Genomic DNA, 517,272 nt, shown 5'->3' with positions numbered 1-517,272 from the left:
TGTGTGAGAGAGAGACTGCCTGAGTCTGTGTGTGTATGAGAGAGACTGCTTGAGTCTGTGTGCATGAGACTGCCTGAGTCTGTGTGTGAGATGCTGCCTGTGTGTGTGTGAGAGAGAGACTGCCTGAGTCCGTGTGTGTGCGTGTGAGACTGCCTGAGTCTGTGTGTGTGCGAGAGAGGGACTGCCTGAGTCTGTGTGTGTGCGAGAGAGGGACTGCCTGTGTGTGTGTGTGTGAAAGAGAGAGAGGCTGCCTGAGTCTGTGTGTGTGAGAGGGAGAAAGACTGCCTGTGTGTGTGAGAGAGGGAGAAAGACTGCCTGAGTCTGTCTGTGTGTATGAGAGAGACTGCCTGAGTCTGTCTGTGTGTATGAGAGAGAGAGACTGCCTGAGTCTGTGTGTGTATGAGAAAGAGACTGCCTGAGTCTGTGTGCGTGAGAGAGAGACTGCCTGAGTCTGTGTGTGTGTGTGAGAGACTGCCTCCATCTGTGTGTGAGAGAGACTGCCTCAATCTGTGTCAGAGAGTGAGACTGCCTCAATCTGTGTCAGAGAGTGAGACTGCCTCAATCTGTGTGTGTGTGAGAGACTGCCTGTGTCTTTGTGTCTGTGTGTGTGTAAGAGAGACTGCCTGTGTGTGTGTGTGAGAGACTGCCAGAGTCTGTCTGTGTGTGAGAGAGACTGCCTGTGTCTTTGTGTCTGTGTAAGAGAGACTGCCTGTGTGTGTGTGTGTGTGTGTGTGAGAGAGAGACTGCCTGGGTCTGTGCATGTGTGTATGAGAGAGACTGCCTGAGTCTGTGTGTGCGAATGTGTGAGAGAGACTGCCCGAACCTGTGTGTGCGAGAGAGTGTGCCTGAGTCTGTCTGTCTGTTTGTGTGTGTGTGAGAGATAGACTCCCTGAGTCCGTCTGTGTGTGTGTGTGAGTGGGACTGCCTAAGAGAGAGAGTGTGTGTGTGTGATTGGGCCTCCTGAGTCTGTAAAACTCAGTGTAAAACCTACGTTCGCAGCGCAGCATGGGAAGGCTGTGTCTTCAATAAAAGTTTCCCCGCTGCGTGTTATGTCTGTGTGGCGGCATCTATGAAGAAGAAAGACAGGCAGCCAGAGAAGGAGCAGCTTTACTTTACAAGTTTTATATTTAACCCCTTAATGACAATTGCCGGTTCTGGCACGCCTTTAAACGGGTGCAGAAAGCGATCTACGTTCGCTTTCTGCACCCAAACGGCGTTGCTGTAATGCCTCGACCTCGAGGCATTCAGCAACGCCACGATTGGCACCAGGGGCCATGTCTGGCCCCTCCCCGGGGCGTCAACAACCGCCATACATTGTATGGCGGCGGACGCCCGTTTTAATAGCGTTTAGGAGGCGATCAACGATCACCTCCTAAACTTAAATGGTGTCGCTGGAATGCCTCGATCAGGAGGCATCCAGCGACACCAAACACTTACCTTTGGATGGACTGTGACCGCTCCGGAGAGCGGTCACAGCCGCAGCTGCCGGTGATCTTCGCCATCTACAAGATGGCGGCGGCCCGGGAAAAAAAACAATAAAAGGTGAAAAAGTTCGCTAGACGGTCTCCTGACCCTCTAGAGAACTCTGGCTCCACTTGCAGGTTGAATACAGGTACTGCATTCAACCATGCAAGTCAATGGAGCCTAGCTTTCTAATCACAGTGTGAGTAGTAAAAATAAATTAAAAAATAAAATAAAATTAATAATAATTAGAAAAAAATAGTAAAAAAACAGTAAAATGTAAAAATAATTTCCCACTGATGTCACTATCAGGGGAACCTTCAAGTTGAAAAAAAATTTTACATTTTTTTTAAAAAAAGGCAAAAAAAATAAAATATATATATAAAAAAATATATTTTTGTGAGCAAGTCCTAAAATTAGCACATTAGCTTAAAACAATTCTCGCATGGAAAGAGTTAAAATACTGGCATATTAAATGCCCATGGGGTGTCTACTTTTAAAAAATTTATGATTTGATGGGGTAAATTGAATTGGCCGGGTTCAACAATGTCCCAAATAACACGGGGGGAAGAATGGCCACACATCTAATTTCCAATTAGAAAAATGCACACGTACCAAATGTGGCCTTTTAGTTCCCCCAAAAAATGACAAACCCATGCATGTGGGGTATCACTGTACTCAGGAGATGTTGCTGAACACATATTGGGGTGTCATGTGACAGCGGCATAAACCAGGAGCTGCAAATTCATACATAAAGTAGGTGTGTGGGGGAAAAATACACACAAAAAAATACTACTGCAAACTTTGAAAAAATTCTGGTGGTAAAATGTGGGCATGCAAAGAGTTAAAATACCAGCATTTAAAATACCCTGGGGTGTCTAGTTTTCAAAAATATATGGCTTTATTGGCCACACTGAAATGGCCCGGCTCAAAGATGTACCAAATAGGGCATGGGCAGTGGATCCCCAAATGCCAAAGTTCAACATTGAAAAATGCGCATGCCCCAAATGTGGCCCTTTTGCCCCCAAACAACCAGTAAAAATCATTCATGTGAGGTATCGCTGTACTCAGGAGATGTTGCTAAACACATATTGGGGTGTTTTATGATAGTGACATATACCAGAACCTGTTTCTTCATACCTAAAGTAAAATGTGTGTGAAAAAACAAATGCAAAAAAAATTACTACCATAAAGTTTGACAAAGGCTGATGGTAGAATTAGTGCTTGAAAAGGGTTAAAATACTAGCATTTGGAATACCCTGGGCTGTCTAGTTTTCAAAAATATATGACTTGATGGGGTAAATTGCATCCCCGAAACCGATACCCGAAATGGCACATGGGGGGAAGAATTACCAGATTTGGAAAAAATGGCTTTGAAATAGCAAAACGCTACCTGTACATATTGCCCCATAATGTGTAGAAAAAAGCAAAAAAACATAAAAACATTGGGTATTTCTAAACTCAGGACAAATAGTAGAATCTATTTTTTTCATTACCTTTTATAGATGAGTAAAAGATTTTTCAACTAAAAGTTAGAAACAGTCATTTTTTTCAAAATTTTTCACCATATTTTATACTTTTTTTAATAGTAAATAATACAATCAAAACAATGTCATCTAAAGAAACCCCTTCTTGTCCTGAAAAAAACAATATATAATGTGTGTGGGTTCAGTAAACGGGAAAGAAGAAAATTACAGCTAAACACGAGCAGCGCAGAAATGTTAAAACGGCCATTGTCACGAAGGGTACAAAAAGTAAAATCAGCCTTTGTCACGAAGGGGTTAAACACAGCCAGGTATGGAGTGCCGTGGAGTATTATAAAGCCAATTAGGATTTCAGCCTTTGTCACGAAGGGGTTAAACACAGCCAGGTATGGAGTGCTGTGGAGTATTATAAAGCCAATTAGGATTTTTATGCCGTTGAATCTAATGATTCATGAATAGTTGATGAAGTCTAACTTCCAGATATTTTTCTCCCCTCAGTATGTATCCCTGTCAGTAAGGTATTATACTCAAGTGCCTGCTAGTTGGCCTTCCTAGCCTAGTAAAGTAGACATCTCAACTGTATAATTAGCCATGTCTTATGATTTACAATTACCGTATTTGCTCGATTATAAGACGAGGCTTATAATCGAGGTCGTCTTCTAATCAGACCTCAAAATGTCCGCTGGGGCCATGCTGCTTACCGTGCTTTGGTCGCGAGCAGCAGGAGAACTGGAAGCTAGAAGAGTGTCACATAACTCTGCCTCTCCCCTCCTTCCTCTGGGGGCTGGGCCAGAGAAGTTGCTCGCACAGTCGGGCCCCTGCAGAAGTCTTCGAGTGAGAGATCTGCAGTTCAGGTAAGTGGGTGGGGGAGGGTTTTTTGTGATTAATGTGTGAAGTATGTGTAATGGAATGAATATTTAAATGTTTGTGAATGAGTGTGTGTTAGTATGGATGTGTAAGGGGGATGGTGGTGGTAGCATGGCATAGGGAGGCTGTACTCACACTCCTATCATCCCCAGGTTCCAGCATGTACTGGCTGCCTTGGCTTGATAGGAGTGTGATTGCTGTTAGCAGTTATATATATATACCTCCAGAAATGCCTTTTAACCCCCTATATGCCACTCTGCCCCATGATATGCCTTTTAACCACTCTGGCATATAGGGGATTAAAAGGCATACCATGGGGCAGAGTGGCATATAGGAGGGTATAAGACATTTCTGGAGGCAGAGTGGCATAAAGAGGGTTAAAAGGCACATCATGGGGCAGAGTGGCAAATAGGGAGTATAAGGCATTTCTGGGGGCAGAGTGGCAACCCTGGGGGCAGATGTGCATAACTGGGGGGGCAGGTTGGCAAATAAAAGGAAATAAAAAAAATATATATATTTTTCTCAATCATAGCTTTTATTAAATATGAAAATAGTTTACATGAATTCATATTTACTAGTAAAACTTTTTTTCCTATAGGGTAGTCTTATATTCAGGCTTTTTGGGTTTTTCCTAAATTAATATTTAGATTTTGGGGGGGTCGTCTTATAATCGGGGTCATCTTATAATCGAGCAAATACAGTAATTTATGATTAAGGGTTATTTGTTTCACTTCAGTTACCCAGGAGATTATTGCAGTACTGTAGATTGGACACTCCATTGTGATGCCACCCTTCTTACTTTATATATACAGTCACCCTAAAAGTTTGCAAATATTACAGCCTCAATCCAGATATTCCATTGTATTATAAATGTTAAATAACTACACTTTTGTATATTCCTTTTTTGCTATTAAAGGGCATTTTAAATATGAGACTGTAAAAAAGAAAAAAAGGTTATCACTTTTGAAATGTTATGTTTCCCACCAAAAATTGTTTTTCAAATACTTTACAATAATTTTACCAATTAGAAGTGGGCACAATTTTATGTGCTTTTTATGGATGGAAAGACAACCAGGAAAGTTGCAAATATATTTAATTATATTTTAAATCTAATAATAATAGAAGTAAAATGCACAATAAATGTAATCCACTTGAACTGAACCCTAAACACCCCACCCCTGGGCCATGGAAAACGGTCTTCCACAAAACTGGTACCTGGTGCCAAAAGGGTTGGGGACCGCTGATATAGAGTATATGTGTTAAATAAAATATGTAAATTAAATAAACAAAAGACAGACAACAGAATTTAAGAAATATGAAGTGCAAAATGAGAATTAACACATTCCAGCACAGGATCACCAAAATATTTTATTTTATATTTTAATCATTAAACACTAGGATTCTGGGCAACCATCTCTTCTACCCATATTAAAACCATCCCTACAAAGCTCCAGCAAAAAAAAACTTGTCGAGTCTCAACAGTTAAGAGTACCTATGCTGTCTTTAAACGCCCTAATGCCAGAAAAGGCACCTCTTATTGAATCAAAAAATACAAGAAATTTTATCAATCCAACATCAGAGAGGAAAGAAGAAAAATAATTAAAAAAATATATATAATGCACATGCGTCCTTCTGTGAAGGAACTTTTTTTTTTTTTGTATTAAGTAACAGTAACTGGCACTATGATGAGAATTTGTACATAAGCACAAGAAATAAAAGGCACTTAAACAATGAACTATAATTTTGTTCAGTAAGTGGAAATGACTCTACTAGGGGGTCCAGGTGTTTTCACTGTCCATCTCTTACCACCATCACGGTGTATTCTTAAAAATATAAATGGTTATCTTTAGATAGTTAGCCTTCTGTGCACAGTACAAGAATGAAATACGAGAATAATTACTCAAGAGAAGCAAATTAAAAATCAACAAATAGTAGTTACTACTTACAATTGCAGTATTGATGGTAAAACACTTACTAATGCCCTTGATAAGCCAGGAATCAGCAAGGATTTAAATTATATTAAATCTATTGTACTACAGCAAAGAGGAAAAAAAAAAAGAGAAAAATATCACACCTATAGCAGCAATGTATGAAAGCACCCTTTTGTCCAAAATTAGATACTGCGGTTCTCCAATACACAAGTTCCTTTGCCGCCACCGCAGAATAATAGAAACTACCTCCAGACCTTATCCTGCCTACTTCTGCTTGACTGGCTATAAGATATAGATATTCCACAAAATACAAAGCTATATCATGACTTATATTCTATTCACAGGAATCATTATTGCTTCATGATTTCAGAAACACATATGGGTTTGACAGTTCACTTGTGATTCCAAAAATTGAGTCTCATACGACGAAGGTAACTGAAAAAGTTGAATATTTTAATTTTAAGATACCTAAAGTCCAGTGGCTTTTATTTCACTCTATAACAATAAAGGAAACTGACAGACCACAAATGGCAGTTTTTACACTTGAGGCAGATCTATCCCTCAATAAAAACAAAGAAATTCAAACTTTATTGCAAATAAATTAAACTCCGGTCAGAATGGATGAAAAGCAGTCTAAATAGAAGGACACACTTGCAACGTATTTTTCACAAGTACTGAAGGACCCATCATAGTCTGTTATATGCACCAATTTAGGGTATTGATAAACAGTAAAAAGAATGCTTATTCGAATTATTGTAAGCAGGCACTATAGATCACTACATCCATTATAAATGACAAGCTTGCATTGAAGTGTTGCTTTCCGTTTTTTTTTTTAAAACCCAAATACTTCTAATTTGTGCTGTTTCAACAGAGCTATAAAGAGTATAATACAAAAAGATGATAATGAACCACCAAAGTTTTAGTTCCTACGTTGTTTACTTAACATATGTCTTTCATAGGTATGCCAACATTATGTCTGAAAGCAAGATATTTGGATATGCTTTACCAAATGAGTACATTTTACTACAGCAACTCATTATACAACTTTCTCAAAAACGGAACTCCAAATGTTAGTGTGTTTAATAGCTACTAATCTTTATGCAGCTGTGTTCTCTTGCATCAGTTTGCAAATAACTGGGGAACTAAAACTCCTGTTGCAATACATTGTTAATGTGCTATTTTTCTTAAGAGCCATTGCTCGATCGGTACTTTTTGATACAAGGTACTACAGACTGTAGAAGCAAATGGAAACCTACATTAGTTGAGTGATTAGCTAATTTAATTCTAAACTGAAAAATAAGATATTTCTGTATAACTTTTTGAGTTTATTTTTTTGTTGTCTGACAATCTTGTGCTGCATTTTTCTACATAAATGGTACAGAAATAGTTACACCGCATGATGTTTAGTTCTTGTAATAATAGATCAAGAAAAATAAATATTAATTGCATGATCAAACTAGTAATTAATTTTGTTTGCAGAGAGTGGACATGTGCCCCACTTTTTGCCATAAACGGGTCATTTCTGGTTTGGTAGCACCATCTTATAGCCAGTCATGCAAAAGACCAGTCTCCTGTAATAATCTTCTTGCCTTGATCACGTTAAGTGTTCTCCACAGTGATTGGGATCAGAGTAATGTAAACATAGACAGCATATGGTGCCTTTACAGCCAGTTAAGTACTTTCTGACAGGACAACTCATTGCCAATCAGAAAAGACAAACATGACAGATCTTCCTCCAATCCATTTTCTTGTTCAGAAGTCACTGGCTTTTTCGCTGTAGTTTGGAATCTCCTTTACTTTGGCCTCCATCTAAGAAAAGTAAAAAAGCTTTCTTATTAACCATTTACAAATAACCAATGTAAAATGATCCTGTAAGACATTTAAATACTGCAAGGTACAGAATGATGCAGACTAGATAAGCTGCTAGGTTACCCTGCTAGGGCACCAGTCTGCATTTACTTTGCCTTAAAAACTAGTTAAAATATGATGCATCTTTATGGTATTTTGTAAATCCATTTAATTACAGTGCTCGCAAACATAATAGTTTTTCACTACAAAACAAAAGCAAAAAAAAATTGCTGAGTAGCTGCCAACTGCTGATATCTTCCAGTAGTTGCATTACCAAAATATTTGACCCTATATTAACCTCCTTAATCCTAATACCCAAATAACTGTGACCTTCAAACAAATGTGCAGAGCAAACATTCCAGATATACAGCATCCAATGAGCTGTATAAAAAAAAATGCATTACTGTAATTAATATGATGATATCCTACAGTTTAAAAACACTATCTTTCGATCAAAGCAGTTTTATGTAGGTGGAATGCTCAGGCTCACAAACTTCCAGTCCCATGTTGTGCTCCAAAGTTAATTAATGTAAACTATGTGAACACATTTTTTTTAATAAAAGCTATGATTGAGAAAAATATTTTGTTTTTATTTCCTTTTTTTCAACCTGCCCCCCCCACTCTGCCCCAGAAATGCCTTATATCCCCTATATGCCACTGTGCCCCATGATATGCCTTTTGACCCCCCTATGTGCCGCTCTGCCTCCAGAATTGCCTTATACCCCTATATGCCACTCTGGCTAACCAGCCGGGAGGAGGTGCGGTTAGCAGCGGGGGTTGTCTGCGTCCATCGCGCAGGCCTTCCCCGGCTGTCAGAGATCATGGGGAACTCTGATCTCTGACAGCCGGGGAAGGTCTCCGGGCTGCAGCGGAAGTTGTGTACACGAATCGCGTAGAGCTATACACGCTGCCCGAACTAAGCACCGGGTACTCAGTAAGTTGGGGGGGGGGGGAGACAGGAGGATCCAGGTCCCCTGCATCGCTGCGAGGGATCTGGATCTTAGTCTCATAGTCAGACCTAGTTGAGGTCTGATTATAAGACAACCCCGATTATAAGACGAGGGATATTTTTCAGAGCATTTGCTCTGAGAAAAACCTTGTCTTATAATCGAGCAAATACGGTACGTCCCTAGTTCCATAAGAAATTGAATGTGCTTGCTATCTTTACATCTATAAACAGATCTTATCGGTCTTGTAAGTTTTATTTTTCAAAAGAAGTAGTAGTTTACATGCAGTATGTTTACAAATGAATTCCCCCTTTCACTACAAGGTCTGTGCAAATAGCCATCTTGCCACATGCTACTGTAGGATAGAAACGTATTTAATCATATTTGGACTACTCTACCACACCTGGTATCCAGTTTAATTCATGTTTATTTTTATTACGCATGATTAACTGTATATGTACCAAATATATATTTGGGGGCCAATGTTTATTATTTGGCCAAATGTTGTTTAAGTTCCTTTTTATACCCTCATTTTGAACCCCTTAACCCCTTCAAGTCCCCTACGGACGTGTACCGGTACGTCCAAAAAACACATCCCAAGAATCCCCTATGGACATACCCGTACGATCTGCCCTTCTTGCAGCAGCAGGGACACATCCCTGCCGCTGCACGGGAGATTAGGCTGTCGTTTGACAGCCTGGACTCCCCCCTGACAGCAGAAGCCAGCATCGCTGCCCGATCTCATGTAACAGATTCCGTCACGAAAGCCGGAAAACTGTTACATTTTAAAAGGCACAATCGCGCATTCCCTTCCAGGTCGCGTCACTGCTGACGTCACCCGGAAGGTCATCGGAGGACAAGATCTGACTTTTATTAAAATATTTTACTCGTCTACAAAAGCGAATGAAAAACCTGCTAAAAAGATTCTAATATTTGTCCTGCGTCCGCCATCAAGCCATATATTTTTGAGACATGCACAATTTAGTTTTTCAATTAAGAATTTTGACATTTGGTCAGTCAGGTCCTATGTCCCATTTAGCCAATCAAACCATACATTTTTGAAAACTAGACACCCCGTGCTAATATTTTAACTCTTTTCATAGCAGGATTTTCTGTGAAGATACACTACTAATTTTAGTTGCTCATAAGAAATTATTTTTTGTTTTTATATTTTTTGACTTTTTTACATTTTGTTGGAACTTGATGGATCCCCTGATTGTAACATCACAGAATAATTATTTTTACACGTTACCACATTACTATTTTGTATTATTTATTTTACTAATCACATTGTGATTATTGGGATGTGATATTGTGAACGTTGTGGGAACGTTTGTCGTCACTGATCACACTGCGATCAGCAAGAAGAAAAAATACCTACAAACTTTAGCTCTTCAGCTGCCCTACTTCACCTCTGCGGTTCAATTATTTGTGCTACTGACTGGCTGCTTGAAGCCACATATTCACATGGGGGCAAAAACCATCAGTGTTCCCTGAGCCAATGCTGGAGCAGACAAGAGGCTGGGAGCAGGGACAAATGCACATGGGGAGGAGTCTTCCAAAAAATATAAAGGTCTCATGCAGCTTTTATATGAATTAAAATGCAAAGGATTTAAATACAAAGCGGTACAGAGAAACAATGTAATAAAGAAATGGAATACAGGATGGATACGTTTAGATCTAATTACATATCCACATATACACTGTAAATAATTTTGTAATGTTATAGTCAGAGGACTGTTGAGCACTCCTTACCTGCAAATGTTTGCTGTACATGAGGAGGCAAACTGGGGTGAGAGATGGTGGGGGTTTGTGGAGAGGGTGTCTGTAACCCTTTCAGTATATCTAAATAAAATGGAAACAGAAAAAGTGACTACAGAACCATGTAGCACCCGGAGTAAGTACAAAGACGTGGCAAGTGATTGAGAGTGTTCTTGAAAGCAATGAGATCCCAGAGCTAAAGAATACACACTTTAGTTTAATTGCACTGTGAATATTCCCTTTGTCTTGAAATTCCAGAAAAGGAGGTATAAAAAATAATATTAGTTTATACTCATGCTTAATTAGATTAAATAAGTAAGTGACCTTTTGAATATATATATATATATATATATATATATATATATATATATATATATATATATATATATATATATATATATATATATATATATATATATATATATATATATATATTAGGGGTAATAAAAACAATTCTAAGTAGTGACTTCCAGAAGTGACAAAAACTGGTTACTTATATATATTGTGACAGGGAACAGGGCATTGTGGTGGATAACATGTACATTTCCCACAAAATACTGCAGTGCAATGTATTCGATAACCCCAGGGAGAATGTTTTGTTACCAGCAAAGTAATGGTAATGTTGTAGTTATGTTTGGGTCCCTGGGGTGGAGCATTTGGAGAGAAGGGAGGGCCAGTGCTCCACTCCACAATTTACTTGCAGCAGGTGATGCAGCCAGTCCAGGAGTTCTGGTTCAGAGATTTACTCACCTGTTACCAATGAGCAGCAGGGGGCTGCTACAAAAAGGAGCCCTGTAAGTTAGTCAGGTGAGAAGCATACAAGCAGTGAGTGAGACTGCATTTTCTCCTAAACAAATCTGCTGAAAGGTTCCTAAACGAAAAAGGTCTGTGCTAAATGTTTTTTTGTTGGTAGCGGGTAAGCCGTCCAACGATAGTTAGTTTGTTTGTCAGTAAGTGCTCAGAGAGCAAGGCTTTTCTTTTTGTTTGTTTTATTTATGTTTGTTTACAGACCTTTTAATAAAAAGGACTACAATTCTAAAAATAATTCAGCCTTATGTGGTATTTCAAACCTTAAGACTGTGTGGTTACATGATCCCAGCTCACAATATATATATATATATATATATATATATATATATATATATATATATATATAAGTAACCAGTTTTTGTCACTTCTGGAAGTCACTACTTAGAATTGTTTTTATTACCCCTAATATATATATATATATATATATATATATATATATATATATATATTAGGGGTAATAAAAACAATTCTAAGTAGTGACTTCCAGAAGTAACAAAAACTGGATTTGGGCTCCACCAGTCTGCGGAAGGCAGCTTCCTGTTGCAAAATTACTGTAACCCTGAGCATAAAGCAAGGTCAATAATTTCAGGCAATAATTCAATAAGGTCAGGCATAATTTGAGGTGTGGGGAAACTCGAGTTGAGTTTAGGGTTAAGGCCCCGAGCACGCATTAACCCCTTTTTGGATGAATTGGAATGCCGACTGGGAGCCACTCCATATAAATGCCCATGGTTTTTTAAATGGATCTCCAACAAGTTGTTATGCTGTAGGTGTAATGGTCAGGTGTCAACATACAGTGTATCATATGGTGTGTATCCCCTTATCAATATACAGAACTATTTCCTTATGAGTGGTTTTCATAATTTAACTTCCACAATGTAAGTACTTTCTCACAGACCTTGTAGTTTAGTCTGGAGATTTTTATTGAGCAATAAACCACACAGGTATGATTTATGTCTGCACCCAATCAGTGCATTCACTAAGCAGACCTTATTGTAAAATGATCTGCATTTTTTTTGTTATGTCTGGACTTACATTGTGAAGATTAATTAATGATGCACTGTTTATTATTTAGGGAATTAATTAAAATGGACTAATCATGCACTAAAGAAAACAATATATATCCAATAGGATGTGATTTTGGAAAAATAAAATTTTAGAGAGGATAATGGAGTCTAACTTCTACTCATTTATTTTTATAATTTCCTCTTTTCTGGAACATTTTAAAACTATGCTACAGTGTGTGCTATTCCAGCTAGCCAATACACAAGTATTAATTATTAAACTTTGAGTAAAAAAACCACAGTATCAAGCATTAAGACAACCAACAGGTTATTTTGTCAATCAGTATAATTTGGAAATAGGTATTTTAAAAGCACCTAAAAAGGAGCAGAGTTTAATTGGCAACCTGAGCAGAGCTAGCGTTATAATTTCCTGTCCTAAATGTTATTCCCGTCTCCTTACTCCACTATTCAATGTTATATACAATAGGCGGCTGTTAATACAACCACGTCTTTATATAATCTTTAACACACTATTACATGGCAGCGACAAATCTGCTTTAATTCAGCATTACAGAGTAGATGCTTAATGACAAAACGTTCTATATAGCACTTTGTATTGCTTTGGTTAAATAGCTTTTTATACTTCCCATAGATTACATACCTCACTTGCAATAAAAAGAATCATTAAAAAACCCATTAATAATAATTCTTACTTTGAGTGAGGTTGTGGTGGAAAGCAGTTGAGGTAGAACCCTGGGACGTAACCACGCTGGCCGTGTCACTCCCGAAGCCAAGCAACTCAAGTGGGAACTGGAACGGCATATTGACTGGGACCAGCCCGCCTAGCATTCCAAATGGGCCAAGTGAAGAAGTTGTCACATTTGGGTTTGTTGCGGACAGCTGTGATGTCATGAGGGTCAGCGGTGAAGTGCTGGCAAGAATAGAGGCTGTTCCAGTAGACTGCGTAAAATAATATATTAGTGTGCTTAAAAATTATTTACATATAAACAGAAATATTTATATGATGTTACATGTTCATTTATCTAGACGTGTATGATCCATACCTGGCTTAAGATATAAGATCTATTACATTTGCAACTTTAAACAGATGAGACATATCTATGTAGTTTTTTATAACTCATCAGTAGTCGGCAGTATAAAGTATTTTGGCCTTTAAAGTGCTGCCTTAAGACACAGTCTTCACACATGTTGCCTATTTTTAACCCCTTAAGGACTATATATATATATATATATATATATATATATATATATATATATATTAGATAGACAGATATTAAAAAAAAGCTCTCAAATGGGGTTTTTTTGGTTTTCTTTACACTCTAGCCATCTTTCACCTGTCATTTAACCACACAGAAAGAGACAGATTTTTTATTTATTTTTTTATGGAAAATGTACTCACCCTAGCTGTGATTGTGAGGCAGCGGTCATTGCCAAGGTCAATGTTTAAAGACATTGCTGTTGGCAGCATGCATGTCATTGGCTCCTCAGCAATTGCATGTATGAAAGTGCCTTCTATTAGCTGCTACTGATCTGCCTGGGACTCAGGCAGTCAGAAGCAGCCCTGCCACAAGATGTAGCAGCAATTAGCAGAGAGCATAATATGTTCTCCAGTTTAACTGTTATGTGGGGCATAATAATACATCATCAGTCCTTAAGGAGTTAATTTTGGCATGAGAGTCTGCATGGATTTCGTGTTTGCGTGTTACAACATACCAAGACTTTAATTAGTTTTTTTTTGTGATCATTTGAGGGCTCACCAAGTGATTTCAATAGCGTACAAGCTCATATTTTAATGCTGACAAGTAACCAATTACAGAATATTTTTAAGGTTTTTTTGCGTTAAACATATGATTTACAGGGGGTGGTGGTATTATAGCCCCCCCCCAACATGTTTTTGCCAGAGTTGACTATTACGGTACAGGCCAACTGCATTTTTTGCAATGTTGTATGAAACTTTGAAGGCCAAGGCATCTATCAAATGGTTTAAAACGGTTACCAATATTTGCAAGTAGTAACCATTCCCATGAATACATTACTTAATTTATTCTACAAACATTTGGCTGTGAAATACTTTTCCAGATAGAAGCAAAATAATATTTAAGAAATAACATGTACCCACGACACACACATGTTGAAAGAGCTATGCAAGCATATCCAGTGCCAGTGTCTGTAGCAAATACACAATAAGGTGTTGTCATTTAAGCAATGTTAACAACTGCTCTTAATTGACTCACCTGTACAGGGGGAACTCCAACTGGGGAACCTGAGGCAGATAGTCTATGATGAACTGGCGGTTTGCTAGCCCCCAAAGCGCCACTTGATGTACTTCCAGAAATATTAGTCCTACTTGTTGTAAAACTAGGGTTGGCCCTGGGTATGGTTACATTAATGGCAGAGTTAGTTGTTGCAATTATAATAGGTCCAGGGGTTGTAGGAGTCTGTGGCTTTGGAGAAGGGGTGGATGTTTTTGGAGACGGACTGGGTTGCCTGATATTAGGAGTATTTGTTTTAGGGGAAGATCCTGTGATCTTGGGGAGCACTGAAGGATTCTTTGTCCCCTGGGTGCCTCCAAACCCCCGGCCAGCAGACAACGGGCTAGCTGTAGGTGAGGGACGTCCAATACTTGAACTTGACAGCTTGTGAGTGGTATTACTCAGGGAGACAGAAGTAGATGAACTGGAAGAACTAAGAGTAGGGGAGGGCTTGGGGGATGGGGCCATGGTGTATGGGGATTTGAAGCCAGAACTTGAACCTTGTACACCAATATTTTTTGCTAAGAGGTTGCTGGAGGTAGAAGAGGCAACTGTTCGAGATACTGAAGTATGATGGCTGCTACTAGGTGAGGGTAAAGAGGGTGGCCGGTAAATTGTAAGTTTTTCAGGTGTCTTTACAATAGGTGACGTGGAAGAGATCTGGGGACTGCTGGTCAGTCGCACAACAGGGTTAGTATGAGATTTACTGATGGTTGCTTGTAATGGTGTTACATAAGTTTGCTGAAGGTTCTGGTGCTGATGGACCTTGGCAACATGTAACGAAGAAGCGTTTTGAACTTGTGAAGAAAGGGAGGTTACATGGGCTTGCGAAGAGGATACCAAATACACTGATGAGGAGGAGGAAGGGGTAGAAGATGATGAGGAAGCACAAGCTGCTTTGGTTTGTGTAGCTGAAGAAGCCTTGACCTTAGGAGGTGTAGACGAAGACACCTCAGCCTGAGATCTCTGGATTCCTTGCTGAAGCAGCTTTGTAGGTAGTGCCTCAAGTGACACTTTTGGGTTTTGTATTGAAGATCCTGCAATGAGCCCAGAGACCACTGTGGGAAGGGCTGGTGCCAGATCTTGGGCTTTCTTTGGTTGAGAGGCTGAATGGCCAGCAATAAGGCTGGACGTATGATGAGGAGGTTCGGTTTTTTTAGGACCCCCCAATGGCAATTTGCTCATGATTGAGGCAAGTTTTTCCTCTCTCAAGGCAGTCCTTGGCCTAGAGGTAGGAGTGTCTATGTTGCACATGGATGTTGGGGTATTTGCTCCATTATTAAGCACAGCAAGTGCCTCAGAAATAGAATCCAATGAAGGAGGTTTGAAAGAAAGATCTTCATCCAAAGAGTCATCTAGACATATAGTCTCTGAAGAGAACGTACAACTTGAGCTGGTTGGACCACCTATTGGTGTAACTGCATTCAAAGAAGGTGCACGGACTACTGTGGGGAGAGGAGTTGATGTCTTTTGTTCCTTTTTTGGACTAGACTCCTAAATGGGAACATGAAATGAAATTGTTAGTATAATAAACTCTAAATTATAGGAGGATAAAAAAACAAACAGAAAAACAAAAAAACTATATAACTGAACCTTGAACAATGACTGGTGAATTTAAATAATAAATCTCACATATAGATGAACATCTAGAAGATGTTTGTCTAGGAAGAAAAATGGGTGCATTAAATGTAAAATCTCAAAAACTTGCCTTGACTTTTGGCTTAGGGGCCAGAATAACTTTTTTCTTAGCTCTGTGGGTTGAAAAAGATGATCAAGTAAAATACAAGCAAACACACAGTAATACAGCTACAAGCAAGCGCTTACAAATTATGTAATGTTTCCTTTTCAAGCTACTGTTTACACACATAAACCCAAGGCAAATCTTCATTCATAAGAATTTAAGCAAGTCTCACCTGGGGTTGAAACAACTAATCGACTAAATCGATAATCAATAATGAAAATAATTATTGATTGCTTCATCTGGGTACAGTATGCGCAATTAGTCTAACTTACTTCAGACGGATGCTACTTTAGAGATCAGTGGAGAAGACGTGTCAGAGAGCAATGAGGTATTACCTCCCTCCCACCCTTCGGTCTGATCCGGTCTCCAGTCTCTCTCTCTTTTCCCCTCATTAGCTCCCCCCACCCTCTGATCTGCAAAGTAAATAAACCCTCCCCTACCTTTTGGCCTGATCTGGTCCCCAGTTCCCATCATTAACCTTCTAGGCCTCCTCAATAAATTATTTTAAACAAACAAAAACATGTTTTTTTCTTTTGTATTTCATTAATTGAATAAATAGTGGGCCAAATAATCAATTAGCCACAGTCTCACCCCATGTTTCCACCAAAGATTGCCCTATTTGATTAAAGTTTATACTCACGGAGCAGAGGTGAGATGATTGTGTACACTGCGGCTTTCCTTAAACAGCATCCTAATAAGAAAGATTCACAATTAAACCCTGCATTTAATGACACACTGCATTTTCTATCGATTCATCATATTTTCAGTTGCAATTGCTTACTAGTTCCTATTTCTAAATAGCATTTTACAAACAGAGTAATACCTCTGAGTAACACAAAGCAGCTGTTTTAGAATGACATTCCTGGTTCTACTCAGATACAACTACCTGGGTGAACAGAATTATTTTTGCTATTGAAACCAGCAAATAAGAGTTCAATCGGCATTTATTAAATATACTTTAAAAAATGAGCGCATTAACTAAAATACTGTTCTTGCAGCATTAGTCTTGACATGATTTCATCACTACTGCCCCATTCAATTATTCCAGAGTTAATACACACATATATAACAAACACACACTTTTTTCCTTTTTTGGTCCAGAATTAACATTCTTACCTTAACTGCATCCAGCCTTTGGGCCATAACGGTTTAATCTCTGTCTCCATAAACGCCTTTAAATAGTCTTCTGCTGACTGGGTTTTATTAGGTTCAAGTTCATAGCATCCCAGCTTTATTCTCACTAAGTTACAAAGCAAATTCCTACATAAAAAAAGCGCAGTTAACTGTAATTAGTATTTAAAAAATAAATAGTAAAAGGACTAAAAAAAGACTGTAAAAGGATGATGCTTATGCTATCCACCACATTTCAATGTATCACCAGGAAGTCTGAAGACTGAACTTTTGATCATCTATTCATTATAACATTATTATTTAAAAACTCACCATATTCACAGACACCACAATGTAAAATGTACAATTATGCACAAACAGAAAAAAAACAGATGTTCCACTAGAACTCCAAATCAAAATGAATTCCAATTGGGTGGGCTATGTTCATGTCACCCATCACTTCCCAACTGCTTTGCCATAATCATATACACTGAAAATGTGTTTCAATATTGTGATATCATATCACGCAAAAAGTTACCTTATACGATCATCCCAACAAAACTTCTTCCGTGGACCCATCACCCTTTTGCCAGGCTTCTCGTCATCCTCTTCCTCAGAAGGATTTTTATCACGATCCTCCTCTCCCTGGTGCCTAGAGTTGCATAGTAAATTCAGATTATTAAAATTGCCCACTTATACTGTTAAGGGGGCACTATTTCTTGCACTTACTGGCGGTCATACAACATGGGGCATAAAGCACCACTACGGAACTATATTAAAGATATAAAATTCCATTCTCGCAGGTTTTCTTAAATATACCTTAAAACGACCAGGTAAAATTAATACACCATGCTTTTTTGACTTCCTAAACTAAGGGGTCAGAGTTAGGCAAAACTAATCTAAATAATGATAAATCAACCAATCTGGTGATTTAATTTTCGTATAAAGATAATTAATATATCACAGGACCAAAGGGTAACCCCCCTAATAAGCAGGATAAAATTACCTTTTTTAAATCTAGCGGACTATTTCATTCATTTGTTGATTTATAACTTGCAACAAGCAAGGCTTTTGAAATCTTATTCTCGTTATTAGACAATAATGACATGATTAAAAAAAACTAATCAAATAAACTAGGCAGAATAGTAAATGCTACTTAGGGCAAGGTAGGATTACCTGCAAGTGATAGGTAGATGACACACATGAAAACAAAATATAAATTAATAGATATCCCAGTTAATTACCAAATACAATGTTGTATCGCCATTGATCATAGCATTAGAAGATAAAAACAGACTTTTCTCCATGTATAATTACAGGGACCAACTCCTGCCATGGCTAAAAAGTTCAGACTTCAGTTCATGGCTGCCCTCATGATTAGACAATGTGAATACAGTGAAACTACAAAACAAACTGTGTGATCAAACAGATTTGTCCAAGAACACAAGGAAGGTAACATGGGGGAAGGTGCTCCATCCAAGAACAGATTAATCTACCATCTATCTGTATCATTGGCAACATCAGAGAGACTGAAATAGAGCCACGAGACAAGGCCTGAATATATGAATACCATGACTTTCAAACAACAAAATGTAATGAGGTCACTCTTGTCCCAAATAATTTATGATGTCTGACCACTGAAATTTTTTTTTAAAGACAGGCGTGGGAGTGAGTGAATTATCAATCAAATACCTACTTGGCATTTTTGGCCTGGTTGCGTGCTTCACAGTCTACTTGGTATCTGTTTAATTGGTCAGGCATTACACTACTAATAGCCATTTTTAGTCTCTGCAAAGGCTCTCTCAATTGATCATCCTGTAACATAAGAATAAGTACATATGTAAAATATACCCAGTAACAGTAATTACATCTGTAAAGAACAGCTACTATAGATAATGGCAACTAGTTCATTAACATTGGTGAAAGGACTATTGACACTAAAACTATAAAAATATAGGATTTGTACTGAAAATGCTATATTTATCCCAGAAATAAAAATGTTTGCAGTGCAGGGTCACTTGCACCTTACCTGTATGTGAAGATGAAGTTTTTTTAGGCGCTTGACAAGTGTCTCCTTGTTGCAAGGAACAAAAGCCTCTATATAACCGTAAACAACATTTCTATTGCTTGGGCTCAGTGCCTGCAGCTGTAACTCAATGCTGTCAAATAAAAAAAACTATGATTCAAATTAATGAATTTCTGCACAATTACATACACCAGATCATACAAAAATACAGTACATTAAATATAGTTGTGTGCACCTAAGCTCAACATAAAATATCTTGATGGGGCATACATATCTTGCCCAGAACAAAAGGAACTAAAGATTACGTATACTGCATAAGACTTCAATTGTTCAAATAGGTGCCAACCACAGCCCCTTGAGTAAAATCTTCCCAGAACAGAGATTACGCACACACTTTCTTCTCATAAAACACACAAATTAACAAACACCCTTTAAGTAATGACTTCCTTCAAAGACCATGAAAATGTTATTGGATTCAACAGAGTAAAGTGTGGAAGCAACGACAAGAAGCAATGCAGAAATTGAGGGTAATACTAAAACAAAATCAACAGCCAAATGTACAGTTGTAGTCTATTCTTTAACCTGAAAGAAAAAAGCATTTCTGTAAACATTTTTCTGTAATATCTTTTTGTAAGAAAAACTAATGCACCCAAAGCTATAAAGTACAAAAATCAATGTCTAAAACCAAATAAAGGGCATGAAATATACAAAAATGCTCTAATCTGGCTACAATAAATTCCTTAATGAATACAGTATCATTGCACGGACTAACCTAACCGTATACCAATTTACTGTACCCAAAAATAATGCTATCCCAAATTAACTTCAAACAATATTATTCTAACTAATGCTCATTTCAAGGTTAGTACAAGCCTTCGAATATGCCACAAGCACCCTGCTCCAACACACGTCACTTTTGTGGCTTCGCTAGAGGGACCTGGAAACAGGAAGTTCTACTTACCGAGAGCTTCTTTTCCCTGTCAATCCCTGGTGACACTAAGGATAGACCCCTCCTCCGTACCCGATAGGGCAGGACTCAAAACTTTAAAAGGGCCCTCCCCTCCTACTAACACCAGTGAATACCAAAGACCACACAGGCAAAGCAATCTGATGCAACAAAATTTATTGAAAAGAAGGGAGGGAACAAAAACATGTCACCAGGGATTGACAGGGAAAAGAAGCTCTCGGTAAGTAGAACTTCCTGTTTCCCTGCCATCCCAGGTGACACTAAGGATAGATTTACCAAAGAAGAAGGGTGGGCAAACTAAGGAGACAAAACAGCCTCAAGGACCTTCCGACCGAAAAGAGAGTCCTCCTGAGCCATCTGGTCGAGACGGTAATGCTGCACAAAGGCGTGGAGAGTCCGCCAAGTAGCCGCCTTGCAGATCTGGTCGGGCGAAAGACAACATCTTTCAGCCCAGGAAGTGGAGACTGCCCTAGTAGAGTGGGCACGGATCCCCACAGGAGCAGGTTGGCCGGCTGCAGAATATGCCAAGTTGATGGATGCAACAATCCACTTAGCGATGGAAGACTTGGAGATACTGATGCCCCTGTTGGGCCCTGAAGAGGTCACGAATAAACGAGAGGACTTACGCAGGGGTAGAGTCCGTTCCAAATAGATGGTGAGGCATCTCTTCAGATCCAGAGTGTGAAGAACTTCTTCTTCAGCCGAGCCAGGAGCAGGAAAAAAGGTAGGCAACACGATCCCCTGGTTCTTGTAGAAAGCCGACTGAACCTTGGGTGCGAACTCTGGCGGCAGAGAGAGAACCACCTTATCCGGGAAAAAACGGAGAAACGGTTCCTTCATAGACAAAGCCTGGAGCTCACAAATCCGACGAGCGGACGTAATCGCTACTAAGAAGGTCGTCTTCAGCGATAATAGATACAGAGAAACCGACTGAAGAGGCTCAAAAGGAGGTAGCGTGAGTCTTCGAAGGACAAGATTCAGGTCCCACGGAACCATCCTGGTGACCGAACGAGGACGTATCCTGACGATGGCCTTGGCAAAACGTCTGATCACAGGCAGAGATATAAGCTCGAACCCGAGGAGAGCACTGATGGCAGAAATCTGCACCCGGATCGTAGAAGGCTGAAGTCCACAGTCGAATCCTTCCTGGAGGAAATCCAGAACAGAGGCAGAGGATCAGGAAGTTGGCAAAATCCCCTTGGAAGAACACCAACTGTGAAATCTCTTCCAGATCTTAATGTATCGCAGAGAGGTAACCTTCTTTCTACTCTGCAGAAGAGTCTCAGCCACATGACAAGAAAAACCTTGAGCTCTCAGCAGTCCGCGTTCAATCTCCAGGCCGTCAGGTGGAACACGGCAGGGTTTGGGTGTAGGAATGGACCCTGATGTAGAAGGTCTTTCCAAGCTGGGTGCTTCAGAGGGGGAGAGAGACCTAGAGTGATCAAGTCGGAATACCAGACTCGCTTCGGCAAGTCTGGTGCTATCAGGATCACGGAGGCATGGTCCTTCTTGATCTTCTGTAGGACCCTGGAGATTAGGGCAAACGGAGGGAAAACGTATGCGAGACGGAAATTCCATTCCTGTGAGAAGGCATCTATTGCCAAGGGATGATCCTGAGGCCTGAGGGAAAAGAAGACCGGAATCTGAGCATTGTCTCTGGATGCCATCAGGTCGATCTCGGGCAAGCCCCACCGTTGGACGATTAGATTGAAGGCTATCGGATGCAGAGCCCACTCGCCGCTTAGCACAGGAGTTCTGCTCAGGAAATCTGCTTGAGAATTCAAAGTTCCTCTGAGGTGAATGGCGGACAGAGTCATGTGATGGGACTCTGCCCAAAAGGAAATCCTGAGCGATATACGGAGAAGCCGAGGACTTCTTGTGCCCCCTTGTCTGTTGACATAGGCTACCACTGCTTGATTGTCGGAACGAAGCAAAATGTCCTTGCCGGCGAGCAGATGCTCCCAGTGATGCAGAGCTTTTTCTACTGCAAGTAACTCCAGACAGTTCGAGGGAAGAAGTTTCGTAGCTGGAGACCAGAGATCCTGCACAAACAGGTCTTGATACGTAGCTCCCCATCCCTTGACGCTGGCGTCGGTGGTGAGAAGTACCTTGGAGACAAGAGACCATCTTCTCCCTGCGGCAAGGACGTTCTGTTGGAGCCACCAGGAGAGGGAAGCTCTGACCTGCGGAGGAAGACAGACACGCCTGTCCAGAGCCAATGGGTTGTCTTCCAGATGGTTGAGGACAAATCCCTGAAGTATTCTCATGTGGGCCAGAGCCCAGGGCACTGCATAATTTGCAGAGACCATCTTGCCCAGCAGGGACATACATAACCGTAAGGAGCTGCGGTGCGCAGAGCGAATCCTGCGTACTAGGAATCGAATCCCCTCTATTCTGGCAGTCGGAAGGAAAGCTTTCCCGGAGCAGGAATCCAGACGAAGACCCAGGAACACTAGATGTTGAGAGGGAACGGTGCAGGATTTGTCCCAGTTCAGAATCCAGCCGAGATCTTGTAATGTGTTGACCACCGTGGAAAGATGAACTCGAAGAATCTGCGCCGACCGGGCATGGATAAGCCAATCGTCCAGATAAGGAATGACTGAGATTCCCTGGACACGGAGATGGGCCGCCACGACTGCCAAAAGTTTTGTTAAGACTCTTGGTGCTGCCGACAATCTGAATAGAAGGGCTTGAAACTGGAAATGCTGGACAGTTGAACCCCGAGGAATCGCCACTCTCAGGAAACGATGAGACGGATGGATGGGAACGTGGAAATATGCATCCTTTAGGTCTAATGAAGCCATGAAGTCGTTGAGGCATAAGGTGTCGAGGGTGGATCTTACGGTTTCCATCCTGAACCTGATGAACTGGAGGTGACTGTTCAAAAAACGGAAGTCTATGATTAAGCGAAGACCACCCGGTCTTTTGGGGACCAGAAAAACCAGAGAATAAACCCCTTGGCCCAATTCTGGCCAGGGGACAGGAACCAGGACTCTCAGGTCTGACAACTGCTGAATGGTGGATAACAGGACCGACCGCCTTGCCTGGTCTGGAGGAAGGTGGGAGATCAAAAAACGGTCTGAAGGTCTGGTCCGGAATTGAAGTTGATAGCCGTGCGATACAATGGCTCTCACCCAGGGGTCTCGGGTGAGTGAGAACCAACTGTCGGTGAAAAAACGGAGCCTTCCTCCCACCGGAATGGAGGAGGCGTCATGCAGCGTTCTTGGGGTCTTGAAACACTTTGGGGAAGGCGATCCTGTCAAATCTCCCCCTTCCACGAGGGAATCTGCCTCGAAAGTTTTGTTCTCTAGACGAGGGGTTGAATCTAGAACTATGGCCTCTAGATTGTCCCAGGAAAAAAGGCCGAAAGGACTGCCGTCTTTTCGAAGGAGGCTTTCGTTGAGGCATCCAATGCTTGTCCCCTGTGGTCTTCTCCAAAAGGGACTCCAGCTCTTCCCCAAATAAAGTCTTGCCCTTAAAAGGGATATTAAGAAGCTTGTTGTTAGAGGAATTATCCGCCGCCCAGGCCTTAAGCCACAAGGCTCTTCTAGCTGCCACCGAAAGCGCCGAAGCTCTGGCCGTCATTCTGATGTTTTCAATTGAGGCATCACAGAGAAAATCCACGGCCAATCTCACGGCAGCAACATTCTTGAGGATAGTCTCCCGGGAGGTTTTGGCAGCAATATCCTCCTCGATCTGGGAGAGCCAAATCTTGACAGCTCTGGAAACTGAGGCAGAAGCAATTCCAGGTTTAAAGGTCACAGCTGAAGCCTCGAAAGATTTCTTAACTGCAGCTTCGGCTTTCTTTTCCATATGGTCAGAAAAATGAGAGCCATCCTCAAGCGGCAGAGTAGTCTTCCTGGAGACCTTCATAACAGCAGTATCCACCAGCGGGGTAGCACAAAAATCAGCAAAGTTCTCATCAAAGGGAAACATGCGTTTAACCCGTCTGGACAGGTTAACCCTCCTTTCCGGGTGGTTCCATTCCTGCTTGATAATGTCAGAAAGCGCAGGATGAACAGGAAACGAGGCAGACTGCTTGGAGAAGTTGGCACCAAAGAAAGAGTCATTTTTCTGGGTGGAGGCCTCCTCCAAATGCATAGCTGACCTAAAGTCTCAATTTCCTCCACCGGGAACAAAAAAGAACTTTCCTCCCGGATCTCTCCTTCCTCTGAGGAACCTTCCTCTACCTCAGGATAATCAAACTCAGAGTCTGAGAACAAAGGCTGACGCCCCAGGAGAGCAGGGTCTTGTACCGCGGGAAGGTGATGATAGGCAGGAACAGGAACCGTCTGACGGAAGGCAGAGAAGGTAGACTGCATCTCCTCTTTAAGCCAGACCAAAAATTCCCTACCCCCAGACGGCTCAGAATCCGCTACAGATCTCAGGCAAGCGGAGCAGAGTTTCTTCCTTGAATCCTGCAAAGCCTTGTGACACCCGGAGCATTGGGCATGTTTAGACTTCATAACAGCTTTCTTAGGCTTGTCCTCAACAGAGGGCGGCTCAGAATTATCAGGGGCCGACATGATGAAAGATGCAACAGCACCTGACCAAAAGAAAACAGCAGGAACACACACAGCATCCAAATCACTTACCTTCTATATATACAGTGAAAAGGAGCTGAAATTAGGCTGGAATCTGGAACAGTAGAGAGTTTGGCGCCAAAATTTTAAATTCTGACCAAAACGAGGCTTGGAACGCACAACCAGAAGTGCAGAAGCCCGAACCGGAAGACATCAGACGCCATATTGGCCGAAGCCAGTAAGCCGCAACAGCGGCATCTGGCCGCTGAATAGCCAGACCGGCAGGCGTCCCCGGCTATAGGAGGTGCCGGCAACCCGCCGGCATCTCCGTAAACACGGCCGGTGGAGCTACCGCGCTAACCGCCAGGACGGCGGCCACGATCACCGCCGGTGGCGGTGCAGCCGAACACCGCCGGGACGCCGGTGCCACCGCGGCCCGATTACCGCCGGGACAAGCGTTGGGCGACGCAGCACCAGCCATCAGGCTGAGGTGCAAGGTATCCCCCAGGAAACGGCTCAACCTAGAGCCTAGAAAAATAATAAAAGGTAAACGAGTCCCCTACCTGGTAGGGCAGGAAAAAAACACTGGTGTTAGTAGGAGGGGAGGGCCCTTTTAAAGTTTTGAGTCCTGCCCTATCAGGTACGGAGGAGGAGTCTATCCTTAGTGTCACCTGGGATGGCAGGGAAACATACTACCCATTTTCTTAGTTTTTAAAGTCTCTGGAAGCCACTCCTTGGTGCATCCAACTAGGGCTGCAACAACTAATCGATAAAATCGATAATAATAGATAATGAAATTCGTTGCCAACGAATTTCATTATCGATTAGTTGAATCGATTATTATCGATTATAAAATGAGGGTTTTTTCAGAGCAAACGCTCTGAAAAATACCCCTCATTATATAATCCGTTTAGTCTGACTCACAGCAGCAGCAGCTCCTACTTACCAGTCCCTCCCTGTAATCACTGTGACAACTGGCCCCGCCCCCTTCCTTCTCCCAGAAGGCCAGAACCACATGGCTGTGACACTCATCTAACTGTAAGTATAAAATTAATATTTGGGCTGCTGAAAGTTAGGGGAGGTGGGGGTTAATTTAGGGGCAGTTATGGTTAATGGGGTGTTTAGGGTTAATTTAGGGGCAGCTATGGTTAATGGGGTGTTTAGGGTTAATTTAGGGTAGTTGTTTTAAAGGGGTATTTAGAGTTAATTTAGGAGCAGCTATGGTTAATGGGGTGTTTAGGGTTAATTTAATGATGAGGACTGAGGGTTAATTTGATTAATTTAATAAAGTTAACTTAAGGTGCAGTTAGAGATAAAGGGGGGGCAAACTAAGGGGAATCTAAATCCTGGGGGCAGTGAAGATTAACCCAGTACTTATTTAAAAAAGTATGGTGTCAGTGTGATGCGAACAGGTCTGTGACTCTATGAGGGGACAATGAGATATCTGGGGGGTATAAGGCATATCAGGGGAGGACGGAGTGACATATCTGGGGGTATAAGGCATATACATTAAATAAGGCATATGTGGGGAGGGCAGTGTGGCATGTCTGGGGAGGACGGAGTGGTGTATCAGGGTGTATAAGGCATATCTGGGGCCACAGTGGCATATCTGGGGGTAGACTGGAGTGGCATATGTGGGGAGGGCAGCGTGGCATGTCTGGGAGGCAGTGTGGCATGTCTGGGGAGGATGGAGTGGTGTATTAGGGGGTATAAGGCGTATCAGGCACAGTGGCATATGTGGGGGTGGAGTGGCATATGTGGGAGGCAGCGTGGAGTGGCATATGTGGGAGGCAGCGTGGAGTGGTATATGTGGGAGGCAGCGTGGAATGGTATATGTGGGGGGCAGCGTGGAGTGGTATATGTGGGAGGCAGCGTGGAGTGGTATATGTGGGAGGCAGCGTGGAGTGGTATATGTGGGAGGCAGCGGGGAGTGGCATATGTGGGAGGCAGCGTGGAATGGCATATGTGGGAGGCAGCGTGGAATGGCATATGTGGGAGGCAGTGTGGAGTGGTATATGTGGGGGGCAGCGTGGAGTGGTATATGTGGGGGGCAGCGTGGAGTGGTATATGTGGGAGGCAGCGTGGAGTGGCATATGTGGGGGGCAGCGTGGGGTGGTATATGTGGGAGACAGCGTGGAGTGGCATATGTGGGGGGCAGCGTGGAGTGGCATATGTGGGGGGCAGCGTGGAGTGGTATGTGTGGGAGGCAGCGTGGCAAGCCTGGGCTCAAATGTGCATAAATTGGGGGGGGCTGGTTGGGAAATAAAGACAAGAAATGTATTTTATCAAAGTTTTTTTTTATTCTGCTGTTTGTATTTAACATCATTTGTTTATTAAATTATTTTAAATAAATGAAAAATTATCGGCCAACTAATCGATTATGAAAATAATCGTTAGTTGCAGCCCTACATCCAACTATATTCCAATAAGAGGTAACTGGTTTTACAGATGTTGCTAACATTTGAAATAGCTGGTGTAAATATAGTTATCTACTGTTGCAATCAAAATTATTCAGCCCCTATTGCAAATCAGGTTAATTGTCACAATGTACAGACTTTGTTTGCAATACAAATCAAACAAAAGCAATTGAAATAGCTCAACACAACGAGTGTCTCAAGTGGGCTCCCCAAAACACAACTAATGTCTTCTCCAGTCTCAAAATTATTCAGAGTTCATCAGCTTTCACAAACGAGGAACCGGATACAAAAAGATAGCGAAAGACAATGTATGTTCCAAGAGACACTGTTGGAAGGTGCATAGCAAATGCAGAAAATTTGAAACAACTCCAAGACGTATACCACTACTGACCCCCCCAAAAACAAGAAAAGTTGGCTCCAATGTGCTTAAAATCATATAAATAAGCCACAGGACTTTTGGGATTCTGTTCTGAGGAGAAATGAAACAAACCTGGAACTTTGTGACTTAATGGATCAGCGGTATGTCTTGAGTAAAAATAATGAAGTATATGCTGAAAAGAACACTGCTTACAGTTAAGCATGGTGGTGGCTTGGGGCTGCGTTGCATCCTCCGGAGCTGGAAACCTGCAGCATGCAGAAGGTAAGATGGAAGTATCAGGAAATCCTAGCATAAAACGTCATGCCGTCTTGTGAGGAAGCTGAAGCTTGGGTGTCATTGGACCTTCCAACAGTACAATGATCCCAAACATACCTCAAATTCTACCAAGGCTTGCTTGCAAAAGTAGTCCTGGAAGATTCTACACTGGCCAGTCACCTGACTTGAACCCCATAGAAAATCAGGTGGGATTTGAAGATAGTTGTAGCATGCAAACCCAAGAGTATTACTTCTCATAAATGAATGGGCTAAGATTCTTCTCTGCTGGAAGCTGGTGTCTGGCTATGCATCCAGTTTGGAGCAAGTCAGAAAAACAAAAGGGTGCTCTGCTAAGTGCTAAAGATGCTTGCCACGAAGGGGTTGAATAATTTTGAGACTAGAGAAGTCACTAAGTTTGATTTGTCCATTGCAAACAGTTAAAAGTCTGTAAATTTTGACAAAAAACTAATTTGCAATGGAGGTTAAATAATTTTGATTGCAAATGTACAGTCATGGCCAAAAGTTGTGAGAATGACAGTATTGGTCTTCACAAAGTTTGCTGATTCCGTGTTCTTAGATATTTGTGTCAGATGTTACTATGGTATTGTGAAGTATAATTACAAGCATTCCATAAGTGTCAAAGGCTTTTTATTGACAATTACATTAAATTTATGCAGAGTCAGTATATGCTGTGTTGACCCCTCTTTTGCAATCCATCCTGACATGCTGTCAATTAACATCTGGGCGACACCCTGACTGATGGCAGCCCATTCTTGCATAAGGAATGCTTGACGTTTGAAGTTCTCAATGGGATTAAGGTCTGGGGAGTTTCCTGGCCATGGACCCAAAATCTTGATGTTTTGCTCCCCGAGCCACTTGGTTATCACTTTTGCCTCATGGCTGGAAAGGGCATTGTTCGTCAAACTGTTGGATGGTTGGAAGAAGTTGCTCTTGAAGGATGTGTTGGCATCATTCTTTATTCATGGCTGTGTTCTTAGGAAAAATTGTGAGCGAGCCTGTTCCCTTGGCTGAGAAGCAACCCCACACATGGGGTCACTGATAGTAATGCTCACCTTGTCTTCCCCGGATAAGCTTTTTTCCGGATGCCCCAATCAGAAAGGGGATCCATCAGAGGAAATTACTTTACCCCAACATCAGCACAAGCACCGTGGGTCAGGAGCTTCATGAAATGGGTCTCCATGGCCGAACAGCTGCACAAAAGCCAAAGAGATTGTGCAACGGCAAGCGCTGGCTGGAGTGGTGTAAAACACACTGCCGCTAGACTAGGGTTGACGAATCGCACTTCACTTCCTGAAGGCCTGATGGAGGAATCTGGGATTGGCAGATGCCAGGAGAACTCTACATTAGGCACTATGCAGTACCATAGGTAACGTTTGGTGGAAGAGGGATATAAGGTCAGGGTTTCAGAAAGGTCTCGTTAGTTGCAGTGAAGGGTAATGTTAATGCTACAGCATACAAATACATTTTAGACAAATGTATGTTTCTAACTTTGTGGCACCAGTTTGGGAAACACCCTTTCTTGTTCCAGCATACCTTTGCATTTGCAAAAGTTAATGCCTATTCAGGTTTTCTACCAGGTAATGGTTGCTATGTCCTGAACAGAAGAAGATACTCCATGCTTCAGATACTTTTGTTTAGCAAAAGTTATTTTTATTTGGGCAACATATGAAGCCTTAAGTACATAAAACATTACATTTTTGTGTACTATTTTATAAAAAGTGCCAAAATGCCGTTTTATTAGGTACACCTTGTTAGTACCCGGGTTGGACTCGCTTTTGCCTTCATTCTTCGTGGCACAGTTTCTACAAGGTGCTGGAAACATTCATCAGAGATCTTGGTCTATACAGACATGATGGTACCATGCAGTTGTTGCAGATTGTCAGCGGCACATGATGCAAATCTCCCGTTCCACCACATCACATAGGTGCTCTATTGGATTATGATCTGGTGACTGTGACCATTGGAGTACAGTGAACTCATTGTCATGTTCAAGAAACCAGTTTGAGATGATGTGAGCCTTTTGACATCCTTCTGGAAGTAGCCATCAGAAGATGTGGTAATAAAGGGATGTCAGCAACAATACTCAGGTAGGCTGTTGTGTTTAAACAATGCTCAATTGGTACTTAGGGGCCCAAAGTGTGCCAAGAAAATGTCCCCCACACCATTACCCCACCACCAGCAGCCTGAACTGTTGATACAAGGCAGGATGGATCCATGCTTTCATGTTGTTTACGCCAAGGTCTGACCCTGCAATACGAATGTCGTATTTTGTCTCATTTTGATGCGCCTGTGCGAATTCTAGCCTCAGATTCCTCTTCTTAGCTGACAGGAAAATCCCAGTAGATCAGCAGTTTGGCACCAACCACCATGCCACATTCAAAGCCACTTAAATCCCCTTTCTTCCCCATTCTGATGCTCGGTTTGAACTTTGGCAAGTTGTCTTGACCACATCGACATGCATAAATGCATTGAGTGAGATTTTAAACTGCAACTGCATATATTTTCTTGAATATGTGTAGAATTAAGTATATTTTTTGTAAATGTATACTTATATTTTGTAATAACAAAAAACATTTTATTAAAAAAAGGGTACAAAAGGTTCTCTAAATTCCATGGTAAAACTGGTATAAAGCATAAAAACTACCCCTAAACACTATATTACAGTATACTGAGTGTTTTTTTTCCTTCTGTCTTTTCACATTTGATGAACACTACACACTAGAGTCTTTTCTTTTTTCCTTCCACACATGGCATTATTTTTGCCCCAGTTCCATCCCTGGGCTTGGGGGCATTTTTGTTGTGGTGTCTCAAAGCAACTAGCGTAAATAATTAACAGAACAGCTTACTGAAAGCGATCAATGATCACTGACCTAAAGTGTCACTAATCAGTAATTGGATATTAACAATGTAATATAAAAAGAAATGATAAAGTTTATTTCTTTATCACTCCTTCAGGCCAAGGGTTTTTATAGCTAAATGACAAAATAGTTTGTCATGTTTACCATGCTCCGATTCCCCTTTCCATATTTAATGAACCTGCACAAAAATTATACATTTTGTTCAGGAGCGGTAGGACCTTCTTTTAAAAACATAGAAATACAAAAAATATACTATTACAATTTTCTTCTACACTGTACAACGAACGAAATTTTTTTTTTAATTTTTTTTTTTTATTATTTATAGTGGAAAGGCTAAGGGGCACATTTTGGGGAAAAAAATATATTGCTTATTTTATTAATTTCCCCCACTGTTCCCAGTGCAGTTCGGCTTGAGATTCCTTTGGGAATTTTTGATGCCAGTGATGTCATGACATCACTTGGCTCCAACCAAATTATATATTTTATTTTTATACATATTTCATTCTATTCCCCTTAAAGAACTACAGTGCTATGTGAGGGAATAACTTCCCTCTACACAGGACCGTATTTTCAGCGGCTAAAAGCCAGTGATCGGGCTGGGAGAAGGAAAAAGTGCCGCTACGTAGTTGGCCGTCGAGGTCTATTTTTCCAGCTGAGTACAATATATGCAACTGGCATTCTAATCGTTCAACATTCCTATATGATACTATGTGAAATAACCAGGAATTCAAAAAATATTGTATTGATAGAGAGATAAAATCACCCATGTAAATTTTATAGAGCATGAATGTTTGTTGATTTCAATACTTCAACGTATTCTTTCCAATGAACTATTGGAAGGGTTTAATTTATTCTATAGTTTAATGCAATATTATTGCAATATCAAGGTCTTACTAGAAAATACACACAGTAAAAAATTAAGTGCATATTAATGTATATTGGGAAACAAATCCTCTGAACTTCACAATTTATTATTTTGCATATGACATGAATGGGAAACCTTAGCTATTTAGAAAGGCTTGAGAAGTTGAATTTGTTTAAATTAGAAAAACGCATCTTAGAGGGCATATGATAGCATTATACAAATACATACAGGGATAATTTTGGTCGCTCTTTGCTGAAAGTAAGAACAATAAAGATGCAGCATTCACTACCCACAGATGTGCTATTAAATTCAATAGGTACTATGAAATATCGGCGAAATGATTTTTATAATATACAGGGTGTAAAAAGTTTTAGCTCTTTGATCCAGTTAGAAATTTTGAAGGTCAAGAAGGATTTTTTTCCCCCTTTTTCCATAGGGAAATCGGTAAAAAAATTTTGGATCAACAACAAGGCTGAACTTGATGGACCTATAACACGAAAGACATGCTATAAAGAACTTCATTATAAAGGTTTAAGGGACACTGATGTCATCATATGCACTTTAATGCAAAAGATAGTTAAAACTCCCCTTTAGGTCTGCATGGCGTCCCTCTCGCCCCTTAGCTAGTTTCTGTATAGCAGATGTACTACAGTGCTGGCCTGGGAACGCTGCAGGCAGGGTTGCATTTAGACATGCTCAGAAAGCGCTTCTATGCATCTAATGCATCTATTGAATGAGCGTTCCTGCTGCCAAATGTCTAATTTAAGTAGCCAATCGATGGCAAGAATCTCCAGGAAGAGGGGGGGGCAGCTGCAGCCTCTACCTCTTGTAAGTGGTTTAATATTTAAAATGAATGTCTCTTAAATAAAAAAAAAATGTAAAAGTACTTTTACCATAGCTGTCAGGGACATTAGACTGTCCCTTAAAACAAGAAAGAAAAAAGTGGGAACCTTTCAGTAGGTATAGGAACAAAATGAAATTAAGCAATGCATAAAACATTCTAGCCCTTTTATAAAAACAATTTCGGTTCTATTGGAGTAGCAGCTGTTACAAACCTGAGCTGCCCTGTGTTTGAAATCAATTAAATGTACATCATACTACAAAAACAAAGGAATATAGATTTACATACTCTAATAAAATGTTATTCATTTCTTGAGTAAAGAACTTTTTTCGACCTTCTTCGTCAAACATTTTTGCAGCCTAGTGGGGGGAAAAAAGAGAAATAGGTAATAATGTAATAGCAAATGTGCTCTTCTTCTACAACACAGATATCTGAAAAGAGTGCTACTTACCACTCGCAAATCCTCAATGCGTTTCTCCAGCCGCGATGGAAGACCATCAGGAATAGGGGGTACTTGCTTGGGTGCCTGAACCTGGGAAATATTCACAGACTGGCCAGTAGTACCATTTTCTCCATGATCAGAATCTCCAGGGCTGTCAGATGCAGAATCTAAAAGTTTGTCAAAATCAAAGTCACCAAGCATTTCCAAAGCACTCTCTGCCTCCTGCAGGAGCTCACTGCCACCACCAAAGATGGCAAGCATCGGATCAGCACCAAGCGTTAGATCTGATAAATCACTAGCAGCAGCGGCAGTAGTAGTGACAGGCCTAGGTGGAGCAGTAACTACTTTCACAGTGGGTGGATTCGTCATGGATTGCTTTTTTCTTATGGCGTCTTTTTCCTTCTGAAATTTTCGCAGCATGGCAGCAAGGGATGGTGAGTCTTTGTAATGCTTTTTCTTTTTCTTGTCAGGTTTGTGAGAGTTGAAGGTCACAACACTAAAAAGTTAAGAAAAATAAATCCAATATTAAATGCTACTGAGGGATGCAAGACATTACTTTTTAAAAAGTAGTCTTATATATTTTTTATTGAGAACATTTTTTATTCACATATACCTACCCAATTTGTTTGGAAACTTTAAGTTTTCTTGGTGGCTTTTCTTTCTCTGTACTCTCTTCTTTCCTTTTGCGTTTCTTTATCAAACGATCATCTTCTTTCAACTTAGACACCTTAGTAGAAACAAATATTACTATTATTTTATTCCTTTATCTTGATGAATTTTAAATTAGAAAAGCTTGTTTTAGTTTTTTTTCCAATAATGTTGAGGTTAGCTGTACCCTTTTTAATACATGGAATAAAAAAAGTTGCTATATGCATCAAGATAAAAGAGGTCTGAGATAGATTCTTGTATTACTATTATCACAAACACCTTAAAACTTTGTGTAAACCTTCCGTGTGCCCTTTCAATAAGGAAATGAATAAAGCAATACAGGCCCAAGAGAAGATGACGTCTTTAGTTAAGAGTAGGGCTGCAACTAACGATTATTTTAATAATCGATTAGTTGGCCGATTATTTTTTCGATTAATCGATTAATCGGATAAAAAAAAAAAACAATATGCAAATTTTTCGTTTCTTTAAAATAATTTAATGAACTGGATGTTAAAAAACTTAAAATTTACATTAACATTCTTATTTTGTTATGATGTAATAAAAAAACAATATTTTCAAAGTACAAAAACCCAAACACAATATTTATGAAACAAAATAACCCCAAACATTCTGAAAAGAGGTGGACTATTACTGTTCAAGAAACTTTGCCCCAGCCCTGGCACTTTGCACCCAGCACTTTGCACCCAGCACTTTGCACCCAGCACTTTGCACCCAGCACTTTGCACCCAGCACTGGCACTTTGCACCCAGCACTGGCACTTTGCACCCAGCACTTTGCACCCAGCCCTGGCACTTTGCACCCAGCCCTGGCACTTTGCACCCAGCCCTGGCACTTTGCACCCAGCCCTGGCACTTTGCACCCAGCCCTGGCACTTTGCACTGTGCCCCTGCACCCAGCCCTGCCCCCACATTCTGCCCTGCCCCCACACTCACACCCTGCCCTGCATCCCCACCCCCACCCTGCCCTGCACCCAGTCTCCCATTCTGCCCTGCACCCACACTCACACCCTGCATCCCCACCCCCACTCTGCCCTGCACCCAGTCTCCTGCCCTGCCCCCACACTCACACCCTGCCCTGCATCCCCACCCCCACTCTGCCCTGCATCCCCTGAAACCCCACCCCCACCCCCGCGAATTGCTCTGTGCGAATGGAGCCACTCGCACAGAGCGAATCACACAGAGCCACTCGCACAGAGCGAACCGCTCTGTGCGAATGGAGCCACTCGCACAGAGCGATTCGCACAGACATGAAGAATACTTACCTCCGGAACGCGTCACATCCGTCACGCAATTAAAAGAAGGCGGAGACTGCAGAGCGTGTAGCAGAAGCGGGGAACGCTCGCGGAGGTAAGTAAAAGGAGCCGAGTGCTCCAACAACGAATCGATCACTCGATTAATCGATAACGGAAATCGTCGACAACGATTTCAGTTATCGATTATCGATTTTATCGATTCGTTGTTTCAGCCCTAGTTAAGAGCAATATCTGTTATTGGGCCAACAGAAAATTACAAACTTTTGGGAATTGATAGCTTTTACTCCATCTGAAGAAGAGACCACTGAAGTAAACAAATTTATACAGTAAATTACATGACAAAGGCAAATTATACAATGTGGGCAATTTTGTCACAGCACAGTAACAATCATGCAAGGAAATTACATCTGAGAATATCTCATTTAGGGCTGAAACAACTAATCGATAAAATCGATAATGAAAATCATTGTCAACGATTTTCATTATCGATTAATCGAATCGATTTTTATCGATTATAAAAAGGTTTTTTTCAGAGCAAATGCTCTGAAAAACTCCTCTCCTTTATATAATCCGACCTCAAACAGAGATCGGATTATAACACTAGAATCCAGATCCCCCGCAACGCTGCAGGGGACCTGGATTCCCCTCACTGTCGGCCGGTCTCTCACTTCCGTCTCTCTCTCCCCTCACCATACACCCCTCTGACTCCTCCCCCCTCCCATACATCACTCTGCCTCTCTCCCGACTCCGTTACTGACAAGCACTTTCACTACAGCTTCATAGAAGCCTCAGCGTAAGTGAAGGGCAGTAACAGAGGCTGTCTGTGCGCATCGCGCAGACCCCCACCGGCTGACAGAGAATCATCCTCTCTGTCAGCCGGTGGGGATCTGCATCGCACAGACAGCCTCCGTTACTCACCTTCACTTACGCTGAGGCTTCTATGAAGCTGCAGTGAAAGTGCCTGTCAGCAACGGACCCGGGCAGAGGGGCAGACCGGTGTATGGGAGGGGGGGGGGGAGTCAGAGGGGTGTATGGGAGCTACCCTCCCATACACCACTCTGGCTCCTCCCCCTCCCATACGCCACTCTGCCTCTATACCCGGCTCCCTGGTGTCTTGTGAACCTCCGTTGCTGACAGGAGGCAGAGTGGAGTATGGGAGGGGGGAGGAGGCAGAGTGGAGTATGGGAGGTGGGAGGAGGCAGAGTGGAGTATGGGGGGGGGAGGCAAAGTGGTGTATGGGAGGGGGAGGAGGCAAAGTGATGTATGGGAGGGGGAGGAGCCAGAGTGGTGCCTGGGAGGGGGGAGGAGCCAGAGTGGTGCCTGGGAGGGGGGAGGAGCCAGAGTGGTGTATGGGTGAGTTATAGTGGTGTATGGGGGATATTATGAATTTCAAGGCATACAGGGGGTATAAGGCATATCGATATTAGGCATATCAGGGGGGCATAAAACATATCTGGGGGTAAAAGGTATATCAGGGGGCTCAGTTGCATATCACTGGCATATAAGGAGTATAAGGCATATCAGGGGCACAGTGGCATATCAGGGGGCACAGTGGAATCTGGCATATAAGAGGTATAAGGCATATATGGGGGCAGAGTGGCAAGCTGGGGGCCAGATGTGCATAACCGGGGGCAGTTTGGTAAATAAAAGAAAATTTAAACAAGGCTTTTTTCTCAGTTTTTATTAAATATGAAAAATAGTTAACATATGAATTAATATTTACTAATAACTTTGTATTAAGACCTAGTTTGAGAAACACTGTTTGGGTTCTTGTAGCTCTTATTATTATGTCAGTAAAATAAGAAGGTGAATAGAGAGAGGCCATTGCAATAAAGAGATGAAAGTGTAAATTGTACGTTTTTTATTACATTACCTTAAATTGAAAAAAAATTGCATTTTTTTATCCGATTAATCGAAAAAATAATCAGCCAACTAATCGATTATTAAAATAATCGTTAGTTGCAGCCCTAATCTCATTGAAACATATATAATATGCTCTAACGCTCTAATCACAAGCAATGGAAATCAGAGTAGTAGGGAAAAGAAGAAAGAATTTAAAAAAAAAAAAGTAAAAAAAGGTGAACACAAGACTAAAGGTTATTTTTTTATATTTGCTTGTGTATTAATTAGACATAAAACTAGATAAACTAAAAATAAAATTAGAAGATGTAAAATCAAGGTAAGTTAAATATATTTTTTGGTATTTTTTACTATTACTTTACATAGCACCCTCACATTTTTGTAAATATCCTATTTTATCCTATTTTCATGTGACAACACTGAAGAAATGTCACTCCTCTACAATGTAAAGTAGTGAGTGTACAGCCTGTATAATTTGCTGTCCCCTCAACACACAGCCATTAATGTCCAAACCTTGGCAACAAAAGTGAGTACACCCCTAAGCGGAAATAAGATCAGTAATAAGAGGCCAACTGATTAAAGCAGAACATCAACTGAAACAGACAAGGGGCCTATCTTTAGCAGAATTTTATAACTCTATGCATGAAATATCTAGGGCTGAAACAACGAATCGATAAAATCGATAATAATCGATAACGGAAATCGTTGTCGAAGATTTCCGTTATCGATTAATCGAGTGATCGATTCGTTGTTGGAGCACTCGGCTCCTTTTACTTACCTCCGCGAGCGTTCCCCGCTTCCGCTACACGCGCCTTCTTTTAGTTGCGGTTCGCTCTGTGCGAGTGGCTCCGTTCGCACAGAGCGGTTCGCTCTGTGCGAGTGGCTCCGTTCGCACAGAGCGATTCGCTCTGTGCGAGTGGCTCCGTTCGCACAGAGCGAACCGCTCTGTGCGAGTGGCTCCGTTCGCACAGAGCGAACCGCTCTGTGCGAGTGGCTCCATTCGCACAGAGCGAACCGCTCTGTGCGAGTGGCTCCATTCGCACAGAGCGAACCGCTCTGTGCGAGTGGCTCCATTCGCACACAGCGATTCGCGGGGGTGGGGGTGGGGGGGCAGGCCAGGGTAGGAGACTGAGTGCAGGGCAGGGTGGGGGTGGGGATGCAGGGCAGGGTGTGAGTGTGGGGGCAGGGCAGGAGACTGGGTGCAGGGCAGAGTGGGGGTGGGGGTGCAGGGCAGAGTTGGAGACTGGGTGCAGGGCAGAGTGTGAGTGCAGAGCAGAGTGGGTGCAGGGTGTGAGTGTGGGGGCAGGGCAGAATGTGGGGGCAGGGCTGGGTGCAGGGCAGAGTTGGAGACTGGGTGCAGGGGCACAGTGCAAAGTGCCAGGGCTGGGTGCAAAGTGCCAGAGCTGGGTGCAAAGTGCCAGGGCTGGGTGCAAAGTGCTGGGTGCAAAGTGCCAGGGCTGGGTGCAAAGTGCCGGGTGCAAAGTGCCGGGTGCAAAGTGCCGGGTGCAAAGTGCCGGGTGCAAAGTGCCAGGGCTGGGTGCAAAGTGCCAGGGCTGGGTGCAAAGTGCCAGGGCTGGGTGCAAAGTTCTGGGTGCAAAGTGCCAGGGCTGGGTGCAAAGTGCTGGGTGCAAAGTGCCAGGGCTGGGTGCAAAGTGCCGGGTGCAAAGTGCTGGGTGCAAAGTGCCAGGGCTGGGTGCAAAGTGCCAGGGCTGGGTGCAAAGTGCCAGGGCTGGGTGCAAAGTTCTGGGTGCAAAGTGCCAGGGCTGGGTGCAAAGTGCTGGGTGCAAAGTGCCAGGGCTGGGGCAAAGTGCCGGGTGCAAAGTGCCGGGTGCAAAGTGCCGGGTGCAAAGTGCCGGGTGCAAAGTGCCGGGTGCAAAGTGCCGGGTGCAAAGTGCCGGGTGCAAAGTTTCTTGAACAGTAATAGTCCACCTCTTTTCAGAATGTTTGGGGTTATTTTGTTTCATAAATATTGTGTTTGGGTTTTTGTACTTTGAAAATATTGTTTTTTATTACATCATAACAAAATAAGAATGTTAATGTAAATTTTGAGTTGTTTTTTAACATCCAGTTCATTAAATTATTTTAAATAAACAAAAAATTTGCATATTGTTTTTTTTATCCGATTAATCGATTAATCGAAAAAAATAATCGGCCAACTAATCGATTATTAAAATAATCGTTAGTTGCAGCCCTAGAAATATCTAGTCAAAATAAGAACACCCTCTAAGGAGCTATCAGAGAAATTAACACAAATCAAGGGAAAAAAAATAAAATTATTAGAGAAAACAATTAGAGCAAACGAGTAAACAAATATTTAAAGTCAAAATTCTACTATTTTGGTAATCGAGCTGATACGCTTCTCTCCAAGAGAGTAAATAGGAAGAATGATAGACATTCTGGATTTGGTTTCCAAACAAAAGTCCGCCCTTCTAACCCTGTCGCCTGATGCTGAAAAAGCATTCCACTGGGTCAGATGGGAGTTTATGGAACATTCCCTTAGGGCTTTTGGAGATTTGTACCTAAGGGCCATTATGGTGTTGTACTCCATACAAACTGCCAGAACTATTGGAGCAGGAAATATTTGGAGTGGTTCCAAATATTTAATGGCACGAGGCAAGGATGTCCTTTGTCACCATAATTATATGTCCTGTCAATAGAGCCTTTGGAAAAGAAAAAATGACGGTGCGCTAAACTAGTCTGCAAATACAGTGTATTACCTGTACAACGTATACAAAAAACAAACTAAAGATGGTCCAGTCCTCATTCTCAAAATATATATGGTTAGGTAAAAAAAACTAGGATAGGCTTTGATACATTATCAAAACCAAGAAAGCAGGACTAGGAATGCCCAACATTAAAAAATATCATGATATTAATTATCTGATCAGGAAGACTGGTACAAAACTGAATCACTTTTAGTAGATACAACAGATGTAAGCAATCTTCTTTGGGTTAAGAGAGGAAAACAGAAGATAGATAGTATGGTAATCTCACATAGTCTAACTTATTGTGATAAGTTAAAATTCCGCCTTGAGCTACAAAACAAAATACTACCATTAACAAAATTAAAGGTATTAAGTAAGAACGTGCAAGAGTTAGACCTACGAGAGTGGGAAAAGGGAGGCATATTTCACCTAGTAATAGAAAACTCGTGTAAACCATTTTGGCAATTAAAAGATGAATATTCCTTAAATGATAGAGAGAGATTTACCTAATTAAGGATAAGAGGTTATATAAGATGCACTGCCAAAAAAATATTCAGAACATATGATAAGAATAAAGAATTTAATGGAGAAACCTCCCCTTCCTCCAATATGAGGAGTTTATATCAAGTCTGAACATAGACAGAAGTTCCCTGGTTATAATAAGGAAACACATACACTGCTTAAATATTTTAGAAACCTTTGGTGGAATTGTGAAAATTAATCTTCTACCAGAAGTAATATTAACCCAGATGAAGTGGTCTGAACTGTCACAGGAACATGATAAGATAACAACTAGGGCTGCAACTAACGATTATTTTAATAATCGATTAGTTGGCCGATTATTTTTTCGATTAATCGGATAAAAAAAACAATATGCAAATTTTTTGTTTATTTAAAATAATTTAATGAACTGGATGTTAAAAAACAACTTAAAATTTACATTAACATTCTTATTTTGTTATGATGTAATAAAAAAACAATATTTTCAAAGTACAAAAACCCAAACACAATATTTATGAAACAAAATAACCCCAAACATTCTGAAAAGAGGTGGACTATTACTGTTCAAGAAACTTTGCACCCAGCACTTTGCACCCGGCACTTTGCACCCAGCCCTGGCACTTTGCACCCAGCACTTTGCCCCACCCCTGGCACTTTGCACCCGGCACTTTGCCCCAGCCCTGGCACTTTGCACCCAGAACTTTGCACCCAGCACTTTGCACTCAGCCCTGGCACTTTGCACCCAGAACTTTGCACCCAGCCCTGGCACTTTGCACCCGGCCCTGGCACTTTGCACCCGGCCCTGGCACTTTGCACCCGGCCCTGGCACTTTGCACCCGGCACTTTGCACCCAGCCCTGGCACTTTGCACCCAGCACTTTGCACCCAGCCCTGGCACTTTGCACCCAGCCCTGGCACTTTGCACCCAGCCCTGGCACTTTGCACCCAGCACTTTGCACCCAGCCCTGGCACTTTGCACCCAGCCCTGGCACTTTGCACCCAGCCCTGGCACTTTGCACTGTGCCCCTGCACCCAGTCTCCAACTCTGCCCTGCACCCAGCCCTGCCCCCACATTCTGCCCTGCCCCCACACTCACACTCTGCCCTGCACCCAGTCTCCAACTCTGCCCTGCACCCAGTCTCCTGCCCTGCCCCCACACTCACACCCTGCCCTGCATCCCCACCCCCACCCTGCCCTGCACTCAGTCTCCTACCCTGGCCTGCCCCCCCACCCCCACTCTGCCCTGCATCCCCTGAAACCCCACCCCCACGAATCGCTCTGTGCGAACGGAGCCACTCGCACAGAGCGGTTCGCTCTGTGCGAACGGAGCCACTCGCACAGAGCGGTTCGCTCTGTGCGAACGGAGCCACTCGCACAGAGCGCATCGCTCTGTGCGAACGGAGCCACTCGCACAGAGCGCATCGCTCTGTGCGAACGGAGCCACTCGCACAGAGCGCATCGCTCTGTGCGAACGGAGCCACTCGCACAGAGCGCATCGCTCTGTGCGAACGGAGCCACTCGCACAGAGCGAACCGCAACTAAAAGAAGGCGCGTGTAGCGGAAGCGGGGAACGCTCGCGGAGGTAAGTAAAAGGAGCCGAGTGCTCCAACAACGAATCGATCACTCGATTAATCGATAACGGAAATCGTCGACAACGATTTCCGTTATCGATTATTATCGATTTTATCGATTCGTTGTTTCAGCCCTAATAACAACACATATCATAATGGCATCTTTACTAGTAATAGCAAGAAATTGGAACACCATAAACACTTCAGATTGGGGAATGATAAAGCAACAAGCTATCTGGCAACTGAGGATGGAAAAGGGAATAGATAGTTGGATAAAAAACAATCTGGAACAATATAATGAACATTGAAGTTGAATATGAAAATATACCAAGTTTACCAACATATAGCTTTATGTTTTGTTTTTTTGTTTTTTGATTTTATGTCTTGTTGTGATTTGTTTTTATTGTAATCCTCTGGACCGTTTTATGGAACAGAAACTGAACTGATAAGTTATTTATTGGTTTTGTATGTTTATAAATAAATACATTTAACCCCTTCGTGACAAAGGCTGATTTTACTTTTTGTACCCTTATTACATTTCTGCGCTGCTCGTGTTCAGCTGTAATTTTCTTCTTTCCCGTTTACTGAACCCACACAAGTTATATATTGGGGGGTTTTTTTCAGGACAAGAAGGGCTTTCTTTAGATGACATTGTTTTGATTGTATCATATTATTTACTATTAAAAAAAGTATAAAATATGGTGAAAAATTTAGAAAAAAATGACTGTTTCTAACTTTTAGTTGAAAAATCTTTTACTCATCTATAAAACGTAAAGGAAAAAACCTGCTTTTTCTACACGTTATGGGACAATAAGTACAGGTAGCGTTTTGCTATTTCAAAGCCATTTTTTCCAAATCTGGTAATTCTTCCCCCCATGTGCCATTTCGGGTATCTTTGAAGCCGGCCAATGCAATTTTTCCCCATCAAATCATATATTTTTGAAAACTAGACACCCCAGGGTATTTCAAATACTAGTATTTTAACTCTTTCCATGCAACATATCTACCACCAGTCTTTGTCAAACTTTGTGGTAGTCATTTTTTTGCGTTTTCTTTTTCCCCACACACATTTTACTTCAGGTATGAATTAAAAGGTTCTGGTATATGTCACTATCATAAAACACCCCAATATGTGTTCAGCAACATCTCCTGAGTACAGCGATACCTCACATGAATGATTTTGCCTGGCTGTTTGGGGGCAAAAGGGTCACATTTGGGGCATGCGCATTTTTCAATGTTGAACTTTGGTGTTTGGCGATCGACTGCCCATGCCCTATTTGGTACATCTTTGAGCCGGGCCATTTCAGTGTGCCCAATAAAGCCATATATTTTTGAAAACTAGACACCCCAGGGTATTTTAAATCCTGGTATTTTAACTCTTTGCATGCACACATTTTACCATCAGCATTTTTTCAAAGTTTGCAGTAGTATTTTTTTTGTGTGTATTTTTCCCCCCACACACCTACTTTTGTATGAATTTACAGCCCCTGGTATATGCCGCTGTCACACGACACCCCAATATGTGTTCAGCAACATCTCCTGAGTACAGTGATACCCCACATGCATGGGTTTGTCATTTTTTGGGGGAACTAAAAGGCCACATTTGGGACATCAGTGGGTAATTGTTTTTACATTTTACTGTTTTGTTTTTTTTTAACTATTTTTTTTCTAATTATTATTTTTATTTTATTTTTACTAATCACACTGTGATTAGAAAGCTGGGCTCCATTGACTTGCATGGTTGAATGCAGTACCTGTCTGATTCTAGCTATCTGATTCTGTTTTATCCATATACCTGTTATAAGGGGCTTTTTGAAGGAAGAGTCCTTGGGGAAGCTACCACATATGTGTTCCGAGGAATGAATAGAGGGTTAAAAAGCTAAGTACCCTGTTTTTATATTTTTTCATTCTTGTAGAACACAGTTACAACTGTACTGTATTCAACCTGCAAGTGGAGCCAGAGTTCTCTAGAGGGTCTGGAGACCATCTAGCGAACTTTTTAAACTTGCTTTTTTTTTTTTTTTTTTTTTTTTTTACAGGGCAGATCACTTGCAGAGGCGACTGGGGTAAGTATTTGGTGCCGCTGAATGCCTCCTGATCGAGGCATTCCAGCGACACCATTTAAAGTTTAGAAGGTGATCGTTGATCGCCTCCTAAGCGCTTTTAAAACGGGAGTCCGCCGCCATACAATGTATGGCGGATGTGGACGCCCCAGGCAGGGACCACACGTGGCCCCTAGTGCCGATCGTGGCGTTGCTGAATGCCTCGATGTCGAGGCATTACAGCAACACCGTTTGAGTGCAGAAAGCGAACGTAGATCGCTTTCTGCACCCGTTTAAAGTCATGACGGTCCCAGGACGTGCCAGGACCGGCAATTGTCATTAAGGGGTTTAAAAAAAATTGATTCAACTAATCGATAATGAAAAACGTTGACAACAATTTTCATTATCCATTATTATCGATTAGTTGTTGCAGCCCTACACTTGTTACATTTTCACCATAGGAAATACTGTTCACAACAAACGCCACATACTCACTTTAGAGGTTTTGTGTTTTTTAGACTCAACAAAATCTTCATTTTCTGAATCTGATGCCGGACGAAACTGCAGCGTCCCAGTGTTGATGTAAAATCCCCCATATTTGGTTGTCAGGGATGCTGGAACCAATTCATCATACTAGAGAGCGCAGATAAGGAAAGTATATTAATAAATACTACGTATACACTATATGGACAAAAGTATAAGGACACACCTCTTAATTATTGAATTCAGGCGTTCCAATAAAATCAAGCATCTAGCCATGAAGTGAGCATTTACAAACATTTGGGATAAAATGGGTTGTTCTGAAGAGCTCAGTGAATTCAAGTGTGGTACTGTGATAAGATGCCACCTTTGCAATAAGTCAGTTCATGAAATGTTATCCCAGATAGATATTCCACGGTCATCTGTTTGCGGATTCTGGTGGGCTCATCATTGGGGGGGGGGGGGCACACTAAAGTTGCAAGCCTGTCTGATTAATTAGGATCTATTCATGATGTCCTATCAAGTGACATCCATGTAAAAGAAGTTACACAGTTTCAACCAAAGTTAATAATGCTCCTGATGTTCAAGTGTTAATACTACTAACCGCCTCAGAGTTATCAATAAATGGGTCCGTCTCATCGTAACCATAACCAATATCGATGAGATCCTGCATACGATCCTTCCGGTGTTTGTGGACTTTACCTCCCTTTTAAAAAAACAAAATAAAGCAAATTACCATGCAGGCATTTTTGTTAATTTCTGTGCCCCTCTCCAATTACAAAAAAAAATGTAAAGAATGGCTCACCAGCATTCACAGATAATGATGCTGCATGTGGCAAAAATAATACTTACATATTTGGCCTCAAATTTCTTGGCCAGACTTTCCACTTCCATTCTCTCTCGTTCGTCATCATTAAAGGGATCGTTCTTTGGCAAAAAAAACAAAACCAAATTACTTAACTCTCCCGTTTCAATATATATCATACAATTGACATATATATATACACACCATGATTTTTTACCATGTTTGCACTAAATGATCAAAGCATTATTTTGGGCTTTTGCTATGATATTATTCAACATTGATCACACACACACCATAATCTAGTAATAAAAATGTGGGGAAAAATTAGAACAATTTTCACAGTTTCACCTATAAAAACTATACATAACCAGTGAAAATGGAATAGTATATTTAGGTATTTGACCTTTTTTGGAAACACCACATATGCCTGGTATTTTCACTTATTTTGGCACTTACAGGGTTAAATTTGAATGACACGCATCACTGTTTCTAAACAAGATTTTCTTAAAATGTGGTATGCTGGGACTTGTGCCCCAATAGTGGCACAAACTGCTAAACAAAAGTATATATTATATAAAGTCGATATCCCAAAGTACTTTACTAGGGGCATTTTAACACTTTTGGTTTAAACCATTTTAGTGTCAGTCTGTCCTAAGTATTGCAGTACATTTTTTTTCATTTTCAACAAATCCATTCTATCCAAACACAGTATTTTAGTATAAAAAAACAAATGTAAAAGTAAAAAAAAAAAAAATTGCCTGGGTACATGAAATTACTGAAACAACTTGTTTCAGCCCCCCGAGTTAGGGCATGTCTCTTTGGCACTGCCGGTTCAAAATTGGAACATGCGCATTTCCGTTTTCAAACATGGGATTTTGACAGATCAGTTTAATGGGTCCAGGTCTCCTTTGAGACACGGTAGATGTCCCATATTTCATTTATACCCCTAAAACTATATATTTTCAAAAACTAGACAGCTCAGGGAATCTAGTAAGGGGCATATTGGCCCGTCTCATGCAGCTGATTCCACACCAGCGATTTTTTTAAAATTCACATCCACTTTGCAGTTTCACAATGGTTATGGATGTGTGAAACACACCTGATTTGTGTTTGGTAACAGCCTACCCCCCCCCCTCCATTTCAAGTTTAGGCTACTGACATTGATCAGGGAGACCGATCAATAATCAGTGACTTTAAATATCTTAAACTGATCATGTAGTAATTATGTATTATTTTTTTATTCATAATTTGTGGGTTTTTTTCATTATTACCTTAGATGACCCTTCTCTCTTTCTAGGACAAGGTCATCCAGGGGCTGCCTTAATGATCAGTTCACTCCTATTGGCCAGGAGTGATCTGATCCATATCTGCCCACTTTTGATTGGTTTTAACTGCTGCAGATACTTAACTCACAGCAATTGACCTGGAAGCACCCTTGACTTTCAGGTCAGTGCTGGGTTGTTGTTTTTTTTGTTTTTTCTTTACTTTTTTTTTTTAATACTGATGCTCCATAGGAGCACATCATTGACTGATATTTAGTCCCCACAAGCTTGTGGGGGCAGATATTAACCCCTGCAATGCCGCGATGGTGTCATACACAATTGCAGCATTGCAGGGGTTAACACTGTCCGATAGCTCTTAATGGAGCGATCGGGCAGCAGGGGAGGGTTGGGGCTGGTCTCCACACTTATGCGGAGACAGAAGAAACCTTTCTCCCTGTCCCTGAAGCTGTCTCTGATGCACTACAGGCTAGGCATCTTTTAAATCCACAAGAATCATCCACATCTCGACAGAAATTGGCCTGCTGCAAAAACAGATTCCATATTCAAATCTTGCTTCATGAATTTGTAAGGTCTACAATAGGATGGAAAGAACCATTTGGTTTTGGAACCAGGAATAAGTCCTGTAAACTCTTTGTTGCATGGGCAACTCTAATGTTTTGTCCCAATCACTCTAATACTTACTATGAACCCTTACATGTTTTTATGCTTTTATTTTCCCCTTTACAACCCCTAACCAGTCCAAACCTTTCCCTCCATTTTGCCATCGCTCTACCTTAACTCAGATGCCATTCTCTTTCCTCATACCACCACTAACCACACGCAGGTGAAGGCATCCCATCCCCAAAAATCTAAATTTTCCAAACTTCCCATTTGTTATCTCTCTGCTCTCAAAAAACCCACTTCTTTTCAAGAAGCATACAACCTTTCTTCCTAACACTCTCAGCCATCATCAAGCTATCTGAACGATCAACTACCAAGATCATCCGGCCCTTATCAAGTCATCCCTATCCAAACAGTCCTCTCCTACTGTCTCACTTCCCCCTCAACCAATGACTATATTGTAAGCTCACAAGAGCAGGGCCCACTACTCCTTTTGTACTGTGTTATTGTGTGTGATTTTAAGTTATTTTGGATTGTAACCGAGCTACGGAATATGCTGGAGCTATATAAATCATGTTCTATCACCTCTTTTTGCACAAAAAAATAATTTATATATACCTACATACGCAGATATATACTGCCATATTAGAGATCTGGTTGTGGATACAAAAAAGATCTTTGAAGAGGACTTGACTTTAGGTCTAAAGAATAACCTTGTTCAACAATGCTCAACATCCAATGGTCTGTAGCAACGTCCCACCATTGTGCAAGAAAAGGCCAGTTGTCCTCCAACCGGGTGTTGAGACTGCCTGGCGTCAACAGGGGGTTTCCTTTTACCTTCAGCCAATTGTCCATTGGCTGAAGACTTCCGTCTGGCAAAACTGCTCCTATAGACCCCCGCTCATTCAACCATCAGGGTGGATAAAATGGCCTCACTCTGTGCCCCATAAATAGACATGTCACATAGTGGTTTCTGCTTTTCTGTTCAACCCTGCCCAAGCAGACAACTTTACGAGGATAATCCAGGAATGCCTGATCTTTTTCATCACAAATAAACAGACTTAAATCTGTCTGACACATAAGTTTTCTTCTCAGGATTTTTCCACTCTTGCAACTATTTTTTTTCTTAAATACAAAATAATGAAAAAAAAAAGAACATTGTCTTTTAGGGCAGCCTCAAAAAATCATGCTGAGAGATATCATCCCCAGATTCCTCAGGCTGAAAAACTGTTAGGTGTTCCTGGTCCTCTTCCTTATCAGAAGTACACAATAAACACATTATCAGAACTAGGAACGGATGCCAAATAGTCCTTAAGTTGTTTATACATGAAAGAGGCCAGTGGAACAACATTAGACATGGCTTCTTGTGAAGTTTTAGAGACACTACCTTGAAGCAAGATAGAATTATTTTTCACTTCAGTTTCCCTTTTGGTGGCCTACAATTTGCACAGATTTTGTTCTATTTATCTAGCATCACCGGGTCACATAGTTGACACCAAAAAATGCTTAGTACAGTCCCCCCTTTGCTCTGTATTACTGGGTAAAGGTTCTTTTTGGTTTTCTGAAAAAAATGGTGAGAAAAATAAGGAGCCTGTCAGGGCAATCGATAACAACCTGGGAACAAAGCTTGACAATATAAATCCTACTTGAAAGCCACTCTTCAGTGGCAAGCCACAGAACTTATAAATCAGGAATCAGCAAAGAGAATGAAGTCTAAAACCTTTTTTTTAATAGAAAAGGCAGCAGATATTCCGGCTCCTGCTGCCACGTGGATGCCGGAGAAAAATGATTTGCTCACTTACCAAAAATAATCAAAACGTTACCGCTGAACAAAAGCAAATGTCAATTAAATTCCTTAATTGTTCTTCAGCATAAAATTTATACAAATGTAAAAAAAAAAACAAAAAAAACCAAAAACCTTCAGATTGGAGTAATTGTAATCAACGAAAAACATTTGTACTGGCATTTCAAGTACACTGCCCATACCAGCACGGTGATTTTTTTTTTGGGGGGGGGCTCCAAATATCAGTTCTGCATCATGTAAACAGAGGTGAAATATGCCAATGTCTTTTTCTACTTAAAGATCGGTATCCTGTCAAAAAGTTTATTGAAATACTACAGTTTCTTAGAAACAGTTCTGTCATCCCACCAAAGCCCTCCTTTATGCATTATATTGCAGCAGTCTGACCTCCTCCAAGCACTCCCACCTGCCATTCATGATACATAGTGAAAGACACTGCCAGAGGAAGTTTCCCAGGTAGCGGTATCTTATTAAAACACATGGGCACCAACATATCTCGTTACAATCAAACATATTTTAAGAAAAAAAAGAAAACCTCAACACAAGCATACCAGCAGCACCTTAACAAACAATAGTTAGAGGCTGCTAGAACACCTGAACCCTTTCAGTGCCTGAGTTCAAGTTATTATATTGTTTCATTTTAAAGAATAAGTTTAACATTTACACCTTAGTAACACCAACCAGAGTTAAGTTTCTCCAGTAAACAATGGGTTAGGTTAAACCTCATTACTAGCACTTTCGTCCTGTATCATCATATACATCAGTCTTCGCACCACACCCAGTAAATTAGCTTTCTTGCCCAGCCACAATCCTACCAGTTAAACATATTTCCAGTTATTAAGATATATAATTAAGGGTTGTTACTTAAAGGGACACATCAGCCAACATATGCACTTTAAAGCATATGACAGCTGTGTAGTACCTTTAAATTTTCATGGTATCCCCATGACAATTGCAGAAACCCCGATATACCTTTGCCCCTTTCCTGCAGCTATTTTATTTCTACTTCAGTATGCCTTTTTTCTTTAGAAGGGGTGTCAAAATAGCAAACTGACCCTTTAAGTATAAAAAAATACTTTAAACATAAGTTTTATAGTGACTTTCAGCTTTCCGTTATACAGGAAAAAGTAGCATAAAATAGGCAAAGCAAGACCTGTCAAAAGATCAGACGGCCATTTATTTAGGAAAAACATGGGGAAAGAAACTATTAGATTTGTTTGTTTACGTTAAACAAGATATTTTAAAAATAACGAAATGGTAAAAAAAAAAAGTTAAAACTTCTTACATTCTTTCGCCTCACGTCCCCCTTACAAAGACAACAAAACAGAATCCCTCCATATGCATTTGCCACTTTCCAGGTGATGTGTTTGGCCAAATACATCTCCTGCTGCTGGTGCCCACACAGTGTACCCTAGCTATGCATATGAGCAGAAACTGCTGCCACTTTTCTATAACTGATTAACTACTAGTAGGGCAGGTTGAAAAAACTCATATTAAAGAACATAATCAATGTGCTTTAATATGCATTCATCTATAATGAGGCTGCATTGAACAATAGTGTCTCAATAATATTATTTTGCTAGTACCATTCTTTGAGCTAAACAATGTAATTATTGAATTTGCATGACTTTTCTTTCCTGGAAAAACAAAACTGTCACTTTTGATACTGAGGCTCTATGGTATATGTTAGACATGGCTGGTACCAGTACTGTTGACAACCTGCTTTTCCCACCAGGACAAAGGAAAGGCACACGGTGGGACGTGATCAGCAGTACTTTTGCTTTTTCATAAACCGCTAGATACCATTTGTACAAACACTTCCTTTAGAAGTAAGGTTACGATTGAAGAGTAAAAAGAAAGTTCCCTAGAATGAAAAAAGACATATTCCCAAAGCAATTACATAATTTAAAAAATGTAAAGCCTTCAACCTTTATAAACCAGTCTAGATAATGCTGAGCTCAGACAAAAGAGGGACAAGCATTGCCAGAACGCCTAGAAACACATACTAGTGGTTGAGTACACTTAAGACTCACCTAGTTTGTACACATAACATGTTGCATCAACAGGATGGTGGATGGCAAGCAACAGTGTATTGTGGGTACGTTTCTCACTGAGGGTGACAGTTTCGCGACACCATAATGTATAACAGTTTACTGCATCTCACCTGTGTCCGTTCCTCTTTCACTGATCCAACAGTAACAACTCGCCTTCGCTTTAACTCATTTTGTAGTAGCTCCGGATAACTAAACTCAGGAGAGCCTTCTTCCGTAGCTTCAGACAAAGGCCACTCAAGTCTCACTGTAACCCGAGGTTTTTGCAAACAGTGCCCGTCAGCTTTCACAGCATCGACATCTTTTGCTACAGTAGACAAAGTATGTGTTTCGCGTGGCGATCTATGCATGGTCAGCTGCTGCGGGGGAGGCCTTTGCGGTTGCACGGCCGTCTGAATTGGCCTCGGCTGCGGCGGCCTTTGCGACATTTGAGCCGAATGCTGCATATTTTGAGGGGATCGCTGATGATGGTGTTCTACTACCAGGCTTCCGCCGGCCTCGCGTGACTTCATGGGTGACAAGCTCACAAATGGCACTCTACGCGGCTCCGCCATTCCTTGTTCAGATACTTTTAGTAGGTGCACTTCAGAACCCGTGCCTTATGGACTCTCCTTGCTTAATGTTATCCCCAATCCCAGTTATACAATGTAAACAACCACCACTCCAGCTGCTGTCAGCCTCACTCCTGTGTCTTTTTCGCCAGCACTAGCTCCATCACCTCAACCATCCTGTATGTCGTAGCCATCTTGAATACTACATACAAAAAAGAGTAGGGTCGCTTTTTCCAGACGCATGCGTCAAGAGGTCACTGAGTATGGGCGGAGTTAAAGTATTATTCAAGTCGCCCGAACAGGTATTGTTATTTTTTTTTTCTAACAAGCCTCGAGGTTCTACATTCTAAAGAAACTACCACACTCACACGTGTTCTAAAACAACATAAGTCTTGTGTTCACGTGCTTATGACTTCTGCAAAGTTATCCACAACAACTCCTCAAACTTGCCGATGACTTGCAACACAACGCGTCTCATGAAGGAGAATGATACAAAAACACTGACTTGTCTCTCTTTTGTCTACAACTCCTTTCGAACGCCTCGTATTGTCTCACGTGACTTAGGACCTTCCGCTAACTTCGGTTGTCAGGGTAACAAGGACGCTGTTGATACTCCTACTGTACGAGGCACAACAAATCGCTAACATTAATCACAATATTAAATTGCTAGTGGGTCTTTGAAGTAATATTTTTCTCGAGGAGAGACCAGAATTTCATTTCACAGCCAGGAATTTAACCCTGCTGGTACAAAACCTCCATGAGGTTGGGGACCCGTCCACGATCTACAAATTGTTTATGGCCTACTGAAACGCCGTTCATTATATGAATGTAGTAGGGCATAACAGAGGTTCACTGCAAGCATAGCAAGGTACGCTGGCCACTAGGCAAAAATCTATGCTCTTTTCATTGCTAAAACAGCCTACAAGAGGCCTTTTTTCTGGCACCAGATTTGGAGAGAGACATCGAAAAGCACAGTACTGGAGATGCTTTGTGCCTTCATGACTGTGATGCATGTGCCACTGACATATCTGTACAGTCACCGCCCTGCCCTCACCCTCCCTCTGACTATGGGCCCTCCTACCCACTGACCTTTTCTCCGTTCACTTCATTACATCAATTCTCCGCTGTCACTGAAGAGGAGGTACGTTCTCTTCTTCTTTCCTCTTGTCCAACCACATGCCCTCTTGACCCAATCCCTTCCCACCTCACCCAGTCTCTTTCATCTACTCTTGTCCCTACTCTAGCTCACATCTTCAACCTCTCCCACCTCTACCTCACTACTGGATCTGTCCCATCCTCCTTCAAGCATGCTGGATTATTGCAACTCCCTACTAACCGGTCTCCCCCTCTCCCCCCTTTCACCGCTTCAATCCATCCTCAACACTGCAGCTAGATTAATTTTTCTCTGCCGCCGTTCTTCATCCGCTGCTCCACTATGCCAATCACTTAATTGGCTCCCCATACCCTTCAGAATCACATTTAAACTTCTGACCCTGACCTACAGAACCCTTAACAACTCAGCACCACCCTAAATCTCTATCCTCCTATCCAAATACGCCCCTACCCGCCATCTTCGCTTGTCTCACGACCTGCGGCTTTCTTCTACTGTTGTTGCCTCTTCCCACTCCCGTATTCAGGATTTCACAGCGCCGCTCCCCTCCTGTGGAATTCCCTTCCCCGTTCTGTCAGATGTTCTGCCAGGTATGCGACTTTCAAAACCTCTCTGAAAACCCACTTGTTCAGGGAAGCGTACAACATTCCTTTACAGTGCTCCCAACCATCATCCTAATCAAGCTATCTGAACAAACAGCTTCAACACATCATCGCAACCAGATCAACTCATTTCCATCAAAGCAGTCCTCTCCTATTGTCTCACTCCCCTCAACCACTGACTAGATTGTAAGCTCGCAAGAGCAAGGCCCTCTTCTCCTTTGCGCCAGTTTGTTATTGTATGTGTTTATAAATTGTTCTAATAAATGTAACAGCGCTGCAAAATCGGCCTTTATAAATAAATGTAATGTAATGTACCATTACTCCAATCTTAAAAAAGCCCCCCTTGACCCAACTGATCTGTCCAATTACCGTCCCATCTCTCTACTTCCTCTCACCTCTAAGCTTCTTGAAATAATTGTTTATACCCAATTAACTAGGTTTCTTGACTCCAACTCCCTACTTGACCCTCTTCAATTTGGTTTTCGCCCTTGACACTCTACTGAGACCGCCCTTACTAAAGTTACAAATGACCTACTAAATGCCAAATCCAAGGGCCACTACTACATGCTAATCCTACTGGACCTCTTTGCTGCTTTTGACAATGTGGACCGCCCTCTTCTCCTTCAAACTCTTCACGCTCTTGGTCTCTGTGACACTGCTCTCTCCTGGTTTACTTCCTACCTCTCTGATCGTACCTTCACCGTCTCTGTCTCCAGTAACACTTCCCCTCCCCTTCTCAGTGGGGGTACCCCAAGGCTCAGTTCTAGGACTTCCTTACTTCCTCACTTGGCACACTGATCGCATCCTTTGGCTTTCAATACCACCTGTATGCTGATGACACCCAGATCTATCGATCCTCTCCTGATCTCTCTCCTTCTGTCTTAGATCGTGTAACTAACTGTCTCGCCTCTGTCTCTACCTGGATGTCTGCACGTTTCCTGAAACTCAATCTCTCCCAAACCGAACTTCTCATCTTCCCTCCCTCCAACGCTGAGATTCCCCCATCAGTTTCCCTCAATGTTAATGGTGCTATCATCTCCCTGTCTCCTCATGCACGCTGTCTTGGTGTCACCCTTGATCTTTCATTTACCCCCCACATTCAGTCTGTCTCTAAAATCTGCTGTCTCTATCTTAAAAACATTGTCCACATCCGTCCCTTCCTAACACAGGATGCCACTAAGGCTCTCGTCCATGCCCTTATTATCTCCCGCCTTGATTATTGTTACTCTGTCTTAGCTGGTCTCCCTCTTAACTGTCTCACCTCTCTACAATCCACCATGAATGCTGCTGCCAGACTTATCTTCCTCTCCCATCGCTTCACTAACACATCTCTGTCATGGTCAGGACTACTTGCCAAGCCGTGACTGTGTGGAGGGCGTGGGCATGAAGGGGTTAATAGCACCAGGCCTCTGGATTTACTAACTTCACCCCTTAACAAGGCATAAATTACACCAAATTAACCCCCAAATCCTGCCTGTATCCCCCCAGGTAGTCTGCCACCACTCACGATTTTGATACCGGATTCGTGAGAAATCCGAATTAGAACCTTTATCTCTCTCTCTCTCTCTCTCTATATATATATATATCAACCCACCCCGGGCAACCAACATATATATATATATATCCTGTAAAACGTAATAACAATATGGTAACACGTTAACTTCTCTTAGGGTTTGTGGATATCGATACTAGAGCCCAAAGACAGACTTGGATTATGAATATTTTAATAACGAAAAGACAAAGATTACACAGTGCCAGAATTACAAAAAACAAGACATACAAAAGAAAAATAAAACAGCAAACAGTTCTTAAAACAATAGGACTTAAACACAGGACCCTCACTCACAAGTTTCTCCAATAAGTAGGCCTGTGGGAACTCCTTAAATCCAGATGGTTTCTCATGATGTTGTTCTGATCACAGAATATCGTGGAGTTCAAGAAAACACCCCTCTGACCACATGACCGATTATATGACACCATCCCCAAGAATTGGGTCCCATCTTTGATGTGCCAATAAGTTATGGTGGGGTAAAGGTGATGGAAACCCCTCCACTTAAGATAGGAATGGAATTCCTATAACTCAGGGTCCTTATCTGTTAGGCCATGAATCACCACAGGGGTCCTTTGGGAAGATGACACCTCTTGCCAGAACAGATACAGAGGGCATTCACAAAGAAACACATTTAAATCAACCTCAGATTAACTCATTGAATGCTTAAACAAAGAAACTAACCACCTCTGTTGGGTTACCCTTCCATGCATCCACTACATTATATGAGTTACTCATGACACTCTCCCCTCTGTCAGTCTCTTCACTGGCTGCCTGTGTGCTTCAGGATTCATTTCAAAATCCTTACTCTTACTTTCAAAGCCCTTCACAGCAGTTCCCCTTCATACATCTCCTCACTCATCTCTAAATACACCCCTAACAGTCTTTCCGCGCATCCAATGATCTCCTTCTATCCTCTCCCTTGATTTCTTGCTCTCATGCACACTTACAAGATTTCTCAAGGGCTGCCCCTATCCTCGGGAATACTCTCCCCCGGTCTAACAGCCTTTGTCCTTTATTCCTTCAAAAAAAAATCCTCAAGACCCACTTCTTTAAGGATGCTTACAACATAGCACATTAACGCCCTCCCATATTCCTTTAGCTCACCTTTCCTAGTCCCTCTCTTGCAATACTTTTACAAATTGTTATGTTACATACTACTTGTTGTGTCCTGTCCACCCATTGTACAGTGCTACGGAATTTCTAAAACAACAGCTGATGTATCCATTTGTTATGGTGTGTGCTATACAGTATGTCTGCTAAAAATACTACTTCTAAAACTGATTTGCTTTTGGCTGGCACCTCTCATGATAATGAAGTGTTTTCTGAGGAATATTTACAGTCTATATTGGATGACACTGTAATTAAATCAGTGTCAAATAAATCTGCTGAAGGGTCAGATCGCAATCTAGCCAAGGGCATGAGGAAGTCTGGGAAGGCCACCCAGAAAAGGAAGCATTGCTTCCAAGATATGCCCGATTTACCTAAGTGTGTTAAAAGCTGCTTACCTGGGAAAGAAAATGAATCTGAAGTGCGCTTATCATGCAGTACTGAAAGGTGTTCTACCCAAACACCATACAGACCCTCTACCCGTGAGGAAGAAAAACAGGCTCAGAAGGCCATATACAGAAGGAAACCAGCTTCCTTCCATACTTCCTCAAGTGAATTGGATTCAGATCCAGATTTTAAGGTCTTCTAATACTGCTTCAGGAAAACAAATCCTTAGAAATTTCTGACACCGAAACCGCTGAACCAGTCATCTTGGATGCTTCAGGTAATCCATTTTCCATCCTGATCAGATTAAACACCCTCAATCAGCACGAGTGGGTACCTGCTTCTAATATTAGCAAGTTTTTTGAGCTATGGATGAGGAAACCCTTGTATTCCGCAGCTCATAATAAATTGCGGGCTCAATGACCGAGACCCATCATACATAAAAAGGTATTACAGACCCCAGATTTAGATCCTACCATAGTAAAAATGTTATCTAAATCTGGGAAGAACCCAAACAAAAGAAAGGATAGATCCATGAAGCCATGTCAAGAATTTTGGATGTAACAGGTGCCCTAGCAAAGATGAGTTAGTAGAAGAGGCTAAGGAAAAGGGCGAGTCAGTTGATATTTTAAGCGGCTGGATACATATGCTTTTTGGCCAATGCTAATATCTGCGGAACACAGACTATCAGTACTCATGAAACTAGACTTGCAGCTTATGCATATAGCAAATTCTGAACCTGGCCCTGCTGCGGAAAATACATTAATATTTTTTTCTTTCTTAAATAAAGAGCAAATATTTTGGGAGGGCTTGAAAAGGTCGGTGTAAGGTTTGTGGGGTTGGAGCACGGCGCAGAAAGACACCAGGTGAAGCAGTAGACACGAAACCAGTAGATAATGCAACAGCAATGGTTTATTCACTGAAGCAAAAGGAATAGGCAAAAAGCAGTACCATAAAGCAATCCGTGGTCAGGGGTAGAGAGAATCAGCAAAGTCCGTATAATCAAGCCAAGGTCAAAGTCCGTAGAATCCAAAAAACAAGTGTCCAGCAATAAGGTAAAGGGATATAGCAGGTAACCAGAACAATCAAGTAATGAATGTATAGGGCTGCAGTTTTAAATAGCCCGCCAAAGTCTGACTCCTCCCATAAGCCCCCCTTCCCCCTTTATACCATATTTATGATGTCAGTCACCGCTTTGTACCGCCTCCCTGCGAGGGCGAGGACACACGCGGACAGCGGGGGTGAACGGTAAGTTCCTGACAGGAGCCCCCCCCCCGTAGCCGCGACCTCAGGGGGTGTGCAGGATGTGGTTTGCCAGGGTGTTTCCTGTGAAAAGCATGTATCTTAAGGGGTGCATGGAAGTTAGATGCTGGTTCCCAAGTATGTTCTTCTGGACTGTATCCCTTCCTATTCACCAAGTACTCCAGCCTTCCATACTATAGACGTGAGTCCAATATATCTTCTACTTCGAATTCCTCTGATCCCTGCACAGTGATGGGAGGAGGAGGAGGTGTTTGTGGCTTCCGATGGTGAGGATCTGGAGTCCATCGTTTCAGAAGGGATACATGGAAAGTCGGATGGATTCGCCAGGTGTCAGGGAGGTCTAGACGAACCACAGTTGTACCGTATACAGCTGTGATAAGGAAAGGACCAAGGAACTTGGGATTCAGTTTCTTTGTTGGTCCGGGAAGATTTATATGAGCTGAAGACAGCCACACCTTGTCACCTACTTGATATTGTGGTGCAGGTTCTCTACTTTTGTCTGCAAATCATTTATAGTTGTGCCTTTTGTAAGTGGTTCTGTAGGGTGTGGAATCCCTGTTGAGTTGGAGCCGATTGACAGGAACCGTAGAAGAACAAGGCAAGTCAGTGTGGAACTTCAGGTCATAGCCATAATTGGCCTTAAAATTAGTCATCCGAATAGAACTCTGTAACTGATTATTGTAAGTGAATTCAGCCAATGGTAAGATCTGATACCAGTCATCCTGAAGGTGTGAAATATAGCAACAGAGATTCTGTTCCAGTATTTGATTGGTTCTCTCGGTTTGCCCGTTGGTTTGTGGATGATAAGCGGAGGACAACAACCTTTTGCGTTGTAAACCTCTGCAAAAGGCGGCCCAGAATCGAGACGTAAATTGTACCCCTTGTGGTGACATAAGTATTGTGGTCAATGTTTTAGCCAGTTGAACTCTTCCTGTATTACATGTCTTTTGATATGTTAACGAGGGCACACCTACAGTGATTCAATATGCCTGTTGAATGCAAAATCTTAGTTCAGTTTCTCTCTGCCCACCATCCTGCATGGATGGGGTAATCGGTGGTGTGCTGGGTTATGTTGGACCTTTAGGTTGCAGGTTAGTCTTGTAAAGTGTTGCATTGTATGTTGGGCTGTCACTCATTTATTGTATGTTACTGTGTTTTTGTCTCTTATTAAATATCTGTTAAAGTAGACGAACCTTTGTGTTATATTTTTATATTTGGTTTAAACACCACATTTGGCGACCACGAATATCAGACTTCTACAGCAGATATTTATGAGGCCAGTGACTAAATCGCATTTTTAGTGCACAGCGCAACTGCAGTGCAGCATTTTCACAAGACAGGGGTGTAATTACTGATTTTAATATATATTGTGCATAATCTTGTTGATGTTTTGTTTGTTTGAAATATTGGCCTGATTTGTGTATGAGGCCTGGTGATAGTAAGACACTATCCCTCACTGTGGAGATATCTTCAACATCTTTATTGCAAATGGTGTCTTATTCCGTTCTTACATTTGTGCATAATTTTAGTAGCAATTTTATTTGTAATTTTTTTCTTTATACACCAGTTTTAATATCTTTGCCATTGATGGTGGGGTAGGCCTGGTGCATGTGTGAGGCCTAGTTGAATACAAAAACCCTTTGCCTCATGGTGAATTGAATTGTGTGTGGGGGGTTTTGTTTGGTTTTCTCACCATTTTCTTTGTTTCTCATTTCAGGAAAGGAACTTTTCTGTATTCACCTTAGTTAACATATAAGCATTGTTACCATTGTCTGCACTATTTAAAGAAGGTTTCATTTGAATTTGTTTTTGAGAATTAACAGTTTTTTACTGTACAATGACATTCCCAGGTGCTAACTATTTTTCTGTAGAAGTGCACAATTATTTTAGAAATTATATTCAAAAGCATAATGGTCCATACATGCTCCCAGAACCAATAGATTCAAACTGTGGGGAATATGAAGGATTTATGGATGTTTTAACAAACATTATTAAAGCAAAGCTAAGTGCTAAGAAAAGAAAAAGTTTAATTGCACAATCTGTACTGTCTACAATTGGAGGTTTGGCAGACATGGTACAGAAATTAAAAAAAGAGAATAGGGAATTAGCAGGCAAAATGGAGGAAGCACAAAATAAAAAGGACTGCATTATGCTAGCTGCCTTAAAGACCACCACTATCGTGGATAACTTACAAAAGGAATTAAAAGACATAGAGGAACAGAGGGATACATATTTGGTTAAAATCACTGAACTCCAGAACATGGTAATGGAGTATAAAAATAAAATAAAACCTGAAAACGCAAGGGAAGATTTACATAATAGCCCAAAACTTAATCTTCCACAAGCCCCAATAATTATCTCAGAAAATTTCAATGTGCAACAAATGCCAATAGGTTTTTCTACTCAGACACATCCTTTGTCTATGGCTGAGAAGGATAGTTTCCAAAAATGGTGGGGAAACATGCCAACCAATGATTTTAACAATTTTATACATTGGTTTCAGAGGGGAGCTGAGAAAGCTAGAAAAGGAGGCCTTAAATTAGAGGAATGGACAGAGCTGTTAGAGTATGCTATGGGACCCATAGCTAGTATTTTACTGGGATTTAATGACAGTGTGTCTAAACAGGCAGGAAGAATTGCAGCAAAGCAATTCTATTTACTCAGTGTAGAGAAAGAATTAGCCGGCATTACAATGAAACGAACAGATGGTCCTAGAGAAGTAGCTCATCGAATATTATTCTGGTCTACACTACGCCAGCCACAGCAGCCAATGGTGTTGGGTTCACCAGCACATATATCCAGAGTGTTGGATGCTCTACCCCATGAATGTCAGGAGTTTGTGAGGCTGTTTGACCAAAGGCCCACAGACCTAGAACTGCTGCTAACTAGAGCAGACAAGTGGTGGATTGATCATCTTCACACTGAATATGCGTTTGTTGTCTCAGCAGTGAGACGGTTTCAAAGAGAACCTAGAGATATGAAATGCAAGGAGAATAATTGGAGAAATCGGCAACGGGAGGAGCTTCAGGGAAATAGACATAGATTTAGTCAGAATTGGAGGAGGAAAGAAGGAAATAATTGGAGAAACCAGAGATTTGGAGACTGTAATAATAATGGAAGAAACAGGGAGACTGGTAACTGGAGGAGAAATGAAAAGGAAGATAAGTTTAAAAATCTGAGATGGGAGGAGCCAGAGAAAGACAATAGATACTGGGGGAGTAATAATTGGAATACCAGAAGGATAGGTAATAATTTGGGGAAACAGAGATGGGATGAGCCACAAAGGTACAACTACTACTGGCAAGATAATAACTGGGAAATTAAAAGAGAGAGAGAGGGTTACTGGAGAAATCAGAGATGGGGGAATCCTCAGAGAAATGGCACAAGGCAAAATAATAATTGGAGGAGGAAAGAAGGGGTCAGTAACTATAGGGAACCAAGACAACAAACTGAGAGAATGAGGGGTGGTGTAGAAACATTGGGAAAACAGGCTAGGGAGTTAAAAAGGGGGATCAAGAAAGAGGAAGAAGAGCATAAGAAGTCAGAATTATTGGCAGTGCCTGCATCTGATTTAGATGATGGATTATCTGATTGTTCCTTCAGCTCAGGGTCACAAAGTTATATGAGCGAAGTATTGCCTGGTTGTGAAGAATATTCTGAACAACAATCTCCACAACACAGAACAAACCTAGCAGATCAACTTCTCTTTGGGTCTCAACCTAGACACTAACCCTGCCATCAACCCCACCCTACCCCACAACAATTATTTTTTGATCTTACAGGACATCTCAGAGCTTAAGAGACAGTGGTGATGGACCAATGGATAAGTATACACTGTATCAAATTGTATTATTGTAAAGGGAAGAAAATCATGGTTTAGGTTAAATGTTAAAAGTTTTTTTTAAAGGGGGCGAGTGGGATGCTGAAATACATGTTCATCCCAACATAAAGTAATTAGTTACTGGCAAAACTGAGGAGAATGTGTTCTGGCAATAGTTTATTTTGATGGCCAAAAGAGGGATTGCCAAAAAGACAATATAACTTTTTGATTTTAATATTTATTTTATTCTTTTAAATCCATAGAACCATGAAAGAGTTTACAGTTATAATCCTGGACCACCACTTCATTACCATCACTTCATTTAATTTATGCCTATGCTTTGTATAATAAATGTACTGTAATTTGTGGGTCACGGGTATTGTAAAATACATTGCAGGAAAACTCATGTCGCTGAGGGAATTTATTCCGGAGGGACGGTGGGCTGAATTTTTACCTATAAGGTTTTTTTGCTCCCACTGGGTTTTCTTGCATTTGGGTAGGGGGGAGTATTTAAGATTGTAATGTAAATATGTTGATATATGCATGCTTTAATGTAAAGTGACAGTCCTAGGTCAATTGCAGAAAGACTTACGTCGCTGAGGGAATTTATTCCGGAGGGACGGTGGGCTGAATTTTTACCCAAAGGGTTTTTCGCTCCCACTAGGCTTTCTGCATTAGAGGGGGGATACTTAGAAAATGTGCAACACAAGAGAAAATAAAGTGGGGGAATGTGGTGACATAAGTATTGTGGTCAATGTTTTAGCCAGTTGAACTCTTCCTGTATTACATGTCTTTTGATATGTTAACGAGGGCACACCTACAGTGATTCAACATGCCTGTTGAATGCAAAATCTTAGTTCAGTTTCTCTCTGCCCACCATCCTGCATGGATGGGGTAATCGGTGGTGTGCTGGGTTATGTTGGACCTTTAGGTTGCAGGTTAGTCTTGTAAAGTGTTGCATTGTATGTTGGGCTGTCACTCATTTATTGTATGTTACTGTGTTTTTGTCTCTTATTAAATATCTGTTAAAGTAGACGAACCTTTGTGTTATATTTTTATATTTGGTTTAAACACCACACCCCTCTGTCAGATAGAATGGACCTTGGAATACCATGAAGGTGAAAGACATGACATATGAATAGATCAGCTGTTTCCATAGCGGTTGGTAAGTGGCGAACAGGAATGAAGTGGGCCATGTTAGTGAGACAATCAACCACTACCATGATGGTGTTTTGTTGTTTGGATACAGGCAGATCGGCTATGAAATCAACTGTAACTTCCTCCCATGGCCGTGTTGGTATGGCCAGAGGTTGCAAGAGACCAGTGGTTTTGGCCGTCTGTGTTTTTGCTCTGGCACAGGTATCACAGGATTTGACGTATGAGATGACATCTTGTCTCATCTTAGGCCACCAGAAAGACCTACTGGCGAGTTTATGGGTCTTTCTCACTCCTCCATGTCCGGCTAGCGGGTGGTCGTGTACCGCATTGAGAACATCGGTTTTGACCTGAACGGGAACATAAATCAGATCGTCTTTATAAAGGAGTCCATTCTCAGAACGGAGGGAAATGTTTGGTATAGAAGGAGATAAAGCGTCACTGTGGTTCTGGATATCCCTGAGGAGAGATGTCTGTACCACAAGGAAATGACCAGCAGGAAGGATAGTGTCTCTTGTCTTTGTAGAGCCTAGATAAAGCATCTGCCTTACCGTTGCGGTTGCCTGGCCGGTATGTAATGTGTAATAGGAAGCGAGTGAAGAAAAGGGCCCAACGAGCCTGCCTGGGACACAATCATCGCGCTGTTCGGAGATATTCCAGATTACGATGATCTGTGAACACTGTTATAGGGTGTTGAGCTCCTGTTTAAAGCATCAGCTGACAGGTTATTACAGTTGGCGTCCGGACCCAGAAGCTTTCCTACAAAATTGATCCAAGGGAGTCAACTATGCTTTCCCTCCTTTCGCGATGATCGCTCGATCACTACTACACACTTGGTCATAGAAAGCGACAATAATCCTTGTTGTTCCATTGCAACCCTGGTTCCCTCAATTACTGAGCATGCTGGTAGATTTTCTGAGGATTTTTCCAAACAAACAAGATATTCTCTGAGACCCATTGAACAACTTTCATCCTCGGATACAGTCCGGACCGTTAGTTCTAGTGGCATGTCTGATCTCGGGGAATTCGGAATTGAAACAGAACTGTCAGAGGCCTGGGCTCCAGGTACCAGAGCTAATTACGCATCAGCCTGGAAACTTTGGTTACTTTGGTGGATGGAACGGGAAACAGATCCCGTACATTCAGATGTAACCAATGTAGTGAATTTGCTTTCTTTCTAGTTTGATTCAGGCAAAGCTTACTGTACCATTAATGGGTACAGATCTGCTATTTCAGTTAAACATGCTTACGTTGATGTAATTCCTATAGGTAAACACCCTTTGATTTGCAAGCTTTTGAGAGGAATATGTTTCAAACGCCCTCCCTGCCCCAAATACCATCACACGTTTTTTGGTTCTTAGATCTTGGAGTGATAATGATTCTTTGTCTTTAAAATTGTTATCTTTCAAACTTACTGTTTTACTGTCTTTGATATAGTTTAAAGGTGTATCTGATGTTAAGGCTTTAGATTTAAATCTTAGACAGTTTCTTCCTAATGGTGTCTGCTTTAAAATCCATAGACATACTAAAACTGATATTCAATCTGTCCTCTATGGTTCCTTTCCGGACCATTTCTTTCAGAAATCTAAATTTTTCCCATTTACTTATTTCTTTCCGGAAATCTTTCCTTCCTGTATCTTCTCCTAATTTAGCCAAGTGGCTCAGATTGACCATGTCTATGGCAGGTATTCACATTCCTCCAGAAGTGCTATGTCAACAAAGGGGTTTTTAAAGCTGGAGGCTCTGTGGCTGAGATACGCAAAACTGCAGACTGGTCCTCTGATTCTACCCTGAAGACATTTTATTTTAAACCTGACGTACATGTATCTAGACTGATGTTATAGTTATATTTCATAATCAATACAGAGCTTTTAATATGCATAATACGAGCCTCCTGTCTGAGATAAAAGTTAGGATTTTCCTAGCCTTCTGCAACAGAAAGTACAGATTTTATTAAAGACAGGAGACAAATAGTATCCCACCAATTTTAACCCACTCATATTCTTTTTGTTTCAAATTGAATTATTTCTTCTACTGTTATACTTCAGAGTTTTTGTCTTGGTTATATTTCTTCATTCATTTCATTGGAGTCGCAGCACAAAAGAGGAAGATTAACCCCTTGACTGCTAACAATCACATGGTGCCGTCGCTAGCAGTACCAGTCAGGTGCTAAGGACGGCACCATGCCGTCACTAGCACTACCCTACCTTGATGGCGATCTGCCCCTCACACTGAAGGGCATCAGCGGGGCCACCCGATCCACTCGGTGATGTCACGAGCAATGACGCGATGATGTCACCGTGCAACTTTATTAACAACTAACAATTGTCAGGTAAAAAATAAAAAATATTAAGTAAAAAAGTAAAAAAAATTATTTGGCAGATAAATAAAGATCAAAATTGCCTAGAGATCCCCAAATTAAATTATCTAAACATAAACTAGTTTAACTTTAAAAAACAAACAAAAGTATTCTAGAGAAATGATCAGTGTGGTAGCCAATGTTACCACAGCCATCATATAGCTATGAAAGTCACATTCCCTTTTTAAAAATGGCCGATTCTTTTGATCATGGGGTTAAATTTAGCCAATGGTAGAGGGAGGCAATTTTTGAAATCCTGATGAACTGTAAATGAACTGCAAATATTATTAAAATCAGCCATTTAGCCTACGTGGTAGGTGAGTAACCATCTCATCCCCGGAGCTCCTTGCATTTTTACTGCAAAACTTATTTTTGCTGTAAAAGTGATTTTTTTCTCCCTTTACCATAGTTTCTTTGGGATTGTAAGGGGAAAGAATGGTGTGTGTTTCTGTGAGTGAATGTATGGAAAGTATGGTGTGTGCTTCTGCAAGCGAATGGAGATATGAAAGGCATGTGAATGACATTTACAAAAACTACACCCCTTGACGCATCAAATGAGGGGCTGCATGTGTTTCTAGTACAAACCTGGAGTGCGCAAGACACAAATGAACATGTCGCTATGGTTAGAAAAAAAAATTTCTAGGCAAAGCGACATATTCCATCATTATTTGTGCACTCAACTTTTGTCCTAGAAATACATGTAGCCCCTCATTTGAAGCTCCAAGGGGTGTAGTTTCCTGAAATGTGTACTTTATGTACCCTAATTTTCCCAGATGTATAGACCACTTTAACTTCAGATATGGCAGATTTGAAAATCTTGTTAAAAAATTGTCTTAAAACATTAAGGGGTGATGCCTGCAATTAGATAGCTCTAGACAGCTGGGAAGTTAAATTATGGTACATAAAGTATACATTTGCAGAAACTACACCCTTGGCACATCAAATGAGGGGCTGCATGTATTAGTAGCACAAGACTGGAGTGTAAGACATAAATGAACTTGTCGCTTTTAATTTTTTTAATAAGTGATATTCACTTATTTGTTGTGCACGTCAGATTTGTGATACAAATAAGACCTCATTTGCTGCAGCTCGGGGTGTAGTTTCTAAAAATATATATACATATTTTAACATCCCAGGCAGCTAGAGCTGTTTAATTGACAGCAACCATGCATTAAATTTAAAGATGTCTTTTGTGATAGTCTAGTAAATTGAACTTTTAGCAATAAAATATTAGAAAAACAAAGTCTACTGTCAATTTCTGTTTATTTTAGACCGGTTACCTGCTACAAATATTTAGCAACACAGGTTTTGATATTAGAGTTTACAAAAATAAAATTACAAACTAGTTTTTATTGAGTCGGAAGGCTTTATTTTGCAAACCTAATGAGACATACATATATAAAAATGGTATATTTGGAATCTGCTGGGTGTGCTGAAAAAAACAATATATGGTTTGTATAGTTTATTCCCAAGAAATTTACTTCTAAACGCCTTTAAACGTGAGATGCACCAAAATGCCGAAAACCAGCTTAGCACCCAGGTGGGAAATGGCTTAGCAGCCAAGGGGTTCATTGGCTGACTGCTAGGATATAGACTGTGCCCTTGTTTAAATATCTTTATTCATATTTGCTGCTGGAGTAGTAAAGAGAGAATTAAATGCATAATACTCGCCTCCTGTCTTTAATAAAATCTATCAGTCGCTAGAGGCTGGGAAAATCCAAAATTTTCTAACACCCATTCTAACTAACCCTTCCATCACCCCCCACCTGATCCTGATATATGAGACGTGCACGGCGAGCAAAATCACTTCAGACAAAACTTAAGTTTTTATTCAGAATTACATTTGGGAGGCGTTCCAAAATGGGGGAAGTCCCTGACACCTTTTGGACTCACCTTTCATTATGATTTTTTTTTTAAATGTTCCCCCAGAGGGAAGGACGGTAAAACAGGCACAGTAGCAGTAGAGCGTTGGGCCAGGGCAGACAGACACTGGCACATCATAGGCACATGCATCCCTGTGGAGCAGGACTTGAACTTCCCCAAAGTTATATATTATATCATATATTATGATATGGTAGAAAGATAATACAAAAATGACATCCCGCTCTATTGCTCCATTCTGGAATGCACTACAACTCTATATTACTAATGCTCTGGGGATTCAGTTTTCTATTTCTGTGGACTGGGCAATTTTTGGTGTATTTCCTGACCAATGTCCCCTCCCGTCCACGGGAGTACGCTCTCTCCTGCTTACTCTCCCGGCGGTTGAAAAGCGGGCGATACTGTCGCAATGGATATCTCCTCAGCCGCCAGTGTTGGCTACGGTCCTATCCCATTTATATTTTTTATTCCATGTGGATTGGATTGACTCTGTTCTACATAAGGAGAGCAAAGCCAAATATTTTTTCAACCGCTGGGCTCCTTATGTTGCGACTTTAAATAGAAACACCAGGTTGCAGATATTTCAAGTATTTCACATCACAGTGTGGTATTGTCTTCAGGTTTTAAAGGGCAATAAACCAGTTTTGGGACTTTAATGTATTTATGTCATCTCTGTGCTACTGTTGCTGATATGAATGTAATACTGTCCTTTCCTAATCCATGGAGCATTTTTATCTACTTTCTGACTAGTGTTATCGCCCTCATTTGTGGATTGCTGTATTTGTGACTTATCTGTTGGTGACTGCGCCCACCCTATTGGTATGTCGTTATGTTACCTTGCTATTTTCTTATATGTCGATGTCTCAACTGAGTTATTATCTAAATCACCAAGTGACCTAGAAAGACGGGCTCGTATTGGTGAGCAGGATGCAGGATTCAGCAAATCGGCCACACGATACATGTAGTTCTGAAGGACAATAAAGAGGTTGAGGGTCAGGAGAGTCATGAGCAAAAGGCAAGTCCGAAAGACAAGGTCAAGTCAGGCCAAGAGATCAGCAACTGAGGTCAAGCAGCAAAGGCGCAAACCAGAAGTGAAAGTTCAATAAAATGGCCAAGGTAGTATCAATGATAAGTTGGGGAACATAGCCAGGAAAATAGACAATAAGGTAGGTAGAGTAGCAAGGTAGGAAAAACAGGTTCAGGCAGAATAAACTGCTTACACTAGAGCAGACACACAATACAACTGAGCACCTGTCCGCAGTTTTTCAAGGCTTAAATAGGGTGGCACTTGCCTTTGGGTGTGGTCCTACTGGAATTGGGTTGTGAAGCCTTTAAGAACCCCGCCATGGGCAGGTCGCATGATGCAGTGAAGCTGAGGACAGCACACTGCTTCCTGCTGTGGAGAGGGCCTGGAGACCCTGACCCTAGGCCTCCCTCCACGCTACAGAGTAGCATGATGCGGAATTGAAACTAGGCTTGTTGCGTGTAGCCAAACACCAGTCACAGAGGTATGTTGGGGATGTTACAGTACCCACTACCTCGTGCATGATCAGGAGTATGTATAGATGGATGAGATTGGTGAAGCAATTTTGCTAACTCAGGGGCATGTATATTCTTGGCTGGTTAACAGGAACATTCTTCTGGACCATAACCTTTCCTGTCCACTGCATATTCCAGATGACCCCTCTTGATTCCGGAGTCCAGGATCGCTTCAACCTAAATTCTTTTGAAACCATCAATAACATTATGAGCTAGTAAAACCAGACAATGAGAAGTGTAAAGATTGGGTAACCAAGGTTTCAGACCTCATTCCGAAATACAGAGTGCACCCAGTAGAAGTAGCCTGCTGGTTGGAGGTGATTATCTTTACCGTGAGAGCAGACAGGACAAGAGACAACATAATTTGACAGTTGGGGCCAGCAGAACAGATAAGAGTCTAATTCATTGGTCTTGCAAATTCCACCTGCCAATCATGATTTGTAGCAAAACTGAAAGGAGGGGGCTACGAAAATCTTGTGCTCTTCTGCTGACATCACTCTCACAACCCTCCCTGTTTGTCACACGCAAATGTACCTGCTGCCACTATTTACTAGCAGCGCGTGAGTCCAGCAGAGAGAGCGCTCATGGGAGAGGATCCCTTGCCCGCTGCTTTTCTCTTACCCCAATGTGAGGTAAGTGTAGCGGGGACCCGGGGACCTCGGGAGTGGGATGGAAGAACCAAGAAAGAGACATTTGATCAGCCATTTGCAAATTTGGCTGTAAAAGGCAGTTGGCTGCCTTGCTGAAGACATCCTCAAACTCATTATACTGAGAGGGGATTTCGCTGTCATCAGGGCAGGGGTCAAAAATGGAGGATGCTAGAAGTGCAGGTATTCCGCGAATATTCGCCTGTTCCTGTCTTCTATTCGGGCGAATATTCGTGGACATTCTTCGTGTTCGTTTTTTCTTCGTTTTTTCCAGTTAAGGGGTTAATTCGGGGTTAACGCGTACCGCAGCAGCTCTGGCGCCAGGAGTTTAAATGTCCGTATGAGCAACTCTATTGGTCGTCAGCAGGGAGCCCCCTGCTGGCGACCAATAGGGTCGCTCGTACAGACTGTTAAACTCCTGGTGCTGTAACTTACCCTGCAGATCCCACTGGTCTCCCTGTTCTATCAGTTAAATGTCTGTACGAACGACCAATAAAGTCGCTCGTACGGACATTTAACTGATAGAACAGGGAGACCAGTGGGATCTGCAGGGTAAGTTGCAGCATTGGGGCTTTAAAAGTCTGTACGAGCGACTCTGTTGGTCGCTCGTACAGACTTTTAGGCTCCTGGTGCACTTGTTGCACCTTAAGGGGTTAAGGGGCCGTGCGAGTGAGCCTATTGGACGCTTGCACGGCCCTTTAACCTACGGATTTCCGCTCCCGTTATCTAACGCAGCATCGAAGGGGTTAACGGGAGCGGAAATCCATAGGTTCGCTGTCAGGAGTTACAAAGGCCGTGTGAGTGAGCCTATTGGTCACCTGCAGGGTCCAATTGGTTGATGCCAGAGGAGGTCCTTGTAGGCGACCAATAGGCTCATTCGCACTCCCCTGTAACCAGTGACGGCGAACCTGCGGATTTCCACTTCCGTGAACTGCCGCGATGCCAAGGTAAGTTAGAAGGGGGGGAGACTGGTAGACGAAGACGATCACTGTAAGGTTTGTGGGGTTGGAGCACAGCGCAGAAAGACACCAGGTGAAGCAGCAGACACAAAACCAGTAGATAATGCAACAGCAATGATTTATTTACTGAAGCAAAAAGGAATAGGCAAAAAGCAGTACCGTTAAGCAATCCGCAGTCAGGGGTAGAGAGAATCAGCAAAGTCCGTATAATCAAGCCAAGGTCAAAGTCCGTAGAATCCAATAAACAAGTGTCCAGCAATAAGGGAGAGGGCTATAGCAGGTAACCAGAACAATCAAGTAATGAATGTACAGGGCTGCAGGTTTAAATAGCCCGCTAAAGACTGACTCCTCCCATAAGCCCTCCTTCCCCAATATACCATATTAATGGTGACTGTCCGTCACCTCTTTGTCCCGCCTCTCTGCCTGCCCACCTGCGTCACTGGACCGCAGGACACGCCTCCCCGCTGTCAATCTCCTTCTGGCGTCCGCCCTACACGGCATGCGCCGTAGGAGAGGTCGGGGATGCGGCCTATCCTCCATGGATGCGGTCCGCAGCCGCGTGGTATGCGACCGCGTGGGCCGCGGACGAAGACACCGGAGTCCAGCGATGTCCCCGCCGGGCGAGGACACACGCGGACGAAGATGCCGACGGCCAACGAGGTCCCCGCCAGGCGAGGACACACGCGGACGGCGGGGGTGAACGGTAAGTTCCTGACAATCACGAAGATCTTCGTGGTGTGTGTCTTCGTCTTCGCCTACGTTTTACCGCCGCTGTCTTCTCTTCGGCGTGTCTTCGGAACGAACACGAAAACGCACTCTTCGTGTTCGTTTTCATGTTCGCCCCGAAGACGAATGCACAAGTCTAATAACCAGTTCATCGTGGGTTATGGAGGCATAGCCACTGGATACCCAGGATATGTCGAAATAATGGAGAACAGACCTGTCAGACCCCACTAGCCTTTACTTGGCATGGTCAGGTGCCCCCTCTGCCTGCCCCCACTGCACAGCTCTGTTGTGTACGCTGTGATCAATGAGTAAGCCAAAGCTGCGGAGTAAAGTTACAGACCCCCTCTTTTTCAAGTCAAGTGCTGGGAGTGGCTGTTTGTACCTGTGGAGGAGAAGGAGATCCAATGGCATGTACTCAAACTAGCAGAGGGTATGTATTTTGGAAACATAGCCCTCTGTCATCTAATCTAATAAGGACTTCAAGATAGGGGAGAAGTGTATACCTGTAGCACTATAAAAAAAAAAACCCACAGACCTCTTTCTTATTGGCCAGTGGTCCAGAGCTTTGGTCCCTGTGTGTCTTTGGACTTCAGTCTCCAGATCTATCCTCCATGCTGTGCTACAGTGTCTCCTTTGGATTGATCTCTTGGATTATCCCGTTTGCCTTAGCCTTTGACCTCTGCTTGACATTCTCTTTTTCAATTAAATGCTACCTGCCTTGGCTTTTCCTGATTATGTCTCAACCCTTATTTTGCACCCTTGTGTTTCAGGCTCTCTGCTTATCTGCTACTGCAGACCACCTGATGCCTGGCAAGAAATAGCCCTCCCGTTCTATGTTCCTACTTCAACCCTGAAAATATAGTAAAGCCATAATTGAGCTAGCAGGGATGCAGGTTGATGCTATCACTACTTTACCCAACAACTTGTCTTATTATCACAGTCCATGCAAGGCATACAAGACAAAGAAACATAGAAAGTGACGGAACAGGTGATTCCATACACATGGGAAGATATTCATATATAACAAAGTAACAAAGTGATACAATTGCAGCAGTATTATTTTATAATATATAAGAATAAGTGATTCTTATTGTGCAAAGTAACAAATGATACAGAGTTTACCTAAAAAATAAAGTGCAGTACACATTTAAAAGTCGCTTTCAGAGATAGGAACCCATATATATATATATATATATATATATACATGCCAACAAACATTTCCTACAATATCTAAAATATATATTGTTTCTTTATATATCATAAAATAATACTGCTGCAATTGTATTACTTTGTTATGAATTAATATCTTCCCGTGTGTATGGAATCACCTGTTTTAATCTGATGTTTGCATTGTCACTTTAAATTGCACACATGGTTAATGACTGTTGTGAGTAACCTGTTTTTTGCTATATAAACTCACTACATTCACATGTTTGCCATGGCTCAATAAAGACCGTAAGGACGAAACGTTGCCCGTGTTGCTGAATTAAATATACCTCACTGAACTACTGGAGTGCTGAGCGACTTTATTTGTGATATTTTGTGGTGCTGGTGGAGCTCAGTTCAAGAACCAGAAATATTGGAGTGCTGTTCTGCTGTTTATACATTGGTATATACCTCAGTATATAGTGATAGGTGTTATGCTGTACTACCGTCAATGTTTTCCTCAGTATATAGTGATAGGTGTTATGCTGTACCACCGTCAGTGCGTGCCTCAGTATATAGTGATAGGTGTTATGCTGTACCACCCTCAATGTGTGCCTTAGTATATAGTGGTAGGTGTTATGCTGTACCTCCGTCAGTATTTGCCTCAGTATATAGTGATAGGTGTTATGCTGTACCACTGTCAGTGCATGCCTCAGTATATAACGATAACAGTTATGCTGTACCACCGTCAATGTTTTCCTCAGTATATAATGATAACAGTTATCCTATACTACCGTCAATGTTTGCCTCCGTATATAACGATAGCAGTTATGCAATACCACCGCCAATGTTTGCCTCAGTATATAATAAGTTATACTGTACAACTGTCAATTTTTGCCTCAGTATATAATGATAGCAGTTATATAGTGATAGGTGTTATACTGTACCCCTGTCAATGTCTGCCTCAGTATATAATGTCAATGTTTGCCTAACGATAGAAGCTATGCAGTTTTAAAGTGTGTGTGGGTGCCACATACAGGATCCACCCCAGGTGCCAAATACTCTAGGTACGCCCCTGGCCCCAAGAAATGGATGCCGCAGCCAGCAGCAAGCTATTATTAGCTTGCCTGCGGACCTAATGCACGCTGCACAGAGCGTCTTCTCCTCCGTGATTGGAGGTCAGCTCTTGCGTGGCAGCATGAGTTTCCTGGAGAGCGTGGTGATATCAGGTGTCGCGTCAGCACTCACTCAGAGTGAATCCTGGAGCTGACACCAATTACAGCGGCGGGCAGCAGTGACACTGTGACAGATATTTGATCCGTGATCTCCGTGGGTGAGCTCTCACTCTATGAAAATAATATTTTATTATTATATTATTTCATCGAGTTGGGTTAATTGGGGGGGGGGCAGCATTTCACACTTCGCCCCAGGCAACACAATGTCTTTGGCCGGCCCTGGTCTCAACCATACATCTTGCAGGGGAGCCCAGGCATTTTTGTTATGCCACTGAGAAGAAAGGCAGTGGTACTGCAGCTTGCACAGAAAGTGCAAAGCTGCATGGGAGACACGACTCTGCAAGGTAAAAGGGGGAATAGTGTGTGTATGTGTACTGCCTTTTCAGCATCCAAACGCCACAAGACCGAGAGTGCATATAGAGTATGTTCTGTTTTATAAACAGTAATATCACACATCAACCATCCAGATCTGAGAAGCCAGAAAAGTGGACAATATCTGGCTATGGTTTGTTTATATAAATTGCCTCCACCCTTTTTTTGTTGTGATGCCTGTGTGCAGGAATGTATAATGGCAGGCCCTGTGCAGGTTTAACTTCTGGGCCACCATGCCCCTCCCATTAGCCTGCGATATGTGTACCCCATTGTAGCACCCACTGCTCCACCCATCACTCTGCGTTAAGATCCAACGATAAGCCCACCATATAAGAACAGGCAAGCCTAGGGTTAGTGATGCCTCACTGCAGTACTTGTTCAGGACCCCCTATAACTAACATACATATTAATGCAAATTCCCTCACCCACTCACTCTACCACCATACACTTACACACATACAGTCATCCTAACACCATACAGTAAAAGACACACACATGCAAACATCATATGCTCACAAGCGCTAACATAGTACAATAACACACACATTTACGCTAACCCCATACACCAATATACATGCTGTAACACTACATTTATTATTATTTATTGTTTTATATAGCGCCATCAAATTCCATAGCGCTGTACAATGGCTAGACAATGGCTAGGCATAACAAGTAGTATGTAATATAACAAATTGACTTACAGAGACAACAGGTGAGGAGGACCCTGCTCAAACGAGCTTACAATCTCATGCTAGTGCCATACAATAGCACATACAACACCATACACGCACACTAAAACCACTCAATCAACATACACTCACAGACTCAATATATACATGTAGTGTTGTAGTGTTATAGTGTTAGTGTATGTGGATGTACACTTTACAAACATACTGCCTAATACAACACCACATTGATTCTTTAGGGACAAAATTGGCAAAAATCTCACAGGCTCGATTAACCCCTTCGTGACAATGGCTGATTTTTTTTTTTACTCTTCGTGACAATGGCTATTTTAACATTTCTGCAGTGCTCGTGTTTAGCTGTAATTTTCTTCTTTGTCGTTTACTCAACCCACACAAGTTATATATTGTTTTTTTTCAGAACAAAAAGGGCTTTCTTTCGATGTCATTATTGTGATTGTATCATATTATTTACCATAAAAAATCATTTTTCTGACTTTTACTTGAAAAATCTTTTATTCATCTATAAAAGCTAATGAAAAAATCTGCTAAATATATTCTACTATTTGTCCTGAGTTTTAGAAATACCCAATGTTTTTTTGCTTTTTTCTGCACATTATGGGGCAAAAAATACAAGTAGCGTTTTGCTATTTCAAAACCATTTTTTCCAAATTCCTCCCCATGTGCCATTTTGGGTATCTGTGAAGCTGGCCAATGCAATTTACCCCATCAAACCATATATTTTTTTTGAAGACTAGGCACCCCAGGGTATTTCAAATGCTAGTATTTTAACTATTTCCATGCACTAATTCTACCACCAGTCTTTGTCAAACTTTGTGGTAGTCATTTGTTTTCACACACATTTTACTTCATGTATTAATTAACAGGTCATGGTATATGTCACTGTCACACAACACCCAAATATATGTTCAGCAACATCTCCCGATTACTTTTGCATGCACACATTTTACCACCAGCCTTTGTCAAATTTGCAGTAGTATTTTTTTGTGTGTATTTTTCCCACACACTATAAGTACGAATTTACAGCTCCTGGTATATCTGACTTTCACACAACACCTCAATATGTGTTCAGCAACATCTCCTGACTACAGTGATATCCCACATGCATCAGTTTGTCGGATTGTTTGGGGGCTAAAAAGCCACATTTGCGACGTGAGCAATTTGAAATTAGACATCCTTCACCGTGTGTTAATTGGGATATTGTTGAACCCGGCCAATTCAATTTACCCCATCAAATCATTCATTTCTTAAAAGTAGACAACCGATGGGCATTTAACATGCCAGTATTTCCATGTAAGAAAATAATGCGCTAATTTTAAGACTTGCTCATAAAAATATTTATATATATATTTAATATTTTTGGCCTTTTTTTAAAACATTTTTTGGAGCTGGAAGGTTCCCCTGATGGTGACATCGGTGGGAAATAATTTTTACATGTTACCATTTTTAAAAATTTGTTTTTAACTATTTATTTTACTAATCACATTGTGATTAGAAAGCTGGGCTCCATTGACTTGCATGGTTGAATGCAGTCCCTGTATTCAATCTGCAAGGGGAGCCAGATTTCTCAGGAGGGTCTGGAGAGACCCCCTTGAGAACTCTTTTCAACACCTTTATTTTTTTTTTTAAAGGATGCACCGCCATCTTGCGAGTGGCGGTTGTGACCGCTCTCCGGAGTGGTCACAGCGTATCCTGGGGTGGGTGTTCGGTGTCCAAACCGTTGAAGTTTTAAAAACAGGTGTCCGCCACCATGCAGTGTATGGCGGACGTTGATGCCCGGGGAGGGGGCAGACATGGCCCCTGATGCCGATCTTGGTGTTGCTGAATGCCTTGACGTCGAGGCATTACAGTAACACCGTTTGGGTGCAGAAAGCGAATGAAAGTAGATCGCTTTCTTCACCCATTTTAAGTCATGACGGTCCTGGCACGTCAGTTGTCGTAAACCGTCTGTTTTTATGTTATGTGCCCGGACCGTCATCAAGGGGTTAAATATTTCCCCAATAATCTAGAAAGTCGGGGCCAAATTAAAATCATATAACTCCCTGCATTTAACATTGCTTTGCAAAAAATGTTTCCTCCTGAATTTATCTCTGGTGCTTAAACCATCATATGATAAACTAAATTCCATCCTTTATGTGGTAGAAAAATATTTAACTAAATTACAACAAACCAAGCATAGATTGGGTATCAATTTGATGGACCTCTGGGATTATAATGTAGTGTCCCTAATTTGGCACATGATTGATTAGATTACAACAAATTATACATTTACATATGTGAAGTTACCCACCATTGTGAGTAGTAACCCTCTCTTGTATACAAGAGATTTTATATGCTGTGATCTGCAGTGTGATCTGCAAGTTATTTCTTAAAAAGTGGCAGTGATATGTAAATAGCTCAGACCCTGATATCAAGTAATTGATCAATAACACATTTCAGCACACTTCCTGGTTTTGTAACCAAGTGCTCCAGGGAATGAATCTCATTGCCCTACCCTGATTATTTTTGGGTATTTTATGGGATAGACTAATGGGGAGACACTGGATGGACAAGGTGCTTCATGTGGGCAGGGGTGATGTGGAGTGATGTTTTAATTCTTATCCAAGTATAGAGGTTTGGATTTGTGGCAAAATGGTATCTATATTGTGAGTCACAAAAAGTTAAAATTGATTTGTTTTCTTTGTGTTTCCTTGCGGAATGATAATTCATTCCAGAAGTCACCTATGTACCCTTTTATTTAGCTATGTACCTTTTTAGCTATTAGTTTATCTTGAAATGGGATTCCTGTGAACCCTCATTAGAACCTGAAATTGTTCTGTGATATTGTGTCTGGCAATGTCAATATTGGAAAAAATAATAAAAAACATGTTTTTCATGAAAATGAATCTACTCACCTGAACAGGAATGAGACATGTTTCATTATACAACTATTTAATTAATCTGTTTTATAGTCACCATTAAACAATATTCATAGCTAACGTAACTGTCAACTTCCATAAAGTGTGAGGTAGAAATTTGTTTGTGAAAAGAATGCATAATCAACAATTGCAGACCTTTAAAAATAAACACATAAAAGGCTAAGCCCCCTTAAAGTCATATTACATCTTTAGACATAGATTTAGAAACATTTTATATTTTATTTCATTGTCTGAACCTGCAATAACATACTACACTTGGAATAATTTATCTTATGGTCCTATATTAGTTTAAGGTGTACAAAATATGACAATTCCTATTGGACATTACTTAACGTAATGGTTTTTCTAGAAAATATATACACATTTTTTTTTAAAAAGTGCAAAAGTTAACATCCATAGAACAAATGCTTATGAACAGCAGCTGATGGTTATTCAGACTGGAACACGATTATCTTTGCCCCATTTCTTTAGGATCCGGATAATATACTCTACTTGTGTACTGCCTGTACTCCGTAGCAAATGGAGCACCTCCCTTAAAGTTTCTCTGGAAAACAAAATGAAAATAACAAATTCACGAAATCTGACACAGATTGTGTGCAAATGTTGCAGTATATTTTTTTTGTCATTGGATTGCATTTAACCTAAAGTCATTATGTTGCGGGGGTGTTTTGTGTACAGAGAAATTTTGTAAAAATCCCAAATCTCCTTTATTTACTTCACAGTAGCCAGTGACAAAAATGAAAAAAAAATTAAAATAATTGTATTAAGCACTGGCTAAATAATGGCCATAACTGTCACGACACAGTGTACAGAGGAGACACCGTAGTCAGGTAGGACTGGCAAAGGATGGTCCAGAGAGCCGAGGTCAGGATACCGGAGAGTAGGATAAACGAGGAGCAAGCCGAGGTCAGGATACCAGAGATCAGGATACTCGAGGAGCAAGCCGAGGTCAGGATACCAGAGATCAGAATAGTCGAGGAGCAAGCCGAGGTCAATAACAGGAACAAGCAGGAAATAACGCGTACTGGGAAGGCACTACCGAGATAGGCACGACCATCAGAAGGCAAGGTCAGAGTGTTAGAGCGTCTCTTAAATAGTCCCAGGAGTTATGGTACAATTAAGGATCTCCCGCCAAATATTCAAACTGCCGATACGTCACTTCCTGCGCGGCCATCTTGTGAATGGCGTTCACGTAATCTCCCAATATAAGTCGATGTAGTTTCCGCCGGCGCCACTAGGTGGCGTGAAGAACAACGTGTCCGGACACCAGAGCTGGACCTGTGCTCCGGCTGAAGCTGCTGGGAACGCGGCGTGGATGAGGTAAGTCCTCCTTCAAGCTGCAGCGGCTGCCTCCGCTGTGCAGAAGCGGGGGGTCTCCCCCTTCTCCGTGGCGGCTGCGTCTGCTGTGCAGAAGCGGGGGTCTCCCCCTTCTCTGCGGCGGCTGCGTCTGCTGTGCAGAAGCGGGGGGTCTCCCCTACCTCGCGGCGGCTGCTGCTGCCGTTCAGAAGCAGGGGGTCTCCCTCTTCTTCGCGGCAGCTCCGGCTGCCGGACCGAAGCGGGGGGTCTCCCCCTACCTCGCGGCGGTTGCTGCTGCCGGCCGGGGAACCCGGAGGATCTCTCTGCCGGTAGCGTGACAATAACCTCAACAATAGTGTATGTTTTTTCCCATTTACATATGTTGCAGTTGTCCATTACATAAGGTAAACAGCAGAACTTTAACATGCACAAATTACCATCCGTAACCATCTCAAGCTCTCAGGGAACAGAACAGAGATCATGGACTTGATTCAATGTCTATTTTCCAGATTATTGCAGGTAACATAGTAACATAGTTCATAAGGTTGAAAAAAGACCAAAGTCCATCAAGTTCAACCTATATACATATTGTGTCCCTACTGTGTTGATCCAGAGGAAGGCAAAAAAACCTTTATGAAGCAGATGCCAATTGCCCCATACCAGGGGGGAAATTCCTTCCCGACTCCAAATATGGCAATCAGAATAAATCCCTGGATCAACGTTCTGTCCCTATTAATCTAATATCCATAACTTGTAATATTATTGCTTTCAAGAAACACGTCCAGGCTCCTTTTGAACTCTTTTATTGAGTTTGCCATAACCACTTCCTCTGGCAGAGAGTTCCATAATCTCACCGCTCTTACTGTAAAGAACCCCCGTCTGTGCTGGTGTAGAAACCTTCTTTCCTCCAACCGTAGAGGATGTCCCCTTGTTATAGATACAGTCCTGGGTATAAATAGGTCCTGGGAGTGATCTCTGTACTGTCCCCTTATATATTTATACATAGTTATTAAATCCCCCCTAAACCGTCTTTTTTCCAAACTAAATAACCCTAATTCTGATAATCTTTCTGGGTACTGTAGTCCTCCCATTCCCCTTATTACTCTGGTTGCCCGTCTTTGAACCCTCTCCAGCTCCACTATATCTTTCTTGTACACTGGTGCCCAGTACTGTACACAGTATTCCATGTGTGGTCTGACTAGTGACTTGTACAGTGGTAGAATTATTTCCTTGTCGTGGGCATCTATGCCCCTTTTGATGCACCCCATGATTTTATTTGCCTTAGCAGCAGCTGCCTGACACTGGTCGCTACAGGTAAATTTACTGTTAACTAAAACTCCTAAGTCCTTTTCCATGTCAGTCGTCCCCAGTGTTTTCCCATTTAATACATATTCCCAGCCTGGATTTTTCTTCCCCATGTGCATAACCTTACATTTATCTGTGTTGAACCTCATCTGCCACATCCCAGCCCAAGCCTCCAACCTATGCAGATCCATTTGTAATCGTGCACTGTCCTCTATTGTGTTAACCACGTTACAGAGCTTAGTATCGTCTGCAAAGATTGATACTTTACTATACAATCCCTCTACAAGGTCATTAATAAATATATTAAAAAGAATAGGACCCAAAACTGACCCCTGTGGTACCCCACTAGCAACAGTAACCCACTCAGAGTATGTACCATTAATAACCACCCTCTGTTTCCTATCACTGAGCCAGTTACTTACCCACATACACACATTCTCCCCCAGCCCAAGCATTCTCATTTTATGTACCAGCCTTTTATGTGGCACCGTATCAAATGCTTTGGAAAAATCAAGATATACGACATCCAGCGATTCACCCCGATCCAGTCTTGAGCTCACCTCCTCATAAAAGCTGATCAGGTTAGTTTGACAGGACCGATCCCTTGTAAACCCATGCTGATATGGAGTCATACACTTATTTTCATTGAGATACTCCAAAATAGCATCTCTTAGGAAACCCTCAAACAGTTTACACACAACAGAAGTTAAACTAACAGGCCTATAATTCCCCGGGTCACTTTTTGTCCCCTTTTTGAATATTGGCACAACATTTGCTATGCGCCAGTCCTGGGGAACAGACCCTGTCACTATAGAGTCCTTGAATATTAGAAATAGGGGTCTGTCTATTACATTACTTAACTCCCTTAGAACGCGGGGGTGAATGCCATCTGGACCTGGTGATTTGTCTATTTTGATTTTTTTTTAGGCGGCACTGCACTTCTTCCTGGGTTAGACAGGCGACATGTACTGGGGCAGTTATCTCATCCTGCTGTACATTACCTGGCATTTCATTTTCCTCTGTGAATACAGCAGAGAAGAATATATTTAATAGATTAGCTTTTTCCTGATCCCCGTCTATAACTTCTCCCTCATTACTTTTTAAGGGGCCAACGCTTTCATTTTTAACCTTTTTACTATTTATATAGTTAAAGAACATTTTGGGGTTTGTCTTACTCTCTTTGGCAATGAGTCTTTCTGTCTCCACTTTTGCTGCTTTTATCTGATTTTTACATATTTTATTTTTTTCCCGATAGCTTTTTAGTGCTTCCTCACTGCCTTCCTGTTTTAGTAGCTTAAATGCCTTTTTTTTGCCATTTATTACCCCCTTTACATTTTTATTTATCCACATTGGTTTTCTCTTGTTCCTGACTCTTTTATTCCCATACGGTATGTACCTTTCACAGTGAGAATTTAAGATATCCTTAAAAATCTCCCAATGAGTGTCTGTACTCTTGTTTTTGAGGACATTTTCCCAATTTGCAGTGTTAAGGGCTTCTCTTAGTTGATCAAACTTTGCCTTCCTAAAGTTCATGGTTCTTGTGGCTCCTCTAAGAGTTCCCTTATTGAAGGACAAGTTATAATGTATCATATTGTGATCACTATTTCCTAGATGCCCCCTGACCTGCACATTAGTTACTCTGTCAGGTCTGTTGGTTAATATTAAGTCCAGTAGGGCGCCCCCTCTGGTCGGGTCCTGTACCATTTGGGACAGATAATAGTCAGAAACCGGTTTCCTTTATTTATTATTATTATCCTTTATTTATATAGCGCCAACAGTTTACGCAGCGCTTAATACAATACATAAATTCAAGGGATATGACAAGACAAGAATTGACAGACTAAGACAAACCGATACATTTGGTGGAGAGAGCCCTGCTCGCAAGCTTACAATCTAGAGGGAAATGGGGTGACAAACATAAGGCATAGAGAAAGGGTGAGAGGTATTGTGGGGGTTGTATCGATGACAAGGAAGTTCTAGCAGCTAAGATGGTATGCTTCTCTGAAGAAGTGGGTTTTTAGATGTTTCTTGAATGTTGGGAGGGAGGGAGAATGCTGAAGGTTCCTTGGGAGAAGATTCCAGAGATATGGGGCAGCTCGAGTGAAATCTTGTAGACGGGAAAAGGAAGAGGTGATGAGTGAGGAGGAGAGCCTTAGCCCATGGGAGGAACGTAGGGATCGAGTAGGAGAGTATTTGCTAATGAGGTCAGAAATGTACGGAGGAGCAGTATTATGGATGGCCTTATATGTCAGTACCAGGATCTTAAATTTAATTCTAAAGGTAATTGGGAGCCAGTGGAGGGTTTCACAGAGGGGGGAAGCAGAAGAGGAGCGACGTGCAAGGAAGATGAGCCTAGCAGCCGCATTAAGGATAGACTGTAGAGGAGAGAGTCGAGACAGTGGAGTGCCAACCAGAAGAGTGTTGCAGTAGTCAAGACGGGAAATGATAAGGGAATGAACCAGGGTTTTTGTGGATTCTTGGGTGAGGAATGGGCGGATACGAGAGATGTTTTTTAGGTGCAAGCGGCAGGATCTGGCGAGGGACTGAATGTGAGGGATGAAGGAGAGGTTTGAGTCAAGGATGACCCCAAGGCATCGGGCCTGGTTAGTAGGAGAGATAGTTGTGTTGTTAATGGTGATAGAGAATTCAGGTAGTGGAGTGGAGATCGAGGGAGGGAAGATAATGAGTTCAGTTTTAGAAAGATTAAGTTTCAGGTAGTGTTGTGACATCCATGAAGAAATAACAGACAAGCAATTGGTAATACGGGACAGGAGAGATGGAGAGAGATCAGGAGAAGACAGGTAGATTTGGATCATCTGCATATAGGTGATACTGGAGGCCAAATGAGTTGATTAGTTTGCCAAGAGATGAAGTATAAAGAGAGAACAGCAGAGGGCCAAGGACTGAACCTTGGGGGACACCAACCGAAAGTGGAAGGGGCGATGATGTCTTGCCAGAGAAGTTGACAGAGAAGGAACGGTTAGACAGATATGAGGAGATCCAGGAGAGAGCTGTATCTCGAATGCCTATAGAAGCAAGTGAGTCTAGAAGAAGGTGGTGATCAACAGTATCGAAAGCAGCAGAGAGATCCAGTAGAATTAGAATAGAGTAGTGACCTTTTGCTTTGGCAGAGAGCAAGTCATTGGAGACTTTTGTTAGAGCTGTTTCAGTAGAGTGAAGGGGTTTGAAACCAGACTGTAGAGGGTCAAGGAGGGAATTAGAGGAGAGGAAGTTAATGAGGCGGTTGTACACAATCCGTTCAAGCAGCTTAGAGGTAAAAGGAAGCAGAGAGATAGGGCGGTAGTTAGACAAACAGACGGGATCTGAGGAAGGATTCTTTAGAATTGGTGTGATTAGCGCATGCTTGAAGGCAGATGGTACAGTTCCAGATGATAGAGAAAGATTAAATAGGTGGGTAAGTGATGGACCAAGGGATGGATATAGAGACTTTGTAAGGTGTGAAGGGATGGGGTCAAGGGGACAGGTTGTTGGGTGAGAGGAAGAAAGAAGAGTGGCTATCTCTTCTTCGGTTGTAGGGGAAAAGGCAGTTAGTATAGTAGGAGTGGAGAGAGTGGTGTTGAGTGGTGTAGGAGGGAGTTGTAAGGAAGAGATTATGAGATTCACAGGTCTCTGTTTCCCAGTTTATGTTGGGATAGTTAAAGTCCCCCATAATAACCACCTCATTGTGATTTGCTGCCTTGTTTATTTGCTTTAATAATTGATCTTCTGCTGCTTCCATTATATTTGGTGGCTTATAGCAAACCCTGATCAGTATTTTATTATTTTTCTTTCCATATATTTCTACCCATAATGACTCCACATTATCATTTCCCTCACATATATTCTCCCGCAGTGTGGCCTTTAGGCTGGACTTTACATAAAGGCAAACTCCTCCCCCTTTTCGTTTTTTTCGATCCTTCCTGAATAGACTATAACCCTGTATGTTAACCGCCCAGTCATAGCTATCATCCAACCATGTCTCTGTTATACCCACTATGTCATAGTTTTCTTCAGACATTATTAACTCCAGTTCGTCAGTTTTATTGGTCAGACTTCTGGCATTAGTAAGCATACAATTTAGAGGTGTATGGTTTTTTTCCCTATGAAGCCTATCCCTATTGACTATTCTAACCCCTCCCTCCGCTCCACCCCCAGGTACATTTATAAGCCCCAGCTTTCTATCTACACTATCTTCCCCTTCTATATTGTAGTTTCCCTCCCCCCTTTACCTAGTTTAAACACTCCTCCACCCTTCTGGCCATCTTCTCCCCGAGCACAGCTGCACCCTCCCCATTGAGGTGCAGCCCGTCCCTACCGTAGAGCCTGTATCCGACAGAGAAGTCGGCCCAGTTCCCCATGAACCCAAACCCCTCCTTCCTACACCAGCTTCTGAGCCACTTGTTTAGCTCCCTAATCTCCCGCTGCCTCTCTGGTGTGGCACGTGGTACAGGTAATATTTCAGAAAATACTACCTTGGAGGTCCTTGCCTTAAGCTTGCTACCTAAGTCCCTCAAATCATTTTTAAGGACACTCCGCCTACCTCTCACTTTGTCATTGGTGCCAATGTGCACCATGACTGCTGGGTCTTCTCCAGCCCCCCCCAGTAATCTGTCAACCCGATCCGCGATGTGCCGAACGCGAGGTAAACGAGATGTTACAACATAGTCAGCAATTCAGCTCCCTGTGTACAGTTAAGCAACATGCACTAATTGTTCAAGTGCACATATGTTACATATGTGACCTTGTAAACAATTTGTCATGGTCACAGGCAGCACACTGCATTTAACCCCTTAAGGACAATAGGGGTTATTACTCGTAGTATATTGCGGGACAATGGCTCTTTTAAAATTTTTCAATGTTGCTGATTAGCTGTGATTTTCTTCTTTCTCATTTTGTGCTCTCACATATTATATATTGTTTTTTTCAGGACAAAAGGGCTTTCTTTAGATACCATTAATTTTATCATATCATCTAATTTACTATAAAAAAAATGATAAAATATGAGAATTTTTTGTTAAAAAATTACTTTTTCTCACTTTTTAAACAAAAATTTTTTACTCATCTGCAAAAACGAATGAAAAAAACTGCTAAATAGATTCTACTATTTGTCCTGAGTTTAGAAATACCCAATGATTTTATGCTTTTTTCTGCACGTTATGGGGCAATAAGTACAGGTAGCATTTTGCTATTTAAAAAAAAGTTTGATGTATTTTTTTGTGTGTATTTTTCCCCACACACATAATTTAGGTATGAATTTACAGCTCCTGGTATGTGTCGCTGTCACACAACCCCCAATATGTGTTTAGCAACATCTTCTGAGTACAGTGATACCCCACATGCATGAGTTGTTGGGTTTTTGGGGGGCTAAAAGGCCACATTTGGGATAGGTGCATTTTTCTAATTGGAAATTAGACGTGTAGTCATCCTTCATCCTGTGTTAATTGGGTCATTGTTGAACCCGGCCAATTCAATTTACCCCATTAAATCATAAATTTTTTTAAAGTAAACACTCCAAGGGCATTTAACATGCTAGTATTTTAACTCTTTCCATGCAAGAATATTTTTAAGCTAAAGCGCTAATTTTAGGACTTGCTCATAAAAATGGGAGTTCGGTGTCCCTGAATGCCTCATGAACAAGGCATTTCAACAACACCATTAAAGTTTAGGAGGTGATTGTTGATCGCCTCCTAAACTCTTTTAAAATGGGCGTCCGCCGTTGACGCCCCGGAAGAGGGGCCAGACATGGCCCCTGATACCGATCATGGTGTTGCTAAATGCCTCGACGTCGACTTTATTTAACTTTCAGTGCCAATCTGTGCCAAAAATTGCAGTAGAATCTTCTTTTCCTATTTTAACAAACAAATTATATACAAGACTGTATTTCAGTACGTTTCTTTCTAAGAGTACAACAAATTACTGAAACAACTTATTTGTATTCAGCAATACCCCAGAGGCATAGGTACATCATGTTTCTCTGACATTGTGGGATCAAAATTGGAACATGTACATTTCAGTTTTTAAAAATTGAATTTTGACAGACCACCTTTCTGGGCCAATGTCTCATTTTGAGACACAATAGGTCCCATATTCCAAATAAATGAAAATAAAGCAGAGAGCTCTGAATTTCCGATTGCAGGACATGAGAAGTGTTTCGAACCCCTCTTTCATATCCATGAGAACAGAGTATTTTTTTAAGAAAAAGATCAAAAAGTAAAAAAATTTTCATAGCATTCTTTGCTCATATTTACCAAGGGGTAATATTAGTAGAAAGCACTGTAAGTTAGGGACTGTATATATACCGTATTTGCTCGATTATAAGACGACCCTGATTAATAAATAAACAACCCCCCCAAAATTTAATAAAAACTATGATTGAGAAAATGTATTTTTGTTTTTATTTCCTTTTTATTTGCCAGCCTGCCCCACAGTTATGCACATCTGCCCCATGGCTTGCTACTCTACCCCCCAAATATGCATTATACATTATACCCCCTATATGCCACTATACCCACCTGATATGCCTTATACCCCCTATATGCCACTCTGCCTCCCTGATATGAAACTCTGCCACCCTGATATGCCACTCTGACACCCTAGACTTACTGCATCCCTACACTTGTCCCCGTGCTCCAGACTCCCTGGTGTCCAATGGAGGCAGCCGGTGCTACCCGGGACTTCCGCCAGGGATTCTATGACTGAGCACTGGAAAGGTCACGTCACACTTCGTCATAGGAGCCCCTGCGGAAGTGTTGGGTAGCAGCGGAGGTTGTCTGCGTGTATGGCACAGATGTTCACTGGCTGCCAGAGAGTGGATTTGTGGCAAAATGGTATGCAGGGAATCGGGATCTTAGTCTTATATTTGTTCTTAAAAAAAATCTGCCTTATAATTGAGCAAATATAGTACTTAAAAAGTAATTAAGTGCAAAAATAGCATTAGTCCTTAAGGGGTTAAAATTTAAACTTACTCCTAATATTCCTGCAAAACAAAGCTTAACCTTGACTAGGCATGTTAGCAGGGTTGATGTATAGAACATACACAATACATATGTTTTAAAAAGGTGCAAATTTAGAACAGTAAAAACCTTGGTATATTTTATGTGACAGCATCCAAAACAAGATCTATTTTATCGTAATTCAGTTAGGGTACTTACTTGGGTTCACGACCTGCCAAAATCATTTGAAAAATCCCAACACAAGCTCCTCTCTTTCCTTCCCAGTACTCGGGACTGGGATCTAGTCTCTCTAGCACATCAAAGGCCTTGGCAGAGTAATAGAATTGACCCATCTATTTAAAGACAGATTATTAAAACAACAATTGTATTATACAAACCATAATGTGGTTACATATAAGATTATATATATATACCATATTTGCTCGATTATAAGACGAGGTTTTTTTCAGACCTCAAATAGGCCTGACTATGAGACGACTAAGATCCAGATCCTCCGCAGCTGCAGGGGACCTGGATCCTCCTGCCCCCCCCCCCGCCCCACTTACCGGTACTTCTGAGTCCCCGGCGATCGCAGACAACCCCCGCTGCTAGCCACGCCTCCTTCCGGCTGCAGTGTAAGTGCGTGGGATCTACACGCGGCCCCGGCTACATGACAGGGAAGTCAGAAGCACCGGTAAGTTTGGGGGGGGGGGGGGGAGTGTTAAATGGGGGGCATAAGGCATTTCTGGAGGCAGAGTGCTCTGTGAAATGCCTTTTAACCCCCTTAATGCCACTTTGCCTCCAGAAATGCTTTTTTAACCCTCTATACGCCACTCTGCCTCCTGAATGCCTTAAACCTCCCTATATGCCACTCTTCCCCATAATATGCCTTTTAACCCTCTAAATGCCAGAGTGGCATTTAGGGGTATAAGGCATTTCTGGGGCAGATGTGCATAACTGGGGGGCAGGTTGGAAAATAGAAGGGAAATAAAACCAAAATATTTTTCTCAATCATAGCTTTTATTAAAAAAAAATAGTTTAGATGAATTAACATTTACTGGTAAAACTTTTTCCCTATAGGGTCGTCTTGTATTCAGGCTTTTTCTTTTTTTCCTAAATTAATATTCAGATATAGGGGTCGTCCTATAGTCAGGTATATATATATATATATATATAACATCCATAAAGAAAGTAGGAGCACTCGCAGGACTTCATATTAAAGTACAAAAATGTTTATTAATTTAGGTCATATCATATAACCTAAATTAATAAACATTTTTGCAACAACTAATTGATAAAATAGATAATCAACAATGAAAATCATTGCCAACGATTGATTTTATCGATTATAATTCAGTTCATTCAATGTCACTTACAGCAGTTACTATTGCTATCACACTGACGATTGACCCCGCCCCCTTTTGCTTCCCAGTCCCTCCCTGCAGTCTCACTGATGATTGACCCCGCCCCTTTCCTTATAGCGTCCACACTGCTCAGCAACTCATCTAACAGTAAGTATAAAATTAATATTTGGGCTGCTGAAAGTTAGGGGAGTTGGGGGTTTATTTAGGAGCGGTTATGGTTAATGGGATGTTTAGGGTTAATTTAGGGGCAGTTATGGTTAATGGGGTGTTTAGGGTTAATTTAATGCTGAGGACTGAGAGTTAATTTAATTAATTCAATAAGGTTAACTGAAGGTGCAATTAGAGGTAAAGGGGTGCAAACCAAAGATAATCTAAATCCTGTGGGCAGTGAAGATTAATCCTGTATTTATTTATAAAGTATTGTGTCAGTGTGCTGTATATGAGTCTGTGAACGAGTCTGTGAATCTATGAGGGCACTATGGCATATCTGGGGGTATAAGGCATACTGTGGTATAAGGTATATCAGGGGGCAGAGTGGCATATCAGGGGGTATAAGTCATATAGGGTATATAAGGCATGTGTGGGGAGGGCGGAGTGGCATATCTGGGAGGCATGTGGAATATCTGGGAGGCAGTGTGGCAAGCCTGGGCTCAAATGTGCATAACTGGGGGGGGGGGGCAGGTTGGAAAATAAAAACAAGAAATGCATTTTTTAAAGTTTTTTTTATTCTGCTGTTTGTTTTTAACATCCTGTTTGTTTATTAAATTATTTTAAATAAATGAACAATTTACATTTATTTTTTTATCCGATTAATCGAAAAAAATAATTGGCCAACTAATCGATTATGAAAATATGGATTAGAGTGTGCCTTCCATTCTTTGGAGATATATATATATATATATATATACACACATACATATACACACACTATATGGACAAAAGTATTGGGACAGCTGGCCATTATACCAACAGGGACTTTTATGACATCACACTCTAAGTACAGCTACAGCAGCTATAACAGCTTCCCCTCTTCTGGGAAGGCTTTCCACACGATTTTGAAATGTTCCTATGGGACTTTTTGCCACTTATCCATTAGAGCATATGTGAGGTCAGGCACTGATGTTGGATGAGATGGCCTGGTTTGCAATCTTCGTTCCAGTTCATTCCAAAGGTGTTCTTTTTGGACAACCCTAAGGCTAGGTTTCCACTTGGGTTTTTGTCCTGCGTTTTTTTTCTTGATGAAAAACGCCAAGAAAACTGCCACTGCATTTTCCTGCGTTTCGGCGTTTTTTTCTGGAGTTTTTTCTGGCGTTTTAGCCTTTCTGTAGAAATTGCTTTTTTTGACCTTAGGCAGTTTTTCCAGCCTTTACAAGTTAGAAGTTTCACCCAGCTAAAAGGGATTAGGATAAATGGCAAGTATCTGCCCCCGATGTCATTTACTTGGTAGACCCCTTTGTCTCTTTTCTGTGGTTTGTAAGGCATGCTTTATTCCGAATGTCTGCTCCTCTAGGAAGATTGGCCCCAAATGATGGTGCAAATTGTTTGCTGTTGCTTTTGGCAGGCAGGATCCCGTTGGTTTGTTTGTAATGGCATGTTTGTTCCAAATGGTGTAAAATTCAATTGACCAGTCCAGGACTTTGTTTTGTGTGAAACTGTTTGTTTTCAGCCTATTTCTCGTAGGACACACAGATACTGGGTCCATCCTCTGCATTGTAACTGTGGAAAAAACGCCATAAAAAACGCCAAGGCAATAAACCCACATGGCTTTTTCATGGCGTTTTTTCTCTCCCATAGACTTCTATTGGAGAAAAACGCCAAGATTTCCTTGAAAAAACATGTGAACATGCTGCGATTTTGAAAAACTGCCACAGAGCCCAAAAAAGCAGAAAAACGCCAAAGAGGACTGAAAAAACGCCAGACAGAAAAACGCCAAGTGGAAATGGCATTTTGCGATTTCCTATTGAAAAACAGCTAACATCTGGCTGCTGCGTTTTTCCACTAAAAAAACGCCAGGTGGCGCTATTGGCGTTTTTATGGGCGTTTTTAGCATTAAAAAACCAAGTGGAAACCTAGCCTGATACTTCCAACTTTGGGGGAACAGTTTGGGAAATGCCCTTTTTTACCACGGGGGAAGGCCACGACTGTGCCCCAACCTTCCCAGAAGAGTAGAAGCTGTTATAGCTGCAACGGGCGTACCAACCACATATTAATGTCTATGTATTTAGAATGCAATACCATCAAAGTCCCTGTTGGTCAGGTGTCCCAATATAGTGTGTGTGTCGACTTTAATAGAACATTTACACAGTACCAAATCAATATTTCATGGCTTATCAAAAACATTAACTTACATATAATATATTGAAACACGAAGTTTAATTGTGTTTCCTATATTTTTATTTTCTTACATTTCCCTGATGTACCTGGGAACTATCAAGGTAGTAGTAAGTGAAAACATTCTGAGTTACTTGTCTGTTGGGCCCAATTTAAGTTTATCTAACCAATACTTACTTTATAGCAATCGTTGGCTATCAGCTGTAGAAGACTAAATGACTCCCCGGATGTTTCCATCTTTAAATATAACTCCCAAGCCATCCTTGGATTCTTGTTCATTATATCTTGAAATATATATTATTTAAGAAAAACGGAATTAGTTGCTGCACTCATAAATACATATAGCTGAGTTAATTGCATTAAGGGATATTCTAGCTGTTTACAAATGAACACAATGAAGCATCATTATGCCTGCAGTTTCTCTGGTTCACCAACGTACACAGGGGTTTGCAAGGGCATTGAAAAACAATGGAAGAAAGCAAATATGCTCCAAATACATTACACATAATATACCGTATTGGCTCGAATATAGGCCGCACTTTTCCCCCCCACTTTAAGTCTTTAAAGTGGGGGTGCGGCCTATATTCGGGGTCTAGCGCCCGACGCCCGGGACATGCAGTCCTGGGCGCCGGGCAGGGTTACGATACAGATCCCCCGCAGCGGTGCAGGGGACCTGCATCCTACTCCCCGATACGCTTAGACAGCCTCCCCTGCCAGCACTTTCCACGGGGGGGGGGGGTGCCGGCATGGGAGGTTGTCTAAGCGCATCGTGCGGATGGTCACCGGCTGCAGAGGTTGTTGTTTACCCGCATCGCCGCAGCCGGTGACCGTCTGCACGATGCGTTTTACCTCTGCCCCCAAGACTTACCAGAGGAGACTCCCGGGTGTCTTGGGGGCCGGCGGGGGACATCTACGCAATACGCGTATACAACTTCCGGTGCCGGCACATCAGCTGAGTGCTGGCACCGGAAGTTGTGTACGCGTATTGCGTAGATGTCCCCCGCCGGCCCCGCAAGACACCCGGGAGTCTCCTCTGGTAAATCGGGGGGGGGCAGAGTGGCAGCATATCTCTGGGGGGGGGGGGGGACAGTGGCAGCATATCTCGGGGGGGGAGGAGGAGGACAGTGGCAGCATATCTCGAGGGGGGAGGAGGACAGTGGCAGCATATCTCGGGGGGGGACAGAGTGGCAGCATGTTTTTTGGTGCTTTTTTAAAGAAAAAAACTTTTTCTTTAAAAAAGCACCAAACTTTTAGGGTGCGGCCTATATACGGGGGCGGCCTATATCCGAGCCAATACGGTATATATCTCAATATGCAACCATGATAGCAACTGTATCAAGAGAAGGATATTCCTGCTATACAGTATGCACACATCTAGGAAACTATGATGACTCCCGCAAACTACATACAAAAAAATTTACCGTATTTTTTCGCTCTATAAGACGCACCTGCTGATAAGACGCACCTAGATTTTAGAGGAGAAAAAAAAGGAAAAAATATTTTGAGCTAAAAAATGGGCTATAAAAAAAGGACATCATCCTCCCGTCATGCCTGCACAGAAAAAAGCTGGTCAGACATGATGGGAAGTGTAGTTGGACTACAAGCGCCGTACTGCGCATGCGCCGGCGCCATACGTGACACGGCGCTTGCGTCAAATCCCCCCGTCCTCTCCATCCAGTCCGCCCTTAGCCGTCGCAACGGACCAGAGAAGAGGAGAGGCGGCGGTCTCCAGATGAAGACCTCCCCTGGACGGCGAAGCGAGACAGAGACTGTCCGGGACACTTTTGGTGAGTACCGTATTGGCTCGGATATAGGCCGCCCCCGTATATAGGCCGCACCCTAAAAGTTTGGTGCTTTTTTAAAGAAAAAGTTTTTTTCTTTAAAAAAGCACCAAAAAACATACTGCCACTCTGCCCCCCCCCGCCCCCCGAGATATGCTACCACTGTCCTCCCTCCCCGAGATACGCTGCCACTGTCCTCCCTCCCCGAGATACGCTGCCACTGTCCTCCCTCCCCGAGATACGCTGCCACTGTCCTCCCTCCCCGAGATATGCTACCACTGTCCTCCCTCCCCGAGATACGCTGCCACTGTCCCCCTCTGCCCCCCCCCTCCCCAACTTACCGGAGCAGACTCCCGGGTGTCTTGCGGGGCCGCCGACCCCGCAAGACACCCGGGAGTCTGCTCCGGTAAGTCCGCGGGGGGTGCAGAGGTAAAACGCATCCGCACGATGCGCTTAGACAACCTCCCGTGCCGGCACCCCCCCCCCGTGGGAAGTGCTGGCAGGGGAGGCTGTCTGAGCGTATCGGGGAGTAGGATGCAGGTCCCCTGCAACGCTGCGGGGGATCTGTATCCTAACCCCGCTGCCTGCCCGGCGCCCGGGACTGCATGTCCCGGGCGTCGGGCGCTAGACCCCGAATATAGGCCGCACCCCCACTTTAAAGTCTTAAAGTGGGGGAAAAAAGTGCGGCCTATATTCGAGCCAATACGGTATATCGTTGCCCCCCCCCCCCCTCCCTGCCTGCATCTTCGCTCCATAAGACGCGGCTGATTTTTCATCCTACTTTGGGAGGAAAAAAACTGCGTCTTATGGAGCGAAAAATACGGTAAATTGTCCATTTTGCTTTTAAACTGCATAACGACAGTTTCAAATGTTTTAGTACATTTCAGCAACAATAAAGAGCCTCTGGGTTTTACAATGTTTACAATTAGTAAACATTATTTGCATAACTACTATGTGCTGCAACAAATGTTATTACTTATCTACTCTTCTTAGTTATCTTAAAACAGTGCTAATTTACTTTATCTTAATCAATTTGATTCTGTATATGGAAAGGCACACAATGTGAGATGTATAAACATTGGAATGCATATTTTTATGCATACTTAAATTCCAGAATGTGACCAGAGTGGTTCATTATGGCACATTTTCAAAGAACACTTATCTCACTCATTTACTTCAAGCTAGAGCTTAACAGAGACATATTGTATAAAAAGACATAAATGTGCGGAAGGTGAACAACTAGTAGAAGGTAGCTGGTAGTTTTCCCATATGTACCCGCAAAATACTGTGAAAAAAGTAGTAAATTGTTTTTCAACATTCACAGGCAGAGACTTAAGGAGAGATAGAGGACTTTCCTATGAAACATACCTTTTGTGACCCAACAACAGTCACAGGAATCCAACCGATGCGTAGGATTAATTAATATGCTATAATAAATCTTATTATGAAAAAGTTTTATGTAAATCAATAGTACTACTTACAACAACGGGCAAGCCAGCTAAGGTAAACATAGTCATTTTTTATCTTCTCATTTTGAATTAACAGAAATGCCTAAAAAATAAATAAATAAGTTAAGCAAAAAAAAAAATGGTCAAACAGATCAAGTTCATACAATTTTATGGCCGTATACGCTTTCAGATAATATAATATACAACACTAGCAGATACATAACACAATACATTCTTGAACACTAAACTTATCCTTCCAAAATGACGGTCACTTATTTATCACAATGTTAAAAAAAAATCAAAATCACCCTTCTGGTCACTCTGTAACAAATTCATTTTTTATTTCACTATATAATACAACCAGACTCACCTCCTCTGCCTCCTTATAGTTTCCAGTTGCTGCTTTGGCTTGAGCATAGTTAAAGTTAAATGTGTCATCATTGTAGAAGTAACTCTAAATAAGAATAGACTCATTAATAAATGATTCAACAATTTGGTAATTTATTTAAAATAGTATGTTCAAGTGTTACTTTTTGAAATTAAATAAATTAGCATGCATTCAATGAAATGTAGTTTACTATACATACAGTACAATATAATTTGGAATGGTAATGGTGAATCTATAGTTTGTTTTGTCAATTATATGACTACTGATCAGGTGAACCTTAAATGTACTACCTTTTCCTACAGTGACAAATTACTCAGATTTGAACACATCAATTGATTCTTACTCTGGACCTTTTGTATAATACATTATATGGATCTGGCATTAAAATGTGCTTTAAACTGTTAAAACAAAATAGATGTGGCTTTCTTGTAGGAGCATGTATAAATGTAGTGGTAGGTGTTGTGAATTTGTCCTACAATGTCAAAGCTTTAACTCATTAGTAACCCAGATGCAATATAAAATGAAAAATGATATTTATTACAATACTGTAAATATATTATATACAATACTGTGTCTTCCGTGTTACATACATAGGCAAAACAAAATATTTTTTTTTTATTAAGTATATTAGATTTTTTTTTTTTTAATTTTTGGACGTTGGTTACATATGATCTGGAATCATTATTCCTTTTAGGGTAAATTAATGTTTATTGGAGTTTTTGAAATATGTGGGATACAGAAAAGAAAAGGGAGGGGAGCAAAAACCGTGACATCCAAGTTGGTACACATCAAAACAATGTCACCCTGACAACCCTCCCCCCGACAATCGCCCGCACAAATAACATCAGGAGACCCTTGACAGACACATGGCCTGAGTAGCACGCCAAATAAAGGGAGCGAGGTGCCTCAAAGGTTGCCGACTTCAGCGCTGCAACGAAGGGCGCGAGAGAACGGCCGGAGAGTGGCATTAAGTGCTAAATGAGCGTGTGACGGAAGCCTCCATCACTGGGGCCACTGGAGAAGCCTGACTGCCAGCCTCCTCCCTATTGACTATGGGCCCTGGGTTTGTAAAGACTTCTGTGGCTACCCCCAGCAGTATCATCTCATCACTAGCTGAGGGGATTATCTCCAGCAGACAGCCAGGATCTGCCACCAGGGAGAGGCCGCCATTGTTTAAGTTTAATGTTATATAAATCAGTCTCCCCCCCATTGTATTGTTAATCCCGTTACCGCCCCTGTTGTCTCTGAGAGGCAGATTAAGGGGGCGGTTTGTGTCCCAATATCTTGTTTTATGTTAATGTGTGTTTTGCTGGATATATCCAGCTCTGTGTGTCTAAAATAAATCAGTCTTCGTTTGGTTTTACCCTACACTGAGTCTCGGCGAGTGACTGGGGAACCGGGGAAAGTGTGTTGTCCCAGGCTAAGGGAGCACAAGACAGCGGAGGCAGTCGGTCGGACTAGCCAGCTCCGTGACAGAGCGCAACTACCGGCTAAAAGGCGCCAGTAACGGAGCAGCCTGACAAGGGGAATCCCTGCACGGGCACTCGGCCCACATAACAGCAGAGAAGAGAACGGGGGGTCGAACGGGTAGAGTCAAGAGTGGCGTGTGATGGAAGGCAGGCCACGGGGGAAGAGAAAGAGGGGGAGAAACAAGGGAAAGAAAAAGGAAAAAAAAATAAAAGGGTGGGGAGGGGTGTTGGGGCCAGAGGAAGGGAGAGGACTGGGGGTGTGGACCAGGGCGCTACATCATGGTCGGGCAGGGGTACAGGACGTAAGAGCTGTAAGTTAGTCCGAAGACGCCTGGGACAGTAGTGAACGGGCGAGGGGACCAGAAGCATAGGCCAGCCAGTGGTACCAGGTGTGTTGATATCTCTCAACCGCATCTGAAGCCGACAGGGCCAATTCCTCCAAGGAGCGCTTGTTGTCCACCCGGAGGAACCATTCCCTAAAGGAGGGAGGGGTCACCCCAGTGTAGAGGTATGAGGGCCTTAGCGGCCGTGATCAGGTGCCTAACAACCGTCTTTTTGTGCCAGGAGAAGGAGAATGTCATGTGTTGTAGGAGGTAGAACTCCGGGGTGAAGGGGAGGACCTTGTCAGTGAGGGACTGAGCACAAGCGTGCACGGCGGACCAGAAGGGAGCAATACGGGGGCAGTTCCACCAGAGATGGAGGAGAGAGCCCGGGGACCCTCCGCACCTCGAGCACTCGTCCGTTGACCCAGGCCGGTAGCGTGACAACACCGAAGGTGGTCGGTACCAATGAGCTAGCAGTTTATAAGACATCTCCTGGTCTTTAGCGCTGAGGGAGCATCGATGTGTGAAGATACATATCTTGCTCCACTGTTCCTCAGTAAGGACGACCTGCAGCGCCGTCTCCCACCTCCCCATGAATGCAGGGGGTGAGGGGGTCAGGGCGGACAGGAGAAGCCTGTATAGTTTGGAGATACCGTGGGATAGAGGGGCATCCGCAGCACGTTATGCTTCCGCGCCAAAGAGCGGTAAACGTTTCGCAGTTGCAGGTAGCGAAGCCTGTCCATCAGGGAGGCCGTCCCCTGGCCGACAAGGCGATCCAAGGGCTTGAGCCCCGTAGGGGTTACAAAAGATCGAAATCTCGGGATACCCTCCGGAGTCGCAGCGGGAAAAAGATTGAGTCCCAACCCAGGCGGAAAGTCGGGGTTATCTCTGAGCGGGGTGAGTGAGGAAGGGACAGAAGAAAGCCGTGTAGTGCGGAGCAGGGAGTGCCAGACCCGTAGCGTAGCGCACAGAAAGGGGTGAGGGGAGGCAAGATGACGCGCCGTAGGCACAGCTAGCCAGGGTAGGGAGGAGATCGACTCTCGACTCCCACCCACTGCTTGTGGGCCGGAGAGCGGGTCTACTCCACGATGCGCAGCAAATGACAGGTGCGGTAATATGTTCACGGGCAGGGAAGGGCGAGGCCACTCCTAGATTAAGGGAGGATCAGCGTAGCAAAACCGATGCGTCGTGATCTAGGGCCCCACAGGAAACGGAGAAAGGCGGAACGGACAGAGGAAAATAAAGAGGGCGGGACGGAGATCAGCAAGGTTTGAAACAGGTAGAGAAGGCGAGGCATGACATTCATTTTGATGGTATTAACCCTACCCAACCAGGAGACCTTAAGTCTCGACCACTTGAGCAGGTCAGATTGAATCGATGTCAAGAGGGGAGGGAAGTTAAGGCTAAAGAGGCGAGAGAAGTCATCTGTCAGCCAAACACCCAGATATCTCAGCTTGGAAGGGCACCACGTAAAAGGGAAGGAAGCAGTCAGGGAGTCCCTGTCCGCTGGGGGTAAGTTGACATTGAGAATCTAAAATCAGCATAGCCCAAGACCTTGTGGCCTGACCCCCCTGCCGTCAGACCCTGTATGTTCGGGTTTAACCGAATGGCCTGGAGCAGGGGTTCCAAGGAGAGCACAAACAGCAGAGGCGACAGGGGGCACCCCTGCCTCGTGCTGTTAGATATAGGAAAAGGGTCCGAGAGAGATCCGTTGATACAAAGGCGAGCCGTAGGAGATGCGTAGAGTGACTGGATCCAAGTCAACAGGCCGGGGCCAAAGCCCATACGCCGGAGGGTAGCTAACATGAAGGTTCAGTCTACCCTATCAAAGGCCTTCTCGGCGTCTGTGGAGAGGAGGATAGTGGGTAGGTTTGAACGTTTGGCAAAATGGAGGAGGTTCACAGCGCGAATGGTGCTGTCCCTAGCCTCACGACCCGAGACGAACCCCGTCTGGTCAGGGTGCACAAGCTTCGGCATATAAGGTTTGAGTTGGTTGGCTAGAATTTTGGCAAAAAGCTTGAGGTCCGAGTTGAGGAGGGAAATCGGCCGGTAGCTCCCACAGTTCTCGGGGTCCTTACCGGCTTTGGGGATAAGAGTGACAGAGGCGGACAGGGTGTGGGCATGGATGCGACCACCCCGTAGTAGAGAGTTTAAGGCCTCAACATACCCTGGGCCCAGTTGGTCGCGGAATAATATTTAAGGGGAAACCCATCAGGGCCGGGGCATTTCCCGGTCGGAGACGACTGGATGGCTAAAAGTAACTCCAGGAGGGTGATAGGGGGGTCTAGCCCCGCCACGTCCTCAGCAGAGATGCGCACACGGATTGTGCGTTGCAAATAGTCAGCAATTTGCGATTCCCGGTCCCCAGTGGAGTGGGGGCCTACCGGAGGAGCGATGTTATACAGTTTTGTGAAGAACTGAACAAAACCATCGGAGATGTCGGAGTGAAGAAGACACACCCTGCCGCCGTCGGAGCGGATTTTAGGGATGTAGGTCAGAGTACGAGAGGCCCGGAGGCCCCTCGCCAAATATTTCCCTGGCTTATCTCCATGTTCATGGAACAACGCCCTGGAGCGTTGGTAGGCACGTTGGTGTTTGGCGTTCAAGATCGAAGCCAGTTCCCCCCACAAAGACACAAGCAGCTGCAGGTCGTCCCCCGAGAGAGTCCTTGTGGGCCCTCTCTGTGTCCGCAATGCGCAGGCAGAGAGAGGCTATCTTCTCTGCGTCGAGTTTCTTGCGCTGCGAGCAAATGCGGATAAAGTGACCCCGAAGCACACTCTTGTGGGCCTCCCATACCGTAAGGCTGCGAACGCCACCCGTAAGGTTCTCGTCAAAATAACTGGTGATAGCCTGGATCGTGTCGGCACACACCAAATCGTCAGATAGCAGAGATTCATTGAGGCGTCAAGAGCGCCGAGAAGGCCGGGCAAGAGACGAGTCAATCGATAGGAGCACCGGGGCATGGTCCAACCAAGTGGTGATGCCGATGAGGACACGACGAACGAGCGGAGGAAAAAATAGTCGATACGGGAGTAGGAGCCGTGCGGTGTTGAGAAAAATGTGTAGTCTCTAGTGGTGGGGTGGAAGGCTCACCAGCAGTCTACCAGGCGGTGTGAGGACAGCAAGGAAGAGATTTTTCCCAGTATATGTCGAGGGATACGGGAAAGTCCCGTAGAGGTGTCAAGAGCAGGGTGTAGAGGGACGTTAAAGTCCCCGCCTAGGACCAGGATGCCCTCCTGAAAGTCTTGTAGTTTAGAAAGCACCTGTCGGAGGAGAACGTGTTGTCGCCTGTTGGGGAGGTATAGGTTAGCGAAAGTGTATTTTTGATTGGCGATAACCCCTTTTAACAGAAGGTAATGCCCCTCGGGGTCGGAACAGACGCCAACCTCCGAGAAGGGAAGATATTTGGAGAGGAGAATAGCCACGCCCCTAGTTTTGGTGGAGGGATTGCTGCTGAAATAGCCGGTAGGGTAGAAGCGATCTGAGAGCCTGGGGGACCTGCCGGAGAGGAAGTGGGTCTCTTGAAGGAACGCTACGTCAACTCTGTCGCGACGCGTAATAAAGGCAAAGTAAGCAACAATGCAGCCTAGAACAAAATCACCGGGGAGGGCGAATGGATTACAGAGAGATTGCAATAGATAAGGCGAAAAATATATAGATCCATAGACACACAAAAAAAAAAAAAAAAAAATTATAACAAAAAAAAAATGATAAACCCAGGCCCAGGCACCGTGGCGTCGCTTTGGTATGGAACATACATAGAAGGCAGATACCCCTGGCACCGTAGGCTCATAGCGGGAAGGAGCGACCAAGGCACAGTTAGCAACAATGCAACCTAGGACAGAATCACCGGGGAGGGCGAATGGATTACAGAGACATTGCAATAGAGAAGGCAAACAGTATATAGATCAATAGACAGAAAAAAAAATATATACATTTGTTAAAAACAAACCCCGGGCCCAGGTACCATGGCGTCGCGTGAACAGATGTATGGTATGGAACACATATAGAGGGCAGATACACCCGGTACCGCAGGTTCAAAGCGGGGAGGAGCATGTAGCCCCTGGACGCGCAACAAAGGCAAAGTTAGCAACAATGCAACCTAGGACAGAATCACCGGGGAGGGCGAATGGAGTGCAAAGACATTGCAATAGATAAGGCGAACAATATACAGGGACATATAGGTATACAATTAGACCTGCAGACGTGGAGTCCATGGAGGAGTATGGCGATGGATGGAGCCCCGCAGGGGTGATAAAAAAATAACAAAAAAAATAATTGTGAGAGGTCGCATATGCGGAATGTAGCGTGGGGGTCCCAGGAACCGCTGGCACAGAGCCAGAAGGGGCTGCGACGGAGGCACACCCCAGGCCCGCAGGTGAAGGGGCATGGCGGCGGAGCAGAGTCACACAGTCAGGCATTCGGCATGGGACATTAGGCCACGGTGGGACCCAGGAGTCGGTGGAGCGGAGCCAGAGAGCTTCGATGGTAGACGTGTTGAAAAAAAAATAAAATAAAAATAAATAAATTATAATAATGTGTACAATTCCGTAGAGTGGCGGTGTGAGCATCGTGGGTGGTGGCCAACAGGGGCGTAGGGGGTGATCACTCCTCAATCTCCTGGCGGCGTAAGAAAGGTTGTGGTGCTGGCGGTTCGCGCCGGGCAGGCTGCTCAGGCAATCCCTGCCTGGTGCGCCAAGGGAGTGGCTGCCTCACCTGCCCGTCATCTGCATCAAGGCCAGACAAAGCCCAGTCGGCCACGGACAAGTCAGGGAGACCCAGGACACTCAGCAAGCGGGGGAGTTCGTGGTGGTGCCGCAGCATCAGTGACGTGTTGTTGTGCTGGATAAAGAGCGCAAACGGATGACCCCAGCGATAGGGGATATGAAGGCGCTGAAGCTCCAGGGTCAGGGGCCTCAGGGCGCGACGGGCCTGCAGGGTGAAGCCAGAGAGGTCATGGAACAGGGTGACAACCGCGCCATTAAGCGCCCACGTGCGCACCTCCCGCGCGCGGGAAATTATGGCCTCTTTGAGGCGTAAGTCCGTCAGGTGACAGATTATGTCCCTGGGAGGACTAGATGGGTCACCACGGGGCCTCAGGGCACGGTGCACCCTGTCCACCACCGCCGAGGCGTCCACAGCCCTGCCCAGGAGGCCGGAGAACAGGGCAGTGAGAAGGGCCAGCAGGTCTTCAGAGGCCTCGTATTCAGGGACGCCCCGGATTCTAATATTTTGTCTGCGTCCCCTGTTGTCCAGGTCCTCTAGCCATCTCCTCACAGCACGGAGGCAGGGCAGGTGGTGCTCAGCAGACCGCGTCACAGCATGGCCTACCTTATGCTGCGAGGCCGAGGCCTCCTCTAGGGGTGACTACCCAGTGTTCCAGTGAGGAGAGGTCGGTACGGAGAGTCGCCACTTCGTCCCGGACCACTTGCCGGAGCTCCGCGATGAGTGTGGAGAAGTCCAAGCGCCAAGGCGCCGAAAAAAAGAGCTGGAGCACCTCAGGCGAGTGGCGAGGCAGCGTGGGAGCAGGAACGGACGTCGCCTCCTCTAGGGAGGATGAGCTGGCTGGTAAGTCTGCCGCGTGGTCCACCGAGGCCTGCAAGGCCAAGTCCGCAGGTGTCCTGAAATACTCCCGGAGGTCTCTCTGGAGCGACCGCTCGGGGTGGGGGGTTCGGCGGGAGCTTTTTTATTTCGCCCCATCACGTCGGGGAGCAGGATGAGAGCAGATTAAAGTGCGGGCGGCAGCGGAGCACAGATCTCAGGCGTCCATCTTCCCTCATTATTCCTTTTAATGGCTGTCAGACCCAAAGGGGTTTGTCCAGAGACAGTCTAGATGCAGGTTTGGAATCTGATGAAGGGTTCTGAGCAGGGTGACCTGTCGATTTCAGGTGTCGAGTCCCTAGCTTTGATTAGCCATGTGCAGATGCCTTTCTAGGGGCGCCGAACGCTTGCTAGGTGCCCCTCTCGCTCCTCCGCATCCAAAAAAAAAAAAGACAGCATTTAAAAGCCGCTCACTAGTGCCCGCTGCTTCACTGCTGAGCTCCGAAATAGGACGTCATATTCCGGCGCTCAGCATGAAATACAGGCTCCCCTAACTGTAGGTCTGTCCCACAAAAACTAAAAAACTGACTGCTTTTCTCGACTGTTTCCACCCTGCAAGATTAACTTTGGAATGCTAAACCCAGGGCCTGGAATTTTTATACCTGATTTCCCAGGAGCCTTGTTTTGTGACTCAGCATTTTTCTAGTCGGCACTGGGGCCCAACTTCCACTGTGTCACATCTTTTAAAAAAAAATCTAGTTTGGAAACACATTTGGATGATCAGCGATGAACATTATTCATATTTCTGTCTTGTACTTACTAAAATATGTCAAAACACAAGGCATATGAGGTCTTTCTAAAATCATAGACAAATTCTTAAATATTTTGTTTTACGTTTGCACTGGCTTTGTATAGTTTGTATCGGTGAAACCATAAAACATTTGGCTTTTTTTCTTCATTTTTTTCCACTTTGGTAGATTTTTTTTCCTTACTAAAGAATGGTTTATTAAAACAAAATACACACATATTATATATATATATATATATATATATATACACACACACACACCCTGTAATGTGTAATGGTCATGTCTCCCAATACTTTTGTCCATAAGGTGTGGGAATTCACAGTTGAAAAAAGACAAAGCAAAAACAAAAATTAAATATATTAAATTAAGTCACAAAAACAAATGCTGGTGAAGTGCCTAAACCAGTGGCGTCGCTACAGGGGGGCAAGGAGGGGCAATTGCCCCCCCTAGGTTATTCCTTGCCCCCCCGCCGAATTTGTAACCACCCAGGACAGTCCCAGTCAGGTGCTAACGACGGCACCTTGCCGTCAGTAGCACTACCTTACCTTAATGGAGGTCTGTGGACCTCAATCACCACCTACCCCGGCGATCTGCCCCTCAAACTGAAGGGCATCACCGGGGCCACCTGATCCGCCCGGTGCCGTCTCGCGCAATGACGCGATGACATCACCGCGCAACTTTATTAACAACTGACAATTGTCAGTTAAAGAGGTATGGGGGCATGCTGCTTAGATGCCTGTATCTCAGGCATCTAAGCAGCTACATACCCCCAACATATACCGTTGGAAAGGTAATCGCCTCACCTTTTCAACGGTATATAGATTGTAAAAGAATAACAAATATTAAGTTAAAAAAATTAAAATGTAAAAAAAATGGATTTGGGGGTCTCTAAAGGCAGATAAAAAAAGATCAAAATTGCCTAGAGACCCCCAAATGAAATTATTTTAACATAAAATAGTTTAACTTTAAAAAAAAAATGTTTAAGTATTCTAGCTAAATGATCACGGTGGTAGCCAATGTTACCACAGTGATCATATAGCTATAAAAAGTTACATTCCCTTTTTAAAAATGGCCAATACTAATTTTAAATCCTATTATGCCTTTGATCATGGGGTTAAATTTAGCCAACGGTAGAGGGAGGCAATTTTTGAAATCCTGATGAACTGCAAATATTATTAAAATCAGCCATTTAGCCCGTGCGGTACGTGAGTAACCATCTCATCCCTGGAGCGCCTTGCATTTTTACTGCAAAACTTATTTTTGCTGTAAAAGTGATTTTTTTTTTCTCCCTTTACCATCATTTCTTTGGGATTGTAACGGGAAAGAATGGTGTGTGCTTCTGCGTGTGAATGGAGATATGAAAGGCGTGTGAATGGTCAGTAATTAGGGTTAAAGCCTTGACGTGGCATTACTGCTCACGTAGGAAGTAAAATTATGGCACAAAAAGTACACATTTGCAAAAACGACATCCCTTGGCGCATCAAATGAGGGGCTGCAACCTGGAGTGCGCAAGACAAAAATGAACATGTCGCTATGGTTAGAAAAAACATATTTTCTAGCCAAAGCGACATATTCCATCATTATTTGTGCACTCAACTTTTGTCCTAGAAATACATGTAGCCCCTCATTTGAAGCTCCAAGGGGTGTAGTTTCTTAAAATGGATGAATTGCCTGAATGAGGGAGAACATGAGTTAATATGTGGATGATTTGTCTGAATGAGGGAGAGCATGAGTTAATGTGTTTGTGTGTATCATAGATGTATAATTGTGTAAGGGCAAAGATGGCACTAGAAGGATGTTTGAGCCTTGGGGACCAAGATGGCACAGGCAGGGTTTATAGGGGACAAAGATGGCAAATCTTATGTGTGTTATCTGGGTGCTGACCAGGTTCTATGTGGGCAGCGTGGTTGGGGTGTGCAACCTGTGATCTATTTTAAATATACCTTTAATGCCGTGTTTTTATGTGAATTCCAATTGATCTGTACCTGCAAAGCTGGGTTTGTGTGTTCTTCTGTAGATCCATATCTGCTATGCTATGTTTCCATACATTATTTATGTATACCTGCAAATACAGGGTTTGTATGTCTGATTCAGTTTATTTGATATATACCTTCAGTGCTGAGATCACAAGTGAATTTCAATTGATCTATACATGCAAAGCTGGGTTTGTGTGTTAATGTGTTGATCTATACCTGCTATCGGCAGCAGGGTCTAATATTTATATATATATCTGCAGCAGGGACTAATATTAATATATATATTGGCAACTGGGGCTAATATTAATATATATGGGCAGCAGGGGCTAATATATATATATATATATATATATATATATATATATATATCAGCAGCAGGATCTAATATTTATATATATCAGCAGCAGGATCTAATATTAGGCCCTGAAATCATTTAGTGCAAAAGTTAAGGTATTGTGTTGTTTAAAGGATTTCAAGGATTAGTCTTACTAAATTGTGGCTTCGGGCTTCCCATGTTGAATGTACAAGTATTGTATTGGCCAATAACAAAAGTATCATTCCATAGCACATTACTTTTTTTACTGTTTTTTCAGTGGTATGATTTAATGGTGGAAATTATTAATGCCCCCCCAGTTTGACTGTGGTATCTTGTGTGCCCCCCCTATATATTGTTTCTAGAGTCGCCACTGGCCTAAACATATCATACTTTACAACCACATTTTGTTACACTGACCTTAATAGAGTTAAGGTAGATCAGAACATCTTCAAACTGACGTAGAAGAAAGAAGCATGAAGCCATACATTGCCTTCCAGGTATAGTATCTGTATATCAAGAAAATAATCATATTGTATATTCCTGCAGTATATGCACTATATAATCAATTATACACACACATATATTTATAAACATATGTGGACTCTCTTCCTATTTATTGAGTTTGAGTGTTTCAGCCACACCAATTGCTAGCAGGAGTATAAAATCAGGCACATAGGAATTCCATCACTGGACGTAGATCTGGGTTTGGCAGATGCCAGGAGAACGCTATCTACCAGAATGCATAGCGCCTATGGTAGAGATTGGTGGAGGAGGGTTAATGGTCTGGGGCTATTTTTCAGTTTTAGGCCCCTTGGTTCCAGCGAAGGATAATGTAAATGCTACAGCATAAAAAGATTTTAGACAATTGTATGCTCTCAACTTTGTTGCACCAGTTTAGGGAAGGTCCTTTCATGTTCCAGCACGACCATGTGCAGAGTTACATGTATGAGGTTTAGAATTAATAATTTGGCATATTTCTTTTTATAGCACCGAAATTCAGGCGTTCATACAAAATACCCCTTCTGCTATTGTATGACAATGATCTTGCCACAGGGATTTACTAAAAAATATATTTGGAGAAAAACATAATTTCTTAACTCAATGTATTAAAGAAAAATAACAATTACTACATCTTTGAGTATTTTGATACCATAACCATTTTTTGTTGATATAGGTTCCAAACTTTAAATTAGTAGATATTAAAGCTAGGACATGCAAACCACTGTAAAGGCAGCCAAGCCTCTCTTAAAAGCACAAACCAAGGGAACTCACAAAAAACAACAGTTAAAATGTTAACTCTGAATTGTTAAATTAGAACATTCTAAGAGAAATAATATGTTCACTTACCACATTCACTGGCTGAGCCACCAACAAGCTGGAAGAACTGTTGGGCAATTTTTAGATGGTCCCTCTACAATTAAAGTAGACACCAAATTAAATTAACGACCATATACAAAAATATATATCTAAAAATACATTGAGGCATACCATGGCTGATGGCTCAACTGAGATAAAAACCAGATTAAAAAAAAAAGGAAAACATGCTTGGAGACAAGGATGGTTGAAATATAATGATAATCTTAGAAAAATAGACCCAGGATTAAAAGGTTAGAAGAAAGACAGTGTAGCATAGGTATGGCACAGAAATGCCATCTAGTGCTCTCCATTCAATATAAAATGACAAACATTTATGTTTCCAAAATGCCCAATTTTTGGGAAAAGGAAATAATTAACAAAAAAGATTTATGTGCATCATCATATTCTGCAGTGTTGCTTAATGGGTTACAATTTGGACTTACACAAACAAGAGGTGAGAAAGATCTTGCTCAAATGAACATACAATCAAGATATTTTTTATCTTACCAGTTCTATTTTAAAAATACCCATAACATATTCTGCAAATACTGTCTGTCATAATATAAACTAAACAGTGTTCTAATATATACATGTATACATAGAACTGTAAAATGTAGTACTTTTATATACTTTAAGGACTAGGTGTATAAAGATGGCTGCTCCCACAAAACACACACATTATATATATATATATATATATATATATATATATATATATATATATATATATATATATATATATACATACACACTATTTAGTGAAGTGTAGTCACTGTTGCAATTTAAAATTGACATATCATATGCCCAATGTGTCAATTATACCATCAGATATCACACAATAAACAAACAACCTGAAATAATAAAGAAACTGCATCAGGTAACTTACCGAGCCTAGTTCATGACCCAAAGCTGCATTTACAACACCTTTAAGAATGTATTCCTATTGGATAGCAGAAAAAAATATTGCGCTTATTCTCATGTTCCTGAGCACAACAGTACATTTCTTATATTATATTTACAAAACTGTGATTAACCCCTTGATGACAATTGCCGGTCCGGGCACGTCACGGAATTTCAAGTCGATAACGACAAATGACGTGCCAGGACCGGCACGACATTAAACGGGTGCAGAAAGCGATCTATTTTCGCTTTCTGCACCGAAACAGCGTTGCTGTAATGCCTCGACCTCGAGGCATTCAGCAACGCCATTATCGGCACAAAGGGGCCATCTCTGGCCCCTCCCCAGGGCGTCAACATCCGCCATACTTTGTATGGCGGCGGACACCCGTTTTAAAAGCGTTTAGGAGGCGATCAACGATCGCCTCCTAAACTTAAATGGTGTCGCTGGAATGCCTCGATCAGGAGGCATCCAGCGACACCAAACACTTACCTGGGGATGGACTGTGACCACTCCGGAGAGCGGTCACAGCCGCAGCTGAGCCGGTGAGCTGGCGGTCCGGGAAAATTCAATAAAGAAAAACAATAAAGTCTAAAAAGTTCGCTAGACGGTCTCCAGACCCTCTAGAGAACTCTGGCTCCACTTGCAGGTTGAATATAGGTACTGCATTCAACCATGCAAGTCAATGGAGCTCAGCTTTCTAATCACAGTGTGATTAGAAAAAATAAATGAAAAATAAAATAAAATTAATAATAATAAAAAAAAAAATAGTAAAAAAACAGTAAAATGTAAAAATAATTTCCCACTGATGTCACTATCAGGGGAACCTTCAAGTTGAAAAAAAATGTTAAAAAAATAAAAAAAAAGGCAAAAAAAATATATATATATATAAAAAATATATTTTTGTGAGCAAGTCCTAAAATTAGCATATTAGCTTAAAACAATTCTCGCATGGAAAGAGTTAAAATACTGGCATATTAAATGCCCATGGGGTGTCTACTTTTAAAAAATGTATGATTTGATGGGGTAAATTGAATTGGCCGGGTTCAACAAGGTCCCAATTAACACGGGGGAAGGATGGCCACACATCTAATTTCCAATTAGAAAAATGCACACGTACCAAATGTGGCCTTTTAGTTCCCCCCAAAAATGACAAACCCATGCATGTGGGGTATCACTGTACTCAGGAGATGTTGCTGAACACATATTGGGGTGTCGTGTGACAGCGGCATATACCAGGAGCTGTAAATTCATACATAAAGTAGGTGTGTGTGGGAAAAATACACACACAAAAATACTACTGCAAACTTTGAAAAAATGCTGGTGGTAAAATGTGTGCATGCAAAGAGTTAAAATACCAGCATTTAAAATACCCTGGGGTGTCTAGTTTTCAAAAATATATGGTTTTGTTGGGCACACTGAAATGGCCCGGTTCAAAGATGTACCAAATAGGGCACGGGCAGTGGATCCCCAAATGCCAAAGTTCAACATTGAAAAATGTGCATGCCCCAAATGTGGCCCTTTTGCCCCCGAACAGCCAGGCAAAATCATTCATGTGGGGTATCACTGCGCTCAGGAGATGTTGCTGAACACATATTGGGGTTGTGATAGTGACATATACCAGAACCTGTTTATTTATACCTAAAGTAAAATGTGTGTGAAAAAACAAATGCAAAAAAATTACTACCATAAAGTTTGACAAAGGCTGATGGTAGAATAAGGGTTAAAATACCAGCATTTGGAATACCCTGGGCTGTCTAGTTTTCAAAAATATATGATTTGATGGGGTAAATTGCATTGGCCGGCTTCAAAGATACCCGAAATGGCACATGGGGGGAAGAATTACCAGATTTGGAAAAAATGGCTTTGAAATAGCAAAACGCTACCTGTACTTATTGCTCCATAACGTGCAGAAAAAAGCAAAAAAACATAAAAACATTGGGTATTTCTAAACTCAGGACAAATAGTAGAATCTATTTAGCAGGTTTTTTTATTACCTTTTATAGATGAGTAAAAGATTTTTCAACTAAAAGTTAGAAACAGTCATTTTTTTCTAAATTTTTCACCATATTTTATACTTTTTTTAATAGTAAACAATATGATACAATCAAAACAATGTCATCTAAAGAAAGCCCTTCTTGTCCTGAAAAAAACAATATCTAATGTGTGTTGGTTTAGTAAACGGGAAAGAAGAAAATTACAGCTAAACACGAGCAGCGCAGAAATGTTAAAACGGCCATTGTCACGAAGGGTACAAAAAGTAAAATCAGCCTTTGTCACGAAGGGGTTAAAAAAAATGGCTGATTCATCAGTCCACTGAGGATGCAGGAATAGTGCGCAGCTCCACCTTATTTACACACAAACCACACAGCTAAGGTATCATAAACATGTATGTATAATGTGCATTATGTGTTCTGTTTATACCGTATTTAAGATTATAAGACAACCCTGATTATAAGATGGCCCCCCCAAAGTTTGAATATTAATTTAGAAAAAAAAGAAAGCCTGAATATAAGACTACCCTATAGGAAAAAAGTTTTATAAGTAAATATGAATTCACATTTAAACAATTTTTTCTTATGTAATAGAAAAAGTATTTTTTGTTTTTATTTCCTTTTATTTGCCAACCTGCCCCCCCACCCAGTTATGCACATCTGCCCCACAGCTTGCTACTCTGCCCCCCATATGTGCCTTATACCCCCCCCTGATATGGCTTATACCCCCTATTTACCACTCTGCCCCCGAGATATTCCTTATTCCCCCCTATTTGCCAATCTGCCCCCCTGATATGCCTTATACCCCCTAGACTTACTGCATCCTTAGACTTGTCCCCCGTGCTCTAGACTCCCCGGTGTCCCCCAGGACTTCCGCCGGGGCTTCTATGACTGAGCACCGGAAGGTCACGCCGGTGCTCCATCATAGAAGCCCCGGCGGAAGTGTTGGGTAGCAGCGGAGGTTGTCTGCATGTATGGTGCACACTTCACAGGCTGCCAGAGAGGAGGATCCAGGTCTCTTGCAACGCTGCGGGGGATCCTCCTCTCTGGCAGCTGGTGAACGTCTGCATGATGCGTGTAGACAACCTCTGTTGCTGCTGGCTGGTACTTCCACCGGGGCTTCTATGGTGGAGCACCGGAAGGTCATGTCACGCCGGCGCTCCGTCATAGAAGCCCGGCAGTAGGGAAGGCTGTCTGCACGCATCGTGCATATGTTCACCGGCTGTCAGAAAGGAGGGGATCTGGATCTTAGTCTTGTAGTCAGACCTCTATTTGAGGTCTGATTATAAGATGACCTCGCATATAAGACGAGGGATGTCTTATAATCAAACAAATACAGTAATATGGCATTTATGTTCATTGACAGTATCTTTACAGACAATTATTTAACTAGCACCAGTGTCAACAAGTGCTTACAATTTCTGTGGACTTATATTTCTTCATGCACTCAGCAGAACAAATATCATGTTCTACATCATATGAGACAATGTTAAAATAAACCCTAGTGGAATGCCATTGATGTATAAATATATTCTTAATGCACACTCCAGCCATTTTAATGCATATGATAGCTGAGAGGTCCTTTTACATTTACGTGGTGTTCCTCTTGTAAAAGCATGTTGGGATTCTGTAGAGTTACCCCTTCAGGATTTGCCCCACTCAGCTATTTTGCGTGCCGAAGATGTGTTCAGCTGAACACATCTTCTTTGTACGTCATATACTTCTCGCCAGCCAGCCTCAGTGCTGGCCTAACAAACACTGGAGGCATTCTATGAGCAAGTGTGGCAATCCCTCCCACTGATTTCCATAAAAGCGCTTTCCTAGTTACAAATGTTTTAAAAATGGTACTTTAAAATCAACTGTGTTGATTTTGTAAACAGTTCAGTTTGTATGCTATAAAGTATCTACCTGAGGAGTCGAGGGTTCCAGGTCTTTGATCAAGTTGAAAGCTTCTTGTACATCATCTATGATTAATAATTAGAGTATTAATATCAAATGAAGTGCTCTATCCATAAAAAAAAAATCCAGTGTGAGGCCACTTACTGTAATTTCTGTTTTATTTGCAAAAAACAAGGTAGTATTGTGAGATAATTCAAAGGGGTAGTAATTCCCAAATATGTTTTGTAGGTCTCTGTGAGGCAAACAGTGTTCTCCTAAATAAACAATTGTTAACTGACTGACAGCTAATACCCTCTGCCTGGCAGGCAGCACTGTCAGACATACTGCACATGTATTCTCGGGTATTAAGGGAGTGTAAAGCCATAATGCAATTTATGCAATGGTACCCCAACTAGAGCATTTTGTGTAGAAGCATTATAATATTTCTGGAAACTAGTATATGAAACTAGTACATTTTTGTTTTCTCCCTTCAAAGGCAGTATGCCCGTTCAGCAGTGAAGTGATGTTTTATGTACATAGGGACAAAGATGTCCCAAAAAGGTCTCCCACAGGTTTTTAAAACCCTGAACCCCCCCTGAGCCTTCGATCACTCCCACTGAGGGATTCTGTAGGTAAACCGACAATCGCGTTTTCAGCTGCCACAGGCAGATTCAGGGAAGTGTGGGGACCTGCCACAACATTCCCCTGCTGCCTGATCGCTCCATAAGAGCGATAGTGCAGCGTTAGCCCCTTAAATGCCGCGGCATTTTAGGGGTTAATACCCGTTTTGTATGGGGCTCTGCTGCTGCCCCCACAAGACTTTTGATCACTCCTACGGGAGTGTACTGCATTTTAAAAGATGGAATTTGGGACAGAAATTAGTTAAGAGCGTTACCTTGTCTTAGGTAATATATCACCAAGTTTAGACGCGCTTCAGGAATAACATCAACTAATGGTGGTAGGACCTGTAGGGCCCCCTCTCCAGCTCTAAACACAACCTGATAATACACAAGAGAAGGCATACAATAAGGACTACAAGTTATATTAGATAATACAGACATGTACAGACACTAGATTAGACTATTAGCTACTGTAAAGACTCGCAGAAAAACAATACAATTACAGGGCACAGACTGAAAACTTACAAGGTTGTGTTTTATGAGTTCTTTGGCAAAGTCAAATGAAGATGAAGCACTGTCCATCAAACTTTTCAGCTCTGCCTGCAACACAAAATGGAAGACTTAGTATCCTTTAAAAAAGTCTACTTTGTTGACCAATAGATTTAATAACTAAAGCAGAGGTTTACAAAGGAGTTGCAGTTTCATTAAAGCAACATTATTATGCATTATTAAAGGGATACTATACTCAAAATAGCAATATATATATATATATATATATATATATATATATATATATATATATATATATATATATATATATATACACACACACACCATATTTTTTCAGAGCAAATGCCTCTATAGCCACTGAAAAGACACGTTTCCTTACCAGTAACAAAGGACCTACGTTCCCCCTAAATAGCAGGATGCCATCTAGGGCAAAGTAGCACAGGCCAATGTCAAATTATAAGGACAGGCAAACAAATACAAGGTCAAATATACAGTATTCTGGGTCAGCAATTAATAGCTCATATGAGGGCACAGCCATGTAAAGGGTAAGGGGATAAAACAAGACCTGGTGTAAACAGCAAATGGGACCAGGAAACCACATCAATAGAGTTGTTAGTAGAGACTAGGTCATCTACATGACATTCTTTGAACCATTAAAATTAAATGCAAATTAACTATTTTATGCAAAGTTTATTGAAAACGGCATACTTTTCATTTTGTGACTTGGATGACAAATCTATGTCAGGTCCATGCAAGAATACATAACTGGCAATCTGTGCTACACTTCCAGGACAGATAAGAAGCAACAGTTGAAGGCATAAACATACATTTTGGAGAGTGCCAAATCACATGACAGAATCATCAAACTCATATATCTATGGGATATTTCTTAATGCACCAAGTTAACAAAATGCATATTTCAGTTTCACAATACATTATCTCACACAATGCAGTGATGTGACATTTAAGAAAGTTAAGAGGATGTGAAGGATAAGCTAGCAAGCATTGAATAAGAATCAGTGTTAAATTCAGCTGTGTCCTTACCTCAGCTGCCTTCCCATCATAAAGCCGGAAATGATTGCATGCCTTGAGATTCAGAGCAATGGCACTGTCAGGAACTTGCTGCAAATACACAGCAAGAACCTCCTGGGATACATCATAGTAATCAAGTTTATAATAGCACAGTGCCACATAGACATTTAGAGCCAGGAACTCCCTGCACAAAAGAGAAGGAATCATTGATATAACCAAAAGAGAGTACAACAAATAAACAGAGAGATGGCTGCTCTAAAACATGAATACCTGTTTTCCAACAGTATCCTCTTGTAGATATCTATGGCCTCTTGATAGTGTGATCTCATATAGTGGATGGATGCAAGGCTTAACTGATCTTCAATAATATCTTGCAGGTTTTGGTGAAAGACCATGAGTTTCTTCTCGTCATTGAACTATTAATTTAAGGAAAGAGTGGTGTTAGTATCATGTATCTAGTTCACTAATTGTATTAAAACTAGAGATGGCAAAAATTTACATATTATTTATCATTGTAAAAGAAGATGTTCCACACTCCATTTGTTCCGAAAAAAACGGCTTTGGAAAAAACAGAAAATTGGGGAAAAAACTGCCCCCCCTCCCATTTTTCCGTTTTTTCCCAAAGACACCCCCCCGAAAAATTGACACAAAATGGAGTGTGGAATATCTTCTTTTACAATGATAAATACATTGTTTATGACATGGCATTCAAACTATATTACATGAAGACCTTTATGAAAGCTGCACTGTGTCTACATCCGACTGGCACAAATAATGCCAGTTACTTAACTTTCCCATTTGCAATCGGTGCTAAGGTGCAAAATCTGATTGGGCGGTTGCTCTCCCTGTCCAATTCATGTAGGGGGATTAGAGGTGATCTTTTTTGTTGATGGTTTCTTCATTTATTTTGTTGCATTTGAGGGAAAGGTTCTTCAAAAGTTTACCCTTGTCAGGAACCACTTTTTCGCTGCCTGAACCATGGCTTTTTCATACCTGTGGCATTTAAATCTGCTACCACTAGTGGCCACCCTCTGCCCTCTGGAGCACTCAGAACTCTATTACTAGGATCAGGTGTGCCTTGTTACCTGGGTTGAGCCCTAGTCAACACATCCAGCTGGGCCTTGTTACCTGGAGTACTCTGCCTTTATGAACCTGCCCTGCCCTTCAGTCAGGGCCTTTGTATTAAAGTCTATGGACCTTCATGCTGTGCACCTGCAACCCCTACTTTGTGTCCTTCCAAGTGGACTCCCTGCCTTTCGTGCCCTTCCAAGCGGGCTGTGTGCCCTTCCAAGCGGGCTGTGTGCCCTTCCAAGCGGGCTGTGTGCCCTTCCAAGCGGGCTGTGTGCCCTTCCAAGCGGGCTGTGTGCCCTTCCAAGCGGGCTGTGTGCCTTTCGTGCCCTTCCAAGCGGGCTGTGTGCCTTTCGTGCCCTTCCAAGCGGGCTGTGTGCCTTTCGTGCCCTTCCAAGTGGGCTGTGTGCCTTTCGTGCCCTTCCAAGTGGGCTCCCTGCCAAAAGACTTATTGCTGGTATTTTATTTTGCTATATGTTTCTTGCTTAGACTGTATTACCCTTATTTGCTGGTCCTGTTATATACATAAAATACACTGCATTACCTGGATTTCTGCTTGTGGTGTCTTTGTTTGCATAATCATGCACCGTGGGTTACAGACTGAACCCCAAGTATCCCCTGCGCATGGGCTCCTACCCGACCTGATCACCCGAGTCCTGACAACCCTTCTGATAAAACTGTGATAAATTTGAATTAACTATTAACATACTTTTCTAGATTGATCTTTTTTAAGATTAATAGGTTTATCCATGACCTCCAGACTGGTAAAATAAAACAAACCTGTAGCTTGCATGGATGACTTGCTGCTAGCAGTGACACAGCCTATGATTTACTTCCAAAATTTGTTGCAGGTGAACAATATCCAAATGTCACAAGCCTCCAATAATGTGGAAACTGTAAATATCTACCCCAGATTCTTTGTTTTCCTAGATAATACCTATTACTGCCCTACAAATGTGTTATGGACTTAAAGCAGCAGCTACAATTTATTTATATATATATATATGATTCACTTGAGTGAAATTTTGCACCCTTTTAGTCAATACTTTGTGCTAACTCCCTTTGCCAAGAAAACAGCTCTGAGTCTTCTCATAAAATGCCAGATGAGGTTGGAGTATACATGAAAGTATGCAAGAGATCTGAGATCATTCCTCCACACAATTAATCTTTCAAATTTCAATGACAACGCTTGTAAACTCTCCTCTTCAGACCACTCCACAGGTTTTCTGGGATGGACATGGTAGGACCTTGATTTTGTGGTTAGTAAACAATTTTTGTGTTGTTTGTTTTGGATCATTGTCGTGCTAGAAAATGTCCATGGCCCATTTTAAGCTTTCTGACAGAGGCAGTCAGGTGTTCAGTTAATATTTGCTGATATTGAAAAGTCCAGGTCCTCTGGCAGAAAAACAGCCCCAAAAATTAAAGATCCACCACCATATTTAACTGTCAGCATGAAGTAGTTTTCCACATGTCTAGCTCTGTGTGTTGATTCATAACATTTCCAGTTGTTTGGAACTTCTTAATTAGTACGCTGATGGTGGAAATGGGCATTTTCAATGCTTTTGCTATTTTCTTATAGCGGCTTACCATTTTGGGCATTTCAACAATGTTTTCCCACACATCAGTTATATTCCATTGTTTTACCCATTGTGATGAATGAGAAAAGGAGGTTTGGCCTATGTGTTACCTAATATTTATACCCATGTGAAATAATAAGTCATGGCTGAACAATTTCCTGTTCCTAGTCACCGAGGCATACTAAGAAAATGTAAACTATAAATGGGAATATACTTCAAATACATTTTTCTCATATGAATTCATAATTGTCCCACACATGTATTTAACATTTTTTACAAACCTGCAATTGTTTGATATCCATGAGGGAAAAGTATTTTTGTGTATTTTTTATGAAAAAAAATCAAAGGATTAAACAATTAAGACGATTTCCCAGCATTCATTGCATATGTTTACCAAGGGTGCCAACATTAGTGGAGGACACTGTAATTACATGTATAATGTTTAACAGTGTATATATATATCATACATATACCACCATATATAGATAGAATACATTTCCATTTTAGTTAACCTTCAATAAAAGTTAAGTATTACCTAGGGTTTATTGTCATTTAGTTGCAAGCAAAGCATCAACCAATAGTGGGGATGAAAAGTTTGGAACATTTTACAAGTGGAATCTTTTTCATTGTTAGAGGTAGTTATATCTGCTGTTCCTCAACTATGTTCCTCATATCTATGTCACAGAGGATTATAGCTATATGATACCTGTTTATAACAATAACTGTTCACTACAGCCATAAACCGCATACACTTATAATGGAATAGCATTTTTTTATATAAAGTACATTTTAAAGGATTGTTTTCATACCTTATGAGCCAAATGAAAAAGCAATCGATTCTGCAAACGACTTTTGGGAGCTATAAAATAAGTTCACAAACAGTAAATTAGAATAAACTGTTAAAGTAGAAATGCACATACCTTACAGATGAAAGTGACAGATTTCTTCACTGGAAGGAGATATACTATTTCCCTGGTTAACAGTTACTTATTTTCTTATTCCTGGGGTTTATTATATTGTTAGATTGAATACTCTTGTTAGAGGAATTAAAATCATTCCATTTTGTTTATTTTAGTTTTATTGTGTATTAAATCACTTAAGATTTAAAACACTAACTAAATGCGGATTAGACCATTCTCTTCGATAGATCTGATTAGGTCATCTACTCCATTAATAAAGATGATTATTTCAGAGACAAAAAAATAAAAGCTTCCTACCAGGAGTATTTTGCGGTCGCTTTGTTTAAGACAGAAGTGCTTGTGTAAAAATGCTTTAAAAGAGCAGAATGTTTAGGGGATACTTCATTATTTGTGTGCATGCCATGATATTAGATTAGTTAGTATCTCTATTGTAACTTTACAAAACGTACGTATATCGGCATATCAGTTACATATCATATACCTGTCACCTACTTGTAAAACTACATGCCTTTTTAGAATATGGCACATAGGACCACTAGCCACTCATCCACATAGTCTACAGAAGTAAAATGGTCTCTAATATTTATAAAAAAATGTTACAAAACAAGGTATTACATAAACATGTAATAACTAAAAGGTACAAATCAGCACATATGAATACCTTTGTTAGCAGCCTCTTCAGCCTCCTTATACATTCCCAAAAAGAAGTAGGTACAAGCCAGATTTACCCAGACATCAGGGTTACTACTTTCCTTTTGGCTTGCAGTCTGAAAAACCTAAAATGATGATATTTAATTTTTTTGTTGCTGGATGATTAAAAATTGTAAAACTGGATTCGGCAAGATGGAAAAAAAAAAAGTAAATAAATCTAAGTAAATAAGGCAGACTTGTAATTGGGTGCCAGTTCACACACCACACCATTTACGGAAGCGCTAATGAAGTCATGCTTGTCCATTGAAATATTTTCATGAAATATATTTTCACTTGTCAGTTTACCAGACGGTATAAGGAGCCAAAACACATACAAATAGCTCATATGCAGCTGTCTGAAAACATTATATGATGTAAAACCCTGAACTGTTTTGAAAAAAAAAACCATAAAAAAACCCCATAATATTGATTTAAACTCATTTTAATGTGATATGTGTAATACAATTTTTGGTGAGAGTTCCCCTATAAAGATATATTCCAACCCTCATATGTGCTTTAATGCATATGATGGCTGAGTGTTACCTTGGAAATAACTTTTTTGATGTAAATGCATAGGATTTCTCAGAAGCCTTTGTATACACGTGTCATGCCTCCCAATCCCTTGGAGAAGATGCGTTTTGCTGAATTGGTGGCATTCATACAAGGTGGTAAAAAAAATATAGAGCTCTGTTAAATGCTCCCCTAGCCACTTTCCAGTGTGCATCACCATGTTATGACATTATATCCTGGAGCTTTGCTTATTGCAAGTAATAGAAAAGAAAACAGAACATTGCCTCCTTGTGCGTGATGTCTACAGGCAACCTGCAACCCCTCTTCTCATGTTGCCTTCATAGGCCTAAACGTGGCATTTTTATGTCACCATTATTTCAGGACATCAGCAAAATATAAAACTAGTTAAATAATGTTTTACCTCTAAAGATTTTTTGTAGTCTCCAAGATGAAACGAGCAGTATCCAATCCACATGTCCGAGTCTTCTTCATTCTCCCCAACTTGGCGCTTAAACTGTGAAGAAACCCAAAATGGCTATTTAATCCAATGTTGGAGACAATTCATCTCGTTTACCGTATTTGCTCGATTATAAGACGACCCTTATTATAAGACGACCCCCCAAATCTGAATATTAATTTAGGAAAAAAAAGAAAAAGCCTGAATATAAGACGACCCTATAGGAAAAAAGTTTTACCAGTAAATGTTAATTCATCTAAACTATTTTTTTTTTAAATAAAAGCTATGATTGAGAAAAATATTTTGGTTTTATTTCCTTCTATTTTCCAACCTGCCCCCCAGTTATGCACATCTGCCCCAGAAATGCCTTATACCCCCTATATGCGACTGTGCCCCATTATACGCCTTTTAACCCTCTAAATGCCACTGTGCCCCATGATATGCCTTTTAACCCTATATGCCACTGTGCCCCATGATATGCCTTTTGACCCCCTATGTGCCGCTCTGCCTCCAGAAATGCCTTATACCCCTATATGCCACTCTGGCATTTAGAGGGTTAAAAGGCATATTATGGGGAAGAGTGGCATATAGGGAGGTTTAAGGCATTCAGGAGGCAGAGTGGCGTATAGAGGGTTAAAAAGGCATTTCTGGAGGCAGAGTGGCATTAACGGGGTTAAAAGGCATTTCACAGAGCACTCTGCCTCCAGAAATGCCTTATGCCCCCCATTTAACACTCCCCCGGCACCCCCCCCCCCCCAACTTACCGGTGCTTCTGACTTCCCTGTCATGTAGCCGGGGCAGCGTGTAGATCCCACGCACTTACGCTGTAGCCGGAAGGAGGTGTGGCTAGCAGCGGGGGTTGTCTGCGTCCATCGCAGTGACGGTGCGGGGAACTCTGATCTCTGACAGCCGGGGAACGTCTGCGCGATGGACGCAGACAACCCCCGCTGCTAGCCACACCTCCTTCCGGCTGCAGCGGAAGTTGTCAACGTGAATCGCGTAGACATCTACACGCTGCCCCAGCTACACACCGGGGACTCAGAAGTACCGGTAAGTGGGGTGGGGGGGACAGGAGGATCCAGGTCCCCTGCAGCTGCGGGGGATCTGGATCTTAGTCGTCTCATAGTCAGACCTATTTGAGGTCTAATTATAAGACAACCCCGTACTCCCTAACCCACTAAGATCAATGTCACAATCATTGTTTGGAAGCTGGACTACTGTTCATGTTACCGAACTAATTGTACCAGATTAATGTGGTGTACCTCAAGCAACGTTATTGCTCCAGTAAAGTCTCGCAGTGCCAATAGTTCATCCAATTTGGGTACTTTCTTTCCTTTTTTCTTTCTTTTATCCACCTGCTGTAGCTCACTGCCTACAGCAGGCTTGGCCCGTGAAAGCATCTGAAAAGACATCATATTTAGACTCATGCAATATTGTGGAAAGGAAATTGAACTGGTAATATATTTAACATGCCATGAGGCAAATATTTGTACGTTTTATTCAACAATAGGGAAATTCTTAAAAACAAATAACAGGTAAATATACAGTATGTATACTACTATTGAAATGTTTTCTAATAACTTTTGCAAAGCTGTATTAACGTCTGCGTCCATTTTTGCTTTTTACTACATTGTTTTCTAGGTATTGACTAGATTGAGATTCTCGTGGCATCAGCCTGTCAAAAAAACATAACCTAGAAAAGATGAGCAGCTGTTATAGACCTTGTTATATGCAACACAATATGAATAGTACCTCGTAAAAACATTTAACTGCTGTAGCGAGCGACAGAAATCACCCACAAATAAACTAGACTACACTAGAATTTAACTTATGGGCTGAAAAACATTGTGCTTGAGTTAAATATCTAGATCCACAGATCCCCAGTGTTTTACTTTTCTATACAACATAGCTAAAAAATGTACTTGTTGAAAAGGATATTATTGCCAGAGACTGGAAACCCGGCTTGACCCATAAAGTCTTGGCGACAGTGCATGTATGACAAACTACTATTAAATCTAATCTAAGGCATCGGCAACTAACAATTCACGACTTATTAACGTAAACTTCAACATAAGAACACGCATTACGTCTAATGAAACGGCTGTACTCTCATCACAACAGTATATACATGTACTCACCATCTTCCTCCGGTGACGTGCCACTAAACAAATGGAAAATATATATTCGTCAATGCAGCGTTGTCACCCTTTACAACAACATCCAACGGACTCGGTTACCCTGACAACGAGCTTTCCCAATTCTAATACGCATGTGCAGCTTGCGTAACCATGTGACTAAGTACGGCTGAGACGTAACCATATCTCTTCATGGGTTTTAAATAGAGACCTGGAACGCAATTCGTCTGTAGCTTATACCCGGAAGTTGAGGCAATGCGGTAGTCAGCACGGGCAGCATTGTATTAATGAGAAGCTCGGTAATACCGTTGAGTGATATAAGGCATATATAACATAGTAATGTATAACTAATTTCAAAAATATTGCAAAGGATGTCCAAGCGAGCGACTGTTCATATTTTTATTGGAGCCCCCAAAGCATTTTTGTCTGATGGGATGGAAGAATATCAATCAGTAAGTGCTAAACATATTTGGAAAGAGACGCGTTGTGTTTATAAAGACAAAGTTTTATCTTTGCACAATAGCTATCATCAGAATTCAAGTACCAAGCACAATCAAGGAGACGTTGACTGTATACTAGAGAGAAAATATCCGAAATTCACCAGCGTTTCCAATTTTGCGTCCAGCACAATAGGTTGTCGGATAAATCCGAATTTTCAAGAACGTGTGGGCTACTTAAGTGGAATTCTTCACGATTGCCCGGATCCATCTTTTCCTACAAAGCCACAGCAACCTTCAGAGAACAAATCTGAAAGAAGCTGCTCATTGACAGCTAACACTGAATTTATTAATGTTTTCACATCTAGCCAGGTTGCCCTGCATGGTCCTGGTGGGTTTTATGGGCAAACTGGACCCCCTGTTCAAACAGAAATAAGTAACTGTGTGTTTCAGTTGAGGTTACCGGAATGTGTTGATGGTTCTCTAGAAGGTATTTCAAAATCTGATAAAATTCACATCAGCCAAACCCAAGCAGTCAACCAAATCACAGACACTGTGGAAAAAAGCAGAGGCTTAGAAGGATTACCTTGGCATCTTGAAGGATTCAAATATATTAATCACAATTGTACGAATTGTGCATCTAAACGGCCAAGAGTTTTAAAAGAATTTACATCTTCCGCCAGATCACTACCACAGCGGAAAGCTAAAAAACATAAGCCATCAAGCTCACTGTTAAACACAGAAACAAATATGTGTGAAGAGATAGGGCAAATTGTCCTTAAATGGTGTAGTTCTTTGGTTCTTCTTAAGTACTGTACAGATAAAACAAAAACATATAATATTTTAGCTACTGTGTTGCACCCTAGTCATCTAAAGGAAGTTACTGTACGAAGTGGACCAGATGCTGGCTCATCAGTTCCATTGGCGACGATTGTTGTCTTGGATCAATCAGATATAGAATGTAAAGTAGTTATGTGGAGGTCGGCTGCATTTTGGACGGTGGCATTGTTTCCTGGGGATATAGTGATGCTTACATACTTAACAGTTTGTGAAGACAAATGGAATGAAGGGACCTTGCTTCAGTCCACTGCAAAGAGCCATTTGTTGAATCTTGGGAGCTCTTCTGTACTGTGCAAGGATAGTCCAAATGTAGAGTGTACAGCTCTTCGAGAGCTATTGGAACATGTATCTTCCAAACATCAGTATCTAAGAGATATTCCTCCACGGCAGCCACAAAAACTGGACCAAATACCATATGTAAGACTAGCACATCTTCGAGCAGACACATTAGTGCATTCAATTCTGAAGGTTCAAAATATTTCATTGTTAATAGAGTGCACATACAACTACAAAGGACAAAAGCAAAATAAAATTGTGTTGACTGTAGAAGAAGCCAAGGGGAATAATGGCACTTTGGTTCTGTGGGGAGCTATCGTATCTTGGTGTGATCAAATCAGACTAAAAAAAGACCACGTTTGGGAATTTAGATATCTGTTGACTCACAAGAACTCAGTTTCTGGAGACATAGAGTTGCACACCACACCATGGTCATCATGTGAATGTTTGTTTGATGATGACAGAAGGTCTAGTGATTTTAAAAAGTTGTATTTCCAAAATGAGATACTGAAAGTAAAGCAAATGGATCTTGATGTTGTTTTAGAAGAAAGATACTCAGGTGAGGTTCTTGTGAATGCAAGAATTAAAGAGTTAAAATTTCTTACTTCATTACATCAGCATATCACAATGGATCACAAAACATGTCTTACAGATATACTCATATCTTTGCCAGATATCACATACACGGGATGTGCAAAATGCCAAAGAGAACTAAAAGCTGATGCAAACGACATTTACCTGCAGTGCTTATTCTGTCTCCCATTCAACCAAGTTAAACTGTTTTATAGGCCAGCACAAATAACCATTACACATGGGGAAATTGGGGTCAGTATTAATGTACCCCCAGACATTCTTCAGAGAATCTTTCTTAATATTTCTCCTAATTTACTAGATAAAGTTGTTTTATGCAGTAACAATGTGACATATGGAATGATTGTATCAGATCTGTGCTACTCTCTATTAGCAGAAACTGGTGAATCTTTTATTTTTAATATAAGAAGCAACTTCGTCCTTGATGAAAACAGCATCCCATTACAACAGGAGTTTAATCTATTAGAGTTCCATCTCAAACTTTAAATCAATAGATGCCACATCCAAAATACAAACTAGCGTTTCTATCTCCTTACAGAATATGTTACTAGTTTATGATAGTGTTAGGAGCTGTTCCTCAAGAACTTTACTTGGTAACTAAATGAAGCTTACTGTTGTATGTTTAAACCTTTCCCAGGAAGAATTATTTCATCTAGTAAAATGTTGCCATATTTTTGGTGCCAGGAAAGCTAAAACATGCAGGAATATGGTTTATGTGCTACTTACTATAACTATGTCTTGTTTACCCATTGTACAGTGTTGTGAAATATAATGGCACTATGTTAAGTAATAGCTATAAGCACAAAATGTAGATATAAAATACATATTACAACAAATGAGACCCCTTTGTGCCTCTGGTGCACTCACAGCTGGTTCTATGACTCATCAACCATCTGGCTAATTGTTCAAACAAGCTGAGGTACCAATTCTTGTAATTTAAAAAGAAAAAGTAAATATATTTTTTTTTATAAATGCATATATGTCTGTTGAATGATTTATTTGGTGTGTGGTAGCATTTATTTTGTTACAAAATCCAATCTTCACATGTAAACGGATCCGAAACTACTTGCTGCGCATGAGCATTGCTAGTATTCAACTAGAATAGATGTTTAGTCGCTGGCCAGGTCAGCAACACTCAACTTCTCCACATTGTGGAAAATATAAAGTCTTTATGTAATCAAACATTGCAAGACAGGGGTTGGGCCAACAGGCAAGTGCCATTGATCTGCTGCATTATTGGTCCATACCTGCAATACAATACCTATAAAAAAAATAATTTTAGTAATCAGATCCAAGAGTGCCAGCCACACGAGATACATAGATATAATTTAATCCTTTTTTGTTAACCATGCCTCTCATATGTTGTGGGCGTTCTAAGTGTCAAAGGATCCTACCTTTTTAACAAATACTGAAGTGGCATGTTTAACCCCTTGATGACAATTGCCGGTCCGGCAAATATATGGCTTTATTGGGCATACTGAAATGGCCTGGCTCAAAGATGTACCAAATAGGGCATGGGCAGTGGATCCCCAAATGCCAAAGTTCAACATTGAAAATGCGCATGCCCCAAATGTGGCCCTTTTGCCCCCAAACAGCCAGGCAAAATCATTAATGTGCTGAACACATATTGGGGTGTTTTATGATAGTGACATATACCAGAACCTGTTTATTCATACCTATAGTAAAATGTGTGTGAAAAAACAAATGCTACCATAAAGTTTGACAAAGGCTGATGGTAGAATTAGTGCTTGGAAAGGGTTAAAATACTAGCATTTGGAATACCCTGGGCTGTCTAGTTTTCAAAAATATATAACTTGATGGGGTAAATTGCATTGGCCGGGTTCAAAGATACCCGAAATGGCACATGGGGGGAAGAATTACCAGATTTTGAAGAAATGGCTTTGAAATAGCAAAACGCTACCTGTACTTATTGCCCCATAATGTGTAGAAAAAAGCAAAAAAACATAAAAACATTGGGTATTTCTAAACTCAGGACAAATAGTAGAATCTATTTAGCAGGTTTTTTCATTACCTTTTATAGATGAGTAAAAGATTTTTCAACTAAGTTAGAAACAGTAACTTTTTTTAATAGTAAATAATGATACAGTCAACACAATGTCATCTAAAGAAAGCCCTTGTCCTGAAAAAACAATATCTAATGTGTGTGGGTTCAGTAAACGGGAAAGAAGAAAATTACAGCTAAACACGAGCAGCGCAGAAATGTTAAAACGGCCATTGTCACGAAGGGTACAAAAAGTAAAATCAGCCTTTGTCTCGAAGGGGTTAAACATGCTTATTATTTAGGACAGCGAGCAAGAATGTACTAACCTAAAAAAAAAATAACTTTAGAGAGTTAAACCAAGCTCCCTAAATTTAACATTATGTTCTGATATTAGAAATAACTAGTCTAGAGCTGATCTATTCTTAAGCACCACAATGAGAGCTGCTCAGATCAAGCTTAGAATACACTTCTGCTATTCTGAGGTATGGTAAAATAACGGTATTTTGAAGGCATTCATTTCTCTGTAGTTTATACAGGAATATAGACCACTATCTTGGTGATGCCCACATTGGAAAATGGAGGTTTAGGTAATTCATATGACATTTTCATCAATATAGTCCTTAAGAACTCATGATTAAGTTTCTTAAACATAATGAACCTTCGTGCCACATAGTAAATCATTTGAGCAATCACATAATCTATGAGATGGTAATTTATTTGTGGGTTTCTTTAATAACACATATTGTATATTAGCTGTGAATATGTGTGGTATGGTATATGTCATAGCCAAACAACACCCCAGTATGTGTTCAGCAACATCTCCTGAGTATGTTGATACCACACTTGAACAAAGATAGGCTCAGAAAGTAAACATTCTCATAACTCAGAGAAGTACTGAAACCCTAACTCATGGGACAGAACACTGGAAAAATAGAATCCGGTTTATAAATTAAAATTTTAATTTTAGTCACTGCTAATCTAAGAGATTTCTATATATAACTACAGGGGGTCCCAAAAAAAGCGAGCACAAAATCAAGATTATCCCAAAAAACAGCCCTGGTAATGACAATAGTTAAAACAGCAGAGCTAACTACAAGTAACTGTATCCTGGTTCCTCTATGCTGCAGCTATAAGCTCAGTTCAACACACCCAGGTGCCTCTAGGAGCAGGATGCCTTCCATTGACAAAACTTCCTCACCTTCATAAATCACACAGCTGTCTAAAAACTAGAAACGCATAAAGCTGACACGTATTTGAACACAACATTGGCTGCGTATCGTCGGGGGATTCTTCTATGCATAGGTTTATCAGGTCTTTTGGGGGCTAAAAGGCCACATTTGGGAGGTGTGCATTTTTTTTCTCTTTTCATTTTGACATCGTTATTTTGCGCTCATCTTTGGACCAGGCCAATTCAATTTACCCCATGAAACCCTACATTTTTTTAAACTAGATACCCCATCGGTATTTCAGATGCTAGTATTTTAACTCTTTCCATGCCAGGATTTTTTTTGGGGGAGAGATACAGCGCTAATTGAATTTTTATATATATATATATATTTGGACTTTTTTATTTATTCATTTATTTATTTACTTTTTGTTGGAACTGAACAGTACCTTGATGGTGACATCACTGCATCGAAACTCCAACAGTGATGGGTCATATATTACCCAATATTATAGTTTAGTGTAATGAAACCTCAAAACAAACAAACAAATACAATACCATAGTGCAATATGTTAATAAAAACAGACATGTATGAAATAATATATCCCCCCTTTCAGAGTGTAACTCACAAAAGGGAGCATTGGCGCTCTTAGTTTAAAAAGCAGTTGATTGTAGTATTCATGCTTCTCTCCGGTATTGTCAATAATTAATCTGTGGTATCTGTTACAAATGGACAGGAACACAGGACAGAACTTTGGTACAAACAAATTAATTGTTGATTAAAAAGGCTTAATATTAAAATGGTGAGATAGTAGTGACTCTACATCTCGCAACCTCACAAAATTGAAAGAGTACCAATACAAGCACTAAATACACCTTTGAGCTATCGAAACATAGAAAGTGACGGCAGATAAAAAAACATTCGACCCACCCAGTCTACACAACCTCTGAACATATTCCTTAGTCCCTGGTCATATCTTATATCTAGCTAAGCCTTATGCGTATCCCATGCTTGTATTAACATCTACCACTTCTGCTGAAGGCTATTCCATGCATCCACTACCCTTAGTAAAGTACCGTAATATTTCTTGGTGTTTCTTTTAAACCTTTGCCCCCTCTAGCTTAAGACCTGTTGTTGTGGTAGTATTTCTCCTTTTTAATAAACTCTCTTCCTTTATCATGTTGATTCCCTTTAAGTATTTAAATCATATGCCCCTGTCACGTCTTTCTTCCAGGCTATATATGTTAAGATCTTTTAACCTTTCCTGTTAAGTTTTATCCTGCTATCTATGAACCATGTTAGTAGTCCTTCTTTGAACTTTCTCCAACGTACTTATATCCTTTTGGAGATACGGTCTCCAGTACCATTTACACAATACTCCAATTGAGGTCTCACCAGTGCTCTGTAAAACGGCACAAGGACTTCCCTCTACTGCTACTACTAATAACTCTCCCTATAAAACCAAGCATTCTGCTAACCTTTTCTGCTGCTCTATTGCATAATCCCTTACTGTATAAAGTGGATATAGAGGCAAAGGTGATAATTGTTAACCTTATTTGCATGTGCCTACCCAGAATCCCTTGTGGTTGTGGCAGCATCAAGAGATTTCTGAGGGAAAAACAAGCCTTCTGGCTTGTCTAATGTCTGTAGATGAGTGTTTAATAATATTTCTACTATGCACAGTATATATCTATACTATACTATAACACTTTAAGGTGCGGCCTATAATCGGGGTTTAGCAAAGGGATGCGCAATTCGTATTGCCCGACGCCTGGGACATGCAGTTCTGGGCACTAGGCAGGTGTTTTTTTTATTTTCTTCTTCGTGTAGCCCTGCCGCGGGCAAGCAGCACGCTGGATCCTCCTCTCTGGCAGCTGGTGGACATCTGCGCGATGCAGACAACCCCTGCTGCTGCTGGCACTTCCGCCGGGGCTTCTATGAAGAAGCGCCGGGGTTACATGACCTTCCGGTGCTCCACCATAGAAGCCCCAGCGGAAGTACCAGCCAGCAGCAGCAGAGTTTGTCTGAGCGCAGACATTCATAGGCTGCCAGAGATGAGGATCCCCTGCAGCTCTACAGGGGACCTGTATCCTCCTCTCTGTCAGCCGGTGGACGCCTGCACGATGCGGACAACCCCCGCTGCTGCCGGAACTTCATATCTGGGTGGCAGAGTGGCATATTTGGGAGCAGAGTGGCATATCTGGGGAGCAAAGTGGCATATCTGGGGGGCAGAGGGGCACATCAATACGTAAGGTGAATTATTAATTAAGGGGGGGACCTTAAAATGGCTATTGGTTTTCCAAATTTCTATTTGTGTATAACCTATGCTGACTAACTGCATAATAGATACCAAAAATGTTACAACACATGTATTCATGTTCATTAGATAAAATACTGTGTATTTTTTCTTTAAAAATAAATTTTTCTTTAAAATAGCACCAAACTTTAAGGGTGCGGCCTATAATCGAGCCAGTTCGGTATAACAAAACGCTACTTGTACTTGTTGCCCTATAACTTGCCGAAAAAAGCAAAAAAACATTAACACATTGGATGAACAGTAGAATCTATTTAGCAGGTTTTTTCATTAGGTTTTGCAGATAAGTAAAAGATTTTTCAAATGAAAGTGAGAAAAAGTATTTTTTTTAAAAAATATATATATTTTTTTATAGTAAACAAGATAAAAGATAAAAATAATGGTACTGTATCTAAAGAATAATTTAATGTGCATTTTGATTCGGTGTCTATGGCGGATATAGGTGAATGATGTTATGCACTGAGGTAGATACTAACATTTAAACTAAAAGATGCCACAGTGAATGTATGCAGAATAACCTGTTGGGATATTTATGTTTATAACCTTTATGTACAGGAAAAATGTTATAAATCTTTAAAAATAAAAGGTATAAAAAATGGTATAACCTTTTGAAATTTCCCATCCACACACAAAAATATTCTCATAGTGTCAAGACCCAATGACCAACATAAATAGACCTCACATTAATTCGCTTGGTACCATTAACGCTATTAAAATTTCACCTAGCTACATTACTTGTTCAAATAATTCAGAATTTGATACATATCACTAAGATTATCCTACACCGTCCTACAGGTATATGTGTAATGGCACAAAGTTGAATATCTCTTATGTGTAGCTCATATTTCCTAAAATAAAGGATGATCATCATCTTTCACTTTAACTGGCATGGGTATTTGGGTATTTGTCCCTTTGCAAATACTATGGATCAGTCTCAGGATAAGTGCGTTGTTATTGTCAAGCATATTCTGTTTTGGGGTCCTGACCATAGTATGCATCTGGACTGGAGCCACCAGAAAAGCAAGGTTGGGTAGGCCAAAAGTCACAGTATTCTGTCGTCACTGATGGTCACGTAGGTAGAGGGTCTGCCGCAGCTGAACACAGAAGGCACAGAAATAAATGAGGAAGGCATAGATGCTGCATTTTATGTATAAATGTAAATAATGTGACTCTCTGCATACATAAAATGGCATTTGTCCATGTTCGTGCAAGGTCTAGCGAGGGTCACACACAACGTGATGCATGCAGCAAACACCCACATCCATACCACAGTAAAGAAAGTGTAAAGTCTGGGTATGTGAGTGATGCTGTATCCTGCTGAGAGGGGAGAGTCTTGGGTGTCAGGAGACAGCTTGCTCTCCTGTGCATTGTCAGGGAGATCTTCCCAGCAAAGTAAAAACTGCTACATACACATTACATCACATACTAAGGGTCATCATGACACATTTTTTAAATATGTCCATAAAGTTGTGAAGAGGAAGCTGTTCTAAAGCACATCATCTTACTTTCTTTTACAGTGTTCTCACAGTGATAGGGCTAAAGAGGAAGTTTTTTTATCACATTAATGAGGAAGTTTACAGAGCAACCTTGCTTTAAAAAAAACAAAAACTATTTGAACACAAATTTTGGTCAAAGTTCAATTATTGCATTGTATTCAACTGTATACCAAAAAATACAATTCAAATTGTATTTTTCTAGGTGGGACAACTTGGGCAAATAATCAAAATAATCAAAAACAAATGAAACAAAATTAACCCCAGGGGTTTTTGGTACCTCAAGTCCCAGAGCAATTTTGCCATTTTTGCGGTATGTCGGTTTAGCGATTATTCTCCTTTCCTGTGAACAGTGTACCCATGTGAACTATATATTGTTTTTTCAAGGAGAGATAGAGCTTTCTTTTGATACCATAGTTGGATGGTTAGCTGAAAATTTAGAATGAGAAATTTAGTAAAAACTAGCGAAAATTAGAAAAAAAACCTAATATATTTTAAATTTTCCCTCTGAATCCTCACAAAATTAGGTAAAGTGATGGAAAATCCCCTCCAAGTTTATCAATTCAGGTGTCCTGATTTCAGAAATACCTAATTTTATATAGATTTTCCAGACTTTCCCAGCACCAGGGAGCATACTATAAGGTGTACATTTTTGGTATAATTTTAACGGGTTTGGGGGTTGTGAACGGGGGCAGGAGGGTTATACTGGCTAGATGTTCTGCTAGGGCAATGGGATGTAAGGTTTTTTAAATTTTTAATGATAATGATCTTTTTTTATATATATATATTTTTTTATATATATATTTTTTTTTACACAAAAATGGTTAGAGGTCCTCTTAGGGACCTCTTGAACATCCCAGTGATGTCACAATGACAGCCTGATCTCCCGTGCAGCAGCAGGGATGTGTCCCTGATGCTGCAAGAAGGGCTGGACGTACCGGTACTTCCATAGGGGTTTCTTAAGAGGCGTTTTTTGGAAGTCCCGGTACGTTCATAGGGGATTGAAGGGGTTAATGTATTCCCTGGAAGCCTTGGTGTATACTTTAATTCTAGAAAACAAACTGTTTAGTAAAAAAAAGAAATGTGTAATTGCTGGTTTTCTGAATTTCCAATTGTCGGCGGGCATCACTGTGGGTTCCTAGCTGCCGTACAGTTCCATGAATTTGCAGCTAGCTCCCGGTCCAGTGCATCAAGCGTTTCCTAGCTTGTAGAGCCCCCATAGCCGGCTAGTTCATGGGAGTCTGGTTCCAGCAGACGAGACGGGGTTTCCCAGTCACCCTGTGCCCCCCAATGAGCACAGGATTATTTAGACATAAGAGGGGACCAGGCAGGTAAGGAGTCTCCCCAGGAATCTCCCAAACTCGAACATACCCCATGAGTCCTCAGCCTTAAAGGCTTTTCGTGACTTTAAGGTACAAAGAGGAAGAGAGGAACAGGAAAAAGGACAGTGTTGTGGCCCTGCATACTACAATCCCCTTACCCTCTGCAAAGTGATCCTCGCGGTAACTCAAAGAAGAGCAAATTCTTCTTGAAGGTATCATCATGGTGGTTCTTAGCTGCCTGTCCTTGATTTAGTACAGACGGTTTCATGAAGTACTGGTGATCTGTATTACAAAAGCAAACAGGTAAATAATGGCTAGCTAACTCAAAGGGGTGAGTTTGGGCACAGTGGAATATAGGGGGGTATAAGACATATCTAGGGGCAGATGTGCATAACTGGAGGGCAGGTTGGCAAATAAAAGGAAATAAAAACAAGAAAATATTTTTTTGGGGGGTCATCTTATAATCAGGGTAGATTCAGATACAGATGCAGTAGTTGTAGGGGGCTGTGTCAGTTCTAGGGGGCTGTGTCAGTTCAGACTGGCCTGAAAAAATGGATAAGACTCAGGTTAAGAGTTCTCTTCAGAGCCAGCTTAAAAAAGGCACAAACACCATTGGTTATAAACAGGCTTAAGGAATGGCTTAAATTTTACTCAGACAGGAAAAATACATCTTTTCGTTGAATAGTTTTGAGTTTGGCTTTGGGATCCTAGTTGTAAATAATGTCAGTGGCACAAGGAGGTTCAGAAATGTAACCCCTTAAGGACAAGGCTGTTTTTTTATTTTTGGTGACCAAAATTGTCTCCTCCCCTATTTAGTGTACCCACACAAGTTATATATTAGTTTTTTTATGACAAGAAGGGCTTTATTCTTTTTAATAGCACCCTTTTTTACTTGTATTTGAAAAATCTTATACTTATCTAAGGAAGCTAAAAACCTGCTAAATAGATTCTACTATTTGTCCTGAGTTTAGAAATAGTTTTTTGTGTGCAAATTATAGGGGAAGTACAAATAGCGTTTTGCTATTTCAAAACAATTTTTGTTCCAGCCAGGCCACTTACCTGTGGGATGGTCTTCTGTACTGCATAGAGGAAGCGGAACCTAGCAGAGTTCACGTGACATCACATGACTCTTCTCCAGTCTGTGCAGTACCAGAGAACGCAGAGGGAGGCCGCGCCCTCTGCTGAAGTCTGTGAGCGGCATCGAGGAGCTGCAGTGCAGGTAAGGGGGTGGGGAGGGTGTTTGAATGAGTATGCGTGATTGAGGGAATTAATCTGTGAATGAATGAATGAGTGTGTGTGTGATAGCATGGGTGTGTAAGTGCTGGAACCTAGGCATGATGGGACTGTGATTGCTGTTAGCAATCACACCCCTATCATGCCAAGTCAGCCAGTACATGCTGAAACCTAGCTAGCTGCCCCCCTTGTGTATTGATGCTGCCAGCAGTATGGGGTCTGCACATCACTTACAGCCACCCTGTACCAGCATGTACTAGCTGACTTGGCATGATAGGAGTGTAATTGCTAACAGCAATCACAGTCCCATCATGCCTAGGTTCCAGCATTTACTGGTTGGATGTGTAAGTGCTGGAACCTAGGCATGATGGGACTTTGATTGATGTTAGCAATCACACTCCTATCATGCAAAGTCAGCCAGTACATGCTGAAACCTAGCTAGCTGCCCCCCTTGTGTATTGATGCTGCCAGCAGTATGGGGTCTACACATCACTTACAGCCACCCTGTACCAGCATGTACTGGCTGACCTGGCATGATAGGAGTGTGATTGCTAACAGCAATCACAGTCCCATCATGCCTAGGTACCAGCATTTACTGATTCCCGCACCGGGGCCCTGAGGCTTCTAGTTACGCCCCTGCTAAGGGATCTCTTGATAGATGGTGGTGAAGCCAATTGGTTAGTCTAAGAACAAAATAAGGGGTTCTGTTATCCGTGCGGTTAATTTAAAGCCTGCAAAAAGGTAATTGACCTAGGATATTATTCAAGGTTAAGGGACACATCATTTTTCACTCTAAAATTGTTACTTAAGCCCTTCAAATCCGATGTTTAACATATCACGTGGATGTGACAGCCACTTCTCAGAAGCACATAGAACCCTGGTGGGGGCCTAACAACCTGGGGGTCCTGAAATTATAGATTAATTCCAGTTGAGAGAATTAAAACATTTTGCAGTGTGTCTGAACAAGACTTGGGCGCCAGACAAGTCTTTGTTCGGAAGGAAAAGAAAACCCTTCATATTCCACGTTTATTTGCCTGTTCCCGTGTTTGTTTCGGGCGAATATTCGTGTACGTTCTTCATGTATGTTTTTCTCTTAGTTTTCTGCCGGTTTTCTAGCAGAGGTTAACACGGGGTTAACGTGGTAACAGCAGCAGCTTCTGCACCAGGGGGCTCCTCTAGCATCAACCAATGAAGAGCAGCTGCTCTTCATTGGTTGATGCCAGAGGAGGACCATGCCGCTGACCAATAGAGTCACTTTAAGTCCTGGCGCGATCCTACAGATTCCTGTTCCCGTTAACCCCTGCTATGCTACAAAGACTTAAGGTAGGCTAGAGACAGTGACTTGTATAAGGGGAAGGGACCGGGGAGATAAGCTAGGGGATATTTACCAAAACAGTCATGCAGAGATAAGGATTTATGTTTTACTTCTTCGTCTTTGTGTACGTTTACCCACCGCCATATTAGTTTATTCGGTATTCGGTTTGAACAACGCAAATGCAACATATTCTCTCAAATATGAGTGCACAAGTCTAGTCTTAACCTATAGTACTTAGATTCTAGTCTTAGCTGAATTTTTAATATTCATTGTCTGTATCTAAATATACATTTTGTAGTTAGTGGTGGAATCTGTGGGTTTCAAATAAATATTATGATCAATGCGCATTTATTTATTCTGGGTACATACAAGCTTAATTTACTGGTTGACGTTTCCTTTAAAATCAAATGTTTTGTGAATCATCAAGAACCTGAATATTTAGTAAATAGTATTTTTTGAGTTGCTAACCTTTTGTTCATTCCTCTCATATATTGATACTGCAGGGGTTCATTTGTTGTGTGTTGCTTCATAGGGAGGGGCAGCTATTTAATGTGCATTTTGTGAACTACCTTCACAATGGATGACACCTGCATTCAGGTGAATAGCGCGTTTGTGGGTTTTTTTGTTGCACACTCTGCACACACCCTTTACTTTGCATTATTTTTGGAATTGGAGTCATTTTATTATGCCTTTATGGAGTTAATGCAGTTCGGTGTTTTGTCTTCATAGAGGTGGATACTTAATAATAAGTGCTGACACTGAGACAGATTGGTAATATTGTAGCACGCAGGGATGGCACAAGAAATTGTGCTGGCTGGGTCCAAGAATGAAATGCTGCCCCCTCACCAAAATGACTCCCACCAAAACCATGCCCACAACCATTATATGACACCCACACTAACACACACATTTACATGCACACACACACACACACTAACAAACACAGACATACAAGCAGATACACATTAACATACGCAGACACGCTAACATGCACACACTGACATTATCCGAACTGGACACACAGATTAACACAGGCACTCAATCACAGACACCCACATTAACATGAGTTATATGGTACTGCATTGATGGTATTTCCAGTAGTACCAATACCTGTGGTATCTTGCTGGAGGACCCCTGCTATCTTTGAGGATTCATTACTTGGATGTCATTACCTCCATTGCTTGCTTTTGACATATTTTCTACCTAAACCTGTTTTATAAACAGTCATATACTACTAGTTTGGTGCAGTGACTTTAACTAATTCAATTCCTAGCTGAGTATTTTAAGTATGTCCACATATGTGCAATGTTGTATTGTGTGTGTCTTTCTTACATGTAATCTTTAATGTATGCTTTATTGTAGTGTAATATTGGATAATGTGGATCAAAAGAGGTTTGCTGGTACTGTAAAAGTGTAACTTAAATTCAAGTCAGGAACAGTATTTCAAGAACAAAAACACACTGCACACATTCACAGTCTAGTAATATATATACCATATTTGCTCGTTTATAAGACGAGGTTTTTTCCAGAGCAAATGCTCTGAAAAATACCCCTCGTCTTATAATCGAGGTCGTCTTCTAATCAGACCTCATTCTGCTGGGGCCAGGCTGCTTACCGTGCTTTGGTCGTGAGCAGCGCTCCTACTAGCTGCAGGAGAACAGGAAGCTAGCACAGTCCTCACATAACTCTGCCTCCCCCTCCTTCCTCTGGGGGCGGGGCCAGAGAAGTTGCTCGCACAGCCGGGCCCCTGCAGAAGTCTACGAGTGGGAGATCTGTAGTTCAGGTAAGGGGGTGGGGAGGGTTTTTCAGATTAATGTGTGAAGTATGTGTGATTAATGGAATGAATGAGTATTTAAATGTTTGTGAATGAGTGTGTGTGTGATAGCATGGATGTGTAAGGGGGGTGGTGGTGGTAGCATGGCATAGGGAGGCTGTAATCACACTACTATCATCCCCAGGTTCCAGCATGTACTGGCTGCCTTGGCTTGATAGGAGTGTGATTGCTGTTAGCAGTTATATATATATATACCTCCAGAAATGCATTTTAACCCCCTATATGCCACTCAGCCCCATGATATGCATTTTAACCCCCTATATGCCACTCAGCCCCATGATATGCCTTTTAACCCCCTATATGCCAGAGTGGCATATAGGGGTATAAGGCATATCATGGGGCAGAGGGGCATATAGGGGTTAAAAGGCCTATCATGGGGCACAGTGGCATATAGGAGGGTAGAAGACATTTCTGGAGGCAGAGTGGCATATAGAGGGTTAAAAGGCACATTAAGGGGCAGAGTGGCAAATAGGGGAGTATAAGGCATTTCAGGGGGCAGAGTGGCAAACCTGGGGGCAGATGTGCATAACTGGGGGGGGCAGGTTGGCAAATAAAAGGAAATAAAAAATATATATTTTTCTCAATCATAGCTTTTATTAAATATGAAAAAATAGTTTACATTAATTAATATTTACTAGTAAAACGTTTTTCCTATAGGGTAGTCTTATATTCAGGCTTTTTGTTTTTTTCCTAAATTAATATTTTGATTTTGGGGGGTTGTCTTATAATCAGGGTCGTCTTATAATCGAGCAAATACGGTATATTTTTTAGAAGTTTTACGTATGTAAATGTGTATACTATATATCATCTTTTAAGTCCACATTTCTTTATAACCCTACATAACTCTCTTTGGCACGGTAATTAAATGTGACACTTTTATTGTATGATGTGCTGTTTTTTTTACCAGACTTAACAGCTCTGACCTTTCTGTGCGCAAACAATCAGTTGGTAACAGAGACAACCTTTGAGTTATCTGTAGATGTTAATAGTTGACCAGACAATTTTGAAGTGGGAGGTGAAGGAAATGACAGGTGATCAGTAAAGCCTCAGTAGTTGCTATTATTGCTTGAGCATCTTTTCTATAACACAAAGCCTTTGTGAAAGAGACATGTCATGGCAAATGATGCAGGCAACAAATTTGTTGCATGTTCTCTTTTTGCTATTGCTACCATCACAAATAGATGCAAGCTGCAGAAATGGAAATTTCACTCTAAATGTGATAATGTTGAATGATTCAATGACAGAATGGAATCTTGAAGCTATCAAACCAGCTGTGGAACTTGGATTAAAAGTTGTAACTAGAGAATTACAAAATGAAGGTATGGTTTATTTCCAGTTATTTGTAAATGCACATGTACACACATTTTTTTTTCTGGGAGATGTTTGGTTAAATGATTATCTGTTGTTGGGCAATACCTATTTGGCATCACCAAAAAGCTGCCCAGATACTAACCAACGACTGTATTTGAAACTAATTGGACGTCTTAGGGGTTGTTGTTAATTAGTGAAATATTCCCTGTAAAATATATAAAATAAACTACCCAGCCATGTTCTACTCTATTTCTTGGTTAAAGTAGGAGTATACGATGGGTAATTATCTCAAATCAAGATAAGCTCTAAAACTGTAATTACATGACTTAGATTTAGAGTAAATTAATCTATTTTAAGAAAATAAATGCCATTGAAACTTAGGCACACTTCTCTTAACCTGTTAAATGAAGCACATAATAGTAACTTCTGCATTTAAAGTCTTAGATTAACAACACCTTTATGCCTATTCCATGCATAGCACTTCTGCTGGGAGACTATTCCATTTATAAATCACCCTCCCTTACTTTACATCTAAGACTCTTATAATTTTTAATATGACCTTTCATTCTAACATTTCTCCTCCTTTCAAATAAGCTTCTGTCTTGTACTTTGTTAAATCCCTTTAAGTAATTAAAAATGTATTTTACGTCTTCACTCTCGCTTCCTTCATCCAAGCTATACATATTGAGATCCTTTAACTTCTTCTATCATTTTTAACCTGTAAACCACTTACCATTTTTGTAGCCCTCCTTTGAACTATCTCCAATATGTCAATATCCTTCTGGAGTTTGGGTTTCCAGACCTATACACCTGACCAGAGATGTGTAAAGTGGCATAACCATATCCCCATTCCTGCCACTAATGTCTCTCATTGTATTGTACAATCCAACTTGGCTTGCCTTTTCAGGTGCTCATGGGAAATATTTATTCCTAAATCCCTCTGACTGACAGAACAGTGCACCCAATACTATATTCTGCCTTGGGACTACATTATTTTACCCATGTTAAACTGTGGCTGCCATGCTGTATTTGTCTACTCTCTTGCAGATCTTTGTATCATCTGCAACAAAACATACCTTACCATTAAGATATTCTGTAATATCATTAATAAAAATATTAAAAAGTACAGGTTTCAAAGACTGTGATTTGTTTATGAGTGTTATATGGAGGACAGTGTCAAATGCCTTGCTGAAGTCCAGTCAGGTTATTTAAAATGCTCCTCTCTGGTTCTACTCCTGCCAAAAAGACCTTCAAGTGGATGTAAGCCTGAATGGTTGAAAGCTCCAATAAAAGGGAGGTTACTAGAAAGGTCATAATGAGATCAGGGCCGGCCCAAGACATTGTGCTGCCTGGGGCGAAGTGTGAAATGCTGCCCCCCGTATGTGTGGTGTACAGCCCCCTCTATAATGAAATCAGCAATTGTCTATCCCAAACCCCCGAAGAACCAATTTAAGTTTCCTTTTTCATAATATATTCAGATTGAAATAGAGTAAATAACACGATACCTTCACTTTTCTTCACACTGATTTTGTCCTTTGAAGTGACTAGAAATTCAGGAAGGCGTTTTATCTCTGGATAAATAAAAATTACAAAGTTCTATTTATCCCTACAGTAAGTAGAGTGCCAGGAAACAGATAACCAAATACACACCAGGACAGGCTCTGCCACACTGACACCCAAACACACACACACTAGGACAGGCTCTGCAACACTGACACCCAGACAAACACACCAGGACAGACTCTGCTATACTGACACCCAGACACACACAACAGGACAGGCTCTGCCACACCGACCCCGAAACACACACACCAGGACAGGCTCAGCCACATCAGGACGGGATAAGCTACTAAGAGCATAAAAAAATGCTTTCCACATTGCTGCTTGTTGTGTGTTTGCCACCTTTGTGTATCTGTGCCCCCAGCCAGGCCCCTGTGTGCATTTTGCCACAACACACCTCTGTCTATTGATTTATTTGATGCCCCCAGCCAGCCCCCCACCCTTGTGTTTTGACCCCCCCCTTTTGTACTGGTTAATTGTAATGCCCCCCATACCCATGTGTATTACCCCCTCCCCTTTGTGTATAGATTGTCCTAATCACCCTGTTGTGTACCCTCTAGGGGCATGAATATGTCCTCCATGACTCCATCCCTCCATCTATCACCTCAGTTATTTTTTTTTTTAATACAAGATATCTCTGTTGGAGCAATGGCAATGCATCCTCCAAAATTACAAGAAATCTTAGAACCTGTTGATTTTTAAAGGCCTTTTACAATGCCCACAACCACCCTAATAAGTTTAACACTGTGTTAAACCTATGGTTGCAAAATATAAGGGAAAGAACCAAATATAATTCAGTGTTAGATGTTAACAATCTTTTAGTCGGATAACTTTCAGGTGATACAAAATATGCTTGGTGTGTATCTAATTCTGCCCTCGTCCCACCACCCAGCCTTTAATTTTTTTGTAATGTCAAATTTGATATTTAGTGAATATGTTGCATTCCAGTTATGTTATACTTTTGGATACGTTTGGGAACACAGGATGACAACTAACACTATTAATGATACCAACCATTATTTGTTTGAAATGTATTATATATAAATACTAATAAAGATATCTATATGTCTCTACTTGGCTGACCCAGCTGTTTGTTTTTTCCAGCCTACGTTAGTGAGGTTAAAGTCATCCATGATGATGACTCCATAACCTCACCTTTCATTGACATCTTCATTATTTCTTTAATTAGCAGATGATCACCCATATGTTTACAACTGCTTTGTTGGCAAGTTCTAAAGTTACCCAAACTGTCTCTAGGTTCCTTTCTTACCTTGTATAAGGTTAGGCTTTAAACTATTTCTCACATAAAGGCCAACTCCTCCTGCTTTTCTGCCTTCTCTGTCCTTTCTATATAACATGTAGCTTGGCATGGCACCATCCCAATCATTTTGCTCATTTTACAAGGTCTCATTAACCACCACTTAATCCACACCAATTTTTACACATCACTGTAACTATTTTCTAACTTGTGTGTCACCAAATGTTGTGGTTTAGCTATTTCAGCATCAATACTGATCCCACCATGCCATTCACAATTTCCCAAATCCCTGCCCTGAACCTACTCTAGCTACCCCTTTAATGATTTCTCCCACACACACTCACTATAGTTTAAAATCTCCTCCAACCCTCTAACCATCTTTTCTCTCAGAACAGCACCCCCCTCATTATTGAGGTGCAGACCATCCCTGCCATAGAGCCTATTAAGTCCTGCTGCTTTACTGATGTAGCATAATATTCCTGCACACATTGATACTGATGAGTGAACGGTATGGGCATGGGTGACAAACTAAGGATAAGGACCTCTTACATTTCTCTTTTCTTCTGACAGGATCATGCATCTCATTTTACCCCAAAACAGGACGTTTGCATGTATGTCTATTGTACACTACACTTTATATCAGACCTGCATACTGAAAATATTTTTTTGTTATTTCTTATAAATATTGATTAAAATAGTGATAAAGGCACAAACAACAATTATTACAAAGAATTATCCAGTTTACTCCTAAACACATTTAAGGGACATTCCAGTCATTATATTCACTGTAATGCATACGATAGATGTGTGTTCTTTTTGAATTTCATGTTGTCCCTTTGCAAATGTATGGGGGGAGGGGTACAGAATCCCCCCACGTATGCATTTGCTCCTTTCCCTAACCCCAGCTTTGCCTTGCAGGAAATATGTTCCACTAAACATGGACTGGATATAATTACTGACAGTCAGCTCGTGCACTAACTTGGTGTACAATGTGGGTTAGGGTCCTTTCAGACTCCTGTGTGCATGCGTGAATCTACCCTCTCCCTACCCCCCTCAATATCTACCCTCTCCCTACCCACTTCTCACTATCTACCCTCTCCCTACCCCTCCTCTCACTATCTACCCTCTCCCTACCCCCCTTTTCACTATCTACCCTCTCCCTACCCTCCTTCTCACTATCTATCCTCTCCCTACCCCCTTCTCACCATCTACAGTCTCCCTACCCCCTTCTCACTATCTACCCTCTCCCTACCCCCCTTCTCACTATCTACCCTCTCTCTACCCCCCTTCTCACTATCTACCCTCTCCCTACCCCCCTTTGTAGGTCACTTACCGTGCAGTCCTGTGGTGGGGGCGCGAGGCCTCTGTCTCACTACTCTGGGAAGCTCCGGCACCCGAGACAGACTCCTCACGCTCCCACCACTGCAGTCGGGCAGCGCTGAGGCAGGCGGCGGCAGAGGAGACAGAAGGTTGCTGAAAACGACCGCTCGGCACCCCTTGGGCCCCCCTGACTGACAGAACTCCAGGGCCCGGGCACAGTCACGACCCCTGCGACCCCGGTAGTTCCGCCACTGGTGTTAGTGTAAAAAAGTTTCCAGGAATTCTTGAAACATTAGACACTTATTTTTAACCATCAAGTTAAAGTGCCCAGCAAAAATGATAAATAGATAAGCCACTTATCTTAGTTTCTTCCAATGACCTCAAGAAAAGAGAAAAAAAGTGTAGTGTATGAAATATAACACCGGACATACACTCACTGGCCACTTTATTAGGTACACCTTGCTAGTACCGCGTTAGACCCCCTTTTGTCCCAGAACTGCCTTCATTCTTCGTGCCATACTTTCTACAAGGTGCTGGAAACATTCCTCAGAGATTTTGGTCCATATGGACATGATGGAATCACGCAGTTACTGCAGATTTGTCGACTGAACATCCATGATGCGAATCTACCATTTGACCACATCCCAAAGGTGCTCTATTGGATTGAGAACTGGTGACTGTCGATGCCATTGGAGTACAGTGAACTCTTTTTCATGTTCAAGAAACCAGTTTGAGATGATGTGAGCTTTGTGACAGGGTCCATTATCCTGCTGGAAGTAGCCATCAGAAGATGGGTACACTGTGGTCATAAAGAGATGGACATGGTCAACAACAATACTCAGGTAGGCTGTCACGTTTAAAGGATGCTGAATTGCTACCAAGGGTCCCAAAGTGTGCCAGGAAAATGCTCCCCGCAACATTACACCACCAACAACCTAGAAGACAGGATGGATCCATGCTTTCATGTTGTTTACGCCAAAATCTGACCCTGCCACCTGAATGTCGCAGTTGGAATCGAGACTCATCAGACTAGACAACGTTCTTCCAGTCTTCCATTGTCCGATTTTGGTGAGCCTGTGTGAATTGTAGCCTCAGTTTCCTGTTCTTAGCTGGCAGGAGTGGTACCCGGTGTGGTCTTCTGTTGCTGTAGCCCATCTGCTTCAAGGTTTGACTTGTTGTGCGTTCAGAGATGTATTATACATACCTTGGGTATAACAAGTGGTTATTTTAGTTACTGTTGCCTTTCTGTCAACTCAAATCAGTCTGCCTATTCTCCTCTGACCTCAACAAGGCATTTTCATCCACATAAATGCAGCTCACTGGAAATTTTCTCTTTTTCAGACCATTCTCTGTCAACCCTAAAGACAGTTGTGCATGAAAATCCCAGTAGATGAGGGCGTGGTTTGACAGAGGGCGTGGTTTGACAGAGGGCGTGGTTTGACAGCCGACCAACATGGACGCTTGACTTGCTGGCTCCGCTGGCCCACTGCATTAATTAGCTCCAAACGGCGCTTCTCTACTGAAAATGGGGAAACACTCGAAGGCTACCGCGACCCCTAAGCCTGCCCCGCCGAAGGGTCGACCGCTACCTACCTCCGTGAAGTCCTTCTTTCACAATTTGCCGGACGCGGAGTCCCGTGATTCTCTGGAGAAGGCCTCGCCACCTGGCAGTCCTTGTAGCGTGGCCTCGGATCTGCCGTCTGAATCCAGCCAGGATCCGCCGCATCTGCGGACGAATCGAGATGGTGACGGTTGGCGTGACACCCTGAAAGATCTACCTACCAAAGCAGATCTTATTTCTATTATTCGAGACACTCATGCACCGCTGAAAGCAGACCTCGCGGAAATCAAGCGGGACCTCCAAAGCATGGGCGACAGAGTCACTACCCTTGAAAGTGATGCGGTCGCTACTCGCTCGGCAGTGGATGCCGCTTCGGAGCAACTTCATCTACAGGCTGAGACTATTGCCCGACTGATGCAAAAGGTCGAAGACCTTGACAACCGGGGCCGTCGCTCTAACCTGCGAGTATGCGGAATTCCGGAGTCTGTTGCTGGGCCTGATATTACTACGGTGACCTGTGCCCTTTTTAACCGCCTGCTCCAACAACCGGATGACACGGTAATTAAATTTGACCGGATTCACCGGGCACTTCGCCCTAGACAGCCTGATGGTCGCCCGCCGAGGGATATAGTGTGCTGTCTCACGGAATACGCTGTGAAGGACGCTATACTTGCCGCGTGTCGCAAGGCCGGCTCTTTGGATTGGGATGGTCACGCTATACAAATCTTTCCCGACCTGTCTCCCATCACCCTTCAGTATCGTCGGATGCTCAGGCCTCTTACATCTGCCCTCCGGGATGCTGCCATCCCCTACCAGTGGGGCTTCCCGTTCTCCCTGATGGTTCGCAAGGGACCGGACCGCTTTATCGTCCGTCGAGCTGAGGATGTACCGGACCTCCTTGAGAAGCTGGGCCTACCTGCTGTACCTATTCCTGATTGGGAATTTTCTTTTCCTCTCCCACCCAAATTGAGCGACTCCTCGCGTGACTGGACGGTCAGACCCCCAGAGGCGCCGTAAATCCAGACCGGAATGATGCTCTCCATGATTACGCTGTAAGCTTACCTTGCTGTTCTTCACGGGACTTTTTCCTGGGCTGCTGCTGTGGTGCCTTTTTCTGGTGCTTCCCTGGACTCCTTCACGTCTTCTGATCGCCCGGCTTCGCTTTGAGGGTTGACCTCTGGCTGCACATCGCCGCTCCCTATCGTCCTGGATGACTTTCGGCTCTTCTGCGGTTGGCTGCCGCTCATGGACTACCCGTGTGTTCCCTCTCTCTCCTTGCGGACGTCGTTGGTACCGGCTTGTCCGGTACTTGCACTGTTTGCCGGGTTCATGCGAGGGTTGACCCTTCCTTTTGTTTATCTTTGCTTTGGCTTCTTTTTTTTCATTTTATTATTATTATTGTTTGGTGTTTTTATTTGCCGTGTACCTGGTCTTGCCTCGCAAGGCACCTGCTTACCGGGACTCGGTGTGTAGTATTGGGGGTTCCTCGCCTTTACGGCTACCCTATCGTTTTCCGCTTCTGGTAGCTTTTATTTTGCTTTTCGTCCCTGCTGTGTTCTTTCTCCTCCTTTGGGGGTCTTTTCTTTACCTAGTCATGACGATCGGGACGCCTTTTTCTTTTCCTTTCTTTTCGCAGCCGATCTCTGTCATGGCTCCCTCTTTACTTTGAGGACCTTCCTGGGTGGCGGGTTGTGAGTTTTACCTGCAGCGCTTCCCTTGGTCACCTGTTTCCGGGTTGGCCCGTGCCCGAATGCACTCTTCCGCACCCCTGTTAGCCCTTTTTGAGTTGTCAGTCTTTGTTGCACCCTTTCTCCTCCTTCGGGAGTCTTTTTCCTGCCTAGCCACTACGGTCAGGAAGCCTTTTCCTTTTTTCTTTCTGCTACCGACTCCTGTAGTGGCTTTCTCTTTCCTCTACAACCTTTGCCAGGGCAGTAGGCTGTGAGCCATGCTAGTTAGTTGTGCCAGGCTACTTTGTGGTCCTGGGCTATTTGATTGTTTGCCTCGCACACACTTACCCGCTTTAGCGCTTCTGTTCGTTAGCCCTCCGTGTCTGTTTGTCTTTTCTGTTGCACCCTTCTCCTCCTTCGGGAGTCGTTTTTCTTTCTAGCCATGGCGGTCGGGAAGCCTTTCCCTTCTCCTTTCTTTTTGCTCCCGGCTCCTGTCATGGTTTCTCTTTTGCTAGTGTAGCGCTCACCTGCCAGTGGCGGGTTGGGTGTCTGTTGCACACGATTGTGCATTTCACGGTCCCTGGTGGCCACACACACCTCTACACACTTATTTGTTTTATCCCCATTTATTTGCCTATTTTTGCCTATTTTTACGCCGTTTTGGTTTCTTTTGTCCCTTGTCATATTTCTGGTATGCGGTGGGCCACGGTGCCTGCTATAATTTCCTTTTTTTATTGGTTTGTAATTGTTTATTTTTCTCTCTGTGTTGTTTCTGCTGTCTCTGCTCCCTGAGCTGACCATCCTGGTTCCTTGTGTACCAGGCTTTTGGTTTTGTCCATTGTTTGGACATTATGGCTCTCCTGTTGCTAGGCACTCTTTGTGTTGGTGCCTGCCTCGTGGCTTGTCCACGCTTTATGTTTTATGGTTCTTGTGTTTATATTTGTATGGATTTTGTTGTCTTGATGGCGCGTGTCCTCTGCTCACTCTTCTACTGTCTCTCTAGGTGTCGCACTCATGCAATCAGTGGCGACTCTAGAAACAATATATAGGGGGGGCACACAAGATACCACAGTCAAACTGGGGGGGCATTAATAATTTCCACCATTAAATCATACCACTGAAAAAACATATATATATATATATATATATTGTGGCAAGGTTATACTGTGGACTATTCAAAGCTACAATAAACCACATCTTGCTTTTATTCTGCTGGTGTTCGGAGTTTCTTGTTTTGATCGGGCCGTCCTGCCACAAGTGGTGTCAGAAGTGGGATATTGCGTGTTTGAACCCTGTATCAACATGGAGGATGTTTTAAAGGCCCTCCTGCATGCTACTACAGTGCAACAGGAAACCAACCGGCTGATAACTGCTCAGATGGGAGCTATGATGGAAGCACAGCAAGAGGACAGGATTGTCCTAAAAGAGATTGTACAGCAGCTCTCAAAAACTACCACAGATGAACAGAGCAGCAGTCCAAAACCAATCCATGCAAATCAGTATCTGCAAAAGATGACGCCGCAAGATGATGTGGAGGCCTATCTAACAGCTTTTGAGCGAACTGCCATCAGAGAGCAATGGCCTCGCACTCAATGGGCTGGTATAGTTGCACCTTTTTTGCTTGGTGAAGCTCAAAAAGCCTATTTTGACCTAGAGGAAGAGGCGGCTGCTAGTTATGATATTCTTAAAGCAGAGATTCTTGCAAGGACTGGCGTGACTCCAGTGATCCGTGCCCAACGGTTCTATAATTGGAAATACCAGGAACAGAAGGCACCAAGATCACAAATGTTTGATTTGATTCATCTGGCCAGGAGATGGTTAAAACCAGAGAGTTCAACGCCTGCTCAAATAATCGAGACCTTGGTTTTGGATCGTTTTTTGCGAGGATTACCCCAAGGCCTACGAGAGTGGGCAGGGCAGGGAAGCCCTACCACTTATGATGCAATGGTGGCACTGGTTGAACAATATACAGCAGTGAGAGAGTTAAAATCTACATCACAGACTAAAATGCAGCAGAACCAAAGACTGCTCACAAGCTCAAGGCCCTGGAACTATGGGAAAAATCAAGTTGTGATCCGAACTGGAGGCCCTGAAGTTTCTCCGGATGGAAGCCAGGACTATAAACCCTCAAAAGGATGGCAACCCAGGAAACCTCCAATTACTTGCTTTGAGTGTGGGGAGCTAGGTCACATAAAAGCTGTATGTCCTCATTTGCAGGAACCTATGGAATGTGGGTATAATTCTATAAATGACTTTTGTGGACTAATCTGTTTGGTTGGGAAACAGACCGAAAAATGTGTATTTGATAAATCTGTTTTGTTAAATGGGAAGGAAACCGTAGCTCTTGTGGACTCTGGGATCGATATTTCCTTAGTAACAAGCAGTCTCATTCAGCCGTCTCAGTTGCTCCCAGGTAAGAAGGTTGGGATACTCTGTGTACATGGCTGTACTGTATCATACCCTACTACCTCTGTAAACATAGGCTATGGGGGCCAAACATTTCTAGTAGTGGCTGCAGTGGTACCTAAATTACCCCATCCCCTTATTCTTGGACGTAATTTCCCGGCGTTTCAAAGCCTGATTCAAACCCCGTGGGAGTCTGTAGAGGAGAACCCCAGGGCCAAACCCAAGAACAGGCTAATATTGTGGATTTGGAAATTGGTTTAAATCAGTTTGGAAGGGAACAAGTCAATGATTTAACATTGCAAAATGCCCGTAACCAAATTGTAGAAGTTAATGGGACCATGGTTGATGGGCAATCCAGAGACAGGTATCCTCATTTCATTCTTAGAAATGACCTACTTTATAGAGTGATCAGAGAGGAGGGGCAAGAACTTGAACAGCTCTTAGTACCAAGGTCCTTCAGGAGGAAGGTGTTGGAATTGGCCCATTCTCATTTGTTTGGGGGACACTTGGGGGTAGAAAAAACTCAGGAAAGGGTTTTAAGGCGATTCTTTTGGCCTGGGGTATATGAAGAGGTAAAGCGGTACTGTGCCTCATGCCCAGACTGCCAGCTAGCGACCCCAAAACCTCGTCTAAGAGCACCGCTAATCCCATTGCCAATTATTGAAACCCCTTTTGAGCGAATTGCTATGGATTTGGTGGGACCAATAGAAAAATCGGCTAAGGGTAATCAATATATTTTGGTCATATTGGATTATGCTACACGCTACCCAGAAGCTATTCCCCTCCGAAATACTGCCTCCAAAACCATAGCGAAAGAATTGCTTCAAGTATTTTCTCGTGTAGGGTTACCAAAAGAAATTTTAACTGACCAAGGTACCCCTTTTATGTCCAGACTAATGAAAGAGTTGTGTAATTTGTTACAAATAAAAGCTTTGAGGACATCTGTGTACCATCCTCAAACAGATGGGTTAGTTGAAAGATTCAATAGGACCCTGAAACACATGTTACGTAAAGTTGTTGATAGAGATGGGAAAAATTGGGACACTCTCCTACCGTACTTACTGTTTGCTATTCGGGAGGTTCCCCAATCTTCTGTAGGGTTTTCACCTTTTGAGCTCCTTTATGGTAGGCATCCAAGAGGTTTATTAGATATAGCGAAGGAGGAGTGGGAAGAACAAACGGTACCAGGACAGAATGTCATTCAATATGTGGAGCAACTCAAGGGGCGCATTACACAAATTTCTCCCATAGTCAGACAATATCTGGAGGAAGCTCAAAGAAGCCAACAGGTTATTTACAACCGTCAGGCAGCAGTACGTTCTTTCCAACCTGGGGACCGAGTGATGGTCCTTGTTCCCACTGCCGAAAGCAAACTCTTGTCTCATTGGCAGGGCCCATATGAGATTATTGAACAAGTAGGCCCTGTAAACTATAAAGTTCGACAGCCTGATCGTAGGAAAGTTGAACAGATTTACCATATAAACCTGCTAAAACCCTGGAAGGATAGAGAAAGTAGTATGGTTGCTATAGATAAATCCCCAGACCCAGATGTTAAAATATCTGCTCATCTCACCCCTGAACAGCAAAAGGAAGTTAAAGAAATGATATCAAGACATAAAGATGTCTTTTCTAGTATTCCTGGCAGAACTAGTGAAATCTGCCATGATATTATCACAGAACCAGGAGTTACAGTAAAAGTAAAGCCCTATAGAATTCCTGAGGCAAAAAGGAGTGCAATACAAACAGAAGTAGCAAAAATGTTAGAACTGGGAGTCATTGAGGAATCACATAGCCAATGGTCTAGCCCCATAGTTCTAGTACCTAAGCCAGATGGGTCAGTTCGTTTTTGCAATGATTTTAGAAAGCTTAATGAATGCTCTAAATTTGATGCATATCCCATGCCTCGGGTTGATGAACTCATTGAGAAACTGGCACAGGCCAGATTCCTAAGTGTGTTAGACCTTACAAAGGGTTATTGGCAGATCCCGTTGACGGAAACCGCTAAAGAAAAAACTGCATTTGTGACCCCTGAAGGTCTGTACCAATATACAGTTTTGCCATTTGGGCTTCATGGAGCCCCAGCAACCTTTCAGAGGTTAATGAATAAACTTCTGAGACCTCACTCCAGTTATGCTTCTGCATACTTAGATGATGTAGTCGTCTATAGCCGAGACTGGGACTCCCATTTGGGAAAGGTAGAAGCGGTTTTAAATAGTATTCGGAAAGCTGGTCTTACTGCTAATCCTGCCAAATGTTCTATTGGATGTATGGAAGCCAAATATCTTGGTTATACTGTAGGGAGAGGTCTGGTAAAACCTCAACTCACTAAGGCTGAGGCTATTGAACATTGGCCACGCCCTCTAAGAAAGAAACAGGTCAAAGCTTTCCTAGGAATAGTTGGCTATTATAGACGCTTCATACCCCACTTTGCCACTCGAGCTGCACCTCTCACTGATTTGATTAAAGCAAAGGCACCAGATACAGTGAGATGGAATGATGATGCAGAAAAAGCTTTTGCAGACTTGCGCACAGCTTTATGCAGGCACCCTGTTTTAGTAGCCCCGGATTTTAAGGAACATTTCTTTTTGCAAACTGATGCTTCTGATGTGGGCCTGGGGGCAGTATTATCTCAGATGATAGGAGAGGAAGAACATCCTGTGTTGTTTTTAAGTCGTAAGTTGTTGCCAAGGGAGCAGAAGTATGCTACTGTAGAGAAGGAATGTTTGGCCATTAAGTGGGCAACTGAAACATTGAAATATTATTTGTTGGGCAGATCTTTCACCCTCATCACCGACCATGCTCCACTACAGTGGATGCAGAACAACAAAGACAAGAATACTAAAGTCACACGTTGGTTCCTCTCTTTGCAACAGTTTAAATTTGTTGTGAAGCATAGGGCTGGGCTATTGCATGCCAATGCAGATGCATTGTCTAGGGCAGGGGTGGGCAATTAATTTTCCCATGGGGCCACATGAGAAATTGGAATGGTTTTAGAGGGCCAGACCTCTACAAACTACAAACTCCGAAGCCTTGTCCATTTTGTTAACTTATGTGCTGTTTAATAAAGTTATTCAAGCCTACGTCATTGGTAGAGGTGCTTGAATAAGTAAGGCCTGAATAACTATTAGCACAGCACAGAAGTGAACAAAATGAACAAGGCTTCGGAGTGCATACCGTATTTTTCGCTCTATAAGACGCACCTGCTGATAAGACGCACCTAGATTTTAGAGGAGAAAAAAAAGGAAAAAATATTTTGAGCTAAAAAATGGGCTAAAATATTTATTACAATAACTGAATAAGCTATGAACACAGTAAGACACACGCAGTAAGACACACTAAGACACACACAGACACAGTAAGACACACACAGACACAGTGAGACACACACAGACACAGTAAGACACACACAGACACAGTAAGACACACACAGACACAGTAAGACACACACAGACACAGTGAGACACACACAGACACAGTAAGATACACACAGACACAGTGAGACACACACAGACACAGTAAGACACACACAGACACAGTAAGACACACACAGACACAGTGAGACACACACAGACACAGTAAGACACACACAGACACAGTAAGACACACACAGACACAGTGAGACACACACAGACACAGTAAGACAGACACAGACACAGTAAGACACACACAGACACAGTAAGACACACACAGACACAGTGAGACACACACAGACACAGTGAGACACACACAGACACAGTGAGACACACACAGACACAGTAAGATACACACACACACAGTAAGACACACACACACAAACACAGTAAGACACACACACACACAGTAAGACCTCCCTCCCTAACCCCCCTTCTCAGTATCTCCCCTCTAACTCCCTAACCCCCCCTTCTCAGTATCTCCCCTCTAACTCCCTAACCCCCCCTTCTCAGGATCTCCCCCCCCCGCCCCGGTCACTTACCTTAAACTCCTGTGTTGGAAGCGTGAGGCGTTTGTCTCGGGTGCCGGCGCTTCACTGCTGATCGCCGGCGTCTGACGTCATATGCCGGCGCCCAGCGTAAAGCGCCGGCACCCGAGACAAACGCTTCCAACACAGGAGTTTAAGGTAAGTGACCGGGGCGGGGGGGGGACACCGGACTCATTGGTGAGTCACCAGGACACTCTTTGCGGGCCGGTCCGAGCTATTCAGCGGGCCGGATGTGGCCCGCGGGCCGTGCTTTGCCCAGGTCTGGTCTAGGGTGCACAGTTTCTTGTCGAAGGCCGCTTCACACACCTGTGTTAAGCTGAGGGGGAGGGTATGTGGCAAGGTTATGGAGTCTGTCTACATAAGTGGCAGATTGGAACGCTCATTATTCCCAGCATGAGGGGGTTAATTGCTGGAGGTCAGCAAGGTGGAGCCAATTAACCTGCACTCAGGTGCTTAAAGGGCGGCCGTTAGAGGCATTAGGGGTCTGGAAACAGGGAGAGAGGCAGTCAAGCCAGAGTCCCTCAGACTTTATCAAAAGGATTTGTTTTTGTTTTGGTTTATTTACACTATGAAGTGCAATACTGTGGACTATTCAAAGCTACAATAAACCACATCTTGCTTTTATTCTGCTGGTGTTCGGAGTTTCTTGTTTTGATCGGGCCGTCCTGCCACAATATATATATATATATATATATATTGCCAAAAGTAATGTGCTATGGAATGATACTTTTGTTATTGGACAATACAATACTTGATCATTCAACATGGGAAGCCTGAAGCCACAATTTAGTACGACTAATCCTTGAAATCCTTTAAACAACACAATACCTTAACTTTTGCACTAAATGATTTCAGGGCCTAATATTAGATCCTGCTACTGATATATATATATTAGCCCCTGCTGCCCATATATATTAATATTAGTCCCTGCTGCCGATATATATATATATATATATATATATATATATATATATATATATATATATATAAATATTATATCCTGCTGCTGATAGGAGGTATAGATCAACACATTAACACACAAACCCAGCTTTGCATGTATAGATCAATTGAAATTCACTTGTGATCTCAGCACTGAAGGTATATATCAAATAAACAGAATCAGACATACAAATCCTGTATTTGCAGGTATACAATAATAATATATGAAACGTAGCATTGCAGGTATAGATCAAATAAATACATGGAAACAGCATTGCAGGTATTAATCAACTGAACAAGACATACAAACCCTGTATTTGCAGGTATACATAAATAATGTATGGAAACATAGCATAGCAGATATGGATCTACAGAATAACACAGAAACCCAGCTTTGTAGGTGCAGATCAATTGGAATTAACATAAAAACACGGCATTAAAGGTATATTTAAAACCCCCTAATTTACAGGGATAGATCACAGGTTGCACACCCCAACCACGCTGCCCACATAGAACCTGGCCAGCACCTAGATAACACACATAAGATTTGGCATCTTTGTCCCATATACACCCTGCCTGTGCCATCTCGGTCCCCAAGGCTCAAACATCCTGCTAGTGCCATCTTTTCCCTTCCACAATTATACATCTATGATACACACAAACACATTAACTCATGCTCTCCCTCATTCAGACAATTCATCCACACATTAACTCATGCTCTCCCTCATTCAGACAATTAATCCACACATTAACTCATGCTCTCCCTCATTCAGACAATTCATCCACATATTAACTCATGCTCTCCCTCATTCGGACAATTCATCCATTTTGAGAAACTACGCCCCTTGGAGCTTCAAATGAGGGGCTACATGTATTTCTAGGACAAAAGTTGAGTGCACAAATAATGATGGAATATGTCGCTTTGGCTAGAAAATATGTTTTTTCTGTCCATAGCGACATGTTCATTTGTGTCTTGTGCACTCCAGGTTTGTACTAGAAACACATACAGCCCCTCATTTGATGAGCCAAGGGGTGTAGTTCTTGCAAATGTGTACTTTTTGTGCCATAATTTAACTTCCTACATGAGCAGTAATGCCACGTCAAGGCTTCAACCCTAATTACTGACCGCTCACACGCCTTTCATATCTCCATTCACTCGCAGAAGCACACACCATACTTTACATACATTCACTCACAGAAGCACACACCATTCTTTCCCCTTACAATCCCAAAGAAATTATGGTAAAGGGAGAAAAAAAAATCACTTTTACAGCAAAAATAAGTTTTGCAGTAAAAATGCAAGGCGCTCCAGGGATGAGATGGTTACTCACGTACCGCACAGGCTAAATGGCTGATTTTAATAATATTTGCAGTTCATCAGGATTTCAAAAATTGCCTCCCTCTACCATTGACTAAATTTAACCTCATGAACAAAGGGATCATGGGATTAAAAATTAGTATCGGCCATTTTTAAAAAGGGAATGTGACTTTTTATAGCTATATCATCACTGTGGTAACATTGGCTACCACAGTGATCATTTAGCTAGAATACTTAAACTTTATTGATTTTTTTTAAATTAAACTACTTTATGCTTAAATAATTTCATTTGGGGGTCTCTAGGCAATTTTGATCTTTTTTTTATCTGCCTTTAGAGACCCCCAAATCATTTTTTTTTACATTTTTATTTTTTTAACTTAAGATTTTTTTATTCTTTTACAAGTTATATACCGTTGGAAAGGTGAGGTGGGGGTCTGTAGCTGCTTAGATGCTTGAGATACAGGCATCTAAGCAGCATGCCCCCATACCGCTTTAACTGACAATTGTCAGTTATTAATAAAGTTGCGCGGTGACGTCATCGCGTCATTGCGCGTGCCGTCACCGGCCGGATCGGGTGGCCCCGGTGATGCCCTTCAGTGTGAGGGGCAGATCGCCGGGGCAGGTGGTGATGGGGGTCCACAGACCTCCATCAAGGTAAGATACTGCTAGCGACGGCACCATGCCGTCGTTAGCAGTCAAGGGGACTGTCCTGTGTGGCTCCAAAATCGGCGGGGGGGCAACAGGGGGGGCAAGGAATATCCTAGGGGGGGCAATTGCCCCCCCTTGCCCCCCCTGTAGCGACGCCACTGCATGCAATCGAATAAAGTGAGATTTACTACCCTTAATGTTCGGGGCCTTAATAAGCCGGAACGTCGTTCTCAACTGATTCACTTCTTGCGGTCTGCTAAATCTAAGGTCGCCTTTATTCAGGAGACCCACTTCAGGGCCGGGAGGGAACCCAAATTATATTCTCAACACTTTCCTCTCCTCTACACGTCTAGCTCCCCGGATTCCAAAACTAAGGGGGTCGCTATATTACTCCATAAATCCCTGCCGTTTCAGCATGTTGACACCTGGAGGGATCAGGAGGGTAGATGCCTCTTCATTAAAGGTTTCGTTGCCACCCAAATGGTCACCCTGGCCTGTGTTTATGCCCCCAAACGCGGTTTCTGGTTTCTGCCCTCCACAAATTAGCTGATTTTCAGGAGGGGATCTCCTTGTTGGGTGGTGACTTTAATATGACGATGGACCCGCGACTGGACAGCTCCTCGGGACGGTCGTGCATCTCCTATTCGCGCATCGCCCGGGTTAAACTGGCCCTCCACGCTATACAGTTAGTGGACACGTGGCGTGTCCAACATCCCTCTACTAGGTATTACACGTATTTTTCCCCTTTTACATTCTCGTTATACGAGAATTGATACTATTTTCGTGTCTCACCATCATTTACCTATGCTGTCCTCCTCCAGTGTGGGTCCCATCACTATAAGTGACCATGCCCCGGTCCATGTTACTCTCTCTTTTAAATGTCTCCCTCCCCGCTCCTGGTGTTGGAGGCTTAATGAGTCCTTGCTTTCCACGCCTGCCCATGTTCAAATTCTTGATAAGGACCTCAAACAATATTTTTCGGAGAATGTTTCTGCCCATCTGCCCTTTTCCACTGTTTGGGAGGCCCATAAGTCGGTGATACGGGGGCGGCTAATTCAAATGGGGGCTACTGTTAAGCGCATCCGTTTGGGTGAAATCATGCGTCTTACTAATGAGATAGCTCATTTGGAATCTAGGCATAAACTCACCTTAGACCCTGACCTCCTGGTCCAGTTGGTTGCTCTGCGAGAGAGGTTGGCGTCCCTGGTGGATAGTCAGTCTAGGCGACTTTATCTCCTAACCCGTAGTCACTTCTATGAATCTGGGGACAAGGCGGGTAGATTGCTTGCTAGGGCCCTTCGTGCCAAGCGGGCTTAGTCCTTTATACCGAAGGTCCGGGATCGCTCCGGTGCCACCCGTCACTCCACGCCTGACATAGCAGCTTGCTTCCGCGATTTTTATGCATCCCTGTACAACCTGCCTCCAGCTCCGGGCTTGGCGCCGTCCTTTCGGGATTCCCTGCGGCAGTATTTGGCTAAATATTTAACGAAACATATTTCCCCGTCGGATGCTGCGCTTTTGGATACCCCGATTGACCTTGCTGAGGTGGTGGCGGCCATTAAATCTCTCCCTAATGGCAAGAGTCCTGGTCCTGACGGACTTACGAAAGCATATTATAAACAGTTTGTTGCCACTTTAGCCCCCCATTTGGTTACCTTGTTTAATGGCATGGCTGATGGGGACCACTTTGACCCGCATACCAACACTGCCCACATTACTGTTATACTGAAGCCGGGTAAGGCGGCTGACCTTTGCGAAAGCTATCGTCCCATCTCATTGCTCAACACTGACATAAAATTATTGGCCAAGATTCTTGCTACTCGTTTGGGGCCCCTTGTACCGTCGCTCATCCATCTGGACCAGGTTGGTTTTGTCCCGGGGCGGGAGGCGAGGGATAACACCACCAGAGTCCTTGACGTTCTTGACCGGGCTGGGCGCCTTCATACGCTGAGAAGGCGTTCGATAGGGTCTCGTGGCCCTATCTCTTCCAAGTGTTGCGCAGCTTGGGCCTGGGTGCGACTTTTTGTAACTGGGTCTCGGTACTCTATTTTAACCCCTCTGCCAGGGTCAAGATTAATGGCTTTCTTTCGGACCCGTTTTTCTTGGCCAATGGTACTCGTCAGGGTTGTCCACTGTCCCCCCTCCTGTTCGCGCTTAGCATGGAACCTCTGGCCAATGCCATTAGAGCCAATCCTGGTATCTCTGGAATGTTAGTTTCGGGGGTGGAGCATAAACCGGCCTTATTCGCGGATGATATGTTGGGGATCCTGTCTGCTCCCCTTACATCCCTGCCCTATTTTCTCCAGGAACTGGAGACGTACCAAGCATTTTCTAATTACAAGATAAACTTGGGTAAGTCGGAGATATTGGGGGTCCACCTGGCGGACTCTACTAAGCTCGTCCCTTCGATTCTTGGGCCTCCAACTCCCTGCGGATCTCTCCCTGCTATTCTCATTGAATTTTGTCCCCATCCTGCAGCGGGTCTCTCAGGACCTGTGTAAGTGGGCCTTCCCACATGTTTTGTGGTTCGGGAGGATTGCCGTCGTTAAGATGAACATCTTGCCACGGTTCTTGTACCTCTTTCATGCCCTACCGATTTTTATTCCCAGGGATTATTTTAAGCAATGCCACCGAGTCTTTTTGAAGTACATTTGGTCGTCTGGACACCATTGCCTCGCTTTTTCCCATCTGGTTCGTCCTAAGCTCCTGGGAGGCCTGGGTGTCCCACACTTGGAGCTGTATTACCATGCGGCTCATCTGCGTCGTGTGGTTGAGTGGACTATTAGGGCTCCTAAGCAGTGGGTGGCACTGGAGGAGGACGCACTCCCGCACCCCATACACTCTTATCTGTGGTTACCCACCCCCGACCGGCCCACCGCTCGCCTTAAACATTGCACCATTTCCCCAACTATGCGTGTCCTCCGGAAATACATGTCCAAGGGTTCTTTGACGTCCTCCACTAGCCCTCTCTTCCCCATCTCTGACAATCCTGCCTTTGCCCCTGGCTACAGAACAGGCAGGACTAGACCGTTTTCTCCTTTAGTTTCCGGTATTTTGCGTTTCTATCATATTTCTGACTCGGACTCAGTCAAACCGCTGCAGACTCTTAGGGGCGTCTCGGCCGCGCCCGAAAGACACCTTTTTTTATGCCCAAATGCGCCACTTTATTGCTTCTTTACCGTGCTTGATGGGTTACCGCAGACCTCTGACGGAATTTGAACGCCTGTGCACCTCTAAGTCTGAGCCGCCCCAGCTGGTTTCCACGCTGTACTCCATTCTCCTTACTCTCGAGTGCTCCTCTAAGCCGTATTTCCTGGCCTTTTGGGAACGGGATCTCCCGGCTCTCTCCGGGGATGAGGTATGGGATAAGATTATTCAGTTGGTTCATAAGGGCGCTATCTCAAGTAGAATCCAGGAAACCTCCTACAAGTTATTGATTCGGTGGTATCGCACCCCACATGCTTTACATCAATTCCTCCCGGATGTCCCGGACCGTTGTTGGAGGTGTGAGACGGGCCCTGGCACTATTTTACATATTTGGTGGACTTGCCCCTTGGTTACCCCCTTTTGGAAGCTAGTGGAAGGGGTGATTCGGGAAGTAAATGACCCTCACTATGTGCTGAACCCTGAGGCGGCTCTCTTGCACCATACATCGCTCCCGGTCGCTGTTTATAGACACTCAGTGACGTACCATATATTAAGTGCGGCCAAAGCTGTCATCCCCCGTTTTTGGAGAAGCCGTGACACTCCGCCGATCCAGGCTTGGGTCAGCAGGATTAACTTTATTGCCCACATGGAGGAGTTGGTGTGGGCCTCCAGGGGCAAGGAATATTTGTTCATCAGGCGCTGGTTCTGGTGGAAGGAGCTCACTTCTTCCCCGCGCTTTCCTGCTCTTTTACAGTCCGCCTGAGGAGCCCCTTCGGTCGTGTGGGTTTGCCACCCCTGGGTCCGCTTGCGCGGCTCACCCTTCCCTGCTCTGGGTGTTCCCCTCTCTTTGTGCCCCTCGACTGCTTCTCTAGCACTTAGGTGTTATGTGGTTGTAGTGACACGCGCCATCTGACTCTGATTTTTATGTTGTGTTCATGATTTTGTTTTGTTTGTTTTTGTTTGCTCTCTCCGTACTGACATCTCCGTGTGCTTACGTACGTGCCTTTTTACCATACGCATTGTGTTGAGGGGGTCTTTGTTGGACACCGCTCTCCTATTATATACCCTGTTTATTGAGCACCTCTGCTCCACACTATGTACTTTTATGTACTTCTCCCTTTCGTTCCGTGACATGATGATCTCTGTCATGCATGATTATCGCCCTGTGAACCGATATGTCGTTTGCCTATGACCATTGATTCATCGTGATTTATTTTGCAGTGCATTGTGCTTCTGTACTATACATGTGCCTTTTGGTATGTTTTCGGATGTAACACATTGTTGTATACCTGATCTTTTATTAAACGGAGACTTGAAAAAAAAAAAAAAAATCCCAGTAGATCAGCAGTTTCTGAAATACTCAGACCAGCCCATCTGGCACCAACAACCATGCCATGCTCAAAGTCACTTAAATCCCCTTTCTTCCCCATTCAGTTGCTCGATTTGAACTTCAGCAAGTTGTCTTGACCACTTCTACATGCCTAAATGCATTGAGTTGCTGCCATGTGATTGGTTGATTAGCTATTTGTGTTAACACGCAATTGAACAGGTGTACCTAATAAAGTGGCCAGCGAGTGTATATTGAGTCAACCCCCCCCTTTGTAGCCAAACTCACAGGTAAGGAGCTAAAAAGCAGGCTCTTAATTAGTCGCAATTATAATTATCTGTGGCGATGTTGCAATGCCAGAATTCACTCACAGACCATGCCTGGAGAAGATATGGAGTGCCTCTGAACTACGTGTTATTATCTTTTTTTTATCTGTATGACCTTATAAAGTGGTAGTAAAGACCAATCTTTTTTGTTTCTTTTTTTTTTTGAAGAAAAGAACGTAACCTTCAATGCTGATTATCACGTGTTTAATACAGATCTCTACTCAACCCCAGGCTGTGTATCAAGTGGCTGCGAAGGTGTAGAAAAACTCAAGTATCTTCATGTAAGTCATACATAACCATTAGAATAACTAAGAGGACCCACTCCCCCCAAAAAATAATTTCAATTTAGCTTTATTATTTTGGCAGACACATGGAATACTTGGCTGTGCTATCTTGGGACCAACTTGTACATACGCCACTTACCAGATGCTTTCGTAAGTATTAAGCAAGGGGAATTTATGTAGCTGACACCCTCTATTTACAGAATGCTGGTCATTCTTCTTTCCTGTCCCACTGATAGTTTGGCATCACTGATTTCCACATCAATTGACAGTTTAGTACTGCTTTCTCAAGCAAATATGCTTTGTTTTTACAGTACCAAGCAAAATGTAGCATTTCTATTAATTTGTTTATTTGGTTTATAATTTGTATTTATGTTTTATCTGTAAAAATGTATTTCACACAAATAAAATCTTTTATTCATGTGTGCTGCCATTTTTGGATATTTGGCAATATGGCAGTAAAGCACTTCTACCTCATCTTTGTATTTCTAAGTAGCTGTGAATAAATCATTTAGCATTGTGTGAGTAATACTACTGATAGCTAGGACACAAGGCATATGTAGGCCCACAAGAAAGTGAAGGAAGTGGATACAAGGAATACTTAGGGTGACCACATGTCCTAGATTGCTCAGAACAGTTCCTTGATGAAGCTGACACATGTCTTCAGCAACCCTCTTCTGTGCCCATGTCATGTCCCTGGAATTTAATAAAGAAAGTGCACGATGTGCATTCCAACCTACATCTGCATCCAGTAAGCGGGAGAAGAGGTATAGTAAGTGACACCGACATCAGTAAATCACGTTGGCAGACCCAGGAGGGGCAATGGGGCAATTAACCCCCCCTCGCCCGAAATAGACACTGGCATGCTTTAGGGGTAGGGATAAAGAGGTAAATCCTGACAACTGTGTGACCCCTGCAGGAGTAGCGAGGTAGCTCATCAGGCGAACTGTCTCTTTGTCTGGTATTGTTAGTGTGTATCTGGTTTTGTGAGTATGTGTGTGGGGGGTATGTGTGAACATTTTGGGTAACATTTTGGGTATCTCTGTGCGAATGTGTGTTTTTATCTGAGTATGTTTGTGTGTGTGTGCGTATGATATTGTCCTTGTCTGGGTATGTGTATTTTCTTGGAATGTTAGTGTGTGAACATGTGTCTTTGATTATGTTAGAGTGTGTCTTGGTATGTTAATGTGTGTGTTAGTGTTGAATGTCTAGTTGTGTTGGTGAGAGTGTCTGTGTGTGTTGTCTGGATGTGTGTTTGTAATTGTGAGTGTCTGGATGTGTGTGTTTGTATGGGTGGGTGCTAGTGTGGGTCTTGAATCCACCCCTGGTAAATCAGTGAAGATTCCACTGTGTTGTGAGCTGATGTGATGAGTGGGCACATTGTTTAGACTGTGCCATCAAATTCACAAATATTTGCAATCCAGAATTGAGGTGGTTAAATGCACACAGAAGTTTCACACTTTTGCTCTGGCAAATATGGACGTTTTGCACTTCACACACAAGTTTATTAAAAAGGCAGATATTTGTGCATAGTCAGTTAGCTGTGCACAATGTTACAATGTATCAGTTGCATGTTTACATTGTATGTGTCTGCCCCTGTATTCTTTTTAAAGGGATACTCCATGCACCATATGCACTTTAATGCAGTCTGAGGGATCTTTTTAAAAGTATGATTTATCCCTTTTGCAAATGCATGTGTGATTTTTCAGCCCTCCCCATACTTATTTACCAGTTTTCCCATCCCCTGAAATTTTCCATTAGTTGAACGCCAGTCAACTCCAGCTCTGGTTTGGTAAATGCTACAGGTGGGGGTCTACTCAGACCCCTTTGCACATGCATAGAAAATGTTCACATTGATTTCAAAGGCAGCATGTTCTTGCCACTGCTTGTAAGGCTTTAACAAATACATGAACTATGTAAATTTAGTTCATCGTTTCCAAGATATGCCTGATAACTGGAAAAACAGAACAAATTCTGCGGATACAGCTTTAAAAGTACTCTGTAAAAAGAAGTACAGCCCCCACTAGTTGTGCCACACTCACAAGATTGTAGTAGGTACTGCGCCTTTAAGATAACCTGTATCTTAGGAATCCTGGAGGTTTGCTGGAACTTTTAAAACCACCTCAACGTTTTTAAAACCGGTCATCTGCTGGATACAAACGAAAGGCAGGCAGTACAATAGCCCATTAAAAACACTTAATGCTTTAAGAAACTAAGTCCAACACGTTTCGTCATATACTGACTTCATCAGGGACTAGTTATAATGCATCAAGAAACATAAGCCAACAAAAAATAAAAGGTTTATTTTTTGTTAGCTTATGTTTCTTAATGCATCAGAGACTAGTTATAATGCATCAAGAAACATAAGCTAATAAAGGTTTATTTTGTGTTAGCTTATGTTTCATTATGCATTATAACTAGTCCCTGATGAAGTCAGTATATGACGAAATGCGTTGGACTTAGTTTCTTAAAGCATTAAGTGTTTTTAATGGGCTATTGTAAATAAATAACTTTTGGAAGATACCCTGCCTGCCATTCGTTTGTATCCAGCAGATGACCGGTTTTTAAAACTTTCTAGGATTCCTAAGATACAGGTTATCTTAAAGGCGCAGTACCTACTACAATCTTGTGAGTGTGGCACAACTAGCGGGGGCTGTTTTAAACCTTTCAAACGTTATCGCACCATTTGTGTTTTTATTCTTTTTACAGAGTACTTTACAGAGTACTTTACAGAGTACTTTTAAAGCTGTATCCCCAAAATGTGTTTTGTTTTTCCATATATCTGTTGTAAGGGGCTTTTTGAAGGAAGAGTCCTTGGGGAAGATACCACATATGTGTTTCGATGAATGAATAGAAGGGTTAAAAAGCTAAGTACCCTGTTTTTATATTATCTTTCATTCTTACAATTTTATTGTATGCCTAATAACTCTCTGGGTGAAGGCAACAAAAGAGACCAATTCATCACTCCATGGGAACAACTTTTAAGTAACTATGTGTAACTTTGAATCCAAGAAGCAATCCAGATTTTTCTTAGCTTCTAGAGTACTTGCCCCCACCACCATCATGTAGGGTATTCCATGGTTTTATGACCCTTGCTGTCAGGGACGTAACTAGAAACTACCGGGCCCTGGTATCCTTCTACCTAGCCTTCGAAGCTACTCTTATTCCAAAAGAAGGCAAAAGCCCAATTAAGCTACTTCGAATTATGCCATCAGGGGGAAAAAATCCTTCTTGACTCCAAAAGGCAATCGGGTTTCTCCTTGGATCACGAAGCTCTAAAATATACATTTTATTTATATCCCTGTATTTCATGCCTTTCCAAAAAAAAAACCAGACCCCTTTTGAAGGCATCTAATGTTTTTGATAACACCACCTCCCTTGGCAGTGAATTCCATATCTTTATTGTCGTTACTGTAAAGGATCCCTTCTTTTGTTGTCTATGAAATATCCGCTCTTCCAGTCTCAGAGGATGACCTCTTGTTCTTTGTACATTTCTGCCCATGAACAGGTCATTGAAGAGCTCTTTATATTGGCCCTGTATATATTTATATAATGTTATCATAACCCCTCTAAGACGCCGTTCTTCCACTGTATATAATTTTAACTTTTTTTGTCTTTCTTCATAACTAGTATATTCCAATCCCCTTATTAATTTTGTAGCCCTCTGTGACGGGACCGACCTGTACCCCGACTGGGTACTCCCGCCAAACGTTGCTTCCTCCTGCCGGGACACCAACAATTAACCCCTTCAGCGCCAGGCAGAACCAGTGTTGTAGAAAGAAGGGGGGGACGTCGCAGCTACCTTGGCACTGTGGCTAGCCGAAGCTTAGCTACGCAGCGTGGTTATTGTCCTGAAAAGGACAATAAAGGATCATAGCAGCCCACCCCAAGCATCAGGCAACACTCATGTTGAGGTGAAAACAGGACTCTCTTTATTTGGGAACACAGGGGTATTTAAACAGTACAAGGGATTGAGTTACGTCCAATAGACACACAAGGGAATTGCGTCCAATAGACACAAGGGAATTGCGTCCAATAGACACAAGGGAATTACATCCTGCCCTCCTTTGCATATGACTATTATATGAGTATTAGCACTCTATTGTAGTCTCTGTAAGGAGGAGGGGGGCAGGACATGTGGTACCTGGACAGGGTAGCAAACAAGGGGAGCAAAAGTACACACCATAATTACAACATATACTGGGAAATGCAGGTATCACAAACAAGAACTATCACAGACGGCACCGATTAACCCGGGGCCGTCACACCCTCCTTTGCACTTTTTCTAGTTCCATAATGGCCTTTTAAAGGACCGGTGCCCAAAATTGTACCGCATATTGAAGGTGAGGTCTTACCATTGACCTCTAAAAAGGAAACATGATATGCTCCTCTCATGAATCATTACCTTGTTTATGCATGCCAAAACCTTATTGGCTCTTGCAGCTGCTTGCTGGCATTGCACACTGTTGACAAGTCTATTGTCTACCATTTTTCCTAAGTCCTTCTCATTGGTAGTTTTACCCAGGGATATTCCATTCATAGTATAGGTTTTTATTATTTTTACCATAATACATAACTTTGCATTTATGTATGTTGAACCTCGTCTGCCACTTGCACGCCTAGTCCCCAACTCTGTCTAAATCCTCCTGCAAAGAAACATCAACATTAGTCTGAATTACTTGCCTAATTTTGTGTCATCAGCAAAAACTGTGACCTGGCTCTCAATGCAGTTTGGGAGATCATTTATAATCAAATTAAAAAAAGAGGACCCAGGACAGACCCATTCACAACAACTCTCTGCATTCTATCTTTTAGCCAATTGTCGATAGAAATATAGACATTTGCTCCTAAGCTTATTTCTGTTAAGAAGGTAGAGTAACCTTTTATGTGGTACCGTATCAAATGCCTTAACAAAGTCCAGATAAATCACATGTACAGCCACACCCAGGTCTATAATTTTATTAATTTCTTCATAGAATGCTAATAAGTTGGTTTAACTTTTTTCCATTTACATACAAACATTTCTTGGGATTAGTTTTACTCTCCTTGGCAATTAGTTTCTCATTTTTCAATTTAGCCATTTTAATGGCCTTTTTGCAGGCTTTGTTGGCATCTTTGTATGCCATGATACTGTTGATCCCTCGCTTTTATAATACTTAAATGCCATTGGTTTATTTCTTATTTCCTGTTTTACTGTCCTGGTAAGGTTTTGATTTGCTTCTTTTGTATTTGTTTCCCATAGGTATTTATTGGGATGTGTCATTTTGCAATGTGTGCTTAAAGGTATTCCATTTGTCCTCTGTGTTTAGTCCAGAGAACAATCCATCCATACAATCCATAGTTTACCTTAGCTCGTCAAAGGTTGCCCTTCTGAAATTGAGTGTTTTGGTATAGTAGGTACCCATTTGCTTTCTGGAATTAATCTCAAATGAAACCATGTTATGTTCAAAATTCCCCAAGTGTTCTCTTACTTTGATGTTTAAGAAAAGTCCCTCATTGTTAGTTACCAGTCCAGACTGGTTGGGGTCTCTACTAATTGTGACATAAATTGGTGTTTAGCGTACTGATGTATTCCCATCACATAAGATTCTATCTTGTATTATCTGCCTAGCACTGATGTCATCTTTATCCAGTACACATGGATGCCAAGGAGTTAAAATTCTGTCTATTTTATTTGTTTCCATAAAAAGGCCCACCAAAATCCTTGGCACCTGGCCCATGATGCCCTTAATCCGACCCTGGGAGAGGTATTAGCAGTAGAGCGAGGAAAGTGTTCATGCTGTTGTACAGAGCCCTGGTGAGACCTCAATTGGAGTATTATATACAGTACTAGAGACCATATGTCCAGAAGGATATAGATATGTTGGAGAAAGTTCAGTGAAGGGCTACTAAAACGGTTCCTGGATTACAGGATAAAACTCACTAGGAAAGGTTAAAGGATCTTAACATCTATAGCCTGGAAGAAAGACGTGATGGGGGGGATATGATAGAAACATTTAACCCCTTAATGACCAATGACATGCCAGACGCTACAAGCAAAAACAGTCAGTTAACGACCAATGACGTGCCTGGCACGTTATGGTATTAAACAGGCTTAGAAAGCGTTCTGTGATAACTTTATTTGCTTAAGCGGTGTTGCTGTAATGCCTCAATGAGGAGGCATTTAGCAACACCAAGATCAGGAAAACCGTGTGACCCCTCCTCGGGGCGTCAACGTCCACCGCACACTGGCAGCGGACACCTGTTTTAAAAACACTAGTGTCGCTGAAGTGCCTCGATATTGTGAAGGCATTTAACTAGCATGGGATAGGCATAAGGATAAGCTAGATATAACATAAGGCCTAGATGGGTTGAATGGATCTTATCTGCTGTCACTTTCTATGTTTCTATGTCTACATTATTCAAAATCACAAAGTAAACTGGGCCATATGCTTGGTTGGTTTCATCACCACTTGAGGCATATTGTTAGATTTTATGTGTCATTGATTATAATAGAGGTTTCCAACAATTGTTAACAAATTTTATGCTTACTTTTTTTTTTAGCCTGAAAAGTACTTTTGGTGTGCCACTGATTTCAGCTGGGAGCTTTGGTCTTTCATGTGACTACAAAAAATATCTGACCCGCATTTTACTTCCAGCCAGGAAAATTACATATTTCTTTTACGAATTTTGGAAATTTAAGGCATCCCCGATCAAATCAGACAAGTGGCAGTCTGTCTACATCTACAAAAAGGATAACAACACAGAATCCTGTTACTGGTAAACATGCCTGAAAGCTACATAACATTATTACAATAGGGGAGAGTATTGTACAAATTAACATAAAATATACAATATTTACCATAACATTGACACATATTATGACCTACAGGTACAGATGGAGAAGAAGACCCCACTCTAGCTTACAGACTGTTAGGAGGTTGTAGGGAAATAAGATATAAGCTAACAGCCATTTGGGGAACAGATGGTTTCTTTCAAAAGTTAGGTTGTGGGTATAAAAAGGATACTTTACTATTCTGAACAGATGAGTTTTTAGTCAGTGCTTAAAGTTAGAATAAGTAAGGGGATTATTCAGAGCAAAGGTAGAAGAGGCACTGTATTGTTAAATGCTCGGTAAGTAGGGATCAGGCGTTTTTTTATTTTTTATTTAATTCTAGAGGCTATGGGGAACCAGTGGAAAGACTGGCATAAAGAGACAAAAGATATAGAGTGATGAGATAAAAAAAATCATCTGGCAGAGGCGTTTTAAATAGATTGGAATCATGAAAGGTAAGAAACAAAGGACAAATTAGAGAGCTTTTTTGGCAGGTCTTGATGAGTGACTGGATATAAGGGGTGAAGAAGAGAGCAAAAACTTCTTCAGTGAAGTTCTCAGCAATGATGGAGATATCAGGAAGTAGGAATATAGGATATGGGTCAATACGCAGAAGCTCAGTCTTGGAGATGTTCAACTTTATGCAATCCAGGCAGGTTGGTAAAGTCATGAGGGTAAAGGTAGATTATGTGTCATCAGCATAGAGATAGTGCTGTTATCGATAAGAACAAGCTAGCTTTCCAAGATAGAAGATGTAGATTTGTAAAGGACAAACAAATAAGACGTGCAGCGCTCCAACAAAAAAGCTATAGGGGATATAAGTGCCAGAGACAGAGATACTAAAGGCACAATTAGACAGGTAGGGTTTGAGCCAGTAAAGAGGATACTATAATAATTAATAATTTGCAGTGTAATTATGTGGTTCACAGTGTATGGTTGTATTGTGCTGTTGCAAAATCGGGACAGGAAGAGGTATAAATGTTGCAATAGGAGAGGTAGAAGTGTATTGTAGTTGGTCAAGGTCACTAAGGACTATAGGTTCATGGAGGTCTTTAAGGTGGCTGAGGTGTTAGTGTTACAGTAAGGTTGCAAGTTTGGAGGTGGTCAATTTTGTGAATATCACAATATGTGGGGAAGATGGTCCAATGTTAAAGATCAAAGGAGGTGGTGAGAGATAACAGTTTGGAAGTAGCAGGGGCATAACGTATTGTTAATAGGTATATTAAATGTCACCCAGGATAAGTGTGGTGATGGTCACACTAGAGAAAATTCCAGTAATTGTGATTAACAGTAAAGCGAGGAAGAAATTAGGATTTAGGACACATACATGGCAAGTGTACAGCGCTATGGATTATGATGATGCAAAATAAATCAATACATGATAAAAGGAAAAGAGAGAGAGGAATTAGGTTGCAAACACTGATAGGCGTGGGAAGAGATAATACCAACAATCTGTCTTTAGGTCTGCGAGTAAAGCTGAAATGTAGGCCACCATAAGAAAGAGCAGCCGGTAGTATCAGCAAAATGAAAGCCAGGTTCAGTAATAGCAAGGAGGTTGAGATACCACAAATTATCCATGATCAATGCACAAATAAAGCAAATATGAAAACATTTAGTTCAAACTAGAAGCAGGGAATTTATGTATGTGTATATTTTAAACTAATATCAAGTTACCCTTATGGTATGCATTCAATAATCAGTGCAAAGCTAGCATATTTTACTATTGCATTAATTTAATAAATCTGTCTTTTTAGAACAGTATTGTGTTCATTTGCATTTTAGTAATCGCCTTTGCCTTTTGTGGACTTGCTCTATGACCATTATGTATAATTTTGTCTGATTTGTCTGCAAGGTATATTAATGCACTGGATTCCAGTGTCTCCCACTTCAATACAATTCTGAATTTCAAAGAAGTCCTCAGAACAGAAGGTGACATTCAGAAGTTTTTACATGAACAGAGCCGAAAAAGTAATGGTATGAACACACCTTAAATATGACTGCCCACCTCTTTTTTTGTTTTGTCTCATGATGTCCTTGTCTTTACTGGCTTATCCTCATGTCCCCTAAATAATAATTTTTGTTTTGTCTCATGATGTCCTTGTCTTTACTGGCTTGTCCACTTGTCCCCTAAATAATAATTAGGGTGTTATATTTAATAGTTTAAGTCAGGGGAGGGCTGGCATCTTCTAGACCGGAGGACAGGTAAAGCCAAATGGCCTCATTGGCCCCTTGCCCCACCAGTAGCTAACATACTCACTCGCACAAATATAGACTTACTATAGACAAAGTTACACTAATATACACATTTACACATACTTACTTTCACACTAGCTTACACTCTAACACACATTTACACATCTGTGATAGCATGCACACATACACAGTCATGGTGGCACACACTGTACATACATACTTTCATGCACACTTTCACATACACACTTATGCTAACACACACAGATATACACACTCATGCTTACACATACACACTCCTAACATACATAGATACATACGTACATACTCCCTTCCTCCCTTACCCTCTCTCTCTCTCTCTTGCTCTCTCTTTCTTCGTGCCTCCCTTACCCCCTCAGTCCCTTACCCCTTTTACCTTGTTTATAGCTGCTCGCACATTCTGTTTGAGCAGCCTCGATTTTATTGCGGAGTCAAAGTGTTTTCAGTTTATATGACACCAACCTATCACTGCCTGCTTTTATGTCACATAGCAAGTGCTCACAGGAAAAATTATGAATGAGACAAACTTTTACTTGATTTAACCCCTTAAGGACAACGGGTTCTCCTTAAACCCATTAAGGACAATGCAGTGTAAGCCTGTACATGTATGCTCTTTGTCATGAAGGGGTTAATAATTATTTTTGGGAAGAGTTTGGGCAGTCAACAGTACTAGGACTGATGATAAGTATGTCAAACAGAATCTTTCTGAAAAAATTTTTTTTAATATGCAGGTTGGTCAAAGTATTATATGCTAGTGCCTCATTATATCTGAATCTAATATTTAAAATGTCATTATTTTGTCTAGTTTTCCTTATATGCGGATCACCCAGTGATGTTCAGATGCTACGGGAAAAAATTCCTTCAGACATGATCATCATACTTATTGATATATTTAAGTAAGTGTTTATTGCATCTGATTTTCATTTTTTTTTATTAGTAACTTAGACGCATAGAATTGACAGAAAATAAAAAACATTTTCATTTCATTTTTGGGGCATTGATTTTCAGATAATAAATTTAGTTTCCTGCCCTTTCAGTTGGGATGAAATTCAGAGAGTCTCTCTCCTACTCAGTTCTGTGTCTTAATATGGGAATCCGTCTATGACTTATGTGAGCTGGTGTTTGTATCACCATACTGGGTAACAGGCATTATTTTCCCGCAGGCTTCCCTGTCACCATCTACACCAAGTGAATATATACTCCCTGTTTCTACTGCCGCTCATTTACCCTCCTTCCAGGGTCTTAAAGCATTTAGATATTCAACCCAATGGGGCTAGCAACCTATACAACAAAAACAACATAGGTTTGTTGTTTGATACAGCTTTTTAACTTAAGGTCCAACTTGCGCTTACAACTTTGCAAGCTACTAATGAGTTAAAAAATATACAAGTGGTTTAAAATTTCAGCTACTAATGTTAGGAAGTTTTACCAAAAGGGTGGTAGATAAGTGGAACAGCCTCGCATCAGAGGTAGTAGATGCTGTTACAGCGAGGGAATTTAAACATGCATGGGAAAGGCATGAAGCTAACCTGAATTTAAGACTTGGCTGGCCCGCAATTTTTTATAGTCCTTTTTTGTAACATTAAAGTACACCATACTGATAACTCCATTCATTATCAACTTTGTTATTTACTGATCAAACTCCTTAGCTTTACCAGAGGAAACAATCAAGGGCACGTATATGAGTGACCATTTTATACCCATTTACTGCATTTACTCAAAACCCCTCTGTGCTGTTTTTAATCCTGTTGATCACCACCTTCTTCCTGACTCGCTTTCTTCTATGGCAATACAAGATACAACTCACTCCTGGATCTCGTAATTTATTTATCTTTCTTGTCAGCTTCTCTGGGAAGACATTTTCATCTCTTCCACTTTCTTTTTGGCTTCCCTCAATGATTAGTCCTTGGCCCTCTGCTCTTTTTTCTTTACATGTGTAAGGCTTACTAGGAGAAGAAGTCCAAAATGCAGTAAGGCTGGTTGCAAGGTACCAGGGGAGGATACAATCTCGTATTCAAGCAAGCAAAAGGTCAAGGCAGGTGTCAAAGTACCACATTTTATTTCTGCCATTATGGGACACACTAAGAAGTGCATGAGGTGTGTGTATATATATATACACACATATATACACACACACTGATTCACATATACACAACATCACATATATTTGCTACACTGACCACAAACTAAGGGAAGACTGTGAGAGTCGGTGCAGTCTTCCCTCCTTCGGACTCTACCGTGACATTGAGAGGTCCTCTCCCCCCCGTAATCATCCCCAGAGTTCCTTTGTCCCCTAATTTACTAACCCATACCTATCTTTTACTTACTCTCTGTAGTTCATGTATAGATCAACTGAATAAGACATACAAACCATATATTTGCAGGTATACATAAATAATGTATGGAAACATAGCATAGCAGTTATAGATCAACACATTAACACACAAACCCAGCTCTGCATGTACAGATCAACTGAAATTCACATGTGAACTCAGCACTGATGGTATAGATCAAATAAACAGAATCACACATACAAATCCTGTATTTGCAGGTATACAATAATAATATATGGAAACATAGCATTGCAGGTATAGATCAACTGGAAATCACATGTAAACTCAGCACGGAGGGTATAAAGGGTATATTTCACACAAATCATTTACACATATTCATTAATGCATTCTCACAAATTCATTAATTCTCTCACTCATTCACACAATTCATCCACACATTAATTCGTACTCTCACTCCTTCAGACAATTCATACACAGATTAATTCTTTAATTCTCTCACTCATTCTCACTTTTTATTTATTTGAATATTCTTTCCACCTGTCACGTTCTGCCCAGGCTGCGGAGCTGCATATCTGTCTTGCTTCAGTTTCCCTGTTTTGCTTCGATCCATTCCTGGATTTCCTTTTGCTCTGTTCTGATCTTCCATTCCTTGCTTCTGCTTCAGCTCTTTGCTTCAGCTCTGTTTCCTTTATAAGGTGTGCCCCACCTGTGTGTTCTGTTTGTCTCAGTCTGCAGTCTAAGGTATGTCTCAGTGCTATGTGTTTTGATTACATGTTTGGTTTGTTTCGTACCACTGTCAGCAGGGATTAGCGTTAGGACTCAGCGTCATTGGAGTACTTTGGCGTAGTGGTGGGCTAAGCATACTATGGCCATATGATGTGACGGAATCTCCAATTGTTATCATATAGTTCTAGGCTAGTTTCTGTATTCATGTTTGTTTGTCTCTTATGTACCTTTGCCCTTCTTCCTTGTATCATCTGAGGATAGGGCGTTAGTGTGCTATGTTGTAAGCATCCTTAAAGAAGTGGGTTGAGGGATTTTTTGAAGGAATAAAGGCAGGGGGAGAGACGGATAGACCGGGTTGAGAGCATTCCAGAGGATAGGGGCAGCCCTTGAGAAATCTTGTAAGCGGGCATGAGAGCTAGAAATCAGAGGAAAGGATAGAAGGAGATCATTGGATGAGCGGAGAGACCGGTTAGGAGTGTATTTAGAGATGAGTGAGGAGCTGTAGGGAGGGGAACCGTTGTGAAGTGCTTTGAAAGTAAGAGTGAGGATTATGAAATGAATCCTGAAGCGCACAGGCAGCCAGTAAAGAGATTTAGCCCTTGCCTTCATCCCTCACATTTAATCCTACACCAGATCCTGCCACTTGCACTTAAAAAAATCTCACATCTGCCTATTCTTCACCCAAGGAGCCACAAAACCTTTATTCCATTATCTCCTGCCTCGACTATTGCACAAATGTTTTGGTTGGCATCCCTATATCTCAACTTTCTCCTCTGCAATCTATCCAAAATGCTGCTGCTCCAGACATCGCATTTTGTTTCTCCGCTCTGTGAAGCCCTCCACTGGCTCCTTATTAACTAGACTTGTTAACACACGATTTAGACCAATTTTTCATTTTGTTTTGGGTCTATTTGTTGTCCGACAACAAATGTCCTGCCATTTTGTTTCTGAAGGGCTTTTTACATTAGGAAATTAAATTCATCGTCACTAACCATTATTCACTTAAGGGAGAGTGAGAGAGCATGAGTAAGAGAGATTGAGAGTAAAAAAAAAAATCTAAATGCAAAGAAAATTCAGAGCTCTCTGCTTAATTTTCATTTGTTTTGTTGGAGTTCCTCCTCATTTTTGGACATTCTTAGAAATTAAAGAAATTGGTAAATTGTGTGAAAATTACAGATCCTATGAACCCGGATGCAAAAGTCTGTTATTAACATAAGAATTAAATTTAAAATCCTTATACTAATATATAAAGCCTTACATAAAACCGATCCCTCATACATTTCTGCCCTTATAACAAAATCATTTCCTACTTAATCCTTACATTATTCCCATGTGCTGAGGTTTTCCTTCTTGCTTTTCAATTCCTCCTTTACCTGCTTACAAGCCTTAATTCATGCTGTCCCATACCTATGGAACTCACCTCCACCATACCTTTAGCTTTCGCCTTCCTTCTCAACATTCAAGACAAATCTCAAAACCTGCTTTTTCAGAGAGGTGGACATTATTTGCAGCTAGAAATTATTTGTCACCAATACATCTCCCACATCTATTTAAGGCACTATCTCTCCCTTTCCTCAATACCTTAGGTTTCTCTATACCACATTCCATCTAGAATGTGAGCTTGAAAGCAGAACCCACAATTCTAATTTTGTGATATCCTTTGAAAATATGTATTGTAAGAGGCGATACATACATTGTTGGTGCTATATCCATAAAAGGTAATACAAATAATAATAATAATAATAATATGTTCTCTTCCAATTTTATTGAATTGAGAACAACATATCACTATTACTGCTGAGACATGGCAAGTTGTACACTTGTTTACATCAATTTTTTGACTTGGCATTTTTCATCTTATGTGCTCTTTTTACAATACTGCTCTCTCCCTTCATGCTTAATTTAATAATTTTAATCAGTTTTTTTATATAAAGGGCAACTCTATTGCTTTTTCTATATTTTATGTTTAGAGAATACCTTCATATTACATTTTAGTTATTTGTTTTTATTGTATCTGGTATGCCCAGACTGGCCATCTGACACACTGGGCAAGTGCCCAAGTGCCCAGGGGACCAGTGGCCGATAGGACTGGATACCTGTGGCTGCATGCTACCTGAGAATAAAATTGTAACGTGCAGGTGCACATATGCAGCAGGCAGCTGCACTTACATTATATGGCAGCAGGTGGCGTTAAAGTGTGGGGCCATTTAGTCATCCCCAGTTAGTGTATGGTGTCAGGTCTCTGTAATTACCACTAAATCAATGACCTTACTTGTTATAATTGCAATAAGATCAGGGGTTGTATTCCCTAAACAGCAATCGTTTGTGTACACGGCTCTAAACACGTCACATATATATAACTTTCCAAACACGCACACATCAGGACAGGCTCTGCCACAACGGCACCCAAACACACACACACCAGGACAGGCTATGCCACACCGACACCCAAACACCCACATCCAGATGGGCTAAGCTACAACAATAATATTAAAAAAGTATTTTTCACACTGCTTTGTTATTTACCCCCTATTGTGTTTTTGCCCCCTTGTGTGTCTCCCCAGCCAGCACTATGTGTATTTATGCACCCATCCTGCCCATCCCTTTAGTATTGATTTATTCAATGGCCCCACTGCCCCCCCTTGTGTATTGATGCCGCCAGCACAGATAAAATGCTGCCCTGCAGTATGGGGGATGTATATCTGACAGCATTTTATATGTGCTGGTCAGCAATATATAAAAGTTATACATGTTCTGGAAAACATGGCCGATGTGGTCACCCGAATGACCCCACACCCTTGTGTATTGCCTCAGCTAGCCCAACATTGTAAATTTATCCCACCACCACCCCCTTTAGTATTGACTTATGTGATGCTCCCAGCCAGCACCCTTGCATTTTGCCCCCCCCTTTACTATCATGTCAGCTCTGGCACCCAGATTGCATGCACAGGACCTGCCTAACACCCAGATTAGAAGGACAGGACTTGCCACCCAAACAGCCTGCCTTTGGCATCCTAGCCTCAAACAGTCTCCATGTGTCATGCCCCCCACCACTAGTTACACATCCATGCTATTACACACATAATTTACATATTAACAAACATTCATTCACTCATTCATATACTAATTTACAGATACTCATTCATTCTCAGATACAACATTCCCTCATTCACAAATATTCATTCCCTCAATCACGCATACTCGGTCATACACCCCTCTCCACCCCCTTACCTGAACTGCAGATCTCTCGTGCCGCTCGCAGACTTTCGCAGAGGCGGCTGCTTCCCTCTCTGTTGCTCGAAACTCTGTGCGAACAACTTCTCTTGTACCGCCCAGGGGAAGCAGGAAATGGAGCAGAGTCATGTGATGTGACGTAAATTGACCCGACTCCACTGGTTTCCTGCTTACCCTGGGCGCTTGAAGAGAAGTTTTTCGCACACAGAGGGAAGCAGCGGCCCCTGCGGAAGTCAAGGTTAATCTGGCCCTGCATCCGGGGACATGTCTGGGGACATATTTTTTCCAGGGACAGTGTTCTCAATCCAGGGACTGTCCCGGAAACAGGGGACATCTGGTCACCCTAGTTTTGGGGAATCTACTAGTGATAAAATAACAAACCTGTGAGTCATTAAAATTCCTCCACTTCTACACCAAATCCTGTAAACCTGTTAATCTTTTATGCACCCACCAGATCATGTTTATAGAAAAATCCTGCATATTCAACATAATTAATAACTTACTAAAATAGAAAAAAAAGATAATTCTGATTACTGCTATACAATGTATGTATATAATAACATATCATGCTTAGTTTTTTTATTTATCGACATAGTCCTTACAGAAATTAATAATACTAGCTACTGCTTTATGTAAAACTGCTTTTAACTAACAAAACTAAATTCACTTATTCCCACAGCCCTGTGTATTATGAGAATAGCTATGCTGAAGAGTACATGCAAAATGTACTGGTGCTGACATTACCTCCGTCCAATTTCAGCAGAATATCTAACAACTCACAAACAACCCAACTAGTAAGTTATCATCTAACACTGTATGAAATGCTACTAAATAGTGAAAATTAAATGTTACAACTGGGTATTATGACATTCTGTGGACTATGCACAGGGCTGGATTAAGATCATAATGGGCCTGGTGCTGAGGATTTTGGTGGGCATTTTTATGGAAATAAATAAAATAGGCAGAATCATAACTCCTCGCCCTTGTGCCCACATGCCACACTATCTAAGCCAGATGTATGAGATAGACTTTTATGTGATGGGATTGGGAGTACATCCATACACTAAAAAGGTCATGATACACCTGAAGCCACAATTTAGTGTCACTAATCCTTTTCAATAAAATATGCAGATTGAAATAGAGTAAATAACACAAAACCTTTACTTTTCCTCTAACTGATTTCTGGGCCTAGAAAGTTTTGTCCTCTGAAGTGACTACAAATTCAGAAGCGTGGTTTATCTCTGGATAAGTAAAAATTTAATAATTCTTTGTAAGTAAAGTGCCAGGAAACAGATGACCAAACACACACACACCAGGACAGGCTCTGCCAAACCGACCCCCAAATATACACACACCAGGACAGGCTCTGCCACACAGACACACCAAACACACACACACACACACCAGGAAAGGCTCTGCCACACTAACCCTCAAACACACACACACCAGGACAGGCTCTGTCACACACGCACACACACACCAGGACAGGCTATGCCACATTGACGCCCAAACACACACACCAGGACAGGCTGTACCACACTGAAGCATTAAAAAAATATATTTTCTACACTGCTTTGTCATTGACTGCCCCTTTTGTATTTTTTCCCCTTGTGTATTGATGCCCCAGACAGGCCCCCTTTACTATTGATTAATGTGTCCCCCCCACAACCTTGTGTTTTGCCCCCCTTTGTGCATTTATGCCCCCACACCCTTGTGTATTGATTTATGTGATGACCCCACTGCCATGTGTATTACCCCCAGCCAGGTGTGTACCTAAAGTATGTGGGACCTGGGGCAGATCCTGTATGTGGCACCCACACACACACTTTAAAACTGCATAGCTTCTATCATTAGAGGCAGACATTGACAGGGGTACAATATAACTGTTATCATTATATACTGAGGCAGACATCGATGGGGGTACAGCATAACCGCTATCATTATATACTGAAGCAAACATTGACAGTGGTACAGCATAACTGCTATCATTATATACTGAGACAAACACTGACGGTGGTACAGCATAACTGCTATCATTATATACTGAGGAAAACATTGACGGTGGTACAGCATAACTGTTATCATTATATACTGAGGCAAACATTGATGGTGGTACAGCATAACTGTTATCATTATATACTGAGGCAGACATTGTGTCACGAACCGAGGACACAGGTAGATAAGGAGCCCAGGTGCAGGGCATACGAGGGGCTCTGTCTGTACCCCACGATGCATGATGGCTTGGGGTTGGTACAGACAGGCGCAGGAAATAACTCAAGGACAGAAGATGCGGATTAAGAGTTGTATTGCATATGATGGTACAATATATATACACAAAGAAAGTCACTTGGCAGGAAGCCCTCTGGTTGGGGCACACACGGCAGGAAGCCCTCGGGTTGGGGCACACACGGCAGGAAGCCCACGAGATGGGGCACACTCGGCAGGAAGCCCACGGGATGGGGCACACTCGGCAGGAAGCCCACGGGATGGGGCACACTCGGCAGGAAGCCCACGGGATGGGGCACACTCGGCAGGAAGCCCACGGGATGGGGCACACTCGGCAGGAAGCCCTCTTGCAGGGCACACAGCACGACTATAAGCCCTCTTGCAGGGCACACGACTAGAAGCCGTCTTCCAGGGCACATGGCACGGCTAGAAGCCCTCTTCCAGGGCACACAGCAGGTTGCCCACTTACAGGGCACTCGACTTGGGAGTCCACTTAGTGGGGCGCTGGCCTCAACTCAGGAACAAATCAGGAACCAAAGCAGGAACAAATCAGGAACCAAAGCAGGAACAAATCAGGAACCAAAGCAGGAACAAATCAGGAACCAAAGCAGGAACAGATCAGGAACCAAACAGGTAGTCCTCAAACTTCAATGTCAAGGCCCAGACTGCAGGGCTGGGCAGGTTTATAAAGGCTGACTTGATCAGGTAAGCAACTGCAGCTGGACCTGATAATTAGTCTGAGTGGTTCTAAATGGCAAGGGCGGCCACTAGTGGCTGGAAACATGAAATGAATGGCACAAAGTTTAACCAAGTCCATACAGCAAAGGGTGAACGTTACACATTGACAGGGGTACAATATAACTGTTATCATTATATACTGAGGCAAACATTGACGGGGGTACAGCATAACACCTGTCACTATATACTGAGGCACACATTGACAGGGGTACAGCATAACACCTATCACTATATACTGAGGCACGCACTGACGGTGGTACAGCATAACACCTATCACTATATACTGAGGCAAACATTGACGGGGGTACAGCATAACACCTGTCACTATATACTGAGGCACACATTGACGGTGGTACAGCCTAACACCTATCACTATATACTGAGGCACACATTGACAGGGGTACAGCATAACACCTATCACTATATACTGAGGCAAACACTGACAGTGGTACAGCATAACACCTATCACTATATACTGAGAAAACATTGACGGGGTACAGCATTACACCTATCACTATATACAGAGGCACACATTGACGGTGGTACAGCATAACAGCTTTCACTATATACAGAGGCACACATTGACGGTGGTACAGCATAATCCCTGTCACTATATACTAAGCCAAACAGTGATATAGTGTAGGCCTATTACGTCAGTGTCTTGCTTAGTATATAGGGATGCACCGAAATGAAAATTCTGGACCGAACCAAAAATTCAGCATTCACTTGGCCGAAACCGAAAATAATCCCCCCAACCTTTAAAAAAAAAAACCACTTATTTAAAGTAACTCACCAAAATTAGACAAAACTAATTTTGTTAACAGCAAGCACAATCCTATTATGCCCAAGCATACCCAGATTCCAGCATGTACTGGCTGACTTAGCATTATAGGAGTGTGATTGCTGACAGCAATCACACTAATATCATGCCCAGGTTCTAGCATGTACTGGTTGCCTGGGCATGATAGGAGTGTGATTGCTGTTGGCATATATATTTTTATTTTTCTATCACATTGGGTGAATTTATTACATTTGTTCAACCAGGGCCGGCCCTGCCACGGAGCAGAGTGGGGCAATTAGCCCAGGCGGTACTTTTGAAGAGGCGCTTTGCCGCCCCAAGCGGTTTTTTGGGGGTTTTTTTTAAGCAGAGGAGAGAGAGGGGCACAGCTCGGTGCCCTTCTCTCTCCTCTGTGCGCCCTCTAGCTTGGTCTCGGTGCTGACTTGTAATGCTGAGCGCCAAAATATGACGTCATTTCCGGCGCTCAGCAATGAAGAAGTGCGCGCCGCAGCAGAGTAGGGAGCACTTGCCAGGACAACGGGAGGAGGCTTCAAGCAGTGGGTGCACAGCTACCTGGGTAACTATAGATCTTAACTCTGTAATTCTGATTGAGTGTTTCTTGGGCAAGCACCTGCCTCCCATATAATGGCCCACCCTCCTAATCAGCCACCCACCAAATAATTGTAATAAATGAAATAAAATCTTCCATTTCCCTAAAAGCAGTCAGCACTTAAATTGCTAAACTAACATATTTCCTAACTAAACATACTTTTTTGTTTTTTCCCCTTTGTTTTGCTTTTTATTTCTAAGCACTGGACAACACACATAAACCAGCACTAGCTCTAATAAAGTAAACAATCACCTACCAAAGATTGTTAATTAATAAAATTCACTTAATTTCATATAATCCCCCAAATACTATCAGTGAGTAAACTAAAATTACTCACACTTAATGTCCACCAATCATGTAAAAAAAAAAAAGTTAACGAACATTTAAATTCCCCAAAACTTAGGCTAATGACTCCCAAATCACCCACACAATTTAGCAGCTAAAAAAAGGTAACCCTAAAATTCCCCACTCAATAACCTTAACACTAAAATTCCCTAAGTAACCCTAACCCTAAATTCAGTACATGATTTTCCCTGAAAGTAATTCCAACCCCAATTAATAAAATTATTTAAAAATGTAAAACATTAAAAAAGTGAGATAGGTATAAGGTATTTTGTGTGATGGGGTGATGTGTGATACGTGTGAGGTGTTTTGTATAAGAGGTGTGAGGGATTGAGGTGTTTTGTGTGATGGGAGTAATGTATGATAGGTGTGAGGGTCTGAGTTGTTTTGTGAGATAAATATGAAGGAATGAGGTCCGTTTAACCCCTTCGTTCTCCTATAGAGGTACCGGGACGTCCAAAAAACGCCCACAAAGAAACCCCTATGGACGTCCCGGTACGTCCAGCCCTTCATGCAGCGTCAGGAACACATCCCTGCCGCTGCACGGGAGACCAGGCTGTCGTTTGACAGCCTGGACCCCCCACTGACAGCAGAAGCCGGCTTTGCTGGCTTTCTGCTGTCCGATCGCCTGTTACCGGCATGAAAGCCGGTAAGCTGTTACACTGTAAACTGCCCGATCACTGCTGACGTAACCCGGAAGGTCATCGGACCTGCGGGGATATCCTGCCCTCCGATAAGGCACAGAGACGCTACGATCTCTATGCAGGTCTGTGAGGACCTGCATAGAGATCACAGTGTGATCGGTGCAGGGGGATCGCGGGGAGGGGAGTGAGAAACCATCTCTCTCACTCCCCCTCCCGTCCTGAAAGAGAAAAGCTGAAAAAAACCAAACCGGTTAGTGATTTAAAAATAATATTAAATAAATCATTAAAATAATAATATAAATAATACTAAAAAAAATTATAATGTGAGCTGTGATGTCATTGTGACATCACTGGCATGTTCAGGAGGTCCCTAGGAGGACCTCTTACCATTACTGTGTACAAAAAAAAATATATAAAAAATACAAAAAAATTAAAATAAAAAAATAAAAAAAAAATATAAAAAAAGCTAATAAAAAAATTCTTAAAAAAACCTTACTTCCCATTGCCCTAGCATAACATCTAGCCAGTATAACCCTCCTGCCCCCGTTCACAACCCCGAAACCCGTTAAGCCATAGGCATAAAAATGATACAAAATTGTACACCTAATAGTATGCTCCCTGGTGCTGGGAAAGTCGGGAAAATCTATATAAATTAGGTATTTCTGAAATCAGGACACCTGAATTGATAAACTTGGAGGGGATTTTCCATCACTAAACAAAGAAATAAAGTGCTGCGCAAAGTTTACAAACGACACCACAATATGTGCGGAAATTAAATAATACTTAAATTCATTAAAATGGATTCTTCAATAGGTTCCTCTGTTGAGAAGCCCATAGAGTCCCTTCTGGGGAATGGAGTTTCTTCTTTGTACCGGTGTACCAGAAAAGACCGGAGGAGAAGGAGTTAAAAAAGTAGTAACTTTAATATAAATAAAAAAATATAGTATCTTACATATAAGAACACTTTAATGCTCCCGTGGGAAGGACCGGAATAACGCTGTGTTATAGCAGGAACAGCTTGGTTCTCTCAGGATTCCTCTGTGTCCACTTCCTCAATGGGCGTATTCAGCACAACGCGTTTCACCAATCGGCTTCCTCAGGTGCATAGTCTCTCCACCTCCAGTCTTCCCATTTATAGAGCCATTAACCTCTTCTCTACCAATCACTTGATTAATTGAGTCCATTAACCCCTTCTTTACAAAGTCACTCAATTACCATAAAAATATAGTTAATAGATAAAACACATAAGAACACATAAAAAATACCAGTGTTCTAAATGAGGTAGTTACATATAAAATAGCCACAAATATATCATAATAATATGAGTTCCTGCTATAACACAGCATTATTCCGGTCCTTCCCACGGGAGCGTTAAAGTGTTCTTATATGTAAGATACTATATTTTTTTATTTATATTAAAGTTACTACTTTTTTAACTCCTTCTCCTCCGGTCTTTTCTGGTACACCGGTACAAAGAAGAAACTCCATTCCCCAGAAGGGGCTCTATGGGCTTCTCAACAGAGGAACCTATTGAAGAATCCATTTTAATGAATTTAAGTATTATTTAATTTCCGCACATATTGTGGTGTCGTTTGTAAACTTTGCGCAGCACTTTATTTCTTTGTTTTGTGTATTATCCTTTACACACTTGTGGTCAGTGTGTTGGTTCTGCAGCACCAAGGTATTATACTTGTTTAAGTTGTGTCATTACACCAGATATCTGGCATTTTCATTTTAAGCGCTGAGTATCACTTTTTCCTTTTCACTTTGGATTTTCCATCACTACCTAATTTTGTGAGGATTCAGAGGGAAAATGTAAAAAAAAATTAGTTTATTTTTCTAATCTTCGCTAGTTTTTACTAAATTTCTCATTCTAAATTTTCAGCTAATCATCCAACTATGGTATCAAAAGAAAGCTCTATCTCTCCTTGAAAAAACAATATATAGTTTACATGGGTACACTATTCACAGGAAAAGAGAATAATCGCTAAACCGACATACCCCAAAAATGGCAAAATTGCTCTGGGCTTTGAGGTACCAAAAACCCCTGGGATTTAAGGGGTTAAACTAGAAGACCTTAAAGCTAACATCCTTTCTGTAATGTCAGAGATGGGCAGGTTGAGCAGTGCAGACAGGAATAGGAGGCTCTGCTGAAATGTGGATGTATTTTTTATTTTTTTTTTAAAGTGTTTAAAATAATACTCCACAATGCAAGTGGTAATGCGTAGCACTGAGATTGCTGATTGTAAAAGCAGTATTCAGAAATGCTTTGTGAAACACATCTCCATTTACAGGATATATTTACCGCTAGACAGCTCTAGCACTGGCTCTGTGCACACTCTGTATCACACAGCATGCAGCAATATATGTATAATTAAACCACATAGGTACCTGTTGTCTTCACCCACTAGGTTGACTCCATCTATTGATGTTTTCTGAATAATATCTGTCTTCATTTTAGCTGAAGAATGATTATGCTGCAGGATACTTGGATGGTGTTCTTCTATTTGGGCATGTCCTTAAGAAATTTCTTACATCTCCAGAAATTAAGGAGCCCTATTCCTTTATTGATCAGTTTCGGAATGTTTCTATGACAGGTTAGCCAATAAAAAATTCTATTTACTGAAAAACCTTTCTTTCTTATAAGTAGATATTTCCTATTTTGTATATGATTCTGAAGCAGTGTGTATTTATTGATGACAATTACATAATTCTACTGTATATAAAAAAACATATTTTGCCTTCCTTGCTTCCGTTTGGCAAACTGATGGTGAGATGGTTGTTATTCTATTCTATTACAGGTATTCTATTACCTGTAATTGATTTATCTCCGATATATATTTCAAATAGAAGATCAATATCTTCTGCTTCTTGAAACGTGCAAGAGGATAGTTGCATAACAAGTTTGCACGTACAAAACAGGAGACAGTAGCAAACGCTCAAGACAAAAATGAAATTTCTTTGGAGCTATAAGACAGGGTGGGTAGTTTTCTATTCTCAGCAATCAAATTCCATAGAGTACAATGGTTTTGCAGTGATTCACCGGTAGGCCTGGGTACTAGTGGATGAAAGGAGATTTAGTTTTGACATATTTCAGTAAACAATGCAGTCTGTGTAAAAGCTATTTACCAAATCATTGCATTGTATGCCATCTGATTGTCTGATGACAACTTGTTTGTACCATCCCAACTCATAATCACTGAGGTGCAGAATTTTTATGAAAGGTTGCCTTTCATCAAATGAGACGGACACTTAAATGTATGATCATTTTCTCGTTAATATCCATCCTGTCGCTCGTGTATCACTAGAGGTACTCACCGCAGGAGTTATTCTGCCCAGAAAACTGCTGAATAGGGAGAAGCCCCAACAGTGGTAATCCAGGACTTAGATGATCCCAACAGTGAGACACTCTCCGTGAATACAGGTAGCAGGTAAGTACTGAGTATGGCAAACAGGTACAGGTGAGAATGTCAGACAAGCCAGGTAGGTACACAGGAGCAGGTTAGCAGACAAGCCGGGTCGGTACACAGGAGCAGGTTAGCAGACAAGGCCAGGTCGGTACACAGGAGCAGGTTAGCAGGCAAGCCGGGTCGGTACACAGGAGCAGGTTAGCAGACAAGGCCAGGTCGGTACACAGGAGCAGGTTAGCAGACTAGGCCGGGTCGGTACACAGGAGCAGGTTAGCAGGCAAGCCGGGTCGGTACACAGGAGCAGGTTAGCAGACAAGGCCAGGTCGGTACACAGGAGCAGGTTAGCAGGCAAGCCGGGTCGGTACACAGGAGCAGGTTAGCAGACAAGGCCGGGTCGGTACACAGGAGCAGGTTAGCAGGCAAGCCGGGTCGGTACACAGGAGCAGGTAAGCAGAGGTACAAAATCACAAAGGCAAAAGGGAGGTCAAGCAGGCAAGGGTCCAAAAACAAAGATCAGCAGCAAAACTCAGAGTCACAGGCAAAGACCACAACAGGGTGCCTGTGAAAGGACAGCAAGGATTTTAAATCTGGCGCCAAACAGAAGATCCCGCCCCGAGCAGAGTCAAGGCCAAGCCTCCAGACGTCCATCACGTCCACGGCACCAGCCAGAAGGAGTAGCTGCGCCCCTAGTGGACGGACCGGCGGCCGGACAGCAGTTAAGGGAACCCCTCTGGGAACTCCTGCATAGACGGGCAGCCTTAGATCTGCTCGTCGAGGAGTTCCCGGATCCGACCCTCCTTCTCCCGTGTCGGCGGTCGGTCTGTTCGCCGCCGGCACGGAGAGAACGTGTACGTCCCTCGGGTGCCCGTGCACCGCGAGCGGTAGTCCGCTCGCCAACCACGGGTCCGGAGAGAGAAGTATCGGGTCCCCGTGATCTGCGAGCAGACCCCCGCCCGCGGCTAACAGGACCCGAGGACGTGACAGTGACACATCCTTTATATAAGAAGTTGAAATTTGTGTGGCGGTGTTATGTACGGAAGTATAATTTATCATTACATACTTATAAGTAGATACATTTATTAGGTGAGCTATTATAATAAATTACAAATTATCCAAAATTAAATGAAGCGATGCATTTTTAATATGTCTGTACGTGGTTATGTATTAGGCACACTAGGTATGTGCCTCTTAGAATTAGGACGAATTGCAAATGTACAGAATTTTTGCAAATTTGGGGATTCATTTATAAAAAAAAAACAAGGCCAGACCCATTAAGCGGACAAAAACAAAGCAAAAAGCTCAGAATTTATGTCCAAAATTCATGGGCTCTTTCCCTTACACTCATTGTGGTGCACTCTCTCTCTCTAAGTGTTTCCCTACCTTCTCTACCGACCACTTCTGCTTCTGCTGAACACCTTCTGCATCTTCTTGTTCTGTATCTTCCATCTTCATCCTGATCCCTGCAGACATAACCTGGCACGAACCTCCATTTAAATGGTGGTGTTTCCAGTGACTCCCTCTCCCTCGATACTCCCGTTTTGCCCTTCCGCATAAATTGCATCACTTTGATGCGATTGGAAGATCCAGGGAGAGGATGTCAGCGTAAGAAGCAACATTTTGGTGGAAGTTCACCTTAGGGCAAAATCGTTCCTGCCACGTTATGTCCATGGAGATGTGAATGAAGATAAAAGTTAAAGGAGAAAAGATGAAAGACAGAAAGTAGAACATGAAGAACAAGAAGATACGGTTAACAAAGAAGGTAGGGAAACATTGTGAGAGAGTCTGAGAGAGTGAATAAAAAATGCCCCCTCGATTTTCATCTAAACCAAATGGGCGGGAAACAAAACTTGTTGCCTGAAAATGAATGGGCCAAAAAAAACCCCAAAAAATTGTCCGAATCGTTGGCATATTTTCACATGTCTAGTGTCTCTGCGTGGGGGGGGTGTTTTTTAATGGATAATTCAGCTATCACATCACCACCTGCCAATATAATTACTTAAATCAGACTAATTAAAACAGATAAATGTGTAAACATCACTGCTTTGTCTTTTAAGAGATGAATCTGCAGGTCTGGGACATGCCTTTTAAAGAGAAAGCCCAATGGAAAAACAAATATTTTTCTTTATGCATTATAGTGCCATATGCACATACCTTCCGGTTCTCCGGGTCAAGACCAGAATCCTCCGGGTCTCGACACCCCCCGCTCCCCGCCCATTTTCCCTTTAAATGGGGGTGTTTCCGCTGACGTCAGCGGGAACTCCCACCGATGTCAGCGGGACCGCCCACCCACATAAACGGGACCGCCCACTGAAGTCGGTGGGCAGTCCTGGCCGCGTCCCGCAAGGGAAGGCTCCGGGTAGCCGGAGTGAAGATGTTCTCAGGTATGCATATGCATTAATGTTTTCAATAAAAATTGATTTCAATAAAAATTTATTAATGTATGCCTGAGTGTTCGGATGTTAATATAATTACCCAACTATTTAAATTCAAATAAGAAATTATATTATAACCATCCCATATCAAAAAAAATATTGTCTGTATAACAGCAATAGGTTACCAGGTTCATCTCCCAGTTATGTTTGGAAAACACAAAAAACAGTTCCCAATATGCCATAAATAAATTGGCATAACTGGGAGCGAACCTAGTATCTATCACCATTCTTCTCTGATGTAAAACCAAAAATAATTGTTATTCAGGATTCAATCAATTTCGTCTAAGATGGACTTCTTTTGAATACATTGAAACCCACCAGATCTTTTAAAATTAAAACGAAACTGCCTCCAATTCCTTAAAGTGTTTGTACATACATACATACATACATAATATAAGGTATGGTGGAAAGCACCGCAGAACATAAACAGTAACAGCTGTATCAAATATGAACATGCATTACATGTGTACTGTAAATAAAAATAGTATATCTTAAATGACAAAACACTCTCAAAAATGTTGAAGTACAATACTATGTCGAAGCAATCATTCACACATGGATGTGAAACATAGTATAAAGAAGCAACAGTAATCAGAACAGCAGCAAAAACAGTAAAAAGTTCAAGAGGCACAAAAAAGTAGTAGTATTATGGCAAGAATGACACATGGGGATGAAGTATGGGTAGGTGGAAAAGCATATCACAATAATCCTGGGGTTGAGGTTGCCAAGAGAGAGGTGGTGTTTGATGACAGGGGTAGCCTCGACTCTCGGGCTATGTCATCCCAAATAACCCCCCAAATGAAACACAGACACCAAATGTTTATTAACATCATTGCCACGCAACCTGTGAACATAAAAGGTGTATTAACATGGCAATGACCCAAATACAACAGAACACTGCTAAGCTTGCCAGGACCGAACCATAATCATCACCTTATGGGAGGGCATCCCATGATGCCCCACCCGAGGTTCCAGCAACACGCCCAGCCAGAAACCTCCCACCGACACTTTAACACCAGTGGCAATAACCACATAACACCCCCTGGCAACCTACTGCCCCCGGCTGTGACAAAATCCTAGAACAAAATTAAGAATAAATAGGGTAAGCTGGCACAACAAAAAACCCAGAACCCCCCTATGCCCCAACCTCACTTCCTCCTCACTTCCCCTCACTTCCTCCTCCTCCCACTGAACTTTCTTTGACCACCTGACCTAGCCCTGCTCTGCATCCCTATCAAGGCCCCCTCTATTCTATTCAGACTCCTTGGGCATCATCAGCCTGTGATAGTCTCAGACAGTGACCTATTCAATAGTCAGGATCAGGTGAGTAAACCTGTGCCAAACGATGGAGACAGTGGGCAGTGTGTATATCTGCACAGCCCCTTAGCATGCATTAATGTCATTAGTGGGAGGCCATCCATGCATTGTCTTTGTGTCTATTGATCAGCTTACTTGATTCCATAGTCTACAGATGTAAAACAGTCTCTTATATGTTATAAATTATATAGACAAAGTATTACAAACACATGTGATAGTTAAATTGTACAAATGAGCACCTGTGCATGCAATAGTCTGTTGACATACAAGCCAGAATAACCCAGACATCACAGTTACGCTCTTTAAAACTATTATAATAATATTTATTTTTGTGTTGCTGAATGATTGAATATTCTAAAACAAAACTTGGCAGAATGAGATTAAATGATGTATAGAGTATTGTAATTTATTGCGGCAGAAACCTTAAGTTTATTTAATTTTGTTCTAATAAGCTTCCTTTATCTGCAGACCTGAAGGCTGCCATTGTAGGTAGGCATGATATAGGTGATTTTCCTGTTCAAACACCACATTGAGCTGATTATGCTAAGGAACTACAGTTTGTCTAATTAGAAATTCTCTAGACTCTCATTAGTAAAAGTGTCAGTGTCTGGATGATTTATAACTGAGACACTCTATGGTTACTACAAGGCCATATGATCTGTTGTTTGTCTAGTGGATTGGACTAGGACAATCGAGCTGGAACCTATACAAATAAGCAACTGTCTAAAACATTATATTATGTAAAACTAGAACAGTCTTTTTTTAAAAAAACCACCACACTATACAGCTTGTGCTGAAAAAAACAATATATAAAATGTGTGGGCAGGGGAGGGCTGGCATACAAAATTGAAAAAACAATAGGTAAAAGTGTACATGCGCTACAACACTCTGTGGGAATCCCACTCTTCCACACTTCAACAAGATAAAAGACAGATATTGGTGGTGCAACCCACCAACAGTGAGCGGAGCGAGAGAAGTAAATATAAACGTAACTTACCCCAATGGGTTATGTAGAATAAATGACATAAAAAAAAATGACAAGAAAAAAAAAAAAGATAATAGTGCACTCTGTATGATAAAATATAGCAATTTTTGTAAAAAAAATTTATAAAAAAACTCACATTCTGATGAGTCAGACAAAGACTGACTCAAATCATCAACGCCTGGTGTGATTAGGGATCACACACCCTACTGTACTTGAATGGAGATATCTACAAATGGATAAAATCATATAGAGCAGTATAGCAACACATCAGAAATGGAACAGAAAAAGGTGGCTACAGTTAGCGTCTCACCTTGCCTAGAGCCTGTAACCTGGCTCCAGGGATAAAGAACACTGTACTGATTTAGGGCAGTACTCCCCCTTTAAGGTGATGGACAGCAGAGTGGATCCAGCAGAGTGTATGGAGTATATGTATATAAATATAATATAAAAAGTGATGTAAAATGTAGAATAAATACTTTATTACATAAATTACAATACTATTATAAAATATACTCAATTTAAGTGTCTCTGTGAATCCTCCGATACGTGTTTCGTCCGTGGGCTTCCTCAAGTTGGCTCAATGACTACAAATTCAGGAGGGTGTTAAATAGTTACATTTATTTCTACAGAAAGTAAAGTGCCAGGAAACAGATGGCCAAATACACACCAGGACAGGCTCTGCCACACCGACAGCCAAACACATACACCAGGATAGGCTCTGCCACACCGACAGCGAAGCCCACACACACCAGGACAAACTCTGCCACACCGACAACCAAACACACACACCAGGACAGGCTCTGCCACACCGGCACACCAAACACACACACTAGGACAGGCTCTGCAACACCGACACACCAAACACACACACTAGGACAAACTCTGCCACACCGGCACACCAAACACACACACCAGTACAGGCTCTGCAACACCGACACACCAAACACACACCAGGACAGGCTCTGCCACACCAACACCCCAACACACACACACCAGGACAGGCTCTGCCACACTGACAGCCAAACACACATACCAGGACAGGCTCTGCCACACCGACAGCCAAGCACACACACCAGGACAGGCTCTGCCACACCGACAACCAAACACACGCACACCAGGACAGGCTCTGCCACACCGGCACACCAAACACACACACACACACTAGGACAGGCTCTGCCACAACGACACACCAAACACACACACCAGTACAGGCTCTGCCACACCGACACACACACACCAGGACAGGTACCGCCACACTGACAACCAAACACACACACCAGGACAGGCTCTGCCACACCGACACACCTAACACACACACCTAACACACACACCAATACAGGCTCTGCCACACCGACACCCACATCAGTACGGGTTATTCTACACAAAGCATAAAAAAATGCTTTCCACACTGGTTTGTTTTTGGTGTGTTTAGCCCCTTGTGTATTGATGCCGCAGCCAGGCCCCCCATTGGTTTTAATGTATTACCCCCACAACCTTGTGTATTGCCCCATGTGCATTTGTGCCCCCAGCCAGTCCCCTTTGTGTATTTATGCCACAACACCCTTATGTATTGATTTATGTGATGTCCCCAGCCAGCCCCCCTGCCTTGTGTATTGATGACCCCTTTTGTACTGGTTAATGTAACCTTGTGTATTGCCCCAGCCACCCACCCCCCTTTGTGTATTGATTTATGTGATGCCCCAACCACTGTTGTGTACCCCCTTTTTGTATTTAATTGTTGTGCAGCCCCCCTTTTAATATGGGTCCCCTTCCACTTATCACCCCAACTATTTTTTTTTTTTAATACTTACTTTTTTTCTGCCTTCCTTCTGTGCAGACTGCTCTCCTCCGTCGTGTTCTTCTCCCTGTCACGAGGAGCTGTTCCGTGTGAGCCCGCTCCCTTGAGCGGCACGTCGCGTCTACAAAGGGACAAAGTTTCACTGAGCCACCGGGCGGCATGGTGCAGACACGTCTTACCGCAGCTTTAAAACTCGCAGCCGCATCGGCTGCAATAGCATCTCGTCGTGTCGGCCCATGGATTTAGATTCTGTGTGTGGGTGCACTAAACGAGTTAGTGGGGAATCAGTTGAATAAAGACATATCAAAAGCACAAAAACTGCTCTGGTCATTTAGTGCAAACATGGTGAAAAAAAAAACCCTGGTCCTGAAGGGGTTAAGATGTTCACACATAATGTATGATTTTAGTGGCCCTAAGTGACATTATCTTTCTTTTATAGGTTCCTCAGGTCCAATTATACTGGATGATATTGGTGATCGTGATCTAAACCTTACTCTGCTCTACACCTCAGTGATCACTAATAAGGTAAGCAAATTCTATCAGCACAATATACATATAGAAAATTAATTAGTGAGGGGACATGGCTAGCAGAGAACAATGTGTAGACTTAATCCTGAGCTCCATCTAAAAAAGGCAACCTTGCAACGGGCATTCATTGGGAAAACTTAACTAACACTGCACAAGTAACGACATAAAAGCCAAGGAGAACGTCAGAAAAGATGTGTCTAAGTGAGGCTTGCATGTAAAGTAGATCATGCAATATCAGGTAATGGAAGAAGAGCTGACTGTACTGCGAGGGACGATGGCAGAGAAATACCTGGTAAGGAGCTTGTGAGAGGATGACATGTACCCCGGCTTGGTACTCCCGCCAAGCTGTGCTTCCTTCCACCGAGGCACCAGCGGTTAAACCCTTCAGCGCCAGATAGAGCCAGCGTTGTAGAGAAGAAGGGGATGAAGCTGCGTTGGCGCTGTAGCTAGTTGTAGCTTAGCAGCCCACCCCAAACATCAGACAAAACCAATGTTGAGGTGAGAATAAAACTGACTTTATTAGACACATATATAGGCATTTATACACAGTAAATGTAACCAACATACAATGGAACAGAAAAATACACAAAGTACTCCTTCAGGTTCAGCAAGGGGAATGCACAAACAAACAAAACATTGGGATAGGATTATCCCCTGGCACCTGACTATTGGACCCCCAGGGGAACATTAAACACGCCACCCTTCTCAAGGGGGCTCACCCACAACCAGCATGTCATTCGATACCTCAGGTCCCCCACTGTCTCTAGTCCAAATATGGTCCTAATGGGGTGTTAGGGCCCCAAATAACACCCCTTTAAAGATTTACAGGGTGCAGATGGAAAAGCACCCAGCGAGGAGCTCCAGGGAGATTGAACCCATTTCCCTGTGAAGCTCGGTGTCACCGGAAAGCTCTGGGCTCCCTCTGTTAACTTTCTAAAAAGCGCCGTGATCCGGCAAAGGAGCTTCCAGCTACACCTGTTAAGTTCCAGCAGGTTTTGGCAAAGTTCAAATCCACTTGGGAGTTCCACAGAGTCTATATGTTTGTCTTGGTCAGGTCCATGAAGCTTTTCCAGCCATGTAGAGCCCCCGTAGCCTGAGCACAGGGTGACTTAGACATAAGAGGGGACTGAGCAAGCATGCAAGGAGTCTCCCCATGAATTAGTCACAGCCCCCTCCCAAACTCAAACCTACCACCATATGTCTTCAGCCTTAAGGGCTTACTGTGGAGGCCTATCTTGTGGAGCTGTTACAATGCTTTGCATTGTCGAGATGAGATGGGATAAGAGATGGGATAATGTATCAATATTTTCAATTGCAGAGAGCAAAGGAAATAGCAGATGAGAAACCCCAGGATGTTATTCTCTGATTTATTTATTTTTTTATCATAAAGATCTAGCTATAGGGTTGTTAGATCCCAGAAATATTAGGGACACCAAGATTCCACAACCCACAGTTCTTCTAAGACCTATAAAGCTACACAATGTAAAATAGGAGAGAGTTTTGTTAAGTAAAAGCTATGCTCCAAAGGCATGGAATATCATAAGTGAATGGGGATTCCCAGTTAGTTTGATCATTTTAAGAAACAGCACAACAAGATCCATAGCAACTCTCGAAGATGACTTACAGCTTGTATGCCAGTAGGGCCTACTTAAAGAGGTCTCTACTTTTGGAGGACTGGGTACAGATATGCCTCCTCTCAGGAAAAAGTGGAGAACAGTAATCATGGACATCTGGACAAGGAAAACAGTGGAATCAGAAGACACACTTAAGATATCTACATATTTTAAAAATTAAACATGGAGAGGGTGCTATATTATCCATATCCAAGGATGAAGCTTGTGAGATGTGACTAGAGTAGTGACGGAATCATTGCATGAGCACACTGTCATGGATAGGCCTATATCACTCTCCCTCAGAAGAAGTCTGAATAGGATCTTGTCTATGTACAAAGACTTTGACATATATATTTGCCTTCAGTTGTGTAGGCTCTTGCTTCCGTTGTGCAAACGTTGGACTGTTTAAAGGTATAAAAGTTCCCAACATAGAGATAAACCTCAGGGGATGACCCGAATCACTATAATAGAATACTAAATATAGTATTCCCCAAAAAAGATAAAAAAACTTTTAATAACAAATACTTGAATCACAAAATCAAAACCGTAATAATAATAAAACTAGAGACTCTGGAAGAGACCCTTCCAATGCCTCCAGGATAAAGTCTCACAGAACAAACCTATGGAGGTGATGTTACCCTTCCCCTAAAGCATCACATAATCAACGGTCATCTCATCCTCCAGGAGTGATACTGATCTTCGTGCCGATAAGCCCTAACTCCTAGATTCCAGATCTGCTGGTATAACTAAGAAACATGCACCAGACCAGTCTATACACATTGGCCTAGCAATGGGCAAACTGCATCTGCCACTACCTAAGAAATGTAAATTGTGTAAGTGCTCTGCCATCAAATAGGTGTACCCTTCCATTCTCTGTTGAACTCTTTAAATTAAATACATTACCATTGAAATTGAGAAGATCAATATAGAACAGATAGGTCCCCCTAGAAACATATAACTTACCGTATTTGCTCGATTATAAGACGAGGTTTTTTCCAGAGCAAATGCTCTGAAAAATACCCCTCGTCTTATAATCGAGGTCGTCTTCTAATTAGACCTCATTCTGCTGGGGCCAGGCTGCTTACCGGGCTTTGGTCGCGAGCAGCGTCGCTCCTACTAGCTGCAGGAGAACAGGAAGCTAGCACAGTCCTCACATAACTCTGCCTCCCCCCTCCTTCCTCTGGGGGCGGGGCCAGAGAAGTTGCTCGCACAGCTGGGCCCCTGCAGAAGTCTGCGAGTGGGAGATCTGCAGTTCAGGTAAGGGGGTGGGGAGGGTTTTTGTGATTAATGTGTGAAGTATGTGTGATTAATGGAATGAATAAGTATTTAAATGTTTGTGAATGAGTGTGTGTGATAGCATGGATGTGTTAGGGGGGTGGTGGTGGTAGCATGGCATAGGGAGGCTGTAATCACACTACTATCATCCCCAGGTTCCAGCATGTACTGGCTGCCTTGGCTTGATAGGAGTGTGATTGCTGTTAGCAGTTATATATATACCTCCAGAAATGCATTTTAACCCCCTATATGCCACTCAGCCCCATGATATGCATTTTAACCCCCTATATGCCACTCAGCCCCATGATATGCCTTTTAACCCCCTATATGCCAGAGTGGCATATAGGGGTATAAGGCATATCATGGGGCAGAGGGGCATATAGGGGGTTAAAAGGCATATCATGGGGCACAGTGGCATATAGGAGGGTAGAAGACATTTCTGGAGGCAGAGTGGCATATAGAGGGTTAAAAGGCACATTAAGGGGCAGAGTGGCAAATAGGGGGGTATAAGGCATTTCTAGGGGCAGAGTGGCAAGCCTGGGGGCAGATGTGCATAACTGGGGGGGGCAGGTTGGCAAATAAAAGGAAATAAAAAATATATATTTTTCTCAATCATAGCTTTTATTAAATATGAAAAAATAGTTTACATTAACTAATATTTACTAGTAAAACGTTTTTCCTATAGGGTAGTGTTATATTCAGGCTTTTTGTTTTTTCCTAAATTAATATTTTGATTTTGGGGGGTCGTCTTATAATCAGGGTCATCTTATAATCGAGCAAATACGGTATTATGCTACTCAATGTATCTTACCAACAGAGGGCAGCATTGTGTCCGAAGTTATAATAAGTTATTATGCTAATGTAACTCTTTTTTTACCTTGCTCCGCTGCCAGGCTGGTAGTTACATATTTCAGTGACGCTGGTGAAAGGAAACCTGATCCTCCGCAATTGCTGGGAGATCGGGACATCTTCCTTCTTTACACAGTGCCTCCACTCAGTGATTTGTACTATGCTGAGTAGGGGAACCCACCCACTGAGAAATGGCCCCTTTCACACAAGAAAATAATACACGCAACTGAAATGCAAATTATTTATAAAATATATTGAAATAAACAGGTATTAAAATATAAGGACCCAGCTGCTGTGCCTATGCAGTTCAGTTGTAGCAGTGGGTGCACAGTCCTGAGAATATATATATATATAACACAGATAACTGCCAACACCAGCTCCCCCACCCAGAATGTAGGTGTTCTTCCCACCCAGATGTCCCAGTGTTGGTGCACTGTTGGGGCCCTTGATGTAGGTAGCGCTACCCGGGGAGACAAGGATATATTTATGTTGATATATATATATATATATATATATATATATATATATATCTCTTAGTGAAGTACCTCTCTTTAGTGTCTTCAGGCAACTCTGGGATGCTGCCCCTTTAACCTCCTGGCTGAGAGTAATAACTATCTTCCCACACAGATGTCTGTCTGCAGCTCTGCTTTCACCTCACTGGTACAGGATGTAGTGATGTCCGGATCATAAACGAATCGTTCATTTGATCCGGTTCTTTTTAGTGATCCGGATGAATCGGTTCAGTAGACTGAACGATTCGTAGCGGTTCAGTCTGTGAATCATTCAGCTGTAACCTGATCCTAGAGCTGTGAGTCATCTGCAGAGCACTCAGACACAGACTCTGGGGTCAGGTTGCAGCTCATTAATTCACAGAGGAACGATGACTCATAGAGTCAGAGACTCGTTCAATGATTCGAATGATCCGAAGACTCGAATGATCCGAAGACTCGAATGATTCAATGATTCAAATGATTAGAATCTTACAGGGATCCGGATCTTACAAGGATCCGTATCTTACAGAGATTCGAATCTTACAGAGAATATTACTGATACCATACTTTTATAAATAAATACATTAATAATGTTCACACTGCCCCCAGGATTTAGATTCCCCTAAGTTTGCCCCCCTTTACCTATAAGTGCACCTACAGTTAACTTTATTAAATTAATTAAATTAACCCTCAGTCATCAGCATAAAATTAACCCTTATACCCCATCAACCATAACTGCCCCTGAAATTAACCGTAAAGATCCCATTAACCATAACAGCCCCTGAAATTAACCCTAAAGACCCCATTAACCATAACGGCCCCTGAAATTAACCCTAAATACTCCATTAACCATAACTGCCTCTAAATTAATTGCATGTACTCCAGATAAATTATCTAATAAATTGGTATGGTTGATGGGGTCTTTAGTGTTAATTTAGGGGCAGTTATGCTTAATGGGGTGTTTAGGGTTAATTTAGGGGCAGTTATGCTTAATGGGGTCTTTAGTGTTAATTTAGGGGCAGTTATGCTTAATGAGGTGTTTAGGGTTAATTTGGGGGCAGTTATGCTTAATGGGGTCTTTAGTGTTAATTTAGGGGCAGTTATGCTTAATGAGGTGTTTAGGGTTAATTTGGGGGCAGTTATGCTTAATGGGGTGTTTAGGGTTAATTTAGGGGCAGCTATGCTTAATGGGGTCTTTAGTGTTAATTTAGGGGCAGTTATGCTTAATGGGGTGTTTAGGGTTAATTTGGGGCAGTTATGCTTAATGGGGTGTTAAGGGTTAATTTTAGGGGCAGTCATGGTTGATGGGGTGTTTAGGGTTAATTTAATGGTGAGGGTTAATTTAATTAATTTAATAAAGTTAGCTTAAGGTGCAGTTGCAGGTAAAGGGGAATGTAAATCCTGGGGGCAGTGATTATTAATGTATTATTTATAACAGTATGGTAATATTATCTGACTGATTCGAATCCCAATGAAGGCAGAGAGTCGTTCAAAGATCCGGATCTTACAGTGATCCGGATCTTACAGTGATCCGGATCCCTGTAAGATTCGGATCTTTGAACGACTCTCTGCCTTCATTGACATCACTGGAGGCAGGGGGGAGGATTCATAATGAAAGGGGCGGGGCCAATCATTAGTGTGCCTGCACGGAGTTACTGGAAAACAGTAACTCCTGTGAGTCACACTGAGTGATCCGAAGATTCGGATCATGAATCGGATCATTTCAGTGAACGAATCGAAATGATCCGATTCACTTTAATGATCCGAACTTCCCATCACTAACAGGATGCAGCACTTGGACGCTCTGGGTACTTGCAGTCTCTCACACTCACTCAGGAACATACAGCACAATGCTGTATTCTCTGCACATTTCTACTTTAACTTCAGTGTACTGCTTGGATGTCAGCAGCACACACACTAAAGGCAACAGGTTTACTTCAGGCCTGCTTACAGGGAGGGCAGTCTGTGTCTCTTCCTTCTTCACTCCCCTGCTTAGCTCTACTCTTCCAGAAGTTTCTTTCTAGATCCTCTCCTCTGATAGGCTGAGAAACATTTCCCTAGCTCAGGAAAACTGACATATGTCCCATAGAGATACTGATTGGCTCAAAGGAGACAAGTGACCTGGTGCTGGAAGGAAAGGTCAGTATCCATGACAACCCAGCAGCAATGTTATTAGACAGAATAACTGCACTGGGTTACACTAAGTTTAATGTCTGTACCAGCGACTTTGTTGGTCGCTGCCATGGACATTTAACTAACACAACGGGGAGACCAGCGGTGTCCCCGCTGTGTCAGTTAAATGTCAGTACCAGCGACTTTTAACTGTTGCAGCAGGGTCCCAGGTTTTTGTTTTTTTTCCTGCATAGCAACTAGTGGTAAGGGGCCGTGCGAGTGAGCCTATTGGTCGCTTGCACTGCCCTTTAACCTACGGATTTCTGCTCCCATTATCCAACGCAGCATCGCAGGGGTTAACGGGAGCGGAAATCAGGAGTTAAAAAGGCTGTGCGAGTGAGCCTATTGGTCACCTGCAGGGACTTCCTCTGGCATCAACCAACTGGTAACCCCCGACGGCGAATCTGCGGATTTCCGCTTCAATCAACTCCTGCAATGCCATGAAGATAAGGTAGGCTAGATGGGGAAGGGACCGGGGAGATTAGTAGACGAAGACGATCACGAAGATTCTTCATGTGTGTGTCTTCGTCTTCGCCTACGTTTTACCTGTATGTAGGTAGTGTGTATCGTGCATTGTAAACCCAATCCCAGTTTAACCCACCAAATAACGACACGGAGACCGAAATTGGATAAAGCAGGCCACAGCACAATTTTATTATAAAACCATAAAACACTGTGTTGGCCCAAAACACCATAAACCAATAAGAATAATATACAATACCGATAAATAATAAATACAAATATACAAATATACATAACACATTACCGTAACATATTCAAAACATAACCAACACAGGAACCGAATTAACCCCGTCCTTGCCGGCCTCTCACACTGCACAATCCAGACCACAGGTACTCACCTCCCCCCTCGTCCAAACAAAATTGACAGCTACCTTTCGCTGTCCCACCACCAATGCTAACCACCAGCCGTCCAACAAGCTCGGTGGGCACGTCCAATAAAACACCAGAGGTTAGGGGAGGATTGAGCCTTCCATTACACCAGCATCCAAACTCCATCACTTACCAAAACCAGACCGGCAAGGACACACAAACCGCCAGCTGTGACAAAAGAAAGAAAGTTAGTACACAAGAAATAGGGAGGGAGGGTGGGTGGGAAGCAGGTAAGACTGTTGGCCGTGTCTGTAAAAAAGGACAGTGACCGGGGTCACCCAGAGGGCACCTTATATCACCTAGGGTCTCCCACCCCTCAATTAACATCCCCCAATCAAAACACGGACATGCCCTGAGCATGCACTAACCCACACACATACATGCTCCCTGTCCATTTAGCTACGCTGATTCCCAGGGGCCTGGCACTGTATTCTCTTCTACGTTTGTTCGTTTTCATGTTCGCCCAAAGACGAATGCACAAGTCTACCTATAACACACTCTTTCATGGACACTCCACCTACTCCACAGTATACTGCACAGAGAAATGACCCCCCTCCCCTCACTCTCCCCTTTCTTTCTGTCAGCGTGTTCTCTGCAGATGCACAGAAAGATCAAAGGGCAACAGATATGATGGAGATAGTGAGTTTAACAGGGAGGGGGGAGAAGGATGATGTGGGGAACATGCACAAAGAGGACTAGAGGGACAAGGACAGGGGCACAGAGTGAGATAGCAGGGAAATAGACTAGATCGGAGGACAGGAAAGTGGGCACAAATGAAAAAAACCCTCTGAATTTTGTCCGAACCGAAGGGGGAGGAAACAATGTGTTGTCCAAAATGATTTTGAGCCTCGTGCACAAGTCAACTTTTCTATAGTAACATTGCACATTATGCAATTTAAAGGTCTTGCTACCTTTTAGAACATGATGGTGTTTTTCCTAAGGCTTATGTAATTTTTTTTTATGGATCTACTGGGTATTGTTTACCAGCCAATATTTTTACCAAATTAGAGAACAGCAATGTTCACAAAGTTTACATGAATTACCATTTACTGGTACAACTTTTTTCCTATAGGGTCATCTTATATTCAGGCTTTTTCTTTTTTTCATAAACTAATATTCAGATTTTGGGGGGTCGTCTTATAATCAGGGTCATCTTATAATTGAGCAAATACGGTATATATGTATGTGTAGACTAAGGAGACTAAGGACAGGGATTACTGGGTCCAATGAGACCAAGATAAACTTATTTGGTTCAGAGGGTGTCAAGCGTGTAGTTTTGCAGCAGTTGAGGCTAACATTTGGTAATCAAAGTGATGTTTCTCATGGTTTTCAACGTCTCAGCTTTTAACAAAGCACCTTTCGGCGTGAAACAAGTTAAGCAGGTTCAGTTCATTGCGGTATCAGCGGTTTCCACCGTCTGGTATGTTTATTATTGTGTTTTTGGAATTTGTATCACTACCGAACTACAGACCTGAATATTGATCTATAACAACTTTTGATGAAATACCACTTGTTCATCACTTCTTTGAAGGAGTGCCAGCGCCACATTTCACGCTTGAAGTTTATCTCTTTAATGTATGGCTGGCTCACCAAGTGGTGTTAAGAAACTTTAAGTGTATCTGTCTAAGGGACTCCAGAGAAACCATGGTGTATTTAAGTGCTTACTCATAAAATGATGAGGTCTTATGAGTAAACTACAGATTAAGGGGCAAAAGGGTAAATCTTGTGCTTGTTTGGCGCCCATTACTTTGTTCCTGTACGGGCTTTTGCACTATTGATGTTCCCACTGTTGGATTGCAAATAAAAATTACGAGGAATTAAAGAGTGCCTGTCGTATGCCTTTTTTGGCAGATTCATTACAAGCAAATTGTGCAGGCAAATAGAGCAAAGGTATCATGTATTATAATTAACAGTGGGCAAAAAAGTAATGATTCCTAGAGATATCTCCAATGCTTTCGCAGATTACTATAGTAAATTATATAATTTAAGACAGGGGTGTCCAAGTTTTTTTTTCTACAGTGGGCCACTTCATCAGAATTGTATACGTGCGAGGGCCGCACTCATTTTTCACTTGAAGAAAATATGGCCTTTAATAACATATGCAGATTAAAATAAAGTAAATGACACAAAACCTTTACTTTTCCTCTCACTGATTTCTGGGCCTAGAAAGTTTTGTGACTACAAATTCAGGATTCTGGATAAGCAAAAATTAAATAGCAATCATACTCCTATCATACCCAGGCAACCAGTAAATGCTGGAACCTGTTAGCAATCACGCTCCTAACTGTAACGGCCGGGAATGGTCAGGATCAGTAACTGAGGATCCACAGTGCAGAACCCAGACACGAACCAGAACAGGCGTCTGGGACACGGGTATAGCAGTCCACAAACAAAGCCGAGGTCGAGGATTGGAGAAGTCAGGATAGCCATGAGACGTAGCCGAGGTCAGAACCAGAACAAACAGGATAACTGAGAAGCACGAGCAGAGCCCAGAGAACAAGCAATGAATCTCTTTGACAGGCAGCCAGTGGACAGCTAAGGAGCCCTAAAATAGGCCCCAGGCAGATAATCCCGCCCCAAGCCAAGTGCACAAATAGATGGAGAAATGGCCTGCACATGCATATACTGCCACAGGAGTAAATGGTCGGCTATCATTGGAGTGGCCTGCGCATGCGCAGGGTCCGACGGCATCTGCGGGAGGTTGCCGTAGCCATAGGTAAGGTGGTTACACTATCATGCCAAGTCAGCCACTACATGCTGAAACCTGGCTAGCTGCCCCCCCTTGTGTATTGATGCTGCCAGCAGTATGGGGTCTGCACATCACTTACAGCCACCCTGTACCATGCCCCCCCGACTTACAAATCCATGCTATCACACACACACACTCATTCATATACCCATTCATTCACAGATTCATTCCCTCAATCACACATACTCATTCAAACAAAAATATATGGCAGTTATCACAAATGTTTGATTACATTTGTTGGTGCCAAAGGTGGTACTATCAGTTATTAGGTTTAAGGGGGCAATTTAAGTTTTAATTAGCTCTTTAACTTTAATAAATGAAATGATCATTTAAAAGCTGAATTTTGTGTTTACTCATGTTGTCTCATATTTAGATTATTTGGACATTTAAATATTGCAAATAAGAAAAAATAGAAGAAATTGGGAAGGGGCAAATATTTTTTAAAAACCCTGTATAAAGTAAGCCCACTGATACCTTCAGTATTTGGACAGAGGAAGAAATCAAAGATAGGAAGGTGTGGTGTAGCAATGGGGTATTTGGTCCAGGATCCCTACTGGCAGTGTAATTTATGCATTTGCTTACACTGCACAACATCAATTCAGTACCAGTTTTGCTGGGTGATGTACATGCCTGGGAACTTTCTAAATGAGCTGATCCTGAGATCTTAAGATATTAACATTTTAATAGCCCAGCATGAAGACTGAATGTAGTAACTTGCCAAATGTGTTAACCAAATTACTCTAATACTAGTCTTCATGGAAACCTTGACATTATATAGAAACACTTAAATCAGTTACCTGCATTCAATCAAAGATATCAATCATAACATACCCTGGGAATCTGCCCCTGAGACACTATAGTTGGGACAGAAACCCTGAGAGTTCCCAGGTTTAATAATGTTGGGGCCCATATGGGGGTCCTCTTGATATAAGGGACACTTCTGATGTCGCAGGGATATTTGTAGAGACACGTGTATGTATTTATGTGACTATGCCTATTAAACATATCTGTGTATGTCAATGTGTATGCATGTATGTGTAACAATTCAAGGATAGGAGCAGCTTCAATGAAAAATGTAAATATGTTATATTGTCTCATATTATGGGTACTTGTTACATCCATGCTCACACACATTTACAAATATTCATCCATGCTTATGTACATCCATGGTCACCCACAAACATGTACACATCCATGTTCACACACTTGCACATACAAATCCATGCTCAGACATACACACCTATACTCACACACACACATGTTTACGTTTGGACATTCAGTCGCCATTTTCCTGGGCATGATACTGCCTGGAGTTTTCCAATCAGGGAGTGAATTGTGCTGTTCTACATTCCAGAATTGTAGAAAAGAAACGTAGTGATCCAACTGAGCAGGCAATGACTTGCTAATATACTGTGTATCTATCTATTCCAAAATGTTATATATTTTTGACCATGCAGTATTCAGAGCTACTTATGTTTGACACAAGCACCAACAGCACAACAGTGATAGACAGCAGCCCTTCTTTCATCTGGAAAAACCACAAACTTCCCAGTGATGTTCCTGGCAGTGGTGAGTCTCACAGTTCTCATGTATTTTGAAATGCATATTCAACGTGTTCACTTACATTGTTCCTTTGTAGAACAATTTTGCAGCTCAATACAGAAGTTTTCAGTTGCTTAAGGCAATCTGCAAAAACATTTGTAGAATACCAGTACATAGAAAATATCTTAATATTTAAATTCCACTTTTATTTTTTTAATAACTAAATCCATTTTTCCTTCTTTCCTGTTTCTGGTAAACGCCATTTAGACCTATAAAGCTACACAATGTAAAAGAGGAGAGAGATTTGTTAAGTAAAAGACCCATAGGATTCCCTCTTATAGTTATGTTGCTTTATGGTTTAACTTAACAGGTATCGGTTTGTCATAGTCTGTTAATTCTAGTCTTGTCATACACCTTGAATATATGCATTGTAAGAAGTGCTACATAAATTGTTGGCGCTATGTAGATAAAAGATAATAATATTATTATTATTATTATTATTATTAACAGGTCTATAATTTGCAGACTGAGAAAGTACTGTATATTATACTGTATAATATAATAGTTCATCTGATCAAAGGGATTTATAATATTTTGCATTTCCTTTTGTGCATCTTTGTACACATTTTCACATTTCACATTTTCACATTTTGTATAGTTGTCATGCTGTGTTTTATTAAAGTTAATGTAAATATATTATGGTTGGACATTCATGTATCACCAGCAGCACAGGTGACCCTGGTACTGATTGAGAAATTATTGCAGTGTATCCTTTGTTTGTTTTTCAGGACCTCATATCTTGACAATAGCAATATTTACTCTCACAATAGCTGTTATACTTGTGCTGATCATTGCACTACTTGTATTCAGGTAAGTCTCTTACACAGTTCCAATATGAAAAGGATCTGAAGCACATGCTCTTTAGGCTTTATTTTTCAGGACCAGGGTTATTTTACACTGTGGGACCAGGTGCTGTGAAAAAGCAAACACATAGTTCCGTTTTTTAATGATAATGGCATGTTTATAAGGGAAAACAAGCTAAGCAATCCCACCTGGCCTTATGTGAAAAAGTTGTTGCTCCCTTAGTTACTAAATCAGTCAATTAAAATGTAATTGATTAATTGAGTTCAATTTCATTGGACACATGAGGCATGATTACTGCCAATCCTGTTGAATCTAAACATTAATTAAATACAGGGGTGTATCTAGAATATTTGTCACCTGGGGCGGATCCTATTGGCACTTTGCCCCCCAGGTACACACTAACGCTAACACACACATACTCATTAACACACACTTACAACCTCATGCTTACACACTTATGTAAAAGACTCATTGGCAGTTATCACAAGCGTTTGATTACCACTGGCAAGGGGCCACCACTTGCTTCTTTCTTTCTGTAGTGTAATTTATACATTTTCCTACACTGCACGGCATTAATTCAGTACTTGTTTTGCTGGGTGATGTGCATACCTGTGAACTTTCTAAATGGGCTGACCCTAAAATCTTGAAATATTAATCTTTTAAGAGCCTATCATGAATAGTAAATGCAGTGATCTTCGAAAGCAACCAAATTAATCAAAAGCAACTGAAATTAACCAAATAAATCTAATACCGGTCTTCATGAAAACCTTGACTTGACATTGTTTAATCCCTTCAGTCCCCTATGGTCATACCGGTATGTCCAGAAAACGCATTGCAACCAGTTTTCCCTCTAAGCTGTGCGCTTGTTCGCGCGCACATAACTTTTCGAGAGAGCGCACACGTCCTAAAATTGTGCGCACAGTACCTAACGGGTAGCTGGGGGGGCAGGCAGTCCGTCCAGGGTGACGCTGGCACTCTTCCAGAGACGGACAGTAATGTCCGCCGCTGGAGGAGCAAGCTCGGTTGGGGAGGATCTCCCTCCAACCGGCTTAAAATCAATCAAGGGAGCGGGAGGTCTGTTAATGCAGACCTCCGATCCTGCTCCCTTGCGATGCGCGCGGCAACTGATGCTGTGCGTCGGGATTTGAAATTATATCCCGGTGCGTCGGGATTTGAAATCATATCCCGGTGCGTCGGGATTTGAAATCATATCCCGGTGCGTCGGGATTTGAAATCATATCCCGGTGCGTCGGGATTTGAAATCATATCCCGGTGCGTCGGGATTTGAAATCATATCCCGGTGCACAGCACTGAAGCCACGCCCACCGTCTTTACTGCACCGGAAGGACAACCCCCACAGTGCAAACCTGGTGCTATGGAAAAGATATATAGATGATGTCCTCATCAAATGGAGAGGCACATTGGACGAACTTAACACATTTGTACAGTACGTCAACAATAACGACTATAACCTCAAATTCACCTCTAACATTCAAACAACACATATAGAATTTCTAGATGTGGAATTATTCACCGAGAATAACATCATTTGCTCTAGAAATTACACAAAACCCACAGACAAAAATGGCTACATAGAATATACAAGTTGCCACCATCCATTGTGGCTCAACAATATACCAAAAGGACAACTAATGAGAGTGAAACGCAATTGTTCAAAGCAGGAAGACTTTAACCTTAAAGCAGAAGAAATAACACAGAAGTTTCGAGAGAAAAACTATCCCTCCGAGAGGTTATATAGCAGCCTTCGGCAGGTACAACAGATAGATAGAAACCAGCTATTAGAGGGAAGGAAAAAAGATAGAAATGAAGAGGACAAGAAAGATTTCAGTTTTTCTTTTTTTACAAAATACAACTCACAAGCACACAAGATAAAAAGTATTATGGGAAACCATTGGCACATACTGAAGAACGATTGTGTTCTTGGGAAAATACTCCCAGAAAAACCCCAGATAATTTATAAAAAAGCAGACACTTTGAAAACCATGTTGGCCCCGAGTGTACTTCCTAAGATGACTAAACCACAAACAATTGGGAACTTCCTTGGCACAAAACCCAAAGGTTTCTTTACATGTGGACACTGTAAAATGTGTACCCATTTGCCCCAAAAAACTGACAGCTTTTTAGGGAATAACACGGGTATAACATATAACATCAAGCACTTCATCAACTGCAACTCAAAAAATGTTGTATACCTTTTAGAATGCCCTTGCGGGTTACAATACGTTGGAAGAACCATTCGACCTTTGAAAGAACGCATCCTGGAACATATAGGGAATATTAGGAACCAAAACACTAAACACAGGTTACCTAAACATTGCAACTCGTGTTCACGTTTCTCCCCAGAAACATTAAAAGTTATTGGCATAGATTGGGTACCCCCCAACTGGAGAGGAGGTAATAACGTGGAACATCTCTCTAAGAGAGAAACTGAATGGATTTTTAAATTAAAAACTTTTAAAAAAGGCGGCTTGAATCTGGAAATAGATATCTTGTCCTTTTTATAGCGACCTCCATTCCCTGCCCTTATTCCAGTCCTTTTTTAATTTGGGTGTCTTTCATATTTATAAACTCCCATACAAATCAATAAAGCAACATACATAAAAAGCAGACATAAAAATATATATAAATTTAAAGATTGCACTTACCTTTTTTATGGTGTCATCTTCCATGTTCTCACTTACCTTTTCCATGATGTGGGCACGACTAACTCAATAAACCTATATCGATCCTTTAGCATCTTACTTACCTTTTTTCCCTATTTGATCTATTTTTCTTCTGCTCATTTTATATGAATGATCATGGTATATATATACAGATGCCCATGTCCAAATCATAAATATATTTGATCTATTTTTTCCTTTGCTTCTTCCTATATGAATGATCATTGTATATACGTATAGATGTCCCCGGCCAAACTATTGATATACCAATTAATCTCATCTACCCTCTTTCAAAGAATGTTTATCCGTGGAATTAATCGTTCTATACATTTATGTTTTTAAATGTACACTATTGCCATACGTTTTTAATAGAATATATATAATCCACATAAATATCATCTCCTTTTATATTGTCCCCCAGTGATCTAAAACATAACAAACACCATCATGCCCATGAATTAAATCTTTATTTTTGTTCTTTTCGGGATATGTGATCCCTTACTTCGTATAGACGAAAGGAAACCTACACATCCGATATATAATCCGATCCCGACGAACGAAAGATCTAAGAGGGCGGATGAATGGGACACATTGCACGCACGCGGCAGAAGAAACACGCGACGACGTGCCGGGAAAGATGCACGACGCATGAAAGACGCACGGAACGAAGGAAACGCGGATGACGCGTCTGGGGGAACATAAAAACACGAACACCACTGGGTCACGGCTATACCTCCTGAGGAAGCCCTTGACCGGCGAAACGCATAGAGGACTGTTTACCTTGGACTATTTGATTTTTTATGACTTTTTACCTTTGCATATTTTATTGCTTTCAATTCATTTCGGACAGACTTTGTTAAACACTTATATAGTGTAGTTTGCCGATCAGTGAATTGTAAGGGCATAGCCCCAGATTAAATAACATTTTATTTTATTTTTTTCATACTGATCAACTCATGAATTACTGAACACACACCATTTATCACATTTTTAATAATTTAATATAATTGATTTACACAAGCATTTGCACTTTACAAACATCTATACTGAAACATCAAAGAAACATCTTTTTGGACCCTGGGGTCCAGTACAGCTACACCAGGAACTTCCTTTGGAGACCACCACCACTTCAGGACAACTAACCTGATGCGCTTGATATTCTACATCCAAATGTGAGTGTATTACTTCACTGCATACACACTGGTTTTAAAGATATTACCCTATTGGATATTTCTTGTCTTCCATGCACCTGAAGTCAAGGAACCAACACATATACTGAAGGGTGGTTTGATATACGCGCTAAAGATTGATGTATATTGTGAGTGCAACCATTGAAGTCTTGTGTTAGAACTCCAGGAAAATTTTTTACTGTATCACACTATTTTCTTCTTTTTGTTCTTTATTATTTTTTTTTTTTATATGAGAGATTCGCGATCGCGTGTTTTCAAGCGCCCCTAGACGGAAGTAAATTTTTGTAATGGTTGCCTAACAACAGAAGCTATGCAGTTTTTCCCAATAAAAAAAATAATTTTATATATATATATATATATATATATATATATATATATATATATAAATGCTCCCTGGATTTAATGCTGATTATTATTAAAGATGTAAAATCGGATTTAATGAGTATAAAACAACAAATATCTGAGCTTGAGATAAAACAGGCAGCAATATTAACATCTTCAGAGGGTATAGCTACTGCCCTAAAAATAACAGAAGAAGCTGCACGCTATAAAAGCGAATTAGTTAAATTCAAGAGACAAAAAAATGGAAAAAGTCAAGGCAGATTACCAAGAACATAGAGTCTATAAATGGTTATCAGGAGAGAGAGGAAAACCATTTAAACCACGTAGGAGAATTATAAAACCAAAAATATCCACAATTGATATTACATCGGCAGAATCAGCATCAGAAACAGAGCTAATTACTCCATATAGAAATAATTTTTTAGAGACATCGACAACAGGGATTCTGGAAGGTATACAGACCAGAAGTCAAAGAAAAGAAGACGACGTACGAGGAGAAGTCAGAGGACATCCAAACATCAGGGGCAAGGGACGCCCCCCACGCAGGAGATAATGCCTATATACAATCTCTCTAGTCGTGTCTTGGATAAGGAGGAACAGAACCTGTTGGCTAAGGGTCTTTCATTTGTTCCAACACGGAATATGAATACATTTGATCTTCAAGTGGAACTATATCAATTTGGTCGGACTATGAGGTTAAAATAATTTTTTTATACGAACAAGCAATGTAATCAACATCAAACAGAAACTATGGGAACAAGGTTTAAACCTAAGAGTATATTTGATCCACCCCCAACACAATCTAAAATTAAAACGTTCCTAAATACAGTAAAAGAGGAAGTAATTGAAAAAATACATACAACAGAATCATTCCAACATAATTTAACAAGAAAAGAATGAGTAGCACTAGACAATTTGAGAAAAGATGCTACCATAGTAATCCGCCCAGCGGATAAAGGAGGAGGTATTGTAATTCAAGATTATATAGATTATGCTACAGAAATAAGATCTCAATTATTAGACAAAACAACATATAAACAAATTCATGAGGATCCTACTAATAGTATAAGACACAAGTTAGAAGAATCATTGAAGCAAGGATTGTATAGGAGATACATCACAATGGAAGAATAGAACTTCTTGCTGACTACCCATCCGAGAATACCAGTGCTGTACACATTACCTAAGATTCATAAAAATGCACAACAACCACCGGGGAGACCAATAGTTTCGGCTATTGGGGGAATTTTAGAACCCGTGGCGAAATGGTTGGATTTTCAGTTTAAAGAATCAGTAGAAGCTATACCTACGATTTTGAAGGACACTAATACTTTGATTAAACATTTGGAGAAAATGGATATAGATCTGCAAGATATGGTTCTAATATCTATGGACATTAGTAGCCTATACACAATAATTCCTCATGAAGAAGGAGTTGAAGCAATGAGAAATTTACTGTCACAATCACCACATTATAAAGGACCTCCGCTTGAATTTGTTTTAGAATTACTAACATTAACTTTGCAATTGAATTATTTTAGGTTTGAATTTGATTGGTTTATGCAATTATCCGGCACATCCATGGGAGCAGCTATGGCTCCTATGTATGCTAATGCCTATGTTTTCGGGGTGGAAAAACTTTATTGGTTGGACAAATATAAAGAGAATATCGTCAAATACTTTCGGTATATTGACGATATTCTCATTATATGGAAAGGTACAGAAGTTGAAGCCAAAACATTTGTGCAATATATTAATGAATTACCTACACCGATTAAAGTCACTTCTCAGATACATAAATCAAGGATTCACACCCCAAACATTTAATCAGGTCATTACCATATTCACAGTTTTTGCGTGTGTTACGAAATAATTCAGATGTTACTAATACAGAGAAACAATTGGAATGTATGCAACATAAGTTTCTGGCAAGGGGATATACACAGGTCTTACTACAGGAAGCATTGAGAATGGCTAAGCTAGGCCCTAAAGAGAAGGTGACAACAGAGGACTCTAAATTATATTGTATGACTACATATAATGCTAACAGCCATGAGCTCACCAACAGTATACATAAAAACTGGAATATGGTAGCTAAAGACAACACACTCCCCACTACATTTAGGCATAGACCAGTGATCATCTATAGACGTAATAAGAACTTAAAGGATCTACTAGTAAAAGTCGATCCGGTCGATAGCTATAGCAAAGAAAACAAACAATTTAGCAATTATGGTAGTGTAAGATGCTTGGGTTGCATCACATGTAGTCATATGATACCGAGTAAAACGTTCTCCCATCCACATACAGGAAAGATATTTAATATCAGACATAGGATTACATGTAAAACAACACATGTAATATATAAAATACATTGTCCATGCGGATTGTCATATGTCGGTAAAACAGAAAATACATTAGGAGAACGGATTAGGGCACATCGCTCAAACATCAGAATTGCATACAGAGATGGAGTATCAGATAAACCAGTAGCTAAACATTTTTTAGAGAAACAACATGCCTTGTCATCATTGCGGTTTATAGCAATAGATCACATCCCTGAATCTCAACGTGGGGGGGATAGAGGTAAAATTCTGTTGCAACTTGAGACATTTTGGATAGTCCAGTTAAAAACCATGGCGCCAGGTGGGCTAAACGAGAAATTATCATTTGCTTCATACCTATAATACTAAATTAGGTTGATTAACTTAGTTCTCAGATATAGTAGTTTGAGAGATTAATTTGATGGAATTGGTATATATGCTGAGGTTTAGAAAAATGTTAAGTATTTTTCGATATATTTTTTGATATGCTTCGAATAATTCTATAATGTGTTATGTAGTGCATTATTTTAATGGGTAATGATTATTTAGTGTTCTAATCAATAGACATACAACATCAGGCAATAAGATGATTTTACACATAATAGCACTAATTCATTTATTTATTATTTGGTACATGATTACATTATTTATTCATATTTACATGAATGTTTTTTTCACATGATTCTGGGTTTTCAACACATTTGGGTTAAACATATATTTATAGGTTCTTTTATATATTATAATTGATACATATATACATGTAGCTACAACATATTTACACAAGCACATTAACATATACCGTATTGGCTCGAATATAGGCCGCACTTTTTGCGGCCTATATTCGGGGTCTAGCGCCCGATGCCCAGGACATGCAGTCCCGGGCGCCGGGCAGGGTTAGGATACAGATCCCCCGCAGCGGTGCAGGGGACCTGCATCCTACTCCCTGATACGCTCAGACAGCCTCCCCTGCCAGCACTTTCTACGGGGGGGGGGGGTGCCGGCACGGGAGGTTGTCTAAGCTTTACCTCTGCCCCCAAGACTTACCAGAGGAGACTCCCGGGTGTCTTGCGGGGACGGCGGGGGACATCTACGCAATACGCGTACACAACTTCTGGCACCGGAAGTTGTGTACGCGTATTGCGTAGATGTCCCCCGCCAGCCCCGCAAGACACCCGGGAGTCTCCTCTGGTAAGTCGGGGGGGGGCAGAGTGGCAGCATATCTCGGGGGGGAGGTGGAGGAGGACAGTGGCAGCATATCTCGGGGGGGAGGAGGACAGTGGCAGCATATCTCGGGGGGGAGAGACAGAGTGGCAGCATGTTTTTTTGGTGCTTTTTTAAAGAAAAAAACTTTTTCTTTAAAAAAGCACCAAACTTTTAGGGTGCGGCCTATATACGGGGGCGGCCTATATCCGAGCCAATACGGTATATTATGTGATTATATATTATACACATTCACCATTTTTTATTTTAGTATATATATTAAGTTTTTGGTTTTGATATTTTGGATTTTCTAATATATACATCTCAGGTGATTCTGTACACACACATGAAGCACTCTATATATCCCCTTGATGACAATTGCCGGTCCGGGCACGTCACGGAAATTCAAGTCGATAACGACAAATGACGTGCCAGGACCGGCACGTCATTAAACGGGTGCAGAAAGCGATCTATTTTCGCTTTCTGCACCGAAACGGCGTTGCTGTAATGCCTCGACCTCGAGGCATTCAGCAACGCCATTATCGGCACAATGGGGCCATCTCTGGCCCCTCCCCGGGGCGTCAACATCCGCCATACTTTTAAAAGCGTTTAGGAGGCAATCAACGATCGCCTCCTAAACTTAAATGGTGTCGCTGGAATGCCTCGGTCAGGAGGCATCCAGCGACACCAAACACTTACCTGGGGATGGACTGTGACCGCTCCGGAGAGCGGTCACAGCCGCAGCTGCCGGTGATCTTCGCCATCAGCAAGATGGCGGCGGTCCGGGAAAATTCAATAAAGAAAAACAATAAAGTCTAAAAAGTTCGCTAGACGGTCTCCAGACCCTCTAGAGTACTCTGGCTCCACTTGCAGGTTGAATATAGGTACTGCATTCAACCATGCAAGTCAATGGAGCTCAGCTTTCTAATCACAGTGTGATTAGAAAAAATAAATTAAAAATAAAATAAAATTAATAATAATTAGAAAAAAAATATAAAAAAACCTGTAAAATGTAAAAATAATTTCCCACTGATGTCACTATCAGGGGAACCTTCAAGTTGAAAAAAAATGTTAAAAAAATAAAAAAAGGCAAAAAAAAAAATATATATATATATAAAAAATATATTTTTGTGAGCAAGTCCTAAAATTAGCATATTAGCTTAAACCAATTCTCGCATGGAAAGAGTTAAAATACTGGCATATTAAATGCCCATGGGGTGTCTACTTTTAAAAAATGTATGATTTGATGGGGTAAATTGAATTGGCCGGGTTCAACAAGGTCCCAATTAACACGGGGGGGGGAGGATGGCCACACATCTAATTTCCAATTAGAAAAATGCACACGTACCAAATGTGGCCTTTTAGTTCCCCCCAAAAATGACAAACCCATGCATGTGGGGTATCACTGTACTCAGGAGCTGTAAATTCATACATAAAGTAGGTGTGTGTGGGAAAAATACACACACAAAAATACTACTGCAAACTTTGAAAAAATGCTGGTGGTAAAATGTGTGCATGCAAAGAGTTAAAATACCAGCATTTAAAATACCCTATGGTGTCTAGTTTTCAAAAATATATGGTTTTGTTGGGCACACTGAAATGACCCGGCTCAAAGATGTACCAAATAGGGCATGGCCAGTGGATCCCCAAATGCCAAAGTTCAACATTGAAAAATGTGCATTCCCCAAATGTGGCCCTTTTGCCCCCGAACAGCCAGGCAAAATCATTCATGTGGGGTATCACTGCGCTCAGGAGATGTTGCTGAACACATATTGGGGTGTTTTGTGATAGTGACATATACGAGAAATTTTTAATTCATACCTGAAGTAAAATGTGTGGGACAAAACAAATGCAAAAAAATGACTACCACAAAGTTTGACAAAGACTGGTGGTAGATATGGTGCATGGAAAGAGTTAAAATACTAGCATTTGAAATACCCTGGAGTGTCTAGTTTAAAAAAATATATGGCTTTATTGGGCACACTGAAATGGCCCGGCTCAAAGATGTACCAAATAGGGCATGGGCAGTGGATCCCCAAATGCCAAAGTTCAACATTGAAAAGTGTGCATGCCCCAAATGTGGCCCTTTTGCCCCCAAACAGCCAGGCAAAATCATTCATGTGAGGTATCGCTGTACTCAGGAGATGTTGCTAAACACATATTGGGGTGTTTTATGATAGTGACATATACCAGAACCTGTTTATTCATACCGGAAGTAAAATGTGTGTGAAAAAACAAATGCAAAAAAATTACTACCATAAAGTTTGACAAAGGCTGGTGGTAGAATAAGTGCTTGGAAAGGGTTAAGATACTAGCATTTGGAATACCCTGGGCTGTCTAGTTTTCAAAAATATATGATTTGATGGGGTAAATTGCATTGGCCGGGTTCAAAGATACCCGAAATGGCACATGGGGGGAAGAATTACCAGATTTGGAAAAAATGGCTTTGAAATAGCAAAACGCTACCTGTACTTATTGCTCCATAACATGCAGAAAAAAGCAAAAAAACATAAAAACATTTGGTATTTCTAAACTCAGGACAAATAGTAGAATCTATTTAGCAGGTTTTTTTATTACCTTTTATAGATGAGTAAAAGATTTTTCAACTAAAAGTTAGAAACAGTCATTTTTTTCTAAATTTTTCACCATATTTTATACTTTTTTTTAATGGTAAATAATATGATACAATCAAAACAATGTCATCTAAAGAAAGTCCTTCTTGTCCTGAAAAAAACAATATCTAATGTGTGTGGGTTCAGTAAACGGGAAAGAAGAAAATTACAGCTAAACACGAGCAGCGCAGAAATGTTAAAACGGCCATTGTCACGAAGGGTACAAAAAGTAAAATCAGCCTTTGTCACGAAGGGGATATACATATGTAAAGGTATAAATAAGAGGTTCACATATTGGCACAGGAGACACGCATCATGCAGATTCACTGCAGTTTAAAGGTATGCGTTGCCATGACGACCTGGAGGTTAGAGAGAGGGTCTAAAATTAGATCTGTTTTTTCTTTCTTGATATTCTTTATTTTTTAAGATTATAGTAGATGTGGTATACATGAACAAAGCACTCTATATATACACACTAAGGTACAATTAAGGGATTCACAGATCGGCGCAGGAGATACATAGTATGCGGATTAGTTGCAGTTTAAATGTACGAGTTGTTACAACACTTCAGAGATCAGATTGCAGATCTATGATAATATATTGTTAATTCACATATATATAATCATAATATATACACACATTCACACATTTATTCATTAATTTTACAATACAGATATCCACTATTCTTTACAACATTGTCTAATCATTATAACTTTGTCCTTTTATGTATATTTATTCACAAATTTATCACTGCTGATCCTGTATACAGGAGTACAGCAGTATATACACAAATATAAAGGCACAAATAAGAGGTTTACTTACCGGCATAGCAGACACGTATTTTGCAGAGTAAATGTAAATGTTGCCATGATGATCCGGATCTCAGACAGTGTGTCTGAGACCCGGAAGCATTGCTGATATTATGCACATGTATATCCGGGAATGGTACACGCTGGGTTTGAATACCTCGAGCACTACAGGTGTGGTAGGTCTTGTTGATGATATTTCTTGCTATAAATATGATTCACACTGCTTTTCTGACATGTCCTGATGAAAGTCTAATAAATAGACTGAAACGTTGATTAGAAAACTGCAGTTTCTTGAGTGATTATTTAAAGAAGTCCCTGGAGTGCCGGTAACTATTTTTGGATGTTTTATGATTTGCTGTTGCAGCTACTTGGCACCGGGCTAAAAAGGTGGTGATTGGTGTGCAATTGTTAATTTTGGACATTATATATATATATATATATATATATATATATATATACACACACACATATATACATATATACACACACACATATATACACATATATATATATATATATATATATATATATTGATCCTTTATGCAGCCCAGAGCCCCTGCTCGTGATTCGCTCATAATTAACTTTTGCAGTGAGAATTTCACCTTTGAAATAGACCATGGAGTCAAAAGGGTTGGAAATATATAGCTCCACCCCCCTTGCAATGTGATTTTTTTTCAACTTCACTTTATATGGACTGTAGAAGCATATTGTGCGCACAAAATTTTAGCTCTAAGAAAAATTTTGTACAACAGAAATTTTCTGCGCACACCATCCAAGAAAAATTAGAGGGAACATTGATCGCAACATACCCTTATAGATGTACCGGTGCGTCCCGACTTTATTTTTACAGCCTGGACTCCTCCCTGTCAGCAGAAGCAAGCATAGCTGGCTTTCTGCTGCCCGATCTCCTGTAACGGCTGCCGGCGCGTGCGCCAGAAAGCTGTGACAGTTAAAATGCTTGATTGTGCGATCGGGCATTCCCTTCCGTGTCGCGTCACTGCTGACATCACCTGGAAGGTCATTGAAGCACAGGATATGACCTGCAGGGTCTGTTTAGACCCTGCTGGGATATACGATCGCTCCGATGACGCACTGACCACAGGCACTGATCTCCATGCAGGTCTATGGAGACTTGCATGGCGATCACAGTGTCATCGGTGCAGGGGGATCGCATCGAGAAGCTAAAAAGATAAACAAAAAAAAGAAATTGTTAGTGATTTTCTTTAACAATAAAAAAATCACAAAAATAATACAATAAATTAAAAAATAAACAATAAAGTGAGCATTGTGACATCACTGGCATTAATAACATTAATTTTAAAAAAAGAATACATTTTTAAAATTTAAAAAAAGAATACAAAAATACAAAAAAATAAAATAAATTATTATTCTATATAACCCATTGGGGTGAGGGTGAGTTACATTTATATTTACTTCTGTCGCTCTGCTCACTGTTGGTGGGTTGCACCACCAATACCTGTCTTTTAAGGATGTGGTATATTTCCATAATCAGGAGATGCAGCTAAAAAAATTTGGCTGGGTTTCTCTGCTGTAACACATACCCTGCGCGTGCGAAAAAATCTAAGCAACACAGAAGTGTTGGTGAAAAAAGCACAGGAAATATTTTCTGCGGCCACCCTTAACAGTGATTGGTGGCCAAATAGCTGCATGAAGAGTGCCCAAATACCCCTGATAGGATAGTCTGGGTTGTCTGCTTTACAGAAATATGTACCATATGTGCTCGAATATAAGAAAAGGGTTTTTTTGCTTAACTTTTTTTATTTTTATTATTTTTTGTTTTCATTTATTTTACTAATCATTGTGATTAGAAGACTGAGCCCCACTGACTTGCATTATTGAATGCAGTACCTGTATTCAACCTGCAAGTGGAGCCAGAATTCTCAGGAGGGTCTGGAGAGACCCTCTTGGAAACTTAGGCAACTTCTTTATTTTTTAAAGGATGTGCCGCCATCTCGCAGTGGCGGTTGTGGCCGCTCTCCGGATGCCTCGCTATCGTTGATCGCCTCCTAAAATCTTTTTTAAAACAGGCGTCCACCTCCATACAGTGTATAATGGATTCCTCCCACCAAGTTTCCGTAATGCCAATTATATAAAAATATTCCTCATATGCAAGTACCTCTAATTCTCCCATTTTGTTAGCCAGGCTTCTTGCATTAGCTAGTAGACAACTTAGTTTGTCATCCGGTATTTTCTCATGAAAACAATCTGCATCAGGTGCAACCTTATTCTTTATGCTACTACTATCTTTAACCCCATTAACCACCCTTCCATCTACACAAATATCCTCCCCTCTTGGTATAAATACTGTATCTGTAATATCTAATTCATATTATACACTTCTACATAGACATACATGCTCAAAGCACTTGTACATAGTCATCCACGCTCACATACACTTGTACATAGACATCCATGCTCACATGCCCACATACATAAAAAGAAATACATACTCCATCCCTCCTTCCCTCCAGCACCTGCTCACCTCTTACATCTCAGGCAGCTTTGTGTCCACCTGCTCGCACACTGTGCGTGCAAGCTCGGTTTCAACACAGGATCACATGACGTGACCACATGACCCCGATACATTTCTGTCTCCTTGTGCCAGTTCAAAATAGTTTAAAATAAGCCCTTCCAACCTGGCCCGGACCGGTTCAAGATGGAAAACTATTTTGAGTTGGCACGAAGAGACATGTGGTCGCAGGGGTCATCCCAGGCCACCGTCGTAGTTGCACTGATCATAATGCTTAAACATACCAAGACATTTTGGACAATGCTATGCTTCCAACTTTGTGCGAACGGTTTGGGGAAGGCCATTTTCTATTCAAGCATGGCTGTACCCCAGTGCACAAAGCAAAGTCCATAAAGACATGGTTGGATGAGTTTGGTGTGGGAGAACGTGACTGACCCACACAGAGCCCTCACCCCAACCTGAACACCTAAATGTACTGGAGCGAAGATTGCGAGCCAGGCCTTCTCGTCCAACATCAGTGCCTAACCTCACAAATGCGCTAATGGATAAATGGGCACAAATTCCCGCAGAAACACTCCAAAACCTTGTGGAAAGCTGTTATAGCTGCGAACGGGGGGGATCAACTACATATTAATGTCTGTGTATTTAGAGTGTGATGTCATAAAAGTCCCTGTTGGTGTAATGGTCAGGTGTCCCAGTACTTTTGTTCATATAGTGTAACTAAAATGGTAATAAAGGCAAATCCATCCCAGAAGATATTCAAAACGCAACATATCTACATTCTAAAATTTTACATCTTGATATCTGGTTTCAAATGACATTAACTGATTGTGCAATGTCATTTATTTATTTTTTAATGCATAGAAAATACCGTAAAGAAAACGAACTCCAACAAAAACGATGGTGCCATATCCCTCCAGAAAAAATACTTCCCTTGGACAACAATGAGACTTGTCATGTCAGCCTAAAGGTAATTCTTCAAAACTATACCAAAAACAAAACATAAGTTATTTTACTTGAAAAAGTCTAATCACAGAAAATAGCTATTAAAACATTTAGAAACCAACAGAAAAATAGGACAGGTACTCAAATCAGGTAGTTTTCCACATTTATGATGTGTTTGATACTCATCTAAATGCTTATAACTGTCCTGTTTCTCTTTTAAACTGTGAATAATTTATTACATTATGTATCAATTGTAGCCGGCATTCAAATCTGCGCATATGCTCTTAATAAGATGAGATAAGCTCTCATCATCAATCAGAACATTGCCTTGCCTTTAACTATAGCCATAACACAGTGGTAGTAAGAGGACTGAGTTATAATATATCTATAGTTTAATAATAGTTTATTTCCTATTTTTTAGATTGACGAAGATAAAAGGCGTGATTCAGGACCAAGGTTACGCCGAGCAAAATATGATAAAAAGGTAACACTATATTTTCAACTGTAAAGAAGTGAAATTAACATATTTTGTCAAGTTAGTTTCACACTGTTCATTGCACTTATATACAAATACACATGACATCCTAAAATTGTGGTAAGTTAGAAATTCAGTATCATTCTGTTAAACTTGGAAATTACATTATTAGTTCACATTCATGAAAGTGGAGACTTTCCAGTAAATATCTGAAAGGAAAGATGCCTTCTGGAGTAAGAAGGTAAGGAAGCATGAATGCTGGCTGAAGTGTTTGTATGTCACTTGGGAGTGCAGTTTTATTGCAGTGTTGGGACTGTATTAGGAATCTTACTTTGACTTGCTTGTTTCGTTAGTGCAGCATGAAAATGAAAAAGGAAAGCTTTGGAAGGCTAAAGTGGCTCATGTGGCGTTAAAGTTAAATAAGCACCTAGTGAGGAATAGCAATGTTTCTCCCCTCTTCTAATGAACTTGCAGAAGGAGCCAAGAGGAATGGCGGGATTTCTAGGCCCCTTGCCTGCTTACATATCAGCCCCGTCGACTCATGCATAAAGCGTTGTGGGGTGGGTAAATCCATATGATTAGAAGGTTTCTAGGAAACCCTTGACCTTCAAAGACCATTCCTGCATCATACATATCTAATTGCGGGGTTCATAATACTGGGAAAGGGTTAGCTAGTGCGTAATTGGGTGTTTTCTTAGCACAGTTAAAGATGAAGTTGCTAAATATAGCTAGGTGCTTGAAGTAAACAGTTTCTTTTGTGGTGGTCTCATCTGCCATATGGAAGAATTTGAAAAAACCCTAAGGATTTCAAGGACTTTGAAGTTCGATGTAGCTGTGTGGTTCATAATTCATATAGGGGCAGTGGCTATTAGGCATAGGAAGCTGTAGGGTGATATCATGAGGGATGGTGAGAAGCAATTGAGGCATATTAGGCTGGATATTTTAACAAGGGATTGCAATCAGATAGTGCTTGCTGTGTGGAGATATGCACATCACCATCCTTATGCACGCTGTTATTGGGGCTGTGGTGGCAGAGATGTTCCCACTGACGGCACTGAGCCAAGTTATTCTATTGATCTCCCATCGAAATTGGGGTGTTTTGTGGGCAGCTTATGGCATTCTCCAGACTTGTAGTTGTAATGGTGAGAAGTCAACTGCTGGTCTAAGGCTATCACTGTATGGCCATGTGCAGGAGTATTAGGTTGCATTAGCTGGATGATCTGTCTCCACAGGTTTAGGGAACCATGTCCGATGGGAGGCTTTTGGCATTCTCTGGGCTGGGACCAATTACTCTAGTGACTAAGAACCATCTGCTGGTATAAAGACAACAGCCATCATTAACAAAGCTGCAAAAGGCTGTTTAGGGGTTGGAGAGTTGGTGGCTACTTTGGGATAAGCCAGGTCTAGGCCTAAGCAGTTATGGCATTCTTTAGACCAAGCTGTGGATCCTATCATAAAGTAACAATTGTGAAAACAAAATTACATTTAAAAGTTGTTCATACCCATACAAACAATATCACCACACTTTTATAATGCCATGCAATATAAATGGCATACAAATGCCTTTAACCAGTTTGGGTGCCACTTGAGAGAAACTGGAAAGGACATTAACCTAGAAATAATGTAAATATATAAACATGTCTTTACATTGATTACAATACATTTTCAAGATTGATATATGGATCTCCGGGAGGTTTCTATTTTTCAACACCAACAGACAATGTGGAATAATGTTAACCTGAATTTCCTTGTGCAGGCTATAGTCCCACTGTACCCTAAATTCCTGTGTGCTGCATCAGCAGTTGTTCTGCCCTTGATATGTGTATACATTCATACACACCCAAAAAGAAACCTTACATATCAATTTCAAGCTTCACTTTATAACTGTGCATACATTTTTTAACTTAGCTTGGCATGTTATATACAACTTTAACAGAAATTAACTTTTCCTTATAAATCATATCTTTGGTCAACGGTGATACCTTGTACTGGGCCAACATAGAAAAAGGTTTAGTGTCAGATATGGTTTTGGCACATCTGAGTTTTCTTCTTCCATCTAAAGAACCAACCTTCTCTGTTGTGTCCATTTTTCATTGTTACAGATCATAATTCTCAAAGACCTGAAACATGATGGAAACTTTACGGAAAAACAGAAAATGGAGCTCAACAAAGTAAGTAAGAACACACACACATATATATATATATATATATATATATATATATATATATACATACACTGTAGGGATCAGCTCACACATGGGGCGGCAATGACAGTTTTCACACAGGCAGCAGGTTTCAAAAGTTCAGGAGGGTGTTTATTTAAATGATGTAGGCACAGAGCACCTTGCAAACAAAACAAACTCTAAGCCTGTCCTGCTCTAACTAAACATCAGGATACCTCACTATCCCACTACAAGCCTAAGGTCTGGCACCAAGCAAAACAACAAGTTGTCCGTAGGGAACGCTTCATACCTGGTGGGCTGCAGCGCTGGCTGTAGCTGCTCCTTGACTCAGTCTCTCCTATCTCCTGCAAACCTAACAGCCCTCTCTTTTAAGGATTCCTCCCCAGTAATAAGCATAGGAAGCCTCATCTGAGGACTCCTGGGAGTAAGGAAAACCTGTAGTGGACTAGGGGTGTGGACTGGAGCTCTCCCACTTATCCAAATAATCTAGCCCATGTACCTTTAAACAAAAGAGCCCTAGCAGACTACGCCCTGCTAAAGCAGCATGTATCCTCCTGGATGTCTGCTACCGTGCCTGGCTGAGAAAACCAGGTGAGATATACACCCCATCCACCACTTTCCCATACACTTTACCACAACACATATAAGAACTATATGATCAAAAGTATGTGAAGTCCTTTCCTGATTTAGACTGCTAACGCACATTGCTAACATGTGTATAAAATTAAGCAAATAGGCATGTAATGTCCATAGACAAACATTTGCAGTATAATCGGTCTTAGGATGCCAACTTTGCCAGTGAGTTTGTGAAATTTCTGCAATGTTAGATCTGTCCCAGGCCACTGCAAGTGTTGTTATTGTGAAGTGGAAGAGTAACAACAGCTCAGCTACAAAGTGGTAGCACATAAAACTTGTTTTTCCTCTGTAGCATCACTCACTACTGAGTTCCAAACTGTCTTTAGGAGCAACATCAGCAAAAGCACTGTGCGTCAGGAGCTTCATGAAATGTGTTTTCATGGAGAGCAAATGCACAAAAGCTAAAGATCACGATGATAAACATCAGCTTCAGTGGTGTAAAGCCCACCACCACTGGACTCTGGAGTGGTGAAAGCGTGTTCTCTGGAGTGATGACTCATGTTTTACTATCTGTAAGTCTGATAGAGTGATCAGACTGCATAGTGCCTACTGTAAAGTTTGATGGAGGAAATATAATGGTCTTGGGCTGTTTTTCAGGGTTTGAGCTAGCCCCCTTAGTTCCACTGAAGGGTAATATTACAGCAGATATTTTTACACAGTTGTCCAACTTTATTGCCCTGTCCACAAAGCAAGGTCCATAAGGCAAGGTTTGACAAATGTGTGTGAAGAAACTCGAGTGGTCTGCACACCTTTAGCATGAATTTTGAATGGTGATTCTGAGCCAAGCCTTTTCACCCAACATCAGTGCCTGACCTCAAAAATGCTCTTTTTGCTATAATAGGCACACTATCCCACATACACACTCCAAAATGATGTGGAAAGCCTTCTTAGAAAGGTGGAATCTATTATAGACTCAAAAAAGTAGGGGTGACTTTTTGACGGGGGAACCGATGTTGCTGGTCCGACTGGACTTCTGGGCAGACAGCAGCTGCGATTGTTCACTGCGATTGTTGAATGTAGCAGATAATGTAATAGAAGTCCAAGCAGATCAGCTACAGGCCGGCAGAGCCCCCCGAGTCTGTGATCATCCCTACAGGAGCAATCATATAGGCTTAAACCAGTGATCGCTTCCCAGCTGCCATAGGAAGCTTTAAGGACTTTAATTATGGTATCTTGACCCTGACCCTCCCCTGCTGCACAATTGTTCCATGAATGTGATCATGCAGCATTAACCCTTGTAATGCTCCAATAGCATCTATGACATGATTGTGGAGTCGAAGGGGTTAACTCTTGCTTCTTCTGTCCCCATAGACTTGTTGGGACCAATAGGACAGATGTCATTGAAAAAGACTTGTCACTTACAAGTGATCTGATTTTTCTTAGTTTTACAATATTTAAGTTTTAACATTTTGCGACCTAATTTAATGCTATCTGATTCAGTTTGCTGATCTGTGACCTAATCTAATCACTTATCACTGACACTATACATTAACTGTAACCTAGACCAGACATCTAACCACAACTAACACTATCACTAAAAGTACCTTAGCGCCACCCCTTATGCTATCCCCTAACCCCTAAAAACTAGATATACTCACTAAGCTTTTAAAGTAAGTAATTGTGTTTGAGACACAATAAAGTACCCCCAACTCAGGGAAGGAGTGACACCAAAGAATTACACTATTGCTCCCAAACCCAGAGAAGAAGAGACAGTAAAAACATTTTTAAAATTACCCCAAAATCCAGGGATGGAAAGACTCTAACATAAAGCTTACATCCTAATATGTGCAAGAAACGTGAAAGGTTAGAAGCTAGAAGTTAGATTTATGGCAGTTCACAACTTGAAGTCGGGTGTCTTCGAGGTCTTCGGGCAATATACTTTCAGAGAATATAAAGATTAATGGGGATTAATTTAATGTTTAGGGGTAAATTTACCCCCTCCCAAGAAAAATCATGATGTGCACCTTCCTGGTTCAACTTTAAAAAAGTGGAGACCTTTTTGTTTTCGGGGCCTCTTTTGACTGTGTAATGCTTACATACCACACACACATGTGGTATCTATGTGACCAGGAGAAGTGGAATTTATTTTTTTCTGGCTTCTTTCTTTATCTGAGTTTCCCATCATGCAGCATCTATCCCAAAACATGCCTGACGGGAAGAGGTACAGAAAAAAAATTTCTCATTAGATTTATGTTTGTGGTGGGCCACATAGAAAAGTTAAGTAAGGATGTCTTTGAAATCTTCAAAGGGCCACATTGTGATGGCTAGCATCTCCAAAATTGCAGATCTATCAATAGTGGTCCTAGGAAGGAAAAGTGGTCATGGGCCGCCAAAGCTATTTGATGCACGTGGGGGGCGAAGGGGCTGGGTCGTGTGGTCAAATCCAACAGACAAGCTAGTGTAGCTCAAATTGCTGTTTTTTAGTTAATGCTGGCTCTGATATAAAGGAGTCAGTACACACAGAGAATTGGACCACGGAACAATGGAAGAATATGGCATTGTCTGATGAATGACGTTTTCTTTTACATCATGTGGATGGCCAGGTACATGTGCGTCATTAACCTGGAGAACATATAGAGAATATATACATCCATGGAAGTCTCACCTTACAGGACTTAAAGGATCTGCTGCTAATGTCTTGGTCCCAGATACCACAGCACACCTTCAGAGGTCTAGTGGAGTCCATGCCTCGATGGGTCAGAACTGTTTTGGCGACAAAAGGGGGCCCTTACTCAATATTAGTCATACTGTTATGGTTGATAGTTGCATATCTCAGGAAATAAAAATGAAAAATAACTAATTTTACTACACTATTTGACACAGTTTCACAGGAAAATGGTTTCATAAAAAGTGTAAAATACTTTGCCAACTTTAAAAAAATATTTATTCTTTTATTTTTCAGCCATTAAGGTTTTTCTAACCACTAGTAGGGCCCAATTCAAAGCATATTAGGTGTTTTATGTTTGGGAAAAGGGTTGTACATCTTTCATAGTTAGCCTTGCAGCTACCAAATAAATAGCTCAGGACCTCAATATATTTTGTGTCTTCATTTGCAATATTTAAGTGTTGTTTGTATAGGTGAAACCAATAAACTCATAATTTTTCCTAATTGTTTTGATGATAGTTTATATATTTATGTATGCATAATGTTTCAAATGAAATGCCTAATTGTCCTGAAAAAATATATAATTTGTGTGGTTAAACTAAATGAGAGAGGAGGAACTTGAAATACCGAAAAGCCAAAGAAGGCATTAAGATAAACCTAGGGATTATGCCCATGGTTAAAGCGGGAGATAGGAAATTTGTCTCTTAACTAATTTGTAACATGAAAAAGTTACATGTCGATAAACATACCCTATTAGAATTAACTTAGTGTGTACATATGCAAATTGACTCTGCATAAAATGTAAACATTAGTTAATCTCTTCGAACAACCAGGACTATTCCAAACTCCTTGTGAATTAAAATTTATGAATACTATTTATGTACAAAATTAACTGATTATTTTCTGAGTGCACATCACATACTGTTTTCTAATTAAAAATAAACTTAGCACATTTTACATTTTTTATTTACTTAACAAAAATGTAGTGAGAAATAATTTAATATACCAAGCCACAAATGTTTCAAAGCCATCAAGTAAATATAGACTATTATCCAACAGCTTCTACAAATAGATTATTACAACCTGACAAAGTTCTATGGTACAGTGAAGATCAATACAATGATATATGCTGTGATTGAATACTGTGAAAGAGGCTCACTTCGTGTAAGTATATCCATTACTTTACTTATAATACTTCTCTAGCCTGCTCTACACACAAATCTGTTTTCATTCAAGAATATAAGGACAGAAATCATACCCCATCGCTCTCTATTTCTAGGTCAGGGTACTGAGAGCTCTCCCTCTTTCATGATAGTGAGTTAGGAAGCAGCGTGGCTATCCATTACACGTGTGCATGTTTAGTTTTGGGAGGGGCAGGGCTAGCTGTCTATATAGCTATGGCTAGCCCCACATAACATAAAATGGTATGGGGATGGAAGGGGAATTGGGGAGTGAGTGTGGCCAAATTCAGCTCCCACATCCCAGAGAAAGATCAGAGTGATGTAGTGCTTTGGTCTGAAAGTCTGGGTGAAACCTAGAACATTCTCAGTTGTGCCAAGTGCGATGAAATAAATAGATAGCTCAAATAGAAAGAATTGCATAAAAATATTCCCCTGAATACCAGTTGACAGATTTTGATTCTTATTTTTAATTAAACTATCAATATCACTAGAAATCTCTTTATTGTAAATATCTTTCAAACTGCCCTATGATGCACAATCGGGGAGCTGTCCATAGACATAAAGGTCTGTCACAATAATTATTTTTAATGTAATTCACTGCAGTGTCTGAAATGTATGATCAAGAATAACAATAAACAGTTTGGTTTATTTTAATTCATAGGATGTTCTAAATGATAAGATATCTTACCCTGATGGCACATTTATGGACTGGGAATTTAAAATATCAGTGATGTATGATATAGCTAAGGTAAGACTATCCTAGGATAAAACAGTGCATTTTTCAAACAGAAGGCACTGGTGTAAAGTACTTCCCATATAATTATCTGTTATCTGTTATTCTGTCTCTCTTGACTTTTTGTGGATCTTGTATTGCTTTTAAAATGCCTACAGGGAATCTTTTTTTATTTATGGTGAAACAGGTTCCTCATAAAGTCATATCACTGTAATGTATTTTTCTTCAAACCAAATCTGTAATAATTAATATATCATATTCTTCAGTAATCATTAAAGGTATATCAATGTTTCTCTGTTTTTATAGAAGTTGAGAAAGAACAGCATTAATTTTACAAACTAAGCATGATACTGCTGTCTGAAAGTAACAATAATCTGGTGTAAAACATTGATAAGGATACTGCAGTTGTCAGATAGAAACAATCATCCAGTGTCCAACATTAATAGCCATAATGTATCTTTCAAATAGTATCAATAATCAAGTGTATAACATTAAAAGGCATAACACAGATGTCAGATAGAAACAATGAAACAATGTACAACATTATTCCATGTATTCCAACCAATGAAACCAAGTGTCTAAAGGAAGAAGGTTTGGTGCACCCCAGTGTAAAGGGATAAAGGCGTTGGCTGCTGTAAGGAGATGTTTTTTGTATTATGAGATCAAAGGGCAGGTATGGTTTAGTAGTAAGAATTCCAGTGTAAAGGGCAATTTTTATTTTTAAACCTCTTTATTACACGGAGAAGACAAAGCATATAGCATAATGACAAAGTCATATACAGACAAGATGACAAAATAGGCATATACAGATACAAGTGATGCACAATATAGTATCACATACAGTGCAAACAATAATCCGAGTGACCGAAAATAAAGTTAGGCAGATGACAATCATGGAATCAACCATAAGGCGTAAAAAACCAAAACAAACATGTTACACACATGTACAAACCCGTCCGTCAGTGAGATCAAAACCCTGGTATGGGGCGAGTACCTTTCAAGACCTGAAGGCAAAACCACCCAGTAGTATTAAATGTTTGAAATAACGACAGCCTGGTATCGCCATCTAGTGTCGTTATATACGGGGATTAACGATTAAACAAAAATGTAACTTTGCTCTCTTTATAAAGAACGGCTTCAAGCCAATCCATTTGAAACAAAAAGCGCAACCGCGACAGGACCAAAGGCGGCGTCGGCGGTTGGGGAGCAATCCATTGTGACAATATAGCCCGTTTTGCCACTGCTGAGAGAATGAGCAAGAGAAATTTAGCTCTCGCTACAGTGGGAGGAACATGCCCATTCTACAGAGATTGCAAAACGAATGCCCAGGGTGTCTGTAATGTACAATTGCAATGCATTCCAAAATGGGGTAATAGAGCTACAGGACCAGAGGCCATGAAGAAGATCGGCCTCAGGCAATTGGCACTTGAAACACCGGGAATGGTCTGATAAGCCCATTAAAAACCGGAGCTTGGGGGTGACATATGCTTTATGCAAAATCTTAAGGAACATCTCACTGTAGTCACCAAGACTTTAGAATTGCACGTGTACGCCTGGAGAACCCGTTTTGGACTCAAATTCGGAAAATCAGCTTTCCAGGAGGTAATACCTGTTCTGTGGGACTCCCAATCGATGACCGGTCTGATCAGATTATATATTGTGGACATTGTGAGCATTGTGGCGGGGGACAATATTGTTATCTGGTCTAAAGGGTTGTTGGAATTAGCCCCAGAAAGGTAAGGAAGTAGAGTGTTAACATAATTACGGAGTTGAAGGTAGTGAATAGGGTGAATCTGAATAGTAGAGTATTTAGATTGGAACTGCAAGTAGGACAATAATTTACCCGTTCGCGGGTCAAGAAAATCACCCACGGCGCGACCCCCTGCCCGGGCGAGTCGTTTAAAGACACCATCCTCCCTCCCATGCTGAAACTGCGGGTTACGGACCAGGGGCAAGAACTGAGAATAATGAACCTCCAAACCCAGGCGACGTCTAACACGCCAGGCCTTCAACGTATGAAATAACAATGGATTGGAGACAACGTCCGATGGTAAGTTAGCTTTAGACAGATGCAGGAGAGAGGCCAAAGAAATGGTTGGAGAGAGTTGTTGCTCCAGAGTCACATTAGTGAATCTAGACCTGCCACGCAGCCAATCCGCCACATAACGGTAGTTAGATGCCAAATTATAGTCCAGTAGGTTAGGTAAATTCACCCCACCGTTATGAGCAGGCTGTTGGAGTTTTACCAACGAAATTCAAGCTTTTTTGTTAAACCACAGGAACTTACGCAGCAACGCATTATGATATTGGATGTCCTTCTTCTTCAAGGAAATGGGCAGCATGTGGATTGGATATAATAGTTTGGGGAAAAACGCCATTTTATATAGGTGGCATCTACCTAAAAAGGAAAGATTAAATTTGGACCAGGATTTAAAAGAGTCTTCCATTTGACGCAACAATGGGGGAAAGTTTAGTTTATAAAGATGTTCCAAATTCGTGGGAATAGTAAGGCCCAGATATTTCAAAGAGGGAAGTTGAGTCCAATTGAAGGGGAACGACCCACCCCATCCGCGCTTAGCCTGGGGGAAAATGGGAAGCGCCTCAGTCTTAAGCTTATTTATCAAGAAACCCGAGGCCTTATGAAATTGATCAAATAAGTCAAGTAGGTAAGGCATCGCTGCTTTGGGGTTAGAAAGATACAACAAAAGATCGTCAGCAAAGGCAGCAATCTTTAGTTCAATATCACCCACCCTGATTCCCTCAAGCTCGGCGGAACACTCAATGACACGTATTAGAGGTTCAATTGCCAGATTAAAAAGTAGAGGGGACAGGGGACAACCTTGACAAGTACCTCTGCCAAGGGAGAACCAACGGGAATTCATATTATTCACCGTAACCTGAGCCATCGGCGAATGGTACAATGCTCGAAACAGCTGAAGAAAGGTAAACCAAAATGATGGAATTTAAAAAAACTAACAAGGTAGGGCCAGGAAATTCTATCAAATGCCTTATCAGCATCACAACTGATTATGATAGAGGCCCTACTATTCGTAAGCTTGGCAGTAAGGATAGCTGAGATAAGGCCTCTAATATTTTGAGTGGAGTGGCGCCCTTTAACAAAACCAGTTTGAGAGGGGGAGGTGAGTTTCATTAAAATAGGTTGCAATCGAGAGGCCATAATTTTGGTAAATATTTTTAGATCTTGGTTCAACAAGGAAATGGGGCGATAGGAGGAGAGCAAGGTAGGGTCCCTGTGAGGTTTGGGAAGGACTATGATGCGGGAGGCTGTAAATTCCCTCGGGGGAATCCTTCCTTGCAGAAATCCGTTATAAACATCAGTAAGATGTGTCGGCAGGCACGTAGAAAGAAGTTTATAGTATTCAGTCCCCAGGCCATCTGGGCCTGGGGATTTGCCGTTAGGAAGGGATTTTATAGCAGCGGCAATTTCAGAAGGGGTAAACGGTTTACTCAAACGCTCGCGGTCCGCAGGCGGCAGTTTTGGAATATTAGCCTACCTAAACATCTGAAGCATCATGTCGGGGTCATTGGATTCTGAGTAGTAAAAATCCTCAAAGTACTTAGCAAAGAGTTGTGTAATTTCACTAGGTTCGGTCACAACTGATTGGGAAGCGTCCTGGAGCCGAGTCACATTATGACACTTAGACTTAGAGTGACGGATAAGATTGCCCAAAAGCTTGCCGGATCTATTGCCCCAGCGGAAAAAGGTATTACGAGTATAATTATAAGAAAGCTGCGCCTTTTCAGTGACCCAAGCATCGTAGAGGGATTTAATTTCTTTATACGTTTTTAGGGTATCTGGACTTGGGTGAGTTTTATGGGCAGCATATGCCCTGGAAAGATCATCCGTGAGTTGGACAAGTTTGGTTTCGGCCTCTCTCCTGCGTCCCACAACATAAGCAATGATATGTAAAGGGCAATTTTTTGTCTGTAAAGTTCTGTAAACCCTAACCCTAACCCTGCATTTATCGCGTCTTGCCAGATCCTTTTTACTTTGAAACCTAGGACTTACCCCACTGACTACGTACAGGTCCACACCGTCATTTCTCTCCTGTCGGATGAGCACCAGGCATGGGCTCACAATCTCATTCACACCCGCAGCCCACTTTTGGACTCATGGTCATCATTTCACCAAGTATTCGATGCTCTCTATGATGACCCCTTCAGTATCTCCTCTGCTACTACCTGAGAATGCTTAAACAAGGTAAACGGCAGGTTGAAGATTACATTACGGAGTTCAGGCATCTGGCTCTCGACTCTTCCTGGTATGATCAGTTCCGTTGGGGACTTTCGGAGACCGTGAAGGATGAGCTCTCTCGTACCACCATTCCCTCAGGCTTGGAAGAACTCATCTCACTAGCCACCCAGATTGACCACTGGCTCCGGGAGAGACGAAGAGAACAGTTGTCCACCAATCCTCCCTAGACACCGATCAGATCCTCCTCCGCATCTCTGCCGTCTTCACCACAAGAGGAACCCATGCAGATTGGGATTGTTTGGGGGCCCCTGTCCGCAGCGGAAAAAGAGCGACGTCATACCCTAGGACTGTGTCTCTATTGCGGTAAGGCGGGCCATGCTTTCCAGGACTGTAGGGCCCGCCCCGCCAAGGGTAAGAGGCCTATAGCACACCTGCACATTCACTCTGATCCTATGTCAAGTACTCCAGCTCACCTATCCCTCTCCGTATCTTTGCAGTGGAATCAGGGTATGTACAGTCCCTCTCCATCCCCACACCGCAAGAGACATCCTGTGTCTATCCTGCTTGTGGACGGTAGCCCCTTGAAGACTGGGCCTATCATCCATGAGACCTGCACCCTGCACCTCAAGATTGCCGACAAACATGTGGAGTCACTCCGCTTTGATGTTGTCCACATCTCCCATCTCTCCACTTATTCTCGGTCTTCCATGGCTACGCCTGTACAATCCCTACATCAACTGGGAGATGGGAATTTTCCAATTCGCCTCACATCATTACGGCATACAACGGTCTGTTTTACGCATACCACTACCTTTTTACCCGACCAGTACAGACAGTATGCTGACGTCTTTGAGAAGAGGGCCGCCGAGAACCTACCACCTTCCAGGCCATCCGATTGCCCTATTGAACTGTATCCTGGGGCGTCTATTCCGTTCGGTAGGATCTACCCCCTCTCCGAACCTGAGTTGACTACTTTGAAAGAATATCTCGACAACAACCTCGCTAGAGGCTTCATACACCATTCTACATCCCCAGCCGGTGCAGTCATCTTTGTACATAAAATAGACGGAGGCCTACGACCCTGCATTGATTATAGAGAGCTCAACAACATTACCGTAAGAAGAACAGATATCCCCTTCCGTTGGTTTCTGAACGACTCGAACATGCTCGTTCTGCCAAATATTTTACCAAAATCGATTTATGAGGAGCTTACAACTTAGTAAGGATCCGTAAAGGAGACGAATGGAAGACAGCGTTCTGATGTCGCTACGGTCACTATGAATATCTAGTGATGCCATTTGGGCTGTGCAACGCCCCTGCCACATTTCAACATTTTATCAACGACGTCTTCCGTGACATCCTGGATCACTTTGTCACAGTATACTTGGACGATATTGATTTTTTTTTATAGAGCTCCATCGGACACATGTTAACCAGGTTAACGGACTAAATGCTAAACTAGAAAAATGTATGTTCGAGGTCCAAAGCATCGAGTTCTTGGGGTATATACTGTCTCCAACTAGCATCCAAATGGACCCAAAAAAGTGGAGGCTATTCTCAACTGGCCGTCACCCACAGACCGGAAGGGGGTACAAAGATTCAGAGATTTTTCGAAGCACATACAACCCCTCTCAGCTCTCACTTCTACACACAACAAGTTCGTCTGGACAGAGGCTGCTCAAAAGACTTTTCAGTTTTTAAAAGACAAAATTGTCTCTGCTCCTATTCTCCAGCTACCTAACCCCCACAACCCATTCACCCTCGAAGTAGACGCTTCCGACACCGCAGTAGGTGCCGTTCTATCACAAGGGCAGGAGACTGATGGACAACTTTACCCCGTAGTTTATTTCTCACAGAGAGTGTTGCTGGCCATTAAACTGGCTTTAGAAGAATGGAGGCATCTACTGGAAGGGGCCTTGCACCCTGTCATTTTAGTACAGAGGGCTCATAGAGTCCTGCTCTTACAAGTTTCAATCAAGCAAGGCTAACTGTAACAACTTGGCTATAATATGCATCTGTACAGAGAAATAACTTTACAATTTTATAGGTAACAAAATAAGTACTTGTGTATAATATGCACACCCATAACTTCAGCTTCACATGTTAATTCTACAATCTTAAACACACACACACTTACATATTTCCACACTCACGTATACTGATACTTACACATGTAGACACTAACATATACAAATTCACTCCATCCTCACACACTTGTACTTTTGGGACACTCCCATCTTACCTACCTTTGTAGGCTCAGCAGAAGGCTCATCCCTTGGGACCCAGTGGGAGGTAAAGGGTCTGTCGACCCTCTCCCTTGCTGCCTATGTCTTGGCACTGGGAAATGATTTCATATCCTGGCATTCAGATTTACCCAGCTGTCTCTGATAAACACAGCTACTGACAAAGCCCTCACCACCAGCTTCTCAGTCCAAGCACGCTGACTCAGACAGCGTGTTGGAATACATGTCTTGTCTAACAGCTATGTAATGTATGTGTTCTTTGTCTGAATTTTTTTTTTTCTAAATTAAGATCTAAAAGAAATTTAACTTGACCATAATTTTAAGGTTCAACTCTTTACATAATCACTCAACTATATATAACTCATTTACAACAGAATAGACTGTAACAAAAAAAAACAACCTAAATTTGGATAACTTGAAGCTAGGCTTTGATATTTTATGTTTCTTATAGCAGTTTCCATTACTATAATAGTACATTTTAAATCATATTTACATGGCAGGGTATGTCTTATCTGCACTCAAGTAAAACTGAAGTTCACGGACGCCTGAAGTCAACAAACTGTGTTGTGGACAGCCGTATGGTGGTGAAAATCACTGATTTTGTTGGTAAATGTGTTCTCAGCCCTAAAAAAGGTAAGATGTATGGCAAATATCTAAACTATTTTCATTATATATCCATATGGTATTTCACAGCTTTCTAGCACCACATGCAAAAGCCAGCCATGTGTTATAAGCCAGTGGGCCACCATGTACTTTAATAAGCATGCAAATGATATGGCTAATTTTTTTCTATCATGGATAACATTAACTTTTTGTCATTAAGGGTAAATGTGCTAAATGGAAATGTGAGTCAAATATAAATGCTATATACAGAGTGCTTCTTGTTTTGTTTGGGTGATTACAAAGCAAACAACAGAAAGTAACATATTTTATATATTAACTATGACCTGCCTCCATTAAGCCAGTGACACAGGAATTGAATTAAAACCATAAAAAAAGGGAGAATTAAAAAAAGAAACAGAAGTAAGAGGGAAGGTGATGCTCTGCAGGGGCATCTTTGTGCTGCACAAATAAATGCATCTACATAAAAAGTTGACTTTACTGTTTACTGTTCAACACAGATAAATGTAAGGTTATGCACATGGGGAAGAAAAATCCAGGCTGGGAATATGTATTAAATGGGAAAACACTGGGGACGACTGACATGGAAAAGGACTTAGGAGTTTTAGTTAACAGTAAATTTACCTGTAGCGACCAGTGTCAGGCAGCTGCTGCTAAGGCAAATAAAATCATGGGGTGCATCAAAAGGGCCATAGATGCCCACGACAAGGAAATAATTCTACCACTGTACAAGTCACTAGTCAGACCACACATGGAATACTGTGTACAGTACTGGGCACCAGTGTACAAGAAAGATATAGTGGAGCTGGAGAGGGTTCAAAGACGGGCAACCAGAGTAATAAGGGGAATGGGAGGACTACAGTACCCAGAAAGATTATCAGAATTAGGGTTATTTAGTTTGGAAAAAAGACGACTTAGGGGGGATTTAATAACTATGTATAAATATATAAGGGGACAGTACAGAGATCACTCCCAGGACCTATTTATACCCAGGACTGTATCTATAACAAGGGGACATCCTCTACGGTTGGAGGAAAGAAGGTTTCTACACCAGCACAGACGGGGGTTCTTTACAGTAAGAGCGGTGAGATTATGGAACTCTCTGCCAGAGGAAGTGGTTATGGTAAACTCAATAAAAGAGTTCAAAAGGAGCCTGGACGTGTTTCTTGAAAGCAATAATATTACAAGTTATGGATATTAGATTAATAGGGACAGAACCTTGATCCAGGGATTTATTCTGATTGCCATATTTGGAGTCGGGAAGGAATTTTCCCCCTGGTATGGGGCAATTGGCATCTGCTTCATAAGGGTTTTTTTGCCTTCCTCTGGATCAACACAGTAGGGACACAATATGTATATAGGTTGAACTTGATGGACTTTGGTCTTTTTTCAACCTTATGAACTATGTTACTATGTTACTATGTTACTGTTCTAAAAATAATTATCATTATTTTGTCAAAAGACCTGTGGACATCCCCTGAGCATCTACTTCATGATGGGGTGTCTCAGAAAGGCGACGTCTATAGCTATGGGATCATAGCTCAAGAAATTGTTCTCAGAAAAGAGACATTCTACACTGAGCAGTGCCATGACCCTAAAGGTAAGTGTAAAAACATTATGTCTTGTAAAAGTAGACACAAAAATAAATATACAGAATTTACAGCAAAAAAATTCCAAAAATCACATTTTATATGAATGTAAATATACAATATAATATGATTAAAATGTTGAAATATACTGCAGGTAGATTCAAGAACAAACAAGGAAAATCTAATAGAGTAAACAAAATAAAACAATACAGTACAGTAAACAAATAATCTGTGCAGTTTTGTTGTTCCTTGTGTACTTATTTTTATCTGAAAAATATTTTGTTCTTATTGTGTCCATATAGTTTAATTAGCTTTTCCAAGAATGTTGAGAAAAACTTAGCTTGTAGGACTGAAGTTAGAATACAAGACCAGAATGAAATTGAGTAGGGTGGATTCATGAACTGTATTTTCATATGTTACTAATGGCTTACCATGTAGAGTTGACTACATGTCCGGGATTGCCCAGGGCAGTCCCGCAATAGGACTTTCAGTCTTGGGTCCCGGCAGGCTCCAATGAGAATGAAGGAGGTCTCAACCAATCAGGAGAGACTTCTTAACGCTCCTGATTGGCAGAGAGTCCAGAAGCCTTTCCTGTGTAACGTCTTGTAATAGAGGGTTTAATTCTCTGAATCTGTTCATTTCTGGTAATAGAGAAGTTCTGAAACTGCTCATGTCTGTATTGATTGTATGTACCGTATTTGCTCGATTATAAGACAAGGTTTTTTTCTGAAAAATACCCCTCGTCTTATAATCGAGGTCGTCTTCTAATCAGACCTCATTCTGCTGGGGACGTGCTGCTTACCGGGCTTTGGTCGCGAGCAGCGTCGCTGCTACTAGCAGCAGGAGAACAGGAAGCTAGCACAGTCCTCACATAATCTACCTCCCCCCTCCTTCCTCTGGGGGCGGGGCCAGAGAAGTTGCTGGCACAGCTGGGCCCCTGCAGAAGTCTGCGAGTGGGAGATCTGCAGTTCAGGTAAGGTGGTCAGTGAGGGTTTTTGAGTATGTGTGATTAATGGAATGAATGAGTATTTAAATGTTTGTGAATGAGTGTGTGTGTGATAGCATGGATGTGTAAGGGGGGGTGGTGGTGGTAGCATGGCATAGGGAGGCTGTAATCACACTACTATCATCCCCAGGTTCCAGCATGTACTGGCTGCCTTGGCTTGATAGGAGTGTGATTGCTGTTAGCATATATATATACCCCCAGAAATGCATTTTAACCCCCTATATGCCACTAACCCCATGATATGCCTTTTTTTTTAAACTTTTATTTTTGACGCAAACAAGAGGTATACAGTTGAAGTATACAAACATACGTATACAAAGATCAAAAAGAATAAAAATGACAAAATGATTTTAAAGCAGTCGTCAGTGGTACAATGGTAAATAAGACAAAGTAAGAGTATGACGAGGAGAATGAAGCGGAAGGGACGCCCGACACAGCACACAGCCAGGACAACAAACGATACATCGTGTACCAAAGTATATAATTCAAGATACATAAGTAAAGCCTTACAATAATAATAAAATAAAATGAGAATAAAATAAAATCAACCTAAACCCGGCAGGGGGTGTCTGCCCAGTAGGATTTGCCGAGAAAACCATCCAGTGTATTGGAACATGGAAAGGAGTGAGGCCCTAGTGGAGGGAGCCAGTGTGGGAATATACGCCGACCATTTTGTAAAGAAGGCACGCGCTTTGGTTTCTCTATGTAGGGAAGATTCGGTCCAATCCATTTGGAAAATATAATTAAGTCGTGACAGGGACATGGCTAAAGTGGGTGGATGTGGTTGGATCCACTGAGAAAGAATGGCCTTCTTCCCCACCGCCGCCACCACCACCAGTAGGGATCTATCTCTCGCTGGAAGTCGACAAGTATCGGTGGAGGAAAAAATGCCAAATAAAGCCCATTCGGGGGTCATAGTAAGAGGCAGTTTCAACGATGTAGTGACAAAATCATGAATGGAAGCCCAGAAAACCTGAATTTGGGGACAGAGCCAGAGGCAGTGCATTAAGTCTGCGTCAGGATGGAGACATTTCGGGCAGTGGGAATCAGCCGCCATGTGCACCAGTTTCCATAGCTTTGGGGGAAGGTAGGCCCTATGTAACAATTTTAAAAACATTTCAGAATAGGATTTAGAGACTAATATCCTAGTAGCCCTAATAGTGGCGTCAACCAGGCAGTCTGTCGTAAGGTCTGGGAAGTCCAGCCGCCATTTAGCAAGGCCCTGAGTCACAGTCTCTAGATCAATCAACGGGCGAGTCAAACAGTATAGTCGGGAGACAGAGGTAGGACCAGTCTGCAAGAGTAGGGTCTGTTTATCTAGTCTATTGTTCTTGTCAGATGGAGAAAGGCAGGAGAGAATTTTAGAAGCGTAACTGGAGATTTGTAGGAAATGCAACCTATGAATAGGAATGGGGTAGAATTTAGTCAAAAGACCTTCGTAGGAAAGTAATGCCCCAGTACCATCAGTTAAGAAATGGGTCAGGAGCCTGCCCCCCTTAGCATACAAGTGGGAAAACAGAGCAGCAGCCCTGCCGTCATGGAAATCAGGATTGCGGAGGAAAGGCAGGAACAAGGAGACATTCGGGCTAAGGCCTTGGGCCCTACGCACCAACCTCCAAGCCCTGGCAGGGGCAACAAGTAGTGGGTTGTCTCGTAAGGAAACAGGCCAGTCGGAAGGGGGCAGGTGGAGAAGAGAGGCAAGGTGAACGTCAGGTGTAAACTGTTGATCCAAGAGAGGCCAGGCACAGCAAGGTGTTTGTAAAAGCCATTCAAGTGCTATTTTATAGTTAGCAGCAAGGCTATATCCCAGGGGGCTCGGAAGGTTAAGGCCACCGTGGGAAACAGGCTGTTGGAGTTTAAATAAAGAAATCCTATGTTTCTTATGTTGCCATAAAAAGTTACGGAGGAGTCTATCATGTGCGCGGAGGTCGCATTTTTTTATGATAAGCGGCAGCATTTGAAGGGGGTAGAGAAGACGAGGGAAGGTCACCATTTTGTATAAATGGCAACGACCCGTTAGGGAGAGCGGTAGTCGCCCCCAGGAGCGGAAATCGGTCGCCATGCGAGAGAGGAGTGGGGAAAAGTTTAAATCATAAAGAAGATGTAAATTTGCGGGAATCTGCAGACCTAAGTAAGTTATGGAGCGTGAGGAGGACCATTGGAAGGGGAAACTATCACCCCAACCTAACTTAGCCTGGTCATAAATGGGCAAGGCCACCGTCTTAAGCGGGTTAATTAGGAAACCGGAGGCCTCGTGAAATAATTGTAATAAAGTCAAAAGGTGGGGGATGGCCGATTTAGGATCGGATAGGAATAAAAAGAAAATCGTCCGCAAAAACCGCTGATTTAAGTGCTACCCTGCCCACCTTGATACCTACAATAGATTGAGAGGCCTCTAGAAGACGTATCAAGGGTTCCACCGCCAGGTTGAAAAAAAGTGGGGATAAGGGGCAGCCTTGTCTAGTACCCCTACCTAGTGAAAAGAATCGGGAGTTAAGACCATTAACTGTCAGTTGTGCTACAGGGGACTCATATAGCGCCCTAAACAGGTTCAGGAATGGCATTCCGAAATGATGAAATTTGAGAAAACCAGTGAGGTATTGCCATGAGATCCTGTCAAACGCCTTATCGGCGTCGCAACTGATAATAATATTATGGAATTGACGGGCAAGTTTAGTGTGGTGAATGGCAGCTAAGGCACGGCGGATGTTCTGCGTCGAGCGCCTCCCCCTCATAAAACCGGTTTGAGAAGGAGAGATTAGGTTAGGTAATATAGTTTGGAGTCTATTGGCCATTAGCTTAGAAAGAATCTTAAGATCTTGATTAAGAAGGGAAATGGGCCTATACGACGGAAGAAGGGTAGGGTCCTTATTAGGTTTTAAAACAACCACTATTCGAGAAGTATTAAAATTCGGTGGGGGGGGGATTGCCATTCAGAATATTATTGTAAAGATCCTTCAAATATGGGAGAATATGGGGCAAGAGAAGCTTGTAATATTCGGCCGGAAGGCCATCAGGGCCGGGCGTTTTGTTGTTAGGCAAGGATTGAATGACTGTTTGTAGCTCCCGGAGTGTAATTGGGGCCCCAAGGACCTCCCTATCCTCGGGAAGTAGCTTAGGTATTTGTGCTTTGGTGAATATCTCCAAGACCGTCTCAGTAGTAACCGGAACAGCCGAGTAAAAAGACTCAAAATAATCCGCAAAACTGGCGGCAATGTCTTTAGGGTCTGTACAGGAGGACGTCGGAGTGGGACGCACCTCCCGAACCCCCCGGTGAGTATGTAGGGAGTGCCGCACGAGGTTGGCCAACAGTTTTCCAGAACGATTGCCCCAACGGAAAAACCTATTACGGACAAAGGTATATGAGGTCTGGGCCCTCTCAGCTGCCCAAGCATCGTACAAGGCTTTAGCCTCCTTGTAGGCCCGTTCCGTCTCAGGGGTGGCATGAGCCTTATAATCCTGGTAAGCCTGAGTCAACGTCTTATTAAGAGAAACAAGTTTTTCATCGGCCCCCTTCCTACGCCTCGCCATGTATGCGATAATCTGCCCCCGGAGTACAGGCTTGCAGGCCTCCCATAACAGATTAACATCGTCCAGATGAACAATGTTATCATCGATGTAATTGTGCCACTCAGTTTCCAAAAATGATTTGAAGGACTCTGACTGGGACATGAAAGATGGGAATCTCCAGTTACGTGAAAAGGCAAGGGGGTCACGAAGCGTCCAGTCAGTCCAGACAGGGGCATGGTCAGAAATGACAATATTACCAATATGGGAAGACAAATGGAAGGGGAGTAAGTCGTCAGAAAGGAAAACATAGTCCAGGCGAGAGAAGGACTTATGTGGATCTGAGAAAAAAGTGTATTGCCTGTCTACTGGATGTGTGAGCCTCCAAACGTCATTGAGGCGGAAGTGTTGTAGCAACGGAGCGGAAAGGAAGGACCGAGGTCTGGCCTGAGGGGCAGAGGAATCTAAATGAGAGTGGGCAGTCATATGATATGCCTTTTAACCCCCTATATGCCAGAGTGGCATATAGGGGTATAAGGCATATCATTGGGCAGAGGGGCATATAGGGGGTTAAAAGGCATATCATGGGGCACAGTGGCATATAGGAGGGTATAAGACATTTCTGGAGGCAGAGTGGCATATAGGGGGTTAAAAGGCACATCATGGGGCAGAGTGGCAAATAGGGTGGTATAAGGCATTTCTGGGGGCAGAGTGGCAAGCCTGGGGGCAGATGTGCATAACTGGGGGTGCAGGTTGGCAAATAAAAGGAAATAAAATATATATATTTTTCTCAATCATAGCTTTTATTAAATAAGAAAAAAGAGTTTACATGAATTAATATTTACTAGTAAAACTTTTTTCCTATAGGGTAGTCTTATAATCGAGCAAATACGGTATATTATAATATATTATAAAATCTGAAATCAACATGGTTCCCACGGTATCCTAATAATAGTGTATATGTGAAACAGTGTTTTTGTGAGATATAGGCAGTAGATGTGTCCCTGAATGGTTGAAATAAAATGTGGTGACCCTATTACCATGTACATCTGAAGCCCAGCTTATGACAAGTACACATGCATGGAAATATGCAGCCAGAAAAAAACCAGGAAAATGTATCGCTACAAAAAATGATGCCATTTCAGGCAAAATAATATGAAAATGAAAGAATGGTTTTCTTTGTTGGAAATGCAGCCTGCAATATGTAACTTTTGTGATACAATAAAGCTGCTGACAAATGTGCACATTGGACCAAAAGCCTTCTGACAATATGGGTATTGAATCACAGTTTTTTTGTCACAATGAATGTATGCCAAAGACAACAAAAAATTGGCAAATTCAAACAAGGCTAATAAAGGCAAATTCATAACCTTGTCAACGTGCAGAGAAAAAAAGGACAAAACAACACTATGAAGTAGGAGGAGAAATGTGATGTTACAAAAAAAGTGAAACTTCTTACACGAATACACAGAAAAAACTTTACCAAATCCGTTTTAAGTTCCCTGTATGGCAACAGGCAGCGGTGTAGCTGCAGGGGTTGCAGGTTCAACAGGGCCCGTGCCTCTAAGGTGCCCGGGTGACCCCTGCGACCCCTTGTTCCTGCCTCCTCATACCGGTTCAAAATTGTTTAGAAAAGGCGGTCCAAGTTAGAAGGGCCCTTTTCGTAACTATTTTGAGCCGGCACTCAGATACAGAAACATTGGGTCACGTTGCGTCACGTGACTCTGCGGTGAAACCGAGGCTACTTGCACAGTGTGTGAGCAGCTGGACAGCAAACAGGAGGAAGGTGGGATGTAGGTTTATGTGTTTGTAAATATGTATAGATGTGTAATTGTGTGTGTCACAGCATGGATGTGTAATTGTGTGTATGTAAGCTTGGATGTGTAATTGTGTGTGTGCGCATGGATGTATAATTAAGTGTGTGTGAGCACGGATGTGTAATTGTGTTTGTAATAAAATGGAAATTACCCCAGTGAAGTCACCATGGCATCATAAGGGGAATCATTCAGTTCCAAGAAAATATATCCAAAAAATGAATAAAAAAAGAATTATGACCAAAGATTTGTGCTGTATAGTCCCACAAAATCCTGGCATGGAAAAAGTTAAAATACCAGAATTTGAAATACTGCACCTGTATTCAAGCTGCAAAAGGAGCCAAGAGTTCTCTGGAGGGTCTGGAGAGACCCTCTTGGAAATCTTGCACACTGGTGCTTGTGACCACAGTAGATCAGCAGTTTCTGAAATACTCAGACCAGCCCATCTGGCTCCAACAACCATGGCACGTTCAAAGTCACTTAAATCCCCTTTCTTCCCAATTCTGATGCTCAGTTTGAACTTCAGCAAGTTACCTTGAATATGTCTACATGCCGAAATGCATTGAGTTGCTGCCATGTGATTAACTGATTAGCTATTTGTGTTAACAAGCAATTGAACAGTTCTACCTAATAAAGTGGCCACTGAGTATATATATGTCACCTATGTTGCAAATATTGCATTGCAATGCCCTACAGATAGACATCATTCTGGTTGATGTTGAATTGATTTTCTGTTCCTTTACCTTCAAGAAAAAATTTCCAGACTCCTGAAGTGCAAAGGAAATTGTCCCTTCCGACCAGATTTGAACTTTGATACAGCCGATGAATGGGAAATTGAGGTGAGGAAAAATTTTTCTTGGTATAAGGGATTTAAACCTTATCAGTCCTTGGCCTGGTCCCATAGTGAGGATTGCATGTTTAAATCACCTCACTGCATTAGCCTCCACCCCTTTGCTGGTAGATTCTTCCATTTATCTACTACTGTCTCAGTCAAATAGAACTTCCTTGCATTACAGCTAAGCTTTTGACCTAAGCCGTTGCCCCTTCTCTCAAATAAACTTGCCTCTATTAGTTTTTCCTAATAATTATTAATAATAAAAATTATTAAAAGGATCTGGATCCTCCTCTCTGGCAGCCGGTGGACGCCTGCGTGGCGCACGCAGACAACTTGTGTATGTGCATCGCGCAGACGTCCACCTGCTGCCCCGGTAGACACAAGGGAGTCTGGAGCACTGGCAGCAAGTCTAGGGATGCATAGGTAAGTCTGCATATAGGGGTATAGGGCATATCTGGGTGTATAACACATATCTGGGGAGCAGAGTGGCATATCTAGGGAGCAGAGCGGCATATCTGGGGGCATTAAGCATATTTGGGGAGCAGAGTGGCTTATCTATAAGTAAGGTGGATTATGAATTAAGGCGGGGACTTTAAAATGGCTATTGTTTTCTGTTGTTACTGTTTTACTATCCCCCTAATATCCCCCTATTTTTTCTTCAAAAATATTTTTTTGTTTAAAATAGCACCAAACTTTAAGGGTGTGCCCTTTAATCAGGCCAATACGGTATATTTATCCTGCTTTGGGATTTTTATGTCCCAAATAGCCAGTGATATGATAATTTCACATTTATTAACATTTAACTCCAGCTGTTACACTCTAATTTACTTAAATCTTTTACCATTAAGACCTCCTGTAATATCACTAATAAAAATATTAAAAAGTTCTGGTCCGAATACTTATCCTGAGGCACCCCACTAGTAACAAGTCCTTCCTCTCAATAAACACCATTAAGTACTGACATATGCAGGGCAAGCAAAATCACATTGGCAAAATTTTGGTTTTGTTTTTGCTGCATTTATTTTTGGGCAATAAATTACTTTTCCCGGCTTTTTTGTTTCAAATGAAATTTGGAGGTCTTTTTTGTTAATACAAAACAACATTTGGGGGACGTTCCCAAAAGTGGGAGGTCTTTGACACCTTCTGGACACACCTTTCATTATAGAAATGTAAAAGGTTCCCCAAAGCACTAGGCATGGTCAGGCAGACACTGGCACATGTAACCCCATGGAGCAGGGCTAAATTTCCCCAATATTATAGAATTAAAAAAAAAAAAAGAATCTCCTAGAGTAAGGACAGTGAAAGAGATGCAGCAGCAGTATTAGCAGAACACTGGGCCTGGGCAGGCAGACACTAGCACATCATAGGCACATGCAGCCCCATGGAGCTGGACTGGATTTCCTCAATATTATTGAAATCTTTAAAAAAAAAAAAGGTTCCACTAGAGTTAGGATGGTCAAAGAGGTGCAGCGGCATTAGTAGTAGTAGTAGTAGTAGTAGTAGTAGTAGTAGTAGTAGTAGGTAGTAGTAGAGCACACTTGCACATCATAGGCACAAACTGCCCCATGGAGCAGGACTGGATTTCCCCAATATTATAGACATTTGTTTAAAAGAAATTTCCCCAGTTTAAGGAAAGTCAAAGAGGTGCAGCAGCAGTAATAGTAGTAGATGCAACCCTGTGGAGCAGGACTGAATTTCCCCCCAAAATTATATATTATAACACCTGGTTTTGTCACAGATATTTATTTAGCAATGAAGAATAATAGATGATATGATAATAAAGACTTGTGGACAAATTTGGCTAGTAGCCAGGGCCGGCCCAAGGCAAAATGCCGCCTGGGGCGAATTTTAAAATGCCGCCCCCCCCTTATCTACCCTTCCTCTCCCTCCGTCCCTGCCGCCCCCCCCCCATTATCTACCCTTCATCTCCCCCCCCCCCTTGTACTTACCTTTCAGCAGTCCTGCGGCGAGTCTCCCTGTTCGGTACTCAGCATTACAAGCCGGCACCGAGACCGAACAGGGAGACTCGCCGCAGAGGAGAGAGATAGGGGCGCCGAGCGGGTACTGACAGCTTGGTAAGCGAAAACCACTCGGCGCCCCTTTCTCTCTTTCGCTTTTTAAAAAAAAAAAAAAGGGCTTGGGGCGGCAAAGTGCCGCCCCTTCAAAAGTGCCGCCTGGAGCGGTTGCCCCACTTGGCTTCATTGTCGGGCCGGCCCTGCTAGTAGCATAAACGGGCAACTGTCTAAACAACTAAACTCTACTCAGGAACAGGGAAAAAATGTCTGCTGCAGTCCCTGTAATACACTACAGTAGTCACTACAGATTCTCCAATTTACCCTGCCCCATACCTCTAGAACTCTCTCCCAACATTCAAGAAAAATCTGAAAACCCACTTCTTTAGAGAAGCATACCATCTTAGTTGCTAGAACTTCACTGTCACTGATACAACTCTCACTCTACCTCTCACCTTTCTCTATTATTTGAATATTAATTTAGGGGGAAAAAAGCCTGAATGTAAGACTACCCTATAGGAAAAAAGTTTTACTAGTAAATATTATTTCACATGTAAACTTTTTTTTCATATTTAATAACAACAATGAGAACAATGAAGTTTTTGTTTTTATTTCCTTTTATTTGTCAACCTGCCCCGCCACATATGCCTTATACCCCCTTATATGCCACTCTGCCTCCCAGATATACCCATTGTACAATGATACAGAATTTGATGGCGCTATATAAAACAATAAATAATAATAATAATATGCCTTTTAACCCCCTATTTGTCACTCTGCCCCAGATATGCCTTATACAGCCATATATGCCACTCTGCCTTCCTGATATGCCTTTTAACTCCCTATATGCCGCACTTCCTCCCTGATATGCTTTTTAACCCCCTATATGCCACACTTCCTCCCTGATATGCCTTTTAACCCCCTATATGCCACTCTGCCTCCAGAATACCCTGATATGCCTTTTAGCCCCCTATATGCCACTCTGCCTCCAGAAAACCCTTATACCCCTCACCCTTATGCCACTTTTACCCCCCCCCACCTTACCAGTGCATCCCTAGACTTGTCCCCATGCTTCAGATTCCCTGCTGTCTAGTGGAGGCAGCTGGTGGAGGTTTGTGCAATGCGCGCAAACAACCTCCGCTGCTGCTGGATGGTACTTCCGCCGGGGCTTCTATGACTGAGCACCGAAAGGTCATGTGATGCCAGTGCTCCATCATAGAAGCCTCAGCAGAAGTGCGGGCAAGTTGTCTGCGCGCATAGCACAGACGTTCACCGGCTGCCAGAGAGGAAGATCCAGGTCCCCTGCAGTGCTTCGGGGGATCTGGGTCTTAGTCTTGTGGTGAGACCTCTATTTGTGGTCTGATTATAAGACGGCCTCGAATATAAGACAGGGAGTATTTTTTCGAGCAAATACGGTATATTGTATTGTAAGAAGCGCTGCGTAACTTGTTGGCACTATATAAATAAAAGATAATATATATTAATTATATATTATCTTATTATATCTTTTATATATATATTATCTTTTATACATATATAGATTATATATTCATATTCTGATACTGTTGTGACTCTGCTTGTTCTTACTTTAGGTCTATGTGTTAGTAAAAAATTGTTGGGAGGAAGATCCTGAAAAGAGACCAGATTTTAAGAAAATTGAAAACACACTTGGGAAGATATTTAGGTAAAGTCCTGCAATTTTCACATAGCATTTAATGGTGATATATACAGTTTGCAGCACCAAATGGAACAAAGGTAGAGGGTTGTTGCTTGATCATACCAGTCCCCCTTATTGCTAGTGTGCTGTCTTCACACCTCTTTTGATATCAGCTCCCACCTCCCCCAATTATGCTTTCTTCTTCGTCTCTTTTGTTCAACACAAGTTGTATTTCACTCCCACCCAGTCTGTCCTTCCTTTTCCAGACCTGCACACATCTGTCCGTGACATCTTATCATTTTTCTATATCAGCTCGATTCCCATTTCATTGTCAATGCAGAATAGGTAAACAGTATAGCTAAGCAGCAGCCATAACTTTCATCTACTTAAGATTTATATTTTAACACTACATTGTGCAAGACATAACAGACTGCCTGGGGTGTTGTGTGATATATGTATAACAGCAACAAATTAACAGATATAGGAAAGGCTGAACTTGATGGACGCATGTCTTTTTTCAGCCTATATAACAATGTAACTATGTAACATAAGTATACACTTGGTTAAGTAAGAATCAAGGAATTAATTACCTTCAAGGCTTGTATATCCCATGCAACAATATAATACAGAGACAAACACACACACACATATATATATATATATATATTTATATATATATATATATATATATATATATATATATATATATATATATATGGTGCAAAAAATAATTTAATACATTTAGGGGGGAAAACCACACTCGCAAGTGTAATGGCATTTCATATATTAAATAAAATGCACATATCATGTTTGTCTCATACATTCAACTTATTTGACCATTTACATTTTCAATGTCATTGTTAACTTTACTTGATTGCTATACTAAAACCGATTACAAATTGGTCCATTTGTCTTCATGGCAGTAACTTTCATAACCAGACAAATGAGAGTTACATGGACACTCTTATACGCCGACTGCAACTCTACTCCAAAAACCTGGAGCACCTGGTGGAGGAGCGAACCCAGCTTTATAAAGCAGAAAGAGATCGTGCTGACCAACTAAATTTCATGTTGCTTCCAGGGTGAGTTTTTTTAATTCTTCAAGTGTGTGCCAAGTAAAGAATTAATTCACGCACTCTTACTCACACTCTCTCACACTCTTTTAATGTCTCCCTATCTTCTCCATGTCTCTGTCTCCTTTTTCTTTTGCCTCTTCTTGTTCTTCTGTGTTCTTTCTTAGTTGGCTTCTCCCTGGTGTCAGCTCCATTAACCTGGCCTCTCGGATCACTTTCACAAAAGAACGGAGCCTCCGTGGACATTTCCTCTAAGCAGGTTGGAACAGGGGTGTAAGTATTTCCCTGACAAGATGTCTTCCTCCATGCTTACCTGGAGGAGAAGTGCACCTGAGCATTGTCTCATGCATGCCACATACACCTCACCTTTACCTGGCCTGGGTAATTGTGTGTCTAGGTGTGGGGATAGTCTCTACCGCGTTCTTCCAATTGAGGAAGAGGATGTGTGTGGAGGCTGATACCAGGGAGAAGTGGACAAAGAAAGAAGACAGATGAAAGTAGACAGAAGAGAAGAAGCGATGATCACTGTGATATTTCTGTCTGACAACATAGGCATGGACTCAGGAAGACAAAAAACTAAATGTTGTATATTCCTAAATCAAATAAATCCCTAAGGCAGCCTAGTTGTGTTTCATACGTTTCACTTTTTTGGGGAGTTTCATAGGAGTCAGAGGTAGTCAGGTATAAAACGTATTTCACTGTCCCCAGACCCTGGATTTGTCAGTTCTATAAGTTGCATATAAATACAACTTATATGTATTATCATTCTGAGAGTCAGAGTAATATTAATTATTCCTTTATGGGACAATGAGGTCATTTTTACTGTGCTGGGGCCTTCTCAGTGCCCTTGTCCCATCCCCTGTGCTGTAGGATGTGGATTAGTGGCTACATTTTTTTAATACATTTATAAGATATCAACATAAATAATGCAGTAATGTGACCCTTGTTGCAGGCCAGTAGTAAAATCCCTTAAAGAGACAGGCCGTGTGGAACCTGAATATTTTGAAGAGGTCACCATTTACTTCAGTGACATAGTTGGTTTCACCACAATCTGCAAGTACAGCACACCAATGGAAGTTGTGGACATGCTGAATGATATGTATAAGAACTTTGATCATATTCTGGATAATCATGATGTGTACAAGGTATGTATCCAATGAATGTTTTTCAAGTGTTGTAAGTTGCATCTTGTAACTTTAGATTTCAGGTTATACTTGACAGATGAAATCAAAGCAATTTACATTTCTAAAAAAGGAATATTCCCCAGAATGGAATAGCCTAAAATTGTAGTTGTATGGCATGTACATAATGTACCTATGTAAACAAAGTGTGTAGTCCCGTGCAGCTATAGCTCCAAACACCACTGCTCCAAATTAGGCCCGGACTGGGACAAAAAATAGGCCCGGGCATTTAAGCCCGAGCAGCCCATATTTATTTATTTATTTATTGTTAAAGCCCACCCTTCTTGTACCATCTTTGCATTTACTCATTCACACAAATCATTAACACATTCATTAATGCAGTCTCACAAATCATTCAAGCAATTCATCCACACATGAATTCATTAATTGTCATACGCATTCACACAATTCATCCACACATTTATTCATTCATTCATTCTCATACGCATTCACACTACCCCCTCTCCCCATCTTATCTGCCCCTTCTCTGTTTGTAAGCTGGTGTGTGTGTATGTGTATATATATGTGTAAAGGCAGGGGTGTGTGAGGGCAGTGTATGTGTATACAGGGCCGGTCCAAGGCATAATGCTGCCTGGGGCGAAGTTTAAAGTGCCGCCCACCCCCATTATCTACCCTTCCTCTGCCGCCTCCCCCCATTATCTACCCTTCCTCTCCCTCCCTATTATCTACCCCCCCCTGCGGCCAGTCTCCCTGCTCGGTCTCGGTGCTGGATTGTAATGCTGAGCGCCGGAAATGACGTCATCTTCCGGCGCTCAGTATTGCAAGCCGGCGCCGAGACCGAGCTAGAGGGCTCACAGAGGAGAGGGGCACTGAGTGGGTAAGCGAAAACCACTCGGTGCCCCTCTCTCTCCTCCACTTTAAAAAAAAAAAAAAAAAAGGGCTTGGGGTGGCAAAGTGCCGCCCCTTCAAAAGTGCCACCTGGAGCAATTGCCCCACTCTGCTCCATGGTAGGGCTGGCCCTGTGTGTATATGTGTGTGTGTTTGGGCAGGTGTTTGTAAAAGCAGTGTGTAAGGGCAGTATATGTAAATATGTGCTCATGGGTATGTGTGTGAGGGCAATGTATGTGTATATGTGTGTTTATGGGCAGGTATGTGTAAAGGCAGTGTGTAGGGGCAGTGTATGTGTATATGTGTGTGTAAAGGCAGTGTGTGTACGAAGTCGTGTGTAATGGCAGTACCTTTATGGGCAGGTATGTGTAAAGGCATCGTGTAAGGGCAGTCGTGTGTAACGGCAGTGTATGTATATGTTTATGGCCAGGTATGTGTAAGGGGAGTGTCAGTAAAATAACCTCTTTAAAAAAAAAAGCTGAAGGAGTAATAACTGAGGAAGAGAAGAACATTTTTTAAAGCTTGTCTTTTAAGTAATATGTTAATCCAATAAAAAGGTATCACTACATACTTATTTCTATATATTTATTTAGTTTTTTTGGTGACATGATTCGGTGGTGAAACTTATTAGTGGCCCCCCAGTTTTGACGGTGGTATCTTATGTGCCTCCCCCTATATATTGTTCCTAGATTTGCCACTGAAGACAGCCCACCCGGGATTCTGAATGTAAGCTGAGATGTCCCCCCAAAAAAAAGCTCCCCATAGAGCAAGTACCGAGAGAGGGTTATGCGAGAGGGAAGGTCTTTCTTTATAACTTTGCATACCTCAGATAGGAGGAGACTACCTTACCTGTGCTGCCAGGGATAGCATTAAAATGGAAACTCCCAGTAGCATGGCAGTGTCTCAAACCACATATAGTTGCATAAACGCATAAAAACTGATAATGTGAAAAAACTACAAAGTTCCAAACATGTGAGATCTGAAATAAGTCACAATCAAACCTTACGCAGTTTGGTACTTTAAAGAGGGAAAAACAATTAAAAGCCATTATTGTTTTGGGTTTTTTTGTAACATAAATTTTTAATACATTTTTTTGTTAGAAAAGATAAACAAATTTGTATAAATGTACAGAGGTAATGCAGTTACAATATACAAGTTATACAAATGACATAAGTAAGTTTGTTGAAATCATTTGAAAATGACAAACAGAGCAATAAAAAGATAACATAAAACAATATAAAAGAGAAAACAAATTGCACTCATGTAAGTTGCGTACACGTAAAGTCAATGATTTTTGATGGAATACAGGAGTCAAAGGAGCTGAACCGTGTTGTGTGTACTATGTAACCATATGTCCCACTTGGTGTAGAAGGTAGTAGTCCTATTTTGGGCAGTGGAAATCTTAAATTCGTGCCAACAATTAGAATTTATATCCTGAATAACTGCTTTAAGAGAAGGTATCAGGTTAGAATTCCAACGTTTAGTGATGTTATATCTCGCTGAAATCAGCGCGTGCAGAATAATGGTCTTATGAAAATGGGAATATTGGTCTACATTAATGTTGAGTAGCGCTAGGGGGGCATCCAGTATAACAGGAAACCTACAAAGGGTTGACAAAAATTTACCAATCTTCCTCCACAATGCAAGTATTTTGGGGCATTGCCACCATATGTGAAGAAATGAACCTACATCCGAGCACCTCCAGCAGGTGTTAGAAGTTTGATTGAATAATGCTAATCGTGACGGCGTAAGGTACCATCGATATAACAGTTTTTTGGAAGTTTCTAGGTGGCTGATACATTTAGACACGGAGGGTATAACCGTGTGTGCCAATTGCCACTGGTCTGCAGTGAAGTGAGTATGAAGCTCAGATTCCCATTTGAGTTTGTAGGAGTCAGGAAGGTCTAGGTAAGTTTTAAGTAGCAATGAGTAGCACCGTGAGATGCCTTTATGGTGTTTATTATTTTGCGTCAGCCATTGAAGCAAATCAGAGTAAGTTTGAGTGGAGTGCATTTTGATGGACTGGAAGGCGTGGCGTAATTGTAGATACTTATAAAAGTCTTGGTTCCTAATGTGGAATTTAGTATGAAGGATTTCTAATGGAATCATAGTTTCACCGTCCCAAATGTCTGATATACGCTGTACTCCCTTTTCAATCCAGACCTCTAAATTTAGGTCAGGCATCGCTGCCTCAAAGATTTTAATAGACAAAGATAACGGATTAGCTTGAAATAGTTTGGTAGGAATTACAAACCGATGCCATAATTGTGAGATTGCTCTCAAAGTAGGATGAGAGTATGACAAAACGGTCCGGAACAAATATGCTGCACTAAAAATACCGTGAATACCACAGGGGCCCAGCTCTCTCATCTCCATCTCCACCCACAATTTAGAGACGTCCTTATTCCATATATATTTAAGTTGATCTAATAAGGTGGCCCTGTAGTACTGGAGAATAGAAGGGCAACCAATACCTCCATTTCTCAAAGGTAGGTAAAGAGTTTTTGCCCTAACCCTTGGTTTCTTTTTGATCCATATATATTGCATTATGATGCTTTGTAGCTTTTGAATGTAAGTTATCGGGAGGAAGATTGGGACAGTACGGAACATATATAGTATTTTGGGAAGGATCATCATTTTAATGGCCGCTACTAACCAGGAAACGCCCAAGGAAGGTAGATTTGAAATCGTGTGTTTCATGTTTTTCAGTAACACAGCATAGTTTTCTTCAAAAAGACGCGTGTTAGGGAACGTCAATTTTATCCCCAAATAAGGGAGTGAAGTGGGTGTCCAGGTAAATGGAAATCTAGATTTAAGGACATTAACTATTTTAGGGGAAAGGCCCATATTAAGAATTTGAGCTTTAGTTTCATTGATTTTGTAATATGAGACGGCTCCAAATTTCCTTAAAGTATCAAGTATGGATGGAAGGGATGACAAGGGGTCCCTGCAAGCTATGATTATATCGTCAGCGAATAAGCCGATGCTATGGTCTTTCTTACCTATCGGCAAGCCCGATATCAAAGGATCAGTTCGTATTGATTCGGCCAGGGGCTCCATCACAAGAGCAAAAATGAGGGGCGACAAGGGACAGCCCAGACGTGTGCCATTCGATATATTAAATCTATGTGATAAGAATCCTGAGGAATAAACAACAGCAGAGGGGTGGGAATACAAGGCCTTAATAGCCGAGAGAATTTTGCCTGCGAAGCCAAATTTTGCTAGAACCGATGACAGAAAACCCCAATGCACCCTGTCGAACGCCTTCTCCGCATCCAAGGAGAGTAGCAGAGAAGGCATCCGACGAGTCTTCGCAAAGTGAGTCAAGTTGATAAATCATCTTGTTCCATCTACCATTTGTAGGTCCTTAACGAAGCCAACTTGGTCATTAGTAATTAAAGATGGAAGAATGTCGTTAATCCTGTTAGCCAGGATTTTAGTATATAGTTTTAGATCAATGTTTAGCAGAGAGATCGGTCTAAAATTTTCGGGCCTATTGGGAGCTTTACCTGGTTTAGGGAGTGTGATGATAATTGCGTGTAGCATTTCAGGGGGAATGTTACCTGTATTAAGAATTTCGTTAAAGACTAGATGAAGTTGAGGAGATAAAATATGGGAATATTTTTTATAATATTCCCCAGTAAATCCGTCTGGGCCTGGAGATTTATTTGGTTTCAAAGAGGAGATCGCCGATAATATCTCTTCTTTTGAAATGGATTTATTTAGAAGGAGTAAAGTGGCATCGTTAAGAGAGGGGAGGTTAATAGATTTCAAAAAGGAAGAAATGGAGGGTGGCATTGGCTGGGGAGTATTCGGATCCAAATGTAGGTTGTATAGATCCCTATAGTAATCTGCTAATGTGTTTGTGATCAACTGTGGGTTCAGTACCTTTCTACCCCTTTTGTCATAAAGAAATGGAATTTTAGATTTTGCTATTTTCGTTTTGAAACGATTCGCTAATAGTTTGCCAGCCCTGTTACCCTGCCAGTAGAAGTGGGTTGTTGTCCTTTGAAGAAGAAAGTCGAATTTGAAGTTTAAAAGTTGATAGAGTTGGAAACGTAATGATTTGAGTTCTTTAAGCAAAGTAGGGTCTCTGGATACTTTGTGTGTGTCCTCAATGAGTTTAATATTGTGCATAATGTCTTGTGTCTTGGCTAGTCTGCTTCTTTTTTGGGCAGAGGCCAGTTTTATAAAGGTACCACGCAAGACAGCTTTGTGGGCACACCAATTTGTAAGAACGTTGGTATCTGAAGGGGAATTAAAATGAAAGAATTCATTCAGGTCCCTTTCTATTGTAGTATTAGCGTTTGGGTCACCCAAAATAGAGTGATTGAGTCTCCAGGGGGCAGTAGGTGGGATGTTAAATTGTTCCTTAATGGATATTGATACAGGGGCGTGATCCGACCATGATATAATACCAATTGTGGAGGAGACAATTTTCTGGAGAAGCCATTTGTCAACCATAATGAGATCAATACGCGAGTATGTGTGATGTGGGTTAGAGAAGAACGTATAGTCTCTCTCATCATCGTGAAGGGTTCTCCATGTGTCATATAGGTCTTCTTTAAAGAGAATGTTATAAATGTCTGTGTTTTTGTCCGATATGTTGTGAGGGTTCTTATCTATACGGGGGAAAGGACCTTGTTAAAATCCCCAGCCAATATAATCGCCCCATATCTATGTTTGTCGAGTGCCGTGAGTAGGTGAGAAAGAAATTTCCCTTGTCGCCTATTGGGAGCGTAGAGTGAAACAATAGAGAACTTCACGTTATTAATGTCACAGTTTAAAATAATATATCGACCATTAGCATCATACGTGACATCAATCAAACGGAACGCCACTGAGTTCTTAATAGCTATAAGTACGCCCCTTTTTTTTTTTGTATGAGGTGTAAAAAAGATATCAGGAAAGTTTTTATGTTTAACCCTAAATGTGTCGGAGTCAAGCAGGTGAGTCTCTTGTGCGCAGATTACGTCACATTGCAGGTTGCAACATTCTTTCCAAAATAAATTTCGTTTAAAGGGGCTATTCAAGCCTTTCACATTTAAAGTAGATAATTTAACTACCATTGTGATAAATTAAGTGATTTGGATGAGATAACGCACCTGCCCAACTCCAAAAATGAAGTGGTATACCATCGATAGCAATATTCATATAGAGAAATTTCGAACGAGTTGAGTGCAATAAAAACAGAAAACATTCAACTTTAGATAACAACAGTAGTGTTCTGTGAGAACAAGCCAAAGCCATTAGGTTTACAGTGGCAAATGAGGGAGTGGAGATATACGAATTTTGTAAAGACATTAAGGCAGAGCTTATAACTGACTGCCCAACCCTGAATGAGGATAAAGAGTTGTCACTAACCATACACGGCTAAAGAATGTCCAGTCAGGAAGGAACTGGAGCATCAAGCAAAGGAGTTTGACGGAGGGACCGGGTGTGTTGGACGGGAAGTCCAAAGGATCTGTGATTCCGGAAAGTTGGATAATACGTGTCCATGTACGTCTTGAGGTGTCCTGGTTTTCAAGTAGGAGATCGGGATCTTGAGTGGGAGCGTCTGTGTCCCAATGATGAATCCACGGAGGAAGACTTTCTGACAGTGGTCCATTCTTGGTGGAGAGGGGGAGATCTCCTCTTATGCAGCGATGTGGAAGACTCTTGTACAGAGTCAGGGAACCATTTGTTAATTAGATGAAGTGCCGCACTAGGGTGATGAAGTGCATGAGTGGCTCCATTCCTGGTTACAAGAAGTTTCACAGGAAATCCCCAACGATAAGGAATTCCTTTTTCTCTCAGAATTGCGGTGGTAGTAGAGAACGCTCTTCTTCTTTTCAAAGTAGCGGCTGACAAGTCAGCAAATAACGCTATTTTAGAGAAGCGGTCAGGTAGTATATGAGGATTCTTGACTGCTTTAAGTACTTCCTCTTTGTATTGGAAGAAATGGATCCTGGCCAGGAGATCTCTGGGTATGTCCTTGGAGAGATGAGAAGATTTCGGAATCCTGTGGACCCTATCAATAATCATATCTCGCTGATCCGCTTGAGGTGTAAGAATTGTAAAATAATCAATGAGAAAGTCTCTGAGATCTGGAGCTTGTACTGATTCTGGGATTCCACGGAATCTAATATTGTTTCGTCTAGACCTATCCTCTAGGTCTGCTAATTTCAATTTAAGTTCGAATAAATCATCAGTCATTTCGTTTTGAGTGTCTACTAGAGCGTTGTGGGCATCAGTAAATTCCCCCATTTTTTCCTCAAGGTGTGCAGTCCTTTCCCCTATGCTGGTAACTTCTTTGGATAAGGTACTTAGGGAGGACATAAAGTCTTGCTGTAGGGATTCTCTGAATTCTTGAAATAGAGATCTAATAGTGGTTTCTATAGTAGGTGAAAGTTTAGCGTCTCCCATTGAGGCTGTTGAAGCAGCTTCTTCCGAAAGTGTATTAGAGGCTGCCGGGGTGGGTTTGGGAGGCATGGTTGAACACATAGAAGTATGGATAGGTGATAGTGAACGATAGTCACTTTGTGTATTTTCCGTTGAAGAAAGTAGATTAGATAACAACTGGTTGTTATCTTTTGGAGAGTAAAATGTAGTAAGTTTGAGCGGGGTTTGTTTTTTAGATCGCCGGCTGGGCATAATGTGAGTTGATGCAAAATTGGAGAGAGCGCAGTAATCTGTATCAGGATACTTTCACATGCCCTTCGGTTGTCAAAGATATGAATGCGATAACATAAAGGCCTTTGTTGTGTACTACTGCGCTCCTGTGATAGTAGGTAATTTCTGTAGTATATTTGAAAAGAACTTTTTTTTTTTAATAAGTTTTCTTGAATATCCTGTTAGTCCCTATATCTGCCGAAAATCGGGCAATAATGTGCTCAGAAACTGAAAGATTGATCTTGTGCTAAAAAGCTGCAAATAACAGTTTGGTTTTATAGCAGGGATTACTGGGTGTCCTGGCTGGGAGATGTCTCAGCGTGTGGGAGCCGGTGCGTGTAAAATGGCGGAGAGCCGTTGCAATGGCGTCCCTTACCCCGTTTGTTCCCTGCTCCTTGCTGTGTGGGAGTGCCTTTTCCGCGACCGGAGCAGCAGAGACGGTGCAGCCGTTTCCAGGAGACAACAGAACTTCGTCCGTGCGAAGCAACGGATGGCGGCCGTGGAGCAGGGAAGATGGCGCCGTTTTTTGTCAGGACCGCTGTCTTCTCCTTTCTTTACACTGTTCATGGTGTGAGGTGTGGCCGGTGTGTGTTCCGGGACTCAGTTTGCCGGTATTTTAGCCGGTTGGTGAGCTGAGTTTTGCCGGTTTTGTCAGGGTTGTATGGAGAGGAGCTCAGCCGTGCATCCTCTCACTTCAGCTGCAGGCCACGCCCCCCATTATTGTTTTAATCTAGAAGAATGACTAAAAAGCTTGTGTTTTTCAAAGACACAATAAAATCTTACCGTTTCCACTTGTATGAAGCCTAGAAGTATACCCACATGCTTTGCGACCTTTCCTGTTTTCCCAGGACATTTTTTGAGCTCTGTCCCAGGTAGCTGCCCCAATGTCCCAATTTTGTAAACAGTGGGCATCATAAGCCAGTTGCAAAGATCCAGGAAGTTGTAAAATCAATGGAGCTGGCCACCTTGCAATGCTCTCAGGCTGAGCATTACAAGGTCTGGCACACTATGGGTAAGAGCAATTTGTTTGACTTTATAATACATTGTGAAGATCCAACCAGTGGTGCATTTACCTTGAGTACTGCCCCAAGCCTGGTCCACCGCCTTCCCTGTGCGGCAGGTGTCCTCACTGGAATCTGCCCCCTGCATTTGGGACTGGGGACTGCAGCCCCACTTTAAATTCCTTCCTAGGCCTAGAACGTATCGGCCTCGGACAGAATATGTCTCTGGGTCAAAGTCTTGTAAGCTTTTTCTGTAGGAAGAGCTTTGGCTGCCCCATATAAAGCATACTTAAATCAGTGATACTTCTCCTGATCCATTGGTTTATGCATTATGCATATTATTAGACAATGCAATAGAGCAGCAGGAAATGCTAGCAGAATGCTTGGTTGTATAGGGAGAGGTATTATCAGTAGAAACAGCGAAGTACTCATGCATTTGTACAGAGCACTGGTGAGACCTCACTTGGAGTATTGTGTACAGTACTGGAGACCATATCTCCAGATGGATATAGATATGTTGGAGAAAGTTCAGAAAAGGGCTACAATGGTTCATGGATTACAGGATAAAACTTACCAGGAAAGGTTAAAAGATCTTAACATATATAGCCTGGAAGAAAGACGTGACGTGGGGATATGATAGAAACATTTAAATACGTAAAGGCAATCAACAAGATAAAGGAAAATAGTTTATTTAAAAGGAGAAATACTACCACAACAAGAGGACATTGTCATAAGCTAAAGGGGCAAAGGTTTAAAGATAACATCAGGAAATATTACTTTATGGAAAGGGTAGTGGATGCATGGGTATAGTCTTCCAACAGAAGTAGTAGATGTTGATACAGCGAAGACATTTAAGCAAGCATTGGATAGGCATAAGCCTAAGATAGATATAGGATAAGGCCAGGTACTATTCAGAGGTTGAGCAGACTGGATGGGCCGAATGGTTCTTATTAGAGGACTGCATTGGATCGCGGGCGATCTTTCTGGGGCTGCGGGCGGTCAGGCACTGTACCTGTGGGTCCCGGTAATCCCGCGCAGTCCCGCAAGGATGCCTTCTCGCTGCTCCATTACAGTGTCTCCTATCTAACAAGGCGGAGTCGCGTGATGTGACGTCACTTCCTGTGACTTCGCCTTGTTCCTGGGCGGAGCAAGAAAAGAGACGCTGTGAGGAAACAACTCAAGGGCAGCCTTGCGGGACTGCGCGGGAAATCAGGTAAGGAGGCGGGCGTGATTGGCGACAAATGTGGCCGGAGCGGGCGGGATTGGCCACAAATGTGGCGGGAGCGGAACACCCACATTGCGGGAGCGGGCGGGAGCGGGATGCAAAACAGCGAGAGCGGGATTAAAAAAGCAGCCCCGGGGGGGGGCGTGGCTGGACGTGAACCAAGATGGCCGTGTAGTGCCTTTTCTCCTCCACAAAGCCTCTACATAAGCTACTATTATTAGCCCTTATTCTACCCCCTGCCGATCCGATTCGCGGGGATCTTCTGCAGCATGCCCGGGGGACCACGTAAGTCCACTAAGAAGTCGACGGTTCCGGATATCTTCCACCGAAAATCGGCTTCTCCTGAGCTTCCCGCGCTGCCTCCGCCCGAGCCTTTGGGCCTACCGCACGACATGGCGACAGCGGCAGCTTGCACCAGGCAAGATATCGATGACATCAAATCCCTTGTCCTCTCGGTCAAGCACGATTTGATGGATCATATCCGCACAGAACTACGAGAGTTGAAGAGGGACATCACCGAGATTGGGACGCGGACGGACACTTTAGAACGATCTCAGGCCTCCCTGCAACGTGCTCATGGCAAGATGGCTGAGGACATCGTCTCCCTCCACACAGAGGTGCAATCATTGCAGGATGCTCAAGAGGACCTGGAAAACAGGTCGCGGAGGGCGAATTTCCGCCTTCGCGGGGTACCGGAGACATACCTTGATGTGATGCAGGTGTTGCACAGTCTTCTTCCTCAATTGTTGCCTGACACTCCGCCGGATCAAGTCCTGATTGATCGCGTACATAGGGCCCTGAAACCGAGGCCGAAGACTGATGAGAGACCGAGGGACATTATAGTCAAGCTCACAGACTATTCTCTCAAAGAGAGTATCATGAAGGCTGCCCGGACACTCACTCTATCGCTCGACAACACGGAGGTCCAAGTCTATTCGGACCTTGCTCCTAGGACTCTCCAGCGACGTAAAGCCCTTAAACCCTTGACAGATCACCTCCGGGCCCATAATGTCAGGTATCGTTGGAGATTTCCATTCGCACTTCAAGCCTCTGTCGGAGATAGGAGCTATACTATCAAATCCCTCAACGAGGCTGAAGACTTACTGATGGAATTGGATGTTCCACCGCTGTCCCTGGGCCGCAAACGGAATAGGATGGAGCCCGGCTTGCACCCCGCGGACGCATGGACCGACATTCCCCGGCGTCGGATGACCGATGACACTGCCCCGCGCTCTGAAGATGCGTCGCCTGGATCCACCGCACCTACCTTCCATCGCTGACTGTGCTCCGAACGACTATCACCGGTGTGCGCCTTTGACACTTCGTTTGCCCTCGATTGGTGCTCTACCTCTGCTTTACTCGCCGCATCAGATGGGCCGCTACGTTTGCCATGGCTACTGACCCCGTTCGTGTGGAGCTTTGGTCCCTTCTATGGGTCTAGATGTCCCCCCACCCACCGCATTGGACCTTTTTTGGGGACTTCTTCTGCTTCGAGCACCCGGTTACCCGATCAAACTTATTGCGTCTGGATCAGCTAAGTCCTGGTTTTTCTTTTAGGTTTTTTTTTTTTTTTTTTTTAATTTTTTTTATTTTTTTTTTATTGTTTGATTATGGGTTTCTGGCGCGGTTTACCTACCACACCACATTTAGCGTTATGTTGCCACTGTTTGGCTCCGCACTGTGTCTCCAAGGTGCCTATGGTCGGTTCCCCTACATGTTTTCGTTACTTCGATCCCTCTAATCTGCTCCCTATGTGGGTAGTTTAACTTTATTCTCCAATGAGGCTGCGGAGGCCGTTTTGGTTGCTGAAGGTTACGTCCCCATTTCACCTGACCGTTAGGGTCTATCTACTGCCTGTCCACCAGGCCTTTCGACCTCCTGTCGAGATGGGGCCTCCACAGTGTCAGTGCAGTAGCCCACCTCGCTGGTTACGGAGTTTGAGATTGGTTTTTTTTGCATTTGGTTTTTTCTTCTATTCACTCGTCGTTCCTCTCGTCTGTCCTTTCTTCTTCTCTTCTCTTTTTTTTCCCGTCTCTATACGGGGGTCATGCTGCTTTGGTCCCTTTGACCCACCCTTGTCGCCTACGCCTACCTTCGCATTATACAGCTTCTTTCTCCACCGGATCCCATGGCTGGCGATCTCAAAATAATTACACACAATGTTAGGGGTCTTAACACGCCTCAAAAGCGACGGATGGCCATGCGATACTACCAAAAGCTTCAGTGTGACGTGATTATGTTGCAAGAGACACATCTGCGAAAGACTCATATAACTACCCACTGGCATCGCAATTATAATGCACACTTCCACGCTGCTCACCCGCGACAAAAGAGAAACGGGGTTAGCATCTTTCTACGGTCTTCCCTGGGATTTCAGCTTCACACCTCGAAATCAGATAAATGGGGCAGATATCTACTCCTCACTGGGACTCTCCGCAACATTCCGATAGTACTTCTCAATGTCTACGCGCCCTCCACTCACGCTGTATCATTTTACTCCCTTCTCACTGACCTCCTCTTACCTTATCGCTATCAGCAGATTATAGTGGGAGGTGATTTTAATGCGATCTGGGATCCATACCTGGATAGGAAAGGGGGCACCCCATTACTGCACACTCCGCAGAATTCGAAATATCTCCGGGACTTTGTGAAGACGATAGCTCTGACTGATGCTTGGAGATTGCGTTATCCCAAAGATTTGGACTACTCGTTTTACTCCCATCCTCACTGCTCCTATTCTCGTATAGACTATATATTTTTGAGTCAACATATGATACCCTCTGCCTTCTCGGCGCGAATTCACCCTATCTCCTGGTCAGATCACGGTGCGGTGGAGTGCTCCATTGTTATATCTCCCCGGACTCCTACTGCAAGACACTGGAGGCTGGATGAATTTTTGATGACGGACCCATCGATTGTTGCTGAAATTAACAGAGACCTCACAGAGTACTTTTCTATAAACGACACCCCTGACGTGAGCCCGCAGACGATTTGGTTGGCTCATAAGGCTTACATTCGCGGTTCCTTCCTTCGAATTGCAGCCAGACGTAAACGACTCCATCAGGCTGCAATCAACGCTCTCACAACTACACTTACCGACCTAGAAGCGCAACATAAGCGCACGTTGGATGCCTCGACGCTACAGTCTATTATACGCACCAGAGGTGAATTGAATTTGTTGCTCAGTCAAGAGGTATTGCATTCATTGAATCTAACGAAACAGAAATTTTTTGCCAAGGCCAACAAGCCGGATACAATGTTGGCGAGACGGTTGAGAGCACAACGTAAATCGCAAAACATAGCCAAGATCATCGATGCTAATCACACGACATGGGTGAACCCAGCGGATATAGCGGAACAATTCGCATCTTATTATAAATCCCTTTATGACGGCAACAAGGCTCCTAGAAACCACGCAGGCTCCGAACATATCTTGCGCTTCCTTGACTCGTTGTCACTCCCGAAACTGTCAGCGTCCCACGTCGCTTCCCTGAGTTTGCCCTTTACGGAGGACGACCTTAAGGCTGCCTTATCTTCCCTTAAAGCATCCAAAGCGCCGGGTCCGGATGGTCTACCAGGCACGTATTACAAAAAATTCCAAAAGATCTTAATTCCGCGTTTGTTGCCGCTCTTTAATGCACTGCTAGACGGGGGCTCACTTACGCCCGAATTGCTGGCTGCCAGGATTATAGTCATTCATAAAGATGGGAAAGATCCTTCTAACTGTGGCAGTTACAGACCAATATCCCTCATCAACGCTGACATCAAATTGTATGCTAAGCTTCTCGCCTCACGCCTCAGTGCTGTTATCTCGACTATCGTCCACCCTGATCAAGTTGGTTTCATCCCACAGAGGGAAGCCCCCGATAACATTCGGCGCACGGTCAATCTGATTGACTTAGCTAACTCGACCGGTCAACCTGCCATGTTACTAGCTCTGGACGCCGAAAAGGCGTTTGACCGCATTGATTGGAGGTACATGTGGGAAGTTTTAGCCAAATTTGGATTTGACGGCCGGTTCCTGAATGGAGTTCGTGCTCTTTATGGGGATCCGCGAGCATCTGTGGCTTTAATGGGTCATGAGTCGTTGCCCTTTGCGATCCGCAACGGTACCCGGCAGGGGTGCCCGCTCTCGCCATTGCTGTTCGCACTCTGCTTGGAGCCATTGGCTGTCGCTATACGAAACAATCCCGATATCACCGGCATAATTGCTCATGGCCGCCAATATAAATTAAGTTTATTCGCGGATGACATCCTTCTCACCTTAACGAATCCTTTGATCTCTCTTCCTAACCTTTATTCTCAACTCAGTGAATTCTCCCTGATCTCCGGCTACAAAATCAATGATGCGAAATGTGAAGCGTTGAATGTTACTTTGTCAGACGACCTAGTTCGGAGGATTGGAGCTGCTTTTAAGTTTGTGTGGAGACAGTCTCATCTCCGGTATTTGGGTATCAACATTACGAATGACCCGTCTACTTTGTATCAGTCCAATTATCCTCCTCTTCTGTCTACGCTCCGTAAAGAACTAGTGCAGTGGTCCCAATATCCCATCTCCTGGCTGGGCCGAATATACGCCATAAAGATGAACACTTTGTCTCGACTGCTCTATCTGTTCCGTGCTCTTCCTGTGCCGATTAAGAAATCGGATATTGACTCTTTCCAATCACAAATACTCACCTTTATCTGGAATTCCAAACGAGCGCGTGTCCAGAGGAGGACGTTGTACATGCCCAAGCGCAAGGGGGGCCTGGCTGTTCCGCATCTCTACCTCTACTATTTAGCTGCAAGGGTTTCCCAGTTGGAAGCCTGGTCCTTTCCTGAAGGAGTCTTACCGTGGGTGGATATTGAACGCGGTTTCATTTCACACCATCAACTGCAGCTGATTCTCTGGACTGACACTTTGCACTTCCAGAACTCAAACGCCCTCGTGACCATGAAAGCATCTTACCGCATATGGTCCACGTTCAAACACAAATTACGCCTTACAGAACGCTCGTCTTCCTTGACCCCCATAATACATAATCCAGCCTTTCCAGAGGGGCTTGCACCAACTAAATTCGCCTGGTGGACAGAGGCGGGACTTGGAAGAGCGGGCCAGTTGATACACCGAGGCAAGGTGATTTCGTACCAGACCCTACGTGACACTAAGCACATCCCGCCCCGGGAATTGTTCCGCTACTTACAACTCCGACACTTTATGCTGACTTTACTTGAGCGGGGGTACGTGGGTGACCAGACACTGTTTGAACGGAGATTTTTATTTCGTAAACGTCTACACCACTCCATCTCCTCCCATTACGACCATTTTTTGGCCATTAAATTTGGCTCTTCCCCTACGTATCGGCAGAGTTGGCATCAGGATTTGCACAGAGAGTTCTCGGACGAGGCTTGGGAAGCTGCTGCAGAGTCTATGCATAAAATTACCATCAACACTATGGTCAAGGAACGTCTCTACAAAGTGGTCGCACGGTGGTACCTCTCGCCTGCGATGCTATCTCACATGGGCCCTGGGGGTGATCGTCGGTGCTTTCGTGGATGTGGGGCGACGGGCTCTTATATTCATGCGTGGTGGTCGTGTCAATTTTTAGCGCCGCTTTGGCACCACTGTTTTCAGCGGCTGTCTCAGGCCTTACACTCTCCTATTCCGGAATCTCCTGAAGTAGCGCTGCTAGTGATGGATGTGGACGTTCCAGACCTTTCTCCACATAACCACAGTCTGATACATAGAATTTGTGTGGCTGTCAAACAAGCAGTAGCACGCAGGTGGAAGGGGCGCCCTCCTACGGCGGGGGAAATCGACTCCAATATATGGCACATGATCACTATGGAAAAGATCACGGCGAAACTTCACGATACTATGCACAAGTTTGAGGCAATTTGGGACCCATGGCTTACGGCGTTTGCGGACAAGGACCAGGTGTTGCCTCTACTTCATCTTTAGCTCCCATCAGGTCACCCTGGGGGCTTGGCGCGACTCCTCCTTGCTTCCCCCTTCTCTCGTTTCCCTCCTTTTTCTCTATGCTTCCTTTCTTTTCTTTTCTCTTCTACTTCTCCTCCTTTTCTTCTCTCTTCTCATCTTTTTTTACTGCTCTCGGTTCGCATTTCTTTTATTTCTTTTGTTTTGATTTCTATGTATAAAAATCACGAAAACCACATCTGTGATATGCGCTGTCTAATTCGTCTCTCATGTCAGGATTGAAGTGATTTATGCCTGCCGGTTGTACCCGGCTACTATGCTTTACCGAGACATTTGTTTGCTTCGTCATGATTTGCTGATGTAACCCTGTTGGGCATTGTCTCTTGCTTCACTTCATGTGTTGTACGACATGCTTTGTTTTGGTCTACAGATGTCAATAAAAACGATTTAAAAAAAAAAAAAAAAAAAAAAAGCAGCCCCGCGCAGGGCTCTAGTTCTTATCTGCCGTCAGTGTCTATGTTTCTATTCAGGGTTAGATTAACTATTTTGGCTGAAGAAAATTGAAAGTCTTTGCTCTTCATAATGAAAAGTAAAGTGAGGAATTGAAACCACTACTCTCCTGAAAATTCATCCTTTAAAGAATAAAGCCCTGAGAGGAAGGCATAGTAAATATAGGAAAGTACTTCTGTTCCCTCCTATAAGGCATATATTAATATGGTGAAGGAAGTAAAGGTGATAGAGCAACTGATACACTCCTACTCGGATCAGATGCAAGAAAATACTGCGACTGGCTGGGTTCATTGGCTCTGAGACTATTAAAAGGCTGCTAGGGTAGTTGGATCACTGTGTGTGTGTGTGTGTGTGTGTGTGTGTGTGTGTGTGTGTGTGTGTGTGTGTGTGTGTGTGTGTGTGTGTGTGTGTGTGTGTGTGTGTGTGTGTGTGTGTGTGTGTGTGTGTGTGTGTGTGTGTGTGTGTGTGTGTGTGTGTGTGTTTAACCCCTTCGTGACAAAGGCTGATTTTAACATTTCTGCGCTGCTCGTGTTTAGCTGTAATTTTCTTCTTTCCCGTTTACTGAACCCACACACATTAGATATTGTTTTTTTCAGGACAAGAAGGGCTTTCTTTAGATGACATTGTTTTGATTGTATCATATTATTTACTATTAAAAAAAGTATAAAATATGGTGAAAAATTTTGAAAAAAATGACTGTTTCTAACTTTTAGTTGAAAAATCTTTTACTCATCTATAAAAGGTAATGAAAAAACCTGCTAAATAGATTCTACTATTTGTCCTGAGTTTAGAAATACCCAATGTTTTTATGTTTTTTTGCTTTTTTCTGCACGTTATGGAGCAATAAGTACAGGTAGCGTTTTGCTATTTCAAAGCCATTTTTTCCAAATCTGGTAATTCTTCCCCCCATGTGCCATTTCGGGTATCTTTGAAGCCGGCCAATGCAATTTACCCCATCAAATCATATATTTTTGAAAACTAGACAGCACAGGGTATTCCAAATGCTGGTATTTTAACCCTTTCCAAGCACTTATTCTACCATCAGCCTTTGTCAAACTTTATGGTAGTCATTTTTTTGCATTTGTTTTTTCACACACATTTTACTTTAGGTATGAATAAACAGGTTCTGGTATATGTCACTATCAAAAAACACCCCAATATGTGTTTAGCAACATCTCCTGAGTACAGCGATACCTCACATGAATGATTTTGCCTGGCTGTTTGGGGGCAAAAGGGCCACATTTGGGGCATGCACATTTTTCAATGTTGAACTTTGGCATTTGGGGATCCACTGCCCATGCCCTATTTGGTACATCTTTGAGCCGGGCCATTTCAGTGTGCCCAACAAAACCATATATTTTTGAAAACTAGACACCCCAGGGTATTTTAAATGCTGGTATTTTAACTCTTTGCATGCACACATTTTACCACCAGCATTTTTTCAAAGTTTGCAGTAGTATTTTTGTGTGTGTATTTTTCCCACACACACCTACTTTATGTATGAATTTACAGCTCCTGGTATATGCCGCTGTCACACGACACCCCAATATGTGTTCAGCAACATCTCCTGAGTACAGTGATACCCCACATGCATGGGTTTGTCATTTTTGGGGGGAACTAAAAGGCCACATTTGGTACGTGTGCATTTTTCTAATTGGAAATTAGATGTGTGGCCATCCTTCCCCCCGTGTTAATTGGGACCTTGTTGAACCCGGCCAATTCAATTTACCCCATCAAATCATACATTTTTTAAAAGTAGACACCCCATGGGCATTTAATATGCCAGTATTTTAACTCTTTCCATGCGAGAATTGTTTTAAGCTAATATGCTAATTTTAGGACTTGCTCACAAAAATATATTTTTTATATATATATTTATTTTTTGCCTTTTTTTTATTTTTTTAACATTTTTTTTCAACTTGAAGGTTCCCCTGATAGTGACATCAGTGGGAAATTATTTTTACATTTTACTGGTTTTTTACTATTTTTTTTCTAATTATTATTAATTTTATTTTTAATTAATTTTTTCTAATCACACTGTGATTAGAAAGCTGAGCTCCATTGATTTGCATGGTTGAATGCAGTACCTATATTCAACCTGCAAGTGGAGCCAGAGTTCTCTAGAGGGTCTGGAGAGTGTCTAGCGAACTCTTATCTTTATTATTTTTTTTCCCGGGCCGCCGCCATCTTGCTGATGGCGAAGATCACCGGCAGCTGCGGCTGTGACCGCTCTCCGGAGCGGTCACAGTCCATTCCCAGGTAAGTGTTTGGTGTCGCTGGATGCCTCGTTGATCGTTGATCGCCTCCTAAACGCTTTTAAAATGGGCGTCCGCCGCCATACAATGTATGGCGGATGTTGACGCCCCGGGGAGGGGCCAGAGATGGCCCCTTTGTGCCGATAATGGCGTTGCTGAATGCCTCGAGGTCGAGGCATTACAGCAACGCCGTTTCGGTGCAGAAAGCGAAAATAGATCGCTTTCTGCACCCGTTTAAAGACGTGCCGGTCCTGGCACGTCATTTGTCGTTATCGACTTGAATTTCCGTGACGTGCCCGGACCGGCAATTGTCATCAAGGGGTTAAAGCTTAACTGGGTAGTTTTTTTTGTATTTGGATATATTTTTCACTGTTTTCATTTTCTACCATACCATATGGTATGGTATATACCATATCCAGAAAATGAATAACCTTAACAAATTAACTTTAATTTACAAAAAAAAAACAGAACAGTAAACTGAAACGTGTTCCTGTAGTCCAGTTATAACACAAAACTGATCGTTGTCACTTCCTGGGAGTATATTAACATTTGTATTTTCCTTTCTGTAGGTGGAAACAATTGGAGATGCATACATGGTGGTCAGTGGCTTGCCAAATCGAAATGGAAATAGGCATGCTGTAGATATATGTAGGATGGCTTTGGATATCCTCAGCTTCATGGGCTCATTTGAACTAAGGCATTTGCCAGGCTTACCTGTCTGGATAAGGATTGGAATTCATTCAGGTAGTATCTTCTGAGACATATCTATATCTTGGAGTGGTTGTGTCAAAATATGGTCTTAATAAGACGTTGGCAAGATAGTTAAGTGCCTCTTCCTTGTGTTACTGGTTACTGTCATTTGTAGTTATGAAATTTCCTTAAAATAAAAACAGAGGATAACGATGTCAACCTCAGGTTGTTGAATTTTTTTTAAATTGATCCAAAATAAAGGGAGCATGAGGTTTGTTTGTTCCACTGCTTCCTCACAAAGTGTGCTGGCTATTGTTGCTGAGCACCAGGATATAATGTCATATCACGACGCTCAGCTTTGAAGTTTTGCGCACCGTGTTCGAGCACTAAAATAGAGAACAGACCTTGCGCTTCCATCATAGCATACTTGCCAATTTTCCCAAGACAGTCCCGGATTTGGAAGCCTTTCCTGGTAATTCAGTGTCCTGTGACATGTCCCGGGAAATCAGGAGTAGGGAGTGCAGGGCTGGTTGGGGAGATCACAAAACTGGCCCAAAATATGTTCCTTCAGACCTCTGCTTCAGCTCTCCCTTACACTGTGTGCTGATGATTGATGCTGAGCGTCTGGATATGATGTAATATGCGGGCGCTCAGCATGGAAGCTTCATGCACAGCTGAAGCAGAAGTCTCATGGAACAGATCTCCCACTCCCACCACAGCCTGTGGCACAGGACTTTAAGAAGAAAGCAGATGGGAGAAATGTAAGAGATAGGGAGAAAGGTAAGAAATGTGAAGAAAGAGTGAGGGTATTTTTATTTTTGGGCCTGCAAGAGCAAGTGTGAATGTGCATGTGAATATATATATATATATATGGGCTGGTCTAAGGTAGTGTGTGTGTATGAGGAGGCATTCGTAAGGCCAATGTACACTCAATGGCCACTTTATTAGGTACACCTGTTCAATTGCTTGTTACCACAAATCAGCCAATCACATGGCAGTAACTGAATGCATTTAGGCATGTAGACAACTTTCTGAGTTTCCTTGTTGAAGTCAGAGGTCAGAAAAGAATGGTCAGACTGGTTCAAGATGACAGAGAGGCAACAGTAAATCAAATAACCACTCCTCACAACCAATGTATGCAGAATACCATCTCTGAATGCACAACACGTTGGACCTTGAAGCAGATGGGCTACAGCAGCAGAAGACCACACCGGTGCCATTCCTGTCAGCTAAGAACAGGAAACTGAGGCTACAATTTGCACAGGCTCACAAAAATTGGACAATGGAAGACTGGAAGGATGTTTAACTGGTCTGATGAGTGTCGATTCCAGCTGCAACATTCAGATGACAGGGTCAGACTTCGGAGTAAACAACATGAAAGCATGGATTGGCAGGATGTGCCTTGTATCAACGGTTCAGGCTGATGTTGTGGTGTAATGGTGTGGGGGACATTTTCTTGGCACACTTTGGGTCCCAATTGAGCATCGTTTAAACGTGACAGCCTACCAGAGTATTGTCACGTTTAAATATTTTATTATATATTTTCATGTGACAACACTGAAGAAATTACACTCTGCTATAAAGTAGTGAGTGTACAGCCTGTATAACACTGTAAATTTGCTGTCCCCTCAAAATAACTCAACATTAATGTCTAAACCTTGGCAACAAAGGCTGGCAGGGGCCTCCTCTGGCATCAATCAATGAAGGGCAGCTGCCCTTATTGGTTGATACCAGAGGAGCTCCCTGTCTGTGATCCTATGGATTCCCATTTCTATTAACCCCTGCAATGCTACATAGATAAGGTAGGGTAGAGGCAGTGGGAAGAGACCAGGGAGTTTAGCTAGGAGATATTAACGAAGATGAACACGAAGATTCTTCATGTTGTCCTTCTTTGTCTTTGTGTACCCACCACCATATTAGTTTCGGTATTCGGTTTTAACAACGAAAACACACCATTCGTGTTTGTTTTCATGTTCTCCTGAATAAAAATGCACAAGTCTAGTTAAAAACTCTTTTTTAAAAAGGATATTGTTCCATGACCTCCAGAGTGCCGCTTTAAAACTGTATATTGCCTTGCATGACCACAGACATCTACACTATTAAAATCACCTTCTAAAATCAAGGGTGATTTTCCGAGGAGACCCAGGAGGCAAATGCCACTTAAAACCATTATTAAAAGCACTGACAAATTAAACTCTGCCTGGTAAAATTTCTTGGTTAAAATCAATTTAAGAACATTACCCTTAAAAAGAATGGTTACTCCTGCAGACCTATTTTTATTAGAGCCAGACCATACAGATGGCCCAAATGCCTAGTCTTTTCATACCTTTTATAGCATTGGCTATGTGGTCTGTGACATTCTTGCAAAAAGAAGACTGTACATGTTAACACAGATGAAATGTTAAAACATGCATCCCTTCTTACATTGCTAAAAACACTCCTTACACTAAAAGACAGACCATGTAAAATGGCATTGAAATAAAAACCGAAAAAAGCTTTCTACTTCCTGTTCACCATCCGACCTTAAATAGGAGTCTTGTTGTTGAGAAGATGTCACAGGGGAGTTTAAATTCCCCCTTAATGTAGAATAGGAAGGTATACTAGGTAGATCAGAAGAACTTACAACATGCTCCTTGTTCACTACCATTGCAGAGGCTTTCCCTTTTGTGATTTTAGCCTCTGACTTGGATTTCTGTTTGGGTGCCCTCTTTTTCTGCTGAACTTGTCAGCCATGGCCAGTGGTTCCTTGTTTGGTTTCTGCCTCTGGTATGTCCTTACCTTTTGCAGTGTTTAGGGTATTAGGCTTATAGGTGTCTCCTTGAGTTTTCAGCATTTTTCAGGATGTCTCCACTTTTTTCCTCTTTGCTTTGCATTGGGTTTACTTAGTATAAATACTTCCTATAGCTGATATGGCTGAAACAGTTCTGAATATGTAGATTCAATCTGCCTTTCTGACTCATCAGATTCTGAAAAGCAGATATTTGCCTCCATTTGATTCTCACGCTGTTGTTTTGTTTGCTCTTGTTGAGGCTGAGTGTTTTGTTGGAGATTGGTTTCTTCATGGGGTTGGGCTGGTTTTGGTCTGACTCTACTTGGACAAATAGCATAGCCAATCTTTAGGCACAGTCTGCATAATGTGGGGGTTTTACAGTCATTTGTTGTGTGTTCATGGCTTCCACAATGATTACAAAAAAAGTCTGTACATTTTTCTTTGTTGTGCTCATATTGACCACACTGCCTGCAAAATGGTGGCATCCTAGCATAATAAAGGTCACCATTAATGTTTTTCAATTTAAAACAAGCTGGTTGTAGTCTTCCAAAGCACTCTTGATCTTCATTAAAAAACGCTACTGAAACTGTCCATAAGAAAGTAGTCTCTCATGAGGCTGTGGATAAGCCCGTGTCAGTCACGGACTGTGGCCTGCTCCCTCCTCAATAGAATATGAGATGCCAAGCATCATCAATGGTGCCCTCAGTGTGTGTTCCTGGTAAAAGTCTGTAGTACAGAGTGGTAGGACATGTACTTTCTCTTGATAAATCCTTGAGTTCCTACCCCACAGCTCTCAACAAACCTGTGGAAATTGGCACTGCCAGAACAAGTGAAGGGCAATTTCTCTGCCACAATGCACTGTGGGTAGTCTACAGCCCCCTAGCATGCATAAATGTCCTTAGGGGCCACTCTAAATGGCCATCCATGTAATGTATTTTTGCCTGTTAGTCAGCTTGCAAATGTTGAAGCGAGACATTGAGTTTTCAGCAGAGCCTTTCACTGCATCTCTGAGAGCCCTGCATACACAATTACATGCAAAGAAGGTCCTCGGCTTGGTAGGAATGTCAGGCACTCCTTTGCCTCCCTTACGAGCCTCCTTGTACATCACTGCGTACTTTACGCTGAGTCCCACATGAAGTGGAAGATTGCCTTGTTGATGGCTCGGTGGATAGTGACCAGCAAGGGCCAGGCCTGAGCCACATACTACAGAATGGGAAGAATCTCGTTGAGCAGCACCAGCACTTTCCCTTCAATGGTAAGGTCTCTGAGACAGCACAATCCAAATTCCTGCTTTACTCTCCTCCCAGCTCTTCAGAGCCGCGCCTTCTCTACTGAACCAGACTCCCAGGAACGGTTGGCAAGTCAGGTCCCACTGGCCGTACAGAATGATCTCTGACTTCCTGCAGTTGACCTTTGTGCAGAAGATGGTCACGTCCTCTATGTAGACCGAGCGATTTATCTCTTTCTTATCTCTGCCTGGTGCGGTGATCCCTCTGATCTCTGGATTCCGTCTGCTGCATTTGGCGAAGAGCTGTATACAACAGACAAAAAGAGGTGAAAGAGGACAGCCTTGTCTGACCCCAGAGAGAACTGGGAAGGGGTCAGTCTTCCAGCCATTCACCAGCACCCTTTTGCAAATATCATGGTACATCAGGTTAGCATAGGAACAGAACATATCCCCCAACCCAAACCCCTGCATGACCTGACTCATAAAACCATGAGATCACATGCTTTCACTTTATCCAAGGTGACCAGAGCGGCATGGGTGTGACTGTCCTTGGTGTAGTGTATCTTGTCTCTGATAAGGGCAAGGCTGTCCGTGATTTCGGCTCCCTGGGATGCCGCAGGTCTGGTCTGGATATACAATCTGCCCGATGACCTTCCTTAACCTGGTTGCTAGTACCTTGGCAAGGATCTTGTAGTCCATATTCAGGAGAGAGATGGGATGCCAATTTTTCACATCTCTCCCCCTTCTGTTTATACAGGATTGTGATCATTCTCTCAGAGTGCGGGGCATCCTGCCCTCTACCACCGTCTCCTTGTTACAGGTGAAGGAGGTCCGGGCCGACAAGTTTCATTTCCTCACCCCTCTCCATATTCTCCACCTTGGTATAGAATACAATTTGCTAGGATTCGTCCTCAAAGTGGATTTTCTGGCCCCCTTTGGTCTCCTCCAGCTCCTGGTCAATGTCCCATCTGTACATGGTCCAACAGGGACTGCAGCTTGCATTGCAGTTGTCTGAAGTTCCTCTTCCCTCTGGATTCTGCCTTTGGCCTGAAAGAAAGAACACAGTTTTACTTTGGTGAACTTCTACCACTGGGCTACAGTGGGGAATAGGCACTTAGTACTGACACAGTTCACATAAAAAGATCACAGCTCATCGACAAAATCTGGCTTCTCTAACAGGACACAGTTCAGCTTCCAGCTGTGTATAAGCGGCTCCGCTCTGAAGAAAGGCCTGCAGGAGGGCCGTATCCTGTTGTTCCCTCCCTGCAAGGGTTGGGACCACTGAAATAATCAATAGAGGAGGGCTGCTCAAACGCGCTACCTAACTTGCCTCTTCACCAGAAAAACCAAACCTTTTCAGGGGCCCCGGCTCCACCTTGGCATTTCTGGTGTCTCCCAAACGTTTACTGTGCTTTCCAAATATCTGTCACAAAAATCAATTAAAAAAAAAAAACGCATGCAGATCTTCCGGTGCCGCTCGCAGACTTACACAGGGGTGCTGTCTCCATCTGCGTTGTGCGCAGTCTGTTTGAACTTCCCTTGACCTGCCCAGGGGAACAGGAACAGAGCGGAGTCACGTGAGGTGACGCGCATTTACATGACTCCGCTGGGTTCCTGTGTCCCCAGCGTCCCCTGCAAGAGACGCTGCCGAGCAACACAGAGGGAAGCGGCAGGTCCCCTGCGGATGATTATTTCCGGTGTTTTTGCCAAAATAACCCTGTATTATTATGCATTATAAAGCTAAAAGGCCATATTTTCTCTCAGTGAAAAATGAGTGCGGCCCACGCACACATAGCTTTCTGATGAAGTGGACCACTGCAGAAAAAACTTGGACACCCCTGTTATATGACAAAACAAGTCTAATACATACTGTATACCACAGCAGCAGTCTGGGGAACAAACCGTGGTCAGGGGCACCAGAATAATAGCAGTAATCCGTGGAACAAACCATGGTCAGGGACACTATAATAGCAGCAGCAATCCGTGGAACAATTCAAAATGGCAACAAGAATAGCAAACAACAATATGAGAACTGACATCAAATACACCAAGCAAGGCACTGAAGGGAAAGCTAGTGTTAAAATGTTCCTGGGCGTGGTGACATCATTGGGCGCATGCAGAGCTGACATCCTCCTGGTAGCAGAGAAGAAGATGTGTTGGGCGCGCAGCATCATCCAGCTAACATCTGAAATCTGTCTCCCTGGACCTGATGGGGTGCTGACAAAAGCATGAGAGCGGACCTTTGAAAAATCAAAAAAGAGCCTTTCTTGGCCTGGGCCTGCCCCTTGATTAGCCGGTTAAGCATGTAAAGGTGCCTAAAGTATTCATGGCAATCTCAAGTCCTGTGGGTGCCATGGCAGGTCCTGTGGGTGGGTATTTTCAGGTATGTATTTAACAGCTGTGTTGCAAAGTGAACATAACCCAGATTGTCTGTGTATGTTTATACATAAATGTGGGTAAATGCTTTTGTGTGTCTGGGAAGCAAAACAACACTGCACTGCACAAGGGGTAGGTACCAGCATGCAGTCTTAGCACTCTGAGGTCTGCAACTTGGTTTTATGCAGGGAGCTGGGCACTCAACATTCGCTATCACTGACCTAGTATATAATGTAGGAAATATGCTGCTGTTTCAATGTCAGTAATTGTCGCCTGTTACCTACAGTAGACATTTTTTTAACAAAATAATGAATGTTTTGACCCACTAATATGCATACCTGGAAACTTCTCAGCTTCTCCAGGTCAACACCCGTATCATCTGGGTCTTGGGAGCGGGGTCCTGACATGCCCCACTTCCCACTAATTTCCCCTTCCTGTGTTCCCGCGATGTCAGCAGGAACATCCACTGAGGTCAGCGGGAATGCCCACTGTGGCCAGCACGAACGCCCCTGATGTCAGTGGGACTGCCAGGTAGCCAGAGCCCATAAGTTCCCTGGTATGCTATGATATTCAGTACCACTGCTTTATAAAAATGGATAAATAAAAGAGATAGGATCATGGGAACGATAGGTGGGGCCTTCATACCTCTGGATCTGAATTTTGATAACACAGCTCAAAAATCAAACAGATTTAAAAGATTGGTGCATTTATCATTGACCTGCCGTCTCTGTCAGACTTTATTGTTATAACTTGTCATAAATTCAAATTTGGGCTAGCAATGCGATTATAAATCACCCCCATCATTATAAAGTGTTTTTCAATTAAAACATGTATGAAAGACCTGACAGCATGAAATAAATCACAAAAACACCAAAGAGGTCATTCAGAAGAAGCAAGGGTCTGTAGCAACTACCATACATCCATGGAGCTGATGTACAAATTTCTAGAGAAATGCTTCAGGGCTGGACTGGAAATGACTAAAGACCCCTGGTAGTTTAATGTACATGCGGCCATTAGCTGGATGTGCTTGCAACTGCACATATCCAGCCATTGGTCGCACACTGCAAGACCAATATACAGCTGGATCAAACTTATTGAAACATTATGACCCATAAGTCCACCGTTCCACAGAACATTTGCCCAGAGTGTCATATGGCCAAGCCAAAATGCTAGGTACTTGCAAGATTCAGTATAAAAATATTCCAAATGGATGGACAAATACCTGAAAGAGACAAAGATAACCTGGGATGAAAGAAACAAAAGAGAAAGTTGTCCAGGTTGGACCAACCCTTTGAAAACAATTTAGGATCTGCTCTTTGTCCCCCCTGCCCCTGGTCCAATCTGCCCCTGGGCATGAGACGTGAAAAAAATAAATTATGCTGAGGAATATTCATTTATTCTTATTATCAGGTTATAGAATATTTTGCTAATTGACCAGAGCTTGAGTAATATTACAATATTATTTTAACTTGATCTTCACAGGGTCATGTGCGGCTGGTGTTGTTGGGATTAAAATGCCAAGATACTGCCTTTTTGGAGACACTGTGAATACAGCATCACGAATGGAGTCTACTGGTCTGCGTAAGAATCATAGCAGTATATAGTGGTATATTACATATGAATGCTATAAAGGCAGGGCTGGTATTTTACACTAATGTCAAAATTGTTTTGAAAAAGTCCCATTTGGATATCTGCATTTAAAATATGTGAGATATGATTTTCTTAATAAAAAAGGAATGATGATTTGAGCTATCCCCATTGCCAAGATGTCCTCCATGTTTGACAATGCGGTCAGGTGTGCATCTTGCTCAATGTATGCAATCCTTGATCAGCGCTTCGAGGGTGCATATTGCTGTGCGAGATGTGTGCGGGTTGCTCATTTGGAAGCACAAATCCTGAGTCTAGAGGAGCAACTGGCAACACTGAGATCTATTGACAACTTGGAGAGGAGTCTGCTGCTCACTGAGCAAGCTCTCTCGGGGGTAGAGGTGGGGGAGGATAGCGGGATGGAGGTACAGGACAGTCGGGCAGCTAGCTGGGTTACAGTTAGAAGGCGGGGTAGGGGGAAAAGCGCCAGGGAGGCTAGTCCTGATCTAGCACACCCCAACAAGTTTGCCCGGTTGGCAGATGAGGGGGATGTTAGTTCAGAGTTAGCAGTACTGCAGCAAGTCACTGCCTCTGACCACCAGAGGGGTGTCTGCTCCAGTAAGGAGGGAAGGAGGAGCGCAGGGCAGGCCAGACAGGTGCTGGTAGTGGGGGACTCAATTATTAGGGGGACAGACAGGGCGATCTGTCACAAAGACCGGGATCGCTGAACAGTGTGTTGTCTGCCTGGCGCTCGCGTTCGGCACATCGCGGATCGGGTTGACAGATTACTGGGGGGGGGCTGGAGAAGACCCAGCAGTCATGGTGCACATTGGCACCAATGACAAAGTGAGAGGTAGGCGGAGTGTCCTTAAAAATGATTTCAGGGACTTAGGTAGCAAGCTTAAGGCAAGGACCTCCAAGGTAGTATTTTCTGAAATATTACCTGTACCACGTGCCACACCAGAGAGGCAGCGGGAGATTAGGGAGCTAAACAAGTGGCTCAGAAGCTGGTGTAGGAAGGAGGGGTTTGGGTTCATGGAGAACTGGGCCGACTTCTCTGTCGGATACAGGCTCTACGGTAGGGACGGGCTGCACCTCAATGGGGAGGGTGCAGCTGTGCTCGGGGAGAAGATGGCCAGAAGGGTGGAGGAGTGTTTAAACTAGGTAAAGGGGGGGAGGGAAACTACAATATAGAAGGGGAAGATAGTGTAGATAGAAAGCTGGGGCTTATAAATGTACCTGGGGGTGGAGCGGAGGGAGGGGTTAGAATAGTCAATAGGGATAGGCTTCATAGGGAAAAAAACCATACACCTCTAAATTGTATGCTTACTAATGCCAGAAGTCTGACCAATAAAACTGACGAACTGGAGTTAATAATTTCTGAAGAAAACTATGACATAGTGGGTATAACAGAGACATGGTTGGATGATAGCTATGACTGGGCGGTTAACATACAGGGTTATAGTCTATTCAGGAAGGATCGAAAAAAACAAAAAGGGGGAGGAGTTTGCCTTTATGTAAAGTCCAGCCTAAAGGCCACACTGTGGGAGAATATATGTGAGGGAAATGATAATGTGGAGTTATTATGGGTAGAAATATATGGAAAGAAAAATAATAAAATACTGATCGGGGTTTGCTATAAGCCACCAAATATAATGGAAGCAGCAGAAGATCAATTATTAAAGCAAATAAACAAGGCAGCAAATCACAATGAGGTGGTTATTATGGGGGACTTTAACTATCCCGACATAAACTGGGAAACAGAGACCTGTGAATCTCATAAAGGAAACCGGTTTCTGACTATAAGTAAGGATAATTATCTGTCCCAAATGGTACAGGACCCGACCAGAGGGGGCGCCCTACTGGACTTAATATTAACCAACAGACCTGACAGAGTAACTAATGTGCAGGTCAGGGGGCATCTAGGAAATAGTGATCACAATATGATACATTATAACTTGTCCTTCAATAAGGGAACTCTTAGAGGAGCCACAAGAACCATGAACTTTAGGAAGGCAAAGTTTGATCAACTAAGAGAAGCCCTTAACACTGTAAATTGGGAAAATGTCCTCAAAAACAAGAGTACAGACACTCAATGGGAGATTTTTAAGGATATCTTAAATTCTCACTGTGAAAGGTACATACCGTATGGGAATAAAAGAGTCAGGAACAAGAGAAAACCAATGTGGATAAATAAAAATGTAAAGGGGGTAATAAATGGCAAAAAAAGGGCATTTAAGCTACTAAAACAGGAAGGCAGTGAGGAAGCACTAAAAAGCTATCAGGAAAATAATAAAATATGTAAAAATCATATAAAAGCAGCAAAAGTGGAGACAGAAAGACTCATTGCCAAAGAGAGTAAGACAAACCCCAAAATGTTCTTTAACTATATAAATAGTAAAAAGGTTAAAAATGAAAGCGTTGGCCCCTTAAAAAGTAATGAGGGAGAAGTTATAGACGGGGATCAGGAAAAAGCTAATCTATTAAATATATTCTTCTCTACTGTATTCAGAGGAAAATGAAATGCCAGGTAATATACAGCAGGATGAGATAACTGCCCCAGTACATGTCGCCTGTCTAACCCAGGAAGAAGTGCAGTGCCGCCTAAAAAATATCAAAATAGACAAATCACCAGGTCCAGATGGCATTCACCCCCGCGTTCTAAGGGAGTTAAGTAATGTAATAGACAGACCCCTATTTCTAATATTCAAGGACTCTATAGTGACAGGGTCTGTTCCCCAGGACTGGCGCATAGCAAATGTTGTGCCAATATTCAAAAAGGGGACAAAAAGTGACCCGGGGAATTATAGGCCTGTTAGTTTAACTTCTGTTGTGTGTAAACTGTTTGAGGGTTTCCTAAGAGATGCTATTTTAGAGTATCTCAATGAAAATAAGTGTATGACTCCATATCAGCATGGGTTTACAAGGGATCGGTCCTGTCAAACTAACCTGATCAGCTTTTATGAGGAGGTGAGCTCAAGACTGGATCGGGGTGAATCGCTGGATGTCGTATATCTTGATTTTTCCAAAGCATTTGATACGGTGCCACATAAAAGGCTGGTACATAAAATGAGAATGCTTGGGCTGGGGGAGAATGTGTGTATGTGGGTAAGTAACTGGCTCAGTGATAGGAAACAGAGGGTGGTTATTAATGGTACATACTCTGAGTGGGTTAGTGTTGCTAGTGGGGTACCACAGGGGTCAGTTTTGGGTCCTATTCTTTTTAATATATTTATTAATGACCTTGTAGAGGGATTGTATAGTAAAGTATCAATCTTTGCAGACGATACTAAGCTCTGTAACGTGGTTAACACAATAGAGGACAGTGCACGATTACAAATGGATCTGCATAGGTTGGAGGCTTGGGCTGGGATGTGGCAGATGAGGTTCAACACAGATAAATGTAAGGTTATGCACATGGGGAAGAAAAATCCAGGCTGGGAATATGTATTAAATGGGAAAACACTGGGGACGACTGACATGGAAAAGGACTTAGGAGTTTTAGTTAACAGTAAATTTACCTGTAGCGACCAGTGTCAGGCAGCTGCTGCTAAGGCAAATAAAATCATGGGGTGCATCAAAAGGGGCATAGATGCCCACGACAAGGAAATAATTCTACCACTGTACAAGTCACTAGTCAGACCACACATGGAATACTGTGTACAGTACTGGGCACCAGTGTACAAGAAAGATATAGTGGAGCTGGAGAGAGTTCAAAAATGGGCAACCAGAGTAATAAGGGGAATGGGAGGACTACAGTACCCAGAAAGATTATCAGAATTAGGGTTATTTAGTTTGGAAAAAAGACGGCTTAGGGGGGATTTAATAACTATGTATAAATATATAAGGGGACAGTACAGAGATCACTCCCAGGACCTATTTATACCCAGGACTGTATCTATAACAAGGGGACATCCTCTACGGCTGGAGGAAAGAAGGTTTCTACACCAGCACAGACGGGGGTTCTTTACAGTAAGAGCGGTGAGATTATGGAACTCTCTGCCAGAGGAAGTGGTTATGGTAAACTCAATAAAAGAGTTCAAAAGGAGCCTGGACGTGTTTCTTGAAAGCAATAATATTACAAGTTATGGATATTAGATTAATAGGGACAGAACGTTGATCCAGGGATTTATTCTGATTGCCATATTTGGAGTCGGGAAGGAATTTTCCCCCTGGTATGGGGCAATTGGCATCTGCTTCATAAGGGTTTTTTTGCCTTCCTCTGGATCAACACAGTAGGGACACAATATGTATATAGGTTGAACTTGATGGACTTTGGTCTTTTTTCAACCTTATGAACTATGTTACTATGTTACTATGTTACTATGATCATTGTAATTATTATTTGTTGTTACCTTATGTATTATTTGGATATGAATTTATATAAATTTTGGATTTATCCTTTCATATCATTGACAGCTTTAAGAATTCATGTAAGTAAATCAACTGTATCCATTCTGAAAAGGACAGATTGTGATTTCCAGTATGAAGTAAGAGGTGAAACCTATCTCAAGGTATAAAACATATTTGTTTGCACATGCAATATGTTAACTTAATGTAAATGAACAGTAGGAACTAAGGGGCTTAGCCCAAACCCTGAAAAACAGCCCCAAAACCATCATCCCTCATCCCCCAAACATTACCGTAGACACTATACGTTGTGGTAGGTAGTATTCTTCTGACATCTGAAAAAAACAGATTCATCCATCAGACTTATAGAATACATTTCCACTGCTCCAGAGTCCTGTGGTGGTGTGCTTTAGTGATCTTCCATTGTGTGCTGTCGCTTGAAATGGAAACTCTGTAATGCATAACGCTAGTGAGGGCAGAGAGGCAGTTTTGGGTGTTTGATTTGTGCACTTGCAAATAAATAACACAACTTTAATGCAAATCGGTGTTCCTTGGCCTTATTGCCCTAGAGGACCATGCTTAGGATCCCTAAAATTAAGAGTGGCTGTTTGTGTATGTATGTACTGTATAATATGAGACACATGCAGGAAACCCATGTTTTCCTTGAATGAGCTGTATGTACACTATATATTTAAGACTAATTAAGACCTGATTCTCCATAAAAGAAAAAAGGGACAGACTAGATGGGGCAAAAGGTTCTTATTTGACATCAAAATCAATGTTTCAATGCCTTATATGGCCAGATTACATGGACACCTAATTATTTCGCTTAGGTGTTTCAGCCCCACCTATTGCTAACATGTGTATAAAATATAGCACATCTCTATTTTCAAAATAAACAAACAGTGGCAGTAGAATGAGTCATATTACAGAGCTCAGTGACTTTAAATATGGCACCGTCATAGAACTTTAGCCACAAGTCATGACATTTCAGCTAACGGATTAGTCCTAAATATATAGTCTACATACTGGTCATTCAAGGAGAAGATGTGCTCCCTAGGCATGTCTCATATCATACAGTATAGTGTACCTCTTGCTCCGTCAAGGAAAATGCATGTTCCCTCGGTGTTTCTCATATTGTGATGTGCCATGTACCTACCTATGGCTTGTCCATGACAACAGTTTTTCCCCATGTACTGGCCAATGACTTGTTCATGACTCATTTGTGAATTCTAAGTACTAGAATATGGTTTAATACTCACAAGGCTGTTGCTTTTGCTCTTTGTGTTTGATTATGGCCTGTGCTTTCATTACTCTTTAGTACTTACCATCAGTAGGTAGCTACATCCTCTGCAGATGAATACAAACTCTGTGGAAAGATGGGAAGTTGTAAGACACTTCCACCATACCTGGGAACTTTCTGTGCTTGACCTGGAGAACTCCAGGTGAAGCACCCCTTCTCTGGTTCTCCGGGTCAACACCCAAATCCTCCAGGTCGCTGGAGTGGGGTCTTGACACGTCCCACTACCTGCCCATTTTCCATTTACATGGGGGTGTTTCCCGCGGTGTCAGCGGGAACGCCCTCTGACATCAGCGGGAACGCCTTCTGACTTCAGCGGAAACGCCGTAACATTAGTAGGACGGCTGACATCATTGGGCAGTCCTGGCCATGTCCTGCAAGGTAACCAGAGCTCAGAAGGCACGCCAATGGCAGTTGCTAAAAACTGCAGATACATAATATTGGGTACTGTGTTATAACATGACCCACAGCTTCTATGTACCCTTGCCCTTTCAAATACAACCTTTGAGGAAAGATGGTAGGTATGTTGTAGGTAAAAACTCTTCTTGGTAGAAAGCTACCTCAAATTCACATCTCTACCTGGAAATTACAGAATGCAAGGAACAATTAACATCAGAGAGTCTAGGAGTCAACAACAAAGGTCAGGGTCAGTGCTCAGTCCTATGATCAGCAATGGGCAGTAACCATTTAGATAGTAAGGTTACAGGGCATACAAACTTTTTGTTTCTATAAGTCCAAAGTGTCATGTGATGTCCCGTTACCCACTGTACAGCTCAGCAGAATATTATACCCCCTATAAAATCAGTTAGTAAAAACTTTGAATATCAGGAACAAGAACAGGTTGTATCAAGACATTCCAATAGTTTGGCTAAATGTCTTACTCTTTGAGGTTATGAGGTAATGGAATCCTGGTGTCTGTTAAAGAGACCCGTGTGGCCTGTTGTCATGCAAAATGCTTACATTAAGGGTTAACAAGGCATCTTGCATTAAAAAAGAAAATATAGCTTTTTCTTAGGCCACATACTACAATAAAGGTTATTTGGAATACTGACCAGACCCAACCATAAAATCAGTGGGATAGGAAGAGTATTCAAGCAGGGCATCTTCAAAGAATGCCAGATGTCCTGTCCTGTATGCCATAAAATCTTGCAGACACTGGTGTCACATAGGGAATGCAGCATCTAGCATCTTCAGAGTTATGATATGAGAATTATGGTTAGGTTTCCATGACAGAATCATAACATGAAGATGTTCTGTGGTGACAGTGTGGCCTCCAAAAGAATATGAAACATGACAGTAGGAGTTTAAACAAGGCCTCGGAAATAGCAATTGGCATACCTGGGAACTTTTGGCCTTCAGCTACCCGGAGCCTTCCCTTGCGGGACGTGGCCAGGACTGCCCACTGACGTCTGATTCCTGTAAAAATGGGAACATGAGAATTAGAATTTCCAATTCTGAAGATTCCCACGGATTATTTTACTTTTGTTTTATGTACGTCTTCTGAGTCCCATGCTTGCTTATTTGTATACTGTTTTGTATTGTGATTTTTGTATTTTTTCGCTTACCATTATTTTCTTATCAAGCACTGTGTTTATTTTTTTCAGATTAAATATAAATTAATCAATTCTGTCTTTGTGCTCTAATTTTGAACTCAGTTTGGGAAGTTTTACTTTTTTTTAACTAAATTGGGTTTTTATAGAGCAGTTCAGGGGGTTACCAAAGCCGCCTTAGGTAGGTTAAAAGCCTTAAACAGAACTTGATGGCAGTGAATAAAGTTTGGGGGTTGTGGGTTGAACAGGTTTGTGGCTAAGGTGTAGTTACTCTGGGCCCTGCGGGGAGAGCGGCTGGTTTTTACCATGAACCCTTCACACCCACGTCTCCCCTTTTAACATCACGGTGACAGCCAGCAAGGCGGCGGTTAGTGGTTGCTGCACCTGTTGCTGTGTTGTTAAGGTGCCTCCGTGAAACCTGTGTAGACAGGGGCTTAAAGAATATCAACAGAGCTTTGGCTCGGGAAGCTAGAAGGAATGGGCATAAATGGACCACAATCAAATTCTCAAATAATATAATGTCTCCTTTTGTCTAGTACATTTACAGACTGCAACAAAATTATAGCTTTCCTGGAATTTGAGAATTTTACTATGATTGATGCTTATTTACATGTTTAATATCCTTCCATTACTGTAGTAATGTTTATTTCTATGTTTTAGGGTAAGGGTACTGAAATTACCTACTGGTTAACAGGAGAGAAGGAACAGAAATACAACATCCCCACACCCCCATCTGTGTAAGTTTTAGTTTGATTTAACAATAGTCCTGATATTTATATTGTCAGCATGATACTTGGTTTTGCTTTTTGTCTACGAGTCTTTTTCCTGTAATCTTGACCTACCCTATTCTAAAGTTTAGAAACTTCTGCACCCATACATATTATTTGCTAAAAATGCAATCGTATTTCAGTGTTATTCACCTCATATAATTGGGTTACATATCAGTGTATTTTATTTTTTTGGCATTGCTTAATTTTGTCAGAGGGGGCAATGTACAATTATTCCTTGTCATAGGCAGTAAAAACCATATGAATGACTGATCTCCTAAACAGGGGCGTAACCAGAAGCCACAGGGCCCAGATGCGAAAATTGCCACAGGGTCCCCCGACTGCAACTGCTGGTCTGTGCCATCATTGCCCCTGCCCCCTTCCAACATGCACTCAACATTAATTTTACCCCACTTACACATACAAGCTCTCACACACACACAATTACACATCCATGCTCACACACAAAACACATCCATGCTCATACAGACACACACACGATAACACATTCATGCTCATACAATTACACATCCATGCACACACACAATTACACATTCATGCTCATACAGACACACACACGATAACACATTCATGCTCATACAATTACACATCCATGCTCACACACACAATTACACATCCATGTTCACACACAATTACATATCTATGCTCACACATACAATTACACATCCAAGCTTACATATATACAAACATTCTTACCACTCCTGAAGCTTTCGGTCTTTGTTTTACCACTTTTATTCTTCAAAGTAGGGAAGGAGACCGAGCCACCACAGCAACAGCAGAGGCAGGACAGGGCAAGGCAAGCTCTGCCAAAGACAGAGACAGCCAGACTGTACAGGCTTGGACAAGTCTCATTCCCATTCCATATTAAAAAAAAAAAAACAATAATTGATCCCTCAGTATAAGGAAGAGCATTGAGGTGCAGGGCAGGGCACATGGCAGACCAGGCACTGGCAGACTGACACATCTAACTACATGACTAACCCCTCCAAGTATTAGAAAACATAAGAATTGACTCCCCAGAGTAAGGAAGGGCATTGAGGTGCAGGGCACAGATCAGGCCAGGCACTGACAGACACACCCAGCTACTTTCCCCAACTGTATTTCCCCCAAACTGTTTTCCCCCAAAAAAGTTGACCAATGACCACCCCAGGTTTGGGAAGGAGAGTGAGGAGCAGAAGCAGCATGTGATGTGCCATGTACCTACCTATGGGGCGCACAGCTGCCTGATCAGCACTGGGCCTGAAAAGGTACTGGCAGTAACATACATCCAGCCACTTGGTACAGGACTGAATTTCACCAAAATTTTAAAAATGAAAACAAAACGACCCCACCAAAGTAAAGAAAGTGAGAGAGAGAAGCAGCAGTAGTAGTAGGAGGAGGACAGGGCAGGAAGGCAGTGATACATGCAGCCCCTTGTTGGAGGACCAAATGTCCCCAATATTATAGAAATGTTAGAAAAAGTATCCCTCTGACGGTGAGAGAGGAGGAGCAGCGATAGGGCACTGACAGGTGCAGACACATCCAACCACATCCAGGAGCAGGACTGAATGTCCTAAATATAAAAAAAAAAAATGAAAGTAAGGAAGGTCAGAGAGGAGCAGCAGCAGTATAAGACCAAGTGGCCTGCGCAGGCAGTCATGGGGGGGGTTGAGAGGCATGTGCAGACCCTTGTCCATCTTTGCTCTGGGGAACGCTGACAGTGCTTGCGGTTGTGTTAGGACCAGGGACAGTAGTGTTAGCACCAGGAGCAGTAGTGGGTCCATTGGTTGTAACAAAAACTGTGCCTTACTTTGGTAGTTGGGGTGGACAAGATTTTAGCACAGGTAGAAGATCGAGAATTTTTCGGTAATGTTGCTGCATGCAGCTCGTGGTATTTTAACTTCTGACTCCAAGCAAGAGGGCATCTGCCTACCTGGGACTGGTATACTATTTTTTTTTTCATACATGCCCCCTTCTTAAAGACATTTCTCCCTTCTTACAGGACTTGCCGATTAAAATGGGAAAAAATTGTATACTTACTCAGGAATTTCACACAGTCAAATGGCTGATTCTGTCAACAATATTTATCAATAACTAGTCTTCTCAGGAATAGATTTAAAATGTTAAATACCTAAAACACAGTCACGGTGTGTGCAAGCCAGGTAAAATACCTGGTTTTGTCACCATTATTTATAAATGAATTGAATATCATAAGATATAAAGATAATTAAAAAAAAACAGTTGTTCACAAATTAGACATTTGGTTGGTGGCTTAAACTAAACTAAACTAAACAGTATATATATTTAACTAAAAAAACTAAAACACACTGTGTGCAAGCCCAGTCAAATGCCTAATTTTGTCACAAATATTTTTTGCCACATTTAATGTTTAAAGATAAAAAAAGCCCTAAAATAACTGTGGAAAGAATGTCTGGTGTAGTCTTAGTATACGTGTATATAACTTATATACACTACAGCTTCTCCAATACACCCCACACCAGTACATTTTCTGGACTTAATTAAACAATTATGAATTAACTTGCAGTGCAGTAGATGAGCAATTAGCATCAATCTCAGACTCTACTTAGCTAATTAAGTCACTCACTGCCTCACACTCCAACACTCATCAGTATGTAAGCCCTACTGACAAGTTAAATGGCATCAGCACACTACCCTACTATAAATCTACTGCTTGTCCCTTCCTCTTGTAAGTCATAATTTTACGGAGTGAAAATGTAAACAAAAAAGCCCACAGGCTGTAGGATCCGCCAATCAAAGCCATAACCATCAATGAGGCCACCCCCTGTTTTTTTTATTGCTTCTACCTATCAGTCATATGTACACTCAGAGTCCTACACAGAGTCTCTTCCCCCTTCAAGCAGAACCAAGCAGCACCAAAATGTCTTGTAATTGCGAGAAAACAGCTTGTAATTGCACCAAAACAGCTTGTAAGGGCGGTGGCTAAACGTGACTAAATAGTAATGACAAATCTTAATGAAATTTTGTTGCTTTTGTAAAAAATTTTCAGCAGTTTCGTTGAGGACCCATGTCATTATCAGAGATTCATATGAACACACGAAAATAGGAACATTTCCTTAACCCTTCTTGACAATTACTGATTTGATTTTTTGTAGCCTTCGTGAAAATGTTTTTAGCTATATTTTTTTTCTCATTTACTGTAACCACACAAGTTATATATTGTTCTCTCAGGACGAGAAGGGCTTTCTTTATCCTATAATTTACTTTAATTTAATTTTAATTTAATTTTATTTATCTACAAAAGCTAATGGAAAATCCTGCTAGATTAGTTATGTTTTTAACTTTTTTTATACGTTATAGGGTAATACATGCAAGTAGCATATTGCTATCTCAAAACCATTTTTTTTTCAAATATGGTAATTCTGCCCCCATATCCTATTTGGGACATCGTCGAAGCTACACAGTTACATAGTTACACAGGCAGAAAAAGACATGTGTCCATCAAGTTCCATGCCTTTCCCACATCTGTTAATTGCTGTTGATCCAAAAGAAGGCAAAAAAATATCTAATTTTGCTAGAGATCTCTCCTTGGATCAAGAACTTATTTACCCATAATTTAAAAATTATATCCGGGAATATAATGTTTTTGCAAGTATTGATCCAGTTGCTGTTTAAACGTCTGTACAGACTCTGATAAAACTACCTCTGCAGGCAGAGAACAGGGCCGTTGGAAGGGTAAGGCGAGAGAGGCACTCGCCTTGGGCTCAGCTGCGAGGGGGCTCACAGCGCACAATCTCCCTTTAGTCGGCTCAACATAAGGGAGCGCAAGGGCTGTCACTTCACTTCGCTTTACTGCTCCCTAATCACTACGCGCCGGAAAATGATGCAGAGTGCTGGGAAATGACATCATCCCCACGTTCTGCATCAATAGCCAGCGCATAGTGATCAGACCTCGGCTGCCATGCTGTCTCAAGTGATGGACCTCACGCTCCCAAAATAGGATGGAAGATGAGATGGGGGTGTAAGGGCAATGGATGTGTGTATATATATATATTTATATATATAAATATATGTGTGTATGGGCAGTGTATGTATATCTATGGGCAGGTGTGTGTAAGAGCAGTGTAGGTAGGTCGGGGTGCTTGCTTGCTGGAAAGGTAGGGAGCGTAGAGCAGGGTAGCACCAGATGGAAGGAATAAGCCAAATACAAAGTCCGAGTGAAAAGTCCGGGTCAGGGCAGGCAGCGAAGGAGCAATAACGGGAAACAAGCCGAAGTCGAATACCAGGAGGTCAAACACAAAAGGCAGGATAAATGGGGAATCGCACAGAGCAGAACACAAGGCACTAGAAGCTCAATAACTAAGCTCAGACTGAAGGGTGAGCTGGTTTTTTATATTCTACCGGCCAGGTTCCTCCCACTGACTCACAGGTGTTACCACCTACACCTGAGAGCATAAGTATTCCCCACCATGGGGGTTAATTAGGGGTTAACTTTGTCTGCCCTGCACTACCGTGCGGCGGCCAGCAGGTGACGCATGAGATTGGGATCGTGCGGGAGCGCGCCTTGCTGTAATTGCCGTGCGTGGCCGCAACGGCGTGGGGGCGCGCCTCGCAGCAACTGCCGCAGGCGGCCGTGATGGCCGGATGATCCGCCGCGTGGTTGCCGGCACGGGAGACACTGGAGGACGAGGACGTAGTCCGCCCCGCAACAGAGCACGGCATCCAGCCGAAGACCCCGGTAAGGGGTATGATGAGGGGCTGGGGGCCTGACAGATCCCCCCCTTAGACGCGACCTCCGGGCGCGACATGGTGCTGGACGGCCAGGATGGGCCCGATGGAAAGCTCGTAGTTTGGCAGGAGCGTGGATGTTGGACAAGGGTTCCCAGGATCGTTCCTCTGGACCATAGCCTTTCCAATGGATTAAGTACTCGAGGCGACCATAACGAATCCGGGAGTCAAGGATTTGAGCTACCTCGTATTCCTCAGCATCAGCAACTGGGACAGGAGAAGGAGTAACGTGAGTTGATGCTTCCGAGCTTGGGTACCATTTCTTGAGGAGGGACACGTGAAATGTAGGGTGTACACGCCAAGACGGAGGAAGGTCAAGGCGAACTGCCACTGGGCTGATTAAGGAGGTGATGGAAAATGGTCCAACGTATTTGGGGTTCAGTTTCCTCGCAGGACCGGGTAATTTGAGGTTGGATGTAGAGAGCCAAACTTTGTCCCCGACTTGATAACAAGGAGCGGGTCTACGTCTGCGATCAGCATATCTCGGGAGAGATGTGATTTGAGGGTGTTCAGTCCTTGGTGAATGAGGAGTATACGTTCAGCAACAGACGGAACGGTTTGAGAGGCAGGTAAGTCAGGATGCAACTTGAGCTCGTATCCATAGTTGGCTTTGAAGGGAGACATCCCAATGGATCGTTGATGGCGGCTGTTGTAGCAAAACTCAGCCAGAGGTAGCATTGGGGACCAGTCGTCTTGAACGGAGTTGATATAACAACGAAGGTAGGTCTCCAGTATTTGGTTTGTCCTCTCGGTTTGACCATTGGTATGCGGATGGTATGCGGTGGATAAACGACGGTCGATACGTAGTCCATTACAGAAGGCGTTCCAGAAGCGAGATGTGAACTGGACCCCCCTATCGGAGAGAATAGAACGTGGAATCCCATGAAGACGAAAAATAGCGTTAATGAAGAGCTCAGCGGTAGTGGAGGCCGTGGGTGTTCCGGATGTGGGGACAAAGTGGGCCATCTTGGTGAGCCGGTCAACTACCACCATGATGGTGTCGTAATGGTGAGACAAGGGTAAGTCGACGATGAAGTCTACAGTCACATCGGACCAAGGTTGTTCAGGAATGGGTAAAGGTTGTAACAGTCCAGCGGGTTTTGTGGTATTCCCTTTAGAACGGGCACAGGTATCGCATGATTGTACATATAGCTGTACGTCTCGCCCCATGTTTGGCCACCAATAGGTGCGTTGGGCCAATTTTAAGGTGCTCTTGACGCCTCCATGCCCAGCTAAGGGATGGTCATGTACAGAATGAAGGACAACGGTTCTAGCTTTGGTGGCACAAAAAGGAGTTTGTCCTTATATAAGAGTCCATGTTCGCAACGGATTTGGGTGAGGATGGAGCCTTGCGTGGCTAAAAAATGACCAGGCTGAAGAATGGTATGAGTAGGTGAGGGACCCTCTTCGACGGGATCATGGAGTCGGGAAAGAGCATCGGCCTTTTTATTTTGAGCCCCTGGGCGATAGGTGATGTGGAGTTGAAAACGAGTGAAGTAGAGGGCCCACCGCGCTTGTCTGGGACACAAGCGGCGTGCCGACCGTAGATACTCCAGGTTGCGGTGATCGGTAAACACCGTGATAGGATGATCGGCCCCTTCCAGAAGATGTCGCCATTCCTGTAAAGCAAGTAAAATGGCTAGCTGCTCCCGATCTCCGACACCGTAGTTCCGTTCAGCAGGACTGAGACATCTGGAGAAGAAAGAAACTGGGTGGAGGAGGCTCTGCTCTCCGTGACGCTGTGAAAGCACGGCACCTACCGCTGTTTCCGAGGCATCAACCTCCAGGAAGTAGGCTTTGCGGGGATCTGGAAGTACGAGGATGGGTGCTTCAGTGAACCTCCTTTTCAACTCATCGAAGGCCTTTTGGGCTTGTGGGGTCCATGCGAAGCGTGCATCCTTCTTGGTTAGGCATGTGACAGGTTGCATGATTCGGGAAAAGCCTTTTATGAAGCGCCGGTAGAAGTTGGCGAACCCTAGGAACCGTTGGACTGCCTTAACTGAAGTTGGTACAGGCCATTGTAGTATGGTTGAGATTTTCCTGGGGTCCATCTCTATCCTCCCCGGCGTGATGATGTAGCCCAGAAATTCCACTTTTGTAGTTTCGAATACACACTTCTCCCACTTTGCATATAGTCGATGTTTGTCAGGATTCCACCCTACTAGCCCGGACCATGGATGATTTATTTTGCTGTAGTCCTGCTGCTACCACTAGTGGCCACCTTCCCCCTCCCTCTGGAGTGCTCAGGATCAGATTACCAGGTCAGCTGAGTCTGATCACCTGAGTAGAACCTGCCTTTATTAACCTGCCCTGCCCTTTAGTCGGGGCCTTTGCAGTGGAGTGTTTAGACCGCTCTGTTTTGGCCTTGAACCAGTGCCTGTACCTGGACTACCTGCCTGTACCTGCATTCCTGCCTGTACCTGCATTCCTGCCTGTACCTGCATTCCTGCCGCCTGCCCTGCCAGTGCGCTACTTGCCGTCAGCCCTGTCAGTGGGCCTCCGTACCTGTCAGCCCTGCCAGTGGGCTTCCTGCCGTCAGCCCTGCCAGTGGGCCTCCGTACCCGTCTGCCCTGCCAGTGGGCTTCCTGCCGTCAGCCCATCCCGTGGGCCTCCGTATCCGTCAGCCCTGCCAGTGGGCTTCCTGCCTAGAGACTTACTGCCTTTACTTGCTGGTCCTATCACCTTCATCAATACAGTACCTTTCCAAGTATCCTGTTTGTGCTGTGTTTCATTGCGCCTGTCCGTACCATCCCACTTACCGTCATGCATCGTGGGGTACAAACGGAACCCCTTGTGTCCCCTGCTACTGGGCTCCTACCCGACCTGCTTACCTGGGTCCTGACAATGTTGTTGGAGACGTGTTAGCACTTGAATCACGTGTTGTCTGTGTTCCGCCAAGGTGGGTGAGTAGATCAGTATATCGTCTAAGTAGATGACCACGAATCTGTCGAGCATGTCCCTGAACACATCATTCAAAAAATGTTGAAAAGTAGCGGGTGCATTGCATAACCTGAATGGCATTACCCGATACTCAAAGTGGCCATATCGAGTCCGGAACGCTGTCTTCCATTCATCCCCTTTGCGGATACGTACGAGATTGTACGCCCCCAGTAGATCAAGTTTGGAGAAGATACGAGCCTCACGTAGCCGATCCATCAATTCAGGGATTAGAGGAAGAGGATATTTATTCTTTATCGTTATCTTGTTGATTTCTCTATAGTCCACGCAAGGTCTTAGACCTCCATCCTTCTTCCCAACAAAGAATATCCCGGCGCCGGCTGGGGATGTTGAAGGCCTGATAAAGCCCTTCTTTAAGCTGTCATCCAGATAGTCCTTGAGCACCACCAGTTCAGGTTCTGATAGCGGAAAAATGCGACCGAACGGTATGGCCACTCCGGGTTGCAAGTCTATAGGGCAGTCATAGGGTCGATGTGGGGGTAAGTGCTCGGCTTCCTTTTTATCGAACACCTTACGGAAAACCATGTAGGGAGCGGGGAGTTGAAGACTTGAGCTTTCTCCCGGGGTGACTCCATTGGTGAGAGCCAAAACGGAGTTAGATAGACACAGATGGCGACAATAGCGAGATGTAAACGAGATAGTACCGGTCGCCCATCGTATGAGAGGATCATGGAGGCGGAGCCACGGTAAACCCAGGATCAGAGGAAACAAAGGTGATTTGACTAAGTTAAACTTTATTGTTTCACAGTGTTTGACACCAGATATCAACGAGATAGACACAGTCTCTTTGATGACAGGTCCCGATTGAATGTTGCTCCCGTCCACGAGTTGAATCGTCAGTGGATGGTGCTTGACTTGCGTGGGTATGCAGAGGGAGTCTGCCAAAGACAGGTCAATAAAGCATTCGCTGGCACCCGAGTCGATAATAGCGGTTAAAGCAATCTTCTTATCTCCCCACTGCAGGGAAACAGGGAGAGATAGGTGAGGAGCGTTATTTCCCAAAAGCGTTGACGCCAAGTAAGTAGGTGGCTTACCTCGGGAGGCTAGTTCGGGGCAGTTGTGCACGATATGGCCCGCACAACCACAGTAGAGACACAAATTGGCTTGGCGTCTTCTATTCTTCTCAGCGGCGGAGAGAGGTCCTCGAGTCATCCCGATTCGCATGGGTTCCTCGGCTGGAAGTTGTGGTGGGTTGTCAGGAGTGCGAGTAGGCACTGGGGAGCTCAAGAAAGGTGTGGAAGGAGTGGCACGTTCCAGTCGTCGTTCCCGAAGACATCGGTCCATTTGGGTGACGAGGAAGATAACTTCTTCCAGGGTGCCGGGAACCCCTACCCGAGCTAGCTCATCCTTGAGTGTGTCAGACAGGCCTAGGCGGAATTGATGCAATAAAGCAGGTTCATTCCATGCAGTTTCAACTGCAACCCGCCGGAATTCTGCAGTATAGTCCTCAACGGGTCGACTCCTTGCTTCAGGGCACGCAAAGTGGTTTCTGCTGAAGCCATTCTATGGGGATCGTCGTACAAAGCGTCCATAGCCCGACGAAAGGCTTGCCATGTGGCCAGAGCCGGGTGGTTTACATGTAGGAGGTGGTGTGCCCAAGTCATAGGGCCGCCTGTCAACAAGGAGATAGCCGTACGGACTTGTACGAAATCAGTGGCGTACATTCTTGGTTTGAGCGCGAAGAGGAGTTCACAGGCCGTGATAAAAGATTGATACCGTGTACGGTCTCCATCAAATCGTTTGGGTAGCTTGACCTGTGGCTCTGGTGCAGCGGCCGCCCCCTCATCATGGAGACCCTGATAAGGAATCAGGGGAGGCGGTGGAACCCCCATAGGAGGGACCGCTTGCAGTGCTTGGACTTGAGTCTGAAGCTGGTGTTGCTGATCCTGTACACCCTGAACAGTCTGTGTCAGCGTAACAAGTTGCTGGGTCAAAGCTTGAATGGCTTCGGCCACTCCTGCAGGCTCCATGGGCTTAGTTATTCTGTCGGGGTGCTTGCTGGAAAGGTAGGGAGCGTAGAGCAGGGTAGCACCAGATGGAAGGAATAAGCCAAATACAAAGTCCGAGTGAAAAGTCCGGGTCAGGGCAGGCAGCGAAGGAGCAATAACGGGAAACAAGCCGAAGTCGAATACCAGGAGGTCAAACACAAAAGGCAGGATAAATGGGGAATCGCACAGAGCAGAACACAAGGCACTAGAAGCTCAATAACTAAGCTCAGACTGAAGGGTGAGCTGTTTTTTTATATTCTACAGGCCAGGTTCCTCCCACTGACTCATAGGTGTTACCACCTACACCTGAGAGCATAAGTATTCCCCACCATGGGGGTTAATTAGGGGTTAACTTTGTCTGCCCTGCACTACCGTGCATGAGATTGGGATCGTGCGGGAGCGCGCCTTGCTGTAATTGCCGTGCGCGTCCGCAACGGCATGGGGGCGCGCCTCGCAGCAACTGCCGCAAGCGGCCATGATGGCCGGATGATCCGCCGAGTGGTTGCCGGCACGGGAGACACTGGAGGACGAGGACGTAGTCCGCCCCGCAACGGAGCACGGTGTCCAGCCGAAGACCCCGGTAAGGGGTATGATGAGGGGCTGGGGGCGTGCGTGCGTGCGTGCGTGCGTCTCCCATGCATGGGTTTGTTGGGGCTAAAAGGCCACATTTGGGAAGTGTGCATTTTTTAAATTGGAGTTTTTACATGTTGAAAATTCTGCCCACATGTCCTAATTGGAAGAGCTTCATGGTCCACGGACTCGTTAAAAACATCCATATAAAGCATGATAGAAAACACATAGTCTCCTTCAGCAAGGCTAAGCGTTAGGTAGTGTTTTTTCTGTCATGCTTTATATGGATGTTTTTAAGGAGCCCATGGACCACGAATAGAAGTTTTTTGTATTTTTTTCTATTTTTTATTTATTGCAATTTGTGAGTACCAACTGCAAAACTCATGCTATTCGAATTGGGAAGATGGAAGACCCGCAAGAAGTTTGGGCACCCCGGATATTCAATAACTACAGACGAAGCTTGCATACCAAATGCTGACTGTCAAATAAGGCATATCAGGGAGAGTGGCATAAATGGGTATATAAGGCATATCTGGGGGCAGAGTGGCAAATAGGGGGTTAAAAGGCATATCTGGGAGGCAGAGTGGCATATAGGGGTATAAGGCATATCTGGGGCAGAGTGGCATATAAGCAGGTTGACAAATATAAGGAAATAAAAACAAAAAAATATTCTCATAGTTTATTAAAGTTTACATGTGAATTAATATTTACTAGTAACTTTTTTTTCCCTATAGGGTAGTCTTATATTCAGGCTTTTTCTTTTTTTTTCTAAATTAATATTCAAATTTGGGGGGTCATCTTATAATGCGTGTCGTCTTATAATCGCGCAACTACGATACATAACTACGATAATACCTACATAATTAGCAATTAGTTCCAGATGTTTAGTGGATAACCAGTCTATGAAGTTCACATTCAACATTTTACAACATTCATTAAGATAAACAGTTTGTACTCGCAAATTCCTCCTGACTGGAGTAACTGGGCCATAAGTGTAATTAGACCTAAAGACAAACAGATTAAGCACTCAGCGCTCTGATTCCATGTTGTTTTTGTGTGGTGTGTAATATGATATATATATTTTCCAGCCTAAAATATCTGACAATTTGTGTTTTGTCAAACAGGGAGAACCAGCAGCGTCTGCAGTCTGACTTTGCTGAGATGATAAAGAAGTCACTAAAAATGAGAGAAACTGAGGGGTTTAAGGACAGGCAGCTGACACGTGTGGCGAGCTACAGGAATGGAACTTTGGAATACCTTCAATTAGCAACCAGCAGTCCACCCAGCACATACCTGTAACATTCAGGTGTAAGATACAAGAATTTCAATATATATGATTGTATTCAAAAACTATACCTTACACGTTTCCCTTTTTCTGCCAAACCCCCCCAAACATTTTATTATTGTATAGTGCAACATGAAAAATTGAAAATTAGCGTTTGTCAGTCCTTAAGGGTAGCAGTCCTTCAGTTGGTGTAAAATGTCTATAATTACAATATAAGTAAACAGTAAACAATGTGATTGAATGACCCCGTGTTTGGTCCCATATCATTCTAAAAACATGTAATATGTATTTCCCTTAATCATGAACAATGCAGTACCTTATTTTCCTTATTTTATGCATACCTGTACACCAATCAATGTCTGTATTTCTTATACAACTGGACTTATTGTACCTTGCAGTTATAATATAAACTTTGAAGCTCTAAGTATATCTGTTAGGGCTACCTCAATAAAACTATATACCTGAGTAAATTTTGACACCCTTGTGCATACTGGCTTATTCTGACAATGATCAGACCTGTCACTTTTTGCCTTGGTAATAAATAATTATAAAAGTAATGTACAAGACGTAGTATGATAATTTCATGCTTATAAATTATGTTGCATAGGATTACTTTGAGGCACAAGAAAACCACATAACAGAAACTGTATATTGTGCAACATTCATCTCTTTCCAAAACAGATCCAAACGGCTACTAACTGACTTGTTCCTTAATCTTTGTTTATAAATCTGTTAATTTACTTTGACTACAGAGAATGTTTTTTCTTTGGTAAAAGCTCAGCTTTTTCTTTGATAGTGTCACTCACCAATATAAAAATGTAAGTACAATGCCAACCGCAGTGCACTCTGTTAATATTCCACATGCTGTTTCGGGTAGTGAAATGACTACAGGTGTTTACTCAAATGACTATGTAAATAAAGTGGAAAATTCACCATCAGGGTTTAAGATTTACACTGAGATTGTGCTCCAAGATGTTCCTTGCAAAATGGAAGTAGATTCCGGGTGCGCATATTCTTTGATTTCAGAGGAGACATTTGCCTTGTTATGGCCTCATAATGGCCCTTCAATAGTACCTTGTGATATTCATCTGGTAGATTACAACAGACAAGCTGTGGATGTCAAGGGTGCTTGCTTTATACCAGTCAAATATGGCAAATTCAGAGGACACTTACGTTTAATAATTACTAAGGGACAAAGAGCAAGCTTGCTGGATAGAGAGTGGTTTGAACCCATAGGAATAGGAATCACATTAACCCCTTCGTGACAAAGGCTGATTTTACTTTTTGTACCCTTCGTGACAATGGCCTTTTTAACATTTCTGCGCTGCTCGTGTTTAGCTGTAATTTTCTTCTTTCCCGTTTACTGAACCCACACACATTAGATATTGTTTTTTTCAGGACAAGAAGGGCTTTCTTTAGATGACATTGTTTTGATTGTATCTTATTATTTACTACTAAAAAAAGTATAAAATATGGTGAAAAACTTAGAAAAAAATGACTGTTTCTAACTTTTAGTTGAAAAATCTTTTACTCATCTATAAAAGGTAATGAAAAAACCTGCTAAATAGATTCTACTATTTGTCCTGAGTTTAGAAATACCCAATGTTTTTATGTTTTTTTGCTTTTTTCTACCCATTATGGGGCAATAAGTACAGGTAGCGTTTTGCTATTTCAAAGCCATTTTTTCCAAATCTGGTAATTCTTCCCCCCATGTGCCATTTCGGGTATCTTTGAACCCGGCCAATGCAATTTACCCCATCAAGTCATATATTTTTGAAAACTAGACACCCCAGGGTATTTCAAATGCTAGTATTTTAACTCTTTCCATGCACCATATCTACCACCAGTCTTTGTCAAACTTTGTGGTAGTCATTTTTTTGCATTTGTTTTGCCACACACATTTTACTTCAGGTATGAATTAAAATGTTCTCGTTTATGTCACTATCACAAAACACCCCAATATGTGTTCAGCAACATCTCCTGAGCGCAGTGATACCCCACATGAATGATTTTGCCTGGCTGTTTGGGGGCAAAAGGGCCACATTTGGGGCATGCGCATTTTTCAATGTTGAACTTTGGCATTTGGGGATCCACTGCCCATGCCCTATTTGGTACATCTTTGAGCCGGGCCATTTCAGTATGCCCAACAAAACCATATATTTTTGAAAACTAGACACCCCAGGGTATTTTAAATGCTGGTATTTTAACTCTTTGCATGCACACATTTTACCACCAGCATTGTTTCAAAGTTTGCAGTAGTATTTTTGTGTGTGTATTTTTCCCACACACACCTACTTTATGTATGAATTTACAGCTCCTGGTATATGCCGCTGTCACACGACACCCCAATATGTGTTCAGCAACATCTCCTGAGTACAGTGATACCCCACATGCATGAATTTGTCATTTTTTGGGGGAACTAAAAGGCCACATTTGGTACGTGTGCATTTTTCTAATTGGAAATTAGATGTGTGGCCATCCTTCCCCCGGTGTTAATTGGGACCTTGTTGAACCTGGCCAATTCAATTTACCCCATCAAATCATACCTTTTTTAAAAGTAGACACCCCACGGGCATTTAATATGCCAGTATTTTAACTCTTTCCATGCGAGAATTGTTGTAAGCTAATATGCTAATTTTAGGACTTGCTCACAAAAATATATTTTTTATATATATATATTTTATATTTTGTTGCCTTTTTTAAAAAAAATTTTTAAACATTTTTTTTTCAACTTGGAGGTTCCCCTGATAGTGACATCAGTAGGAAATGATTTTTACATTTTACTGCTTTTTTACTATTTTTTTCTAATTATTAATTTTATTTTTTTTTTTTTTTTTTTTTTTACTAATCACAATGTGATTAGAAAGCTGGGCTCCATTGACTTGCATGGTGAATGCAGTACCTGTATTCAACCTGCAAGTGGAGCCAGAGTTCTCTAGATGGTCTGGAGACCGTCTAGCGAGCTTTTAAAACTTGCTTGTTTCTCTTGCAGGGCGGCGGCCATCTTCCTTGATGGCGAAGATCACCGGCAGCTGCGGCTGTGGCCGCTCTCCGGAGCGGTCACAGCCCACCGAAAGGTAAGTGTTTGGTGTCGCTGGATGCCTCCTGATCGAGGCATTCCAGCGACACCATTTAAGTTTAGGAGGCGATCGTTGATCGCCTCCTAAACGCTTTTAAAACGGGCGTCCGCCGCCATACAAAGTATGGCGGATGTTGACGCCCCAGAGATGGCCCCTTCGTGCCGATCGCGGCGTTGCTGAATGCCTCGAGGTCGAGGCATTCAGCAACGCTTTTTGGGTGCAGAAAGCGAAAGTAGATCGCTTTCTGCACCCGTTTAAAGACGTGCCGGTCCTGGCACGTCAATTGTCGTAAAGCACATGCTTTTCCGTGTCGTGCCAGGACCGGCAATTGTCGTTAAGGGGTTAACTAGAGTTCATAATGTATCCACAAATACAATACAGAATGTGGTTGATGACTTTAGTGCAGTTTTCGAGGAAAAAGGTCTTGGCATGTATAAAGGTCCTCCTGTTTCTTTTGTATTAGATCCTACAGTACCTCCAGTTCGTATGAAGCCTTGCAAAGTTCCATTAGCTCTCAGACACAAAATAGATGCTGAGATTACACGTCTTGTAGAACAAGGTATACTTGAACCTGTGACACATCCTAAGTGGTGTACACCCATAGTTCCAGTGATGAAACCAAATGGTGATGTCAGAATCTGTGCGGATTACAAATGTACAATCAACAAAGCATTGCAAGAGAATCCTTATCAAATTCCAGCTGTTAATCAAATTCTTACTACTTTGGCAAAAGAGAAGGTATTTGCCAAATTAGATATGGATCAAGGCTACCAGCAGTTACATGTGAACGATGAGGCTGCTGATGCACAAACAGTCATAACACGCAAAGAAGCTTTCCGAGCAAAACGTTTGCAGTTTGGAGTTTCCATTGCTCCTGGCATATTTCAGAAACTAATGGAGGACCTCTTATCTGGACTGCCGGGTAAATTCCTTATTTTGATGACGTTCTTATTGGAGCAGATGGTCTACAGTCGTTGGCTGCACAGCTACAACTTGTTTTGAAACGTTTCCTTGACGCTGGTCTAAAACTTAAAAAAGAAAAGTGTGTTTTTAGGGTAAGCAGTGTGGATTGCCTTGGTTACAGAATTGACGCACATGGCATTCATCCAACTGATTCTAAGGTTGAAGCTATACAAAGGGCTCTAATTCCAACCAACAAAGAACTGCAAGCATTCCTACGGTTGCTTAATTTTTACCTTTCTTTCCTGTCTGACAAAGCCACTGTTGCTGAACCTCTGCATCGTCTACTGGATAAAGACCCTCCATAGAGGTGGACTGATGTTCATACTAAAGCATTCAATGCTGCAAAGAAGCTGTTTTCTGACAGTGTCCTTGTACACTATGATTCAGAGCAGGGGTTCTCAAACTGCGGCCCTCCAGCTGCTGCAGGACTACATCTCCCATAATGCTCCTTCAGCTAAGGGGCTGGCTGAGGAGTATGGGAGATGTAGTCCTGCAGCAGCTGGAGGGCCGCAGTTTGAGAACCCCTGATTTAGAGAAACCGCTCAACCTTACCTGCGATGCGTCTCCTTACTGCATTGGAGCTGTTTTGAGTCACATTTTGAGAAATGGTATTAAGGCATTTTATTCACGGACCTTATCTACAACAGAGAGGAATTATGCCCAAATTGACAAGGAGGCGTTAGCTATTGTGTCCGTGGTAAAAAAGTTTCATGACTATTTGTATGGGCGGAGGTTTACTATTGTAACAGATCATAAACCTTAACTGGGTCTGTTCACCAGCAATACTCCCACTCCTCAAATTATTTCCCCACGCATGCTCAGGTGGTCCCTTATGTTGAACGCTTATGATTGTGAGTTCAAGTATCGTCCTAGTAAGGATATCACACATGCTGATGGGTTAAGCCGGTTACCTTTCCCTTCTCCTGATTTCCTTGTTCCTCCTATGTCCGAGGTTCTCATGTTGGAATCTGTTTCAAACCCTCCTTTACATGCAAATGATATTTTATGTCGGCCAAGGATCCATTGCTCTCCCGTGTGCTCAACTGGGTTTGGAGGGGGTGGCCAAAAGCAAAAGTTGAAGACAAGTTCAAGCCATTTGTAGTGCGCCAACATGAACTATCTGCCTACAAAGGTTGTCTTTTATGGGGGAACAGAGTGGTAATTCCAAATGCAGGACAAGCTAACGTTTTACATGCCCTCCATGAGGGACATCCTGGAATAGTTTGCATGAACGCTTTAGCCAGAATTTATGTTTGGTGGCCTAAAATGGATGAACTAATTGAGAAGTGGGTAAAGAACTGTGCACCATGTCAATCCACACATCATGCTCCACCTAAAGCCCTGGTACAGCCATGGGAAGTGACTAGGTCACCTTGGTCCCGTTTACATATAGATTTTGCTGGCCCTTTTCATGGACAAATTGTCCTAACTGCACACCAGTTAGAAACAAATAAGGCAGGATTATGCTCCTGACCTAAGGCCAGGCACTTAAAGAAAATGATCAATTATATGAATACAAACAATCTGCAGTGCGCTAAATAGTATGCATATCATAAAGCAGTGTGGTAGCGGAAGAAGTAAACTGATAACACATTACCTAAAAATGTACAATCCAAACCGAATACGATTAGACAGTATAAACATTTATATAATGCACAAAACAGATAAGATACTGTACACGTTTTACAGTTTCTGCCTTTATAACAAATAGCAGGCTATACTAGAGATAATAAATGACTCTCTCCTTTAAATTTTTCTGTTGTAACTGGCCATTACTTATGGAGACTAACAAGAGGCACAACTGAACCTTCATGTCACAAGAAATCTACATGCTATGCATTAGAATGAAAATCATTCTTGACCACCTTCTGTCACTATGAATAAATACATCTAAAACACAGTTAAACACAAAATATTCTGACGCATAATTTAAATGAGAAATTAGACAACCTTTCCATGAACTCTTTCTTGTAAATTCAATTTAACTGTAGTTTTAAATAAAAACTTGATCAGAGCAAATAAGCCACTAGAAAAGTGTATTTCAAACATTATAAATCATGGGGCCATACACAAGCAGTGGTCATAGTCAATGTTCCCTCTAATTTTTCTTAGGTGGTGTGCGCAGAAAATTTCTCTTGTGCAAAAATTTTCCCAGAGCCAAAATTGTGTGCGCACAATATGCTTCTGCAAACGTTACATTTAAATTGTTATTCTATATTTTTGGTACAGCTCGCTCATGGTTAATAACACTACATTATAGTGTGATAATGTAGTATTAGTTACACAACAGTATTACTTACTGTAATGTTTTTTTAAAGGTGAAATTCTCATTGCATAAGTAAATTATGAGCGGGTCACGAGCGGAGGCTCCAGGCCGCATGAAGGATAAAAAAAAAAATTGGGAAAAACTGAGCGCAGGGGCGTACCTAGAGTATTTGGCACCTGGGGCGGATCCTGTACGTGGGACCCCCACACACACACACTTTAAAGCTGCATAGCTTCTATCGTTAGGCAAACATTGACAGGGGTACAGCATAACTGTTATTATTTACTAAGGCAGACATTGAAAGTGGTACAACATAACACCTATCACTATATACTGAGGCAGACATTGACGGTGGTACAACATGACACCTATCACTATATACTGAGGCAAACACTGACAGTGGTACAGCAGAACATCTATCACTATATACTGAGGCACGCACTGACGGTGGTACAGCATAACACCTGTCACTATATAGAGAGGCACACATTGACCATGGTACAAGCCAGACATTGACAATAATGCAGCATAACCCCAATCACTATATACTAAGCCAAACATTGATGTGGTGTAGGCCTACCACTTTTGTGTCTGGCCTAGTATCTATATATATACACACACACTAATATATATATATATATATATATATATATATATATATATACACATATATACACATATATACATACACACATACTATATAGGGATGCACCAAAATGAAAATTCTGGACCTGAAAATTTAGCATTCACTTGACTGAAACCGAAAATGACCCCCCCACACACATTTAAAAACAAAAAACCCACTTATTAAAAGTAAAACCAAAATTAGACAAAAAAATCAACAACAATATATTACATATAATTAACAGCAATCACACTGGTTGCTTGGGCATGATAGGAGTGGGATTGCTGTTAGCAATCATTATATATATATATATATATATATATATATATATATTTATTATATATATATAAATTATCGAATTTTTCTATCCAATTTTGGTGTGTTACTTACTTTTAATAAAGGTGCGGTTAACACCAAAATTGAACAAAAAAAATATATAATTGCTACCAGCAATCTCACTCCTATCATGCCCAGGCAGCCAGTACATGCTGGAACCTGAGCATGATAGGAATATGATTAGTCTCCCTATGCCATGCTATCCCCCCCCACACACACTTACACATCCATGCTATCACACACACACTACATCTTAACACCCATCACTCTCACACACTAATTCACTCTCACAGAATGTTTTCCTACCTTTTCTCTGTCTCTGTCACCTCCTCTTCCTTCTTCCTCTTCTATGTCCTCTCCTTCCGGTGCAGTAAAGACGGCCTTAGGCGTTATGGCGCCCTGTGCGGACTACTCCTCTGGCGCCCCCCCCTCACTACACCCCCCCCTCTGCCCCTTCAAACTACACCCCCCCCCCCGCACTTACCTTGTTGCCGGAGAGCGGGAGGCATTCGTCTTATCGCTCTGCCGCGATGCCGGCATTTCATGTTGAGCGCCGGAATAGTCATGGAGAGTAAGGGGCGCCGAGCAGTTGCTGAAACCAGCACGAGCAACCGCTCGGCGCCCCTGCCCGGGACTAAAGCATCGTTTTTTTACTGGTTTTTTTTAAACTTTATTTAACATGAATGACGTTAAATAAAGTTTAAAAAAAAAACAAAACATCGTTTTGTTTTTTTTTTTAAGTCCCGGGCAGGCGCCCCTGCTACCATGTCGCACACCCCTAAGGCCGGCCCTGGTAGGCGTGGCTTCAGTGCTGTGCGCCGCGATCTGACATCAAATCCCGACGCACGGCCTCAGTTGCCGCGCGCATCGCAAGGGAGCAGGATCGGAGGTCTGTATTGATTGATTTTAAGCCGGTTGGAGGGAGATCCTTGATCTCCCCAACCGAGCTTGCTCCACTAGCGGCGGACATTACTGTCCGTCTCTGGATAGGTGCTGTGCACACAACCGGTAGCGGACCGCCCCCCCCTTCGGTACGCTACTGGTTGTGTGCACAATTTTTGTCCGTGTGCGCTCTCTCTGAAAGCTATGTGCGCGCGCACAAGCGCACAGCTTAGAGTGAACACTGGTCACAGTGCGTCCTAGGGTGGGTGTTCAGTGTCGCTGAGGCATTTCAGCGACACCATTGAAACTTAGGAGGTGATCGTTTTTTAAAATAGGTGTCCAGCGCCATACAGTGTATGGCGGACGTTAACGCCCTGGAGAGGGGCCAGACATAGCCCATTCTAGGTCGTAAAGGAGTTAAAATACAGCCAAACTATGCTACAAACAAATGCACAGTTAGATGCATTATGCTTGTTTTGGAGGAGACACTATTAGACACCTCTCTGTAATTAACAGAACAGCAAAATACTCTACAATCTATGGTGCAGAGAACCAAAAAATGTTAATTGCACAAATGCCTTAAACCTTAATTATGGCCCATAAATTATATAAATTCATGGGTAGATGCGACTCATTTACGAAGGAACGCCAAACCCCATATTCAGATTAATTGTTGTAGTCTACAACAATGACCTATAATCTCTGAACTATAACTATATACCATTTTATAAAACATTTCATATGTATCAATCACATTTAGGTTAGGGAAACAATAACACTACAGGCTTGTAAAAAAAAATTTATTTACATATAATGCAACAATATTTCTTTCAAGCAAAGCATTTCCCCGTTGCCTAATACAGTCTTGCTCCGATCTACAGTTGATAGATGAGCTGGTAGAGTGAAGGTTAGAACTCAATGGAAGAATAACTCGTAGCTGCTTAATTTCAGGTTTGGGTTGTCTCAATCTACTATCTAGGCTTGTGCCACAGTTGCAAATTTCATGTTAACAAGTTTACTACATAAAAACAAAATAAAAAAAACACAACCCAGAAGCTTACAACAAGTCTTGCATTGCACCAAAACAGACTTCTCTGAGTTGTAGCAAGCAAAACTATCCCTCCCATGTTTGTGTCAAGAAACTATACTAATACAAAAATATTATCCTCTTAAGAAAGTGTGAGGATACATGCATGTATTTCCAAATATATGTCATCTGTAGGGAGGCACGATCAAGTTATAAAACCAAAATTACAATGTGTGTGTGTATACACACACACACACATATATATATATATAATACACACAAAATACAGTACAGATGGAGGTGGATACCAATTTGTCTGGCAAACAAAAAAGAACAAACACTACCTAGGCCCTGCTCATATACTTTATTCTTTCATTCTAGGAATTAATTAGTACAATACAAAATAAACATATTTACAAAGAAGAAAAAAAAATTAAAAACATTTTGGCGTTTAAAAGCAACTCCCCTTTAGCGTTGAGACATGGACTAACTGCATTCCATAACGCTTCTCGAAATATAAGATGGTTAAAAATTAATTTTTTAAGTTAAGGCACAAAAGAAAAAAAAAAAAGTTATTTTTCTTGCTCAAAAGTACATATAATTGCCCTGTGTGAGAATCCCCATCCAGTGGAGATCATGTGGATGAGTCTTTGTTTAAGAGCTACCCATGCACCACTATTTCGTCTGTAATCCTTATCCTCTCTAACAGCTATAATTGCCATTGTTTTCCATTGAGAAATATGGTTTACTTTTACATCTAAACCAAATGGTCTAACTTTTTTGTTTTACTGTCAGCCATCCAGTGAACAGGTACTTATATCCACTGACATACACAGTGCAGCGTCTGGATGGTGAATCATGACTTCCACAACAGTACACTCTTAATAAAGTCAGTGCAATTAATCGAAAGAGGATAGTTTCATCCATGCTGAAGAAGACTGGTCCATCTGAGCAGACTGATGTACACTGATCCCAGAAATATCCAAACAGTGTGTGTAATATTTAACAATTACTTTCATCTTCAGGTTTACAACGTGAAAACAAAAAGGGGAAAAATACAAAAGAAAAAAATATCCTAGTGTTTTAATTGTTCTGAGTGGAGATGACATCTGTGGACTGTGGATCACAAAATGGACCAAAACGACCATAAACATCTTTAGCGCGTACAGCAAAATAGTACTTGCTGCCTGATACAAATTGTGTAAGCGTGCAAGCCATGGGGAGTGGCAATGCCTTTACTTCTCCAATCTTCTTCCACTGAGAAGGAGATGTTGCAGTTGGATCTTCGTGATACGCATACAGGTGGTAGCTGTCAACAACGGCACAAGTGCGATCTACTTCCAACACACTCCAGGAAAGAACAATTCCATTTTGGCTTTGTACCCTAGCCAATTTGAGGTGAGGCTTTTGAGGAAGAGAAGTTGCAGCAGCTTCAGGAGGAAGGCGTTGGGGTTGAGGAGCTTCTGGAAGAGGAGCTGGGTGAATTGGTCTTGCCGGTTCCTATTTGTAATGAAAAGATTTATAAAACAACAGTATATTTTGGGGGAAATAGTTATACTCTACTGAAAAAGAGAATCTTATTGTTTTCTATAGATTTAAACTCAACTCTATTACTCAATTTTATGGAAACATACTCAATAGTTACTGCTCCAAAAAAAATATCTATATATATATATATAGCATTTACACTTACTTGTGGTGGACGATGATGAACAGTCAGCTGGGGTCCTGCACCTACGGACATCCCATTATTAACCACATACGCAGTAGTTTGGGGCATCCGTACAGGTAACCCTAAAATTTGCAGGAGTGAACAAAATGTTATCAGTGAATCAGATTGTTTATAATCATTTGAAACTTGTAGATATCATTGTTCAAATTACTTGGATGTATCCTAAATTTACTGAAACCTGAAGAAATGTACACAAAAGGTCAGAGGAATAACCAAGTGACCAAAATCATCATGGGTTTTGCAGGACATGGGGGGGGGGGGGGGGGGGGGAACTGATCCAGGCAGCAACTGTGCTTAACAGCCGGGATCTATAGTTTGAAGTTCTAAAACCAATTACCGGTCAACTCTTGTTGTGGAGTCTCTAATTTAGGATTCATTTTGAAAGAGACAACTACCTATATATCAATCAAAGTGCCTTGGTCTTTAACAAAATGGCCGGTGATTAACGCACTGGTTAGTGTCCTTTCATATTACAGCGACTGGGGTTTATCACATACTGCCTGTTGACCGACTCACAGGCTAGGGAGAAGGGGCTCCAATCCCAGTATATTCAGGTTGCTTCCGTTATGTTTAATAACATACTAATGCATTTATCAAGTTTTAATAATTTAGCAACTAAATATTTATTAAGTTACTAACTTGATTTACGACTAATTTATCGTATCAATTTATTAGCTTATTGGGATTTAGATCTACAGGTTTAAGAGCCAAACAGAATTTGTCAAGCCCTGGTTCAATGGATGATTTCTTTTACAGCAAAACCAGGTAGAATTAAGATGAATGGAAGCACCTACAGAGTATTTCTAAACTGTTGCATCTCAATGTTGTGTAAATCAACTATTTATGCTGTTATAAAAAATCCGTAATAGAATGACTATTTAAATGTTTTTTTTTCATTTTATTACCTCCAGTTTGTGGGCTGACTTGCCGAAGATTCTGGTTCTGCATAAGAGTGTTACGCACTGTTGTTTGACCTGGGACAGTAGGGAGGCTTGTAGTGTAGACCATCTGTTGATTGTTTGGAAGTCTGGGTGCTGGAGCTCTTGTTGTAGCTAGAGTCCCTGGTCGTTGGGTTACGTTAACAGTTGTCTGTGCTGTATTTAAAAGCAAAATGATAAAACACATAAATACCCCTTTACCGGTCTTCCATAAACTAAGCAAAATGCCTAGATCATTGACTTGCCAATGCATGATTTTTTTCTTAAACCTCAGATGAACTAGTATATGTATGTGTGTATATATATATATATATATATATATATATATATATAAAAAAATATATATAAAATTAGATGTGTTCATTTAAAATCATATGGTAAACAGCTAATTTTTGTTTTTTCTTTTTTTCTGTTTACTTGAATACAAAAAAATGCTTTAAAGCCAGAACATAGAGGTTTTCTCCTCTTAACCATCATTAGTTCCATACATATTTGATGGCATCATAAATTAGAAAAATGGGGACTTCAAAACAGACCCTTCTGATATGGCACATTAGACAAAGGGAACTACTATAAAATAGTGTTCTATCAGCACTGCAGCTTCGCAGCAGTTGCATTCTAAAAAAACCCAGTAATTATTTGTACAATATGAAACTAATTTTAATGGACACTTTGCCACAGAATAAAATTTTAAAATCTTAAAAATTGGTATTACATTAACCATGCATTTAAAAAACACAAACCTCAGAACATTTCTGTATCTGTAACCAGAACATTTAATGTTTTCATATGGGTAAATTACCTGTTGGTAACACATGTATAGTGGCTTGAGAGGAAAGTGCTGTGGGTGATTGTATCTGCTGAGTGTTGGGCTGTTGCAAGGTGCGGCCTGTAATTTGGGAAGACTGAGTATTTCCTGACAAACCTCCAGAACTACTTCTTCGGGGATCTAAAATGAATACAAGTTAGATGCAGAAGAGGGAAATAAAAGAGCTTGGCACGCATAACATAATATCCCATATATATATATATATGCCATAGTATTGCACTTACAATATATTAAAGCCACATATCATGCAACTGTGGCATTAAGTCATCATTTACATTTTTGCAGATTGAACGTTCTTTCAGTGTATGCAGTTACACATTTATACCACCCTCACACACCTAATATGTCAAGTACATCTTTTGCACTGGCCAATATAATTTGATAACCTATAATTTAATACAAAGAAACCAAATATGGATTTGCACCACCACTCACCTTGAGAGGTTGTCTCCATATCTTCATCATCTAATGTAAGGTCAATAACTCCACCTCCAGGTTTTCCACTCTGAAGAAAGAAGTTTAATTTTATACATGTACATACATGCACACACACAATATATGTTTGGACATTGACTTTTCACTGCAGTAGCCAAGTAATAATTCTGATACTGTCTTGCAGATTCACTTTTTTTTTTATATTAAATACAGGTCACAAAATAGATTGTATAGGAGTACTGCAGAATTTTACCTTATGTTTTGTTTAACACATAACCTACCAGAGTTGTAGTCTCAGGTGCACGTTTGCTTGATGAAGTCTCTGCTACTGGTGTTCGGCTGGTTTGTAGTTCTGTTAAATTACATTGTAAGGGTTACTGACAAAAATGTCAGATTGTGTAGCTCTGCTAAATACTGATACAGCAACAAATGTACAAGTTTATATCTGTACATGGTTAACAAATGTGTTATTCAAAGGCAAATCACAATAGTCATTTTGATCTTTAATGTGCACATAAAAATTACGTGTAGAGTTAATAAAATGGGCTCCATATGCCTGAAAATACCTGTTCTTGAAAGAGTAGGTGACTCAGTTGAAGGACTGCTAAAACCCGCCTTGAGCTGCAAAGATGCCCGACTGTTTGCTTGACTGTATATTCCAGAGGTTCCCAATGGTGCCAATGACTGTCTGGATAACTGTGCAACAGAATGCGTTTGTACTGCTAGAGTTGATGCAACAGAGCTAGCTGGTGAATTCCGCTGAATACCTGGGCTAGGCATTGAGGGGCTGTTGATAGGTTTGTTTGCAGCCAGGGAAACAGGAGTTGTTTTTGTGAGGCTACTGACTGCGGTCTGATTTTGAACAGAGATGAATTCAACATTCCCAGACTGCTGGTTGGTTACTAAGGTCCCTGTTGTACCTTGTAGAATTTGTGATTGAGAAGGCATTGCTACAGGGACATGCAAAATGACTGGAAGGGACTGAAGAGAGACAGACATTGATTGAGAGCTGCTTGCAGACACCTGGGTGTTCCCAACAACCGTTGCATTACTAGGTGCTGGAATCACAGAAGTCATCACTGGAGTAGAAGTGACAGAAGCAGAGGGTTTGGACTGGCTAGTTAGAGATGTTTGCGATCCACCTATACTTGAAGCATTAACTGAGGAGGAAGGGGAAAAAAACAAATGATCAAACGACAATCTTAAGTGATTTATTCACTAAACTAAAGAACTGATTAGGCAAAAATATCCCATTAAACCATGCAATATAAAAGCGCAAACATTTCTACTGAGAAAAGGGACAATTTGGTCTTTCAGAATGCAAAGTTAATCATCTCACCCACAGTCACAACTCATTGTTCGTTAATATTACAAAATCTCTATACTACAATTAATGGTGAGAATAAAAAATAAACAGTCTAATCATCAAGGCCAGATATGTTCCAGGAACATGTAGGCCATGCTCCTTAACCCCTTGATGACAATTGCTGGTCCGGGCACGTCACGGAAAAACATGTCGTTAACGACAAATGACGTGCCAGGACCGTCATTTGTTATAACGGGTAAAAAAAAAATAAAAAAAAATAAATCAAATCGATCCGTGATCGATTTTGTTACCCAAACGGCGTTGCTGTAATGCCTCGACCTCGAGGCATTCAGCAACGCCATGAACAGAATCAGGGGCAATGTCTGGCGGCGGACGCCCGTTTTAAAAGCGTTTAGGAGGCGATCAACGATCACCTCCTAAACTTAAATGGTGTCGCTGGAATGCCTCGATCAGGAGGCATCCAGCGACACCAAGCACTTACCTCTTGATGGACTGTGACCGCTCCGGAGAGCGGTCACAGCCGCAGCTGCCGGTGATCTTCGCCATCAGCAAGATGGCGGCGGCCCGGGAAAAAAAAAAATAAAGATGAAAAGGTTCGCTAGATGGTCTCCAGACCCTCTAGAGAACTGTGGCTCCACTTGCAGGTTGAATACAGGTACTGCATTCAACCATGCAAGTCAATGGAGCCCAGCTTTCTAATCACAGTGTGATTAGAAAAAATAAATTAAAAATAAAATAAAATGAATAATAATTAGAAAAAAAATAGTAAAAAAACAGTAAAATGTAAAAATAATTTCCCTCTGATGTCACTATCAGGGGAACATTCAAGTTGAAAAAAAATGTTAAAAATGTTTTAAAAAAGGCAAAAAATATATATAATATAAATAAAATATATTTTTGTGAGCAAGTCCTAAAATTAGCACATTAGCTTAAAACAATTCTCGCATGGAAAGAGTTAAAATACTGGCATATTAAATGCCCATGGGGTGTATGATTTGATGGGCCGGATTCAACAATGTCCCAATTAGCACGGGGGGGGGGGGGGAAAGGATGGCCACACATCTAATTTCCAATTAGAAAAATGCACACCTACCAAATGTGGCCTTTTAGTTCCCCCCCAAAAATGACAAACCCATGCATGTGGGGTATCACTGTACTCAGGAGATGTTGCTGAACACATATTGGGGTGTCGTGTGACAGCGGCATATACCAGGAGCTGTAAATTCATACATAAAGTAGGTGTGTGTGGGAAAAATACACACAAAAATACTACTGCAAACTTTGAAAAAATTCTGGTGGTAAAATGTGTGCATGCAAAGAGTTAAAATACCAGCATTTAAAATACCCTGGGGTGTCTAGTTTTCAAAAATATATGGTTTTGTTGGGCACACTGAAATGGCCCGGCTCAAAGATGTACCAAATAGGGCATGGGCAGTGGATCCCCAAATGCCAAAGTTCAACATTGAAAATGCGCATGCCCCAAATGTGGCCCTTTTGCCCCCAAACAGCCAGGCAAAATCATTCATGTGAGGTATCGCTGTACTCAGGATATGTTGCTGAACACATATTGGGGTGTTTTATGATAGTGACATAAACCAGAACCTGTTTATTCATACCGGAAGTAAAATGTGTGTGAAAAAACAAATGCAAAAAAAATGACTACCATAAAGTTTGACAAAGGCTGATGGTAGAATTAGTGCTTGGAAAGGGTTAAAATACTAGCATTTGCAATACCCTGGGCTGTCTAGTTTTCAAAAATATATGACTTGATGGGGTAAATTGTATTGGCGGGTTCAAAGATACCCAAAATGGCACATGGGGGGGAAGAATTACCAGATTTGGAAAAAATGGCTTTGAAATAGCAAAACGCTACCTGTACTTTTTGCCCCATAATGTGTAGAAAAAAGCAAAAAAACAAAAACATTGGGTATTTCTAAACTCAGGACAAATAGTAGAATCTATTTAGCAGGTTTTTTCATTACGTTTTATAGATGAGTAAAAGATTTTTCAACTAAAAGTTAGAAACAGTCATTTTTTTCTAAATTTTTCACCATATTTTATACTTTTTTTAATAGTAAATAATATGATACAATCAAAACAATGTCATCTAAAGAAAGCCCTTCTTGTCCTGAAAAAAACAATATCTAATGTGTGTGGGTTCAGTAAACGGGAAAGAAGAAAATTACAACTAAACACGAGCAGCGCAGAAATGTTAAAACGGCCATTGTCACGAAGGGTACAAAAAGTAAAATCAGCCTGTCACGAAGGGGTTAAAATAATAAAAAATACTGCAGACGCTTATTTTCACACTAATCTCAATAGCTACACCTCCCTTGATGCCTACCCCCACATTGATCATATGGTATATTTATTCTCTTATGTCTATCTCTATTGGTCAACAGCAGGGATATTATGTCCCACATATCAGAACTTCAACCAAATACGTCACAGCATTGAAAGATAGCTTGATTGATTGTCTGGTTGTATAGAAATGCAAATCTTAAATACTATATAGAGCGTAACAAAGGCAGGACTGTTCTTCATACTTCTTTGGTAGACCCAAAAAACAATTCATGATTTTGTAGACTGCATTTGGACCACTAGAGGTGATTTTGACCCATTGACAAATCCTGGCTAATAAGGGTTGGTTAAACAGGTTTCTATTTTATTATTCCCCATAATGAAATTGTTCAATATTTAAGTGACATTTAGGGGGGAGGAGGATAATCAGCAAATGTACACTTCTGTAGCAAAATACTGTAGAGCAAAATTACATTAAAAAGATTTATCCTGGTTAAAAACCCATTCTTCCCTTCCTCATAAACGTCACATACAATGTATCAGCATAACATGCAGCAGCTTCTTAACTTACTTTTCTGCTGAATCAGTTTCCAGTCAGGTGGTGTTCGCCCCTGAAGACTTGTATTTGCAGGTGACTGATTTGCAGATATTTGTGTAGTGGTGCTAGGACTGCGCAGTGAAATACTGGATGGACTCTGGAGTGAAGGCTGAACTAAAAACAAAAAATATATGGTTTTATAAAACAGAACTGTCTAGTTTGATTTAGTATTTAACACCTAGATCATATTTCTAATTAACCCTTTGAAGGATGGCATACATTTTTCCCAGCACATTTTAGTAGTTCTGCTATAGTTTTATAGGATTATTGTGTACTTTAGGGACTTGACTGAAAAGGTATAGTCAATACAACTACCACATATTTCTAATTTATATATAAATGGCCACTATGATTTAGTCATGACAGAGAATTAAATTATTAAATAGAATCTGTTACCTTAAAGGTAATATAAATATTGCATTACTGCAAACATATTCTATTTAATACTATGGTTATTGTTTACAAGTGCAAAATAATTTAGGGTAAAAATAACAGTTTAGAAATTAAGCAATACAATTATTTTTAACATCCAGCATGTATGGCGTTAAACATGCAAAAGATGGGTTAAGCTGGGCAGGTAGGCACAGGTGCATGGTGGGTGATTGCCTTGTGGTTATTTGGTTGGGGATAAAAAAACAAACAAAAAAAACAGCTTACATCAGGGCTCGACAAATCCCAGGCGCCAGAGAATTTTGTCCTGGTGCCTAGGTGTTTGTCAGCCTGTTAAATCCATAAAAAAATGCCTCCACATCGCCATAGTCGTGGTCAGAGCTGGCCTTAGGCGTTGTGGCGCCCTGTGCGGACTACTCCTCCGGCGCCCCCCTCACTACACCCCCCCACAAACAACCCCCCCCCCTCTGCCCCTTCAAACTACCCCCCCCCCCCCCACTTACCTTGTTGCCAGAGTCCTGCGCTAAGAGCGGGAGGCATCCGTCTTCTCGCTCTGCCGTGGTGCCGGCATTTCATGTTGAGCGCCGGAATAGTCCGGCGCTCAATATGAGATGCCGGCACCGCGACGGAGTCACGGAGAGTAAGGGGCACCGAGCGGTTGCTGAGAACTTCACGAGCAACCGCTCAGGGCCCCTGCCTGGGACTTAGATTAAAGCATCTTTTTTTTTTTTTTAAACTTTAACATGAATGATGTTAAGTTTAAAAAAATAAATAAAAATGATGTTTTAAGTTAAGGCCCGGGCAGGCGCCCCTGCAACCATGGCGCCCTGTGCGGTCGCACACCCCTAAGGCCGGCCCTGGTCGTGGTGATCGCGGGGGCGCTGCTGCTGTCTGCCCAGGAGTCTGATCACTGTGATCAGCCCGCCCCCGAGCCTGTGATCACTCCCATGGAGTGATTCTGTAGGCTGAAACCGCGATTGCAGGAAAACCTGCATTCGCGTTTTCAGCTGCCACAGGCAGCTTCAGGAAAGGGGGTTGAGTGTTGATTGGGTCCCCACAACACCCCCCTGGTGCCTGATCGCTCTATGAGAGCGGCAGTGCAGCGTTAACCCCTTCAATGCCGTGATCGCCCAGGCAGACCAGCAACAGCAAAAACGAGCCCCCACAAGCCCTTTGATGACTCCTGTAGGCATGGAAGCCTACAGCAGTCATCAAAGAGAATCCTCCCTGCAATGGCTGGTCTATAGAGGCAGCTTCAGGGAAAGGGGGAGAGGGTTCTTTGGTGTGGCGACCAGCCCCAACCCTCCCCTGCTGCCTGATCGCTGCATGAGAGCGACAGTGCAGTGTTAACCCCTTCAATGCCACAATTGTGTATGACACGTTTGTGGCATTGCAGGGGTTAACATTTTTCCTCACAAGCTTGTGGACTACATATCAGTCAATACTGGAAAATAATTTATCAAAAAAAATAATAAAAAAAACAAAAAAAACAGCACTGACCTGAAAGTCCAGGGTGCTTCCAGGTCAAATGCTGTGAGTTTAGTAAGTGGGCTGATGATGATGATCAGATCACTCCTGACCAACTGTTAGTTTTAAAACAATCCTGGCTCCTAACTTTTTTAGCTGGCGCCTAGATTCACAACAAATTTGTCAAGCCCTGGCTTACATGCATTTTAACCTTATCCTTTATAAAAGTCTTTTTTGATGCAAATAAAATATTTCTTATTATTGATACGATGATGGGTGCTTTGAATTATTGGTGAATATTTTGATGCTATTTGAATGCATTGAGGCACTGAACATTTAAAGCAGGAGTGCTGTGAATATGGAGACCCTTAAGTGGCACCATATATACATGGTTGACAAAATGCTGTTTAACAGAAAAGATTTAAAATGGCTTCCATAAGTTTCCATGTTTTATAAAAATCACCCACTGGACACAAAACAATGTTTGCTATCAGACAGGAGCATGTTTTTTCAAGATTTACCAGCAGTTGAAGACTGGAAAGTAGATGTAGTGGTCTCACCCACATTTCGCTTTGATTCCAACATTTGTCTTACTGTCCCAGAGTTTCTATAAAAAAAAAGGCAAAATAAAAAAACAAAAAAAATAAAGGCTGCATATGGAGTCGAGTGTTTAGTACACTAATGGAGAAAAGGTCAACCACGACAACACCGAATAGTCCTAAGGACAATTTACCTCACCTACAAAAAAAATTATGAATTTAATGTTATTGGTTGGTTCAGCTACTATTTAACAACCTGGAACACAGACTATATGTCAACACAAACCAATTTGTGAAGGGTTTTCAAATATGTTAAAGCATCATTGTCCATCACAACAGTGGACAATCTGTGGAATCGATCACATGCTTTAAATTGTGCATGCTGTACGATTGTGGTATGTTTTTGTTTAAATAACTAGATCAATGCAAACTGAACCATGTCTGTCATTGCTTTTATCTACATGCACTACCAGAATAAATATACATGGGTATGAACAGTAGCTTTAAAATATTGATCATGAACCGATCAACCAACAAGCAGCCTGGGCCAGTTCATATGAAGTGCAAATCTTCTAATTGCTGTAATGTATTGCAGTGTGGATACACTTAGCAATGTATCCACTTCACATTAAAAAGAGTATATAAAATACAAACAGATCATTTCAGCTCACCTGTGTGCCACAGTGTTACTGCTTGGTGTGACATCATTTGAAGATTTTCCGGGAGATGAAGGCTGTGTGGCTGTAGTTTGCTTTGTTAAAACAACGAAAAAAAATCTTATTTTTGCATACAAACATCATACATACAGTATCTCACAAAAGTGAGTACACCCCTCATATTTTTGTAAATCTTTTATTATATATTTTCATGTGACAACACTGAAGAAATGGACACTCTGCTACAATGTAAAGTAATGAGTGTACAGCCTGTATAATTTGCTGTCCCCTCAAAATAACTCAACACACACCAATAATGTCTAAACCTTGGCAACAAAAGAGAGTACACCCCTAAGTGGAAACGTCCAAGTTGGGCCACATTAGCCATTTCCCCTCCCTGGTGTCATGTGAAAGGTGTGGTAAATTTGGTGTTATCGCTCTCACACTCTCTCATACTGGTCACTGGAAGTTCAACATGGCACCTCATGGCAAAGAACTCTCTGAGGATCTGAAAAAAGAATTGTTGCTCTACATAAAGATGGCCTAGGCGATGACCTGAGCTGCAGCACGGTGGGCAAGGCTATACAGCGATTTCATAGGACAGGTTCCACCCAGAACAGGCCTTGCCATGGTCGACCAAAAAAGTTGAGTGCATGTGCTCAGCGTCATATCCCGAGGTTGTCTTTGGGAAATATACATATGAATGCAGCCAGCATTGCTGCAGAGGTTGAAGGGGTGGGGGTAAGCCTGTCAGTTCTCACGCCATACGCCGAACATTGCATCAAATTGGTCTGGCTGTCGTCCCAGAAGGAAGCCTCTTCTAAAGATGATGCACAAGAAAGCCCGCAAACGGTTTGCTGAAGACAAGCAGACTAAGGACACGCATTACTGGAACCATGTACTGTGGTCCGATAAGACCAAGATAAATTTATTTGGTTCAGAATGTGTCCAGCGTGTGTGGAGGCAACCAGGTGAGGAATACAAAGACAAGTGTGTCTTGCCTACAGTCAAGCATGTTGGTGGGAGTGTCATGGTCTGGGCCTACATGAGTGCTGCCGGCACTGGGGAGCTACAGTTCATTGAGGGAACCATGAATGCCAACAGGTACTGTGACATATTGAAGCAGAGCATGATCCCCCTCCATTCGGAGACTGGGCCGCAGGGCAGTTTTCCAACATAACGACCCCAAACACACTTCCAAGATGACCACTGCCTTGCTAAAGAAGCTGAGGGTAAAGGTGATGGACTGGCCAAGCATGTCTCCAGACCTAAACCCTATTGAGCATCTGTGGGGCATCCTCAAACGGAAGGTGGGGGAGCGCAAGGTCTCTAACATCCACCAGCTCCGTGATGTCGTCATGGAGGAGTGGAAGAGAACTCCAGTGGCAACCTGTGAAGCTCTGGTGAACTCCATGCCCAAGAGGGTTAAGGCAGTGCTGAAAAATAATGGTGGCTTCACAAAATATTGACACATTGGGCCCAATTAGGACATTTCCACTCATGTTTGTTGCCAAGGTTTAGACATTAATGGCTGTGTGTTGAGTTGTTTTGATGGGAAAACCAAATTTACACTGTTATACAGGCTGTACACTCACTAATTTACATTGAAGAAGAGTGTCATTTTTTCAGTGTTGTCGCATGAAAAGATATAAAAATATTTACAAAAATGTGAGGGGTGTACTCACTTTTGTGAGATACTGTACATACGAATAATACCCAAATACCCAAAATATTAGTTTGTTAATGAGATTGAAACATTCTATGCAGACAGAGCGGTATGTCACCTTTTGATAGCTAGCCCACTGGGGTTTACATGGTTTCATTGTTTGCATATGCTTACTACATACACACTTTTAAATCATGTTTTTATTTCAGAGTATTAGTGGGTATGCATTATACACAAATACAAAACTGCATGCCATGCATATTCATTTTACACATATACCGTATTGGCTCGGATATAGGCCGCACCCTAAAAGTTTGGTGCTTTTTTAAAGAAAGTTTTTTTCTTTAAAAAAGCACCAAAAAAACATGCCCCCGAGATATGCTGCCACTGTCCTCCCCCCCCCCCCCCCGGAGATATGCTGCCACTGTGTGTACCCCCCCCGAGATATGCTGCCACCTGCCACTCAGCGGAAGTTGTATACGCGTATTGTGTAGATGTCCCCCGCCGGCCCCGCAAGACACCCGGGAGTCTGCTCTGGTAAGTCTTGGGGGCAGAGGTAAAACGCATCGTGCGGACGGTCACCGGCTGTGGCAATGCAGGTAAACAGCCTCCGCAGCCGGTGACCGTCCGCACGATGCGCTTAGACAACCTCCCGTGCCGGCACCCCCACCGTGGGAAGTGCTGGCAGGGGAGGCTGTCTGAGCATATCAGAGAGTAGGATGCAGGTCCCCTGCGGGGGATCTGTATCCTAACCCCACTGCCCCGGGACTGCATGCCCCGGGCGTCGGGCGCTAGACCCCGAATATAGGCCGCACCCCCACTTTAAAGACTTAAAGTGGGGGGAAAAAGTGCGGCCTATATTCGAGCCAATACGGTAATACTTATTTCTTGCATATTTTTGGGGGAACAACTTTAATAGATTTAACTATATGAATTTTAAAATTACTTACACCGCATGACAAACATTTTTCATCTTATATTAAAAAACACTTTCAAATACAGTATTTTCACTATTTTGGGGACAAATTTTATTGATCGTTCAAATACAAAGTTTGCTGTGGCTGTTCCGTTTTAATTACCTCAGGTCTTTTCTTTAAATCTTCTTTTGCTGCACCAAAACGCTTGGTTAATCTGGAAATTTTAGCCTATAAGCATTTAAGAAGGATAAGATAATTTAAGGGAAAAAAATTGTAATATACCGTATTTGCTCGATTATAAGACGACCCCCCAAATCTGAATATTAATTTAGAAAAAAAAAAAGAAAAAGCCTGAATATAAGACGACCCTATAGGAAAAAAGTTTTACCAGTAAATGTTAATTCATGTAAACTATTTTTGTTAATAAAAGCTATGATTGAGAAAAATATTTTGGTTTTATTTCCTTCTATTTTCCAACCTGCCCCCCCAGTTATGCACATCTGCCCCAGAAATGCCTTATACCCCCTATATGCCACTGTGCCCCATGATATGCCTTTTAACCCTCTAAATGCCACTCTACCCCCAAAAATGCCTTATACCCCCTATATGCCACTCTGCCTCCCTGATATGCCTTTTAACCCCTATGTGCCACTGCCTCCAAAAATGCCTTATACCCCTATATGCCACTCTGGCATTAAGGGGGTTAAAAGGCATATTATGGGGCAGAGTGGCATATAGGGAGGTGTAAGGCATTTCAGGAGGCAGAGTGGCATTAAGGTGGTTAAAAGGCATTTCATAGAGCACTCTGCCTCCAGAAATGCCTTATGTCCCCCATTTAACACTCCCCCCCCAAACTTACCGGGGAACTCTGATCTCTGACAGCCGGGGAAGGTCTGCGTGACGGACGCAGAAACCCCCGCTGCTAGCCACACCTCCTTCCGGCTGCAGCGTAAGTTGTCCACGCGAATCGCGTAGACATCTACACGCTGCCCCGGCTACACACCGGGGACTCAGAAGCACCGGTAAGTGGGGCGGGGAGACAGGAGGATCCAGGTCCCCTGCAGCTGCGGGGGATCTGGATCTTAGTCGTCTCATAGTCAGACCTATTTGAGGTCTGATTATAAGACGACCCCGATTATAAGACGAGGGGTATTTTTTAAGTATTTGCTCTGAAAAAAACCTCGTCTTATAAATCGAGCAAATACGGTACTATTGACAATCATAATTAGGCAAATTATCTACAAAGACTGATTAGGCATTGAAAAGGGCATTTAAAATCAATGCTAAACTAAAATGAAAAAGAAAAGCCAGACAGAATAGTGATTTAGTCTTAATAAAATACTGTTCATATTACCATGGGACATGCACACGATTATTTATTGGAGTATTTGCCAATTTTACCATATCTGTGTTTTCCCAACCTTGATTCCCCTTTTCAATGTACCCACACACATTATATATATTGATATATTTTATATTTATATTTTAGGACAGATATGGCATTATATTTATACCAATATTTTTTGTCCAATCTTGCATTGCAAAAACATATTAAGCAATTTTTCCAACTTTACCTAGGATTTCTTCCACAAATAAAAACACCCCCACAATCTATGTCGAGCAAAGGTTTTTTATTTTATAAAGCGATAAAGAGCAAAGTGCACCATTTACATGATTTTTTATTAATTTTGAACATTGGATTGGGAGAAAGGCAAAAGGGGGTATTTTATAAATGCATATTTTTAGTGGGAAGAGTAAGAGGTATTTGGGCAACTATTTTTTATTTTCTATTCTCTTCTGAAGGAGAAACAGTTCCTCCATATTTTCAATTTGATCTCAACTGTTGCTGATTGCACTACCATCAGAGGTTTCAGGATGGTCTGGATAGACCCTCTGGGAACCTTTTCATTTTCAGGACTGATACAGCCTTCTCAGATATTCCCCTCCAACCGTTACACCATATCAGTCAGCAGTGCACTGGCAGGGAAATATCCAAAGTGGTTAAAAGGCATTTATAATTTTTTCCTTGAGCATAAAATACAGTAATGTATGTTAGCACTGACAAAAACCTAGTCTCATTTTAGTTTGTTCCAATAAAGACCTTTTATCTGGGGCCATTGTCAGTCATGTGATATTCTGGGTGCCTTTTTCCTGCTCAAATACCACAATGAGCAGACTGTTTAGGGCAATGCTTTCATTAATCAGATTATCTGGGGTAGATGGTTCTAGATATAGTATAATAGAGTGTCTAGTAGATTGGGCTATGATAACAGCTAGTGATTGGCTAATGTGCAGTTGCTTGAAAACATTTTCAAAAACTTACCAATTTACCATTTTAAAAAAAAAGAGAATAGCACAATATTTTTCAAAACATTTTCATCTGATACCAGTAATAAAAAATGCTGGGGTTCCCCTTTAAACATAATTCCCTCAATATCAGATGGTTACCTGTATAGCATGCAAAATGTTTTCATGTTTCTTGCACTCTAGTTTCTCTACTCTAGTCTTCAAGTCAGCTAGGGTTTTGTCAAAAACCGCACACTGCAACACTGTAAGCTTTTCATCCAACATCTTTTCAATAACCTGAAAACAAAGCATTCGGCAGATGTATTAGTAGACAACTCAGAATAGATCAAACTTCCACAATCATGTACATACACCATACCAAGATAAAAGCTAAAAACAAAACTTTACCCTAGCTTAAAAAGCTTTTTACCTTAAATATGTTATTGCATTTAATAAGTATTGTTTTGCTTAAATTAACAGGTTTACTGTTGGCCACACGAAAAGAATAATGCAAATTAAAATACTTTGGGTACTTTAAATATGCATTCTTAAAACACAAATGTAAAATTAAATCTACAGCTTTGAATCTAGAACAACCCTCCTCCTTCATGGTCTAGCTATTCTTGCCACTGATCAGATGCTTGAAGCATCCAATCAGTGGCAGGAAAGTGCTTCCTTTACAAGCAATTGGTGCAGTTTCAGTGTTGGGATTGAATGGGTAAGTATGTCAGGCGAGATGAGATGTGATTGGCCAAACATCTCCTGCATGGAAAACATGCTGGGGGGGGGGGTTAGCAAATTCGTAAGGAGGGCTCTGCAAAACCACACCACAATTTTGGAAATATCACACATAAGGAATTGTGCATACGATGACTGAAATACAGCTAATAAGTTACACAACTGTGTAGAAAAGAAAACTAAAATGTATCACTAGTTTAACAAGTAACACCTTCTGCAATTTCTTGTTAAGATCATCTCCTGCTGTAATCTTCACTTGTAGCTCTGCTTCGTATTCATCCCCCTCGTAACGGCGCTTCTTAGTAGTGTGACAATCCAAGTCTTCAGATTTAGACCGTTTTCTTTGGGACACATCACCTGTTAGAAAAAAAATATATGAGTTATGTTACTGGATGCTGCATGGTTCATAAATATTAATTAAAACAGAGGTCAATGGGAAATGTCTCACAAACACCAAACCGTAATTTTGGCTGAAAAACAAAGAGTCCATCAAGTTTAACCATGCCCAAAAATGCTACAATGAGGAGATTTCCTCAAAAGCGGGAAAAATAGCTGTTATAGATTTTACATACATACTTTTACAAGTTATTATTAGACAAGAACAGTAGCACTGCTAACTCACTAAGCACACAAAGCTAACTATATGTCACTATTCCAATCTATAGGTTTTGGTATTCAGACATTTAATATATTATTTGCTTAAAAGGTAAATAGTTTGATTTATTAGTTTAAAAATACTGCAATTCACAATTTGCTCTGGATAAAAGCAAAAACATGAGCTACAACTAACTTTTTTCAACCTCCTGTTCATCTTCTTTTGCTTCCTTTTTTTGTCCCGTCTCCTTTTCCGATGGCTCTTCTATATTGTCCATGCTTGTATCTAAAATAAATAAAGTTTTTTTAAGAATATTACCCATACAGGTCATGATACACCAGGCAATAGCCAACCACCCAAGTGACCTTAAATGAAGAAAACAGAAATTTTGTTAATTTCGATCCGGATTGAAAATTCTACAAATAGGGAAAATAATCACTAACAAGCACATACACACTTGGTATGCTCAATAAAAAGCATATGTATGTGTTGGAGATGCAAATGATTTACATACTATGGGATCAACCATATTCTTGCCACAAAATTTGGAGGATTGTGCCTACCTGCTAGATTTCCCTCCCCTTTGTAAAGTTACTACTCCCCTTTGGAGGCATTCTTGTTAAGGGTAAGGTAAAAAGAATTCAGAAGAGATAACTTTTCCACATATCTTAAAAAATAATGTTTTGTTTTCAGCCCATAATTATCACATATTCTTCAGGAAGGAAATTATATAACGGTACATGACCAAAAATACGTGACACCAATTGCTAACAGATTGTTAGATTGTTGTAAAATCAAGCACAGAATGACATATCCATCCACAAAACACTGGCAGGAGAATGGGCGATACTGAAGAGCTCAGTGACTTTAAACATGGCTCTGTCATAGGATGCCACAAGTCACTAATAACATTTTCTGCCCCTGGGGCACTGTTAATGCTACCGTTGTGAAGTGGAAGCATCTACGGGTCACAGCTCCGCCACAGAGCGGCAGACCACTCACAAAGCACAGACGCCGAGTGGTGAAGTGTGTAAAAATAATCTGGAAGTCTGTAAATATTGTAAGCACACATAAGAGCTATGAATCAGAGGAGAGGATAGAAGGAGATCCTTGGATGAGTGGAGAGAGCAGTTAGGAGTGTACTTAGAGAAGAGTGATGAGATGAAGGTAGGGGAACCGCTGCGAAGGGCTTTGAAATCAAGAGTCAGGATTTAGTAAGGGCGGTCTCAGTAGATTGTCGACTGCGAAAACCAGATTGAAGAGGTTCAAGTAAGGAGTTGGAATCAAGCAACCTAGTTAGTTGGGTATAAGCAACTCTTTCAGGAAGCTTGGAGGCGAGAGGAAGTAGTGAGATGGGACGGTAATTGGACAGATCAGTTGGGTCCAGGGAGGGCTTTTTCAAGAGTGGACGAAAGAGACTGGCTAAGATGTGATGGGATCAGGTCAAGGGGACATGTGGTTGGAGAAGAACATGGACATCCTCTTCAGTGACAGCAGAGATTTGCTTTAAGGTAGCAAAGGAAGAAGAAGTCAGTGGGTAGGAGGGCGCATAGAAGGAGGGTGCGGGCAGGGTGGTGACTGTGCAGAGATTTTATTGTTGAAGTATGTGGCAAAGTCAGAGGTATTAAGATTAGTTGAATAGGTAGTATGGATGGGTTGAAAAAGGGAATTTAAAGTACTAAAGAGTTGTTGAATTTCCAAAGGTTAACAGAGGTAAGGTCTCTGGCTAGGCTAGGTTGGGGTGCAAGGGAGCGAGTAGGAGGCAAGGTTAGAGAGCAGGATAGAAAGTGGTGGTCAGATAAGGGAAAGGGGGAATTAGAGAAGTTAGTGAGAGAGCATATGCTAGAAAAAAAAATTAGGTCCAGGGTGTGACCATCATCGTGTTGCGTAAGATCAAAAGAGGAGCTAATAGAAATAAATTTTGAAGCCATGGGAGACAATCTGGTGTCAACTGGGATGTTGAAGTCCCCAAGGATGACAGAAGGAATATCAGAGGAAGCCATGAGAAGTGGTCAAGAAAGATGTTAGCCGGGGGGGGCGGTATATAAACAGCAATGTGTAGGGATTAAATAGTCTCATTGCATGGACTTCAAATGAGGAGAAAGAGTGATGGAGCATAGGGTTGAAAAGTACAAGTAGGGGAGAATAGGAAGCCTACCCTACCACCCTTTGTGTCATCAGGTTTGGGAGTGTGAGTGAGGTGGAGGCCACATAGGAGAAGACTTACAAGAGGTTAGCCAGGTTTCAGTTAGAGCGAGAAGATGCAGGGAACTAGAGGCAAAGTAGTCGTGTAAGGCTGTTAGTTTGTTAAACACAGAATGTTTGTTCCAGAGTGCAAAGGTAAAAGGGGGTAGGAGAAGTGACAAGGTATGTGGACAAGATTATTGAAGTTTCAGAAGTGGCCAGGATCTGGGGAAATATCCCTAGCTGCTAGAAGAGGAGAGAGTGAGAGAAGGTGGGAATGGCACTTGAGTGAACAGAGAGATTGCTGGGGGTGAAGGTAGGTTGGGCAGAGAGAGGAGGTGAAGCTGAAAAGTATTAGGTTCTTCTCCTTCAGACCCCCTCAGCTTCCAAAGCATTAGTTACCACACATATTTAATTCTGAAGGAAAAGTTCCCACCTTGCACCTTTACCAAATCTTTTTAACCCCTTGATGACAATTGCCGGTCCGGGCACGTCACGGAAAATCAAGTCGTTTACGACAATTGACGTGCCAGGACCGGCACGTCTTTAAACGGGTGCAGAAAGCGATCTACTTTCGCTTTCTGCACTCAAACGGCGTTGCTGTAATGCCTCGACCTCGAGGCATTCAGCAACGCCACGATCGGCACTAGGGGCCATCTCTGGCCCCTCCCCGGGGCGTCAACATCCGCCATACATTGTATGGCGGCGGACGCCCGTTTTAAAAGCGTTTAGGAGGAGATCAACGATCACCTCCTAAAAACTTAAATGGTGTCGCTGGAATGCCTCTGATCGAGGCATCCAGAGACACCAAACACTTACCTCAGGATGGACTGTGACCGCTCAGGGAAAAAAAAACAATAAAGATGAAAAAGCTCGCTAGATGGTCTCCAGACCCTCTAGAGAACTCTGGCTCCACTTGCAGGTTGAATACAGGTACTGCATTCAACCATGCAAGTCAATGGAGCCCAGCTTTCTAATCAGTGTGATTTGTAAAAATAAATAAAAAAATAAAATTAATAATTAGAAAAAAATAGTAAAAAAAAACCAGTAAAATGTAAAAATAATTTCCCACTGATGTCACTATCAGGGGAACCTTCAAGTTGAAAAAAAATGTAAAAAAAAAAGGCAAAAAAAATAAAATATATATAAAAAATATATTTTTGTGAGCAAGTCCTAAAATTAGCATATTAGCTTAAAACAATTCTCGCATGGAAAGAGTTAAAATACTGGCATTTTAAATGCCCATGGGGTGTCTACTTTTAAAAAAAATGTATGATTTGATGGGGTAAATTGAAGTGACCGGGTTCAACAATGTCCCAATTAACACGGGGGGGGGGGGGTTTAAGAATGGCCACACACCTAATTTCCAATTAGAAAAATGCACACGTACCAAATGTGGCCTTTTAGTTCCCCCAATAAATTACAAACCCATGCATGTGGGGTATCACTGTACTCAGGAGATGTTGCTGAACACATATTGGGGTGTCGTGTGACAGCAGCATATACCAGGAGCTGTAAATTCATACATAACATAGGTGTGTGGGGGAAAAATACACACAAAAGAATACTACTACAAACTTTGAAAAAATTCTGGTGGTAAAATGTGTGCATGCAAAGAGTTAAAATACCAGCATTTAATATACCCTGGGGTGTCTAGTTTTCAAAAATATATGGTTTTGTTGGGCACACTGAAATGGCCCGGCTCAAAGATGTACCAAATAGGGCATGGGCAGTGGATCCCCAAATGCCAAAGTTCAACATTGAAAAATGCGCATGCCCCAAATGTGGCCCTTTTGCCCCCAAACAGCCAGCCAAAATCATTCATGTTGGGGTGTTTTGTTATAGTGACATATACGAGAACCTTTTAATTCATACCTGAAGTTAAATGTGTGTGACAAAACAAATGCAAAAAAATTACTACCACAAAGTTTGACAAAGGCTGATGGTAGAATTAGTGCTTGGAAAGGGTTAAAATACTAGCATTTGCAATACCCTGGGCTGTCTAGTTTTCAAAAATATATGACTTGATGGGGTAAATTGCATTGGCCGGCTTCAAATATACCCGAAATGGCACATGGGGGGGAAGAATTACCAGATTTGGAAAAAAATAGCTTTGAAATAGCAAAACGCTACCTGTACTTATTGACCCATAATGTGTAGAAAAAAGCAAAAAAACACAAAAACATTGGGTATTTCTAAACTCAGGACAAATAGTAGAATCTATTTAGCAGGTTTTTTCATTACCTTTTATAGATGAGTAAAAGATTTTTCAACTAAAAGTTAGAAAGTCATTTTTCTCTAAATTTTTCACACTTTTTTTTGTTTTTTAATAGTAAATGATATGATACAATCAAAACAATGTCATCTAAAGAAAGCCCTTCTTGTCCTGAAAAAAACAATATATAACTTGTGTGGGTTCAGTAAACGGGAAAGAAGAAAATTACAGCTAAACACGAGCAGCGCAGAAATGTTGAAACGGCCATTGTCACAAAGGGTACAAAAAATAAAATCAGCCTTTGTCACGAAGGGGTTAAATACCTAACATTACTTCCCTGGAGTAGACAGCAACTATAAGTACACAGAAAAATCAAAAAGGGGTAATTACCAGGTAGGGCTGTTGCTTTTTCTTCAGCTGCTGGAATATCACAAGGTTCTTCTTCATCAGAGAGCACTAAAAAAGCTTCACTTGGTAGGGTTTCACTACTTTCTTGTTTGCTTGGAGAGGTGTTACCATGTTCAGCCTTATCTTCATCTATATTTAGGTCACTTTCAGTATTCACAACAGATTTTGAAAAGCACTGTAGTTCATCTTCCACTGGAGCCAGTTTTTCAAGAATTGGGATAATTTCATCAGTCTCCATATTGTCTAGACTTTCTAAACCAGAACCAGTCTGCAATTCTGAAAGGGTTCTCTCAAAGCCAATCTCTGTTGCAGAAGTGGATTTCTGCCCTTCAGTCTTGAAATTCTGATCAACCTCCATACTACTCGTTATGGCTTTTTCAACAGTGTCCTGATCCAATGCCGTGTCTGATATTTCTTTATTTTTCTCTGAAAAAATATTCTCCTGTGCTACAACATTCTCTGATATTTTTGCCTCATTTGCCTCATCTAACAAGTCACTTATTTGCTTTCCAGACATCTCTTCTTCACAGACCTCAGTTTTTACAAATGTATTTTCCTCTTTATCAAACTTCTTTTGCAGTTCTTCCTTCAGAATATCCTGTTTTCTATCTACATTGTCAAAATCTCCACTAGGTGAATCTAAAATACCCTCTACATTACCCCCCACTATTTTATTATCACTGACTTCTTTATCGGGTAACAATTCTATATTCTCCTGTTCTCGTTCAGCATCATCCTCCTCTGGACTTTCATCTTCCAGTTCATGTATTCCTTCCAAAACTATGTGACTTTCTTCTTCATCTGAAACACTTAACTTTGGTTGTCTCATTGAGATTTCAGTGTCACATGACATAGCCTCTTCCTCTACTGGCATTTTAGCCAAGTCGTTTTGGTCCACTCCAAGAAAACTCTTTTCTTTACATTGTTCATTTGAATCTGTGTAGGCCTGGCCATCTTGCTTACTCATATCCTCACCACTTTCATTTTCTTTACAAGTAATGCTATCAGAGGGTTGCAGATCAAGTTTTAATTTCAAGTCTCTTACTTGGTCAGTATTTCTCAAACTTCCTTTTATGTCAGAAAGTTTGACAACAGGAACTTCACGGGGATCAGAGTTTATAACTAGCATGCCATTTGGTTCTTTTTTCTCCTCCACATAATCTAGACCACGGTAGGAAGAGTTAATGTCAGAGTCTCCGTTTTCATGGTTTCCATTAAGTAATTTCAGTTCTGTGGGTTTCAGATGGTCTTCTTTGGCCTTGTGCACTGCTTCCAATTGTTGTCGGTCACTAGCTTTCATGGTTTTGCGTGCTTTAAATACCTTTTTTTGAGGTTCTTCTGAAGTCTCCATCTTAAACCTAAAACAGAGCAAACAAAGCAGGTTCACATTTACATTAATATATGACCACCATTCAACATTGCTTAACTATAGTTTCCTTTAAAAGCAACTCTTTAGACATAAGGGGGTTACAATCAGCACAAGTGTAGCTAGATCAGAAAACAAGAAAAATGATTTACAATAATAAATCATATTAAACATACTGATGCATGTAAGAACCATGCACACGAGAAAGTTTAAAACCATTCTTGTTGTAATTTGTCAAACAAAAAGGTATTACCAAAATAACAGTTTGTGCACTCATGTACATGAGCGCGCACGCACGCACGCACGCACGCACACACACTAAATTGGGGCAGGTGCAGCATCTTAAATTTAGTACAAACAGATATCCAATTGGAATACAGGGAATATGGATCACTTCCTCAACCCCTTAAAACACTCATGCAGCTGAACACAATGTTGGTGGGTTTCTGTAGTTATATGTAATCTGGGCAAAAAAATTGTGAAAAAAAAAGTGACTAAAATTAAAGTTGCGACTCCCTTTGCCTAGGATTAGTGGCCAACTGGTTGCATGATAGGTGTCTATATGCGCTAAGCGAAATACTACTTTTGGAGTAAAGTCAACCCAGGGTATTTTGAGCTGGCGGGCTGCTAAACCGTCAAATGAGACATAGGCTTCAGAAAATGAAAATTTCGCGTTTCGAAAAGCGAACGGCCATATAAAATAGCTTTTTCCCCCGATTCAAGACACTTATATTAAAATAATTTGTGGTATTTTGGTCAACTGAACTGGAAAATATTAGAAAAAGGTGTTTTTGTGGGTTTGTTTTTTTAATTTGAGTGTCTTAGCCATACTAAATGTTGTGGGTGCACGAAAAGTGATTAATGATTAAGGAAACTAAAAATGCTGAGCTTTCTCAGCTTTTTGGGCACAAAACACTCATCAGTAAAGAAGGGGTTAAAAATACACCAATGTAAATAAAAGCTTAAGTTTAGAATCTTAAAGTGTTTAAAGTATGTTAACCAATTTATTTATAAAAAAGAAAAACCACAAGACATTAAAATTTAACCTGAGATCCGAATGAAAAATAAAGAGTACAACCGCTGATAATTAAAATATGAACTAAGTCCCTAGTATTCATTGCAAAGATACATCTCCTTCTCCTAATACATTTAAAAAAAATCACTTATGTGGATAAAGTATGATTTTACTATTGTTTAAAATTAGAGCTTTTAACCAAGCTGTTATGATCCAAGGGCACACACATATGGTCGAGTCAATGAATTAAGCATTTAAAAATCTCAGAATCTAAAGAGGAGCAACTAATCATAAAAAATACATTCAGAGGTCGATTCTTGAAGAACCGGAGAGATTTGTTTGCTCGGCCTAGAGCACTTTACACAAAAGCATCAAAACATTGTTAGATCCTATATCAAAGCTAGGCCAAATCAAAAAGAAATATAAATGCAGACAAAACAAAGTCCCTATTCTTTTAAGCACAAACCTTGCAATGCAAGTGCCATTTAGCAAACTGCTCAAATATGGCCCACAACAGGAAGAATTTCCAGTCGCATCCACAAGAGAGCTCCCTGCAGCAGCAACTGAACATGAATGCAGGAGGAAGGCAGAACCAAAAGCAGACAGTAGAATTACATGAGGGGACAGAAGGGACTGCTCACAACTGTGCAAGCCAATAATATGCCTCCTGTGCTTTGCATCAATAAGCATTGTGATTTTCTTTTTTACTCTTATTCATACGTTAAGATCAGTGAGTTTAATAGCCTAGAAACGGTGAAGCTTTCTAGTACTCAAATCAAAGCATACATGAAATGTAATTGTGTGATGCAGATTACAAATACGCCATTAATATATATTTTATGATGAACCTACAAGCCTTTAGGTAAATCTGGTTGCCATATGGTATTAACATGTTATTTGTTGTCACGGTTAAGCCACATTCATTAACAGCAAAGCTAAATGAATTAGAATGAGTAGAGTGGAAGCCTACAAAACAGAAAAACCCAAAACAATATATGTTCTAAATGTATGTCTGTACCTTTTCAACGATACACTATTTAACAGAGCAGCTTACAAATATGAATTACCGATTTATCAAGAGGAACCAAGGGCTTCCTTGTCCCCTCCACCAAATTTGACATTTCTCAGTTGAGGCTTTTCGATCAGTGACCAGCAATGGGAAACATTTGCATACAGGCCCCCTATAGGCTTGGATGTGTCTGCTCATGAGCTCCACAGAAAGTTAACCAACCAGACATCTGACTGTAGAAGCTTGCCTAGCAACAATGATATGCAAGGGAAGGCTTAGATGCTGTGTAGACAAGAACACACACATATATATATATATATATATATATATATATATATATAAAAATATAAACCAATTCATGCAATAGCATGGCTAATGTGTAAAGAAAACCAAATCACGAGTTGCATGGACCAATACAGTTCTATAATGTAACCAATTCCTAAATGTAAATCAATGCATGCAGAATCACAAGTCTGAAGTAACATATGTATAGGAAACCCAATATAATCTTACTTCATGTGAAAAGATTTTTTTTTTAGTAGAGATTAAAAAACAAACAATTCAGGAAAAATGCATTAGTATATACACACACACACACTAATACAGGCACACATTTATTGTTTTAATGAAGTTTCCCAGTATTCCAAATTATGCTGATAAAACACATTCAACCTAATTCAACAGCAAAAATAAATAATGTCGCACTACTCTGAAATTTTGCCGTTTGATACTGGATAGGGCAAAATACATAATACAGACACCCAGGGCCTAAAACCTTCTCCACTTCGGATTTGATGTCAAACTGTCAGCATATTGCAGCCATTTTATGACCATATTTTTGATGTGTTCTAGCAGACACAATATTTATACTTATAGTTAACAAGACACTAGCTGAAAAGACAAAAAAAAAAAAAAAAAAAAAGATAGATAGATATATATATATATAATTACCAAGTTCTCTATAGAGTGGAATTCTGAGCTTATATTTAAATAAATTTTTGGCATAACAATCTATTTAAAGTGCCTTGATTTGCTGGTGCTACCTATGATATAAAAGTAGCAGCCTGTAATGGATAACTAAATAACTTGTACAGTACTCAACCATGTTATTGCAGGAAAAATATATTATGGTTTACCTCCACTTGCAAACTAAAGGAAAATTTGTACGACTGCTCAGCATGTGTAAAGCACGGAAGCAATATGACAAATTTTAATGTGGTTCAGACACTTTTCCCAAATCCTACATTCAGTCACTTACAGCCATTCACTATACAATTAATTTTATGAGTATTCCATGGGCCATCTATCTTAACTTGTTGTTCAGAGGATCTGCATGATTATTTCTCATTACATTACCATTCCTATTGTGTTGCCGATAGGTAGGATGAAGAAAAGGGAAAGATTATAAAGCCCCAGGGGTACTGCAACCTACGCTGGTGAACGTGAGCATTAGAGTATTTCGCTTATATCACACAGGCAAATTTTCACCCACAATTAATAAATTATATATACACACACTATGTGGACAATATGGGGCAGCTGACCATTACACCAACAGGGAATTTGATGACATTGCATTCTAAATCCATACACATTAATATGTATTTGGTCCCCACTTTGCAGCTATAACGAATTCCACTCTTCTGGGAAAGCTTTCCAAAAGATTTTGGTGGGTTTCTGTGGGAATTTTGACCATTCATCCAGTAGAGCATTTGTGAGTTCAGGAACCGATGTTGGTCCCAGTTCATCCAAAAAATGTTCAATGGGGTGGGGTAAAACTCATCAAACCATGTATTTTTTAAACCTTGCTTTGAGCACTGAGGCAAACAGCATAGCATTGTCCAAAATGTCTTGGGATGCTGAAGCATTATGATTTCCATTCACTGGAAGAAAGGGGCCCAGGCCAACCCCTGAAAAACAGCAACATACCATGATCCCACCTCCACCAAACTTTACAGTTGCCGCAATACAGACAGGCAGGCAACGTTGTTCTCCTGGCATCCACTAAATCCAGATTTGCCCATCAAACTGCCAAACAGAAGTGTGATTCACTACTTTACAGAACACATTTCCACTGCTCCAGAGTCCTGTGGCGGCATGCTTTACACCACTCGATTCAAGCTTGACATCGTACATGGAGGTGGGAGACTTGATGGAGCTGTTCAGCCATGGAAACCCATTCCATGATGCTCCAGCAGCACAGTTTCTGTGCCGACATTAACACCAGCGTTGGTGACTTTTACACACCATGCAACTCACCACTTGTCGATCCCGCTCTGTCTCTTTACACGGACTTCTGTTTCCTGGTCGAGTTGCTGCTGATCCTATACCACTTACAGTTGACCGTGGAATATCAAGCATAGATTAAATTTCACTAAGTGATTTATTACAAAGGTGGAATCCTATCACAGTACCATGCGTGAATTCACTGAGCTCTTCAGAATGACCCATTTTTTTCACAAATGTTTTTAAATGCAGATTGTATGCCTACGTGCTTGATTTCATGCATCTGTGGCAATGTGTCTGATTGAAAGACCTAAATTTAATTAAGAGGTGTGTCGCAATACTTTTGTCCATATAGTGTGTGTGTGTGTGTGTGTGTGTGTACATATACAACTACACACAAACACACTTACAAACATTCAACTTAATTAGAAGAATGTTTCACTGCTTAGTCTGGCCTTTAAGGCCATATGTGCACTTGCACTCAAAATACATCAGTGTCCATGCCATATCTTGTTGGTACCAGGTAATGTATACACTTATATCTGTGGCATATCACCCTGTGTAAAGACCAGCATGGAAACCATTGAATTTCTTTATACTGAAAGAATACAATTACTAGCATCCTGACTGTTTTTTTTACTTCGACTTTGATAACTGGTACACAAAGATAGTGGAATAGGTTTGTAAGGAGCCTTAAAGGCAGTACCTTAACATATTTGAAAAGTAACATTGACATGAGTTTTTAGTAGACTTGTGCATTCGTCTTCGGGCGAACATGAAAACGAACACGAAGAGTGCTTTTTCGTTCCCGAAGACACGCCGAAGAGAAGACAGCGGCGGTAAAACATAGGCGAAGACGAAGACACACACCACGAAGATCTTCGTGATCGTCTTCGTCTACCACCCCCCCCCCCTTCTAACTTACCTTGTCTTCCGGGAACTGCCGCGATGTGGAAATCCGCAGGTTCGCCGTCACGGGTTATAGGGCAGTGCGAATGAGCCTATTGGTCGCCTACAGGGACCTCCTCTGGCATCAACCAATTGGTTGTTGCCAGAGGAAGACCCTGCAGGTGACCAATAGGCTCATCCCACTGGTCTCCCTCCCTGTTCAATTAGTTAAATGTCCATACGAGCGACTTTATTGGTCGCTCGTACGGACATTTAACTAATTGAACAGGGAGGGAGACCAGTGGGATGTGCCCGGTAAGTTGCAGCATTGAGGTTTTAAAACTTAAAATAAAATAAATAAAAACACGTTACGACGTGCAACTGTAACAGAAACCACAACTAAACTGTTATACAAGGGGTAAAAAATGCTAATACAACATCTAAGTATCTTTTGTACCTAGGAGTTCGTGTTATTTGGATAAAAATACTTAAAAAAAGGTTGTACATGGAAGGCACCTTGCAAATAAGTATATACAACATATTAGTCCCTTGTATTATCTAGAGAGAACATAGAAAAATCCTACTTCATATTGTGGCTCAAATGTAGGGTGATACCTATGTTAAGGAAGTCTCAATAGATATTTAGTAGGAATTGTGTTTATGATGTTAGCATATTGAAATGCATCTTTTAAAAGGATTTAATTATTTTTAAAGTATTTTTTTTTAAGTTACTGTAAAAGCCATTGGCAGATTCTCATAATACTAGTTTATTTAAAAAATGGCTGCCAGAAGCCCCCCCCATTCTCTTTTGAAATAAAAATACCCCACACCAACACCATTTATCTGTATAAAAAATGCTGGATAAAATGTAATTTTGTTTCATTGTACCAACAGCCTCAAATAAATGTAGATAAAATGCATTAAATATAACAGTGTCGATACAATTTATGTTTAGCGAAAACATTAAACGCATTACAATTAAAATTGAGAATATTTTTCACCCCCCGTTTTTTTGCTGTCCAATGCGGAGACAGGATTACCTCACGCCCACTACTAGCGCACCAATCAAATATACACTGGTCAAAACAAAACAGTTTTAGGAGGTAGCGCCAAATTTTTTTTATAAAAATCGTCAGTGAGGTAGGGACAATCAAACAAAACACTCATTGGTGCAGTGGTGAGGGCTGTGTGAAACTAGAATAAAATCAAGATGCCTCAATGATGTCAGCAGCATTTCTAACGAGAGAAAAGCAGGATGACAACTTTCCGCCTAGAAAATAAGGAGACCAATGTTTTACATACATTTCAGTATAACTTTTACCAATTTATTGTGTGAAATCCACACTGTAAATTAGTGCATATTATAACAGTGATGAAACTGAACAATTCTGTTGTATCCACATTTATGGTGGTTAAACACACATTTATATTCCTAAATATGTATACCACAAAGTTATATGTTTGACTATTTATACACACACTAATATAAAATATATACACACACACACACACACACACACACACACACAACAACTAACGATACTTTGGAAATCATTCTGCAGGTTACTGAAGATTAAATGCTCACAGAAGTAATTCAGAAATATTTAAAACCAGACATACCAGGAAGACAGCCCCCTGCAGCCATGGTGTCATCAAAGATCTGCTTTCCCGGCAAACAAAACTACACAAAACCTGCCTGATGTTAACCGAGTTAACAATTTGCATGCTCCTTACCATTGGATGCAGAGCTCCATATTATGCAAGCCAATCATGAGGCACTCCGAGAGCTCAATGCATAAAGGAGGAGGGAATGCTGAGGTCTGCCCAGCAACAGAAATAACATTGGAAAAATAAAAAATACTTAGACCTGTCCTGTAAACAAGTCCCATTTTAACATAGTTGGAATAACAGCATTGTGGCAATATTAGGTTAATTTAGAGATGGCATAAAGAGCCTAAGATTTTTTAGAATATATCATGGAAACATGTTACTGTTGATCATTGCTAGCTATGGACTTACGACGCACAAGAGACAACCACACACAAATACATACACAATTACAAATATTAAGGTGTACAATTTTAAACGCATGATGTACAATATCAAAGAAGGAAAAGCAATATAAAAAAAGAATGTCCCTGTAAAACAGTCACTTAGGACTTCCATACACCTACTCTTGTAAATTCTACTCTTGTGTGTACCAGAGACATTTCTGGCTGTACAAAAACCATCAAGATGAGCATGTATGCTTATTTCCCCTTAGTTGCCCTAGGATTTACCTGCCTTGCTGCCTATGCATTCGCTGAATTACTTTCAGACCAGGTTAATTTTGACAGGAAATGTCGATTTCATTTTAGTCAGTCTTTTGACTAAAATGCCACTTGAGTTTTACTTGGATTTTAGTCATCTGAATTGTTTTAGTTTTAGGCGAATAAATCTCCAGTAGATTTAGTCGACTAGATCTCTTCTCCAGTAGAATTTAGTCACCTAAATCTCCAGCAGATTTTAATCAACTAAAAAAACAATTTACCCCATCAAACCATATATTTTTGAGAAAATATACACCCCTGGGAGATTCAAATGCTGGAACTTTTTCCATGCACACATTTTACCACCAGCCTTTGTTGCAGTTTGCCATAGTATTTGTGTGTGTGTATATATATATAACTTTTTATGGCGACAGTGGGGATTTTTTTTTTTTACGTTACCAGTTTTTTATTTTACTACTTACATTGTGATTAGTAAGCTGGGCTCCATTCACTTGCATGGTTGAATGCAGTACCTGTATCAGCCTGCAGGGGATAGACATACTGAACTCATTGATCCGACAGTTGGCGCCGCCATCTTGCGAGTGGCAGCAATACCATTCGCTGATGGCGCTTGTGGTTGCTCTTTGGAGCAATCACAAGGTAATCTGGGTAGAGGGGTTGTATTGCTGAATGCCTTGATATCAAGGCATGTCAGCAACACAGTTTACTCTTAGGAAATGCTAATTTCTGAAAGACCTCAGAATTTGATTGATATGAAAATAAATCAAACACAAAGGCTAAACAAAATCTTCGCTTCTGATCAGAACCTACATTACCTCAGTTACATATAGATAACTGCTCCTGATATACATCTTCATTACTTCAAGCACACCAAGACCACAGCTCATGGCTAGTTACCCTACATAGGCATGATTCTTTTTGTCACAGGTATCACCTTTTATTTATACAGCAGTTCTTACAATACATACAGTAGCAAGAAAAAGTAAGTGAACCCTTTAGGAATTACCTGGTTTTCTGTATTAATTGTTAATTTTGTCATTTAAAAACACATCCATTAAACAGTCACAGTGCTGGTGGCAAAAGTGAACCCCTGGCTTTATATGGTTGAACCTCCTTTGGCAGCTGCAGATCAGACCTGCATAACGATCAGGAAGAAATTTAGACCGTTCTTCCTTTCAGAACAGCTTAAGATCAGGCATTTTTCTAGAATGTCTGTTGTGAATGGCTTTTTTGATGTCATTCCACAACATTTCTAATGAGTTAGGGTTTGGGCTCTGATTACGGAACTCCAAAAGGAATGTTCTGTAGTACATTTTCTTTGATGCTTAGGGCCATTATCCTACTGCATTACAAAACTTCTACTGAGCTTCAGACAGACAGCCATCCAGGCACTATCCTATAATGATACCTTGGAAGCAAAATAGCCCTAAATCACGATGATCCATTCACCATACTTCACCAATGGGATGTTGTTTTCATGTAGGTACGTGGTGCGCTTTTAAGCAATACGTAGTGCTGTGTGTCCTTCCGAAACAATTCAACCATAGTTACATCAGACCACAAACATTTTCCCATTAGCGTTGGAGTGTCAAGATGGTCTTTGGCAAACAGCAATGTTAAATTGAACAGCAGCCTCTTCTTCCAAGGTGTCCTGCCATGTACCTCATGCATGCTCAATGCATACGATAGACTCATGAGAGTTTAACCAGTTCCCGTAATTCCTTCAAGCTGTTACTGTGACTTGGAGTCATCATGACTTGGCATCCAGTTCTAGGTAGAGTAACCCTAGTACTAAATTGGTGACATCTCCAAACAATGTCTAATTGTGGACTTATGAATGTTTTACCTTGTAACCATTTTCAGCTTTATGCATATCAACAATTCTTGATTGTAGGTCTGCTGAGATTTATTTTTTGTGAGGCATGGTTCACATCAGCAGATGCTGCCTGAGTAGCAACATCAAAATGGCTGTTTTTTTAATGTCAAAGTAGCTCTAACACACACCACCAGTCCCCTTTTATTGATTTGCTAATGACCGAAGTGATTAGCCTAGGGGTTCACATATTTGTTCCAACCCATGCTGTGAAAGTTAGAACAATGTATTCAATATGGCCAAGAATACAATAATTTGTGTGTTGCTAGTTAAAACAGATTCTGTTTCCTTATTATTGTAACTTAGATGAAGATCATCTTTTAAGACAAGTTTATATATAAATGCTGGTAATTCCAAAGGGTTCATTTAAATTTTTTTTGCCACTGTATATTCAAGAAACTAGAATATACAAACCTATAAATAACATAAAGAGGGCCCTGCTTTTGATGTTCTCACACTGAATATTTAAGAGGTAGCACCATTTTGCAAGCAATCGATGCGGGTAGATTTTAAAATGTGTCTCGGTGGTGTCCCACTGCATCGGTTGGCTCCACCGCCACAAATGTTTTGAACCATTTGTTATTGTTTTATTTGTATCTTTTATATGAATGATTTTTCAAATATGTTGGTTATGCAAAGTTAGAAAAAATGTATAGAGATTCAGGCAAGCATAAAACAGGGAGATATATTATTTAGAAAAACATTAAGCTGTACAACTCTTCCGTAGATCCACTTTTATAACGTTTTTGCGCACAGATTTCCCTGTACGCATTTAAAGTGAGACATATGACGAGTTAATATACAGGACACACAGTTAATTATACTACGTAACCATATTCAGAGGGGAAATCTAAGAATATATATTCACACTAGGTTTAAGTGAAACATGAGTGACACGAGCATGTGTTTTATCCTACGTGCACTGATAGAGGGGCTCTAAGGATGACTGGTATGAGGCTATGGTAAAGTCTATTAGCTATGACCTTGCCATAAAATGTAAACGCTTACTTTTCTTTGTCAATCAAATAAACAACTGACCAATGGGAGTGATCAAATTATTATGACAGCCACCTGAGAGAAAAACATTTTTTATCCGTAATTATCACAACATGATCAACTGATCATCCTCCCCATCACTAACACTATACTGAAACTGTAAGCTAACATAAAAATTTCACGATCCATTAACACAGTGGTTCTCAACCTCTTCTAGGCCCCACACCCCTAGGAAATGTTTCATTAACATTTACACCCCCACAAAAGTCATATCACATTTGAACATGAAGTCTAATTTCTAATATATTGAACTACATATAATACTGCAGGTGAACACAATCGAAAAAATAAAAAAATAAAAAAAGGGGCACTCAATCATTGCTAAAATTTACATGGGGGCAACTTCTGGACAAGTGAATGACACTGTGTAGTAGTTGTTCAATCTCACTAGTGTTGGCTACCAGAACATGAAGAGAAACTCACACAAAGGAGCTTACGTCTCTCGACTCGGGTAGCAGTAGAATGGAGTGTGCTTGGACAAGTGTTACCTCCTGTCTCCTCTGCGCTCCTCAGTCCTTCGCATTATATATGGGGAAGTCAGTGGCAACGAGGGCTGGACAAAGCGGTGATATTCACGGAGTTGGCAGAGTGAATTCAAGTGACAGGCGGAAGGCACAGTGTGTGTGTGAGCAGAGGCGACGGGAGAGTTGAGAGGCCCTGCGGGGTGAAACACTTAATGAACTCTCGCAATCGTGAATCTACAAATGAAACAATATACAACAATTACATCAGATGCTGTGTTATACCGATTTCAAAAGCAATACTGACAATCAGTTGTTAGGACACAAGCCACTCCCTGAACTTGCATCTTGCGCTGCAAACCACCCCTTAAACCATCTCTTAACACCAAGGTATTTTCACCAAGCTGTAAAAATTGCCCCAAAACCCAGGGAAGAAACTTCATTAAAAAGCATTAAGCGTGCACAAGAAAGGAAAACGGATATCCATTCTGATATGTGCAAGAAATGTCACAGTTGAGGAGGTCCACTTAGAGTTAAAAGGGGTGTCTGGGGCTTTCTGCTTTCAGGGAATTTATAGTTTATAGGGGGTTATTTTGATGTTCAGGGGCTTTACCCCCAGTCCATGGTTCAACTGTTAAAAAACAAAAAAAAAAAACAACCTCTTTGCACTTATGATTTGGGGATGTCTTGTGACCGTGTGATACAGACAAGACATACCACACATATGTGGTATCTATGTGGTCAGGAGAAAAGGGCAATTTTTTCCTCCATTTTGTTTGCTGTCATTGGTATCCCAGTTGTGCAGCCCAAAATGTTGTGTTCCTATTCAGCTTATTTCTGCAGTGGGTTCCTTAGAAAGGTAAGTGGGGTGTCTGAAATCCTCAGGTGATCTAAGTTTTTGGGGTTATTTCAGTGTTTAGGGGTAGTTTTACCCCCAAAAGCATGAGGTGCACCTTCCTTTAACTGTAAAAAAGCATGAAGTGTGTTCCCGTTAATTTTTTTGTGGTTGCAGTAGGCCATTTAGAAAGGTCAGTGGGAAGCCTAAAATCCATATTTGGTGCCATTATATGGGTTTAAATCTGGCTGAATTCCAAGCTTGAAACCTTAAATGTACGTTTTGTAATGTCTGGGAAACACGACTTACCCATGCATGTGGGGTATTGCTGTACTCAGGGGGTGTTAAATAATACAAATAATAAGATTTTTCAGTATTTGTGCGTATTCTGGGAAAGAAATGTACTGACAATGTGTGTGTGTGTGTATGTTAAAATTTACTTTTTTCCATTTCTAAAAACGTTTGGGAAAGATTAGAGCAAAAATGGTTCAATGAAAAGTGTTAAAATGACCCTAGTAAAATAGTTTTTTTCTTTCTTTATTTGCACTGGCTAGGTGTAGTTTTTATAGGCAAAAGTGCGAAAAGTTGGCTTTTTTCTTAATTTTTTCATGCTAAATGATTGTTTATGTATACAATTACTTCAAAAAAGTCCTACTTGTTTAGGAAGCGATCAACCAAAGCTTCAATGTTGTCGCTTAAACGCCTCGCCACCAAGTCACTCACCAGAGAGTGATCACAAGCGCCACTGCAAGAAATTTTGCCTCTCACAAGATGGCGGCGTTCTTTAAATAAAAATCAACACGTTTCCTAGTTTTCCTGCGATAGGCAGAGGCATAGACAGGCTATAAATAAATACGATTAAAAAAAAAAAAAAAAAGTTTCCAAGAGGGCTTCTCCAGACATCCATTAAACATTCACAATGCTGGTGGCAAAAGTGAACCTCTGGCTTTATATGGCAGAAACACCTTTGGCAGCTGCAGATCTTCCTTTCAGAACTGCTTAAGCTCAGGGATTTTTCTAGAATGCCTGTTGTGAATGGCTCTATGAATGTAGGTACATGGTGCCCTATTAAGCAACACATAGTGCAGCATGTTCTTCCCTAACAATTCAACCACAGTTACATCAGACCACAAACGTTTTCCCAGTAGCGTTGGAGTGTCAAGACGGTCTTTGGCAATGTTAATTTGAACAGCAGCTTCTTCTTCCGAGGTATCTTGCCACATGACAAAAATAAAAATGCAGTGGGACACCACCAAGACATTTTAAAAAGGAACCGTCGGGTAGCGGTGTGTGCAGATGAGCACTTATGGGCATTATGACCTTCAACGTAGTCACACTAGGTTTTCTGGTGTATGTTTTTATGACAGCATGGAATGTCACGAAGGTTTAACAAGTTAAAACACAGTGATCACTACACAACAATCTGCGATGCACTGTGCCTTCTGAGACGTTTCTATCAGAACCAGCATCAACTTTTTCAGCAATTGGAGCCACAGTAGCTCTCCAGTTGAACACCCCACAAGAGCTGCAGTTTTGGAGATGCTCTGACCCAGTCATCTAGGCATCACAATCTGGTCCTCAATTTTTCCTGCTTCTAACTTCTAACACATCAACTTTGAGGACGAAATGTTCATGGGAGGGATATATTAGGCAGCAAGTTGACAAGTGCCATGATAAGAAAGAAAAAAAATTCTTAGCAAATAGTTTAACCCCTTCACAACAATACGACGTACTATTACGTCCTACAAAACATGGCCTAGATGACCAAGGACATAATAGTATGTCAGATGGTTTTGTACAGACGGGGACATTTTCTTACTAATACATGGAAGATACAGTCGACAAGGGACATCCCAGGCTGCCTGACAGCAGGAGCCACCATCACCAGATTCCTGCCGATGTTGTGTAATAATGCTTAGCTAATTGCCGGTTACACCAGATTAACCAAGACATTAACCTCCTGAGAATCTTTTCTACCGCTAACAGTTTTTCCATCTAGTTTATCACGGGTACTGCAATCAAAAGGAAAAGGGATCAAAAAAAATCTAAAGAAAAATGTAAACAAAAATATTTTTAGAAATGGATACAAATATTAAAAAATATAATGAAAATTAATAAAGGGGTACAGTCTGCTTCCAAGATTAATACCTGAGACCTCAAAAAAAATAAATAAAAAAAAAAATGTATGTAAGGGAGCATTTTTTTTATAAAATAGAATAAACCCAAAGACAAAAATACTATGCATGTAGGGTATTGTTCTACTCAGGGGATATTAACACAAATGTTTTTGTTTTATTTTATCAGGCACCCAACATATAAAAATTGCAAAACATTTTTAAAATGTACTCATGCTAAATAGACTAAAGTGGTTTAAGGAGAAAATCCCAACTGTCCTAAAAAAATATATATATAAAATTTCTGTGGGTACACTAAACACGGGAAATGGAAAATCACAGTTGAACAAATGCTACAAAAAAAAAAAAAAAAAAAAAGCTATGGCAACTAAGGGGCGTAAAACCCTAAGCCACAAAGGCTGTCCACGTTTGCCAGTTTGTTTTCCAGGCTTCATGTACATGAAAAAAAACAACAACCACCATTGAACACCACATTCTGCAAGGTAGTGTGTATTACATGAGCTGTTCAGCAATACGTAAAAAGTGTGTCCTCGAAAAATATACCGATACAGTCACCCTAGAAAGCATTTAAGTTAGTCTGATTTTGGGTTTCGGCAGTAAAATCTCTCCTCATGTCTATTTTCTAGAGGCTCGAATAAGCTTCCAGGATGTTCTCGGTCAATGTTGTCGGTGAATACGGAACAATAAAATTATAGTACAGGGTACAAATATAAAAATTTGCACGCCGACAGCAAGTACCGGCCCCTGAAAACGTACTTAAATGTGTACCCGAGTGACTTCCCACGTGAACATACAACAAGAATGATCTTTCGGCTGGCAAATCTCTTACCGTCTTTGCTGAGGTAGAGAGGCTTCGCAACAATATGGAGCGCGGGAAAGATAGTCCCTTCACAGAAACAGTGCCAGCACTGCCGTGTCTTGTAACGAACTATCGAGCAATCACTGCCGGTAGGCCCCGATATGTCGCTGTAAACAATATGTCGTTTTTCCAAAAATGTGCTTGGCTCAGACAAGTTCAAGTAAGTTCAGGTACAAGCGCGTATGATAAAATAAAACAAAAACCGCGGAGGAGCCTTGGTTCCTTATGCTTTGTTTTGATTATTAAACCAGGAGCACACTACGCTGGCCTTTACATAGCTACCGCCATTAGGCGGACTGGCTGTGCTTGATTCACAAGGTCCTCTAGCGGTAGCAGTTTAACACCGCGGAAGGACTAATCTTGCTGATGCTTGTCGGGATTGTGCGTCCCTGCGCACGTGATACTGTTATTTGCACGGTAGGTGCTCTTAACATCAAGGATTGGATGAGAAATAGCTACATTAGTAAGAAAATTAGTCCCTATAATGCCTGTTAGGAGTACTTTAGCGCACATTCAACAGCATAGCAATGACGTTTTACCCCTTTCTCCACTAAAAAGGAGCACATCTTGTGCTCTAACTTACTACCTGGTATATGAAGATTATTTTAACAACATGGTAGATCCCAAATGGCAGGGATGTAATTATAGTTATGCTGTGGTGCCTTATGGGGGAAGGGCACAGCAAGTGGTGTTTTTGTTTTGCATGCCTGCTTTATCTGCAGACAAGGCTGTATTTGGAGTATGGTCCAGTTAAATAACCCCTTAAAGACCAGGCTGTGTTTTACCTTTTGTACCATTGGGACCGAGGCTGTTTCAACACTTTTGCGGTGTTCGTGTTTAGATGTAATTTTCTCCTCACTCAGTTAGTGAACCCACACAAATTATATGTTGTTTTTTTCAGGACAAGAAGGGCTTTCTTCAGATACCATTGTTTTGATCATATTATCTAATTTCCCATTAAAAAAAAAAAAAAAAATACGATGGAAAAAAAAAAAAAACATTTTCTGACTTTTACCCCAAAAATCTTTGAGGCTAGGTTTCCACTTGGGTTTTTGTCCTGCGTTTTTTTCCTTGATGAAAAACGCCAAGAAAACTGCCACTGCATTTTCCTGCGTTTTGGCGTTTTTTTCTGGAGTTTTTTCTGGCGTTTTAGCCTTTCTGTGGAAATTGCTTTTTTTGACCTTAGGCAGTTTTTCCAGCCTTTACAAGTTAGAAGTTTCACCCAGCTAAAAGGGATTAGGATAAATGGCAAGTATCTGCCCCCTGATGTCATTTACTTGGTAGAGTTCTACTTAAACACCCCGGCGGACCCTTTTGTCACTTTTCTGTGGTTTGTAAGGCCTGCTTTATTCCGAATGTCTGCTCCTCTAGGAAGATTGGCCCCAAATGATGGTGCAAATTGTTTGCTGTTGCTTTCGGCAGGCAGGATCCCGTTGGTTTGTTTGTATTGGATGTTTGTTCCAAATGGCGTAAAATTCAATATGAACTTTGTTTTGTGTGAAACTGTTTGTTTCCAGCCTATTTCTCGTAGGACACACAGATACTGGGTCCATCCTCTGCATTGTAACTGTGGAAAAAACGCCATAAAAAACGCCAAGGCAATAAATCCACATGGCTTTTTCATGGTGTTTTTTCTCTCCCATAGACTTCTATTGGAGAAAAACACCAAGATTTCCTTGCAAAAAACGCCAGAGTGTCAACATGCTGCGATTTTGAAAAACTGCCACAGAGCCCAAAAAAGCAGAAAAACGCCAAAGAGGACTGAAAAAACGCCAAACAAAAAAACGCCAAGTGGATATGGCATTCTGCGATTTCCTATTGAAGAACAGCTAACATCTGGCTGCTGCGTTTTTTCACTAAAAAAAACGCCAGGTGGCGCTATTGGCGTTTTTATGGGCGTTTTTAGCTAAACCTAGCCTTACTCATCCAAAAAAGCTAATGAAAAAAACCTACTAAATATATTCTACTATTTGTCCTGAGTTTACAAATACCCAATGTTTTTATGTTTTTTTGCTTTTTTCTGCACGTTATGGAGCATTAAGTACAAGTAGCGTTTTGCTATTTCAAAACCATTTTTTCCAAATCTGGTAATTCTTCCCCCCCATGTGCCATTTCGGGTATCGTTGAAGCCGGCCAACGCAATTAACCCCATCAAATCATATATTTTTGAAGACTAGACACCCCCAAGGTATTTCAAATACTAGAATTTTAACTCTTTCCATGCACTAATTCTACCACCAGTCCTTGTCAAACTTTGTGGTAGTAATTTATTTTGTGTTTTTTATCGCTAAAATTGCTCTTCAGGTATGGATTTACAGCTCCTGGTATACAACACTTTCAAACAACACCCCAATATGTGTTCAGCAACATCTCCCGAGTACAGTCATACCACCCATGCATGGGTTTGTCAGGTTGTTTGTGAGGTAAAACGCCACATTTAGGAAGTGCACATTTTTTAACTTGGAACTTTTACATCTGGTCATTCTGCCCCCATGTCCTAATAGGACCATCTTTGAAGCCGGCTAATTCAATTTACCCCATCATACCATATACCGTATTTGCTCGATTATAAGACGACCCTGATTATAAGACGACCCCCCAAATCTTAATATTAATTTAGGAAAAAAAGAAAAAGCCTGAATATAAGACGACCCTATAGGAAAAAAGTTTTACCAGTAAATTTTAATTCATTTAAACACTTTTTTTAATAAAAGCTATGCTTGAGAAAAATATTTTGGTTTTATTTCCTTCTATTTTCCAACCTGCCTCCTAGTTATGCACATCTGCCCCAGAAGTGCCTTATACCCCCTATATGCCACTGTGCCCCATGATATGCCTTTTAACCCTCTAAATGCCACAGTGCCCCATAATATGCCTTTTAACCCTATATGCCACTGTGCCCCATGATATGCCTTTTAACCCTATATGCCACTCTGGCACTTAGAGGATTAAAAGGCATATTATGGCATATAGGGAGGTTTAAGGCATTTCAGGAGGCAGAGTGGCATTAAAGGGGTTAAAAAGCATTTCACAGAGCACTCTGCCTCCAGAAATGCCTTACACCCCCCATTTAACACTCCCCCTCCCTCTTCCAAACTTACCGGTGCTTCTGAGTTGGGGGGCGCATAACACAGGAGGATCCAGGTCCCCTGCATCTGAGCCCCCGGTGCTTAGTCCGGGCAGCATGTAGAGCTCCACGCGATATAATCGCGTAGAGCTCTACACGCTGCCCGGACTAAGCACCGGGGACTCAGAAGCACCGGTAAGTTGGAGGGGGCATAACACAGGAGGATGCAGGTCCCCTGCATCCTCCTGTGTTATGCCCCCCCCCTCCAACTTACCGGTGCTTCTGAGTCCCCAGTGCTTAGTCCGGGCAGCGTGTAGAGCTCTACGCGATTGTATCGTGTAGAGCTCTACGCGATTATATCGCGTAGAGCTCTACATGCAGCCCGGACTAAGCACTGGGGACTCAGATGCACCGGTAAGTTGGGTCGGGGGTTAACACAGGAGGATCCAGGTCCCCTGCATCTGGGTCCCCAGTGCTTAGTCCGGGAAGCGTGTAGAGCTCTACGCGATTGTATCGTGTAGAGCTCTACACGCAGCCCGGACTAAGCACCGGGGACTCAGAAGCACCGGTAAGTTGGGGGGGGGGGGTTAACACAGGAGGATCCAGGTCCTCTGCATCGCTGCGGGGGATCTGGATCTTAGTCTCATAATCAGACCTATTTGAGGTCTGATTATAAGACGACCCTGATTATAAGACGAGGGGTATTTTTCAGAGCATTTGCTCTGGAAAAAACCTCGTCTTATAATCGAGCAAATACGGTATTTTTGAAAACTAGACACCCCAAGGTATTTCAAATGCTAGTATTTTAACCCTTTCCATGAATGAGATTCTACCACCAGCTTTTGCCACACTTTGTGGTAGTATTTTCTTGGTATTTTTTTTTTTTTTTTTTTACACAAGTTGTACTTTGGGCATACATTTATAGCTCCAGGTATACGTCACTATCAAACAACACCCTAATATGTGTTCAACAACATCTCTCGAGTACAGTGATACCACCCATGCATGGGTTTGACTGCTGTTTGGGGTTAAAAGGCCACATTTGGGAAGTGCGCTTTTTTTCCCCTATTTTGGTCAGTCTGTGCCTATGCCCCATCTTTGAGCCCGGCCACTACAATTTACCCCATCAAACTATATATTTTTGAAAACTAGACACCCCAAGGTACTTAAAATGGTAGTATTTAACCCTTTCCATGCATCAGATTCTACCACCAGCCTTTGCCACACTTTGTGGTAGTATTTTTTTTTGGTATTTTTGTCACACAAATTGTACTTTAGGTATAAAATTATTAGCTCCAGGTATACATCACTATCAAACAACACCCCAATGTGTGTTCAGGAACATCTCCCGAGTGCAGTCATGTCTGGTGTTTGGGGTTAAAATGCCACATTTTGGAAGTGCACTTTTTTTTCCCCCATTTCGGTCAGTCTGTGCCTATGCCCTATCTTTGAGCCCGGCCACTCCAATTTACCCCATCAAACCATAATTTTTTTTAAATTAGACACCCCTTGGGTATTTGAAATGCTTTTATTTAAATTCTTCCATGTCAGGATTTTTGGGAAGATACAGCGCTAATTTTAGCATTTGCTCATAATAATAAACTTTATTTTTTATTTTATTTATTTTATTCTTTTTTTAACATTTTGCTGGAACTGGATTGTTCCTCTGATGCATAATAATTTTTAAATGTTACCATGTTTTTTTTAAGCTTTTTTTTTTCATATTTTACTAATCACATAGTGATTAGAAAGCTGGGCCCCATTGACTTGTATGGTTGAATGCAGTACCTGTATTCAGCCTGCAAGTGGAGCCAGAGTTCTCTAGAGGGTCTGGAGACAATCTAGCAAACTTTTTCAACTTTATTATTTTTTTTCCCGGGGCGGCCGCCATCTTGCGGATGGCGAAGATCACCAGCAGTAGCGGCTGTGACCGCTCTCCGGAGCGGTCACAGCCCATCCTGGGGTAAGTGTTTGGTGTCGCTGGATGCCTCCTGATCGAGGCATTCCAGCAACACCATTGAAGTTTAGGAGGTGATCGTTGATCGCCCCCTAAACGCTTTTAAAACGGGTGTCCGCCGCCATACAATGTATGGCGGTTGTTGACGCCCCGGGGAGGGGCAAGACATGGCCCATGATGCCGATCTCGGTGTTGCTGAATGCCTCGACATCGAGGCATTACAGCAACACCGTTTAAGCTTAGAAAGTGATCGTTGATCACTTTCTAAGCTTCTTGAAGTCTCATGACGTGTCAGGCACGTCATAGGTCGTTAAGTGACCGTTTTGCATGACGTGCCTGACCCGGCAATGGACGTTAAGGGGATAAACAACCCAGCTAGAAATCTATACAATAGACCTTGGTACATATCTGCACAGAACAGGCCTGGACTGACCATCAGGTCTGAGCCCAGCTTCCTTCTGGATAGAAGCATTCACAAACTATACTTCTTAATCTAGGCTGATGTAAAATTACCGTATTTGCTTGTATATAAGACAAGATTTTTTTCAGAAAAAAATGCTCTTAAAAACACCTGTCATCTTATATTCAAGGTAGTCTTATGTTCGGACCTCACCCACAGCGCTGCAGGGGACCTTTACCCTCCTCTGACAGCCGGTAAATGTCTATGCAGTGCGCGCAGACAACCTCCGCTATGACGGAGCACCGGCGTGACGTGACATGACCTTCCACTCAGTCATATAACCCCCGGCGGAAGCGGCAGACGGAAGCGAAGGATGTGTACGTGCATCCCGCAGATTTTCACCGGCTGCCCCGAGCGATACCAGGGAGCAAGTCTGGGGATGCATTGGTAAGTTGGGGGGGGGGCAAGAGTGGTATATCAGGGATGTAGTGGCATATAGGGGGTATAAGTTACATCTGGGGGGGCAGAGTGGCAAAAAAACCCAACACAAATGCATTTTTCTAAATCATTGTTACTAAATATGAAAAAAAATTTTACATGTGAATATTTAGTAGTAAAACATTTGTCCTATAGGATAGTCATATTCAGGCTTTTTTTCCTAAATTATTAAAAAAAATTGGGGGGGGGGGTCATCTTATAATCGCACAAATACGGTATATCCAACAGGCAGCAGCGTGCCTTTTAAATATTTTATCTCCCAGACCGGGTTTGGAAAAGAACAACATAGTAATGTCACACATAAGCATACCAACGACCTCAAGCCAAGTCAGTTTTACTTAGTAACAGCGATACCACACTTAGTCTGCAGTCCTGCTAGTTTTGTGCAAGCACATTGGCTTGCGAAACGACTAAGACTCATTGTTTACTAAAATGGGGTCGACTCACTTATGGTGCAAAGTATGTATTGCCTACCACCACTGGAACACAATTGTAAATCATATGGACTTCTGAGTAATCGATGGACAACATGGTAGTTCAACACAAGTCCATCTCGTTCAACCTGTCTGCTGATCCATGCGAAGGCAAAAGCCCCATATTGAAGTAACTGATGTTTGTCAGATTTTAAAAAATGCCCATCTCCCAAATGCGGCCTTTTAGCCCCCAAATATGACATATTCCATGCATGGGTGGTATCACTGTACTCAAGAGACATTGCTGAATGCATATTGGTATGTTTGCCAGTGACATACCAGGAGCTGAAACATCCTGAAGTACAATGTGTGTGGGAAAAAAAACATTAAACAAATTACAACCACAAATTAGAGGGTAGATTTAGAGCATGGAAAGTCGTTAAAATACCACCAATTTAAATACCTTGGGGTGTCTGGTTTTCATAAATATATGGTTTGATAGGGGAAAACTGAATTGGCCTGCTTCAAAGATGTCCCAAATAGGACATTGGGGCAGGATGACAAAATCTCCAAATTCCAAGTTGAAACTGAAATGCGCAATTAACGTATCTTAAAACAATGAATTTAAAAAAATTACATTCAAAAAATAAACCCAAGAATGCACAGACATTAAAAAAGTGCTGTTTTGCAAGACCACTGCCTATGATAAACCCCTTCCTTGTCAATTAATATTCCAATGAAAATCATTGGATGTTGCTGATGCAGCAACATCCCGAGCGAGGAAAACTATAATTGCTCACATCCTCACCAATGTGTAGAGAAGTGTAGCACCATATTTAAAAGCTACTCTGTCCTTAAATATGGCGCTTGTGATCACTCGGTTTGTTTGTTTTTTATGCAGCTGAATGCCTTGATATCAAGACATTTCAACAACACCAGCTAAGAGAAGGAAGCGATCATAGATCACTTCATAAGCTTGTTCCTGCAGCAGGGCACCGCCATATTTGAAATGCATACATCATGTTGGTTCAGCCATTGTTTCCCTTTCCTGAGAATAGTGTACCCATGTAAGCTATATATTGTTTTCTGAAGGAGAGCAAGGGCTTTCTTTTGATATCATAGTTAGATAATTAGCTAAAAATTTAGTAAAACCCAGCAAAAATTTGAGAAACCCGACCTTTTTTTTTTTTACATATATTTTCCCCTCCGAATTCTCACAAAATAGGTAAAGTGACGGAAATTTATCAACTTAGGTGTCCTGATTTCAGAAATACCTCATACATATAGAATTTCCATACTTTCCCAGCACTAATAGGGAACATAGTGACATCACCGGGCTCCCTAAAAATAGTTTTTTGTTTTAATACACGATCAAAAATGGTATGGTCAGAAAACGCATTGACGGTTTAAAGTGAATCTGTGGCTTTACTTTTCACTAACGATAAGCAGTGTAAATGTATTAACAACCCACTTTATGTTTATACGTATTTGCTCTAAGTATCTGCTTTCACATGTAAACTTTGAAACTGCATTACTGTAATTGTAAGTGCTCTCCAGGACAAATACCAGTGTGAGTAATAAGCTTAAGTTTCTGGTCTGCTCATTAAGTTAGTCTATGCCTTTGGTGCATTACTGCCAGCTTACTGGCTCTAGGCTTAGATGGGCAGAGTTAAGAAAAAGGAAATTGTGTATAAAAGATGTGTTGAGACCAATGAAACTGCTTTTCAGAGGTAAAATATTGCCGTATTTTTAAACCAAATATCCCAAAAGCAATTACACTGATTCATGAAAAAACATAATAAAACCCATAAGCCTTATGTAACTTTATGGTGCACTCCAGTCCTCATATGCACAATAGCTGGGTGTTCCTCGACACATGCGTTTTTTTCCTCCTTATGCATTTAGCATACTTACCTGCTCAAGATTGCACATGTGATTCATTCAGTGCTAGGGTGGTATTTCCAAGATGCTCACACACATGCTTGATTTGGTCTAATAATTATTATTATAAAGGCAAGCCTACCAGTGTGCATTAGCTGTGTCCTTTCATTGGCCCTGTAGCAATTGGGAAGGCACCAGGTATGGAGTGTTTCAGCAGTGTTTTCACAGTAATACTAGTTAGTACATTTGTTGGACCCGTCCGTGGAGGAAAACCGCAATAGCCATGCATCACATTGAACTGCTGATTTTAACATTTAATTTGTTTAATTAACATGCAAGCGTTGCATTTTTTGCAATCTGGAATTTAAAAGGGACAGTATAATGTCCCCGACACCCCTACTATAGATTAATGCATGTACTATGTGAGTACTTAAATATGCATTCTTCCAAGACAGAAAAAAAATAACACTTACAGACCTGCTGCAGCGAGTTACATTTTTCTTTGATGATCTGACATTTCTTGATGTTTATTGGCTGCCTGAAGCTGTCAAATCAGTGGCAGGAATATGCTCCCATTGAAATCAGTGAGAAGACTTTACAAATGCACCCTTAAGAGACCCTGGCCTTCTCCAGAGCAAGCACAAGAGCCGAAAGAAGGAGAGTATATCACGTGTAGACAGGTGCATTCAGCATTTGCAAAATGGACCACATGGAAATTTAAAGGGACCATACAGCTATTATATGTATAAAAGTGCATATGCTGGCTGGAGTGTTCCTTCTTCTATCATTCCTATTACAATCAATAGCGAGCTAAACCATACTAGATTGATGAAACAATTCTGCACCAATTACTTAACAAATTGACAGCATGAGTCAGTGGTCAGGCAAATGTGTTAAAACAGGTTGTAAGTCCCCTGTTACTTGTTTGCTGTATCTTTTTTCTAGAACATCTACCGTATTTGCTCGATTATAAGACAAGGTTTTTTCCAGAGCAAATGCTCTGAAAAATGCCCCTCGTCTTATAATCAGGGTCGTCTTATAATCAGACCTCAAATAGGTCTGATTATGAGACTAAGATCCAGATCCCCCGCAGCGATGCAGGGGACCTGGATCCTCCTGTGTTATGCCCCCCCCCAATTTACCGGTGCTTCTGAGTCCCCGGTACTTAGTCCGGGCTGCGTGTAGAGCTCTACGCGATACAATCGCGTAGAGCTCTACATGCTGCCCGGACTAAGCACCGGGGGCTCAGATGCAGGGGACCTGGATCCTCCTGTATTATGCATCCCCAACTGAGAAGCACCGGTAAGTTTGGAGGAGGGAGGGGGAGTGTTAAATGGGGGGTGTAAGGCATTTGTGGAGGCAGAGTGCCCTGTGAAATGCCTTTTAACCCCTTTAATGCCAATCTGCCTCCTGAAATGCCTTTTACCTCCCTATATGCCACTCTGCCCCATAATATGCCTTTTAACCCCCTAAATGCCAGAGTGGCATATAGGGGTATAAGGCATTTCTGAAGGCAGAGTGGCACATAGGGGGTCAAAAGGCATATCATGGGGCACAGTGGCATATAGAGGGTTAAAAGGCATATCATGGGGCACAGTGGCATTTAGAGGGTTAAAAGGCATATCATGGGGCACAGTGGCATATATGGGGTATAAGGCATTTCTGGGGCAGAGTGGCAAGCCTGGGGCAGATGTGCATAACTGGGGGGGCAAGTTGGAAAAAAAAAAAAGGAAATAAAAACAAAGTATTTTTCTCAATCATAGCTTTTATTAACAAACAATTGTTCACATAGTTTACATGAACTAACATTTACTGGTAAAACTTTTTTCCTATAGGGTCGTCTTATATTCAGGCTTTTTCTTTTTTTCATAAGTTAATATTCAGATTTTGGGGGGTCGTCTTATAATCAGGGTCGTCTTATAATGGAGCAAATATGGTAATTTATAAATGTTATATGTTTATAAATGCTATACCACTATCCTGCAGTATGTGGTATGTATAAACTCACAGAAGGAAAATAACTATAGTCCAGTTTATACATACTACTACTTCATAGGTGGTGGTAAGCAAAATGAAAAAACTGCGTGAACTGAACAAAAATGGCTGATATGACAACCCAACTTATAACCCATAATTAAGTCAACCATGGTGCAGAGTAGAATGCCATGGGGCAGCTTCTATGCCAACATTAAACACCTAATCGAAATGTCATGCATTGCAAAATGGGTATGCATAATTCCTTTATGTTAAATACAAAATAGACCTAGATATAAGGTAATCTAGGTATCGTTCTGACATTACATAAAGTCCTAATTTCATTATGTGAATGTTATTGTAACACACACAGTTCATCTGACATAACTATCTTGTTCGGCACAGTCCAAACACTAGAGTGTGCTCTTCATGCAAAATGACAACACCAAAGCTACAGTATACATTAGTAAGATAAAATAAGTGCAACAATTATTTTCTTTTTTAGCTGTGTATTCAATTGTACTGCAAATATACTGCACTGTACTTAAGACATTAATAGAAAATTAATGTATTAATGTAATTAAGAATTAAAGAGCCAATATCCATCCATTGCATTTAAATTGGATTTATGTATGCCGAAATTTCATTAAAATATTCCTAAAATATTTTAGAAAGGCTACTGAAAACACAATGTCTGTATTGGCTCATGTCGATTTACAAAAAACATAAATAATCATAAGATCATGATTTATTTATTTTTTTTAAAGAAAGGAAAAAAGCTAGTTAATAAAAGACATAGCAGCCCTTAGATGAACGTTACCATAGCTGTAACAGTATTAAAAGTACTAATATATATATTACACTAGCAGGTGTGAGGCTTCCGCTAATTTAGTGCACTAGGCCCTAGCGATATATGCATGTGACATCACACAAAACAAGGAAATGGGAGGATATAGCCTCTTCCTTCAAGTAAACCGACAGGAAGTTGAAGAACCGTGCATTTGCCGGCATGTAATTTCAATATCACACTATATGTGCTTTAATAAGGACTATCACAGTATATGACATCACATCCTGGCGCTCTCCGTCACTTAGGCCTATGCAGCATTAGGTAGCGCAAGTTTGGTAATCTGCAATCGGTGAATAGGTTTTCTTTCGGTACTTTCAACGTTCGCGTTACACCAATACACAATGCTTTAAACCATGTTTCAGCGTCACTCCCGCACATATCCACAAAACTAAATGTGGATTCACATCAAAAGACAAAAACTTTCATATCTAACCTTGGAAAGACAAATGTATCAATCGGTTCGCCATTGAGACAAGACACCAGCACAACAAAACATGCATATACACTAGTGCAATTATTTGTACCAAGATCATTTTCTAATTTAAAATAATGGTAATCTGCTAATTAACAATAAAAATACGTACGACCTTGCGATTCGTTGAAATGAAGCTTGACTGTAGATTGTAGCTGTGCTGTTAAGGCAAATGATGGAAAATCCAAGGTAAAAGCATTCGACTAACCGATATAGTGTAGTTATAGGCTCTGAGGTCTTTGTACTGCTTTCTTTGCTTGCCAACTAGGAGTACTGCAGCAACTGTGTGCAGTCAGGCACCTCCCACATCACAGAGCAGCACAAAAAGGCAAAAACAATCTACTGCAGATTAAATGAGGATATGATCACACAGTAGTTAGCTCTGGTTGTGTGGCTCACAGACAGGCATGCAAGCAAGAGCAACCTGACCTTTACAGGAAAGAAGAAAGGAAGAAAAAAAAAAAGCACTGCTAAACCGTTCCACCATACACTGGTTATTCATGAAAAGATAGGAAACATAAGCTATAGTAACTGGATAATTTATTAGGTTTCCATGTGAATTTAGTTGACTAAAGAAGTTACCTTACACACAGTTTACAAATCAGGAATGTGTGTAAAGCCTGTTGGTAATTATTAGATTGCAGTGAGAAATTAAAGTCAGGTGTGGGCCTGTTTGTGTTTAAATCAGTGAATGAACCCTTAATATGAAGCAAACATACTGTATGTAAGACACTATTTCACAAATGCTGCTATAAAAATACTAAACAATCGGTGCAGAAAATAAATGTGCAGCTTAATAGATGTTATGCAAGTAATTAGTATTGGGCAGCTACAATCAATACTATTAAAATGTAAATTCTTAATAAATATATGTGTAACTGAAAAAGACTGTATAATAATATACAGGCGTTATATTAGAATTATGATTAGAAATTAGCCAGATATATTGGACGGGTATCTATATTAGCCCTATTAGAGGTAGAAAAAGCATTTCTTTGTTAACCATTTCTGATTAGCTTCTTGAAATTCAATACTATGTATAATCAGGTTTAACCCCTTTGTGACAAAGGCTGATTTTACTTTTTGTACCCTTCGTGACAATGGCCGTTTTAACATTTCTGCGCTGCTCGTGTTTAGCTGTAATTTTCTTCTTTCCCGTTTACTGAACCCACACACATTAGATATTGTTTTTTTCAGGACAAGAAGGGCTTTCTTTAGATGACATTGTTTTGATTGTATCATATTATTTACTATTAAAAAAAGTATAAAATATGGTGAAAAATTTTGAAAAAAATGACTTTCTAACTTTTAGTTGAAAAATCTTTTACTCATCTATAAAAGGTAATAAAAAAACCTGCTAAATAGATTCTACTATTTGTCCTGAGTTTAGAAATACCCAATGTTTTTATGTTTTTTTGCTTTTTTCTGCACGTTATGGAGCAATAAGTACAGGTACCGTTTTGCTATTTCAAAGCCATTTTTTCCAAATCTGGTAATTCTTCCCCCCATGTGCCATTTCGGGTATCTTTGAAGCCGGCCAATGCAATTTACCCCATCAAGTCATATATTTTTGAAAACTAGACAGCCCAGGGTATTCCAAATGCTGGTATTTTAACCCTTTCCAAGCACTTATTCTACCATCAGCCTTTGTCAAACTTTATGGTAGTAATTTTTTTGCATTTGTTTTTTCACACACATTTTACTTTAGGTATAAATAAACAGGTTCTGGTATATGTCACTATCAAAAAACACCCCAATATGTGTTTAGCAACATCTCCTGAGTACAGCGATACCTCACATGAATGATTTTGCCTGGCTGTTTGGGGGCAAAAGGGCCACATTTGGGGCATGCACATTTTTCAATGTTGCACTTTGGCATTTGGGGATCCACTGCCCATGCCCTATTTGGTACATCTTTGAGCCGGGCCATTTCAGTGTGCCCAATAAAGCTATATATTTTTGAAAACTAGACACCCCAGGGTATTTCAAATGCTAGTATTTTAACTCTTTCCATGCACCATATCTACCACCAGTCTTTGTCAAACTTTGTGATAGTCATTTTTTTCCATTTGTTTTGTCACACACATTTTACTTCAGGTATGAATTAAAAAGTTCTCGTATATGTCACTATCACAAAACACCCCAATATGTGTTCAGCAACATCTCCTGAGCGCAGTGATACCCCACATGAATGATTTTGCCTGGCTGTTCGGGGGCAAAAGGGCCACATTTGGGGCATGCGCATTTTTCAATGTTGAACTTTGGCATTTGGGGATCCACTGCCCATGCCCTATTTGGTACATCTTTGAGCCGGGCCATTTCAGTATGCCCAACAAAACCATATATTTTTGAAAACTAGACACCCCAGGGTATTTTAAATGCTGGTATTTTAACTCTTTGCATGCACACATTTTACCACCAGCATTGTTTCAAAGTTTGCAGTAGTATTTTTGTGTGTGTATTTTTCCCACACACACCTACTTTATGTATGAATTTACAGCTCCTGGTATATGCCGCTGTCACACGACACCCCAATATGTGTTCAGCAACATCTCCTGAGTACAGTGATACCCCACATGCATGGGTTTGTCATTTTTGGGGGGAACTAAAAGGCCACATTTGGTACGTGTGCATTTTTCTAATTGGAAATTAGATGTGTGGCCATCCTTCCCCCCGTGTTAATTGGGACCTTGTTGAACCCGGCCAATTCAATTTACCCCATCAAATCATACATTTTTTAAAAGTAGACACCCCATGGGCATTTAATATGCCAGTATTTTAACTCTTTCCATGCGAGAATTGTTTTAAGCTAATATGCTAATTTTAGGACTTGCTCACAAAAATATATTTTTTATATATTTTTTTTTTTTTTGCCTTTTTTTTTTTTTTTACATTTTTTTTCAACTTGAAGGTTCCCCTGATAGTGACATCAGTGGGAAATTATTTTTACATTTTACTGTTTTTTTACTATTTTTTTTCTAATTATTATTAATTTTATTTTATTTTTAATTTATTTTTTCTAATCACACTGTGATTAGAAAGCTGAGCTCCATTGACTTGCATGGTTGAATGCAGTACCTATATTCAACCTGCAAGTGGAGCCAGAGTTCTCTAGAGGGTCTGGAGACCGTCTAGCGAACTTTTTAGACTTTATTGTTTCTGTATTGAATTTTCCCGGACCGCCGCCATCTTGCAGATGGCGAAGATCACCGGCAGCTGCGGCTGTGACCGCTCTCCGGAGCGGTCACAGCCCATCCAAAGGTAAGTGTTTGGTGTCGCTGGATGCCTCCTGATCGAGGCATTCCAGCGACACCATTTAAGTTTAGGAGGCGATCGTTGATCGCCTCCTAAACGCTTTTAAAACGGGCGTCCACCGCCATACAAAGTATGGCGGATGTTGATGCCCCGGGGAGGGGCCAGAGATGGCCCCTTTGTGCCGATAATGGCGTTGCTGAATGCCTCGAGGTCGAGGCATTACAGCAACGCCGTTTCGGTGCAGAAAGCGAAAATAGATCAATTTCTGCACCCGTTTAATGACGTGCCGGTCCTGGCACGTCATTTGTCGTTATCGACATGAATTTCCGTGACGTGCCCGGACCGGCAATTGTCATCAAGGGGTTAAGTTTTGTTTCAATTCTAACACAAAACAAACATTGAGGTGGTAAAGTCATGTTATCAGCTTCCAAATAACTAACTTAAACTGAAACATTGGCCATGAAACATTTATAAAGAATTCTGGTGCTAAATATGTTCAAATATTGTACCAGATCGTTTTTCCTCTCCATCACTTATGCTATATGATCAAAAGTATATGGACACCTGACCATCAAACATATATGTGGTTGTTGAACATCCCATTTCAAAACCATGGGTGTTAATATGGAGCCCCTCCGTTTGTCGCTATAAAATCCTACACTTTTATGGGGGGGAAGGGGAGAATGTGTGCCTATTCATTAAAAAGAGCATTTGTGAGGTCAGGCACTGATGTTGGATGGGAAGCCCTGGCTCAAAATCAGCATTCCAGTTTATCCCTAAGATGTTCAGTAGGGATATGGTCAAGGATCTGTGCAGGCCACTCAAGTTCCTCCACACTAAACTTAATAAACCATAAGAGCCTTCCCCAAACTAGTGCCACAAGGTTGGAAGCATGTATTGTCTAAAATCCATTTGTATGCTGTAGCATTAACATTAACCTTCACTGGAACTAAAGGGCCTAGCCCAACCCCTGGAAAACAGACCCTGATCATTATCTCTTCTGTACCAAGCTTTACAGTAGACCCTATGAATTACGGTAGGTAAGTATTCTCCTGGCATCTGGCAAGCCCAAATTTGTCCATCAGACTTCCAGATCGTGAAGGGTGATTTATCTCTCCAGAGAACATTGCACATAGCAATCTTTGGCTTGTGCGCAGTTCCTCCGCCATGGAAACCAATTTCATGAAGCTCCCGACTCACAGTGTTTATGCTGATGTTGCTTCCAGAGACTGTTTGGAACTCTGTAGTGATTGATGCTACAGAAGGCAGATGGTTTTTACAAGCTACATGTTTCAGCAGTCGGTGGCCCCGGTCTGTGAGTGAGTGTAATCGACCACTTAGTGGCAAAGCTTTTGTTACTCTTAAATGATACTAGACAGATTCACAGAGAAATGGAAGTACAGAAACGCTTCTCTTTCTATGCAAATCTGCCATATTCTGGCATCTTGTAGTGCAAAAGGGCGGAGCCACAGCATGCACCACCCATTTACCCTTTTACAGAAGTACCTGGATAATTTAGCTGATACTGGGGAGAAGTGACAAAGAACAAGAAGAGGCAAGAGAAGAAAAGGACACAGGGACACGGAAGCAGTCATCGGAGAAAGTAGAAAGACATTGAGAGAGAGTGTAAGAGAGTAAATGAGAGCATGAAAGAGTGTTAGCGCGTGTGAAAGAGCATGAGTGAGGGCGACTGACAAGCCCCCTGGCCCTGTCGGCTGTGCAGTGGTGCTGTGGATCTGAGGTCATTATAAGATAAGGTCATTTTTCAGACCATTTTTTCTGAAAAAAAACTCATAATTGAGCAAATATGTAATTTACCCTAACTCCTTCTGGACTGAAAACCCTTTTGACCAGGGCCCTTGATATATACAGATATATGTATAAAGACAAAGCCACATGAAGATAAAAAAAAGCCTCAAAATCAGAGAAGCAGCCATTTTATTAAAAGCACAGCGAGTGACCCAGGGACCCTACTTTACTTTGGGACTGTTGACATAGTTATTCCATCACCTCCATGGAATGAGTGAGATTGTCCTAGCAGTTGGGCAGTGGCTATAGAAGCCCAATAAGAAGATTTAGTCCTTGTTAAACAGCACGGGATTTAGCAACAGACCAGTCATGCAAGATTTGTAATTATCTCATACAGATTGCAGAAATTCCCAGATTTGCACCATGTAGAATACAATGTTTCTGTGTTTGAGGGACCCACCAGTGAGGACTGGAGTATTTTGAAGACACTCTCAAACACTGCTGAAAAGTTTACCCTATGTACCAAAGCTACAAATAGGGTTGTCACCTGGCCGGTATGTTACCAGGACAGCCAGTAACCGGCATAAGCAAAATAACAGCAATTGAAACCTGGTACTTTTTGCGGCAAGGGGATTGGGGAGCAGGCTTCCTCAAAAGGGCGGAGCCTCCACGCCTATTGATCGGAGGTACAGGGGAGAGACTGTCCACGTGGTGCACGGAGGCCTTTATATGACAGAGATCCAGAGCTGTCACTGGGTGGGATGGGGACAAAGAAAGAAGACAAAGAAAAACAAGAGGCAAGAGAAGAGACAGAGCTGCCGGAAAGAAGACAGGGAAGTAAAAGTAGTCTGAGAAGAAGGTAGGAAGGCACTGAGAGAGAGCATATGTGTCAGGAACCACTTTTTCACTGCCTGAACCATCGCTTTTTCATACCTGTTGTATAGAACTCTGCTACCAATAGTGGCCACCCTCCACCCTCTGGAGCACTCAGAACTCAATTACTGGGATCAGGTGTGCCTTGTTACCTGGGTTGAGCCCTAGTCCATACATCCAGCTGGGCCTTGTTATCTGGATTACCCTGCCTTTATGAACCTGCCCTTCAATCAGGGCTTTTGTATTGAAGTCTATGGACCTTCCTGCTGTGGCTCTGCACCTGTACTGTTCCTGGTTCCCTGCTTTGTGTCCTGATCAAGTGGACTCCCTGCTTTGTGTCCTTCCAAGTGGACTCCCTGCTTTGTGTCCTTCCAAGCGGGCTGTGTGCCTTTCGTACCCTTCCAAGCGGGCTCCCTGCCAAAAGACTTATTACCGGTATTTATTTTGCCATACGTCCGGTTTCTTGCTTTGACTGTATTACCCTTATTTGCTGGTCCTGTTATATACATAAAATACACTGCATTACCTGGAATTCTGCTTGTGGTGTCTTTGTTTGCATAATCATGCACCTTGGGTTACATACTGAACCCCAAGTATCCCCTGCGCATGGGCTCCTACCCGACCTGATCACCCGTGTCCTGACAATATGAGAGTAAGACTGAGAGAGTAAGCGAGAGTGTGGAAAACTGTGAGTAAGAGTGTGAGAGAATAAGAGTGTGAGAAAGCTTGAGTGTCAGTGAGTGAGTGGGTATGAGTGTATGTAAGAGTGATTGAGAGTGAAAAAGCAATGAACTCCAAACAAAAATGAGGATTATGGGAGTTATGCTATACCTCCATCAATGTCTGTCTTAGTCTTAGGGGAGTTATGGTGAACCACCATCAGCGCCTGGCTCAGTATATAGTGATGGGAGTTATGCTGTACCGCCGTCAGTGTCTGTGTCACTCCCTCGGTATCGGGTGCTCGCGTGCTACTGAGAGGTGACTGTTAACCCTTTGGATGCGGGTGGTCGGGTGTCGACCACCGGCGTTGAAGTCAGAAAACAGTATCTGAGGACCTTGCTGCCGTCCAGCATCATAATGCCCGACTGAGCATTGATCCCAAGTATTCTGCACTTACCCGCTCCCGGTCCAGCGGTGTTCCTCCTCTCTGTGATGAAGGGGGCGCGGTTGGACTGGTCCAAAGGCGGGCTCCTGGGAGACTGCCCAGAACTGCTGTGATGCGGTCCAGAGGGTGGAGCTTGTAATTAGCACCAGATTTAAAAACCCTGGAAATGCTCTATTCAGTACCCTGTTGTGGTCTTCATTGCCTGAGTGATTCTCTGAAGTTCGTTACCAAGTTTTTGACCCTTTGCCTGTCTGACCATTCTTTGCCTAGCGATTTTGTACATTTGCCTGTATCTCCTGGTTTCCAAGTTTGGCTCGTCTAACTACCAGCTCTGTTACCGACATGGCTCGTCTGACTACCCGCTCTGTTACCAGCCTGGCTCATCTGACTACCTGCTTTTATGTACCGACCCGGCTTTCCAGACTATCCTGTTTTATTTAACCCCTACTCTGCTGTGTTTGCTCCTGCTTCCTGGTGTCGTGATTCCTGCACCTTGCAATTCAACTTGGCCCTTTATCTATCCGCTGGCACCAGGCCTCCTCACTGTTGGAATCATCCTAGTCCTAGTTCCCTGTCACTAGGGGTCTCCCTTGGTGGTGGGCTTCTGGGCAGAAGAACTTCTGTGGTGAGTGCCTTGGTGTTTGTGGGCGTGACATTACAACAGGGTCCTGAATAGAGCATTTCCGGGGTTTTTTAATCCGGTGCCCATTACAAGCTCTGCCCCCTGACCACATCACAGCAGTTCTGGGCAGTCTCCCAGGATCCTGCCTCCGGACCAGTCCAACCGCGCCCCCTTCATCACAGATAGGAGAAACACCGCTGGACCGGGAGCGGGTAAGTACAGAATACTTGGGATCAATGCTCCGTCGGGCATTATGATGCTGGACGGCAGCAAGGTCCCCAGATACTGTTTTATGACTTCGACGCCGGCGGTCGGACACCCGACCGCCTGCATCAAAGGGGTTAACGGTCACCTCCGGTAACCACTGCTCGCGAGCAGTCCTCTGCACGCGAGCACCGATACCGAAGGAGTGACAGTCTGGCTCAGTACATAATGATGGGAGTCATGCTGTTTTCAAGTCTGTGTCTGGCTCACTCTATAATGATAGGAGTTATACCGGTGTATATAGGAGTCATGCGGACAGTGGTACAGCGTAACAATAGGAATCACACTGTACCACCCTCTCTGTCAGGATCATGGTATAATGATAGGCGTTATATTGTAACCCCGTTAGTGTCTGGATCCCCTTATAACAATAAGTCATGCTGTACCACTGTCTGTGTCTGGCTCACTAGACAATGATGGGAGTTCTAGTGTACCCCTGTCAGGGAGGTTTAAGCTTATTTTTTCTTTTTTAGGAAAAGGTGACAAACCTAGCTACAAGGAAGTTAGCGAAACTGGAAATACAACCAATGTAATTAAAGGGGTACAACTATGCACAAACATTGCATAGTGGGTGTTACACCAGTTCTCTGTTAACTGTAGTTAATGCACTAGGCAAAGGGAGTAATTTGGTTCTAGTCCCTTCTACTTCTGCCACAGAGGCTCAGGAACAGTGGATAACAGGTACTGCATCAGAAATGTAATTTACTTAGCTTTGTATTAAGTTCAGTAATGTTTAAATAAAATAATTTTACTTAGAGAGTGAACCATTATGAAATACGTCAGGGGCGTCCAACATGCGGCCCTCGAGGTGCGGCCCGCGTGAGATCGGCAGCCAGGATCACAAGAGCCCTGCTGCTTACTTGTGGGAGGGTCTATTCTCTGCTCCAGTCCTGCCTCCTCTATGGGGAGAATGAGGGAGGCCGCGCCCCCTGCTGAAGTCTGTGATCGGTATTGAGAGAGCTGTAGTGCAGATAAGGGGGTGGGGGAGGGGGTTTGAATGCCTGATTGAGGGAATGAATCTGTGAATGAATGAATTTATGTGTGTGTTATAGCATGGATGTGTAAGCGCTGGAACCTTGGCATGATGGGACTGTGATTGCAGTTAACAATCCCACTCCTATCATGCCAAGTCAGCCAGTACATGCTGAAACCTGGCTAGCTGCCCCCTTGTGTATTGATGCTGCCAGCAGTATGGGGTCTGCACTTACAGCCACCCTGTACCAGCATGTACTGGCTGACTTGGGATGATAGGAGTGTGATTGCTAACAGCAATCACAGTCCCATCATGCCTAGGTTCCAGCATTTACTGGATGCCTGGGTATAAAAAGAGTGTGTTTGCTGTTAGCGATCACGCTCCTATCGTGCCAAGTCAGCCAGTACATGCTGAAACCTAGCTAGCTGCCCCCCTTGTGTATTGATGCTGCCAGCAGTATGGGGTCTGCACTTACAGCCACCCTGTACCAGCATGTACTGGCTGACTTGGGATGATAGGAGTGTGATTGCTAACAGCAATCACAGTCCCATCATGCCTAGGTTCCAGCATTTACTGGTTGCCTGGGTATAAAAAGAGTGTGTTTGCTGTTAGCAATCACACTCCTATCATGCCAAGTTATATTGTTGATTTTTTTTTGTCCAATTGTGGTGTGTTACTTTTAATAAAAGCGTGGTTACACACTAAAATTGGACAAAAAATACCAGTACAATGTCCAGCCAACCAGTACATGCTGGAATCTGGGTATGCCTGAGATTGCTGTTAACAATCATAATATATAATTGTTTGTACAATTTTGGTGTGTAACTTACTTTTATTAAAAGTGTGGGGGGGGGTCATTTTCAGTTTCGGCTAAGTGAACCCTGAATTTTCGGTTTTGGTCCAGAATTTTCATTTTAGTGCATCGCTAAAATAAATAGAACTATTTTATTTTTACTTATCCAGAATTCTGAATTTGTAGTCACAAAACTTTCTAGGCCCAGAAATCAGTGAGAGGAAAAGTAAAGGTTTTGTGTCATTTACTTTATTTCAATCTGCATTTCTTATTAAAGGATATATTTTCTCACAGTGAAAAATGAGTGCGGCCCGTGCACGTATACAATTCTGATGAAGTGGCCCACTGCAGAAAAAAACTTGGACGCCCCTGAAATACGTAGTTGGCCAAGTGGACCCAGGAGCCCAACCACGTATATATCAAACATTGTGTTGCTTTCAGCCATCCCACCCAGCACTAAATTATGCAAATAACATGCTTGGAAGTTTCTCATTTCAGATTAATAAAGTAAAATATAGATTGCATGTTTGACTTTAAGTCAGAGGTTGTGAAAAAATGTATCACTGCATGGTGGCAACTGATTTATTTGTGGACCACAACTGCAGATTGATGAGAGCTATATAAGTTGTAGTCATGAAACGTGGGTGCAAAAAGGATGTAATTCTTGTGGAGATGTGTATTTCATTTATAGATTGTCCTTTGTTTAGAGTGCCAACCACATATGCAATACCTGGAAAAGGTCCAGAGTGGCACATTAGAATTATCTTTCCACAGTTGCCAGAAGTGGTGTACTGGAGGACAACCAGAAGCCATCTTGCCAACTGCAGGCATAACTCCTGTGCACCTAACAATACCTGGAGACTTATGTCAAGAAGGAAAAATGTGCATTTTCTTTTAAATGTGGAGGCTTTCTCTGAGAAAGAGGAGACCGAGCTTGTTTTTTTAACATTAAAAAAAGAATGCTATGGCTGCTTACTCTTATAGTAACCAACATTACAAAAAAAATGCTTAAGTGTAGCATTCTACTGTTAGATCAGCTGGCTGGTATATTGGTAAAACAAAAATCTTGCCCCCACATCACTAATAGCAGTATCTATCCTGTTGTTTCATCTCCTGTTGTGACCAGGTTTGCTGCATTGACATTCTTGACTTATCCAATCCTGATCTCAGCTAGTTCCTGTTTTTGTGCTGTCTGTATTAGCTTTTGGCCAGATTCCTGAAAATCTCTCTATTCCTGAACCTAGCTTGTCTGACTTTGTTCTATTCTGTCTGGGGTAGAATATATCCTGAGGGGTCAGGTGGATCATCAGCAAGTCCCACACTTGCTCGAGCTCAAAGGGCTTAACTATGGGGGGACTAGTCAGAGGGTCAAAAACGTAATTTGGTCTTAAGGGATACATTCCTTTGCCTGACAGTCCGGTTATCTTACATTATTATTATGATTTATTGTTTTATATAGCGCTATCAATTTCCGTAGCGCTGTACATTAAGGGGTCTACCTCCCTGGAAAATGTGATGTCACCTAAACTCAACAATGGCAAACCTATAAAACGTGGCCAGGGGCAAAGAGTTGTCCGGTACCCTGGCACTCGAGGGGTTACTGTGTACTGTTATTGGAAATATCTTATTTAAAATTTGGTTAATTTTCATCTATGCATTTCTCATCTATAATTTACATTGACAGCTGTATACTGATGTAGTCATTAAAGCATGCAGAATTCAGCTGTGAATTCAAATGTTCTGGTTTTTCTTCTGTCAAGCTTTACAATTGTCATGAACTTTTTTGTAATACACTAAAAATGACAAATGCATAAATATCATGAGAACTCTCAAAATGTGCCACTGTATAATGTCTAGGTCTGTTTTAGTAACTGAAACCAAGCACAAAAGTTGGCTGTGGACTACACAGTTTATTTGTGGGGCTTGCCCTTAAATAGTTTAAACATGGAATCTAAGAGGGGGTTGTAGAATTTTTCAGATCTGTGAATCTTGATATTGGGATAAAGTTGCAGTTGATATTATGCATTTTTCCATATACAGCCCTTCTTGCTGAAGAAACTTGAGTGTTGTCCCTTGCTAATGAATAGTGTAGAGAGGGAACCCGCAAAGGCTTCCTTTAGTGAATAAACCCCATTGTGTATTTTTTTAATGGATTGCACAACCACTCCATCATTGTCCCCATTCAAGCACATTTGGAATTCCTTGTCCAAGTCCTGCAAGTACCTAGTAATGCATTTTCGCACAGTATTTATTCACCAGTATGCTTGATCACTCATCCCTTTTTTAGCATTGTTAGCTATATAAAATAATGTCAGCAAATACATAGTGATGCGTTAATGCTTTATAAATTAAATATAATAATTTGCCATTTTATTGCATTTATATTTTTGCATGTCAGCATGAAATGCTATGTGGAAAGAAGACACAAAAAATATAAAAAACAAATACACCAACAATACATGTGCATTGTTGCTAATGTGTGTGTGTCTTTAATTTTAAACAATAATAAAAAAAAATGAACATCTTTCCTGCATAGGGGAAACTTTCCATATGTAATTACACCGTTTTTATAATCTGCTGATGTGCCTCAAAAAAACCCACATTTTTTGCTTAAAGTTTCTTTAACCTTGACATCATCGAAATGCCAACATGTATACATTTGGATTTCTTTTCCCCCCCACACAAACTAGAAAAATGCTGCTAAATTCACTGCTAGAGAAAAGTCTCAACCGTAACATATTTATTATAGACATATTCTTGAAAAAAACAGAACAGATAAAAGGGACCAACCACATTATTCAAGGGACTACTAGAAGGGGAACGTTTCGTTTATAAATGTACTTTCAAACCAATAGACTGTTTTAAAGTTTGCTAATTTCCTTCAAAGCAAAATAAAAATACAAATTAAAAAAATACTCTGCTAGCTTAGCCATGATCTATTATAGCTGCGCTCTACTTGTTATGACTGGAAACCTTATGCCTGCCAACAACAGCTCTTTTGTGTCTTGTGAGGTGACTCATCGGAAAAAAACAGCTCCGCCTCCTACATTCCTTCCACCCTTCCCCCATGTCTTTCTTCAGCCCAAGCGTTTTTTTCTCTGCGAGCACCACGGTAAACACACCCTTGCACTGCTGTTCTTGCATCAGTTTTAGCTGCATGCACACAGGCTCGCTTTTTACATTGCATTAGTGCACTAGATAACACTTGAGAAAGGGATTCTTCTGTTGACCTTGAGAAGACAGATTTATGAGTTTACACTGCAGTGTTACTGCAGCTGACTCTCCTTGAAACCCACCCTTCCATTTTCTCCCTGAAATCCATGCCACAAATAAACATCACTAGTTCACTATAGTATGCTCCTCCCATATTTCTGAATTGAAATTGCTTTGGTTTTGTTAATTCCAGATTACAATCTGGTCACAGTATAGTAATAAAGGAAGAAAAGCAACCAATGTTATAATTATTACTATATAGATAATTCTAGTTAACCCATTCTTACACTCTTACCATGTTGTCCCATTACTCAGCGCTACAGAATATGATGGAGCTATATTAAATAATAAATAATAATATATAACTTTAATAAGAAATAAGCAGCAAAGCCCATATTTTATTTTAATTACTTATGTAAATCATGTTTGTTCCACTGTCCTTGGCCAAATGGAAAACTCTGCTGATGTCAATGGAGCCGATTATTCAGGATCACCAAGCGTTTGCTCATGAGCATGCAGTAGTGCTCACACATGCACACGTAGCAAAAGTGCACTTGGGTCTGGGTTAAAAATTAAAGGGAAACTCCCACCATTTTTTTTTTCCTTTATGTGGTTTATTTATATTGCCAGTGAGGCAACATTTGCTAAGTAGGCTTCTGTTAAGCCACAGAGCTGGAAGTAATGTTGCTTAGTTCCTGATTTTCCTAGCAGTACATCTGGTTCTGGTTTACTCCATGTGTATGCTGGCTTCTCTTAATACACTAGCAGGCGGTACTAGCTTGAGTGGCCATTATAGACACTGTTTTGTTTTTTGTGACAATACCTGGCTTGCCTCTAATTACAGTACACATGTAACGCAATCAGGTGCCATGTTTGGATCTTATAGAGGCTTCCGACTAGCCTATAAAATAGCAGCGGCTAGGTGAGTACTTGGGTGAAATTTAGAAATAAATTAAAGTTACTTATACAACTTTTTGCAACAAATATTACACACACATATATATATATATATATATATATATATATATATATATGTATATATATGTATACAGAGCCAGCCTTAGGTGTTCTGGTGCCCCCCCATCCCAAAAAAAAGAAAGTAAAAAAATTAAATACAAGGAAAAAACAGCTAATCTGCTGTAACAAATTTTTTTTTTTAAATATTGAAAAAATCAGACCCCAGAAAGCATTTCCTTGGGCCCCGCTCCATGCTCCCTAGCATACAAGCACTCCCATCCGCTATCTCACAAAAAAAAAAATTGCCACACTGACTGCAGATTAGAGGAAGACTATGATAGTCAGTGCAGTCTTCCCTCCTTCTCACCCTGACAATGGCTTTAAGAGTTCCTCTCCCCTGAAATCATCCCCAGTCCCTTTGTCCCTCATTCACTAAGCCATACTTCTCTTTTCCTTCCTCCCTGTGAAACATAGATCAAACACATATAAACAGCACTTGCATGTATAGATCACATACAAACCCTATATTTGCAGGTATGCATAAATAATCTATGGAAACATAGCATATCAGGCATAGATCAACAGAACCAACACAAAAAACAAGCTTTGCAGGTATAGATAAATTGAAAATCACATGTTAACTCAGCATTGAAGGTATAGATCAAATAAACAGACTCAGACATACAAACCCTCTATTTGTAGGTATACAATAATAATGTATGGAAACAGAGCGTACCAGATACAGATCAACAGAATAACACACACCCAGCTTTCCAGGTATTAATCAATTGGAATTCACATATAAACCCAGCATTAAAGGTATAGATAACCCCCTAAATTACAGGCATAGATCACAGGTTGCACAGCACAAAGCCAGCCCTGGTGTCCACATTGCCCACATACAACCTGATCAGCACCCAGATTACACACACATTACAGCTCAGCCTGAGCCAACTTTGTCCCCAAACAGCCCAGTTTAAGGCATCTTTGTCTGCAAACAGCATCCCCTTCATGTGCCATCTTTGCATTTCCCCAAATCACTTAAAACATCCATGGTAGACACAAACACTTACACAGTTACTCACTCATTCACGCAAATCATTTACACATATTCATTAATGCAGTCTCACAAATAATTCAAGCAATTAATCCACACATTAATTCATTCACGTACGCATTCACGCAATTCATCCACACATTAATTCATTCTCTCACTCATTCTCACTCTTTATTTATTTCAATATACCGTATTTGCTCGCTTATAAGACGACCCCCCAAAATCTAAATATTAATTTAGGAAAAGAACAAAAAGCCTGAATATAAGACTACCCTATAGAAAAAAAAGTTTTACTAGTAAATATTAATGCATGTAAACAATTTTTTCATATCTAATAAAAGCTATGATTGAGAAAAATATATATTTTTTTTATTTCCTTTTATTTGCCAACCTGCCCCCCCAGTTATGCACATCTTCCCCCAGGGTTGCCACTCTGCCCCATGATGTGTCTTTTAACCCCCTATATGCCAGAGTGGCATATAGGGGGTTAAAAGGCATATGTGGAGGTATATATATATAACTGCTAACAGCAATCACACTCCTATCAAGCCAAGGCAGCCAGTACATGCTGGAACCTGGGGATGATAGGAGTGTGAGTACAGCCTCCCTATGCCATGCTACCACCACCACCCACCTTACACATCCATGCTATCATACACACACTCATTCACACACATTTAAATACTCATTCATTCCATTAATCACACATACTTCACACATTAATCACAAAAACCCTCCCCCACCCCCTTACCTGAACTGCAGATCTCTCACTCGAAGACTTCTGCAGGAGCCCGGCTGTGCCAGCAACTTCTCTGGCCCTGCCCCCAGAGGAAGGAGGGGGGAGGCAGCGTTATGTCACACTCTTCTAGCTTCCTGTTCTCCTGCTGCTAGAAGAAGAGACGCTGCTCGCGACCAAAGCACCGGTAAGCAGCCTGGCAACCTAATCGAGGTCGACTAGATTAGAAGACGACCTCGATTTGCTCTGAAAAAAACCTTGTCTTATAATCGAGCAAATACGGTACTTACTATCCCATTTCTCACTATCTATTCCCCCTTTTCTCACTATCTACCCCCTCTATGTACCCCCCTCCCACTTCTCACTGTCTGTCACACCAACTGGTGTAATGCATACATGGACTTGCTACCTGGTAGAGATGGTATGGCCAATTTCAGTATGAGAGTGGTTAATTCGATTGTATAGGTATGTGGTGCCAAAAGGTCTTTTAAGATAAATTTGTCTTTTGAAGCTCGGACTCCAACCAGGGCCCTCTACAAGGTGTGAAAACCTACAGTAGAGCTGCCGCTTTGTCTAGGTTCAAATGTAGATGGACGAAGTAATTCACCATATGCTTGTCTCCCCTCATAGATACTGGATTCTTTGATATGCTAAGTGACAACTAGCAGTCAGGAAAACCATTTCATATCCAGATCATATCCAACACATACATCAATAATAACCCATATATTCATAATCATACCTCCTTGTGTGCATACCTAGAACGGGGAAAGCGCACCCCACAAAAAGAGTACAGACATGGCGGCACAACTTAAACGGTTTGGAACGAATTGTGAAGTCTATGATGTTCAGTCCTAAGTAGCAAGTGTGACATATCTATGGACTTCACAATTTACAAGAAAATCATAAATGCATGAATTATTGCTGTGGCAAGCACAGGAGGGTAGATAAAATGAAAATAAGTTATTTTGACTGATATGTTTCCACTACACAAGGGGGAGGTCCCTTGTGGTACACCTTCCCTCCGCTTATACCACCTCTGGGCCGGCTTGGAAACTCGAGATGAATAATCTGCCTGCCTAAAGGAAGACAGGGAGACGTCTCCCCAATGCAGGGGAATCAAAGCTTTAGCCTCGTTCAATAGGTGCCTAATCACCGATTTTTTTGTAGACAGAGATTGGCAGGGAAGTATGATGTAACAAACAACTGGCGGGCTTGAAAGGTAGCGGGGAATCAGTGAAGTTCCTAAGGGTGTCATGGACAGCCCTCCAAAATGGGACAATAAGAGGACATTCCCACCAGATATGAAGAGCCGTCCTCACCGACAGCCCACACCTCCAACACAGATCCAAAAGACCCGGAAACATTGCTATTAAGCCTAAGGAGCTTGATTTTTAACAAGAATTGCTTGTTTCTCCAAAAATGATGCAGGTCCCTGATGAAACTGAGGAAAACATATGGCAAAAGCGCTGAACATGTGTGAATGGATAAGTGAGGTATTGAGTAAATTAGTGTGTGAATGAATGTATAAGTGTTTGGGGGCAGAAATGGGACAGGCAGGGGCGGTTTCATGCTGTTTAGGGGGTAAAGATGGCACAGACATGTTTGGCGGAACAAATGACACAGACAAGTTGTTTGGGGGCAAAGGTGGCACTGCTGGTGAAGTTGGGGTGCCCTGGGGCAATTTTCCCTGCAGGGCCCAGTGGTTTCTAGTTATGCCCCTGGTGTGGCATGTAGGTACATGACCTCAATCATGAAAAAAAATATGTGGTTGATGTGCAAATATTTCCAGGGCTGCTTTTCATTCCCAGTCTGGTCCTGCCAACAACCTGTGAGTTTTTTCCTTTTTATTCACAATTAGCATTTACAAGGGAAAGGGACAAGCTGTAGATTTATAATTGTGCTGAAGCCATTTTAACTTGTGACTGCTTGTAGCAGTTACAGACTGATGAGAGTTAGAGTGTAAGGCAGTTGGTGACAGCAGAGTCTGAGATTGATGGTTATTGTTTCTCTATGGTACTAAATATAATTAAAAATAGTTTAATTTAGCGCAGAAAATGTACTGGTGTGGGGTGGATTGAAGAAGATTTGGTGTAAATCAGTTATATGCACCAAAGTTTTTTCCTCACTTTATTTTAGCGATTTGTTGGGTTTTTTTTGCTTTTAACATTTCCGGAGGCAAAACTTCTGCTTTTTGGTCGACATAAAACAAAATATTTGTGACAATTAGGCATTTGACTGTCCTTGTACACAGTGTGTTTTAGTTATTTATTCAACATATACTGTTCCTAAACAGCGTTTAGTTGATTAAGACAGTTGTCCATTTATACCACCAGCCAGACCTCTAATTTGTTAACAACTTAAAAAACCTTTATATCTTATCAATTAATTGATAAGTATTGGTGACAAAACCAGGCAATGTGCTGGGCTTGCACACACTGTGACTACCAGCAAAACATCTAATTTGTGGACAACTTAAAATGTTTTTATTATTTTTAAATCTTATTCAATTAATTGATAAATATTGGTGAAAAGCAAGCATTTTACTTGGCTTGCCCGCAGTATCACCGTGTTTCATCTGTTTAAAATTTAGAAACTGTTCCTTAGTGGATTTGTTGAAGATAGTTGACCATTTATGCTACCAGCCAAACCTCAAATTTGTGCACAACAGAATCTAGCATTTAACTGTGTGAAGTCCCTGAGTAGGGTTATACTTTTTTTTAATGACAAGTACAAAACATTTGAAAATGCCTGTGACAAGGAGTAATTCCAGTTTTCGTGAGTTTGGTGGCCCCTGGTATAGCAGTACAGAGTAGGCAGAAGCCTTCTTACTCTGAGTCATAAGCAGTGGCATCGGCAGGGGGAGCCAGAGGGGGTGCTGTGCCCCCCCAATTGAAACGTCGTCCTTTTTTTTTTTTTTAACAGACGCGGAGGAGGCGCCGAATGGTCGCTGAGGAATACGTTTTCAGAAACCGTTTTGCACCTCTCACTCTTCTCCGCGAGGCCTCTGCCTTGGTCACGGTGCCGGCATTTCATGCTGAGCACCGGTATATGACGTCATATACCGGCGCTCAACAGTGAAGCCGCGCACACTGCAGCAGAACAGGGAGGCAGAGGCCTCGCGATCCCACCGCTGGACTTCAACAAGGTAAGTGAACTTCAAAGGGGGAGAGGGTAGAAAGTGAGGAGGGGGTAGATAGGGAGGGAGAGGGGGTAGATACGGTAGATAGGGAGGGAGAGGGGGTAGGCAGGGAGGGAAAAGGGAATGAGACAGGGTAGATAGGGAGAGGGGGTATATAGGAAGAAAGGAGGGTGGCAGGAATATTGAAATAAAGAGTCAGAGAGAGAATGAATGGATTAATATGTGGATGCATTAATGAATATGTGTAAATAATTTGTGTGAAAGAATAAATGATTGTGTGAATGAAAGTGAGTGACTGTAAAAGTGTTTGTGTGAATCATAGGTGTATTATTGTATTTGTCAAAAAAGCAAAGATGGTACAGGTAGCGTGTTTAGGGAACAAAGATAGCGTACGCTCAGCTGTTTGGGGACAAAGTTGACTCATGCTGGGCTGTTAGGACGTGCCATCTTTGTTGCCAATGTGTGTGTAATTTGGGTGCTGGTCGGGTTCTATGTGGACGCCAGGGTTGGCTTTGGGGTGTGCGACCTGTGATCTATGCCTATAATTTAGGGGGTTTTATCTACACCTTTAATGCAGAGTTTTTATGTGAATTCCAATTCATATATACCTGCAAAGCTGGGTTTTGTGTCATTCTGTGGATCTGTATCTGCTATGTTTTCATACATTATTTATGTTTACCTGCAAATATAGTATTTGTGTGTCTTATTCAATTGATCAATACCTGGAGTGCTGTTTCCATGTGTTGTTTATTTGAGCTATACCTTCAGTGCTGAGTTTATATGTGATTTCCAGTTGATCTATACCTGCAATGCTGGGTTTGTGTGTTCTGTTGGTTTATACCTGCAATGCTATGTTTCCATACATTATTTATGGGCTTATTTATATATATATTGGCAGCAGGGGCAAATATTTATATATGTTTTGGCAGCAGGGGCTAATATTTATTTATATATTGGCAGCAGGGTTTAATATTTATATATATTGGCAGCAGGGTCTAATATTAATATATATCGGCAGCAGGGTCTAATATTAATATATATCGGCAGCAGAGTATAATATAAGTATATATCCGCAGCAGGGGCTAATGTTAATATATATCGGAAGCAGGGTGTAATATTTCTATATATCGGCAGCAGGGTCTAATATTTATATATATTGGCAGCAGGGGCTAATATTAAAGAATGAAAAATAACTGCCAGTTCAGCTGTTATTTTGAAATCATATTTCAATCACTTCAAAGAGATAAGTACATATGATGTAGTTAAAAATGCACGTCTAACGCATATATATATATATTATATGTACCGTTTTATAATTGGCCCCCCTACTTTGGTCCCTGGCCCCCCATGTACCCCCCCCTAAATATGAAAGCTGAAGACGCCACTGGTCATAAGCTGAACTACCAAAAGTGGCATGCAGCAGTATATAACATCCTCAGTGTACTACTAGTGCTAATATCTTGTCCACCCCACCTACAAAATTAAGGCATGATTTTAGTTACAACCAAGGACTTACTGAGGGGTCATGTGCTGGTAACTTGGTGGGATGCAGAGCAAAATTGGCTTGTAAGCAATTTTGTGGTGAAGCATTGTAAAGAGCCACCATTACTGCCCCTAGTGCTACCACTACCACAAGCACTACCAGAAAGAAGGTCTACTTGTCGCAGGAGTGGACCTTACCTTACCTTCTGCCCAGAATGGAAAAATATATGGTCACCAACAATATTGTTGAGGATGACCTGGATTTAGATGATGAGATATACTTGGAAGAGTCAAGCAACACGCCTTCCAGTAATAATTTCTCTGTTAGATGTGTTCCCCTACATATGCTGACAGCACTAGGTTATGGTTATGGGTGAGCAGCACACATCCACTCACATTTTGGCAGCTCTTAGTATCATGCCAATATGTGTAGTGCATACATTATTTTCTACCTGGTATTGATGGTATGTCCAATTTCAGTATGAGAGGGGTTAATTTGATTGTATATGACTGTACATGGTTTTAAAACATGAATTCCTCTTTTGAAGCTGGGACTCCAACCAGTGCCCTCTGCAAGGTGTGAAATGTTACAGATGAGTTGCCTCCAAAGCTATCTTCAATGCTCAAACCGGATGACTAATTTACCATATGCCTGTATCTCCTCATAGAGAATGGATTATTTTAATATGCGAAGTGTCCATTGAAAGTCAGGAGGCCATGTCTTCCAGGGTCATATGCAAAACATAGATTAATCATCATGCCTCCTTTTGTGCATCTTTAGAACGGGGAATGCAACCCCTTCAAAAGGGGTACAAGTATGGCTAGCACATCGTAAGCTGCTTGGAAGGAATTGAGTCATAAGTACCAAGTGTGACATATCTATGGACTTCATAAAGTTAATGGATGCAAGAATTGTCTCTGTGGCGAGCACAGGAGAGAAAATAAAAATTCTCTATTTGGACTGGTATTATTCAACAACACAAGGGGGAGGTTAGTTATGGTACTCCTTCCCTTCACCAATATAACCTCTGGGCTGGCTTGGATGAACTGAGAAGCTATAAATCTAATGATGGGTAAATGTCTGGTATGCTTACTAGGGGTCATCTTTCCTTGGCGGAGCCCTTGTGGACAGACAAACTGTTACATTTCCCTCTAAGTGAATAGTTAGGTTCTCCTTTTTATTTGTATCTGTTTGGTATGAATAATCTGTCATCCGTTTTTGTATGCATTGTGACTATTGATTTGTTAATAATAAATAATCCTTTATTAAACTCTGCCTTTGTCTGTTAGCTGATTAGATGTATTGGTAATTTGAAATCACAAAGATATTGTGTTAAACCATATTTTGTGGGTTTTTACTCTAATTTGTTTGGGAAACCAAGGCACCCATTTATAAATTGCCTTGGTGATGGCAGCATCATGATATTGGTTATATCATTAAAATTAATTGTGGGTGGTATTAAGGGAGAATTTTATCATTTCCGTTCTAGGGCAGTGATAGTACATTTTAACCCTTTCAGCACCACAACCAATCTTAATCTCCTTCCTTACTCTGAGGGATTGATTTTTTAAATACGTTTGGGAAAAAATCACTGTCCTGTGCCATGGGGCTGGGAATGTTGTTCCGAATCAAAAGTTTCTTGAAAAATGTAAATAAAAATGAACATGACACAGACATTTTTTTTTTTTTTTGCCATAACTGATTTTGCTTGCCGTGCTTAAGTCTGCTGTACATTTACATACCCAAACACATACACATTTTTTCTCCTGCTCCCCCTATCTCCCAGGCACCACTAACCCAAGGCCCAACACCATGCGCCAATGCCATACGGTAACACACACAACACCATAGGCTCACACAAACTAACACCACATTCTTATACACATGCAGACACACTATGCAACATTATACATTAACATAGAAATATAAGTATTAATTTGCGCATATTACTTTGTTTTATGTTAAGGTTGTAAAAATTAGGTGGGATGATGTGTCACAAGCCTATGTCAAAATACTGATAATAGGTTCTTCATGACTGATACCATATGTATTAAATAAGCTGTTCCACATAGGGTGTCTCTTAAAATATCCCCAGAAAAGTTCTGCATCATGCAAAGAGAAGTAACTGCTTAAAAGTTTATTCAAATACCACAGTTGCCTAGCAACAAAGCCCTGTCATTCTTCCAAATCCCTCCCCTGTGTATTACATCACAGCAGTCTGTCTACAGCCTTTCCCATTTCTTGCTCAAACCTGTAAAAAAACAGCAAATCGCTACAGATCCAAATTAACACAATGATGGCCAATTAGTGTGATTGAGTAAGGTGTTCTGTGTGATAGGTGTGATTAGAGTTACTAGAAAAGTTTAAAGGTAAGACCCCTTTCTGTGATGTAAGAGATGGGCAGGCTTAGCAACGGAGGCAGACAGGGCCCCTGCTAAAATATTTTAGCAGGGTCCTTTCGTTTATAATGTTATAAGTTTATTAATACATATAATATTAAAGTTAGCTACATCCTTATTAAGACACTGGTTAACTATGTTTGTGTTTGTGTGTATTTTTTTTGTTCCCTACTAAATAACACAGTACGTGTCACATTCAAAGTCTTGCAGGTATGTTTTGTGGAAACAACATGAAGTGGCATGTTCAAGGTCATGCCAGGTGTCAATGCCAACTTTTACCCAAGATAATGTGTATATAAAATATGAAAAAGTCAGTTGGGAAAGAAAACCGCGATTAATGAGAGACTGTATCCCATTAGTGTGTCGCAAATTATTATCTTTATTAGCATGCATTATACTACTGTATTTGCTCAAATATAAGACAAGGTTTTTTTATATTCAAGGTCGTCTTATAATCAGACCTCAAACAGAGGTCTGACTACAAGACTAAGATCCAGATCCCTCGCAGCACTGCAGGCGACCTGGATCATCCCCTCTGGCAGCTGGTGGACATCTGCATGATGCGTGCACACAACCTCCACTGCCGCTCGGCACTTTTGCTGGGGCTTCTATGACAGAGCGCCGGCGTGACATGACCTTCCGTTGCTCAGTCATAGAAGCCCCAGCGGAAACTCTGGGTAGCAGCGGAGGAGTCTGAAGCACAGAGACAAGTCTGGGATGCATTGGTAAGTCTAGGGGGCAGAGTGGCAAATGAGTATAAGGCATATCATTTATTCAGTATCCAGTAATTTTTACTTACTATGCTTTATAGATTTTTACGGATTCAGTGTAATTAATGTTCACAATATTGTATAATCAATAAAAATACCCTTAATTATTTATTAATTTTATTCATTGTATAAAAAATTTTATTACAGCAACTTTTATTATAAGCTCTGCCACATCCTGAGAAATAACATGTTAAATATGGCAATAAAGGCATGGACTGCATTATAATAGAGGTGTAACATCTCAGCTCAAACACAACACAGATAATTCTATATGGCAATGCTCATGTAGTCTGTTCCTCCATATAATTGTATTTGTTCCTGGCAGGGCAAGTAACCACCCTATTGTCAGAGCCGGCCTTAGTTGTTCTGGTGCCCTGTGCGGACTACTCCTCTGGCGCCCCCCCATCCCAAAAAAAGAAAAGAAAAACATCTTGTAACAAAACTCCCCTTTCTCACTATCTATCCCCTCTCCCCCTTTATCACTATCTACCACCTCTGCCCCTTCTCACTGCCTTCCACCCTCTGCCCCTTCTCACTGTCCCCTCTGTCCCTTCTCACTGCCTTCGCCTCCCCCCACTGCCTTTCCCTGCCCCTTCTCATTATCTACCCCCTCTCCCTACTTCTGATTATCCTTACTTACCTTGTTGCCGGAGCCCTGTGGCGGGAGCGCGAGGCGTCCGTCTTCCTGCTCTGCCGCGGTGCGCGCTTCACAGCTGAGCGCCGGAATATGATATCACGGAGAGTGAGGGGCGCCGAGCGGTTGTTGAAAACTTCAGCAACTTCAGCCCGGGGCTTAAACCATTGGGGTTTTTTTTGTTGTTTTAAATTTATTTAACATCCTTCATGTTAAATAAAGTTTTTTTTTAACTTTATTTAACAGTAAAGTAAAAAAAAACACGATGTTTTAAAAGTCCCGGGCAGGCGCCCCTGTTGCCATGGTGCCCTGTGCGCACACCCCTAAGGCCAGCCCTGCCTATTGTTGACTCCAAAGTAGTAACATAAGGAGTCAGGTTGTTTTGAAAACTACACAAATGACTAATGCAGCTTCCCGGAAAACTATACAATGCAAAGACTAGAACTATTTAAAAACAAAAATATATTTTTAAAGCATGTACAGTAATTCTTCCACAGCGGACGTGTTCTTTGCAGTCATCTATTATGTAGCATATGCAAAAAGTAGGGGATGTCCTTAAATGAGATCATATTTCGAACAGAGATGTACATGCTAGGAGTAACCAGCATGTGGTGGCATATGAAGATCTTTATGACAATGAAGGTTCCTGTACGTGTATGAAATATATTAATATATTTTGAATTGAAATGAAGTTCCTATGAAAAGGGTAGCTACATATCTTTATTTTTTATTCCACTTTCAATCATGCAGTACCCTTCAGTGTACTTGCTGTTTGCAGTCATCTATCATGTAGCATATGCAAAAAAGAAGGGAAGGTCCTTGAATGAGATCATATTTCACAAAGAAATATACACAATGCTATTTGTAACCAGCATGTGTTAGTGTGGGAAGATCTAGATGACAATGAAGATTGCTATTTCCTATTTCCAAGTAGTCTGGAAGAGTCACAGTCATACATGTATGAATTATATAAATATATTTTAATTAGAAATGGAAAGCTCCATTAATCCCCATTTGTGCCATCAAGACGAACAGTCTTCCAAACCAGTGGTATGTTGAAGTGCCGCTAGGTTTATTGGTGGATAGGCATGGTGGAAATACAATACAACGGGAACATGTCTTTTTTTTTTTACTTATTCATGTATTTTAGTTACAATGTTTGGATGAGAAAATTTGTCTCTGATGAAAATGCAAATAAATGATAAAATGAAAGACATAGGTTAATAGCAACACAACTGAGGGAGAGGAGCAACCAACAACAACAAATGTGAAAATTAAATGCGAATCTCTGCAGAAAAGTGCCATATAGGTTCAACTGCTAAATACATATCAGATATGCATAATCTGACAATTCAAGCAAATGCATATATTAATTTTAAAAGAATGCAAATTTCAGTTAAGCCAGGCCTATTTACCAGGTGCCTCAACAGATGATAAAAAAATATATGAAGGTAGTGGGGATGTGCTGACCTCTAAACAAACTGTTATCCCCCTCTCGAAGCCTGAAACCCAACAATAAAAACACACCACAACATCTTGGATTAAAATAGGCCACAGCTTTATTAAACATAAACATAAGTATGTACTGTGCTAGCCTATACCTAATATTTACAACCTTTATAAACAAGCAAACAATACATAAATAATAAATAACAAATATACACAATATAAACAAAACACAGTCCAAGTAATACAAACTCGCCTAACACAGTACAAAACTAGAATCATCCTTACCAGCCCCTTCTAATACCAGCTACTACCACATAAGAGGGAACTCACCTCCCCCTCCGTTAAGAATACTGACAGCTCCCTCCACTGCCGCAATCATGCTAACCACCAGCCGACCTTACGCTTGGTGGGCATGTCCAAGGTCATTGACCACATCATACCAGAGGTCAGGGGAGAATTAAGTCCAACTTGCCTTCCTTTGCACCAGCACAATAACCGTAACTTACAACCACTCTTTTACCAGCAAGGACGCACCAACCCTACTGTTTGACCCCTCAAATGAGCAGGGGCCCCCAAACACCAAAGCCACGTTCCACCGCTTCCTGCAACGCCAAGCTAAAAAGTCAAGGCCACCCACATTCAAATGCACCCCATCAGTACGGAAAAGGTTGGCTGCTTCCCTTTCAAAAACTATGTCGTACTGCCACTCCACCTATGAAACAAACGTAGAAATTCACCTATTCAACTTCACCCTCGACTGCTCCAAAGCCCGCTGACTATGAACCTGTCACCAATAGATCCACGCAATCACCTCCCACCAAACAATCCGCACACAGGAAACAACACAAAAAAAGGGACAAATCTATTTTAATCATATCACCCAAGGACCGAACAGGAATCGCCCCCCCCCCCTTAATGCACAACCAAAACCCTTGGGGAACCTAACAACCTAGACAAACAAACCAACCCCGGAAGAAGCTTTATTCAGAGCATCCCAGGCTTCCCAAACCATCAAACTTCTGCCACCAACGGAGAAAAACCCAGTCGCACACCATCCTGCCTCACCGCCGCCCCACCACCTCAAAAGACTGTTTAAACACCCTAACAAACTGAAAATGGGACAAAAACTGCCCATCCAGACGCACCAATAACGGGCCGGCCAACCCAAGGAGAATGACACAAAACTCCCTCAACACCCGCACTGGGCAAATCACTGGACCCAAAACTGCCCCTAACCGGACTAATACCCCCTTACACACGTCGGTCTTGGAGCGACAAATTTTAAAGTGTAACGAATGCACACCCAGAATAACATCATCCCACGAAACACCCCTTGGGACCTGGTTACTAGGGCTAACCAACTTCCCAATATGCATGGCCCCAAAAAACGCCAAACGAAACAGACAAACCTCCAACTACAAACCTACCCCAGCACCGTAATCAACCACGCCAGCAGCAAATTTCAGTGACCCCGTCCCTTTCATCCAACCTTTCATCGCTTGCCAGACCGCAAACTCCTTAGTGCAGTCCGAAAGCCCTGAGAGTTTGAACAGAAAACTATGGCCCGACAACCGGTCTGATGGAGACACATGGTGCCCTGCAGCAGAACTCAACGGTCACGGAAGCTATCACTCTCTCATTCAAACAACGCCCACTTGTCCCGCACCTTACCATAGCGCCCCCACGTGACTATGTATACTAAGTTACGAATCTACTGTGTCGTTCATCCAGCCCAAGGGCCCACAAGTCTACCAGTCACGGGGTCCCAGTTACATCCACATAAGGTGCCATAGCTCGAAACTCCGAAGAGCATCAGCCATTAAATTCTTGACAACTCTTCCAAATGGGGTGCACATCCACATAGGGAAAAAGAGATATTTGACAAAAAATAGTGTAACTCCGTATGCAAATAGGGGCTAAGCAGTATTGCAGGTAAGTAATGCATTCACATTTCCACGTAATATCATGTTATGTTATGTTTCCCTGGGCGGTAAAAGAGAAGCCACTCTTACAATGTGCGAGCACCATAGAGAAATGTGCAGGTTAGGTAAGGGGTTGCAGGAGGGATTATGGATGAGTATGAGTAAATAAAAGAGAATGTGTCAATGTGTATGCATTTCTGTATGTTTGTATGTATGTATAAGTGTTTAATTTTGTAACAATCCAACAAGAGATGGGTCCTGTATGCAGAATGGTGAGCTCCCAGGATGGGTAGCCGTGGGACGTATAGAGGAACGGGCCAATAGAATAAACAGGTCATAGTCTGAGGTCGATGCAGGCAGCAAAACAGGCAAAGTCCAAAAAGCAATCTGAAGTCAATCCAGGCGGCAATCCCAGAGAGTAGTCAGGAACAAAGCAGGAGTCAGGAAACCAGTAAATCAGAATATAACACACTAAGACAGTGATAAGGTATATACCACACAAGGGCTCAGAGTGAAAAGAGGGTTTAAATTTGGTGCCAAACAGCTGAAGCTGCTAATTATCCAATCAGGTATAATTGAGTGAGGATCCACCCCCTAGCGTGATGTCACAGTCTCTGTGTGTCCTGGACTCCCAGCCGCCATGACAGTGTGCTCATGGGCGCATGTCCAGCAGACCAGCAGCACAAGGGGCAGGATAAGAGCCCCCCAGGACCCCCGCAGCAGATCCTCAGCGGGAAAGACCGACGCCACGGCAACCAAGGACGGCGAAGAGCAGGACCCGCAACGAGAAGCAGCGCAGCACGATCCGACCGCAGGCACCACTGTGGACCCAACCCGAGGAAGCGGGGCACTCGACGGACCCACTGCGGCAGCGGACCTCCCGGAGTTTACCCTCAGACGCAAGGTGACAGTGATAGCATGGATGTGTAAGTGGAGGGGGTAAATATGGCACAAGCAGGTTGTTTGTGAGCAAAGATAACAAGTCTTATGCATCCAATCAGGGTGCTAGGAAGGTCCTGTGGATGCAATCTGGGTGCTCTGGTAAATACTATGTGTGCAATCTGGGTTCAAGGCCAAGTCCTATGTATGCAATCTGAGTGCTAGTGCTGTGCCTCTTGTGATCTATGACTGCAATTTAGGGTTTTCATGCATCATTTATTTGACCTATACCTTAAATGCTGAGTTAACATGTGTTTTTCAGTTAATCTATACCTGGAAGGCTGGGTTTGTTTGTCAGTTGCTCTGTATCTGCAAATACAGGGTTTGGGGGATCTATGTCATATGTATGTGAGTATGTGTCAGGATCCATTCAGGCTGCGGAGCTGCTTCTTTCTAGTTTCCCCTGTATCACTACAGCTCCCCTGTCTCACTACAGTTCTCCTGTCTCGCTACAGCTCCCCTGTCTTGCTACAGTTCCCCTGTCTCGCTACAGTTCCCCCTTTGCTGTAATCCATTCCTGGATTTCCTTATGCTCTGTCTTGTACTTCTGATTCCATGATTCCAGTACTGCTATTAGCTTCAGCTCCTGTTTCCTTTATAAGGTGTGCCCCATCCGTTTGTTATGTTTGTCTCAGTCTGCAGTCTAAAGGTATGTCCTTCTCTGTTTTGTGTTTAGATTTACTGTTTAGTTTCAGCTTATTAGTGATTCAGTAGGCAGGGTTTAGCGCTAGGACCCACTGAATATTGGAGTACTTTGGCGTAGTGTTGGGCTAAGCATACTATGGCCAAAAGATGTGACTAAATCTCCAATTGTTATCATATAGTCCTAGGCTAGCCCTGTATTTATGTGTGGCAGTCTTTTATGCGCCTTTGCCCTCTTTTCCCTGAATATATGAGGATTTCGGTTCCTCTCTCCCCATGTCCCAGTTAAGATATCCTATCCTTGGTCTGTGGATCCCGGCTCCTCACTCCATCCCTTGTGTGCCTTTTTTTTTCCTGTCCTCTGTTGTGTCCTGTATCATGTATGACTTGTCTGGCTATGTTTCTTGCTCTGTCTCCCTGTTCCTTGCTCTGTCTCCCTTGCTTGCTATGTTTATGCTGTTACTCTACTTACCTTCCTACTCCCAGCCTCCAGCATCCTGCACATTCGTCTTGAGAGATATGTCTCATGCTTGCTCCAGGGTGCCAGCAGGATATCACTTGTTTTGTTCTGTCAACATCTGCTGCTATGTCAGGGCGCTGCTATGTGGACGCACAACCCTAGGTACTTAACACCCTGGAGAGTGCAGTCGCCCTGCACCAGGCCCTGTCCATTTCTGCTACTGCGCAATACCTCCTGAACTCCATCTTTGGGTGCTCTGGGTCATTAAAGTCGTCTGTATGGACCCAGTTCCTGACAGTATGGATGTCTATGTATAAGTCTATGTGAGCATGAATGGTTATGTACAAATGTAAGTGAGCATGGATATCTGTGCATAAGTGCATGTGAGTATGCAAGTCAATGTAGAAGTGTATGGGAGCATAAAGTGTATGGGAGCATGAATGTGTATGTTTAAATGTATGTGAGCATGAATGTCTAGGTACAACTGCATGCGAGCATGAATGTCTAGGTATAAGTGCATGTGAGCATGAATGTCTATGTATAAATGCCGAGTCTTCGAGTGAGAGATCTGCAGTTCAGGTAAGGGGGTGGGGGAGGGTTTTTGAGCAAGTATGTGTGATTAATGGAATGAATGAGTATTTAAATGTTTGTGAATGAGTGTGCGTATGATAGCATGGATGTGTAAGGTGGGTGGTGGTGGTAGCATGGCATAGGGAGGCTGTACTCACACTCCTATCATCCCTAGGTTCCAGCATGTACTGGCTGCCTTGGCTTGATAGGAGTGTGATTGCTGTTAGCAGTTATATATATATATATATATATATATACCTCCAGAAATGCCTTTTAACCCCCTATATGCCACTCTGCCCCATGATATGCCTTTTAACCCCCTATATGCCACGCCATATTGGTCCCCTGCTTGTGCCATCTTTGCCTTTCCACAAATCAATTATACTATGATACACACAAACACTTTTACAGACATTCACTAATTCACACTTTCATTCACAAAATTCATTCACATAATCGTTTATTCTCTCACTCACACAAATTATCTATACATATTCATTAATGCATTCTCACAAATTCATTAATTCTCTCCCTCATTCAGACAATTCATCCACACATTAATTCATACTCTTCCTCATTCAGACAATTCATCCACACATTAATTAATACTCTCCCTCATTCAGACAATTCATCCACTCATTAATTCATACTCACCCATCCAGACAATTCATCCACACATGAATTCATGCTCCCTCATTCAGACAATTCATCCATCGCGCAGACCTTCCCCGGCTGTCAGAGAACAGAGTTCCCCTCCCCGGGGAAGGTCTGCGTGATGGACGAAGACAACCCCCACTGCTAACCGCACCTCCTTCCGGCTGCAGCGGAATTTGCCTACACGAATCGCGTAGACGTCTACACGCTGCCCAGACAACACACCGGGAGCCAGAAGCACCGGTAAGTTGTTTTTTTTGGGGGGGGGTAAATGGGGGGCATAAGGCATTTCTGTAGGCAGAGTGGCACATAGGGGGTCAAAAGGCATACCATGGGGCACAGTGGCATATAGGGGGTTTAATTCATTTATGGGGCAGAGTGACAAGCCTGGGGGCAGATGTGCATGGGGGCAGGTTGGAAAATAAAAGGAATTAAAAACAAAATATTTTTCTCAATCATAGCTTTTATTAAAAAAATAGTTTACATGAATTACCATTTACTGGTAAAACTTTTTTCCTATAGGGTCGTCTTATATTCAGGCTTTTTCTTTTTTTCCTAAATTAATATTCAGATTTAGGGTGGTTGTCTTATAATCAAGCAAATACAGTAACCCTAAAGACCCCATTAGCCAGAGCTGCCCCTAAATTAACCGTAAAGACCCCATCAACCACAACTGCCCCTAAATTAACCCTAAGGACCACATCAACCATAACTGCCCCTAAATTAACCCTAAAGACCCCATCAGCCAGAACTGCCCCTAAATTAACCCTAAAGACCCCATCAGCCAGAACTGCCCCTAAATTAACCCTAAAGACCCCATCAACCACAACGGCCCCTAAAGACCCCATCAACTACAACTGCCCCTAAATTAACCTTAAAGACCCCATCAACCACAACTGCCCCTAAATTAACCCTAAACACCCCATCAACCACAACTGCCCCTAAATTAACCCTAAACACCCCATCGACCACAACTGCCCCTAAATTAACCCTGAAGACCCCCATCAACCACAACTGCCCCTAAATTAACCCATTAACTATAACTGCCCCTAAATTAACCCTAAACACCCCATTAACTATAACTGCCCCTAAATCAACCCTAAAACCTCATCAACCACAACTGCCCCAAAGTTAACCCTAAACACCCCATTAACTATAACTGCCCCTAAATTAACCCTGAACACCCCATCAACCACAACTGCCCCTAAATTAACCCTTAAGACCCCATTAATTATAACTGCCCCTAAATTAACCCTAAACACCCCATTAACTATAACTGTCCCTAAATTAACCCCCACCTCCCCTAACTTTCAGCAGCCCAAATATTAATTTTATACTCACAGTTAGATGAGTTCCTGAGCCATGTGGACGCTATAGGAAATGGGCGGGGTCAGTTGGCAGTTTAGCTCCGCCCTTTCTCACTGTCCCTCCCTGCAGTCACTGCCGATTGGCCCTGCACCTTTCTTTCTCCAGCAGTGACTGCAGGGAGGGACTGGCAAGTAGGAACTGCTGCTGTGAGTCACAAACAGATTATAAAACAAGGGGTATTTTAGGGAGCGTTTGCTCTGAAAAAACCCTCATTTTATAATCGATAAAAATCGATTCAACTAATCGATAATGAAATTCGTTGGCAACGATTTTCATTATCGATTTTATCGATTAGTTGTTACAGCCCTACTCCTCATAAAATACCCCCTCTCCCTCCCTTCTCATAATCTACCCCTCTCTACCTCCCTTGTCATAATCTACCCCTCTCTTCCTCCCTTGTCATAATCTACCCCTCCTCTCCCTTCTCATAATCTACCCCTCCTCTCCCTTCTCATAATTTAGCCCCTCTCTTCTCATAATGTACCCCCTCTCCCTCCCTATTATCTACCCCCTCTCCCTCCCTTTTATCTACCCTTTCCCCCTTTGTAGTTCACGTAACTTCCAAAAGTTCTGCGGTGAGACCGCGAGGTCTCTGTCTCCCTACTCTGCCACGGTGCATGCTGCTTCACTGCTGAGCACCGGAAAATGACATCATATTCCAGCGCTCAGCATGACAACTCGGTTGTGAGGACCCTACCCCATATAGGCAATAGAAAGGGTGAGCAAGAGGGTTAACAAAGCTTATGATATTATTTATGTGTTTATATGGTAGTGTCCACCTACCCCTCCTTGACATCTGCCCTAGTTGCAGCAGCCTTTACAGACAGGTTGGGGTTAATTTGTCAGGCATTGGGTTAGATTTGGTTGATAATGACCTCATTCAGAACTCTATTGAATTGTGGCAGAAGTTGAGATAGATGACAGCAAAAGGGGTTCACTCTAAAACTATAGTGTCTGAGGTATAGTTATAATGTAAGAAAGTAGATAAATGAAACAGCCTCCCAGCAGAAGTTGGAGAGACTAATACAGTAAGGGAATTTAAAAAAGCTATCCTGAATCTAAGGGAAGACCAAGGACTGATTAAGGTCAGTCTTTACATCAGGCAAAATAGGCAGACTAGGTGGGCTGAATGTTTATCTGCCATTGAATTCTATGTTGTTATGCATAAATAAGATTATTCTCACAGTTTATTGAGTTATATTAAATAATAAACGCATGCAGTGTTTCTGGCCATATAGAGCCCTCATAGCCAGCTAGTCCATGGGAGCCTGTTGGGACAGGGAAGGGCAGATTGGATTTTCTGGTCACCTTACGCCCCCAATGAGCACAGGGTGATTTAGACATAAGAGGGGCCTGGGCAGGCAGGCAAGGAGTTTCCCTAGGAATCCATCAGTGCCCTGTCCCACACTCAAACCTACCCCCCATGTGTCCTCAGCCTCAGGGGGTTATCGTGACAACTGTGTTCTCCAGCCTTTGTACAAACTCCCAGTCATGTCACCTCTAGCATGCTATTGTCTCTCTCATTTTAAAGAAGCCTTCTTTTGATCCCGCATCCCTATCACATTACTGTCCATGTTTCCCCTAGCCTCTAAACAGCTGGAGCAGTGAATCTATAATCCCCTAACTCATTTTATTTTCTCTAACTCTATTTGACCCTCTACAGCAGGGGCGTCCAACATGCGACGGCAGCCAGGATCATAAGAGCCCTGCTGCTTACTTGTGGGAGGGTCCATTCTCTGCTCCAGTCCTGCTTCCTCTGTGGGGAGAATGAGGGAGGCCGCGCCCCCTGCTGAAGTCTGTGAGCGGCATCGAGAGCTGTAGAGCAGGTAAGGGGGTGGGGTAGGTTGTGTGAATGAGTATGTCTGATTGAGGGAATGAATCTGTGAATGAATGAATTTGTGTGTATGTGATAGCATGGATGTGTAAGTGCTGGAACCTAGGCATGATGGGACTGTGATTGCTGTTAGCAATCACACTCCTATCATGCCAAGTCAGCCAGTACATGCTGAAACCTGGCTAGCTGCCCCCCTTGTGTATTGATGCTGCCAGTAGTATGGGGTCTGCACTTAGAGCCACCCTGTACCAGCACGTATTGGCTGACTTGGGATGATAGGAGTGTGATTGCTAACAGCAATCACAGTCCCATCATGCCTAGGTTCCAGCATTTACTGGTTGCCTGGGTATAAAAAGAGTGTGTTTGCTGTTAGCAATCACACTCCTATCATGCCAAGTCAGCCAGTACATGCTGAAACCTGGCTAGCTGCCCCCTTGTGTATTGAGGCTGCCAGCAGTATGGGGTCTGCACTCACAGCCACCCTGTACCAGCATGTATTGGCTGACTTGGGATGATAGGAGTGTGATAGCTAACAGCAATCACAGTCTCATCATGCCTAGGTTCCAGCATTCACTGGTTGCCTGGGTATAAAAAGAGTGTGTTTGCTGTTAGCAATCACACTCCTATCATGCCAAGTCATATTGTTGATTTTTTTTGTCCAATTTTGGTGTGTTACTTTTAATAAAAGTGTGGTTACACACTAAAATTGCACAAAAAATACAATGCCCAGCCAACTAGTACATGCTGGAATCTGGGTATGCCTGAGATTGCTGTTAACAATCATAATATATTATTTTTTTGTACAATTTTGGTGTGTAACTTACTTTTATTAAAAGTGTGTGTGTGGGGGGGTCACTTTCAGTTTCGGCTAAGTGAACCCTGAATTTTTGGTTTTGGTCCAGAATTTTCATTTTAGTGCATCCCTAAAATAAATAGAACTATTTTATTTTTACTTATCCAGAATCCTGAATTTGTAGGCCCAGAAATCCCAGAAATCAGTGAGAGGAAAAGTAAAGGTTTTGTGTCATTTACTTTATTTTAATCTGCATATTTTATTAAAGCCATATTTTCTCTCAGTGAAAAATGAGTGCGGCCCGCGCACGTATACAATTCTGATGAAGTGGCCCACTGCAGAAAAAACTCGGACACCCCTGCTCTACAGTCTGGTTTCTGTCCACAGCAGTATACTAAAATAGTCCTCACCAGAATTACAAATGATCTTGCTGCTAAAACAAAATGTCACTTTTCCCTGCCAATACTCCTTTGATGCCTTTGACACTGTTGACCACACCCATCTTCTGCAAACCCTTTATACTCATGGCATCGGTGACGTGGCTCTCTCCTGGCTCATTCGTCCCTGTGTGACTGCACCTTTCGTCTCTCCTCTGGAACTTGTTCTTTACCCCTAACTCTCTCTGTTGAAGATTTAAAAACCAAACCAATAGGTCAGTCAAGATTAATTAGCTGAGAGTTCACTAGTGTAGTGTCAGCATCAAGCATTGTATACCACTATTGCTATTGAAATTACTGTTTTCTCATGTTTGTACTCCTAATTCCAACATACTACTACTAGTTGCCTGGATTTACACATGAACTTTTCGATTGCTCATTCTTGCAACAGACTGCTGGATCTCAGTATTAACCTTTGGGCTATTTGATGGTCCTTGCGGTTTCATCTTGCTAGGACTCTTGCTTCCAGCCTGCTGTGCAATTCATCCAGCCTTGATGGACAACCTCTAGCTGTGCCTGTTACTCCTCGTGCTGCTACACTGTTATTCTTTACTCTCCATACTGATTTAACTCCTGATTGGCCTTGGGCATCAAGGTCTCATGTCAGTGTACTGTTTCCCTATCTCTGTACTGTGGGTTTCTGTCCTGCCCCCAGAGAGTCACATGACATCAGTGCTCCATTCTAGAGTTACTTCTCCATCTATACCTCTTCCCTTTTCGCAACTGATATCTTTCTTTCGTTTCACGTAACACCTATATGCTGACTACACCCTAACCTGCATTACCTTTCCTGATCTTTTACCCTGTCTCCTAACTCGCCTTACCAATTATCTTTCTTGAATTGCATCATGGATAGCATTCCATTACCTGAAACTCAACATCTCCAAAACTGAGTTTATAATCCACAATTCCTGACATCTCTTTCAATGTTGACAACTCCATAATCCATACCAAACCCACTGTATTAGTGTCAAAATTGACTCTGCTCTCAATTCCATCCCTCTATATACAATTACTCTCCAATTCCTGCTGCCTTTATCTGTCTTCAATCCGCCCTTTCCTAACACAAGAAATAACCAAAAAAAAATCAATTTCCTTGTGATATCTTATCTGTTTTTTGCAACTCTTTACTAATTGGTCTCCACAATCCTCCGTTTTACCACTCTAATCCTTCCTAAACACTGCTGCCAGGTTAATTTTCCTTTCTGCTCGCCCTTCATCTGTTACCTCACTGTGTCAATCACTCCATTGGCTCCCTATACTCCTGACAGGATTAAAGCTGACATATGGAACACTTAACAACTCTACTCTCATATCCAATGCACCGTCTTTGTTTCTCTTAACATTAGTAGCTATCCCCAAATTCATTTTAATTATTCCATATATACTGTACCACTTCTCTTGTATTCCCTGTCCCGTTCTAGTTGACTTTCTCTCACTTACTCATTAAAAGAAAACCTTTTCTGAGAATTATACAACTTTCCCTTCTTCTGTGTTTTAAATGGATGTTGTTAATATTTTCACTGTTCCGAATTGTAAAAGGATGACCCTTGCACTGCCTATACAATGCGGTGACAGAGTTTGATCTAACTTAAAGAAAGCACACATACAAATAAATGACACCAGTCTAGCTTGGATTTTGAAATGGCCGCGGCATTCATTTACCTTGATGGTTTCCAAAGATGCAATAAATGACAGGCATATCACAAGAAATGCAGGATATACGTACTAAAACATGCAGCTTACACTGTTAGTGTACATAGGCCCAATGACTTGAATAAAACAGCTATTTCAAGAGATCAAACGTCATGAGCAATGACACTATCAAATCTGTGGCCCAAAACGTAGAACAGAGGACCGTTGGCATACAGAAGTTAGTGGACCCCATTGCAAAAACCTTGCATAGGCAAAGGGAAACATCTCCAAGAAAGAAGAGGAAAAAAATAGGAGAAAATGGGGGAGGGGAGAGAGAAGAAAGAAAGAGAAAAAGAGAGGGAAGAGAAACAGGGAAGAATAAGAAGAGAGAAAGAAGAGAAAAAAAAGGGATGAGGATCAGCAAAGCCTCCTGGCCGTGGCCAGCCAAGCGAGGCAAAACCTCCCATGGCCCACTCCCTCAGATCCACGGTGAAACAGTAGCAGACGACGCAAACTTCTCCAGCCAAGGTTCCCAGGTGGCGAGGAACAGATGTGATGTATCATGTAAGTATGCCGTAATCTTTTCCAGCATAGTCCATATTTTTGCTTCAATGTCGGGGATTGATGGCGTACCAGATTTACAGATCCTGGCGATAGTATCCACATAACCATTTTAACCCTGCTGTGGGGTCCCCCAATGCTCCTAAACTTTGTAAACAAAGGTTATCCACAGCAACCACCCGCTGGTCATTCTTCAACCCAGCGGGTCGGGTTTAAGCTGTGTCACCTACTGTGGTCACCATAAACCAACGTTAACTCTAGCATCTAACCAAGAGCCAGATATTAACCCCTCATGGGTCTTCTCACCTGGCACTTATAAGGGACCCTTCAGCTCATGAAACTCCTTGAAAATATTTAACAGGGCGGGCGGGAGTCTTCACACAGCAGGTAATCACGCTCTGTAGTCCTTGCTGTAGAGAATAAGCTGTCCCAATAACTGCCCCTTTATGTAGAAACATTTCCCGCTTTTTTCCATTGAGCGGACCCACCCCCTAATGCCCTTACAGTACACGGGGTCACCCAGAGGGCATTAACCCATGCATACTGACAAAGGGGGGGGGGTGAGACAGGTGCACCTTCATTAATGCAGGCAGGGTTATGTAACCCTAAGGGCTACAGGGGTCCCTTCACAGAATACAAGTACATGTAGTTTTAATTGAAACAATGAAATCATACAAATGTAAAATTCAAAACTATAAGGAGCATGAATTTAATTTACACGGACAAAGAAATTGAGGCCTAATTGTTCATAAAATTTCAAGTAGAGGTTATGAAATTTAAGACAGATTTACACTAACAAATGTATTGCATGCAACATTGCATTCCTCTTTGACATTAGATTCATTCCTTCCACCATGTGCAAATTGAACAAAAAAGGTATGGCATGTACTGTATTTGAGGTAACCTTACAATGGATAGCAAGCTGGGCTACTGGATACTGCAGGAAATTGGTTGTAGGGACTAAAGGGATTAGGGTAATTATGGGATGTATTTTAACCCCTTCATGACTGGTGTTTTACTAACCTAGTGGGTGGTTTTGGCCATTTTAATTTTTTTCATAACTATTTACTCTTTTTTTGTTTGGTTTAATATGAAAGTACACATTTGAGCAATTGTACATCATTTTTACTTTATTTTTACTTCATTCTTCAAGTAGAATAACATCCCACATGCATATGTTTTTGTAATTTTTGAAAGAATTTTTTTTTGCATTTTTATGTTGTACATTTTTATTTTTTCTACTAGAAATTCTTATGGAGAATGTAGTAAGATGTTAATAACCAGTGTATTGTTACAGTATTACATCAGTATTACATTGGGAAAATGTATGTGTGTATGTGTGTATATACGCCGATCAGCCATAACATTATGATCACCTGCCTAATTTCGTGTAGGTTCTCCTGTAATGCATTTTAATTATATGACTCCTGGGCCCTGTCACAACAGGGTTAATTAGCTAATATAGTTATATAACTTGTAACTTAGGCATCAGGCGTCAACATGTACAAGATCACTGTACTGAATAGATAAGGAAACTCCCAAGCACAAACGAACAACATGGCGAAGGACCTCTGTTTAAAGTGCCTGGCCAGCACCATAAGATAGAGGGCTAGTCTGCATCACAGAACAGAAGCCACTTAGAGATAACACCACGACATAAAGACACACGATCCTGTAAAATTCTGGAAAGTCCCCACAACGGCTATAAAAACCCACGTCCGCAACCACAAACTTGGAAGCCTCGCCTGTGGTATTTGCAGAGAACATGCACAGACAGCCTAGGATAAATACTTGGCTCGGTGATGTATTACTGTATTGACATTTGACACTATAGCATTGATTGCTGTGATATTGATTGCTTAACCCATTTTACACACACATATATACATACATACATACACATAAGTTTACTTACATAGCTGTTTTCTGTTTTATCTGCTGTAGTAAGAGTTCTGTATTAAAGTTTTGCTTGATCAAATTGCTGTGTGTTGTGCTGTCATTTCGTATCCTCATTGATTAGGCAAAACACCTCCTTTTTCCGCTAAAACAGCCCTGACCTGTCGAGGCATGGACTGGAGGCATGGACTGAAGGTATGCTGTGGTATCTGGAACCAAGACGTTATCAGCAGGTCCTTTAAGTCATGTAGGTTGCGAGGTGGATGAATCCTGGTGCCATGTGTTCTCTAGGTAATCGACGCAGACGTACCCAGCCATCCACGTGTGATTCATCAGACCAGGCCACCTTCCATTGCTTTGTGGTCCAGTTCTTATGTTCACATACCCATTGTAGGTGGTTTAGGCAGTGGAAAGGGGTCAGCATGTGCACCCTGACTGGTCTGCGGCTATGCAGGCCCATATGCAACAAACTGCGATACCTTGTGTGTTCTGACACCTTTCTATCAGAACCAGGATGAACATTTTCAGCAATTTAAGGTACAGTAGCTCTTCTGTTGGATTTAACCACACGGACCAGTCTTCACCCCCCCCCCATATACATTAATGACCCGTGTCGCCGCCCATGAACCTGTCGCTGCTTCACTGCTTTTCCTTCCTTGTATCACTTTTGATAGGTACTGACCACTGCAGTGCGGGAACAATGCACATTTTTCCTGTTTCTAACATATAAACTTTGATGACGAAATGTTCACTTCCTGCCTAATACCATATTGGCTCGATTATAGGTCGCACCCGATTATAGGCTGCACCCTAAAAGTTAGGTGCTTTTTTAAAGAAAAAATGTGATTCTGAGAAAAAAAACAACAGTGTAATAGATATGCTGCCACTCTGCTCCCCCGAGATATGCTGCCACTCTGTGTCCCCCCCCGAGATATGCTGCCACTCTGTGTCCTCCCCCGAGATATGCTGCCACTCTGTGCCCCCCCCCGGAGATAAGCTGCCACTCTGTGTGTATCCCACGGAGATATGCTGCCACTCTGCCCCCAAGATGTACCCCCTAGACTTACCAATGCAGACTCCCGGGTGTCTTGCGGGGCCGCCGGGGACATCTACGCGATACTCCATGTCCCAGGCGTTGGGCGATACGAATTGCGCATTCCTGCACTAAACCCCGAATATAGGCCGCACCCCCACTTTAAAGACTTAAAGTGGGGGGAAAAAGTGCGGCCTATATTCGAGCAAATACAGTATATCTTACCCATTAAGATTATCAGTGTTATCCACTTCACCTGTTAGGGGTCATAATGTTATGGCTAATTGGTGTACATATGGTATATATATATATATATACAGATACAAAGACTATATGGACAAAGGTATTGGGACTAGACTTGAGCGCCGGCCAACTCTTCGTGTTTGTCTTCGTCGGGGGGAAAAAATCTTCGTATTCCACGAATATTCGCCCGTTCCGGTTCGCACGAATATTCGTCTACATTCTTTGTGTTTGTTTTTTTAATTCGTTTTTTGTACAAGGGGTCAATACGGGGTTAACGTGGCAAGGACTACGCAGCAGCTTTGGTGCCAACAGGGGGCTTGTCTGGCATCGTCCAACAGTTGTACTTCATTGGTTGATGGCAGAGGAGGCCCCTGCAGACGATCAATAGAGTCGCTTGTACGGACATTTAAAATCCGGGTCCAGCAACTTGGCAGGCAGAGACCACTGGTCTCCCTGCTCCAACGATTAAAGGTCCGTACAAGCGACTTTTGCATGGCCCCTTAACCCCTGACCGCTTCCGCCAACCCTTACGATTCTGCGTAGATAAGGTAGGCTAGATGGGGAAGGGACCAGGAAGATTAGTAGAGAAAGACGAACACGAAGATTCTTCGTTTTTTTGCGTCTTCTTCTTTTTACCGCTGCTATCTTCGCTTCTTCGGGAAGAACAACAAAAACGCACTCTTTGTGTCCGTTTTCATGTTCGTCTGAATATGAATGCACAACTCTAATTGGGACACCTGACTATTAAACCAACAGGAACCTTTATGACATTACATTCTAAGGGCATGGACTTTAGTATGTAGTTGGTCCCCCTTTGCAGCTATAACAGCTTCCACTGTTCTGGGAAGGCTTTCCACAAGAATTTGGTGTGTTTATGTGGGAATTTTTGCTCATTCATCCAGTAGAGCATTTGTGAGGTCAAGCACTGATGTTGGACACAAGAAGGCCTGGCTCGCAATCTCTGTTCCAGTTCATCCCAAAGGTGTTCGGTGGGTTGAGGTCAGAGTTCTGTGCAGGCCAATCAAATTCTTTATTATCAAACTCATCCAACCATGTTTATGGGCCTTGCTTTGTGCACTGGGGTGCAGTCATGCTGAAATAGAAAAGTGCTTTCCCCTAACTTACCAGAAAGTTGAAAGCATAGCATTGTCCCAAAAGTCTTGGTATGTCCTCTTGTGCCCAAATGTCATCTCCCTGGGGCTTACAGTATCAAATAAATATATACATAAAAACACTAGAATGGCTTTTGTCACAACAAAAAACTGGAATTCATCATTACTTTACACGGAGATCCAGTGACCCTGAGTAACCACCATTCAATTTGATGTAAAAAAAAAACATGCTAACTTAATGTAACAGAGGGAAATGTAAATATATATGTTTAATTAACACTGTGTATAATTAGTTTCTAAGGGATCGTCATCTTAAACTTTTGCCTGTTTGTAAATTGTCCCCAAGACCTACCTAAGATTGTCTGAGTTTTATATGGCAATCTGCTTTATGTGAATGCTTGGATTCTCCTGTCCTACTTCATTACTGACTCAGTTTACTTGTTTCCATTTATCCTTATTTCTCTGTAGGCCTGTGATTTATTATGGTTACTGATCATGACTTGACATTGCTTAATATTTTTTTCCAAATACTGGCATATCTGGGGGGCAGACTGGCATAGGGGTATAAGGTATAAGGTATAGGAATTAAGGAGGGAACCTTAAAATGGCTTTTTCCACTAATATGTAATTTTTCTTAAAAAATCTTTTTTTAATTTTTTTTTAAATAGCACCGAACTGTATAATCGGGTGCGACCTATAATTGGACCAATACGGTATTTGGTGGATGGCAGGTTACCTAAATCAACAATGTGGTAGATGTTAGCAGTACAAATGGATATCATTTTAAAGTGTTTTGATAAAAATAACAATTACATTACATAATAAAGCTAGTCCAGATGTAAAAAAAAATATTTTCAATACAGAATTTCTTCAACTAATGTATATATCGTGTTTGTAGTTGACCTGATGTGTTTCGCACAATGGCTTCCTCAAATGGAAGGGTTGTGGGTCCATTTATGAATGGGGAAGGATCTACAGAAAGTAATGAGTAGTCTGGGATCATTAAGTCATTTGCTTTAGTAGTTTTGTGTAAAAGCACTTATAAGATCTGAACTGGAGCTTCTAACCACTTATGTGTGTTAGTTTATCTAAATCTATCCCAGCAACAAGGTAAATGAACCTACCAGCGTTGCCTAGCAACTGATTTCTATCCTGTACAGTATGTTATTTCGCTTGAAGAAGCTTTGCAGAAATTGATCACAAGCTCACATTTGTGATGTGAGAAATAGGCGGGCTAAGCAGATCATAGCATATTGGTTTAATTGTGGATTTAAGAGTCTCCATAGGAAATGATTTGTTCAGCCATTACAGGAAAAAAACAGTAGTGTATTTTAAAACAAGGGTAAGCTCATTTAGCATGCATGTAAGGCAAGGATTATTATTGTAGTGATTATTTGATTCAGTAAACTGGCTAGAATTGTACATTCATATGAACTTGTTTTTTGAAAGTAAATTTACTGTTTCCTACATTCATATGAATCTCTGAAAATGCTGGCGAGCCCAGACGAAACTAATGAAAAATAATTGCAAAACCGCAGAAATTTCGTTAAATGTGTTTGTTTGCCTGCTATAGATGAGTTATCTCTCCTTCTCACACATTTTCTGAGACAGTTGCCAGTAATTACAAAATGTTTCTTTATCTAGGGCTATAAAGGCTTATACAAGCTATGATTAGCATTTCTGGCAGCATTCCCAGAAAATGTGGTTAAGATTCAAAGTGGGTATATGTGTTAAGCATTCAGAGCACACTCAAACAGATGCTGCTTAGGTATTAGCAAAGGCAAAACAGGCCTATAGTTAACCATTGCAATGCCACATATATCTATAATAAACAAATCTTATCTCAGATCACTCTAAAATTGAACTTTTAATAATATCTTCAAAAATCTTAACCAAAACACCAACTTTTATTCAAGATCTCAGGGGTTCTGTGTTTTAAGGTATCACTAAGTAAGGACTGAGGCCAAAGGTAATGGTTAAGGAGTTTATTCAAACTAATTATAATTATAATTATGGAATATAATTGTGGAACAAGCCAAGGTCGGAAGCCAGAATGGGCAGTCGCTTAAGCCGAGGTCAGGAGTCCAGAAGCAGACAGGAATCAAAAACCAGAACGGAAGTCAGGCAGGCCAGTTCATATACTGAGCTCAAACACTGGAGAAACACACTCATGGGTCTGGAACCACGAAAGGGCAATCAGCAACTGAACCAGCAAGGTAATTGTAGGCAGAGCCTGAAGGAAAAGGAGGGGTTTGCCTGGTTTCAGAAGCTATAAGAGGATGTAGGTGCAGCCTAACAAACATAAACTCATGAAGAGGAGGAATAACTAGTGCAGATAACCAATAAACCCTAACACTGTGGACATCAAGTAACGTCTATTGAGAGGCTGTTACACATATCCACCACCCCACAGTAAAGTCAATCTTCCATACATTAAGTAAGACTTTATTTAATTAAATAAAACTACAAATCTCAGGGGTTCTATGCACCTCAATGCACATATCCACAACCCTCTGATTAAAGTAAGTCTTTCTTACACTAAGTTAAACTTTATTATGTTAAATACTAATACTAGCAATCTCAGGAGGAGCATAATAACTATGCAAATGACAATTAGCCATTTCAGTGTCTGTATGGACAGCTGTGTGTTAATTTACCTCTGCAGGCAAGCAAGGATTACATTATAATTTAGAGCAGTTTCTATTGCAGACATTGCGTGTGCACTACACTCTCCTTCCCCTTATTCTTTTTTTTTCTATGCAGCAGGACACTGTCTCACATACTGTAAAAAATAAAAAATGGTTCTGCACTCAGAACTCCCAGGAAGCTGGGTGCTAGCAGAAAAAAAAGGGACTGCATAAACCCTCTTGAAGCACACAAACAAAGAAAAGGAATCCCAGCACTCCAAACAGCTTCCAGTCTCTAGGATACTTTATTAAGCGAGAGCAAACAAAAGCAAACAGGGCCTTTTTGGCCGAAACGTTGCTTTTGTTTGCTCTCGCTTAATAAAGTGTCCTAGAGATTGGAAGCTGTTTGAAGTGCTGGGATTCCTTTTCTTTGTTTGACTGTCTCACATACTGACTTGTTGCCCGAAAACAAATTATGAAAAAGGGAAACCAAAACATTTTCCGAAATGATTTTGGACTATCTAAAACTGGCTCATTTTATATCTAAAAGGTGTCTGGAGGAACACAATATTCCTGACACGGGTTCTGACATAAATTTCGTGATACCACTGTGTCATACAGAGGTTCTCTTATGTTTCACTTACTTCCTGCTTCATATGTGATGAGTTGCACAGTCAATGCTTTTTGTCCATGACCTTCCACCCTCAATATTTAAATGGGTACTTGAGGGATTTCACCACTTATCTCCATGATGATTGGTCCCAGTACCTCTGCAGGTTGCTTACAATAATCTAGTCCACAAATCCACTAGCCTCTGTCTTTTATGCTACACATGGCTTTAACCCTTCAATGTTCCCAGGTTCCAAAAGTCAATTTCTGACTGGCCTCCCTTATTAGCACCTTTTCTTTTATCCATTCCACTATTACAAAGGCCCCAAAACAGTACAATTGTACTATCAGAAGCGTCATAGCATTTCACGTTTTCACCTGAGTAACAGGGTATGGCTTTCCACAACTCACTTATGCCTACTTTGTTTCACAAAGAAACTGGGTCCCAAATACATAATTTCCTTCATTTAAGCCACGGTTCCCCGCTGGCTGATTTTCTACATCAACCAACTTACTACTATGTTCATCCAGTGATTCATATTTCCCTATTGAATCCTTGGTAGCCAAGCTATTAACCTGGAAGACATCATGCACCTCTCTCACCTATTCTAGTTGACAGTTTCACAGGATATGATGTAGAGGAGATTCTTGCATCAGAACTGAAGACCAAGCATATTCCTATCGCAAATCCCTTGTATCCGTGTACCCATCCTATCCTACCCTGCTTCCCACTGCCAACCTCCCTGGATTACCGATCTTGGCTTGTCTTTTGTTCCCGAACCCCTGCTGCCAGGCCCAAAAGCAGATTGCTTTTGATGCTGAATGTGATTTTTCTTGTCTGCAGCCCCTGTACACCTACATGCTATCAAGCAAGATTGCTTTATCCATTTGACCTTGATGATAGAGAATGTTGTACAAGAGTGCTGCTACCCTGTATTCAGACTCCAGAACCAACCCCAGTTTTCAGATGACCTGTGGACTATTTTGGAAAAGCTTCCTTTTTCACTCTGGCTTCTATATGGATCTGTAAGGACTGTAAGCGTTAAAGCAGGATATGTAGACACCTAGTAGCAGGCAGTCAAATGTCAATAATCAGTTCAAAAGGTCAAGGGCAGGCAGTACAGGGTCACAAAGGGCTAACAAGCTGAGGTTGTGGAGAAGGTGATAATCAGAATAACTGTAACAAGCCAAAGCTCAAAAGTCTGGAGGTCAAGCAGGTTCAAGTTGGGTAATGAGCATACCTGGGAACTCTCTGGATTTGACCCGGAGACTGCCGGGTGAACGATGCTCCTCCAGTTCTCCGGGTCAAGACCCGAATCCTCCGGTACATACAAACACAGTATATCAGTAGTTTTCTTTCCCACAGTACATGCAAGTGCAGAAACATCTCATGACTTGTATTCAGCAACACCCCTTGAGTACAGCGATAGCAAACATGCATGGGTATGGCATGTTTTTTGGACATTGTGTGGTCAAAATTCTAACATGTGCATTAAAAATGGGGTCCCATATTGCAATTTATCCACATAATACAGTACATTGTATCGAGGCATTTCAGCGATACCATTGAGGTTTTAAAATGGGTGGACATTGATACCCTGAGGAGGGGCCAGACCCTGATGCCGATCTCGGTGTTGCTGAATTCCTGCAATATTGAGGCATTACAGCAACACCATTTAAGTGAAGAAAGTGATCATAGATCATTTAGCTTGTTTAATGAAATGAAGTAACACCGTCACTGCCTGTATATATTGCGGGGAGTTATTAAGCAGTATCATCGGTATCTGGATCACTATATAATGAAAGGAGTCAAGATGTACAGCTGCCTGTGTGTGGATCATGATGATCCAGATGCAAACAATGATGATGGGAGTTGTGGCGTACCACTGTCAGGCTCAATATATATTGATGGGAGTTATGCTGTACCACACTCAGTTGCTTACTATTTAATAATGGGAGTTATTCTGCACCATCATCAGTGTCTGTCTAGGGATATACTGATGGGGGTTATGCAGTGCAACCATCAGTATTTGGCTCAATATACACAGGGCCAGACTGGCTTACAGAGATACCAGGAAATGTCCTGATAGGCTACCTCACCTGGGGCAACACTAAGGTGAGGGGTGCAGTGTACTCAGGCTTAAAGAAGGACCGGCAGACAGATTGACAGACATAGGCTAGGGACAGGGAGGTAAAGGGATCAACACATGTACAAAGAGATTATGAAAATGAAACAATGAGATTTGGTGCAATACGTTGTGATAATGATAGGGGATGGAAATCATGATGGGGAGGAATATAATGATGATGGTGGTGGTGGGAAATATGAATATGGTGGTTATACATACTTACACACAGCCATTTCAACTCCATACACTTACACATAATTACATATACACAATCTCTAAGCACTATACACTTAAACAAACATATACCGTATTTGCTCGATTATAAGACGAGGTTTTTTTCAGAGCAAATACCCCTCGTCTTATAATCGGGGTCGTCTCATAATCAGACCTCAAATAGGTCTGACTATGAGATGACTAAGATCCAGATCCCCCGCAGCTGCAGGGGACCTGGATCCTCCTGTCTCCCCCCACCCCCTGACTCCCCTGTAATGCAGCCGAGGCAGCGTGTAGATGTCTACGCGATTTGCGTAGAGAACTTACGCTGCAGCCGGAAGGAGGTGTGGCTAGCAGCGGGGGTTGTCTGCTTCCATCACGCAGACCTTCCCCGACTGTCAGAGATCAGAGTTCCCCGCATGATATGCCTTTTGACCCCCTATGTGCCACTCTGCCCCATAATATGCCTTTTAACCCCCTTAATGCCAGAGTGACATATAGGGGTATAAGGCATTCCTGGAGGCAGAGTGGCACATAGGGGGTCAAAAGGCATATCATGGGGCACAGTGGCATATAGGGTTAAAAGGCATATCATGGGGAACAGTGGCATATAGGGGGTATAAGGCATTTCTGGGGCAGATGTGCATAACTGGGGGGGCAGGTTGGAAATTAGAAGGAAATAAAACCAAAATATTTTTCTCAATCATAGCTTTTATTTAAAAAAATAGTTTACATGAATTAACATTTACTGGTAAAACTTTTTTCCTATAGGATCGTCTTATATTAAGGCTTTTTCTATTTTTCCTAAATTAATATTCAGATTTGGGGGGTCTTTTTATAATCGAGCAAATACGGTATATTTTTTATTAATAAAATTGGAGATCTTTTTATGAGATTTATTAAAACATGTTATAGGCATTTCTGGTAATCTGTAAATTTCCCATTTGATATATACCTGCAATGCAGAGTTTGCATGTGATATTAAGTTGATCTCTGTGTTTCCACGTAGTTCTTATTTGATCTATACACACAATGCACGTTTTTGTGTGTTATTCATTTGATTTCTATGTTTCCATCTGGGTCTCATTTCAGGTATACACCACTTTTAGGACAGTCAATAGCGAGTTAGGACATAGTTGCAGCACAACCATTCCCCTGTTTATGTACACTCGCATTGCCAAAATGGACACATAATGGCATGACGGCAGTTTGTCACTTATATCTTTTGAGTGTCTTTGTGGTGCTTCGTGTTTTGTGGTGGAAATGACCCAAAGATTGCAGTGCAGTGTCCGGAAATCATTTTGTTACACTGGAAACATGAAATGAAATGCAGTGTATATAAAAGTATTATGGTTGGAATCAAAGTACAACCTATTCAGGATATATTAAACTAAATTTGTTTTTAAAACTTTTTGTTACAAATGGAATAAGGTCTATATGTTAAGAACATGAGAACAGGATATTGGTCTCACCATTTTACTGAGAGGAGGAAAAGAAAAAACTATTTACTGTCCAGCCTGTAATGGGGAGAACATTAACAGGAATCATTTAGATACAGCTTATAAAGGCAAATTTAACATCTTACTTGCCAGTTAAGGCCTAACTAAGAGGACAGAAACAACTACTGTATACCACCAATAAATTTCTGTATACCAACAAGATGGATTTCGGCCACAACCAAACTGAAACTTTTTGACTGCAGCGCCTTTAGAGACAAAAGTGCATATTGCTCTAATTTCAGAATTACATTCTCAGTATTTGAATTGTATTCCAGGATTTGCTTGTCTTCAGGTGAGAGAAGATGCAATGATTTGAGACTTTGGATAAAGTCTCTGACGTCTTTCATGAAGGTCTTCATGTTATAAAGTTTGATTAGCATGTCATGAGCATTATCATTGTAAAAGAACATATTCCACACTCCATATGTGACATTGCTGCCACCCACAAGATGTCGGCACCAACTGAAAAGCTAACAAGGTCACAGAGGGTCTGTCCAGACCTTCCAAAGAACTCTTGAGCTACATTTTCTGCATTCAACCATGCACGTCAATGATGCACAGCTTACTAATCACTATGTCATTAATAAAATATATTTAAAAAAATAGTAAAAAAAAATAAAATACATGTGTAATAACATGTAAAAATAATTTTCTAGTGATGTCACCATCTTGGGAACCACAAAATGTTAAATAAATGAAAAAATGGCATGATAACACTTAAAATACCAGCATTTAAAATACCCATGGGTTGTCTAGTTTTCAAAAAAATATGGTTTTATGGGATAAATTGATTTGGCCGACGTGAAAGATATCCCAAATTGGATATGCGGCAGGCTGACCAGATGTCAAAATTCCTAAAGAAAAAATGTGCCTTTTAACAACCCAAACAACACCACAGTGTACTCAGTAGATGTTGCTGAACACATATTTGGGTGGTGTTTGTCAGTGACATATAGAAGGAGCTGTAAATTCATACCTAAAGTACAATGTGGTGTGAAAAAAAACACAAAAAATTACTACTGCCTACATTGACAAACACTGGTGGTAAAATTGGTGCATGGAAAGAATTGAAATACCCCAGGGTGTCTTGTTTTCAAAAATATATGGTTAGAAGGAGGAAATTGAATTGGCCGACATCAAAGATGTCCCAAATAGGACATGGGTGCAGGCTGACCAGATGTCAAACTCCCCTCCCTAATGAAATGCCTAGCTCCCAAATGTGGCCTTTTTGCCCCAAAGAACACGAAAAACCTGTGCATGAGTGTTATCACTGTACTCAAGAGAAAAACATTACTATCACAAAGTTTCACAAAGGCTAGTGGTAGAAATAGTGTATGGAAAGAGTTAAAGTACCAGTATTTCCAATTTCCAAAAACATATGGTTTGACGGGGTGACAGATTTGAATTAATGTTTTTATAAATAGCAATATGCTGATTGCACAGCGATACCAAACATGCATGGGTATGGCATGTTTTTTGGACATTGCGTGATCAAAATTCTAACATGTGCATTAAACATGGGGTCCCATATTGTAATTTATCCACATAATACAATACATGTATATGTATCGAGGCATTTCAGCAATACCATTGAGGTTTTAAAATGGGCGGACATTGACACCCCGAGGAGGAGCCAGACATGGCCCCTGATGCCGATCTTGTGTTGCTGAATGCCTTGATATTGATGCATTACAATAAAAACATTGGGTATTCCTAAACCCAGGACAAATATTAGACTCCATTTAGCAGGTTTTTGCATTAGCTTTTGCAGATGAGTAAAAGATTCTTCAAATAAAAGTCAGAAAAAGTCTGAGGGAAAAATGTGGCCATGTAATGTGTGTATGGTCACTATGAGCTGAGCTGTATCTCTGAATACATATGTCTAGCTAACTGTACACTGATTAAGGATATGCTATAATACCTGCACATGCATAATGGGGATTATAGTACACAACCTCTAGCATGCTAAAGGTCCCTTAAATCCCATTATGCTCATGCACACTTGGTCAAGCGCCGACCAGCACAAAATGTGAATAAATCACATGGTTTTACTATTTTTAATTTACTGCAGTCCTAATGTCATTAATTAGCTCAAAATAATGTCTGTAAAGGTGATAAAATTCACCTTCATGATATAGATGCTGTGCTGCCAAATGTATCTACCATATACCAAAGATGTATGGTAGTCTTGTGGGAACTTGATGATATAATCTGTACCAGAATCACTAGACAGAGCTAAATGATGCTAATTGTGTGGGTTGGCGAAGTGGGTTTGTTAAATTCTCAAGTATGAAATCGATAGCTGTGCTGTAATTTTTTTTCAATTGTTGGAAACTATGGGCCCATGTGACATCTGAGGCACATTAACGGTCCCATATTTCAATTTAACTCAATAAGACTATATTTTCTCCAAACACACACTCCTTGAAGATTTTAAAGACACCCACTGATTTGTGGCTGCAGTAGGCCACCTAGAAAGGCATTAAATGGTCACAAGAGACCCCCAGATGCAAAATGTTTTGGGTTTTTTTACAGCTTTTAAGGAAGGTGCACCTTATGCTTTTGGTTTTAAACTACCCCTAAACACCAAAATAACCACAAAAAACTGTATGTTCCCTGAAAGCACATCACCTGAGGATTTCAAAGACACTCTGCATAACTTTCCAGGTGGCCCACTGCAAACACAAATCTAAGGGAAATACAGAATTTGGGGTGTGGCTTATGTACCTTTTCACATGCCAGGCATATTTTTGGATGGGTGCTGCATGCTGGGATATATGAAAAAAGAAAACACAAAATAATCTTCCATCTCTCTTGAGCATGTAGATACCACACTATATGTATCTGTGATACATGCCCCCCAACTGTCCCGATTTAGGCGGGACAGTGACGATTTTTCGGTCACTTTGATTGAGCCTTAATGAAATCTAAGATAATGGTAATGTGCAATTGGAAGCCCAAGAAAAAAGAAGAGAACGAGCAGAGCAGAGATAAATTTGGGTGATCTGTGGTATAATATGTCATGCGTTGTAGTTCATCTGAGGTTGCATTTACCTAATTTTCAGACCTTCTAAGGAAAAGATTGTTTTTATGTCCTGAAATGTAAAACCATAGGAATTAGAGAGGGTGACAGACCTCGCGCTCCCACCACAGGATGCAGGATACAGGATGGAAGCTGGAGGAAGAAGGATGGAGGAAGAGGTAAGACATAAGAGAAGGGGAGAAAGGGGTGTAAGGACAGTGTATGTGTATGTATGTGTTTGTAAAGACAGAGTATATGTGTGTGTGTAAGGGCAGTGTACGTGTATGTGTGTGTTTGTAAAGACAGAGTATATGTGTGTGTGTAAGGGCAGTGTACGTCTGTATGTGTGTGTGTAAGGACACTGTACGTGTATATGTGTGTGTGTGAGGGCAGTGTACGTGTATATGTGTGTGTAAGGACAGTGTACTTGTATATGTGTGTGTGTGTGAGGGCAGTGTATGTGTATATGTGTGTAAGGACAGTGTACGTGTATGTGTGTGTGTAAAGGCAGTGTATGTGTAAATGTGTGTAAAGGCAGTGTATTTGCATGTGTGTTTATGGGCAGGTGTGTGTAAAGGCAGTGTGAAAGGGTCCTGGGAGGGAGGCTAACATTAGCCTTTTTTAATTTCAAAAAAATCTCTGCTGCTGTGGACCTGGCTGGCTGAGAATCATGGGAATAGGAAATTTAGTTCACAGCTACCATCTGCAGCTTTACTGTTGCTGCACTTCCCATGACGTTCAGCCAGCATCAAAGAAGAAGTATGTTTGGCTGAGCCTCATGGGAATTCAATTCAATGTGTTTGTTATTTTTAATGTGTATGACTGTGCTGACGAAAAATGAAGCGCGTTTTAAGTGGCGATGCAAGCGCGACATTGTAAAGTGCAATTGCTTGTATAGGTGAGTTCCGCAAGATTTACACAAAAAAAAAGTGGCCCTCTTTCACATTTTCAAATGTTGGGAGGTATGGTGGTATAGTAGCATTACACATCACAAGAGACTCACAAATCATGAGAGTGCAAAGAGATGCGTACAAAGATAGAAGAAAGCAGATTGAAGATAGAATAGAAAGGAGATGAAGAAGAAGAGTGAGAAGATGTAGAAGTGGTCGGCACAAGTTGTCATCAGAAAAGGTAGGGAAACATTTAGAGAGCGTCAATGAAAATGAGAGTGTGAGACAGTGAGTGAAAATGTGAGTGAATGTGGGACCACAAATATTGGGCTTTGTACGAAACAACTACTTTACCAAAATTCGGTACATTTGCAATTCGTACGAATCCAAATGCACAAGTGTAGTTTGCATTATAATATAACTTTGGCAAAAAAAAAATTCCAGGGACACCTTGCAGCACAGATATGCAGCACAGTTATGCAGCAGCCAGCATCATAAACTTACAGACACAGTTGAACTACAGATGCTAATACAAGTTATCTTTGGCACCTGAGACACCAACCTTGCGGTCACAAGACATTACGTAACAGCATTGCAAACATAGGTGGATCTAGAGCCTGACCTGGGGAAGGCCGCTCACACGCCCAAACACTCACACTACCACACATATCCACATTTTTAATCTAAAACTTTTGTTTTAGAGTCTGGGAGGAGCAGTATTAAACAATTACAACTAAATCTGACTAAAACCAAAGGTTTTATATGAATGACACACCCAAATGACTCAAATGTAGATATATTTTATAGACAAAATGTATAAAGTTTCATAAAGGGTTAAAGGTGCTGTTTCACACAGACATTGTCTTCCAATATTCCTAGAAATTTATATTATGTACTGATATGGAATGCATCGTAAAAAAGCGTATTCCTTTTGTTTTTAATAACATACTATTTTACTGTATTTTCTTGCTGAAAACATTCCTGAATCCTGTCTGTCTTAATAGTTCAACCTGCCCCTCTTTGAATCACAAAAGGGGTGTTTACCTTTGAGTTCTTCTGATCACTCTCATCACACCTATGACACAGAGCACCTCACTCAATCACAGTCACTGGGCATCACTGTATAAATGTGGATTTGTAAAGCTTTGCTGTTTCATATGCATGAGCATTAAATAAACGGTGGGCATGGCTATACATGGTCAGACTGCTTTGATGTAATACTGTACATAGGGGAATGGCAGGACTTTGTTGCTAGGCAACTACATAGTTCCATAGGCTGAAGTGAAAGCTAAGTGAATCGGATCATTTTGACTCGTTCACTGAAATGATCCGATTCATGATCCGAATCTTCGAATCACTCGTGTGACACTAATGATTGGCCCCGCCCCTTTCATTAGTCAATGAACCCTCCTGCATGCCTACTCGAGTGATGTCAATGAAGGCAGAGAGTCGTTCAAAGATTCAGATCTTACAGGGATCCGAATCTTACAGTGATCCGGATCTGACAGTGCCTTCATTGGGATTCGAAACATTCAGAGAATATCACCATACTTTTATTAATAAATACATTAATAATCACTGCCCCCAGTCCGCGCTGTATTTTAATCCATTGGCTAGAGTTAAGGTCAACGGCTACCTCTCTGACACATTCACTCCGGCTAACGGCACGCTCCAGGGATGTCCGCTTTCCCCCCTCCTCTTCATCCTCAGTATAGAACCCCTAGCCGGCGCCATCAGGGCCAATCCAGGTATCTCAGGCATGTCGGTCTCTAGGGTGGAACATAAATTAGCCCTCTTTGCGGATGATATGTTGGGGATATTGACGAATCCACTAACATTTCTCCCACATTTCGTTGAGGAACTGGGGAAGTTTCAAAAATTTTCGAACTATAAAAGATAGGGGTAGATCAGCCCAATTGGCAGAGGACCACTGAACACGAACCGAGGGGAAAGGGAGTATCATGGCGGAAAGTGGGAAGGATCAAACGGGTGGCATAGTCACAATAACCAAAAGATGGCACCGAATCCTAAAAGAAAGAGGCGGAAGGAGAAGAGAACAGAAATAAAAAAAAAAATAAAAAAAATATTAAAAAAAAGGAAAAAGGGGGGGTAGAAGAAGAGATCCGTCCTGTGGAGCCGTCAGCGTAAGCGGAGGACATCCAGGGGGTCCACACCTTTAAGAATCGTTCAGTAGTGTTGTGTATATATGCAGTGAGTTTTTCCATGTGCATAATATGCCAGATTTTTGATAAAATTTGTGTTTGGGAAGGGATGCATGTATTCCAATTTTTAGCTGTAGAGAGCCGCGCAGCCGCACATACTCTGTGAATGAGCCGATGAGTGCATCTGGGGAACTGGGGGTTAGGGTGGTCCTTGCTGAGTAAAGCTGTCAAAGGGCATCTGTCTACCCGTGTTCCTACAAGTTCGCTAAGAAGGTCAAAGACCCAAGTCCACATATCCACAGCCAGAGGGCACGTCCACCACATGTGATAGTAAGAGCCCCTCTCTCCACAACCTCTCGTGCAACCACCGCCAGAACCCAGGAAAATCTGGGCAACCCCGGAAGGATGGAGATACCACCTGCCAACCACTTTGAACGCGCCCTCTTTAATGAGAGTATTAGTGGTAAGAGAGAACATGTTAGCGTATATTTCTGCCCAGTCCGACTGAGCCAGAGGGACAGCAAGGTCCCGTTCCCATAACAGGCAATGGGGAGGAGCGTCAGGGAAGGCATGGGTGATAAGGTGAGCATAAAGCTGCGAGATCGCGCCCAGTCGTCTCTCCCCAGCCCAACACTTCGTTCGAACGGAGTCATAGGTGGTAAGGTGCGGGGAAATTTGAGCGCTGTCAAAAAAGATTGGAGCTGAAGGAAGCAATAAGCTTCTGTAGGGGGCATCTGTGGGGAGGTAGTGAGTAAGTAGCCCCGGTAGTAAAGGTGACCAACTTTTGTAATACCATGGGACCTCCACCAGTGGAAGGATGCTAGCGTCAACCCCGCAGGGAAGGCGGAATTACGGAACAGAGGAGTAAGGACAGATGGCGTGTGGTGCAGTTTGTGTCGTGTTTTAAGGCGGTCCCACAAAGAGAGGGAAAAGGACAGCATGGGGCTATCGGCACAGGATGGGCGCGCGCTCCCCCCCAGCCAGCAGACCTCCGAGACGTCAGGTAAGTGGCACACTGCCTCCTCAAGGGGAACTCATCTAGGGGCCTGAGAACCGAGATGGACCAGAGCAAGCTGCGCCAACTGGGCAGCATGGAAATAGGACAGCAGGTGAGGTACCCCCAGGCCCCCCCTGTCGCGTGGTTTATAAAGGTGGGAGCGCCGCCACCTCGGCCTGGCACCCCTCCAGACAAAGCGAAAGATCTCCGCCTGAAGAAGGTCCAGGTCCCGAGGCACCAGAGGAATAGGGAGCGAGCGAAAGAGGTAAAGTATTTTAGGCAAAAGTGTCATTTTGACACTATTACCCCTACCAAGTAGAGAAATGTTGTAGGGCATCCATCTATGAAGGTCCCCTTTCAAATGTTGCAGCATCGGGAGGTAATTAGCGTTGTAGAGATCAGAGAGTTGGGCAGTCAGGTAGACCCCCAAATAGCAAAGGCGATGAGGCTGCCACTTAAAGTCAAAATTGAGGGCTATAAGTTTAACGGTGTGGGAAGGTAAGGAGACATTCAGCGCCTCACATTTGGAACTGTTGACCTTATAGCCCGATATGGCAGAGAAGCGGGACAGGAGGGCATATAAATTAGGCAGGGACACCAGGGGGGACGTGATGGAAAGGAGCACATCGTCTGCGAAGAGACTGACCTTGTAGTGGGAGCCCCCCACTCGCACCCCACTAATGTCTGGGTTCAGACGGATAGAAGCCACCAGAGGTTCGATGCAAAGAGCAAATAGGAGGGGAGAGAGGGGGCAGCCCTGCCTTGTACCATTCTGAATGGGGAATGGGGGAGACACTGCCCCCCTGGCGTCCACCACCGCGCTGGGGGAGGAATAGAGACCTCGCAGAGCAGTGAGAAAACCCCCAGTGAAACCGAAAGCCCCGAGCGTCGCCCACATATAATCCCAATCGACCCGGTCAAACGCTTTTTCCGCATCAAGTGAAAGCAGTAAAGTTCGAGACCGAGCCAACCGAGACGCATGAACGACGCCCAGGGCGCGGCGAATGTTGTCAGGGGCCTCCCTACCCAACACGAGGCGTGGTAAATGAGGGGCAAGACGCAAAGCCAAAATCTTGGCATAGAGTTTAATGTCCACATTGATAAGGGAAATGGGACGATAATTGGAGCAAAAGGAAGCGTCCTTCCATTCCTTAGGGATCACAACAATTTTGGCAGATAGCATCTCAGGAGGTATCGGGGAGCCTGAGAGGAACTTATTGAACAACACAGTCAAATGCGGGGATAAAATATGTGTGAAGCGTTTGTAATAGGCGGCCATGAAACCGTCAAGACCGGGAGCCTTAGTGCCCTTCATGGTACTTAGGGCTAGGTCCACCTCTTCCTGAGTGATCTCCGCGGATAAATGGAGCACTTCGGCCGGGGAAAGGGTTGGCAACCGAGAATCGCGCAGGAAGTCCTGCATAGTGTGGGCAATATGTGGCGTGTGTGAAGTTTTATGACCATCATAAAGTAAAGTGTAGTAGTCAGTAAATTGTTTACAAATTTCATCCGGGTGGGAGGACGTCCCCCCAGAGGACGTGTGGATTTGTCTGATATTATGTGACCGCGTGACCAGGCGGAGGAGCCGCGCCAGCATGGTATCAGGCTTATTGCCTTTCTCAAAAAATTTTTGCTTTGTCCAGCTAATGGCCTTCAGAACATCTGCTGAAAGAATTAGGTTAAGTTCCCCCTTTTTGGTGATCAAGGAACGAAGGGCCTGGTGGTCCCCAGTTGACTTATGCCTGCGTTCAAGGTCACGTATCTCGGTCCTCAAGAGGAGCTCCTAGCGGAGCTTCTCTTTTTTCTTTTGGGAAGCTAGGCGAATAAGAGTACCACGGATGACCGCCTTGTGAGCCTGCCACAACGTCCCCACCGCCAGGTCAGGGGAGGAATTTAAGGTGAAATACTTCTCCAGGGCGTCCGCCATAGAAGTACCTATGGCCTGGTCCGCCAATAAGGAGTCATTCAGCTTCCATGTGTAACCCGGGGGGCGGGGGGAAAGATCTGAGAACACACCCTCAACTATCCCATGATCCGACCAGGTGATTTCATGGATTCGGGAAGATAGCAAGGAGCCAAGTAAATTTTGCAATATAAAAATATGGTCTATGCGGGAGTAGCTGTCGTGGGGGTTGGAGTAAAGGGAGTAATCTCTGTCCCTGGGGTGAAGCGCGCGCCAGGCATTGAACAGATGCATGTGCCGTATGAAGAGCTGAAGGAGTTTATACGACGACCGAGGGGGCGTGGTGCGGTGGAAGTCAGATCTGTCCAAGTAAGGGTCAGGAGTGGCATTAAAGTCCCCACCTACAATCAGGGCGGCGGACCTGGGAACATCGAGCAGAGCCTCCAACTGGGAGTAGAAGCCCGAGAGGTTGGGAGAGGGCGCGTAAATATTAAGGATACACACGTCTTTGCCAAACAGGGAACCTCGTGAACGTAAATATCGACCCTCAGGATCTTTGGTCAAGCTAGTGAGGAGAAAGTCAAGCCTTTTGTGTAGAAGAATCGTGACCCCATTATGTTTCCCGGGATGGGTAGCATGAAAGTGTTGGAGGTAATGTTTGCCCCAGTACCTAGGGACATGGTCATGTTTAAAATGGGTTTCCTGTAAGAGGACTAAGTCCGCACGTACTGCAGAGTAGTTTTTGATAGCTTTAAGACGCTTTTGTGGTGAGTTGAGTCCGTGTGTGTTATGAGTTATTACCTTTAGCGTGGACCCCCCAGACGACCCCAGCGGATCCACCAGGCTCCACAGCCGCCCGGCTCAAGACGGGAGGATGCAAGTGTGTCCCTATAAGGGAAAAACACAAAATGATTAAGGGGAGAAGAAGGAAAGAGAGAAAAAAAAAAAAAAAAAAAGGGAGGGGGGAGGTAGGGCAGGGAAAAAATGACCACAAGGGCTGGGAAGGGGAATCCACCTACGGGTGCCAAGTGAATGGAATCGAGGGATGATCTCAAAACGAAAGTGTCAGTGAAGCAAAAAACTATATGTGTTGTGGGATAAGCACCCCAATCACAGGAGTGAGAAGGGAGTGCCTATGGGGTGAGATCAAGGACGAAGAGCAGGAATCACACCGATACCGGCGAGCCTGTTCTATGGGGGGACCTGGGAGACCAGACGGGACCCCCCGCCGAGAACTTCATAGCACAACGGAAAAAAAAACATAATGGGAACTCAAACAGGATAACGGCCATGTGTCGTAGTGCATGTGTATCTATATGTATATAAAATAATAAAAAAAAAAAACCCTACACACAACCCCCCCCAACCCCCTGGTGAACCAGACAGTAGTAGATAATTCGACTCCCCACCCCTCCTCGAATCAAGCGAACCTACAGGGCGGACCCGACAAGGAAAGGTGCTACGGGCCACCGGACCTCAGCGAGTGAATGCGTGGCACGACGTGGCAGAGGTAGACAAAGGATGTGGCTGTACCAGGAAAGGTACCAGACTGAGGCCTGGAGGCAGTGATTATTAATGTATTTATTTATAAAAGTATGGCGATATTCTCTGAATGATTTGAATTCCTGTAAGTCATTGAAGGACTCTCTGACTCTATGAGTCATCGTTCCTCTGTGAATTAATGAGCTGTAACCTGATCCCAGAGTCTGTGTCTGAGTGCTCTGCAGATAACTCGCTCTAGGATCAGGTTACAACTGCATGATTCACAGACTGAACTGCTACAAATGAATCGTTCAGTCTACTGAACCGATTCATCCGGATCACTAAAAAGATTCGGATCAAATGAACGATTCGTTCATGATCACTAGGCTCTTTCCAATTTTCCAAATCCTTCTTGACCCCACAATGGCAGTCAGATCTCTCCTTGGATCATTGAGCTATTTCCCCACAATTTAAAATTATATTCCTGAATATTATGTTTTTGCAAGTATTCATCGAGTTGCTGTTTAAACGTCTGTACGGATTAAACTACCTCTGCGGGCAGTAAATTCCACATCCTATTTGTTCTTACTGTAAAAATCTCTAACTGAGCTTCCATTGAATTGCCATACTGGATCTGTTTACAACTGGTCGTCGGTATAGTTATAGCCTCTGAAGTATTAAAATAAAATGCATGACCGGGCAACTTTTGTCCAACAAAGTGCGATATTAGCTGTGTTGAGAACAGACAACTCTTTAATATCTTGGCCTAGAATGAGTCGTTAGTTGGGAGAGACTCACATTGTTTGCTCATGTTTAACATTACAAAGGTGTATGAAGACACCTGTCAAACAGCCATTTTTTCCAATAATCACTGCTAAAGTTAGGATAACATTTTCTGCCCCTTTTCACTGATGTTTCCATGTTGCTTGGGATTTATTGCACAGGTTATGTGCAAAGGCAGCTAAATCCATTAAAACATCTTTAGATGGTTATGTGGAAGATACAGGATAGAAGTTGGAAAATGTCCATTACTGTTTAGTGCCGGTTATGTACCAATTCTGAATTCCCCCTGATTTTCCCCTTCGGATTTCTAAGACCATGAGATACCACCAGTTGACAAAAAACAGGATAGTATATTTTGGGGGAAAATAAATACATTTCTGTATGAAAATCCCTAAAGCAATTGTTCATGCAGACAGAATCAAGAAAGTCACTGGTAACCAGAGTCCCTTCTTACATTTTATAGCAGATTTATACCTTCTGTGGTGTTTTCTGGTAGCAGGGGATGAAATTTGCAAGGAACATCCCTACTAGCAAATCTCAGGACATTTTTATCTTACATATTGGCAGCACAAGGGGGCATTTCAATTTCAACTTTCATTTGGAATTCTAGGAAAGAGTATCCCTCTCCAATTTTCACTTTTAGTACAATTTTTTTTACAGCACAGGAAGACGGCAACTTTTCTGTACAGTGTCTTGTTTTGGAATACAAAGTACTGCTGATTACATAGATCGACTCACCCCATTTTTTGTTATAGTTGATGAAGCACGGTGGTCATTGTCATTGGCAATATTAGTGCCATAGGTGTCACATAAATATAGATATTTAAGTAATTCTGGGCTTGTGCAGTAATTGTCTACCAATGAGTGGTAGCCTTTCTTATACGGTTACAAAAGGGAACAGTGAAAACATTTAAGAAAAACCATTTCAAATTACAATAACCCCAAAACATGTGAAAACATACTGGTGCAGAAGAAAAATAGAAGCTCAGTGTTGGAGCTGTTGAGCCTCAGGTAATGCAATTTCAGTAGATGGTTAAGACAACGACTGCAAGGAGGTCCAAGCAGGGATAAGTGACCTTTTGTTTTTCATTCTTCTAGTGAGGGCTGTCTTAGCAGAGTATTATGGACGGAAACAAGATTGTAGAAGGCCAAACACAGAGTTAAAGGAAAGAAAATTAGGCAATTATTGGTTTAAACCTCAGATGGCGAAAAGAAACAGGACAGTAGTTTGATGGGATGTGGGGTCAAAGGATGACATGACGAGTGAATGTTTAAAGGGGGATAGGAATATGCCAATGGATAGAGAGAGGTTAAAGAGATTTGTTACAATAGGTATCAGGACACTGGAAAGAGACGGTAGGAGATGTGAGGGAATAGGGTCAAGTTGTGAGGTGGGAAGACAAGATGATGTCAGAAACCTCACTAGGGGTGACAAAACTAAAAAGGTTGGTTGGTAGCAAAGAACGGGTTTAAGGAATAGTATATACCAATCAATCTAACCTCACTATCCACTGGCATATTCCTATCACTCTTCAAATGCTATCATCTTTAACATTTTAAAAAGAAGCCTTCCTTGGACCCCACATTCCCATTAAACTACTGTTCTGTTTCCCTTCCTGCACTAGCATCTAAACTGCTAGAATGTTAAACCTATTTTCATGGCATCCTCCCTACAGACTACGGGCCCTGGCCTTGGAAGGGGTTCTGTTTTTGGGAAGGGGGGTACAGGAGTTCCCTTGGGGCTACTTCTTCCCCCTGGTACAGAGTGCAGAGAGACTCTATGTGTGGTGTGTTAGTGTCCATTAGACTTACAGGACAAAGACCTCCATGGCAAGTATTTGCACCAGGATCTACCAAGGCCGAGTTTTGGCACCAGGATTTTAAAAGTCCATACAGGCGACTGCATTGGTCGCCAGCAGGGGGCTCGTCTGATATCAACCAATGAAGAGCAGCTGCACTTCATCGGCTGATGGCAGAGGAGGCTCCTGCTGGCGACCAATAGAGTTGCCTGTACGGACCTTTGATATCCTGGCACCAAAACTGCCGCATACCGTGTTAACCCCGTATTAATACCTTCTAAAAAAAAAAGAAAAAAAAAATGAACACGAAGAATGTACACGAATATTCGCCCGACCCAAACACAGGAACGGGCAAATATTAGCTAAATACGAAGATTTTTTTCCCCACGAAGACGAACACGAAGAGTTGGCCGGTGTCCAAGTCTAGTACATACCATTACTTGCAAACTACCACCAAGATGTTGTTGTGTGTTCTACTGATAGTCTAGGCTCTCCAGTGATAGCAGAGGCCAGCATAACTGGTCTAAAATGACAGATTACTCACAACAGCACTGCAATGAACTTTGGGTAGTGTAATAGTGTAAATAATTTTTTCAAATGTAAAAACTGCAAGGACACGCTCAAACACGTTGTACCAATTAAAAATAATAAATATACAAATATAAAATAAAAATCCCCTTGCTGCTCAAAAAACTTTTTGATTTTCTTTTTCAAATATTGTGTAATGTTTAAGGGAGCATTTTTGTGCTCTAAAACATAAAAAATCAATGTAGTCCATATGTTTTTACTGGGAGGGTTGGGTTAGGGTTGGTCTGTCTATACCCCTGTGCATATGTGTAGAATGTGCTCCCTTTCTTAGTGAAGACATCAGGGACAGTATACCATCCCTTTTACCATTTTCATCCCTACTGACATACCAGTACATCTGTAAAACATGTGCTAAGATGTCCCTTTGGATGTACCGGTACGTCCAGTCTTTTTTGCTGCAGCAGGGAAATCTCAAGAGATCATGCTAATTATAATGGAGAGTTGATATAGCTTTCCAAAAATGTGTTTTACCACTATTCTGCTTGTATTTATAGTCTACCATCCCCCATTTTCCTGTTCAGTTCTCAAATTACAGCCTGGTGGTTAGGCTGAGTTACAGATATGTGGATAGTGAAAGGTTGCAATAGACTGGGTGTGCACATTTTAACAACTATTTTTCAGTGAAGTATAAACTAAGCATTGCATTGTGCTCTCCTGTACCATTATTATTATGATTAATATTGTCGGTTTTGTATATTGTCGTGTCATTCTTGCCCCTAAGGGATCAGCAAATTGGTAACCATGGATACTGAACTGAGACAAGAAAGGGGGAGGGGGAGGTCGGATATAAAACATAGCAGGAGGAAAGAATAAAATAGACACTGGAGGCCAACAATAGGGATAGCACGCCTTGAAATATAAAATACAGTTAAAATGTCATAAAAGATTTGTGTAAATTCTCTTCACAAAAATAGTCTACAGCAGTGTGCATTATATTTTTTATATGGTTTAAAATGATATAAAAACATGATCCAAAAAATACTAATAGGGGATTATAAATTGAGAAACTGGTGCTTGTATTTAATCTTATGAAAGGGCGACTTGAACACAAGAGAAAGGGCACATATGAGCACATATTTAATTGCTTTTTTCCACACACTAAACAGGGTCATAGATGCATGTCATAGTATTACAGATACGGAGTATATATATATATATTTATATATATATATATATATATATATATATATATATATATATAATTTTTACATGTAAATCAGCATTTTTTAAACCCCCCCCCGCCATCTGTCAAATCAGTGGTATATTCTGGCGTAGGGAGCCAGACCAGGGGAGGTGGACCCTGCCCCTCAGAAGAATAACAGGGAAACACCCTCTTAAGTGATTAGGCTCCCTGAAGCTGTCTTATAGGACAATTAAAAAGAAGATCATTGATCTTCTTAACTGGTCTACTGATACTATGGAGAAAACATTTGGACCCTATGCAAGAATTTAATTGGGACCCGCTCCACACTTCCTAGCATGCAATCACTACCTCTACTCCTGCACCAAAAAATAGGTATAGATCGAATAAACGACACTTAAAACAGCATGTGCATGTATAGATTCAATTCCGGGACAATGCACTGTCCCGGATTGAGGCTTAAAGTCCCATTGTGGGACTGTCCCTGGCAATCCGGGACATGTGGTCACCCTAGTCGGCACATAAGAACCGTTTGACCCATCCAGTCTGCCCAATTTCTCAACACTTTCCTTAGTCCCTGATCTTATATCTAGCTTAGCCTTATGCTTATCTCCTGCTTCAACTCCTTCATTGTACTAACCTCTGCCAGCTCTGCTGGAAGGCTATTCCATGCATCCACTACCCTCTCAGGAAAGTAATACCGTATTGGCCCTATTATAGGCCGCACCGATTATAGGCAGAATCCTTAAAGTTTGGTGCTATTTTAACCCCTTAACGACAATTGCCGGTCCTGGCACGACACGGAAAAGCATGTGCTTTACGACAATTGACGTGCCAGGACCGGCACGTCTTTAAACGGGTGCAGAAAGCGATCTACTTTCGCTTTCTGCACCCAAAAAGCGTTGCTGAATGCCTCGACCTCGAGGCATTCAGCAACGCCGCGATCGGCACGAAGGGGCCATCTCTGGCCCCTCCACGGGGCGTCAACATCCGCCATACTTTGTATGGCGGCGGACGCCCGTTTTAGAAGCGTTTAGGAGGCGATCAACGATCGCCTCCTAAACTTAAATGGTGTCGCTGGAATGCCTCGATCAGGAGGCATCCAGCGACACCAAACACTTACCTTTCGGTGGGCTGTGACCGCTCCGGAGAGCGGTCACAGCCGCAGCTGCCGGTGATCTTCGCCATCAAGGAAGATGGCCGCCGCCCTGCAAGAGAAACAAGCAAGTTTTAAAAGCTCGCAAGACGGTCTCCAGACCATCTAGAGAACTCTGGCTCCACTTGCAGGTTGAATACAGGTACTGCATTCACCATGCAAGTCAATGGAGCCCAGCTTTCTAATCACATTGTGATTAGTAAAAAAAAAATTAAAAAATAAAATAAAATTAATAATTAGAAAAAAATAGTAAAAAAACAGTAAAATGTAAAAATCATTTCCCACTGATGTCACTATCAGGGGAACCTCCAAGTTGAAAAAAAAATGTTTAAAATTTTTTTTTAAAAAAGGCAACAAAATATAAAATATATATAAAAAATATATTTTTGTGAGCAAGTCCTAAAATTAGCATATTAGCTTAAAACAATTCTCGCATGGAAAGAGTTAAAATACTGGCATATTAAATGCCCGTGGGGTGTCTACTTTTAAAAAAGGTATGATTTGATGGGGTAAATTGAATTGGCCAGGTTCAACAAGGTCCCAATTAACACCGGGGGAAGGATGGCCACACATCTAATTTCCAATTAGAAAAATGCACACGTACCAAATGTGGCCTTTTAGTTCCCCCAAAAAATGACAAATTCATGCATGTGGGGTATCACTGTACTCAGGAGATGTTGCTGAACACATATTGGGGTGTCGTGTGACAGCGGCATATACCAGGAGCTGTAAATTCATACATAAAGTAGGTGTGTGTGGGAAAAATACACACACAAAAATACTACTGCAAACTTTGAAACAATGCTGGTGGTAAAATGTGTGCATGCAAAGAGTTAAAATACCAGCATTTAAAATACCCTGGGGTGTCTAGTTTTCAAAAATATATGGTTTTGTTGGGCACACTGAAATGGCCCGGCTCAAAGATGTACCAAATAGGGCATGGGCAGTGGATCCCCAAATGCCAAAGTTCAACATTGAAAAATGCGCATGCCCCAAATGTGGCCCTTTTGCCCCCAAACAGCCAGGCAAAATCATTCATGTGGGGTATCAGTGCGCTCAGGAGATGTTGCTGAACACATATTGTGATAGTGACATAAACGAGAACATTTTAATTCATACCTGAAGTAAAATGTGTGTGGCAAAACAAATGCAAAAAAATGACTACCACAAAGTTTGACAAAGACTGGTGGTAGATATGGTGCATGGAAAGAGTTAAAATACTAGCATTTGAAATACCCTGGGGTGTCTAGTTTTCAAAAATATATGACTTGATGGGGTAAATTGCATTGGCCGGGTTCAAAGATACCCGAAATGGCACATGGGGGGAAGAATTACCAGATTTGGAAAAAATGGCTTTGAAATAGCAAAATGCTACCTGTACTTATTGCCCCATAATGGGTAGAAAAAAGCAAAAAAACATAAAAACATTGGGTATTTCTAAACTCAGGACAAATAGTAGAATCTATTTAGCAGGTTTTTTCATTACCTTTTATAGATGAGTAAAAGATTTTTCAACTAAAAGTTAGAAACAGTCATTTTTTTCTAAGTTTTTCACCATATTTTATACTTTTTTTAGTAGTAAATAATAAGATACAATCAAAACAATGTCATCTAAAGAAAGCCCTTCTTGTCCTGAAAAAAACAATATCTAATGTGTGTGGGTTCAGTAAACGGGAAAGAAGAAAATTACAGCTAAACACGAGCAGCGCAGAAATGTTAAAAAGGCCATTCTCACGAAGGGTACAAAAAGTAAAATCAGCCTTTGTCACGAAGGGGTTAAAGAACAAATTATTTTTAAAGAAAGCATATACAGTGGATTGGTAAAACAGTATTTTACCTAATGAACAGGAATACATGTACTTTAAAATTGTTGGTATATATTATGCAGTTAGTCGGCAAATGTTATATACAAACTCTGCTCCCCAGATATGCCACTCTGCTCCCCAGATATGCCGCTCTGATCCCCAGATATGCCGCTCTGATCCCCAGATATGCCACTCTGCGCCACCCAACTTACCAATGCACCAATGCAGACTCCCTGGTAACTAGCAGGGGCAGCCAGTGTACGGAGGTTGTCTGCACGCATCCTCCTCTCTGCTAGTCGGTGACCGTCAGCACAATGTGCTCAACCTCCGCTGCTGCTGGCACTTCCTCCGGGCCTTCTATGGTGGAGCACCAGAAGGTGTTCCGTTATAAAAGCCCCAGTGTTGCACAGACCTCCACGAGCAAAATTGCTACCGTGTTCCTCTTAAACAACATAAATATTGAATTATTTCCAAACTATAACTCAGATTTACAAAACAGCATATTTTAATCTTCTCTCCACTTCAATAGGTCATGGCCCTCATGTAATGCTGCATGGAAATGCCACTGTACACTATATTTGAGTTAAAAAAAAAGGAAAAGGATTTGGGTAAGCAAAACTGTTGAAAATAAATGTTGAACAAGGTAGCACATTTCACTATGGCAATTTAATTTACCTAATTTGGCCAACCTCAGAGAGGACTCTACACCCATTAGGCGAACACCTTATGTGTTTCGCACCCAACAATGGCCCATAATCATAGGCATACTGACAATTATTTCTGGTGATCCAGTCAGTATGCCTATGATTAAGCGCTGTTGTAAGGCGTGAAATTAGTAAGGTGTCACCTACTGGGTGACTGTGTCCAGGGCCGGCCTTTGGGGTGTGCGACCTGTGCGACCGCACAGGGCGCCACACTCCAGGGGGCGCCGCCGCCACCGTAGCGTACCGCTGCCGCCAGCAGCGTACCTAGCGGCGGGGGGGGGGGCGAGCGGCACCCGCTCATCAGGGGGGCACCCGGCACCCCTCCAGAGACGGACAGTAATGTCCGCCGCTGGAGGAGCAGGCTCGCAAGGGAGCGGTATCGGAGGTCTTTAACAGACCTCCGGCTCCCTTGAGTGATTTTAAGCCGGTTCAAGGATCTCCCTTGAACCCGGCTTAACATCACTCAAGGGAGCCGGAGGTCTGTTAAAGACCTCCGATACCGCTCCCTTGTGATCCGCGCGGCAACAGCTGCTGTGCGCCGGGGTTTGTTGTCAGATCCCGGCGCACAACACTGAAGCCGCGCCCACCGCTGTCCGTGCCCTCTGACCCGGAAGAAGACAGAAGAACTGAAGAAGAAGAACGAAGAGGAGGAAAAGGAGCTGTAAGGAGAAAAGAGGAAAGGTAGGAAAGCATTCAGTGAGAGTGGATTGGTATGTGTGTGGATTAGTGTATATATGTGTGGATTAGTGTATATGTGTGGATTGGTATATATGTGTGGATTGGTATACGTGTGGATTGGTATACGTGTGGATTGGTATGTGTGTGGATTGGTATGTGTGTGGATTGGTATGTGTGTGGATTGGTATATATGTGTGGATTGGTATGTGTGTGGATTGGTAAGTGTGGATTGGTATATATGTGTGGATTAGTGTATACGTGTGGATTGGTATATATGTGTGGATTGGTATACGTGTGGATTGGTATACGTGTGGATTGGTATACGTGTGGATTGGTATGCGTGTGGATTGGTATGCGTGTGGATTGGTATGCGTGTGGATTAGTATATGTGTGGATTGGTAAGTGTGTGAGAGTGATGGGTGTTATGCTGTACCATTTCCAATGTCTTTTTCATGATCTAATTATGCTCTAAAAGTACATCATAACTCCCATCATTCTATACTGTTCCATACAGTGGCAGAGCTGGGAGGCAGAGGCCTTGCACCCCCACTGCAGGACTCCTGAAAGGTAAGTGAACTTCAAAGAGGGAAAGGGTAGATAGTTAGGAAGGGAGTGAGACAGGGGAAAGGGGGTAGATAGGGAGAAGGGAGTGAGAAGGGGTAGATACGGCAGAAGAGAGTGAGAAGGGGTAGATAGGGCAATCATACTCCTATCATGCCAAGTCTGCGAGTAAATCCTGGAATCTGGGTATGGCTGGGCATGATAGGAATGTGATTGCTGTTAATCATATATATATATGATATATATAGACTTGAAAACCAAAGTTGTTTGTGTGGTTATTTGGAAAGTCCCTGGAGTGCCGGTAACTATTTTTGGACTTTATATATATATATATATATATATATATATATAATATTATTTAATTGTTTTCTCCTATTTTGGTGTGTTACTTACTTTAAATAAAAGTGTTAGATTTTTTATGGTGTTAGGGGGTCATATTCGGTTTTGGCCAGGTAAATGCTGCACTTTCGGTTTCAGTCCAGAATTCGTTTCGGTGCATCCCTACTAAGCCAGACAATTAAGTGGTAGGCCTAGACCACATCAATGTTTGCCGTAGTATATGGTGATTGGGGTTTTGTTACAAGTTTTGTTACAAGTTTTTATTCCTTTCTTTTTTTGGGATGGGGGGGCGCCAGAGGAGTAGTCCGCACAGGGCGCCAGAGGCCGGCTCTGACTGTGTCAGTTCTTGAAATACTTTTCCTGAGTTATGCATTGGGCATATGTTAATGCTACCAGAAAAGCCTCTTAAATTGGACAACACAAAATACATTTGTGCCCTTTAACTATTAATAATTTAGTTTGGCAGGCCAAAGCAAGGGGTTGTGCACATGCTGCATGTCCAAGTGGTCCTTTAGCAGTTATCTTGTCTGTGGCTGCCAGAGTACTACAATCAATTTGGAAATGTCCTTGAGATGGAATAATCCCAGTTTTTTGGGGAGTTGGGCAGAGGCGGTGGCAGGTGGCTGGTGTGTACGAATAAGCAGATGCCCCTTCTATACTGAAGTCTTCTTGCCTTGCCAGAAGCCAGATATGTAACCCGCTGGATGTGGCTGTATTAGTGGTAAAATATCCCCATCTCACCTGCATCCAGCGTTGGACAGGCACTGATAGCAGCAGATGCATGTAGCAGATAATAGCAGCAGATGCATGTAGCAGATAATAGCAGCAGATGTATGTTTGGACCAGTAGAAAGTAAGGGAGAAGAGGAAATATCAGCTCTTGTGGGTCAGGGAGGAGGAGTCAAGAAGTGACACATCCTCCAGTATTTTCACTGTTAGATGTGTTGCTCCTTTGACTCTGCAGAAGTACCAAGGGGCTGCATGTGCCTATCTACCAGTGCCTGCACAGGCCCAGTGGTCTACTGCTGCTGCTCTGCCAACTCCTGTAAAGGTGATCCTATCGCACACTCTTGACCTGACTACTGGCACCAAACTCCGGTTTTATATTTGGATCTTGTTTATTGTCTGACCCCTGGATTTTGAATTGCCATCTGGTTTCAGCCTAGCCTCCTTTCTGCCCTTGTTTTGGGATAAGCCCAATCTCAGGCTGGTGACTAGCGCTGCCCATTGAACTAATTAGGTCAGAAGTAATGCACAATAATACCTTTCCTTGTCTGGAACACAGAAGCAGGAAAAAAAGAAAGAACAAAATAATAGTGCAGTAATAAACACAGCGGTGATGTGTTTTTTTCAGTAGTTACAATCACAATATTTCAGTGATTTTCAGGCTTATCTTAATTCTTAGTGATCACAGAAATATTGTGTAACTAGTTAAAAAAACACATCACCGTTGTGTTTATTATTGCACTATTATTTTGTTCTTTCTTTTTTTCCTGCTTCTGAGTTTATTCTACACACGCGCCCCTAGGTGGATATAGTTTTTGGACGTCAGCATCGGGAGAGTGTTGTTTAAGGTTGCAGCTGTGGGAATATATTAGGAAGGGGAGTATATATTTGATTTATTACATTTTCAATATTTCACGACTAATAGTTTATACACAATTACTATTACTTGCATCACAGTGTGCTTTTTTTTTAACATGTCTGGAAGGGCCAAGCCGTGCCTTCCTTCCCAAATACATTTTGTTAAAGCCGTTTTTTGATCTCCAAAGAAATCACTTGTAATATTGACCGTTACCGTTAGTATCACGTGCAATAAGCGGGGCAGTATGTTAATTTTAACTATATTAATGTTGAACCCCTTAATGACAAGATTGTTTGTTACTCGTAGTACACTTTGGGACAAAGCCTGTTTAGCTTTAATTTTCTTCTTTCTCATTTAGTGCACCCGCACACATTGTATATTGTTTTTTTCAGAACAAACAGTGCTTTCTTTAGATACCATTATTATTATCATATCATCTAATTTACTATAAAAAGAAAATTCTAACTAATTTATTTAAAAAATCTTTTACTCATCTGCAAAAACTAATGAAAAAACCTGCTAAAATGTTTTTATGGGGTTTTTTTTTGCCTTTTTTCTGCATGTTTTGGGCAATAATTAGAAGTAGCGTTTTGCTATTTCAAAACCATTTTTTTCCAAATCTGGTTATTCTGCCTCATGTGGTATTTGGGACATCTTTGAAGCCGGTCAATTTTTTTGAAAACTAGACACCCCAGGGTTATTTAAAATGCATATATTTTAACGCTTTCCATGCAACTATTTTTGTGAAGATATAGCGCTTATTGTAGGACTTGCTCATAACAAAACTTTTTAAAATATATATATATATTTGGACTTTTACCAATTTTTTTTATTATTATTTTTTATTTTACAAGTCACCTTGTGATTAGTGAGCTGGGCTCCATTCACTTGCATGGCTGAAAGCAGTGCCTACATTCAACCTGGATAGATGTGACAGTTGGCGCTGCCATCTTGTGAGTGGATAGTGCTTGTGGTTGCTCTTTGGAGCAATCACAAGGTGATCAGGGTAGGGGGTTGCCCTTATCTTTCCCATTTCTCTTTATCTCTCATCTTTCTTATTATCGCCTTCCGTTCTCCCCATCTCTACTCTTTCTTATTACCCCATTTATCTCTTCCATTTCTCTTTGATCTTTACTTTTTCTGTATCTCTTTGTTCTCTTTATCCCCCACTTTTTTCTCTTTTTCTTTTTATGTCTTTCTCTCTATTTTATTCCCTTTCTGTTTACCTCCAGCTTCATCTTCTTTCTCTTTACCCCCTTGATCCTTCCCTTTCACATTATTGCTCCCTTTTCTCTTTATGTCTTCCTTTCCATCATATCAGCTCCATTTCTCTTTATCTTACATCTTTCTCTCTGATCACTTTTTCTCATTATCACTCTTCCTTTTTACCTCTTCTTTCTATCTACACGTTCTGTTTATTGCTCTCCTTTCTTGTTATCTCTCCATGTTCTCTTTATCATCCCACCCTTTCTGTTTATCTCTTCTTCTCTTTATCTATTTCCTTTCTGTTTAACTCTCCACTCTCTCCCTTCCTTCTATATCTATCCTCCTCTTTCTCTTTACCTCATCATTTTCCGTATCCCTCCACTGTATATCTCCCCTCCTCTTTAGCTCTTATGCTATTTATCTCTCATCCTATTTCTCCTTATCGATTCCTTTTGTATCTCCTCCATTCTCTTTATCTTTCCCTTTCTCTCTGATCCCTTCTTTTTATTTCTCCTCCCTTTTTCCTCCTTACCCATTATTTCTATCTCTATTGTCTGCCGCCCTCGCGGCTGTATCTCAGAGCGCGCGCCCCCCCCCTCTCAATATTCATCTCTGAGTGGGGAAGGCGGGGAACGGGCATTAACAACCCAACGTACAGGGGGTGGGGCGACCCCTGGCGGTGGATTTAAAAACCAGGTTATTGTGCCATTCAGAGCTATAGTGTGCGTTTTCCTAGTGTATGATTCCTGTTACTGACCCTTGGCTACCATTTACTGACTATGCTGCTCTCTCTCCATTCCTGACCCTTGGCTACCGTTTTTGACTACGCTGCTATTTCTATATTTTGCTGCGTTTGCTGATCTAGCCCTGCCTGTTGGTTACTGTCCTGCATACCGGGTTTCTCCACCTGATCCCGACACAGTTGCAAGTGACCTCTGCCAAACCAGTCCTATAGTTGTGGGACTTCAGGGGTTCAGTGCTATGTCAGCATGAGGACAGCTGGGCTTTTGATGTGGCAGCCCAGCACGTCAGGCCTTGTCCATACAGGGCATATGGGGATGACAGTGTTGTCATATATGTGTTTGTCTGTTATGATTTGTGATGGCAGAGAGGAGCAACATGAAAATAAGTCTGTCTCGCAGGCTGCTGTGTCATTCATCACTTCCAAGTCACTGCTATGTGAGCAGATAAGTTCCTTGAAGTACCCCTATTGTGTGTCTAGCAGCAGAGTAGCCATTGGTTCTGTGTTAGCCTATTTGCTTGTGGACTCATTATGCAGGTCACGGACCTGAAGTTGATTGCATGTCTTAAGGTAGGTCCCTACTGCGTTATTTTACCTGAAATAAGACCGGAAGATATGCATAAAGTTATAATGAATTATAATGAAGACAAGACATTAAGGTTTGAGTCTTTACATCAGGAAAAATGGGCAGACTTTATGGGCCAAATGTTTCTTTGAGTCTCTGTGAGAATTGCGGCATCATTAAGTAAGGACTCATTCACTCTCCACCTTCATTGTTTAGGTTCCCTATCTGGCAGTTCAGTAAACACATGCACTGGAGCATGATCGGTCCAAGTAATGGAGGTTTCCGTCAAAAGTAGCAAAAATGTATAATTAAGCAATAAGTAGTTGAGGTGTGTTTAGTGATTGTGTTCATGAGAGAAGACGGAGATATGCTTTGTCAACAGGTTTCAGAGTCACCAACAATCCATCAATTGCTTCGAGTGCAATGATTGCTTTAAGTTTTATACTTTGCAGGGCCGATCCCCTGGATTCTTCCAAAGAGATGTTCAATTTATGGTCAAAAACTAAATTAAAGTCCCCTCCAAGGCAGACCATACCCTCAACAAAGTATTCAAGCCTTTTTAAAACCCCTAACAAAATCTTTAATGAAGATAAATCTGCCCAAATTATCTGGCTAATGATAAATGCCAAATCATGAGCCAAAAGGATAGCTGAAAAAAAGATTAACTTATAAATAAATAACATTTACTTAACAGATATGGTACACCTTTACTACAGTATATACTGAAGCAGACATTGATGGTGATACAGCATAACTCCCATCACTATACACTGAGCCAGACATTGACAGCAGTGCACCATAACCTCCGCTTCTACCCCTAAAACAGCTTGCCTGCACCACCTCTGGCCCTTTAGCAGCCTGCCTACTCCACCTTTGGCCCTTTAGCAGCCTGTCTGTGCCAACTCTGCCTCTTTAACAACCTGCTTGTGCCAATTCTGCCCCTTTAACAGCCTGCTTGTGCCACCTCTGCCCCCTAAAACAGCCTGACTGTGCCACCTCAGCCCCTAAAAGAGCCTGCCTGTGCCACCTCTGCCCCTTAAAACAGCCTGCTTGTGCCACCTCTGCTCCTTTAACAGCCTGCTTGTGCCACCTCTTCCCCCATTAACAGCTTGCTTGTTCCACCTCTGTCCCATAAACATCTTGCCTGTGCCATCTCTGCCTCTAAACACTCACTTACCGCTCAGTTTTCAATGATCCGGGGGCCAGCTGAGCATCACTGGGGCCACGCAGATGTCTATGTGGCCCGACGGCCGCCTAAAGTGAGCGAGCAGCTTACCGCTGTGGAGCCCGCACACTGTGTGAGGAAACTCTATTTTCTCACCCAAGGGAAGCACAGAAACATCTATTTTTTTGTTTTTTTTAGGTGGCTATCCGCTTATGCAACAACTCTCAAAGGCTGTATTTGTGTCACATGAAAGTTTACCATTCCATGAAAAATCATGAGGAAAAACTATACATGCTAAAAAAAATCTTGGAAATATTTGGAAAAGCATTAGTGAAAGGAATTAGGTTTATAATGCTGCATTTATAAAATATGGCAGATGAACAGTAGCTTTAATTGCAAGCTGTCCACAGTATATGATTAGATATAATGCCTAACCATTATTATTATTATTAGTTTTTGCTAATATATTCCACAGCGCTGAACAAATACATAAAGATACATTTACACATACAAATACAACAGAAGTTAAGAACCTTGTCTGTGTGAGCTTGTCATCTAAAGTTCCTAGCAAGAATGGTGGGCTTCTCATGGTTAGGTCATGAGCTGAGAACATGAAAACCATTGGTAAAAAAAGCAGAAAACAAATTATTCAATTATACTGTATTATATCGTGCAACAACCTGCCAATTAGTACATAATAATGGGTCTTCCATGCAGTTGTTACTTATGTATTATTTTTTCTGGTTTTCTCTTTTCCTATTTTCTCTTGTCAAACTGAGCTGTGGCAACTGGCATTTAATGTGGATAAATGCAAAGTAATGCATCTAGGGCATAAAAACCCAAGGACAGAGTATAGAATATTTGATACTGTCCTAACCTCGACATGCTAGGAAAGGGGTTTAGGGGTAATTATTTCTGAGGATTTAAAGGTAGGTAGACAATGCAGTAGAGCAGCAGGTAATGTTAGCAGAATGCTTGGTTGTATAGCGAGAGGTATTAGCAGTAGAAAGAGGGAAGTGCTCATGCCGTCGAACAGATCACTGATGAGACCTCACTTGGAGTATTGTGTACAGTACTGGCGATTATATCTCCAGAAGGATATAGACATGTTGGAGAAAGTTCAGAGAAGGGTTACTAAAATTGTTCATGGATTACAGGATAAAACTTACCAGGACAGGTTAAAGGATCTTAACATATATAGCCTGGAAGAAAGACGTGACGGGGGATATGATAGAAACATTTAAATAGTTTAAGGGAATCAACAAGATGAAGGAAGAGAGTTTATTTAAAAAGAGAAATACTACCACATCAAGAGGACATAGTCATAAGCTAGAGGGGCAAAGGTTTAATGCAGGGGTGTCCAACATGCCGCCCACGGCACCTCCAGGTGCGGCTCACGTGAGATCGGCAGCCAGGGCAACTGGGATCACAAGAGCCCTGCTACTTACCTGTGGGAGGGTCTTTTGTACTGCACAGTGACTCTGCTCCAGTCCTGCTTCCTCTGTGCAGTACAAGAGAATGCAGAGGGTCTGAAGTCTGTGAGCGGCATCGAGGAGCTGCAATGCAGGTAAGTGGGTGGGGAGGGTGTTTGAATGAGTATGCGTGATTGAGGGAATGAATCTGTGAATGAATGAGTATATGAATGAATGTGTGTGTGTGTGATAGCATGGATGTGTAAGTGCTGGAACCTAGGCATGATGGGACTGTGATTGCTGTTAGCAATCACACTCCTATCATGCCAAGTCAGCCAGTACATGCTGAAACCTGGCTAGCTGCCCCCCCTTGTGTATTGATGCTGCCAGCAGTATGGGGTCTGCACATCACTTACAGCCACCCTGTACCAGCATGTACTGGCTGACTTGGCACGATACAGCAATCACAGTCCCATCGTGCCTAGGTTCCAGCATTTACTGGTTGCCTGTGTATAAAATGAGTGTGATTGCTGTTAGCAATCACACTCCTACCATGCCAAGTCATATTGTTGAATTTTTTTGTCCAATTGTGGTGTGTTACTTACTTTTAATAAAAGTGTGGTTAACACACCAAAATTGGACAAAAAAAATACAATAACAATATTAATTTATATATGATTGTTGACAGCAATCACACTCCTATCATGCCCAACCAACCAGTACATGCTGGAATCTGGGTATGCCTGAGATTGCTGTTAACAATCATTATATATATATATATATATGTATATATATATATATATTTGTTAACATTGTTATTCATTTGGTACAATTTTGGTGTGTAACGTACTTTTATTAAAAGTGTGGGATTTTTTGTTATTTTTAAAGGTGGGGGGGTCGTTTTCGGTTTCGGCTAAGTGAACCCTGAATTTTCGGTTTTGGTCCAGAATTTTCATTTCGGTGTATCCCTAAGATAAACTATTTCATTTTTACTTATCCAGAATCCTGAATTTGTAGTCACAAAACTTTCTAGGCCCAGAAATCAGTGAGAGGAAAAGTAAAGGTTTAGTGTCATTTACTTTATTATAAGCTGCATATCTTATTAAAGGCCATATTTTCTCACAGTAAAAAATGAGTGCGGAAATATTAGTTTACGGAAAGGGTAGTGGACACATGGAATAGCCTTCCAGCAGAAGTGGTAGATGTTAATACAGTAAAGACATTTAAGCAAGCATGTGATAGGTATAAGGCCAAGCTAGATATAGGATAACGGCAAGTACTAAGGAAAGTACTCAGAGGTTGGGCAGACTGGATGGGCCTAATGGTCCTTTCTGCCGTCACTTTCTATGTTTCTACAACTGGAGAAAATTGTGGTGGTGGGGCAGTATGGGGAGCCATGTTGGGGAATAGGGGTATTCTCCATCTTTACTTCCTCTTAATGACTGGAAAAACAGACCTATGTTTCTCTTTAGTATATGAGATTCCTAGAAATCTGTTATGTCTCAGCAATATTCAAGTTTGTGTTTCAAATGCCACGTAAGGGTCTTAAACAGAACATTAATATATATATATATATATATATATAAATATATAAATATATATATAAAATTTACTATGTAAAGATTTTTTTTTATGTAATTCATGAGATCATAAAATTAGTGTAAGGAATCTCAAGACAAAGTAAAAACCACAAATAAATAAATAAATATATATATACATGAAAAAAAAGACTAGCAATAATATCTAATAATAACATTGTTAAATAACTAGTATTAGTTGTCCGCACAAGATTTGCAGATTATTTTGAATTTAAGTACTGCAGTCTGTGGCAGTATTGCTGCCAGTTGAAGACATATCCTGTTCCACTCTTGAGTCTTTAGAGTCTGCTCCAGATATTCTGGGCGGCTGCTGTGGGTGCTTAAGCTTACAAACTGGCCTGAACTGGCTGAAACCAGTCTGATCTAGCTAAAACTGCATACAAATCAGCAGCTGTGTGCTCCATCCTGATAAACAAAGAGACATGTAAAGCCAATGCCTTAACAAATACACTGTAATATATGTTTGAAAAACCATCCTATAACAGTCCATTATGCCTAACATTGAAAACTGCTATAGATAATTCTTAGCATTATTATGGTTTATTTATTATTGTACACAAGACAGAAAATTTAATTTACCACTTAAAAAGACATAAAATGTATGAAAATATTACCCTACTTTGTCATACTAGGTAATTAGATATGAATTATATTGCTTGTGATAAATGTTACTGTTATTCTACTTGCAGCATGGTATAACATAGAGTAGGTAATAATCCTTCAAATGTTATCGATAATCTCAATCATGGCTGATATTTTTGTTCAAACTTAAGTAGCAACCGTTAGGTTGACCACATGTCCCAGATTGCCCGGGACAGTCCCACAATGAGACTTTAAGTCCCGGGTCCCGGACAGCCTCAATCAATTGAAACGGCGTCCTTTTTTTTCTGACGCGGAGGAGAGAGAGGGGCGCCAAGCTCGTGAAGTTTTCAGCAACCACTTGATGCCCCTCAGTCTCCTCCGCGAGGCTTCTGGCTCAGTTGCAGTGCCGGCATTTCATGCTGAGCGCCGTAATATGACGTTATATACCGGCGCTCAACGGTAAAGCAGCGCGCACTGCGGCAGAGCAGGGAGACAGAGGCCTCATGCTTTCACCACAGGACCTCTACAAGGTAAGTGAACTTCAAAAGGGGAGAGGGGTAGATAGTGAGAAGTGGGGGAGAGGGGGAGATAGTGAGAAGGGAGGGGGAGGGGTAGATAGTGAGAAGGGAGGGAGAGGGGTAGATAGTGAGAAGGGAGAGAGAGGGCTAGATAGTGAGAAGTGGGGGAGAGTGGGTAGATGGTGAGAAGGAGGGGGAGAGGGGTAGATAGTGAGAAAGGAGAGAGGGGTAGATAGTGAGAAGGGAGGGAGAGGGGTAGATAGTGAGAAGTGGGAGAGAGGGGGTAGATAGTGAGAAGTGGGGGAGAGGGGGAGATAGTGAGAAGCGAGGGAGAGGGGTAATTAGTGAGAAGGGAGGGAGAGGGGTAGATAGTGAGAAGGGAGGGAGAGGGGTAGATAGTGAGAAGTGGGAGAGAGGGGGTAGATAGTGAGAAGTGGGGGAGAGGGGTAGATAGTGAAAAGGGAGGAAAAGGAGTATATAGTGAAAAGGGAGGGAGAGGGGGTAAATAGTTATAAAGTGAGTGGTAAAAATATTGGAATAAAGAGTGAGAATGAGTCAGAGAATGAATGAATGTGTGAATGCATTGCGTGAATGAGTGAGAAAATGAAATAATGTGGATGAATTTTTTGAATGCGTGGAAGTATGAATTAATTAATTTGTGAGAATGCATTAATGAATATGTGTAAATTCTTTTGAGTGAGAGAATGAATTATTGTGTGAATGAATTACGTGAATTAAAGTGTGAATTAGTGAGTGACTGTAAAAGTGTTTGTATGTATCATAGATGTCAGGCCCGACGGGGACCACGTACCTCACCACGGGGTCTGCCACCCCGGAACGCGGTTCCCATTGGTCAGCCTCTGCACGGCGTGGTCGCACGGCCCCAGGACTGTGCGCCACGAAGAGTCAGGGATCCCTCGTTGCGGGTCTCCCAGTGAAGCCGCGGCACTGCCTCGTGGCAGGCCGCAACCCCGACCTCGCGGTCAGCACGCACGGCGTGCCTCGCACGCGCCCGCGCTCCCGACGAGGAGGGGACGTGGCTTAGCCCCAGGGGTTGTGGCCACCCTCTGGGTAGGACACCAGAGGGAAGGGGAGGAGGTGGAAACCTCCATGTCCCCCTCCTCTCAGGTGTATCTGGAGGGAGGGGATCAGGTGCTTCAGGTGGGAGGGGATCAGGTGATAGGGGGCAGACTGCTCAATCACTGCCCCTATATAAACCCCACAGACCTCTCTCCCAGTACTTCTTAGTTAAGCTGAGTACGTGAAGTACTGTCTATTGCTACCTAGCTGCTTTATACTGACTCCTGGGATTTTGACCTTTGGCTTTGTTACCTGATACTGCTGTCTGCTACCTGTCTTGACCTCTGGACCGTGACCCTGACTACTCTCTTGGATTTGCCCCTGTGTTCCCTCGTTACTGGACATTGTGTGGTGGCACCTGCCCTATGCTCCACTCCCTTCGGGACCAAGATGGCACAGGCAGGGTGTTTATGAACAAAGATGGCACAGGCTGGTTTGGGGACAACGTTGACTAATGCTGGGCTGTTTGGCGACAAAGATGGCAGGTCTTATGTGTGTTTTCTGGGTGCTGGTCAAGTTCTATGCGGGCAGTGTGGATACCAGGGCTGGCTTTGGGGTGTGTGACCTGTGATCTATGCTTGTAATTTAGGGGGTTTTATCTATACCTTTAATGCTGGGTTTTTATGTGAATTCCAATTGATCTATACAGGGCCGGCCCTACCATGGAGCAGAGTGGGGCAATTGCTCCAGGCGGCACTTTTGAATAGGCACTTTGCCGCCCCAAGCGAGAGAGAGGGGCGCGAGTGATTTTCGCTTACCAAGTTGTCAGTACCCGCTCGGCGCCCCTCTCTCCTCTGCGAGCCCTCTAGCTCGGTCTCGGTGCCGGCTTGTAATGCTGAGTGCCGGAAGATGATGTCATTTCCGGTGCTCAGCAGTAAAGCAGCGTGCACCGTGGCAGAGCAGAGAGACTCGCCGCAGGACTGCTGCAAGGTAAATGAAGCACAAAGAGGGGGGTAGATAATGACCCCTGGCGGTAGCGGGGGGCGGCATTTTAAACTTCGCCCCAGGCGGCATTATGTCTTGGGCTGGCCCTGGATCTATACCTGCAAAGCTGTCCATACATTATTTATGTATTCCTGCAAATACAAGGTTTGTATGACTTATTCAGTTGATCAATATCTGCAGTGCTGTTTCCATTTATTGTTTATTTGATCTATACCCTCAGTGCTGAGTTTACATGTGATTTCCAGTTGATCTATACTTGCAATGCTGGGTTTGTGTGTTTTGTTTATTTATACCTGCAATGCTATGTTCCCATCCATTATTATTGTATACCTGAAAATACAGGATTTGTATGTCTGATTCAGTGTGGCAAATATTTTTTTGGTGCAGGAAAAAGGGAGTGATTGCATGGTAGGGATCATGGAGCAGGGCCCAATTTTTTCAATATAAAATGAATTGGCAACAGGGTCTAATAGGATCACCGACGTCAGTTGGGCCACCCACCGACGTCAGTTGGGCCACCCACCGACGTCAGTTGGGCCACCCACCGACGTCAGTGGGGCTACCCACTGACGTCAGAGGGCAGTCCTGGCCGCGTCCCGCAAGGGTAGGCTCCAGGTAGCTGGAGCCCACAAGTTCACAGGTATGGTTTGCTGGAGTCCCAGAGCATTAGAAATGGCTTTGCAGCCCTTTCCAGACTGATAGATGTCAATGACTTTGTTTCTCATCTGTTTAGATTGCTGCATAATGTGCTGCTTTTCGAGACATTTTAGCCTACTCACTTTGCAATACAGGTTCTGTTTAATTGAAGTTTAGATTCAACAGGGCTACTAGTAATCGTGCCTGGGCGTGTCTGGTAAAATTGAACCCAATTATCAATTAAATCTGGTTAACTGGTTGATTTAGCAACTACTTTTTCACTTAGAGCCAGATCGTTAGCTTTTCCTTTTCTACACTAAACCATAAAAAAATGCATTTTGTGTTTATTCGGGTTTATCTCTGTTGAATATTAAAATTAGATCATTTAAGTATGTCAAATACACAAAAACAAGAAATCTGGAAAGGGGCAAATACTTTTTCACAATCATTAATCAGAGCACCGAGATATGATGTTATGCCAGCCCTTCGCATCATGGTCCAATAAGCAGTGGGCCAGCTCAGCAAGAGGCCTACTAGATGTTTGTTTTCATTTTTGTTTTACTTTTTAATTTTTAACTGTACTTAAAGTATACTTAAACTATACTTTGTAAACTTTAAATTTAAACAAAAAAATAAATTACTGGAGTAACAGAGTTTCCTGATGGTTCACCCAGTTACATCACAGTGACATTCCTTAATTTTAATTTCTAACTTTTATTTGTATAAGTATTTTTTTTTTTAAGCAGGAGAAACTCAAATTCTATGATCTCCCTTGTGTCACGAAAAGACCCGCCACTGGCAGCCAATGCGCCTGTGACGAGCAATAGGGGGCACCATGCTGAGCTGGATTAAAAAAAAAGAGGCTAATTTGATTCTACCAGGTGTAATCCTATATTCCAGTTTGGTATTTTGACTCTTGAATGTTTGCTTTGACTCCTGGCTTGTCTGACCATTCTGTGACTAGCGATTTCGTATCTTACTTAGTTGATCCATGTACCATACCTTTCCTGTCTACCTGCGCCATGTACCAACCTTGGCTTGTCTTACTGCCTACTGAACCCGGCTTGGCTGACTATCCATTTTGTGGTCTATCTGGCATCTGGCGTTACCATGCATTCTTGGTTCTACCTGCAGCATACAGATATCTGGCTATATCCCACCTATATACCTGCCTCTACCTGAGCCTCCACACTGCTGAGATTATCTAAGTACCTATCCTCTTATCTTGGGGCCAAACCCTTGCTAGGTATGTCAGGTTGAAGAACTTCTGCTTTGTGTGCTCCTGGGTTAAGGCAGTTTTGAAACCCTGAAGCTGATCATACTGTAATCAAGAAGCAAGGCTACGCATGCACCCTGTATTACCTTATTACCATACTTGGGAACTTTCTAGGGCGAGAGAGTGAGTAAGAATGTGAGAGTGTAAGTTAGAGTGAGAGTTAGGGTGTTTTTACATTTTAAAGTATGAGGGGATGTCAAATATAGGATCTGCCCTGGGTACCAACTATTTTAGGTATGTCCTGGTCACATGCTTGTGTGTTCACACTCTATGTCGGTAAAAGAGGAAATAACTACATGTGCACATGTCAGTGAATGACATTGGATATGTCCTTACTGTGGGAGGAAGGCGGGCTGTGCCTGCTGCTAGCTATCTCGGTTTTGTTTGTGGTTCAGAAATGCATTTTCAGTTCCTCTGTGTGGGGGAGGTTTTGGCTCTATGTTCCTATTGTGTATGTGGGAGGAGCAGTTGCTTTTTTCTCCTGCTCTTGTTCATGGTGTGCATGTGGCATGGGAGGGGGCTTTGTGTTGTCATGTTTTGTGTCATTTTTTGGACAGTTGTGACATTTGTATGGCCTGAAAAGCTGTATTTTGGCACAATATCATTTACTAGCAATTTGCATTTTCTATATTTAATTGGAATTTTAAATATTGCACGTTTTGTGCCTCTGATCTCAATAAAACCAGAAATGAAGGGGTGAATTCTGCCAGTAGTAATCATATAGTTTAGCTTTTTCACACCATTGCACTATGGATCGTGAGTTTATAATTTTGTTCACTAATCGCCAAGTAAACTTTCATGGATTGTTGTTGAGCATTGAATGATATCTTAGGTTATTATACTGTCCATTGGCTTTTGCATTTGTAATTGAATTATTTGGAAGAACCAGGCAGTTATATTCTACTCAAGTGTCATATAGAAAGAGTGATTGTGTTCACAAAAAGAGGAAAAATCCGAGTATGGTTCTCTCCTTTGATCATTTGGTAGAGAAAGGCTAGAATACTATAAGTAGATAGATCACATAATGCTATTTGCATGGATGTGGGAGTGGTGTTTTTGTGGTTCTCCTGTCTTTAACCAGTGCATGTGGGGGAGGGGTGATCTTTGTCTTCCTGTTGCTTTCTCGTGATCTGTGAGGGTGGGGGCAAAAGGAAGATTGGATTTAAGTATATCACTCCTGCACCTCTTCCAATCATTTCTCAGCTTTAAAAATCCACTGTGGAGTCCATTCCTGCCAGCTCTACACCTTAATTTAGATATATGCAATTTAATATTGCATGCAAATTCTCTCCCCAGTGTTTAGCCTCTCCTGTATATTTAAGAGTATATTTTTATATATTTAAGATTACCTTTTAAGACCCTCTCATATTGTTCACTCTGTCCTAATTCATTCACAGAATTAGTGGAGTTTTTCAGTAGCCAAAGTAAAAATTTGCATTACCACATGTTACAGATATATATTAAACGATAAACAAGCAAAAATTAAAAAAATGGCTACATTACTTATTTATTTAAAATATTCTTTTAAAGTTACATTTTACTAACCGCACCACCATTTTGTGCTGTCCGACATCATCTAAGTTCGCTCAGCTGACGCGTTTCAGTTTTTTATCACATAATTTAAAAATAAAATTAAAAATAAAGTATGTCTTTTGAAACACTGCCCTCTGCTGATCAAATATAAGTATTGCTTATATAACGCTGTTGGTTAAAGTGAATCTGTCACATTTTACAAATCTATTATTTTATCGTTCTGTGCACTAAATAAACTCACTTATGTGGGTTTTCATTTTTAAATAAACAAGATATGTCATAAAAACCCACCTTTATATGTATACCACAAAAATATCTTATTTTTTATTTCCCAGGATCCACATGATTTTTTTTTTAATTTGAACAAAATATGTGTAAACCTATTATAACTAATGGAATGGTTTTAGCGACACCCATTGTTGACAGACGTATAAAAATAACATGCCATCTCCACTGACAAACTAAGGGCAACGACATCTCAGCCACAAAATGACAGGCCACACAAGCTCATAGAATAGGCCTGCTAAGAGCTGAAATTGTCTACCCTTAGTTGGAGTGCTTCACTGCCTGTGGAAGCATTGATGGCACAAGAACTGCTCATTAGGAGCTTTGTCAAATGGGTTCTAGGCTGAGCAAGCAAGCAAGCCAAAGACTGCTGTTACCAATGCCAAGCATTGTGTGTTGTTTAAAGCTTGCAGCTGTTGGACTCTGGGACAGTGAAAATGCTTCAAGTGAATCAAGCTTCGTAATCTGGTAGTCCAACAAGATTTTGCAGTTGTCTAGAGAAGGCTGACTCCCCATCTGTATACTGCGACCTTGTGGTAATACTTTGGGGGAAACCCTTTTTTGTTTTAGCATTGAGGATGCACAAATATGCCCATGCAGAAAGGGTATGCAAAGATTGATCTGTAAGGACTTAACTGGCCCACACAGACCTCGACTGCATCGACCACCTATAGGATGAGACGCCAACTGTGAGCCAGGCCTAATCACCTAACATCACTAATGGCCAACCTCACTAATACTCTTGTGGCTAAATGAAAGCAAATCCCTGCAGCAATATTGAAACATGTAGCCTTCCCAGAGGATTTGAGACTGTTATAGCAGCAGACTGGGGACCGACTCCTTTTAAATGCTCATTTTGGAATGAGAAGTTTAATGAGTGTCCACATTCTTTCAGTCACATTGTCTGTCTCTTGCCTATCCATAATTTGCTGAGAAATTTAGGACAGGAAGCATTGGCCTTCAAACTCTGTGACTCAGTTCTCAGCTTCCATAAGTTTACTATTTAAACCAGGGGTTTTTAACGAGAGAAATCCATACAAGTTGAGGGTGTGGGAACCAAATTATGGGTGGTTTGGGACTGGACTTCTAAATGATAAAACTGTTAAATAAGATTGTTAGCTCAATACGGACTGAGCCTGTGGAGCCGCTAACCAATCAGTAACATTTTTATTAAACCTGATATCAAAGTGGAGAAATTGGCTTGATGTGTGATATGAAATGTGAGTAATGTTGTCATTAACTGTACCTCAATTCCATGTTTTGATTGCATAGAAGCAACAGCAAACATCTCACTAGTTTTAGCTAGCTTGTGTATTTGTGATCTAATGTTTTTATAGAAATAAATGTGATAAAAATCCTTATAATTTTGTTTAGCTGTTCTCTTCCTAGCTATGTATATGTAAAGTAAAACCTTTGAAGCCATACTGGTACCTGATAGGCATGTCTGGAAACCTTCAAGCTCCAGCTACCCATAGCCCTCCCTCTTTGGTGGGGACTGATGATTTGTTTGGGCAGGCCCCGACAATGATTGTGGGTGGGGCTAGCCCCAAACTCTTTAAAGTTATTTGGGGTGAAAGGGGAAATGAGCCCCTCCTGCGACCTGTAGATTTCACATTAAGTATAGGACTGGTAATGATGATTTCAACAATATGGTGAAGGGGCATGGGGACATCTTGGGCAAACAATTGGGGGTCTATAATTGTATAGATTGACTGATTTAAACTAAATTCACCCAGTAATTACAATGATTCAAAACCACAAACACTATTAATGGATTTAGTTATGCTAAAAGCTGTCAATAACTTTTAAACATCACCAATAAAGTGTATATACTAGTGGCAAAGAAAGATAAAAGGGGACGTTTACAAAATCTATTTTCTTCCTTGCAACATTGCAAGCCATAGAAAACAGTATTGTGCCTTTGTATGTGGGGGTAGATTAATGTTTCAGATGATTTTTTTTGCTCGTTTTTGGACAGATTACGTTCCCCGCCCATTCTGTTGGGAGGGGGCAGCATTTTCACTGACATCCTCTCCCTCGATCGTCCAAATCTCTGCGTTTTCACTGATGTCCTCGTCCTCGATTTGAGGATCGGGGAGATGGCATCACCGGAAGAACCACCATTCTGGCAGAAGTTCACACTAGGTTATGTCTGCAGAGATGCGGATGACGATAGCAGAGTGAAGACAGAATGTTGAAGAGAGAAGATGAAGAAGAAGAAGATGCTGAATTGGAATTAAAGATGGTGAGAGAAAGAGAGTGAACACAAATGAAAGTATGGAAGGACCCATGAATTTCAGATGACAATCCTGAGCTTTTTGCTTAGTTTTCATCCATTTCATGGAGGGTCTGGCCTTGTTTCATATGAATCGCCATATTTAATTCTATAAATTAGCAATTAGTACCAATCTGAATGCACAACTCTAATGCCCTCTAAATACAGAAGAGATCCCCAAGTAGTCATATAGCACTAATAATGATGCAAACATTACAGTAAAAAATGAAGTGAAAAAATAAAATTGCAAAAAGATGAAAATACCACTAGAAATATTTTAAAAAACATATTAAAAAAATCCAACCCAAAAGTATTAATAAGTTAGTTTATTCATGAAAGGGTGATGTTCAACACAAAACATATTTCTGCAATACATCACAAAACACGCATGACAAGTCAACAACATTGTCTTATACGCTGATAAGACATTCAACGGGATTTCATGGCACTACCTTATCTGTTTCTTTAAATACCATAAAAAAAATCTGTTTTGGGCCTTATATAAGTCCCCTATAGCACTGGTGACCATGAATGGCCTTAACTCAGATTTCTTCCCACTACTGAGAGGAACTAGACAGGGCTGCCCTCTGTCGTTATTATTCTTGATGTATGAATTAACAGTTCCTGGTATATGTCACTGTCACACAACACCCCTATATGTGTTCAGTAACATCTCCTGAATACAGTGATACTACCCATGCATGGGTTTGCCTGGCTGTTTGGGGGCAAAAAGGCCACATTTGGGGCATGCACATTTTTGAATGATGAACTTTATTTAGTGATCCACTACCCATGCCCTATTTGTTACATCTTTGAACCAGGCCAATTCAGTGTGCCCATATGTTTTTGAAAACTAGACACTCCAGGGTATTTCAAATGCTGGTATTTTAACTCTTTCCATGCACTAATTCTACAACTAGCCTTTGTCAAAGTTTGCAGTAGTATTTGTGTGTATTTTTCCGACATACGTTCTACGTTAGGTCCTGGTATATGTCACTGTCACACAACACCCCAATATGTGTTTAGCAACATCTCGTGAGTACAGTGATACCCCACATGCATGGGTTTGTCGGGTTGTTTGGGGGTTAAAAAGCCACATTTGGGACGTGTGCATTTTTCAAATTGGAAATTAGACATGTGGACATTGTTGAACCCGGTCAATTCAATTTACCCCATCAAATCATTCATTTTTAAAGGTAGACAACCCATGGGCATTTAACATGCCAGTATTTTAACTTTTTCCATGTGAGAAAATAAAAAGCTAATTTTAGGATTTTTTAAATTTAGATATGTAAATAGGTCTCACTATGTGTGACAGGGCCAGGCTAGCTGGCTCATGTGTCATATGAAGTTTAGCCGGGTCACGGAGCACTTTTGTGTCCGGTTCCGTATACCGTGACCCGGTAATATTTTATATTGTGTATTATTGTGTAACCGGCCCAGAGACTGATGTGGCTTCAGCTTCAGCCTTCAAAGAGACAATCCTATAATCTGGCTGGGGCTCTTAATTAGCCAACACAGCCCTGTCTGCCCAGCCGGCACCCGCACTACAGGGGGGATAACACAGGTGGGGGAAACCCATTGTATCCCTTAATCCCCTCCTTGATACATCCCCTGTATACCGATGGGATTTGTGATGGGATGTGGCTGATGGGATTGGGGGTTGGGTTTGGTGCGCATTGAATTGAGATTATATATAAAGTTCTGTGTGTTTGTAATAAAGAGAGTTTTTTCTTGGTTTACTACGAATGGTGGTCTGACTGATCCGTGGATAGCTGAGTGCTATCCGTATGAGGGACTGACTGGTGATTCCTCAGCCCTCAAACAGGGGTACCCAGCCTTGGGTACGGTGACCCTGTAACATTGGTTGGCAGCGGTGGGATGAATCCCACGATTTGGGTGAAATCCAAACCACCAACTGGGATTGCAGTTGGGATCTACGAGTTCCACTCCTGGGGGAGAACCCGTTGCCGGAGTGGGAAGAAGAATTGAGAGGTCTCATATATGCAGAGCTCGACCTCCAGAGCCGCTACCAGGGATTCTCCCAGCAGTTAGAAGGTGAAGACCACAGCGACCCTCTGATGCTGTATAGCTCCGTTGACCCAGGACTGATATATGATGCCTTCCAATTTGACTCGTCCTTCGGAAGCCCCTGCCAGTACCGCAGGGATACAATCTGGGACAACCGTGCAGAAGTCCTGGTTTATGCTATTCCCCCCGAGCTGGAGGCTGTTATGGATTGCCTGGTCCAAGAGGAATGGCAGCTCGAGAGGGACTATAAAGAATTGCTGCGGAGAGTGGAGCTCCAGGAGTTACAAGGAGACTGGGAGCATGATACTACAACTTGCGGGAGTGGGACTGATGTCCTCTTCACCTACTCCGCGGCCCCTGCCCTGGCGAGAAGAACCGAGGTCCTCGCCAGCAAGAAGAAGCGGAGGAGGAAGCCAAAAGCTCTGACCCAAGTCCTCACCAACAACCCTGGCTGCTCTACCCCGGCAGAAGAGATGACTGTCCCCACCGCCCGAGTAAGTGGCACAATCCCCCTCACCAAACCCATAGCTATGCCCGTAGAAGCCAGTGCCCCAGACTCTCCCCCTGATTTCCTGAGTGTTCTGGAAGAAGCCTGGGTCACTGCCCCAGAGGTTCCCTATGAAGTCCCCGGTGACCCGGTAGAGGCACCGTTCCCCGACCTAGCGAGGGCGCCAGAGGGGCTGCCGAGTTCCCTGGGTCCTCTCAGTAACCTAGCGCAGGCCCTGGTTCCTATTCCTGTGTTCTCCAAAGTGCCCCCTGATTCCCTGAGTATCCTGGAAGAAGCCCAGATACCTGTTCATATGTATCACCCTTATCTTCCCGATATTCCCGCAGAGCTGCCTGGCCCTGCGTGCACCCCTGAATTTCCCTGTGTCCTGGTAGCGACACTTATCCCAGAGAGGGAGATTGAGGGTCTGCGTAGCCCTCCCGATGCATCAGTATTGATACCGGTCCCTATCCCCAAAGTGTTTCCTGAGTCCCTGGATGAAATCCAGGCCCCTGTCCCTGAGTACACCCCTTTCGTTCCCGAGATCTCAGCAGAGCTGCTGAGTGCACCCAGTAACCCTGTAAGGGTACTGGCCCCCAGCCCCAACAATGCCCCAGACCTGCCCGCAGAGACCCTGGTCCCGGTGCCTCTTTCAACGGTGCTTGGTGGCCCAGGAGTGGCACCGAGTTTAGCCCCGGGGGTAGAGGTTGTGTTTCCTGTTGTCTTTTCCCAGCTCCCGGTAGAGGCCCCTTTTCCTACCTCTACGTGTTTCCCAGGTTCCGCGAGTGGCCCCGGCCCGATGAGCACAGCTTTCTTTCCGTGCAACCGCCCTGGCCTGGCAGCTGCCCCAGACCCAGTTCCCAAGTCCAAGGCTAGGGAGCAAAAGTCCCCAGGTGCCCCTGTTACCCCGGTGAGGGGGATAGCCATGTGCCCCCGGCTGAGCTGGGACCGTCCTCCAATTCACAGAGGACTACTGACTATCTTTTTGGGCAACCAGGGCCCTGGCCCACCTTCTCTGGATACTTCTGACAAAGGGCGCCATGAACTAAGGCCTGCACCTGTGAACGTTGTCCACTCGGACAGCCTGCAGCAGACCCGTGTGGATCTGCCTGGTCTGCCGGACCGTTGGTCAAGGGGGAGATCTGTGACAGGGCCAGGCTAGCTGGCTCATGTGTCATATTAAGTTTAGCCGGGTCACGGAGCACTTTTGTGTCCGGTTCCGTATACCGTGACCCGGTAATATTTTATATTATTGTGTAACCGGCCCAGAGACTGATGTAGCTTCAGCTTCAGCCTTCAAAGAGACAATCCTATAATCTGGCTGGGGCTCTTAATCAGCCAACACAGCCCTGTCTGCCCAGCCGGCACCCGCACTACAGGGGGGATAACACAGGTGGGGGAAACCTATTGTATCCCTTAATCCCCTCCTTGATACATCCCCTGTATACCGATGGGATTTGTGATGGGATGTGGCTGATGGGATTTGGGGGTTGGGTTTGGTGCACATTGAATTGAAGTTCTGTGTGTTTGTAATAAAGAGAGTTTTTTTCTTGGTTTACTACGAATGGTGGTCTGACTGATCCGTGGATAGCTGAGTGCTATCCGTATGAGGGACTGACTGGTGATTCCTCAGCCCTCAAACAGGGGTACCCAGCCTTGGGTACGGTGACCCTGTAACACTATGAGACTAAGATCCAGATCCCCTGCAGCCACCTGGATCCTCCTGTGTATGCCCCCCCTAACTTACCGGTGCTTCTGAGTCCCCGGTGCTTAGTCCGGGCAGCGTGTAGAGCTCTACGCAATTCGCGTAGAGCTCTACACACTGCCCGGACTAAGCACCGGGGACTCAGATGCAGGGGACCTGTATCCTCCTGTGCTATGCCCCCCGCCCTCAACTTACCGGTGCTTCTGAGTCCCCCGCGCTTAGTCCGGGCAGCGTGTAGCGGAAGTTGTCTACGGGAATAGTGTAGAGCTCTACACGCTGCCCGGACTAAGCACCGGGGGACTCAGAAGCAACGGTAAGTTTGGAGGAGGGAGGGGGAGGGAGTGTTAAATGGGGGGCATAAGGCATTTTCTGGAGGCAGAGTGCTCTGTGAAATGCCTTTTAACCCCTTTAATGCCACTCTGCCGCCAGAAATGCCTTTTGACCTTCTATACGCCACTCTGCCTCCTGAAATGCCCTATACCCCCCATAATATGCCTTTTAACCCCCAAAATGCCAGAGTGGCATACAGAGGTATAAGGCATTTCTGGAGGCAGAGTGGCACATAGGGGGTCAAAAGGCATATCATGGGCACAGTGGCATTTAGAGGGTTAAAAGGCATATCATGGGGCACAGTGGCATATATGGGGTATAAGGCATTTCCGGGGCAGAGTGGCAAGCCTGGGGGCAGATGTGCATAACTGGGGGGGCAGGTTGAAAAAAAAAAGGAAATAAAAACAAAATATTTTTCTCAATCGTAGCTTTTAGGGTAAATCAATGTTTATTGAGATTTTCAAAATTTTCAAAATATGTGGGATACAGAAAAGAAAGGGTTGGGGAGCAAACAAACCGTGACATCCAAGTTGGTACACATCAGAACAATGGCATCCCGACAATCCACCCCCCGACAATTACCCGCCTAGCGACAAGATAACATCAGAAGACCCCTGACAGACACATGTCTTAAATAGCACGCCTAAGAGAGGGAGTGAGGAGCCTCAAAGGTTGCTGACTTCAGCTCTGAATGGCCTTAGTGGCCTTAAGTGCTAAATGAGCGCAACCACCAGCGTAGAGGCGCCAGGGATGGAGCAGCCTGTCAAGGGGGATCCTTGCACGGGCATACGGCCCATATAACCGCAGAGGAGAGAACGGGGGTCGAGCGGGTAGAGTCAAGAGCGGCACGCGAAGGAAGGCAGGCCACGGGGGAAGGGAAAAAAAGGGAGAAACAAAAAGGGGGGGGAGGAGAAAAAAGAGAAAGAAAGAGGAAAAAAAAAAAAAAAAAAAAAGGGGGGGGTGGGGTTAGAGGAGGGGAGAGGACTGGGGATGTGGACCAGAGCGCTACAATATCGTCGGGCAGAGGGTCAAGATATAAGGGCTGTAGGTAAGTCCGCAGGCGCCTGGGACAGCAAGGAACGGGCGAGGGGACCAGAGGCATATGCCAGCCAGTGGTACCAGGTGCGTTGGTATCTCTCAACCGCATTCGAAGCCGACAGGGCCAATTCCTCCAATGAGCGCTTATTGTCCACCCGGAGGAACCATTCCCTAAAAGAGGGAGGGGTGGGGTCACCCCAGTGGAGAGGTATGAGGGCCTTAGCGGCCGTGATCAGGTGCCTAACAACCGTCCGTTTGTACCAGGAGAAGGAGAACGTCATATGTTGTAGGAGGTAGAACTCCGGGGTGAAGGGGAGGACCCTGTCAGTGAGGGACTGAGCACAATCGTGCACGGCGGACCAGAAGGGAGCGATACGAGGGCAGTTCCACCAGAGGTGAAGGAGAGAGCCCGGGGACTCCCCGCACCTCCAGCACTCGTCTGTCGACCCAGGCGGGTAGCGAGACAACACCGAAGGCGGGCGGTACCAGTGGGCTAGCAGTTTCTAAGACATCTCCTGGTCTTTAGCGCTGAGAGAGCAGCGATGTGCGAAGATGCACATCTTGCTCCACTGTTCCTCAATAAGGACGACCTGCAGCGCCGTCTCCCACCTCCCCATGAACGCAGGGGGTGAGGGGGTCAAGGCGGACAGGAGGAGGCTGTAGAGTTTGGAGATACCGTGGGATAGAGGGGCATCCATCACACACAGGGACTCAAAAGGGGAGAGGTCACGCAGCACGTTATGTTTCCGAGCCAAAGAGCGGTAAAAGTTTTGCAGTTGCAGGTAGCGAAGCCTAACCATCAGGGAGGTCGTCCCCTGGCCGACAAGGTGATCCAAGGGCTTAAGCCCCGCAGGGGTCACAAAAGATCGTAATCTCGGGACACCCTCCGGAGTCGCTGCAGGGAAAAGATTGAGTCCCAGCCCAGGCGGAAAGTCGGGGTTATCTCTGAGTGGGGTGAGTGGGGAAGGGACAGAAGAAAGCCGTGTAGTGCGGAGCAAGGAGTGCCAGACCTGTAGCGTAGCACACATGAAGGGGTGAGGGGAGGCAAGACGACGCGCCGTATCCACAGCTAGCCAGGGGAGAGAGGAGATCGGGAGGCCCAGCAGCGCGCTCTCCACTCCCACCCACTGTTTGTGGGCCGGAGAGCGGGTCCACTCCACAATGCGCAGCAAATGACAGGCGCGATAATACGTTCGCGGGCAGGGCAGGGCGAGGCCACCCCTAGACTTAGGGAGGATCAGCGTAGCGAAACCGATGCGTCGCGATCGAGGGCCCCACAAGAAACTGAGAAAGGCGGAGCGGACAGAGGAAAAGAAAGAGGGTGGGATGAAAATCGGCAAGGTTTGAAACAGGTAGAGGAGGCGAGGCATAACATTCATTTTGATGGTGTTAACCCTACCCAACCAGGAGACCCTAAGTCTCGACCACTTAAGCAGGTCAGATCGAATCGATGTCAAGAGGGGAGGGAAGTTAAGGCTAAAGAGGCGAGAGAAGTCATCCGTCAGCCAAACACCCAGATATCTCAGCTGGGAAGGGCACCACTTAAAAGGAAAGGAAGCAGCCAGGGAGTCCCTGTCCGCCGGGGGTAAGTTGACATTGAGAATCTCCGACTTAGACATGTTAATTTTAAAATTAGAAAGTTTCCCGTAATCAGAAAGCTCCTTCAGGACGACCGGCAAGGAAAGATGAGGCCGGGTGATGGCGAACAGAAGGTCGTCGGCATAGCCCAGGACCTTGTGGCTGGACCCCCCTGCCGTCAGACCATGAATGTCCGGGTTTAACCGAACGGCCTGGAGCAGGGGTTCCAAGGAGAGCACAAACAGCAGGGGCGACAGGGGGCACCCTTGCCTCGTGCCGTTAGATATAGGAAAAGGGTCCGAGAGGGATCCGTTGATACAGAGGCGAGCCGTAGGAGATGCATAGAGTGACTGGATCCAAGTCAGCAGGCCGGGGCCGAAGCCCATGCGCCGGAGAGTAGCAAACATGAAGGTCCAGTCGACCCTATCAAAGGCCTTCTCGGCATCCGTGGAAAGGAGGATAGTGGGAAGGTTGGAACGCTTGGCCAACTGAAGGAGGTTCACAGCACGAATAGTGCTGTCCCTAGCCTCGCGGCCCGGAACAAACCCCGTCTGGTCAGGGTGCACAAGTTTTGGCATTAAAGGGTTGAGTCGGGTGGCTAGAATTTTGGCAGAGCTTGAGGTCCGAATTAAGGAGGGAAATCGGCCGATAGCTGCCACAGTTCTCGGGGTCCTTACCGGCTTTGGGGAGAAGAGTCACAGAGGCGGATAGGGTGTGGGCATGGATGTGGCCACCCCGTAGTAGAGAGTTGAAGGCCTCAACATACCGCGGGCCCAGTTGGTTGCGGAACCGCGAATAATACTTAAGGGGAAACCCATCAGGGCCGGGGCATTTCCCGGTCGGAGACGACCGGATAGCGAAAAGTAACTCCGGGAGGGTAATAGGGGCATCTAGCCCGGCCGCGTCTTCAGCAGAAATGCGCACACGGATCGTGCGTTGCAGATAGTCCGCAATTTGCGATTCCCGGTCTCCAGTGGAGTGGGGGCCTGACGGAGGAACGATGTTATACAGTTTTGTGAAGAACTGGACAAAACCATCCGCGATATCAGAGTGAAGAGGACACACCCTGCCGGCGTCGGAACGGATTTCAGGGATGTAGGTCAGAGTACGAGAGGCCCGGAGGGCCCTCGCCAAATATTTCCCAGGCTTATCTCCATGTTCATGGAACAACGCCCTGGAGCGTTGGTAGGCACGTTGGTGTCTGGCGTTCAAGATCGAAGCCAGTTCCCCCCGCAACGACACAAGCAGCTGCAGGTCGTCCCCCGAGAGAGAGTCCTTGTGGGCCCTCTCCGCGTCCGCAATGCGCAGGCAGAGAGAGGCTATCTTTTCCGTGTCGAGTTTCTTGCGCTGTGAGCAGATGTGGATAAAGTGACCCCGAAGCACACTCTTGTGGGCCTCCCATACCGTAAGGCTGGGGACATCACCCATGAGATTCTCGTCAAAATAACTGGTGATAGCCTGAATTGTATCGGCACACACCGAATCATCAGACAACAGAGATTCATTGAGGCGCCAAGAGCGCCGAGAAGGCCGAACGAGAGGTGAATCAAGCGATAGGAGCACCGGGGCATGGTCCGACCAAGTGGTGATGCCGATGCGGGCACGACAGACGAGCGCCGTATAGTGGTAGGGGAGGAAAAAGTAGTCGATACGAGAGTAGGAGCCGTGCGGCGTCGAGTAGAAAGTGTAGTCTCTAGTCGTGGGGTGGAAGGCACGCCAACAGTCTACCAGGCGGTGAGAGGTCAGCAAGGAAGAGACCTTTCCCAGTACATGTCGAGGGATATGGGAAAGTCCCGTAGAGGTGTCCAGAGCAGGGTGTAGAGGGATGTTAAAGTCTCCGCCGAGGACCAGGACGCCCTCCTGAAAGTCTCGTAATTTAGCAAGCACCTGTCGGAGGAGAACGTGTTGTCGTCTGTTGGGGAGGTATAGGTTAGCGAAGGTGTATTTTTGATTGGCGATAACCCCTTTTAACAGAAGGTAGCGCCCCTCGGGGTCGGAACAGACGCCAGCCTCCGAGAAGGGAAGATATTTGGAGAGGAGAATAGCCACGCCCCTAGTTTTGGTGGAGGGATTGCTGCTGAAATAGCCGGTAGGGTAGAAGCGATCTGAGAGCCTAGGGGACCTGCCGGAGAGGAAGTGGGTCTCTTGAAGGAACGCTACGTCCACTCTGTCGCGACGTAGATCCCGGAGTAGGTGAGAGCGCTTCTCAGGGATATTAAGTCCACGGGCGTTAAGGGACAGGAAGGTGAGGGGGGAAGCGCGTGGTGGGGGCGACATGCCCGAGGGGAGGAAGGGAGGAGGAGAGAGAGAGAAGAAGAAAGAGAGAAAAAAAAGAAGAAGGGGGGGACAGACAGAGGGGAGGGGGAGGAGTACGAGGGAAGGGAAACCTGAAGGGTTCGAGGACCGGGAACAAAACGGTCAGTAAAGACCGCGAGACGCACTAGACACGCCAGCCAATAGGGCAACACTAGGTTGCCCGAAACGACCCTAACGGACAGGGAGGTCGATGGCAGAACGAAGGCGTGAGCGTGAGGGAGCCGAGGCAACCGAACAAGGAAGAACAGAAAAAATAGAACAAGGTATGAGAGATCAAAAATATGGTGGTAGGAACAGCGAGAACAACTGCGCGCCGCCGCCCACAGCAAAAACAGTAATAGAGTAACACAAACTAGCCGGCTAAACTAGGTCGAAGGAGAGGGAGGAACGGCATGAGGCATCAACAGGCCTCAACCACCAGCCCAAACAACAAAGGTACATCAACACATATCCGCCCCGGAAAGAGAAAAAAAAAACAAAAAACAAAACAACACAATAATCAACACGGACAAACAAGCCCCAGGCCCTGGTGCCGTGTCGCCATGTGAACGGAGGTATGGTACGGAACATAGATAGAGGGCAGAGGCCCCCGGCACCGTACACACAGAGCGGTGGGGAGTAGGCCACCCCAGGTCGCGCATCAAAGGCAAAAGTAGCCACAATGCAACCGGTGGGCGAACGGAGTACAAAGACAACGCAATAGACAAGGCGAACGACATATAGATCCATTGACACAAAATATATATAAAAAAAGAAGTGACATTATACTCACTTGTTAAGAACAAACCCCGGGCCCAGGCACCGCGGCGTCGCGTGAACAAATGTATGGTAGGAAACATATATAGAGGGCAGATACACCCAGTACCGCAGGTTCAAGGCGGGGAGGAGCAGGTAGCCCCTGAAAGCGCAACAAAGGCAAAGTGCGCACCAATGCAACCCAAGACAGAAACACCGGGGAGGGCGAATGGGCTGCAGAGACATTGCAAAAGATAAGGCGAGCAAAGTACAGACCTACTGACCCATAGGAAAGTTGGCAGCAATGGAGTAAGAGACCAGAGAGAGCGATTATAGTGCATAAACATTGCAATAGATAAGGCGAACAATATACAGGCATAGGGACATAGAGAAACAGAAATAAACCTGCAGACGTCCATGGAGGAATATGGCGAGGAGTGGAGCCCCACAGGGGTGATAAAATATAAGAAAAGGAAAAGAAAAAAAAAAAAAAAAATTTATAATCAAAACAGACAAACAAACAAGCCCCAGGCCCCGGTGCCGTGTCGCCACTTGAACAGAGGTATGGTATGAAACATAGATAGAGGGCAGAGGCCCCCGGCACCGTACACACAGAGCGGTGGGGAGTAGGCCACCCCAGGTCGCGCGACAAAGGCAAAAGTAGCCACAATGCAACCTGTGGGCGAACGGAGTACAGAGACAATGCAATAGACAAGGCGAACAATATATAGATCCATTGACACAAAATATATATAAAAAAAAAAAAAGGGTGACATTATACACATTTGTTAAGAACAAACCCCGGGCCCCGGTACCGCGGCGTCGCGTGAACAAATGTATGGTAGGGAACCTATATATAGGGCAGATACACCCGGTACCGCAGGTTCAAAGCGGAGAGGAGCAGGTAGCCCCTGGAAGCGCAACAAAGGCAAAGTGAGCACCCATGCAACCCAGGACAGAAGCACCGGGGAGGGCGAATGGGCTGCAGAGACATTGCAAAAGATAAGGCGAACAAAGTACGGACCTACTGACCCATAGGAAAGTGGGCAGCAATGGAGTAAGAGACCAGAGAGAGCGAATATGGTGCATAAACATTGCAATAGATAAGGCGAACAATATACAGGCATAGGGACATGTAGATACAGAATTAAACCTGCAGACGTCCATGGAGGAATACGGCGAGGAGTGAAGCCCCACAGGGGTGATAAAATATAAGAAAAGAAAAAAAAAAAAAAGAATAATAGTCACAATTCCGTATAGTGGCGGAGTGAGCATCGAGGGTGGTGGCCAACAGGGGCGCAGGGGGTGATCATTCCTCAATCTCCAGATGGCGCGAGAAAGGTTGTGGTGCTGGTGGTTCGCGCCGGGTAGGCTGCTCAGGCAATCCACGCCTGGTGCGCCGAGAGAGTGGCTGCCTCGCCGGCCCGTCGTCTGCATCAAGGCCAGACAGAGCCCAGTCGGCCACGGTCAAGGCAGGGAGGCCCAGGGCACTCAGCAAGCGGGGGAGTTCGTGGTGGTGCCGCAGCGTAAGCGACGTGTTGTTGTGCCGGATCAGGAGCGCAAACGGGTGACCCCAGCGATAGGGGATGTGAAGGCGCTGAAGCTCCAGGGTCAGGGGCCTCAGGGCACGACGGGCCTGCAGGGTGAGGTCAGAGAGGTCATGGAACAGGGTGACAATCGCGCCATTAATCGGCCACGTGCGCACTTCCCGCGCGCAGGACATTATGGCCTCTTTGAGGCGGAAGTCCGTCAGGTGACAGATAATGTCCCTGGGAGGACTAGATGGGTCACCACGGGGCCTCAGGGCACGATGCACCCTGTCTACCACCGCCGAGGCGTCCACAGCCCTGCCCAGGAGGCCGGAGAACAGGGTAGTGAGAAGGGCCAGCAGGTCTTCAGAGTCCTCAGATTCAGGAACACCCCGGACTCTAATATTTTGCCTGCGTCCCCTGTTGTCCAGGTCCTCCAGCCGCCTCCTCACAGCACGGAGGCAGCGCAGGTGGTGTTCAGCAGACCGAGTCACGGCCTGGCCTACCTGTTGCTGCGAGGCCGAGGCCCCCTCCAGGACCGTCACCCTGTGTTCCAGTGAGGAGAGGTCAGTAAGGAGGGTCGCCACTTCGTCCCGGACCACCTGCCGGAGCTCCGCGATGAGGGTGGAGAAGTCCGAGCGCCAAGGCGCCGAGGAAAACAGCCGGAGCACCTCAGGTGAGTGGTGAGGCAGCGCGGGAGCAGGAACGGACGTCGCCTCCTCCAGGGAGGATGAGCTGGCCGGCGAGTCCGCCGCGTGGTCCACCAAGGCCTGCGAGGCCAAGTCCGCAGGCGTCCTGAAATACTCCCGAAGGGAGTTAGCGGTTTCTCTGGCGCGACCGCTCAGGGTTGGGGGTTCGGCGGGAGCTTTTTTATTTCACCCCATCGTGTCTGGCAGCCGGATGACAGCAGATGAAAGTGCGGGCGGCAGCGGAGCACAGAGCTCAGACGTCCATCTTCCTTGGCGGCTGGACACGCCCCCCCCAATCGTAGCTTTTATTAACAATTGTTCACATAGTTTACATGAATTAACATTTACTGGTAAAACGTTTTTCCTATAGGGTCATCTTATATTCAGGCTCTTTTTTTCATAAATTAATATTCAGATTTTGGGGGGTCGTCTTATAATCAAGCAAATACGGTATTTAAAAGTTGTATTATTGAAGATAACAGAAAATGGTATTAGGCTGGTCAGTAAGAGTAAAAAATTAAAGAAACTGCTGTGGTACTCTGCAGAAGTGGCCAAAAAAATCGTAAAAGACAAGAAGTAAGCCTTTAGTAAATACAAAAATACCCAAAGTGAGGAAGATAGACAGATCTATAAAATTAGGCAGAAAGAAGCAAAGAAAGTTATAAGAGCTGCCAAATCACACGCCCTGTCAGTAAAAAAAAAGGGAGATAAAACATTTTTTAGATCTATAAATGAGAAAGGGAAAGTAAAACAAGGATTAGTTAGATTAAAAGAAAAGAAGAAATGCATGTAGAAGAGGATAAAGGTCTAGCTGACTGCCTCAATTAATATTTCCGTTCAGTTTTTACAAATAAGAATGAGGGAATGGAACCTCAATTAGGGAAAAAAAATGGAGTCATTTGAAATATGCGAGTTTATCGAGGAGGAGGTTCTACTTCAGTTGTCTAAGGTAAAGACACCCCAAGTTATTAAAGGAGCTTGGTGGTTGTCAGGAAACTGGGTCCATACGGACGACTGTATTGACCCAGCGCGCCCAAAGATGGAGTTCAGGAGTTCAGTATGCAGTAGCGGAGTCTCAGGACAGGGCCTGGTGCGGGACGACTGCACTCACACGGGTGATGAGCATCTAGGGTTGTGCAGCCACACACCAGCGCCCAGATATAGCAGCGGATGTAGTCCAGAACGAAGTTAACTCCTGCAGGCTCCCTGGAACAGGCATGAGACATTACACAAGACTCATGTGCAGGATGCTGCAGGCTGGGAGTGTGGAAGCTAAGCAGAGGTTATTGAAGAAACATAACAAGTAAGGGATAGGGAGACCAGGCAAGAAACATAATAGGCAAGATATACGATACAGGGCACTACATGGAACAAGACATGAACAGGACAGGACACCCCTCTACCGGGGATAAGGGACAAACTGATACACAAAAATACAGAAACTAGCCTAGGACTGTTTGATAACTATTGGAGATTCTGTCACATCTTATGGCCATAGTATGCTTAGCCCACCACTACGCCAAAGTACTCCAATGACGGTGGGTCCTAACGCTAATCCCTGCTGACAGAGGTACGAAACAAACCAAACACCTAGCACTGAGACATACCTTTAGACTGAAGACTGAGACAAACAGAACACATAGGTGGGGCACACCTTATAAAGGAAACAAAGCAAAAGCAAAGAGCTGAAGCAGAAGCAAGGAATGGGAGATCAGAACAGAGCAAAAGGAAATCCAGGAATGGATTCAAGCAAAACAGGGAAACTGAAACAAGAGTCAGATATGCAGCTCCGCAGCCTGGGTAGGATCATGACAGTGGTGTACTAGCAAAACCGTTAACTGATTTATTTGATGAATCACTGGTAACAGGAGTCGTCCCAGGGGATTGGAAATTAGCGAATATTGTGGCCGTTCACAAAAAAGGCAGTAGGGAGGAGTCGGGCAACTACAGGCCAGTAAGTCTGACATCTGTAGTGGAGAAATTAATAGAAACTGTTAAAGGACAGGATTGTTGAACAGCTGAAGTCACATGGGTTTCAAGATCAAAAACAACATGGGTTTACCTCAGGAAGATCATGCCAAATGAATCTTATTGTTTTTTTTTGATTGGGTGACTAAAGTAATTGATCAAGGTGGTGCAGTAGACATTGCGTATCTAGATTTCAGTAAGGCATCTGACACTGTGCCACATAGAAGACTTATAAATAAAATGCATTCTCTTGAGTTTAGATCCCAATGTCGTTGAATGGATTAGGGAGTGGCTGAGTAACAGAAAACTGAGGGTTGTAGTCAATGACGTATATTCAGAGCAAGGTCTTGTTACCAGTGGGGTACCTCAGGGATCTGTACTTGAACCCATTTTTGTTAGCGATATTGCAGAAGGTCTTGAAGGAAAGGTATGTCTATTTGCTGACGACACAAAAATTTGCAACAGGGTTGATGTTCCTTGAGGGAGAAGCCAAAGGTGAAATGATTTATGTAAACTGGAAAAATGGTCAGAGCTGTGGCAACTGGCATTTAATGTGGATAAATGCAAAGTAATGCATCTAGGGCATAAAAACCCAAGGGCAGAGTATAGAATATTTGATACTGTCCTAACCTCAGCGTGTGAGGAAAGGGATTTAGGGGTGATTATTTCTGAGGATTTCACAATGCAGTAGAGCAGTAGGTAAAGCTAGCAGAATGCTTGGTTGTATAGCAAGAGCTATTAGCAATAGAAAGAGGGAAGTGCTCATGCTGTTGTACAGATCACTGGTGAGACCTCACTTGGAGTATTGTGTACAGTACTGGAGACCGTATCTCCAGAAGGATATAGATATGTTGGAGAAAGTTCAGAGAAGGGCTACTAAAATGGTTCATGGATTACAGGATAAAACTTTACAGGACAGGTTAAAGGATCTTAACACATATAGCCTGGAAGAAAGACGTGACGGGGGATATGATAGAAACATTGAAATACGTAAAGGCAATCAACACAATAAAGGAAGAGAGTTTATTTAAAAGGAGAAATACTATCACAACAAGAGGACATAGTCATAAGCTAGAGGGGCAAAGGTTTAAAGGTAACATCAGGAAATATTACTTTACTGAAAGGGTAGTGGATGCATGGAATAGCCTTTCAGCAGAATTGGTAGATGTTAATACAGTAAATACATTTAAGCAAGCATGGGATAGGCATAAGTGAATTTGAGAGATGGTTTTTAGGTAATTGGAGGCCATGATGCAATTCCAGGAAGACTTTTGGTGGGTTAGAAGAGAGGGTGTTGTCTGCATATAGGTGGTACTGGAAGCGAAAGGAAGATACCAGTTGTCCAAGGTGTAGATGGAGAGTAGTAGAAGCCCAAGAACCTGTCCTGAGGAACAGATAGCGGTACTCGAGGAGCTAGTTCCAGTGAATGAGACACTGAAATTACGGTCAGAGAGGTAGGATTTGAGCCAGTAAAGAGCTAGCAAACTGTGGGAGACTAAGGATCTGTAACAAAATCACAAAAAAAAAAATATCCCTAAAAGTATAATTGAGGTCTCATATAACTTCTAAAATATCCCAACTCTACCCAACCTACCAGTCATCTGAATGATGTAATTCGCCAATACCCAATGAGCAGCCTCTGCGGCTGTCCCAATAGGAACCAAATTCTGCGTGCAACCAAACTTGTCATCCGGCCCAAACACTATCATAAAATTGAAACAAATTACAATCACGACAACACAGAATCAGAAACACTGGACCAGTATACTCGGACAGAAATTCCAAAAACTTCTGAAATGTCTTCACAGGGATCCTCACAGTCCGCAATGTCACTAGCAATACTCAGCACATGCTTGGCTCTAGACCTGGGCTCTGGGCAACTCTTCATGTTCGTCTTCGTATTCTTCGTATATTCGCCCATTGCTGTGTTTGATTCAGTCGAATATTCGTGTACATTATTCGTGTTAGTTTTTTTTTGAAGGGGTTAATGTGGCACGTAGCAGCTTTGGCGGCAGGATTTTAAAGGTCCGTATGAGCAACTCTATTGGTCGCCGGCAGGGGCCTCCTCTGCCATCAACCAATGAAGTGCAGCTGCTCTTTAGAACCCCACAAAGGGCCACCCCTACTTTACCACTAGACCCCATCCTCTTACCTTCACAATAAAGATTAGAAGAAATAGATGGAAAAACAGTAGGGACAGGTGCCCCACTCTGGACCTGCAGGACCACACTCCTCGATCTAGAAAAACTCCAGTTCTGCAACCTGCAGCCATCACTGTGCGAGCCTTCATAGAACTGCAGAGGAGGAGGCTTCATGATATAGGATGAGATGCCTGGCACTTATCACTTCTGATGATTGCTCCTTGCCACAAAGCCTGTGCAGCAGCTCTTAGATACACTTATGGAGCCACCCTTCTCCTGGCTGGTCAGCAGCATTATGTCGACACTCCAAAAAAGAAACAGCTTACATCAGAACTGCTTAAGCTTAGCCATATTGTTACGATGTCTGGTGTGAAAAGCTCTCTTGAGGTCATTTCACAGCATCTCTAATGGGTTAAGGTCTGTGCTTAGTCTGGACCCCTCCAAAAAGTAGATTTTTCTTTTTTTTTTAAAACAGTCTGTAGTAGATTTACTTTGAAGGGTCTTGCTGCGTGACACAACTTTTGACGTATAGCAATTCTGACATTGTCCTGCATGATACCTTGATAAACTTGGGAATTCTCCTCGATGATGGCATGCTGCTCAGGCCCAGAGACAGCAAAGCAGCCCTACATTATGATGCTCCCTTCATCGTACTTCACCTCTAGGATGATGTTTTCATGTTGGCATGTGGTGCCTTTTTTACACCATATGTAGTGCTGTGTGTTCTTTCCAAACAATTCTTCAGGATAGAAAACTCGAAATGTTTGAGTGGTTTTTTTTAAGTCAACGTAGCTCTTAAACACACCTCCAATCCTGCTTCATCGATTCATTGCTAACCTCTGACTCAGTTAGCCAGTCATTAGCCTAGGGGTTCACATACTTTTCCCAACCTACAGTGTAAATGTTTGAATGGTGTATTCAATATGGACTAGAACAAAAATGTGTGTGTTATTAGTTAAAATTGTGTTTGTTCATTATTGTAACTTAGATGAAGATCATATTTTAAGACAAATTTATACATAAACGTTGGTAATTCCAAATGGTTCACTTTTTCTTGCCGTTGTGCAAAAATTAAATACAATCGACATTGATATTCCTGACTCATCTGAAAGATTAGAATACGCTCACAAAATACCACTATAATCTAGATTCCCAGGGAGCACGCTCGTTCATAAATTTATATAGATTTAAACGGGCAGTAGCATAATACATCATCTGTTGGCACTTTAGCGCTAATAGATGACACTATATAAACCTACTAAACACTGTAATCAGTGTTTGGTTATACCAGTACCCCAGCTAAAACTGTCCTACCAGTATTTCCTTTACTTCTGTACCCTTGCCTCTGCTAATATTGTGATCATTGGATTCTGTCTCTTGCCATTTGCCTCGACCTAAGCCTGACCACCTGATGTTGCAGGAGCAGCTGATCTTCTCACGGCCCTAACACAGCAAGTAGCTGTACTCACTCAGACTGTAGAAGACTTACAAGCTGACCAAGCACGATTTTAAGCCGAGATCCAAAAACTCCGCACTCTACCATTTGGTAACCCACCTAGCACATCAGCACCAGTCCTCCCAGAAAGCCCTGGAGCCACAGCCGGTACAACTGAACCCTATGTCAAGCTACCTGATAGCTTCAGCGGAGTCATGTCTCACTTTGGGTACTTCATTACTTCATGTGAACTGTTGTTTGCCCTAAAACCAAATACTTATCCCACATATTATATCAAGGTACGCATGGCTATCACTGTTGACTGGCGAACCCATAACCTGAGCCTATCATTTATTACATGCACAGAATCCAGTATTGGGAACATGGTCCTCCTTGCAGCAATAGCTACCAACTACAATGACCCATAAAGGCAAGCTACAGCTGAGTTGTCTCTATGGGCCCTGCGTCAAGGTCAGTTTCCAGCGGCAAATTAAATTGCTGTGTTTTGTAAGATCTCCACAGAAACAGTGTGGAATGAACCTGCACTGGTGGACCAGTTTTGTTTGGTCTTTCCACATGGTTGGAAGTCGAAGTGGCCAGAGTGAGCATGCTGGAGACTCTAGAGAAGGGGTAGGCAACCTATCAGTAGTGGTGTGCCAAAGTAAAACCTTGAAGTCCCTTGGTGTGCCGGCAAGGTTCGGAGGGTCCGTGGCCGTGGGGGAGAGGAAAGGATAAGTTTACGTACCCCGATCCTGTACCTCCTGGGCGCCTCCATCTTGATCCCGCCGGTCCCAACGTCAGCACTGAACCCTTGCGCATGTGCGAGAGTTCAGCGTTGCTGTCTATGAATGATCCCGCAGGATACTTCAAAGAGAAGGAGACATTTTGACACAGGGAGCTCACTAAAAGTAATGTAATCGTCAATCTTATGAGACAGCCAGCAGTGACCCCTATGCGCACTGCAGCTTCTGATTGGCTCACACAAGGAAGAAGCCTCACACAGATGTGCTCTTCCCCTCTGTGACCTCTAAATATTTCAGCCAGGCAGAGGATGCAGCTGGCATAGTGGGAGGGCTGGAGCAGGAGCACTCGGGAGCCGAGGTGAGAGCAGAGCTGCAGGCTGATAGGCGGAACTCCAGGTCGCATTTGCGATCTATGCGATGTTGGAGGTTCCGTGACTGAAAGCCATAGAAATTCTTACCTCGGCTTCCCATTTCAGGATGAGCAGTTGCGGACTGGGAATGACAAGCAGCCCTGGAAACATTTGGAGACCAGCCCCATGTAGTTTATCTCGTGGTCAAGCTCTTATACACACACGCACCCCTTATACATACCTGAGTTACACTATTTGGCATACAAATAACTATAAAACATTCTTTTTATCCCATTATTTGTATTAAAATGCCAGAAAGCAAAAGTGTTAAAAGGCCCTAATAAATGAAATACAGTAGACATAATGGAATCAAAACATTTGCAAAAAATTCTAGATGAAAAAGTTCCATTTTATTCAGTGGAACAGTGATCACATTATTCTTCACAATATTCTTGTAAGAAACTTTTATTTCTTTATTAATTCATGTAAACTTTTTAAGAAAAGCGATGATTGAGGACTTTTTGTTTTTATTTCCTTTAATTTGTCAACCTGCCCCCCCAGTTATGCACATCTGCCCCAGAAATGCCTTATACCCAGTCGCATCGCTACAGTCGCATAACCTAGGTTATTCCTTGCCCCCCCTGTTTCCCCCCGCCGAATTTGGAACCACCCAACGGATTGCCCAGGACAGTCCCGCAATGGAACGTTAAGTCCCGGGCAGCCTCAATTTTTTTTTGATGCGGAGGAGAGAGAGAGGCGTCTGGCAACCACTCCCCCCTCAGTCTCCTCCATGAGGCCTCTACCTCCGGCGCTCAGCAGTGAAGCAGCGAGCGCCACGGCAGAGCAGGAAGACGGAAGCCTCGTTCTCCGGCCGCAGGACTTAAAGGTGAGTGAACTACAAAGGTGGAGAGGGTAGATAGTGAGTAGTGAAAGAGGAGGGAGAGGGGTTAGAAAGTAATAAGGGAGGCAGAAGGGATAGAAAGTGATAAGGGAGGGAGAAGGGGTAGAAAGTGATAAGGGAGGGAGAAGGGGTAGAAAGAGATAAGGGAGGCAGAAGGGGTAGAAAGTGATAAGGGAGGGAGAAGGGGTAGAACGTGATAAGGGAGGGAGAAGGGGTAGAAAGTGATAAGGGGGGAGAGGGGGTAGAACGTGATAAGGGAGGGAGAGGGGGTACATAGTGAGAAAGAGGGTAGTAAGAATATTGAAATAAGTAAAGTGTGAATGAGTGAGTATGAATTAATGTGTGGATGCATTGTGTGAATGAGTGAGAGCATGAATTAATGTGTGAATGAATTGTCTGAATGAGGGAGCGCATGAGTTAATGTGTAGATAAATTGTCTGAATGAGGGAGAGCATGAGTTAATATGTGGATGAATTGTTTGAATGAGGAAGAGCATGAGTTAATATCTGGATGAATTGTCTGAATGAGGGAGCGCATGAGTTAATATGTGGATGTGTTGTCTGAATGAGGGAGAGCATGAGTTGTCTGAATGAGGGAGAGCATGAGTTAATATGTGGATGAATTGTCTGAATGAGCGAGAGCATAAGTTAATATCTGAATGAATTGTCTGAATGAGGGAGAGCATGAGTTAATATGTGGATGATTTGTCTGAATGAGGGAGAGCATGAGTTAATATGTGGATGAGTTGTCTGAATGAGAGAGAGCATGAGTTAATATGTGGATGAGTTGTCTGAATGAGGGAGAGCATGAGTTAATATGTGGATGAATTGTCTGAATGAGGGAGAGCATGAGTTAATATGTGGATGAGTTGTCTGAATGAGGGAGAGCATGAGTTACTATGTGGATTAATTGTCTGAATGAGGGAGAGCATGAGTTAATATGTGGATGAATTGTCTGAATGAGGGAGATCATGAGTTAATATGTGGGTGAGTTGTCTGAATGAGGGAGAGCATGCGTTAATATGTGGATGAGTTGTCTGAATGAGAGAGAGCATGAGTTAATATGTGGATGAATTGTCTGAATGACAATACAAATAGTGGTGGCTGAAGGCGATCAAACAAGGGTGTGGGGGCACCACATTAATCTATACTAAAAGAGTGCTGGCTGGGGCATCAATACACAAGGGGCAAAAACACTAAGGGGGTATAAATGACAATGCAGTGTGAAAAATGTCTGTGACGTAGATTGTGTCCTGCTGTTTGTGTGTTATTGGTTATCGGTGTGGCAGAGCCTGTCCTGGTGTTTGGGTGTCACTGTGGCAGAGCCTGTCCTGTGTGTGTGTGTGTGTGTGTTTGGGTGTCAGTATGGCAGAGCCTGTCCTGGTGTGTGTGTTTGGGTGTTGGTGTGGCAGAGCCTGTCCTAGTGTGAGCCTGTCCTGGTCTGTGTGTTTGGGTGTCGGTGTGGCAGAGCCTGTCCTGGTGTGTGTGTCTGGGTGTCGGCGTGACAGAGCCTGTGTTGGTGTGTGTGTTTGGTCATCTGTTTCCTGGCACTTAACTTACAATAGGAATTATTTAATTTATACTTATCCAGAGATAAAATGCCCTCCTGAAGTTGTAGTGACTTCAGGGGACAAAACGTTTAAGGCCCTGAAATCATTTAGTGGAAAAGTTAAGGTATTGTGTTATTTACTCTATAATATTTATTTCAAGGATTAGTCTTACTAAATTGTGGCTTCAGGCTTCCCATGTTGAATGATCAAGTATTATGTTAGTCCAATAACAAAAGTATCATTCCATAGCACATTATGTTTGGCTATATATATATATATATATATATATGTTTTTTCAGTGGTATGATTTAATGGTGCAAATTATGAATGCCCCCCCAGTTTGACTGTGGTATCTTGTGTGCCCCCCCATATATATATTGTTTCTAGAGTCGCCACTGCTTATACCCCCCTATATGTCACTCTGCCTCCCTGATATGCCTTATACCCTCCTATATACCACTCTGCCCCATGATATGCCTTTTAACCCCCTATATGCCACTCTGCCTCCAGAAATGCCTTATACCCCCTATATGCCACTCTGCCTTCAGAAATGCCTTATACCCCTATATGCCACTCTGGCATATAGTGAGTTAAAAGGCATATCATGGGACAGAGTGGGATATAGGGGGGTATAAGGCATCTCTGGAGGCAGAGTGGCATAAAGGGGATTAAAAGGCATATCATGGGGCACTCTGCCTGCAGAAAAGCCTTATGCCCCCATATAACACCCCCCGACTTACCACTGCTTCTGACTCCCTGGTGTCTGGTGGGAGCAGCGGGTGGAGGCCGGCATTCACGCACCGCGCCGCCCAATGGCCGTGCCTCAGCTCTTCGTCCCACCCCTTTAAAGACATGGGACGAAGTCCTGAGGCACGGCCATTGGGCGGCGCGGTGCATGCATACCGGCCCCTTTAATTTCATTAGACGCTGGCGGCTGGAGGAAGCGGCTTTCAATATAAGACAAGTAACTACTAAGCCAAATAAGAATACAAAAGCATAAACCTTGGACAAGCCGAGTTCAGGAACCAGAACAGGTAGTCATGCATGCCAAGATCAGGAATGGAGAGGTACTCGTAGTCAGGAACAGACAGGAGTTAGTTTAAAGGAATCACGAACGTCACCCAGGCCGGGTCACACACAGGAATCAATACAAAAACCAAGAAGTGTCCTAATCGGGTATGATACCACGAAAGGGCAATAACCAACTGAATGAGCTCAGCAATTAGAGCCACAGCCTGAAGGAAAAGAAGGGGTTAGCTGGCTTCAGAGGCTATAAAGGGAAGTGAGTATGGCCTAACAAACAGAAACCATGAGGAAAGCATGGCAGGTAGGCCACAACCCTGACACTATGATTGCCCAATAGACCTACTTCCTGGTGCGGTGGTTGCATTTACCCTTTATCTGAACCTGAACTGAAAGCACTAAAATAATTTATGGATTAAACAAAAAGGATTAATCTGACCCTTTACCTCTCCTTCAGGTGCAAAAAAAATGGGGGATCTACCTCAAGATGGTGCCCCAAGCCTTTCCCACCGATAGGAGTAAAGTGGGTTTTATAATCTACTTACTCTATAAGTCTCTGGCATGGTTCACACCCTATTGATAGTGTGCCTTGACGTGGCGGTTGAGCTTAATTATGCTTTGGCCAATTCATATAACTAAAACCTCTTATTTATATATTTGTTGCGAACTTTATTAGGGTGAGAAGCGCAGACAGTTTTTGTTTTTTGTATACACTGTACAGCCAATACAGTGTATTTGCAGCATGCTCATGCCTGTTTGGTAAGCCTTGTATTACACATTTATATTATTTGAGCCTGAGACTAGTTTAATGCAACAACATTTTTTATTTTCCCTGATTACAGCAACACCGTTTAAGCGAAGAATGCGATCGTAACTCACTTTCAAAGCTTGTTTAATGAAATGATGGCCCGTCATTGGACGTTAAGGCGCTAAAGAGAATGGGTCAAAGTACAAATCCCTGAGGTACCCCAGCTAGTAACTAGACCTTGCTCCGAATATATGCCATTGACTACAACCCTCTGTTTTCTGTCACTCAGCCACTGCCTAATCCATTCAACAATATTGGGATCTAAACTCCGAGATTGCAGTTTATTGATAAGTCTTCTGTGTGGGACAGTGTCAAAAGCCTTACTGAAATCTAGATACACAATATCTACTGCACCACCTTTATCAATTACTTTAGTCACCCAATCAAAAAAATCAATAAGATTAGTTTGGCATGAACATGGTAAACTCGTGTTGTCTTTGATCTTAAAACCTATGTGACTTCAGGTGTTCGACAATCCTATCCTTTAACAATCCTATTCTTTAATTTCCCCACTACAGATGTAAGACTTACTAGCCCAACTCCGTCCTACTGCCTTTTTTGGGAATGGCCAATCCTCTGGGATGACCCCCGTTAACAATAATTCGTTAAATTAATCCGTTAACAGCCTTGCTAGTATACCACCAAGCTCTTTTAATAACTTGGGACTTTACCTTAGACAACTTAAGTAGAACCTCCACCTTTTTAAACGCACGTCTTTTTTTCCTAACTGAGGTCCCCTTTCCCTCATTTTCATCTATAAAAACTGAACAGAAATATTCGTTGAGGCAGTCCGCTAGACCTGTATCCTCTTCTACACACCTTCTTTTTGTTTTTAATCTTACCACTCCTTGTTTTACTTTCCTTTTCTCATTTATATATTTAAAAAATGTTTCATCTCCCTTTTTTTTTACTGACAGGGAAATTCTCTCTTCTTTGTGTGATTTGGCAGCTCTTATACAGTATCTCAAAAAAGTGAGTACACCTCTCACATTTTTGTAAATATTTTATTATATTTTCATGTGACAACATGAACGGAAGCCAAAGGCGAAACCCGTTGAGAAAGATTGACTTTGCTTTTACAACATTTTATGGGACTACTTTGGACATTGTGTGGACTCTGGGACATTTTGGGCTTCATTGCACAGCTATCCATACTGTGCTTTGAAAATTCGTTTTTCTTGCTCTATTTGACCAGAGATACCCCCACCATTGTGGTCTGTTTTACTTCATTTTTAGATTTTACGAAGCTATTAAAGAAATTTTACACAGATATTGATGGGCTCGACATTTCTGCTTGCTTGTGAGTGGAACTTACATCTTATTTAAATTATACCATAATTATCAGCAATATTACACTATTATTATTTTTCTCTTTTCGTTTCATGTTTTTTGACCCTAGGCAAGACATACTTATCTTTGTACTTCTCACCTGGTTGCCACCAGACACGCTTGACACCATCTGAATCAAATAAGTTTATCTTGGTCTCATCGGACCACAGGACATGGTTCCAGTAATCCATGTCCTTAGTCTGCTTGTCTTCAGGAAACTGTTTGCTGGCTTTCTTGTGCATCATCTTTAGAGGAGGTTTCCTTCTGGGACGGCCGATTTGATGCAGTGTGCGGCGTATGGTTTGACCACTGACAGGCTAACCCCCCAGCATTCATACATCTATTTCCCAAAGACAACCTCTGCATATGACGCTGAGTACGTGCACTCAACTTCTTTGATCGACCATGGCGAGGCATGTTCTGAGTAGAACTTGTCCTGTGAAACCGCTGTATGGTCTTGCTCACCGTGCTGCAGCTCAGTTTCAGGTCTTGGCAGTTTTCTTATAGCCTAGGCCACCTTTATGTAACGCAACAATTCTTTTTTCAGATCCTCAGAGAGTTCTTTGCCATGTTGAACTTCCAGTGACCAGTATGAGAGGCTGAGAGCGAAAACACCAAATTTATTACACCTGCTCCCCATTCACACCTGAGACCTTGTAACACTAATGAGTCACATGACACCGGTGAGGGGAAATGGCTAATTGGGCCCAATGTGTGAACTCACTTTTGTTGCCAAGGTTTAGACATTAACCCCTTCATTCCCCTATAGACGTACCGGGACGTCCAAAAAATGCCCACAAAGAAACCCCTATGGACGTCCCGGTACGTCCAGCCCTTCGTGCAGCATCAGGGACACATCGTTTGACAGCCTGGCTTTCTGCTGCCCGATCTCCCTTAACAGCTTCCGGCATGAAAGCCGGTAAGCTGTTACAGTTGAAAGTGCCCGATCGCGCAGTTGCAAACGCGCGATCGGGCATTCCCTTCCGGGTTACGTCATTGGAGGACAGGATATCCCCTGCGGGACGCTGCGATCTCTATGCAGGTCTGTGAGGACCTGCATAGAGATCACAGTGTGATCGGTGCAGGGGGATCGCGGGGAGGGGAGTGAGAAACCATCTCTCTCACTCCCCCTCCCGTCCTGAAAGAGAAAAGCAGAAAAAAGTTAATTCATTTCAAAAATAATATTAAATAAATCATTAAAATAATAATATATATAATAGAAAAAAAAATTATAATGTGAGCTGTGATGTCATTGTGATATCACTGGCATGTTCAGGAGGTCCCTAGGAAGACCTCTAACCATTTCTGTGTAAAAATAATATATAAAAAATTAAAAAAAATTAAAAAAAATTAAAATTACATTTTTTTTTAAATAAAATATATAAAAAAAGATAATAAAAAAATTATTAAAAAACCTTACTTCCCATTGCCCTAGCATAACATCTAGCCAGTATAACCCTTCTGCCCCCGTTCAGAACCCCCAAACCCATTAAGCCATAGGCATAAAAATTATACAAAATTGTACACCTTATAGTATGCTCCCTGGTGCTGGGAAAGTCTGGAAAATCTATATAAATTAGGTATTTCTGAAATCAGGACACCTAATTTAATAAATTTGGAGGGGATTTTCCATCACTTTACCTAATTTTGTGAGGATTCAGAGGGAAAATGTAAAAAAAAATGTGTTTCTTTTTCTAATCTTCGCTAGTTTTTACTAAATTTCTCATTCTAAATTTTCAGCTAATCATCCAACTATGGTATCAAACGAAAGCTCTATCTCTCCTTGAAAAAACAATATATAGTTTATATGTGTACACTATTCACAGGAAAAGAGAATCATCGCTAAACCGACATACCCCAAAAATGGCAAAATTGCTCTGGGCTTTGAGGTACCAAAAACCCCTGGGATTGAAGGGGTTAATGGCTACTGTTATACAGGCTGTACACTCACTACTTTACATTGTAGCAGAGTGTAATTTCTTCAGTGTTGTCACATAAAAAAAGATATAATAAAATATTTACAAAAATGAAAGGGGTGTACTCACTTTTGTGAGATACTGTAATTTGCTTTCTGCCTAATCTTATAGATGTCTGTATTTACCGAAGGCTAACTTTTTTTATGGTTTTGGCCACTTCTAATTTAACTTTTAAATAATCCCATTTCTCCTGGACTCCATTTAATTGGCACTAGTCTGATAGTGACTGCTTTACACATATTCTCATTTTAAAAAAGTTAGTTTTCTAAAATCTAGAACTTTTGTTTTTGTGTGGTTCACACCAGGAAGGTTAAAGTCACCCATGATTAAAACTTCTCCCTTCACTGTCATTTTAGCTATTTCCTCAATGATTTGATTGTCTAGCTCTTCTACTTGCCCAGGGGGTCTATAAATCACACCTACATGATTTACTGTATTTTTACTAAATTGTAATGTAACCCAGACTGACTCTATGCTCTACTCACCAACTTGTGTTAGGTTAGATTTTATGTTATTTTCACATAAAGGGCAACCCCTTCCCCTGTCTTGCCTTCTCTGTCTTTTCTGTATAAAGAGTACTCCGGTATTGCTATGTCCCAGTCATTTTTCTCATTATACCATGTCTCAGTAACAGTCACTAAATCTCAGTTGCCACTACTGTTACAAGTTCATGGATCTTATTCCCTAAACTGTGAGCGTTTGTAGACATGATCTTTAGCTTGTCATTTAACACACATGCTGCAAGCGCTTTCTGTCCTTGTTTTTTGGGGGGGAAGTGTATGCTTTTCTCTATTATCTGTACAAACCAAGCCTCCATATCCACCCACCTGGGTACTAACTAAAGCTCCTCCCCTTTCTATACATCTAGCCTGGTATTTATTTCCCCCACCATTCTTAGTTTTAAGTCTCCTCCAACCGACTAGCCATTCTCTCCCCAAGCACACTGGACCCTCTCCATTCAGGTGCAATCCAAGCAGCAAAATCTGCCCAGTGCTCTAAAAACCCAAAGCCCTACTTCTTACACCAAGACTTCAGCCAGGGCATTAAGCTGCCTCATCTCCCGCTGTCTTTATCTCAGAGAGAGTCCTTTTTTTAATCTTACTCCCTAAATCCTTAAAATTACCTTTTAGGACTCTCCATCTTCTTCTTACTATGTAATTGGTGCTGATGTGCACCAAGACAGCTGGATCCTCACCAGTCCCTCCCAATAATCTATCCACTCTGTCTGCAACATGCCGAACCCAGGCACCCGGGAGACAGCAAACCATTCGGTTGCTGTGATCAGAGCCACAGATTACCCTGTCATTTTAATTATAGAATCCCCTACCACCACAACCTGCCAGGGCTTCTCTTCCTTCTGAACCCCTGTACACTGGATGAGCTACTTTCCCAGCTATTGGGGAGGACAGCTTTGTCCAGAAATGCTACCTGTCTGCCTCCCCAACATGCTCACTTAAATGGACAAATTTTTGGGGATGGAGAAACTCTGGACTGGCTTCCCTCTTCCCTCCCCCACTGCAACCAAGTCTAGCTTCCGCCCAGCTATCTGCCTGGCTCCCTTCTGACTGATCTCCTCCCTCATTGCTAGGGGCCCCATCTAAACTCTGCTCAGTAAGCAAGAGACTCCTCTCAAAATTGTCAACCTCTTTCAGTGTTTCAATATACCTCTTCAGAGCTCCAACCTCGGCTTCCAGAGAGACCAATTGCTCACACTTGCCAGGAACTGCTGTTCCAAGCATGCATACATATCCCATACTTTATGGAGGGATATGTGTCCTTACAAAATTGAAACAATTTCTGGCTTACCTTGGTTTCTCTTACAACTTCTTTGTGGCACTAACTGCGGTGGTGCACAAACTGGACACTTACAGAAAGCAAGTCACTTAGAAAAAAGCAAGCCCTTACTATAAGCCAACTCTGAGTGTAACCACTTATTTTATACGGAACAACACAGTTAATTGATTATAAGCCGATACAACACACAATTTAGTTTTTTGGTTTGTTTTCTTGTCACAAACCCTTTAACCTTCTTATTGCTGGTTGTGATACAAACCCACTGTTGGTATACTTATAATACCATATACCTTATAATATCTCTACATTTGATTGGCGAAGGGCTGAAGTACTAACATGGTTCACGCAGCTACATTCAGAGCATGGTAAAGGTCTTGTGCATGTCACAGGAGTACAGAGAGTTTAATAATGTCTTTGATAGGTGCCACACCCCCTCGTGGCCAGGTTTACCTTCTTTCTGTCATGGAAAATAAGGCCATTGAGGAGTACGTTGCGGATGTGAATATCTTGTAATGCCCTTTGGTCTCTGTAATGCTCCTGCAGTCTTCCTGGAATTCATGAATGACATCCTCCCAGACATGTTACAGCATTGCGTGGTGGGTTATCTAGGCAATATCTTGGTATACTCCCCCTCAAACCACCGTGCCGATTGCAACGTCTAAGAGAGAATAACCTGTTGTGCATATTTGAAAAGTGTGAATTTCACCGCAGACAGGTCACTTTTCTTGGCTATGTGATTTCGACCAGGTTCACGTGGTAGCCGGACCTGAGTTCCATAGCCACGGCTGGGTAACCCCGGACCTAAAGATTGTGTGACACAGTAAACCCAAGGGAGATGCTTAGTTTGGCATTTGGGTACAGGTGCTATCCAGAATGTAAATATGGGTCCCTGGCATGGAGCAATTGGAGAGCAGGGTGGGCCAATGCTCCATTCTCCATGCCGGCTTTTTCAGGAGGCTAGAGGTCTGCAGGATCCGGTCCGATATTCCTATGGGGCCGGCATCAGGCTCAGGTGCTGGGCATTAAAAAACCCTGGAGCTTGATACTCAGAGAGACTGTTGGGGGAAGAGGAAGTTTTCCTGTGCTCCCAGGGCAAGGAGAAGCTTACTCAGAGAGACTGTTGGAAGAACCATCCCTCAGCCAAGTCAGGCAATACCTGCCTGGATCTGTGTGTGCTGTCTGGGGGAGGTTTTCCAGAGCCTGGCTTAGCTGGGTCTGGCGGGGAGGTCAAGTGAGTGGGTGATTAGGCTGGTCAGTCTGGGCCAGCATCGTACAGTTAGAGAGGGCTCCAATTGGGAGCTAGGTGTTTCTTTTTATGATTTGGTTTTGGGGTTTGAGTTAAAATAAAGCTACAAGCTGGTGTACCTGATTCTGATTGCCCTAGAGGACTGTGCTTTGGACCCCTAAATGCAACATTTATGGCCCTCATGCTACAGGGTTTGTCACAATTGGTAATAAAAACTAGGATTCCCAAATGAGCTCCCTCTCAGTGACCACCACCGAGTGTTACCCACCACGAGCTTAATGTGACCTCAAAAGAGCGACGTGGTAGGATAAAGGATGTCCATAGCGACAATTGCCACAGTTCCTAGCCGCCGCACAGTTCAATTAATTTGTAGCTAGGTCCCGGAAGGTGGAATCCGACCAACATTAGGGGTATACAGGGTCCGTGAACCTTTAATCCTTGTGAAAACCACAGGGATGAGGTGTAACACAGGAAAACAGGTATGGGGCCAAAATAACATAGGGTATAACCAGATGGGCTGTCATAACAGAGTACCAATTCCACTGTTCTTTTTTTCTCACATGTCTGTCAGAGGCCAAAAGGTTGTCCCCAAGGCAAGCAATAGGCCTTATTTCTGCCCAGGCTCCATATGCACCCAAAATAAGACTCCAAAGCACCTTTCAGTGTGCCTTCTCCAGCCGAGACCATGGACCCATATATCCATGGATTTCATTGTGGATTTTCTTACCTCCCATGCTAATACTGTAATTCTCATGTTTGTTGACTGGGTTCCTTGAGATGTGCCACTGCATTCCGCTCAAGAAAATGCCAAACTCGAAGGAGCTGTCCCTCATTTATTCTAAAGAGCTCTTTAGGTTACATGGGTTACCCAAAGTAATTATATCTGACTGGGGCAGCCAGTTTGTCTCTAGGGTTTGGCGTGCCTTCTGTGGGCAAATGGGTATTCAGCTATCCTTCTCCTCGGCCTACCACCCTCAATCCAACAGGACTGTAAAAAATGGGCAAATCATGCCTTGGAACAGTTTCTATGTTGTCATGATGTCTCAGGCCATCATAACAAACCTGTTACCCTGGACGGAGTTTGCCCACAACAATGCAGTAAATGCCTCCTACTGGCTAATTCCTTTTCTAGTGAACTATGGGTTTCACCCCTCAATGTTGCCCAATATGTTCATGCTTCAGGTTCTGATGCTGGAGGAACCGTACATGGGTACGGGTCCAAGACACCTTGAGGAGTTCTATGTAGTCCCAGGACAATCACAGGTGCCTGCCTGCAACTACCTATCAGGTTGGGGAGAAGGTTTGGCTATCATCCTGAAACCTTCGACTCCTTGTCCCCTCGCAAAAACTGGCTCCCCGGTACATTGATCCATTCCATTTTCTCTGTAGAATCAACCCTGTAGCCTATGCTCTTGATCTCCCCCCAGCAGGCACATCCACATGTCTTTCATCTTTCCCTTCTCAAGCCTCTGGTCTACAACCACTTTTCCATCTCAGTTCCTCCACCCAGACCTGTTCCGTTGACAACTGCGAGCAGTTCGTAATCTGCAGCATCGTTGATTCCCATAGAGTCAGAGGATATTTGCAATATTTGGTCCACTGGAAGGGTTATGGTCTTAAGGAGCATTCCTGGGTGTCATGGCTAGAGGACTAGAGACTGGAACACACAGAGAAAAGGACATCTTTTTGGCCCCCAAATTAGAATTAAAAAGCCCCAGAATATCGTCTGAAACAAAAGGACAGGAAACACAAATTGTCCCCAATGATTTTGGACCCCGTGCACAAGTCTACTCCATACTGTCTCACAGAGCGGTGCAATTTACCTCCAGATGTTGCAAAACATTCTGCCAAGGGTCCAATTTCCAATGGACCCTTTCTTTAGCGTTGTATCCTCAGATAAACAGTCAAATTGAACAAACCAAACATTGGAACAATAACTCAGATGTTACATCCCTTCTCTGCAGAATGACTGGATCCCTCACCTTCCTTTGGCTGAATTCATATATAATAACCAAGTCCATAGCTCCACCAAACTGTCTCAATTCTATGCAACTTATTACCTTATTAAAACTGCCTTGACCTTCACCTGACCACAGTTAATGACCCTTGGACTTCCTGACCACTCTCTTGCTTAACCTTTCGGTACTGTCCGTTGCCCTATTCCTGCATTGGAGATTCTGCCTGCAGAATGTTGTCATTACAAATAGGTTTACATATACTAACTGGCCACTTTATTAGGTACACCTTGCTAGTACCGGGTTGCCCCCCTTTTGCCTTCAGAATTGCCTTCATTCTTCATGACATACTTTCTACAACAGTGGTTCTCAACTCATGGGTCGTGACCCAAAAGTGGGTCGCGACCCTGTCTTCAGTGGGTCGCTGAGGGTCAGGGTCGGACTGGAGGCATACCGGGAAAATTTCACTTTCCTGGGCCTGTCTTACACATTCTAGCGGCAATCCGCGAGCAGCAGGCTGTCAGGACCGCGGCTGCAACAATCAGGGCCATCAGGCCGCCTCAGGTCCGGTATGTACTTTAGCATTACTCCCCGACCGCAAAGCAAGTTGCTTGATTGGTTTGCGGTCGCTGTCTGCTCCTAGTGGGAGCTGAATAAAGTTTTTCTCTTATTGCTCCTCCCCTCTTCCTGTTGCAGCCCGCGGATAGCCTTTCCACTCCCTCATCTTTTCTGAGGTTATTTTTGGGTTGCAACTTAATGACCAAAGACAAATGTGGGTCCTGAGGATACACAGGTTGAGAACCACTTTTCTACAAGGTGCTGGTAACATTCCTCAGAGATTTTGGTCCAAACGTGCATTATGGCATCACACCAGTAGCGTACCTAGCGGGGGGACAGTCCGCACCGGGTGCCGCTCATCAGGGGGTGCCAACTTGCCGGCACCCCTCCAGAGACGGACAGTAATGTCCGCCGCTGGAGGAGCAGGCTCGCAAGGGAGCGGTATCGGAGGTCTTTAGCAGACCTCCGCTTCCCTTGAGTGATTTTAAGCCGGGTTCAACCCCTGGTATTTGACCTTTTGCCTGCTTATTGGTTCACCCTATTTATCGCTATATAAAACATGGGGGATGGAAAAAGCGCTAGACAGGACTTTCTGAAGGTAATTCGTTGTGAAAAACATATAAAACAGATTCTTGAAAATCCAAAAAGTTTATAAAATAGAGCAGCAGCCCACTTGCCAAGGTTTCCTCTTCTTGGCTTGATTGATAGTAGAAATTCACAAAGGGGGAAGTGGTTGTGCTTCAACAATAAAAAATAGAAAAGTAGCACAATGGTGTAGTATGTTTATACTCCAGGTATATATAAAAATAAGATACAAATGTGGTACTCACAATTTTTTGCATGTATGGGCGATACAATCCTTGCCTAAGGATGAAATAGCAGCATGGGTGTGGTACTCAGGTGTTGGTTAAAATCATGGTTAAGAGCAATTTAAAGGTTGCTCTTACCTACAGGCGTAAGTGGTATGGTCCCCACCAAGGAATTTGGAGCAACAAGTGTCTTTCTTGATAAAAAAGAAAATGATACCAGGAGCAATGTAAAAAGGTTATTTGTTTATACCTTACAAAATAAAAAGTATAAAATACTTTACAAAAGCCTTTACAAAGGCTTTTTCAGAGTGTTTTAACACTTCTTCCTTTACGTAGGTCCTGTTTGCCTTATATTGCAGATCACCTTGTAGGGCTGCCTGGAAAGAGATTGCATCCTCTGCTCCAACTATTCTACCCTCCAACCCTTCACAGTCAGAGTATTTTGAAAGGAGGCAAAAGTCCTGGATACAATTTGAGCTATTCTGACAAAAATACATCTAGTGACCAAGACAGGTATTGCTAGAAACACCTTAGATGAAATGCTGGACCAATCAAAAGATTTACTGATTGAGACCTTGAAACATGATGTTGGAAGGAAATTGATTTTTTAGGATGAACAAATGGCAAGGTGGCAAGAATACCTCAGAATTATTTTAATACAATAAAGTATGTGTGACTTACATATTGATTCCTTATTTTTCTGTTATTGGGAATATTAATACATCACAAAATTTGTAAAACAGTATGGTGTTATGGAGTGCTAGCCTCCATTATAAAATAACTGTTTAATGAATAGGTTTCTATTAGGTAGTTTCCAACATAATATGGATAACGCTTGCATTTCCAATTAAGTACCAATTACACTTGCCAACATTGTGAGGAAATTTGTACATTCTGGAAGAATTCCACAATTTGATTCATACAAGCTGATTAGTGATTACAGGGTTGACATGCGTTATACTTAATTATAAAGCTAAATAGTTGTTTTTGAAGGATTTATTGAATTCTAAGATACAATCTATGATTCTTACTATTATGCTATACAATTGAATGTGTCAGTGTATACAGTTGTATAGTAACTGTGAAATATGAATTGTTCTCATATTATTTTTATTTTAGCATTTGTTACTAAAAAAGACATCTATTTTTCTAAACATCAGGTGCCTCAGGTAAAGGTGTATTTGTTGGTGATATAATAGCAATAGTTTTATCTACTGCTATATTTCACTTCAGTATAAATTATACTGTATATATTTAAAAATTTACTTGACAAAGATTGAATCTGGGTATTGCCCAAACACAATTATTCAGGCGATGGCATCTGGCATAAGTACTAGCCTTTCATAGTACTTGATAAGCTTAAGTACCATTTTAGCAACCATGGCCTTGCACAGCTACCTATCACATCAGGATAGGACTGATGCCTGCTATAATTTCTTGTCAATTGATTCAAAACAATAAATATATACCTGACATAAAAATCAAACTAACTGAATGTATCCTTACACATAACTATTTCACTTTTAACCAAAATGCCTATGTTCAGTCAATGGAAGCTGCAATAGGTACAATGATTGCACCATGTCACAAAGCTCACATCATCTCAAACTGGTTTCTTGAACATGACAATGAGTTCACTGTACTCCAATGGCCTCCACAGTCACCAGATCTCAATCCAGTAGAGCACCTTTGGGATGTGGTGGAACTGGAGATTGGCATCATGGATGTGCAACCGACAAATCTGCAGAAACCGTGTGATGCAGGGGCGTACCTAGAGTATTTGGCACCCGGGGCGGATCCTGTAAGTGGCACCCCCCCCCCCCACCAAATGTAAAGACATCTACAAAATTATGTTGGCAAGAATATTTATTGCACCAATTTGTAAACTGTATGTCAACTGTAAACAACAAGAAATCTGAAAAAATAAATTAATAACTTATAAGTAAAATAAATACGTTTAAATAAAATTTACTGAACATATAATAGTGCTTTGTTTAATAACCCTCCAAAAAAAACAGCGTCCACATTGCCCACATAGAACCTGACCAGCACCCAAATTACACACACATAGGACGTGCCATCTTTGCCCCCAAACAGCCCAGCATGAGTCAGCATTGTTCCCAAACAGCCGAGTGTAAGCCATCTTTGTCCCATAAACACGCTAGCTGTGCCATCTTTGTCGCATAAACACCCTGCCTGTGCCATTTTTGTCCCATAAACACCCTGCTCATACCATCTTTGCCTTTTTGACAAATCAACTATACACCTATGATTAACACAAACACTTTTACAGTCACTCACTAATTCACTTTTATTCACACAATTCATTCAAACAATCATTTATTCTTTCACACAAATTATTTACACATATTCATTGATGCATTCTCACAAATTCATTAATTCTCTCACTCATTCACACAATTCATCCACACATTAATCCGTTCATTTTCGCTCTCTCATTCTGACTCTTTATTTCAATATTCTTGCTACCCTCCTTTCTCCCTATCTAACCATTCTCACCCCCTTCTGCCCTATCTACCCCTTCTCACTCCCTTCTCCCTATTTACCCCCTATCCCCCCCGTCTCACTCCCTTCTCCCTATCTACCCCCTCCTAACTATCTACCCTCTCCCCCCTTTGAAGTTCACTTATCTTTCAGGAGTCCTGCGGTGGGGGTGCAACGCCTCTGTCTCCCAACTCTGCCACTGTATGGAACAGTATAGAGTGATGGGCGTTATGATGTACTTTAGAGCATAATGAAAAAGACATTGGAAATGGTACAGCATAACACCCATCACTCTCACACATTTACCAATCCACACTTACCAATCCACAGATTCCACACATACCAATCCACACATACCAATCCACAGATTCCACACTTAACCAATCCACACTTACCAATCCACACTTACCAATCCACAGATTCCACACATACCAATCCACAGATTCCACACATACCAATCCACACATACCAATCCAGTCTCACTGAATGATTTCCTACCTTTCCTCTTTTCTTCTAACAGCAGTCAGCTCCTTTTCTTCCTCTTCGCTCATCTTCTTCTGTCTTCTTCCGGGTTCAGAGGGCATGGACGGCGGTGGGCGCGGCTTCAGTGTTGTGCGCCGGGATCTGACAACAGACCCCGGCGCACAGCAGCAGTTGCCGCGCGGATCGCGAGGAGGTATTTAACAGACCTCCGATACCGCTCCCTTGCGAGCCTTCTCCTCCAGTGGCGGACATTACTGTCCGTCTCTGGAGGGGTGCCGGCAAGTTGGCACCCCCCTGATGAGCGATACCCAGTGCGGACCGCCCCCCCGCCGCCCTCGGCTAGGTACGCTACTGCTGTGGGAGAAGTCTGATGATTTCTTTTATAGTGCTGCACGTCTTCACTCCAGCTCTGCTGGACAAGCAGGATGGGTCTCGGTATCCCAGCTGGATATGCCAGCTTAAGTAAGCTTCCCCTGCCAACTACCAATCACTGAGCCTCTTGCTTGTTCCTGGTCGATTCCAGAATAACGGCTGCTAAAGTTCATATAGTTACCCCAAGAACATCAGTTAAGGTCAAACAGGAACTACCAAATTTATTAGGGGACATGTGATCAAACAGTCTAGTTAGATTTTACAGGAACTGATTGGTCGCACCAGGGAGAGGTTATCTCAGTAACCAAATGTCAGTAAATACCAACAAAGTGATGCCAGGAGTCCTGTACAATAAAACAAAATTTCTCATGAATGTAACCAGGTGCAAACATTCTGAAAAAAACTCTTTTCAAAACAAGGGTAACTTTGTATCTGAGCTCCATAGCTTTAGGGTCTCTAGTAATTAGGGAAATAAGGCACTCTGTACCAGGGGGAAGAAGTAGCCCCAGCGCACCCCTTGTGCCCACCTCCCCAAAAACAGAACCTCTTCCGAGGTCAGGGCCCATAGTCTGTATGGAGGAGGCTGGCCCCCTGGAACTTCCAGGAGCCCAGGGCACGGAGGTTTCCATGACAAAGCCCTTCATCTGATTAGATGGTAGAAGGGTGTGCTTTGACTAAAGAGCACTGGTGTAATTGTGAGGGCAAGCTCTCCTCCCCCTCCAGAGTTGCAAACTTTAGTCCACGGCTTCATGACAAATATTGTGTTTTATATGTGTTAAATATGTAAATATGGTTTCAAATGAAAGTTGGCCTTAGCATAACACGATGTGTGGGTACACTAAACACAGAAAAGGGAATTATGGTTAAAGAAACCTATGGTTAAAAGCCCAAAAAAGGTCTTAAAAGGTATGAAACACATTGCGCCATGAAGGGGCTAGTCACCCATGGGGACCCTGTGACTGTCCAAAGAACTTTATTAGGTATGCACAATTTTGTTAGCATTGCCATAAACAGCTGAGCTATATTTTTAATACTCCCAAATGTCACTAAACTACTTTCTATGGTAATCATAGAATGTGACTGAAACGTTACCAATGAAAATACATTTTGCATGTGTTGATGGTGCCATCTGCTGTCCATTTATGTTAGTCTAATATAACCCCAACCCAGTTTTTTAAAGTATATATGCAAAAGCCGTGGTACCTAATGCTTTCTCTTTAGTGTCTCTTTAGTAGAATGAAAAGAAGATATTAGGGTTGGTATGGACCACGCATAGGTTAGAACTGGTATAAAAAGGGGTTGTAGATAAGCAGACAGACTAGCTGAGCTGAGTGGTTCTTACAGTGAAGGAAAAAATGATTTGATCCCCTGCTGATGTTTGCCCACTGACAAAGACATGATCAGTCTATAATTTTAATGGTAGGTTTATTTGAAAAGTGAATGTATGTGTAAAGTAACTGAATTTTAACCAATTCTGTGCCAAAAAGGTTTTTACCTGTGTAGTCCCAAAATAAAGAGCTTAGTTCCAAGTCCCTGATTTACCTCTTTGTCTTTGAAAATGTTGGGCCAGCGGGCCTGCATTCCACAGAAGCAGTTTTTGGACATGTGAAAGCAGCTGATTGCCACACATAGCAGGATCCTCAAATATGATGGAACATATGTGGAGGGAGGGATGCCGTTCTGTTGGAAGGAGAGGGTCACTGACAATGTCTGGAGCACTAGACTTAAGACTCGTACCAATTTTGATTTGATTTGGAGGGACCCCAAAATAAACTTTTGTTTGCACTTCATTGTTTTTATCACTCTCAATTATTCTAATTCATGCTCTCTTATGCTCTCACACTCTCTGTCACGCTCCCTCTCACACTCTCTCTTATGCTCCATTTCAATGTCTGCTCACCAGAAAATGTGGTTAAGGTTCAAAGTGGGTACACGTAAGCATTCAGAGTCAAATAGATATAATAGGTGCTGCTTATAAAGTATTAGCAAATGCAAACTCCTTATAAAAAAATCGAGAACATGCAATGGTTTAAATACAGCAAAGGGAAAAAAAGACTATCATTAACCATTGTGATACCAGATATATCTCTATACTGAAAAAATCCTAACTCAGATGACTCTAAAACTAAACTTTTAATACCTTAAAAAACTCAAGTAGACCCGTGCTGCAAACACTATGCCCAATGGGGCTCCTATGTTCATGTCTGGTGGGCATGTTCCAAGCTGGTTCCACTATTATCACAGGTGCGCTGATTCAAAAATAGATATCTCTAGATCTGTGGACATTTTTGCTCTTCAGATCTTGGGGCATTGCACCATAAACTTATAGCTTAGATAGCACTTGCTACTAGACAGGCCATAGCCTTATTTTTCAACACCCCATAGGTGGATCGATTGTCAGCCCTGTTACACGACTCCCAGAAGTCATTCCACAAAATTTGGGACCCATGGCTTCAAGATCCTTCTTTGCATATTTGACCTGCATTATTATGAGCAAGATTTCTTCTAATATCTTACTGACTGACCTGCAAGTCTCACAGTTTTATACCCTTGGAGACCCCTCCCCCCCAGAAGGTTAGGGGTTCCTTTTTTGTTTTGGGGTTTTAATCTGTTTTTTTTTACTCTGTTGGTTTCCAAGCTCATTTAGGTATGTTGTCAGTGGATTGTGCGGACTTTGTACTGATATATATGTAATGACTGTTGCATGAATATGCCTTAGCACAATAGACTGGTAATAACATAATTCAGAGCAGACTTGATAGCAACAGCTGTATAAGATTCTACTATTGTACCTTTGTACCTCATCTTTTTTTCTATGTATACAATAATCTGAAAATATTCATAAAGGATTATATTAAAAAATTTAATTCAATGTACAAAAATGAAAGAAAAATTAGCCTGAAATAATTTTGGGCCTCGTGCACAAGTCTATTGCTTAGAAGTAATTGCCTCATAGCTCAGGACCTGTTGTGGATTAAAATCCAAAAAATAAATTGATACTGTGTACTTTCCAAGAAATGTAGGGCTGACCTGGTAAACTATTGTAAAAATAAGGATTTGTTTTAGCCAGGATTGACGTGGAGACTTTTGACAATTTAAATTGAGGTGCGATTGAATCAATTTCCACGGCTTAATGACGGAAAATCACACCCTTTGTCAAAGAAGACCTAGAGGCATGTAATAGGGATTGTAGTGAGTACTCTGGACAAGTAATCTGATCTAAGCAGGTGTCTACGTATGTATTAGTAGATCGTATCCATTCAATGGTATGTCTGGATAGAGTATCCAGATTATAATCGACTGGGATGGTTATGTTTAATCCCAGGCGTTATTTAGATCTATGTAATTATATGACTAATTCAATCCCTATTATCATTCTATATTACCGTATTTGCTCGATTATAAAACGAGGATTATATTCGAGGTCGACTTCTAACCAGACCTCAAATAGAGGTCTGACTACAAGACTAAGATCCAGATCTCTCGCAGCGCTGCAGTGGTGTGGCTCCTCCTGTCTGGCAGCCTCTGCTTCTGGAGGCACTTTCTCTGGGGGGGTTCTATGATAGAGCACCGATGTCACATGACCTTCCGGTGCTCCACCATAGAAGCCCCCGCGGAAGTGCCGGCAGCAGCGCAAGTCATCTGTGCACATCCTGCCAGTGAACATTTGTGGGGTGCGCACAGACAACCTCCGCTGCTACCCACACTTCCCCTGGGGCTTCTATGACAGACCACTGGCGTAACATGACCTTCCGGTACTCAGTCATAGAAGCCCCGGCAGAAGTACCGGCCAGCAGCATCGCACAGACCTCCACCGGCTACCCCACTAGACACCAGAGAGTCTGAAGCACGGGGAACAAGTCTAGGGATGCACTGGTAAGTCGGGGGGGGGTAGTATAATGGTTTTATGGAGGCACAGTGACATATAGGGGTGTATAAGGAATATCTGGGGGCAGAGTGGCAAATAGGGGGTTAAAAGGCATGTCAGGGAGGCAGAGTGGCAAATAGGGGGTTAAAAGGCATATCTGGGAGACAGAGTGGCAAATAGGGGGTTAAAAAGCATATTAGGGAGGCAGTGGAATATAGGGGGGTATAAGGCTTTTTTGTTGGGCAGATGTGCATAGCTGGGGCAGAGTGGCAAATAAAAGGAAATAAAAACAAAAAATCATTTTTCTCAATCATAGTTTTTAATATGAAAAAATTGTTTACATGTGAATTAATATTTACTAGCAAAACTTTTTTCTTTTAGGGTCGTCTTATATTCAGGCTTTCTTTTTTAGGGTAAATCAAGATTTCTTTATTTTGTAATTTTTCGGGAAAAAGGGATACAGAAGAAAAAAAAAAAAAAAAAAAAGGGGGGGAGGAAGGGCGGGGTAAAACAGAAAAAACAATGGTCAGAACAAGAGACCCACAGTAACATAGCTCGATACAAGAAGCAGAACGCATTAGGGTAGCTCATAGTACGCATAGAGGGAGCTACACATCAAAAGACGAATATAACATTACATCGTAAAACGGGCAGATCACATAGCAACAGCGTACGTCTGCACGGGAGAACCATATGACAAGAGGCAAAGTGGCATACATAAGAACCCCTGGTATAAGGGTCTGCAAGGTAGTGCAAAGGGCACCATGTTGTCGCGTACACGGCCGCTAGAGAAGCTCCCGTTCCAGTAGCCCCGAAGCTGAAGGGGAAACACTAAGGTGGGAAAGGGAGGGGGGAAACACAGAGGGGAGGGGAGGGAAGGGGGAGAAGGAGAGTGAGAGGGAAGAAGAGAGGGGGAGAAGGAGAGAAGAAAAAAGAAAAAAGAAAAAAAAAAAAAAAAAAAAAAAAAAAAATAAAATAAACACCATTACACACAAACACCACGACAGAAACCACCACCCCACCGGGCCACCACACCAAACACAAAGGGAAAACATCCCTGTGGGGCTAATCTAGTAGAGGGCGAACAAGGGGGCCTGCAATAAACTCCAGCCAGTGAAACCAAGTCTTCTGGTAGCGCACCTCCGCACCCGTGGCAAGCAGGTGCAATTCCTCCAGGACCCTTATTCGCTCAACTCGGAGGACCCACTCCTTAAAGGTAGGCGGGGCCGGATCACCCCAATGCAGCGGGATGAGCGCCTTAGCCGCCGTGAGAAGGTGGCGCGTAATAGACCTGCGGAACCAACGTTCCGAGAGAGGGGTATGAAGGAGAAGGCAAAATTCCGGCGTGAACGGAACCACACGGTCCGTGAGACGTTGCAACTGGTCATGAACAGCTTTCCAGTAAGGAACTATACGAGGGCACTGCCACCACAAATGCAGGAGAGAGCCTGGAGAGGCGTCACATCTCCAGCACCTGTTCGGCACGTCGGGGCGATATACAGAAGTCAAGGCAGGGGGTCGGTACCAACGGGCCAACAGCTTGTATGACATTTCCTGATCGCTAGCACTCCTGGAGCAGCAATGAGTGAAGACACAAATCTTCTCCCATTGGTCCGCCGTAAAGACAACCTGCAGCTCGGATTCCCACCGCCCCATATACACAGGGGGCACTGGGTTAAGTGCCTCAAGGAGCAAACCATAAAGCCGTGAGACGCCATGCGGCGGGAGCTCAGCAGCAACACACAAGTCTTCAAACACCGTGAGCGCACGCGTCATGTCATGTCTCCGGGGGAGGGACCGCACAAAGTTACGCAGTTGAGCATAGTGGAAAGCGTCTAGAAAAGAGGGGGGTGAGCGGGGGGAAAGCTGATCCAAAGGCTTAAGACCCTCACTGGAGAGGAAAGCGCGGATCTCTGACCTCCCGCCCCCAGACGAAGCCGAAAAGAGGGCCCCGCTCATCCCAGAGGGGAAGTCAGGGTTATTCCGAACAGGGGTCAGCGGCGATGGCACCGAGGACAGACGCGTCTTCTTAAGAACCTGGAGCCAGACATCAAGAGTGGCCCGTATAAAGGGGTGAGGCAAAGCCACTCCCCGGGCAGTAGGAGGCAGAAGCCACGGCAAAGAGCGCGCAGGAAGGCCCAGCAAGGCGGTTTCAACAGCCACCCATTGTTTGTGTGCCGGACTATGGGACCACTCCAGCACACGTAGCAGATGGCACGCCCTGTAGTAAGTGCTAGGGCAGGGCAGGGCCAGACCGCCCTTAGATTTAGGGAGGATTAGCGTGGCAAGACGTACCCTAGGGGCCTGGGAACCCCAGACAAAGCGAAGAAATGCCGTACGCAGAGAAGCGAAGAAAGATGGGGGGACAGCGATAGGGAGGGTCTGGAACAGATATAGAAAACGAGGCATGACGTTCATTTTGAGCACATTGATACGACCCAACCAAGAGATCGTCAGCGACTTCCAGGACCTCAGATCAGACCGGAGAGTAGTCAGTAAGGGTGAGAAATTATAGTGGAAGAGTTGAGAAAAATCTGGCGACAACCAGGTCCCGAGATATTTGAGCTTAGAGGGGCACCAAGCAAAAGGGAACGAGGTCCTCAAGGGACCGACCACCTCATGGGGAAGGTTGATGTTCAATATTTCGGACTTGGAGGCATTAATTTTGAAGTTCGTAAGGGCACCATAAAGGGCGAACTCACGAAGGATATTGGGGAGAGAGATCTGGGGGCGAGACACAACGAACAGCAGGTCGTCCGCGTAACCTAAAATCTTATGATGGGTACCCCCAGCCTGCAACCCACAGATATCCGGGTTCATCCGCACGGCTTGGAGTAAGGGCTCAACAGAAAGCACAAACAGCAGAGGGGAAAGCGGACAGCCCTGCCTCGTCCCATTACGGATAGCAAAAGAATCCGAGAGGGAGCCATTAACCCGGACGCGAGCGGAGGGAGTGGAATATAAGGACCGAATCCAGGTCAGCAGACCGGGACCGAAGCCCATATGGGACAGGGTGGACAGCATGAACAGCCAGTCCACCCTGTCAAAGGCCTTCTCAGCGTCCGTGGAGAGCAGCATGGTCGGGGTGGAGGTGTGCTTGGCGTAGTGCATAAGCGAAAGGGCTCTGATAGTGCTGTCCCTGGCTTCACGCCCAGGGATGAAGCCCGTCTGGTCCGGATGAACTAGCGAGCGCATGAAAGGCTTGATCCGGTTGGCAAGGATCTTGGCCAGCAATTTCAAATCTGCGTTAAGCAATGAAATTGGGCGGTAGCTGCTGCATTGCTCCGGGTCCTTGCCCTCCTTTGGAATGAGAGTAATTGCGGCAGACAAAGTATGATCCGGAATACGGCCACCCGACAGAATAGAGTTAAAGGCACTCACAAAGTGGGGGCCCAAAAGATCTTTAAATTCCGAGTAGTAGCGTAAAGGAAGCCCATCAGGACCTGGGCACTTCCCCGCCGGGGAGGACTTAAGGGCAAGGAGAAACTCCGGCAGCGTGATTGGGGAGTCTAGAGCGGCCGCCTCATCCGGCGTGATCTTCCGCTTAACGGTCCTATCGAGATACGACCTGATGTCCCGGGACTGACTAGGAAGCGCGGAGCCGAAGGAGACCGCGCGAAGGTTGTAGAGGCCCTCATAATAACTCTGGAAACAGCGAGAAATATCAGAGGGGTGCGAGTGAAGGAGACCGCTCGAAGAGCGAATCCTAGGCACATAGGTCGGTTTCCGTATGGCCCGCAAGGCCCGAGCTAAATATTTACCCGGCTTATTGCCGTGCTCATAATAAATTGCCTTAGTTTTCAGAAAAGAAGTGTGCAGTCGGCGATTAAGGAGCGAGGCCAACTCACCCCGGAGAGACAAGAGGAGCTGCAGGTCGCGGCCAGACACCGAGGTTTTGTGCGCCTGTTCTGCCACGGCTATCTGGGCGTAGAGACCGTCTATCCGCTCCTGCTCCGCGCGTTTACGCTTAGAGCACTCCTTGATAAAATGCCCCCTAATGACGCATTTATGCGCCTCCCAGACCGTCAGCTCAGGGGTACCCTGGAGGAGGTTATCCTGAAAATAATGGCGGAGAACCTCAAGTGACTCAGAGCGGGCCAGCGCATCCGATAAAATAGATTCATTAAGACGCCAGGAGCCCCCAGTAGGACGGGGGAGAGGAGAGGCCAGGGAAAGGGACAAGGGGGCATGGTCCGACCAGGTCGTCGCCCCAATGGAAGAGCGGCGGAGGAGGGTGGCGAAGTGGCAAGGAAGAAAGAAAAGATCGATACGGGAATACGAGTTATGCGGCATGGAAAAGAAAGTGTAGTCCCGAGTGTCAGGATGAAGAGCCCTCCAACAATCAACTAGCCTATGGGTCGTAAGGAGTGAGTGGATCCTGCGGAGGACATGGCGGGGGGTCCGCGTTGTCCCGGATGAAGTGTCTAAAGACGGATACAGTGCTACATTAAAGTCACCCCCTAGGACCAGAATCCCTTCCTGAAAGCCATCAAGCTGCTGCAGTACAGAACGAAGGGCTAGGTGTTGACCTCGGTTAGGGAGGTAAACGTTCACCAGCGTGTACATTTGATCCGCGATCGTGCCTTTAACCAATAAATACCTCCCCTCAGGGTCAGCGACGACGCCCGAGGCGCAAAAGGGTAACTGGGCAGAGAGAAGAATCGCCACCCCCTTAGATTTTGCCAATGGGTTATTACTGAAAAAACCGGTGGGGTAAGAGCGGCAGGAGAGCCTAGGAGCCCGAGACCCCAGGAAGTGAGTCTCCTGAATAAAAGCGATGTCTACCCGACCTCTGCGAAGGTCTCGGAAGAGGGAGGAGCGTTTCTCAGGGGTGTTGAGGCCCTTGACATTAAGTGAGAGCAGGTGAAGCCCGCGGGTAGGTGGAGTCGACATTGGACAAACAACAACAAAACAAAAAAAAAAAAAAAAAAAAAAAAAAAAAAAAAAAAGGGGGGGGGGAGAAGATAGAGGGGGGGGAGAAGATAGAAGAGGGGGGGGGGAGAAGAGAGGGGGGAAAAGAGAGAAAAGGAAGCAGGAAAAGGAAAGAAGGAAGGGAGAACAGGAGGAGGGGGGAACCGCAAGGGTCAGGACAAGAAAAACACCAACGGCGCCCGACGGGTAGTATACACCCGACAGCAACAGGGCGCCCCCGTGCAGGGGAGATGTCAAATCTGGAGGGAAAGATGAAACCACAGAACAGAAAATAAACACAAAAATAAGTGAACCACGTGCAGGCCGCCGCCCGCTAACTTTACTAGAGAGAGCAACCAGAGCGGTGACAAAAAGACCGCCATGCATACCAAAACATAGCAAATGGGAGGGGACATCAGAAAGACCTCAGAAGTTGTCACCAAGGAAGAGAAAGGCCAAGTGTCGTGGCCAGGAAAAATAATAAGAAAATAAAAGTAATGAAACATAAACATAAAAATATATTAATGTACAGGCATATACAGAACAATACATCGAAACGTATGGAGGTACGCTAGTGTGATGCGGTGTGTGAATCGCCCGCAGGCATAAAGGTAAGAAAAAGGCACTGGCCGTGCCAAGGCAAAGTAAATGAAGGGGCCTGAGGCCCGCCAGGACGCAGAGGACAGCCCCGCGCAAGGAGAAACGTATGCGCAATGAGGCGCAAGCAACCTGCGCAAATGTACGAAAGAGAAGAAAAAAAAAAAAAAAAAAAAAAAAAAAAAAGGGGGGGGAATAAATAATACAATATATAACATGAGTGAGTGTGCGTATACAGAACAAAACATCAAAACGCATGGAGGCACGGTAATGTGATGTGGTGTGTGGATTGCCCGCAAGCACAGAGGTAAGACAAAGTCACCGGCCGCGCCAAGGCAAAGCAAATGAAGGGGCCAGGGGCCAGCCACGACGCAGAGGGCAGCCCCGCACAAGGAGAAACGTATGCGCGACGAGGCGCAAGCAACCTGTGCAAATGTACGAAAAAAAGAGAAAAAAGAAAAAAAAAAAAAAAAAAAACAAAAACAAAAACAAAAAAAACAAAACCCAAGAAAAGATATACCGTGCGTGTGTGTGTGTAAGAGAACGCAGGTGGCAGCGCAACCACGCAGGCAGGGCGGACCATGTCAGCCTGCCCACAAATGGGTGGACAGTCGTACAAGTGCGGCGCAGCATGTGCAACGCCCGCAGGCATAGGGTACAGACCCCGTCCAAGCAGGGGCCCGAAGGACGAGGGGGACTGGGCTGGATAGGTGGAAGCATGTGAAAATACATACGTATTACACACGAAAAAACAAACAAAAAACACATACGTGATCCTATGCGATCCACGGCAGCCCACACAGAGAAGCACTAGCAGGCACTTGAGTGCGATGCGGCAGGAGCGAAGACCGCAGGCATAGGCACAGGACAGAGGCACTGCCTAGATAGGGGGTGTGTGTGCGGGAGAGCTCGGGCGCCCATAGCCGCAGTGTTGTGTGTGAGTGCGTGTGAACATAGCGAAGAAATAAAGAGAAAGTCATATCACTGTACACATACATAGTCAGGGGGGGGTCTGGCAGACACGAGCAACAGAAGGTTCAATGCGGACACAGCACCCCTGTCCCCCAAACCCACACAGAGAGTGGGGGCGGCAGAAGGGCTACGAGAAGCAAGTAGTTGCAGAGGCCCGAACCCCCCCCCCCAAAAAAAAAAAAAAAATAAAAAAAAAAAAAAATTAAATATATAAAATAAATGGAGTAAACAGGACAGTCCAGTCCGAGTAAATAAACAAAAATAAATCGCCACGACAGGCCGGAATTGAGTGCGGTGCAAAGCCTCCTACTCCTCTATCGGGCCCATACGCCGAGAGGCCAATAAGGCAGGGGGGTCAAGCGGAGAACTCCGTCGCGTGTCAGGGCGCCGCAGTCCACGAGGCCGAGGTGGGGGACCAGCGAGACGGCCAGGCGCCGCAGAGAAATCCACCCAGTCAGAGATCTGGAGGTCAGGCAAGGCCAAGGATCGTAGCACCTCCGGGATATCGTGGTGATAACGGATAGTCAGGGACCGGTTGGCATGTCGGATGACCAAGGCGAATGGGTAGCCCCAGCGGTATGGTATGCGGAGCCGCCGCAACTCCGACAGCAAGGGACGAAGAGCCCGCCTCGCCTGGAGCGTCAAGTCAGAGAGGTCCTGATAAAAGGAAACTGGGTGTCCATGAAAGGACCACTCACCAACCTCCCTTGCGCGGGCCATAATGGATTCCTTGAGGCGAAAGTCAGTCAGATGACATATGATGTCCCTAGGAGGGGATCCCGGATCTCCACGGGGGCGCAGGGCGCGATGAGCCCTATCTGCAGGCACGGGGGTGTCCAGCGGACGGTCCAGGAGGCCATTGAAGATCTCTCTGAGCAGGCCGATGACGTCCTCCGGCGCATCCGACTCTGGGACCCCTCTGACCCGTACATTCTGCCTCCGGCTACGGTTATCGATGTCTTCGACCCGGCGATGCAGCTCCCTGAGGTAAGTCGTGTGGCACTCACCAAGGCGTCGAGTGGATGCAACAGCAAGGCTCTGTTGAGTTGCCGAATCCTCCAAGGTCAGGACCCTCTGTTCCAAAGCGGAGAGATCCGTGCGCAGGGCCGAGACTTCATCGCGGACCACCTGCTTGAGCTCGGCGATGAGAAGAGAGAAGTCAGCCTTCCACGGTGCCGAGGAGAATAGCTGGACAACCTCCGGAGGGTGAGATGATGAAGGTGGGTGCGAGATGGAAGCCGATTCCTCCGCGGAGGAAGAGCTGGCCGGAGATGCAGCCTCGTGGTCCCCTGAGGCCTGCGAGGCCAAGTCAGCCGGAGTGCGAAAATATTCGCGGAGAGAAGCCGAGGAGGGCCGGTGACGATCCACGGCAGGAGAGGGGTCAGAGACCATCTTCTTATTGCGTCCCATGCTAGTGTAGCGGTCAGGGAGTTTAGTGGAACGAGCGGGCAGCGGCGGAGCAACTAGCTCATGCGGCCATCTTCCTCGGCGGCCAGACACGCCCCCCCCAGGCTTTCTTTTTTTTCCTAAATTAATATTCAAATTTTGGGGGGTCGTCTCATAATTGAGCAAATATGGTAATTTGTAGCAACAATATTAATGTCCTTTTAACTTTTAATGTCCTTATCTTTTAATAAAATGTGGAGCATTTGTATCTGGCCAAGGAGTCTGGAACAATTTATAATTTTGATAAGCGCTGCTCTGAAAAGGTGAGATGCAGGGTTTTCCAGGAATAAAGTTCTGTTTTGATCTTTCAAATAATAGGATGTATGCTTTGAATTGAATTTGAGTTTAATGCTTAGGTAATTAATACTATCCACCTCCCGATTCCCAAATTGAAAGAACCAGTGGAACTCTTGCTCTATTCAGATACAAAGGGTTGGTCTTACAAAGACTGATCTTGAAGCATGTAGCTTCCCCTATCTCATGAGAATACTGATTCTCTGTATTACTTGGCTACGGACTCATAACCCTAAGACCATAGACCGGGCTACAGGAGCGGTAACAACTATTGCCAAGGAACATGTTTTTCTGCACCCCTGGCCATCACTGCACTTGGTCTCTGTAACTATGCTCTTAAGACTACACCTGTCGTGCTGCCGCAATACAGAGACTTTCTGGATGTTTTTTGTAAGAAGTTTGCAGAACGATCACCCCCTCACCATGATTGCCCCATTGACTTATTGCCAGAATCACCCATACCTTTTGGAAGGATCTTCCCCTTATCAGAGACTGAATTGCAGCATTGAAGGATTACCTGGATCAAAATTTAAAAAAGGGGTTTATCCGGCCTTCCACCTCTCCAGCTGGAGCTAGCATATTTTTCAGTGAAGAGAAAGATGGTTCTTTTCAGCCATGCATAGATTACAGATAACTCAATAAAATGACTGTAGAGAACTGGTACCGACTACCACTAATTCCTGAGGTTCTGGACAGAGTCAGTTCCACTTCCATATTCTCGAACTCCATGGAGCACACAAATTAGTCCACATCAGGGAGGGAGATGAATGGAAGACAGCCTTTCGGACTAGGTATGGGCAGTTTGAATATACAGCCATGCTTTTGGGTCTTGGCAGTGCCCCAGTCACCTTCAAGTACTTCATAAATGATATGTTCAGGGACTTTCTAGACATTTTCATGGTAATGTACTTTGATGATATTATCATCTTTTTCACCATCCCTCACTGAACATAGGCACCATGTTAAGAAGGTATTGCTTTGTCTCCGTGAAAATGGTCTGTATGCTAAACTTGAAAAATATGTCCTTGAATCGACCATGATTGAGTTCTTAGGTTTTATTTTGACACACAAATCTATTCAGATGGACCCTAAGAAGTTTACTGTAATCAAAGTCAATTAGTTCAGGGGGAGTACCCTACAGGTAAATGAGTTAAACCTTAGGGCTCCACATGGACACAGGCAGGAGAAACATTGGAAAAAAACAAACAAACTGGCTGCTGTACTCACACTGAGTATAGTCCACTCTCATCCAAATGAAACACAGAATAGATGATAAAGGCTGGCCTGTTTCTTCCTCCAAAAAGGAGATTCAGAGGTTCATTTTGTTTGCCAACTTCTATCGAAAATGTATACGCAACTTTTCTCATATTATTTAACCACTTATCGTCCTCACCAAACTTAACAGAATTAAGACATGGGGGATAGCGAACTTTTGGCCATAAAAGTAGCACTGGAAGAATGGTGTCATTTATTGGAAGAAGCAGTACACTCCATTACAATATATACAGATCATCGCAATCTAGAATCTTAGATCCGCTCGTCGTCTTTGCCAAGCTAAATAGGCATTGTTTTATTCATGTTTTCAGCTCCATATCACTTATCTTCCAGGGTTCAAAGAACACAAAAGCTGATGCTCTGTCTCGTTTTGGTTCCAAGAGTCTAGTCCCCTCCGAGGCCTTACAAGAAACCATTCTCCCTGGAACATGTTTCATCACTAGAAACGTAGAAAGTGATGACAGATAAGAACCATTAGGCCAATCCAGTCTGCCCAACCTCTGAGTACTTTCCTTAGTACCTGACCTTATCCTATATCTAGCCAAGCCATATGCCTATCCCATGCTTGCCTAAATGTCTTCACTGTACTAACATCTACCACTTCTGCTGGAAGGCTATTCCATGAATCCACTACCCTCTGTAAAGTAATATTTTCTGATGCTAACTTTAAACCTTTGCCCCTTTATCTGAAGACTGTGTCCTCTTGTTGTGGTAGTTTAAATAAACTCTCTTCCTTTATCTTGTTGATTCCCTTTAAGTATTTAAATGTTTCTATCATATCCACCCTGTCATGTCTTTCTTCCAGGCTATAAATGTTAAGATCCTTTAACCTGTCCTGGTAAGTTTTATCCTGTAATCCATGAACCATTTTAGTAGCTCTTTTCTGAACGTTCTCCAACATATCTATATCCTTCTGGAGATACGGCCTCCAGTACTGTACACAATACGCCAAGTGAGGTGTCACCAGTGCAGAGGCGTATCTAGTGAAAATAGCGCCTATGGCAAGCACTGAAATTGCGCCCCTGTCCAAACTTCCACACATTAATTCACATTCTTTACTACCCCCTCTCCCTTCCTTGTCACTTTCTAACCCCTTTCCCTACTACCCTCTTCCTCTCCACTTTGTAGTTCTCTCACCTTGAGGTCCAGCGACGGGAGTCTTCTGTCTTCCTGCACTGCTGCGGTGCCTGCTGCTTCACTGCTGAGCGCCGTAATATGATGTCATATTTCGGCACTCAGCAGTGAAGCAGCGGGCACCAGCGAGCGGCTTTTAAACGCTGTCTTTTTTTTTTTTTAATGCGAGGGAGAATGAGGGGCGCCAAGCCGTTGCCCGCTGCTTCACTGCTGAGCGCCGAAATATAACGTCATATTAGGGCGCTCAGCATGAAATGGCGGCACCGGGATGGAGGTAGAGGCAGTGGCGACTCTAGAAACAATATATAGGGGGGGCACAAAAGATACCACAGTCAAACTGGGGGGGCATTCATAATTTCCAAAAGTAATGGGCTATGGAATTATACTTTTGTTATTGGGCTAAAATAATACTTGATCATTCAACATGGGAAGTGTGATTGCTAACAGCAATCAAAGTCCCATCATGCCTAGGTTCCAGCACTTACACATCCAACCAGTAAATGCTGGAACCTAGACATGATGGGACTGTGATTGCTGTTAGCAATCACACTCCTATCATGCCAAGTCAGCCTGTACATACTGGTACAGAGTGGCTGTAAGTGATGAGCAGACCCCATACTGCTGGCAGCATTAATATACAAGGGGGGCAGCTAGCTAGGTTTCAGCATGTACTGGCTGACTTGGCATGATAGGAGTGTGATTGCTTACAGCAATCACAGTCCCATCATGTCTAGGTTCCAGCACTTACACATCCTTGCTATCACACACACACTCATTCATTCACAGATTAATTCCCTCAATCACGCATACTCATTCAAACACCCTCCCCACCCCCTTACCTGCACTGCAGCTCCTCGATGCTGCTAACAGACTTCAGCAGAGGGCGCGGCCTCCCTCTGCGTTCTCTGGTACTGCACAGAGGAAGCAGGACTGGAGCAGAGTCATGTGATGTCACGTGAACTCTGCTAGGTTCCGCTTCCTCTATGCAGTACAGAAGACCCTCCCACAGGTAAGCAGCAGGGCTCGAGGTGCGGCCCGTGTAAGATCGGTTGCCCTGGCTGCCGATCTTATGCGGGCCGCACCCTCTCTCTCCTCTGCATAAAAAACCCCAAAACAGACGGAATTTAAAGACGGCGTTTAAAAGCCGCTCACTGGCACTCCCTTTCAAATGGCGCATATGGCAGTTTATCTAAATCATTTGCCATTTGGCTTATCCCTCCAGGAACATCAACCCTGTTGCAAATCTTTGTGTCGTCAGCAAAAAGAGACATACCTTTCCATCAAGACCTTCTGCAATATCACTAATAAAAATATTAAAGAGAATGGGTCCAAGTACAGATCCCTGAGGTACCTCACTGGTAACAGGACCTTCCTCTGAATATACGCCATTGACTACAACCCTCTGTTTTTTGTCACTTTCTAAGCCATTCAATCCACTCAACAACATTGGGATCTAAACTCAGATATTGCAGTTTATTTATAAGTCTTCTATGTGGGACAGTGTCGAACACCTTACTGAAAACCTGATACGCAATGTCTACTGCACCACCTTGATCAATTATGCGAGTCACCCAATCAAAAAAATCAATAAGATTTGTTTTGTATTATCTTCCTGATGTAAACCCATGTTGTTTGTGATCTTGAAACCTATGTGCCTTCAGATGTTCAACAATCCTATCCTTTAACATAGTTTCCATTAATTTCCCCACTACAGATGTAAGACTTATTGGCCTGTATTTGCCCGACTACTCCCTACTGCCTTTTTTGTGAATGGGCAAAACATTCACTAATTTCCAATCCCCTGGCACGACTTGTTAAATAAATCAGTTAACGGTTTTGCTAGTACACTACCAAGCTCTTTTAATAACTTGGGCTGTATCCCATCAGGCCCCATCAACTTATTTGTCTTTACCTTAGACAACTGAAGTAAAACCTCTGCCTCGATAAACTCACATATTTCAAATGACTCAGTCTTTTTTCCTGAGGTCCCTTTCCCTCATTTTCATTTGTAAAAACTGAACCAAAATATTCATTGATGCACTCAGCTAGACCTTTATCCTCTTCTACATACCTTCCTTCTTTTGTTTTTATTCTAACTAACCCTTGTTTTACTTTCCTTTTCTCATCTAAAACATGTTTTATCTCCTTTTTTAACTGATAAGGCAATTCTCTCTTCTGCATGTGATTTGGCAGCTCTTATAACGTGCTTTGCTCCTTTCTCCCTAATCTTATAGATCTGTCTATCTTCCTCACTTTGGGTATTTTGGGTATTTTTGTATTTACTAAAGGCTAACTTCTTGTTTTTTACGGTTTGGGCCACTTCTGCGGAGTACCACAGTGGTTTCTTTAATATTTTACTCTTACTGACCATTTCTGTTTTCTTAAATAATACAACTTTTAAACAATCCCATTTCTCCTGGACTCCATTTAAACGACCCCTGTCTGATAGTGACTCCTCTACCCATATTCTCATTTTAGAAAAGTCAGCTTTCTAAAATCTAAAACTTTTGTTTTTTGTGTGGTGTGACTCAGTTACTGTTCTTATATTAAACAACACAGACTGATGATCACTAGATCCCAAACTTTCACCTACAGAAATATCTGTTAACAAATCTCTATTTGTGAACTCTAAATCCAATATACGAGCTGGCTCCTCAACTACTTGTTTTAAAGATATTCCCAGTAGGGAGTTCATAATATCTGCATTCCGGGCACAACCAGTTATTTTGGTTTTGCAGTACACATCAGGAGATTAAAGTCACCCATGATTATACCACCCCCCTTCACTGTCATTTTACATATTTCCTCCACTAGTAGATTATCTATTTCTTCTACTTGTCCTGTGGGTCTATAAATCACACCTACCCTAGTTACTTTACTTTTGCCAAATTGTTATGTAACCCAAACTGACTCTATGTTTTCCTCACCTACTTGTGTTAAGTTCTGTCTTTTCTATAAAAAGAGTACCCCGGTATTGATATGTCCCTGTCATTTTTGTCATTATACCATGTCTCAGTAACAGCCACTATATCAACATTCTCAGTTGCCACTACTGTTACAAGTTCATGGATCTTATTCCCTAAACTGCAAGCATTTGCAGACATGACCTTTAGCTTGTCATTTAACACTAATGCTGCAATCACTTTCTGTCCTTGTTTTGAGGGGGAAAATACTGTATTTGCTCGCTTATAAGACAAGGTTTTTTCAGAGCAAATGTTCTGAAAAATACCCCTCATCTTATAATCAAGGTCGTCGGGGAGGGCTGGCAGCCTAAGGCCTGGGGGGCAAGTCAAGTGAAGTGGCTCCGCCCCCTCGCACTCACCTTTCACCCCTCACGCTGCTCCCATCACTATGCGGCCATCAGACAGCTGGAAAACTTATCTAAACGGCCGCTGGGTGCTGATGCCACCGGCCGGAGCTACTTTAATCCTTTTTTTTTAAATTTATTTAATATGCCGGATTGGCTTGCCATATTAAAAATAAATAAATAAAGTATTAAAGTAGCGCCGGCTGGCAGCATCAGCACCCAGCGGCCGTTTAGATTTGATTTCCAACAATCTGATGGCCGCATAGTGATGGAGCACCGTGAGGGGTGAAAGGTGAGTGCGAGGGGGCGGAGCTTTCACCCCTCATGCTGCTCCCATCACTTGGCGGCCATCGCATACGGCCGCTGGGTGCTGATGGTAGCCGGCCGGCGGCATCAGCACCCAGCGGCCGTTTAGATTATATTTCGGCGGCCTGGGGGGCAATTGCCCCCCTGCCCCCCGGCCCAGCCCGCCCCTGGAGGTCGTCTTCTAATCAGACCTCAAATAGAGGTCTGACTACAAGACTAAGATCCAGATCCCCCGCAGCGCTGCAGGGGACCTGGATCCTCCTGTCTGGTAACCTCAGCTGCTGCCGGCACTTCCACCTGGTCTTCGGCAGCGCTGCAGAGAATTCTCTGGCAGCCGGAGAACATCCGCTCGATGGACGCAGACAGTCCCCACTACTGCTGGGACTTCCACCGAAGCTTCTATGACGGAGCACCGGCGTCACATGACCTTCCAGTGTTCAGTCATAGAGGCACCGCCGGAAGTAACGCCGGCCTCCACCCGCTGCCCCTACTAGACACCAGGGAGTCAGAAGCACTGGTAAGTCGGAGGGGGGGTTGTTATATGGGGGGGGGGGCATAAGGCTTTTCCGGAGGCAGAGTGTCCCATGATATGCCTTTTAAACCCCTTTATGCCACTCTACCTCCAGAAATGCCTTTTAACCCCCTATATGCCACTCTGCCTCCTGAAATGTCTTATAACCCCACCTATATGCCACTCTGCCCCATGATATGCCTTTTAACCCCCTATATGCCAGAGTGGCATAAAGGGGTATAAGGTCTTTCTGGAGGTAGAGTGACATATAGGGGGTTAAAAGGTATATCATGGGGCAGAGTGGCATATAGGAGTGTATAAGGCATATCAGGGAGGCAGAGCGGCATTTAGGCATTTCTGAGGGCAGAGTGGCAAGCCTGGGGGTCAGGATGGCAAATAAAAGGAAATAAAAACAAAAAAATATTTTTCTCAATCATAGCTTTTATTAAATATTCTTTTTTTTTTACATGAATTAATATTTACTAGTAAAACTTTTTTTCCTATAGGGTAGTCTTATATTAAGCTTTTGCTTTTTTTCCTAAATTAATATTCAGATTTTGGGGGGTCGTCTTATAATCGAGCAAATACGGTATATGCCTCTCCCTATTATCTGTATAGACCAAGTCCCCAGATCCACCCACCTGGTTACTAAGTAAATTCCCTTCCCTTACTATACTGTCTAGTCCAGTATTTATCCCCCCCAATTCCTAGTTTAAAATCTCCAACCGTTTAGCCATTCTTTCCCCAAGCACATTGGACCCTCTTGCATTCAGGTCCAATCCATCACGATTATAGAGATTGTACCCCAAAGCAACATCAGCCCAGTGCTCTAAAAACCCAAAGCCCTCCTTCTTACATCAAGACTTCAGTCGTGCATTTAACTGCCTAATCTCCCACTGTCTTTCTGGTGTAGCGCATGGCACAGGTAGTATCTCTGAGAATACTACCTTGGAGGTCCTTTTTTAATTTTTAATTACCTCTTAGGACACTCCATCCTTCTCTTACTATGTCATTGGTGCCAATGTGCACTAAGACAGCTGGATCCTTACCAGCCCTCCCAATAATCTATCCACTCTGTCTGCAACATGCCAAACCCGGGTTTTCTTAATTCTCCTAATTATAGAATCCCCTACCACCACAACCTGCCTGGGCTTCCCTTCCTTCCGGATCCCCTGCACACTGGATGAGCTGCTCTCCCGGCTGTTAGGGAGAACAGCTTTTTCCAGAAAGACCACCTCTGAGTCTGCCTCACCAACATGCTCACCTAAATGGGCAAATTTGTTGGGAGGGAGAAACTCTGGGCTGGCTTCCGTTTTCCTCTTCCCTCCCCTACTGTAACCACATCCTACTGTCAACCAGCTATGTGCCTGGCTCCCTTCTGACTGATCTCTTCCCTCATTGCTAGGGGCCCCATCTAAACACTGCTCAGTGAGCAAGAGACTCCTCTCAAGATTGTCAATCTCTCTGTGTTTCAATATGCCACTTCAGAGCTCCAACCTCAGCTTCCAAAGGGGCCGATTGTTCACACATGCCAAAGCATTATGGACCTAGAAACTGCTGTTCCAAGCATGCATACATCTGGCATGATGTGCACTGAGTGACATCTCCAAGCTTGCTCATACTTTATGAACTGTTCTTTGACTCAGTGAATCAATGAGCTGTAACCTGATCCCTAAGTCTGTGTGCAGTGTAGATGACTCACTCTAGGATCATATTACAACTGCAGTTAATGATTCACAGACTGAACGGTTACAAATGAATCGTTCAGTCCACCTAATGGGCTTATCCAGATCATTGAAAAGAATTGGTTCAAAAGAATGATTTGTTCATGAACCGGACATCACTAGGTGTGGGTTACCTGAGAGAAGTACACACTCTACAGTTGGTGGCTGTAGTTTGTACATTGTAAATATATTTTATTTTGGTGTCTGAATGCTATGTTATGTTTTAAGTACTTAGTCTAGCTGAGTACTTGTTATAGCTACGGATTGGGCAGGCGGAAGGAAGCCTTGGTCTTGTTTAGTAAGTTCTCCAAAGAGGAGTTAGATTTGTTTGATGTTCATTTTGGTGTGTTCATTTTGGTGTGTGTTGACTTAAAGGGCCAGTGTCCAACAAACAAAGACAAGCTGTAAGCTATGTCTAAAACCTGTGTTCATGGAATAAATATGGTTCACAGCCTAAAGAACACCCCTTGTGCTTACTGTTAATTCAGCCAAAAGGGCATTTGTAAAGTCATGCACTGATGTTGGACAAAAGGTCTGGCTTTCAATGAGCATTACAATTCATCCCAAAGGTTACTTGAGTTCCTCCACACACAACTCAACAAACCATTTTCACAAAGGCACACTCATGATCGAATAAGAAAGGACTTTCCAAAAATAGGTGCCACAATTGTCTAAAATGTCTTTGTATGCTGTTGCATTAATATTACTCTACACTGGAACTAAGAGGCCTATCCCAAACCCTAAAAATACAGACCCAGACCAATATTCACCTCCTTCCTCAAACTTTACAATAGGTTCGATGTATTGCTGATGCTGATGAAACAGGCAATTTGCTTACATGATATGCACCTCAGCACTCAGCAGCCAGCAGCCATGTTTGTATATGGAGATGGCATGCCTATGTGGTTAGTTTTTATAGACCTGCTAGTAATGGGTGTGGCTGAAACACCTAAACTCAATGATTATGAGGGAGGTCTACATACTTTAGTTTATACAGTGTTTATTCTATCTTGTAACAAACTCAACAAGTCGTTTTTGGGGTTTTAGGCTAGGTTTCCACTTGGGTTTTTGTCCTGCGTTTTTTTTCTTGATGAAAAACGCCAAGAAAACTGCCACTGCATTTTCCTGCGTTTTGGCGGTTTTTTCTGGAGTTTTTTCTGGCGTTTTAGCCTTTCTGTGGAAATTGCTTTTTTTGACCTTAGGCAGTTTTTTCCAGCCTTTACAAGTTAGAAGTTTCACCCAGCTAAAAGGGATTAGGATAAATGGCAAGTATCTGCCCCCTGATGTCATTTACTTGGTAGAGTTCTACTTAAACACCCCGGCGGACCCTTTTGTCACTTTTCTGTGGTTTGTAAGGCATGCTTTATTCCGAATGTCTGCTCCTCTAGGAAGATTGGCCCCAAATGATGGTGCAAATTGTTTGCTGTTGCTTTTGGCACGCAGGATCCAGTTGATGCGTTGCGTATGTTTGTTTGTAATGGCATGTTTGTTCCAAATGGTGTAGAATTCAATATGAACTTTGTTTTGTGTGAAACTGTTTGTGTCCAGCCTATTTCTCGTAGGACACACAGATACTGGGTCCATCCTCTGCATTGTAACTGTGGAAAAAACGCCATAAAAAACGCCAAGGCAATAAACCCACATGGCTTTTTCATGGCGTTTTTTCTCTCCCATAGACTTCTATTGGAGAAAAACGCCAAGATTTCCTTGCAAAAAATGCCAGAGTGTCAACATGCTGCGATTTTGAAAAACTGCCACAGAGCCCAAAAAAGCAGAAAAACGCCAAAGAGGACTGAAAAAACGGCAAACAAAAAAACGCCAAGTGGATATGGCATTCTGCGATTTCCTATTGAAGAACAGCTAACATCTGGCTGCAGCGTTTTTTTCACTAAAAAAACGCCAGCTGGTGCTATTGGCGTTTTTATGGGCGTTTTTAGCTAAAAAAAACCAAGTGGAAACCTAGCCTTAGGGAACTTATAAGGCCATTGTAGGAACATAACTAGTGTAGTCTTTGAAAATTAGTTGTTAATACATACCATGGAACGGAAAAAGAGAAGAGTTTTAGACTCATTTCAATATGAAGCATAAGCAAGTAGACATACTCACTAGGGCTAAAAGTGTTGTTCCTTACCTCAGTTAGCCTTTTTGATTATGATTCTGTCTAGGACACTCTTATCAGCTCTCAGAAAAAAGCTGGGATTCATTATTTTCACCTGGAGTCCTGAAGCAGTACAGTCATAAGAAGCCCTTATATAAAATGTTAATTTATATTAGTACATCCCAGTAACATGCTGACACCAAAGGCCACTGAGAGTCTCCGCTATTGTCTGATACACTCCTGGTCACATCACAACAGGGGGGCAGTGATACCAGTGGACAATCTGGTTTAAACTTGAGAAGTGTTATGCAGGCCCAAGCGGGACAGGTGTAGGACCCACTATGCAGGAACGGTGACGTACTCGCAAGGACTCCGAGGCAAATAGACGGAACAGGGCCAGAGAAAGAGGAACGAGAACCATAAACAAGCCAAGGTCGGGGCAGGCAGCGCAGGATCAGTGTCAGGAAACACGAATATCAGGCAAAGAGAGACAGGAACAATGCACGAAACAAATACCCAGAGTACTACAATAGTGACTCGTTGAACGGGCACTGGAGAACAGGACAGGGAAGTTTAAATAGGAACCAAAGGCGGGAGAACAGGGAACGGACCAAGGCAACAATACAATAACAAGCTCTGCCTGTGTTACCTCCGTGAGTGACGCGGAGGCACCACACAGGCAGAAGAGGTAACGTTCAAGCTCACGACATGCTCACGGAGCTGTCTCTGTGTGGTGCGCACACCCCTTCGTGTAAGTGCCGTGCGCACGTCAGTACACGGAGAGGAGCGACACTTTGAGGGGACCGCCCACCAGCGACAGGACGACGCGGGACCCCGGCGGACACGGTGGGCATAACAAGAAGGCTGTGTGACCATTCAGCAGGATTCCATAAAAATCAGTGTAGCAAATAGACTTGTTGTCAGTCAACTAGATTGTTACAAGTTTGCTTTAGGAAGCAAAGTGGCACAGTGGATTTCGATTTGATGGATCATCTTTTGCTAGACTTACAACTTCATACTTTACCGAGAGGGTAGTAGATAAGTGGTACAAGCATAAAGGTATCCTCAATCTTTACATAATGGGCAGATTAGATGGGGCGCATGGTTCTTCTCTATCATTAAATTCTATCCACCTCTAAATCATCTGAATATTTGCACTAATTTTCCATAAGGGGGATTCATAACTAGATTTAGAACCTGATATTGTTACAAGGAAATTCTATGGTGTTTGTCCATAAAATCGAGTAGTTTGAGTGTTAGGAACAATTAAATATAGTTAGAAAAAGTTAGAAAAAAAGCTTTAGCGCCATCTGCTGTTAAATTCTAATATTACATGTTTTAAAAATGTAAGTTTTTGGGGTTTAAGATGCTTCCCCCAAACTGTGTATCTCAATGGGAACATGCCCAGTGAGCTTCTCCTACAAGAATTATATATGGTTGATTATGCAGATTATCTGTACCGATCCACAGTAACTGAGAACAATGAATTAATTGATTAAGTTATCAAAATAAGGCAATGTTTGGGGATAGTAAAATTACGTATAAAAAGAAAAAGTTAAAGTTACTTTAAAGGACTCACAATGGAAGGGCAATAGCAATGAACCATAATAGTCAGGCATCGGATGATAGATGTATGATGAAATTCAGTCCAAAATTGATCACTATTAGCACTTCAAATTATGTAGAATGCAAGAATCACTAATTCACAGGGCAACCAAAAAGTGTTCCTCCACCAACAAAAAAACACTAATTTGTGTCCTGATTTAATTGAATATCCTTATTGATTTACCTACCTGAATCAACTGTGCCTGAATCAGTACATGCCCATAGACCAAAAAGGTACTCACCAGTTGTTTTTTTTTCTAATTTTCAAAAAGGGTTTCCCCACCATCAAAAAAACACTAATTTGTGTCCTGATTTAATTGGATACCTCAGACCAGTGGCGTCGGTGGGGGGGGCGTCCCCCCCTACATCATGCTGTGCCCCCCGTGTGCCCCTACAGAAATGCCTTTTAACCCCCTATATGCCACCCTGCCCATAGTAATGCCTTTTAACCCCCGATATGCCACTCTGCGCCCCCCTGCCGATTTACCTATGCTTCCCCAGACTAGTCCCCCCTACTTGAGACTCCATGGTGTCTATTGGCGGCAGCCGGTGGACATCTGTTCGCTGCACGTAGACAACCCCTGCTGCCCTTTAGTTTATTTCAGAGCATTTGCTCTGAAATAAAACCTTGTCTTATAATCGAGCAAATACTTTATTAAAAAATGAAAAAGAACTGCTAGTTTAGCTGTTATTTTGAAATTATAAAACTGCCATTGGTGCTGTTAATTCATCTCGGGGGTAATGATTTGGGGGTGGTCCCGGTTAGGTCCCTGGGGGTTACCATTCTTAGGGATTTGGCTAGGGTTAGGATCCTCTTCCCGGAGGTTCGGTTAGTTTGGTCCGAGGTGGTGGCTCGGAATTATTGGCGTCATGCGACTAGTCAGCGGGCGCTGGAACGGTCTCGGGTTAAACTGAACCGTTGGGTGTCCAAGTTTATGGCGTGTGATGGTGGAGTGGCTGTTCGGCACAGGGCGTTTGAGAAGGATGCTGCAAATTTATTTCGGGCAGATGGCGTGCATTTTAACCCCTTCAATTCCAGGGGTTTTTGGTACCTCAAAGCCCAGAGCAATCTTGCCATTTTTGAGGTATGTCGGTTTAGCGATGATTTTCTTTTCCTGTGAATAGTGTACCCATGTAAACTATATATTGTTTTTTCAAGGAGAGATAGAGCTTTCGTTTGATACCATAGTTGGATGATTAGCTGAAAATTTAGAATGAGAAATTTAGTAAAAACTAGCGAAGATTTGAAAAATAAACTAATTTTTTTTTACATTTTCCCTCTGAATCCTCACAAAATTAGGTAAAGTAATGGAAAACCCTCCAAGTTTATTAATTCAGGTGTCCTGATTTCAGAAATACCTAATTTATATAGATTTTCCAGACTTTCCCAGCACCAGGGAGCATACTATTAGGTGTACAATTTTGTATAATTTTTATGCCTATGGCTTAACGGGTTTGGGGGTTGTGAACGGGGGCAGGAGGGTTATACTGGCTAGATGTTATGCTAGGGCAATGGGAAGTAAGGTTTTTTTTAAGAATTTTTTTATTATCTTTTTTATATATTTATTTTAAAAAAAATTTTATTTTAATTTTTTTACATTTTTTTGTATTTTTTATATATTTTTTTTTTACACAGTAATGGTTAGAGGTCCTCCTAGGGACCTCCTGAACATGCCAGTGATGTCACAATGACATCACAGCTCACATTATAATTTTTTTAGTATTATTTATATCATTATTTTAATGATTTATTTAATATTATTTTTTAAATGGTTTAACTTTTTTTTTTCAGCTTTTCCGTTTCAGGACGGGAGGGGGAGTGAGAGACATGGTTTCTCACTCCCCTCCCCGCGATCCCCCTGCACCGATCACACTGTGATCTCTATGCAGGTCCTCACAGACCTGCATAGAGATCGCAGCGTCTCTGTGCCTGTACGTCCCGGTACGTCTATAGGGGATTGAAGGGGTTAATGATATTGGTCTGGACATTTTTAATCTGGTATTGCAGGAGGCAATCGGTCAGGCCATGGCTTCGGTTGGTGGGGGCCCCGTTGATTTAAAAATAACTAAATTTTTAAGCAGGGTTTGTGGCGGTTTGTGTGTCCCTTACATTGGACATGAAAAAACTGCAATACTGCACTTTTACTGCAGTATTACTGCACATTTACTGCAGTTTTACTGCATTTGTACTTCACTGTACTGCAGTTGTACTGCAGTTATTTTTGTACGGAAGTACAAATGCAATAAAGCTACAGCACATTGAAGTAAAACTGTAGGTTTGCAATATAAAAAAAAAAGTGCAGTAAATGTGCAGTAATACTGCAGTAAAAGTGCAGTAAGGCTAGGTTTCCACTTCCTGGCGTTTTTTTTGTGAAAAAACGCAGCAGCCAGATGTTAGCTGTTCTTCAATAGGAAATCGCAGAATGCCATATCCACTTGGCGTTTTTTTGTTTGGCGTTTTTTCAGTCCTCTTTGGCGTTTTTCTGCTTTTTTGGGCTCTGTGGCAGTTTTTCAAAATCGCAGCATGTTGACGCTCTGGCGTTTTTTGCAAGGAAATCTTGGCGTTTTTCTCCAATAGAAGTCTATGGGAGAGAAAAAACGCCATGAAAAAGCCATGTGGGTTTATTGCCTTGGCGTTTTTTATGGCGTTTTTTCCACAGTTACAATGCAGAGGATGGACCCAGTATCTGTGTGTCCTACGAGAAATAGGCTGGAAACAAACAGTTTCACACAAAACAAAGTTCATATTGAATTCTACACCATTTGGAACAAACATGCCGTTACAAACAAACATACGCGACACATCAACTGGATCCTGCGTGCCAAAAGCAACAGCAAACAATTTGCACCATCATTTGGGGCCAATCTTCCTAGAGGAGCAGACATTCGGAATAAAGCATGCCTTACAAACCACAGAAAAGTGACAAAAGGGTCCGCCGGGGTGTTTAAGTAGAACTCTACCAAGTAAATGACATCAGGGGCAGATACTTGCCATTTATCCTAATCCCTTTTAGCTGGGTGAAACTTCTAACTTGTAAAGGCTGGAAAAACTGCCTAAGGTCAAAAAAAGCAATTTCCACAGAAAGGCTAAAACGCCAGAAAAAACTCCAGAAAAAAATGCAAAAACGCAGGAAAATGCAGTGGCAGTTATCGTGGCGTTTTTCATCAAGAAAAAAAACGCAGGACAAAAACCCAAGTGGAAACCTAGCCTAAATGTGCAGTAAAAGTGCAGTAAATGTGCAGTAATACTGCAGTAAAAGTGCAGTATTGCAGTTTTTTCATGTCCAAAAAACTGCAGTATTACTTCAGAAAAACTGCAGTATTTTTTTGTAAGGGGTCTTTGCCGGTCTGGTGGGTTAAGTTGTGGAGTTCGATGATGGTGTGAAGGAAGGCTTAATCCTCCCCTTACCTCTGGTGTTTATTGGACGTGCCCACCGAGCTTATGGACGGCTGGTGGTTAGCATTGGTTTTGGGACAGCGGAAGGTAGCTGTCAGTTTTATTTGGACGAGGGGGAAGGTGAGCATCTGTGTTGGAGTGTACAGTGGTGAGCGGCCGGCAAGGACGGGGTTAATTTGTTTACTCTTTTGGTGATTTATAAAGATATGTTAAATATGTAATTAAATAAAGATAAGTTAGATATGTAAATATCGGTTGTATATTGTAAAAGTTATGTTCATTGGTTTATGGTGTTTGGGCCAATACAGTGTTGTTGTGGTTATTGTTAAATCAAATATGCTGTGGCCTGTTTTATCCAAATTATGTCTCCGTGTCTTTACTTGGTGGGTTAGGTGGTAGTTGGTTGGCGGTGCATGATACACACTACCTACATACAAGGTTTTGCTCATTCTAGTGACCAAAGTTTTTTTGCAGTTTTTTTTTCTATATTTCATTAGTTTGTTCTATCTTGATTGCTTTTTTTATGTATGGTGTACCCACAAAATGTATATATTGCTTTTCAAAGACAAATGTTTTTATATTTATAGTCCATCATTTACTTATACTCTCAAGGGGTCGGCAGAGAAGGTAGGGAAACATGTAGAGAGTGTGAGAGAGAGTGAATGTGGGCACTAGGCAATGATTTTCGTTCCTGAATTAAAAATGCACCCAAATTTTTAGCTGGACCGGGTGGACAGGGAATTAAATTTGTCACCCAAAAATGAATGGGCCAAAAACAAACTGAAAAATGTGACCAAAACATTTTGTTCCATTTGCACATGTATAATGTTTGCTATCTTTAAACTTTTGGATTTGGAGGCTGGGAAAGATTTTTTTATATGGAATACAATTTTTTATGTTTTTTATTTTTATTATTATTATTATTATTATTATTATTTTCATTACTTTTCAACTTGACTTGGGATCTTTGTAGAGCTCATGGATCTTTATTGTAACCAGAATGTACCCCTTAAAGAGTCATAGAGACAATAATGTTGTCTATTTAGTTATTTTTAATTTCAGAACTATAGAAACATAGAAAATTATGGCAGATAAGAACCATTAGACCCATCCAGTCTGCCCAACCTCTGAGTACTTTCTTTAATACCTGGCTTTATCCTATATCTATCTTGGCTTAATGCCTATCCCATGCTTGCTTAAATGTCTTAACTGTATTAACATCTACCACTTCTGCTGGAAGTCTATTCCACGCGTCCACTACCCTTTTCCATAAAGTAATATTTTCTGATGTTACCTTTTAAACCTTTGCCCCTCTAGCTTATGACTATGTCCTCTTGTTGTGGTAGTATTTCTCCTTTTAAATAAACTCTCTTCCTTTATCTTGTTGATTCCCTTTAAGTATTTAAATGTTTCTATCATATCCCCCCTGTCACGTCTTTCTTCCAGGCTATATATGTTAAGATCCTTTATCCTGTCCTGGTAAGTTTTATCCTGTAATCCATGAACCATTTTAGTAGCCCTTCTCCGAACTTTCTCCAACATATCTGTATCCTTTTGGAGATACGGTCTCCAGTACTGTACACTAGTGATGGGAAGTTCGGATCATTAAAGTGAATCGGATCATTTCGATTCGTTCACTGAAATGATCCGATTCATGATCCAGATCTTCGGATCACTCAGTGTGCCTGCACGGAGTTACTGTTTTCCAGTAACTCCGTGCAGGCACACTAACGATTGGCCCCGCCCCTTTCATTATGAATCCTCCCCCCTGCCTCCAGTGATGTCAATGAAGGCAGAGAGTCGTTCAAAGATTCGGATCTTACAGGGATCCGAATCTTACAGTGATCCGGATCACTGTAAGATCCGGATCATTGTAAGATCCGGATCATTGTAAGATCCGGATCTTTGAACGACTCTCTGCCTTCATTGGCATTCTAATCATTCAGAGAATGTCACCATACTGTTATAAATAATACATTAATAATCACTGCCCCCAGGATTTACATTCCCCTTTACCTGCAACTGCACCTTAAGCTAACTTTATTAAATTAATTAAAATAACCCTCACCATTAAATTAACCCTAAACACCCCATCAACCATGACTTCCCCTAAAATTAACCCTTAACACCCCATCAACCATGACTTCCCCTAAAATTAACCGTTAACACCCCATTAACCATAACTGCCCCCAAATTAACCCTAAACACCCCATTAAGCATAACTGCCCCTAAATTAACCCTAAACACCCCGTTAAGCATAACTGCCCCCAAATTAACCCTAAACACCCCATTAAGCATAACTGCTCCAAAATTAACCCTAAACACCTCATTAAGCATAAATGCCCCTAAATTAACACTAAAGACCCCATTAAGCATAATTGCCCCCAAATTAACCCTAAACACCTCATTAAGCATAACTGCCCCTAAATTAACACTAAAGACCCCATTAAGCATAACTGCCCCAAATTAACCCTAAACACCTCATTAAGCATAACTGCCCCTAAATTAACACTAAAGACCCCATTAAGCATAGCTGCCCCTAAATTATCCCTAAACACCCCATGAAGCATAACTGCCCCCAAATTAACACTAAAGACCCCATCAACCATACCAATTTATTAGGTAATTTATCTGGAGTACATGCAATTAATTTAGGGGCAGTTATGGTTAATGGAGTATTTAGGGTTAATTTCAGGGGCCGTTATGGTTAATGGGGTCTTTAGGGTTACTGTCAGGGGCCGTTATGGTTAATGGGATCTTTACGGTTAATTTCAGGGGCAGTTATGGTTGATGGGGTATAAGGGTTAATTTTATGCTGATGACTGAGGGTTAATTTAATTAATTTAATAAAGTTAACTGTAGGTGCAGTTATAGGTAAAGGGGGGCAAACTCAGGGGAATCTAAATCCTGGGGGCAGTGTGAACATTATTAATGTATTTATTTATAAAAGTATGGTATCAGTAATATTCTCTGAATGATTCAAATCTCTGTAAGATTCGGATCCTTGTAAGATCCGGATCCCTGTAAGATTCGAATCATTTGAATCTTCGGATCATTCGACTCTTCGGATCATTCGACTCTTCGGATCATTCGACTCTTCGGATCATTCGACTCTTTGAACGACTCTCTGACTCTATGAGTCATCGTTCCTGTGTGAATTAATGAGCTGTAACCTGACCCCAGAGTCTGTGTCTGAGTGCTCTGCAGATGACTCACAGCTCTAGGATCAGGTTACAGCTGCATGATTCACAGACTGAACCGCTACAAATGAATCGTTCAGTCTAGTGAACCAATTCATCCGGATCACTAAAAAGAACCGGATCAAATGAACGATTCGTTCATGATCCAGACATCACTACTGTACACAATACTCCAAGTGAGGTCTCACCAGTGATCTGTGCAACGTCATGAGCACTTCCCTCTTTCTACTACTAATTTATCTCGCTATACAACCAAGCATTCTGTTAGCATTACCTGCTTTCCTCGCATGTTGAGGTTAGGACAGTATCAGATATTCTTTACTCTGTCCTTGGGTTTTTATTAGACTTGCGCATTCGTCTTCGGGCGAACATGAAAACGAGCACGAAGAGGCCGTTTTTTTGTTCGTTCCGAAGACACGCCGAAGAGAATACAGTGCCGGCAAAAGGTAGGTGAAGACGAAGATCTTCGTGATCGTCTTCGTTTTTGCCGCGCAGCCGCAAGCTGATCTCGTCTGTCCAATCAGCTCACTCTTGTGAAGTCACACTTAGGGTCTCGTCCAATGCCTGTGCTGCTGTTTTTTGAATTCTGAAGGCGCCTTTATAAGACCAGAGCTTGCCTGAGAGATCCATTCATTTTTCGCTGTGACTGCTTTGGCAACACTGCTGTGCTGCATCCGAGCGTTACAGAGAGATTGTTCTGTTCTGTGTGAGACTGGTAAGCCTTAGCCTGCCATTTCTCACAGTGTACTTCATCCTCACTTCAGTGCCATGTAATATAATTAATAATAATAATTTGATTAATTTAATTTTTTTTTAAATTTAATTTGTCATCAACTGTAGTGTAAGTGCTGTTGAGTTGACAGTGCACCCAGTGTCTCAGTGGCACTGGGGTGCCCTTGCCCTGGGCTGGCACTAGTGCCTACTGCCTGTCCTGCTTAAATAAATTAAATAGAATTTATAAATAATAATTTAATAGAATCTATAATTTAATAGTTAATTATAATATTATATATATATATATATTTGTCAGTCATATATATATATACTATAGTATACTAGTGTAGAGTGTACTGTAGACATTCATCTACTAGTGTCTAATTTAAAATCAGTAATATTAATTAATATAATTAATAATTGAATTCATTATAAAATTATATATATATTTGTCAGTTATAGTTAGTAATAGTATACTAGTGTAGAGTGTACTGTAGACATTCAAGACATCTACTAGTGTCTAATCTAAAATCAGTAATATCAATAATTCTATAATTCTTTCTTATCTTAATAGTTAATTAAATTAGCTATAAATAAAAGTAATAATATTAATTAATTACTACTAGCGTATAGTTCAGCTAATCTTATTAGTACTGGTGCTGCAGCTCTATAGTTTGTGCTTTGTTTTAGCAACAGCAAGAGACCAAGTAAATGTTTCTTAATTAATAATCTTTCATTTTATTTCATTTGTTTTGCTCACCTCAGTCCATCAGTGAAGTGAATTTGTTGGGCTAGTGAGTGCAGCCGCATAAGTGCTGTGTTTTTTTTTGATCAGCAAGCAGTGACGTTAACTGTTTTGCAAAGATTTTCTCATTTATTTTACATTTTATTTCAATTTTATTAAAAGTACCCTTAGTGTTTTGCTCACCTCAGTCCATCAGTGAAGTGAACTTGTTGGGCTAGTGAGTGCAGCTGCATAAGTGCTGTGTGTTTTTGTTCAGCAAGCAGTGAAGCTAACTGTTTTGCTGTGACATTTTATTTTATTTCTAATTCTTTTCAAGAAAAATTGACTGTGACGAGCTGTACTAAGCAAAGCTTCAAGCTACTAGCTGTAGTACTAAAATAATTCTAATCTTCTTTAATCTTAATCTATAATATATTATAAATAATATATAACAATATAAATTCTAATTCATAATCTATAATATAAGTAATTCTAATTCTAAATTCTAATTCATAATCTATATTCTTCTATCTATAATACATAATATATAAGTAAATTATTTCTAATCTATTAATATTATATAACTTAATATTAATTAATAAATCATATACTGAATCTGATTTAACCTCACTTTAGCTTAGTGGGTTTGAGAGCGTCTGCCTAGAGGTAGACTTATAGTAAGGAAATATAGCTTTAGGCTAGCATAGTAGTAGGCTAAGCTCTTAGGCCCGTGTAAATTCAAATTAAAAATAAAATACTGCTAGTTATTAAATAGTTAATCTTGAGTTAATAATTTAAATAACTTTAGCACTTTGGCAGATTGCACACAACAGCACAGTGCAGTAGTGCATAGTTTTACTTTTTAAGCAGTAGCACTGAAGAGAACTTCCTCAAATTTTTTTGTCTTTAATTCGTTTTTCCTTTTTTTTTTTTATTTTTTTTTTTTTTATAGTTTTTTAAACACTACACTACACTACACACACAACACAAAATTTGAAATGGATCCTCCTTTTGGGACTAAGGAGGGACAAGCTCCATCTACCACCACCACCACCAGCACCACCACCAGTTCTAAGATGCAGCCTTTGCGTCAGTCTAGTTGGCCAAGTAGGCCAAGCTCTCGCTTATCATTTGGGGAAGCATTGCTTGAAGGATCATCAAGTAAAGGAAAGGCACCAAAAGCAGGCAGTAGTAGTGCGGCTAGGCCCACAAGCTCTATGGTTTTTTACGGAAAGCCTAAAGCACCAGAAGCACGTTCAAAGTTAAATGGTAGCACAACTAGTACCAGCCCAGTGACTAAAAAGAAGTGCCTTTTGCCCCAAGCAGCATCTTCCCCATCCACAAGCAGCATGCAAGGTACCAAGCAGAGCCAAATTAGCAGCAAGACTCAGAGGGGTCCCAAACCAAAGCGATCTCATTCCTTTGTAGGGAAAACCTAACACCACCACCCCCACCACCACCCCCACCGCCTCTACCACCACTAGTGCTGCGCCTACTGTTCCCACTGGTACCGTCACGCCATGTCCTCCTAGTACCTCTAGCAAGCCACCAAGTCCTTACAACATTTTTGTAAAGACAGTTAGAGAGAGGGCTACACATAGTGGAACTCCACCTAGCGAGGTAGCAGAGGAGCCTGAGACTGAGAGGCCAAGTGCAGAGTCTATTCTTTCTGCTCGCACTACTACTAGTCACGAGTCTCACGACGATATCAGTCTTAGCTCCAGCCTAGCAGGAATTCCATTCGATCTGGCTAATGAAGAGCTAGACTATGAGCCAGAGGAAGTAGAGGAGATGAGTGGTCAGGAATCAGATTCCTCAGGGAACAGTGTCCAAATGACTAGTGCACAATTTTCCCCTGAGTCTCCACCTTCTCCGCTACGATCATCACCATCACCATCACCACCACCACCAGCAGCAGCAGCAAAACCTAGCAAATCTAAAGCAATTAGCAGTCCCACTATGGCCAGTACTGTTACCACCAGTCCCACCACCACTAGTTCTGCCTCTGTTCATCCACCCCGAGCAGTAGGAGCAGCACCCAAGGCACACTCCAAGGCTATGCGCGCCCCAATTTGGGAGCACTTTGAAAATGTTGAAGAAGGGCGCTATGGAAAGTGCAAACATTGTGGGAAGCTAATAAGCAAAGGGAAAGTGTCTGGCCATTTTACCAGTGCTAGCATGAAGCATCACCTCAGCACTCAACACAACGCTGTGCTACTGGGGAAAGATGCAGAAGTAAAACTTAGTGCAGGCAGCATAGCTGGTGGCCGTGGAAAAACCCCAACAGCTTCTTCTTCTGAGCCAATAGCAGCAGCAGCAGCAGCAGCTAGTGCTGGCAGCCAAAGACCAAGGCAGGTTGGAGCACTGCATGTCCAGCCCACCCTGGAACTTTTTGTGGCATTCCAATCCAAAAGGTCAATGCCCAAACAGCAGGCCAATAAAGTAACGCGACTGATTGGTCAGTTCATTGCTGTTGGAGGGGCATCCTTCTCTATGATCGAAGGGGAGCCTTTCAAACAATTGATGGCGGCTGTGGCTCCACAATATACAGTTCCGTCACGTTCCACTTTCAGCAGGAACATTGTCCCCTCATTGTATCGGTCCTGTGTTGCAGCAGTGAAAGAGGAGCTTTCCAAGGCTGCTGGTCAGTGTGTTCATTTCACTACAGATTTGTGGAGTGCACCTAGCGGCCAGCATGCCTTTCTTTCTTTGACAGCACACTGGTGGCAGCCTGGTGTGTCTAAGGAAGCTGCTGCAGCAGGCTACCGATCTTTCCTTCTCCATGCAGAAGTGATGGATGAAAAGCACACTTCCCAAAATATTCTGCATGCAATGAGGAAAATGTTTAGCCTTTGGGTGGGAGCAGAGGCGGGCACCAATGTTGAAGTTGGTTTTGTGGTAACTGACGGAGGTGCCAATATGGTGAAAGCGCTGCGAGATGGTCATATTGTTGGTGTGCGCTGTGCAGCCCACATCATCCATCTTGTAGTGAAGGCAGCAATGTCAGAAGGAACTAATGTGGCAGCAGTAGTTCTGTCCCGCTGCGGAAAGATCGCTGGGCACTTTCACCATAGTGTTAAGGCTAGCCAACTTTTGAGGGAAGAGCAAGAGAGGTCAGGTCTTCCCGTACACTGCCTACGTCAGGATGTCAGTACACGGTGGAACTCCACGTTAGACATGCTGGATAGGATTTTGGAGCAGCAGAGGGCAATCCATAATCTTGCCTCAGAGCACAATATTGGGATTACCTCTCCATTGAATAGGGAGGATTGGACAGTGATCGCCCAGCTAGTGGCAGTCCTTAAACCATTCAAGGGATGCCACAGAAAATTTAAGCTCAAACACTGCCAGTCTGGCCCAGGTAATCCCAGTGTTCTCCCATCTAGGCAGCAAGATGGATGTGTTCCTTGGAAACCGTGAGGCTGTTCAAGGTGGCACTCTACATCCTGACGTAGCAGCCATAGTCAGGAAGCTGAGGGATCTGCTAAAAGTACACCTTCGCAAACGAATGGAAGAGAGTCCCGAAATGATGCTAGCGTGCCTTTGCGATCCAAGAATTAAGGGAAAGCTAGCTTTGAAATTTAATGTTCTCAGTAGCTACCGGGAGCAATTGGTCAACAAGGTGCGTGACTGGCAGCGTAAAATGGGAATGCTGTCCGAGAAGGGAGAGGTGCAGGAGGAGGAAGAGATGATGTGGTCTGCTACTCCTAGCAGCAGCATCAGCAGCAGTGCCACAAGCAGCACAACACAGCTGAGTGGAGCAGCTGCGTTTTGGGAAGAGGCACTTGGGAGTATAGTTGGACCATCTGACAGAGCTAGCAGCAGAAAGGAGAGTAGTGCTGCTGAAATGGTCAAACTTTACCTCTGTGAAGTTCCTTCTGCGCCTAATGTTGATCCTCTTAGCTACTGGGATGAAAAGAAGAGTGTGTGGCCTGCACTCTCATGGGTTGCGCAGCAGCTACTATCATGTCCGCCAACCACTGTTCAAAGTGAGCGCGTGTTTTCTATGACTGGAAAGATACTGAGTCCACAGCGCTCACGCATGGCACCTCATCTGATGGAGCAGATTGCCTTTCTTAAATTCAATCTGCCCAAGTTGGGTTACCCAGCTCTTAGCTTGGAAAGTTAATTTTTTTTCTCTGTAATGTTTAAGGTAGTTTCTCCCCCTGGTTGCACGTGTTTGTGGTGTGGCAACGTCTGCTACCTCCGCCGGTGTAGCCAATTTATGCTAGGGCCTAGTGTCTGAGTTCTGGAAGTCCGCTCCCAAACGCCATGGACTGACAGACTTTCATGCTTTGCCCTGGGGTGAAACTGGTGAGCGTGTCGTCAATTGCCCACTCATTCACCTTTTTCCGTTTCTAACGCTGCTGCTGGTGGTGGTGCCAGTATCTTTTGCCAGTTCGCTTCCTGGCTGAAATCATGCCTCAAATGTCCCTAATGGAGAGGGTAGTTTCTCCCCCCTGGTTGCACTTGCTGCGGTGTGGTAACGCCTGCTACCTCCACCAATGTAGCCAGCTTACGCTAGGGCCTTGTGTCTGAGTTCTGGAAGTCCGCTCCCAAACGCCAAGGACTGACAGTCTTTGGATTCTTTGCCCTGAGGTGAAACAGGTAAGCGGGTCGTCAATTGCCCACTCATTCACCTTTTCCAATGCTGCTGCTGCTGCTGGTGGTGGTGCCAGCGTCTCTTCTCTGCCAGTTCGCTTCCTGGCTAGTGTCGTGCCTTAAATGTCCCTAATGGTAAGGGCAGTTTCTCCCCCCTGGCTGCGTCTGTTTGCGGTGTGGCAACGCCTGCTACCTCCGCCGGTGTAGCCAGCTTACGCTAGGGCCTTGTGTCTGAGCTCTGGAAGTCTGCTCCCAAACGCTAAGGACTGACAGTGTTTGGATGCTTTGCCCTGGGGTGAAACAGGTGAGTGGGTCGCCAATTGCCCACTCATTCGCCTTTCCCAATTCTGCTGCTGCTGCTGGTGGTGCCAGCGTCTCTTCAATGCCAGTTCGCTTCCTGGCTAGTGTCATGCCTCAAATGTCCCTAATGGTAAGGGCAGTTTATCCCCCCTGGTTGCACTTGCTGCGGTGTGGCAACGCCTGCTACCTCCGCCGGTGTAGCCAGCTTACGCTAGGGCCTTGTGTCTGAGCTCTGGAAGTCTGCTGCCAAACGTCTAAGACTGACAGTGTTTGGGTGCTTTGCCCTGGGGTGAAACAGGTGAGTGGGTCGCCAATTGCCCACTCATTCGCCTTTCCCAATTCTGCTGCTGCTGCTGGTGGTGCCAGCGTCTCTTCAATGCCAGTTCGCTTCCTGGCTAGTGTCATGCCTCAAATGTCCCAAATGGTAAGGGCAGTTTCTCCCCCCTGGTTGCACTTGCTGCGGTGTGGCAACGCCTGCTACCTCCGCCAATGTAGCCAGCTTACGCTAGGGCCTTGTGTCTGAGCTCTGGAAGTCTGCTGCCAAACGTCTAAGACTGACAGTGTTTGGGTGCTTTGCCCTGGGGTGAAACAGGTGAGTGGGTCGCCAATTGCCCACTCATTCGCCTTTCCCTATTCTGCTGCTGCTGCTGGTGGTGCCAGCGTCTCTTCAATGCCAGTTCGCTTCCTGGCTAGTGTCATGCCTCAAATGTCCCTAATGGTAAGGGCAGTTTCTCCCCCCTGGTTGCACTTGCTGCGGTGTGGCAACGCCTGCTACCTCCGCCAATGTAGCCAGCTTACGCTAGGGCCTTGTGTCTGAGCTCTGGAAGTCTGCTGCCAAACGTCTAAGACTGATAGTGTTTGGGTGCTTTGCCCTGGGGTGAAACAGGTGAGTGGGTCGCCAATTGCCCACTCATTCGCTGCTACCTCCGCCGGTGTAGCCAGCTTACGCTAGGGCCTTGTGTCTGAGCTCTGGAAGTCTGCTCCCAAACGCTAAGGACTGACAGTGTTTGGATGCTTTGCCCTGGGGTGAAACAGGTGAGTGGGTCGCCAATTGCCCACTCATTCGCCTTTCCCATTTTTCAATGCTGCTGCTGGTGGTGGTGGTGGTGGTTGTGGTGGTGGTGCCAGCATCTCTTCTGTGCCAGTTTGTTAAATAAATATAATAAAGTACTAAATAATAAATCTAACTTTAAAATACATTTAAATAAACCCCTAATTTTTTTTTTTAAACCCATTGAAATTAAAATGAAATTATTATTTAGACATATACATCTTTAACCAAACCAGTGCACTGCTACTAATCTTAAACATAACTGTACATTAACCCTAAGCTATTTTTTAGTTCTTGTCCAACATTTTTCCATCCGCATACCTGCCAACACACCCAAGATTTTGGTGGACAGTCCTGCTTTTTTCCAGTCCTGTCCAGTAAAAGTTGGGTTGTTGCAAAGTATGCCATTGTGAATAGGTAGCAAATGTTAGGCATGTATTACAAGTGGTCCAAAATTAATTTAAAAATGTAAAATAATCCCTATTCTTTTATTAAACATCTATGGATGTGTGATTGTGTATGATAAACGGAGGCCAAGTTCCTTGGAGCATTTTTCTCTAGGTCATTTTGTGTACAGTACACCTCAGTACGTGTGTGCAACTCTATTGGACGTTTCGGCAGGGGGCTGGCCTGCCATCAACGAATATTCGCCCGAAGAGAAGACAGGAACGGGCGAATATTCGCGGAATACGAAGGTTTTTTTCCCCCCGAAGACGAGCACGAAGACGAACACGAAGAGCCCCCAGGTGCCCAAGTCTAGTTTTTATGTCCTACATGCATTACTTTGCATTAAATGCCAGTTGCCACAGCTCTGACCATTTTTCCAGTTTATCTAAATCATTTGCCATTTGGCTTCTCCCTCTAGGAACATCAACCCTGTTGCAAATTTTTGTGTCATCAGCAAATAGACATACCTTTCCATCAAGACCTTCTGCAATATCACTAATAAAACTATTAAAGAGAATGGGTCCAAGTACAGATCCCTGAGGTACCCCACTGGTAACAAGACCTTGCTCTGAATATACACCACTGACTACAACCCTCTGTTTTCTGTCACTGAACCACTCCCTAATCCACTCAACAACATTGGGATCTAAACTCAGAGATTGCAGTTTATTTATAAGTCTTCTATGTGGCACAGTGTCAGATGCCTTACTGAAATCCAGATACGCAATGTCTACTGCACCACCTTGATCAATTACTTTAGTCACCCAATAAAAAAAATCAATAAGATTTGTTTGGCAGGATCTTCCTGAGGAAAACCCATGTTGTTTTTGATCTTGAAACCCATGTGACTTCAGATGTTGAACAATCCTTTCCTTTAACATTGTTTCCATTAATTTCCCCACTACAGATGTAAGACTAACTGGCCTGTAGTTGCCCGACTCCTCCCTACTGCTTGAATGAGATCAGCTGACCAAATGTCCTGCATGTTAATGTCAGGCCCCATCCATGCTACGGAGCTGCATGTTGTTTGTTTCCCTGTCTTGCTGTGGTCCATTTCTGGATTTCCGTATGTTCTGTCCTGAATCTCTGATTCCTGATTCCAGTCTTGCTCTTTGCTTCAGCTCTGTTTCCTTTATAAGGTGTGCCATACCCATGTGTTCTGTTTGTCTCAGTCAGCAGTCTAAAGGTATGTCTTTATTGGTTTTGTGTATAGATTCAATGTTCAGTTTATTAGTACTTCCGTAGGCAGGGTTTAGTGTTAGGACCCACAGAAAATTGGAGTACTTTGGCGTAGTGGTGGGCTAAGCATACTATGGCCATAATATGTGACGGAATCTCCAACTGTTATCTTGTAGTCCTAGACTAGTTCCTATTTATGTGTGTCAGTTTGTGATGTAACCTGTGTCAACGGTAGAGGGGGTGTCCTGTCCTGAAACCCCGGTAGAGGGTTGTCCTGTCCTGAAAGCCCGATAGAGGAGTGTCCTGTTCTGAAGCCCCGGTAGAGGGGTGTCCTGTCCTGTTCATGTCGGATCTTGAGTATTCCTTGTCTTGTTCCCTGTTGTACCCTGTATTATGTATGTCTTGTCAGGTTATGTTTCTTGCTCGGTCTCCCTGCTCCTTGCTCTGTCCCCCTTGCTTGCTATGTTTCTCCTGTACTCTGCTTAGCTTCCATACTCCCAGCCTGCAGCATCCTGCACGATTCTACTGCTATGTATCATGCCTGCTCCAGGGTGCCTGCAGGACATCTCCAAGTTCTGGTTAACATCAGCTGCTATGTCGCTCTGGTATGTGGCTGCTCAACCCTAGATGCTCACCTGGGAGAGTGCAGTTGCTCTGCACCAGGCCCTGTCCTACTCCGCTACTGCGCAATAACTCCTGAACACCATCTTTGGGCGCTCTGGGTCATTACAGTTGTCTGTATGGACCCAGTCGGCTCCCATGCTAGGTTCGCAAAGGAGGGGTCTAATGAGACCCCTTGTGTAAATGCATAATAAGGGCTCCCATAGATTTTATTGAAAGTGTCTCCCTGATGCTTGCTGGCTGCTTCAAGGATAAAGAATGCATATTAATTTACTTTTAAAGTACTTTTGAATGCATTATTTGTTGATGCTGCATGGGACTCTTTTGACCATTTAAGTACAAGCACTGTATTACTTCTTTTTAAATGAAATACCAAAGCATGATGGGTAAAATGTCAAAATGGCCATTGCATTATATAAAAATAAAGGCACAAAGAGACATGGAGACAAAAGGCCACAGTGTTATTGAACATGGTGACAGTTTTATTTTAAGGCTAAATATATGAAGCAACTTACCAAATGTATTAATGTAATTGGCTAACTGATGCAGTCTTGATGACTGGCTGCAGTTCCTGACAGTACTGACATAGGTGTAGCACCAGAGTAACATCCCCAGCATGCTAGACACACTGTTTGTCATTCATTAGAAACCCAGCCCTCAGTGGGTCCTGCAATTTATTTTCACTAGTGCCACCCTAGTTAGCCATTCCTCAGACAGCTAAGTTCCAGAATAAAAATAAAACAGGCCAAACAACCCCTCCTACATCTGTGTCTGCAATTGACGAAAGTCAAAAGTGAAAATCATGGTACACCGCTTACGTTTTTAGGGCCCACCCTGTGATGTCAAATGATGCCCTTTCAAGGGGGTGGGGTTGTTTCAACCTACATATTAAATTGATGATCATTAGCATGTGTTTGATATACTTATTTAATCATACACATTATTATATGCCTGCATATAATACACTTTTTGCAAGTGTACCTAGAAGAAGAAATGCTGTATGGAAGGCAAACCGTGATCACACCAAGCATTCGACTTTTCTTCTGTTCACTCTTTGCATTTGTTAAATGATAAAAAATAAAATTTAGTATTTTTTTTTATGCCTGCCTAAAAAGTGTTTTTCACATTGAAGCTTGGACTTTTTAATGACATCAGCAGAGAATATACAAAATCACTTAACAGTTTAACACACTACATTCTTGTTACAGCACACATTTTGCATGCATGCAGGCCCGGACTGGCCATTGGGCAAATGCCCGGTGGGCCGGGCCAGTCTAGCTGTAATTGAGGAAAAAAAATCCATAACGAGTTTTCAAAGTGAAAGATGGCCATCTCGCTATTTGCGTATTCAGTGGCGTCGCTACAGGGGGCAAGAGGGGCAATTGCTCCCCCTAGGTTATTCCTTGCCCTCAGAAAGAGTTTTCCTTTATTTAGATCATGCGCAGAATCGAGACACGGCACACAACATACATGAATCGAAGCGTTGTCTAATTACATGTTTAGATTACATGGTTTATATAGCATCTTATCTACTTCTAATAATATGTATATTCTGATTCTGTATTCTGGTTACTTTTCAAGCAGGTTACACCTCTTAAGCTGCATAATTAAGAATGGCCTAGACTTGACCCTTTGCATATATATATATATATATATATATATATAAAAAAAACATAGAGTAGACGTCTTGGCGCAAACTTGTGCATATATCATAGACTAGACATTTCCTGTTTTCTTATGTCCTTGTCAGCAATAATATTTACGATAACACAAGATAGGTGTAAAATTGTGGAAAGGCAAAAATGGCACAAGCAGGGTGTTGGAGCCATGGGGACCAAGATGGCACAGGCCAGGCTGTTTGGGGACAAAGTTGACTCATACTGGGCTGTTTGGGGCAAGTCCTATGTGTATAATTTGGGTTGACTTTAGGGTGTTCAGCCTGTGATCTATGCCTGTAATTTAGGGTCTGTATCTATACCGTTAATGCTGAGTTTTTATGTGAATTCCAATTGATCTATATCTACAAAGCAGGATTTTAGGTTATTCTGTAGATCCATATCTGTTATGCTATGTTTCCATACATAATTATTGTATACCTGCAAATACAGGATTTATATATATATATATATATATATATATATATGCGCGGCAGGGTCTAATATGAATATATATGGACAGCAGGGTCTAATGTTAATACATATCAGCAGCAGGGTCTAATATTTATATATATGTATGTATATATATATGTATGTGTATATATATATACCGTATTTGCTCGATTATAAGACGAGGTTTTTTTCAGAGCAAATGCTCTGAAAAATACCCCTCGTCTTCTAATCGGGGTCGTCTTCTAATCAGACCTCAAATAGAGGTCTGATTATGAGACTAAGATCCAGATCCCCCGCACCGCTGCAGGGGACCTGGATCCTCCTGTCTCCCCCCCCACACTTACTTACCGGTGCTTCCTGCTGTATTGCCGGGGCAGCGGGTTGACGTCTACGCGATCCGCGTAGACAAGGTCCGCTGCAGCCGGAAGGAGGTGTGGCTAGCAGCGGGGGTTGTCTGCGTCCGTCGCGGATACCTTCCCCGACTGTCAGAAATCAGAGTTCCCCGCACAGGTGCCGGAACTCTGATCTCTGACAGCCGGGAAAGGTATCCGCGACGGACGCAGACAACCCCCCGCTGCCAACTCCACCTCCTTCCGGCTGCAGCGGAAGGAGACGTCAACCCGCTGCCCCGGCAATACAGCAGGAATTTGGAAGCACCGGTAAGTGTGTGTGCGTGTGTGTGTTAAATGGGGGACATAGGGCATTTCTGGAATGCCTTATACCCCTATATGCCACTCTGGCACTTAGGGGGTTAAAAGGCATATTATGGGGCAGAGTGGCATATAGGGAGTTATAAGGCATTTCAGGAAGCAGAGTGGCGTTAAGGGGGCATTTAATAGAGCGCTCTGCCTCCTGAAATGCCTTATAGAGTGCTCTATACAATGCCTTTTAACTCCCTTAATGCCACTGCCTCCTGGAATGCCTTATACCTCCCTATATGCCACTCTGCCCCATAATATGCATTTTAACCCCCTAAATGCCAGAATGGGATATAGGGGTATAAGGCATTTCTGGAGGCAGAGTGGCACATAGGGGGTCAAAAGGCATACCATGGGGCACAGTGGCATATAGAGGGTTAAAAGGCATATCATGGGCCACAGTGCCATATTGGTGTGGCAAGCCTGGGGGCAGATGTGCGTAACTGGGGGACAGGTTGGAAAATACAAGGAAATAAAAACAAAAAAAATATTTTTCTCAATCATAGCTTTTATTTAAAAAAATAGTTTACATGAATTAACATTTACTGGTAAAACTTTTTTCCTTTAGGGTCGTCTTATATTCAGGCTTTTTCTTTTTTTCCTAAGTTAATATTCAGATTTTGGGGGGTCGTCTTATAATCAGGGTCGTCTTATAATCGAGCAAATACGGTATGTATGTATATATATATATATGTATGTGTATATATATATGTATGTGTATATATATATGTATGTGTATATATATATATATGTATGTATGTATATATATATGTATGTATGTATATATATATGTATGTATGTATGTATATATATATATATGTATGTATATATATATATGTATGTATATATATATATATATGTATGTATGTATATATATATATGTATGTATATATATATATGTATGTATGTATATATATATATGTATGTATGTATATATATATATGTATGTATGTATATATATATATGTATGTATGTATATATATATGTATGTATGTATGTATGTATATATATATGTATGAGAAAAAATGTCGGTGCGCTAAGCTAGTCTCAGGCTCAAATAATACAAATGTATAATATGAGGCCTACCAAACAGTGTGAGCATGCTGCAAATACAGTGTGTTGGCTGTACAATGTATACAAAAAACAAAATACTGTCTGCGCTTCTCACCCTAATAAAGTTGGCAACAAATATATAAACATAATATAAATGAGAGGTTTTGGTTATATGAATTGGCCAAAGCATAATTAAGCTCACCCGCCACGTCAAGG

The 517,272-nt window shown here is 42.3% G+C and overlaps 5 protein-coding genes across 8 annotated transcripts; 2 read left to right on the top strand and 3 right to left on the bottom strand.

The window, feature by feature from the left end:
• Positions 1-12,912: 12,912 nt before the first annotated feature.
• On the bottom strand, positions 12,913-51,004 carry LOC149284416 (ubinuclein-2-like). Its single transcript, XM_089496812.1, has 15 exons — positions 50,594-51,004; positions 44,763-44,837; positions 44,515-44,616; positions 43,926-44,063; positions 33,449-33,558; positions 32,841-33,327; positions 32,678-32,748; positions 19,267-19,396; positions 18,934-19,052; positions 17,776-17,889; positions 17,244-17,387; positions 16,768-16,818; positions 16,095-16,137; positions 14,758-15,880; positions 12,913-13,073 (listed from the first exon to the last, which is right to left on the bottom strand). The coding sequence occupies exons 1-15, from the start codon at positions 51,002-51,004 to the stop codon at positions 12,913-12,915; spliced, it is 3,279 nt and encodes a 1,092-aa protein (XP_089352938.1).
• A 25,909-nt stretch (positions 51,005-76,913) lies between these two features.
• On the bottom strand, positions 76,914-118,670 carry LOC149284415 (intraflagellar transport protein 56). 4 transcript variants are annotated; one of them, XM_089496764.1, is made up of 17 exons: positions 118,533-118,670; positions 117,235-117,327; positions 116,275-116,389; positions 115,503-115,552; positions 112,319-112,464; positions 112,061-112,232; positions 111,032-111,106; positions 110,782-110,884; positions 109,917-109,972; positions 106,003-106,056; positions 105,108-105,171; positions 104,178-104,266; positions 93,309-93,392; positions 92,972-93,041; positions 89,887-89,993; positions 86,234-86,367; positions 76,914-77,025 (listed from the first exon to the last, which is right to left on the bottom strand). In XM_089496764.1, the coding sequence occupies exons 1-17, from the start codon at positions 118,668-118,670 to the stop codon at positions 76,914-76,916; spliced, it is 1,662 nt and encodes a 553-aa protein (XP_089352890.1). The 4 variants fall into 4 exon arrangements, with proteins under 4 accessions (XP_089352890.1, XP_089352891.1, XP_089352892.1 ...); XM_089496765.1 differs by lacking the exon at positions 117,235-117,327; XM_089496766.1 differs by lacking the exons at positions 112,061-112,232; positions 112,319-112,464.
• A 1,922-nt stretch (positions 118,671-120,592) lies between these two features.
• On the top strand, positions 120,593-122,035 carry LOC149284414 (shieldin complex subunit 2-like). The gene has a single exon (XM_089496811.1). The coding sequence runs from the start codon at positions 120,593-120,595 to the stop codon at positions 122,033-122,035; it is 1,443 nt and encodes a 480-aa protein (XP_089352937.1).
• Positions 122,036-131,737: 9,702 nt separating this feature from the next.
• On the top strand, positions 131,738-291,578 carry LOC149284413 (guanylyl cyclase C-like). The gene is made up of 28 exons (XM_089496809.1): positions 131,738-131,756; positions 135,410-135,552; positions 157,148-157,255; positions 157,341-157,408; positions 163,799-164,014; positions 165,922-166,043; positions 167,104-167,194; positions 173,232-173,346; positions 180,352-180,487; positions 188,272-188,357; positions 199,858-199,969; positions 200,731-200,812; positions 215,320-215,425; positions 215,822-215,884; positions 217,978-218,046; positions 222,359-222,463; positions 223,142-223,228; positions 230,173-230,305; positions 231,756-231,893; positions 238,960-239,048; positions 242,649-242,740; positions 243,637-243,795; positions 244,739-244,931; positions 263,948-264,122; positions 271,925-272,023; positions 276,449-276,543; positions 279,890-279,966; positions 291,404-291,578. The coding sequence occupies exons 1-28, from the start codon at positions 131,738-131,740 to the stop codon at positions 291,576-291,578; spliced, it is 3,153 nt and encodes a 1,050-aa protein (XP_089352935.1).
• A 10,248-nt stretch (positions 291,579-301,826) lies between these two features.
• LOC149284412 (activating transcription factor 7-interacting protein 1-like) lies at positions 301,827-324,315 on the bottom strand. Its single transcript, XM_089496808.1, has 14 exons — positions 322,947-324,315; positions 318,353-318,442; positions 317,774-317,919; positions 316,987-317,121; positions 314,701-314,766; positions 311,971-312,050; positions 311,282-311,367; positions 305,244-305,837; positions 304,959-305,029; positions 304,678-304,747; positions 304,216-304,362; positions 303,381-303,569; positions 302,431-302,537; positions 301,827-302,243 (listed from the first exon to the last, which is right to left on the bottom strand). Exons 1-14 carry the CDS (start codon positions 324,313-324,315, stop codon positions 301,827-301,829), a joined length of 3,567 nt encoding a protein of 1,188 aa, XP_089352934.1.
• Positions 324,316-517,272: the final 192,957 nt, after the last annotated feature.

The sequence above is a fragment of the Sceloporus occidentalis genome, unplaced genomic scaffold (assembly GCF_023333645.1).
Source record: "Sceloporus occidentalis isolate IW3139 unplaced genomic scaffold, rSceOcc1.0.p SCAF_94, whole genome shotgun sequence".
In the NCBI taxonomy this organism is placed as follows: Eukaryota; Metazoa; Chordata; class Lepidosauria; order Squamata; family Phrynosomatidae; genus Sceloporus; species Sceloporus occidentalis.
Note: the sequence above shows the minus strand (reverse complement) of the source record. Positions and strands in the feature narration are given on the sequence as shown.

What these genes read in the sequence shown, in the direction of transcription:
- LOC149284414 (XM_089496811.1), top strand. Translation starts at nt 120,593, where the DNA reads ATGTGTGAAGAGATAGGGCAAATTGTCCTTAAATGGTGTAGTTCTTTG.
- LOC149284415 (XM_089496764.1), bottom strand. Translation starts at nt 118,670, where the DNA reads ATGCTTTCACGGGCCAAGCCTGCTGTAGGCAGTGAGCTACAGCAGGTG. An exon ending in TTTTTCATTTGGCTCATAAG is followed by an intron (nt 112,465 to 115,502) that starts GTATGAAAACAA and finishes TTAAATTAATAG; the next exon opens with TTCAATGACGAGAAGAAACT. An exon ending in TTGGCAGGTCGTGAACCCAA is followed by an intron (nt 77,026 to 86,233) that starts GTAAGTACCCTA and finishes TTTGTTTTCCAG; the next exon opens with AGAAACTTTAAGGGAGGTGC.
- LOC149284413 (XM_089496809.1), top strand. An exon ending in CAGTGATGTTCCTGGCAGTG is followed by an intron (nt 199,970 to 200,730) that starts GTGAGTCTCACA and finishes TTTGTTTTTCAG; the next exon opens with GACCTCATATCTTGACAATA. An exon ending in GAGGTGAAACCTATCTCAAG is followed by an intron (nt 276,544 to 279,889) that starts GTATAAAACATA and finishes TCTATGTTTTAG; the next exon opens with GGTAAGGGTACTGAAATTAC.
- LOC149284416 (XM_089496812.1), bottom strand. Translation starts at nt 51,004, where the DNA reads ATGGCGGAGCCGCGTAGAGTGCCATTTGTGAGCTTGTCACCCATGAAG. An exon ending in AGCGAAGGCGAGTTGTTACT is followed by an intron (nt 44,838 to 50,593) that starts GTTGGATCAGTG and finishes TTTTTGCCAAAG; the next exon opens with AACGATCCCTTTAATGATGA. An exon ending in GCATTGAGGATTTGCGAGTG is followed by an intron (nt 32,749 to 32,840) that starts GTAAGTAGCACT and finishes TCCCCCCACTAG; the next exon opens with GCTGCAAAAATGTTTGACGA.
- LOC149284412 (XM_089496808.1), bottom strand. Translation starts at nt 324,315, where the DNA reads ATGGAGACTTCAGAAGAACCTCAAAAAAAGGTATTTAAAGCACGCAAA. An exon ending in ACCTACTCTTTCAAGAACAG is followed by an intron (nt 305,030 to 305,243) that starts GTATTTTCAGGC and finishes GTAATTTAACAG; the next exon opens with AACTACAAACCAGCCGAACA. An exon ending in AGTCAGCCCACAAACTGGAG is followed by an intron (nt 302,538 to 303,380) that starts GTAATAAAATGA and finishes TGCAAATTTTAG; the next exon opens with GGTTACCTGTACGGATGCCC.